Source organism: Scyliorhinus canicula, chromosome 16, assembly GCF_902713615.1.
Source record: "Scyliorhinus canicula chromosome 16, sScyCan1.1, whole genome shotgun sequence".
In the NCBI taxonomy this organism is placed as follows: Eukaryota; Metazoa; Chordata; class Chondrichthyes; order Carcharhiniformes; family Scyliorhinidae; genus Scyliorhinus; species Scyliorhinus canicula.
Window position 1 is genome coordinate 112236228 of NC_052161.1, and position 576716 is coordinate 112812943.

Consider the following 576716-nt stretch of genomic DNA (forward strand, 5'->3'; position numbering starts at 1 on the left):
TCATCGCCGGTGAAGGGGTGCCGTTGTCCAAAACAATTGACTCAGGAAGTCCATGAATAGCAAACACTCGCGCAAGCCGTTTACCATGGCCGCTGAGATAGTGGTCCCCATCTCTTGAACCAATAGACACTTATCTATGAGCGTCTATGAGCAACAAAAGCATCTTGTCCATAATCAGGCCCGCATAATCAACATGGACTATAGTCCACAGGTGACCAGGCCATTCCCAAGGATGAAGGATGGCGGGCGGCATCAATGATTGCTGCATTTGGCAAGGGTGGCACTGTTGTACTAGTTCTTCAATGACGTTATCTAATGGCCAATGCCTGGCCACCAAACCTAATTCTGCTCCAACTTCTTCATCTTTGTCTGCCCTGGGTAGGCACTATGTAGCTCTTGAAGGAGGGAACCCTAGCCTGAGACGGAATGATCACTGTGATGTCCACAGAATCACGCCGTCTCCACATGTCAACTCGTCCTGGTGAGTGAAATAGGGCCTCAGCTGTTTGGACTCCTCTTAACACCAGCCAGTCTGCATCATTTCTTTGACCTTTGAATGAATAGGGTCTCTTTGGATCCAGTTGTGAATGTGCTCCAGAGGACACTGGCAGAGTGTTCAGGAAATGTAAAGCAAGAATGATCTCCTGGGGTACAGGTGATGGTGGATGCTCTTGGGTAGGGGCAGGTGACTTAATACATCCACAATGGCAATTTGCGTTCCAGGCCAGCGCTGTAAAGCAGTCATTTTTAAAGTCAGGGTTAGGGTCGCTGATGTGTCGCGAGGACTGCGTTTACCATAGCAGAAAGAGAGACAGGCTCCCAACACTTGTAGAAGTACAACTCTATTTTACTTAACTATGAGCTGTTAAACATACTTGCACTGTGGGTTGACACTATGTTGAGTTGACTGCAGACCTGAGGCTAACCTGACCAAACTATCCTGCTAGCACATGGTAGATGTTTGTGTTGTTGATCACGGGCTCTGGCTGTCTCAGAGGCTGCATCCCGAGAGAGAGGGAAAACTAGTGCCCTCTGGCTTTATAGTGGCCGTGTCCTGTCTGGTGATTGGCCGCTGTGTTCTGTGTTGTTTGGCCATTCAGTGTGTCAGTCAGTGTCTGTCTATGCACCATCATATACTTGTGTGTACATTATGATAGTTGCGACCCATGGGTGGGTCGGGGGGGGGGTGTATTGGGAGGGTCACGGGGCTATTTATCGCGGCGTTCCCTATCGTGGGAAGAAGTGCCCAGCGGCCGCGACCGCCTTTTAAAAATGCCCGCCACTTCCGGCTTTCAGAATTTCGGCCATCCCACATATGTCTGCCCCCTCAGCAGTGTGCAGGCCTGGTGCCCAGCGAGGTAGACCTCCCCCTCCTGACGTTGGCATGCTGACCCAGGAGCTGATTCTTTAAAATAATTTGATGGAGTCTTCTCTCCAGAAGCAGCAGAAGAGAGCAGGTCACGCACCCCATACGCTGACGCCACGTTTTCTAGACGCAAGAGAGATTCCTCCATTTTGTCGCTGTCAGCAGTGCTGGTGTGACCTCTGGTGAACAACCCATGAAGAAGAAGCTGAAAACAGGAACAAAGCGGGATAAAGAAGATTTCTTGAGGTATGGGTTTATTAATTGTGGCACTGCAAATCAGGATGCAAAGTTCATGTGTGTCATATGCAGGGAAATACTGGCAAATTAAAGATTAAAACCCTCAAAACTTCAAAAGCACTTCAAGACTCAGCATGACAAGTTCAAGGTCATCTGCTTGATTTTTTTTCAATGGATGCAGTGAAACCTTAAATCATCAGATTAAGTCCTTAGCAGAAATGAAACATTGAATGACAAAGCAAGTGAGATGGTGAGGACCTAACAGGCTCACCTGTCACATTAAAGGTAAGAGAAAATGGTAGGTCGAGAAGTTCAAGCAGCGTCAGTCGCACAATTCTGGCAGCGTGGATCATGAAGGTCAGCCGGCATGGGTCCCAAAGAATGGCCGGTTGGTAAAAAAGAATTCCGGGCAAAAAGGTTTTATAAAACACTGCTGTACAGCATAGGTGTAGACCGTCAACAACAAGGCCCAACACTGCACCCTCACCGAAGCTATAGACAGTATGGACTCATCCTCCCTGAAAAGGCCCAGTAATGGCTTGTGGTCAGTCACTCAGTCGAACCCTCGACCTCGCACATATTGGTGGAATTTCTTCACACTGAATATAACTGCTAACCCCGCCTCTCAATTTGGGCATGGCTTTGTTCTGCTTTAGAAAGGTTCCCTGAAGCAAAGGCGACAGGGCGCTCCGAAGTATCTCCAATTTTGGGGGATGAAACTTCCCTATGCTGTAAGGGGAGACATCACATATTAGCACGGATGGTTTCCCTGGGTCAAAATGCACCATGAGGTTTGAGGAATGTAATTCTTGCTTCGCAACTCGAAATGGTTCCTCTTGGAGCTCCCTCCATTGCTGATACTTCCTGAATAGTCGGTGTAACGTGCCGATGTGTCGCTGAATTCGGAATAAATCTTCCATAATAATTTGGACATAATAAGTCCAAAGATGTGCGGGTTAGGTGGATTGGCCATGCTAAATTGCCTGTAGTGTCCTAATAAAAGTAAGGTTAAGGGGGGGGTTGTTGGGTTACGGGTATAGGGTGGATACGTGGGTTTGAGTAGGGTGATCATGGCTCGGCACAGCATTGAGGGCTGAAGGGCCTGTTCTGTGCTGTACTGTTCTATATCTATATAATTTACCATACCGAGGAAGGATTTAAGATCACTGACAGTTTTGGTTGCAGGGACATCTCGTATTGCCTTGACCTTTTCTTCCAAGGGATGAACCCTAGGTATGTCACTTCTGAGGCCTGAAAAGTATAGTTTTCTTAATCTAGATGGACCCCATATCATGGAACCTCTTTAATACTTCCTCTTGGTCATGTTGGTCATGTATTTTTCTGGTGTAGTGCCAGCGACAAGCACAACATCTAGGTAAACCATCACCTTGAAAATTCCCTGGAGGAGATTTTCCATCGAGCGTTGGCTGAAGCAATGCTTGAATGGCAGTCTGGTACACAGGAAGAGACCTTTGTAGGTATTGATTGTAGCAAACCTCGGAGGCTGCTCATTCAATTGTAGTTGCAGGTAGGCGTGACTACGGTCGAATTTTGAATAGGTGAGGCCAGCTTAGAGTAGAGATCGTCAATTCGGGGAATCAGATACCGATCGACCTAGGCAGCCTGATTTATGGTCAGCTTATAGTCACCACAAATCCTCATTGAACAATCAGCCTTAAGATGTTAGGATCCTGGACCAGACCCCAATTTATGTCAGGATACCAGACGGGAAACCCCCAACAATTTGCAATGTGTAAAACTGTGAGGAAAGGATCCATCACCCCAGAAGTGATGACTCTGATCATTAAGCATCTTTACTGTTAAAACAAACTTTAATTTAAATGCAGAACTAACCACATTAACATCAAATAAATAGTATTACAATTAAACAGTTAAACAGTTCTTAAACAAAAGGAAATACTTTAACTTATGCCCTACACCTTCACTATAAATATTCCAATCAAGCAACCTCAATACAGTTCAAATGCCACTTATAAATAAAGTTAACAAAACAGGTTCACTTGCGGTCCTCTGTGTAGACCTATTGGAGAGAGACCCTTTCAAGAGCAGATCCAGTACACTTATCCCACAACCTGCTTAGCTAGGACTGAACACAATCCCTCAAATTGTCCACTCCCAGGGAACCGTCCAAAATATAAACATAGAACATAGAACATAGAACAGTACAGCACAGAACAGGCCCTTCAGCCCTCGATGTTGTGCCGAGCAATGATCACCCTACTCAAACCCACGTATCCACCTATACCCGTAACCCAACAACCCCCCTTAACCTTACTTTTTTAGGACACTACAGGCAATTTAGCATGGCCAATCCACCTAACCCGCACATCTTTGGACTGTGGGAGGAAACCGGAGCACCCGGAGGAAACCCACGCACACATGGGGAGGACGTGCAGACTCCGCACAGACAGTGACCCAGCCGGGAACCGAACCTGGGACCCTGGAGCTGTGAAGCATTTATGCTAACCACCATGCTACCATGCTGCCCATTATTCCATTCCATTAGTCCATTAGTCCTTTATCTATAACCAAGTAAGTGGTTGGAATAAATGATTATCTCACTCTTATGAATTCTTAATTACAGCTTTAGCAGACACACAGTCTGGGTACCTTACCCTAGGTTCTTTAATAATACCAGTCTGCACCGGCTCTTGGAAAGAGCACCCTACTTAAGCCCATGCCTCCACCCTAACCCCGTAACCCAGTAACCCCACCTCACCTTTTTCTTTGGACACTAAGGGCAATTTATCAGGCCAATCCACCTAACCTGCACATCTTTTGGACTTTGGGTGGAAACCGGAGCACCCGGAGGAAACCCACGCAGACACAGGGACAACGTGCAGACTCTGCACAGATAGTGACTCAAGCAGGGAAACGCACCTGGGACCCTGGAGCTGTGAAGCAACTGTGCTAACCACTGCGCTGTCGTGCAGTTACGTAACAGGCACAGAACAGGCACAGAGCACTGTACACCAAGTCTTAACAGGTCTTAACACTTCAGCTCCCTGGTCCACACTGCCCTGGGACCTGCCCCTTGTGCCCCTTGCAAACTTCCAGTTGGCTGGGCTTCATACAATTGACCCCAAGCCAGTCACGTGGTCCATGGAGCCCGCCCCTTTAAAGGGGTCACGCTATCACAGATACATCTAGGGCAAATTATAGAAATGGAAATGTGGTGGAGGTTGGAACAGAGGCCACCAGGAAACATAAAGGGAAAGAGTAAAGGTTTTTGTCAAAAGATTGTTTAAAGCAAGAGTAAATCTCAGGAGGGACAGAAACAACTATCTTCTGAGGTGGGGTGAAGAGATGGTGGGAATACTAAATGCATATTCTGCCTCAGTTTTCGGAGCGGGATCAAAGAGTACTAATTAAGGAGAAGAAGCAAATAGACAGAGTTACTAGCTTTAAGTTGGTAGCATTCAAAAGAGACCAGGCCCTGATGACATCCATGCTGGAATTATTTAAGATGTCAGATGGAAGCTGGCCTGACTGTTTGTTAGCTGTATAAATTGTGCTGCAGAACTGAAGGAATGCCAATTCGAAAAGGGTGTTAAAACAAACTGAGTAATTATCGACCTTTCAGCCTAACCTGATAATGAGTGAGCTTGCAGAGTCACAATATGGAACAAATTTCACAGCCACCGAGAAAGGTTCTGTGTTAATTAAAGACAGTCAGTCTGGATTTGTAAAGTGTAAGTTGTGCCTGAACAAGTAAGCAGAAGATCCCGCCGCCGGCTGATGGCAAGCTGTGTCTGCTGCAGGAAAACACCTCATGTGGGGGTGGGAATGGCATAAAATCCCAGTCACAGTCAATTGTTTTTTTCTTCGGACTGAATTTTACGTACCCTTGGCAGGTGTGTTTCCCACAGAGAGTGGAGGGGGGGGGCACGTAAAATAGGCTGGGTGCCCATCCCACCACCAAATACGCGACCTGACTGCCTCATTTAAGTGTACAGTTAAGGGTCAAGTAAGGTTGTTATCGAGCTAATTGACCCTGATCATACGCTGCCCACACGATAAAACATTTGGCATGGGCAGCAGGGTGGGAGTGGGAAGGCCGATTTTTTTTTACCTCAAGTGCTTAAAAGGCAGGAAGGAAGGTGGGGTTGCTCCTCGAGGGCTGCCCTTTGCTAATCGCGGGACAGCCCCACTGAGGCAAACACTCCCCCCTTCCTTCCTACCTGGTTGCTCTCTGAAGCCCACCTGCACCCAGCTGCCACTCTCCCTCACCTAAACAAGCATCCCCCGCCAAGACCCCGGACCTATCTGCTCCAGGGATTTATCTTCATCTTCTGCAGTCCAGGTAAATACCACTGACGCCTTCCTGACGCTGCCAGGACTGATGGAGCTGAAATTGGTGTTGCCGGCAGCTCCAGAGGGTGCGACTTCCTCTCCAATGAGGGATTTCTGGGTTGGGGAATGTACCATCGCAACTCAGTACTAAGCCCATGGACGCTACGACCAAGAAAGCACAACAGCGCTGATACTTCCTCAGGAAACTAAGGAAATTCGGCATGTCCACATTGACTCTTACCAGTTTTTACAGAAGCACCATAGAAAACATCCTATCTGGCTGCATCACAGCCTGGTCTGGCGCTCAGCCCAAGACCATAAGAAACTGCAGCGAGTCATGTACACAGCCCAGTCCATCATGCAAACCCGCCTCCCATCCATTGACTCTGTCTACACCTCCCGCTGCCTTGGGGAAGTGAGCAGCATATTCAAAGAGCTCTCCCACCCGGGTAATTCTCTCTTCCAACCTCTTCCATTTGGCAGAAGATACAAAAGTCTGAGAACACGCACTAAACAGATTCAAAAACAGCTTCTTCTCTGCTGTTACCAGACTCCGGAATTACTCTCTTATGGACTGAACAGATCGCTACACACATCTTCTCTACTGAGTAGTACTACACTGTATGCTTCACCCAATGTCTGTGCCTATGTATTTACATTGTGTGTTTATCATATGTCCTACATTTTCCATGTATGGAATGATCTGCCTGGACTGTATGCAGAACAATACTTTTTAATGTACCTTGGTACACGTGACAATAAATCTAAATCTAATGGACGATAAGGCATAAGCAGTGTCATCCTTCAGGGACCTGGACCACTGTTCTTCATTAAGTGTTTTAAGGCTTGGATATGCAGGACACAATGCCAAAACCTATATATGACACAAAATAAAGGCCAGAATTAATTGTAAAGAGCAGAGACTTGGAGATTCAATGTTAACCCCAATATAGCCACAAGCAGATCTCACATCCCTTATTCTCAGAAGTTTTATTTTAGTGCCCAATATCCAGTTTGATCTGCAGGTCATCAAATCGCAATTCTGTATGCTGGATGCTATAACATTGCACCTGCGCTTACATGAATTTCTCCTTGCTTCTGGGTGGAGAACTGATCAACACTCAATTGTGAACGGCTTAGAAGATTATGGGTCAAGAGTCCGAAAAGACAAATGCAAATTTTTCCAATCTACAATTGAATATCTGGGAAATATAATCGCTGCCAAGCGACTGCATAAGTCGTCTTTGAAGGTCAAAGTTATTATCAAGGCACTAGCATCACAGAATGTTAACCAACTTCAATCTTTTCTAGGCTTAGTAATCTACTACGGAAGGTTTATCCCCAATCTGGTGACTATACTAAAACCCTTGCATGATCTACTGAGTCAAAATAAGAAGTGAAGGTAGGATCAATGTGAGAAAGCTTTCGTACGAGCCAAGGAGATGCTACTCAAGTCAGAAGTCCTTGACACATTTTGATCTGCACCTACCCTTACAGTTGGCATGTGGCACATCACCTTATGGTGTTGGGGCGGTGGTTTCCCACATCATGCCTTCAGGTGAGGAGAAACCGATAGAGGAGAATCCCGCTCCGCCGTTCCGGCGCCGGCTGCCGTATTCTCCGGCGGCGGTTTTCGGGTGGAGGTGGGGATCACGCCGCGCCGGGCGGGGGCCATTGGCAGCAGCCGCCCCGGCAATTCTCCAGGCCCCGATGGGCCGAGTGGCCGTCGGTTTCTGGCCAGTCCCGCCGGCGTGGGTTGGACATGGTACCACACGGCGGGACCCAGCTGGTTTGCTGGCTGAAGCGGTCCTCGGGGGGGGGGGAATCTGGCCCCAAAGGGGGCCCCCATGGTGCCCTGGCCCACGATCGGGACCCACCGATCTGTGGGCGGGCCTGTGCCGTGGGGGCACTCCATCATTCCGCGCCAGCCCCTGTAGTGCTGCGCATGGCCGGCGCAGAGAAAACACCCCCTGCACACGTGTTAGAATAAGCCGGCCGGTCTGCGCATGCATGGAACCACGGCAGCGGTTCTGCGCATGCGCTAACTCGCGCCGGCCCTTCGCCGCCGGTTGGCGCAGTGCCAACCCCTCCACTGTCGGCCTAGGCCCCGGAAGTGCGGAGGATTCCGCAACTTCCGGTCGGCCCGACGCCCGAGTGGTTCTCGCCACTTTTTACGCTAGTGTCGGGCCATCATGGGGATTCAAGAGAATCCTGCCCTTTGTGTCCAGAACATTGAGTAAAGCAGAAAGTAATTATGTGCAGCGAGACAACGAAGCCCTAGGAATCATCTAAGGGTTAAGACAGTTCTATCGATATCTGTATGGGAGAAAATTGACATTATTTATGGGCCATCATCCATCAATGACAATGTTTGGACCACATACCAAGATTCCATCACTGGCAATGAGCAGAATGTAGAGGTGGCCATTTTCTGTTGCCAGCACATATGTATACTATCATAGTCACGGTGGCGCAGTGGGTTAGCCCTGTTGCCTCATGGCGCCGAGGTCCCAGGTTCGATCCCGGCTCTGGTCACTGTCCGTGTGGAGTTTGCACATTCTCCCCGTGTTTGCGTGGGTTTCACCCCCACAACCCAAAGATGTGCAGGGTAGGTGGATTAGCGATGCTAAATTCCCCCTTAATTGGAAAAAAATTAATTGGATACACTAAATTTACAAAAAAAACAAAAAAAAACATAGGTGGGCTTTTCCAACTACCCCGACCAGATAGTTTACCGATAAGTAGTTTGTGTGGAAACATTTTCAACTTCGAACATGTAGATAATACTCCTGTAACCGCAGGATAAGTAAAGAAGCACTTTCGAAGTGATCCAGCACTTTCCAAGGTAAAGGACATAGTGCTTCGAGGCAAGACCTCAGGAGTAAACCTTGAGCTAAAACCGTATTCCACCTGAAGACTTGAGTTATCCGTACAGGCAGGATGTCTCTCCTTGGGAATGACAGTCATCATTCCACCATTATTAAGAAAATGTGTATTGAACCAATTAGACAAAGGCCGTTGTGGTATTGTGAGAATGAAGAAGATAGTGAGGAGCTATTTTTGGTTGCTTGATTTAGATGGTGAAATAGAGGAGAAGGCGGGAATATATCTGTCTTATCCAAAAGTGTGAATCCTGCTGCCATTAGCACCGTTGTTTCCATGGGAATAGTCAGAAGAATCTTGGTAATGGGTACACATTGATTATGTGGGATATGCGCCGAACAGGCGGCGGAATGTGGCGACTAGGGGCTTTTCACAGTAACTTCATTGAAGCCTACTCATGACAATAAGCGATTTTCATTTCATTTTTTTCATTTCATTTGAGGAGCGCGTGCTTCTCATTCTAGTCGATGCTGATTCAAAATGGCCAGAAGATGGGGCGGCACTGTGGCGCAGTGGTTAGCACTGCTGCCTCATGGCGCTGAGGACTCGGGTTCAATTCTGGCCACATTTAACTGTCCGTGTGGACCTTGCATATGCGCCACGTGTCTACGTGGGTCTCAGCCCTACAACCTAAAGGTGTGCAGGGTAGGAGGATTGGCCACACTAAATTGCCTCTTAATTGGAAATAAATGAATTGGGTACTTTCCCCAGCATTGCTAATAATTGAACGTCAACTCCATACAGCATTAGACTTACTAAAACCACGAAAAATAAAAGATATAGTCCAGAAAAAGCAACAGGGTCAGGTCATACAGCAGGAAAACAAAGCAAAATGTGTTTTTCAGCTGGTGACAAGGACTTCAGGCAAGAAACTATACTACAGGTGAAAAATGGATATCTGCCACCATCATAGCACAGACAGGACCGGTCTCCTACACCGTCCAAACTCAAAACGATGTAAACTGGCGGATCAATTGTTGGCAACAAGAACCAATCCACCAGCGGCGGAAACGATAGAGTCCAAATCCAGCTGTGCTGAGAGACGACCGGGACCTTCCCGAGAACCTGACACTAACAGAACCAATTGGGGAACAAACACCTGAATCGTCAATCAAATGTCAAGTCAACCTCAGATCACAAGGTCAACTCCGGTTAAAACTGCGCTGATGGCATCCACACCAAGTCAAAGACACCAGAGGTTGCAGCAAGTACAAAGAAGCAGGAGCCTGAGGTGGGCCGACATTCATTCAGGGAACAGCGACATCCAAAACGGCGGACGTATTGGCTGTTGATGTTAATTGAATGCTCGTGTTTCACTGTTTAACGTGTTAGGGAACGTTTGATATAAGGGGGGAGGAATTGTGTATTTGTAGTATTTTCAGTGATTTCATACCAGCAGCCTTGCAGCTGAACAGGGGAACTTAAAGAGAATGCTTGCGCGGCCGTTTGTGTGAGTAACTGGGCAGTGTAGTATCGCAGCCTGTCGTGTTAACATCTCCTGAATAAAGCTCTTACTTTTGGTAAAACCTCCACGGCCTCCTAAAGTCAATCCTGCGAACACCACAAAAACGACCTTTTGGACCACTCCTGAGAAGACATTAAAAGTGTAACAGATCTTTCCTGTGGAACAGCTACTATTGTCTAATTGGCCACGGAGACTGACGAACAATAACATCATAGGCTTAGGGCAGGATTTCCGTTTGGGAGATTATGTTCTCCCGCCGGAGCAGAATTGCACCAGATTTGTGCTTCCCAATCAGGAAGCGATATCAAATCCTTCGCCGTGCAAATCTTTGCATAGCGAGGCATGCAACATGCAAGGGATTCCATTGGGACTCTCACTATTGGGCCGCCATTTGAAAAATAAATGGGGGAAAAAAATGAAAATCGCTTATTGTCACAAGTAGGCTTCAAAGGAAGTTACTGTGAAAAGCCCCTAGTCGCCACATTGCGGTGCCTGTTGGGGGAGGCTGGTACAGGAATTGAACTCGTGCTGCTGGCCTACCATGGTCTGCTTTAAAAGCCAGCTATTTAGCCCTGTGCTAAACCAGCCGGCCCAATAGCAAGTTCCGCGGCTGGGCCAACCACCCCTCAACAATGCTATTCAGCCCCCCCCCCCCCCTTCCCCCGTAGTCCAATTCAGTTCACCCTCCCTTGGGATTTTCTGGGTCACCCCCCTCTCCGCCCCAGTACGGATTCTCCGCCGCATCAGGAGCTCCACTACTAGCGCCACAAGGTGGAGAATCCAGGCCTCGGTGGCAGCAGAATTAAACTCCACAAAACAGGTGTGAAGAAGGAAGAGTTCTCACCCAGCAGAGAAAGGACTCTGCCTAGAATTCGCCAACAGGCTGAGAAGTGGGGCTATCCTTTTAACTACTGATTTGCATAATCAAGCCAGATCTTCACTACAGGGGCTCAACTTCCTCCAAACGGGAGCGCAGCCAGAAACCTAGTGTTGTAAGAACTAAGCCACTGTAACTTCATCAGCAGAAACGTCCAACCTCCATTTTCAACAGTGAACCAAATATGAGTCAATAGACCTCCTTCCAGCTTCCATCTCAAAAAAAGAGTTTAGTGACCTTTTGGAGTATTTAAATATCTAAGTGCATGCTACCTCTTCCATAATCACCTTTTGTTGTATGTGTGTGTCTCATGTGAATGGGTGCTGTTGCAATTCCATTCAGATGTTGAGAAATTAACAGTTACTCTTTTTTATTATTTATGAGAAGACGAGTGTCTATTCTTGAGAGCAACAGCACTCAAGGGGTTAAAGTGCCTCTTCTTTAAAATACACTTTGGTCAAGAATTTCAGCATGCCGGTGTTTCCCTTTCTGCCATCCGAGGAATAAGTAGCAAATGTATCACCAGGGCAGCCTAGGCCTCCCCCATCCGACAGTAAAATTCCAGAGAGGTCAGGGCAGGCAGCAGTCCAGTGTGGAATTTTACAGAACCCTTTATTGCAGTTTATTGAGAGGTGGGGAAATGGGGGAGCCACCTACCATCTCCCCCTTGCCCGTAATATCTTCCCTTCACCGGATCAGTCAAATAAATGGTAATAGATGTTTATTTTGTTTTCTTTGTATATCATTGTAAAGGTTAAAGAATTCGAGTGCCTTTTCTATTTCTTTCGACAGAAACCCTGAATTATGCAGCATTACATTTAACTGCAGGTTGCAAGATTTGTTCAATAATTTATAAGCATTGACACATCCAGTGCTGATAATCTGTTGAAAGTACAATTATTCTTTAAAAATTCATCACAAATTATTGAACGTACAAACCCAGAAAGTCCGTGGAGTGGTTCTAGGTCAGTTGAAGGAATCTTTTTACATGAACACCTGGAGACCTCCTGTCAAAATCAAACAAGTCCAAAAATGTGCAGCTTAGGTGGATTGATCATGCTAAATTGCCCCCTCAGTGAGGTTTCTGGGTTATGAGGATAGGGCAGGGGATTGGCCGAGGTAGAATGTTGTTTCAAAGGGTCGGTGTGGACCCGATGGGCCAAATGGCCTCCTTCTGCGCTGTAGGGATTCTGTGGAATCTTCACTTCAATGGAATCTTCTAATCTAATCCAACCACTGAGTAAATGAAGAAACCGTAAACTGAGTGAAAGCAAGTGAACCATCAAAAGTGTACCTTCCACAGAAAAGTTACATCCATCCCGAAATGGGCTGGACTCTGAATATATTGCTTGCACAGTCCATGCAAAATAGAACTTATCAGGGGTTCTGCCCCGCCTAGGTTTTCCTTTTGATAAACCTGTACTTCTTTCGAAAAGGCCAATTTCACGTGGCCAATCCATCTAACGTGCACATCTTTGGGTTATGGGGGTGAGCCCCATGCAGACACGGGAAGAATGTGCAAACGTGCTAACCACTGTGCCACCATGCTGCCCCTGATATGGTTAAGAGTTCTATTATCTGAAGGCAGCATGGTGGCCCAGTGGTTAGCACTGCTGCCTCACGGCACCAAGGATCCGGGTTCGATCCCTGCCCCGGGTCACTGTCCGTGCAGAGTTTGCACTTTCTCCCCGTGTCTGCGAGGGTTCCACCCCCACAACCCAAAGATGTGCAGAGTAGGTGAATTGGCCACGCTACATTGCCCCTTAATTGGATTAAAAAATAATTGGGTGAAGTATATTATCAAGTGCCTCTTGAAGCCTTCTAAAACTTTTTGTTTGTCTGAACCCCTATTTTGTGCCCCTTTCTACAATATTAAACTATTAAATTTCATGAGACTGATTAATTTACAACCATCAGCTTAGGTCCAATTCTCAGGACAGCAGGTACACAGTACCTGGCTTTACTCAGGTTTCAGTCCAATGACAACTGACATCACTTGTTTTACTGCTGAACTTATTATCAGTGAAGCTGTGACAATACGAAGGGGCATCTTTTATACTGTATAAAACATGTAGGGCAGAATTTTCCTATTCAATTGGAGATGACTTGAGACACATGTGAGCTGTTAATTATAGAATCGTAGAATCCCTACAGTGCTGAAAGAGGCCATTCGGCCCATTGAGTCTGCACTGACACTTCAAAAGACCACCCTACCTAGGCCCAATCCCCCGCCCTGTAACCCCACCGTAAGGGTCAATTTAGCATGGCCAATCCACCTAACCTGCACAACCTTAGACTGTGGGAGGAAACCGGAGCACCCAGAGGAATCCCACGTAGACATGGAGAGAATGTGCAAACTCCACACAGTCACCCAAGGTCGGAATCAAACCAGGGTCTCTGGCGCTGTGATGCCTGGGAAAAGGCATAGAGTTGGAATCCTGATGTCAGACATATGAACATATGATAAAGGAGCAGGAGGAGGCCACTCAACCTTTTCAACCTGCTCCTCCATTTAATAAGATCATGGCTGATCCGATAGTTACCCCCAAATCTGCATCCCACTCACACCCAATAACCTATCACCCCCATGCTTACCAAGAATCTATCCACCTCTGCTTTAAAACTCTGATTCCACAACCTTTTCAGGAAGAGAGATCCAAAGATTCACAACCCTCAAGAAAAATGCATGCATCATCTCTGTTTTAAATGGGCAATCCTTTATTTTTAAACAGTGAATCCTAGTGCCAGATTCTCCAACAAGAGGAAACATCCTCTCCACATTGAACCTGTTAATACCCCTCAGAACCTTACATGCTTCAATCAAGTCACCTCTTACTCTTCGCAACTCCAGTGGATACAAGCCTAGAATGTCCAACCTTTCCCCATAAGACAACCCTCCCTTTCCAGGTGGCAGTCCAATTAACCTTCTCTGAATGGCTTCAAATGCATTTACATCCTTCCTTAAATAAGGTGACTAATACTGTACATAGTACTCCAGATCTCATTCCATGTTCTCCTGTCTTTCTTCCAGGCTGATCCCTTGGATCAAGTGGGAAACCTGCCCTTGGGTCTGGCAGGAAAGCAATTGAGATGATTGGCAATTAAGAGGTATTTTAATCATGAAATCCTTCTTTTCCAACAATGAACATCTTCCATGCTATGGCGGAACCTTGTCAGAACCACTGAGGTGAGAGCACAATGACAACAGGAAAAGATTCTTCAGTGAAACTGACAAGCAATGAAGGGTTTGATCAGTCACACGGAAGTGTTCCATCCATTGCCATTAAGAGACGGCTGTTTAAGGCACTCCCTCTCTCAGGGCGTGCTTTCACTGCTAAAACAGGTGACTTCCAACCTCTTGGGAGGTCATTCCCCCTTTTAGCTCTTCATTCACGGTTAGCCACACTTCCTTGCTGCCAACCTTGCTGCCAGCTTTCACCACAGCGTGGGAGCACTTTCTGCAACTCCACCATCTACCTTTTATGAGGGCCAAGAGCACAAGCCTTACCACCACCAACAACCCCAGCAGCTGCAAGAGCTGCACCAACATAAGAGCTGCCCTCTCCTCTACTGCTGCCCCTCCAACAGGCAAATGAGACGGATACCAAGATCCCAGCTGGAAAGGGGCAAGATCCCCAAATTAGAGTGTAAAGACTGCGAGGATCAACTCTCTCAAACATATCTGTACACCAGTACCTCAGGTTGTCATTGCCAGTTGCATTTGGCACCTGCAGACCCCTGAAACAATTCTTCCTTCCCAATGGAGCAGGTGGGTACGCATTGCCTGTCACTGGAGAGCCCACTCGCTTCCCACCTGCTTCACAACCCCCACTCCACACCCACCCAGTCTCTCACCAAGATGTGCACATTTTCTCTTCCTGTAAGGAGAGAAAGCAAAGACGTGAGAGTGATCGTAAATGCCCAAGGGCAAAAGAGGACAACCTCTCCAAACAAGGATGCAAGTGGCCAAGGAAATCAGCAGCAGGAGTGTGCTTGATCCAATCGGAAGAAAGTGGTTTGTCGGAGCAGAGGGAAGTATAACATTAGTGGAGGGTGTAAGGCATGTGGGCAGAGAGTTAGATCACTCCTGAGGTCCTGGATCCTCTAGGTGAGACCCAACCACACTTCTGCTGATGACTTGCTCGGCCACTTCCATCCTCCCCTGTTTTGTTGGAGAGGTTGTCCTCATTCTCCAATCCTTGAGCAAGTTCATCTCTTTCCAGCCCCCCCAGATCCTGCAAGACATTTGAGGCCGCCTTCCAAGGTCTCAAATCCCAAATGCTGGTGCGCCATTGTACCCCATTGGCCCCTTTAATAGAAACTTTTCCTTCGACAGAATGAATGGATGTGTCATCCAGCCCGTACTCTGTAATCGGCCGGGCAGCGCAGAATCGGGGTGCCAATGCCATTGTTCTGGCAAAGCACCTTGATAATGCCTAGCCATGAGGAAATCGGATCGAAGGCCGGAAAATCCTCCTGCCATTCCGGCAGGGAATAGGTGTAGAAGCTGTCGCCTTTGTAGTATTATTCTTGACTGCCTAATGTTTCCAGCTAAAGGCATCTGACTCCTCCCCAACTCTCGCCCCACCCCCTCCTCTTATCATGAAGCAACACAACAATCCTCCCTTACTAAAGATCATATTTAAATGAAGTAGCCTCGTAAGGTTCCCATGAGACCATTGTTGCCTCTGGTCACTGTTCTGTTATTTTATTTCTGCTGTTTCTTTAGCTTAATTCAATTAGCCATATACCCATTACCTCCCTATTAATTGTCTCATTTATCTTACTGCCGCTTCCCTAATGATATTCACACCTGCAAGGCATAATCATTTTTTGGATTACTACAAAGGTAAAACAAGACATGCATTGGTGTACGGATATCCTTGGGATTACAGGAGATCATGTTGTAGCAGATACACTTAAGTAACCATACTGGGGAGGCAGTGGTCTAGTGGCATTGTCACTGGGCTGGTATCCAGAGGCTGGTGATAATGGTCTGGGAATCCGGGTTTGAAATCAATCACAGCTCATGGTGTCATTTGAATTCAATAAAAATCTGGAATTACAAGTCAAATCATGACCATTGTTGTAAAAACTGATCTGGTTCACTAATGTCCTTTAGGGAAGGCCTACATGTGACTCCAAGCCCACAGCAATGTGGCTGACATTTACCTGCCCCCTCAAGGGCAATAAGGGATGGGCAACAAGTTAGCAAAACCCAGGTCCCCAAAAAATATATTTTTTAAATGCCCAGAATTCCCATTTAATTGTGGATCCCAAAGGCAATCAAGCAAAATGCCAGGAGTCACGTTCGTCCTGTATAAACATGGCCTACAAGAAGGGCTCTTTGTAGTGTTTGTACACTGAAAGTAAAGCATTAAAACTTTTCTCCTAAGTTAGTCAAAACTCTGTACTAGTTTCTGACGAACCCGTTAGATCAGAGCAGCCATGAGAACCTGACTGGCAATCGATTGATGCCGTATTACAACTTGTGGGAAAGAGTATGGGTCAGGTGAATCAGGTGCTGACCAGTACGGTAATCCCAGCCAACAGGGACATCTGGTAACTCCCCCACTCAGAACCGGTCGAAGGAAGTGACCTAAGCTGAGCTATTACATGATATATTGATCTTCTCTCTTTCCCCCAATGGCAGGTGAGGGGCAGGATTTTCTCCCCTCGTGTTATTAGCAAGATTGTGAAGGGATAACGGTCTGCAATGAAAATGGAGAATACTGACTAGTTACTGAATGGCAGCCTGGGATTCACAAATACGCCGAGTGATTTGTCAGGGGAGTGAAAAAAACAAGGCAACTGAAAGGAGATTCTTATCCTTCTGTTTCCTGTATTGCAAGTAATACAGGCCACGCAACAGCCAATCTAATGCATAACAAATAGCTGGCTATGAGAATCTCCTTTGAACAGCTGCAGTGTTCGGATAAGGAGATAGACATAGACAGGGTGAGGCTACACTCATGGGAAAGCATCAGGAACATTGTGTATTAATCCTGCCCCACTCTTTATCTGCTGCTTGATATCTTGTGTACGACTATTGATGGATGGAAAGGCAAAAAGTTTTTTTTTTAAGATTAAAGGATGCACAGTGGTTTACCTAGAAATAGGAAACTATCTATTGTTATCGGGTATAAAAGATGAGTGAGTTATGTAGGTGCAGTTGACCAGTGATTTATTGTTCAATAAGCTATTAGAAGCTGCCGTGCAGGGCCGGTGCTAGGAATTGCGGGCCCAATTAGAAAAGTGATGGCGGGGCCCCTACTCTACAAAACTAAAAATTTATGTATGTTTATATTTCGCGTAGTATGCTCGTCTTTAACCAAAAAAAACATTAAATGCTTGATATACTAAAATTTTGAAACTTACTTACCCGGGCGGAAGGATTTGGCGGCGCAGGGCTGAAGGATTTGTCGACGGTAATGCGGTGCGTTCCCCAAAAGTAAAAACTACCCTATAGTTCCTCTTAGAATACAGAAAAGGCTTCAAACGGTAACTCTGTCGCCGCTGGCGCGGGGCCCCCTTAAGGTGTGGGGCCCAATTTGATGAAATTGGTCAAATAGGCTTAAAACCGGCCCTGCTGCCGTGCATAACCACATATTAGTCTGAGGAAGCACTGAAGTGAAATTCAGGCCCAAGTACGTTCAGGATTAGGGATGTTCTTTGGACCAAAGTGCAGGGGCTTCCTCAATGGCTCAGTTTGGTAATACCATAATGAGAAATGGGTTTGAGCCATGTGGAACCAGGTTGGATCCCTTGTCTGTGTTCAATTAGCTGATTTCAGGCAGAGCAGGAAAGCAGGTCATAGGGCCATGAACCACAACAGCACAGAGATAGGAAAGGGTAAGTCAGTCTATCCATGTTGGAAAACAAGTGTTGCCAATATGACATGGGAGTGTCCCTTTAAGAAAGGTTTTTGTCTTATCGCATGGCTTCAGTGATGTCATTGTGTGGGTGGAGCTGGGTTGTGGCTCTGTGAGCTGTTTTTCGTTTTCATTTTCGTTTTAACTGCTGTGGACTACAGACAGAGAAAATAGGTGCTTTGGCTTGTCTTACTCTATTTTCATTTTAAAGAGTTGTTCCGGAAAGAAAACTCAGTGATTATAGCTACCTGCTTTGGAACCTTAAAAGATATAGGGCGCAATTCTCCGCAACGGCCGACGCCGGAGTGAAACCCGGAGTGTTTCACTCCGGCCTCGGTGGCCACTCCTCGCCCCCTATTCTCCCCCCCCCCCGGCCTTGACACTTGCGTCAAAGCGGCGCGCCGAGAATGATGCAGCCGGCGCCGCCTAAGTGACGTCAGCCGCGCATGCGCAGGTTGGCCGGCTCCAACCCGCGCATGCGCGGTTGCCATCTTCCCCTCCGCTGCCCCGCAAGACGTGGCGGCTTGATCTTGCGGGGCAGCGGAGGGGAAAGAGTGCGTCTCTTAGAGACGCCGGCCCGACGATCGGTGGGCACCGATCGCGGGCCAGTCACCTCACGAGCACGCCCGTGGTGCTCGATCCTCTCTCCGCCCCCCACAGACCCCACACTTACCTGTCGTGTGATGTTCATGCCGGCAGCGACCAGGTGTGGTTGCCGCCAGCGTGAACCGGTCGGGGTCGTCAGGCCGCTCGGCCCATCCGGGCCGGAGAATCGCCGGTCGCCAGTAAAAACGGCAAGCACCGATTCTCCGAGCGGGGGGGGGGGGGAGAATCGTGGGGGGTGCCAGGGCGGCGTAGTGTGATTCGCCTGGCCCTCCTACGATTCTCCCACCCGGCGTGGGGAGCAGAGAATCGCGCCCATAGTTTGCTTTCGTTGATGGAATTATGTTTTTGAATTGGACCAGTTAAGGGGGAATTCATTAAGTGTTATACATAGATTACTCTAGCCGTGGGGTGTCTTTATGTTTGTAATTGATAAAAGTTCTAAACAGTTAACCATTCCATTCTCCTCCTTTCCTTCTTCTCAGTTGTCCCCCTTGTTGGGAAGGTAGCACATCGTAAGCACCAAATACAGTATAGCTTACAATGTTGGAAGATATACAAGTAAATTGCTACCTCATTGGGAAGGAGAGTTAGAGGTCTTGTAGAGTGGGAAGGGAGGAGGTGGGAAAGTGGGTGTTACATCTGAAATTAGAAGGTGCTCGGGGAAAAACAATATATCGGAGGGGTGGTGGATGAATAATCCAGGGTGTAAGAGAAACGTGAGAGGAGAACAAGATGTGTTCAGTGATAGAATTATATTGGAGGTGGTGAAACGGTGGAGGATGCTCTGTCAAAATATAAAGGATGATGAGATGGAAGGTGACTACACGGGGGCCCCAGTGATGGTCTTGGAAGGAAAAGGAAGTGTGGGAAATTAAACAAACGTGCTTGAGGGCATTGGCTACTAAACTGGAGTGAATCAGCAGCTGAGGAGAACTCAGGACATTTCGGGAGCTATGATGTGGAAAGTCACATTGTCAGAGCTAATGCAATGGAGACAGAAAAAACGGGTGAATGGAATTGCACCCTTACAGGGAGGGGGTGTAGGGTGGAAGAAGTATAGTTGAGATGGTTAGACATCAGTGGCCCTTCTATTCGAGAGATGATGATACAGAAGCTGGGGATGGAAAGCGGAGATTTAGAAATGGACTGCATGAATGTAAAGGAAGGGGGGGGCGAGGAACTTGAAGCCAAATTAGTTGAATTGTCTACCTCCGGGTGCAAACAGGAAGCAACACTGATACATTGTTCAACCACTGGAGAAAACGGAATAGAGACCTGAGGAGGACTGGAACAAAGAAACTGCAACATATCCTACAAAAAGGAACCATGTGGGTTCCCATAACAACATCCTTTCTTTGGAGGATGTCAATAGAATTAAGGGCACCTATCCCACCCAGGATTAACTCTTTCTCACTAATCAATCTTGTTCTGGCTGACCAACACTATCCCTGCTCACCTAGTGTGTTAAAATTAAAATCTTCATCCTTGACTTCAAATCCCTCCATTAGTTTTTCTCACACTATTTCTGTAACCTATTTCCTATCCTTTCCCCATCATTTAGCCTGCCAAGATTCCCACTTCTTTTCTTCCCCCCTCTTTCACCCCACCATCAGTGAAAGAGCAAAGTCACCTCACTCTTCCTCTCTTAAATTTTCTACCTAAATCCTTCTGCCTCTCTGCTTCACTTTTAATCTTAAAAACTTTCTCAGAACCCAGCTATTCAACCAATCTTTATTTACCTCTCCCATCTCTCACACTATCGCTATGCGTTCACATTATGTATTCTTTAAACTATATTTCTTTACCCTGTTCCCTTTCTGTAAAACACTTTGTGATGTTTTCTATGTTAAAGTTGCTATATAAATGCGGGCTGGCACGGTGGTGCAGTGGTTAGCACTACTGCCTCACAACGCTGAGGACCCAGGTTCGATCCCGGCCCCGGGCCTCTGTCTGTGTGGAGTTTGCACATTCTCCCTGTGTCTATGTGGGTCTCACACCCACAGCCCAAAGATGTGCAGGCTGGGTGGATTGACCATGCTAAATTGCCCGTTAATTGGAAATAAAGAGAATTGGGCACCCTTTACCAGTAAACCAACAACCCCTCCCCCCTCCCCCCTCCCCCCCCCCTCCCCCCTCCCCCCCCCCCTCCCCCCTCCCCCCCCCCCCTCCCCCCTGGGACCCTGGAGCTGTGAAGCATTGATGCTAACCACCATGCTACCGTGCCTTATTGGGATGTAAAAGTAAAATAAAGTCACCATAGTCCCCTTTAACAGGGAGAACCAACTGGTTGTGCTTTAACCTGAGGTTCATTGCCCCTCAGGTAAAGGGGAAAGGTTGAAGAGGCAGGGCCTTAATGAATAACCTCAGCCGGTACGGGAACTGAACTATATTGTTGGTCTCGCTCTGCATCACAAACCAGCTGTCCAGCCAACTGAGCTAGATCAAAGGTGTTATGGAGCTGCAAATTGCTGTGCTGACAGACATTATCTATAATCTTACATGCAGGATATTCACCTGGACATAATAATGCAACCATGGAAACATAGTCCATCAAAAGTTAGCGTATTCAGCAGAGGAGAAAAAATATGCAGGAAGGAATAGGAAAGGAACACTGCTGTAACTGAAAATTGCTCTATACTTCCTTGTTCAATCAGGAACTGCAGGCCACCGTATCGTGTGAATGAAAAATCCCAGGGAATTTTCATTTGCTTTTTACAGATTTAACGGGTCAGTTTGGGATTATCAATAATTGCCATATTTTCATGTGGCAGTATGTGTGCAGCTGAATAATAATCATCATTGTTCTTCATGGTCCAGCAGCTAACTCAGCAAAGATCGGTAATCAATCCATGCTCAGTAACTCAATGGGCATTATACATTTGCCCATTGAACAACAGATATTTATGCAGAACATTTATAGCCCTTTTTTTATTTTAAAGGGCACGTTAAAAGTTGGAAATAAAAAACGCATTTATGTTGTACCTTATCAAAGCCTCAGAATTTCTCAAAACAGTCAATTGATTACTTTTGAGGTGCATGTTACTACTATTTATCAACATGCCAACATGGCAGCCTGTTTTCACACAGTAGGAACATAGGACAGAGGAGCAGGAGTAGGCCATTTGGCCCCTTGATCCTGCTCCACCATTCAACTAGATCATGGCTGATCTTCGTCCTCAACACCGTTTATCCACACTACCCTCATATCCCTTGATATCTTTAATATCCAGCAAGCTTGCTGACAAAAGAGACATGTTGTCAAAGCTTTTCATCTTACACTCATCGGACAGATTCGCAAGAAAATCAAATCTCAAAGGGAACAACAATTTAAACTGTATGAGCAAAGAGTGCTGATGAGTTGGTGAGTAGAATCTAATTCATAGAGGTGTTGCCATAAATAATGTATCAGGGAACAGTTAACTGCTAAGCCATTGTTTAAATTCAAACCGGGCAGGTTAACTCTGATTGATCAAGGTATTGCCAGGGCGGCATGTGTCGCAGTGGTTAGCACTGGGACTGCGGTGCTGGGAACCCGGGTTCGAATCCCAGCCCTAGGTCACTGGCTGTGTGGAGTTTGCACATTCTCCCCATGTCTGTGTGGGTTTCACCCCCACAGCCCAAAGATGTGCAGGTTAGGTGGATTGGCCATGCTAAATTGCCCCTTAATTGGAAAAAAATAATGGGGTACACTAAATTTATTTTAAAAAGGTATTGCCATGGGGACTGAACTAGCAAATGGCTATCTCCCAAGCTTTTGTTTAATTAAAAAAGGTGCAATGCGTGAACATGCCCTTTTTGTTTGCAAAGGACAGGCTCCTGTGTGTGGATATATGTAGCTTCTAGCATATGTAAGTGTGCCACACTGTGAGCCTGACTGATAACCTTAAATTTGTTGTCAGTGTAATTCTTAACGCAATCTGTCCTGATTAGTGCAAGTTGAAAAGCTTTGACAATGTGTCTCTTTCTTCAGCATTACTCAAGTTCTATAACACCAAATGACCGTCCTGAAATTATCAAGCTTTGTTTGCAACCTACTCACTGACTGAGCCTCCACAGCCCTCTGGGGTGGAGAATTCCAAAGATTCAACACCCTATGCGTGAATAAATCATTCCTCACCTCAGTCCTAAATGGCCCACCTCTTATTCTGAGACAAGTCTCCCCAAATTCTGGACCCACCAGCCAGGGGAGACATTCATCCCGCATCCCTGTCGAACCCTGTAAGAATTTTGTATGCGCCAATCTCATTTTTCTAAACTTTAGAGAATATGGACCCAATCTCCTCAATTCTGCCACCCCAGGGATCAGTCTAGTGAACCTTCATTGCACTCCCTCTATGGCAGGTATATCCTTCCTTAGATAAGGAGGCCAAAGTTGTACAAAATGTACAGCATCGTCCCACAGCAGCAAATGAGATGATTAATAAGGTAGTCAATTTTTCGTGATGTTGGTTGAGGTTGTGTTGATGGTCAAGTCGCTGGTAGAACTCCCTACTTTTCTCTGAATCTTCACCATCAATCTTAACAGCCAAGGGTATTGGTTTAATAGCTCAATAATGCATCCACTTTTTAACTATCTTTATGTCTAGCATTAACAGCAAAACAAGGGCCTCACATTGAGATGGGTAGTCTCACTGTCCCATTATCTGAAATGCTGCCATCTTCATTCTGAAAGGGCGACACAGTAGCACAGTGGTTAGCACTGTTGCTTCACAGCTCCAGGGTCCCAGGTTCAATTCCCGGCTGGGTCAATGTCTGTGCGGAGTCTGCACGTTCTCCCCGTGTCTGCGTGGGTATCCTCCGGGTGCTCCGGTCCCCTCCCACAGTCCAAAGATGTGCAGGTTAGGTGGATCGGTCATGCTAAATTGCCCTCACTGTCCAACAAGGTTAGGTGGGGTTACTGGGTTACAGGGATAGGGTGGACATGTGGGTTGAAGTAGGGTGCTCTTTCCAAGGGCCGGTGCAGGCTCAATGGGCCAAATGGCCTCCTTCTATATTGTAAATTCTATGATTCTACGATTCTATGAAAGGGGCAAAGCGGCTGCCTGTTCAGTAATAGGGGCCTTTTTTTAACATGGAAGTCAGGATCCCATGACGTATAGGCATTGGTTGCCATTTTGGATAGGCACTGGCTGGCTGCACACTCCAACTAGTTCCACAGGTGATGGAACTGGAGAGGCCCACCACCAAATGTAAGCATCAAGTTATTCTTGTGGGCTTGAGGGGGCTTTTCCAGCCCATGGACCCCATCCTCTACAATCATGATTTCCCCACAACTTAACTTGATGATGGCTGCCTTGGCCCAATCTTGTGGCGTCAATCGAGGAGCAACTTGACTGCTAAATTTAAATGAAGCCCCCAGGGGCTTTTTAACCACGAGATTGGGCATCTAATCAACATGGTCCATCAGTCAGTCACCCAAAATCCAAAGTCAAATACAGTAACCATGACGTTCCTTGTCTTAAGCATGTGTGACGTCTGCTGCTGCATGAAGTTAGAAGGAATTTTCATGCCAGTTTTGTAGCAAGGCCAATTCCCCAATCCTGAGACACACAGTGCCCCTTTAACACACAGCTCTGACACACATGGATGGACCACATTCCACAATGCTATCAATTTTGGTGCAATTCTCTAGCAGTTATTTCCATAATGGACTATTGATGTAAAAACTTCATTATTTCCTCTCTGTGAAGCATAGGAACAGTAAAATGATCCGTATCCGGGAAATTCGGGATTGGACCTATGCCGAATTTTACAGATTTTGAGTCCTGTACTTATAATAGAAAAATACGTCTAATGCATAAAGCAAGAAAAATAAACTTACAAACAGTCTCCTCCCATTGTGCTCTCATCTCATTATAGTTGGTGAGCCACTGAAGCTCCACGGGAAGCCTGCGTCTCCTCCAATTCCAATTCTCTTCTCTTAGTGGTGTACAAAGGCAGACTTTCAACTCATAGAATCATAGAGTTTACAGTGCAGAAGGAGGCCGTTCGGCCCATCGAATCTGCACCAGCCCTTACAAAGAGTACCCTACTCAAGCCCATGTATCTACCCTATCCCCGTAACCCAGCAACCCCCACTTAACCTTTTTGGACACTAAACCCACGCAGACACGGGGAGGATGTGCAGACTCCGCACAGACAGTGACCCAGCCAGGAATCAAACCTGCGACCCTGGAGCTGTGAAGCAACTGTGCTAACCACTATGCTACCGTGCTGCCCAAATTGGAATTAAAAGGAAAAGATAGGGAGAGTGGCAATGGCGGGCGGGATTCAGATCGTGATGTCCCGTTAGGTCTCGAGAGGCATGGCGAGCCAGGTAAATCCTGGAAGTGGCCTCCCCCGGCATCTACTGGCTGTGTCGCGCCCCATGTTTGAGGGGGACGCAGTTGGTAGATCGCGCCCCCAGTATTTTCCCTGCAGCGCCAATTGTGACAGAAATAACACTCCCAGACTTCTTTGACAAGGTCAGCTGTCAGTCATTCTTCGTCAGAATAAGTTGAAAGCTGGAGGAAGAGGGACAGTAGAGCCTTTCCTGAAACCAAGATCACAAAATATCACAGAATGAGTAGAATCGAATAAAGGGGTTCATGTGCCAATTTCAAATTGCCGGTTTTTTGGGTCCTTCTGGATTTTGGGAGACCGGATAAGTGGTTTACAGAAGACAAGTCCAAATAACCCAAAGCAAGCTTTTATTTCTAAAGGGGGGGTGGGAGCAGCGGTTCATGTTGCGAGGCCAACAGCGCGGGTTCGATTCCAGCGGTGGCACGGTGACACAGTGGTTAGCACTGCTGCCTCACAGGGCATGGGAACCGGGTTCAATTCCAGCCTTGGATCACTGTCTGTGTGGAGTTTGCACGTTCTCCCCGTGAATGTGTGGGTTCCCTCGGGGTACTCTGGTTTCCTCCCATAGTCCAAAGATACTGATTAGGTGGATTGGTCATTCTAAAATTGCCCCTTAATATCCAAAAGGTTAGGTGGGGTTACGGGGATAGGGTGAGAGCGTGGGCCTAGGTAGGATGCTCTTTCAGTGGGTTGGTACAAACCCGATGGGCCGAATGGCCTCCTTCTGCATTGTAGGGATTCTATGATTAAGGCGTCGTCACCACCTACAACTTAGATACACATACTGGAAATCTTTGCCTTAGTGAAGGAAAGTGTCGGCCAATTCTTAATCAGCATATAGTCCCACCACACAACTATTTGCCTCAAGATGATCTCACATCTGGAATTGGAAGCTTCGAGCTCCAAACTGAATGTAACATAACCTTCAGTGTGTGACAGAGAAGGTGCCATATTGCTAGAGGTGCTGTACTTCAGAGAGGGTGCTAGTTCAGGCACATACTGTGTATGCCATGGTGCCATCCAAAGATGAGTGTGGAGCTTCCGAGCTTCTTTGCCTCAGCAAACACCTCCAAAAGCCAGTGCATTTGATTATCTCCCTCATTGTTGCTTGTGGGATCTTACTGTGTGTATCAGTGGGCCATGCGTGCCCCTACATAACAGCCGTCACTGCACTTCAAAACAAAACAATCAGTTCTTAGTGATTTGCTACAGAGATGTTGTGAAGTGTTACATAAATACAGGACTCTATTTCACCTTGTTCGCTGTTAATTGGCAATCTCGTTCAAAGAATTCATGATGATTATTGGTGTGGGAATTGGGGAGGAAAAATCACCAACTGGTGCACTGGAGACAGGGGGCTCTGAGGCTGCGGTTATGTGTCATTTGGGGACTGGAATTGAGAGTGTTTTTTCGCTGTGTATTGGCTGACATGAGAGTGTTTGATGCTGAAACATGTTCCATTTCCCAGCATTGACATCCCTCACCCTGCTAAGAACGTATTATTTTTCAAAAATGTTCCTTATTGCCAGATTTTACGCTTCATGACAACGTCTGACAGCAAAGGAATGAAAAGAAGATTCCTGCTGCATTTCTGTTGAATGATTGGCAGGTCCGGCTAAACCTAATGGTTAAAGGTGCATTAACACAGCAATCCACTGCAAGTGTGGCAATGGGCCTGACTTTAACAGCCAACTCCAGCTCGCTTCCTATTATTGGGTCCTTTTCACAGAGGCTGCTGTCACAAACTGCGTAAACTTATCACATTTCTAATGACTTCAGTAGCTCAATCCAGCCACAGTAATTGCGTCTTACATCATTGGAGGTGGTTTCAAACCCAGCCCAGACTGATGAGATGATGGGATAAACGTTGCCTCGCTCTCTCAACTGGTTGCAAAGGTCCTGTGTGAATTGAGCCTGGTCAGCCTCAATCTAATTGCCGGTGGGCGGCGGGCATAGCGCAGAAACCAACACTTGTTCAATCTTAATTGCCACCACATCACTCAGAAGCTGTGAGTCGAACGTAGGAATGGGGGAAATATGAGCTGGGGCAGTAGGGGGCCCTCCAATGCTGAGACTGAAATCAGCTCATTGGTGGGAGAATTAATTTTACTCTTCATCGAATCTAATATGCATTAAGTGGTCTGACGGTCTTATAGGAGCTAGAGTGGAATCTTGTGCCCTCTCTTGTGGTAGGTTGGTGGCAGTGATGGAGTGGGGGGGGGGGGCGTTTAATCAGGTGGGATGGAGGGGGACGGGGACCTGGTTGCTGTCCCGCTTCCATCCTGATTAAATCTGTGGCAGGGAGGCCTGTGAATGATCACCGCCAATTGAGGCTCTTATATGGGCAGCTAATGGCCACTTAAGGATCTCATCCCACCACCACTGTTACTAACTCAATGGTGGACATTGTTCGCCATCCGGGGAGCATGACAAACAATCCCCGGCATATTTGCTTGCGGGCACCTGGGGATGCCCCTCATTCAAAGGCTCTCGGTGTCTGATTGAGGGAGCAGACATTAGGTGGAGGACATGGGAGCCCACGGAGAGCCACCCTCCTGCCCTTGCTGCTGACACCCCTCCCCGACCCCCCCCCTCCTCCCCCCTTCCCCCCCCCCCCCCCCCCCCCCGCCTCCACAAGATTCCACTGCTGGTTGGCAGAGGATTTGTTGGATTGTGTCAATATTGTGCAGGCAATCCTTGTAGGAGCTGTCTCAAATGGCCCTCATCTAATAATGGGGTTGGGCTACATTGTTGGTAATGGTTCAGATAGAGGTTTACTTTGTATCTGCCTTACACAAATGTATTCCATGAACATACAGTATTGAGGTTTACTTTTTATCTAACCTTCTAACCTGTAAATCCCTCACTGTGGGAGTGGCAGTGCTTTGCTTAACCTGGGAGAGCTCGATGGAACAATGTAGCCTTAATCTCACCTTGATAAGCACAAAAATTCACCTTTTTGGGAACACAGAACCAGAATGAGGCCATTCAGCCCCTCAAGCTTGTTCTGCTGTTCAGTGAGATCTCAACTGATCTGTAATGTAGCACCTGGCTCTTGATATCTTTGATTAACAAATACCTTTAAATCTCAGAATAAAAGTTAACAATTGACCTTTGCAGAAAAGAGTTCCAACTACCATCTTTTTGCTGTAGATGTGATTTCATTTTTTTAAAAAAATTTCCAATTAGCGCGGCCAATCCACCTACCCTGCACATGTTTTGGGTAGTGGGGGTGAGACCTAGGCAAACACGGGGAGAATGTGCAAACTCCACACGGGCAGTGACCCGGGGCCAGGATCAGACCCGGGGCCAGGATCAAACCCGGCTCCTCAGCGCTGTGAGGCAGCAGTGCCAACCATTGCGCCACCGTGGCGCCCGTTGATGTGTTTTCAAACTTTACTCCTGAAAGGCCTGCCTCTAATTTTTAGATGATGCTTCCTGATCCTGGGAGTACATAGCCAGCAGAAATAGGTTCTCTCTATCCACCTGACATCCAATTTGAAGCAAACATCTCGTTTAAATAGCAAAGGGATCATCCAACTTGTAATCAATTTGGTAACACAGTACGCATACACTGTTATTGATGCTGTTCACTCAACCACTTTAAAATGAATAAATATATATATATAAAACATATATATATATAAAACGTTCAAGAACTGTTAGAATTGAACAGAATCAAGCTCCGTGTAACGTATATCTGGGTTTTGGCATTTCAATGTTGGGATGTGAGAGGAGGAACAGGATGAAAGAGAAAATGTAGTATCATCTTAGCAATAATGAATATTTAATGAGTTCTGCGAGTCCCCTACTGAGTGATTAGTTATATATAAATGGTAGGAATGTGTGCAAAGGGATCCTTACTGTCAAGTTAAACTGTTGCAAAGTAAAGGGGAACCACATCCAATTTGTGGCAGAGCAGCTTACCCAGCAGGATATAAAAAATGACTCTAAATATAACTAACCTTTCAGCTTAATGACAATTAAGCAATAATGTGAACTGTCATACCCAGCAGAGAATAGGTTGGGCAATTAAAGGAGATGAGATTAAAGGTTGTGCCATTTGGTCATCCATCTTGTAATCAATGTAGTAACACAATACACACTACATTATTCATGTCTTCACTCATCCCCTCTGCCTTCCCATTGGGTTACGTTTTATTCCAATTCCATATTTATTTCTTAAATATTTTAACATTTTCTTACCATTTTCTCAGCTCTTTATACTACAGTTTTGCCGACATGCTACCTGTGTTTTGGCAGACAATTATAGCATGCCTCACGGCATTCTTCCCATCAGTTGGCTGCTCCTGATCAATAAGCCCGGTTTCAGTATTTGACAGGGTTTAGATTTTATTTTTAATTCATCGAAGAGCTGTGGGCATCGCTGGCCAGGCCAGCATTTATTGCCTATCCCCAGTTGCCCTTCAGAAAGTGGTGATGAGCTACCTTCTTGAGCCACTGCAGCCCATGTGGTGTAGATACACCCAGAGTGCTGTTCGAGAAGGTGTTCGAGGATTTTGACCCAGCGACAGTGAAGGAACGGCAATATATTTCCAAGTCAGGATGGCGAGTGACGTGGAGGGGAAATTCCAGGTGGTGGGGTTCCCATGTATCTGGTGCCAGTGTCCTTCTAGATGGTTGTGCAGGTGGGTTTGGAAGTTGCTGCCGAAGGAACCTTGATGAGTTCTGCAGTGCATCTTGTAGACGGTATACACTGCTGTTAATGTGCATTGGTGGCAGAGAGTGGATGTTTGTGGATGGGGTGCCAATCAAGGGAGTCACTTTGCCCTGGATGATGTCAGACTTCTTGAGTGTTGTAAGAGCCACACTCATCCAGGCTCCTAACTTGTGTCTTGTAGATTGTGGACAAGCTTTGGGGTGGCAGGAGGTGAGTTACTTGCCACAGGTCCCCTAGCCTCTGATCTGCTCTTGTAGCCACAGTATTTATGTGGCTAGTCCAGTTCAGTTTCTGGTCAGTGGCAATACCATTGAATGTCAAGGGGTGATGGATAGATTCTCTCTTGTTGGAGATGATCAATGCCTGGCACTTCTGTTACATGTCACTTGTCATGAAAAGCCTGGATATTGTGCAGGTCTTGTTGCATTTGGGCATAGACAGCAAGGTAGCGCAGAATGGCAATCGACACACTTCATCCACTGAGTAAAGCAGTCCTACCCTTGATCTCCATGACACTGATCACTACAAAAGAGGCATCATTTAGGTGGAACATCACTGTTGAAGGACAGCACTTTACCTGAGCTGCAGAAGGTTCCAAAAACAGGGCATAAAGGAAGTCAATAATTTACAACAAAAATACTTCCAGCTTCAGTCCCTTCTCCTAATTTATGAAGGTGGATTTATAAAGTAAGGAAGACAAAGGAACATGCAACTCACGGACAAAAGTGAGAAGGTACCATATATGGGCTTGTGCTTGGTGAAGTGAAGACACAAATACAGTTATAAAAATCACACTTATAAAGAAGACATTGAGGATTGGCATGTCTGCGGGCGCCACTGAACTCTACCTCACCACTACCTCTCTCGAACCGTGGGCACGGTTCTCCGCTCCCCACGCCGGGTTGGAGAATCGCGGGAGGGCCGGGCGACTCACGACACGCCGCCCTGGCACGCCCCGCGATTCTCCCCCCCCCCTCCCCCCGCTTGGAGAATCGCCGCTCGCCGTTTTTCACGGCGACCGCAATTCTCGGCCCGGACGGGCCGAGCAGCCTGACGTTCCCGACCGGTTCATGACGGCGGCAACCACACCTGGTCGCTGCCGTCGTGAACATGGCGCCAAAGGTTCGATTGTGGCTTGTGGGGGCGGAGAGGGGAGTGAGCATCACGGCTGTGCTCGGGAGAGGACTGGCCCGCGATCGGTGCCCACCGATCGTCGGGCCGGCGTCTCAAAGAGACGCACTCTTTCCCCTCCACCGACCCGCAAGATCAAGCCGCCACATCTTGCGGAGCAGCGGAGGGGAAGACGGCAACCGCGCATGCGCGGGTTGGAGCCGGCCAACCTGCGCATGCGCGGTTGTCGTCACGCCTGGCGGCCGAGATTTACGGAACGCCGCTCCTAGCCCCCTTGGGGGGGGGGGTGAATAGGGTGCGAGGAGCAGCCTCCGAGGCCGTCGTGAACTCGGCCGAGTTTCACGACAGCCTCGGAGGCCTTCCCGACGCCGCGCTGAGCGAAGAATCGCGCCCTCTGTCTCTTAAATTGTCAGACCGCTTGCCTGATATCCAGTCGTGGTTGAACAGAAATTTCCTCTATTAACTTTTAGGAACACCAAAGCCACAGGTCCCTGTGCAAAATTCCATTCCCTGGCCACTGACACCATCCGTCTCCCTTGCAGCCATCGGACTATGGTGACCGCAACCTTGGTATCATATTTGCCTTAAGATGAGCTACCAATCACAAATCCATGCATCAGCAAGACCGAAACCCTCGTCCATCCGTTTTTCATCTCCATCCTTGACTATTCCAATCCACTGACGCCAAGCATTCTCCCCTCTGTTAACATGAGGGTTTTCAAAGCTCTGCTGTCTATGTCCTAACTTACAGCAAGTCTCATTCAGCCGTCACCAACACCAACCACCCCCCCACCCTCCCACCCACCCCCATGCTCGTTAAAATACATTGGCTTCCAGTTAAACAGTGCCTCGATTTTAATATTCTCACCCTTGTTTTCAAATCTTTCCATGGCCACATCCCTCCCTAACTCTGTAATCTCCTCCATTCCCATCAATCCTTCAGCAATTAGGGATGGGGAATTAATGCCAGTGGCACCCACATTGTGGCACCACGAGCTATGCTTCTCTAACCTCAGCGTCCTGAGCATCCAAATTTCCTCGTTGCTCCGCCACTGGTGTCCGAAGCTCTGAAATTCCCTCCCTGTCTTTCTCTTAAGATGCCTCTCAATGCCCACCTGTGGCACCAAGGCCAAAGTTTCCCAGTGCAGCTCCATGCCAAACGTTGAGGTCAAAGTCGCCGTTCTTACTGTTGATATCAGGACACCCAACACACAGAGTGAATATTCTCCCGATGAGCTTTTGGCATCAGCTTGGCGATCTTCAGTTTGAACACATTCCATATGCCTGTCTGTGAAGCCTCGGCTGAGGCTGCAATCTGCTTCACAGGGCGGTTACATACTCTGCAGGATATAGAATCCCTCAAGAGTTTTCACAGTTTACTCTCCCTCAGACATTACCTCATGGTATAAAATGATAGGTTAAAAAAAAAACTGGTAAACACAGAAATAACTCAATCAATCCGCTCCACTTAAAAGCTTTAAATGTTAAGTTAACTTCTCGAATGGTTTGATGGGTAAATGCCAGTCGGGTGCAACTGAGGCGATACGCCAGAAAAATCGGAAGACGCCTCCGGCCTAAGGCAAATTGGCTTATCTCAGATGGGCTGCTGGTTAAAATGTTACAGTCGGGCCTCTCTGAGCTAGTGGAGCGGAACCTTTTCCACTCCTGATTCCGATCCGGCATTCCCTGCTGGGAAACGTGTAGATATTAGTGAGATGCATGTGGTGGTATGATTAGCATAGCTGCCTGCCATTGGTGCAGAACACCGGCTTACCATTGGCCCTTGTCGATCATGTGCCTCTCGACCGATTGGTTGAGACCAGTCATATGACGGCTCCCCGATTGGTCGAGAGGCTGAGTTAACCCTGCCTCCAGGGCAGGGTATAAATACCCAGTACTCCCAGCGGTCGTCCATATACTGTAATCGACCGCAGGACTAACATCTAGCTGATTAAAGCCATACTTTTGTACAGCAACTCGTCTCGCATTCAATTGATGGTACATCAATGCAGTTGTAATGCCACCCAAAGCTGCGGAGGCTCACGCATTGAGAATGATCAGCGGATTATGAGTATCACCCATGGAACCCGATAAGTGACTTTGAGAAAGGATTGACAACATTTGGAAAAAAAAATTGGAGGGAGAAAATTTCAATTCAATAGTTATCCAGTAAGGGGGGGGCACGGTGGCACACTGGTTAGCACTGCCTCAAGACGCTAAAGATCCGGGTTCGATCTCGGCCCCGGGTCACTGTCTGTGTAGGAGTTTGCATATTCTCCCCGTGTTTGCGTGGGTCTCACTCCCACAACCCAAAGATGTGCAGGGTAGTTGGATTGGCCATGCTAAATTGCCCCTTAATTGGAAAAAAAACATTTGGGTAATCTAAATTTAAAAAAAAAATAAGTAAATAATATTTATCTAGTGACTTTTGATTAATTTGAACAAGAGAGCAGAGCTTCCGTCACCATACTGATATCAGGGTAGTTTGGAAGTGGACCGGAATCAAAAGTATAGTTGGGCAGGGAGGTTTCAAGAACAGGCTAAGTGTCATCGTTCATGGGCCAGGATTCCATCAAGGCTACAATGTTAATGCAATTGCCCACAATGAGGTCAAGGGTGACAAAGGTCTTGTTTTCAGCCTTAAATATACTCAATGATTGAATCATAAAATCCCTACAGCACAGAAGGAGTCCATTTGGCCGATCAAGTCTGCACAGATCCTTCGAATAAGCACTCGACCTATGTCTACGCCCCTGTCCACCCCGCTCTATCCCCATAACCTAATCTGCACAATCCAAGACACAAAGGGGCAATCTATCATGGCCAATCCACCTAACTCACACATCTTTGGACTGTGGGAGGAAACCAGAGTACCCGGAGGAATCCCATGCAGACACGGGGAGAATGCACAAACTCCACACAGACAGTGACTCAAGACCGGAATTGAACCCAGATCCCTGGCACTATGCGGCAGCAGTGCTAATCTCTGTGCCACCGTGCCACCCCTGGATGTCTACGATAGAGAACCTACAGCTCTCCGAAGTGGACAATTCTAAAGATCCTGAACCTTCTGAATGAATAAATTTCTCCTCATCCCAGTTCTAAATAACAATCTCTCAGTGTGTGCCTAGTTAGGCTCCTTCAGAACCTTGTATGTTTCAGTGTCTCTCATTCTTCTAAACCCCACAGAATATCGCCCCACTTTACTCAGTGTTTCACAATAATACAAAATACACTAGTAGCACCTCCACAGGTTGCCCTAGGTGAGCTAACTAAATACAAACCCAGGATCAAACCTTCTTTATTGCACAGCATATTCGCCCTCGAGCCATTGAAAGAGGTTTTAGTCATTCAAACGTATCCCTCACCTCTAACAAGCTGTAAAACCTCAGGTAGTTCAACTTGTCTGACAGAAGACCTTATGAATAAAGTGAAAACAGAGTGCATAGAATGGCTGAACAGCTCCTCCCCTCTGTGTTTGCACAGCACTGCTCTCTGTACTCCATCAGTTAGATATTGGATTGTCTGACCTCTGACCTGTGAAAATCCATTATGGAGTATCTTACCTTATCGCTTATGTACAAGTGAAAATAAATTAATCAACCGTCGCGTGAAGTGAATTACAATGCGGCGGAAACTGCCACCTCCCGGACAGAGAGACAATCATCCACAAACTGCTCCAGATCATCTCTAAACACCTTTGAGATTGAGCCTACTCCAGCTCTTTCACATACAAGAGTGAATCAGTCAGGTAATCATTTAACCCTGTTCCAGCTCAAGTAACCTTTGAGTAACAAACTGGAGCTTTTGTGACTGAGAGGGATAGATTTATGCTGGGTAAGGATATCAAGGTATATGGAACAAAGGCGTGGAGGAGGTGCAGATCAGCTATGATCTGATTAAATGGCGAAGCAGGCCCAAGGGGGAAAGGGGCTACTTCTTTTCTCAAAGTTGCGAAGGCTCCCCCTCCCCAGCCCGTCCCGGCCCATCCCCCCATGGCCAAAATCTGAAGGAAGCAAGGCAAATTAGACAAGGTGCTACAAATGTACCTGAATACCAGTCAGCGCCATCAGCGGAGGAGGAAATCAAGACCACGGGCACGATTTAATGGGGAAAATAAAGAGTCCCATTTCGTCTAGTGGAGTGTTTTGCAGTGCCTGCAGTGCCAAGAACAACCCCACCATCAAACGGGACTCTGTATTTTGTTTTGGCCTTGGCAAGGAATGCCGCACTTACCTTCATTTCCTGCACTGACAAGCAGTACGAAATTGGAGCACCATGTTTGAATGTCACCCCGATCGCCCCACAACGGCCTCCGCACCAACCTAATGCCACAACTTAACTTTTAACGGCAGGGCACACCCAGACCCGATTCCTGGCATGGGCAACCTGCCATCCAGGCACTGCCAGCCTGGCACCCTGACAGTGCCTCTGCCAGCCTGAAAGGGGCCACCTGTGCCTGGATGGCACTGCCAGTGAGCCCGGGGGCAGTGCCAGTGAGCCCAGGGGCAGTGCCAAGGTGCCAGGCTGGCAGCAGGCGTGCCAGGGTGCCACACTCCCACAACCAGACCCCCCTGGGGGCCTCCGATGGCCTGGGAGACCGCCCAGGTTTCATTACACCAGGCCCTCCTTTGTGTGGACCAGTGCGAAACGGCGTCATGGCGAGGTCTCCCAGGTGCGAGCATTAATTCCTGGGCGCTGGGAGAATCTGGCGCAGACATATTTAAGTGAACCTAGTTGCTTACTTAAATAGGTACATCTAGATCTAGATCTAACAAGATCTCACGAGGTCTTCCGAGTGTCGCAAATCTTGCGAGAGACTACTCGTGAGATTTAACAGCCTTGTCGCTTCATGGGGTCGGGCGCGATGATCCGTGAATTCGTGTTTGAAACAATGAGATTTAATTTGTGGATCATGAAAGATTTTCTTTGGAACCTGGAGCAGAGACATACTGATAGAGATTCGAGAGCGAGCATGCTTTTATTGTACCACCAAGTCATTGCTTTACACACTACGTTACCTTTGAATAACAGTAATCAATGTTACACTGGGAAATGCATCAGCCTTTTTTTACAGAGGAAGATCCCACAAACAGCAAATTAATTGAACGACCTTTTAATCTGATTTGGGTCCCTGGAGGAACATGTAGCATACACGTCTCGTCTTCAAATGGTGACATAAGATATTTAACTGCAACTTGCAACCTTCAGTTTAATATTTTATCTGCTTCGTGTCAGCTTAAATGTTAACCGAAGGTTATTATGGTATCCTTGTAATTATGATACTGGATTAGTAACCCAATGGTCAGGAGCTCAAATCACACTGGGGCAAGTTATGAAGTTTAATTTAATAAATCTGGTCATTTGTAAAGGAGCTGTTGGAATTCTGTACAAGTCCAAATGGTTCAATAACATTAGTAGGATCATACAGCATAGAGAGGAGTGTTATAAAACCAGGTTTTATAACAAAATGACTATTAATTGAATGGGCTGAAACCACTGGGAAAACTGGACTGAACAGCATTTTAAATGGCTTAAACAAGAATTCCGAAGGTGGCTGAACATTCACATAGATGTACCCTACAAATACAAACCAACCAGCAAGGTGCCGGGATGTCTAAAAGTAGCCAACCTGAGAAAATCAACTTTGTCAAGTGACCATCTCCTGAACCATTCACCGAATATCAAGACATGACCTGTTGGGTGTGGACCAAGCCAATGGACTCAATCATTTCGGACAATATGACCCAGTTGGTAAGTGGAGATCATGTGGTGAACGAGTTAACCTCATTGTGCTTTTAGTGTTGTTTCAAGAGGCCATTAAGATCCTGAGTTGGCACCCTCTCTAGCTAACCTGCAAACCTGCACCCAGCCTATTCTGTGACCACCCACATGCCACAGCTAACATATTAAAAATCAACCTAGAAGCTACTGATTCCAGAAGAAAGGACCAAAGTGTAAGAATGTGTGTTGGTTATATTCTAAAAGTAGCCAACCTGCGAAAATCAACTTTGCCAAGTGACCCATCTCCTGAACCATTCACCGAATATCAAGACATGACCTGTTGGGTGTGGACCAAGCCAATGGACTCAATCACTTCGGACACTGACTAAAAGGGAAACCACGAACCATAATCTAACCATCTTTAAATAATGGACTTGGAATCATCAAGATGATCATATTTGGGTAACTGTTCAGTTGGTAAGTTGAGATCATGTGGTGAACGAGCTAACCTCATTGTGTTTTTAGTGTTGTTTCAAGAGGCCATTAAGATCCTGAGTTGGCACCCTCTCTAGCTAACCTGTACCCAGCCTATTCTTTGACTACCCACATGCCATAGCTAACATATTAAAATTCAACCTAGCAGCTACTGTCTCCAGAAGAAAAGACCAAAGTGTATGCATGTGTGTTGGTTGTATTGCCACAGAACTTAAACAATCAAATGCTCATTGAATTGGCAAGAAGGTTCTTGACCCCAGAGGACTGCAGAAGCCCAATTCATGTGTATGTTTAAAGCAGAGTTTTTTTAGATTTCTGATTAACAACAACGTACAGGTTATGGGGATAGTGGGCGTAAAAGGCATTCAAGTGTCCAATTAGCCCTGGTTGTATTAAATGGCAGAGCAGGCATGATGGGCTAAGTGCCCTACTCATGTTACTGTGATTCCTAAACCAAGGGGTGGAAAGAGAGGGTAGCTATTCTACTCCTCACCTGACTGTAATAGAAGTTTGGGGGCTGTATCTGTGATCAGACTAATCAACAATGAGAAACTGGAGGCAGGAAATCAAATTGATCCCAAGAATATTTTAAAACTTCAAGAAACGGTAGCATGGTGGTTAGCATAAATGCTTCACAGCTCCAGGGTCCCAGGTTCGATTCCCGGCTGGGTCACTGTCTGTGCGGAGTCTGCACGTCCTCCCCGTGTGTGCGTGGGTTTCCTCCGGGTGCTCCGGTTTCCTCCCACAGTCCAAAGATGTGCGGATTAGGTGGATTGGCCATGCTAAATTGCCCGTAGTGCCCTAAAAGTAAGGTTGGGGGGTGTTGGGTTACGGGTATAAGGTGGATACGTGGGTTTGAGTAGGGTGATCATTGCTCGGCACAACATCGAGGGCCGAATGGCCTGTTCTGTGCTGTACTGTTCTATGTTCTATGTTCTAAAGGTTTTCAGTACAAGAATACTTAAAATATCTACATTCCAGACTGGTAACCTCATAGACCAGAGTTAAATAACTTAGAATGTCTTGAAAGAGTTGAAGAGTTTTGAAGAGTTATAGAGTGCAGATAGACATTTGGAAGTGGGTGTCCACCCACGAGCTAGGAAACACGAAACACTCAAACGTTTGGCTGTCCATTTTCCAATTGAGCCTGAAGAACAGGAGGAAGTGTGGAATCTGAAACAGACAAGCTCGCCTTAGCAAGGATACAGCTGGAGCAGCGGAGATTAGAGCTAGAATTTCAACCAAAATAATTTTAGGAATGGGAGAGAGAAAGGGCCTTTGAGAGGGAAAAGCAGAAAAAGGGAATTAAGGCAGCTCGAAAGGAGTGGGGAAAGGCTGGCTGTATCCAGTGGGAACATCACTGGTGAGGTAAATGATCCTAACCTGGGTCAGAGCGTTGAACTCACAAGTGGTTCCAAGTGTAGAATAAAGGGTTAACAGGTTGGATCTGCTAATAAGTGACATAGATAATGATGGGCCATTGACATCAGTCAGGAGAGACAGAGAGAGGTTGAAACATCATAGGAGTAACATGCTTACTCTGTAACCTGTTTAGATGAGTACTAATAAACAAATTTCAAGCAAATACCAGAGTATAACTGCAGTCTATCTACTCACCACTTCTGAACAGAGGCCGTTCTGCCTACCCTGTCTGTGCTGGTTCTTTTAAAAGGATTTTCAATTAGTCCCTCACCACGGTTTTTTCTCCATAGCTCTAGTGTTATTTCCCCTTTCCTCATATATACCCAATTACATTTTGAAAGTTACGATTGAACCTGCTTTCAGGAAGTGCATTCCAGATCCTAATAGCACACTGCATCAATGAAATGTGTCTCATGTCACTTCTGTTTCTTCACGGAAGGGAGCCCACTCCCAAGTGCCACACAAACTCCACTTATATTGTTGATTCTTAATGCCTGCTCATGTGGTTTAGCATCATCATACTCTTTTATACGAAATAATTGCCATGTGAAAGCAAGTTTCCCCTTCACCTCCTGCAACTAGGAGTGGACCATTTAATATAGATTTTGCATCCACTGTCAACACACTGAGAACATCATTAAAAAGCTTCTTCTGTGAGTTCACACGAGAGGCAAGCAAGCAGCAACGAACAAGACACATATGAAAGCGTTGAATTTGAAAAGAACAGAAGGAATATTATTCCAATTTTTAAATAACTGTTTCAAGTGTAAATGTTGAACGACTTAATTGAAACTTCCATTTCATGATTCTAGGCCTGGTCTTGTCAATGCTTACATTCCAAATTAGACATCATGAAGGAACTCTAGGTGGAAACAATTAAATTTATAGAAAATAGAGTAACTAATCAGTGAGTTGCAAGGTTGTATTTTTCCAAGATTTAATTTCATGGCATCCAGTATCAGCCTCAAGTGCTCTCAGGTCAGGTACAACACAGATTGCACACAAGGCAGAAGTCCCTCCACAACGTCCTAATAGGGATTCCAAGATCAGCCCTAGCACATCAGATACAAGATAAAGCAATTTTTTGCTGTATGCCTAAACTTTTTCATGGGATTTCAGCACCACTGACAGTCACATTTGTTGGCCGACCCTAATTCCCTTCCTGAACCGCTGCAGTCCCTGTGGTGTAGGCGCACTCGCAGTGCTTTTAGGAAGAGAGTTCCAGGATTGCGACCAAGTGACAGAGAAGGAACGGCGATATATTTCCAAATCAAGATGGTGTGTGGCTTGGAGGGAAACTTGCAGGTGGCGGTATTCCCATCTATCTGCTGCCCTTGCCCTTCCAGGTGATAGACATCATGAGTTTGGAAGTTCGAAGGAGTCTTGGTGAGTTACTGCAGTTCATCCTATAGATGGTACACACTGTTGCCACTGTGCATCAATGGTGGAGGGAGTGAATGCGTAGGCTGGTGGACGAGGTGGAATTAAATGGGTTACTTTTGCCTGGAAGAGTACCATAGTCCTTGGTTCCCATTTCCCAAAACAGCTGTCTTGTACCCTCCTTGAGTAAGAAGGCCAATTAATGGTCAATTTGGGCTAGTTTTGTGTTGTCACTCTTGGCACATCAAACAATCATATGAGCAAAGACCATCAGATCCTTCAACCTATTCCATCCAATCTGATCCATCATTCACCCACATCCTTACTATGTTATTCAAATTGTTAGAAAGTTTACATATTTTTGCTGTCTAGTTATTTATGAGATATGGTGGGTCACTAACTCTGGCTTCCATAAAACTTTTTTAGGGGAGGGTACATTTTGGCTTTCTGGTATGAATATTGTTTCTTTTTTTTAATTCTTTAAAAGACAACTCCAAAAACACTTAAGAAGCTCAATGCTGTCGTATAATGGAATATGTTAGATTGCATCTCCTAAAAAGTAAACTGCAATAGTCTATAATGTAGGAATGAAGGAAATTACATGTACTCATGCGATCTGAGAGAGTCCAGGGTAAAGCAACATGGAAAAAAGATGGTGTGAGAGGTGTGGTAGTATGACTAGATGTACTGCGGTACCTGGGAGTGTGAGGTGCTATTGGTGGAGAAGGCTCGCTGCCCATTGGCCCAAATGTTGTCTTCCCATTGGTTGAGATGAAGGTAGCTCCGCCCATGAGGCGGAGTATAAGAACCCGTGTTTCCCAGCAGCCATCGTTCTTTCTGACTCAAGCTGCTGGGCACACTCCTTGTAGATTAAAGCCTTCGATTCAGACTACTCCTTTGTTTCTGTGCTTATTGATCGCGCATCAAGGGGCATTCTCATAACTGTAAATATGTTAAAATAAAGTTTGAGTGTTTTCTAATGACAGTCTTCAGGGGTTATTGAAACAACTCCAATCCAACATGCGGTGGCAAGAGGTAAAACAATGGCACTAGATAAATCTCTACCTCTACCGAAGTGATGAAAGAACGTTGTCGGCCTGAATGGCCAAAGTGATACAAGACACTCACTCAATTTCACACCACATTGGGTCTCAGAGTTAAGCCAGACTGAGCGGGTAACTGTGGGTGACTGTGCGGATGACATTTTAGCTACTCTGGGGATCGATAAAGCCACGTAAGCCAGTCATTGATACATTGAAGACATATTTAAATCTCTGCAAGAACGCCATTGTGGCACGTACAAAGTTCAATAAATGGACCCAGAGACATAGAGGCAGCCCTAATCCCATAACAGATTGTTAAATTCATCTGACATAAAAAATAGAAAATAGAGAGGAGACATGTGGGACATGGAAAGCAATTAGCCCAGACTAAGTGTTGCTGGTGTGGAAGAGAAAGACGTGGGAATTATCCCACCAAAGATGAGCAGTGCCATTAGTGCAAAAAGTAGTGGCATTTTCAGGCAAAATTCCAAAGCAGAGAAAAGGGCTGAATATTCAAAGAGAAATTATTTTAGATGGAAACCGCCCATGAAACGGAAGATGCACAAGAAATTGAGATACTATTCTTAACAGAAATTACAGAAGTAAGTGTAAACTATTGGAGTGCAGAAATCCTGGTGGAAGGTCACAGGACACAGTTTAAATTAGATATTGGCACAGCAGTTTCAGTTCTTTGAGAAGCTGAACCATTGCTAAACAAGCGATTTGATTCTTCATCCATCCTACAAGAAATGAAGTGGTCCAGGAGGAACAGAGCTGAAGATTCTGGGAGAATGAACAGTTACTTTAAAGTACTGAGAGAAAGTGATGACTGAATTGTTAATTAGTGTACATAATTCAACCTCAAAGCTGTTCGCTGTCAAGTAGAAGGAATGTATGGAATTGAATCTAATCCACGGAACGAAAGAAATAAAGAATGGCGAAGGTCAATTAGGAGATTCCAGAGCAGAATTTCTAAAGATATCTACAAGGTTGGGAGAGCGAAAAACAGTGCATTGGATGATACGAAGCCAAGAAGTGAAACCAATATGATTATATACACCCAGAAAGGTACCACATGCTTTACCTTAAGAGATTGACTCAATATTAAGACAAGGAGTCTTTTCGCCTGCAAAAGAGTCAACGAGTCAGTGCCCATTCAATTGAATCCAAACTGTTCCGTAATATGTGTTGATCTCATGCAAGAGGTCTGTGGAAGCTCAGTCACTGAGTATGTTTAAAGCAGAGATTGACAGATTTCTAGTCACCAATGAGATCAAGAGAGAATGGGATAGTATGGGAATAAGGTAGGTGAACAGGCACAATTATATTGAATGGTGGATCGAGCTTGATGGGCTGAATGGCCGACTCCTGCTCCTACGCTCCTCTGTAGAGGGAGAGCAGCAGAGATTCACCAGACTAATCCCGGGATGACAGGATTAGAACATCAGAATTTACAATTAGGTTTACTGAGTCTATTGAAATAGATTGAAATCTTTTATGATGACTACATTACTCTTGTTACACGCACCTCTAGTTTCCTGATTAATACAATGATTTACATTCCCACTGCTGTTTGGTGGCCTATAAACAACTCCCACCAATGTTTTCTATCCCTTGCTGTTTCTCAGTTTCACCTCAACTGATTGTATGGACTGGTTTTCGCCGGTTGTGTGCACACACACATGGGTCAGGAAGCGAGTGTGAAACACACTTCCACCCCCACTTGGACTCAGAGCACAATTTCATGCTGGCTGGCCAATTAATGGCCAGCCAGTGTGCAGTGAGCCCTCTGAAAGGCTGAGCATTTCCAGGGAAGGCGGGAAGAGGGTAGGCGCTGAGCGAAGTGACATTGCAGGCAGGCGTTTCCAACAAGCTCCCTGAAGCCTGACAACTGCCTCAGGGAGCTGCAGTATTATTGCAATGACATTGGCACCAGAAAAATGCTGCAAACTCTCTCTATCGTGCAGAGTCAAGCAACTGGCAGCATAGCACAGTATCTTCCGCCCTCAAACATTTTCTTTATTGTATTTCATCCCAGGCATTATATCATACACTGGGCCTGGAATGGTGAAAACATGTGAATGCTGCCTAGGGTATTGGCCCATGCACCAAGTGTAAAAGTGCACATGACACATTAAATTAGAGTCAATTGCATGCTTAATTGCCCTTTTAAATGTCAGCGGCTGCACTTCCGCTCTCACCCGTGTCCGCCGACCAAGATTTTCCTGCAAGCGCGCCATGATGTCAGGACACACGGCCAACATCTTCTCGCATGATTTCACGCAAGCTTGGGTCGGGGGCCGCCCACTCAAGCACTGTAAAATTCTGGCCCATGTCTTGATCTTTCGAACTAAAGTCATCCCTCACAACAACACAAATGCCCTCATTCATTAACAGATCTACCCCACCACCTTTTCCCAGCTTCCTGTCCTTTTTTGAATGCCACGTACCAATGGATACTCAGGTCCCAGCTTTGGTTTCCTTGTACCGTGTCTCTGTAATGGCTATCAGGCCAGACATACCAATCTCTATCTGAGCTGACAATTCATCCGTTTTAGTACAAATGCAGTGGGAATTCAGACACAAAGCCCTTATTTCAGTTTTTTAAAATTGTTTTTGCAACCTCTTGCCCTATCTACTGACATACTCTTCAATGTGCAATCACTGTTCCTGCCTGCGGTACTCTGATTATCGTTACATTTAATGCTACCTTAATCTATTTCCTTGTCATTTCCCTTTAAGTTACTCAGTCTTCTCCCATGTGATCCCTTCCCCCCCCCCCCCCCCCCCCCCCCCCCACTATTTTGTTTACAGTCCTATCTACTTCCTTAGTTGTACGATTCGCGACAACACTAGTCCCAGCACAGTTCAGGTGAAGTCTGTCCCAATGGTACAGCCCTCACTTTCCCCATTACTGGTGCCAATGTCCCACAAACTGGAACCCATTTCTCACAGGCCAGTCTTTGAGCCACACATTCATCTCTATAATCTTATTTATCCTGTACCAATTTGCATGTAGCTCAGGTAAAAATCCAGAAATCATTCCGCGATGTTCCACTCCTCTCAGGCGGAGATCTCGCGGGCATGAATTACTACAAGTATTTAAAAGCGTGGACTGGGCTGTGGAGGGGTAGCGGGAGGCGACAAACACATTGAAAATCGTTTGAAAACTGTCGGGCATGCTGGGGGGTGGCTGCCTGGGCCGGGGGCAGTAACAGGTAATGACTTGGTGCCACGCCCATGGACTTGGGATGCTCCCCTCGGGATCGGGGTAGGCTGGCTCAGACCACCATTGCTGCAGTCTGTTTTTTAAACACATCCCTTTGGTGCTGTTCACTGTTTCCTAGCTGCTCACACTGCTGCCTGTGTCCTTTAAATGCTCAGGAGGCCGCCGGTTATCTGGGAGCCCACCCAGGCCGACCCTCTGAACACCCTCACCGCCCAGCTGTATCATCAAGGGTCAGGCTCAGTCAGGAGCCCACCAGGCGTTGCCACTCTTCAGAAGTGCTGCCCACTGCAGAAGAAGCTGGGGATCAGCCGAGCACCCGCTGGGCTGGGAATTGCTCAGAATTCATGCCAGCAGAGTGCTGGTCCATTAACAAGTCCTGAATTGCTCCACAAACAGCGCTCCCAACGGGATCACAAACCGCATGCAACTCAGTCCTAGCGTCAACACTTAGGGTGGGATTCTACAACCCCCCCCCCCCCCCCCCCCGCCGGGCTGGAGCATCCCCGGGGGGCGGGGTGAAGGGCGGGGTGAATCCCACCCTGCCGCTCCGACGCCGGCTTCTGTATTCTCCGGGCCGCGATAAAGCCTGCCGACGGGAATCGCCTCGCGGAATGGCGAGAATTGGCACAACATGATGGTCAGCGGGCCTGCTGCAAATCTCCGGGCCGGATGGGCCGAAGTCCCACCAACATGACCGCAGGTCACGGCGGCGTAAATCAAAGTAGGTTTTAAACGGCATCAACCAGTCGGGCTGGCAGACGCCGGCGAGCGAGGAGGTAGGGGTCGACATGGGGGTGCCATCACAGAAGAGACGGCTGGGGGGGGGGGGTTTGCGGATGCCGGTGGCGAATGCCCCCAGGGCCGGGGTGCGTGGCGGTGTTGGGGTCAGGGCCGGGAGGGGGTGGGGGGGATCGCGGGTGCCGGGTCGGGGATCGGGGAGTGTCGGGAGGGAATACCGGGGAGGTGAGTGCCGAGGTTGGGGGGGGGCTTTGCCTGGCTAGGTCGCAGCTGGCAACGGTGGCAACCATGCAGCCAATGGCACCTGGCTGCCGAGGGGGGTATATACATGTTGGCTACCTCCACCCCCTGCAGACCATCATGTTTGGGCATCATCCAGCGATGTTGGCCGCCGTGGCGGGAGCCGCCCTTCTGCATGTTGCCCTATGGGAGCTGGAGCAGGGACGTGCCAGGGAGGCGGCGGAGGCTGCCGCAGAGGGGCAGGTGGCAACCGCCCAGGCTGGAGGGCCGCCCGCCCAACAGGACGATGAGGAGGAGAAGGAGCAGGAGGAAGAGGAAGTGGTGGTGGTGTCATGGCGACGGAGGCACCCAATGAGGCCCCATGTGTACCAGCGCCGCACATCATATCAGGACCTCACGGATCGGGCTTGCAGGAGGAGACTTCGGATGAGCAGGGAAACTGTCGCCCATATCTACCAGCTGATGGCACACCTAGCACCGTGTGGGACTGGGGGTGGATACCCTCTCCCTGGGCACATCAAGGTGACGGTGGCCCTGAACATTTATGCCACGGTCATTCCAGTTGCCAAGTTGGGACCTGTCCGGCACCTCCCAGACAGCGGTACACCAGTGCATCCGTGCAGTGACGGACTCCCTGTATGACATCATAGACCGCTACATTCAGTTCCCTGTGGACCGCACCCACCAGGTTGCCCGGGCAGCGGGCTTCGCTGCAGTGGCCAGGATTCCCATGGTACAGGGGGTGATCAATGAGGTGCACGTCGCCTCGGCCACCAGCGGATAACAGGGCGGTGTTCATGAACAGGAAGGGGGCCTACTCCATGAACGTGCAGACATGAAGATCCTGCACATCTGCGCCCGGTACCCGGGCAGTGTACATGACTCATTCATATTGGCACAATCGTTCATCCCCGCCATGTTCGAGGGATACCCTCCCCCGGCTGAGGGGCTGGCCGACAAGGGTTACCCGTTGCGGTCGTGGCTGATGACGCCTATACGGAGGCCACGGACTGACGCGGAGAACCACTACAATGATGCCCATGCAGCGACCAGAGGTGTGGTTGAGAGGTGCTTTGGGCTGCTGAAGATGCGCTTCAGGTGCCTGGACCGCTCTGGAGGGGCCCTCCAGTACCCGTCGGAGAGGGTCGGCCACATCGTTGTGGTCTGCTGCGTCCTGCACAACATAGCCCAGCAGAGGGGTGATGTGCTGGAGGCAGAGGAGGGAGGGGGAGGAGGAGAAGCACAACGAAGGGCAGGCCTCCCCAGGTGAGGAGGATTGGGGGGGGGGGGGGGGGGGGGGGGGGGGGCAATGTACGGGACAGACGGGCTGGACAGGGATGGGTGGCTGCCAACTGATACCGGCTGGGCCAGCGGGCACGGGAGGGGTTGATAGCCGCACGGTTCACAGACTGGGGGGGGGGGGGGGGATTCGCTGAGCATGGGCACGGACAGCACAATGCAGCACCACCCACCATCCTCACCCCACCCACCATCCCACCACCCACACCCGGCCCACCACCGCATCACCCTCATGCACACCACCCCTCCATTGCACATCCACCTGCGGCACAATGGGCCGGGCTCACACGCCCGCCAGTGGAAGCGGGTCTATTGCAGGCCATGGAGGATGATGATGACCCGCTCTGCGATGAGCTCCGGGCTCTACATCGTTAGACAATGTCTGACCCATGGCCACAGTAACACCCTCCACCTGGACCATCCCTGCATGCGGCCTGGACACTGCAGCTAATGGTCCCGTCGACTGCCTGGGGACGGGATGGCGAGGGTGACCCGGGCAGGGGGGGGGGGGGGGGGGGGGGGGGCCACACTCACCTGAACTCGACGTCCTAGCATCCCTCACACACACACTGGCGCTCACCTCACACCCCACCCCCGCACACATCGGACAGAGCACGGCGGCAGCTTCTGTAGGTATGAAAGTGATTTTAATGACAAACAGTTCAGACATGTGCCCGCGCTCATATGATTAATCTGCACCCTGCACCCGTGCCAACTTACTCAGTGTCTAATTGTTTGGCCTTACGGGCCCTATGACTACGTCTGGATGGTTCCCCAGACGGTGCAGCCGAACTGGAGGCGGACTCCTGTGATTCCTGCCCTGTGACTTGGGTCCCCTTTGGCGGCCGTTTCCTGGGGCGGCCCGGCCTGGAAGGGCCAGGCTGCGGCTCGGGCGGCCAGGGTGGCGTGGTGCCAGCCTGTTCTGCCCTTTGCCCACCAGATGCACCTGGGAGGGAAGGGCGGGGGGGGAGGGGGGAAGTCCCAGATGTCGAGGTGTTCCGGGACCTCCCCTGCAGGGGGACCCGGAATGGGCCCCAGCACCTCCTCCTCCCTCGGAGTGCCCGATAGCCCCCGGGCCTCTCCATGGGTCAGAGATGCGAACGGATCCAGCACCCGAGGCACCTGGCGCAGCCAGTCCTGGAGACCTGCCCTGATATCAACAAGGGTCTGCAAGATTGCAGCCATGGAGCTCAGGGAGCTGGTCAACCCTGTCTGTGTCTGAGAGATGCCGGCCAGCACCTGGGCAATGGCACCGATGCCCTCAGCGATAGCCTGCTGAGACTGGGCCACGGCGTTGAGCGCCTCTGCGATCTGCAGCTGGCTCTGGCTCATGGCTTCCTCTCAGAGGGCAGCCATGTCCTGGGCCACGGAAAGCCCCAGGCCTTGTATACTGCTCCCCATGTCTGACACCGTTGGACCCATTGCCTCCACCACGGTCGCCACCCATGCGGTGTCGGCCTGGGTGGCACACATGACCAGCACCACTCCCTGCTCCTGGACGCGGGTGGACTCCTCCACATGTGTCTGCAGCTGCCGCAAGCCGGCCGTCACCCCCTTCGATCGCCCCTGGGTCCGTGACTGCATCGGGTCTGTGGGTGGGTGTGGCAACTCCAGGAACCCGAGACCCGTCTGGGCGGCAGCTAGTTGCTGGAGCTGGGCTTCACTCTGACCATCCGGCCCCTCCGCTGCTCCTATCTCCACCTGCTGTACCGCTCGTACCTCCACCTATGGTGCGCACCAGTGAGTGTACCAGAAGCCTCATCGCTAAAGTACCCAATCAAGGTGAGTGTCTCTGCGATGGTGGAGGGTGTAGGAGAAAGCAGTGGCCTTATGTCGAGGTCCTCTTCGGACCCAAGTCCGGGGTCCCCTGGGGTGGTGTTTCCTGTCCGTCCGTCCCCTGTCTTTGGGAGTCCTGGGTGGGTGTGCCCTGTGTGTCACTGTCCTGGGTGGGTGTGCCCTGTGTGTCACTGTCCTGGGTGGGTGTGCCCTGTGTGTCGCTGTCCTGGGTGGGTGTGCCCTGTGTGTCGCTGTCCTGGGTGCGTGTGTCCTGTGTGTGGGTGTCTTGGGTGGGTGTGTCCTCTGTTTCAGTGTCCTGGGTGCGTGTGTCCTGTGTCTCACTGTCCTGGGTACGTGTGTCCTGTGTGTGGGTGTCTTGGGTGGGTGTGTCCTCTGTTTCAGTGTCCTGGGTGCGTGTGTCCTGTGTGTCAGTGTCCTGGGTGGGTGTGTCCTGTGTGTCAGTGTCCTGGGTGGGTGTGTCCTGTGTGTCGGTGTCCTGGGTGGGTGTGTCCTGTGTGTGGGTGTCCTGGGTGGGTGTGTCCTGTGTGTCAGTGTCCTGGGTGGGTGTGTCCTGTGTGTGGGTGGTCCTGGGTGGGTGTGTCCTGTGTGTCGGTGTCCTGGGTGGGTGTGTCCTGTGTGTCGGTGTCCTGGGTGGGTGTGTCCTGTGTGTCGGTGTCCTGGGTGGGTGTGTCCTGTGTGTCGGTGTCCTGGGTGGGTGTGTCCTGTGTGTGGGTGGTCCTGGGTGGGTGTGTCCTGTGTGTGGGTGGTCCTGGGTGGGTGTGTCCTGTGTGTCGGTGTCCTGGGTCAACTGGGACGGGGGTCTGTTGGTGTGGCTGCCATCCCCGTCGCTGGGTGGGGCCCTCCGGCGTCGCCGCACTGGCACTTAATGGGGGCGGCGTACGCTTGATGGTCTGGTTCTATCCCTGGCTCGTGAGGGCCCTGGCACTGGGTGGGGGCTTCCTATGCCTGATGGCCCGGGTCGTTCCATGCCCTGTGGGCGCCCTGGCACGTCCCTGGGGACGGTCAGCATCCGCAGGGACAGGGGGATCGACATTTGGTCCTGCAATACACAATGCAGCAGCATGGTCAGACACGCAGTTGGGAATGGGGGAGGGGGACCATAAGACCATAAGACATAGGAGCGGAAGTAAGGCCATTCGGCCCATCGAGTCCACTCCACCATTCAATCATGGTTGATTTCAACTCCATTTACCCGCTCTCTCCCCATAGCCCTTAATTCCTCGAGAAATCAAGAATTGATCAATTTCTGTCTTAAAGACACTCAATGTCCCGGCCTCCACCGCCCTCTGTGGCAATGAATTCCACAGACCTACCACTCTCTGGCTGAAGAAATTTCTCCTCATCTCTGTTCTAAAGTGACTCCCTTTTATTCTAAGGCTGTGCCCCCACGTCCTAGTCTCCCCTGCTAATGGAAACAACTTCCCTACGTCCATCCTATCCAAGCCATTCATTATCTTGTAAGTTTCTATTAGATCTCCCCTCAACCTCCTAAACTCCAATGAATATAATCCCACGATCCTCAGACATTCATCGTATGTTAGGCCTACCATTCCTGGGATCATCCGTGTGAATCTCCGCTGGACCCGCTCCAGTGCCAGTATGTCCTTCCTGAGGTGTGGGGCCCAAAATTGCTCACAGTATTCTAAATGGGGCCTAACTAGTGCTTTATAAAGCCTCAGAAGTACATCCCTGCTTTTATATTCCAAGCCTCTTGAGATAAATGACAACATTACATTTGCTTTCTTAATTACGGACTCAACCTGCAAGTTTACCTTTAGAGAATCCTGGACTAGGACTCCCAAGTCCCTTTGCACTTTAGCATTATGAATTTTGTCACCGTTTAGAAAATAGTCCATGCCTCTATTCTTTTTTCCAAAGTGCAAGACCTCGCACTTGCCCACGTTGAATTTCATCAGCCACTTCTTGGACCATTCTCCTAAACTGTCTAAATCTTTCTGCAGCCTCCCCACCTCCTCAATACTACCTGCCCCTCCACCTATCTTTGTATCATCGGCAAACTTGGCCAGAATGCCCCCAGTCCCGTCATCTAGATCGTTAATATATAAAGAGAACAGCTGTGGCCCCAACACTGAACCCTGCGGGACACCACTTGTCACCAGTTGCCATTCCGAAAAAGAACCTTTTATCCCAACTCTCTGCCTTCTGTCTGACAGCCAATCGTCAATCCATGTTAGTACCTTGCCTCGAATACCATGGGCCCTTATTTTACTCAGCAGTCTCCCGTGAGGCACCTTGTCAAAGGCCTTTTGGAAGTCAAGATAGATAACATCCATTGGCTCTCCTTGGTCTAACCTATTTGTTATCTCTTCAAAGAACTCTAACAGGTTTGTCAGGCACGACCTCCCCTTACTAAGGGGGAATGGGGGAGGGGAAGGTAGGATGGGGGAAGGTGGGATGGGGAAGGGGCAATGGGGGAAGGGTATGAAGGGGATGGGGGAAGATGGGTTGGAGGAAGGGGAAGGGGCGATGGGCGGGAGGGAGAAGGGGGAAGGGGTGGGGGAAGGGGATGGGGGGATGGGGGAAGGGAGAGGGGGGATGGGGCGAAGTGGGAAGGGGAAGGGGGATGAGGAGATGGGGGAAGGGCAAAAGGGGAAGGGAGATGGGGTGGAGAAGAGGGGTTCAGGGGAAGGGGGAAGGGGATGGAGGGAGGGGCATGGGGAAGGGGGATGGTGGAAGGGGGGAAGGTGAAAGGGGGATCATGGGAGGGGCGGGGAGTCTCACTTGGTGCTGCGCTCCCGACCTGTGCATCCGCAACCTCCCGGGCCTCAGGTCCGCCTGCAAGGTCCAGGGCCCTCTCTTCATGAACGATGGACCTCCTCCAGTCCTGTCACACTGCCGGTTGTTATGAGCGCGTTTCTCCTGTGGGGGTGGGTGGGGGAGACAGAGATAAAGGTTAACAGTGTTAGGCAGATATTGCAGATCAGCGGTTGTGTGTATGTTGGCATAGGTTCACAGCCTTCCTGCCAATGTAGCCTACATGGTTGGGTGCAGCCATGTTGGTTTCGGCTGGGGCTGTGCCGTCCATCCTGGTGGGTGGGTGGTACTCACCCTGGCTGCCCTGACTAGGTCATTGACCTTCTTGTGGCAATGGTTGCCTGTCCTGGCTGTTACAGCCACGGAGCTCTGCTAGCTTCTGCCATCTCCCTCCACAGGCGCTGGCTGACGTTTGGTGCGACCCTGCGGGCGTGTCCGAGGTACAGGGTCTCCCTCCTCTGCTCCACTGCGTCCAGGATGCCTCGATGTCCCGCTCCTGGAACCTCGGCACTACACGGCGGACGATCATGTTCCAGCGTCTTTTGAGGAGCGACGTCGCGCATCTGTGACTCCGTTCCGGGTCACGCCATCGTACTTGGCATCACGCTGGTGCTGGCCCCTTCCAGGGCAGAGGATTTTGCTACTTCTGGTTGGCCCGATGCTGGAGTTCTTCATGCTGTTTTTGACACCGGCGTTGGGTCATTGCACCGATTTAGGAGAATCCTGCTGTTAGTCTCCCAAACTGAAAGTTTTGCCTGTGTCTATCCCCCTGACTACTGCCCCTTTCTCCCATTAGATGATTTATCCCACTATTGCTGATCAAAATGACAGCCCTCACTCTTGTCCATATCAGGTGCACAAACCGCAAACTTATAGCTCAATTACAAGGGCTGAAGATCCTCCACTCCTACCATCTAAATCCCCCTTACCTGCCTGACTCGCAACCACACCCCTGTCCACTGACCAAATCAGACAACGCAAACCTAAGGAGTGTGATTGCCTTCTGCAGCAAAGTGTCTGGGTAACATTCACCTTCCCTAATGCATTGCAATGTCTCCAGCTCAGCCTCCAGTACGTTAACTCTAAGCCGAAGTTCCTCCAGCCGCAGACAGCTGCTACAGATGTGGTTGCCATGGATGCAGTGGCTTCCAGAGACTCCCACATGCTGTAGCCGTGACACATCATCTGACCTTCCCTCTTTATTGTGTTAATTAAATTTATTTTTCTTAATTAATTTAGTTCCCCTCTTCATGAACTCCCTCACTCACCAAACTCCCGGCTTCACGTTGTGTGCACTCTGATTGTCTTCCGAAGAGAGATTGAGGGAATGGGCCTGTCTTCTCTAGAGTTTTGAAGGCTGAGGTGAACTCACTGAAATTTCTTACATGCTGTGACATGTGGAGAGGATGGATCCCCTGGCTGGTGACTCTAGAAGCAGAGGATACAGTTTCAGAATAAGGGGCAGGCCATTTAAGACTGAGATGAGGAGGGATTTCTTCACTCAGAGGGTGATGAATCTTTGGAATTCTCTATTCTAGAGGGTTGTGGAAGTCCTAGCATTGAGTGTGTTCAAGACAGAAATACTGATGACATCACGGGGTACGCCAACAGTGGGGGGAAAATGGCACTTTGTTTGGATAGCACAGAAAGCTCGATGGACCGAAGGGCCTATACCTGCTTCTATGTTCCTGAACATTCACTCCCTCCACCGCCAATGCACAGTAACGGCAGCGAGCACCATCTGCAAGATACACTGCAGAAACTCACCAGGGCTCCTTTGACAGCATCTTCCAAACCTATGACCTCTACCACCTCAAGGAATGAGGGCAGTGGATGCATGGGAACGCTACCACTTGCAATTTCCCTTCCAATCCACGCACCGCACTGACCGCCATTCCTTCAATGTTGCTGGGTCAAAACCTCCCTCCCTAACAGCACAGTGGGTGCACTTACACCACATGGACTGCAGCAACTCAAGACGACGGCTCACCGCCACCTTCTCAAGGATAATTAGGGATGGGCAACAAACGTTGACCAAGCCAGCGATGCTCACATCCTGTGAAAGGATATTTTATATCATTAATATGTAAACCGTTTAATGCAAATTGCTTGAAGCCCATCAGCTATGACAATCCGATGGAGGCAATTAGGAAACCCTGAGCAATGGCACCCACCGCCTTAACTGGGTCACGTGAGTCAGTATCATGGACCAAATGTCTGAGTAAATCATTACCCACATGGTCAAACTTTGCAATATGGAATGTAACACCTCCCATTTTATTTTGTTTTTAATTCATAGGGTGTTGGCATTAATGACAAGGCCAGCATTTGTTGTCCATCCCGAACTTTCCTTGAGTTGTAATATCATAGATAGATATCATAGAATTTACAGTGCAGAAGGAGGCCATTCGGCCCATCGAGTATGCACTAGCTCTTGGAAAGAGCACCCTACCCAAGGTCAACACCTCCACCTTATCCCCATAACCCAGTAACCCCACCCAACACTAAGGGCAATTTTGGACACTAAGGGCAACTTATCATGGCCAATCCACCTAACCTGCACATCTTTGGACTGTGGGAGGAAACCGGAGCACCCGGAGGAAACCCACGCACACACGGGGAGATGTGCAGACTCCACACAGACAGTGACCCAAGCCGGAATTGAACCTGGGATCCTGGAGCTGTGAAGAAATTGTGCTATCCAGGCTCAGGGAGAGTGATTTGCAATGAAATAAGCAGAGCAAGGAACAAAGCTCGAGCAACACAAGGCCGCAAATGGGAAAAAAAATTATAAATCTGCCTCATTTAAAAATTGAAACAAATTGATAACAGTAAATTAAAGGAAAAATACCAGATTAAAACTGATCAGTTTGAAAGCACAAGGAATTCAGGAAATGGCCAATGAATTAGGCAGAGAAAGTCCTGCAGTCGTGCTGAATGAATTTGTCAGATTGGGAAACAGGTTCCGCAGCTGCCATTGTGTTCCTGGCGCGTTTGTACAGAGAACTGCCAGCAGGCACGTGACCCCCATAAATAATCCTGGACTTTGGCACAGCCCAAGCACGTGAAGTGAAAAGCACGTTATCGCGCTGTGATAGGTGCCCGAATCCTTTTCAATCCAGGCCTGCCTCTTAAAGCCCTTCTATCTGATCACAGTACAAGCGGTTAAGGTGTGTGCTTTTAACATTGGAGTCAATTACAATAGATTGCATCAGGATATAGTAAATTGAAAGAGAATAAAGCTATCTCAAATGAAGTATGATTTCAGTCAACTGAAACGCTTTGCCCACATAAAGTTAATTACATTCTTTAAGTATGAACCTTGCGCTTTCAAACTGATCAGTTTTAATCTGCTATTTTTCCTTTAATTTACTGTTATCAATTTGTTTCAATTTTCAGTTTCAGCCACAGTTAATTTCCAGTCTCGGTTAATTTCTTTCTCAGTTCAAGAACTGTAGTCTTATTAAATAAATTCAATCCTTCTGTTCAATTTTTAAATGAGGCAGATTTATAATTTTTTTTCCCATTTGCGGCCTTGTGTTGCTCGAGCTTTGTTCGTTGCCCTGCTTATTTCATTGCAAATCACTCTTCCTGATTACAACTCAAGGACAGTTCGGGATGGACAACAAATGCTGGCCTTGTCATTAATGCCCACACCCTATGAATTAAAAATAAAATGGGAGGTGCTACATTCCATATTGCAAAGTTTGACCATGTGGGTAATGATTTCCTCATGCATTTGGTACATGATACCGACTCACATGACCCAGTTAAGGCGGTGGGTGCCATTGCTCAGGGTTTCCTAATTGCCTCCATGGGATCATAGAATCCCTACAGTGCAAAGAAGGAGGCCATTCATCCCATCAGGACTGCACCGACCCTCTTGCCATCCAAGCCCACTCTGCCACCCTATCCCCTTAACCTAACTTACACATCTTTGGATATCAAGGGGCAATTTATCATGGCCAATCTACCTAACCTGCACATCTTTGGACTGTTGGAGGAAACCGGAGCACCCGGAGGAAACCCACACAGACACGGGGAGAACGTGCAAAACTCCATACAGTCACCCAAGGCCGGAATTGAACCTGGGCCCCCAGCACAGTGAGGCAGCAGTGCGAACGACTGTGCCACCGTGCCATCCCCAGCTGCATTGAATGAGCTGCCTTGCATGAACAGATTTGAGTCTATTGCAAAACCTTTCAAGTAACCAGGTGTAAAAATAAAGAGAAGTCCTGGATCTTTTTCTTGGGCACAGTGTTAATAGCCAGCGAATGGTCCAACTTGCATCAAAGATTGTTGAGTATGCACTCTTGCGCTAAGCAGGGGAAGGAACTGGCTCAGACAGAACAATGGTGGCATAACCTTTACCCGGCTGAACAAAGAATATCTCTGTACAGTTACACAGTGAGTAATCTTTACTCAACTGAATAAGCAAAGCTCTGTGCAAGTTACAGGAGGGTAAACCTTGCATTGCTGAATAAACAGACATTCTGTATGGTGGCACATTGAGTAACATAGAAAATAGAAGCAGGAGGAGGCCATTCAGCCCTTCGAACCTGCTCCAGTATTCATTATGATCATGGCCAACTCAATAGCCTAATCCCGCTTTCCTCCCATATCCTTTGATCCCCTTCGCAATGCACAACAGGGAAATAAAAAGGTGCAAACACAAATCAACAAGGCCAATGGGATGTTTGCTTTTATCTCAAGGGGTCAGAATCTAAAATGGCTATGTTGATCTTGGAGGAGGTACAGTGCAGATTCACCAGGATTACATTGAGGTCTGGAGGGTTAAATGATGAAGACAAGTTTTAACAATATGGTTAGTATTCCACTTATAGAAGATTATCCCATTTCAATATTTAAAATGTTCAAAGGATTCGCTGTTTCCTCTTCTGGACAATTCAAGAATGAGCGAAAATAATCTTAAGATTTAAGCTATTAAGTGATTTCAGAGGAAAACCAGGAAAAACATTTTACACAATGAATGTTAGAACCCTGGAATTCACTGTCCAAAAAGGTTGTGAATTGTGCGACAATGGGAGTTTTTAAAACTGGGATATGTTTTTATTAGTTTGGGCATCAAGGAATTCTGGACTTAAGGTAGGTAAATAATATTGAGGAACTGATACGCCACACCCTAATGGTGGAACAGGTATGAGGGGCTGAATGGCCTATCCCTGTTTATGCGTTGTAATCTCTGACATTTCTGAATAAGATGGATTTTTCTGTAGTTCCACTCAAATAAGCCTTACCATGCTCAACAACCGGAAAGTCGATTGTTGCACACAAAGGGCACAATTTAATGGCCACGATGCGCCAGAAAAGCAGCTCACAACGTGGCCAATAAAAGACGGGAGATCCCACTCCCGGGATTTACCCGGCTCGCCATCGCCTCACGAGATCTAACGTGATCTCGCGAGACGTTGCGATGTGAATCTCGCCCATTTTGGGTGGAATCACTTTTAGCAAATCTGCGTATTGGGGAGGGTCTGTGTGTGTGTGTGTGGGGGGGGGGGAGGCGTTGGGTGTTGACCCTCCCATAGTGCATTGGGGCTTGGGAGGAGATTGGGTGACGCTTTGGGGATCGAGGAGATTTGGACGCCATTTTTAAACGGCATCCCGATCTCACTCCATTGAGGAGTTCTGGTGAGCGGAGCTCCTCAATGAACAAAATGGGGGCTATGTGCAGCTTCGGCTGCCAATCCCCATTGAGGCCTCTTATCAAACACGAGGTGCGTTTTATAGCCTTGTGCTGAGAAATACGCGGCTAAATTCGCTCACTATGGGACTTTGTTCTCATTTAGTTAAATCGTGTCCAGAGTGATCTATTCCCATCTCTCTGCAGGTAAGCAAGAAGTGCTTGAAGGGTAAACACCTGCAAAGAAGCTGGCTTGAAATAAATGACTATTTTCTCATCTCACAGGTATATCGGCATATTGGGCGAGATTCTCCACAAATGCGGAGAATCGTAAAGGCTGCAGTGGGACAGGCCGTGACCCACGGCAGCCTTCACGCCCACTTCCGGGGCCGATTCTCCCCCCCGGGCGGGGCTAGGAGCGCGGCCCCATGCGTCACTGCGGCGCGGCCTTGACGACAGTCGTCAAGGCCGCACGCCAAGCATCACGCCGGCTGACGCGGCCGATGACGTCAGCCGCGCATGCGCAGGTTGGACAACCCCAACCCGCGCATGCGCAGTTGCCTTCTTTTCCCTCAGCCGCCCCGCAAGACGTGGCGGCTTGATCTTGCGGGGCGGCGGAGGGATAAGAGTGCGTCCGTTACGGACGCACGGCCCGCGATCGGTGGGCACCGATCTTGGGCTTATGCCCCCCTTGGCACGGCCGTAGTACTGCCGTGCCAATCGGGCCCTCAGATGCCCCAAATGGGCATCTGGTGTCCGTTTCACGACAGCAGCAAGCAGGTGTGTTTGCTGCCGTGTTGAAACGGGCGTGAAGGCCCGGCCGCTCGGCCCATCGGCCTTGGAGAATCGCCGCTCGCCGTAAAAATCGGCGAGCGGCGATTCGTGGCGTGGGTCGGGCGTGGGGGGGGGGGGGGGTGAGAATAACGGGAGGGTGTGAAAAATGTCGGGAGGCCCTCCCGCTATTCTCCCACCTGGCGTGGGGGGCGGAGAATCGCGCCCGTAGAGTTTCCTATTGACAAAGATATCTAAATATGGATCTTATACTACGTGCATCACCCGGATCTCTCTCATTCCTTCCATAGTAGGTCAGTGGTGCTCTCTTAACCTGTTCCCCCCCCCCCCCTCACCCCACTATATTACAGTCAACATGTTCATTGTTTCATTGGAACCTTTCATTTTAACACAGCTAACAGGCAGCACGAACTCAAGAATTCCAAGAATTGTTCCTGCAAGTTATTAATCAACAAAACTCCTCATTGCTGTATGAATTTAGCAGAGTACAGACAGACCTGGGCATACAGTGTCAGGTTTCTCCTGTCACCTAAAACAGCTGAAGGTCACCTTCCCAATAGCACGCGCATAAGGTGAGCTGGTTTGTGGCGGTCTGTCATTTGATAGCAGGCCTATTTGCGAAGGAGTCAGTTTGCAACAGGTATCAATGATTAAGTAGTTTACTGTGCCTTGGGACATGACCGCTCACAATGGAGTTTGCAGGGAAAGCTATTGTGTCGGCTGCTTTCGTGGTCACCCTGACTTTAATATACAGGTACTATAAGCTGCGCGCTGTCAATGCCGCTCAAAGTCGAGTTCCGGAAAGTCCAGACGCTCGAGAGTCTGGAGAAAAGGACCACAAGGATACAGGGCAAGAAATCCTGCCTTTGTTGAGCTCGCAAACGGTGAACAGTGAGCAAAATATTCATAATGCAACGGGGCACATTGTTGCCGATCAGTTCTCCAACAAGCCGGACTCGAAAACGCAGTCAGTGGATAGGACAGCTGATGACGGTGACAAGGAAACAGAGACTCTCCGGACCCCAGATGAGCTAAACAACGGACGAGGGGTAGCCAAAACCAACCAGCAAAAGGCAAAGGTTAGACGACTCGGTGTCTCCAAGCCAGTGAGGAACCGCCTGGCCGTGAAAGGGCTGACAGAGCCGCAAGTTAAAGCTCCAACTCTAAACACCACGACAGCTTCAATTAATGGTGAGTGTGCTGTCAAAAGCATTCAAGCTGAGGAATGTGATAAACTGGATCTCAACAATAAAAGCTCTGAGTCAGCAGGCGTCTACAGAAAAAGCTGTGAAAACATTATAATAGTCGCAAAGCAGGATTGCTCGAACAATGTCAGTTCTCAAACATATTTTGAGCAAGAATTAGACGTTTGCAGCAATGGGGAGTCTCAGCTGGGTCAGAATAATTGTTCCTTTGATGTCCTGAGTGCTGCCGATGGCACAAAAAAAATATATTTGCCTGCAATTTTTACTGAGACCCAAGATCATCTCGTTTCACCTGCTTCGAACGCAATTAAATGTGCTCAGGATAAACTTGTGGAAAAGCAGCCAACTGAACTCACGGAAAATGAGATGCTCGAGGGTCTGATCAACTGGCAGAACACAGCAGGAAGTTCTGGAGAACATGAGAATATCACCAGTGCATGCAAGATATACCCGGAAATCAAAATTCCAAGATCTAATACTCCATCTGTTCAATCTACATATCAAGTCAAACATGAAAAGGCCAAAGCTGGCAATGAATCTGAAGGTGAGCTAAATGTTTTACAGTTCAGTGCGGAAGCGAATCTATCTGATCACAAGATCATTTCGACTTCAGAAATGGCATCTGAGGGGAAAGAAGATAGGGACAAAAGTGACACCTGTTCTATGACTCAAATTACAAAAGATCCAGCTTCTCCTGCTGTAGACAGCTTCAAAGTCCCAGCTTTCCAGTGCCAGGTGAGAGACCAGCGAAATACGTATTGTTGCTTGAGTTCAGGTCAGGGCACTAGAGTGCCCTCTCAGAGCATGACTGTCAAAACAAAAGTAGTCGAGTCCCCTGTACCCGACTCAAATCCTTCTGAACATCCAAAGACTTCTAATATTTCTTCTGAGGCACCATCTTGTCCAACCAAGTCTGCCATCCAAACTACAATAGACGAAAGAACAGTCCTCAGAAAAGACAGTATTTCAGCAATTGCGGAGACCCCAGCATTTTTAATTGGCTTCCACTCAGAGACCAGGGAGTTCTCAGAGAGAGGTCATTCGAGTCAACTGAACTCCAGAACTCCTTCTGTTGATGACCTTAGCTCCAGTTCTTTGGGCTCTCTGGTAGATTCATTATATTTGTCCCAACCAGACCTCAGCAAGGAAACACCAGTAGAAGTTGTTGCCAGAGCCAATTTTATTCAGATCCCTTTGAACAATCAATCGACTGTTGAAGTCATGAAGTGCCGGTTGGATTTGGGGAATTGTTATGAGATCCTATGTGTTGCGAAGAAACACAATTTAAAGGACCTGCAAGATGCTGCTTATCAAGTCATGAGTGATAATTACTTACAGGTTTTGAAGAACCCGAACATTTATGGTCAACTAAAAGCAGACGAGAGAGAGCTGATCCTAACGAGAAGGATGTATGGTAGAACATACTTCATGGTAGCTGATGTGGATGTTCAAGAGAATGTCTGGGCTAAGACCACAGTACAACCCAGCACAGAAGGTCAATCCACTGCTAGGCCACAGAAACCTTCTCAAACCAATCACAAGCTTTATTATTACAAGGAAGAGAATGATTCTTGGTATCCGTTGGTCAACATGACGTTTGAATCAATCTCCAAAGATTGTGCCCTGTGCACCATGTTTAATTACCTGTTCGTTGTGGCTGGTTGTCAGGGCATTGGCAAGGAAATCAAACTTTCCAATAAAGTATTCTGCTACAATCCAGTTACTAACATTTGGAGTGAAATAATGGCACTGAACCAGGCCAGACCCAACTGTAAGCTTGTCGCTTTGGATGGGTATCTCTATGCGATTGGAGGAGAGTGTCTCTCCACAGTAGAGAGGTATGATCCTAGAATAGACAGATGGACATTCACTGCACCTCTACCACAAGGAACCTTTACTATAACGCACAAAGCTACAGTGTGCAATGGGGAGATTTACCTGACCAGGGGTACCTTCTACCATCAGCTTCTCAAATACAATGCGAGGGAGGACACATGGAATGTTTGCGCCATGATGAGCAGGAAGGACAAGACCGCCGACATAGCGGCGGTCAAAAATTTTATCTACAGATTTGAGATTAACCAGCACTTTGGTATCAGTGTGTACCGGTATCACATAATCACCAAAGTTGGTGAAGAATGTGCCACCAAAAGGCTCTGTAACCTAGCACCATTTCAATGTGTTGTCATGGATGATACTATTTACTGCATAAATAAGCAGTTCCTGATGCAATTTGTAGCTCACGAAGTATCACCTTGTTTTAGAGCAGAAGATTGCACTGCCCTTCCCGGAGCAAAGGGAGTCCTCTTTCCCTTTGTACTCACACTGCCTGAAAGAGATTCATTACAGACTCGAGTGTAATGTTTAAGATGCCTGTTGAAAATCCTCACTTGATGGGAAAATAGTTTGTCCGTTTGAAAATAGTTTGGACAGATATTGTTTTATGTTGGTGTACTCATAACACTTTCTCTCCTCCTGTCCGAGGGATGTTTGCCTCCAGGTGACGTCTCTATCAGCCTGTCAGACGGAGCTATTCAAGCTGTGGATCTCTCCCCAATGCCTTTCAAAGTCCCTCAGTAAATCACTACTAGGAAGACTAATTTTAACAAAGTTAGCAAGGCACGTCCCCAACCTACTCCCACCACCCTGGGAGCTGGGCACAATTTTATGGAGAAATCTACATCAACAGTCAATGTTCACAACGCTGGGTGCCACTGATGTTTGAGAAGAGTAAGAGAGAATTGGTGATGAGGCCTACCCATATAGCTCAGTGAGTAAAAAAAGTGAGGAGCTAAACGATATGTTCAAGGAGGATTGACCCTCAGTAGAGTTGCCAGCTCCAATGGGACGAGCATGTGCATCACGGTGGAGAGCAATCATGAGCTGTAATGTCTTTCCCTGGTCAAACAGCCCTTGGTTGCCAACTGTCCAGGCTTATACAGCCATGTTGATGTGATATCAGAGGTGCCATATCCATGGCCACATATCTCAAAGAAAGCTCAATGTTTCCAGAAGATAGCAGAATATAGGTTGAAGGTGCAGGCTGCTTTATATAATGTCTACCATTGACTCCTCGGTGGGGAGAAGGAGAAACATGTGACAAAGATCATCTTGCCGCATAACAAACATGCTCCTTATGTCTAAGTACAAACTACTCCAAGGCTGAATGAAATAAGAGAGAAAGAGAGGGTGTGTGAAAGAGAGAGATATAGGGAAACATAGTTTAAATCATTTTAAAAAGTTTTGCAAAGTGCCCTTCAACGTTAATGTTAAGTATTGCTAATGGTTCTTCTCAGGGACTCATTATGTCAACATTTCATTTCCGGGCTTTATTACTCTGGGAATAGGTTGGGGGGGGAGAGGGTATTGCTGGTTAGCTCAGTTTGGCTAGACAGCTAGTGTGTGAGTAGATTAATGCAAACAGCACATGGTTTGATTTCTCCATTCCAGTCGAGGTAGATTGGGGCTCACCTCCTCCTCCCCCTGCCTGTGGTAAAAATTATGTCATTTTGCTGTGGTTCGGGGAATAATCACCATGACCGAGAACTGCAGAGAACTGGAAATGTGTTTTAAACAAGGTTTTGTAGGCTTCCACTAATATTTGGGAAGAATAAAAGAGAATTGATGATGCGGTCTATCGCTACTGGCTCAGTGGATGAAAGGAGCAGGTTGTTCAGTGATTCAAGCTAATGCTTCAGTGTCTGAATCCTACATACAATGCTTTAGTGTGTGGGGGGAATTTTAGACTGTGTACCCAGTGCTCAGCTTCTCCAACCAGAGTACAAACCTGGGAACAATGCCTTTCTTCCGTGCTTGGACTGCAATATTAAGAATCCGTGTTTCATGGTATGACCATGAAACACTCAACCTTCCTTCCATCAAAAGGGCAGAAATGGGGATGTTCGCTGATGATTGCTAAATGTTCAGCACCATTCATGACTCCTCAGAGACTGAAGCAGTCCATGTCCAAATGCAGCAAAGCATGGACAATAGCCAGGTTTGGGCTGACAAGTGGCAAGTAACATTCACACCACACAAGTGCCAGGGAATGAGCGGCATGGTAGCGCAGTGGTTAGCACAAATGCTTCACAGCTCCAGGGTCCCAGGTTCGATTCCCAGCTTGGGTCACTGTCTGTGTGGAGTCTGCATGTTCTCCCCGTGTTTGCATAGGTTTCCTCCGGGTGCTCCGGTTTCCTCCCACAATCCAACGGTGTACAGGTCAGGTGGATTGGCCATGCTAAATTGCCCTTAGTGTCAAAAAGGTTGGCTGGGTTACTGGGTTACGGGGATAGGGTGGAGGTGAGGGCTTGGGTAGACTGCTCTTTCCAAGGCCGGTGCAGACTTGATGGGCCAAATGGCCACCTTCTGCCCTGTAAGTTCTATGATTTGATCTTTCTACAACAAGGGAGAATCCAACCATCGCCCCTTTGAGATTCATTGGCGTTACCATCGCTGAATCCACTCTATCAACATCCTGGGGGTTATCTTTAGTAGATTTAGAATTTCCAGGCTCTTGGAAAGAGCACCCTACCCAAGCCCACACCTCCACCCCATCCCCAAACTCAGTAACCCCACCTAACACTAAGGGCAATTTTGGACACTAAGGGCAATTTAGCGTGGCCAATCCACCTAACCTGCATGTTTGGACTGTGCGAGGATACCGGAGTACCCGGAGGAAACCCACGCACACACAGGGAGAATGTACAGACTCCACACAGACAGTGACCCAAGCCGGGAATCGAACCTGGGACCCTGGAGCTGTGAAACAATTGTGCTAACCACTATGCTACCATGCTGCCCAAGTAGTAGTCAAGGAGGAATCCGGAAAGGCGAGTCAAAAGAATGGTTTAATGCCAAAAGTAAAGTATTTACAAGTAACAGTCCCAGTCCCAGTCCCAGTCGGGACGACTCTGCAACATGGCTCCTACTTGGGCAAGCCTTTAAGGGACTGAGTTAACTATCCCACTGTTGGGCCTCCACCCCTCAACTGGGGAGCTTATATTCCACAAAGCTCATGGAGATATTAATTGGGTCTTCCCCGTGGGTCTCGTGAGCATTATAACAATATAATTGACCAGAAACTGGACCAGCCATATAAGTACTTTGGGCGCAATTCTCCCAAAGGGAGACAAACAGCCGACTCCGGAGTGAAACCCGGGGGGGGGGGGGCTAGGAGCGGCGGTGCGTGAATTCCAAGCGCCCGGCCTTGACACATGCGGCAAAGCGGCGCGCCGGGAATGACGCGGCCGGCGGCGCCTATGTGACGTCAGCCGCGCATGCGGGGTTGCCGTCTTCCCTCTGCTGCCCCGCAAGACATGGCGGCTTGATCTTGCGGGGCGGCGTAGGGAAAAGAGTGCGTCTTTCAGAGACGCCGGCCCGACGATCGGCGGGCACCGATCGCGGGCCAGACATCTCCTGAGCACGCCCGTGGTGCTTGATCCTCCCTCCGCCCCCACAGGCCCCACACACAGAGGTCGCGCGCTGTTCACGCCGGCAGCGACCAGGTGTGGTTGGCGCCGGCGTGAACCGGTCGGGTTCGGCAGGCCGCCGGAGAATCGCCGGTCGCCGTGAGAAACGGCGAGCGGAGATTCTCCGAGCGGCCTGTTGAAAAAAGCGACACACCATTTTGGGGGGGGTGGGAGAATCGCGGGGGGTGCCAAGGGGGCGTGGCGTGATTCGCCCGGCCCTCCCGCGATTCTCCCACCCGGCGTGGGGTGCGGAGAATCGCGCCCTTTGGCTACAAAAGCAGGTCAGTGGCTAGAAATCCTACAGTGAGTCACTCCCCTCCTTACTCCACAAAGCTTGTTCACAATCTACAAGGCACAAGTCATGAGTGTGATGGAATACTCTCCGCTTGGTTGGATGAGTGCAGTCCGAGCAACACTCAAGCAGTTGGATTCTCCAGCGAGATCCTCCGTTTCGGCAGCAATGCACTCACGCCCACGGATTTCCTGATGGCGTGGGGGCATCCACAATGGGAAACCCCACTGGCAGGTTGCCAGGACGGAGAATCCCGCTGCCAACAGGGGGGGGGGGGGGGGGGGGGGCACACCGTGCCAGAGAACGGGTGCGGCAGGACAGAGAATCCAGCCCAAGAAGTTTGACACCACCCAGGACAAAGCAACCCATTTAATTAGCACCCCATTCACGAACATTCATTCCCTCCACCATTGAAGAGAAGAGAAAATCACTTATTTTCACGAGTAGACTTCAATGAAGTTACTGTGAAAAGCCCCGAGTCGCCACATTCCAACGACTGTTCGGGGAGGCTGGTACGGGAATTGAACCGTGCTGCTGGCCTGCCTTCGTCTGCTTTAAAAGCCAGCGATTTAGCACGGTGTGCTAAACCAGCCCCTGATGCACTATAGCGGCCGTGTGTACCAGCTACAAGGTGCACTACAGGAACTCACCAAGGCACCTTAGACAGCGACTTCCAACCCACAACCACTATCATCTAAAAGCGAAGGGCAATAGACACATGGAAACCCCACTACCTCCAAGTTCCCCGAAAAGCCACTCACCATCCTGTCTTGGAAATATCATAGAATTTACAGTGCAGAAGGAGGCTATTCGGCCCATCGAGTCTGCACCGGCAATTGGAAAGAACATCCTGCCCAAGGTCAACACCTCCACCCCATCCCCATAATCCAGTAACCCCACCCAACACTAAGGGCAATTTTGAACACTAAGGGCAATTTATCATGGCCAATCCACCTAACCTGCACATCTTTGGACTGTGGGACAAACCAGAGCGCCCGGAGGAAACCCACGCACACACGGGGAGGATGTGCAGACTCCGCACAGACAGTGACCCAAGCCGGAATCGAACCTGGGACCCTGGAGCTGTGAAGCAATTGTGCTATCCGCAATGCTGCCGTGCTGCCCCTGGATGTCTATGATATATCGCCGCTCCTTCCCTGCCACTGGTTTAAAATCCTGGAACTCCCCCCCGAACAGCACCCTGCTTTTTTTTTGCTTTTTTAAAAATAAATTTAGAGTACCCAATTCTTTTTTTTCAATTAAGGGGCAATTTAACGTGGCCAATCCACCTACCCTGCACATCTTTGGGTTGTGGGGGTCAAACCCACCCAAACACAGGGAGAATGTGCAAACTCCACACGGACAATGACCCAGAGCTGGGATCGAACCTGGGACCTCGGCGCCGTGAGGCAGCAGGGTTAACCATTGTGCCATTGTGCTGCCCCTAACACCACTCTGGGTGTACCTACACCACAGGGACCACAGCAGTTCAAGAAGACAGCTCACCACCACCTTCTCAAAGGCAATAACGATGTGCAATAAATGCTGGCCTGCCAGTGAAGCCCACATCCCCTGAATTAATAAAAAAATATTAAATCAAATCTCCCACTCTGGCTAACAGAAGTGACAGATAGGCATGCCCTGTACTTACATCATAGACTTTGTTTTTTGACAGGGAAATGAAAGAGGTAGAGCTGAGAGGGGGGCAGCATGTTTTATATGCATATGTGTCAATATATATGTATCCGAGAGGGGAATAGGTTTTACTAGTCTTTGTACTACTGTACAAGGCAAATTAATCTGCTACCTTGTGAATGGTTTCTTGGGCAAAGTGATTCTGACTTCTGTGAACTTTCGATCCTAACGTAAGACAGAACCTTGCAAATTACCCCCATTAGATTTTTAATTAACTTACATTGGCAGGAAGGCAAACATTCAAACTCAAACCCTGATGTCATTCCCCTGCATGTTTTAATCCTCCCTTTGATTCTAACTTGGCAAACCATGCCAATACTCGTGTCAACTGAACACCAAATTCCAAATTGGACAGTCTGCCAATGTGATACGGCTTGTTGAAATTACCACTGGCACATATTCTCAATTATATTTAATATATTGAATAATATATATGCATTCAATTGCCTAGTTTCACACTAAGCTTGCTTTCTTAGTAAGCTCACAACACACTGGAAGTTTTCAGACCAATGATACCACACAGTTTGCACTGATTTGAAGTGGTTCTGGTTTTATACTGATCAAACTGTCTATTGTAACTCAGGAATGAAGTTGGGGGGGGCGGGATTCTCCGACCCCCCCCCCCCGGCCGGGTCGGAGAATCGCTGAGAGGCGGTGTGAATCCCGCCCCCGCCGGCCGCCGATTTGTCCGGTCAGCGGCCGCTCACAGCGGCCACCCCGGCAATTCTCTGACCTGCGATGGGCCGAAGTCCTGCCCGTTCTATGCAGGTCCCGCCGGCGTAAATTAGACTAGGTCCCTTACCAGCGGGACCTGGCGGCGCGGGTGGACTCCGGGGTTCTGGGGGGTGCGCGGGGCGATTTGGCCCCAGGGGGTGCCCCCACGGTGGCCTGGCCCGCGATCGGGGCCCACCGATCCGTGGGCGGGCCTGTGCCGTGGGGGCACTCTTTTCCTACGCGCCGGCCGTGTGGTCCTTCTCGATGGCCGGCACGAAGGTGAACCCCCCACTGCGCATGCGCGGGGATGATGTCAGCAGCCGCTAACACTCCCGTGCATGTGCGGACCCGCGCCGGCCGGCGGAGTCCCTTCGGCCCCGGTTGGCGTGGCACCAAAGGAGTTCCACGCCGGCCAGTGGGGCGCAAACCATTCCGCCGCTGGCCTAGCCCCTGAAGGTACAGAGTATTCCGCACCTTTGGGGTGGGCCGACGCAGGAGTGGTTCACACCACTCCGTCCCGCCGGGACCCCCCACCCCGCCGGGAATCCCGCCCTGGAAGTCTGACATTCAATGTTTCCCTGCCATTTAAGCTGTGCTGGATATCTAAGTCCAATCTGTGCGAAGTGAACTTTACAAACATGTAAAATGATGGCAGAAATAGGCTAGCTGGTTCACCAAATCTACTCCACAATGGCTGAACATTCATGGCCTAACACCTCTTCCCTTCCCCCCCAGCCCTAATAACCAACCCCCTCCACGGGAAGCCATGCAATCTCCTAAGAGAAGAAAAATGACAAGAATAAATACTCAAGAACAATAAGGGACGAAGTAGCCTTTAAAATTTCTTTCTGATCCCCACTCATGATCAAAATCAGCCCAAGAGACCCCATGAGTGACTCCCTTCTGTTTGATGTGATCTCTGCCCCAGTCAAGAGGCAGTCCAGCTCCCTCTCGAAGACACGCAGCAAGTCAGCACCCGGCACAGCAGCCGGCTACACATTCTAGAGCCTCACTAACTCTTTAGGAAATACTAGCCCACCAACATCCCATCCAGTCCTTTCTCACCCAGTGTAAACCCACGTCACTGGTCCTTCCCAATCTATTAAACCGAATCATTTATGAACAGGAACACTGTCAGACCACTTACTATTTGTTTGACCACTATCAGGTCAACTATAAATCGATGCTGCTCTAAAGGACGGCACGGTAGCAGTGGTTAGCACTGTTGCTTCACAGCGACAGGGTCCCAGGTTTGAGTCCCGGCTTAGGCCACTGCCTGTGCGGCGTCTGCACGTTCTCCCCGCGTATGCATAGGTTTCCTCCGGGTGCTCCGGTTTCCTCCCACAAAGTCCTGAAAGACGTGCTTGTTAGGTGAATTGGACATTCTGAATTCTCCCTCTGTGTACCTGGACAGCGCTGGAGTGTGGCAACGAGGGGCTTTTCACAGTAACTTCATTGCAGTATTAATGTCAGCCGACTTGTGACAATAAAGATTATTATGATTGTGAGAACTTAGGCCAAGGTCCAAGCTGGCCATTTTTTTGGAATTGGTTATCCCTGACAAATGAAAATTGCTCCTGTCAGCTCCCCCCTGACTTAAAAATTTCATCAAAGCTTAGCAGCGCTTTAAGTGTGCGAACCTTGCCTCGTCATAGAGTAAAGTGGAGCCAGCAGCATAACTCAAATCTGATGACCCAAACATTGTTAGAAGTACCCGCAGGAGATTAGCATCACTAATCTTTCCTCGCTGAGTGAGGACACAGAGTTTCCCATTGCTAAGCCATTGATGAATGACAGGGTTAGACTCACCATAGGTGAAATGTACATTTGAGGTGTAATTCCCAGTGTTTTGTGATGTTACACTGAATGTTCATCAGGAGTGATTTGCCCTGTCTCGATACAGAAGAACACAATTAGACTAAGACTGTATTTTACGCTACTTGTCATTTTCCTTGAAGCCTGCAGTGACGAATGTGATTTAAAATATTTAATTTACAATTTTCTGGTGAATGTGTCGATGGTAAAATTCACCGCTCTTTGAAATCATATATTACTGCAATCTAATAAAAATTCTCAAGATGAAAGGATGACAGATTCCAGAGTTCTCATTTTGTTATTCTGTAGAGTTTTTACCTGTCGCAGACTCAGCTTTTTCCAAGTGATTTAAATACATTTAATGATTTATTTCCATAATGTTTTTTTTTTTCAAATCTTTTTATTCTCCTCATTTTCGACATTTTCATCAATAGACAACCAAAGAAGAAACAAACAAAAACAAATGCAATAGCAATCCCCCACACACAAACCGCATCCCGCTCAATATACAGACCAAAACATCCACCTTTACATTCCAGTTAAAAAACACAAATTAACAATTAATCCGTAAACAGTGTGACCAAAAACAACAATACTGCCGACCCTCCCCCCCTAATGTTCAATGGCAACCAATTCTTGGAAGTGGATAATAAACAGTCCCCATGAATTGTGAAACCCTTCCTTCATCCCCTTCCGCTGAGACTTCACCTTCCCGAGAGTCAAAGAAATTCAAGTAGATTCCCCCTGCCAAGCTGTGTCATAGGATTGGAGAAGCTAACCGCCACCCCAACAGGACCCGCCTCCGGGCAATCAGCGAGGCCCCATGATGTTTCTACCTCAGCTTCTCAACAATCCACCTCTGCTTCCAGCCACGTCTAAACTATTTCATAGAATTTCATAGAATTTACAGTGCAGAAGGAGGCCATTTGGCCCATCGAGTCTGCACCGGCTCTTGGAAAGAGCACCCTACCTCCACCCTATCCCCATAACCCAGTAATCCCACCTAACACAAAGGGCAATTTGGACCCTAAGGGCAATTTAGCATGGCCAATCCACCTAACCTGCACATCTTTGGACTGTGGGAAGAAACCGGAGCACCCGGAGGAAACCCACGCACACACGGGGAGAACGTGCAGACTCCACACGGACAGTGACCCAAGCCAGGAATCGAACCTGGGACCCTGGAGCTGTGAAGCATTTGTGCTAACCAGTATGCTACCGTGCAGGCGTCTGCCAAGAGCAAGTGCTTTCAAACATGCAGTACCAACCAAATAAGACCATAAGAAAAAAGACCAAAGTAGGCCATTCAACCCATTGAGTCTGCTCCGCCATTCAATGAGATCACGACTGATCTGATATCATCCTCAACTCCACTTTCCCGCCTTTTCCCCATAACTCTCGATTCCTTCACTGATTAAAAATCTGTCTATCTCAGCCTTGAACATACTTAATGACCGAGCCTCTACAGCCCTCTGTGGTAAAGAATTCCACAGATTCACTACCCTCTGAGAAAATAGGACATTCTGCTTCAAGAAGGCAGCACACCGCCACCTTCTCAAGGGCAACTAGGGATGGGCAAGAAATGCTGACCTAGCCTGTGGTGCCCACATCTCATAAATTAATTTTTAAGCTTTTCTTGACCCCTCCTCCCTGCACAGTCCCCTTTCCCCTCCATCAGTCTCTAGACACAAAAACAGTTCAACAGCATCAACCTGGAAACTTTGTATTGAAATTTTCGCCTTTCTGCCAAGAGGGGCTCACCCAATGATGACAAATGGATGGGGTGCCCAGTCTACATTAGCACTTTTAGTGGGATCACATTCCTAAATATCTCTTTGGGAAATAAATGGATGAGAATAAATTGGTCTTGCTTAGTCGTGTGAGCTTGACTGGAAAAGGAGTAAATTCCATCTCTACCCAAATTTAAAGAGCCTAATTCTATCTTCCCCTCAACCTCAAAATCTTTCTTGTCTTCCTCCCCAAGAGTTGCTGTTGCTGGATTAGGTTGTTCACTTTCAATACCACACTCCATTCTTCATTCATAAACCCAAAGAGCATAAAAGGAGCAAGATATTGAACAGAGATCTAATCCCCGTCAAGTAGCCATAGCGGGTGTGTGTGTGTGTGTGTAAATTGGGGTGAGAACAGGAGCAGCACGGTGGCACACTGGTTAGCACTGCTGCCTCACTGTGCCAGGAACCCGCGTTCAATACTGGTCTTGGGTCACAGTCTATGAGGAGTTTGCACATTCTCCCCGTGTCTGCATGGGTTCCACCGGGTGCTCCGGTTTCCTCCCACGGTCCAAAGATGTGCAGGTTAGGTGGATTGGCCATGTTAAAATTGTCTCTTAGTGTCCGAAGATGTACAGGTTAGGTGGGTTATGGGAATAGGGCAGGGGAGTGGACCTTGGTAGGATTCTCTTTCAGAGCGTTGGTTCAAACTAGATGGACGGAATGGCCTCCTACATTGTAGGGATTCATTGGATGCCGTTCATTGGATTTACTGCAGGAAGAATCAGTGCCTTCAGGAGACTGGAGTATTGGCTCTAATAATTCTGGGTACCACTATTTCGGAAAGATATCAAGGCCTTGCGGAGAGCGTGCAGAGGAGATTTACCTGAATGGTCCTGGCAATGAGGGACTTCAGTCCCGTGCAGGGACTGGAGTAGCTGAAATATAAAAGTTTGCTGGGCTATCAAGAAATAACAGGGCAATCGGACTAATTGGATACCTCTTTCATAGGGCCAGCAATGGAATGATGAGCTGAGTAGCTCCTTCTGTACTGTACGATTCAATGAAGACACAGTGGTGACCAGGCAGTGTAGAAAACAGCCCTCATCGCACACACACACATGTAGAAGAAGTGAACTGTTTCTCATGCTCTGAAACCTGCTATTACAGCTGCTATTACTGATTGTAGGAGTCTCCAGCAACTGAGACTGGATTAGATATAAATGCCAGTTAGTCAAGCTTGCAATGCAGGCCTCTAAGAGTAGATTAAACATTCTGCTGCACTTACTTTGCTTCAAGCAAACATAATGTTCAACAATAAATAACTGGCTGCAATGGAAAGAAATCCTGTGGGAGGCAGTCCAAAGTGTTGCTTTGATGCTGCAATTCAAAATGAAACTGGAAGAATAGAAAATGTTCCGCAGGTCGGCTTTTATTCTCTTGCAAACAATTGAAGACAATCTGCATTCAGACACATCACATTCAACATTGCCCTGTTGCCCATAGGCAGGTAAATGAAGCTAAGGTACAGATCCGCTATGGTCTGATTAAATGGCAGCATAGCCTCGGGGGGCTGAATGGCGTACTCCTGTTTGTTTCCATGAATTCCTCCCCGCTGTGGCCCATCCAGGAAAGAAAAATCATTTTTTTTCGGTGTCAAGCTACCCAAGTGTAGCCTCCCTTGCCTGTATTTATCTTATGACTTATTGAGAAGTAGTGTAGGGAAGAATGGAATGAAAAGAGATCAATGCTCATGCTACGCTTTCATAAGCTCCTAGAAAAAGCAAAGGCAGAAACTGGGGAAGGTGTTAACTCCTGGCGTAGAAGGGACAATCGGAGGGCGGGATGCATTATCAAGCTGCCGGCAAGCAGACCCCCCCCCCGCTGTGGCTCCCAGGCTCTGGGGCGGCCCGGTATCAGTGCTACATCAGTACCTCGCACAATGACCCAGTCAGCAGGCAGGTCGGTCCTGAGTTGGTGGGAGCTGCCCACATTAATCCTTTACAAAGAGTTTACAGTGCAGAAGTAGGCCATTCAGCCCAAGCTGCTATTTATGCTCTGCATGGATCTCCTCCCACCCTATATTAAGGCTACCTGACATTTTATAATGAAAATGCCTTTTGACAAGTGTCTATGAAATCTGAGGACTTGTTTATGAATCCCAACAGATAGCAGTGTCCCAGAACTGATATCTCTGAACTCGACTGTTTAAATATGCCGGGGTAGATCTCGGCTTTGTCCAGTGGTATAAAATGAGTATTAGCCAGTCGGCAGTCAGTTTTACATCTCTTCACAAATTGATTGTCATTAAAATCCTTCTGCGCTCCTATCTGACCCAAGTTACATCATTCCAATATTTGCAGCCATGCCTTCAACTGCCTGGGGCGGTAAGCTCTGGAAATCTTGCTCTATTCCATTCAACCCCTCTCCACTGCTTTTAGACATCCCTTAAACAAACCCTCTTAGACCAAGCGTTTGGTCACTGTCCTAATATATTCTTATTTGTTTTGGTGTAAAAACGTGTTTGATAACTGCTGTGAAGTGACGTGAGGTGCTTTAGTATATTAAAGATACTGTATAAATGCTAGTTGTCTTTGATGGTGAAGTCAGGACGTCAGATCAAGTGGACATGCCAAATCTATTTGAATTGGCTCAAGTTAGTCTGTCTTTCCTATGTTGAATCCTGGAACATCCCCAATGACCTTCCCCCTTCAAATATTTATTTCAGCTATTGGCATCCCTGTCCATATAGCTATCAACATTCTGGGGCATACCATTGACCAGAAACTGAAACAGGCTGTCTATTTTAATACTGTGGCTACAAGAGCAGGTCAGAGGCTGGGAATTCTGTGGCAAGTAATGCACCCCTGACTCCACAAAGCCTGCCCACCATCTACAAGGCACAGGTGTGATGGAATACTATCCACTTGCCTGGATGAGTGCAGCTCCAACAACACTGAAGACATTCAACACCATCCAAGATAAAGCAGCCCGTTGGATTGGCACCCCATCTACCACCTTCAATATTCACTCCCTCCACCACCAACACCCAATGACAATAGTGTGTACCATCTACAAGATGCACTGCAGCAACACAGCAAAGCTCCTTCATTAGCACCTTCCAACCCTGTGATCTCTGCCACCTAGAAGAACAAGGGCAGCAAAGGCATGGGAGCACCCCCTTCCAGAACGTTTGGACACATCATTTGACGTCAGTTGCTTTAACCTCCATTTCTTTGCAATCATTTGACTAGAATTGTGCTCAAAAGCAATCATTTAGCTATTATTTGCCATCATGAGTAGCGACCAACTAACATCATTATCATTAATTGCCATCTGTGGCAGCACTTTAACATTTGTCATCAGCAAGTTCTCTTGCCTTAAAGAGTCTGGCATCGAAAACGATCATAGAATTTATTTGCATTGCCTGAATTTTCAGGATGGTGAATGCTCGAAGCCCATCATTTGGAGAGTCGGTGGGAAATTCATCCCCACTGCCTCCAGCAGACCCGCTGCCATTTCACACTCAAATGAGTATTGATTGGCAGTAGGCAGGATGTCTGTCCTCACTTGGATGAATGTCCTGCCTTGGAGAGCTGTCAGCCAATCAGATTGGTCGATTGCTCGTCAGCCCATGTAGACACAGCACTGAAGTGGCCAGGTGAGGAGGGCCACCAGGAGAAGATAGAGATGGTGGGCCACCAGGAGGAGATAGAGATGGTGGGCCACCAGAAAGAGATAGAGATGGTGGGCCACCAGGAGGAGATAGAGATGGTGGGCCACCAGGAAGTGATAGAGATGGTGGGCCACCAGAAAGAGATAGAGATGGTGGGCCACCAGAAAGAGATAGAGATGGTGAGCCACCAGGAAGAGATATAGATGGTGGGCCACCAGGAAGAGATAGAGATGGTGGGCCACCAGGAGGAGATAGAAATGGTGGGCCACCAGGAGAAGATAGAGATGGTGGGCCACCAGGAGGAGATAGAGATGGTGGGCCAACAGGAGGAGATAGGGATGGTGGGCCACCAGGAGGAGATAGGGACGGTGGGCCACCAGGAGAAGATAGAGATGGTGGGCCACCAGGAGGAGATAGGGACGGTGGGCCACCAGGCACAGATGGAGATGGTGGGCCACCAGGAGGAGATAGGGATGGTGGGACATCAGGAGGAGATAGAGATGGTGGGTCATCAGGAGGAGATAGAGATGGTGGGCCACCAGGAGGAGATAGGGATGGTGGGACATCAGGAGGAGATAGGGATGGTGGGCCATCAGGAAGAAACAGAGATGGTGGGCCACCAGAAATAGAGATGGTGGGCCACCAGGAAGAGATATAGATGGTGGACCACAAAGAAGACATAGGGATGGTGGGCTACCAGGAGGAGATGTGGAGAAACATTAGGTAATGCTGAGAGGAGATTGAGAGGCCAAGTGAATGGAAGCTAATCATACCACATCCAGTATCCTTTCTTCTGAGTACGGCAATTCATGAAATACTCCCCACTTCCCTGGTTGATTGCAGCTCCAACAGTACTCAAGAAGGTTGACACCATCCAGGACTAAGCAGCCAGCCTGATTATCACCCCTCCACAAACATTCACTCCCTCCACCACCGACACACAGTAGCAACAGTGGGTACCATCTACACGATGCTCTGCAGGAACTCAGCAAGGCTCCTCAGGCAGCAACTGCCAAACCCACGACCACTGCCATCTAGAAGGACAAGGTCAGCAGATACCTGGGAACCCCACCACCTGGAGTTTCCCCTCCAAGTCACTCACCACCCTGACTTGGAAATATATCACCATTCCTTCACTGTCGCTGGGTCAACATCCTGGAATTTCCTCCCCAACAACACAGTGGGTGTACCTACACCACATGAACTGCAGCGGTTAAACAAGGCTGCTCACCACCATCTTCTCAAGGGCAATTAGGAATGGGCAATAAATGCTGGCCTGGCCAGCGAAGCCCACTTCCCGTAAAAAATTAATTAAAAAATAAAATTAATTAATTAAGAACCGATGGTGATCTCGGTCTTCGTGGTTTTTATGGGTCGTATGGTGCTTTTAAGCATGTACAGTGAAAAGAGTTTTTGAACGAAATGAAAACAACATAATTGATTCAGCCATTGTTTAAATAATTAATTTCCTTGTGTTTTTCAATGCAGGTTGCTGATCACATTAGATGTCAATGAGCATATTTGATGCTTTTGAGCACCTTTTGCCTTCAAGCAGCTCTGTTGCTTTTGATTGCATTTGATGTGAAAGATGGCAAAACGTGTTGGTTGCCTAAAATACTTATTCCAAATTAGAACATTTGACATTAAATGATCACTGATTGTTGTTTGAGCACAGTGAGTGCATTTGAATGCAAAAATAACGTCAATATTGTCTGACGGGGCAATTGCAATTTTCCCTCCAGGTCACACACGATGCTGACTTGGAACCACATCTCCATTCCTTCACTGTTGCTGAGTGCAAGAAGATAGCTCACCACCAGTCTCTCAAGGGAAATTTGGGAGAGCAATAAATGCTGTCCTAGCCAGCAATTCCATCTTCTGGTGAAGGAATTTTAAAACATTGCCAAGATGACTGGGTAGGAAATGATGTACTGTTCCAGAGTTGCACATTTGTAACTGCAACAAGCGAGCCATGAGTTTTAATTAAAGGCAGGGAGTGTGGACTTAGGTCACCATCTGTAAATCTGAACATCTCCTCTATTGCACAAAGACAGTGATAGCAAAATAGGGCAGTCTGGCTAAACTATACAAGGCATTAGTTAGACTACACCTAGAATACTGGGCACAGGTTTGGTCTCCTCAGGCAGTCCAGAGAAGGTTCACTAGGTTGACCCCAGGTATGGAGGGATTTTCCTATGAGTAGAGGTTTAGTAAGTTGGGCCTGTATCCATTGGAGTTTAGAAGAATTAGAGGTGACCTTATTGAGATATATAGGATTCTTGTCAGGGTCGATGCTGAGAGGATGTTTCCTCTTTTGAGACGGTCTAGGATCAGAGGGCATAATCTCAGAGTAAGGGGTCGCCCATTTAAGACAGGGATGAGGAGCATATTATTCTTTCAGAGGGTAGTGAATCTGTGGAATTCTTTCCCGCAGAGAGCTGTAGAGGCTGGGTCATTAAGTATGTTTAAGGCTGAGATGGACGGATATTTAATCAGTAAGGGAATCAAAAGTTATGGGGTAAAGGTGGGAAAGTGAAGTCGAGGATTATATCAGATTAGCCATGATCTCATTGAATGGTGGAGCAGATTCGATGGGCCAAGTGGCCTACTTCTGCTTCTACATTTTATGGTCCAACACCTAGACAGATTTTGCAGTACCCAAACAGTCATTCAGTCCAACAGATGCATGCCTATCTTTATGCCCTACAGACAAACCAATATCTAATATGGCCCAAATCGAACCTGATCTGGATTTAACTGGCCTGGATCTAACCTGACCTGGATCTAACTTGACCTGGATCTAACATGACCTGGATCTAACCTAACCTTGGTCTGACCTGACCTGGATCTAACCTGACATGAATATAATCTGACCTGGATGTAATTTGACCTGGATCTGACCTGACCTGAATCTGACCTGGCCTGGATCCAATCTAACCTGACCTGACCTGGATCTAACCTGGCATGAATATAATCTGAACTGGATTTAACCTGACCTGGATATAACCTGACATGGCTATAATCTGACCTGGATCTAACCTGACCTGGATCTGACCTGACCTGGTTCTAATTTAGATCTAACCAGGCCTGGATCTAACCTGACCTAAATCTAATCTGACCTGGATGTATCATGGCCTGGATCTAATCTGGATCTAACCTGACCTGAGTCTAACCTGAACTGGATTTAATCTGACGTGGATCTAACATGACGTGAATATAATCTGAATCTAACCTGTTCTGAATCTAACCTGGATCTAACATTGACCTGGATTTCATCTGGATCCTGAATTGGATCTAACTTGAATTGGATCCAACCTGAAATGGATCTAACCCAACCCAGATCTGACCTGGGTCTAACCTGAACTGGATCGAACCTGACCCGGGAGTGTTTAAATGTGGGTCCCTGAGATTGAAACCATCACAATTGTTTTGCCAAACACCAAAGAAAATGAATAGTGAAGAGGTGTTTATTTCACACCTTCACGTAAACTTTATTTCCCTTTGGGGAATGGTTATCAGGCTGATTATTAACATTCCGAGGGCAGCACGAGGGCGCAGTGGTTAGCACTGGAACTGCGGCGTGAGGAACCGGGTTCGAATCCCGGCCCTGGGTCACTGTCCGTGTGGAGTTTGCACGTTCTCCCCGTGTTTGCATGGGTTTCACCCCCATGACCTAAAAATGTGCAGGGTAGGTGGATTGAGCATGCTAAATTGCCCCTTAATTGGAAAAATAAATAATTGGGCACTCTAAATTTTAAAAAAACATTCCGAACACTCCTTCTGCAACTAAAAGTGGGGCTTGAACCTGGAACTTCCGGTGCCGAGGTACATATACAACCAACCCAGACACCAGAGCTTCACAAAAGAAGTGCTGATATCACAAGATAAAATGGCAACATGGCTAGAGAGAGGCAACTTGGATTGGATTTGTTTATTGTCACGTGTACCGAGGTACAGTGAAAAGCATTTTTCTGCGAGCGGCTCAACAGATCATTAAGTACATGGGAAGGAAAGGAAATAAAAGAAAATACATAATAGGGCAATTCAAGATATACAATGTAACTACATAAGCACTGGCCTCGGATGAAGCATACAGGGTTAATGAGGTCAGTCCATAAGAGGATCATTTAGGAGTTTGGTGACAGTGGGGAAGAAGCTGTTTTTGAGTCTGTTCATGCGTGTTCTCGGACTTCTGTATCTCCTGCCCGATGGAAGAAGTTGGAAGAGTAAGTAAGCCGGGTAGGAGGGATCTTTGATTATGCTGCCCGCTTTCCCCAAGCAGTGGGAGGTGTAGATGGAGTCAATGGATGGGAGGCAGGTTCGTGTGATGGACTGGGCGGTATTCACGACTCTCTGAAGTTTCTTGCGGTCATGGGCCGAGCAGTTGCCATACCAGGCTGTGATGCAGCCAGATAGGATGCTTTCTATGGTGCATCTGTAAAAGTTGGTAAGGGTAACGTGGACATGCCGAATTTCCTTAGTTTCCTGAGGAAGTATAGGCGCTGTTGTGCTTTCTTGGTGGTAGCATCGACGTGGGTGGACCAGGACAGACAACTGTCCCTACACTCAGAAAAACATTAAGCTAAGGTTCAAAAGAAATGTATTTGTAATAGCTCCAAGCAATCAAAGCAATGAGCAGCTTAGAAAAAGCCAGCTTGTTTGAAAAAAAGAGTTTGTGTCACCATCACTCCGTAACACATTCTCAGAATCTGCTGGAACACTTCACAACTAATTAATTATCTATGATGCAAATCCACCGCTGTTACTTAAGCAAGTATAGCAGTCCATTTGTAAACAATAAACTGACATAAATCATCTGATAAATGGCCAGTCGATCTTGCTTTTTATGGTTTGTTGAGGGCATGTTGACCAATGTATCCGGAAAGCTCCTTGACCTAAATAGGATCCTTAGCTTCCAACTCCACTTAATGTCTCCACCTAAAGACTGGCGACTGAAGTGTCAGCCTAGATTTTGTGCTCAAATCTCTGTCTTGAAGCCCCAATGTTCTCATTCTGGTACATGAGTGCTACCGACTGAAATAAATTAGTCTGGCGTACACATTGCAGCAGCAGAACGCAAATCTCTTCCTGTCACTGGAGAGTACTGAAATAAACCCTGACCTTTTAATGATGGAAACTCGAGCAGATCCTACGTCTGCCGCTATATTCAAATTAATTTCACATCTATTGATTTTTTAAAATTTTTTTTTTTTTTTTTTTTTCAAAATTTAGAGTACCCAATTCATTTCTTCCAATTAAGGGGCAATTTAGCATGGCCAATCCACCTACTCTGCACATCTTTGGGTTGTGGGGGTGAAACCCACGCAAACACGGGGAGAACGTGCAAACTCCACACAGACAGTGACCCAGAGCCGGGATTCGAACCTGGGACCTCAGCGCCGTGAGGCCACAGTGGATTTTTAAAATTATTTTCTTTTGTTTTGTCGAGATAAGACTCATAATATTCTGTCAGAGATGCATCCTCTTGGGCAGGGATCGGTCTCGTGTTCAGGACACGCTTTGCAGCATATTTGTCAAACACAGGCTATCTGACAATCGGCCTTTTATAATGAAAATGCCATTTGACAAGTGGCTGTGAAAGCTGAGTAATCTCCCATGAATCCCAACACATGCCGGTGTCACAGAACTGATGGCTCTGAACTCGACTATTTAAACACATCAGGGGAGATCATAACTTTATCCAATGGCATAAATAGGTGAAAGCAAATTGGCAGTCTGTTTTACATCTCTCCGGATTTTACCCGCTGAGATTTCAGCGCTCCTCCCATTCTGACCTCTTGTGCATCCCCTACTTATATCGCTCCATCATTGGTGGCTATGTCTCCAGCTGCCTAGGCCCTTAGCTCTGGAATTCCCTCTCCATCTCTCCATCTTTCTCTCTCCTTCTTTAAGACACTACTTTAACTCAATTGTTTCAAAATTATGGAATCCCTAGAGTGCAGAAGGAGGCCATTCGGCCCATCGGGTCTGCACCGACCCTTCAAAAGACCACCCTACCTCGGCCCAATCCCCTGCCCTATTCCTGCAACCCCACATTAAGAGACAGTTTAGCATGGCTAATCCACCTAACCTGCACATCTTTGGACTGTGGGAGGAAACCAGAGCACCCAGAGGAAACCCACTCAGACACAGGGAGAACGTGCAAACCCCACACAGTCACCCGAGGTCGGAATCGAACCCGGACCCCGGCACTGTGAGGCAGCAGTGCCATTGTGCTGCCCCAACCATACTTTACCCATGTACTTTAAGTCACACGTCCTAATATCTCCTTTAGTGTCAAATATTGTTTGAAAACGGAGCCTTGCGACATTTTAGTACATTAAAGTAGCGATATAAATGCAAGTTTTCATAGTTGACATCAGGATCTAAACACTGGGGAATAAGAAGGCTGTGCCAAATCTCTCTAAATTTGCCAATGTTAGCCCTTCTTTCTGACATTAAATCCTGGAATTGTCCCCACATGCTGGAAACCTGAAATAAAAACAGAAAATGCCGGGGAAACTCTGAGGAGAGAGAAACAGAGCTAACATTTCGAGTCAGCTTGACTCTTCTTCAGAGCTCCAGTGCTCACATCTGCCCAACTCTTTATGCATGGTTATATCTTGTTTTCTAGTGAGGTTTCTGTTACTCTACACTAGGGTTTTTCAAAGTACGGATTGCGACCTGCGGGTGAGTCACATGGGGGATGTCAGGTGGGTCATAGTGCGATCAGTCACGTCGTTCCCGTGGTGATCCCAATCACAGGATAAGCGCCCTATGGCTGCTACCGACTTTTACATTGAAAATAACGCCCACTGCCGCCTTTCGATGAAAACAAATTAGGCTGTAAGCAGTCTTCCGGCCAGAAGCGGCAGCAGAGAGCAGGTCACGTGCCCTGCTGCATGCACACTTGACATCCTCCAGGTACATGCTTTTGGCGCCAAATCATAGTGCAGTGTTGCTTCCATTTTCCAGCTGCTGGCAAGCAAGGGAAGTGAACCGTGAAGGTGAATGGTTTTCCTGAAAGTAAGAGATGACCAGAGACTCAAGTGGCACTTTACCTATTGAACAGGATCTCACAACAGAATCTGCTGGAGAGAGTTGCTCAGGCGAGTCCAGAGCAGGACAGAGCAGTACCAGTGTTACCTCTATACAAAGCATCAGAGCCTCTGGTTAACAACCTAACGAAGAAGAAACTTAACTCGGGAACAAAGCAGTGTAAAGATGATTTCTTGAGGTATGGTTTTGTCAATTATGCCGGTGCAAGTAAGGCTGCCAAGCCCATGTGTGTTACATACAGGTAAGTACTGGTATATGAGAGGAGTGGTTTCAGATTTTGAAAGAGAAGTGGTGAGTGAAAAATTCCTTTTGAGGTTGAGACCTGAGAGTCAGTTATTAACTTAGAGTGGACTCCAAATTAAAGGACTATGCTGCTATAACTGACCTGTAATACCACATTAAACACACGGCAAAAATACATGAGGCCGTCAGCATTCTGGAGTAGCATCTCCCCGGAGTATCCAGTGCTGAGCAAAATATCCATTTTGTTGCTTTAGGCCCTTCACGACGACCTATATGTGTGAGGTTGGGTTTTCTGTTTTTCATAAAGAGGAAGACGGCACAAAGTCTGCACCTGATTTTTAAAAATAAGATTAGAGTACCCAATTATTATTTTCCAATTAAGGGGCAATTTAGTGTGGCCAATCCACCAAACCTGCCCATTTATGGGTTGTGGGGGCGAAACCCACGCAAACAAGAGGAGAATGTGCAAACTCCACATGGACAGAGACCCAGAGCTGGGATTGAACCTGAGACCTCGGCGCTGTGAGGCAAAGGGCTAACCAATTGCACCACCGTGCTGCCCCTGTCTGTACCTGATATGCCCCCTCTTCCTTTGAACCTGATCCAAGCGAGATCGTGAGGACCAAGCAGGTTCCCCTTTCGCATTAGAGGGAAGCGACTGTGGCGTGTGTCGCGAAGATCAGCCGATGTGGGTTGTGAAGGTCGGCCGGTTGGCAAAGGTGGGTCCCGGGTAAGAAAATTTGAAAAACACTGCTCTACACTGCATGGAAACAATACCTTCAGTAGTGTTCCGTGACTGCTTCACTGTAGCACCATCAAGTGGAGCCATGCACTTTAATTTAAATTAGCAAGCGTGAATGCGGATTGACAGATGGTCATCATCTGTACATCGGGATGACTCCTCCTCCGCTGCACAAAGACAGAGACTGCCATTAACCAAGCATTGATTTAATAGCCCCAAAACAGGCCAATCGGCCCAACAACTCCATGCTGGTTTTCATGCCCCTCCTTATTGATGCACTATCAATTACCACGAGACGAGAGTAGAATGTAATCGGAGCTTTTGTTACACTGAGATGTGTGGCCTCCTACAGTAGCTGACGAAATGGCTGCTGTACGGGGAGCACACATATTTATACTCCGCCTACTGGGCGGAGCCAGCAGGCAGGGATCTACCCCGTACCTGTAGTACAGGGGCCTTACCCTGTGTGACCCAGGAGTCACCCGCTTTTACCACTTCATTAAGGCCCGCAATCTGCCCTACTCCATCGAGGAAGTCAGGGCGATCACTGCCAGGTCTGCGCGGAGTGTAAACTGCACTTCGACCGGACAGACCGTGCGCGCCTGGTGAAGGCCTCCCACCCCTTTGAACACATATATACAATATAATACAACAGTGGTGACTGCCACATTCACCCCTGTTAAAAATGAGTCCAGCGGAGGTGGGAGAGAACTATAAACATACAGATTGGTTTTAAAGTTACAGAGAAGGTTACAAATTTAGATGATCGGACACCTTGATCTGTCGTTGAGAGCACCGCAGTGCTGGTGGCAACTCAGGCGCCGGCTTGGTCTTTGGTGACTCCGGGAGCGTGTCGAAATCCTCTTCATCCCCGGGTGGGAGCAAGGGGAGGACGGATTGTCCTGGAGCAGGGGCTGTGGTGGGGTGCGCCGGGGGAAGCGAGGGTGGCACCGGGGCAGACGCGGGGGGGGGGGGGGGGGGGGGGGCACCCAGCTAGTGCCAGGTCCCTGAGGGAGACTGTGACTTGGTGGCCGTCGGGGTACGCTACGTAGGCGTACTGCGGGTTTGCGTGGAGTAGCTGTACCCTCTCAACCAACGGGTCCGCCTTGTGGAGTCATACGTGTTTACAGAGGAGAACGGGTCCTGGAGCTGCCAGCCACGTTGGGAGCGAAACCTCGGAGGTGGACTTCCTGGGGAAGGCAAAAAGATGCTCAAGGGGAGTTTCGTTGGTCGCGGTGCACAGGAGCGACCGAATAGAGTGAAGTGCGTCGGGGAAAACCTCCTGCCAGCAGGAGGCCGGGAGATTTCTGGACCGTAGGGCCAGCTGGACGGCCCACCAGACCGTCCCATTCTCCCGCTCCACCTGCCCATCTCCCCGGGGGTTGTAGCTGCTCGTCCTGCTCGAGGCAATGCCCCTGTTGAGCAGGAACTGGCGCAGCTCATTGCTCATAAATGAGGATCCCCGGTCGCTGTGGACGTAGGCGGGGAAACCGAACAGAGCGAAGATGGTGTTGAGGGCTTTGATGATGGTGGCAGACGTCATATCGGGGCATGGGACGGCGAAGGGGAATCGAGAATACTCGTCGACCACATTAAGAAAGTACGTGTTGTGGTCAGTGGAGGGGAGGGGCCCTTTGATGTCCACGCTGAGGTGTTCAAAGGGGCGGGAGGCCTTCACCAAGCGCGCACGGTCTGGCCGGTCGAAGTGCAGTTTACACTCCGCGCAGACCTGGCAGTGTCTGGTGATACCCCTGACCTCCTCGATGGAGTAGGGCAGATTGCGGGCCTTAATGAAGTGGTAAAAGCAGGTGACTCCTGGGTCACAGAGATTGTTGTGCAGGGTCCGGCGTCGGTCCACTTGTGCGCTGGCACATGTACCTCGGGACAGGGCATCAGGGACCTTGTTGAGCTTACCGGGGCAATACAGAATCTCATAATTGTAGGTGGAGAGCTCGATCCTCCACCTCAAGATTTTATAATTTTTGATCTTACCCCGCTGTGTGTTGTTAAACATGAAGGCGACCGACCGTTGGTCAGTGAGGAGAGTGAATCTCCTGCCGGCCAGGTAATGCCTCCAATGTCGCACAGCTTCAACGATCACTTGGGCCTCCTTTTCGACGGAGGAGTGCCGAATTTCAGAGGCATGGAGGGTGCGGGAAAAGAATGCCACGGGCCTGCCTGCCTGGTTGAGGGTGGCGGCCAGAGCGACGTCTGATGCATCGCTCTCGACTTGGAATGGTAACGTCTCGTCGACCACGTACATCGCGGCCGTGGCGATGTCGGCCAAGATACGGTTGAAGGCCTGGTGAGCCTCGGCCGTCAGTGAGAAAGCGATGGATTGAATGAGTGGGCGGGCCTTGTCCGCCTAGTTTGGGGCCCACTGGGCGTAAAACGAAAAGAACCCCAGGCATCTTTTGAGGGCCTGAGGGCAGTGGGGGAGGGGGAGTTCCATGAGGGGGCGCATGCGGTCGGGGTCGGGCCCTAGAACTCCATTCTGAACCACATAGCCGAGGATGGCTAAGTGGTTCGTGCTGAATACGCACTTCTCCTTGTTGTAAGTCAGGTTGAGGAGAGTGGCGGTGTGGAGAAATTTGGAAAGGTTAGCGTCGTGGTCCTGCTGGTCGTGGCTGCAGATGGTGATGTTGTCCAGGTACGGGAAAGTGACCCGCAGTCCGTACCGGTCAACCATTCGGTCCATCTCCCATTGGAAGACCGAGACCCCATTGGTGATGTCGAAGGGAACCCTAAGGAAATAGTAAAGGCGGCCGTCTGCTTCAAACGCAGTGTATGGGCGGTCCGCCTTACTGATGGGGAGCTGGTGGTAGGCAGATTTCAGGTCCACTGTCGAGAAGACCCGGTACTGTGCAATCTGATTGACCATATCAGATATGCATGGGAGGGGTGTACGTGTCGAGCTGCGTGTGCAGGTTGATGGTTTGACTGTAGTCAACGACCATCCTGTTTTTCTCCCCAATTTTCACGACTACCACTTGGGCTCTCCAGGGGCTGTTGCTGGCCTCGATAATACCTTCCTGCAGCAGCCGCTGGACCTCAGACCTGATGAAGGTCCTGTCCTGGCGCTGTACCGTCTGCTCCTGGTGGCAACGGGTTTGCAATCCAGGGTTGGTTTGCAAAAAGAGAATGCGAGTCGACCTTAAGGGTCGCGAGGCCGCAAACAGTAAGAGGTGGTAGGGGCCCGCCAAATTTCAGGGTTAGGCTCTGGCAATTGCACTGGAAGTCCAGGCCGAGTAGCAAGGCAGCGCAGAGGTTGGGGAGGACGTAGAGCCGGAAGCCGCTGAACTCTATGCCCTGGACGGTGAGGGTGGCAATGCAGTACCCCCGGAGCGCCACGGAGTGGGATCCGAAGGCCAGAGAGATTCTTTGGCTAGCGGAGTGTACCACGAGGGAGCATCGCCTTACTGTATCAGGGTGGATGTAGCTCTCAGTGCTCCCGGAGTCCAGAAGGCAGGATATCTCGTGCCGTCGACCTTCACCTTTGTCGACGCGGTCGCGAGGTTGTGCGGTCAAGACTGGTCGATCGTGACCGAGGCGGGACGCAGCTGGTCATCGGCGGTTGCAGGCGATGAGTGGCCTGATGAGGTGCCCAATGGGCAGGGGTCCTGAGGCGGGTAAAATGGCGGCGCCCACGGGCCGCACATGTCCTGGGGCGGGCAAGATGGCTGCGTTCTCGGGCCACACATTCCTGGGGCAGGCCAGATGGTGGCGCTCATTGGTTCTGAGGCAAGCAAGATGGCGGCGCCCACGGGCCACACGTGTTGTGAGTGGAGCAAGATGGCGCCGCCCACGGGCCGCACAAGGTCTGAGGAGAGGAAGATGGCAGCGTCCATTGGCTGCACGTGGTGGGTGCCAGGACAATAGCGGTGATTGAGCGGGCCTGGCACACTGCAGCGAAATGTCCCTTCTTGCCACAGGCCTTGCAGAGCGCGCTCCATGCTGGGCAGCGCTGCCGGGGGTGTTTTGTCTGTCCGCACAAGTAGCATTTGGGTCCCCGGGTTTGGTTGGCTGCCGCACGACGAAGGTGTGGGGTTGGCTGAGGGCGGTCGCTGATGGGGTCCACGATGGGGTGGCCACCGGCGGGGTCCACGATGCACGGGGGGGGGGGGGGGGGGGCGTGCGGTCGGGGGTATAAGCCTGTACGTTGCGTGAGGCGACCGTAAGCGAGAGCGCTGGTTTCTTGGTCGCCGCGAGGTCAAGCGTGGCCCCTTCCAAAAGGCGCTGGTGGATGTAGTCAGACCCTATGCCCGTAACAAACGCGTCTTTCATCAGCAGGTTCGAATATTCAGTGGCCGAACGGCCTGGCAGTCACAGTCTCTCACCAGGGCGAGCAGGGCACGCCAGAAATCTTCCACAGACTCACCGGGAAGTTGGTGCCGCATGGACAGGAGGTGCCTGGCGTAGATCGTGTTGGTCTGCTGAGCGTAATTCTACTTCAGTAGCGCCATGGCCTCTGCGTAGGTCGGCGCGTCCTGGACGAGGGGAAAAACGTTGGTGCTCAGCCGCGTGTACAGTATCTGGAGCTTCAGTGCTTCTGGGATTGGGTCTGGCGCAGACCCGATGTAAGCTTCAAAGCAAGCTAGCCAATGTTCAAAGTCTTTTTTGGCGTTGTCTGCTTGAGGATGCAGCTGCAGGCGACCCGGCTTGATGCGGAGTTCCATCTCTGAAAAATGTCTGTGTAATAAATTGATACACTATCAATTAGCACGAGACGAGAGTAGAATGTAATTGAAACTTTATTACACAGAGATGTGTGGCCTCCTCCAGCAGCTGGCGAAATGGCTGCTGTTCGGAGAGCCCACACATTTATACTCCGCCTACTGGGTGGAGCCAGCAGGCAGGGATCTACCCCCGTACCTGTAGTACAGGGGCCTTACCATAAAAACCCATATATACAATATAATACAACAGTGGTGACTACCACACTTATGTACCTCCATCTATCAGCCTATCCTATTTCCTTCTTAGCAGGTATTCATTTAGCTGCCCCTTAAATACATTTTATGATTTGGCTCAGTTATTAAATCTGCAAGGACCATTGTCACGCTCGGAAGGAATGATTGCTAAGCCTTCATCCATTTAAAGGTGGAAGTGGAGATCAGCTTTTTGAGCGGTGACGTTCTGCCACTGAAACCTAAGATGACATTTTCTGCACAACAGGCGATGTACTCGGCTGGTCAGGTCTTGCTGAGGTGCTTTTGAAAGGTTCTTGAAAAGCTGATTTAACCTCACCAGCTGTACTCTGATATCTGAGGACAAGGAAGGGTCTTAAGAGCAGAGGTGTGTGTCATCTCTTAGATGTTTCCTGACATTGTGAGTAAAGCCTGAGCTTAACCCTGCTAAACGCACCATCGCACAACAATACCGCTGCTTAGTGTTACTACTGTTTTATTATTAAAAATTCTGCAAAACCTTAATAAAAATATTTTTTTAAAAGAACAATACCGCTGCTTCCAGTCAAAGCCAATCCCTCACCAATGATGTCCAGCTTCAGCCCATTGACAACCTACAACACCCACAGTGGCAACTCAGCCTTCAAGTAACACCCGCACAGCATGAGACAATCCCTCGCCAAAGGATATTCAGTTCTGCTGCCAGTAACAGGCAGTAACACCCAGCTTTTCACCCAATGACACCCTCGTCTCTCGTCCAATGACACCCAATTTCTCTCCCAGCCTTTCACAAAGTGACAACCTGCCCTCTTTTTTTTTTTAACCTTTGATGAATTTTATTGTGAATTGGTACTCCAAAATACAAAGAATGCAGTTTAGAACTGGATGACTTGGCCCTTCCTCTTCTCATCTCCTCCCAGCTCAAAGTGCTTGCACCTCTTGATGGTCAGCATTCTCTTTGACCGACAGTTGGGCTCCACGCACACCAGTCTCAACACAATCTTCTTTGTGGTCTTAGCCTTTTTCCGAAATATAGGCTTTGTCTGTCCACCATAACCACTCTGCTTTCTGTCATAATGTCTCTTACCCTGTGCGTATAGGGAATCCTTTCCCTTCTTGTACTGGGTAACCTTGTGGGGCTGATGCCTACGACATTTCTTGCAGTAGGTCCTCCGGGTCTTTGGTACGTTGACCATCTTCCATGGCCAGCGCTCGACAACCTGCCCTCTTACCCAATAAGAAGTCTTACAACACCAGGTTAAAGTCCAACAGGTTTGTTTCAAACACGAGCTTTCGGAGCACGGCTCCTTCTTCAGGTGAATGGAAAGGCTTGTTCCAGAAATGTTTATATAGACACAGTCAGAGATGCCCCGGAATGCGAGCACCTGCAGGCAATCAAATCATCAAAGATGCAGAGAGAGAGGTAACTCCAGGTTAAAGAGGTGTGAATTGTCCCAAGCCAGTTCAGTCGGTAGGCCTCTGCAAGTCCAGGCTTGTTGGTGGGGGCCGAATGTAATGCGACATGAATCCCAGATCCCGGTTGAGTCCGCATTCATGCGTGCGGAACTTAGCTATAAGTTTTCGCTCAGCAATTTTGCGTTGTCGCGTCTCCTGAAGTGGAGATGCCGGCGTTGGACTGGGGTGAGCACAGTAAGAAGTCTTACAACACCAGGTTAAAGTCCAACAGGTTTGTTTCAAACACGAGCTTTCGGAGCACGGCTCCTTCTTCAGGTGAATGACCTGAAGAAGGAGCCGTGCTCCGAAAGCTCGTGTTTGAAACAAACCTGTTGGACTTTAACCTGGTGTTGTAAGACTTCTTACTGCGTCTCCTGAAGGCCTCCTTGTAGAATGCTGACCCGGAGATCAGAGGCTGAATGTCCTTGACTGCTGAAGTGTTCCCCAACTGGAAGGGAACAGTCCTGCCTGTTGATAGTCGCACGATGCCCGTTTATTCGTTGTCGTGACCCACTCCACATCTCCACATCACTCTTACCCAATGACATTCCCTTTCATAGTGAGATGCTGTTACATTCAGCACCCACCATAAAAATTAAGGCTTGAATTTATACCGTGCTCTTCATGGGATGGCACGCAAACACAGTGGTTAGCACTGCTGCCTCACGGCACCAGGGGCCGGGGTTCCGGCCTTGGGTGACTGTCTATGTGGAGTTTGCACATTCTCCCCGTGTCTGCGTTGTGTCACCTCCGGGTGCTTCGGTTTCCTCCCACAGTCCAAAGATGTGCAGGTTAGGTGCATTGGCCATGATCAGTGTGTGAGCAACGGGGTGGGGCGGGGGAGTGGCCTGAGGTAGAGTGAGGGTTGGTGCAACTCAATGGGCTGAATGGCCCCCTTTTGCACTGTAGGGATTCTATGGCTCTATTCCATGATTCTATGACAATCACCAGACGTAAAGCACTTTTCAGCCAATGAGTACTGTTGAAATGTAGCCCTGGCTGAAATATGCACACATCAAACCCCCCCAAACAGCATCATGGTAACAACCTTTTGATGCTGGTTGGGAGAAAAATATTGAGGGACACCTCCCCCGCTCTTCTTCAAAATGGTACAATGGGATCTTCCCTGTCCACCTTTGGGGAGATTGTAGCATAATGGTAAAGACACTGGGCGAGTAATCCAGAGATCCAGGTTAATGTCCAAGGCAGATGGATTCAAATCTTACCACAGCACTTGGTGGAATTTAAATTCAACTAATAAAATCTGGAATTGAAAACCAGTCTCAGTAAAGATGACCATCAGACTGTAATTTTTTTTGGCTTAATCGTCCATCTAGTTCACTCATGTCCTTTAGCGAAGGAAATCTGCCGCCCTTACCCGGTCTGGCTTACATGTGATTGCAGACCCACAGCACTGTTGATGACTCTGAACCGCCCTCTGAAATGGCCTAGCAAGCCACTCAGTTCATGGGCAATTCGGGGTGGACAACAAATGATGGTCATGCCAGCAACGCCCACATCCCATGAAAGAATTTTTTAAAAACTGAAAGAGCATCCCATCCAAAAGACAGTAGCTGCAGCAGTGCAGCTCTCTCTCAGAACTTGAGCATCAGCGTCGAATTTTGTGATCAGTGCCTGACGTGAGACTTGAACCCAGAGTCTCATTGTTCAGATGCAGGAGTGCCATCAACCGAGACATGGCGGACACTTCTAGACTGCCACGGTATGGTGGCATAGCGCCAGGAATCCAGGTTCGATTCTGGTCTTTGGTGACTGTCTGCGTGGAGTTTGCACGTTCTCCCTGTGTTTGCATGAGTTTCCTCTGGGTGCTCCGGTTTCCTCTCACAGTCCAAAGATGTGTAGGTTAGGTGGATTGGCCGTGCTAAATTGCCCTTTGATGTCCAATGGTTGCAGGGATAGGGTGGAGGAGTCGACCTAGATTGGGGTGCTCTTTCAGAGGATTGGTGCTGACACGATAGGCCGAATGGTCTCCTTCTGCACTGTAGGGATTCTGTGAGTAAACTATTACTGGCATGCTTTCGGACACACCTGTGGCTCTTTCTTCGGAATCTGAATGCTGTGGGTTCAAGACTAGAGATATAAGTACACAATGTAGACCAACGGTACAGTACTGTAAGAGAGCTGTGATGTGTTATCTGTGTTGGTCTAACATCGACTGCAACTAGATGCAGTAAAACGAGAAACAGGCTTCCGACACAGGAGATGGTCCAACACTGTTTTATTGAACCTGTTGATTGCTGTACATAATCTACTGTGGGTTGACACTCTATTAACCTAACTGATAACCTCCTACTGGCTTGACCAGACTAGCTCTCTATCACATGGTAATGATGTTCATTGGCCTGTGCACTGCGACTATCTCCTTAGCCGTGTCCTGTGAGAGAGGGAGAGCCTTAATGCCCTGCGGGCTTTATAGTGGTGGTGTCCTGTCTAATGATTGGTTGTTCTGTGTCGTGTGTGTTAATTGGTTATCCTGTGTGTCAATCACTGCCTGTCTGCATCTCATGATATACATGAGTGGATATTATGACAAGCTGCACTGCTGAAGGCTCCATATTTTTGGAAGAGGTCTCCTCTGCCCCCTCAGGGGCGGGGCATGAAAGATCCCACAGCGCCATTGGTGTCCTGGGCAACATCTGGTCAATACCACACCGCTAATTGAGGAACCTTGCTGTGAACAAATTGACTGCTGTGTTTCCCACATTAGGCCAGTGACTGGGGCAGGGATTTTACCCGCTCGCTGTAAGGTTCATGGGGGGAGTGGGAACCCGGCGTGTTCCCTGCTTATTGTGATGATAGGCAGACTATCATCTGTATATAATATGAGTAGTTCATCATCACTGTAAGTTCAATGATCTATGATCTACATGTGTAAGTTATATGTTTTACTGTTGTAGTTCTAGCATCCGATCAGCAGGCGGGGCGAGTACGGAGTCCCGGGACCTGGATGCACCATGTGTTCCTTCGAAAGGTGTTTGTAAGCAGTTGACAGCAGTCGTAGATTAGAGCAGCTCGGTTGTATCTTAGTGTAAGTTAGACATTTATTTCCAACTGTATTCATCTTAGACATTTTAGTTATTCGTTAATGTAGTGTTAGTAATAAATGGCTTTGCTTATAAAACAAAGTCCAATGTTCTTTGTTCACACAGCGACATCGAAATTCCACATCAGCCCAATCAAGAGCAGCATGGTAGCACTGTGGCTTCACAGCGCCAGGGTCCCAGGTTCGATTCCCCGCTGGGTCACTGTATGTGCGGAGTCTGCACGTTCTCCCCGTGTCTGTGTGGGTTTCCTCTGGGTGCTCTGGTTTCCTCCCACAGTCCAAAGACATGCAGGTAAGGTGGATTGGCCGTGCTGAATTGCCCTTAGTAACCAAAAAAGGGTAGGAGAGGTTATTGGGTTACGGGGATAGGGTGGAAGTGAGGACTTAAGTGGGTCGGTGCAGACTCGATGGGTCGAATGGCCTCCTTTGGCACTATATGTTCTGTGTTTTGTATTACGCGTATGTGTGCAGTTCGTGATGTATCTTGTGGTTTTTGGGGGGGGGGGGAGGGAGGCGTGGGTGGGAAGGGGGCAAACGATACCTTTCTTTAACAAGAACACAACTAAGCTCAGCGAAGGAGAAGCGAAAGAAAGTTTCACAATCGGAAATCTGGGCCATTGGGTAAATGAGTCCCAGAGGGCTGACAGCTTTAGTTACAATCAATAGTTCTCTGCGACATCAGGTGCCTCAAAGCTGAAGGCAGCAAAACTGTCTCAATAAAAATAGCCGCACCTGACAGTGAAAACAAACGGCTCAGAATTGTGTCTCAAATTTTATTGGAGACTTGGTCCTCTTTTTTTTAAATAGCCTGAATCATCAAGACACAAACCAACCAGGTGCACTTGTCACTCTTTGGGGTTTAAATGATACGATTATTGCTGCGTCCCTGAGTACCCAGTTTAGGACAGATACTGCCACCTAGTGACATTTCAGCAGCATTGCACAGGCCAGGGACAACAAATTCCGAGTGATTTTACCCCTCCAGGTGACAAAATGCAGAAACTCTGTAAACTGGTTCCTACTATTCATTGCTGAATAAGAGATTAAATATACATGATTAGGAATTTCATCAGTGACTTCCGGTGGCGGCCATGGAGGAGTAGGTCGCACATTTGATAGCTCCCGCCTGTAACGAACTTTTGGACATTTCCCCCCCGTTTTTTTGGGGGTTTTATGGGATAAATCAGTAAAGAGTGAGACAGTAAGGAGAAATCTCCCTCCGGTGTATGGGGAATTGGTCCAGAAGAGGCTGTGTGAGAAGACAAAGTCCGATAAGTGAGATGCGAGCAGAGCTGGTAACACGGGACAGCACGGCGGAGAGCAAGGGCCGCGGGAGACGGCACAGTGGTCGACAGAGCAGCTGGTGACGTTTTTCGAGGATTCCTTCGCCAAGCTGAAGAAGGACACGCTGGACCCGATTACGGCTTCGATCGATCAAGTGGTTCAGAATCAGGAAACCCACGGGAGAGCGATCCAGGAGGTCGAACAAAAGTTATCCGAGCACGAGGAGTATATAACCATCCTGGAAAGCAAGATGGGTGTGGTGAATGTACTTCACCTAATGCATGAGCTGTCTGTACTGTCTGTATAATGATGTGACCCATGACCTGGAAGTGATGATACGGGCTACTTCCAGGTACTGTATTGGAACCCCGGTGGGCTCCGCCTCTGGCTCCGCCCTCACCGGGGCCATATATAGTCTGTCCACCTGTGGGTGGCAGTCATTTGTACAGACAACTCTGGCAGGCGAGTTCATGGATATTAAAGCCTAATGTTCACTCGTTCTCACGATCTCACAATGAATTGGCGGTATAACAATTTAATATCCATCGACAGCATCATGGAAGACACTCTAATGCCAGATAAGCTCGAACTTGAGGCGCGCGCATTGGAAGCCAAGGAGATCTTCGAACATTGGCTTCGCTGCTTCGAGGCCTACCTCGACTCTTTCACAACGCTTCCCACTGAAACCCTCAAGCTGCGACTCCTCCACGCTCAGGCGAGCTATTGAATCTCCATGATGGTCGATAAAGCGGCAATGTACGAGGTGACGGTCGCAACCCTCAAGGCGCATTTAGTGAAGCCTGTAAACGAGGTGTACGCCCGACATCTCCTCACGACTCGCCGTTAACGCAGTAGGGAATCGCTAGATGAGTACCTGGAAGAACTGACCCTACTCGCGAGGAACTGCAGCTACCGGGATGTGACGGCGGAGGAACACATGAAGCTACAGATCCGGGACACCTACGTGGCTGGGGTCCGAACGAACTATATCAGGCAGCGCTTGCTGGAAAACGGGACCACAGGCCCGCGGGACACAGTAAAGATAGCTACCTCGTTAGAGGTGGCCTACCAGAGTCTCAGTGCGATCCCCGCAGACCCAGTGAACCCCTCGTGGATGCCATCGTCGCGACCCCAGTCGGACCCGACTACGACGCGGGCCTGTTCCGCGCGGCTGCCAGTCCAGCACGGGGGACCGCAGTGCTACTTTTGCGGTCAGGGTCAATACCCCCGGCAGCGTTGCCCAGCCCGCACAGTGACGTGCAGCGACTCTGGGGGAAAAGGGACACTTCGCCAGAGTCTGTCTGGGCCGACCTAAAGCCCAAACATCGAACACTCACCAGTCCCGACCCGTGGACTCACAGGCCCACAGACCCCGCAACGTGGCTGTGTGCCTGCCCGGAACGCCCCCTTCAGATGCGTCATCAGCCTCGTGCGACTCGTGGGGGCCGCCATCTTGCCCGCTGGCTCCAACACCGAACGACACGTGCGACCGATGGGGGCGGCCATCATGGTCGCCATCTTCGGCCCGGCCCGACACGTGCAACTCATGGGGGCCGCCATTTTGTGACCCCGACCACGCCGGCTACCCGCAGCTGGGCACAGTTACCCTCGAACAGTTGCAGCCGAAGCACTTGAAAAACTCAATGATGGTCGTCCGGGTCAACGGGCACGAGACCCCCTGCCTTTTCGACTCCGGGAGCACGGAGAGCTTTGTTCACCCGGACACGGTAAGGCGCTGCTCCCTTCCCATATACCCTGGATCCCAAACCATCTCCCTTGCCTCCTGACCCCATTCAGTTCAGATCCGGTGGTACTATATCGCTAACCTTGCGATGCAAGGCGCCGAGTACGCCCGTTTTAAGTTGTACGTCCTCCCTCATCTCTGCGGCCCCCTACTGCTTGGATTGGACTTCCAATGCAGTCACCAAAGCCTGACCCTACAATTTGGCGGACCCTTACCCCCTCTTCACGGTATGCAGCCTCGCGGCCCTCAAGGTCTCCCCCCCTTCGCTCTTTGCGAACCTCACTCCCGACTGTATGCCCATCGCCACCAGGAGCAGGCGGTACAGTTCCCAAGATATGGCTTTCATCAAGTCGGAGGTCCAGCGACTGTTGAGTGAAGGGATAATCGAGGCCAGCAACAGCCCCTGGAGAGCGCAAGTGGTGGTCGTCCGGACCGGGGAAAAGAACCGGATGGTTGTAGGTGACAGCCAGACTATTAACCGGTTCACACAACTGGAGACGTACCCCTCCCCCGCATCGTGGAGATGGTCAACCAGATCACACAGTACCGTGTGTTCTCAACGGTCGATCTGACGTCGGCCTACAACCAGCTCCCAATCCACCCGGAAGAATGCCACTACCCTGCTTTTGAAGCAGCGGCCGACTCTTCCACTTCCTCAGGGTCCCCTTCGACGTTACCAACGGGGTCTCAGTCTTTCAGAGAACGATGGACCGAATGGTGGACCAATACGGTTTGCGGGCTACATACCCGTACTTGACAATGTCACCATCTGCGGCCATGATCAGCAGGACCATGACGCAAACCTTCAGAGGTTCCTCCATACCGCCCAATCCCTCAACCTCACAACAAAGAGAAGTGCGTTTTCCGCACTACTTGACTGGCCATACTCGGCTACGTCGTAGAGAACGGAGTCTTAGGGCCCGATTGACAAAGGGGTGGGTTAGCCAAGTGTTCCACTCAGGACTGGACTCAAAGACCAGGGGGGTAATGATTTTGATCAGCAAACGAGTGGCATTCGAGGCAGGGAGAATCATGTCAGACAAGGGGGGTAGGTACATAATGGTGAGTGGGAAGCTGGAGGGGGTGCAAGTGGTACTTGTGAACATATATGCTCCGAATTGGGACAACGGGGAATTTATGAGGCGGATGTTAGGTAAGATCCCAGACTTAGAGTCACATAACCTGATCATGGGAGGGGACTTTAACACAGTGTTGGAACCAACAATTCTACGGACACGTACTTGTAGGATTAGAATAGCGGTTTTAATATACTCACAACAGAGCCAGCCTATTAGCCATTGAACTTTCGGTGAACTGGCCGGCTGACCATGTGGTACTGATCTTTATGCAGCAGCTTCCGGGGGAGGAGTCCTGGGCAGAGCCAAGGGAGAAGCCCCGTACAACTCGAGCATTCCCAGAGCTACTCCCCCTGGAGGACAGGTAGCGCAACTGCACTTACAATATAGACACATGTTAATACAGATTATAATCCGGTGTGAATCACATTCACCACACACAGTCATTGATTAACGATATGGGTGAGATAGTAGCAGCAACGGTCTGGGAGGCTCTGAAGGCAGTTGTCAGAGGGGAACTCATCTCAATTCGATCCCATAGGAAAAAGAGAGAAAGAGCGGAGAGGGAGAAACTGGTAAAGGAGATACTCCGAGTGGACAGGAGATATTCGGAGGACCCCAAGGCGGGGCTACTGAGGGAGCGGCGGTGTCTGCAGGCAGCGTTTGAACTGCTGACCACAGGGAAAGCGGTAGCACAGCTGAGGAAGGCAAGGGGGGCAGTCTATGAGTACGGGGAGAAAGCGAGTAGAATGCTGGCACACCAACTGCGAAAGAGGGAGACCGCCAGGGAAATTGGGGGAGTAAAGAATAAGGAGGGTAACACGGTCTTGGATCCAGGGGGGCGTGAACGGAGTCTTTAAGGAATTTTATAGGAAACTCTATGAGTCGGAGCCCCCGACGGGAGCGGAAGGGATGAGGCAATATTTGGACCAGTTGAGGTTTCCAAGGGTGGAAGAGGATCTGCTGGAGGGGCTGGGGGCCCCGATTGAATTGGAGGAGATTGTCAAGGGCCTGCAATCGGGTAAAGTCCCGGGGCCGGATAGTTACCAGGTAGAATTCTAGAAGAAATTTTCGGAAATATTGAGCCCACTCCTGATGAGGACCTTCAATGAGGCAAGAGAGAAAGTAACCCTCCCCCCAACAATGTCACAGGCCTTGATCTCACTCATTCTTAAACGAGGGAAGGACCCGGAACATTGCGGGTCATACAGGCCGATTTCGCTTTTAAACGTGGATGCCGAATTCCTAGCTAAGATTCTGGCCACAAGAATTGAGGATTGCGTCCCAGGGGTGATAGAGGAAGACCAGACTGGGTTTGTTAAAGGCAGACAACTCAATACCAATGTCCGGAGACTTTTGAGTATTATTATGATGCCCTCAGAGGGAGGGGAGGCGGAGGTGGTAACAGCGATGGACGCAGAGAAATCCTTTGACCGGGTGGAGTGGGAGTACCTGTGGGAAATGCTTGGGAGGTTCGGGTTTGGTGAGGGCTTTATTGGCTGGGTGAAATTGCTGTACCAGGCGCCTGTAGCAAGTGTATGTACAAACCGGCTGAGGTCGGGGCACTTCGAGCCTCGAGGAACTGGTTCCGGGGGGGGGAAGGTGGAACATCGGGTCTCGCTATACGCGGATGATTTGCTCCTATACATTTCGGACCCTGTAGAGGGGATGGGGGAGGTTCTGCGGATCCTGAGGGATTTTGGTAGTTTTTCAGGATACAAACTGAACATGGGAAAGAGCGAGTTGTTTGTGATCCAGGCCAAGGGGCAGGAGGAGAGACTGAAAATGGATGGTAGAGAAACGTTTTTGTTACCTGGGTATACAGGTGGCCAGGAAATGGGATGCCCAGCACAGGCTCAACCTGACCCGGTTGGTGGAGCAAATGGAAGGGGACTTTAAAAGGTGGGACGTGCTCCCGCTGTCACTGGCAGGGAGGGTGCATACCGTGAAAATGACTGTCCTCCCCAGATTTTTGTTTGTCTTTCAGTGCCTCCCCATCTTTATTCCTAAGGCCTTTTTTAAGCGGGTGAGTAGGATCATTACGGGCTTTGTGTGGGCGAACAAGACCCCGCGAGTAAGGAGACCCGCTGTTGGAGCGCAGTCCGGGGGGTGGCGTGGGTTGGCGCTGCTGATCTTTTGCAACTACTACTGGGCGGCCAATATAGCTATGATTAGGAAGAGGGCGATGGGTGGGAGGGGCGGGGGGGGGAGCAGCTGGAGGCGGCATCATGTAACGGTACTGGTCTGGGAGCTTTGATAACGGCTCCTTTGCCGTTCTCGCCGACCTGTTACTCCACAAGTCCGGTGGTGGTGGCGACACTGCGGATCTGGGGACAGTGGAGGAGGTACAAGAAGGTGGAGGGAGCGCCTATCTGGACCCCGATATGCAACAACCACAGGTTTGTCCCAGGTGGGATGGATGGTGGGTTCCAGAGCTGGCAGAGGGCAGGCATCAGAAGGATGGGAGATCTGTTCATAGACGGAAGCTTTCCCGATTTGAAGACGCGAGAGGACAAATTTAATCTGCCACCAGGAAACGCCTTTAAATATCTGCAAGTACGAGCCTTCCTGAAAAAAACAGGTAGTGGCCTTTCCGACGCTGCCATCACTGAGGATACAGGACAGGGTGGTCTCCGGCACCTGGGTGGGGGAGAGGAAGGTGTCAGATATCTACCAGGAACTACAGGAGGCGGAGGAAACCCCGGTGGAGGAGCTCAAGGGCAAGTGGGAGGAGCAGCTAGGTGAGGAGTTGGAAGCGGGTCTGTGGGCAGAGGTCCGGGGCAGGGTTAATTCCTCCTCATTATGTGCCAGGCTCAGTCTAATTCAAATTAAGGTGGTCCACCAGGCACACGCGACGGCAGCGAGAATTAGCAAGTTTTTGGGGTAGAAGACAGTTGTATGAGGTGCAAGGGCAGCCCTGCAAACCATGTCCACATGTTTTGGGCGTGCCCGGAGCTTGGAGAGTTCTGGCAAGGGTTCGCGAGGGGAATGTCCAAGGTGCTTAACACACGGGTGGTGCCGAGTCCAGAGATAGCGATCTTTGGAGTGTCAGAAGACCCGGGAGTTCAGGTGGCAAAAGAGGCCGACGTCTTGGCCTTTGCCTCCCGAGTCGCCCGGAGACGGATTTTATTAATGTGGAGGGGCTCAAAACCCCCGAGTGTAGAGACTTGGGTTAACAACATGGCTGGGTTTCTCTGCCTTGAGAAAATAAAGTTTGCCTTAAGAGGGCCCGGAAATGGGAGGTACTACACAAGTTAAACCTATCCCGGTTGGTAGAACAAATGGAAGGGGACTTTAAGAGATGGGACATGCTCCCGCTGTCACTGGCGGGGAGGGTCCAGACCATGAAAATGACGGTCCACCCCAGATTTCTGTTTGTCTTTCAGTGCCTCCCCATCTTCATCGCTAAGGCCTTTTTCAAGTGGGTGAATAAGATTATTTTGGGCTTTGTGTGGGCGGGTAAAACCCCGCGAGTGAAGAAAGTGTTGCTGGAGCGCAGTCGGGGGGAGGGTGGGTTGGCGCTGCCGAACTTCTGAAATTACTACTGGGCGGCTAATATAGCCATGATTAGGAAGTGGGTAGTGGGGGAGGGGTCAGCATGGAGCGGATGGAGGCGGCCTCATGTAAAGACACCAGTCTGGGAGCATTGGTGACGGTGCCTCTGCCGTTCTCGCCGGCCCGATACTCCACAAGTCCGATGGTAGTGGCAGCTCTGAGGATCTGGGGGGCAATTGAGGAGATAGAAGAGAGTGGAGGGAGCATCAATTTGAACCCCGATTTATAATAACCACAGGTTTGTACCAGGTAGGCTAGATGGCGGGTTCCGGAGTTGGCAGAGGGCAGGAATTGGAAGGATGGGGGATCTATTTATAGACGGGAGCTTTCCCAGCTTGAAAGCTTTGGAGGATAAATTTAAATTGCCAGCAGGGAATGGTTTTAGATATTTGCAGGTGCGAGACTTCCTGAGAAAACAGATGCCGGCCTTTCCGCTGCTGCAGCCACGGGGATACAGGATAGAGTAGTTTCCAGTACCTGGGTGGGAGAGGGGAAGGTATCGGATATTTACCAGGAGCTTTCGGAGAAAACTCCGGTGGAGGAGCTTAAGGGCAAGTGGGAAGACGAGCTAGGAGGAGAGATAGAGGAGAGGCTATGGGCGGATGCCCTAAGCAGGGTTAATACCTCCTCATCGTGCGCCAGGCTTAGCCTGATACAATTTAAGGTAGTTCACCGGGCACACATGACAGCGGCCCGGATGAAGCCCCCGAGTGTAGAGACCTGGGTTAGTGACATGGCTGGGTTTCTCAGTCTCGAGAAAATAAAGTTTGCCTTAAGAGGTTCAATGTTAGGGTTCTCCCGGAGGTGGCAGCCGTTCGTCGACTTTCTCGGGGAAAACTAAAATGTCAGCAGATGCAGTATTCCAAAGGGGGGTGGGGGGCGGGCAGATTGCTGTTGTATTGTCGGGGTGTGTGAAGATTGGGCCGGGGGGGAGAAATGTTTATTTTACTATGTTGATGCCATTGTTTATGTTACTGTTATAAAAAATTTCAAATATCTTAATAAAATATTATTAAAATAAAAGGAATTTCATCAGTGTCTAGTGTCAGGCGGGAATGTACATTTGCCCTTTCACATTGTTCAAGTGCAGCTGGTGTAAGTAACAGCAGCCGGTTCCAAAACAGTACAATGTGCGCCATTCAAGGTAGCGACAACTCAATTTAGGTGCTTGGGGGTGCAGGCAGCGCGGGACATGGTACGATGGTGTAAGCTAAATTTCACAAGCCTAGTAAGGAAGGTGAAGGAGGATTTGGGAAGGTGGGATAATCTCCCTATGGTGTTGGCTGGCCGGGTGCAGGCAGTCAAAATGAATATTTTGCCACGGTTTCAGGTTTTGTTCCAGTGTCTACCAGTCTTTTTGCCAACGGCATTCTTCAAAGGGTGGATAGGCTGGTCTCGTCGTTTGCGTGGCCAGGGAACGTCACAAGGATAAGGAAGACGGTGCTCCAAATGGGGCGGCAGTCGGGGGGCTTGGCTCTTCCAATTTCTGTTGCACTTTTACAGGGCGGCGATTGAGGAGAAGGTGCGGGGCTGGAGGAAGCAGGCAGAAGCTTTGTGGGTGGGGATGGAAGCGGGGTCCTGTAAGGGGTCGGGCTGTGGGCACTGGCAACGGCGCAGCTGCCACTAGCCCCGGGGAAGTATTCCGGGAATCCGATAGTGGTAACCACGCTGAGGATCTGGGGGCACTTTTGACAGCACTTCAAGTTAAGGTCAGGTTTTGAGGATGATGCTGATTAGAGGGAAACATGGGTTTGAGCCAGGGAGGATGGATGCGAGTTCCGGGGATGGGAGGAGAAAGGGGTGAAGGATCTGTTTCTAGAGGGGAGATTTGCAAGTTTGGAGGAGTTGGGGGTGAAGTATGGGCTCCAGCGTGAGGAAGGCTTTGGGTACATGCAGATGCGGAATTTCACAAGAAAGACTTCTGAGTTTGCCAGTGGCACCGTCTTCCTCATTGCTGGAGGAGTTGGTGTCGGTAGGGGGGGGTTGGAGGGTGCGAGTGTCTCAGCGATTTATGGTCGGATTACGGAGGAGGATAAGAAGTCTATGGAAGGGATTAGGGCGTCAGGTTCTGTTGGTGTAAAAATGTTGAACAACAATCTGCAGATTCTCCGTTGGCGAGATCCTTCGCTTCGCTGGCAGCGCACCAATGCTCGCGGGTTTCCTGACAGCGCGGGATGGCCACAATGGGAAACCACATTGGCCGGCTGCCAAACGGGGGATCGCGCTGCTGATGGGGGCACGCCAGAAAACGGGGCTGGCGGGATGGAGAATCCAACCAGATATTTTTTTTGACAAAACAATCTAATGTGCCCTTACTTTTATGGGTTGAGACTGATTTGCATCTTCAAATTTAGATTGTGACTTTGTACAACAGGCGATAGCAAGTCGAAAACCCAATTTACATCTTTTCGCATTTTAATTTAGGCTGAATTCACCTTTGGGATCTGTCTGAACATTGTACACCACTGCAATCGAATGGATGCATCTTGCTGTCCTGCTGCAATTACTGTGTGGAAAGTAATTAAAGAAACTCTGAAAAAATATTCTTCCTAATCTTATTGGGTGCTGTTCCTAAACTGGGATTCATACCAGCGCTAAAGGCATCACCAACCCATTTTAATCTAAATTTATTTTGCTTTTGCTTTCATTTGGAGGTCGCGTCCCTCATTGGCGTACATGTTCAGAAGGCTTCTGATCCAACCCCAGGCTAGCGTCCAACATCCCACTGCCACCCCCCCCCTCGACCATCACCCTCCCTGTCCCCCAAGCCCCCGACCGCACCTCAACACCCGAGACTCAACCCACCAGGCCAAAAAGGAATTTGACTGGATCTCCCATGGCCTCTGCGGTGCCCCCTCTCCAATGGACTCCCTGGTTGGTAGTGGCAGCCTGCGCGTTAACCTCCAATATCCCCCTCGGAGATTCATGTTTTTTAATAGACTGGCACGTTTCCAGTCACAGCTGTGGTTCAGTGGTAATGCTCCTTCAGGCCGCGCTAGCCTGAAGTCACGCCTGCGAGGTTTGAATTTTTAGTGAGTCTGGAAATGATGGCTGGGCGCCTCGTTAGTGACATGTTAAATTATTAAAATGAGGGCAGCACGGTGGCACAGTGGGTTAGCACTGCTGCCTCACGGTGCCGAGGTCCCAGGTTCGATCCTGGCTCTGGGTCACTGTCCGTGTGGAGTTTGCACATTCTCCCCGTGTTTGTGTGGGTTTCGCCCCACAACCCAAAGATGTGTGGGTAGGTGGATTGGCCACGCTAAATTGCCCCTTAATTGGAAAAAATGAATTGGGTACTCTAAATTTATTTATTTTTTAATTATTAAAATGAGGTTCCCGACTGCTGCGTTCCGTAATCTTGTCTTGCAATGAATTTACAGAACTGCTGGTGACTTAGCCAGAACCATGATTTATTAATGTACACGTGGTAAGGTAACTATCAGATACAGACCAAGTTATCGTAGAGTTACATTAGACTCTCCTGGAACTACCCTTAGGTACGACTGACCTCATATACGCCTTACAATCTTCCCCCGGTAGCCAGATGTCACCTGACTTATATCTGACTCCTGACTCCACCTGCTGGTGGGAGGTCACACTGCTGAGTACATGGCCACCTGCTGGTGGGAGGTCACACTGCTGAGTACATGGCCACCTGCTGGTGAGAGGTCACACTGCTGAGTACATGGCCACCTGCTAGTGGGAGGTCACACTGCTGAGTGCATGGCCACCTGCTGGTGAGAGGTCACACTGCTGAATACATGGCCACCTGCTGGTGGGAGGTCACACTGCTGAGTACATGGCCACCTGCTGGTGGGAGGTCAGACTGCTGAGTACATGGCCACCTGCTGGTGGGAGGTCACACTGCTGAGTACATGTAATATTATCTACAGGCATATCACCACACTGACCTTCCCAGACAGGAACTTCGTTACCTCACCGACAAGGGATGTGGAAAATCAAAAAATGTGATATCGCTGGCGAGAATTGTGAATTCTTGCGACATCTTGGGCCCACGTTGCCGTTTACACTGACAGCTAATGCAGGCTCAAAATTTACGCCCATTGAATCAGGAAGGTGGCCCCGGTCAATTTTGTTGTACACCTTAGATAAGATGTATTGTCCTGAATTTTCAGGATCGCGAGCACTTGGCGGCCATTATCCTGAGAGTCTGCGGCGAGCACATCCTCACCAACTCTCACAGCTCCATTGAGCTCTTCATTGGCAACAGGTGGGCCGTCCATCCGCAGTTGGATAAAAATTACTCCTTGGCCAATCAGATTGACCAACAGCTCTCCAGCCACCCCCTCCCCCAGACACAGCCAGTGGCCGAATGAGGCACTGTAGTGCTGTGCCAAAGACTAAGGGGGTTCCAGGGATGCAAAGGGAGGTGTCAACTAAGGCGGTTGGAGGGGGGGTTTAGTGTCAAGGGTTAGGCTTGGGGGGGGAGGAGGGGGGGATAGCGGAAAAAGAGGGAAGAGCAGAATTCCCTGGTCCCTAAGGGGAGAAGGCCCAAGTTTGAAGGGGCCTTCTGATTGAGGTCCAAGGTCAAGGGTGAGAACATTTTCAGTTTCCCCACCCTCAATCTTCGGGCACCCACCAAAAAAAGGCCCTTAAGTGACCATTATTCAGGCTTCGCATCCAAGGTCCAGTCCGCCCAAACGACAAAACTACACCTCCCAGCTTGAGAGCCCACTTGGGGAGGGTGGGGGGGGGGGGGGGGGTCCCGTGGAGAGCATAAAATTCTGACCATTTTGATCAGCTGTAGAGTCTTGCCAACTCAGCAATGAGAGCAGATCAAACCTTCCTGAGGAAACGTGCTACATTTGTGGGCCCCAACATTCTGGCCTGACTGAGAACAGCTAACTCAGCACAGGCTTAGGGCCCAACCTGGTCTGAATAGCTCAGTTAACCGGCCCTCAACAAACTGAGCCCTCTCGGGTAATTGGCTGTGCCCCTTTTAACTGCAGCTTGGTGCAAAGCATTTATTTAAGAGGCTATCAGAGGATTTCAGGGCTCATTGCCCACTGCAGAGAAAACAGAATATTTCACCAGTGACAATGCAAAAAGCTGTCATACTGTGTAGCCATTTACTGCCGGGCCTTTCAGATTCCTGCTCAAACACCAGTAATTCACTGTCAACGCTACACAGTGTAAATATCTCTCTGAGCATGCAGCATAATTACCATACCCACTGATTACAGCACTGTACACAGACTCTCTAAAGCGTACTGTGGGTCAATCTGCACATATAACCCTGAACAGCACATTATATTGCTTATCACCAGCTTAATGTACATTTATTGGACACCAAATTAACTGTACTAACATAAGCCCAAACAGGTTCCCAAGCAGCGCTCCCACCTCTGATTTGGGAGAGTGTCGACCGGAGAGACTTGGGGAGTGATTTCGCGTGGGCGCAGAAGGCAACGATGCCGCAGAATCTCACAAGAATCGGAAATCGAGCTTGGCGTCAGAGGGGTCTCGTCTTCCAATTTCCTACACCCCTCGCAGGTGGCGTGATGAGGTTCTACCCAGAAAGGGCGGGGACCTCATTTCAATAAATTATAATGAATTTGAATATAATTACAGGGCTGTCCTGCCATATGTTCCCCCCCCCCTCCCCCCCCGCCCCGACAGAATATTCACAATCACGTCGGTGAGGTTTACAACAGACATTTTTAAACTTCAAGCAGTCAAGGGGAACCCCCTGGGGGCGCAAAGCTAAGTATAGCACTTCACCAATCAGTACGCCCGATTTCTGTGAAGTCGGCGTTGCCGGATCTATGATGCCACCCTACCAGCATGGCAGTGTCAGAGACACCGGAAGATTTTTTCACGCTAAATGCTGGAATATCTGGAGAGATATCTGGGGAGTTGCACACGGATTTTCTCGTCAGAGCCGGCAGTCAGAGTAAATTTTGGAAGTTTCCGCGCTAAAGTCATGCAATCCGAGCTGATGGTTCCTTGCAGTACCCAGGGAGTGCTGTTGGGAATGCCATCAATTAAGTGAGGCATTAAACTGAGGTCCAGTCCGCCCTCTCCACTGGCTGTGAAAGGCCAATGGCACTAAATGGCAAAGAAAACCAGGGTTTTTTTGCCTAGAACACATTCCAATATTTATCCTTCAACTAACAGTGCTCAAACCTATCGTCTGGTCATTTATTTCATTTTGGAAATTCTGGGCGATCTTATTACTCTGCATGGTGTGTTTGTGTGTGTGTGTGCGTGGTTTCTTTAATGGCCTGTTCCTTTAAAGGCATTGGCCGGAAATCTCCATTCACATCAGCGGGGCCGGACAATCCCGCTGGTGTGAAGGGTTGGCAAATTCCAGCCATTAACTCTAAATGTTATGCGGCCCGGATGCTAAATCTGGGTTTCATTGGCACATGATTGGTTCAGATTTTATGGTGAGAAAATACCTGCAAGTTGCATGTCAAGAGGTCAGCAGAAAACAAACAGTAAGATGTATCTCAGAATAAAGTATTTTTAAAAAGGGGAAAGCCGTATGTGCCACAGTATTTATGTAGCTGCTCCAGTTAAGTGTGACAATGCTTTCAGTGCAAGACGTATATGCACTGTCTTTGATATATATTAATGGCTTGGACTTGGGAATATGGGGCATTTAGTAACTTGAGGAAGCAGAGATCAGAGGATTATTTAACTATATAAAATATTCTGCTCAAGACAGCAATTTGCTGCCAGTACAATCCTTGCTGTGAGAACTAACCACACTAACAAATGTTGGAAAAACCAAGGAACTGATCATCAACTTCAGGAAGCGTAGCACGACACACACTCCCGTCTGCATCAATGGCTCCGAAGTGGAGACGGTCGATAGCTTTAAGTCCCTGGGGGTCACCATCACCAACAGTCTGTCCTGGTCCACTCACGTTGATACAACAGTCAGGAAAGCCCAACAGCATCTCTACTTCCTGCAGAAGCTAAAGAAATTTGGCATGTCTGCATCGATTCTCACAAACTTCGACAGATGTGCGATAGAGAGCATCCTATTCGGCTGCATCACAGCCTGGTATAGCAACTGCCCAGTCCAAGATCGCAAGAAACTGCAGACTGTGGTGAACTTAACCCAACGCATCACACAAACTTGTCACCCTCCCATTGATTCTGTATACACCTCTCGCTGCCTCAGGAAGGCAGACAGCATTATCAGAGACCCCCCCCCCCGACCCAGGCAGTGCCTTCTTCCAGACCCTTCCATCAGTTAGAAAGTACAGAAGTCTGAAGATTCGCACACCCAGACATAGGAACAGCTTCTTCCCCACAGCTACAAGACTCCTCAACGACTCCTCCGTGGACTCATCTGTTCCCTGTAAGAACACTATTCACGACGCCCTATGCTGGTCTTGCTCATGTATTTGCTTTGTTTGATCCCTTGTTCCGCACTGTAACCAATCACTGTTTGTCGATGTATCATTTATCAATGTTCATTGTTGATTATTCTTGTGTCTACTATGTACGTACGTTCCTCGGCCGCAGAAAAATACTTTTCACTGTACTTCGGTACATGTGACAATAATTCAAATCAATCAATGAATCAATCACCAGGCCCTGCTTTGGGCCGGCATTTATGTTCGTTTGTAACAAGCTCCAGCTGGGTGGCCTCCGCCCCCTCCCTGGGAAGCTGTTCTCCAAGTCCTACCGGAGAGATCAACAATGGCTTCCCAACGATCCTCGTGGGGATTATAACAGGGATCATTTCAGAAAATTACAAACTTAAAAAAGCAACCAACATTGAAGAGGATAGTAACAGGCTCCAGGAACCCCAAAACAGACTGATAGACTGGGAAGGCCTGTGGCTGATGCACAGAAGTGTGAAGAGGTACATTTTGTGAAGAAGAATGAGGAGAGACAATCTGAACCAAATGGTACAGCTTTAAAGGGGGTGCAGGAATAGGGAGAACCAGCGGCTGCACGGGTTGTCAAAGGGGGCTTGCACAATTTGAAAAAAGTATTAGAATAAAACGATATTGATCCTTGGCTCTATTAATGGAGGAATAGACTACACCATGAAAATAAAGCGAGATCAAACCTTTATAAAAACACTGGTCATGGCAACAGATGTAGCAATTCTGGGCCACACTATCGGAAAGATAGCAAGACCTAAGAAGAGGTGCCGAAGATATCACGGCTGAGTGACATCAGCAATGTGGAGAGACTGGAGAAGCTGAGGTTTCTGCCCTAAGAGCAGGGAAGGCTAAGATGAGATTTAGCAGAGGTGTGTCAAAATCATGAATGGTTTTGGTAGAGTAAATAAGGAGACAATGGGTAAGATCCTATTTACAATGGTGAAAAGGTCAGTAACTAGAGGACTCAGGCTTAAGGTGCTTGACAAAAGAAGCAGTGCAGGCATGAAGAAATATTTTTTACGGAGTAGGTTGTTGCGATCTAGGATGCACTGCCTTAAAGGTGACGTGATCAGATACAGTCGTGATATTCAAAAGAAGATTAGGTAACTACCTGAATGGAGAAAATAATTAATGGCACTGCAGGAAAGACCAAGCGTGTAGGATCAAATGGCCCAAGACCGTGAGAAACTACAGAGAGTTGTGAACACAGCCCAGCCCATCAAGCGAACCCGCCTCCCATTCACAGACTCCGTCTACACCTCCCGCAGCCTTGGGAAAGTGAGCAGCATAATCAAATACCTCTCCCACTCGGGTTATTCTCTCTTCCAACATTTTTCCATCAGGCAGGAGATTGAAAAGTCTGAGAACATGCACCTTTTCCCTAGAGGACATTAGTGAATCAGGTGGGTATGTACGACAATCACAATGGTTTCATGGTCATGTGGATTTTTAATTCCAGGTTCTTATTGAATTCAAATTCAAACGCAGGTCCCCAGACCAGTGCCCTGGGTCTCTGGATTACCAGTCCAGTGATGGCACGGTAGCATAGTGGTTAGCACTGTGGCTTCACAGCTCCAGGGTCCCAGGTTCGATTCCTGGCTTGGGTCATTGTCTGTGCGGAGTCAGCAAGTTCCCCCCGTGTCTGCGTGGGTTTCGGCAAGCCCTTCCTGGGCCCAATACAGATATCCAGGGCATGGTCATATCCCCATACATCAGTCCTGGGGTTTGTTTAATTTGTACTGGGCTATAGATGTCATAGTCACAGTCAGACGAGGCATCTGCAGCCTGTGGATAGCCACTGGGGGGCACTCGATGGTCTCATGGAGGGAGGGGTCTGAGAACATCACTATGCATTATGCCTCAAGGTGAGGAGGGGTCAGGTCGATATGCGGCTTCAGGACACCAACATGAAATGGTTCCAGGTGGAGGACAGGGGTATCAATAATAATCATGGTGAGATTCAGGGTTAGGGGGTGAAGAAGGAGAATGATTGGAGATGGGAAACCTGAACATTATGCTCTTCCAGCACAATGGGAGTATCTTTAACAGTGACAGAGGGAATGCTAGAAACTGATCTCATAATGATACCTGATCACCATTATTTTGCAATCTGATCCAACGATGGAGCACAAAAATCAGCTACAAAAATAATTGGTGGGGAGGGGGTGGCTTGATGGGGCTGGGGGATGGGGGAGTCAAATACTACACTTTGTGGTGAGCTTAGTGAACTTGCAGCCCCCATCACAGGAGAAATGTATCTCACACTGCAGAAAGCGATTATGTGCATGGGTGAGTTTTAAATTTGACCCCCAGAAATGTAGCACGATAAGGTAATAGGGGATTGAACGAATCCCACCTGTCCCGCCATGAGATACAATGTGCTGCACTTTCGTGCATACATAATGAGCTGAAAAGCAGACGATCTGGCATGGAAACCTGCCATGCTGGCTAGCGGGAACCACGCCAGTTTCCCGGCCACCTTCGCACTTCACCTCTGCAGTGAAAAGTTCCCCTCTGTGTCTCCTGCTAACGGCAGGTGGCCATCGCTACCTATCAGTGCACGTGCAGCATTTCCTGCATGTGCAGAAAACCAATAAGGTCACTCTGCTGTACTCAATTTACTAAAATTACCGCGTTTTGTGGTATTGTGAATTAAGCCATGTAAATTAGAGCTGACGTTTTGAATTTTTGAAAATAGGAGAAGGAAAATTTTACAAATAAAATGACAACGAGCATTGCTAAAGGAAGTCAGGCATGCGAGGATAAAAGCAAATTACTGCGGATAATAATAATCACTTATTGTCACACGTAGGCTTCAATGAAGTTACTGTGAAAAGCCCCTAGTCGCCACATTCCGGCACCTGTTCGGGGAGGCCAGTATGGGAATTGAACCCGCGCTGCTGGCCTTGTTCTGCATTACAAGCCAGCTGTTTAGCCAACTGTGCTAAACCAGCCCCTATGCTAGAACCTGAAACAAAAACAGAAAATACTGGACAATCTCAGCAGGTCCGACAGCGTCAGTGGAGGGAGAAAGGAGTTACCGTTTCAGGCGGGATCCTTCGGACGCGCCTGCCCGCCGACCGAAACCTCAGACCCGAGGTCGACGGACCTTTACATGGTCCCCGTTCCGTCTGTGGCGATCTTGTGGTGAGCGCGGCCAAAGAATCCAGCTCCTCAAGTCTAGATGACTCTTTGTCAAAGCTGCAGAGAACTGGAAATGGGGTGAGGTTTATACAGTAGTGAGGGGGTGCGTGGAGCAGTGGGGCTGGATAGGGGGCCAGCAATAGGTGGAGACAGAGGTGTCGAGGACAGAAGACAAAAGGAATGTAAATGGCGATGATAAAGGCTAAGAAGGGTGCTGATAGCGGCACATAAAGAGATTAGAATGTGTGAATAGCAGAACAAAGGTGAGCAGTGTGGCCCAAGTGGGGTGGAGGAGGGGGGCAATGGTGAGGGAAAAACAGATCAATGGAAGAAATGAAAATAAAAATAAATTGATAGAAATAAAAATGGGGTGAAGGTGGAGGAGAGAGGTCACAGTCGGGAGTTGTTGAACTCAGTGTTAAGTCCGGGAGGCTGTAAAGTGCCTAATCAGAAGACGAGGTGCTGTTCCTCCAGTTTGTGCTGGGCTTCACTGAAACACTGGAAGACAAGCAGGGACCAAAGAGGAAAATGCTGGAAAATCTCAGCAGGCCTGGCAGCATCTGTAGGGAGAGAAAAGAGCAAACGTTTTGTGTCCAGGTGACCCTTTGTCTGGTTTCAGATTCCAGCATCCACAGTAATTTGCTTTTAGACATGCAGGGAGCTGTTGTGCATTAAAATCATTTCTCAATCGGTCTTCACTAAAGAGACACTGCCTGCTGCCTACTCTGTCACTCGCACTGATGTAATGCAGCTAAACACTTGCACAGCACATGCATAGCATCGGTAACAATTGCAACACATTTGAAAATGTCAATGCTGAGATTGATGGACTCTTGATCGGCAAGGGTACTTAGAGCCATGGAGCCAAGGTGGGTAGGTGGAGTTCAGGTAAGGAACAACCCTGATCTAATCAAATGGTAGAACAGACTTGGCAGACCAAATGGCCTATTGCTTTTTATATGTTCCTGAGGTTGCCATGATGTGGGAGATCCTGGCGTTGGACTGGGGTGGGCACACCTGGTGAAGGAGCTGCGCTCTGAAAGCTAGTGATTCCAAACAAACCTGTTGGACTTTAACCTGGTGTTCTGGGGCTTCTAACCATTCCTGAGGTTGTCACAGGATAGCAATCTGGACCAGGAACCCTAGTCAACTTCAGGTAGGTTTTAAAGAGTATTTTAAAGAAGGAACGAGAGGTAGAGAGCGTAGCACCTAGGCAGCTGAAGGCAGAGATACCAATTATGCCACGATTACAACCAAGGATCCGCAAGAGACCAGAATTGGGGGGGAGTGAGGCATTGTGGGGCTGGCAGAGATTACAGGAAAGGACAAGATCATGCAGAGGTTCAAACACAGGGATGAGAATTTTATATTAGAGGATTTGCCAGACCAATGCAGGTCAGTGAGCACAGCTACGAACAGGGTTTGATGTGGGTTAAGATACAGGCAGCAGAGATATGGAGGGTAGAACTTGGGAGGGTATTGGAATAGTCATGGCTAGAAATAGAAAACAACATGGATGAGAGTTGCAACAGCCAATGGCCTGAGGCAGGGGTGGAGATGGGCGATAAAACAGTTGCAACCTTGGACACGGAGGTCACACAGTTCCATTACCATGCGGCCCATGAAGAAAGAGGCCTGAAGAGGGAATAAGGGGAAGACATCCACCTGAATTTTTCAATCTGCTACACTAACAGAGCCAAGAAGCATTAAATGGATTTCTGTCTGCATTAACACTTACAGGAAAATTTAGGCATCTCCTGACTTGCAATGTACTGCCTTGCTTCACACTGCTACCTTATGGTTGAAAGTGGAACTGCAACGATAGACAGAGGACATGACGTGCCATTAACACTGAAAATCTACAAATAAAAATACAAAAATTCTGGAAATGCACAGTTTGGGCCTGTAAAGAAAAATTATCTTCTAACATTTAGGGTATGCATTGGAATTGACTTTTTGATGCAGAATACACCCAACACCTTCAGGTGTTATATTTGGTGAGAAAAACAATGAGGTCACATGTTGCTTGAAAATTAAATGGGGTGGCGGGGGGGCAAAGAGATCTGGGAGCACAAATCACAAAAGCGCCAAGGGTTAGCAAGGCCAGAAAAAAAACTATAAACAGGTCAGAATTGAAAAGCACAAAGGCTGTGCCAAACTTGTATCATATCTTGGTTAGACCACATCTGGCGTTCTGTTCACAGCTGTGGTCACCACCCTGTTATAAAAAGGATATGGAGGGCTGGAGGAGATGCAATCCAGCCCTCAGGATTTCCCCATTGACTGAATAGTGTATGATTCAGACTTCCATTAGAGGCACTATTCAGTAAGCGAGTCAAGACATAAAAATGGGACAGCACTCTGCCGGCGTGAATTGAGAGCAATTCCTGGTCCAGTGGGTGCTCTAACTGCTGGGACCAGAATTAGCGCCAAAGAGCCTGCCAGCTGGAGCTGTTTTTAAGCGCTCCATTTACCACACACTCACTGCAGCCACCGAGATGGCTCAGAGATGACCTGGCCCCCATGTTCGGGAGACCCACAGGTCCATGCCACTGAGGAGAGGTGGCACCCTCTTCTCCAGGGTGGGCTGTAGACTCAAGCCCACCCTCCTGAACAGTGCTTGGGAGGTGGTGGCAGAGTATGTCAGCGCTGCCAGCCTCACCAGGAGGAAACAGCTGGTGATTTTTTAAAAATAAATTAAAGAGTACCCAATTAATTTTTTCCAATTAAGGGGCAATTTAGCGTGGCCAATCCACCTACCCTGCACATCTTTTGGGTTGTGGGGGCGAAACCCACACAAACGTGGGGAGAATGTGCAAACTCCACACAGACAGTGACTCAGAGCCGGGATCGAACGTGGGACCTCGGTGCCGTGAGGCAGCAGTGCTACCCACTGCGCCACGGTGCTGCCACAATAGCTGGTGATCCTGAAGGGTGGTGAGGCCTCTGTCGTGAGAGGGGCAGAGAAGCAGGGAAGGTTCCAAATGCCACGATGCAGGTGTAATTTGGTTAGGGTGTGCTCTGCTGAATCCTCTGCAGTGCGGCTACACTTCTGAGGAGTGGCAACACCTGGTGGGCCCCTGATTGAACTTGGCCCTTGTTGAAACAGCTGGGGTTTGAGGGGGTCCAGAGGGGTGACCTGGCTGGGCTCCCAGATGACCTGAGGCTGTCTGAGCAATTAAAGGACACAGGCAGCACTAAGCATTGTGAGCAGCCAGGAGCCAATGTGGTATTAGAATTAGAATTAGAACAGTACAGCACAGAACAGGCCCTTCGGCCCTCGATGTTGTGCCGAGCAATGATCACCCTACTCAAGCCCACGTATACCTATCCCAGTAACCCAACAACCCCCGTTAACCTTATTTTTTTTTAGGACACTAAGGGCAATTTAGCCTGGCCAATCCACCTAACCCGCACATCTTTGGACTGTGGGAGGAACCCGGAGCACCCGGAGGAAACCCACGCACACACGGGGAGGATGTGCAGACTCCGCACAGACAGTGACCCAGCCGGGAATCGAACCTGGGACCCTGGAGCTGTGAAGCATTTATGCTAACCACCATGCTACCGTGCTGCCCAGTGGTAGTCACCACTGTTTGTATATATCACATACATGAGATGTAATATGGTATAGCTCTTGTATACAGGTACGGGTGTAGATCCCTGCCTGCTGGCTCCGCCCAGTAGGCGGAGTATAAATGTGTGTGCTCACCGAGCTGCAGCTATTTCAGCAGCAGCTGCAGGAGACAACATATCTCTGCTTAATAAAGCCTCGATTACTCTCTACTCTCGTCTCGTTGTAATTGATAGTGCATCAGTCTGTAAGTAGCAGCTGAGAGGTGAGTTTAGAACAAATACTGCAGCAATGGCAGTCTGAGCCAGGCCACCCAATCCCGAGGGGGGACCCCGAGTCCACAATCTTGGCACCAAGTTGTTCCCCGCTCCTGCCCCTGGCCCGGGCAACCACTCCCCAGCAAGCCTGTCAATCTTTCAGGTTTTCTCAGAATATTTTTGACCTCGTGCTCTCCCTCTACAGCTATTTGCCCAGGCCCCATGTGTGAATACTTGCACTAATTTAAATCTGCGAAACCTCTGTCTGAAAGGACAGAGCATCGTGGAAAGGTGGAGCATGATTTGTCCAAGCCGTTAATGTCATTAAAATCCATGTAGATGATGGTTTTGCAGTGAAAGGAAAAGGTAGGAGATTTAGTTTCAGAGGGTCGGTTCGCTAGCGTGAGGGAATTGGATGAGAAATAAGGGCTTGCAGATGCTGATGGGTTCAGGTATCTCCAGGTGCGTAGCTGGGTCAATAAGCCATTTTCCAGCCCTCTCAGTGAAGCAGCCTTTTACCTTGCCCGAGCAGATTTTATCCTGCTCAGGGTCAGAGGTGGCCAGTGTGTCGGGATTACACCAGCAGATTGGGGGGGAGACGTGCTTGGTTGAGGGTGTGAAAGTAAAGTGGGCAGAGGAGCTGGGGCTGAACTTGGAAGAGGAGGTTTGGAGCCAACCACCTACCTACCTTGGAAGAGGTTCATGAGGCTGGAGTTTGCCTCAAGAAGGAGAAATGTACTTTTCAAGCCAATGAAGAGGCTATGTGAGTTACAGGGTAGATGCACATGGTTTGATCCCCATGGAAGACAAGGTTAGAGCAATAAAGAAGGCTCCAGCCCTCTGTGTTTAAGTCCTTCTGAGGGATGATGAATTATTATGGGCGTTTTCTGCTGAATTTGTTGACATTGTTGGCCCTGTACACATGTTACTAAAGGACACCAGCGTCGGTTTGAGAGGACGCCTCAGAGAGAAACTTTTAACAAGGGTCAGCAGCTCACGGTGGCTCAGTGGTTAGCACTGCTCCCTCACAGATCTAAAATTCTTTAAATTACAGATGGATTTGGTCTCCTAGTGGCCATATTGGGGGTGTCAGACCTGCCAGAGCGGATGTCTTAACCTTCGCCTCGTTGACTGCTCACAGGCATGTCCTGTTGGAGTGGGGGCCAACTTCTCCACCCAGAGCCTCGGTGTAGCTAGGGGATCCCATTGAGCTTTTGCATCTTGAGAAAGTTAAATGGTAAGGGGTGCTAAGAGTTCTACAAAAGATGGCGGCCTTTTATCGTGTTATTTAAAGTACTAGTCACCATACACTGTTATTGAGGAGGGGGTTTTGGTGCTGCTGTGTTTGGTTTATTTTATTTTATTGTTTTGTATTTATTAAAAAATGTTTAATTAAAATATAATTTTTTTAAAACTCAGGTCTGTGTGCTTTTCAGCAAGACCACGTGAACATTAAATATCCCAGAGAGCCCCTCGCTGTTTGCAATACAACCAATTCTAACAGCGATAGCGATCCTAGCCATGATTAAGATACTTTTAAAAATTGTGGTAGTTGTTTCTATGAAGCAGTGGTTCATGGCTCCACCCAGTGGCATTAACTGGATCATTGCAGTTAGTACAGGTCCTGCCTGCAACACAAAGATTGTCATGGTTTAATTAGAAATAAGAGAGGACATCAGAGAGAGAGAAGCAATAAAGGCAGGAGGCAGACATGCCAGTGATTTTGCATTTAGTAAAAAAATTATATATTGTAAAATTTAATGGCCAGGACTTCTGATCCCCGAGGACGTCATGCCTGGGAGGTGCCCCAGAAGATGCCCTGGGGACCCCTGGGAATTCCCCACTCAAGGACTGCATGGCAGATTTTTGGGCGATTTCCCTGCACTTGTAACCATCCATAATTCCGATTTAAATCACCTGCTGAAGGAGCTGTGCTGTGAAAGCTAGTGATTCCAAATAAACCTGTTGGACTTTAACCTGGCGTTGTAAGACTTCTTACTGTGCTCACCCCAGTCCAACGCCGGCATCTCCACACCATTCCGATTTAAATCACAGACTTCAGATGTTCCCATTCTCTTAGCAGAACCCAGGAAAAGTTAGAACGATGAAAATCACTTCTAGCTCTTGGATAACTGTACTACTGGATGCCGAGGCCCACATTTGACAACCCCCCCCAACTATCTCCCTGATTATTCGCCAACCCCAGGAACTATCCCTCCCCCCCCCCCCCCCCCCCGCCAACTATCCCACAACCTCCAGCTGCCCTTCCCAAACCCCCCCATCTAAGCTCCCCAACCCCTGACTACGCTCCTGATACCTCCGCCTTCCCCCTCCACCCCCGACCCCCTCCCCACTCCTCGATTACCCTCCCCAATCCATGACCTCACTCCTGACTCTCTGACTACCCTCCCTACCCCCTGACTACCCTCCCCACCTCCTTGATTACCCTCCCAACCACCCTCCCGACCCCCTGACTATCCACACCTCAACACGGTCCCTCCGACTGCCCCCCACCCCCCCAACACCCCCTTCCCCGTCTGACATTCAATTGCCACACCACGCAAATTCTGGCTCTTTTTGGTTTACCCAGTTACCTGGTAATCGCTCATCGGTAAACAACATATCTTCTGGGCTAAATTTGTGCAACAAGGTCTGAGAAAAAACAATGGCGTTCATAAGATTTTAATATAATTGTCGGTGAGGAAAGCCATTTAATCCATTTGATAGAATTATACAGTCTTACAGTGCAGAAGGACGCCATTTTACCCATCATAGAACATAGAACATTACAGCGCAGTACAGGCCCTTCGGCCCTCGATGTTGCGCCATTCTGTGAAACCCCTCTAAAGTCCCTCTACACTATTCCCTTATCGTCCATATGCCTATTCAATGACAATAGAGTGGTGCTCATAGAGTGGAATAGGGAAGAAAGGAGTGTGATGGAATACTCTCCACTTGGCTGGATGAACGCAGCTCCAACAACACTCAAGAAACACATCACCATCATCTGCAGACTCCCCTCCAAGCCATGCACCATCATGAGATGGAAATACATCGACATTCCTTCACTATCGCTGTGTCAAATGCCCGGAACTCCTTCCCTAACAGCACTGTGGGTGCACCGCCGGTACACCATATGGACTTCAGCGGTCCAAAAAGGCAGCTCATTGCCATTTTCTCGAGGGCAATTAGGAATGGGCAACAATTATTGCTGGCGTAGCCAGCGAAGCCCACATCCGTAAAAATTAATGAAAGATTATAAACACAAATTGTTATTTTTATTGATGATGCTGAACCAGTGTACTGTGATATAATGGGACATTAGGTTAAGTTACGAAGAATTACATCTGAAATTCATGTTAACAAATCAAGTGAGCATCTCCCAGTGGCAAATTACTGCTATTATAATGTATTTATAATTAAACTGATGATCTTAATGTAGTGTGATGGCTGATGCTTCCTAATTACAGATGCCATTGTGTTGTGAATGTAGTACAGCTACAATACACATTTGCTATAACTTTCTTTTAAATTTAGAGTACCCAATTATTTATTTTCCAATTAAGTGGCAATTTAGCGTGGCCAGTCCACCTACCCTGCACATCTTTGGGTTGTGGAGGTGAGACCCAAGCAAACATTGTGCAAACACGGACAGTGACTCGGGGCCGGGATCGAACCCGGGTCCTTGATGCCGTGAGGCAGCAGTGCTAACCACTGCTTTTGCTAAAACTTGGCAGCTACTTTAGACTACCCACCATGTTAATTCATGTGGGATATTTACTGGGATGTTGCCTGGTATGGAGGGAAGGTCTTACGATGAAAGCTCAGGGGCTTGAGGTTGTTTTCGTTAGAGAGGAGAAGGCTGAGAGGTGACTTAATAGAGACATATAAGATAGTCAGAGGGTTATATAGGGTGGACAATGAGAGTCTTTTTCCTCGGATGGTGATGACCAACACGAGGGGACATAGCTTTAAATTGAGGGGTGGTAGATATAAGACAGATGTCAGAGGCAGTTTCTTTACTCAGAGAGTAGTAGGGGTGTGGAACGCCCTGCCTGCAACAGTAGTAGACTCGCCATATTTAAGGGCATTTAAGTGGTCACTGGATAGACATATGGATGAAAATAGAATAGTGTAGGTCAGATAGGCTTCAGATGGTTTCACGGGTCGGCGCAACATCGAGGGCCGAAGGGCCTGTACTGCGCTGTAATGTTCTATGTTCTATGTTCATGTGTTTAAGTAGAGGGTCACTCCAGATTCACTTAGTGTTACCATATGGCTGGTAGCCACATCTGTCTCTGAGTTAACAAATAAAAATCTGTGTTTAAGCTTCACTAGCCCAGTGTAGTTAAGATCAGAGAGGTTCTCAAGGTTTTGATACTGAGACCCTCCTCCAAGTTATAACAATCCCACAGATTCCTCATAATGCGATGCATATTGTTCAACTCTCGTTATTAGTTATATTATTACAAAACTAATTCTTGCTTGTCCTTCTATAATACATTCTTGGCAATTAAATATTTTGACCATTTAGAGGGTTTGAAAGATTCATGGGACAACATGCCCTCTGTGATACCGAGGCAGGGAGGTTTTACCCCTGGGCTCGGATAGCTGATCTCAGCCAGAGTGGCAGGTGATGTGTGGTGGCCAGAGCTTAACGGGGGAACATCAAGAGTTGCCAGTTTTTGTGAGGGCCACCAACAATCCAGCATGAGTTTGTAGAGTCAAACAGAAAGTGACTTATTTACAACAATATGCACACAGCAGCAGTGGTTCACCACTGCGTCCTTCTCTAGCCAGTACTGTTTTGTTATGCTCTTGACGTAGAATAAGCTGCTTCCTTGATGTACACTCTGACAAAGGAAGGTTCAGACTTGGAGATAGCTTTAACACATTTATTAAACTGTTAACAATTCTCCCACTTGGATTCGACTCTCCTGTTAATCCTGCTATAGCTACTCAGACTGACGAACCAGTCTGCTATAATCCACGTGGTGGGTGTTATGTGTTTCGAATCAACCCTGTGTACTCACTGAGTGTCTCCACTGGAAAGAGGAAGATCATGTGTGCTGTGTCCTTTTATATGGGTTGGTGTAATGCCCTCCTGTGGTAGTGTCACCTCTGTGTGTATCGTGAATGCCCATTGGTCGTGTCCTATCTTACTGACCTATTGGTTGAATGTCTGTGTGTCATGTCTCTGGTGCTCCCTCTAGTGTCTATCTAGTCTACGTGTATTTGCATTAACCCCTTGTGTATTTACAGTGATGCATATAACCACATTCCCCCTTTTTTCATGTTACATATTTTCTGTACAGTGTTAAAGAAAATTGAACAAAAACAGGTAGATAAGTGATGCTATGTACAAGTTATGATAACAGTGATCATTAAACAATAAGTCCAAATCATATGCATGAGTCCAAAATTCATTAATCATTATGGTCGAGTGTCTTTCTTGTTTGGTTAGTGAGTTGGTGATGTTGATGGTGGCATTGCTTTGTAAACGCCGTCAGTGTCCCTGTGCGTAAGGACACAAAAAGTGGTCAAATCACTTTGTTGTCTGATTTGGAGTCTTTTTTTCATCCGATGCTTGTGGTAGCGACGTTTGATGGCATCTGTCCTGAAAGCCATGTTGCCTGTTGGTAGTGCAGCAAACATGAATTGGTAAGATGCATCGTCCTGCCATGGTATGTCATTGTACTGAGCTGAGCAGTAACAGTGTCCCGCATTTGCAGAGTTGTACCATGTCGTACCAGTCGTAGTTCCATTGTTGTTGTCTTTGTCGTGCTTGTTGTCCTCGTTGTTGCCTTTGGTACCGCTTCTTGTTATTGTCTTTGATGTGGTTGTCATAGGTTGTGTTGTTGTGTTGGTTGGTTTTGTTGTCGTGTTTGCTGCGCTCAAGGGCCACACTCTGTGGATAATACGAGTCCTTCACACAGTTACTCGTGTCAGTGTGCTTTGTGGCATCTGCTGTTTCCTTGAGCGTGCCGTCACTGAGTTCGCGGCGTTCCCTGTCTAGAGTCATGTCCGGCTTACTTGAATCAGCTTTGGCTTGTCGATGCTCCCCGCCTGGAGTCTGGTCTGTTTCATCTGAGTCAGTTTTGGCTTGTCGATGCTCCCCGTCTGGAGCCCTTTCTGGTTCACCTGAATCAGCTTTGGTTTCTTGCCGCTCCCTGTCCGGAGTCATTGCAGGTTCACTTGCATTTTCTGAGGTTTCTTGATGCTCCACGTCTGGAGTCAAAACGTTCCGGGATGCATTTTCTTGTGGAGAGGCTCAAGCAAATGAGGTTTGAAGTAACGTGGTGTCACCGGAGTCACCAGGAGTCTCACTGTGATTGTCGAGTGCCTCTGTACACACTAGCTGAGGTCTGTCACGTTGCACATCTGGTATGGGAAGTGGGATGCCGTCGTCAATTGTTGCACATACAGTGGGTAGCCTTGTCGTTCACTGGAGCATGGTAGACTGTCATAGTCTTCTTGCTGTTCACTTGAGAATGGCAGACTTGCATTGTCTGCTGCTGGTTGCTCAGAGGAGATTGCTAGACCCTCATGGTCTTGTTCATGCAAGGACAGCGCTCTGGAGTTTTGCGTTCCTTCTATCGTGCAGGCTGTCCACGAGCTTGCTGCGGAGGCTTGTGTCACTCGAGTCACTTCTTGGTCATGCAAGGACTGTGCTCTGGAGTCTTGCGTTGCTTCTATCATGGAGTGTGTCCACGAGCTCGCTGTGGAGTCTTTCATCGCTTTCTGTGTGGAGGCTGGGACCCTTCGTGGTGCGTGGACCACTCTCTGTGTGGCAGCAGGCCGCTCTCTGTGGGCTTGTACCGCTCTCTGTCTCTTGGCGCAGGCCGCAGCATAATCCTGCACTCACGAGTCGGGATGTCATATATGCTGGGCTGAAGATTCCCCAATCCGATGAACTCGCCGTCGGGGTCTTTTTAATGTACAACACGTCTAGTTGCGGTTCAGATTTGGTCACTGGGGTAACCACCTCCCAAGGTGAAATCTTCGTCTGAGTCATTGTCTTCCAAGACCATATCATCACGTTTTGTGTCGGAGATGGCATTGGGCTCGCGATATCCAAAGAAGAATTCAAGGTCTGATTCATAGTCTTCAAGGACTGTATCATCTCTTTGGGTGCTGCTAACTGCTTGTTGCAGGGTTCTGCAAAGGTTACTTTCAGCTACTGGTCGAATTTCAGACATTGTGCTGTTGTTCCAGATGAAAGAATCGGGTTTTACGGCTTTAAAACTTTTTTTTCGTGTTTTAGGACATTTCCCCTTTAAGTGGGCGTGGTCCGGGGCCTCTGACATCATGACGCGTGTGACGTAGGTCAGAGGAAGCGATTGCGCATATCGCTGTTCCTTTACTTGGGCCCTTTTTCGCAATTGCGCATGCGTGGCTTCTCGCGCATGCGCAAACGGACCTTCCCGTTCTGTGCGTTTCTCGCGCAACTGCGCATGTGCAGCTCCTTTACCAAGATGGCTGCAATTCAAAACTGCAGATTTCTTCAATGGAAAGCCTACCTTCGCCTCGTGGTGAGTTTTGGCGCCTCTTTTCCTGTTTTTTCTTGTATGTTCCTCAAAGAATTCTTGGAATCTGTCCAGGACTGCCTGGAAGTCGCGCTTGTTTTGCCCCTTTGAGTATTTGAAGGTCTGGAAGATTTTAGCTGCTTTTGGACTTGCGATGGTAAGTTGAAGCTTTATTTTCTCTGCATCCGCCACGCCATCTAGGTCGGACGCTACCAGATAGATCTCGAATCTCTGCCTCAACGCACGCCAGTTTTCACTGAGATTGTCTTGGTACCTGAGCTGCTGTGGAACCGGAATCTTGAACATCATCTTGCCTGGCTGCTGTTGCTGGTTGTCACTGTTTGCTGAGTTGTAACTATATAGATTTAAACAGATCACTCCTAGGTACCATGTTTTGTTATGCTCTTGACATAGCATAAGCTGCTTCCTTGATGTACACTCTGACAAAGGAAGGTTCAGACTTGGAGAAAGCTTTAACACATTTATTAAACTGTTAACAATTCTCCTACTTGGATTCGACTCTCCTGTTAATCCTGCTATAGCTACTCAGACTAACTAACCAGTCTGCTACAATCCACGAGGTGGGTGTGATGTGTTTCGAATCAACCCTGTGTACTCACTGAGTGTCTCCACTGGAAAGAGGAAGATCATGTGTGCTGTGTCCTTTTATATGGGTTGGTGTAATGCCCTCCTGTGGTAGTGTCACCTCTGTGTGTATCGTGAATGCCCATTGGTCGTGTCCTATCTTACTGACCTATTGTTTGAATGTCTGTGTGTCATGCCTCTGGTGCTCCCTCTAGTGTCTATCTAGTCTACGTGTATTTACATTATACCCCTGTATATTTACAGTGATGCATATCACCACAGGTACCACACTGGCCAGCTCTATCTGTACTGCTGCAACTACTAATGATTCCCCTCATTGGGCGAGCTCTTGGTCCCCAAGAAGCACAGGGTAACAATTGTCCCAGCCAATAGGATCCGGACAGGTTACAACACCATTCATCAACAGCTGTGCTGGAACATATGGATGCCATGTGATGACCAGGAGGCGAAAACCCAGCATTTGACTGTTTTTGTCTCAGTTTCCAGTATTTTATTTTTGTTAATGATTAAGTTTGTCAACTCTGATTGGGCCAAGGGCAGCATGGTGGCGCAGTGGTTAGCATTGCTGCCTCACAGCGCCGAGGTCCCAGGTTCGATCCCGGCTCTGGGTCACTGTCCGTGTGGAGTTTGCACATTCTCCCTGTGTCTGCGTGGGTTTCGCCCCCACAACCCAAAGATGTGCAGGCTAGGTGGATTGACCATGCTAAATTGCTCCTTAATTGGAAAAAAATGATTTGCGTGCTCTAAATTTATTTTTTTTAAACTCGGATTGGACCATATTCCGGAGTTTTCATCATATGACATGCCGCCTCCGACCACTCCATGCAGAGGTTACACCCCACAGTTGAGGTATAGTTTTATATCCAGCACAGATAAAATTGAAATTCAGGCCTCTGTATTTCCTTAAGTTTGCATGTTTAACGGTGGCATTATATGTTTTTATTCACACCTCTACCCCTCAAGGTGTTTTTTAAGCCTTCTGGTTGAGCTTCACAGAATCACAGAATTCTTACAGGACAGAAGGAGACCATTCGGCCCATCGTGTCTGCACCAGCTCTCAGAACGAGCAATTTACTTAGTGCCATTCTTCCACCTTCTCCCAGTCACACTGCACATTGTTCCTTTTCTAATAGTCGTTTAATTCTCTTTTGAATGCCCTGATTGAAAATGCTCTACATATTCTCAGGCAGAGCATTCAAGACCTTAACCACTTGCTACATGAATACGTTTTCCTCATGTCACTTTTGCTTCTTCTGCCAATCACTTTAAATCTGTGCCCGCTCGTTCTCGAAGTTTTCACAAGTGGGTATCCTGATCACTCTTGATTTTGAACATCTCTATCAAATCTCCTCTCAGACTCATTTTCTCCAAACAAAACAGTCCTAACTTCTCCAATCTATCTTCACAGCTGAAGTTCCACATCCTTGGCCACTATCTAATGATTTTTTTTCTGCACTCTCTCCAATGCCTTCACTTCCTTCTTAAAGTGTGGGCTCAGGTGTTTTAGTACTCTCATGGATGTCTGGGCTCTCAGCCCAGAATACATAATGAGGCTTGGCTGAGAGCCCAGAAATGTATTAGTCTGTTAAAACACCTGAACCCCAGTGAAAACATTTCTGTTTGATAATTCTAGCTCTCTGATCTATGTTGTCAATTGCACAATGTTTGTTTACACAAGACAAAAAGGTTTCAAATGCTTGCAGTTTTAGCAATTGAAACCTTCAAGGGTCTGGATGATTAACATTTATTGGGCTGTAGTAAAAATGAGTTTTTCTTTAAAAAAGTGGAAAGTTATCAAATGACTGTTGAAAGCCTTTTTCTAGGGCGGCACGGTGGCACAGTGGTTAGCATTGCTGCCTACGGCGCTGAGGACCCCGGGTTCGAATCCCGGCCCTGGGTCACTGACTTGTGTGGAGTTTGCACATTCTCCCCGTGTTTGCGTGGGTTTCACCCCCACAACCCAAAGATGTGCAGGATAGGTGGATTGGTCACGCTAAATTGCCCCTTAATTGGAAAAAATTATTGGGCACTCTAAATTTTTTTTTTAATAAATTTTTTTTTTAAAAGCCTTTTTCTACACATCTTACTGTCATTATAGGGTCCATTGCTTCTCTGCTGTGTATAGTGGGTGAACGTATGAGTGGCATAAGGGGACAATGGGTTGTTTGGTGAGGCATTTCTTGGCATGGAGTGCATAAGATGCCATAAGAATTGTTTGGGGACATACCTTAGCAATGAGGGGTCATGGGGTGCTGGGAGACATAAGATGGCATGGATAGGGCATGGGGGAGGGGTGCAGCATGTGAGGGGTGAGGACTGGAGGGTCATTCTGATTTTATTGTAACTGGGATGAAGTCCCACAGAGCCAAGGCGGGCCTTCTGAACAGCCCACCTCCACACCCGGCAACCCCAATGGCTGTCATCAAACCTTTTCCCGATTCAGCTGGTCCGTTCTACTCCCCGCCCTGCAAAGTGAAAATGCGCTCCTTCTTGGCACCTTCTCCTGAGGCGGACGGGCCGAGGCAGAAATTTTCCCGACTCCTGTTACCTCGATGATTAAAATCTGTGTCCAACCTTTCAGGTCTATAAGTGTAACCTTCCTGCAAAACTGAGAAAAATTTGAAGCAAATGGTTGACATTGTCCAATGCAAAATGGGTGCCAGCGATTTGGGAACCTGTTCTCCATCTCTCTCAAATTGTCCAGTGAATTCAACCACCTATTTTACATTATATAATTTTTTTTTTTTTTTTTTTTATAAATTTAGATTACCCAATTATTTTTTCCAATTAAGGGGCAATTTAGCGTGACCAATCCACCTACTCTGCACATTTTTGGGTTGTGGGGGCGAAACCCACGTAGACACGGGGAGAATACCGTGAGGGGCCTCACGGTAGCATGGTGGTTAGCATCAATGCTTCACAGCTCCAGTGGTCCCAGGTTCGATTCCCGGCTGGGTCACTGTCTGTGTGGAGTCTGCACGTCCTCCCCGTGTGTGCGTGGGTTTCCTCCGGGTGCTCCGGTTTCCTCCCACAGTCCAAAGATGTGCGGGTTAGGTGGATTGGCCATGCTAAATTGCCCGTAGTGTAAGGTTAATGGGGGGATTGTTGGGTTACGGGTATACGGGTTACGTGGGTTTAAGTAGGGTGATCATTGCTCGGCACAACATTGAGGGCCGAAGGGCCTGTTCTGTGCTGTACTGTTCTATGAATCTATTCTATAATGTGCAAACTCCACACGGACAGTGACCCAGAGCCGGGATCGAACCTGGGACCTCAGCGCCGTGAGGCGGTTGTGCTAACCACTAGGCCACCATGCTGCCCTTACATTATATAATAAGGCTAATTTTTATTAGTAGGCTTACATTAACATTGCAATTAAGTTACTGTGAAAAGCCCCTAGTTGCCACACTCCGGCGCCTGTTCAGGTACACAGAGGAAGAATTCAGAATGTCCAATTCACCTAACAAGCACGTCTTTCAGGACTTGTAGGAGGAAACCGGAGCAGACATGAGGAGAACATGCAGACTCCGCACAGAACTTGACCCAAGCTGGGAATCAAGCTTGGAATCAAACTCCGCATCTATCTGGCTGCATCACAGCCTGGTATGACAACTGGTCGGCGCAAGACCGCAAGAAACTTCGGAGAGTTGTGAACACAGCCCAGTCCATCACACGAACCTGCCTCCCATCCATTGACTCCATCTACACCTCCCGCTGCCTGAGGAAAGCGGGTAGCATAATCAAAGACCCCTCCCACCCGGCATACTCACTCTTCCCACTTCTTCAATCGAGCAGGAGATACAAAAGTCTGAGAACACGCATGAAGTGACTCAAAAACAGCTTCTTCCCTGCTGTTACCAGACCCTCTTATGGACAAACCTCATTAACACTACACCCTTGTATGCTTCACCCGATGCCGGTGTTATCCAGTTACATTGTGTACCTTGTGTTGCCCTATTATGTATTTTCTTTTATTTCCTTTCTTTTCATGTACTTAATGATCTGTTGAGCTGCTTGCTGAAAAATACTTTTCATTGTGCCTTGGTACACGTGACAATAAACAAAATCCAATCCTTGTACTATGAAGCAACAGTGCTAACCACTATTGCACAAACTCATCATAACGCCTAATATATGTACAGCCCTTTAGAATGTCTCTGGAAGATGTATTAGTGCATGTTTTCCCTTTCTTATTTTTTTCCATTTGGATTTATAATTTAACACGTTTTTTTAAATAGTTAAAAAGGACTGCCCATTGTGATACCGAGCCAGTGAGGTCAGATGTTTTACCCCTGGGCTCGGATAGCTGATCTCAGCCAGATTAGCAGATGATGTATGGTGGCTGGAGCCTAACGGGGGAAACATCAAGAGTTGACAGTTTTTGTGAGGGCCACCAAGAATCGAGCACGGGTTTGTAGAGTCAAACAGAAAGTGACTTTATTTACACCACAATGCACACAGCAGCAGTGTTTTAGCACTGCGTCCTTCTCTAGCCGGTACCACACTGGCCAGCTTCATTTATAATGCTGCAACTACTAATGATTGCCCTGCCCCCCTCATTGGGTGACCTCTTCTTCCCCAAGAAGCACGGGGTAACCAATTGTCCCCAGCCAATAGGATCCGGGCTAATTATAACACCGTTCCTCAACAGCTGTGCTGGAACATATGGATGCCATGTGAGGACCAGGAGGTGAGAACCCAGCATTTGACCGTTTTTGTCTCAGTTTCCAGTATTTTCTTTTTTTTTGTCACTGATTACGTTTGTCAACTCTGATTGGGCCATATTCCAGAGTTTCCATCACATGACATGCAGCCTCCGACCACTCCATATTCCCACCATTGATTGCTCGGTATATCAAATGGTTAGGAATGGTGGCTACAATCTCCACAATGGTCACTGCTGCAGATACTGCTGTGTCCATTATCTCGTTTACCACAGTATTCGTCCCAAGACTACAGTGCATGCTGGTTGTGTTATGACCTTGCTGTTTGCTGTGAGTCTGGATGGAGTGAATCAGGGAATAAAAACGTCGCCGAGATTTTCAACTCGTATTGCTTTTAGGAGAATTTAGGGGATTCATTTGTAATTCTGAGAGATTCCAGGCCAATCCAGAAGGGATGGTAATCCTACTAGCGAATGTAATCTTTACATAATTAGGTGGGGAGGGAGGGGGGCGTGAGTGGTTGGTTCTGCATGCAGACATGTCTCTTGGGTAACCACAGCATCCTAGCATTTAGTTGATAATTTTAGTGAGAATGGAAAGAAATGTCATCCGATGTAATGTTCTCAAATCATGGAGTGGGGCTTCCTCCATCGCTTGCTGACTCTGATGAAAATGCCACCATTAATCTAGCCTACGACATTGATTGAAGGAATGGTAATATCTACTTTTAGGCTCTAATAGCATGTAGTATTCCATGGTATTTCAGTTCCAAAGCTAACAAGACTCAAGATTTAGATGGGCCAACAGTCAGAGAGGAACATATACTCAGAAGAAAAAACAGTTCCAAATGTTCAAATCTCAGTAAGAACCGACCATACAGGCACCAGCAACACTGGAGGTCCATTTTAAGATATGCAAGAACAGTTTGGACAGTTTTTACTGGTACCATTCAACTTTTAGTGATTTTTCCTTTTGGCTCGGGGCTGAGGAGGCTATTCAGCCTCTTCAAGCATTCTGCCATTTAATTGGATCGTGGCTGATGTGTCCCTTAACACTATTTATCTGTCTTGGCTCTGTTACTTCATTCTCCTCCCTAACAAAAATCTATCAATCTCAGTTACGATATTTTTTAATTGACCACTACTCTACTACACACCCCCTCCCCCCCCCCCTCCCCCCCCCCCCCCCCCACACACACACACACACACACACACACACCTTCCAAAACAGCTATTTGTAGGAACAATCTTCCTGATATCTACTACCACTTGAATAAATAATTGCTTCCTGGCATCACCCTTAAATCATAGAATTTACAATGCAGAAGGAGGCCACTCGGCCCATCGAGTCTGCACCGGCTCTTGGAAAGAGCACCCTACCCGAGGTCAACACCTCCACCCTATCCCCATAACCCAGTAACCCCACCCAACACTAAGGGCAATTTTGGACACTAAGGGCAATTTATCATGGCCAATCCACCCGACCTGCACATCTTTGGACTGTGGGAGGAAACCGGAGCACCCGGAGGAAACCCACGCACACACGGGGAGGATGTGCAGACTCCACACAGACAGTGACCCAAGCCGGGAATCGAACCTGGGACCCTGGAGCTGTGAAGCAATTGCGCTATCCACAATGCTACCATGCTGCCCTGGCCTAGCTCTAATTTTAAGGTTATCATCCCTTGTTCTGGACTGTTCCTCCTGAGGAAATAGTTCCTCTCTATCGCAAGCAAAACTGGAGTCAATGGGAATCAGGAGGAAAGCTCTCCACTGGTTGGAGTCATACCTGCCACAAAGGAAGATGGTTGTTTGAGGCCAGTCACCTTACTCCCGGGACATCACTGCAGGAATTCCTCACCGTAGTGTCCTGGGCCCAACCATCTCCAGCTGCTTCATCAATGAGAGCAGCTCCAACAGCACTCAAGAAGCTCGACACCATCCAGAACAAAGCAACTCACTAAATTGGCACCCCTTCCACAAACATTCAATTCCTCCACCATCGTCGCACAGTAGCAGCAGTGTGTACCATCTAGAAGATTCACTTCAGGAACTCACCTTCCTTAGGTAGCACCTTCCAAACCTACAACCACTATCATCCAGAAGGATAAGGGCAACAGATACCTGGGAACACCACCACCTGGAACTTCCCCTCCAAGTCACTCACCACTGTGACTTGGAAATATATTGCTGTTCCTTCACTGTCGCTGGGACAGCATCCTGGAACTCTCTCCCTAACAGCACTGTTGGTGGAAGTACACCTTAAGGAGGGCGGCATGTGGCCCAGTGGTTAGCACTGGGACTGCAGATCTGAGGACCCGAGTTCGAATCCTGGCCCTGGGTCACTGTCCGTGTGGAGTTTGCACATTCTCCCATGTCTGCGTGGGTTTCACCCCCACAACCCAAAGATGTGCTGGTTCGGTGGATTGGCCACACTAAATTGCCCTTAATTGGAATAAGAAAAATAATTGGCTACTCTAAATTTTTTTTAAAGTGCACCTCAAGGGCTGCAGCAGTTTGAAAAGGTAGCTGACCACCACCTTCTCAAGGGCAATTATGATGGTCAACAAATGTTGGCCCAGCCAGCGAAGTCAATGGGAATCAGGAGGAAAGCTATAGACTATTTTAATCATCTTAAGCACCTCAACTATATCACTCCTTAATCATCTGCACTCAGATGAGTAAGTACCAGCCCAGTCTATGTTATCTGTTCTCATAATTTAAATATTTTTGGCCAGGAATTATTCTGGTGACTCTGCATTGCACCCTTCACATGGTCAATATTTCCTACGACAGGATTTGCGCCGGAAAATGAATGCAGCACTAAATGTTAGTCTAACCAGAGCTTCATAGAAAAAGTTATATGACTTCTACTCCTTTGTATTCCAGCTCCTTGAAATTAAGGCCAATATTCCATGAGTCATTTTAATAAATTTTGTGTTTGTCTATTAGTGATTTCTGCATTTGGACCCCGACATTGCTCTGCTCCACTATAGTCTCTGCTTCTGATCATTTAGAAATACTCTGATCTGGCATCCTGTAAAGGAACAATCCTCTGGGCCCTGGCCACAGCAGCACATCCACCCCCCTCAACAAGGTAGCCCGGTGGTAGCGGCCACGCTGAGAACGTGGACCCAGTTGAGACAACACTTCGGGATAACCAAAATGTCCCTTATGGCCCCCATCTGCGGCAATCACAGATTCCCCCCCCCCCCCCCCCCCCCCCAGCCATGCTAGGTACCACCTTCAAAAGTTGGAGGCGGCACGGGGGCACACTGACGGTCGGGGACTTCAACGTAGGGCGCAGACTGGCGACACTGGACGAATTGACGAGGAAGTGGAAACTATCAAGAGGACAGGAATTGAGACACCTCCAAATAAAGCACCTCCTCCTCAAAGAGACAGTAGGGTACCCCGAGGGCCCAGAAAGCACCCTACCAGAGGACCTGATAGGCACAAGCAACGAGAAGAGGGGGCTATGTGGTAAAATATACGGACAGCTACTGGACAGAGCCCGAACACCACTGGACGGGACCAGACAAAAATGGGAGGTTGAACTGGGGACAGAGGAAGGATGGGGACTCTGGAGCGAAGCACTGAGCAGGGTGAGCTCCACCTCCTCCTGTGCAAGGCTAAGCCTAATGCAGCTGAAAGTGGTGCACAGAGCCCACCTGACCAGAACCCGAATGAGCAGGTTCTTCCCGGAGGTGGAGGACAAATGTGAACGGTGCCAGAGGGGCCCGGCCAATCACACCCACATGTTTTGGGCTTGCCCCAAGCTTGCTGGGTTCTGGACAGCCTTCTCCGAGGCAATGTCCAAGGTTGTGGGGGTGAGGGTGAAGCCATGCCCAATAGTGGCAAACTTCGGGGTATCGGAGCAGCCAGAGCTACACATGGGGAAGGGGGCCAACGCCCTTGCTTTCGCTTCCCTAATCGCTCGCCAGAGAATCCTGCTCGGCTGGCGTTCGGCAGCACCGCCCAAAGCTGCAGACTGGCTCGCTGACCTCTCGGAATTTCTCCACCTGGAGAAGATTAAGTACATCATCCGAGGGTCAGAGGAAGGCTTCCTGGATACTTGGGGGCAGTTCGTCGGCCTGTTCTGAAACCTGTTTGAGGCCAGCAATGAGGGGTAAGCGAGGGGAAAAAAAGATGAAGAACCAAAGGACTGCGCAACCCGGAAGGGGGGAGAAAAATTGGGAAACCAAGAGAGAAGAGGAAGGGTGCTGAAACCAATGGGCGGGGGGGGGGGGGGGGGGGGGGGGGGGAAGGAGAGGATATCATAGACCAATCCAGAGGGCAACAAAATATACATACAGTTAGTCAAATGAAGGACAAAACAAACCTCTCTGTAAAATAAAGCAGATTAGCGCAGGCAAGAAAAATGTTATGTATATAAGTAACAACTGTTTATAAATATGAGTAAAGGCAATAAAAAGATTTTTAAAAATAGAAATACTCTAATCTATCTTTCTTATGTCTAATATGGACCTTCCCAACATTAAACTCCATCTACCACAGTTTACCTAACACTTACCTATCAATGTCCATTTGTAGCTTTCTGTTCTCATCTACATTAGTTACTGTGCTGCCGCACTTGCTATCTTCATCTGAGTAATGTACAGATGTAATGAAAGGCTGATGCCCATTTAGATAGATGGCTGGATCGAGAGATGGATAGATTAAAATCGAAATATTTCCAGATGTGAGAAATCTGGAAGAAAAAGAGAAAACACTGGAAATGTTCAACTTGTCTGGCAACCTTTGTGAAGAGAGAAACAGCGTTAAAATTGCGGGTCAATGATTGGGAAAAATAAAATGAGGATTTACCATACCAGCCTCCCCAAACAGGCGCCGGAATGTGGCGACTAGAGGCTTTTCACAGTAACTTCATTGAAGCCTACTCGTGACAATAAGCGATTTTCATTTTCATTTCATTTCATAAAAGCTGTGCCAGTTTTTAAACAAGTATAGAGACAGGGAAAAAGGTGAGGGGGAAAGGACAAACGGGAAGGTCTGTGATAGAGCATCAATGAGCAGTATGTTGAGGAACCAACAAAGGAACAGGCTATGTTCATTCTTTTTTTTTTAAATTTAGAGTACCCAATCAATTTTTTCCAGTTATGGGGCAATTTAGCATGGCCAATCCACCTAGCCTGCACATCTTTGGGTTGTGGGGGTGAAACCCATGCAAACACGGGGAGAATGTGCAAACTCCACACGGACAGTGACCCAGAGCCAGGATCGAACCTGGGACCTCGGCACCGTGAGGCACCAGGGCTAACCCACTGCGCCACCGTGCTGCCCGAGCTATTTTCATTCTTATGCAAAGAGAGAGAAGGAGGGATATTTAATAATATTATCTTTAAAGAATCTTGAGGGAATAGTGACCATAAGGTGGAATTTTGCATTACGTCTGAAGACAAGGTGGTTCAAACCAAAATTAGGAATTTAAAACAAGACAAAGGGAATTATGAAGGTACGAGGTTCAAGTTGGCTGTGATGAATTGGAAAACACATTAAGAATGTCTGATGGTAGACAGGCACTGGCTAGATTTAGAAAACCCCATCAGGAAAAGTGAATTAACTGTGGCTAACAAAGGAAGTTAAAGATTGCATAAAATCAAAGGAAGAGGATTCTAAAGTTGCCAAAAAGAAAGTAATAAGATGAAGATTGGGAGGATTTTAGAATTAGCAAAGAAGGACCAAGAAACTGATGAAGGAAGAATAGGATATTAACATGAACTAGCAAGAAAAGCTAGTAAAAGCTTCTACAGGTATGTAAAAAGAAAAAGATTAACAAGGACAAATGTGGTTCCATTAAAGGCAGAGGCAGGGGAATTTATAATGGAACCTAGACTGGCAGAGAAGTTAAATAATTACTTTGCGTCTGTCTTCACAGAGGAAGATACAAGATATATCCCAGAAATAATAGTGAACCAAGGGACCAGTCAGAATGAGGAACTGAAGAAAATTGATATTTGTTTTTAAAAAAATAGTACTGGAGATATTAATGGAACTGAAAGTTGATAAATCCCAGGACCTGATGATCTACATCCTAGTGTTGAAAGAGTTGGTTGTACAGATAGTGAATGCATTGGTGGTTACCTTCCAAAATTCATTTGATTCCAGAATCGTCACTGCAGAATAGAAGATAGAAATGTCACCTTATTATTTAAGAAGAGAGAGAGAGAAAACAGGAACAAAAACCTATTAGCCTGATGTCAGCAGAGGGGAAAATGCTGAGTCTAGAGTGATTGTAAAGAGTCAACAGGGATTTATGAAAGGGAAATCAAGTTTGACAAACCTGTTGTAGTTTTTTTGAGGGTGTTGCTAGCAGTATAAATACATGGACAAGTGAATCCAGTGCAGGATTTTTCAAATTGCGGGTGGGAGTCGGGAGGGTCGCGGAGCGGTCAGTCACGACGTTCCCGATCATGGAAGAAGCACCTAACAGCTATGACCAGTTTTTAAATTGAGAATGCCTGCCACAACCGGCTTTGAAATAGAATGATGCAGTCTTCCAGCCAGAAGCGGCAGCAGAGAGCAGGTCACATGCCTGGCATGTACACTCACGTCACGTGCCCTGTATATCCGTGCTTTTGGTGTGAAATCACGGACGAGAAATCCCTCCTTTTTCTAGCTGCGAGCAAGCAAGGCAACAGGACTGCGAAGCACTGAAGATGAATCGTTGTAAAGAAAGAAAAAAATGAAATCAGGAACAAAGCAGTGTAAAGATGATTTCTTGAGGTATGGCTTTGTTAATTGTGCCCATGCAAATCAGGGTGCAAAGCCCATGGGCGCGATTCTCCCAAAACGGGATTCCAGTGAATGGAGCTCCTCAGTGCAGAAAATGGGACTGTGCAGCCTCATCGGGGCGTTCCCCGCTGAGGCCTCGTATCTACCCAAATGTGAGTTCAATAGCGTGGTGTGCCGGGAAACATTTGGATAGATGTCCTCGCTACGGGTCTCTGTTCCCATTTGGGTAGATTGCTCTCGTGGTGGTGGTGCATAAGTAATGTTGTCTGCATGGTTCATAGACGGGCACCAACATGTTGAACGGATGGATGGATGGTGGCAACTGGCGAACTGTGATGATGCTACAAATAAAACAAGTTATCAGAATTCATAACATAATTATGGACAATCATTGAAATAAAAATAAAGTATAGAATAATAAAAATGTTGCACAATTATGAACGTTTCAGTATACCAATACTTACATAACGTTTCAAAATGCAGGATTCCTCAATATGCGGGTTAAAAATGAAAGGTCTACAGCGCTCTGCATTCACGGCAGCACAGTGGTCAGCACTGTTGCTTCACCTCAGCCGGTATGCTGCGTTTCAAACACTCGCTAATTCTATGAGTTTGTTGTGGCCTGGCCAAAATGTGAAGGATCTTCTCATACTATGTAGCTCAATCGAAGGCTGTTCACCTAAGGGCTGGTTTAGCACACTGGGCTAAATTGCTGGCTTTTAAAGCAGACCAAGGCAGGCCAGCAGCATGGTTCAATTCCCGTATCAGCCTCCCAAACAGGTGCTGGAATGTGGTGACTAGGGGCTTTTCACAGTAACTTCATTTGAAGCCTACTTGTGACAATAAGTGATTTTCATTTCATTCACAGCACAAGTAACCCAGGTTCTATTCCTGGCTTAGGTCACTGCCTGTGCAGAGTCTGCACGTTCTCCCCGTGTCTGCGTGGGTGTCCTCTGGATGCACCGGTTTCCTCCCACAAGTCCCGAAAGACGTGCTTGTTAGGCAAATTGGACATTCTGAATTCTCACTCCAGGTACCCGAACACGCGCAGGAGTGTGGCGGCTAGGGGTGGGCAACTTCTGTGGGATTTTCACAGTGACTTCATTGCAGTATTAATATAAGCCCACTTGTGTCAATAATAAAGATTATTATGAACAACAACTCCCATAAGTCATATGGTCGGGTTAATCAAATTCACGTTTGAGTTCATTGAGTGCATCCTCCAGCCGACACAATTTGCCCGCCCCGTAAAGGACATAAACCTGCCTTTACAGATGTGGCCACCCGTCTGGCTGTTCCGACAGCGAAATCTCCTTTACAAATATGGCAGCTGCGAGGCGCTCGGCCGCCGTCAGGCGCTGCTGCGGGAGGTGGTCGGGAGATTGTTGCGCGCTCCGAAGCGGAAGCGTGGGGGCGGGGCCGGATTGTCAGAGTGCGCATGCTCCGTCGTCTGGGTCGGAGCCTGAGCGTGAGGCGAGTTTGTGGGGGGGGCGGGGAGAGAGTCATCTGAATGCGGCCTTAGCAACGCTGCCTGCCTGCCGGAGCCTGAGGCCGAGCCGAACGCTGGAGCAAAGAGGCAACATCAAGCAACACAACCATCTCACCGTGAACCTACCCCCGGCCTAGCCTAGCCATGCTGGAGGGACTGGCAGCCTGGGTCCTAAACACTTACATTGGCAAATATGTAAATAACCTCAACACAGACCAGCTCTCCATAGCCCTGATGAAAGGTACTCAGAACATCAGCAACTTTAACCAGCGCTGCCCTGTCACTCGGGCAGGTGCCACTGCTTCTCTGTTTTGGTGTTTAATTCATCAGGATTTTTTTTTTGCAGCAACTTTTAAAATCTCACGGTTTAACATTTAACTCGGGGCAATTCTGATAAGAGCCAGGCTGCTGTGATATTTCTTATTTCAATTATAATCACAGACTTGGTGACTTTAGTTGATGAAGCTGCTGCCAGCCTGCGGGCTATTTCCCAGGAAGCTGCTCCTTGTTTTAACAAAATTGACCTTGCCCTTGTGGCTGCGTACTTTCACTTTCTCAAAAGAATTGGCCTTCTTTAAGAGCACACGCATTTCTCCCCCTCGGCCTGGTTTCCCCTAAGAAAAGGTTCATTTTAAAAATTGGATGTTTGGCCCTTGTCAGCTGCCCCTGTGGTCTTAAGTTCCAACTTGCTGATTCAAACCCATGACCAAAAAATTAGATGAGGAAAGTAGAAGGGGGCGGATACGGTGGCACAGTGTTAAGCACTGCTGCCTCACAGCAACAGGGACCCAGGTTCAGTTCCGGCCTCGAGTGACTTTCTGTGTGGAGTTTGTACATTCTCCCCGTGTCTGCGTGGGTTTCCTCCGGGTGCTCTAGTTTCCTCTCTCAGTCCAAAGATATACAGGTTGGGTGGATTGGTCATGATAAATTGCCCATAGTGTCCAGAGGTCATGTGGGGTTATGAGGTTACAGGGATGGGTGGGCGACTGGGCCTGGATGGGTCTTTGAGAGGGATGGTGCAGACTCGATGGGGCAAATGGGCTGCTTCTGCACTGTAGGAATTCTACTGCAGCATGTAGTTAGCACTGTTGCTTCACATCGCCAGGGACCCAGGTTCAATTCCTGGCTTGGGTCACTGTCTGGGTGGAGTCGGCACGCTCTCCCCTTGTCTGCGTGGGTTTCCTCCAGATGCTCCATCTGGTTTCCTCCCACAAGTCCCGAAAGACGTGTTGTTAGCGGAATTTGACATTCTGAATTCTCCCTCAGTGTAGCAATATGGGGACTTTCACAGTAACTTAATTGCAGTGTTAATGTAAGCCGATTTGTGACAATAAGAAATATATATTAATGAATTGGGATAGTCACAAGACCATTGATTGTATTTTGTATTGGTTTAATGGGGTGTTAGTAGCAATATGGAAATCTGGTCAGTAACCAGATTGGCAATTGCCATTGAAAACTTGAATTAAGCATTTTTGCCAGGGTCAACATTTGTCCATCCCTAATTACCCTTGTGAAGATGGTAATGAGCTGCCTCCTTGAACCGCCGCAGTCCATGTGGTGTAGATAAATCCACAATGCTATTATGAAGGGAGTTCAAAGTTTTGATCCCATGGCAGTGAAACAACAGCAACATATATTCAGGTCAAGATGGTGTATGCCTTGGGGATAACTTGTAGGTAGCAGTGTTCCCATGCATCTGCTGCCTTCATCCTTCTTGCTAGTAGATGCTGTGGGTTTGGAAGCAGCAGTTGAAAGAGGCTTGATGAGGCTACACTACATCTTGTGCATATTACAAACTATTGCTATTATGTGGTGGTGGTAAAGGGAGTGAATGTTTAAGGCGACGATTAAATGAGCTGCTTTGTCCTGGATGGTGTTGAGCTTCTTGAGTGTTTTTAGAGCTGCACTCGTCCAGGCAAGTGGAGAGTATTCCATCACACTCCTGACTTAGGCCTTGTAGATGGTGAGCAAATGGGGAGAGAGGAGGTGAATGTACTGCAGAATTCCGAGCCCCTACCTTGCTCTTGTAGTCATTGGTCGAGTTCAGTTTCTGGCTGTTGGTAACCGCCGGGATGGAGGCCTCAGTGATGGTAATTCCATTCTCTTGTGTTGTGGATGGTCATTACCTGGCACTTGTGTGGTGTGAATGTTACTTGCCACTTACCTTTGTAATAATGCAATGTGGTACGTTGTAATGCAGTGTGGTAAGTTTTCAAACCCTGCCAATGCTGGCAGAATGGAAGGATTTGTGCTTTTTTCTAGGGAGGAAAATGGATAGGTTTGCTCTGTATCTAATTCATTGTCCTGTAATGGCTGAAAAAGAATTCAAAATTAAACCTACTGCCTTGAAATAATTTCGTAGCATCTAATATGTTTGTAACATATGCTGTTTGAATGTTCTGGAGTAATTGGGGCTGTAAGAGGGGTGATCAAAAGCTTGGTGAAAGAAATGGCTTGTAAGGAGATTCTTAAACAAGGAGAGGGAAAAATTAAGTTCGCTTTGAGGGGATCTGTGCAGGGGTTCGCCCGGAGGTGGCAACCATTTATTGACTTCTTTGCGGGAGAGTGAGCGTCAGCAGGGGGTGGGTGGGGGGGGGGGGGGGGGGGGGGGTAGGTAGGTAGAGTAGAGGAGGAGGGAAAATATGGCGGGTAGTACCGGTGGGAGAGGAGCGGGCTTGTGCAATATGTTATGATTGAAGTATTGAAAGTACATGGATGTTTGCACATTTTTGCCTTTTTTGCTTTCTTTCTGATGATGTCTGTAACTGTTTATAAAGCCAAAAACTACCTCAATAAAATTGTTTATTTAAAAAAAACAAGGAGAGGGAGATAGCGAGGGGAGTTTTAAACAACCAATGGTGTGACTGCTGATCATGTTGCTAAGGCAGGAGGATGCAGTGACAGAGAAACAGAGTTTGAGGGGGTGGGTGTTGAACTAAAGGAGATAATACAGAGCTAGGGTGGATGAGTTATGAAGAGATTTAAACATAAGGAACACCATTTTAAATTTGAGGCCTTGGGAAACTGGGCAATGTAGGTCAGCAAGCACGGGTGACAGGGTCTTAGTCTGGGACAGGATTTGGGAAGCAGAGATTTGGATGAGTTGAAGTCATGGAAGGGTGCCAAACAGAGCCTTTGTAGACTTGAGACTGGTAGTGACAAAGCATGGGTGAGGATTTCAGCCATAAGTGAGGTGAGCAACATTACAGAGGTGGAGGTCGGCAGTCTTTGTGATGTCGACAATATGTGGTTGAAGGTCCATTTCAGCATTCCAATCTTGTGTGTGGAGAAAGTAATTTGAGTTTTGAAAGGCAGTGGTGAAAGCTGGTGGATAAAGTCTGAGTCCACATTTGGAGGACTTTGAGATGATGGACTAAAAATATTACACAAGCATATTGGCGCAATTTAGTGTATTGACATTTATGTGTGTGCGTACGTGTGTGTTTTCTGTTGTGACCTTTGCGAAATAAGTCTAATTTATGTTCTTTAACTTTTGAGAACTAACCACTTTGCAACAATCTCCTGTGTAAGTGTTTTAATGCATCTTGCATTTATATCCAATTTTCTGAATTCTTGGTCTGAAATGAATGAACGATTAGAATGGTAAATAGTTTGAGTATGTTGTATTGCTGAGGGAAACCAAATGTTTACTTCCCTTTCATCGTGTTTATATCAATTTTCCATCCAATTCTAGTATTTCTGATTTCCAAACTCCTCCTACACCTGCTCCAAAGATGCAGATTTCTTATTGAATTCATGAAAATATAATTTTTGCAGAGACAAAGTATAGGAATAAGCAATCAGCGGCACAGTGGCAGATTATTGGAGCTGTTCTGTTAATAATCATGGACAGTGCCAAGCTCACATTGGTTTCCTTACAGTTCAGGTTGCTGTGTGCACACACATTGCATGCTGATGCAGTCGCAATGTAAAATGGTCCCAAGTCCAGCTCCTGTGTTGAACAATATTGACAATTAAAACCTAACTAGATGGTGTTATGTTTCATGACTAACAATGTAAGTAATCGGAGTAAGGATATGCCATGGGACCCTCAAATCTGCTCTGCCATTCAATAAGATCATATCTGATCTTGTCCTCAACTCCAGTTTCCTGGCTATTTCCTTTAATCCTTGGTTCAAGAATCTTTCGACCTCGGCCTTGATTATGTTCAGGGGCAGAATTTTACAGACCCCCACCGTCAGCTTTGCATGTGGGGGTCATCATAAAATCCCACTGATGTCCTTTCAGACTGAGACCTGTCCACAATTGTAGCTGAGGTAAGCAAGGCCCAAAGCGGCCTGCTCATCCTTGCCCCAATTGAGGTTCTTAAGTGGCCAATTTTTAGGCTGGGGGAAGCCCAGTAGGTCATCCTGCTCGTGCCCAAGGCAGGAAATGGGGCAGAGTTGGCTCCATTCCTGGCCTCTTTCACAGATCGGCCCACGAAGATTGCCCTCTCCTCCGGGTGCTTGTTCCCTGCCTGGTGCCGTCCTAAATAGTGACCTCTTCTGCAACTGTGCCCCTTAGTTTCGATTTCCCCCATGAGAGAAAACATCATCTCAGCATCTACCCTGTCACACCCCCTCAGATTCTGGTATGTTTCAAAGAGATCACCTGCTATTCTTCTAAACTCCAATGAGTACAGGCCCAACCTGCTCAGCCTTTCCTCCTAAAATAAACCTTTTCATCCCAGGAATCAACCTAGTGAACCTTCTCTGAACTGCTTCCAATGCAAGTATATCCCTCCTTACATAAAGAGGCCCAAACTGTACTCAGTACTTTAGGTGTGGTCCCACCAATGGCCTGTGCAGTTGTAGCAAGACTTCTCTACTTTTATACTGCATCCCTCTTGCAATAATGGTCACCGTTCCATCTGCCTTCCTATTTACTTGTTGTACCTGCATGCCTACATTTTGTGTTTCATGCACAAGGACATCTAGAACTTTGTGTACGGCAGCATTGTGCAGTCTCCCTCCATTCAGATAAGATTTTGCATTCTAGTTTTCCTACCAAGCTCTGAATTAACGTCACCGGAAGCTAGACACTTCTCTACAGAATCCTAATTCAAGCTCAAAATATATCCAGTTTATATTTTCGAAAAGGCTTTCCATGTTTTGAAAGGATTCCTAGCATGCAGGCTCAGCAGCATTACACTGCTAACTCGCACCAAGAGTTCTGGATACATCGGCGGTACAGTGGTTAGCACTGCTGCCTCACGGTGCCGAGGACCTGGGTTCGAGCCTGGCTTCAGGGCACTGTTCGTGCAGAGTTTGTACAATCTCCCCGTGTCTGCGTGAGTCTCACCCCCACAACCTAAAGATGTGCAGGGTAGGTGAATTGGCCGCGCTAAATTGCCCCTTAATTGGAACAAAAAGAATTGGGTACTCTTTTTAAAAAAAAAAAAATTTTTTAAAGTTCTAAATACAAAGCTAAGTTTTAATTTAAGGTGAGAGGCAAGATTTCAATCATTCAGGTGGAGATGACTGAACATTTGGAAAAACAAAGTTCAATCCATCAGTGTCATTAAGGTTTTATGAAGGGTAAGTCATGCTTGACAAATTTGCTTGAGTTCTTTGAGGACATAACCAGCAAGGTGGATAATGGGAAACCTGTGGATGTGGTATATCTAGACTTCCAGAAGGCATTTGACAAGGTGCTGCATAAAAGACTGATCCAGAACGTGAGATCGTAGGCGATTGGGGTAGAATACTAGATTGGGTTGAGGACTGGCGAACGGACAGAAAGAAGAGGGTTGCGATAAATGGGTCCTTCTCTGGCTGACAAACTGTAATTAACGGGGTGCCGCAGGGGTCAGTCCTTGGACCTCAACTGTTTACAATCTATGATTCTATATAAATGATCTGCAAGCAGGGACAAAGTGTAATATAGCAAAATTTGCTGGTGGTACTAAAATAGTTGGAAAAGCATATGCAGTGAAGTGGAGATGAAGATTTTACAGACAGATATAAATAGGCTAGGAGATTGGGCCAAAAATTTGGCAGATGAAGTTTAATGTAGGTAAATATGAGGTTATTCATTTTGGCCGAAAAAATAGAAAGGCAAATTATGATCTAAATGGAAAGCAGATTCAAAATGCGTCTGGGCAGAGAGATCTGGGTGTCTTTGTTCACGAAACGTAGAAATTTGGAATGCATGTAATTAGAAAGGCACATGGAATGTTATGTTTATTGCAAAAGCATAAAAGTAGAGAAGTGTTGTTGCAATTTTATAGGGTGTTGGTGAGACAATATCTGGAGTATTGTGTCCAGTTTTGGTCTCCTTATTTGAGGAAGGATATGACGGCATTGGAAGCAGTTCAGAGGAAGTTTACCATATTGATTCCGGGCATTGCCCGTAGTGTCCTAATAAAAGTAAGGTTAAGGGGGGGGTTGTTGGGTTACGGGTATAGGATGGATACGTGGGTTTGAGTAGGGTGATCATGGCTCGGCACAACATTGAGGGCCGAAGGGCCTGTTCTGTGCTGTACTGTTCTATGTTCTATGAAAGGGTTGATGGATGAGGAGAGGTTAAACAATTTGGGCTGAGAGGGGATCTAATCTAGATATAGAAAATACTAAAGGGGTTGATAAAGTAAACGTAGACCAAATGTCCCCCTTGAAGGGCAATCTAGAATGTAGAGGTCACAGATTTCGGTTGAGCGGCGGTAGATTTAGAACTGTGATGAGGAGTAACTACTTCTCGCAGAGGGTGGTGAATTTATGGAACTCACATAGTGCGGCGGAGTCTGAATCATTAAATGATTCCAAGATGGAGATAGACATATTTCAGATTTTTTAAATGGGTTAAAGGGATATGGGGAACAGATAGGGAGGTGGATTTGAGACCAGGAAGAGATCGGCCATGATCTGATTGAATATTAGAGTAGGCTCAAAGGGCTGAATTGCCTACTTCTGCTCCTAATTCCTATGTTCCTTTTCTGTTAAAGTGCAATTATATTAGACATAGGGCAAAGTGTTAGGCTCAGACAAAACCTGACTTGTAACTGTCCAGTTGCACAGACCAGTTTTTTTTGCCAAACCTTGAGCCTGTTAGCCAAAAAAAATGAGTGGGCGTGTACACCATCACTCGGGCGGGGCCTCATTGAGCCGGCAACCAGCTCCAAAGAGATCAGGATGCCATCTTTAAGAGATTATTTTTATTTTGCTTCTAAATCACAGTAAGGTGAAGGGGACAATCACAAATAGTCTTCACTTTTCCATTAAGCATTTAGAAAAATGCAAGATGCATTTGAATGAAAAACCCATTAAGAAAGCAATACAATCATCATAAAACAATGAATTGCTGAGAAACTAAAGCTAATGCCTCTTGTAAATTTAAGATTCAGAAAAAAATATACAAACGGTAATGTTGAATTTGTCTGAAAATGGCTTCAAGGCTGACAAAATAGAAAAGATAAAATAATTGCAATTAATTAAATCAACAATAAACTTTGCAGTTGAGTTCAAAGGCAATAGTTGCAGCATATTAACAAATGAATACTGGTAGGATTTCAGTTCTACACAACGTTTGACCTTCAGGCTATGTCATCATAAAATGTTTTTGCCATTGCATATGCCACCTTCAGTCTTTTTCTCTTTGGCATTCTGGTCCATTTTATCCCTGGCCAGTTGAATCCAGTATGACTCTGTGCGTGGCTTATACTCTGAATAAGATTCTGCTGGTTGGGCTCGAGGGTGGTATCTCCCTCTTCTTCACTGCTGTCATCGACCCCCTCCTCATCTTTTCCTCCAGCAGCTCCTTCACTCTCTTCTTCATCCTCTGACTTTTCTTGATCCAGCTACTCATGGGTCTTTGGATCAGTTTCCACCAGACCCTTCCATTCATCTATCTTGTGCAGGTCAATCCGTAAAGGACATTTAAAGTAAACTGTCTGTCTCCTACTTCAAACATTCCACCACAGATATAAAACAGGCCATTTTTAATGGCTGCCATGGCACTGGACTGGGGAGATGGCTCAATGATGGGGCCAGTTTCAGAAGCACTCTCCTCCACTTTCTCCTCACTTTCTGTATCTCCTTTGGCCTCAGGCTTGTCTATGATATATTTCACAATCATGAGAGTACCATCTTCAGCAACAACGTCTTTCATTATTTCTGTGGAACACTGCAACTCTTGCTTTTTAGTTTTCACTTTTGTCCCTTCTTCCATGTCTTTGCTTTTTTTTCTCCCCTTTGAATTCCTTTAACCTCCCAGCATACCATCGATTCTTTACTATATCAAAAATATAAATGTCATTAAACAGCTCTCCTTGAATATCTTCTTCCTCCTCTTCACCATACACACCGGCAAAAAGAATAGCATGGTTATTGGGGGAAACAGCCAGAGAGAATCTTGATCATGGTGATGGCTTCACTCCTGTAGGGTTCATGCAAACCCAAGTCCATTTGTCTGCACTACCTTTTCCTTCACTTTTCAGGAGAAACATATCAGTATAAACAATGCCCTTTTCTACATCCTTCTTTATTTGCTGTTTTTAATAACCTCCATAAATGATCACGTTGCCGTTTGTAGTGGATACAACCTGGACCAATTCCAGATGGAAATAACTTTGACCATGTGAGTGTATTCAGGTTAAAGGAGTAAATGTCATTGTAAGAAATGAAATCCCTTGTACTCTCATGGAATCCACCAAACACTAAGATCTGCCTTTTACAAGCAGCCACCTGATTACATAGAATTTACAGTGCAGAAGGAAGCCATTCGGCCCATCGAGTCTGCACCGGCTCTTGGAAAGAGCACCCTACCCCCTATCCAAGGTCAACACCTCCACCCTATCCCCATTACCCAGTAACCCCACCCAACACTAAAGGCAATTTTGGATACTAAGGGCAATTTATCATGGCCAATCCACCTAACCCGCACATCTTTGGACTGTGGGAGGAAACCGGAGCACCCGGAGGAAACCCACGCACACATGGGGAGGATGTGCAGACTCCGCACAGGCAGTGACCCAAGCCGGAATCGAACCTGGGACCCTGGAGCTGTGAAGCGATTGTGCTATCCACAAGGCTACCGTGCTGATGGTCCACCTGTTGCCTTGATTTGTTCCCATGTCTTAGTTGCAAGATGCAGCACGCAAAGGTCCTTATAATGGTAATGCAAACTCTCCGCAAACACCCAAAGTTGTTTTATAAAAAATAAAAAAAATTAGTGTATCCAGTTCAATTTTCCAATTCGGGGGCAATTTAGCGTGGCCAATCCACCTATCCTGCGCATCTTTTGGGTTGTAGGGGCGAAACCTATGCAGACACGGGGAGAATGTGCAAACTCCACACGGACAGTGAACCAGAGCCGCCATGCTGCCCTAGACACCCAAAATTTTTTTTTTTTTTTTTTTTTTTTTTTTTTTTTTTTTTTTTTTTTTTTTTTATAAATTTAGAGTATCCAATTCATTTTTTCCAATTAAGGGGCAATTTAGCGTGGCCAATCCACCTACCCTGCACATCTTTGGGTTGTGGGGGTGAAACCCACGCAAACACGGGGAGAATGTGCAAACTCCACACAGACAGTGACCCAGAGCCGGGATCGAACCTGGGACCTCGGCGCCGTGAGGCTGCAGGGCTAACCCACTGCGCCACCGTGCTGCCCCCTAGACACCCAAAATTGTCCACCATCTTGAGAAACCACTACAGCTGATGGGCAGAGTGAGGTGTTGGTGGATATGGGATTTCTAATTTTGTCCATGAGTTCTTCTCGATGTACAAATATAGTTCATTACAATGAAAAGTCTTTTGGTCATTGAAATATTCACCCCCAAAAAGATTTAATTCATTTTTCTCAGGGTAAGGTAAAAATGATGCATTCAGACATGGCAAAGGAAGAGAACAGTCCACCCCTGTTACTTGGCTCTTTTTTGCATCGTTGCCTGAATTCAGCTATTAGTGTTTCTAGATCTTCCTCCTTCGATCGTTCGGAGACTTTTGTCTCCATTTTGGTTGCGGTTTTATCAGCTCCCTTCCCCTTCTTATTCTTTTTGTCCATGGTGCCATTCTCCCAATCCCCTCACTCCCTCTCTGCTGTTCCAGAATGCTATCTTTAAAGGTCGCCCCGATCAGCGGTGCTACCTAACGGCTCACAGCCCCACCACAGAGGTATCTCTGGCACTCCCCCAGCAACACACACCAATGCCCCTGGGCCAGGTTGAATATTTCCCTGGGTCGACCATTGGGGGAGGGAAGGGTGCTAACAATACTATTCAAATGCGGCTCACACCCTTTGAGGCTGAGAGTCCCGTGATATGAAGGAAAATTGGAAAACGTGATGTCTCCGACAAGAATCGCGTTTCCCGATTCTCGTGGGATTATCTGCCCGAGCCGCCAATCCTGCAGGAGTGCAGAGGCAAAATCGTCTCCTTAGTGTGATCTAACCAGTGTGAGATGATATCCTGGAGGTCAGCTTGTAACTCTGATCCCAATGCAAGTACAGGAATGTGGTGATACTGGACTGACGGCCCAGTGGTTCTATGTTCAAATTTCACCATGGCAAATTGCTTTCACTATAACCCCAGTCCAGTTATGCCTATGCATTGGGCACCTGCTGTTTGAGGGGATAAACAAGCTTTATCCTCGTTTGTATTAACATAGGGCATTAACATTAACAGGACAGCACGGCAGCATAGTGGTTAGCACTATGGCTTCACAGCTCCAGAGTCCCAGGTTCGATTCCCGCTTGGGTCACTGTGCGGAGTCTGCACGTTCTCCCCGTGTCTGCGTGGCTTTCCTCTGGGTGCTCCGGTTGACTCCCACAGTCCAAAGATGTGCAGGTTAGGTGGATTAGCCTTGGGTTAGATGGGGTTGCAGGGTTACGGGGATAGGGTGAAGGTGTGGGGTTAAGTAGGGTGCTCTTCCCAAGAGCCAATGCAGACTCGATGGGCCGAATAGCCTCCTGTACTGTAAATTCTTAGATTCTATGAACATCATTTGAAATAAGGAACGTTTAAAAAAAAAAATTAGAGTACCCAATTCTTTTTTTTCCAATTAAGGCACAATTCCGCATGGCCAATCCACCTACCCTGCACATCGTTTGGGTTCAGTAGGGATGAGACCCACCCAGACACGGGGAGAATGTCCAAACTTGACATGGCCAGTGACCAGGGCCCAGGATCGAACCCGGATCCTCGCCGGGATGCTGTGCTAACCGCTGCACCACCGTGCCGCCTTCTGAAATAGGGAATTTGTTAAGGGGATGAAAAATTTCAACAACACTTTTTATCACGCTTTAATATGGGGTTATGGTAGCACAGTGGTTAGCACTGTTGCTTCACAGCACCAGGCACCTGGTTTCGATTCCCAGCTTGGCGCTCTATGCAGAGTCTGCACGTTTTCCTTATGTCTGCATAGGCTGGGCAGCACGGTGGCACAGTGGTTAGCGTTGCTGCCTACGGCGCTGAGGACCCGGGTTCGAATCCCGGCCCTGGGTCACTGTCCGTGTGGAGTTTGCACATTCTCCCCGTGTCTGCGTGGGTTTCACCCCACAACCCAAAAAATGTGCAGGATAGGTGGATTGGCCATTTTAAATTGCCCCTTAATTGGAAAAAATAATTGGGTACTCTAAATTTAAAGAAAAAAAAATGAAAAAAAAAAAAAATGTCTGCATAGGCTTCCTCCAGGTGCCCCGGTTTCCTCCCACAAGTCCCGAAAGACGTGCCTGTTAGGTGAATTGGACATTCTGAATTCTCTCTCCGATTACCTGAACAGGCGCCGTAGTGAGGCGACGAGGGAATTTTCATAGGAACTTCATTGCAGTGTTACTATAAGCCTATTTGGGACACTAATAAAGATTCTTATTATTATGTGCAGGAGCATTATCGGATAAAATTTAATCGTAGCTACATTAAGAGATATTAATACCACTAGCTTAGTGAAAGAGAGATGTTTTAAGGTGCATCTTAAATGATGAGTGAAAGAATAGGTGAAGAAATTTAAGCAGGGAATTCCAGGACTTGGGGCCAAGAAGGCAGAGGTCATGGCTGTCAATGATGGAGCAATGAAAAGCGGCGATGTCCAGAGGCCAGAGTTTCCAAAGAGAATAAATACCTTGATAGGTACACAATGTGTGTCAGCTGATGCACCATGTTGATTAAAGCTTAAGTGGCTCATGATATAAATGCTTGTCCTTTTGATTGTTTTCTTGGTAGCATTTTCCCCTAATTTTCTTACACCTTTTGATCTTGTTGACTTTGGGTATTGTATTGATCAACAATAAATGTAAATCATTTTTTTCAAAAGTGTATTTTGTTCACGATTTATATAAGTACATTATAAAACATTTTGCCTTGAAAATTGAAAGTGCAATAAAATTTGACTTGTCACCATACAGTATGTTCCACTCTGAGGTGCTCCAATACAGTTTTGATACTCTTGATAACTACAATGTACATGTCAAGTGTACAACCTGAGAATAAAACGTTAGGAAATAATGTAAATCTTGCTGTGCAAGTCATATCGTGTTTGTTCATACAATGCACTTAAACTAAATCTGTTTCCCACTCACATCATAGTGCATCTGGTGCCAGGCATGTTCAAAGCAGCACCCATAATGAGGGATGTTCTTGCTGCTGAAGGAGGCAAAATACATCCCGCCTCATCTTAACAAGCACAGATAGTTAATGTACAGAATAAGGTGGCATTAAAACTTGTGTCATTGCATCTATGCAGGGGCTGTTGAATTGGAAAACCTCCCTTTGAAGAGAGATGCCCTCAAAGAGTTGGATTTACCTTTTGAGGTGAAAGCAGGTAAGTTGAACTGTTCACATTAGCTTTTTCCAGTCGCTATCTTCGTCAATACGGATTTCACGTCTGCGATGACTGTTAATGAATATGTATGGCTTGGATGTGGTTTCAGCATTGTCTTATATGTTGTGGTATTTTCTAAATCAAACCCAAGAAAATTAATATTGGTTGTAATGTTTGAAGGGAAGGTAAAATTGGGGAGAACTCTTCTTCCCTGCTGTCCTTTGAAAAAGCTGGAGATGAGCACTTGTTAAAGCTCAGCTTTGACAAAGAGTCATTGAACTCGAAACGTTAGCTCTTTTCTCTCCCTACAGATGCTGCCAGACTTGCTGAGATTTTCCAGCATTTTCCCTTTTGTTTCAGATTCCAGCATCCGCAGTAATTTGCTTTTATACTTGTTAAAGCTGTTCATTAAAGACATCAATTTTCCCAGATCCAGTTTGGGGATTTTATAAGTTGCAGATAGATGTCGGCTTTGCAAGCAATGCCACGTACAAAGAATGAATATGTAAAACATATACATAACTTTTCAGGTTTTATTGGGAAGATAACGTTGCAGATCCCATTCTACCGGCCTCACGTTGAACCATGGGTAATATCCATCTCTGGACTCTATCTGATCGGTGCGCCAGTTAGACAGTCTGAATTTGATGAAGAAACAGAGCGTTCACTGGACAGAGAGAGGAAGTGTGCGTTGCTGGATGCTCTGGAAGCTAAATGGAAGGTTGGTGTCAGATGGGTATAATTTAAAATGCTTGACATGAGCAGCAGTATGCTGAGATATTTTAACGTGAATGTCCCTGTTGAAGCTGACGAATTTCCATGTGAAGCCTAAATTAAACTAGAGCTTGTCAAACCTGTTATTGCTTGATGTGGCTTTAACATTGGTATGCAATTTTATATTGCACTGTTGATCTCCATTCTTTTTCTTAGCTTTGATGTTTGCTTTACAAGACCTTTTCAGGAAACAAAGATTGTTGGATTATTCTAATGAATTTCCCATTCTAGTTTTTGTATTTTTGTATGTCACAGAAAGTTGTGAAGAAGAGATCCTCACCTAGCTTCCAGAGCTTCTTCCAGCTAGTCCCATGCTTTTTGCATCTCATGTCTTACGGTGAATTGGAGCATTCTTTGGGAAGCTCGTTTCATAGCTGAGAATTGTTAGAGGAAAAATTGGAAGGCTTTGGATTCTATGGGGAGTAACTCTCCTCCTGACTCCCCAAAGCCATCAGCTATTTACGAGGCAGTCAGGAGAATGACGAATACTCTCCACTTACTATGTGCAGCTCCAAACACATTGAAACTTGACACCATCTGGGATGAAGTAGACTGCCTTATTAGCATCCTAACCACTACCTTAAACATCCATTCCTTCCACCATTAACGCACAATAGCAGCAGTGTTTACCACATACAAGATGTACCGCAAGAACTCACCAAGCCTCCTTCAATGGCACCTTCCAAACCCGCAACCTCTACCAACTAGAAAGAAAAGGGCAGCAGATGCATAGGATCACCACAACCTGCAAGTTCCCCACCAAGTCACTCACCATCCTGACTTGAAACTATATCGTCATTCCTTGTGTCGCTGGGTCAAAATCCTGAATGCCCTTCCTATCGGCACAGTGGATGCACCTACACCACAGGGACTGCAGCAGTTCAAGGTGGCTCACTTCCATCTTCCCTTGGCAATTAGGGATGGGCAACAAATGCTGGCCTAGCCAGCGACACTCATCCTGTGAAAAAAATATTTGAAGCCTCAAATGGCACATCAAATACGTTAAACATCACAGGAGCATGTTTAGACTGAGGTGAACATAGAGCACAAAGAGTAGAAAATAACCATCTGGACTAACAAGTTTGTCAAGTATTGCTGTGTCACTTTCTAAACACCCGTTCCCGTCTCTGGCCCCACCAACAAGGCACACGATGTACTGGGGGAGTTAAAAAAGAAAACTAAATGGGGAGGAACTTTATACCAATTTGGGAAGAAACTATGGGGAATTTCTGATCTTGAAAGACAATTAAATAAGGCAGGAGACCACCATGATTAGAAAGCACATCACTATTGTACAGCTACCTTCTAGTACAACTAATTTGGTCACATTCAGGAACTTGTCCAGCTCAATTATGAATGCTTGCAGCAAATCAACTCATTGCACATGCCAGCCACTAGTTCTCAGAAGTGAGAAATAATGATTAACATCCAACCTGCTCTTAGCTTGTGTCATTTACATCTAGCTTGCATAGGCTGTCCATGTGGACTAAATGTAATCCTTTCATTATTTTAAAAATTACAAAATCTCTTCAAAGTCAAAAGTGCTATTTTAGAGTAATAGTCCCACTCTCTCAGCCTGTTATGTTAACTGAGGGCCCTTAAATTAGGTGCCAATTTAATGACCACCTCATGAACATTTTCCAGGTCCTCTATATCGCCCACTTTGTAAGGGGTATAACCAGACTCTGTATTCTGAATGAGGCCTGACCAAGGTCTGCCAACAAGAAAGAATAGTATTTCTTATTTGTATTTAATTATCTTGGAAATGCATCCTGACTCTCAACGCTTTTACAATAGCCTCATAGCATCTTCAATAATTTGCACACTTTAATATCCAGATCCTCTTTGTGCTCAATGGCCCGAAGCATACAATTCTCCAGGGTGTGCACTCGCTTCAGATTATCCTTACCTAGGAGATAATTCTGCTTTCGCCTACATTAAAAGACTCCAGCTAGTTAGGTGTCCACTTGTGTGGTGCATCTCCATCTGCCTGTCGTCTGTTTTTCCCATCTAAGCTCCTCGCACCCACATGTGCCTTTTTATCATCCATGAACTTGTGACCAGTTCTCACAGTGCCCTCATCCAGATGTTCATAAAGAAGGTGAAGGGCAACGGTCTCAAAAATAAATCCTTCCTGGGCTCTGCTAAGACTGTTTCCCATGGGAAAAACCATTGCCATAAATATGTTTGTCTATAAGAATACAATCAGTGACTTATCCAAACCAAAATCTGCCTACCAATGCCACAGTCTTTTGTGCAGCACCATGAACATGAAGCTGTACAGTGTCGAGCAGGCTACTAATATCTAGCAACCTAGTCATATTTTCAGCTTGTTGAAACAGGAAGGTTTATGATCATAAAATCACTGAGTGTTACAGCACTGAACAAGGCCATTTAGCCCATTTTGCCTGTGCTGACTTTCTAGTTGAGTTACCCAAGTATCCTATTCCCTGTTCTTTCTCCATAGCCCTGCAATATTTCTACTCCCAAATATTTATCTGATTTCCTTTTCAAAGTTGTTGCTGAATCTGCCTCCATCACTGTTTCAAACAGCGCATTCTGGAACACAACTTACTCTTAAGTTTTTGTTGCCCCCGTGTTGCCAATCACCTTAAATCTGTGCCCTCAGGTTCTGCCACTGGGGCCAGTCTCTCTTTATGTACTCTTACCAAAACCAATCATGATTTTGAACACCTCTATCAATCTTCTCCTTGCTCTAAGGAGGGAAACACCAGCTCTTCAGCCTCACCACATGACTGTATTTTCTCATCTCGCGTACCAATGTAGTAAATCTCTACTAGGGGGCAGCACGGTGGTGCAGTGAGTAGCACTGCTGCCTCACGGCGCCGAGGTCCCAGGTTCGATCCCGGCTCTGGGTCACTGTCCTTGTGGAATTTGCACATTCTCCCCGTGTTTGCATGGGTTTCGCCCCCACAACCCAAAGATGTGCAGGGTAGGTGGATTGGCCACGCTAAATTGCCCTTAATTGAAAAAAATTAATTTGGTACTCTAAATTTTTTTTAAAATCTCTTCTAGAACCTCTCTAATGTTTTGACAACCTTCCTAAAATGTGGTGAATAGAATTGAACACAACTCCAGCTGTAAGGTCTAATCTGTGTTTTATAATCATTTAATGTAACATCCTTGAGTTTGTAGCTGTTGCACTATTCATGCATGATCCCTGTACATTTTTTCACAGTCTTCTCAACCTGTCCTGCACCTTCAAAAATATGTGTGCTTGCTTATCCTCCCTCTTTCCGCAATTTAGTTTAATATTGCCTCACCTTGATCTTCCTATCAAAATGTATCACCTCACACTTCTCTAAATCAAATTTAATTTGACATGCGTTTGCCCATTTCACCAGTCTGTTTATGCCCTCCCAAAGTTTTGGCCATTGTCCTCCTCATTGCTTACTACACTGAGTTTTGTATCACCTGCAAACTTTGCAATTATGCCCATGTTCTCAAGTTATTAACATATATGAAAAATGACAGGTGGTCCTAATACCACTCGTCTCTGATTCCTGTCCCTGAGCCAATTTCATTTCGAAATTACCACTGGCACTTTAATGCCATGGGCTTTAAGTGAATTTTGGTGAGACCTTGCTCTCAGAATTACATGGGATGAAGATATTGTACGAATGAATGTATAGTTCAATATTTTAATGCCACTGGTAAGATCGCAAACTTTTAAGAGTCCATACCGTTTCCTTCACACAGCCAAGCTTCAAAGTCTTTGTGTGCAAATTAAAAAGCAAGAAAGAAACTATAATTATTTCTGTCACAATTATTTCTGTCAAATCTCTATAATCGCAAAATCTTAGTAATCATGTAATTGTTACTTGATTAAACGCTAGTGGAATCATGTAATTTAAATGAACAAAATTCGAAAATTGCTTGCATTGGTTTAAGCATTGCCAGTATCATATACATGCGAAAACAGAATGTAGTATGATGAAGATTTGACAGTTTGCAGTTAATTTCCACTGAAGCCAAGACATTTAAGGAATAACCAAATCGAGGTTAAAAGGATTTGGAACAGTAAATGCTGAAAAGTTTTTACTGGTTGAGGAAATGGTAACAATGAAGCACAAAATGAGGATTGTTACTGCAAACCTAAAGGATCTGGTCCGACACTTTGAAGTAAGTTATTACAGTCCGAAATGCACTACAACAAATAGCTATGGAAGCGTATAATTTTGAGAGTGAATTAGATAGATGTTTCAGGAAAGATATTAAAAGGCTTGGGGAAAGAACAAGAGGATGGCTTTAAAGTAAATGTCTCCAACATGGGGCTAGTACCTGCACAGATAAAATAGTACCAGTGACCTCCTGGGATGTAGTTTCAATTAATGTTGATACTTTGCTGTGTATATTGCATTCCTTGTAGGCACTAAAAAGGTTTGTTTTGCTTGCTAATTTTATTTCAGAGTAACCAGCAGCAGAAAGGGGAATCCTACTGGTACTCTGCTACTGCCTCCATGGTAACCAGGATTGTGGAAAATGTGGAGGTGAGTTGGAAGATGGTCATTTAAATGGTCTTCACTTTTATATTAAGACATAAGTTAATTTTTTTGTTTTCAGAAGCAATTTCTGCTGCAGTGACTGTTGAAGATCTGACTGATTCTGAAATATTGTATCTCTGCATTTTTAATGTGAAGGATGTTGTAATGGGCACGTGCCATCCTTCACTGTTTCTGATTAATATGTATGAATCAAACATGTCTATTAAATTTGGAATCCTTCCAATTGTCTGATGTGGCTGGAGGCATAGCCCAGGTCAGATTGTGGCAATATGGAGTTCTTTCAACTCCACTGAATTAAAAGTAGGATATTGTAATTGGTCTCAGCAAACTTGTGTTTCTGCTTCTAATCATTATCCAGTGACCTGTGTGTTTAGGTGCATTTTTCTGTGCGGTGTCTTGTGAGAACAGGATTGAGCTAGGCTGAGCTGTCTATGATACAGAGCGGGATCATTTCAGAATAAATTATATATTTGATCTCTTTAAGAATTCGTGACTCGGCCAAGTAGTTAGAACAATTTTAAACTTTGAAGAGAACTTTGAAGAGAACTTTGAGTTTATACAGGGGACAGTGAGGAATACAGTGGCCTGTCTTGGGTGCAATTGTGACTTTAAAAAGGAGTGTTTAGCGAGGTGTTTGCATGAACGTATGTAAACAGTCCTCTGTCAGTGCAAAATGGCTTAGTAATTTCTTCAATTGAGTTTGCCTTGGCAAGAAAGTAGTAGAGCCCTTGGACTGGTTTCTCCGTTTTTGGGACGATGTCCCCACACCATCGGGAAAGCTGTGGTCTTTTTGCCAGGAAAATTGGCGTCAAAAGGCCACTGATTCACCGTTTTGCTGGGGGCCAGCAGGCAGCTGTCGTAGAGCTCGCAGCTCTAGCTGCCGATATGGCCCCCCGCACTTCCGGGTCCGAGGCCGTGCATATGCATGGCGGCGGCCTCCAGCAGCCACGCTGTGCTCCATGGCAGACTCAGTCCGCGGACCTGGACCAGCAAAATAGTGCCCCGCATCGGCCACTCGCGTGCCCCGGATTGCCCGCATATATTGTCCCCCGCTCCAAATGAATCCCCTCCCTGCCCGCCGATTGGTCTTCCCCCGTCTGGTGGCCCCGGACTGACTCCGCAGCCGCCACACAAGGATAAAGGACGGTGGAACCATGAGAGGTCCACGCCGTCAGGAATTCTGTCGGTTGGAGATGGAGCATCGGAGTGTGGGCCTCAGGCAATCGCCTGATATAATATGTACTGTAGCAATTTGCCACTCACCAGCCCCATGCCGTCGGGAAACCCCCAGGCGCCGGCTAAACAGAGAATTCCGTCAGCGGAGAACCCCGTCCAGTAACTCTAGAAATGGAAGTGGAAAATTGCGAAGATGATGGGAACATTAGCCTTGCTGTTGGTACCGGGGTTAAGTCAAGGCTGCTGGTCATACTGAGTTGATTAATGTTTATCTTTGCTTCTGCGAGCTAAGCATCTGATTCCATTCAATGAAATCACCATTAAATCTGTTGTTTCATGTGGATTTTATTTTGTACTCTTTAAGCAAAAATATAGACGTAAACCTGTACTCAGTAATGCAATAAATTGGTTATGCACTTTTATGCCATTCAATGATAGGTGATTATTGCACATTTGTTTTTGAATTGATTTTGACTGTAGTGCAAGAAGGAACTTGTTTTTATATTGTGTAGCTCACATCGTTGGGATATGTTGAGTGCTTTACAGACAAATTATTTTTGAAATTCAGAAACTTGTGCAGTCATAATTCGAGAAGTGCTTATTTGCAGTACAATTTTAGACCTGAGAAGTAAAATGGTTATCAAATCTTGTTTTCTTCCCCCACCCTTCTAGTTGAAGGTGCGAAATGTGCATTTACGTTTCGAAGATGACATCACCAACCCTGACCATCCATTTGCATTTGGGATCTGTATCAAGAGTGTGTCTGTGCAGAACGCAGAAGACGAGTTGGTAAGTTCCAACATCAAGGCAGTGAATGGCAGCATTTATATTTTTTTTAAATTTAGAGTGCCTAATTATTGTGTTCAAATTAAGGGGCAATTTAGCGTGGCCAATCTACCTACCCTGCACGTCTTTTTGGGTTGTGGGGGTGAGACCACACAGATACTGGGAGAATGTGCAAACTTCACACAGACAGTGACTCGGGACCAAGATTGAACCTGGGTCCTCGGCGCTGTGAGGCAGCTGTGCTAACCACTGCGCCATCGTGCCGTCCTTGTATTGATTTAAAAATAAATAAATTTGAGTACACAATTCATTTTTTCCAATTAAGGGGCAATTTTGCGTGGCCAATCCACCTACCCTGCACATCTTTTGGTTGTGGGGGCGAAACCCACGCAAAAACCGGAAAGTGACTTGGGAGCCGGGATCGAACCTGGGACCTTGACGCAGTGAGGCAGCAGTGCTACCACTGCGCCACCATGCTGCCACACATCAATGTTTTTAATAGTTTCATGGGATTTAAGCATCATTTGCAAGGTCAGCACGTATTGTTCCCTAATTGTATGAGAGCTGCCTCCTTGACTGCTGCACTCCATATATACCTGTAATGCTGTTGGAGAGAACGTTCAAGAATTTTGACTCCGTGACATGAAGGAACTGTGTTAATTCCAAACATAACTCCAGTACAGTGAGGCATATATACTGCAGGCCATCCTATACGTAGGTGCAAGTTAAATCTGAGTGGACTATATATGCTTGTTGTTGCCTCCTCTAAATGTAGTACCATGATCTGTTTAATTTTCCCATCTATTAATGAAAATTGTTCATTGGAATCACTTTTCTAAGCTAGTCTAAAATTATTAATTTACGATGAATAGCTAGGGGCATTGAAATAATTCTTTATCCAATATACCAATCTGACCCAATCACATTCTAATGTGTTAAGTCCTATCCACTTGCCAGATATGTAATCATCAGATTTCTGCCTGGACCATTGACATAAACACAAACAATCAACTGCAAATAACAAATAAAATAAGTATGCAAAGTGCTTATGATCTTTTGTCAACCTTGAAACAGGAGTAGGCCATTTAACCCCTGAAGGCTCTTCCGCCATTCAGTGAGTTCAGAGCTGACCCGTGACCTAACTTCCTAAGCCTGACTTTTCTCCATCTCCATCAACATCTGGCTGCATCACAGCCTGGTATGGTATCTGCTTGGCCCAAGTCCGTAAGAACATAGAACATACAGTGCAGAAGGCGACTATTCGGCCCATCGAGTCTGCACCGACACACTTAAGCCCTCACTTCCACCTTAGCCCCGCAACCCAATAACCCCTCCTAACCTTTTTTTTTTCGACACTAAGGGCAATTTAGCATGGCCGATCTACCTAACCTGCACGTCTTTGGACTGTGGGAGGAAACCGGAACACCCAGAGGAAACCCACGCAAACACGGGGAGAACATGCAGACTCCGTACAGGCAGTGACCCAGCGGGGAATCGAACCTGGGACCCTGGCGCTGTGAAGCTACAGTGCTAGGCACTTGTGCTGCCGTCTCTGTAGTAAGAAACTACAGAGAGTTGTCAACACAGCCCAGTCCATCACGCAAAACCACCTCCCATCCATTGACTCTGTCTACTCCTCCCGCTGCCTTGGGAAAGCGGGCAGCATTTGGGACAGTACAGTGGCAGGGTGTCCAACCTTGGGTCACTGTCTGTGTGGAGTTTGTACATTCTCCCTGGGTGCTCCAGTTTGCTCCCACAGTCCAAAAATGTACAGGCAAGGTGAATTGGCCATGCTAAAATGCCCCTCAGTGTCCAGGAATGTGTAGATTAGGTTATGGGGTTGCAAAGATGGGGTGGGTGGACATGGGTCGAGTGCTCATTTGAACGGTCGGTGCAGACTCGATGGGCCGAATGGTCTCCTTCTACGCTATAGGGTTCCTATGATTAATAATCAAAGACCAATCCCACCCGCGTTATTCTCGCTTCCAACCTCTTCCATCAGGCAGGAGATACAAAGGTCAGAGAACACACACTAACAGGTTCAAAAACAGCTTCTTCCCTGTTGTTACCAGACTCCTGAATGACCCTCTTATGGACTGAACTGATCTTTTCACACACCTTCTCTACTGAGTAGTACTACATTCCATATGCTTTACCCGATGCCGATGTCTGTGTATTTACATTGTGTATTTATGTATGTCCTATGTTTTTTCATGTATGGAATGATCTGTCTGGGCTGTATGCAGAACAATACTTTTCACTGTACCTCGGTGCACGTGTCAAATCAAATCAAATTAAACACCTTTCATGAACAAAAGCTATCAAGTTCAGGTTTAAACTGAACAATTACTTTACATTAATTGCTATTTGTGTAAATGAGATCCAAACTTCTACCACTCCTTGCATGTAAAAATCTTTCTCAACTTCACTCCTGGAAACAAAAGCAAAATGTTGCAAATCCTGAAAGACCTGGCTCGAATTCTTCAGGTTATGCCTCCTAATCCTAGAGCCCCCACCCCCCAACAATGGAAATAGTTTCTGTCTGTGACCCGTCAGTTCCCCATAATATTTTTAAAACTTTGATCAAATAGCCCCTTAACCATATATATTCCAAGAAATGCAATCTTAGTTCATGCAATTTTGTGTTATAATTTAACCCCATTAAATCTAGGTATTACTCTGGTAAATTACAGTGCTCACGTGTCCAGAACTGCTCACACTACTTGAGGTGTGGTTTAACTATACCTTGTATAGTCTTGACTTTGTATCTAGTTCTTCAGATATAAAGGTCAGCATTCCATCAGCCTTTTTGATTACTTTCTGTATCTGTCACTTTAATGATTTATGTCCATGGACCCAAGTCCCTTTGGCCAGCCACTGTTTCAAGTTTTTCACCATTTAGAAAGTATTCTGTTCTGCCCTTTTTAGGTCCAAAGTGGGTGACCTTGCACTTGCATGCATTGAAATCCATTTGCCACAGTTTTGGCCATTTGCTTAATCTATTAATATAACTTTATAATTTTACGCACCGATTAACATTGCTTCCAGTACCATCAATGTTTGTGCCATCAGCAAACTTGGCTACGTGGCTTTCTATCCCACAGCTGTGGGATAGTAAATATGGTGAAGAGTTGAGCCAAACGGATTCTTGGAAGGTCACCAGTAGTCAGTCCTGACAATTAGAGTACTTGTACATTATCCATACTCCGACCGCTGCTGCTCAGCCAATTTCCTAACCAGGTTAATAATTTGCCTTCAATTCCACGTGCTTCAATTTTAATCCATGAGGGACTTTATTAAATGCCTCCTGAAATTCTATATTAAAAAAAGTCAAAGACTCTCCCGTCTTACGTTGCGTTAAAACTTTTTGGATGCAAACAAGAATCGTTTATTGCCTCTATTTGATTACAATTGAGAGTCACTGAAATCTTATTCTGTCATAAGTCCGGCTCGCAAAAAGTACTTAAAGAAAAGCAACTTGGACGCAAATTAACTTTTAAAATAATACACAAATCATTTCTTGCTTACGGCACAACAGCTTGCATTTACTTCAAGAGTTAGAGTGGAAAAGTGAAAAACAGAGATAGTGAATAGTTTAGATCAAAGTATAGAATGATCCGGATAAAGATGGCCGTACACACCTTCATGGTTATAGGAAATCATATCAGTCTTTAGCCATCTATCAACACCTCTAAGTCATCCTAATAGGTTTGGGTTAGAATCAAATGAGTTTGATTTGGCGGTTAGCTGTCAATCTTTAATGTGTAACATTAGCTTTAAATGTTTCATGTCTGAATACTTGTGCATGTTATGGAATGCAATTCTGTGCAGTTATCACAACCAGTTTAAACTGGACTTCTGACTTAGCTGTTAGCCACATTGTAGATAATAGCGCCTTAATGTTGCTATGGTGCCTGCCCTGTCCTTGGATTGATATCTGGTACGGCTTGTGTTTTAATGTCACACTGTCTTGCAAATGTATTTGCTAGAGCAAATATGTGAATTATGCTGTGTCATGCTGTTCTGTGTCTCTATTGAAGCTATATGTTTTGGAATGACCTGAGATTGAGTGAATTTAAAATGGGTATTTAAAACTGGGGCTTAATATTTTACGCTAAATAGCCGTCTTTTACCTATCGGGTGTATTAGAAAATAGTTGGTTTCTACACAAATCCATGCTGGTTTCTTTCCTGTCGCTGAAAAACAGAGAATACCTGCCCTGCTCTCTAAGGGAACTTATTTTTTATAGTGGGAAAAGCAGATAGGAAAAGTAAATTTATAAAGATTCAATCAATTAGTAATTAGCAATTTAGTATCGGAATGGGGCCCCAGTGGGGAAGGCGTTTGGTGAACAGTGGCTTACAAATTATGTACAGGAGATAGACTTATTGCAGATGCAGACAATGTTGCACTCAATGCTGTCCTGTTGTAGAACATGTAACAATGGAGCATATCCAAAAACCTAGCCCTCAAAAATTTGTGCTATCCATATCATGTTGGTTGATAATGAGTCCTGTTTCACTACCTGTGGTATTAAAGGACTACCATAGCACAGGGTGCTTTCTTTTGCAGTGATGGGGATCAGGGTAATGCAGCTTGAAAATCCCCTATGGAAGAAAGATCATGGCCAGAGTTCTCCGGTTTTCGGGATTCATTCTTCCCGCTGGCAGCGCACCCCCGCCAGCGGGTTTCGCGGTGGCATGAGGTGATTTAAATGGAAAATCCCATTGACCAGCGGCGGGAGGATAGAATCCCGCCGCCGAGAGACATGCGGCTGAATCCCGGCCTGTGCATTTGTGCAAGCTCATAGTGTTTGTGGCACTTTGCAAAAGTAAGAGATAGGAAACTGGAAAGGGATAGTCAAAAGCCGTCAATTTACAGAAATATTCTGATATCTATAACTCAAATGGTTTCCTGCAACATTAATATTGCTGCTTTACTTAATCAAATTTTTTATCTCTCAGGTTGAGAAGTCGATAAGGAAGAAGAGACTACAGATTGAGGATTTCAGTATTTACTGGGATGTGGATTGTGAGCTATTGAGGGACATTCCTACTGCTGAACTCCAGGTTTGAAGTTTAATTACTAAAAGTTTAATCAATCAGCCACAGTTTTGACCTTCACACTATGACACCCATGTTAAAGCGTGAACCATCAGCAGAGGCAGATTATCACCCGGCCTTTGGGACCAGAGGCCCAAGGCAAATATATTTCATTGAAGAGTAGCGTCCTGTGACTTGATTTGTTTTAGTAATACAGTGTGCAAATACTCCACAGTAATGTTCATTCGCCTCAGGTTGGTGTTTTAATCGATCTGCGGTGCGGAGAGGTGGATGCAGAGGAGGCTCAATTTTCAATCCGACTCCCACCATCTGTTTTCAAGTGTCACCAGCCTTTAAAAACTGTTGGTTCAATACTGTTCATTTTTTATTAGTTTATTTTTAACTAAAAGATGTTCATTGAAAGGGACAAAAAGAGAACTGGTTTCAAGCAAGTTTTAAAGTTGACAATGTGGATGGATTGAATTATGAAAGGCATTTGCCCTGATATCATAATATGTAATTTCAATTAAGTGATTATATTTTAGTTTTTGCGTTGTTTGGTTTGACCCCTATTCTCAAACAAACAAAATTGTAGGGGAAAACATTGGAATAGATATTTTTAAAGCAATAATTTAGATTTTTATTTTGTAAAAGGTGTTGACATAAAAATCCCTCTCCAATTGAATATAATCACAAGACCATTAAAAGCTACATTATAGAAGGCCATTGTCTTAGCAACAGTTCTTTGCTAGAACAGTCTTGCAGTAATGCGCTGACCTTCTGCCTATTGTGATATTATAGCTGGTTGAAGCTGCGTAGGCTATTCGGCTGCATCATTGTCACTGAATTAATCATTGAAAATAGTTTGGCTGGCTAAACAGGATGACGCCTTCTTTCACAGTTACTCGTGTTTGAAAAATTCATACAGGTTAGCCTATGTGAAGGAAGTATTCCAGTGCTAGACTGAACTCCCAGGGCATTCTAGTTGCATTGTTAAAGGCGTAGGTAAATATGAAGTGTGCCTTATGATAGGCGTATAAATTTGTAAGTTTGCAACATTAATATTGGTATGTATGTATCCTTTTTTCCTCTTCTAAAGATGCTGATATTGTGATACATGGCTTTAGATACTCTCCATTACCATACCCCAGTGGTCACATTTCATCAGCGTGTCTAGACAGGTGGGGTCAACAGGCTATTTTGACTGTGGTTCACATCCCCAAAAAAGTAGTTCTAATTTTGAGACATGTACTTTCTAGCAGGAGTAGAAATATTATTAAATATTGAGCAGCTTTAAACTTAAGGAAGTGAAGTCCAAGGTAAGTATTCTTAAATTTAAAGTACACTCTTAGTTTACCGGGAGAAAATATTGATGGCTGTCGAACTATATATATGGAGTTTGTTTCAAAAATAGAAATGCTTTGATTCTGGTGGAAATCCTTGATTAAGGTCCCTCTATCAGTGAGGCCATTGGGGTGTTGTAGCTGATGGGAATGCTAATGTGTTTCAGTGTCCTCCATTGCAAATAGTTTTATCACTCCAAACCAGAATAAGAACTCTTTCAAATGCAGATTTCACTGCCACTGCTGGAAATATCGTTTCTGGAATCTAATGGCTTTTAGGTCAGTTTTTAATTATCCTTGTCCCCTCAAAATGGATCTATACCAGAATGGTTCTTGCTTGATGTCTCCCTCATTACCGATCTTGGTGACTGCAAGGATTTTCATATAGATAAAAAAATTGGGGAGAGGCAGCATTAAAATTCAACTGAGGCAAATATTTTCTTCTGAAAAACAATGAGCGGTTTGAATGAAAAATTGTCACAGAAACTTTTCTTCCTCCATTGAGTAAAAATATACTTTGATAAGAAATCCAGTTACTAATGTCTGAATGATATTGGAATAAAGTAATTAATACAGTCACACCTTGTGCATAATTTTGACTTTCCAGGAAGCAATGGATTATTTCCTGGACAATCGAGACCACAAATACATACTGGAACCGGTCTGTGCCTCCGCGCTGTTAAAGAGGAATGGAACCAAAGAACCCCTGCGCTCTCGAAACACTCCACGCATTGAGTGCGATGTCAAACTGAAGACAATTCCATTAAAACTATCAGAGGTAAGTCACAAACTTCAGAGATTGGGGAGGTATATGAAGTTTACGACACTGGGTAAAATATTCATTGGCAAGGCAATCAGTCTGTGCTTTGTTACTGCTTCTATTCTGAGCAGTAAAGATGGAGAAATATGGCTCTTAGATCTTGATGTAACACTGTGTAACTAGCAGGAGCATCATTGATACACAGCCCTTAAAATGGCAATTCAATCTGGGTAGCACAAGTGGATAGGACTGTGGCTTCACAGCACCAGGTCCCAGTTTCAATTCCTTGCCAGGTCACTGTCTGTGCGGAGTCTGCACATTCTCCCCATGTGTGCGTGGGTTTCCTCCTGGGGTCTGAGTTCCTCTCACAGTCCAAAGACGTGCAGGTTAGGTGATTGGCCATGATAAATTTCCCTTAGTGACCAGAAAAGGTTAGGAGGGGTTAAAAGAACAAAGAAAAGTACAGCACAGGAACAGGCCCTTCGGCCCTCCAAGCCTGTGTCAACCATGCTGCCCATCTAAACTAAAATCTTCTACACTTCCTGGGTCCGTATCCCTCTATTCCCATCCTACTCATGTATTTGTCAAGATGCCCCTTAAATGTCACTATCATCCCTGCTTCCACCACCTCCTCCAGCATCGTGTTCCAGGTATCCACTACCGTCTGTGTAAAAAAAAAAAAACTTGCCTCGTACATCTCCACTAAACCTTGTCCCTCGCACCTTAAACCTATGCCCCCCTCCATTAATTGACCCCTTTACCCTGGGAAAAAGTCTCTGACTATCCACTCTGTCTATGCTCCTCATAATTTTGTCGACCTCTATCAGGTCGCCCCTCAACCTCCATCGTTCCAGTGAGAACAAACTGAGTTTATTCAACCTCTCCTCATAGCTAATGCCCTCCATACCAGGCAACATCCTGGTAAATCTCTTCTGCACCCTATCCTTCTGGTAGTGTGGCGACCAGAATTGACCACTTTACCCCAAGTGTGGTCTAACTAAGGTTCTATACAGCTGCAACATGACTTGCCAATTCTTATACTCAGTGCCCTGGCCAATGAAGGCAAGCATGCCGTATGCCTTCTTGACTACCTTCTCCACCTGTGTTGCCCCTTTCAGTGACCTGTGGACCTATACACCTAGATCTCTCTGACTGCCAATACTCTTGAGGGTTCTACCATTCACTGTATATTCCCTACCTGGTTTAGACCTTCCGAAATGCATTACCTCACATCTGTCCAGATTAAACTCCATCTGCCACCCCCCCAAGTCTCCAAACCATCTAAATTCTGCTGTATCCTCTGATAGTCCTCATCACTATCCGCAATTCCACCAACCTTTGTGTCGTCTGCAAACTTACTAATCAGACCAGTTACATTTTCCTCCAAATCATTTATAACTCATAGGATTCTTTGTTTCTAAGGTCGAGACCATCTGTTCAGCTACCCACCAGGCTAAAGTTCCTGTGAAGATCTCCAGTGCATTACCCTGAACTTGCCTATTTCTTTAGTTTTTTTTGCTATCTCCCTTCATGTGTGAGATCCAGCATTCTCTACTCTATTTGGCAGGACGGTAGCGCAGTGGTTAGCACTGTTTAAAACCCAATTAATTTTTTTTCCAATTAAAGAGCAATTTAGTGTGGCAAATTCACCTAGCCTGCACATCTTTGGGTTGTGGGGCGAAACCAATGCAGAGATGGGGAGAATGTGCAAACTCCACACAGACAGTGACCCAGGGCTGGGATTCGAACCCAGGTCCTCAACGTCGCAGGCAGCAATGCTAACCACTGTGCACGTACCATCCCAGTGGTTAGCACTGTTGCTTCACAGCGCCAGGGTCCCAGGTTCGATTCCCAACTTTGTGCGGAGTCTGCACGTTCTCCCTGTGTCTGCGTGGGTTTCCATCAGGTGCTCCGGTTTCCTCCCACAAGCCCCGATAGGCGTGCTGTTAGGTCATTTGGACATTCTGAAATCTCCGTGTGTACCTGAACAGGTGCCGGAATGTGGCGATTAGGGGCTTTCACAATAACTTCATAATGTAAGCCTACTTGTGACAATAAAGATTATTATTATTTCCAATTAACCACTGACTACCCTAATTTGATTGATGACCTCCGCGGTAGCTGATGTTAATAGTTCTCTCCCCACAGATACTGTCACAGTATCTCTCCTAACCTTCAAATCTACCATTATTAACGTCCAATCTAAAGATCAGCCCATGAAGCCACCCTGCTCTCTGCAGGGTGCCCCTTTCTTTTCAAGGTCCTAGAACGTTCTGACACCACCCAAATCTGTGCTTAATTTTTCTGGAGCTCAATATTTTTAAATGGCTCCAATCAGGTTTTCTGCCCTGCTACGGTACTGAAACACCTCTAACCAAAGCCACAAATGACATCCCATGTGACTGACAAAGGTGAGCTACCTCTCCTCCTCTTTCTTGACCTGTCGCCAACCATTGACGAGGTTGACCAAACAATCCTTCTCCAGTGCCTCTCCTCTGCCATCCAGCTGGGTACAACTGCACCCACCTGATTCCCATTCTTTACAATCCAGTGGGACACCGAGAATCACCTGCAATGGTTTCTCTTTTCACTCCTGCACCATTATCTGTGGTTCCCTGATAACCTCCCCCCTGCCCCCCCACTAATAAAGATTAATATTATTCTGTTTTGCATATAAGCACTGATGACTCCCAGATCGGCTCACAACCGTTTCTCTTGACCTCTTCATGGCTCTAAATTTTTCAGAGTGCTTGTCTGTCAGCCAGTACTGGAAAAGTAGAAATTTCCATCACTAAGTGCACCTAATTGTACTTACATGAAATTGCTTGACTTTGTACCTGCATCCACTCATCTGCTAAAGCTCTCAACAATGCCTTTGTTATATTCAATCTTGACTATTTGTATTGCTCACCAGTTTCTCATCTTCCATAAACTTAAACAAATCCAAAGCTTTGCTGCCCTTAACTCCAGCCCCATTCATCTTCACCTCTGTACTTGCTGACCTACACTGGTTCTCGGTTGAGCAATGTCTCAATTGTAAAATTTTCACCCTTGTTTATAAATCCTTTCAAGGCCTCGTCCCTCCCTGCATCTCCAGCCCTATAATTCGCTGAGATGTGTGTGTTCCTCCAGTTCTCACATCTTGCACATCCCCAATTTTAATCATTGTACCATTGGCAGTTGTACCTTCAGCTACCAAGCTCCTAAGCTGTGGATTTTTTGTTCACTTCTCTCTATCCCCCTTTAAGAGGCTTCTTAAAACCTGTGTTTTGACTAAACGTTTGGTTACCTGCCCTAATATCTCAGTGTCAAATTTTGTTTGATATCAGTCCTGCTAAGGACTTTGGGAGATTAAAGATGCTACTAGTAATAAGTTTTTAATTATAAACCCTGGTAATAATCATCTACATTTCATGTGAAGTACAATCTGGTGTTTTTTTAAAAAAAAAATCAGTTGTAGATTGTGAATGGTGTTCCGCTTTCTGTCTTTATGGACATATCTTTTGTCTCTTCGGATATAGATTTTAAAAAAAATTTAGAATACCCAATTATTTTTTTTCCAATTAAGGGGCAATTTATTGTGGCCAATCCACCAATCCTGCACATTTTGGGTTGTGGGGGTGAAACCCACGCAGACATGGGGAGAATTTGCAAACTCCACACGGACCGTGATGCAGGGCTGGGATTCGAACCCGGGTCCTCAGCGCCGCAGTCCCAGTGCTAACCACTGCGCCACATGCTGACCATGGATATATATTTTTAACTGGTTGCTCACTTTAGTGCACCTCTCTTTTGCGCCCAGGTACAGTACCAGCAACTGATGACATTCCTGAAAGAAATGGAAAGGAAAGAGCGACAGCTCCAACTAAGAAAATGGAGGCCAAAGGTTCCCATTAAATCAAAGTAAATCTCTCTTCTGATTAATATTTATTTTGACTTCTGTAAGTAAAGTGAATAGACTTATTTCACTGCTTCCACCATTTCATTTGTTAGTGTGATCTTGTTCACCTAGGGAGGGAATTTATTGATCTTCACATCTAGATTGGCTTCAGTGGTGATCTATGCGTAGATGCTTGAAAGCATGAGCAAGACTAGTTGGATACTGCTTCGTTGTCCCAAGAAAATGAATACAAAAAAACATGCTGTTCAATTAAATGCAGTCCTCCTTAAATGCAAGCTACACTGTGGGAAATGTAGCATCCAAGCATTTTCAAGGTTGTAATTTACTGTAGGAGCCTCTGTGATTTCAATAGACAGTCGAGCCTTTTCTCTTGTGGTTTATAGAATTGTGTTGCGCCTTGTTACAATTGTTACAATCTGCTCCTGCATACAGCTATTTGCTCTCCAAACAACAACGATGATGTTGAAAATCTGTTCAAAACCCCTTTCATCGCCATGTAAATTGCAGCGCTTTCAATTCTTAATGTGTAATGAAATTTTAAAAGGTGGTCTGGAGCGGCAGTAAATATAACAGTGAGGCTGTCAGCCTCTCAGCTTTTAAAGTGTAAAGAGCACAGCAGCATCTGGCAGTTCTCCCTCTTCAGATGCTTTCCTATTCCAGTAGCTTGCCAAGAAACTTGAATTTGCTGTATTTATCCGCTAGATAGCCAGTACAATCGGCAGAATAAGTTAGGGCGTGTCCATTTCAGCATTAATAATGTTTTAGCTGTACAGTAAGTCTTAATTACTGCTGAACAATCTTTCTGCTGCAGAAAATTAGCTTTTACAGGTGTGAAGTCCCATTGTTTCAGTTTCTAATTATCATTGGAGATTTTAAATATTTTCCTTTTTATTACATTTTTACCCAGTCTCTTAATTCTCTCTCTCTCCATTCCATCTTTCTTGTCCTCTCTTTATTCCAGTTTCTATACATGACTAGGCATTGAATTTCTTTCTATAAATTTAGAGTACCAAATTATTTTTTTCCAAACAAGTGGCAATTTAGCATGGCCAATCCACCTAATCTGCACATCTTTGGGTTGTGGGGGGGCGAAACCCATGCAAACACGGGGAGAATGTGCAAACTCCACACGGACAGTGACCCAGAGCCGTGATCGAACCTGGGACCTCGTTGCCAAAAGGCAGCAGCGCTAACCACTGCGCCACCATGCTTTCCGGCTTTAAATTAACTAGTTAGCTGATACTTCCTAGTTTGGACTGCGTCCCTTAGTAAGGATTCTTCAATCTGTCTAATTATGGAGATGCACAGTTGCCTGATCTGTTCACACGCATTCCAGGTCCCTTGTAGATTGTACCAAAATAACCATTGAAAGTCTGTGGGAAAGTATGGTGTAATGAACTGATGGCACCTTTCATTTGGGTCAATCTGATTAGCATCGTAAAACTACACATTTCATAGAATAACTATAGTGCAGAAGGCCTTTCAGCCCATCAAGTCTGCACCAACCCTCTGAAAGTGCACCCACCTGGCCATGTTCCCACCTTATCCCAGTAACCCAGCTAACCTTTTGGACACTAAAGGGCAATTCAGCTGACCTACCAACCTAACCAGCACCTCTTTGGACTGTGGGAGGAAACCGGAGCACCCAGAGGAAACCCACGCAGACACCGGGAAGTAAGTGCCAACTCCACACAGTCACCCAAGATCAGAATCGAACCCAGGACCATGGCACTGAGGCAGCAGTGCTAACCCACTGAGCAACCGTGCTGCCCTAAAACATTATTGCAAGCATTATCTTGCGCGTCTTCTCTGATAGCTCAGTGAATAAAAACATATTACTGCCGTACTGGGTCCAATTTCTGGTCCAAAGACCAGGAAGGTACAAGTTTCAGTAGCCAGACTGTGTTGAGTTAATTGATCTCAGCAGTCTTAAGTATTTAAAATTGGCCTTAGTTGCCATGGGCTTGCAGTGGGGTAGATCACTCGGGGTTTGTGTTCCTGACTGGTATCCATTGATTCCTGCAGTGTGTGGATGTCAGACGACGCCTGGATTGGGCTTGGCTTTGATGCCCCCACAGTCAAACAGTCTTCTGACACCCATAATCTAGATGCATACATAAAAAGGTACTCATTCTGGACAGCAAATGGTGCCATAGGACTGTACTCCAGTGTGAGTTTTGCATCTTTGGGAGAAGAAAGAAAAGTAGTGAACAATGACTGGAGGAATTTAAATGGTAAGTAGTCACTTACGAAGATTATTCTACATTCCAGTTTTTATTTGAATCCCATGTTGGCAGCTATTTCAAGCTGGGTAGGTTATGAAGAGCACTAGTCGTGCCTGATGTTGACTGGCTTATAGCTGACCTCAAAACATACCACACATTGCCTGCAGTACTTCTGAGTAGATCTGTGCTGTTCAGAATGGGGGTCTAATTGACTGATTCATCTCACTGAAGGATTCAGCTTTTTATAATCCAACCTATTCTATCTTGAGTCTGCATGTTCTTGCCATAATTTCTTCATAGAAATTCCTATAGCCACGATTATAGTGGAAATTGCCTCTGTGATATTGCCATTGTTGCAATATGATTTGTTTGCAAAGGCAGTTTGTGTTATAAATGTGGTCATGGTAATTTAAAGCATAAAATAACAACAGCGTTGTTTGGCTTTTCATTTGCACATTCTGGCACGCTTTCCTCTCTAAGCCTGCATTATCTGAAAGCTACACTTGGTCTTGACTCCCAGGAGGGAGTTATAATTTTGCTTTGGGGAGTAGTGTGAAACTGGTGATATCAGATCAACCCCCATTATAAATATCAATTGATTTCCATTTCCATTGAAGATCTGATCATGTCCATTTTGCACTATCATCCAAAGTCAACATTCTACTCCTTATGTGCAGTGTCGCAGGAGATCAACTGTTCATTTTACGTATGCATAAGTGGAATTCATTCTGTAGGACTTCTTGATAAAAGATTTTGATTTGGAAAATTATATTCTACACATTAATTTTTCCTTCTAAATAGTTCACGTGAGTGGTGGAATTTTGCCCTGAATGCAAATCTCGCTGCGATTCGCGAGCAGAGGAGACGATTAAACTGGATGTTTGTATTGCAACGAGCAAGAGATGCTGTGCTGTATACAGATAAATACCATCATAAGCTGAAAGGAAATCTGAATTCTTTTGAAGATGAGGTGATGCAACCTTAGCTGGAAATTTCTGATTCATTCAATAGTTTAACAGCACCAATATTTTAGGAATTCAGGGACAGAGTTAATGTATGAGTGTGTGCGTGGGGGATGCTTGCAGGACATATTGGTTTGTTTGGAGGGGAGGTGAGGCTTGTATGTCAAGCAGAGGGTTTGCTCGTGGTGGGGGGAAGAGGAGGTGGAGTTGCGGGTTAGGATTAGTTTCTGTTTCCATTGGGAATGTGCGTTTTCTTAGTGTATAAATTGGGGATACTGGGGGGATTTGGCCAGCACATTTACAATGAATATTGGGAGCTCAATCGGTTGGGTTTTTATGGAATGTGAGCCGATCATGTTGGGTCAAAGAAAAGGAGGAAGGGCATTCTGCTTGTTACCAGCAGTGCAGTGCTGACACGTTTCTGTTGAGTGCTGCTGAAGGACCAGTGGAAATGTCCTGTCTTTGCACATAGCACTGCTAGTGAGGATCCTTTGAGGTGCGCTTTGCAGGATCTTTGTTTTCCAAAAAATTGCTTTTATGGTTTGCAATTTGTGACATTGTTAATTTGATGAAATGCTTCATTTTATATTTGGTAATAAAAGTAGGAATAATCCAGGAAAGCTATGGGGAAATCATACTTCTGCTCTATCCCTCGCGTCTCTCACTGACTAATGTAGTTTGATATTGTGCTGCTTTTAATTAACAGGTGTTGGAGCGAATTGAGGATGAACAGACCTTTGAAGAGTTGAAAATCCTGCGAGAGATTGTATATGAACGGTTCAAGAAGCAAGATATACTTGCAGAGGTCAGGGTTTGGGAGTAAATATTCTTTCTGCACAATTAGTGTTTTGGGATTAAACCAATATATAATAAAAAGGGAAGTAACAAACCCTATCCATCCAATGCTACGTTGCGGACTCTTGTCAATTGGAAGTGGTTCCAGGATGATACATGTATGATGAAAATCAAGATCATGTTATTGAGTGAATCTAATACTTAAGCCATGGAGGTTCCCAGTGTTACAGAGCACTGTTGATAATTGACCAACCAGCCTGCTTCACTAATGAATCTTGGAGGGGCAGACTTATTTTGGGTACTTCCCACTTTGCCGGAAATAACCCTGCCTCAGTGAGCCAAGCATCAGGACGGTTATCAATGGTGGTAAACTCTGCAGTTTATTCCAGTGATATTGAGTAGTGCTCTTGATAGCCTTCAGGCTTTTTTGATCTGTGCCTAAGCTCTTTGGTCATAGATAAGTGATTTTGTCCTATGAGTAGAAATTGGGCAATCACAAAAAACAGGTTAGATTCATCAGCATCGTGTTCTGCAGGCTGTTAATTTTGATGGATTCTCTAGGTAAAACAGTGCTGCCACTGAAGTTTCACCAACTAGTGAGAAGAATGCCTGCCTCCTAGAGGTTGGGAATAGAGGCGCAAAGTATGTGCAGCAGCCTAGGTCTCTTGTACACTGAGCAACTGGTTAGTGTAATATTACTAAAGCTTGGACGCAGGGTTACCTGGCTGCTGCCTTAACTACATGAGGCTTGATATGTATACTCTGTGTTTCTCTGATCATCCGGTTGTGGGTGATTGTGGGATGTTGCCAAGTTGACATTGTGCCTTTTCTCCTTGCTGTCCAGACAATGAAAGAAGGGGAATGTATATAACAAGTGGAATAAACTGTTCAAACTAGAACATAGTTTTAATAGACATATTAGTCCCAGAGACAACAATGCCAGGCCTTAACCTGAAAGCTACTGGGACTTGCAGATTTGAAATTGGGAGTGCAGCCTATGGGGAGTGATGGTGCAGTGGGTTGAAGCATTTCTTAGAATGGCTGATGAGTGGGATACAGTTTGTGATTATGGCATATTAAAAAAATTAAAGTTGCCTTCCGTACCAATTATGCAATTGTTCATCATTTTAGGGCTGCTTTAAATTCTCTTTGGAAATCACCAGAGGTTTAAACATGCCTTTTTTTGACCATTCTGATAGAGCCTGCGTGAGCCACCATCAGAATCTCTGGGTTCCTCCTCACGCTCAGAGAGTATGCACGGAAATCGCAGTGGCATGATCCAATACCTACAGTCGTGGTTCCCTGGATGGGGCGGCTGGTACGGCTACTCCCAGAATCCTCAGCAAATGGAACAGAATGTGACTATAGAAGGTCTCACAGCTGAGGAGCAGCAGCGGTGGAATTCAGAAGAGGAGCTAGGTATGACGAGTCTTCTATTGGTGCAATTCCTTCAAAATGGGCACCTGAGTAACTGATGGTGTAGTTTGAGTTGATCTTGCTTTCTGCTGGAATTTTGAGAATGAATTAATGTTACACTTAATCTAACGAAATGTGTCTCCCCAGCAATGGTATCTAACTCAATTCGCAATCACATTTTCACCTTTGAAATGGTGCTTTCTGCCACTAGTAACGAAGATTTTTTTAGATCAGATTGAATCTAGCTAATTAATGTGAATTCCACAAAGCTTATGGTCTTCAGGATCCCTTGTAAGCTCCTGAGACAAAAGGTGGATTTTGTCTTCACTCCAGACAGGCAGGAAAGCAGTTCAGTAATGCTCAGTCAAGAGCCAGCACTTGCAGATCTGTCTGCTAGTTCATGGTCTGAATTGTCTGAAACATATTTAAAATGTCGTATTCTCTGACATGCAATAGTTACATAAATCCCGAAATCTGGAGGTCTGAGGATTATTAAGATGACCTCAAAGGCTGCGAATGATTCTATCAGCCTTTGCTCAATCTGATGTGCAAAGACATCAGGCTGAGAGTACAAATTTAAAAGTAGGCCATTCAGCCCTCCAGGCCTGCCCCACCATTTGATAAGATCATGGCTGATCTCATTATGGCCTCAACTCCACTTTCCTGCCAACACGCGGTACTCTTTGACTGTATTTCTGGATTTGTGATTCTCGGAATACTGAGCCTCCAGTGCTGATTCCCAAAGATCAAGACATAAGACCTGTTATAGAGGAGATGATATTATTGTGGTCTTTACATTTTTCAATCAATCTTCTCCCCTTTCCTCCCCCTTGCTGAACTACACCTCCACAGATGACAGATGCTATGTGGTATCTCTCAAGGAGACATTTTTCAGTAGTGACCTTAGGGGCCAAATTGTCCTCTCTCTCTGCGCCCCCTCTCTCTCTGCGCCCCCTCTCTCTCTGCGCCCCCTCTCTCTCTGCGCCCCTCTCTCTCTGCGCCCCTCTCTCTCTGCGCCCCTCTCTCTCTGCGCCCCTCTCTCTCTGCGTCCCTCTCTCTCTGCGTCCCTCTCTCTCTGCGCCCCTCTCTCTCTGCGCCCCTCTCTCTCTGCGCCCCCTCTCTCTCTGCGCCCCCTCTCTCTCTGCGCCCCCTCTCTCTCTGCGCCCCCCTCTCTCTCTGCGCCCCCTCTCTCTCTGCGCCCCCTCTCTCTCTGCGCCCCCTCTCTCTCTGCGCCCCCTCTCTCTCTGCGCCCCCTCTCTCTCTGCGCCCCCTCTCTCTCTGCGCCCCCTCTCTCTCTGCGCCCCCTCTCTCTCTGCGCCCCCTCTCTCTCTGCGCCCCCCTCTCTCTGCGCCCCCCTCTCTCTCTGCGCCCCCCTCTCTCTCTGCGCCCCCTCTCTCTCTGCGCCCCCTCTCTCTCTGCGCCCCCTCTCTCTCTGCGCCCCCTCTCTCTCTGCGCCCCCTCTCTCTCTGCGCCCCCTCTCTCTCTGCGCCCCCTCTCTCTCTGCGCCCCCTCTCTCTCTGCGCCCCCTCTCTCTCTGCGCCCCCTCTCTCTCTGCGCCCCCTCTCTCTCTGCGCCCCCTCTCTCTCTGCGCCCCCCTCTCTCTCTGCGCCCCCTCTCTCTCTGCGCCCCCTCTCTCTCTGCGCCCCCTCTCTCTCTGCGCCCCCTCTCTCTCTGCGCCCCCTCTCTCTCTGCGCCCCCTCTCTCTCTGCGCCCCCTCTCTCTCTGCGCCCCCTCTCTCTCTGCGCCCCCTCTCTCTCTGCGCCCCCTCTCTCTCTCTGCGCCCCCTCTCTCTCTCTGCGCCCCCTCTCTCTCTCTGCGCCCCCTCTCTCTCTCTGCGCCCCCTCTCTCTCCCTGCGCCCCCTCTCTCCCTGCGCCCCCCCTCTCTCCCTGCGCCCCCCCTCTCTCCCTGCGGCCCCCTCTCTCCCTGCGGCCCCCTCTCTCCCTGCGGCCCCCCTCTCTCCCTGCGGCCCCCCCCCTCTCCCTGCGGCCCCCCTCTCTCCCTGCGGCCCCCCCTCTCTCCTTTCGCCCCCCTCTCTCCCTGCGCCCCCCCTCTCTCCCTGCGCCCCCCCCCCTCTCTCCCTGCGCGCCCCCCCTCTCTCCCTGCGCCCCCCCTCTCTCCCTGCGCGCCCCCCCCCCTCTCTCCCTGCGCCCCCTCTCTCCCTCCATAATGGTTGAATATTCCACAGAAGGTAATTGATTATCTCATGTCTGGATAGACTGTGGCTATTGTGTTGTGGTTTAGGTGATTAAGTTTTATTCTCCAAATCCCTCTGTTTGACTCATTCTATCATTTAATGTGCTGGGAGGAACATATCAACACCTCCAAGATGACCATTGTCTCTGTAGGCTCTGTCTCCAGCCTTTCAGAACAAAGTGTGGCTTTTATAGTAATGCAAATAGTGGGAGCTTTAGTCCATCTTTGAAGTAATCCTTGACATCAGCAGGTGTTGAATTCCACAGGAGTACCTGGAGGTGCCTGAGTTATAATCCGCATTGGAAATTTCCAGAAAGTCAGGTAACTTCTGGCAGTCATCTTAAATAAGTGTCTTTTGTTTTAAAAGTTGGAATTACCCCTTTTTAAAAGGTATGTCCCGCAGATTATGTCAAATATTAAATTTGAATTACAATATGTCTGTGTAACAATAGTAATCAAGAGTAAGGAATCGATCTTCTCCCGAACCCAGTTTGCTGAGACTAAATGTTGCATCTGTTCCTATCCCAGGTGAGATTGGCTGAGTTCAGAGTGGATATTGAATTCGAGAATTTCCCTGTCTTGTTACCTTGCTGTGCAAGGCAAAAGGTGGAATTTAAATTCAATTAATAAAATCTGGAATTAAAAAGTGGTTCAATAATAGTGACCATGCGACTGATGTTGATTGTCGTGAAAACTCATCTGTCCTTTAGGGAAGGTAATATTCTGTCCTGACCCGGTGTGGCCTACATGTGACTCCAGACCCACAGCAATGTGGTTGACTCTTAACTGGCCTCTGAAATGGCCTAGCAAGCCGCTCAGTTCAAGGGCAGTTGGGGATAAGCAATGCTCATATCCCACCATGAAATAACAAAAAAATCTTCTTGCTGCATTTAACAGCTATTACCCTAGGGACAGTGAGTGTTGGTGGGGGGTGTTCCTCTACCGGTCCATCCTAAAACTTGATTAGAGATCGGAATACCCCATTACATCGTCACTGGATATCTGTGACAGCTGCTGCTGTTCAATTTTACTTTGTATTACCCAATTTTGGGTCATTATTAGTGTAATTATTCTGGTACTAGTTAGTTGAACGCATGTTCCCCTTGCACAAGCTAAATGACGTGCGTAATAACCATTTAAATTGCACTTGAGGTGAGACAGCATGATGTTCCTTTTCCAAGGGCAGAGATTTGGAGACATTCTGTTACAATTAGTCTTTTCTGAAGAATTGTACATTTTACAATTGTTTGGAATTAACCACAGCTCTCGTGAAAAACAACGCATAACTTTTTATATTTTTATTCATTCATGGATGTGGACGTCACTGGCGAGGCCAGCATTTATTGCCCATCCCTATTTGCCCTTGAGAAGGTGGTGGTGAGTTGCCTTCTTGAACCACTGCAGTCCCAGAGGTGTCGGCATACACCCTGCTGTTAGGGAGGGAGTTCCAGGATTTTGGTGCAGCAACAATGAAAGAACGCCGATGTATTTCCATGTTATGATGCTGAGTGGCTTGGAGGGGAACTTCCAGGTGATGGTGTTCCCAGGCACCTGCTACCCGTGTCCTTCTAAATGGCAGTGGTCATGGGTTTGAATGTTCTGTTTGTAAATCTGGAAAAGTCTGCTTTTTATTGAAGCAGGGCATTGGTGTGTTTCTGAGCCCCCGCTTACCCAGCTCATTTAAAAATGAAACACAGGCTGCCTTATTACAGTATAACTGCAACCTTGATGGCCTAGTATAGTATATAACCTTGTATAGGGCACCACAGACATCATCACTAAATGTAAGAGGGAAGAAAGGATAAGGTAAAAGTTGTGCTTATGTGATACCAAGCTTGATATCTGTGCCAAATTTGTTACCAATTCACTTTCAATTCAGTGTGAATATACCCTTGCAAGATGCTTGTGGAGTGAATTGGATTCTCTTAAGAGTGACCACGACTAATTAGAATTTATTATACACTGTTGATGTTTGTAAAGTCTAAATCCTTTTAATATGCCGATCACCAGGCTGGAAAATTGTAAGTAATGTACCGTGAGATAATTGGTTACGTATTATATTATATAGTTTATCTTCAGAAATTCAGTGGCCAACTTTTTTTATTGTTTGGCAGACGCTGATGAGATCTTTGACACTATGACTGACACATCAAATATGAACACATTCACAAGGAGGGACCATGTGTTTGTTAAACTGAACTTTCTGCTACAAAGTGGGACTGTCAGTTTGCTCAAACATGACAAGGAAATGAGTCTTGGTGAGACAGAGACAACTTTTGTGGAACTGGAGTTTTCAGGTAATTTACAAAGATGCTTGGGTTGGAGAGATTTCCGAGAGCCATCTCCCTTTATTTATGGTGCATCCTTTTTGAAGTATCAACTTTCCTGGTGTAGAGCACCACAAACAATATCAGTAAAGCAGGAGGGACGACCGGATGAGGTAAAAGTTGTGCGTATGTGGTACCAAGCTTGAGTTTTAAAGCTTGTGGACGGTAGTAGAAAGGGAAAACAATTACAGCTAAACGATACTTTTGTTAAAATATTGCAGGCTACATAAATTTCACTAATTCTGGAGTAAAGGCCATTAATCCATATTACCAAAGAATAAGAATATAGGAAGTAGGAGCAGGAAAAGGCCAAGCGGCTTCTCCAGCTTTTGCTCCACCATTCAACTGGATCATAGGTGATCTTCTACCTCAACACCATTTTCCTGCGCTATCCCCATATCTCTTGATACCTTTGACATGTAGAAATCTGTTGACCTGTGCCTTGAATATACTCAATGACAGAACCTCCACAGCCCTTGAGGGTAGAGTATTCCAAAGATTTGCCACTCTGAGTGAGTAAAGAAATTCCTCCTCATCTCAGTCCTAAATGGCCTACGTCTTATTCTGAGACTGAGTCCCATTGTTTTTGAGCCTCCTCCAGCCAAGGGAAACAACTTTTCGGCATCTAACCTGTTGAGTGCTGTACGAATTTTGTAATGCCTTCCCTTCTTCTAAACTGTGGTGAATATAGGTCCGGTCTCCTCAATCTGTTCGCATTGGACAAGTCCGCCACCCCAGGAATCCGTCTGCAACATTTGTTGCATTCCCTCTATGGCAAATATATATTTTCTTAGATAGGCAGACTAAAACTATACACAACTCTCCAGGTATGGTCTCACCAAAGCTCCATACAATTGTATCAAAATTCCATTACTCCTGTACTCAAATTCTCTTGCAATAACACCCAACATATAATTTATTTTTCTAATTGCTTGCTGCACTTCCATGTTAGCTTTCAGTGACCTATGAACAAGCGGACCCAGGTTTCTTTGGACACCAACAAAGAACAGTACACAGGAACAGGCCCTCCATGTCTGCGCCGATCATTGATACCTGTCCATATCGCTCGATTCCCATCCTGAACTCATTCTGCCTTTCTGTTTTCTCGACCAAAGTGGATAACGTCACATTTTTCCACATTTATATTCCACCTGCCGTGTTCTTGCCCACTCACTTAGCCTGTCTAAGCTCCCTTGAAGCTTCTTTGCATCCACCTCACAACCCACATTCCCACCTAGTTTTCTGTCATCAAACTTGGAAATATTACAATTGGTTGCCACATCCAAATCATAGTATATCTTGTGAATAGCTGGAGCCCAAGCACTGACCCTTGCGGTACCCACTAGTTACAACCTGCCAACCTAAGAATACCCATTTAACCATACTCTGTTTTCTGCCTGATAACCAGTTCTCAATGCACCAAATCTCATGTGCTCTAATTTTGCTTGCTAACATCTTGCATGGGACCTTATTGAAAGTCTTCAGAAAATCCAAATACACCACATTCACTCCCCCCCCCCCATAGCTGTTCTGTTAGTTACATCCACAAAAAACCCGAATGGATTTCCCATTCATAAATCCATGTTGGCTCTGCCCAATCCTACCATTATTTTTTAAGTGTCCAATTATCACACCATTTATGATAGATTCTAGCATTTGCCCTACTACCGACGTCAGGCTAACAAGTCTGTAGTACTTGTGTTCTTTCTTCATACTTTCCAAAATAACGCGGTGACATTTGCCACCTTCCAAACTGCAGAAACTATTCCAGAATCTATAGACTTTTGGAAGATGACCACCAGTGTATGCAATATCTCTCCAGCTAGCTCTTTCAACATTCTGGGATTTGGCCATCAGGTCCTGGGGATTCATTAACTTTCAGTTCCGTTAATTTCTCCAGTACTACCGTTTTATCAAATTGAGTTCGCTTCAATTCCTCATTCTTGCTAGTCCCTTGGTTCTCTAATGTTTCTGAGGTATTTTGCATCATCTTCCATGAAAATAGACCCAGAATCTTTGTTTAGTTGATCTGCCTTTTCTAATTCCCCATTATAAATTCTCCTGTCTATGTCTGTAGTGGGCCAACACTTGACTTTGCTGATCTTTTCCCTTTTACATACCTATTGAAGCTTTTGCAGTCCGTTTTTGTTTTTTGCTAATTTACTTTCATATTCTACTTTCTCTTTATCAGCTTCTTGGTTCTCCTTTGCTAAATTCTAAAATACTCCCACTCCTCAGGTACTATGTTCATGGCAACCTTATGAGCCTCATCCTTTAGTCTAATGCAGTCTTTAACTTCTCTTGTTAGCCATGGTTGGATCACCTTTCATACTGGGATTTTGTGCCTCAAAGGAATGTAAATTTGCTGGAAACCATATATTAATTATTTAAATGCTAGCCGTTGCCTGCCCACCATTATATCTATTAAAGCAGTTTTCCAATCTACCGCAGTCAATTTGCCTCTCATACCTTCGTAGTTTCCTTTGTTTAGATTTAAGACTCTAGTTTCATATTGAATTGCATCACTTTCAAACTTTTTTTTTCCTTATTTTACAAATTTAGAGTACCCAATTATTTTTTTCCAATTAAGAAGCAATTTAGTTCGGCCAACCCATCTAATCTGCACATCCTTGGGTTGAGGCAGTGAATCCACGCAGATACGGGGAGAATATGCAAACTCCACACAGACTGTCCCGGGGCTGGGATTGAGCCCAGATCCTCAGCGCCCAGCAGCAGTGATAACCACTGCCGCCCACTTTTAAACTTGATATAAAATTCTGTCATATATAATCTCTTCCCTGAAGACACTTTTATAATGAGACTATAATAATAATAATTTCTCCAAGCTATACAAGATCAAAAATAGCCCATTTTCTAGTTGGTTCCTCAACATACTGTTCTAGAAAACCGTTGTGTATATATTCCAGCGATTCATCCTCCACAGCATTACTGCTAATTAGATTTCTCCGACCTATATATACATTGAAATCCCCCATGATTACTGTATTACCCTTGTTAATGCATCTCTAATTTCCTGATTTATACCATGTCTTGCATTACCACCACTATTCCGCCATGGCAAATATATCATACTTGTGTACTTCTATTTGTGCCATCAATTCTCCTATCCCTTTAACATTTTTCAGAATAGTAAATTTTATTAACTCAGAATAGAAAACTGGGGGAGCAGGAGGATTGGTCATGCATTGGGATATCAGACAAACATCTCATCCAGCACGGTAGCATTGTGGATAGCACAATTGCTTCACAGCTCCAGGGTCCCAGGCTCGATTCCTGCTTGGGTCACTGTCTGTGCGGAGTCTGCACATCTTCCCCGTGTGTGCGTGGATTTCCTCCAGGTGCTCCGGTTTCCTCCCACAGTCCAAATATGTGCAGGTTAGTTGGATTGGCCATGATAAATTGCCCTTGGTGTCCAAAATTGCCCTTAGTGTTGGGTGGGGTTACTGGGTTATGGGGATAGGGTGGAGTTATTGACCTTGGGTAGGGTGCTCTTTCCAAGAGCCGGTGCAGACTCGATGGGCCGAATGGCCTCCTTCTGCACTGTAAATTCTATGGTATGTCTATTCTATGGTATTGAGGAACCTCTTGGTGTTCTGAAAGAGCAGAAATGTGTTGCTGTGAAACATTGTATAATTCAGAGGTGGGAGAAAGTGATTTCAATACTTTCTATGACATTTTCAGGTGTGAAAATCGGTGTGGAATCCTCCCCTCGCACAGAATCCTCACTGCTCTCAGTGCAGCTGGGAGGCTTGTTCCTGCGAGACATGGCTACACAGGGATCCTTATTCCCTGTCCTTGTCTCACCCAAACCGGTAAGTGTCAACATTGTCGACTGTGCTGGAGTTTATAACTTCCCTGTCTTTTCCCTGTGACCCTGGAAATTATTTCTCTTCAGATAGTTACCCTATAACCGTTGGAAAGCCACAATTGAATCTGCCTCCTAAACACTTGCTGAGGCCCCACATGCCTGGGACTGGTAAATTTTTGTAAATCTTTTCTGTAGCCTTTCCATTGCCTTCACATCCTTCCTGAAGTGTGGTGACCACAGTGGACACAGTACTCCGGTTGAGACCAAACTAGTGTTTTAGACAGCTTTATCATAACTTTCTTGCTGTTGTTCTCAATAACTGTTTATAAAGCCCAGAATCCTGTACGTCTCCGGAGTCACTTTCTCAACCTGCCCTGCCACCTTCAACGATTTGTGCACATGGATCCGTGGGTATCTCCATTCCTGAATTTCTTTTGATCAATACAAAGTAACTTGTCCCTCCCATCTTTGACTATCTCAACCCCGTAGTCTGGAATTCTGACCTGAATTCCTCTTTTGTTGTCTTATCTCAGCTCGTCTTCAAAAGCCTCCTTACACCTAAATTTATAACCATATCTGTGACTCTTGTATTTGTCCTCCCCACTCCTATTGGTTTCTGCACCTCCTTTTCTGAAAAGTCTCAGCTTGCTTAATTATGCTAAAGTCACTATATGATGAAAGTTACTGGTTAATGCACGATTAGCGCACTTATTGGCTCATGCTGTCTTTTAAAAATGCTAGCTGAGAAAAGCATTAATACAAGACAGTTATATATGCAGTTGTCCCAGAAACTATTCTTTTGATCATTTACATTGATTTTATTGTACTGCATGGGTTGTAGCTGCATATATTGGGTCTGCCAATGTTGGGTTGATATCCAGGGACTGGCCCAGAAGATGTTATCGAATGACCAGACTAGGATCAGATGTTAGAATACAAGTGGAAATGTTTCCATTTATTTTGAGCTTTATTTAAAGATAGCCCTCCTCAGTATTTCCACTGGTGTGCTTTTCCTGGGGGACAGAAGTGAAGTGCGTCTGCAAGACATAATTAATTTGATTTAAATTAACTCCTGTTGTTTTATCTGAAGGTAATAATAGATTTGTAGCTGAGGAAACATAACTCTGGAGGATCTAATTTGTGTGTGACTCCTCTCTGTTTTAATAGGAAAAAGATGCTGCAAGCTTATCTCAAACATTGGGTATGCGCTCGACATTGTCTGATGCAGCCGGTGTGCATCCAGGTGAGGCATTATGCTGGAGCACTTTCTTTTTGTTTCTCAGTAATAAATAGATGAAGGCCACTTACAATCAAGAACTAGGTACCAGGCATGGCCAATTTAAGCCTAGTCCAGGAAGGCTTCTACTTGGACGCGCCCCATCCAGAGTTGTCTTGAGGGAAGGGTATGGGGAGAAAGTTAATGTGACCCTGACCTGGAAGTAAATGAATTTAAACCAAAAATTCTGTCATGCTGATATTAGGTTTTCTCTTTTTAGTTCTTCACAATGATTTTTTTAAAAAATATTTTTTTTTTATTGAGGCATTTATATTTTCACACAACAAACATAATCACAAATCAAAACAAACCAACAGGGCTTCGATTAACAAACTCAACACAATTTTTAATGGGTGGAGCATTAGGAGTGCCTGGGTATTGGGGCTGCTGAGGGTTTTCATTATCCAGAATTTTGCATCTTGGTATTCAGTAAAGCGTGTCCTATTATAGCCAATTTCCATGATAAGGAGAAAGCACTAATGCTAGACGAAAGCTGTGAGCATCGTATTGCCCAAGATGTGACCTTTTTTTTGCAATTTGTCTAATTTTGCTTGTTATATTTTACAGCTTTTGGTTCTCTCTGTAAGATGCTACCAGTTTTTGAAATGATTTATGAGAAAAATCCTGCTCGGAGTAACTATGAGAGGAGATTGGAAGTCAGCACTCGGCCTCTGAACATCATCTATAACCCTCTAGTTATCAAGAAAGTTGCAGATTTCTTCTACAAGGGCAAAGTACACACCTCAGGTCAGGAAAGAAAAGAAGTAAATTCAAAAATATTTTCAAATGGGCAGATAGAGAATTATGTTACAGTGGGGCACAATCTTTCCAAACTGGGACTAAGGGCTCACGCCAGCGGGAAAACCAGTCGCTGCACTTTCTAGGAAGCACTTGAGAGCAAAGAGGCAGAGTCATAAGAAAACTGCAGTTAGGAATCCCCCCCCCCCAGTTAATGGACCCCTGCAGAGCTAGAAAAATAAACAACATTATTCTCCCCTTTCAAACTGCCTCAACCTGTCAATCAAGAAGTTTTCAGCAGGCAATGGAATGTGAAATTGAATGTAAACAATCCACTTCAAAGCTTTTAGCCTTCTACCCATACACACAGATTTCTATGCTTTAAAGGGCAATGAAATTGACTGTGAAATCCACTTCAAAGGTTTCCACCACTTTAAGGGATAACTATTACTCTCATCTTGCCGACCTTTAAACTTGGCATATTGACTGACAGGGTTTAGGGTTACAGAGGGCACTTTCACTTTTTTTATAAGGGATGTGTATTTCTGAGATACTACGTGACTTTAAATAGTATGGGGTACAGATGAGAATACTTTCACTTTGTTATGAGAAATCCTGGGTTCAATGGCTCCATATGGGGAGAGCAGTCAACGAGTCCCAAGCCCCCCTGGCCCCACCTCCATGTAGAACTCCCCTCGGCACCCTGGTGGGAATTATTAGGACGGTACTTCTCACCTTGCAGCCTCTCGGCTCACAAGCCACCAGATCCAAGTTCCTCAATACCTGCACAAATTCACGCCATAAAGACTCAACCGGGTGGGCTGGAACATCCCTGCTGGCTAGTGAACAGTGCATTCTGCCCATCAATGACATGTAAAATAGCTCTAATTTGCACGGTCTCGCCAGGTTGAGGCAGGAAGGCCCAGAGCTAGCACAAATATATCTTGGAATTACATTATGGATTCATTTTTTTTCACTTCCAAAGGCTTTGGTTATCAGTCAGAACTGGAGCTACGGGTAGCAGAAGCTGCCCGACGTCAATACAACAAACTCAAGATGCAAACCAAGGCGGAGATCAGACAAACCATCGACCAGCTACTGGTGGGCGAGTTTATTGTAAGTTGGACAGTTGCATTCTGCATGATTGAACCAAACCATGTAATTTTGAAAAAACTTACTCCGCCAAATCTTGAGGGGAATGTATAATTTAAGCAATTACTTGCAGCGTTGCTTCACCTGTGTTCCAAATGCACTGCCTCAAAAACACTTCTCATCAGACGCATTGTTTTGAAATTAAGGGATCCATTTTACGATTTGGTGAATCATGTAGCAGACTTTGTCAGTTGGAGTGCTTGTTCAAAATTCAGAACCTACAATGCTTCCTTTCGATTAAAATTAATCGATTTTTAAAAAAATAAAAAAATACATTTTTGCGTACCCAATTATTTTTTTTACAATTAAGGGGCAATTTAGCGTGGCTAATCCGCCTAACCTGCACATCTTTGGGTTGTGGGGGTGAAACCCAAGCAGACACGGGGAGAATGTGCAAACTCCACACAGACAGTGACCTAGGCCATGATCGAACCCGGGTCTTAAGCGCTGCAGGCAGCAGTGCTAACCACTGCACCATCGTGCTGCCCCAACATCATGCCATCAATGTATGTCTTGTTGATATATGCCTGAATTCTCAACATGCGTTCTTGTCGTGCAGACTTCTGGTGCAGGAGCACTATATCATAAAATTTACCCCAAAGACTCATCACGCTTTATCTCAATTCTTTTCAAGGACTTCAAAACTGTGAAATCATTGGCCTCTTTTTTTTTTCCTCATCTCAACAATCCAAGGCTTTTAAACCCAAACTCGGTATTATCTGCTACCTACGGACATATGAAGTAGGAGTAGGTTATTTTGGAGTAGTCTGCCCCTCCATTCAGTAAGATCAATAAAATATGATTGTGGCCGTAACTCCACTTTCTGCCTTGACTTTTAACCATGCGCTTGACTCGCATAACCCTTGACTCCCTTGGTCAAAAGTCCGCTTGTCCACCTCAGCCGTGAATATACTCTGACCCAGCCTCTACTGCTCTCTGGGGAAGCGAATTCCACTATTTGAACTATGCAGAGAGGCTGGATAGGCTTGGGTTGTTTTCTTTAGAGCAGAGAAGGCTAAGGGAGGACCTGATTGAGGTGTATAAGATTATGAGGGTGGATAGAGAGTAGCTGCTCCCCTTAGTTGATAGGTCAATAACGAGGAGCATAATTTTAAGGTAAGGGGCAAGAGCTTTAGAGTGGATGTGAGGAAAAGCTTTTTTACCCGAAGGGTGTTGTCGGTCTGGAATGCACTGGGTGGGAGAGGTGGGTTGCCTCATATCCTTTAAAAAGGACCTGGATGAGCACTTGGCACATCATGACATTCAAGGCCAAGTGCTGGTAAATGGGATTAGGTAGGTAGGTCAAGAGTTTTTAACGTGTCTACTGTGTAATTCTGTCATTTGAATGCTGTAGGAGATGGTATGAGGAAAAAAATGTTTCACCCAGAGGGTGGTGGGAGTCTGGAATGCACTACCTGGGAGGGTATACAGGTGGGAAACCTCATAACCTTTAGAAAGTACGCGGATGAGCACTTGAGATGTCATTGCATTCAAGGCTATGGTCCAAGTTCTGGGAAGTGGGATTAGTGTTGATTTAGTGTCGATTTGTCAGGGCCGATTTGATGGGTTGAAGGGCCTCTTCTGTACTGTGCGACTATAATTTACTTTGCGTTGCCACCTTTAGTTGCTTTGGTTCTGGAGACCTTATGACATAATACACAATCATACAGTGTCTAATCATATGGCATCTGCTTATAGTTTGTAAACGTTATTGCATTATTGCCCCACAGTTTTTAATGTGACCTTCTGACTTAAAACTCTAAAGGTGATTGTACCTGAGGTCCAGTCCTGAAATAGAAAAACAGTGTTTCAAAATCAGACTGTTTTGTCAGGTAAATAATCTGTTTAATGTCATTTCCCTGCTTAATTAATATCCTGATATTCAGAGCAGGGTTAACATTCTTGCCCATGACTTTAATACTTAAAAGTCAAGTACAGATGAGTCCTGATTGACCAGAACTTTGCCGGTAAGGCTGATGAAATATTATCGTCTAAAGCAAACTCTTGTGTAGTAACTGAAGTTAGCATTTGTATTAGTTATCATTAAAACAAAAAGAGAATGGCAGGGTTAACATCCTGATCTCTAAATGTCAGCTGAGGTCTAAAACATTTTCAGCTGCTTCATCAATTTCCCCTATCATATGGCTAGAAGTGGGGAAGTATGTTGATGACTGAACAGTTTTCAATTCCATACGTAATCCCTCAGTTATTTAAGCAGTCAGTTCCTCCACGCAGAACGACCTGAACAGCATTCAGGCCTGGGTTGAGAAGTGGCAAACATGCTGGGGTTACCATGGACCAGAAACTCAACTGGACCATCTAATGCGTGACTACAGGAGCATATCAGAAGCTGGAGGTTCCGCACTGAATGACTGACGACCTGACTCTCCAAAGCGTTTTCACCATCACCACAAGGCACGGAGTCTGGAGTGTAATTTAATAATAACCTTTATTATTGACACAAGTAGGCTTACATTAACACTGCAATAAAGTTACTGTGAAAAGTCCCTAGTCACCACACTCCGGCGCCTGTTCGGGTACACAGAGGGAATATTCTGAATGTCCAACTCTCCTAACAAGCACGTCTTTCGTGACTTGTGGGAGGAAACCGGGGCATCCGGAGGAGACCCACGCAGACATGGGGAGAAAGTGCAGACTCCTCACAGAACCAAGTGGGAATTGAACCTGGGACCCTGGTGAAGCAATTATCTTACGCCGTTTATTTTCCATCTGGACCAAATCAGTTGTCCACCAATCTCCTGATTTGACAGCCTGTTTCTGACAACAGTGAAGCAACAGTGGTAACCACTGTGCTACCGTGCCACCCTGCTCTCCCCTTGCCTGGAAGAGTGCAGTTGCAACAACACTCAATAAGCTTGACACCGTCTAAAACAGGGGTGGGCAAACTTTTCCGTGCAAGGGCCACATTCAGAAAGTCACAATTCACAAAGGGCCGCATAGTATATTAAGTAAAATAATTACTTCACCCGGTTATGATTCTGGGCGCCTCATATAGAACATAGAACAGTACAGCACAGAACAGGCCCTTCGGCCCTCGACGTTGTGCCGAGCAATGATCACCCTACTCAAGTCAACGTATCCACCCTATACCAGTAAGTAACCCAACAGCCCCCCCCCATTAACCTTAAAAAAAAATTTAAAAAAAAAAAAAAAAATATATATTTTTTTTAATGACTTGGTGGGCCGCAGAAATACCTTTGGCAGGCCGCATGCGGCCCGCGGGCCGTAGTTTGCCCACCCCTGGTCTAAAACAAAGCTGCCTACTTGATTGGCACCTCATCCAGAAACATTCACTCCCTCCACCACTGACTCGCAGCAATGTGTATCATTTACGGATGTACTGCAGGAACTCACCAGGGCTCCTTAAAAGCACCTTCCAAATTACCAGGATAATGTTGTCCCTCCTGCGATGATATACTAGTTCCACTAAAAAGTGCAGGGCATATTCTAATAATGAGTCAGTTCTGGGTAGGGACAGCCACCATAGTATGGAACTGACCCTATAAGGTTGGGCTGCAAAGAATTTTGTTTTTTAGGAGGAGGAAACCAAGAAAACTGAATTAGTATTACTGTTGGTTCCCTGATTGAATATCAACCTGTCTCTGACTCAGGCAAAGTGAAAGTGGGTTGGTACTAACTACAAATACAAGGCACTGTGTTCTCAGCAGGACTCAGGAGATCAAATTTGCGTTATGGGGTACGTATGGATAACCAAGGCATTAGTAACCCAACTTGTGCTACAGAAGATCATACAAAGAATTGGGCATACAATTATTAACCATCTTGGAATTTTCCATAATTACTGACATTGTCCGTGAGGTTTCAGCAACAGGAAATGGAAGGTAACAGCACTATCTAATAAATTTAATCATGGCAATTTTCTTTTTCTTTCGGTAGGGAAAACGACAAACGCTGGATGATTGAAATTAGATATTTCTGCTCCTCAGGTGATGTTTCCAGATGATTTCAAATCCCCAGATTCTGTGCTGGTAGTTGTGGATCTGGGTCGAATTTTGCTGACTAATTTTGGAGGTAATATTTCTTCAGTCAAGCTGTCAGTAACCACAGTAACTAATAATTTTGTCCTTTGTAAGAATCATTCTCAGTTAATGGTAACATTCTGTGTACGAATGTGCAGTTTAACAGGTTTACGAGCTATCCACATGATCAGCTGCGTTTGTTACCATATTACCGCCAGTGGCTTGTGGGTCAGATGGTGGGCAGTATTTAATGGAGGTGAGCAGGGATGACACCCGCCAGCTGGAGAGCCCGTGTCACCGTTTTTCGAGAACACCCACCGAATTAAGTGCCAATCCATCCCCTGGATCGAGGTCCCTGGGCTTGGAAGTCCCACCCACAGAGCTTCTGGCCAATCAGAGGCAAGCAGCTCTTCACTGCTCAGCAGCGCCACTAGGGAGGGTGGTGGCTGTTGCTGGTACTATACCCACACAAGGCTGAGGGTCACCCAAGGACTTGGGCACAGTGAATGATGGCAGGAGGGGCTTTGCAGGGAAAGAGATTTGGCAGGAGGCTGGCTCTCAATGCCCCCCCCCCCCCCCCCCCCCCCCCCCCCGTCCTGATGCCGTACACTCTGATCAGCCACTGAGTGCCTTTGAACCTCTCCTCAGTTGTTGTTCCCTAAAAATGCTTACTCATTCTGACTATAGTTCTGTAGGTGTAGGCTGCCACCTTGTGCTTCATCCAAGTGATCATTCTTCAGGAGTTCGCTCAGATAGTGGCTTCACTGCTAAACTTGATGGCGATCAAGAACAGAGACTCTGATTATCATTCTCTCTCCATGCGTGCCTCCCCATCAACCTAGGCAATTATTTTGACTCTTGCTTCCACCCAAACTGAAATTGGCTAACTCAACACACAGGGAATTGAACTCAAGATCAGTGAGCAGGACATTTATCAATTCAGCCATCAGGTCAACCAACGGTACTATAACTGATGTTAGAAACAAACCCAGTGGAAGAAATCTACACTTCAATCCGGAATTAGAGGCAAAGCAGATTTTCCAGATAACATTGATAAGACAAGATATAGGAGCATAATTAGGCCATTTGGCCCATCGAGTCTGCTCCACCTTCAATCATGGCTGATATTTTTCTCATCCCCATTCTCCTGCTTTCCCTCCATAACCCCTGATCCCCTAATTAATCAAGAACCTATCTCTATCTGTCATAAAGACACTCAGTGATTTGGCCTCCACAATGAGTTCCACAGATTCACCACCCTCTGGCTGAAGAAATGACCCTTCATCTCGGTTTTAAAAGATTATCCCTGAAGCCTGAGGCTGCGCCCTTGGATTCTAATCTCTGCCACTAATGGAAACATCTTCTCCAAGTCCACTCTATCTACGCCTCTCAGTATTCTGTAAGTTTCAATGAGATGCCTCCCCACATCCTTCTAAACTCCATCAAATACAGATCCAGAGTCCTCAACTGCTCCTCATATGACAAGCCCGTCATTTCCAGGATCATTCTAGTAAACCTCTTCTGGACCCCCTCCAAGGCCAGCACATCCTTCCTTGGATACAGGGCACAAAACTGCTCACAATATTCCAAATTGGGTCTGACCAGAGCCGTACACAGCCTCAGCAGTACACCCCTCTTGAAATTAATGCTAACATTGCATTTGCTTTCCTTTTTAAAAAAAATAAATTTAGAGTACCCAATCCTTTTTTTTTTCAATTAAGGGGCAATTCACCTACCCTGCACATCTTTTTTGGGTTGTGGGGATGAGACCCACGCAGACACGAGGAGAATATGCAAACTCCACATGGACTGTGACCCGGGTCCTCGGCGCCATGAGGCTTCAGTGCTGACCACTGTGCCAGCATTTGCTTTCCTAACTGCATGTGAAGCGTAGAAGGATCCTAAACTGGGACTCCTAAGTCCCTTTGTGCTTCAGATTTACAGTCTTTCCCCATTTAAAAAATAGTCTACGCCTCTATTCTTCCTGGTAAAGTGCATAATCTCTCACTTGTGAGGTTCCCCCATTGTATTTCATCTGCCACTTCTTTGCTCACTCTCTTGACCTGTATCATAGAATCCCTACAGTGCAGAAAGAGGTCATTTGTCCCTTTGAGGCTGCACTGGCCCTTGGAAAAAGCACTCTACCTGTCCAAGTCTTTCTCCAGCCTCCCTGCTTCCTCAGCGCTACCTGTCCCTCTACATACCTTTGTATCATCTGCAAATTTAGCAACAATACCCTCAGTTCCTTTTCCAGATCATTATTACTGTTTGTGAATAGATGTGGTCCCAGATTTTACCCCTGCGGAATACCACTCATCATTGGCTGCCATCCTGAAAAGGACTCTTATCCCCACTCTCTGCAAATTCTCTATCCATGCCAGTGCCTTGCCCCTAACACCATGGACTCTTATCTTATTTAGCAGCCTCCTGAATGGTACCTTCTGGAAATCCAAATTGATCACGTCCACTGGCTCCCCTCTGTCTAACGTCCTTGTTACCTCCTCAATAAATTGTAACAGATTTACATTGCTGCCTCACGACGCCGAGGTCCCAGGTTCGATCCCGGCTCTGGGTCACTGTCTGTGTGGAGTTTGCACATTCTCCCTGTGTTTGCGTGGGTTTCGCCCCCACAACCCAAAGATGTGCAGGGTGGGTGGATTGGCCATGCTAAATTGCCCCTTAATCGGAAAAAATTAATTGGGTACTCTAAATTTTCTTAAAAAAAAAAGAATTGTAACAGATTTGTGAGGTATGACCTCCCCGTGACGAAGTCATGCTGACAGCCCTATTTTACACATACTTGCAAGTACTCCGCAATCTCATCCTTAATAATGGACTCCAGGGTGGAACGGTGGTTAGCACTGCTGCCTCAAGGGCATCACGGTGGCGCAGTGGTAGCACTGCAGTCCCATGGCACCGAGGTCCCAGGCTCGCTCCCGGCTCTGGGTTACTGTCCGTGTGGAGTTTGCACATTTTCCCCGTGTTTGCGTGGGTTTCGCCCCCACAACTGAAGATGTGCGGGGTAGGTGGATTGAACACGCTAAATTGCCCCTTAATTGGAAAAAATGAATTGGGTACTCTAAATTTAAAAAAAAAAAAAGCACTGCTGCCTCATGTTGCTGAGGACCCGGATCACTGTCCGTGTGGAGTTTGCACATTCTCCCTGTGCTTGCGTGAGTTTCCACCCCGCAACCCATACTCTCTTCTATTACTTGTTCTGGAAACTTTGCTAACCACTCCTGACACCCCTCCCCTCCCACCCCTCAACTAGTTTAAAGCCCTTATCATTAACCGGCACTTCTTCTTTAAAAATAAATTTAGAGTACCCAATTCATTTATTCAAATTAAGGGGCAATTTAGTGTGGCCAATAACCTACCCTGCACATCTTTGGGTTGTGGGGGCTAAACCCAGGCAGACACGAGGGGAATGTGCAAACTCCACACGGACAGTGACCGAGGGCCGGGATCGAACATGTGGAAATGTCGGCGTTGGAGTAGGGTGGGCACAATCAGAAGCCTTACTACACCAGGTTAAAGTGCAACAGGTTTGTTTGGAATCACCAGCTTTCGAAGCTTGGCTACTTTGCCAGGTGATTCACATATCGGACATCTAACAGTCTATAATTAGATATCCCAGCCCTGATCCCTTGCAGCCACATCTCTGTAATGTCCACAACATTGTACCAACCAATTTCAATGCATGCTGCAAGCTTATTTACCTTGTTTTGTATACTGCGTGCATTTAGGTACAACACCCTCAGTCCTGCGTTGACCGCCCTGTTCTTATACTTGTCCCTTTTCTGCTATACCTGAAGTTAGATTCCTGCTGCTTACCATACTCTCTTCTATTACTTGTTCTTGAAACTGTGCTAACCACTCCTGAGCCACCACCACGCTCGCCCCCCACCCCCCTCCTCCCACCCCTCGACTAGTTTAAAGCCCTTATCATTAACCTGCACTTCTTTTAAAAAAAATAAAAACATTTAGAGTACCCAATTCATTTATTCAAATTAAGGGGCAATTTAGTGTGGCCAATCCACCTACCCTGCACATCTTTGGGTTGTGAGGGCGAATCTAGGTCCTCCATGCTGTGAGGCAACAGTGCTAACCACTGCACCACCATACTGCCCATTAACCTGCACTCCTGCCTTCTCCTTTAACTTTGATTTTCTAATTTTCCATACAACTGAACCCTCCCTAATGTTAGTTACAGCAATAATGGCAGTTACACAACTAAAATTTATCAATATCCTGAACCTCACCATGTAAATCTGCAACCAGCATCAATTCACTGTCGTGAAAACTGTTGTCAATTTTCAGTGAAATCAGTACCACCTTAATTTCATTCTTTGTATTTACAGATGACCCAAAAGGTAGAGCCAATGTAGTCCAAGACGAAGAGATCAGCGATGATGAGTACAAGACACCATTAGCCACGCCGCCCAACAGCCCTCCCACAGAGCCTGACGCTGATCCTGCAACAAAAAACCCAGAGTTCCTGACATTAGGATTTACTGAGGAGCAATTGCAGCAACATTTTATTAACAAGAAGCTTTATGAGAAATACTCACTGTCCTTTATGGACATGCAGATCATGGTTGGGCGTGTGCAGGACAATTGGAAGCATGCTCAGGACAGCGAGGTTGGGCCAACACATGTGGTGGAGAAATTTAATGTGCTGTTGCAACTAGAACGCCGGTTAATGTACACCTCTGACCCAAGTCATCCTGGTGCCATGCTTTCTGGCACCTTGCCTGAACTTAAAATACATGTAAATGAGGATAAAATCACGGCATTGCGCAATTTTTTGTCAAGGGTGACCTTTTCTGATGTCCAGCAGAAATTAGGTGAACAGCAGTCTCTGCGACGAGAAAAAATATTTAAGAAAGTGGATAGCCGAGGGAAGCTGCTGGATTCAAAGATGAGCCTGACACAGAGTGTAATGTCACTTGAGCAGCATACTCGTGAGGTACTGGTCGAGTCGAAGCTCCTCCTGGCAGAGTTTAAAGTTAATTACATGCAGCTGGGGGTTGAGAGTTGTGGAAGATACATATCTGTGTTGAAGGTTTTTGGCATCAACTCCAACTTTGTAAAGAGGCCCTATGACAATGAAGTGACATTAACCGTACACGGGTTGCTGTTGGTGGACACGGTCCAGACCTATGGCTCCGACTTTGACTTGCTGATGGCTTCGCACAGAAACTTGAGTTTTGATGTTCCCACAGGCAGTCTTCGAGATAGTGGGGCACAATCTCCTGCCTCTCCTCAACCCTCAGTCACTACAATAACAAATGGTACCTCACTGGATAAGAATAAAAGCACATTGAATAACTCTTCAGCATTGGGAGCACAACTGCCTGTGTCCTCTCCTGCCCAGGATCAGGATGTCCTGATTAAACTGGAATATCAATTTGTGAGTACTGACTGCCCTTCTATGAACTTAGACAGCTCCTTACAGGTCATGTCATTGCAAGTCAATAACCTGGACATTATCCTTAACCCAGAAACTATGGTAGAACTCATTGGCTTCCTTCAGAAGTCCTTTCCAAAGGGTAAAGAGGATGCAAGTCCACAGCCTTCATTTATTGATCCAGCAATGAGTTTTGAGGAGAGAGAGTCTGTTCAGTCTACCTACGATCAGAACACGCAGGTGGCAGTAGAAATCCATCGACTCAATGTGCTGCTCCTCCGGACAGTTGGACTTGCAAGTGGTGAGAAACTGGGGAGAAAAATTGCTACGGCTAGTATCAATGGCACAAAGGTAAATGTTTCCATGGGCAGTCGATTTGAAATGCATGGGTCTCTTGGCTGCCTTCAATTAGTGGATCTGACCCAAGATGAAGTAAAGAACCATTTTGTGGTGAGCATTGGAAATACAGAAGCATATGAGGCAGTAAGTGACTTTGGTTTCTTCCAGTCTGTCTTCATGAGGTCTGAAACTGAGGTGAACCACAGTGAAGCGCTGAGCTTCAAGTTTGTTGAACTGTCAGAGGAAGAGTTTTTGCTGAGTCTGCACATGGCATCTTTACATTATAACCATTCACCCAAATTTCTTAAAGAGCTCACCTTATCCATGGATGAACTTGAAGATAACTTCCAAAGCATGTTGAAGAGCGCAGCTTCCAAAGTTTCCACTGTTCTGGTGAACAAAACGGCAGAGTACAGCGAGATGGTCTTGCTTTTCGAGAAACCGCGGAAGTCACGGGAAATGTTTGGTTTTGAAATTGAAGATGAGGCAGATGGTGGGATGGAATCTCCTCAGCACAGCCCAGTAAAACTAATGTTGAATATCAACATCGAGTCGCCAGTGGTCGCAATCCCACGAAAACCCGGAAGCTCTGAGTTGCTGGTGGGGCACTTGGGCCGGACCTCCATCCAAAACTTTGAGACTGGTGAGGATGATTCTGGGAAAAAGCGGCTGCAGGTGGAAATTAAAGACATTAAACTGTATTCCCTAAATAACAACATGCGTAGCTGCAGGCCAGATGCCAGTGAATCCCCTCGGCCAGGTTCGGGTGCTGCCAGTGCCTCCAGTCAAGAAGAAATGCACTTCACACGACAAGATTTCTTCGACTCTGTGCACAAGGGTCAAGGTCAGTTCAAGGTCATTTTTGTTTTATACCCGCCAACACTGAGTGAAGTCAGTTCCCTGAAGGCTCAGTTGAGTAGTACATTGCCCACTGTGGATATGAACTTTACAGACTAATAAGCTTCCAGATTCAATGGATGGTTTGTGCTACATGTAAATATTGAGTGAGGGCAGGTAAAGAATAGATTGTGTGAACCTTTCCTTGACTGATGATCACTGTTTTTATGCATGGAATGGTCATGGTTCTCCTGGTACTGCAAAGTGCCTTGCCTCCATGGAAATCTGGGGAGAAAATTGGGATTTCATATTGAAAAGCGAGTATTAAAGTCAGCATTAAAGCGAGTATTAAAGTCAAGAACACCTAGTTCTAGTTAAAGACCACTGTATCACTTGGAAAATGTTGTACTACCTTTATGTTATTAATTACTCTTTCCAGCCTTTCATATACTGAATGACACCACAATCCAGTTTGTCTTGGAAAAAATTCCAGTTGACCCAAATCCAGCGTTGTCTTTCCCAGTCGTAAATTCTCCAGATTCCTTCGAGACCACCAGTAAAATGAAGATCGAGGGAAAGTTTGTCAATCCACTTAAGGTAAAGCAGCAAAATTGTACTGATTTCTGCAGGTTGTCCTTGTGACTAGTTTTCTCATTGCATTGAATCAGGCTCATAAACACAAGATTATATTGAATTGTCGGCTCCCATTCCTGGGCAATTAGAGGCACACTCGCGGCACAATGTGATTCCATCACTACCTTTTGAGCCAGGGTTGCAATTTTTGTGTCATCCTCTGGTAAGCTCTCCGGTTCATTCGATAATCATTCCCTCAAATGGTGTCACGGCTTGCATTCAGTAAGGTGCTTGTTCAGGCAAATACCAACACCAACCCTCCCGCCACATTCCCACCCATGAACGCAACCACCCAGTTGTGGATCCCTAAAAAGCATCATAAGGCGGGCGGCACGGTGGCTAGTGGTTAGCACTGCTGCCTCATAGATCAGCACAGTGGTTAGTACTGCTGCCTACGGTGCTGAGGGCCCGGCTTCGATCCCAGCTCTGGGTCACTGTCCGTCTGGAGTTCGCACAGTCTCCCCGTGTCTGAGTGAGTTTCACCCCCACAACCCAAAGACGTGCAGGCTAGGTGCATTGGCCACACTAAATTGCCCCTTAATTAAAAAAATAAATAACAAACATCTGGACAATGAGGGCTAATACTTCATATTGATGGTTTTTCTCACACTCCTGTTTTTAAAATGAGTGGGATTGTTTTGACACATTGCAACTGCATGCTATCCCAGGACCTAGGGCAAATGTAATGACCTATGATTGTTTCATTGTTGTACAGGTAATGTTAGCAAAACAAGTTTATGAACAGGTCCTACAGACACTGGATAACCTGACGTACAATGAGGATCTAAGCAAAATCCCACACAGTTCAACCACTGCAACGCCAGAACCTCGCAGTGCTTCTTCAACATTGAGAAGCCCCAAATTTTCTGACCTCCAGCGTGAGTGGGAAGGGAGCGGGCTCTTTGGCCAAGTGAGCTATCCGTCAACACCAGTTGATTTTCTAATTCCAGACTCAAGATCATTCACCCAAATTCATGCTAATTTCTGCATCTCCGAGCTGCAGGTCCAACTGTGTGGGGATCTCGCTCTGGAATCGCAAGGTTTGGTTAGCTTAATATTCCAAGACTTTGAAGTTGAGTTCAGTAAAGACCAACCTCATACACTCTTTATTCAGATCGCTTTGCGGTCGTTGCTAATGGAAGATTTGCTGGAAAAGAACCCAGACTCAAAGTATAAGCATTTAATGGTCTCTAGAGGGGCACCAAAGCCTTCCAGTTTCACCCAAAAGGAATATTTGTCCCAGTCTTGTCCATCTGTCTCCAATATCGAATATCCTGAGATGCCGCGATCTCTGCCAGCCCACATGGAAGAGGCACAAAATGTCTTCCAGTTTTACCAGAGGCCGACCTCCACACGCAAAAAACGTAAAGTGGACAAAGATGCAGAGTATCCTCTGACCCCTCCACCATCCCCAACATTGAAAAACTCCAGGGTGCACTGTACCAGAACAAACTTTGACGATTCACTAGTGCACATTAATATTTTCCTGGTGGATAGGAAGCATCCCGAATTTTCCACACGTTACAGCAATATCAACAGAAACGTGGATGTGGATTTCAACTGCTTAGATGTGTTGATCACACTTCAGACTTGGGTGATGATCTTGGATTTCTTTGGGATTGGCTCAACGGCCAACAACCATGGCTTGAAACCTTCAGTGGAGGAGCTTCAGCATCAGACACGATCCGATGAAGCAGACACTCTACCCGGGGAAGGCCAGGAGCCAGTAAATACAAAGTTGGATCTGAAGGTTATTTTGCATTTTACTTGTTAGATGTGCATGAGCTATTCTGGAGCAAATTGACAGGGATACTGGTTGTTGTGCATAGTTTAAATACACATGTATCTGCAATGTTCCTTGCCTTTCTTTGACTTTTGACACAGTGTGCAGAAGGCATTTTCAAAAAAAAAGGCTGACCACAAATTTTAATTTTTGTTTACATATTTTGGACAACAATTGGGTCAATCTTTTTCAACCCATTATTTCTGGATCAGAGAATAATATGCCTGCCCACTAAGAAGTGAGTAGCTGCAAATTCAGGAATGGAGTCGCTAAACATAATTTCTGCATTTGTAACCCTGGCAACATTAGATGCAAGTGGCACCTGTGCAACCAATCATTGTATGGAAGTTGATTGATATCTTTTTCCATGTCAGCTGATCAGTGTGCTGAAGCCGAAGCTGGGCTCCATTCTGAGCAACTCCCCACCCCACCTCCATAGGCTGAGACTGCCAGTTTAGTTGATGGGTGTTCCTTGATTCATGTAAATGGCCGTAGCATAAGAAAGTGGTCCAGAAACAGTCCAATGCACCAGCTGTCAGACATTCTACGTTGCCCATAAATATGGTTGCAGATCCGACCGTTGCAACTTGCATAATGTTTCCGAATATATTTTTAAGGGTGTCATGGAAAGCTGCAGATGTCCCATAAATGCAAGGGATATTAATCTATTAGTACGGCCTGTTCCCCTTGAATTCAATCCGTGCAGCTGAGCTTGCTTTTGTTTGAGGTTGAGGAAGTGTGTGGTTGCTGCCTCTCCCATTCACATGGTATAATCCTATATTCACTCAATGTGATTCGTTTGGAGTTTTTACTCTGGCTGATTCCCTACATTAGCAGTGTCCAGCCTGCAGTCCCCAGCCCTGGCAATTTGGGCCTGTAACCCTGCCCCGATTTCCTTGTACTTCTATTTTTTAAATTGCTGCTGTGCCCTGCTTGATTTTGGTTTGCCTCCAAGTTTTGAGACTGTTGACTCCAGTTGTCACCTAATTGACAAATCCTGCATCAGAAACCAGGATCTGTTCATCTTAACCAACGATTATATAAGCAAATTAATGGCAACATGAATTTTTAATGTTCATGTGTGACCCTCAAATACAAAAGCTTGGAAACTCCTGTAATTAAATCCTGGCATGAATGTGTTGACTATTTCTCTCTCAGGTTCACTCGCTGTCTGTGGTGCTGAATAAGAAGACAAATGAACTTGCCAAAGCCAATGTGTCCAAACTGGTAGCACATCTTGCACTGATAGGTGAGTACTGATTCCTGCAGCAGTACAATATAATATGAATTCAGGATTAAATATGCATATATTGGGAGGGCTTCTTCAACATGTGCAATCACTCATTGCAGGTGTAATTAAATGCAATATATGTAAAGGCGCCTAATAACTGTAAAATTTAATAGATCAGTGTTTGGCATTGCAGCCTACTTGAGCTGAGATACCCACCCTTCTGTGAATGAAATGAAAAAAATGAAATGAAAATCGCTTATTGTCACAAGTAGGCTTCAAATGAAGTTACTGTGAAAAGTCCCTAGTCGCCACATTCCGGTGCCTGTTTGGGGAGGCTGGTACGGGAATTGAACCGTGCTGCTGGCCTGCCTTGGTCTGCTTTCAAAGCCAGCGATTTAGCCCTGTGCTAAACAGCCCTATCCATCAGCCGATTAACCAGGAATAAATACACCCACCATGGACCTCAATAGCAGCAACACCATACAAAACAACCCCTTATTAATTAACTCTTTCAGAAAGGTCGAGAAAGAGAAACTGATAATGCCAGTTGTAGGCAAACTTTTAAAATTCAAAATTTGTAAGTGTAAACACTGTCAGAAGATATTCCATAAAGCTTTTCAAAAAAAAAATCTGATGTATAGTATCAGCAGAGATTTTGTTGTAGGAAGTAGAGAGAAAATGTTTCCTCTGACAAATGGGTTTTTAACCAGAGGTCATAAATGTAAAATAAAAGGGCAGCACGGTGGCCTAGTGGTTAGCACAGCTGCCTCACGGCACAGAGGTCCCAGGTTCGATCCCGGCTCTGGGTCACTGTCTGTGTGGAGTTTGCACATTCTCCCTGTGTCTGCGTGGGTTTCGCCCCCACAACCCAAAAATGTGCAGAGTAGGTGGATCGGCCATACTAAATTGCCCCTTAATTGGAAAAAATAATTGGATAATCTAAATTTATTTTTAAAAAAATGTAAAATAATTGGCAAAAGAGCTAGAGGAGGAATAAGACAGGTTTCCCCCACTCATACAGATGACAGCACTTCCAACATTGCAGCATTCTCGCAGCAGAGCAGTGGAGAGTCCGCCTCCATTTTTGTGCTTAAGTTCTGGAGTTGGGCTTGAACCTGGAACCTCATACCTCATGCAAGTGCACTACCAACCAAGCCAAGTCTGATATACAATTTGTAAACAGAATTTATTCTATCAGTGCAAGCAAGAGTTAGGTCATAGTTACAATGCTAGACCATAAGATGTAGGAGCAGAAGTAGGCCATTCGACCCATCGAGTCTGCTCTGCCATTCAATGAGATCATGACTTATCTGATAACCCTTAAGTCCACCCCCCCCCCCCCCCCACCCCCCAATCCTCATAACCCTTGATTAAAAATCTGTCTATCTCAGCCTTGAATAAAATTAACGACCCAGCCTCTAGAGCCCTCTATGGTAAAGAATTCCATAGATTCACTACCCTCTGAGAGAAGAAATTCCTCCTCATCTCTGTTTTAAATGGGCGACCCCTTACTGTGAGATTATGCTCTCTCGTCCTAGACTCTCCCACAAGGGGAAACAGCCTCTCAGCGTTGACCATGTCAAGTCCCCTAAGAATCCTATATGTTTCAATAAGGTCACCTCTCATTCTTCTAAACTCAATGAATACAGGTCCATACTAGTCAACCTCTGCCCATAAGAAAATCCCTTCATACCCAGGATCAACCTTGTGATCTGAATTGCCTCCAATGCCTCCAATCTTTCCTTAGATAAGGGGACCAAGACTGTTCACAGTATTCCAGGTTTGATCTAACTAGTGTGGTGTATAGTTTTAGCATGACTTCCCCCTTTCCTTTTGAAATAAAGACGAACATTCCATTTGCCTTCCCTATTACCTACTAAACTTCCATGCTAACTTTTTGTGATTTATGCACGAGGGCCTCCAAATCCTACCCTTCAACTTTCTGCAGTCTTTCTCCATTTAAATAATACACTGGATGTATTTTAGGGGAATTTTTTATACAAAGGACATTAAAATCAGAGTAGTATAAAGTATTAATTCACCATGATACCAAGGGGGCATGATATTCTAGATGTGAGGAGAGACTTGAGATGATGGGAGTACTTCCACTGGAGTACAGAAGGCTAAGAAGAGATTTCACAAAAATATCTGAAATAATAAAGTGTTCTAGTAGAAGTGTCCTGGTCGTGAATGAGACAAGACTACCTTCTTGAATGGGAAGTTGATGATCAGGGACCATCAATTGAAGATTGTCATTAAGAAGTTAAGAGGATTTATTTTTCTGTAGAGTGTTGTTTGAACATGGAATGTTTTACCAGAGAGCAGGCCAGGCAGCAACAATAGTATTTCTGAAGGGAAAATTGGATAGATATTTGCAATTGGGGAGATGCAGAATTATTGAGAGAAATCTTTGATGGGCCTAGCAAAGAACCAACAGAAATTTGATGGGTTGAATGGCCATCTTCAATGCACAAATCTATTGTGAAACGAGGGCATATTTCCCTATGTTTCCAATTGTTGCACTAGTTGATTTATAATTCACCGGTCTTGCGTGGAGGAGCTGTTTTTAAAATTATTTGTGAAAAAGTAGGTTCTCCCCTTTTACTATCACTCCATGGGAACACCGGCATCTGGATGTTTCCCTCCCAAGCTACACACCACCCTGACTTGAACTATATTGCCATCTTTCACTGTCACTGGAATCCTGGAGTTCCCTCGTTGACAGCACTGTGGATGTACCACGGCGGTTCAGGAAGACAGCTCACCAAAGCAGCTGTATTTCCGAATCAAAATGAGAGACATATGGCCCCCACCCAGAACTGACAAATAACAGGATATCTCTGCACCCATTCCAGGAAGTTCAAGCAACACCTGTCCCAAACTGCTGCCAGGAGGGTAAATATTCCTGCAACATGACTATCTTGACCCACATTCACTAAACCATTTATTCATCAGTTCTCTTTGCTCCATTCTACTGACTAAGCAGATCACCTGAAACACACACTACTATCAGTTTAGGCATGTTAGTGCCAAGAAATCTCTGTATTCCTCTTAAGGAGCAGCATGCAGTTTAATGCACATTGACGTCACAATGAAATATTCAGTTGGCTGGACAGCTGGTTTGTGAAGCAGAACAAGGCCAACAGGTTCAGTTCCCGTACCAGCTGAGGTTATTCATGAAGGCCCTGCCTTCTCAACCTTATCCCTCGCCTGAGGTTTGATGATCCTCCAGTTAAATCAACACCAGTCAGCTCTGCTCTTCAAAGGGGAAAGTAGCCTATGGTCATTTGGGACTATGGCGACTTTACTTGATGGCCGTGTGCAATATGGGTATTCAATTTGTAATGTTCTACCACTAGGTGTCATCCAACTACTTTGTTACGATTTCAATTGAGAAAATGTATTAAGGACAAAGATAATTGTACTTTAGCAAACCTCTGTCCCAAAGTGCATTCGAATCATTCTAAAAATAGTTGTTTGAATGAAAAAATGAGATTTTTTGTTCCATCAGTTTACATGTATTGACAATTTTGACCTTGTATTTTAAGCTAATCTGCCAATTGGTTTACCCATTTGTGATTAACATCTAAGAATCTACCACACCTTGGCATTTTGTATCTTTTTTTATTCGTTCATGGGACATGGATATTGCTCGCCGGGCCAGCATTTATTGCCCATCCCTAATTGCCCTTGAGGGGGCAGTTAAGAACCAACCACGGGTCTGGAGTCGCATGTAGGCCAGACCAGGTAAGGACGGTAGCTTTCCTTCCCTAAAGGACGTAGTGAACCAGATGGGTTTTTACGACAATCGGCAATGATTTCATTGATCTTTTAATTCCTGATTTTTATTGAATTCAAATTTCACCACCTGCAGTGGTAGGATTTGAACCCTGGCCCCCACAGCATTGCCTTGGGTCTCTGGATTACTAATCCAGTGACAATGCTACGGTGCCACCATCTTCCCAGGTGCCTATTCAAGCTTTGAGGAATCGGAAGTCAAGCTAGTTATTGCGGTGCGTCCAGCCTCTTCTGCGTTCGTAGCCCCAGTGTAAATATGGCTGACTGGCATGTTTTTAAGAGTAGTGACTCCCCAAATGTTGGTGGGAAATTAGGCAGTGATGGTATTTTGGGGGATATGGCTGGACTTCCACTACTTTAAGATGGTGATTGTATGCCACTTACACAGTGCGAATGTTATGTAGTACATATCAACCCAAGTCTAGATATTATCTAGGCCATCTGGTAGACTAGCATGCAGTGCTTCATTATCAGAAACGTGGACACTGGAATTATCAGTAAGCAGATCTACCCCTAACATTAGGACAGAGGGACTGTCATCAATGAAGTATCTGAAGATTATTGGGCTGAGAATGTTTTCCTGGGGTACTTACTCAGTGATGCTTTAGGGCACTAATAACACACCTATGACGATGGTAATCTCTTGTGTTTCAAGGTGCATTGGTCAAATGCTGCTTGCGTATTAAAGGCAGCAGCTCTTACTTCTCCTTTGACTTTGTGTTTGCATCCATATCTGAGCTGAATTGCAATGAAGTCAGGAGCTTAATGGTTCTGTGAAACCTGTGCTGGGGTGACGGAACTTTTGATGATTCCTGCCAATAGTTCAGTGATTTGGAGTAGTCTAATGGGTGGTCATTGGTAGGGTTTCTTGTGGATAGGCCATGGCTGGGAAAGTTTCCATGTTGTTAGGTAAATGCTAATTTAATAGCTATTAGGAAAAAAATAGCTCTGGTGAACAGATCTTTAGGACTATATTTGGGTTGTTATCAGGACTCATAGCTTTTCCTGATCCATTACTCCAAGCTGCTGCCATGTCATGTGTACATAACTGAATTTTCTGGGCACTGACTTCTATGTTAATGGTAACTTTAGGAGGAGACCAAATAGAATTATTCGCTAGTGATTGGAGTTGATATAATTACAGCTTCCATTTAGTATCTTAACCAGCATTCCCCTTTCAGCTGTGTGTTAAAAGTACATGAGCATCTTAAATACTCCATCAATATTCTCCTGCAAATTTTTTTTTAAAATGTTTTTATTCTCCATTTTCACATTTTCCTTCAAACTTTACACCACACCCACCGACAGTAAACGGTAACAAATACAAAATCAATCCCCTTAACAATAACAACGATCCCATCCTCCCACCAACCCAAACAACGGCCCACCTGTCAATATATGCATCCAATAAGACAAACCCTCCCACGGTGGAAACCAAAAACAAAGGAGAAAAAGAAAAAGGAGTCCGGGACCGCCCATGGTCACCATAGAGTCCACCCACACACACACTCATTGCCATCTAACCTCTGAAAGAGTACCGTACATGATACCCAAGAGTTCTAAACGCGCCCCCCCCCCCCTCCAACTCCTCCCGTCCACTACCTCTTGTAGAACACCTCCCCCAACTTTCCACCCCGGCTAGACCACTCGGATCCTGTTCTGCCAGGCTCCGATGGCCGCAGTTCCTCACCCCACCTCACTCACGTTCACTGCCGGCTTAAACCGGCCAGCGTGGAGGCCCCCGCCCGGGTCCTTTTCTCCCTTGCCCGGCCCTAGGAAAACCCAGAAATCCCCTTTTAACACACAAACCCCGCATATCCACCTACACCCAAAAGAACCCTCACTTCGAGTGAAAGTCCCATCACTTCCCTTGTCCAAATATATACAACATTGGCTTCTTTAGCCCATACACCAACACGCAGTGAAACACAAAAGAAGAAAATAGTCATGAGGTTACATCGGGACATGGCCATTTCTCAATTTCTCAGCTCTGCCACAGTCCTTCTGCCTTCGCAAACTCCTCCGCTGCTTCCGCTGTTCCAAAATAAAGTCCTTGAGCTTGTAAGTCACCCTCAGCTTCGCTGGATATACAATGCCGCACTGCACCGTGCGAATGTACGGTGCCCTCTTCACCCGGTTGAAAGCAGCCCGCCTCCTCGCCAGCTCCACCATAAAGTCCTGGTATACATGTATACCAGCTCCAGCCTACTGCACCACCCGCTTATGCTTGGCCCAGCACAGGACCTTCTCCTTCACACTGTACCTACGGAAGTACAGAGTCACTACCCTTGGCGGATCACCCGCCTTTGGTACAGGCCTCCACGACCGAGGAGCCCGATCCAGTTCATACCGGGAGGGATCCTCCCCCAATAGTTTTGCCAGCATCGCGGCAAAATGCTCAGTCGGCCTCGGTCCTTCAACTCCTTTGGGCAGCCCCACAATCCTCAAATTCTGTCGTCTGGATCTGTTTTCCAGGTCTTCCAATTTTCCTCACAGATCCTTGTTAATCGCCATCACCGTCCGCATCTCCTTCCCCATCGAGGTAAGTTGATCACCGTGCTGCAATAATGTCTCCTCCACTTCCTTCAGCGCTTCGCCTTGCTCCCGCACACCCGCCACTGCGCTCACCACCGCCGTCATCACCGGGGAAATCGCCTCCTCCACCAGCACACTCAAAACCTCGCTCATCTCCTTCCTCATTGTCTCCATGTATTTTGTAAACTGCCTTTCGAATTCCGCAGCTATCGCCTTAGTTATTTCTTCAGCCATAAGCACTGCGGCCTCCCCTGGTGCTCCAGCCTCCATTTTACTTGGTGATCCCGCGGTCACCTTTCCACTTCCCGATGGGCCTTCGGCCGTTTTTTTGCTCACCCTCGACATTTTCCTTTACTGCGCCTTCACTGCCTCCTCTATGCCTTCTCCCTGCTTTTGCCACCTCCGTGGACCATGGGACCCGAAAATGCCGTTCCCAAACGAGAGCCCTCCATTGCGCGGCTGCCTCCCGCCCGCCGTCAGTGGAAGTCGTTCTCCTGCAAACTTTATGTACAAAGTTTCAGGACTCAAAGCTTTTCCTGTCAGTCAGTATTAGTCTTCCATTATTGACCACTTCCGTATGACTGTTGACTTTCTATTAAAGTTATCAGTGATTTGAAATTGGTTGTACCATGTGGTGTTGAAACACCTGTGTGCTGCAATGCAGAATGGTGGACAAAATTTCAATCTCTATCCCGACCCCCTCAGAGCGAACTTGACCTTTTCGAGTCTCAGGAATTCTGCCAGGTCACTCGCCCACACTCCCGCTTTCGGGGCTCCGAGTCTCGCCACCCTAACAAAATCCATCTCCGGACTATCAGGGAGGCAAAGGCCAAAACATTGGCCTCTCTCACCCTCTAGACTCATGGGTCTTCTGACACCCCAAACTATTAATTCTTAATGGTAGCAGAGTTGACCTGGAGGTTCACCTTAGAGGATAGAGAATGGAGTAACCATATTACTGTCCTGAATCCATATTAGATAACAAGGGAAGAAGCTGAGAGAAATTTATCATCCACAAACCTCTCTGACACTAATGTTGAAATATGGAATGTCAGTATGCTCAGTGTCTGATTTTCTCATTCGTTTGTATATGATTGAAGCTGATCAGATTTTCTAATTTTTCTGAATTGTTTTACCAGTTAGTCTGTCGTGGTCTGCCTCTCGTTTGCTCATTGTGACTACATTTGTATTGTGCAGATGGGGACTTTGCTCTACAAGGCAGTCTTGGCAGCCTTTCCCTCAGTGACCTGACGCCTCATGGAGAACTTTACAGGGAACGTTTTACCACTAGCGGCAAAGAGGCACTTGTGTTCAACATTTACAAGTATGCATTTGTGTGTTTTTATTAACTTTGACCTTATTCATAGAAAGATATAACTATTCTTTCTGTGTTCTTTGCAAATAAAATGGAGGAGTAAGAAAAATCTCCGGTTGGGTTTTGGCATTTAATTTTGTTGGCCAAAGCTACGAAATGAAAGAAGAGCAGCTCTCGGTCTTTAAATTACTGCTGCGATATATCTTTGATTCTGCAGGAAGTTGAAAGATTTGTCCCATTCGTTCTACAGAATCCCAGACAGAGAATGGTTTAAAAGGGAGATCAAATGTTTCCTGTTTGACTTCACAATGTTCTACACCAGAACTGTGCGGGCAACAAAAATGTAAAAGAAAAGATTGCAGCTGGAGGATTGTAATGAGCTTGAGTGCTTGAGGGGACAAAATACAGCTGCAATTAAATCCTGATTGACTTATCATATATTAAAAAAACTGCTACTGATCGTAAAAATTTCTTTTGCCTCAAGTAAAATATCTTTAGTACACCTGGAATGGAGTTTCATGTTGCATTTGTACTTTTAAAAAAGAATTAATTTTATTTTTCCACAGCTTGTGCACCTTGTTAGAATCATAGAATCCCTACAGAGCCGAAGGAGGCCATTCGGCCAATCAAGTCTGCACCGACCCTCTGAAAGAGTACCCTATCTATTTTTATCTATTTTTTTAATTTAGAGTGCCCAATTCATTTTTTTCCAATTAAGGGGCAATTTAGCATGGCAATCCACCTACCCTGCACATCTTTGGATTATGGGGGTGAAAACCCGGGGAAACACGCAACACGGGGAGAATGTGCAAACTCTAAACTGACAGTGACCCAGAGCCAGGATCGAACCTGGGACCTCGGCAAGTGTACCCTATCTGGACCAACTTCTCTGCCCTATCCCTGTAACCCCACCTGGGGCAGCAGGGTAGCATGGTGGTTAGCATAAATGCTTCACAGCTCCAGGGTCCCAGGTTCGATTCCCGGCTGGGTCACTGTCTGTGTGGAGTCTGCACGTCCTCCCCCTGTGTGCGTGGGTTTCCTCCGGGTGCTCCGGTTTCCTCCCACAGTCCAAAGATGTGCGGGTTAGGTGGATTGGCCATGCTAAATTGCCCGTAGTGTCCTAATAAAAGTAAGGGGGTTGTTGGGTTACGGTTATAGGGTGGATACGTGGGTTTGACTAGGGTGATCATGGCTCGGCACAACATTGAGGGCCGAAGGGCCTGTTCTGTGCTGTACTGTTCTATGTTCTAAGTCAAACGACTTTGGACACTAATGGGCAATTTTTAGTATGGTAAATCCACCCAACCTGTACATCTTTGGGCTGTGGGAGGAAACCGGAGCACCCGGAGGAAACCCATGCAGACACGGGCGAAAGTGCAAACTCCACACAGTCACCCAAGCCCAGAATTGAACCCGAGTCCCTGTGAGGCTACAGTGCTAACCACTGTGCCACCCCAAATACCTATACAGTAGTGGTGAGTGCATGTAGACCCTGCCCTCCAACTCCAAAACCTGGCTAACACCACTATCCCATTTGGTTGCTGGAAGCCCCCTTGGGGAGGACTACAGTGATTTGCCATCATAATATTTCTCATGTATAAGAGTGCAGTCTCTACTTGATGTCTCTCCATGATGGACAGCTGGCGAATTGTGATCAGTCAGTATGTCCATATTGGAGAGCCAATTGTCTTTGACACCAACTGAGATACGTATTGAGGCCATGATATCTGAATTGTATTGGTGCAATCTTAAAACTATAGTTGCTCTGTGTGAACTTTGTATTCTTTTTGTTAAAGCTGACCCAAATATGGGTGAAATTTTAACACATCCACGGAAACTTTTATAATATATATTTCCGGGTCGGCACGTGGCGCAGTGGTTAGTACTGGGACTATGGCGCTGAGGATCCAGGTTCAAATGCTGGCCTTGGGTCACTGTCCGTGCGGAGTTTGCACATTATCCCTGTGTCTGTGTGGGTTTTACCCCCACAACCCAAAGATGTGCAGATTAGGTGGATTGCCCCTTAATTGGAAAAAATAATAATTGGGTACTCTAAATTTATTTTAAAAAAGAATACATTTTTCCATTCTTTGTTACACAGTGAAGTTTATTGATCTTCTACCATGGCCACTACCCTTTCCACCGCAGTGTCTGCTTTCACCTCTAAAATATTGCATGACTCTGCCCTTGCCTCATTCCACCTGCAGCTGAAACCCTTATCTATGTCTCAACACCAAACTCAATTGCTCCTTGACTGTTTTGGCTGACTTCCCATAATCTACCCATAGTAAGCACCAGCTGAACCAAATTCTGTTGCCCTGATCCTGTCTCCTGTCAGGTTAGACGCCCCTATTATCTAGGACAACACGGTAGCATAGTGGTTAGCACAGTTGCTTCACAGCTGCAGGGTCCGAGGTTCGATTCCCAGCTTGAGTCACTCTGTGAGCGGAGTCTGCACGTTCTCCCCGTGTCTGCGTGGGTTTCTTCCGGGTGCTCCGGTTTCTTCCCACAGTCCAAAGATGTGCGGGTGAGGAGGATTGGCCATGCTAAATTGCCCTTAGTGTCCAAAAAAATGTTAAGTGGGGGTTGCTGGGTTACAGGGATAGGGTAGATTTGTGGGCTTCAGTAGGGTGCTCTTTGTAAGGGCCGGTGCAGACTCGAGGGGCTGAATGGCCTCCTTCTGCACTTTAAATTCTATGATTCTATCAATCACCCCTGCCTTTGCTGAACTACTTAGGTTGCCGATTCTAATGACTTCAAATTTAAAATTTGCATTCTTGTGTTCAAATCCTTCATGTCCTTGTCCCCTCCCTTTCTCACCAACCAGCATGACTGTGCAATCCCAAACTCTCAGTTGCTCTGATCTCCAAAGCATCCCTCCACCTTCCTTCACCCTATCATTGGTTACAGTGCCTTCAGTTACCTCGGACTTTGGAATTCTGTTCCTATTCCCTTCCACCTCTTCCCCCTTTTAACTAAGCTTTTAATCACCTTTCCTACTATCTCCTACTTTGGCTTGTTGTCCGCTTGCACCATTGAAATACCAAATGCAAGTTGTTGGTGAATAAGGCAATTCTTTTTTGTCTGAAACCAGGTATGGCAGAGCAGACCCGAAGCTGAAGCGAGATTGTGATATGAGAGTAAGTCTTCAAATGGCATCAGTGCAGTATGTGCACACCCAACGCTTCCAGGCTGAGGTGGTGGCATTTATTCAGAACTTCACACAGCTACAGGACGTGCTGGGGCGACAAAGAGCAGCTATAGAGGGACAAGCGGTAAGATATTCACTTTACCAACTACTTTTTTCTTTAAACGCATTTTATTCAAACTTGTATCAAAGTAGGTTACAGCAAATAAACACCCTGGGAAACATTCTTCCCAACAATCAACTAAACCGTGTGTACAGATTTTTCTCCTTTTTCACTTTTCCCCCCGATCCCCCTACGACAAACAGCTCCTCAAACACGGTCACAAACATCCCCCACCTTTTCTCAAACTCCCCCGCTGAGCCCCTTAACTCATACTTTATCTTCTCTAACCGCAGAAAGTCATACATGTCATCCAACCATGCTGCTACCCCCGGTGGCGATGCCAACCGCCACTCCAGCAAAATTTGTTGCCGTGCAATCAGAGAGGCGAAGGCCACAACATCGGCCTTCCTCCTCTCCATGAGCTCCGGCTTCTCTGAAACCCCAAGTATCGCCACCAAAGGGTCCGGGTCCACCTCCTCCACTATCCTGGCTAAGACTGCGAAAATGCCCACCCAGCATCTTCCCAATTTTTCACAACCCCAAAACATGTGCGCATGATTCGCTAGCCCCCGCCCGCACCTCTCACACCTCTCACACTCATCTGCTACCCCCTGAAAGAACCCACTTATTCTTGCCCCGAGTCTAATGCACCCTGTGTACCCCCTTCAACTGTATCAGGCTCATTCTTGCACAAGAGGAGGTCCCATTTACCCTTTGCGATGCCTCACTCCATACTTCCCAATTGATCTCCATTCCCAACTCCGCTTCCCATTTCTCCTTGATCTTCACCACCCGCTTGCCTCCCTGCTCCCCCAGCCACTTATATATATATCCCCAATTCTTCCCTCCCCTTCCACATTCGGAAGCAGCAGTCGCTCCAGCAGGGTATCCCGGCAATCTCGGGAACCCCTTCCAGACCTTTCGTGCAAAGTCGCTAACCTGTAGATACCTGAACTCAGTACCCCTCGGCAGCTCTACCCTCTCCCTTAGCTCCTCCAGACTGGCGAACCCTTCCTCCAAAAATAAATCCCTCACCTTGACCAGCCCCACTTCCCTCAACATCCTGTATCCATCCCCTCCCCGGCTCAAACCCATGATTCTCGCACAGCAGCGTTATCACCGACGTCCCTTCCACCCGAAAATGCCTCCTCAGCTGATTCCATAACTTCATTGTGGACTGCACCACTGGGCTTCCTGAATACCTACTCTGAGCCATTGGCAATGCTGCCATCACCATCGCCCTCAAACTAGACCCCTTACAAGATTCCTCCTCCATCCTAACCCACTCTACCCCTTCCCACCACCCCCGCACCTTGTCCACATTCGCCGCCCAATAATAATGAAGCAAGTTTGGCAACGCCATCAGAGATGATTCTGTCCACTTTCTGAAAAAAGACCTTTGGTATAAAGATCGGGAGAGCTTGAAAGATAAACAAGAACCTCGGCAGAATATTAATTTTCACCACTTGGACCCTCCCCGCCAACATTAAGTATAGTGTATCCCACCTCTTAAGATCCTCCCTGGCCTCTTCCACAGCTTTGTTAAGTTCCACTTGTGGAGCCCCGTCCATTCTCTTGCTCCCTGAATCCCCAATTACCTAAACCTATCCCTCGCTACCGTAAATGGCATCCCCCCTAAATTAGCCCACTGTGCCAGCTCATTCACCGGGATATCTCGCTTTTCCCTACATTCAGCTTGTCTCCCGAGAACCCTCCAAAACTCCCCAACAGGCCCATAATCCTTCCCACATTCTCCAACGGACTCGAAACACACAGCAAGAGGTCATCAACATAGACCAACACCTGATGCTCCCTCTGTCCCTTCATTATCCCCTGCCACTCTGCTGACCCCCTGAGAACCATCGCCAATGGCTCAATGGCCAGCGCAAACAGCAGCGGTGACAGCGGGCACCCGTGCCTCGTACCCCTGTGTAAGTCAAAGCTTCGTGAGCTCATATAATTCATCCTCACCCTCTCTTGGCGCCACATACAGCAACCGCACCCATGCCACAAATCTCGGCCCAAACCCAAACCTTCGAACAAGTACCGCCACTCCCACCTGATCAAATGCTTTCTCCGCGTCCATGGACACCACCACCTCCGGTACCAGAGCTCTCGACCGATTCATCACCACATTCAACAGTCGTCTTACATTACTCGCAAGCTGCCTGCCCTTCACGAAGCCTGTTTGATCTTCTGCAACCACCCCCAGGACGCAATCCTCCATCCTCCCTGCCAAAAACTTAGCCAATACTTTCACATCCGTGTTTAATAGTGATATGGGTCTACATGACCCACATTCCACTGGATCCTTCCCTTTTTTTGGGATTAGTGTGATTACTGCCTGCTTCATCGTCTCCGGCAGCTCCCCCTTCTCCAGTGCTTCATTAAACGCCCCCAACAGATGTGGTGCCAAGTCCGCTGCAAATTCCTTATAAAATTCTGCCGGGTACCCATCCAGCCCAGGGCCCTTCCCCGACTTCATACCCCTGATACTATCCAGCACTTCCCTCAGCTCCAGGGGCTCCTCCAACGCCTGCCTCTTTGCTTCCTCCATCTGGGGAAATACCAGCTTGATCCAGAAACCACCCCATATCCTCCTCCTCTCCTCCTGGGTTTGCCTTATAAAGTCCCTGGTAATACTCTCTAAATGCCTCATTTATCTTCCCTGGCTCTGATACCACATTCCCAGTCCGGATCTTCAATATTTCCCTGGACCCAGCCTGCTTCCGCAGTTAGTGCGCCAGCATGCGCTCGCCTTCTCCCCATACTCGTATTGCACCCCTCTTGCCCAACGCAGTTGCCCTACCGCCCTCCCCGTTGTCAGCCTGTCAAATTGCCCCTGCAACTTTTTCCTCCTCACTAATTCTCCACGGTGGGCACCCTCAAATATTCCCTGTCCACCTCCACTATCTCACTCACTAGACGGTCATGTTCCACCCTCCTTTCCTTGTTCACACAAACCGTAAGTGAGAGAATTTCTCCCCGGACCACTGCCTTCAGTGCTTCCCAAAAAATGCCCGGCGACACCTCCCCATTTTGATTGAACTCCACATAATCCCCAATCGCCGACCGCACCGTATCACAAAAACCTCCATCTGCCAACAACCCCGAGTCAAACCTCCACCCCGGCCTCTGCTCTAGTCCCGTACTGAACCGAATATCCAGCCAGTGGGGTGCATGGTCCGAGATAACTATCCCTGCATACTCTGCCCCCTCCACCCCAACCAAAATCTCCCGACTCACTACAAAGTAATCAATCCTCGAATACACCTCATAGACATGTGAAAAGAAGGAATACTCCCTTCCCCCTGGGTTCTGAAAGCGCCATGCCGTTCGTACCCTAGCCATCGACCTGGGGCTTGATCTATCCACCCTCGGCTCCAGGACACAGTTACAATCTCCTCCCATGATCAACTGGTACGTGGCCAAATCCGGGATTGCTGTCGGCAACCCCCTCATGAAACCCACATCATCCCAATTTGGGGCATACACATTTACCAACATGACCGGTGCCCCTTCCAACACCCCACTCACAATCACATATCTCCCACCTGGATCCCTCACCTCCTTCACACTCACAAATCCCATTTTTGGCTCATTAAAATCGCCACACTCCTCGATTTCAAATCAAACCCCGAGTGGAAAACATGCACGACCCATCCCCTCCCTTAACTTAACCTGGTCCTTCACACGGAGGTGTGTCTCCTGCAAAAAGACCAACCCCGCTTTCAAGCTCCTGAGGTGCGCGAACACCCACGACCTTTTAACCGGCCTATTCAGTCCCCGGACGTTCCACGTTACCAGCCTTACCAGAGGCTTGTGCCTCCAATCCCCTCTACCCCATTTTCCCCATCTTCCCCATTTAACTCCTGCCCTTTAATTCTACTCTGTACCCAGCCCATCCCAGATGGCCCCTTTCTTCGCCCTTGACCATGTCATCTCTCACCCCCTGACGCATCGCAGAAACCCCCCCCCCACCGGCCACCCCTCTTGGCCTTCTCTCCCAACACCTCACTTCCGTTCACCCGCATGACCTGCTAGCGCGGCTGCCCCTGCCCAAAGGCACATCCTAATGACCTCCCCCCCCCCCCACCCCCCACTCCTCCGCTCAATGAAGAAGGCCTTCTGCTGGCCTTACCCTCCGCCACCCAAACAAGGACTTCTCTTGAACTCCAGGTAGCCTTCTCCAAAAGCAAACAAACAGATGTTAAACACAAACAGTCCCATAAAACAGGAGGGGGGATGGGAACATCCATCCCCACATAAACCTTTCACCCCTACAACTCCTTACAGTCTCAACATTGAACAGAAACCGCCCCCCCCGCAAAAAAAGGCGAAAATCCCCCAATCTCACATCCACTTCATTACATAGTGCAAGCACTCCGGCTCCCAAGCATTGTCCACTAAGTTCTCTCCCAGTTTATGCTCCTTAACGATGTCTTCGGCTGCTTCTGAATGAAATGAAATGAAAATCGCTTATTGCCACAAGTAGGCCTCCCCTAGTTGCCACATTCCGGCGCCTGTTCGGGGAGGCTGGTACAGGAATTGAACCGTGCTGCTGGCCTGCCTTGGTCTGCTTTAAAAGCCAGCTATTTAGCCCAGTGTGCTAAACCAGCCCCATTTCTGGGGTCTCGAAATAATACACCTGGCCTCCGAACGTCATCCATAATTTCACCGGGTAGAGCACCCCAAACCTGATCTGCCGCCGGTACAGCACCGCCTTGGCCTTGTTGAAACCTGCCCGCCATTTTGCCAACTCGGCTCCAATGTCCTGATAAATTTGGGCGTTATTTCCCTCCCAGTCGCAGCTATGCTTCTCCCTGGCCCGCCATAGAATTTTCTCTTTCTCCACATATTTATGGAGTCTCACGATCACCGCCCGCAGCGGCTCCCCAGCTCTAGGCTTTTGCCTCAGTGACCTATGTGCTCGGTCCACTTCAGGTGCTTTATCCAGCACCCCTTCTGCCACCAGTCCCGCCAGCATCCTCAAGACGTACCTCGTGGGACTCGCACCTCCACTCCTTCAGGCTGGCCCACGATTTGCAGGTTCTGCCTTCTCTAGGCGTTCTCCTACTCCACCTTTGCCCTCAGCGTTTTACAAAGGTCTCCCAGGAGCCCCACCTCTGCTTCCAGAGTCTCCAAATGTAACTGCAGCCATTGAATGGCATGACATTATTTCACTGTTGACAGGACTGTAGACAATCTACTATCTGAAGAAGAATCATGTGAACCCGAAACGTTAACTCTGTTTATCTCTCCACAGATGCTGCCAGACCTGCTAAGTTTATCTGACATTTTCAGTTCTTATTTCACATTTCCAAACTCCACACTATTTTGCTTTTATCTAATATGTTGGTTAGTTGTGTAGTTGCGAGGCAGGCAGCCTTTTAGCTGGTTTTAGCTGCCCGACGCTGGGAAATGAAGGTCAGTGAGATGACGTTGTGGAATTAAGTCAAACAGTTTGGATGCAGTGTGCCATCGAACTGCTATATGAGTGCAATTATTGATGGTGAAAAGAAGCAGTATTTAGCACATAGCCAAGTCTAAAGATAAATAATGAGACATTGGAATTGCCTAGATGAATTGGTATTCTTACAGTTACTTGATTGTTGTACTGTTTTCTTTTACTCGGCACTGTTTTTTCTTTAATGGCTTTGTGCCATAAAGAGCCAGATTTTACGTTCGCATTTTTTAAATATAAATAAATTTTATTGAAATTTTTACAAAATACAAAATATAAACATCTTAACTTTGTTAACATACAACCGCGGTAACCCCCCATGAACAGTACCCCCCCCAAGCTTCAAGAACAACTTCAAACAAAAGGAAAGAACAAAAAGAAAGAAGAGAGAAAAAAAAGAGAGATAGCACCCTCCACAAACCCATGTGCACAGTTCTCCCTCCCCCCAATCCTTGCATCCTTCCATTGGAGCAAGATCCTCCGCCCGGCTACTAGGGACGCAAAGGCCAGAACCCCGGCCTCTATCGCCTCCTGCACTCCCGGCTCCACTGCAACCCCAAATATTGCGAGTCCCCAGCCTGGCTCGACCCTGGATCCCACCACCCTCGACACCGTCTTTGCTACCCCCTTCCAGAACTCCCCCCAACGCTGGGCACGCCCAAAACATATGGGCATGGTTCGCTGGGCTCACCGACCACCTAGCACACCTGTCCTCGCCCCCGAAAAACCTACTCATCCTTGTCCCAGTCATGTGGGCCCTATGCAGCACCTTGAACTGTATGAGGCTAAGCCTCGCACAGGAAGAGGAGGAATTCACTCTCTCCAGGGTATCTGCCCACGTCCCCTCCTCAATCTCCATCCCCAGCTCCTCTTCCCACTTTCCCTTCAGTTCCTCCACCGAGGCCTCGTCTACCTCCTGCATTACCCGGTATATGTCCGAGATCCTCCCTCTTCCGACCCACACCCCCAAGAGCATCCTATCCCGCACCCCTCGTGGGGGCAGCAAGGGGAACCCCTCCACCTGCTGCCTGGCAAACGCCCTCACCTGCATGTACCTAAACATGTTCCCCGGGGGGAGCCCAAACTTCCTCTCTAACTCCGCCAAGCTCGCGAACCTCCCCTCCACAAACAGGTCCCTCAACCTCCTAACCCCTGCCCTGTGCCAGCTCAGAAATCCGCCATAAATGCTCCCTGGGACGAACCGATGGTTCTCCCGTATCGGGGACTCCATCGAGCCCCCATTTCTCGCCTGTGCCGTCTCCATTGCCCCCAAATTTTGAGGGTAGCCGCCACCACCGGGCTCGTGGTATACCTCGTTGGAGGGAGCGCCAACGGCGCCGTTACTAGCACTTCCAGGATCGTGCCCACACAAGACGCCACCTCCATCCTCTTCCACGCTGCCCCCTCCTCGTCCGTTACCCACTTACGCACCATCGCCGCGTTGGCCGCTCAGTAGTACCCACAGAGGTTGGGCAACGACACCCCCCCCCCCCCCTATCCCTGCCTCGCTGCAGGAACTCTCTTCGAACCCTCTGAGTCCCATGCGCCCACACAAATCTCGTGATACTGCTGTTGACCCTCCTGAAAAAGGCCTTCGGGATAAGGATGGGGAGGCACTCGAACAGGAACAAAAACCTCGGGAGCACCGTCATCTTGACGGACTGCACCCTCCCCGCCAGTGACAGCGATAACATATCCCATCTCTTAAACTCCTCCTCCATCTGCTCCACCAATCTTGTGAGGTTGAGCCTGTGCAGGGCCCCCACAGCCGGCATCATAATGACATTGAGGAGCCGTTGCACGTTTGTGTTCAGCTGCCTTCCCTTCACAAACCCCGTCTGGTCCTCATGTATGACCCCAGGCACACAATCCTCTATTCTAGTGGCCAGGATCTTTGCCAGCAGCTTAGCATCGGCGTTCAGCAGCGAAATCGGCCTATGTGATCCACACTGCAGAGGGTCCTTGTCCCGCTTCAGGATCAAGGAAATCAGCGCCCGTGACATAGTTGGGGCAGAGCCCCCCCCCCCCCCCCCCCCCCCCCCCCCCCCCCGCCTCGTTAAAGGTCCGGACCAACAGGGGGCCCAACAGGTCCAAATACTTTTTATAGAATTCAGCCGGAAACCCGTCCGGCCCCGGCGCCTTCCCCGACTGCATGCTCCCTATCCCTTTGACCACCTCCTCCAGCTCGATCGGCGCCCCTAGTCCCTCCACCTGCTTGTCGTGGAGCGACAAATCGCAACTTGTCCAAGAAGCGTCCCATTCCACCCTCCTCCACCGGGGGTTCAGACCGGTACAGTTCCCCATAGAAGTCCCTGAGGACCCCATTGACATCTACCCCCCTCCGCACCACCTTCCCAGCTCTATCCATCACTCCCCCAATCTCCCTGGCCGCGTCTCGCTTCCGGAGCTGGTGCGCCAGCATCCTGCTCGCCTTCTCCCCGTGTTCATACACCGCCCCCTGTGCTTTCTTCCACTGGGCTTCCGCCTTTCTGGTCGTCAGTAGGTCAAATCTGGCCTGAAGGCTACGCCTCTCCCCCAGCAATCCCTCCTCTGGGGCCTCCGCATATCTCCTATCCACCTGCACCATCTCCCCTATCAGTCTTTCCCTTTCCCCCTGCTCCCCCCTCTCCCTATGGGTTCGGATGGAGATCAATTCCCCCCTCATCACCGCCTTCAATGCCTCCCAGACCGTCCCCACCCGAACCTCCCCGTTATCATTGGCCTCAAGGTACCTCTCAATACACCCCCGGACCCTCCCGGCCACCTCCTCATCTGCCAGCAGCCCCACCTCCATGCGCCAGAGCGGACGTTGGTCCCTCTCTTCCCCCAGCCCGAGGTCCATCCAGTGCGAGGCATGATCCGAAATGGCAATGGCGGAGTATTCCACTTCCTCCACCCTCGTCACCAGCCCCCTGCTCAGGACAAAAAAATCAATCCTCGAGTAGGCCTTGTGTACATGGGAGAAAAACGAGTATTCCCTGGCCCTTGGCCTCGCAAACCTCCAAGGGTCCACCCCCCCCATCTGGTCCATAAATCCCCTCAACACCTTAGCCGCCGCCGACCTCCTACCCGTCCGGGACTTGGATCGATCCAATGGGGGATCCAGTACTGTGTTAAAGTCTCCCCCCATGATCCAGGCCCGGAATGCGGCCCAACATACGCCGCATGAACCCCGCATCGTCCCAATTTGGGGCATAAACATTCACCAACACTACCCGCTCCCCCTGCAGCTTGCCACTCATCATCACGTACCTCCCGCCACTGTCAGCCACCACCTTCAACGCCTCAAACGACACCTTCTTCCCCACCAGGATCGCCACCCCCTTACTCTTCTCATCCAGCCCTGAGTGGAATACTTGGCCCACCCACCCCTTCCTCAACCGGACCTGGTCCACCACTCTCAGGTGTGTCACCTGGAGCATGGCCACATCCGCCTTCAGTCCCTTCAGGTGCGCAACCACTCGGGCCCTTTTGATCAGCCCATTCAGCCCCCTCACATTCCAGGTTATCAGCCGGATCCGAGGGCTCCCTGCCCCCTTCCCATGCCGATTAACCATACCCCATCCCTTGCCCACCCCCGGCCAGCGTCCCACGCTCTGCCAGTTTCCCACGGCGGCAACTCCTCCCCACCCCCCCCACCAGCACCCCCTGCGTCTTCCAGCTCCTTTCTGACCGTTTCAGCAGCAACCCGGTACCCCCTCCCATCCCCCCCAGGCTAGGACCCCTCCTAACCGCGCCCCCCCCCTCTATAGCACTCCCGTGAGCCAGCTAACTTCTGCTGACCCCGGCGGCTCCCACCCTACTTTCGGCTCCTCCCAACGTTCGCATTTTTTTTATGTACAAGTCACATTCCAGGGTCAACCTAACCATTGTGAAAGAATCAACATAGTTATATTTCACTGCTTTATGATCTGTGGTTCTGCAAAGTAATTCGAGATCAATTTATGGGCAACACGGTGGCACAGTGGTTAGCTCTACTGCCTCACAGGCCAGGTTAAATTCCGGCCTTGGGTCACTGTCTGTGTGGAGTTTGTACTTTCACCCTTTGTTTGAGTGGGTTTACTCCAGGTGCTCCGGTTTCCTCCCACAGTCCAAAGATGTGCGGGTTAGATGCATTGGCCATGATTAAATGGCCCTTCGTGTCCAGGGATGTGCCAGTTATGGGATTACAGGGATAGGGTGGCGCGGACAGGGGAATGGACATGGGTGAAGTGCTCTTTTGGAGAGTCACTGCAGACTCGATGGGCCAAGTGGCCTCCTTCTGCAGTGTAGGGATTCTATGATTTTTCATATTTCTCCAGTTTCTTATGTTATTTGTTTTGCTCATTTCTCTTTATACAATTATACCACAAATTTGATTTAGTACATTGGCATCAGTATACTATAGGAAAAGACATATTTAAGCAAAAAGCCTTTTTCTCTAAAGCTCTTAACTTGCCACATCTGCTTGCAATGCCATGATTAACAAGTGACATCTGTGCAAGCTCCAGATATTTCCTTGGTGTTCTACAACACAAATTTATTGTCAATTTGGAGGGGTACAGGTCACCCTTGAGACTTGCCACTCCAACCTCAAATGCTGCTATAGACTGCTTCAAAATATCAGGAGTTGAAAACGGTGCTGAACACTTCAATTATCAACAAACTTTACCAATTCTGGCCTCATATTAGAGGGTTGGCCATGGATGAAGCAGCTGAAGACGGTTGGGCCAACTATGAAGCACTCCTGCAGCAGTGTCCTTGGACTGAGTTGTTTAACCTCCAACAACCACAACCATCTTTTGTGCTGAAGATTTAAACCTGTGGAGACTTTTCCCCCTTATTCCCAGTTTTGATAGGTCTCCTTGATGCCGCACTCAGACAAATGCTGCCTTGATGTCAAGAGCATTCACTTTTGTCCCACCAAATTGGGCAGCACGGTAGCACAAGTGGTTAGTACTGTGGCTTCACAGCGCCAGGGTCCCAGGTTCGATTCCCCATTGGTTCACTGTGCAGAGTCTGCACGTTCTCCCCGTATCAGCGTAGGTTTCCTCTGGGTGCTCCGGTTTCCTCCCACAGTCCAAAGATGTGCAGGTTAGGTGGATTGGCCATGATAAATTGCCCTTAGTTTCCAAAAAGGTTAGATGGGGTTATTGGGTTATGGGAATGGGGTGGAAGTGAGGGCTTAAGTGGGTCGGTGCAGACTCGGTGGGCCGAATGGCCTCCTGCACTGTATGTTCTATGTTTTAGATCACAGAATTAAGATGCAGAAGGAGGCCATTTGGTCCATCGTGTCTGAATTGGCTCTCCAAACAAACATCATGTTTAGTGCCATTCCCCTGTCTATTCCCTACATCCCAACACATTGTTTTTAATTCAAGTAATCATCTCCTGCCTTTTTGAATGCCTCGATGAATCTGCCCCAACAACACTTCCAGGCAGTGCATTCCAGACCTGAACCACTCGTCGTGTGAAAAGGTTTTTTCTCCCATCACATTTGCCGGGGCAGCACGGTGGCACAGTGGGTTAGCCCTGTTGCCTCACAGCGCTGAGGTCCCAGGTTCGATACCGGCTCTGGGTCACTGTCCGTGTGGAGTTTGCACATTCTCCCCGTGTTTGTGTGGGTTTCGCCCCCACAACCCAAAGATGTGCAAGGTAGGTGGATTGGCCATGCTAAATTGCCCCTTAATTGGAAAAAATGAATTGGGTACTCTAAATTTATTAAAAAAACATTTGCTTCTTTTGCAAATCACTTAAAATCTGTGCCTCGTTCTTGATCCTTTTACAAAAATGAACAATTTCTCCCTATCTACTTTGTCCAGTCACCTCGTGAATTTGAAGATCTCTATCAAATCTGTTCTTAACCTTTTCTCCAAGGAGAACAGTCCCAACACCTCCAATCTATCCTCATAACTGACGTTTCTCATCCCTGGAACCATTCTTGTAAACCTCTTCTGCACTCTCTCCAATGAGTTCACATCCTATCGTATGGTGCCCAGAACTGTAGACAATATTCCAGCTGAGGTCTAACTAGTGTCTCGTGAACCTCCTTACTCTTGTGCTCTATGCCCCAATATTGAAGCCCAGGATACTGTATGCTTTATTAACTGCTCTCTCCACCATCCTGCCACTTTCAATGATCTGTGCCCTTAAACATTCAAGTCCTGCCGCTCCTACACCCCTTTAATTCCTCTGAATCTCAACTCATTTGTCCATCTTTGGACCAAGGCTGTATTGACGTCTAGAGTTGAGTCGCCCTGGTGGAACCCAAACTGAACACCAGTGAGCAAGTTGTTGCTGAATAAGTGAATAAATAGGCACAATGGTTAGCACTGCTACCTCATAGCGCCAGGGTCCTGGGTTCAGTTCCGAACCTTGCCTGTGTGGAGTTTGCACGTTCGCCCCGTGACTGGGGGGTTTCCTCCGGGTGCTCTGGTTTCCTCCCACAGTCCAAAGATGTGCAGGTTAGATGGCCATGCTAAATTGCCTTGTATTGTGCGACAGTTAGGTGGGGGTACGGAGATAATGTGGGGGAAGTGGGCCGGGGTAGGGTGTTTTTTTTTGGAGGGTCAGTACAAATTCGATGGACCGAATGGCCTCCGACTGCAGTGAATGGATTCTATGAATTTGCAAGTGTACCTTGAATACACTGTCGACAACACCGTCTATCCGTTTGCTGATGATTGTGAGTAGACTGAAAGGGTGGGAATTGACCAGAATGGATTTCTTTTTGATTTTTTTGTGGACACGCCATAAGTGCCCATTTGTCAGGTAAATGATTGTATTGTATCTATGTTGACCAAGAAATGTGGGCCAAGGCTCCAAAGTGCGCACAGGGAGGGAAGGGTATTGAAACGATTCTTGAGACATTGTGTTTTGAACTTTTTTTGATTGGCATTTTTTTCCTTTACCTAGTACCCAATTAATTTTCCCAATTAAGGGGCAAGTGCTAACCACTGTGCCGCCCAGATTGGCATTTTTCTTTCCTTTTTTTTCCTTTAAGCCATTCATTCCTGTCTTTTGCGACTCTGTTTTTCGTGAATCAAGGAGTGGGTCTCATATTTCATGACTGTTCAGTTTTCTCAGACTAATGGCCTGTGTTTCTATAGTTTTGGAGCTGGCTTTACCGCGTTTTTCCTTCTTATCTCATGAGGGAATACTATATTACAGCTTGGCATTCTGTCTTGGACTATGAGAATATTGGTGAACTTGAATAATACAAAAGGAAAGTACTGCGAATGCTGGAAATCAGAATGATAAACAAAAAGTACTGAAAACGCTCAGCAGGTCTGGCAGCATCAGTGGAGAGAGAAACAGAGCTAATGTTTGGGGCAGCACGGTAGCATGGTGGTTAGCATAAATGCTTCACAGCTCCAGGGTCCCAGGTTCGGTTCCCGGCTGGGTCACTGTCTGTGCGGAGTCTGCACGTCCTCCCCGTGTGTGCGTGGGTTTCCTCCCACAGTCCAAAGATGTGCGGGTTAGGTGGATTGGCCATGCTAAATTGCCCGTAGTGTCCTTAAAAGTAAGGTTAGGGGGGGGGGAGTTGTTGGGTTACAGGTATAGGGTGGATACGTGGGTTTGAGTAGGGTGCTCATTGCTCGGCACAACATCGAGGGCCGAAGGGCCTGTTCTGTGCTGTACTGTTCTATGTTTCAGGTCTGGAACCTATCATCAGAATTCTGAAGAAAGGCCACAGAGCTGAAATGTTTACTCTTTGCCTCATCGTGGATCCTGCCACGCTTACCTAGTATTGCCACATTTTCTGTTTTCCTTTGATATCAGCAAGTAAAGTTGGGGTGCCTGTTTGTGTGCCTGATCCAGCCATTCTAGCCCTGTTGACACACACAACACAGTGGCAGCATCTGTTCACAATAACCTTAAAAATGTCAGTTTGATGGGAACTTCCTGCAGACATTTGCTTTATCTTGTTCTTCTTTATTCTTCAAGGTCAACACCCATAATTCACTATTATTAATTTTATGTGCAAATTAAAAAATTATGGAAACTATATTTTGCAAGCCCAAATCTAACAAATGTCTCTTTGTAACAGTGATACTGAACTTTTCACGTGTTACTCCTCTTCATTTTGATTTCCTGTAAAGAGATTCAGATCAAAGAACGTCTACTCAAAAAGTTAACTTGTTGTCCCTCTGTTCAGATGCCGGTAGATCTGTTATTTGTTTCCAGTCTTATTTATTTTTAATTTTCTTACTTGGTTTGCGGCTAGAGTTGCCAACGTCTGCAATGTACCTCATGGCATCACTGAGAGCTGTTGTGTGTGAATTGGTACAAATGTTGTGTATTTAAACCAGTGTTGTGCTAGGTTTGGCAGCCTCCCTCTGGGGTCAATAGCTAAATATCACACAGATGGTCTCACTCTGGAATTTTCTTGTGAAGCTGATAATTCCACTTCTGTGCAGAATTCTGAAAATAAGGCTAATGAAAAGCAGATGCAGTTTAACTCTTATCCTGCTGAATAAGCAGCAATTCAATATGGTTAGGGCCCAGAGTACTGCAAAATATGATATGATCCAAACCCAACTGAGTGTGTGCAAAATAACTTGAGTGAAACAGTCTACCTTAACCATAAAGTCAATTGGTTAAATTGTAGACCCACCCATTCATTAGACATTGGCTGCTTTCCTTGGTTAGATTTTCTGGTGTTGGGTCTTACTGGAGTGATTCAGCACTCCCCAGCTCTGTATATGAGAGGCAATATTTACTATACCAGCATTGACCAACGGCGATGCATGTACTTTAGGCCGGCTGTGGGAAAGTTAATTGACATTAGAGTCAGAGCCTACCTTATTTGCCTCCCAGGTTGGCTGAAAGATCCCATAGCACTCTCAGTGGAAGAACATGGCAGTTCTCCAATCTCCTGGCCAACATTGACTCTATAATCACCACTAGCAGAACAGATTATGGTGGTTGCTGTTCAAATCCAATTAACATGCATAATTGACTGTCACATTGCCCTACATTACAACAGTGTCTCTTCAAAAGCACTTAATTGGCCGTGAAGTGCTTTGGGATGTACCTAGGTTTCTGATGGGCACTGTTTGAATTTAACTTCTTTGTTTCTCAGTTAAATAGTACTGCATTAACCTTGTGGACCAGAAAAGGGATTAGAGGGAGTTGATACCTGAGCTTTGTTAGGTGATGTGAACAAAAAGATCCGTCGATCAAGCAGATGTCATATGTTTATGCAGTAATTGCTGCTGAGTACTATTGGTCAAAATTGTCATGGTAAGAAGTCTTACAACACCAGGTTAAAGTCCTGGTGTTGTAAGACTTCTTACTGTGCTCACCCCAGTCCAACGCCGGCATCTCCACATCAAAATTGTCATGGAAATAGAGACTTTTTCAGAAACTTAAATCTGCACCTCATGTCCTTTGCATAATGGTAGCTGTAAGAAGTTGTAAATGCTGAGTAAATTGCTATTTATGTTAAAGGAGGATTCCACAATTTCCAATTAATACGCATTAAAGTTTTTAATTTTGCTTTGAAACTTAAAAAGCCACCTGAAGGGCAGTAGGATGAACTTTGGTTTTGGGATACATATCTTTCTGAATGATAACCTAGTAGCTGAGTGAGCACAGGGCAAATTCTGCTAGCTTGTCCATGTTGGGTGAATTGCTCAACCTCCCAACAGTTGCAGAACATGGTTGCCTGCAATCTTAATAGCAATGTTTATATTACCATTGAGGTAGTGCATCTAGCCACTCTTGGCCTTCCTGGAGACAAAAGCATAGCTGATGTCAAGGCTGCCACCCGCAACGTGTCAGAAAGGTTGATGGGGGTGATCAGTACTAACTCAGACAGTCCCATGATAAATTAACATAGCTCTGCTGCTGAGTTGAATTGAATAAGATGAAGGCCAAAAATCAGACTCCCTCAAATAAAGGCAGATTTCACTTTCATAATACTTCATCACAGCTCTCAGAAGCATTTGGCTCCAAAGACAGTAAATTGTTTTGTAATGCAGTGGCTGTTATGTTGTAGGCAAATGCAGCAGCCATGTTGTACACAAAAATGGCCTGGACTTGCAAAATCCCACCAACTGTTCTGGCTTGAGACAATTCACACCTCTTTAACCTGTGATTATCCCTCTCCCTGGATCTGTAATGATTTGATTACCTGCAAATGCTCACATTCTAAGCATTGTCCAGCATCTCTAACTTTGTCTATATAAATGTTTCTGGAACATACCTCGCCATTCACCTGAGGAAGGAGCTGCGCTCCGAAAGCTCGTGTTTGAAACAAACTTGTTGGACTTTAACCTGGTGTTGTAAGACTTCTTACTGTGCTCACCCCAGTCCAACGCCGGCATCTCCACATCATGTACACAAAAATCTATGATATGAGGGAAGTAATTTTAACATAGCAGGCAGCATATGGGTGGCACGGTGGCATAGTGGTTAGCACTGCTGCCTCACGTCACCCAGGACCCAGGTTCGATCCCTGCACCACTGACCACGTGGTCTCCCCGTTTATGCATGGGTCTCACCCCCCATAACCCAAAGATGTGCTGGGTCGGTGGATTGGCCACGATAAATTGCCTAATTGGGTACTCTAAATTTAAAAAAAGAAGACATTTTTAAACTTGCCAGGCAACAACCCCATGGCATTGAGCAGAACGCTTATTTTACACCCTGGCCAATATTGCTCTCGACTCACTTCTTTGAGGAGTAAAATCGGACTGCGCGTGAAACCAGTGTGGCACTCTATCTTGGCAGCTTCCTGGATTCGTTTAAAATTGCCCCTGAGGTCTTGGTCATAAACATCAAGATCCTGTAAACATCTGAGAGTTTAATTTAGCATTGGTTGAAAGTGGAATGTGAGACAGGGTAAAATGAGAACCACTGATTATCTTCAGGCAGTATCATGGGATTTCTAACATCCACCTGAACCACATGAGCTGTAACATCTCATCTGAAATTCACCATGTTGCAATACTGCGAAAACTAGATTATCTGCTCCTGGGTTCAGACTTGAACCCACAATGTTCCTATTCCGAGTCAAACTGACCGATTATTGCCTTTAATACAAAAGCTAAGACTGATTTGATTGGTTGATCAGGCTGGGTGTGTTCACTTTCAATGGCTCTATTGATTGGTCTGTTGAAATAAAATAACGACTTGTATTTATATCACACTTTTCATGATCCTGCCTCGAAGCACTTTACAGCCAATGAAAAGCGTAGTAATTGTTGGAATGTAGAAATTGTCTCGTGGTTGTGCATTAAGCTCATTCCTAGTTTGCCTGCCTACATTCTGAGTAAATATAACTATTTTAAAAGCAGACTTCAGTGTTAATTAAAAGTAACACTTCAATGGTGCTAAACTGACCAGCTGCGATGATTTTGAAATGTTGGACATTTTGGCAAGTTCCCATTACTGAGCCTCTTCTTTGATTTCCTGCTCAGCTGTTTAAAGTGCTAATGCGTTGTTGACAAATGAGTTACAGTAACCAGCTAGTGTTACATTCATCATTCGCCAGCACTCCAAACTGTGGAAAAGTGCATCAGCGACTCAGTGCTGAGGTTTTCCATCATAAAATAATCAAAACTACCCACAATTTCAAATCCGATGGAAAGATGGGTGAAAGTAGACCAATAATCAGTAGGCCTACAGGTTGCTCCTGCTCTAGATGAAATGGGCATTTATTATACCTTCTCTTAGGCAGTCCCTCGGGACCTAGGAAGACTTTCTTCCACTCCAGGGTTGTGGGTCCTGAGGTGACTAAAAAGTCCAATGCTGCAAAGTAAGGTCTGCCTGAAGTGAGGCAGGTACTGTTTGATGAGGCAGGTGGGTAGGATACTCGGATTTTGATATGCCCCTTCTGCTGTTTTCTTTTGGTCTGTTGGAAATGTTCAGAATGGTGGCACCTTCACCAGTTTGGGCGGTCTAGAGCAAGAGATTCCCACAAATTGTTGCATTTTTTCAGGGAGGCTTTGAGGATGTCCTGATAAGCGGTTGCGGGAAGTTTGGAATGGAGTGCTTGTTTTGGCAGTCTTTTGTCAGGCATGCAGATGACATGGTCTGTTCAACGCAGCTGATAAATTATAGCCAGTGCCTCGATATTGGGGGTGTCGGCCTGAGGGAGGATACAGATGTTGGAGCGCCTATCCTGCCATTGAATTTGCAGGATTTTGCGGAGGTAATATTTCTCCAGGGATTTCATTATCTGCTGCGCATTGCCCAGCAATATGACGCATATAGGAGGGTATGCAGCACAGCAGCCCTGTGGATAATGAGCTTGGTTTCGGGTTTGAGGTCTTTCTCATCAAACAGTCTTTTACTTGGGTGACCAAAGGCTGCAGTGGTACACTGGAGGCAATGTTGAGTTTCATAGCTCATATCTGCCCCAACTGAGAGGAGGCTCCCAGAGTATGAAACATGAGCAACATTGTTCAATGGTTAACTAACAGAAATATCATAAAAAGGACGTACATGTTTTCTTGGCATTTTACCTTCTAAGTTCCGTCATATCTGTGCATTTCTAACATTTCCCGTTTCTATTTCAAATTTGCATTGATATTCTGTATTAGAATAATTTTACTAAGATAATTTTCTGTGGGCGGCAAGGTGGCGCAGTGGTTAGAACTGCTGCCTCACAGCGCCAAGGACCCGTGTTCGATCCTGGCCCTGGGTCATTATCTGTGTGGAGTTTGCATATTCTCCCCGTGTCTGTGCGTCTCACCCCCACAACCCAAAGATGTGCAAGGTAGGTGGATTGGCCACGCTAAATTGCCCCTTTAATTGGAAAAAATATATATTTTTTGAAAGATAAATTTCTGAAAATATATGACTTTACCAGTTGCTTTCAATTAAAAATGTTTGAATGAAATAACTTTGCACCATTGCATTTTGCCGTAATATAAAATTATATAATTAACAGCCAGTTCTTTGGGAATAATAAGATTTGATAATCTGAGACAGAGTGAAGGGCTTGAAGAAAGGCTCAGTAATTGCATGTTACAGTTCTCAATTGCATATAGCGCAGCAAGTTTTCAATGCGACCTTGTTTTTTAAAATAATTTTGAATGGTTTTGAAAGTACAATATCTGGAAGTTTGCAAGCAATACAGGAAAATAGAACTTCCTAAGGAGAAATATGGTGTTTAAAGAGATCTGGAGGCAAATAGAGAATAGAACATAGAACATAGAACAGTACAGCACAGAACAGGCCCTTCGGCCCTCGATGTTGTGCCGAGCAATGATCACCCTACTTAAACCCACGTAACCCATATCCCAACAATCCCCCCATTAACCTTACACTACGGGCAATTTAGAATGGCCAATCCACCTAACCCGCACATCTTTGGACTGTGGGAGGAAACCGGAGCACCTGGAGGAAACCCACGCACACACAGGGAGGACGTGCAGACTCCACACAGACAGTGACCCAGCCGGGAATCGAACCTGGGACCCTGGAGCTGTGAAGCATTGATGCTAACCACCATGCTACCGTGAGGCCCTTAAATGTTGAAATAGAGTGAGGATATGCTATTAGGCAAGTTGTAGCAGAAAGGTTTTTGGATATCCTTACTGACTGGAGTAATGAAAGTATAGTTCCAATATTGTTTGAATCTACAGTTAATTCTACAAACAGCTGCTATCAGTATTCTGAAACAGCAGGTATGAGGATTCGAAAAGGATCAACAAAAATGATAAACAATAAAATAGTGCAGATGCTGGAATCTGAAACACGAACAGAGGATGCTGGAAAACCACGGCAGGCCTGGCAGTATCTGTACGGAGAGAGAAACAGTTAATGTTTCAAGTCCATCTGACTCTTTTTTTAAGAAAGTTTTTTTCCCCAATTAAGGAGCAATTTAGTGTGGCCAATCCACCTACCCTGCACATCTTTGTGGTTGTGGGGAGACAAGGGGAGAATGTGCGAACTCCACAGGCGCTGTGACTCGGGGCTGGGATTGAACCCAGGTTCTTGGCGCCATGAGGCAGCAATGCTAACCACTGAGCCACCATGCCGTCCTGTCCATCTGACTCATCAGCATTAAGGTGGGGGAGAAATGTGATGGATATTAAACTAGCTGGGAGAGATTGCAACAAGATGTAGCAACCTTAAGAACAGGTGTCAGTTGGCCTGGTGTGTGGCGGGGGGTTAGTCCATTGAAACAAATGTATGAGATTTTTTTTGAAAGGGATTTAAAATGGGAGGAGAAAGGCCACAGTCTAAAGTTGGTGAACTGTGTTGAGCCCTGAGGGCTGTAATGTGCCTGCTCTGAAGATCAGGTACTGTTCCTCCAGCTTATGTTGGGCTTCACTGGGCATCGCATTAGGCCAAGGATGGACATGAGAGCAAGAGAGCAAGGGGTTGAGCTAAAATGATAGGCAACAGGAAGGTTGGTGTTATGCTTGCAGGCTGAAGCGAAGATGTTCCGCAAAGCTGTCATGCAGCCTGTGTAGCAGAGACCGCATTGGGAGCAGCGAATCCAGTAGACCAAATTGAAGGAAGCAATGCAGCACAATTGAGAATTGGAGAGCTGAAGAGTTTTTATTTCTTTTTTTTACTTTTAAAAATGTTTTCCAATTCAGGGTAGTGTGGCCACTCCACCTACCCTGCACATCTTTGGACTGTGGGAGGAAACCAGAGCACGCGGAGGAAACCCACGCAGACACTGGGAGAACATGCAGACTCTGCACAACAGTGACCCAACCTGGGACCCTGGAGCTGTGAAGCAACTGTGCTAAACCACTGTGCCACCGTGCTGCCTTCTTGAAACGTTGCAGTCCATTTGGTGTAGGTACACTCAGTGCTGTTAGGAAAGGAGTTCCAAGATTTTGACCAAGCCACGGTGAAGGAACGGCGATATAGTTCCATGTCAGGATGGTGAATGACTGAGGGGGGAATGAGATGGTGGCACTCCCATACATCTGCTGCCCTTGTCCTTTGAGGTGATAGAGGTTGTGGTTCGGAATGTGCTGTCGAAGGTGTCTTGATGAGTGGCTGATGGAGGCTACACATTGTGTATCGGTGGTGGTGGGAGTAAATATTTACGGTAGTAGATGGGGCTCTAATCAAACGGCTGCTTTATTCTGGATCATGATGTGCTTCTTGAGGTTTGTAGGAGCTGCACTCATCTAGGCAACATGCAAACATATGAATTAGAAGCAGGAGTAGGCCATTCAGCCCTTCAGGTCTACTCCACCATTCAGTAAGATTGTGGCTATTCTGATTTTAACTGTAGCTCCACATTCCTGCCGATCCCCGATAACTTTTCACCCCCTTCCTTATCAAGTGTAAATGGTCATTACACTCCTGGTTTGTACCTTGTAGATTGTGGACAGACTTTAGGGAGGCAGGAGTTGAGTTACTTGCCATAGAATTCCCAGCCTCTGACCTCTTGTAGCCACAGTACTCGTAAAACAACTAATTGCTTTCTATCTCAAGAGATCATTGTATTCTGTTTTAGAATTATTCTGCAATGAGGCAAAAACGGTAAAGGGAAACATTGCACAGCTCTAAGCTCATGAAATTTAGACTTGGCAAATCAGTATGTAATCGGAATTGAGACATCTGGACTTTTGTGGGGTAGGCTATCAGAGCTTGCAGATTGCATGTTTGCCTATGGGCTGTAATTTGAATACTAGTGAGTAAGACCAAGCAAAACACAAGCTATCCTTTATAAGAGCGACCCTTTCAGTGCTCATAAGACAGTATGATATGTGAAACTAGTTGAAGATACTGTAAAAGGGGTTAATGGCTATTAATGTTCTGATAAGTTATGTCTCAAATATAAGCCTGTTTTTCCTCTTTACAGGTGCTGACTGACCTGTGTATTTGCCACTTTATTACTTCCGTTTCTAGATTCCAAGTTTTTAGGTTTTTTTTTCTTTACAGAGTGGTTAATCCTCTTTATCTTCTCTTCTCATCTGCTTTATGGATTCTAGGTGCGAGACAGGGCCCAGAGAGCATCTCGGATCCTACTCGACATTGAGGCTGGCGCTCCAGTCCTACTGATCCCAGAAAGCTCCAAATCAAATCAGCTGATTGTGGCAAATCTTGGTAAACTGAAAGTGAAGAACCAATTCTTTTTTGCTCGATCACCGGGTACCTTCTCGCTGCAAGACAAGGTAGAAACAATTACCACGGTTCATGTCTTTTTTCCCCAACTGGTGAGATTTGTCCCTTTTTTGTTCTGTTATATTTTTTTTGCCAGTTTCACTCATGTTATGTCCGCGTGTGTTCTGGAAATGCATGCATGGAAGGAAGACTGCATCCTTCTACTGTTTACTAAAGAGCAGGAAGCACGGTGTTTGAAAATTGGGTGATGGTTCGGGAGACTGTGGAGTACTTGCTGGTCAACAACTGTTGCACGTTGATCTTGTCACGGTCTGAGTAGTTATAGAGAGGAAACGGAAGAGTTCAAGTTAAATAAGATGATTGGAAACATGGTTGCAAATATAAGTTCTGCATCATTTTTAAGACTGAGAAGTACCAGGTTGGTGAGGTTTAGGGAGAAAGTTTAAAAGCGTAGGATCCAGTCGCTTCTCGGCCTTTTGGTTAAGATGAGCGTGCGATAAGGTGTAATGCCCGGATCTGGCATGCGTTTCCAGGGACCATGAATTGGATTCAAGGGGCAGCATGGTGGTGCAGTGGTTAGCACTACTGCCTCACGGCACCGAGGTCCCAGTTTCGATCCTTGCTCTGGGTCACTGCTATGTGGAGTTTGCACATTCTCCCTGTGTTTATATGGGTTACCCCCCCCCCACAACCCAAAGATGTGCCGGGTAGGTGGATTGGCCATGCTAAATTGCCCCTTAATTGGAAAAAAATCCCTGAAAGCTTGGTTGACAAAAGCAGACTATAACAGAGCCACCTAGGCCAGAGATTCTCACTTGTGCTTCCCCCGTTCATGCTGGAATACTGCAGATGGCATTCAACGCTGGATGCGACGAGAGAGAGAGACACATCTGCTGATAGAAATTGTAGGGAGGTTGATGTTAGGTGAGGTCAGTAACAGGCTCAGTTGTGACACCTGCTTAGCCATACACCCTTTGATATTCATGTTCTCAGCTCACAAATGGAATATACCCTTTTGGACAAGGTAGCTCGTTGAACCATGGCCTCAAAATATTCTGTAGTTTCATGAGAAAGCAGAAAAGAGGAAGAATAAAGGGAAAAAATTAATAGCTTAAAACTCCTACACTTCTACTTATTGAGGCAGAGTTTGGTTTTATATTAAAAACATGCAAGGATAAAGTTGAGATTGAGGCAGTGTTGGCAGGATAATTAGGTTCCTGTTTGACCTGGGGCTGAGACCATACTGTGAGGATAATGAGTCTCTGCTGCATATTCCAGGTTTAAGATATTGTCAAGATAATGGATGAGTTTGTATATATGTAATCTGGATTTCAGGCTGTCTTGTAAGGATAATGACTGTGATCCAAAAGCTGACTTGAGACTGACAATGATTTGTGATTCTGTATTGAATCAGGGCTGTGTTGTCAGGTTAATTGCACATTTGCTGGCATTTAAGCTATGCTATCGAGTAGTGACTGATGGGCTGTGCATGACCTGAGGTAGAGGCCGCGTTGTCAGGATAATCGCTCGTATCCTGTACATGACCCAGGTTTGAGGCTGTCTGGATAATGAGCTTTTCCTATGTGACAGGAGTTCAAAAGACTGCATTATCCAGTATTCAGAGTCCTCACTCGTCAGTACAGAAAATACTCTTCAAACTTTGCTCATGTACAGTGTAAACATATCCTACATGATAGTCACATTAATTTAGTATTTAATGCAGTGGAAAGTAAGTCGTAATTGTAAATTCCAAACTTCAAAGGAACCTTGGACAAAATGTATAATTGACTTCAGAATTTTGCTAGTGATCTTCCTGCAGGAAGCTAGCACGCTATTCATTTAATCTTTTGCATTCACTACATAGTTGAAAGTGTTGAATTTTTAATCCGTTTCTGCTGGCCATGTGATATTATGAAAATTTACATTTTGTTGCCCTTTTTTTCTTCGGAGAATTTGATTTTGCACGCCAATTCATACAAGGACCCATCATTACTGGAGGTACACAGACAAGATCACCTGTTTGTTTGGAAGTTTTTTGCAGAGGTGATGTGGTAGTATAGCAGCTTTGTTTGTGTGTTCATGCATTTTTCAAAGTGCCTCCAAGCTGTTTCCATTTATGGAAAATGATATGTCGATATATATATATTTATATATATATATATATTTATTTATTTATGTATAGTAGATAGTTCTCATTTGCATACTCTAAGGATATCCGAGTGTTTAATAATGGCACAGGTTTCAGTTTAAAAAAAATAAAACTTGGGCATGAATGTGAGGGTCTTCAAATGAAATCTGAAATGCTGAAAATTCACTAATGGTGATTCACATTCCTTAATGATACATTCAGCTTTAGGATTTGGTGCGTGATAGTCATGGGTTGAATGAGGTGAAGAAGAATACCGCATTTCTCAGCCCTCAGTTGGAGTGGGTTGGTTGAGGATATTTGCACCTCCTTAATTTTGAGAATAAAATGGGTTGGTAACAGTAACTCCTGTCTTTTAATGTTGGGGGAAAATGGGTTATAAACGTGCCAGTGCTCAAGGTGGAAATATATCTGAGAAACTATTTTTGTGCCCACTTTGTGTGTAAGAGGAAGTGTTTGTGTGTGTGTCAGCATTCATGTGAATGAGTTTCTATCCAACTAGAAGAATAGATAAAAGCATATCTCTCTTTGATTTGTATATGAACACAGATCTTTCAACAGCCAATGCATCTGTAGAGGGGTGTGTGCGAGTTGGTTTGACCCTAGTTTCTGCATGTGATGTGTTATGAGAAGAAACTTGCACCAGTGTGGACTGAAAGCACTGCCTGTGACCCATGTTTCAAATGCCTGCATGAAAATTGCTTTGTGTTCTTTATAGTTCTTAATCTTGCATTGAATGACCCTTGAGGATCATTATAGTGCACAATCCCATGCAACTACAGTGAAATTAATATAATTAATTGTATCCAGTCACCACAAAACAGTCTATGCCTACATAGTTATTTGTAAACCAATTGGCCAGGAAAGCAATGCAGCTCAACCTACTCTCAAATGGGTTAAGGAAACCTTCTTTCTGATTGGGCTTGATGTGTGTGTACATCAGTGCCCTGCTACATATTATCATCATCATAGATTCCCTACAATGCAGAAGGAGGCCATTTGGCCCATTGGGTGTGCACCGATCCTCTGAAAGAACACCCCAACTAGGCCCACTTCCCCCATCCTGCCCCCATAACCCCACTTAACCGTTTGATTCTAAGGGGCAATTTAGCATAGCCACTTCACCTAACCTGCACACCTTGGACTAGGAAAAATCCTGAGTACCCGGAGGAAACCCATGCAGACACAGGGAGAATGTGCAAACTCCACACAGTCACCTGAGGCCGGAATTGAACCCAGGTCAATGGCGCTGTGAGGCAGCAGTGCTAATCACTGTTCAATTTGGGTTTTTTTTTAAATTTAGAGTACCCAGTTCAGTTTTTTTTCCAATTAAGGGGCAATTTAGTGTGGCCAATCCACCTAGCCTGCACATCTTTTGGGTTGTGGGGGCAAAACCCACGCAAACACGAGGAGAATGTGCAAACTCCACACAGACAGTGACCCAGAGCCGGGATCGAACCTGGGACCTTAATCACTGTTCTATTTATACCACAGTTAGGATTGCATACACAAACTGATAACTAATGTATTTCATGTTTATTACAGCAGAATTAAACTGGTAAATATCTGAGGAAGTTGTTACATTCTTACAAGATTGTGAGTTTTCAAGACCCACTCCAGGACCCTACTGTAGTGCTGAGGAAGTGTACATTGTCAGAGATTCTTGCATCTTTCACATGAAATATTAAACTGAGGCCCCATCTGCCCCCTCAGGTGGATGTGAAAGATCTTATGGCACTATTTTGAAGAAGACCAGAAGTTATCCCAATGTCCTAGTCAACATTTATTACTCAATCATCATCACAAAAGCAGATTATACAGTCAAAACTATATTGCCGTTTATGGGAGTTTGCTGTGTTCAAATTTGCTGCTGCATTTTCGCAGTGACCAAACTTCAGAAGTATTCCATTGGCAGTAAAGCATTGTGAGAGATCTGGTGGCCATAAGAGACACTTGGATGGCAACGTTTGTGTAGAAGGTAGGATGGCACGGGTGAGGCAGTGGTTAGCACTGCTGCATCACGACGCTGAGGACCTGGATTCGATCCCGGTCCCGAGTCACTGTCCATGTGGAGTTTGTACATTCCCCCATGTCTGCGCGTGTCTCACCCCCACGACCCAAAAAACGTGCAGGATAGCTGGATTGGCCACACTAAATTGCCCCATAATTGGAAAAAATTGAAAGAAATTTATGAAGAGGGTGCAGAAAATATCCTTGTGGGATACATATGTATGCAGGCAAACACATGCACCCCACGGCGCACACAGCCACATGACAACACAACGAACTTACACTTCTGTATTGTAGGATGTACAGCTGGCCAAACAAACCTGAAATATTCTAACTTGAATTTTGTGTGTGCCTTCCCGCCATTGCATACTTACATCTGCCGTGTCATTCCTGAGCATGTTTCAGTTGTAGGTATATAATCAGTGACGTGCTGAACAGTGACAACTAAAATCCTCAGATTGCGAAAGTCCAGTGGGAGGGGGGGACCTTGTCCACCTAGAGTTAAAGTTCAGACAAGTCTAGATAGCTGACGACAGGATCCCATGAAGTTTCTTCAGAATAAGACAGCTTCGGTAATTCTTGGAGCCAGAGGTCCAGTTTCCTTTGCCAGGTTTCAATGAGGCCTTTAAGCCTTCTGGCTCCGTAAAGGCCATATGTTACAGCCTGGTTTTTGCAGTTTTGTTTCTTCCGTTGTGACTTCTGCTGACTGCTCCAAAGCAAGCAGAACTTTATAATAAAAAGTTTACAAAAATCAACGTCATTATACATTAGCCCTTGATACAAAACAATTGATTGTCTGTTCATATTAACAAAGGAGCTTCCACCACCCACAATCAGTACCATTGACTTATAACAGAGGCAGATAGAGGTCCTTACCATTTCCTTGTGCATATTCAGTTTTGTTAGCTCTCCTTTGTTACCTACCAGATCTGGAGTCAGAAAGTCTGAGGACTTGTCCTTATTGTTTTGGGGTCAGTCCTGACAATGGTAGGTGTGACATTCCGCATGTTGTGGGCATGTCCTTTGTCATCCATTTTAGGTTGCTCCAGAAGGTTGGCTAACTTGCAGTTACAAATGTCAGGTGACTCTGGCAGACATCCTAGATATCAGCAATGCCCTTTTTAAAGGTGGCATTCAGGTTGTTTTAAAAAAAAACTAATGTTCTCCAGTCTGCTCGGCATTTCACGGTCTTTTGTGGATATAAGGGAACAGGTTCACTTGTAATTTTTTTTCTTTTTGAAGGTGGCCTGACAGTTCCTTTGCAGCTGCCAGCCCCAAACTATCATAAAGATTTGAAATGCAAATTTACTAGTTTAACTCATTTGGACACTATGCTTTTATTGTGCATTAATTGTATACTGAAATAAGTATCTACTGACCCTACAAAGTCTAACTCATTTTAGTCAGAATTTAATGCTGTAATGCAAGCCTTTCAGTAGACCTGACTGGTCAGGGATGGGATTATGGTTTTACAGCTACTGAATGAGCTCATTGACACCCTGTCAATTCATTCTAAAGTAGGAACAGTCCAGTAGTTTAAAATAATTTCACACTAATCTACTGAAGAATGCCACTGGCTACAAAACTGGACTAATACCTGTCATTACTCCCCTAGCATGAAACTCAGTTATTTTAAGAGAGAAAATTGCAGGAACACATTATTTGTCCTTCTCAATATGAACTGTCTGAAATAGGGCAGCACAGTAATGCAGTAGTTAGCACTGCTGCCTACGGCGCTGAGGACCCGGGTTCGATCCCTGCCACGGGTCACTGTCTGTGTGGAGTTTGCATATTCTCCCCATATCTGTGGGTTTCACCCCAAAGATGTGCAAGGTAAGTGGATTAGCCGTGCTAAATTGCCCCTTAATTGGGAAAAAAAAATAATTGGGTACTCTAAATTTATTTTTAAAAATGAACTGTCTGAAATTAAGAGTACAGTATCATATTCCGGTTCTTGTGACTGATGATGAGGTGGAGGTGACGTAGTGGTAATGTCACTGAACTAGCAATCCAGTGGCCCATGCCAATGCTCTGGGGACACAAGTTCAAATCCCACCACGACCACTGGTGGAATTTAAATTCAGCTAATTAACCTGGAATTAAAATCTAGTCTAATGGTGACCACAACACAATTGTCATTAAAACCCATTTTATTCTTCAGGGAAGGTAATCTGCCATCCTTACCTGGTCTGGCCACAACAATGTGGTTGACTCTTAAGTGCTCTCTGAAATGGCAGAGCAAGTCACCCAGTCATATCAAACCTCGACAAAAACCGGACCGACCACTCAGCATCGACCTATGCACCGGAAATGACAACAGCACACCCAGCCCTGTCAATCCTGTAAATGTTTCTTTACTAACATCTGGGACTTGTACCATAATTGGGAAGATTAGTCAAGCAATAGCCTGACATAGTTATACTCGCATAGAATCATACCATACAGACAATGTCCCAGACGCCACCATCACCATTCCTGGATATATCTTGTATCAGCGATTGGACAGATCCACCAGAGTTGTTAGCAGCACAGTGGTACGCAGTCAGGAGGGAGCTGTCTTGGGAGTCCTGAACATCAATTCTGGCATCAGGTCAAACATGGATCAGAAAACCTATTGCTGGTTACCATCCACCCCTTCAGCTAAAGGTTCAGTCATCATCCATGCCAAACACCACTTGGAGGAAGCACTGAAGTGGCAAGGGTAAAGAATGAGGCGACTTCAATGTCCATCGCCAAGGATGGCACAGTAGCACCAGTACAGATTGGGCTGGCTGCATCATAAAGGACATAACTGCTAGACTGAGTCTTTGGCACGTGGTGAGGGAACCAATAAGAGAGAAAACCTGACTTGATCTTGCCCTCGTCAATCTACCTGTCGTAGATGCATCTGTCCATGACAGTATTGGTAGGAATGACTACTGCACAGTCCTTGTGGAGGCAAAGTACCTTCTTCACACTGAGGATACCTTCCATCATGTTGTGTGATACTACCACCCTGCTGAATGGGATAGATTACGAAAAGCTCTAGCAACTCTAAGCTAGACATCCATGAGGCGCTGTGGGCAATCAGCAGCAGAATTGTATACAATCCCAATCTGTAACCTCATGGCCTGGCATACCCCCCACTCTACCATTACCATTGACATCAAGGCACCATTTAACCAAGTGTGGCATCGAGGAGCCCTAGCAAAACTAAAGGCGATGAGAATAGGGAAAATCTCTCAACTGTCTGAAGCAATACCCAGCACAAAGGAAAATGGTTGTGGTTGTTGGAGATCAGTCATCTCAGTCCTGGGGCATCACTGCAGGAGTTCCTCAGGTTAGTGTCTTAGGCCCAATCATCTTCAACTGTTTCATTAGTGGCCTTCCGTCCATCACAAGATCAGAATTGAGGATGTTTACTGATGATTGCACGATGTTCAGCGCCATTTGTAATGACTCAGATACTCAAGCAGTCCATAGCAAGTAACATTCGCACCACTCAAGTACAAGCCAATGCCCATCTCCAACAAGAGAGAATCTAATCATCTCCCCATGACATTCAATGGCATTACACGATTAACATCCTGTGGGCTACCATTAACCAGAAACTGAGCAGGATCAGCCATATAAATACAGTGGCTGCAAGAGCTTTCAGAGACTGGGATTTCTGCAGAGTGTAACTCACCTCCTGACTCCCCAAAGCATGTCCACCATCTACAAAGCACAATTCAGGAGTGTGATGGAATACTCACTTGCCTGAATGTGTTCAGCTCCAACAACACTCTGAGGTCAATATCATCCAGGACAAAGCAGCTCACCTGATTGGGACCCCATCCACTACCTTAAACATTGACTCCGTTCGCCACCAATGCACAGAAGCAGCAGTGTATATCATATACAAGATGAAGTGCAGCACCTCGCCAAGGCTCATTCGACTGCATGTTCCAAGCCCACGACCTCTACCCAGTAGAAGGACAAGCAGGGCAGGTGTATGGGAACATCGCCATCTACAAGTTCCCTCGAGGACACACGCCATGCTGACATGGAACTATATTGCCATTTCTTCACTGTTGGTGGGGCAAATTCCTACAGCACTGTGGGTATTCCTACATCACATGAACTAATAATCTTTATTATTTTCACAAGTAAGCTTACATTAACACTGCAATGAAGTTACTGTGAAAACCCCCTAGTCGCCAAATTCCGGCGCCTGTTCGGGTACACTGAGGGAGAATTCAGAATGTCAAATTCACCTAACAGCACATCTTTCGAGACTTGTGGGAGGAAACCGAAGCACCCGGAGGAAACCCACGCAGACACGGGGAGAACATGCAGACTCGGCACAGACAGTGACCCAAGCTGGCACTGTGAAGCAACTGTGCTAACCATTATACCACCATGCCGCCTATTGTACTAACTGCCGGTTCAAGAGGCAGCACACTACCACCACTTAAGGGCCATGATGTGGAGCTGCCGACGTTGGGGTGAGCACAGTAAGAAGTCTTACAATGGAAGGGAAAATGCTGGAAAATCTCAGCAAGTCTGGCAGCATCTGAAGGGAGAGAAAAGAGCTAATGTTTCGAGTCCGATGACTCTTTGTCAAAGCTAACAGACAGAGGGAGTGGGAAATACTGTGGAGTGAGAATGAAAGATGAGCCATAGCCTCAGAAACCCAGGGAAACCGGGTGCTAATGGCCCCAGATACCAAGGGGAAAGAGTGCTAATGGCAGTCCCTAGAGAGGACAAAAGATGTGAAAGGTAAAACAGCAGGGAAACTAACATCAGAGGATGAACTGTAGGTGTGGGGGGAGGGGAAGGGGGAAGCAAAGAGGAGAAAGGTGCAGGAAAGAAAGAAATGGTAAAAGACAGTTAAAATGAAATGAAAACAAATGGGTTGAGATGGGGCTGATCATCTGAAGTTGTTGAATTCGATGTTCAGGCCGGAAAGCTGTAGCGTGCCTAACCGGAAGATGAGATGTTGTTCCTCCAGTTTGTGTTGCCTCTTTCAATCTGGTCTATTGCATTCGCTGCTCCCAATGTGGTCTCCTCTATATCGGAGAGACCAAACGCAGACTGGGTGATCGCTTTGCTGAGCATCTTCGGTCTGTGCGCATTCAGGATCCTGACCTTCCTGTTGCTTGCCATTTTAACAAAAGACCCTGCTCCCATGCCCACATGTCTGTTCTTGGCCTGCTGCAATTTTCCAGTGAAGTGCATAAGCAGCAGGTGTTAGCAGGTTCTTGGACTGTGAATGGCAACAATTTTTAAAATCTTTTTCTAATTAAGGGGCAATTTAGTGTGGCCAATCCACCTATCCTGCACATCTTGGGATTGTGGGGGTGAGACCCATGGCAGTGACCCAGGGCTGGGATCGAACCTGTTTTTAAAAAAATTATTTGTTCATGGGACATGGGTGTCGCAGGCTTTGCCAGCATTTAATGCCCATCCCTAATTGCCCTTGAGGGGCAGTTAAGAGTCAACAAAATTTGCTGTGTGTCTGGAGTCACAAATAGGCCAGACCAGATAACGTTGACAGATTTCCTTCCCTAAAGGACATTAGTGAACCAAATGAGTTTTTACGATAATCGACAATGGTCACCACTAGATTCTTAATTCCAGATTTTTATTGAATTCACATTTCATCATCTGCAGTGACGGGATTTGAACCTGGGACCCCAGAGTACTCTGGGTCTCTGGATTACTAGTCCAGTAACAATACCGCTATACCACCGCCTTCCTTGGTGCCATGAGACAACAGTGCTAACCACTGCACAACCGTCAACACCATTGACCGCAGTCCTGTTCTCACCCTTTCTAGCACTGGACAATGAAATGAAAATGGCTTCTTGTCACAAGTAGGCTTCAAATGAAATTACTGTGAAAAGCCCCTAGTCGCCACATTCCGGCGCCTTTCAGGGAGGCTGGTAAGGGAATTGAACCGTGCTGCTGGCCTGCCTGGGTCTGCTTTCAAAGCCAGCTCTTTAGCCCTGTGCTAAACTGGCCCCATATAATGATGAGGAATGCGATAGAGAATAAATGTTGGTCTTGACAGCAATGCCCACATCCCTTGACTGAATCGAAAAATGAAAGAATGTACCGTTTTATATTTTACATGATTTTCAGAATTTGTAATATTTTATTTCATCTCCAAAATTCCAACCAGCTCAAGTGATCAATCCTAACTCTTGACATTTTTATCGTATTTCTTTCATTTCACATAAGCAAAATCTAAATAAAACATGCCTTGTGGGATACTCATTCAAAACCAATGAAACATTCTTCTGCGATCACTCACTGCCAACCTCCGAAAAATAGTGACAGCGTTATTACTACAGCAAACCTTGCTCTACCGACCTGCAAATGCAGCTGTCACATCCACGAGGCTCTTGTACTGTATTAGAAACATGTATATTTTGAGAATGTGGATCGAAGCATCTGCTTCAGGTTTTACAATGCCCAGGAGATCACTGGGTGCTTTTAAAAATCGATTTGGCACATTGATGTGAAGTGATGTTATGTGTGCCACACTGAGCCTGTCTGGAATCTGTTTAGTACCCCCGAGTCCAAATTATTTGCAACAAACACAGAAGTGGCAGCATAGCTTTACCTAGGAAGAGAAAGAGATATGGCAAACTTGTTAAATTCTAATTCCACAATTAGTACATTGGGAATGATCTGAATTTCTTGTATGAAAGTCGTGAGATGCTTTCTCTGTACCAAACTACTGAAATTTTAATAATTAATCTCACGATCCCCTCTCTTTCCTATTTTACATTTCCATCCTAAAGGGTTAGATACTGAATGAGTCCCTCCAAAAGTCATTTTGTGTGCTATGTAAGTAGGCAGAGAAAATGCATTGCTATTAAGTTGCCATTAATCCTTCTTAAATTTTGTGCGCATCTGAAATCTCTCTCTCCTCCCTGCATTTTTGGGTCTTTCTGGCCTTGGGCACTATTTGTGTTTGAAATGATCAATGTTCAACATTGTCCCATGTTGCTGCCTAATGGCACTCTGGAGACTTGATTGTGCTCAGCGGGAAATAGAGTCTCTCTCTCTCTCGTCTCTACTTATGGGAGACACTCGGCATTTTACTGCACTAAATGCCCTCCACAAAACTAATGTTGTGGTTTATGGTGGGGGGGATGCATGGGCGTGGGGAATTCACATGTGTCTCCACCACTGCACAGGTGCCAAATATACAGGTTAGCGGTACTCTCCATAATTTTTCAGTACTGTATTTGAATTACATATTGTAAACCTTTCATTGCAAGGTTGTGCAGTTTTAAAATACCATGTTTAGCTCTTCTGCTTTCTGATAGCATTTGACCTTTTTGTGACAGAACCCTGAGAGCTCCCCTCTGCCTCAAGATACCCCACTATACACTCGGAAGACAACGGCAACTAGCACTGGCAATCCCCAGTCCATTCCCTGCAGACCAGACAAACTGAATACTGGGGCCAGCTCATCTGACAAAGCAAATCTTAATAAGCCGCAAACTGAATCTGGACCGAGCACTCATTGCAAATCACAAGAGAGGCAGCATGGCCAGCCACAGATTGTGGAGCTACAGGAATCTGAGGGTAAGAAAGCAATTTACAAAACTTTTTCTTGGAAGCTGTCTTTACCTGGTGAAACTAGGCTGGAGAGAACATTTATAATGTGAAAAAGTCTAGAAGCTCAACTTGTTCACTTAAATATTAGCTCCAGAAAAGAATCTGGAACAGGGACAAGTGGTGGGGCCTCAATTATTTACAATCTATATCAATGATTTCGCTGAAAAGATTGAATGATTGCTAACTTTGCCAATAAAGTTGTCAAGGAGGTAGAGAGTCTGCAAAGGGATATCGACAAGTCCAGTGAGTGGGGGGGGGGGGGGGGGGGGGGGGGGGGGGGGGGGGGGGGGAAGAGAGAGAGAGAGAGAGAGAGAGAGAGAAAATGGCAGATGGAGTATAATGTGGGAAATTGTGACTTGTCCTCTTTGGGACGAAGAATAGAAAAGCGGTGTACTAGTTAAATTGAGAGAGACTGCAGAACTGAGTGGTACAGTGTGATCTGGATGTACTGGTACAGGGACCACAAAAAGCTAGTATACAGGTCAGCATGGGATTAGGAAGGCAAATTAAATGTTGGTAATAATTGCAAGGAAAATTGAATATAACAGTAGGGGAGTTTTACTGCAGTTGCACAGGCCTTGGTGAGATCGAATCTGGAATAGTGTGTGCAGTTTTGATCTATTATTTGGAAAAGGGTTTAGTTGCGTTAGAGGCAATTCAGAGAAGGTTCACTTGACTCATTTCTGGGATGAGGGATTTATCTAATGAAGAAAAGTTGGGCCTATACCCATTGGTGTTTAGAAGAATGACAGATGGATCTTATTGAAACATAAGAGACTTATTTGAGGAGAGTGATCTCCCTTTTAAGATGGAGAGGAGGTGAATATTTTTTCTCTCAGTAGGTTGTTAGTCTATGGAATTCTCTTCCCCAGAAAGCAGTGGAGCAGAGGCGTTGAATTTATTCAAGGCTGAGTTGTGCAGATATTTGATGGACAAGGGAGTTGAGTGTTCAGGTACCAGACAGGAAAGTAGGTCAGTCATGATCTTATTCAATGGTGGAGCAGAGCTGAATGGCCTATTACTGGTCCTAAGTTGTTCCTCTGTAAACGTGGGTGGGTCAAATCTTCCTAGTTTACAGGGACATTGGCCAGAATTAGGAATTGCCTCCCCTATTATTCGGAAAGCAAAATACAATGTTCATATTTTTGGGATCTCAATGTAAATCTTTGTTTCAGATGAACATATCTGCCTACTGGACTGTATCGTGGTTGATCTTCAGGACATGGATATCTTCACTGCAGAGAGGCATCCCAGAGACCTTGCTGGAAGATCTGAGAGCTGTGGTTCAGACTTGTCTTTTCCATCTTACCTGGTGAGACATGTAGATGGGAACCTGCTGAAGGAGCGGTGCTGGCTGAAGCTGCAAGTTGAGCGGAACCTGGATAGGTGAGTGTTTACTATTCATCTGGCTGCTGAGTCTCTTCAAAATAGCAATCTCGTTGATAGAAAAAATTACATTTGACTTTCTGTACATTTTTGTCTTTTTGAATTTTATATGATACTTAGTTTGGTGTGTTGCCACCAATTAGCAGCAGGAAAATGTCACTCAAGTCTTCAATTGCATTTTAAAGCATCGAATGCACCTTCTGTGATAGTTCAGTGAGAGGTTTGAATTATGAGGGCAAGTTGAACGTCTGGAATTTCATTAGCCTTGCATGGGAGAGGGGATGTTACGGAGGAATGCAAGATATTTAAAATAGAGAAAGTTATATAAAATGGAGAAGTTAGTGGCAAAATTAAAACTAATGTCAAGAAGCATTTCTTCACTGATTATTATGTGGAATGGACTTGGATAGAAAATTGGAAGCAAAAATTTGAGTCACTTGGGAGGACATAGTTATTGTTCTGTCATAAATAGACATTCGTCCCATCAACTTAAGCTCGTGTTTCTCGCCACATGAACAACCTAACCTAACTCCAGACCTCCTCCTCCCCATAGCCTTTAATAATTTTGAATGTAATTATCTCATTCCTTTTTAGCAAATTTATGGGCTGTGCCAAAAAACCTACATTGTAACCAAAAAACCTACATTGGTAACCATTGTCCTGCAAATCATTTATCATAACCTCCCCATAAGTTATTCTTGTAATTATATTGATTGTTCCCTCATTACTTTCTTGCGAACCAGTCGAAGCTCTATACCTTAAGCCTTCATAATCATTTTTAAAATTTCCAATTAAGAGACAATTTAACATGGCCAATCCACCTACCCTTCACATCTTTGGGTTATGGGAGTGAGACCCACGCAGCCATGGAGAGAATGCGCAAACTCCACATGCGCAGTGAACTAGGGTCGGGATCGACCCCATTTCCTCAGCGTCACGAGGCAGCAGTGCTAACCATTACGCCACCGTGCCACCCATCCTTCATAATCCAGAGGAACTCTACCACATTACCCATTAATCTTGTTAGGCCCAGTCAAAAATGCCCACACTTCTCATACTTGCATGAAAGAATAAGCTGGATCGGCTCAATGGTCCACCTCACCTCTGCTTATCTTTGCAACCTCCGACTGTTCACAGCACCAGTAACAATTCTACAGCCACCAATATTAGTTCATTATAATGTTATAGACTCCATACAGCCTTTCAGACACAACTCACATTTGGAAAGACAAAATATATAAATGTTTTACTGGGTGTTTTTCCACAGTTCAAGTTGGTGAAATGCAGAATGTTGGATACATCATTGTTTTACTAAAATCCTTATGCAAGACTACTGTGAAACATTCTTGTTTTGCATACTGCACATGGAATTCTCCATGAACAGGAATATTTATACAGTAATTGTATAAATATTAAGAGTGGCACGTTTTTAAACAGACTCCTGCAGGCATAATGTAGTGACTGATGCAGTTATTTTGAGTGTTAAAATATTAGAAGTGATCCACATAGCTTAAATGGTGGGGAAAAGCAGTTGACAGAAGCTCAGAGTCACAGATGGCGCTATTGGACGGCTGCTGCACCTGTCCCTGACATAGCACATTTAAAGAGGAACAGGGAGAATTACAGAGCAACGGTTGAGAAATGAATGGGGTTGCAGGTGATAAAAATAGACATAACTCTCTATAGGGAGAACAACAGGTCTGATATGAACTCTGAACAAATAGGTGGGCTTTGAATGGGTTAAAATCAGGCCCAGTGTATTTTTTATTTTCAGGAGCATTAATTTAAAAAAAAATTTAGAATACACAATTTATTTTTTCTAATTAAGGGGCAATTTAGCGTGGCCAATCCCCACCTACCTTGCACATCTTTGAGTTGTGGGGGCGAAACCGACGCAAACACGGGGAGAATGTGCAAACTGCACACAGACAGTAACCCAGAGCCGGGATCGAACCCAGGACCTCGGCGCCGTGAAGCAGCAGGGCTAACCACTGCGCCGCCATGCTGCCCTTCAGGAGCATTGATCGATTAAATTCCAGGGTCAAGGAGAAACTTGAAATTTTTTTTATCTGAAAGGCTGCTTACCTATCTTAGCAAGTTTTTTTTTTTTTTTTTTTTAAATTTAGAGTACCCAATTAATTTTTTCCAATTAAGGGGCAATTTAGCGTGGCCAATCCACCTAACCTACACATCTTTGGGTTGTGGGGGCGAAACCCACGCAAACACAGGGAGAATGTGCAAACTCCACACGGACAGTGACCCAGAGCCGGGATTGAACCTGGGACCTCAGCGCCGTGAGGCAGCAGGGCTAAACCTCTGTGCCACTGTGCTGCCCTCTATCTTAGCAAGTTGACGGGTAGGTTAAACTCTGAGAAGAAAACAATACAAGACCTGATTTTTCAAACAACCCATTTCACATTTTTGGTTTAAACCTCAATTGTGGAGCTGCACTGTATGAAATATTTCTGTTGGCTGCACTGTATTGCCTCATGACTGTATATCTTTTGCTTTAGGGAGATAAGCCATACTGTCCCTGATGTGGCTATCCATGGTAGTCTGTCATCGGTACACTGCTCTCTGGATCTTAATAAATACAAATTGATTCATGGATTAATTCAAAACAACTTGGGGGAACCCATTGAAGAATTCATGAGACCGTTTGACTTGCAGGACCCCAGCATACATGTAAGTGTGGGAAAATAGCATTGCATGGTAATATTTAGAGGAGTTAATTGACCAGGGTTGAGAGATTTTGTTGTTGAGAGCATCATTGCATTGTGGACGCAGACATTTTTTTCCCAATTGCTGAATGTTGCATTGGTTCTACTGAGTAATATGTGTAAAGTATATATGAATGAAATATGATTCTGGGGTGTTTCACGTTAAATGTTCCTCACCCTGAAATGTCTTCAGCTATCCTGCATCCTGGCTTTTTCTCTTCTTTTTGACCTCTTCCCTCCTCTCCTCTCCTTTTTATCTTGCTCAGCCTAGTTGTACAGAAGACCATTGACGGTTAATAGATACCTTGAAAATTGGCAGAAGGCAAATAAATGAGTGGTTAATTGTAAAGTAAGCTGCTGAAGTTTTGGGTTTTGAAGTAATTCGCAGGGGGTTCTATTTGTAGTATATTTCGTTCTGTTCATATCTGCTGTTGAGCTTTCCTGACAGTACTTGCCTAATTGTCGGGTGTGGCAGGGTATGCACAGCTTGGTTATTAAATTATCCATTTATAGTTCAAAATCAGCCATTAGCAATCTGGTACTGAAAAGCCAGGCCAATTTCTGTAAATTTACCGTTGTTAAATGAGTTGAAACTCTACATTTGCACTCAGCCTCGTTACTAATTGTAATGACTGCTTTAAGGCATACTTAAGATGCAAGGAATGCTGAACAGTTGTTGGACAATCTATTGGTTTGTAGATTTCTGAGGAATGTAAGTCCTGGGGAAAAGGGACATTTTCCGATATTGGACAACTAATATCTGTGTCAAGCACCCCCATGTCACTGAGACAGATGCATGCAGTGTAAAGCTGCTGATTTCTGTGCTACCAATGTACCTCAGTCCTAACCTTTAAAAAAAAATCACTACTCTTCCAGTGTGACATATTCCTATTTCCCACATCTGGTAGCCTTGCAAAGTGAGATTGCCAATTAGTGTCAAATTAAACAGTTTTGCCCTGTGGAATCAAACTCATTTCACACAGAATTCTTGCAGATGCGGGAACCTTTTGTTCTATCTATTACTCTGATCTGGATTTAAAGTAGGCTCCGGGGCGGAAGACTACAGTTTAACTCACTGAAAATCTTTTGTCATACTCATTAGAAAATATAGAAATTCATCCTTTCCCCCTCTTAATTTTTTCTCTTGTACCATTGTAGTAATCCACGGGAGGCAGGAGTTCCGTCACCACACCAATATTTATTTAAAATAACGATATTACAGGAGCAGCTACAAACAGTGCTGCTAGCAGTCCAGTCAACTTAAGACTGGCTCACAAAGCCTACACAGGTGCTTATATAGGCCCCCTCAATGAGCTATCATTGAGGGAGCTCATACTCCAATTGGCCAACCAATAAAGCCAATTGGAGTTCATTACAACCATGCATCATTCTCTGCTCGTGTGTGAACAGGAATTTTGCTGCCATGTCCAAGTCAGTGCCTTTAACAAGACTGATTTCCATGCTTTCCTACAAGAAGCACTCCTAATAAGTGCCTTAACTGACAGCCAAGGAAACTGGGATGGTTTCACAACGTGACCCACAATTTGCAGTCAAAATAACAGTAAGGCAGATTACATTGGCAATTATTTGTTCAAGCAAGTTGCATTTGCATGATTAAACTCATAACCGAAAGTTAGTTGTACTGCTCTACCATTAACATTGCAAAAATTACATTTTTCTGCATCATTATTGAAAGAGATTTGTTGTATTTGTGCATTAAAATGAAATAAGTTTGCCACGTAAAGTTAAATCTTGTTCATTTTGGTTGAAGTGCCTGCTTAATGTTTAAGCATTTGAGAAGTATTAATTACTAACAGCCAACTTTCTCTTGCTCTGAAAATTAGCTATTACAAGTTAGAGCCTCATTCCTTCGGACTTTTCTTGTTTGAGATTTTAAAAATATGAGGTTAACCTTTTCCTTTCTGTCTCCGATTTCTTTCTCCATCTTACTGCATTATTTCCTTTTCTCCCTTTATTTCTCTTTGCACCCAGTTTGACATTGAATTTACTCTAATTTATAGTTCCTCAGTCCTTGAGCTGTTAATTTCACAATCGTTCTATTTAATTGATTGAAAGGGTTCACAGTTGCTTGCCCTGTGATCTAGCACTGCAAGAATATCATTTTGAACTTACAGCAACTTACCACGTAAAAGGTTTTGGAACCTAAATGTGAAAGGGGAAGTCTAACTAACGACAGGCACCATTAATTACCCCATCACAGCAAACTATGACCCATTACAGCATGAATGTTTGAACATGTCATTTTGTTTAAAATTGTTACTGGGTATAGATATTTTTGGCTAGTATTTTCTGTTCAGGCATTTGATTTATTTAATTTTTTTTATTCTATCCCTCTTAGACAGTCCTTACTGGAGAAGTATACACAAACATGTCCTTTCTGATTGATATGATGAACGTTAGCTTGGAGCTGCTGGAGTCAAAGGGCAAGAACACAAGCAGTTGTTCTCTGGCAAGGTATTGACAGATATTCACATGTATGCATCTCTCCTGCAGTGTGCTTTTTTTATTTTGTGCTCCATGGCTCTGACAATGTAGGTCACTGTCTCTGAGGACCTTTGCTGCTCTGTAGGCAGCACTTAGATGGTGCATATAAAGAACCCAGCATGACCATCCACCCATCATACTTACCTTTCCTTCCATCCCCCCTCCTTTGTTATCCCCAAAGCCCTGGGGGAATGATCTTTATTTATTTCACATGGCATTGGTGATCGTTTTGGTGAAATGATAAACCTCAATCCCAGTGTTACAAGAACATGCTTCGAAAGAAATGAATAGAGGGGAATGAGAAGGGAGGGCAAGGGCTGGGATTTGAAGCCTGGCTTTGGCAACTGCAAAATTGGCAACCTTGATCAGGAGTGCAGCCAACAGAGTTTTGTTTTGAAAGAGCTTTGTCTTGGCACATAGCAATAATCCCAATTTAGTACTGCTCCAGATTCCCTTCCCCACAAATGCCATTCTATAGCTTGTGTGTAACATTGGCAGTTTTTTTATTTTGTACTGAATTGTGACCAGTTTTACGCTGTGAACTTGAGCTTTTGGCTTCTCAGATTGATTAGAGCCTGTTGAGTCCCTACACCCAGCGAAGAAACAAATTTTTCTCCTTGTAGTCAGAGGGAATGTTAATAATCTGCCATCCATCCTACATTTCATATAATTGATTAGCAGATTGTTGTTTGGTAGTCTTGCCCATATTGAAGCAAGATAAAGTGTAGTCTTTGGGTGAAGAGTTAGAGAGCTTAAAATTGTCCAATCTGTCCATTTTGTTATGTAATACTTTTTTCTATGTTTTGATTATTCTTATTGAATGGTAAATCTGAATAGAATTTGGGAAACAAGGCAGTGAAGTTTGTTGCAATGTAAGCCCCGACTGTAACACTCTAGTGTGCTTTTGAAAGCAATAAATAGTGGCGAGCCAGGAGGCAAGCATGGCCTAATCAGGGGTGCAGCGAACTGACTGCAAAATAAGTAGAGAAACGGAGGTGCAAACTTGAGGTGCTTTAGCACCACCATGGGTCGGAGGATGCAATTGCATGACAAGTTTATGCAAGCAGTTTCCATTATAAGTATGGGTGCAGGAATGAGTAATGAAAAAATGAAGTTCTATAACAGGGAGTAAAAATGCAATATTTTTAATAACTAAATATATTCCCTTTGTGAATCATGTATTCTATGCATTCTAAATTAATTTCTGTTTTGTTTCTGTATTAACTTAGCTATTTCCTTTCAAGGTTTGATTTCAAAAAGTCAAAGCTGCTGTATGAGAGCTTTTCAAACACAACAAAGTCCGTAAATCTGGTCTCTCACTCAATGATGGCATACGACACCCGAAGCACCGGACAAACAATGAACCCAGACACCAAACCGAATGTATTTAGATGCATTTTGGATGCATCAAAGAGCAGTAGCAACCAAGCCTCTCTGCAGATGGAACTGCATTACAGGTGTGAAACAGTTTAGCAGTTGCAGCATTGAGTAGCCTCAAATACTGACTAATACTGGTGACCATTTCCAAAAGTCTGTGCATACCTTACAAGTACAGTATCTGTATCATTGTTCAAGCTTACATCGGAAAGGAAGTTAATTTGGCCAGTTGCTGGAGGGGCTGAACAGCTGTCATTGAACAGTACCCCTGCAAAAGTTAGCATCTCCAAGAGAGCAGTAAAGAAAATGGGAGAGGGGCTACAAAATGCAAAGGTCACAGCCAGTACCAAGGAAACTATTGTTTCAGTGCTTGTAGTCATCATAACTCACCACAAAATGGAAATACATGCTTGCCTATCTGTTATTCATGGTTGAAGCCCATGGTCATGGTAAATGTGACTGGTAAAGATTATTATTTCTTCATTAAGCTGGTAGATAAACTAAGATTCTACCTTGAGAACAGAGGAAAAATGATCATATCAACATTGTCTTAATGATAGAGCCTCACTAGCGTTCTGGGTAGCAGGTCAGTAGTCTGGAAGAATATTCATTTGGACAGTTAATCTTCATTTTAAGTAATCGATGCAAAGAACAGCCTTACATTCTGAGGAGAAAGAGAAAAATAATTGGAAATATCCAAAAGAATATGAGGATGTTATAGATAATGCATTTAACTGAATCTTGCCGGGTGGACTGACACCTTGCCTGTTGTGAATTCCATGCCCTTCCTGTCTACATGTGACTACATTAGACTGCAACCTTTTTCTTTTATTCCTAACTGAGTTGAACTTCCGATGCCATACTCTTTCTACAAAAAAAATTTACTTCCCCCTCTGCAATATTATATGCCTCCATCCTACCTCAGTTTCTATGCTGCTGAAACCCTCATCCATGCCTTTGTTATTAAGTAAGTCCACTGAGTTTCCTTGAACGTTGAATAAGGCAATCTATGTAATGATGACCCTGGGTTCTGCTGGAAATTCCCTGCAATGAAAGTTTCTAACTGTTGTGATGCTGTTAGAGAGAAAATTAATAAATTATTATCAATGACTCTTGTTTATTTCTGAGTAGGGTTTTCAATTATTAAATCCATTATATAAACTCTGCACTGGATATGGCTGAGAAGTTGAATCCTATCTCGACTTCAGTCAGAAGTACTGAAAGCCTTTCTTGATTTTCCAGGTCAACCAGAGATGCTTCATGCTTCACTGTGGTGCTGAACAACCTGCGTGTCTTTGTTATATTTGATTGGCTGATGCTTGTGCGGGATTTCCTGCAAACATCTAACAGCCCAAAGAAACCAGAAAATGCCTCACCAGCCCGTGACCGAAAGGTTGGTGGCGAAGTCTTGGTCCCCAAAACGGTGAAGTATGGAGTTATCACAAAGCGGTCTTCTGTACCTATGCCGAATGAGAAGTACTTGGAAGTGAAAATCAATGTAACTGGTAAAAACTGCTTTCAAGCCAACCTCTCTAATCTTCAGACAAACAGTTGATTGTTTTCTTTAATGTTCTATTCATTTCCAGATCTGTTTTACAAGTGTATATCATTTTGAGATACAGTAATTTCATAGTTCATAAAAAGAAACCCCTCCCAACAAACAAATGGAAAAGAACTTTACTTGATGTATTTTTATACCATATGGACCAGACAGCCAGTCCGAATGAGCTGTTCTTACTTGGGATGTAGTAGGGGCACTGCAGTTTAGCATGAGTGCTTCTGGACTGGGAAAGCTTGGTTCAGACTAAGCTTCCACTCTTGATGACTATCTGATGGCATCTACAGGAAAGTGTGGATGTTCTGTTGAGGTGAGAATGTACTTCACTAAACTCCTCACATTCACTTTCTTGGTTCACACATAAGGGATCGTCATCTACATGATAATACCAACTGGCATTGGTCATCATGAAACCATACACTGACAAGAGTCAATATTTTCACACATGGGAATATTGTGGCGGGATTAAAGTGCCTACTACTGAGCATTCCTCTATTGCAAAAAGCAACGTTAGTCACGAGTTGAAACAATTGCTCTTTACATTTGTAATGCTGCTTTCAATTAACTTTCTGTACAGTCAATCCATCATTATTGCCCTGGGCCATAAGGTAATACCTAAAGTAGCCTTGTTGTTATGGTACTGGCCGGGTTCAGATCTGACCATGGCAAATGGTGGAATTAAATTTGATAAACCTGGTAATCATGTGCTTGCAGTTGGATTGGATTTGTTTATCGTCACGTGTACTGGGGTACAGTGAAAAGTATTGTTCTGCATAAAGCCCAGAGAAATCATTCCATACATGAATACATAATGTAAATACATAGACTCCGGCATTGGGTGAATCATACAGGCGTGCAGTACTGCAGTTCTGTCCTGTGATACGGAATTGATTTAAATGCTGTTTGAACAACCAGGATTGAGCAGCCTGCTCAAAGAACATGCTCAAAGCAAATGCTTGAAAATAATAGACAATAGCATGTAGGATAATATTCAAGGGGATTACCTTTTCAGAATGGTAATTCAGAGATTACTGTTGCTTCTGTCTTCCACCCCAGCCTACATTCTATTTAATAAACAACTTTAATTCCTTTCACAGGAACTGAATTTGTTGTGGTTGAAGACATGTCGTGCCACGATACAAATGCAATCATTCTGAAGGCAACCACTGTGCTCACCTATAAGCCACGGCTTGTGGATCGACCATTCTCTGGCAGTCTTGGTGGAATTGAGGTAAAGAAAATACTTGACTCGCAGACATTCCTCCAAGGCAATAATGGCCCAGATCCTCAGTTCGCTTATGGTTCATGCCCTGGAGGTACCTGAAAGATGCAGGGTGGGGGGGGGACTTCTCGGAAGTCCACACACAAGGACTCCATGGGAATTGCCCGAGAACCTCCGAAAAGGCATGATATTTCCCTGACAATCCTATGCTGCATTGACGGACCCCAGGCATAGCTGCGCTGCATGTTTCTCACCAGGCAGGATCAGATGTCCTGGTTAGAAATGTGCAGCTCCAGATTAAGGTGAGTGGATTACCAATCCGATGGAGATTACCACCCACAAAAGATTCGGCCCATAGTTTTATTTTCTGATGTACAATGATTTCCTTTTGCAGTGTGAAGCAGTGAGATTTTTATTTTGTCACTATGCTATCAAAATAGAACTTTGTTCATAGCTCTTTTATATAAAAAAAACACAGAGAGTAATCTTAGTTGTTTCAACGGCTGGCTTGGAGACTTAACATGGGAAACTTGGAAAACAGCAGTTAATTGATGGTGATGTACTCGTTATCTGTAATCACTTTTTTTCCTGGATGGCAGTGCTGAGGTGCCAACCACATGGGAACCAAGCAATATCAAATATAAAGATCCAACAACTTCAATTCAACTTTGGGCCGTCTCTATACAAACATACGAATTTGGAGCAGGATTAGGCCGTTCGACCACTCGAGCCTGCTTCATCATTCAGTAAGATCATGGCTGATCTAATTGTGGCCTGAACTGCATATTCCACCTACCCCCATAACCTCAAGAATCTATCTGCCTCTACCTTAAAATTATTCAGTATCCTGCCTTCACTGCTGTCTGGGGAAAGGAGTTCCAATGGTTCAAAACACTCAGAAAACAATTCTTGTCATCTCTGTCTTAAATGGGAGACCCCTTAGTTTTAAACTGTGTCCCTTAATTTGAGCGCCCCCCCCCCCCCCCCCCCCCCCCCCCCCAAAGGGAAACATCCTTTCAACATCTACCCTGTCAAGTCCCCTCAGGATCTTGTACGTTTCAGTAAGATCAAATCTAAATCTTCTAAATCCAGTGGATACTTAGCCTTTCCTGGGAATATAACCCCCACCATCCCAGTATCAGCTATTTCTAGATAGAAGTCTAGCAATATAACAGTGATTTGCCCTCTCCTGCTGGGCTACAGGTTCATACAATTATGGAGTGATACTTTGGCACTCATTGCTGCATTCTCAGTGGAATGACTGAAGTCAGACCTTGAAAGACTGGTAAATCACAAATGTAAACCCATTCCCAGCAATGTGCTATGTCACTATTCTCAATGTAAATTTTAGGGATTTTTCTTTCTTTTTAAAGTACCTAATTATTTTTTTCCAATTAAGGGGCACTTTAGCGTGGCCAATCCACACATCTTTGAGTTATGGGTGAGGCCCACACAGACACTGGAAGAATGTGCAAACTCCACAAGGACAATGGTCGAACCCAGGTCCATGGCTCTGTGAGACAGCAGTACTAACCATGCACCACCCTGCCGCCCTAATTTTATCGATTTTAATTTGCTCTTTGAAAACTACAGTAAACACTGGATGGTTTAATGTCTGATTTCTGCAATGAATTATATGAATCCAAATCCTATTTACAGGTGTTTTCGTGCCGACTTGGAAATGAACAAGAGACTGCTCTGTCCATCATAGATCCTGTAAATGTGCAGATGGAATTGATTGGAAACCCCATCTACCAGAAGAGCTCGGGGCTACTGGATGCCTTTGGCAGTGAGGATTTCCCACCAGTGCTTGAGGTAACATCGTAGCAGACGTAGAACTCTGTGGTGTTAGCTGATCTTAGCCAAGCAACGGTCCAATGTGCTGCAACTGGATTGACATTCCTGGTTAAGACGGAAGAAAGAAATTCCGTGTTCCCGTTCGTGGTTAATTTCCAGTGGACTGCATATGTGGTTAACTGGTGAGGTTCTGATCCGTAATGCACTCAGCTTTGATGTCTTTCAGCTTGAACAAAAATACGATTTTAGGCTTGTACAATAGGAAAACCCACTTACTGTAGCAAAACACCTGAAAGTCACGGCTGTCTGTAGCGTCACGTACCAATGACAGTCTGCTTTCACAAGAATGGGAGAAAATTGAGGGAAGATGTTTATTTCGAATAGTAGCTAATTACTGTCTAGTGTAGTGGGCAATATCTTCACCTCTGAGCCAGAAGATTTGGGTTCAAGTCCGACTCCAGGACTTGATGACCAAGGAAGGTGCATTCATAACCAGAGCAAGACTCATTCTCAACCTATAAATCCTTCCAATGCTCCCACGGCATATGGTAAGAATGGGAGAGTCTCCTGGTCATCCATGCTTGATGTGGAGTGCCACCCCTCAAGCTGACATACTGGTGACATCCTATCAACATGCTCCAGGAAACACGAGCCTTGGAACAGACACAAGCACATGTTCCGTCTGCCTCATGTACCACTAGACACAGGAAGCACTCGGGAAGGGACTGTCTAGTAATGGTACATATCCTCTTTAAGGGTAAGAAAATCACCACTGTTGATTATAATTTTTAGATATGAATCACTGCACTTCATATTCAAGTAACATGTCTTCACTTATGATTTTTGTATATGAGTGCTGCAATTCATATTCAAGTTAACATATCTAGGCTACAATAAAGATGATTTTAAGGTGAACAGAGCTGAGCAACACAAATGAGATTGAAGTGCTTTTTAAAAGCATTTTTATGGAATGTGGACATCGCTGGCTAGACCAGCATTTATTGTCCATCCCTAATTGCCCTTGAGAAGGTGGTGATGAAATGAAAATCGCTTATTGTCACGAGTAGGCTTCAAATGAAGTTACTGTGAAAAGCCCCTAGTCGCCACATTCCGGCGCCTGTTCGGGGAGGCTGTTACGGGAATCGAACCGTGCTGCTGGCTTGCCTTGGTCTGCTTTCAAAGCCAGCGATTAGCCCTGTGAGCTAAACAGCCCCTAGCTGCCTCCTTGAATCACTGCAGTCCCTGTGGTGTAGGTACACCCACCGTGCTGTTAGGGAGGGAGTTCCAGGATATTGGCCCAGCATCAGTAAGGAACGGCGATATTTAGCTGAATTGGACATTCTGAATTCTCCCTCAGTGTACCTGAACAGGCGCCATAGCGTAGTGACTAGGGGGTTTTCACAGTAACTTAATTGCAGTGTTAATGTAAGCCTACCTGCGACACAAAGATTTTTATTACATATTACAATGGTGAATAACTTAAGAGGGGAACCTCCAGGTGGTGGTGTTGGCAGGTATCTGCCGCCCTTGTCCTTGTAGATGGTAATGGTCATGGGTTTGGAAGGTGCTGCTTAAGGAACCTTGGTGAGTTCCTGCAGTGGAACTTGTAGATGGTACATACTGCTTCCACTGTTCATCGATGATGGAGGGAGTGAATGTTTGTGGATGGGATGCCAATCAAGTGGGCTGCTTTGTCCTGGATGGTGTCGAGCTTCTTGTGTTGTTGGAGCTGCACTCATCCAGGCAAGTGGAGAGTATTCCAATATACTCCTGACTTGTGCCTTGTAGATTGCAGACAGGCTTTCGGGAGTCAGGAGATGAGTTATTCAGCGCAGGATTCTGAACTTTGACCTGCTCTTGTAGCTTACGGTTATTCCGGTTCAGTGTCTGTTCAATGGTAACTCCCAAGATGCTGATTACAGCTATTTGTAAGGGGAAAAAGACAAACCACCAGTGACAGTTAGAATGAGCTGTTTTGCCAGCTCTTCATCAACCTCTGACATCAACAGTTGTAGCTTCAAACCTGTGTTACATGGGTCATAAATACAAGAATCCTGAGGAGAAAATGCTTCTTTCTTTTACCCCATCCATAGTACAGTACCCTATTTACCACATTACTTTAAGCATAGGTCATAGTTTGCAAATCACCTTGATGCATTCAGCCCAGGATTAGAAACTAGTGTTTTTGGATTATAGAACAGAGAAGCAAAGGAAGTCAAACTAAAGCCATAGAAGATTTCCAGCTGTAAGTTATTGCTATAATAGCCATAAATCACTAGGGAGGAAAACAGTGCTTTAGGCTTTTAAAAGAGGAGTTTTAAAACAAGCAGGGAACTCAACGTTTTTAACCTCTGTAATTTAACATTTTGAACAGCACACAAAAGTAACAATCCAACAGGGATATACTCAGATGTCACAAATGTAATGCTCCTGTGCAGAGTTAAGTCAAAGATGAAGAAATGTTGCGTGAAGATCAGTGCACCCTGCGTAATGTTTGCCCAGTAAAATTAATGGGCACACTGCCTTCCATGCCTGACTTTATAATACACATGAAATTCTGTATCGAGAGTTTTAATTTGAACAATCTAATCCATAGTACAAGGGTGAGTCGATACAAATTTAAACCTGTGCTAGCCTTGTAGAAGTAATGAAGTTCTTTTCAAAGTTTGATTACAGGAGACCGGCAGTGAATAGAGAAATCTATCAGTGATCCAGTTCTAATTATAGAAATACCGTTACATGGTTACTTTTCCTGATGATGACATGGGAAGGTGGAGTTACTAACACCAGAGCTTGAACCCCAAATTATAAACACACCATTCTCCAGTGGAAACAAAACGAGCATGGGATAGAGCAGATTGAAGGGGATGCGAGAAGCTGAGTTTCTGGCTGTATATCTTTTATGCCATGCGTCATGATTACTTGTAGGTTTATTCAGTTTTTAAAGATTGAGACAAGATTAGGTTATTCTCAATGGATTTGCCACAGTGAGGTAATGTTTTGAGCAGCTCTACAGACCGTCTAAGCTCACACACGAAGAATGGCCTCTTGAGTATGAGGTACTGGAGGGTAGCCAAAGTTCATGCAACTGACGCTAAAGGTCTCCAGTATGGGGGAGAGAAAAAATAAGTTATATATTTTTAATTTGTTATTAATTTAAAAAAAATTCAATTTGGAGTACCCAATTCATTTTATTTTCCATTAAAGGGGCAATTTAGCGTGGCCAATCCACCTAGCCTGCACATCTTTGGGTTGTGAGGCGAAACCCACACAAACATGGGGCGAATGTGCAAACTCCACACGGACAGTGACCCAGAGCTGGGATCGAACTTAGGACCTTGGCGCCATGAGGCAGCAGTGTTAACCACTGTGCCACCATGCTGCCTTAAATTTGTTATTCTTAAATAAATCAAGGTCTTAATATATATTGAGCTTTCTTTTGTGAAACTACCATACATATTTATTTACCTAAATTAAGCAGCTATAAAGGCGGCACGGTGGCGCAGTGGTTAGCCTCACGGTGTTGAGGACCCGGGTTCGATCCAGGCTCCAGGTCACTGTCTGTGTGGATTTTGCACATTCTCCCTGTGTTTGCAAGGGTCTCACCCCCACAACCCAAAGATATGCAGGCTAGATGAATTAACCACGCTAAATTGCCCCTTAATTGGAAGAAATAATAATTGGGTACTCTAAAATTAAAAAAAACTAAGCAGCTATAAAATATCAAACTGTGGTGACTTACTATATTGTCACAGTTCAAAACAGAATGGGTGCCATAGTCCTTCTCACTAACATCCACCGTAGAAGATGTAATTTTCTATTTCTGGCTTTTACAAGTATTTCAGATCTTTTTGATTCTAATAGCACCCAGTCATGTGTCAGTAGGTAACGGAATATTCATTTGCACCTCAAAAATGTTAATTAAGCTGAGGGAGCAGAAAAGCAGTCATAGCCTCAACCAGCAGACTTGCAGAACTGAATCCTGGCAGCAGAATTTGTGCCACTGGCCAGTTAAATGGATGGCAGGCACTTCTACTCAAAAAAAGTATTCTGTTTGATTGTTCTCCTGCAACAGGAGTCTTTCCCTGGCTGTAAGGAAGTGGGTTTAATACTATCTTCTATTAATATTCCAGTCAATTTACTGGAGAGTGAGAAAAGAGGGCTACAAAGTCATGAAAACTAGCCGTCAATATTTCAAAGCCTGCCAGGCTGAGGTAGGCATGGTATAGCAAATCTTCCACAGCATCTTCTCAAGGGTAGTGAGAGATGAACAACAATGCTGGCCTTGACAGTGATGTCCATGTCCCAGTAAAAATAAAAAAAAGTTCCGTTCATTGGCAAATCAGTAAAAATGAGGCACATACTCAGGATTACCACTAGGGTTTACAACATTTTTTTTGTCTAAAGGTCCTTAGAACATAGACTGACCAAAATATTTAAAAATGAATTTCAAAAAGGAATGTAAATGGATATCGGAAAAGAGCAGGGAAATTGAATTAAGTAGACAGCTGTCTTTGAAGAACACAGGTATGAGGGCCTCCTTCTGGCTCTAAATTCTGTGAACAACCACAATAAAGGAGAGGTGAACTAAAATGCGCTTTGCATTATTGTCGTCTTTGGTATAGTTCAAAGGTGAAGGGAAGACTATTTGATACATAGAACTATTGAATGACAAAACACAGAAACGGACCATTCGCATCTGTTCTGATCTTATCCATTCCGATGTTCCCTTTCATCCCGTCCCCTTTTGTGCTGCAGATTCAGTTCTCTACCCTTGATATCAGGCTATCCTACAATGATGTCCAGCTGTTTCTGGCCATTGTGAAGTCTTTTCCTAAGCGAACAACTGCAATATCCACTATGCCTGATCCTGATTCAATGGATGGAAGCACCAGCCCGGTTCCTTTGACAGGCAGCTCAACAGCAGGATCTGGGAAAAGAGAGACAACAAAATACCAGATAGATCCTGTCCTTGGTAAGTGTTGGGCAGAGGAATAAAAGGCCATTCACAGACTAATCTGAGGGCACTTGCTAGAATATGCAGCTTTTATACAGCAGGCTATTTCTTTTGAAAGTTATGTGACCAGCAATCGAAGCAGGACTTGAAGACCTGCTAATCCAGACAGGAATTTAATTATGTTGCTACATTGTGGAAGATGCCTTCATTCAGATAACACATTAAAGCGAGGTGCCTTCTGCCCTCTCAAGTAGGCGCAAAGGTTTTTCAGAAGTACGTTGAAGTTTTATTCTTTTTGAACATTCCCCTCTCTGCTCACATCAATAGGGAATTTAGAAGTAGGAATAAGGAAAAATATCAGGTCATGTGGATAAAAGTATTGACCGGATTTGAGTTAAACAGCAAACTCGGATAGCACTGTTGTTTCACAGCTCCAGGGTCCCAGGTTTGATTCCCAGCTTGGGTCACTGTCTGTGCGGAGTCTGCACGTTCTCCCCGTGTCTGCGTGGGTTTCCTCCAGGTGCTCTGGTTTCCTCCCACAAGTCCCGAAAGACGTGCTGTTAGGTAATTTGGCCATTCTGAATTCTCCCTCTGTGTACCCGAACAGGCGCCGGAGTGTGGCGACTACGGGATTTTCACAGTAACTTCATTGCAGTGTTAATGTAAGCCTAGTTTTGACAATAAAGATTATTATTATTAGAAGCTTTGAGGCTGAGGGGAAAAATCCTTTTTTTCCCCAGTTTTCCAAATGTTCACAATGTATTTCACAGATTAAATTCCCATTACATCACTCTGGTAGCACATTTGAGCATTTGCTTCACCAATGTAAGATATCTATTTTCCATATCAGTCATTTTTCTGTTTTTTCCGAATGAGATTTCCAGTTAATACCAAGTTGTATCAACTGCTTTGTCTTATGAATTTGATATTAGAAACAGGATTTAAATTGCCTTCAAGACATTTAATCCAGGGCAACTGAGAGGGTAACTCTTCATTGCATCACTCTGGGCTAGATTTAAACCCATGGTCAAAAGATGGCTCAACCATCCCTCCAAGTAATTTTATTCTAATTCATAAGATTTCATGAATATCTCATGAAAGAATGCCCTGCTCTTACAAGTTTCTGGCACAAACTCTTGTAATTGAGGAATTTCAGAGTGTCTTAGTGCTTGATTGAGTGCCAAAACAAGTGGATTTTGTTCTGTTCACTTGGTAGTATACAAATTCAGCCAGCTTAGCAACAAGAAAGCTTCAGGTTTGAAAGTGGGGCAATATTCCAATCTCGACTCAGTTGTTTTAAAACAAGCATTCTCACTTAACTGATCAAGGTGCAGCATCTCAGGACAGCTAACAATTTGGTGAATTGTAGCAGCATTTGCACTTCATTCCCACACGTCGTTACATTAACAGGAGAGAAGAATTGTAATTTTGCTGGGGAGATGATTTCTGTGTGGTCTTTGAATTATATGGATGGTTAATTACAATGTTTAAATTGTCTTTGCCTCTAATGTAGAATGCAGGGATTGTTGACTAATTATATATCAGCTTTGTTACTTTTTTACAGAATTGCAGCTGGATCGACTCCAGGACCTTGGGTTCAGTCTGGAAGATTGTCGCAGAGCACTGCTACTAAGCAAAGGTAGAAAACACACTTTTCTAATTCGCCCCACAGCACTTAAGCTAGTTTCTTATATATGCTCGTGCATCCTTGGTTGTGTTGCTTTTGTTAGAATGGAAAATGCTCCTGAAAATTAATTTGTCAGAGGTGGAAAGTAAAAACCTAGCTAATGGAATGGTTTATCGCTCACTGTAACAATGAATAGTTTATTAAATTACATTTAGCAGGGGTTTCTGCCGTTAAGGCGAAGAATTCCAGAAATATGTGAGTGGAAGGCAAACAACTGCAGTGTCTCAGCCATTTCAAAGAAGCAATAAATTAGTGAAAAATCTGTGTGAAAAATGTGGTAGGCTTGTCTGATTGTTCTCCTTTCCTAGCACAGAGCCTTTATTGAGCAGCCTGGTTACATAGTATGCTGGAGCATTCCCCTATCCAAGCAGCATTCAGGTTTGCCGGCGATGTATGGTAAAGTTCTCCAGTAACAAAATTGTCTTTTGCATCTAATAACTTTATTTCTGTTTTATTCTGAATTGGATAGGCCAGCTGAATCAGGCTGCCACCTGGCTGTTCAAGAATGCTGAACCAGTGTCAGCAAACGGAGCAGCAACCAGTAGCAACGGTCGTGGGACTGGCACAGCATTGCTGGTCTCTGGGATCGAGGTGAAAGCTGAGAACATCTGTATCTGCCTGATTGATGACTGCATGGATTGCGATGTACCTCTTGCTGAGCTTACCTTTTCAAGTAGGTTTTCTCGGCAAACCATTCAAACTGAGCTTCAGTCCCCTTAGTGGCAAGGTGATCCAGTCTAGTGTGGGAGATGATGGACTGCACCGAGGGTGTATATCACTTCTATATTGAACACTATCTCCTGTGGCTGTAGAAGTTGATTTGTGAGTGGATGTCCCTTCCACAGCTGGGGCAGATGAAAAGCATTGATCTGAGATCAGCTAATTTTTTTTTTCCTCTCCCAGTGGACTTTCTTTTCCATCATCTGGGCGTTTCTTTTGTCCTTGAGGTTTCGCTTGCAGACGCCCTTACGTGGGCAACTTGTTGGGTTTATTGCCGATGGCAAGCTCGCCATAGAGCATGCGGCCATCATCCACTCGGCTCACGTGATTCAACCAAAGTTGCATAGTGATTATGTTACTGAACTGGTAATGTAAAGACAGGGGTTCACATCCTACCCCGGAAATTAGGGAGTTTAGATTCAATTAAATAATTTAAACGTTGGCTGGACTGAGTGGCTTGCTAGGCCTTTTGAGAGTGAATCACATTGCTATGGATCAGAGGTCCAACATAAGCCAGACCTGGGAAGGATGGCACATTTACTTCCCTAAAGGACATTATTGAACCAGATGGGTTTTAATAACGATCAACAATGGTTTAATGGATATCATTAGACTTTTAATTCCAGATTTTTTTTTATTGAAGTCAAATTTCATCGTTTGCCGTGGTGGGCTTCAAACCCAGGTCCCCAGAGCAATTCCCTGAGTCTCTGGATTACTAGTCCAGTGACAATACCATGACGGCACCACATCCCCTGATAGTTAAATAAGTTTGGATTTTAAAACAAACTTATTTTTAATCAATTTAAAGTACCCAATTCTTTTTTTTCCAATTAAGGGGCAATTTAGCGTGGCCAATCCACCTACCCCGTACGTTTTTGGGTTATGGTGGTGAGACCAACGCAGGGCGAATGTGCAAAGTCCACACGGACAGTGACCCGGGGGTGGAATCAAACCCGGGTCCTCGGTGCCATGAGGCAGCAGTGCAAACCACTGCGCCACCATGTCGCCCTTTTTAAAAACTAACATCAGTAAACGTTCTCATGAAACTATTGGGATTTTTTTTTTAAAAGTCCTTCAGGGAAGGAATTCTGTTGTCCTTTCAGAGCCAAACCTCTAAGTAGTTGACTATTAATTGTTCCCTCAGCTAGCTCAGCAAGCCATTCAGTTGTAATAAACTTCTACGATAAACAATAATAAAATTAAAACTGGATGGATATTGCACCATTGGCATAGGCACAGCAAAGGCTAACTCAGCATAATCAGCCTTGGAAAGTCCTTTCCAGCATTTGGAAACTTGTTCCAAAATGGGAAGGGCTGTGAAGCAACTTGGTCATACTCGCAGAATCATATCTTCCAGCCGACACCCCAGACTCCTCCATCAGTGTCCATGGATATGGACCTATCCCAACAGAAGGGCAAACCCACCAGTGGTCACGACAATGGCTCAGTGAAAGAACATCGGGAGGGAGTGAGCCTGGAAGTCCTGAACCTGACTCCAGATCTCTTGAGGTCTTGTGGCTTGAGATCAAACATGGGGGCAGAAACCTCCCTCAGCTGATGAATCGGTACTCTTCTGTGTTGACCACCACTGGAAGAAACGTAGTGGGCTGCAAAAGCCGGTTTTCAGCCATTTTGATGCACTCCACGTGATATCAAGAAACAGCTGGGTGCGCAGGATATAAAGCCATATGGACTCTAACAAAATCTTGGCTATATGGTTGAAGATTTGAGATCCAGAACAAGCCACACCTCGAATCAAGTTGTTCCAACACAACTAACATTTACCCGACAGTGTAGAAAATTGCCCCGATATGTCCTGCACACATAAAAATGGGACAAATCCAATCCAGCCAATTCCCCCCATCAGTGTACTCTCTATCATCAGCAAAGTGATAAAAGGAGTCGAAAACAGCTGTCAGGTGTCACTTTCTCGCCAATAACCTGCTCACCGATGCTCATTTTGGGTTCCACTCATTTACAACCTTGATCCAAACAAAAAAAATAGCTAAATCTCACTCTGGGAGAGTGAGAGTGTTGGAGGTCAGTCATGTCAGACTCAGGACATCGCTGTAGGAGTTTTTCAGGGCATGTCCTTGGTCTGTTCAATGATGATTAAAGTTGTTCAAGTCCAGTTGGAACACCTCAGATAATGAAGCAGACTGTGCCCAAATGCAGCAAGACCTGGATAATATGCAGGATTGGGCTGGTTACTGACAAATAACATTCATGCTACACAAGTGCCAGACAAAGACCATTTCCAACAGTGTCCACTTCCTCCCCATTACACTTAACAGCATTGCCATCGCCAAATCCTCCCTTTCAGCAATGTATATTAACCGGAAACCTACCTGTGCCAGCCATATAAATACTGCAAGAGCAAGTCAAATGCTGAGTATTCTGCAACGTGTGACTCACTTCCTAACTCCCCAAAGCCTTTCCACCATCTACAATACAAAAGTTAGACGTGTAATGGAATGTTCCCCATCTTTTTTATTCATTCATAGGATGTGAGCATCACTGGCTAGTCCGGCATTCATTGCTCATCCCTAATTGTCATTGAGAAGGTGGTGGTGAGCTGTCACCTTGAACCGCTGCAGTCCACTTGCAGAGATGAGTGCAGTTCCAACAACTCTTCGAAACACGGCACCGTTTTGAGACAAACCATCCACTGCATAGACTCCATCTAAAACATTAATTTCCTCCACCACTGGTGCACCATGACAGCAGTGTGTACCATTTTCTGGATGCGCTGCAGCTCGCCAAGATTTGTTTGCACACCTTTCCAGCCCGCAGCCTCAACCAGTTAGAAGAACAAGGGTTGCTGGTGCCTGGGAATACAATCACCTGAAAGTTCCCATTGAAGGCACATCCCGTCCTAACTTGGAAATATAGTGTTGCTCCTCCATCGTGACTGGGTAAAAATCCTTGAACTCCCTCCCTAACACCAGTGTAGATGTGTCGTCATCATAGATTGCAGTGGGTCAGAAAGGCAGCTCATGGTCACCTTCTCCATGCAGATATGCATAGGCAATAAATAAATGTTAGCTTTAGCACCGATGATCACATCCCATAAATTATTTTTTTTAAAAGACAAGGAATTAAATCAAGAACAAAGTAAGTCATGGACTTGTCATGGGCCAATACTCAATATTGCACAGGTTTCTTATTTTACGCATCAGCACAGTTAGCAGAAAAATGATTTAGAAATGACTGAAGGGACGTCATGTGTGCTTAAGGCATGAAAATTATTTCAGTATGTGGACGATTGTGAGGTCAAAGCTGACAACTGGTGAGTACAGATTCTGGAATAACGTGAGATATTCTTAAACTCCTATCAGTAGTTTTACTCGGTGAATCGGGTCAGAATTGGGTGAGTGAGTTTTCTTCTGTGTTTTAGGACTATACTTCCTGCAGAGAGTCGGGACAAGTCCAGAAGGTTCCGCCAATTTTACCTTTTCCGGAGATTACTATAACCGGGAGCTGTCAGGTAAGATCCTAAATATTCCAAAAGTAATCGTGCTGAGGGTACACATTTGTGGAGACTGTGCTATGTGTGTTGTAGGACAGAGTTCCAGATATGCCAATTTGAGAATGTAATGGGCCTGACCTATCTAATCCTGGATTTATTCTATGTTAGGTCTCTTTTTTTGAAGAACTCAAATTCGACTAATTTAAGTCTTCATTTATTAACGGTAGATACAATGTTTACATATAGAATACACTTTGACAATACTCAAACTTGCGAGAGGGAAAAGAACTGCTTTATAAATGAACTTTAGACACAGACAATGCAGTGGAACAAATGATCCACAAGGGAAAGCCTTTGCACTATTATGTCCGTGTGACCACTAGACTAAAGTGACAACGCAAGAGGTCATTTAAATCTGTACAAGTTATAATAACCACTAGATGGGGCTAAAAACTAACTTAGGAGTGGGAGTTTGTGCCACATCATCTCACTTGAGATGTTGGAAAATCATGCAAATGCTGGAAACAAAAGCAGAAAATGCTGGAAATACATAGCGAGTTTGCGTTTTAATCCTTTTGTTTCTCAGGAATGCCAAAGTATTCTTGGGAACATGTGTCTTCTCTATCTAATGCTGACTGACCTGATGTGAATTTCTAGCTTTTTGTTTTCATTTTCACCAGCTGCTTTGTTTTAGGATTGAGGATCTATCCCTTCAATAATGCCTTCGTTGTTGCTTTGGCAATGTTCTGTGGGTCGCCTGTGGGTATATAATTTCCCGAATCGTGTTTGAATGTTAAATAGCTACCTTGATTTTTAAGTGCAGTGGCATCAATAAAGGCATTGCTGACTGGTTTTACTATGGAGAGTTGCATGGCTAATGCTGGAAACATATTAAGTTAGGCACATATTTAATCAGCTTTTGAAAATGCCATGATGTACAAATTTCCAAACCTTATGCCCTTTTCTGGCTATGTGGGAATTTTTGCTTTGTTTGGTTCCAATCTCACACTGTCCGAGCCCCCCCCCCCCCCCCCCCCCCCCGAGTTCATTGGAATCATTTAAATCACAAAACAGTGGAGCATGGGACATGCTACGTTCTGTGTCCATTCTTTTGATTTGTGGCTGACGTAGCGTATTAGCTAACAGACTGCTGGATAGGATTTTCTAACACCAAAGACTTAATGTCTATACACAGACAACAAGGTCTTTCAGTAGTGGCCAAATCTCTGTGCAAAGAACAGAGTCGTAGTGTTGCTTGATTTTTTTTTTTAAAGCAAAGGTTTCTGTATTCAGAATGTGTTATTTCCAGACCAGATTGCTGTGGTGCTGGGCATTTAGGACAATATTGCTCTGAAATTGGCTTAATCTATGAAAATGAAAATCGCTTTATTGTCAAGAGTAGGCTTCAATGAAGTTACTGTGAAAAGCCCCTAGTCGCCACATTCCGGCGCCTGTCCGGGGAGGCTGGTACGGGAATCGAACCGTGCTGCTGGCCTGCTTGGTCTGCTTTAAAAGCCAGCGATTTAGCCCAGTGAGCTAAACCAGCCCCTAAAGCCCCTAATCTAAAGCGTTGAGACCCAGTTTGCCAAAGAAATGCAGCAATATATGGTGTTACTAAGCCTTAATGTTGAAGGATTTCTGTTTCAGATGAGCTGTACAAATTCAAGTTCACCTGTTAGTTGCCTGATCTTTTTTGGGCAATAGGGTGTTTATTTTTTATTTTTTTAAATTTTTTTTTTATAAATTTAGATTACCCAATTATTTTTTCCAATTAAGGGGCAATTTAGCGTGGCCAATCCACCTACTCTGCACATTTTTGGGTTGTGGGGGCGAAACCCACGCAGACACGGGGAGAATGTGCAAACTCCACACAGACAGTGACCCAGAGCCGGGATCGAACCTGGGACCTCAGCGCTGTGAGGCGGTTATGCTAACCACTTGGCCACCGTGGCAATAGGGTGTTTGACACAGACCGTTAGATTTAAATCTTTGCCCAAGGTATTAAGAAATTTGTACAGGCTGATGTACTAATTTCTTCATGTTGCATATAAATGCAGAGTTTAGATACAAATAGGCAGAGCTAAGACTTGGGAACCTTAAACTATGTACAGTTAAGCTTCCTGTTTTCTTCAGTCAAGATCAAAGTAGTGTAGAATTGAACCATGCAGATGAAGAGATCCCAGCTTTGACCCCATTCTCTGCTGAGTTAACAAGCTTCAAGAGCAGTACAGTATTGAGCTTAGCCCTCTGATCCCCATGGTTGTCCAGTGACTGCTGCTTGAAAATGTAGCAACTGGTGCAGTCTGATTTGTGAGAAACAAGTAACCGGCCAGTGCTCTACTAGACTCTTGTATGTAGATTGCCCACTTAAGTGGCCAACTAGAGTTTTGCTGACACCAGTGGAACTCTGCCCACTTGAGTCCTTCAGCAGAGAGTGGGGGTTGTGAGGTAGAGTTGAAGGGGGGAGAAATACAAGTATTCTTCATTCGAATCTGAACCATGGAAATGTATTTTAATTTTGGTAACTAAATTGTTGCTTTGTTTTAAGCTCTTTTCTTCAGTTTTGAGACTCATATTTGTTTTTGAATTTAGCCGTTGCTGCACCTAGAAATGCTACATCATAGAATTCCTAAAGTGCAGAAGAAGGCCATTCAGCCCATCAAGTCAGCACCAACCCTCTGAGAGAGCACCCTACCTAGGCCCACTCCCCCACCCTATCTCCGTAACCCCAATACCCTATCTAACCTGCACATCTTTGGACTGTGGGAGGAAACCAGAACACCCCAGAGGAAACACGCGCAGACACGGGAGAAGGTGCAACTCCACACAGTCACCCAAAACTGGAATTCATCCCGGGTCCCTGGTGCTGTGAGGCAGCAGTGCTAACCACTGTGCCCCCTCAATTATATACAGTGTAATTGTCTAATATTTGTACAGCTACAGGCTAGTGAGGTGAACTGACAACTGAGGTTAGTCTCCCTGAACTAACATTGCACTAATAGACCATACCGAAACATGGTGTGAGAGTCAGAATGACATGCAGAAATGACTCTGCGAGGCTTGATTCCATTTTTAATCCTTAACACCCTATTGAGCTTGACTGTAGTCTGGCTGAGGTGTAGAATAAGTGGGAGGCCTCGACCGCCAGTGAGGTACCACTGCTCTTATCGTTTTATACACTTCCCTGGTGAGGCGAGCCCCAAAGAGCTCTCACTTCTAGTCAGAAGCGACCAGGGGCTCCAGTGATAGTGGCAGAGTTTGACTTGGGTGCTACACCTGGCACACTGTAACGCAGATGTCATGCAGATGTCCTAAGGAGATCTCAATATAATAGATCAACTGTTGGAAGTATTCAGCAGTATACATATGTGAAACGAGTGTGCAATTACTAGTTTAGATATGTTTTTGATTTTCCCAATGTTATCACTTTCCAGGTTGGGAACCTTTTGCTGAGCCTTGGACATCTTTTCTGACCTGGCAGCAGCAGGCAGCCAGCCGTCTCCATCCACCGCGTCTTAAGTTGGAATTGCAGGCGAAACAACGACTTGATATCAATATTACATCTGTCCTGATGGGTATGGAACCTGCGCTAGGCTGCGCTTAGTGCTAGCATTTCACAAAAACGCAAATGTTCATTGCACTTAATTTGAGGATCCTCCCTATTCTTTTGGATGGGCCCTTAGTGTTGAAAATTACTGGAGAGTTTGATCTATGTGCTGTACCTGCTTGCCCCTATACCGGGTAAGAGCCCCTGCTCCATATTACTCTATGGTAAAGAAATACTGAAAGGATAAGGTAAATTACCAACTTACTAAAGTAGATGACACAAAATCATTTATTAAATTGAGCAACCTGGGTTACAGTGCACAGTGGCACCAAGGGTGGCATGATGCTAAAATAGATGGGAAAGCAGGAAAGTAGGCAGTGGAGAGGAGATACAGTTTACTGACGGATAAAGATAGGCTAGGAGAATGAGCCAAAATTTGGCAGATGGAGTTTAATGCGGATAAATGTGAGGTTATCCATTTTGGCCAAAAAAGTAAAGGCAAATTATTATCTCAATGAAAAGCAGATTCAAAAATGCATCTGTTAGAGGGCTCTGGGTATCTTTGTTCATGAATTGCAAAACGTCCGCATGTAATTAAAATGGCAAATGGAATTTTAACATTTATTGCAAAAGGACTGGAGTATAAAAATAGAGAAGTGTTGTTGCAATTGTATAGGGTGTTGGTGAGACCACATCTGGAGTATCGTCTCCAGTTTTGGTCTCCTTATTTGAGGAAGGACATAGAATCCCTTCAGTGCAGAAGGAGGCCATTTGGCCCATCGAGTCTGCACCAGCCCTCTGAAAGAGCACCTACCTGGGCCCAATACTCCGCCCTATCCGCGTAACCCCACCTAGAGGTAATTTAGCATGGCCAATCCACCTAACCTGCACATCTTTGTACTGTTTGAGAAAACTGGTGCTCCCAGAGGAAACCCACGCAGACAAGGGAAGAACGTAGAAACTCCACACAGTTACCCGAGGTCTGAAACGAACCCGGTCCCTGGTGCTGTCAGACAGCAATGCTAACCACTGTTCCACCATACCACCCATGTGGTAGCATTGGAGGCAGTTCAGAGGAGGTTCACCAGATTGATTCTGGGGATGAAAAGGCTGACATATGAGGAGAGATTGAACAGATTGGGCTCAAACTCTCTGGAAGTTAGAAGAATGAGAGGGGATCTGATCGAGGTATATAAACTATTATATATACTATTTAGTATACTACTAAAAGGGATTGATGAAGTAAACTTAGGCCAAATGTTCCCCCTTGTGGGGCAATCTAGAAGGAGAGGTTACAGACAGGTTGAAAGGCAGTAGATTTAGAACTGAGATGAGGAGGAACTATTACTCGCAGAAGGTGGCGGATTTGTGGAACTCAACTGCCCATAGTGCCGTGGAGTCTGTATCATTAAATAGTTTCAAGAAGGAGATAGATATATTTCTGATTTTAAAAATGGGTTAAAGGGGATATGGGGAACAGGCAAGGAGGTGAATTTGAGACCAGGAAGTGATCAGCCATGATCTGATCGAATGGTGGAGCAGACTCAAAGGGCTGAATTGCCTACTTCTACTCCTAATTCCCAGGTTCCTATTGGTACGAAAGATCAAGAGGTAAATAGGGAAATAGTAATTTCTTGAAATTAAGCTAGAATTTTAAAAGAATTGGAAGAGGAAGGTAATAGGGAATCATAGAATTTACAGTGCAGAAGGAGGCCATTCGACCCACCGAGTCTGCACTGGCTCTTGGAAAGAGGAGAGAAGTTAACATGCTTGGAGATGTGAATTAGAGTAGGAGACAGCGTGATAAACCTTTATTTTGAACATAACAAAGGCATAGGAAAGCAAAGCATATTTTTTGGCATATCTGCACCTTGGGAGAGAGGGAAAGAAAAATTTGGATGCGCAGTACCATGCATTACTGACCAAATGGAGACAGGGATTCAGCGGTGAGATAGAACAGGCAGAGAGATTAACATATAGTCATTTTTAGATAAATCATACAGCTAGTCGTGAGAGAGAAAGTATCAGAAGTAGCAAGGGGACTGTTCGTTAGCAGTGTGAAAATGTCTGACAATGTCTGGGTTCCTCTGTGTGCGAATATGGCACTTTTAGATTTACAATGTGAAATCTGCTTCTATGCATCACTATCATACTTCCATAATGGCATTGGTTCTGTTGTTGTCCCTTTGTCCTAGTTGGAGAATGACTTGAAGAACGAGGAGTTCTGATGAAGTCACTTCAGAGGTTAACTGACCCGTTCCAGTATTTTCTGTTTCTCTGTCAGCTTTCCGGTATCTGCAATTTTTTTGCTCTTTGTTTTGAGACTACTTTCTGTTCTCAGGAGGGAGGCTTGTTCTCTGTATCTTGAATTGACCTTCCTCAATGGATCTATGAAAAAAGATGATGCCAGCTGAGTTCAGCTAACTTGAGGATCAGATCTTCATAAACTGTTCTGAATGGTTTAATATTACACAGTGCATAAAAGCACAATGCCATCTATGAAGTTCGACCATGATGTAATTAAATCTAAGAGCATAAATCCCAATCCAGTTCCCAACTTGTTACTGTTATTCTCCATGTTGCATTACAGAGCAGTATAAGAGGACAAAAGCCTCCTGGATTGCTGATTACTGTAAGAAGGAAGAAAGGGAGTGTCCAGGAACATCTCAGTGGCGGACAGGGATGTATCTCGATCCATTAATGCTTGGACAGAGTAAGTACATCAAAGAGGCAAGTTTGCTTTGTGTTAGTTATTGTTAACGTTAATCACAAAAATTGAAAGTGTTAAGCTTGTCTAGTTTATCTGCTGTTGAAGTGCACCGCCTGCCAAGTTGGCCATGAGGCCACCGTTGCATAATCCGCAGTCAACACTGCGGGCTGCAGGCATGTTCCCAACTGAGCATATAGTATTGTGGACTGGTGGATTTTAATAGCAAATGCAGTAAGGTTATAACTCGCGAGCAGGCTTCGCTGAATTGAAGCATGGGTCAGAAAATTGTGCCGATCGTGTTATACTCCTGCTGTCAAATCTGTCATCACCCCGGAATGGAGGGAATTTTCCATGCTGAGTAATGGCCATAGGGTATTTTTAGAATTCTAAAAATGTTAAATGGTTTAGAACAATTGAAAACCTAGAAGTAATTATTTGCTGTGACCGTTAACAATAGACAATGCGTGGTCATAGGAATGACGTTTAGGATAAAATCTCAGATATATTTTTATGAGGTGCAGTTTTATCATGAGATGAAAACAATCACAGAACAATTTCAGCGTCTTCATCTGTTTGATATATGAAAATCACAGACTTGTTGACCAGCCATTTAAAAAAGATAAAGACTGCTTCATTTTAATAATATAATGATATTTGGTCAAGTGAATCTCGAGGAGCAAATATATCACTATTAAAGATGAAGGATGTCGTGCAGTCTCATTACCAGAGCCTTGTTGGAAAGAGTTTGCCTTAAGCAAAAACTCCCTTTCTCTTTCCCACCCACCCTGCCTCCTGAAAAAATAGTCTCTAGCTTCCTTCTGTAAACCCAAAATAATTTCAAATTACGGTTTTTACTAACAGGACCTGCTAATCTGTTTGTTTTATTTGAAGTTAAAGAACTTTGACTATATTGAAACAAAAACACTGTTGGTCAGTGGGTGAATATTTCAAGACGCTTGTGGGGTCGTGTAAAATACTCAACAACGGTTTAGCAAGAGAGCGCCTTCAAAGTAATCTTTTTATCGAAGAAAATAACTGCTTTATTCTCATTTTCTTTGCTATTTTAATAACTTGCACATTCCCAGTCTGGAGAATAGGTTCCCAAAATGACCCTTGTGCTGCTTTGAAGTTATGCTGTCCAACCTGGGAGCCAAGCAGAGGTCAGTTCCTATAATTGGCATCATTAAAGAAGCCTACTTGTTGGTCACTGGGCCAATGATAACATGGACTTTTTCTGGACTTATTTTCTTGCAAAAAAGGGAGAGTACCTTAAATTCAAGATTTCCCTTCTTTAATTAGAATTTGAGTGGTTTCATACATTTCAATATTCATCCAATAGTGAAGTTAAATGAAAAGCATAATTGTTAACTCTTTAATATGGAGCAGATGGACAATTTAATATAGTTTGTAATATGGCTATGATTTTTGTGAATTTGGTATTATTTGGAATTTGGTTGATGCTTTGATAACTACTGGATTTAGTCAAGTGGTTATAAAACTATTGAAAATGTTTTTGCTTCAAGTTGCTGTTGTTTCTTTGTTGTAAGTTTTGAAATTATCTTCACCCACCTTCCACCCACTTTCATTCCATTAACTATACCCTCACACCCGTAAATCTACAAATCAGTATCAAGCACCATGGATCTTATCTTTACTTTGACCTTAACATCATTCACATTAATGGTCTTATTCTGTCAGTTTGAAGCCTTAGTTTCTCTATGTTATATAAGTGTACTGCAGACCCAGTTCCCCGTCGACTTGCTTGCATCAGAATCAGTCAACAGTCAGCCTCTTGATCCATGGCGTTATACCTTTGGGGAGAATAACAGCAGGTTTAGTAAAAAAAAAATTAAATTGAGCTTGGTGACACTGAAGACTGCATTTAATGATTATCTGTAGTTGCCCTGAAGCAATTAAGGGTCAGCAATGTAATTGGGACCAGAGTCAAGTATAGGTTTGACTGGGTAAGTGGAGCTTTGGAAAAGGACTTGGTCATATCTGGAGCTACAGGGCTACATTTTAACATCCTGGGGTTGGGATCAGGTCAAAGGTTAACATTTTAAAAATGTGAAACCAAACTCCAACCCACCCACTTCCAGTTTTAATGAAGGCAGGACAAGGAGTGGATAATCAATGACTCTCCTCCCCCCCCCCCCCCCCCCTCTCTCTCTCTCTCTCTCTCATCCTCTCTCTCTCTCTCTCTCTCCTCTCTCTCTCTCTCTCTCTCTCGAAAATGTAAATATTTTTGAAGCTGTTACCCTCTTATTTAACCTGTTTTTCAGGTTTACCCATGATCTGCCAGATTCCCCAGGCCTTGAGAAATCAGGCAACGGAAGGGAGGCTTCTTAAGTTAACTGCCTTTACAGCATTCCTTGAGGCCAGGAGGATGACCTCTGGAGTTCACACCCACAACCCCGTCCCCACTTCAATACTGCCCCTGGAGTCAGAGATCAAGCCCACCTGCTTCACAATCTCTCTCTCTCTCTCTCTCTCTCTCTCTCTCTTCCCCCTCTCTCTCTCTCTCTCCCCCCTCCCCCCCCCCCCCCCCCCCCCCCCCCCACACTTGACTGTACATGCCCGATTGATTTCTAAAGATCCTATGGCACAATTATTATTTTTTTAAAGGGCAGCAGCAGGTTCTCCAAGTGTCCTCATCAAAATTTCTCTGTTCACCAATGTCACGAAGAAAAGGCCAGCTGGTTTGTCGCCTCATTGTGCAAAATGGCAGTTAAATGTGCTCAAACAGCAATAACTGGTGGACATTGAAACAATTAATTCCATGTGAAGTGCTTTCAGGCACCTTCTCAGAGATGTGAAAAGAAAATGTAAAAATCCAAGTCCTTTTTACTTGTTTTTGGATGTCTGCTTGCCAGCAATCGTTGATCTGTGAGCATATGGGTCTGACATGAAGGTCTTTACTGCTGCAATCTGATAAAAGATGCCAGGCTTGTAAAGTACTGAAACAACCTGTTTTTCTTTTAACTGCTGAGGTAGAACAATTCTGTTCTGCAAGTTATTACATTATTGGAACTTAAGTACTTATGAAAAGTGCCATTTTGGGGGTAATAGATGAAGCACTTGTATTGTCAGTAATATTCGTATGGAGCGCTGTCTTTTTTTTTTAAATTTAGAGTACCCAATTATTTTTTTCCAATTAAGGGCCAATTTAGCGTGGCCAATCCACCTACCCTGCACATTTTTGGGTTGTGGGGGCGAAACCCACGCAGACACGGAGAATGTGCAAACTCCACACGGACAGTGACCCAGAGCCGGGATCGAACCTGGGACCTCGGCGCCGTGAGGCAGCAGGGCTAACCCACTGCGCCACCGTGCTGCCCTGAGTGCTGTCTTTTTAACTCTAATTTCATTTCGGCCCTATTTATAATCCAGAGTTAAGCTTCCGTATCCAAGCACACAGCTGAGAGCAGGTTTATAGATGTGCAAACAAATGTGAGTTGATGTGTTGTCTGCACTGTAGGGATTCTATGATTCAGCAATAGAACCAATAGTGCGCCTCAATTTCAAGCCATGACCCATTTAACCCATTTTCTGAAATAAAAATGGAGATTACTCATTGGGAATGATGCCTGCCCTATTCCTACCCTTCTCGTGGAAGAAATGCTATGTCATAATGTCTTGTGCAATAAGCTAGGAATAAGGCTTATTAAAAATATGAATTAAATGATGAACATTCAGCATTGCAAACCACTCGCTTACAGGATATTACTTAAATCATGGCACGGCATAGTGGCACAATGGTTAGCACTGCTGCCTCACAGCTCCAGGGACCCAGCTTCAATTCCGGCCTCGGGTAACTGGGTGAAGTTTGCGCTTTCTTCCTCTGAGTAGATTTCCGCTAGGTGCTCCGGTTTCTTCCCGCAGTCCAAAGATGTGCTAGTTAGGTGGATTGGCCTTGCGAAATTGTCCGTTAGTGTCCACGAGCATAGCTGGGGTTATGGTGATCAGAATTGGCATGGTCGGTGCAGACCCGATGGGCCAAATGGCCTCCTTCCGCATTGTAAATTCTATGATTCTAGAAGAAACAAATAAACATCTCCAAACTCCTGTATATTTGAGTATTGCTGGAAAAAGAGTCCTGCTGTTGAAGCTTTTCATCTTGCACTCATCAGAGCAGCTGTGAGAATGGCACATCCCAAAGGGACAAACAATTGATACTGCATGGGGAAAGGGGTGCTGATTGGTTGGCAAGTCATAAGTTACTTTAGTTTGGGTATCTCCAATGCACAGTATTTTAATGAAGTAATATGTTTGAACCTTTCTACCTCAACCTTGATGAATGAACTGCTTACCGATCGAGGGCAAAATTGGACGGTTTGATGCAAGCTGGTGGATGATTTATCTGCAGGACTATTTTATGTTCAAATGAGACAACTAAACCCAAAACATATAATCCACAATTAAATATAATTGTCTAACACCTGACGGATTTGAAGAACAAACATTGCTTTGCTATAATGGACACAACTTTTTGAGTTCAGAGCTGCCCCTTTTGTTGGAGTTTTCCCCGTTTCTGATATAATAATTTCCAACAGCTGAAAGGGCTGAGAGTCTTTTATTTGCCCATTAAACGACTGGGTGACAACTTTCCCTCTACTTACCTTGCCCTCATCTGAAGCTTCTTCCCAAGCGCAATTAACAGTACCAGGGAAGAAAAAGACTGATAATCACTTGACTTACATAGCTGTTAGCTATCATTGGGAGTATAGATTCACTGATGGGTAAGATCCAGGCTGTGTCCAATCACGAGTAAGAACATTAGTGACTACCCAAAATGTCATTAATAGATCTTCAATATAGAGGTAAGATTTGAAACATGACATCTCCCTTCATTACGTTCATCTTCATCTGTCATTTCTTTCCTTGCTGTAAATTGGAACAATGTCCTTTTCTGTTCTCGGTTTGCCTGGACAAGTTGAACTTTTTTTTCTCTCTAACTAGACCTTTCTTTCTCTGTCAGGCAACCCTCTTGCCTTTCTTAGAACTAGAAGCACTGCCAGTCTGACAAACCTAGAGCGGCAGATATTTGCCAGAGGTAATGTACCAGGGAATGGGAGAAATGAAGAAAACGTCCCGTGGCTTTTATCAGATAAGTTGTAGTGTGACATACCAACGAAAATTAGTTGATATCTTTTCATATTTAATTTTATATGGCTTCAGTTTGAATGTTGATGAGAGTGCAGGATATAAATGTCCCTTTGTTTTTCTGTTCAAATATTGTGTTACCGTGGTCCTCTTTGCATCTATTTGCTATCTTGCTTCACTGGCTATTTGCTTCACTGTTTCATTTAGCAGTGAAGAAGTGACTGTGCTAGTTGAAGAACACTTCTATTGTCACTCTCTGATCAGCCATTTTTTACTTCAGTATTTTGTTTTGTATCCAGTCTTAGTTAATGAATGAAAGAAAATCTTCAAAGCTGGTATTTGCACCCAAATAATGAATGCAAAAGATCTGTTCCTCTTAGAACTCCTTGTGTGCCAGGAGGAGCAGGAGTGCTCTGCCCAGGGACCCTTGGGGCCACTCCAGCCATGACTTCTTGCACCATCAGCCCCTACCACCCCCTTCCCTCCAATCTTCTAGATATCCTGTATAACCCTCTTTCCATTGTCTGATGGGATCATTGTTATGGTTCCCTGTAGCCTCCTGCTGGTAAATTCCAACTCCCGCCTGCTAGTCAGGCAGTCGATCAGGCTTAGGTGGGAGTCAGTGAAGAGCTATTTGAATGAGGCCCTGCCATTAAAATAGTCAGGGACTCGATTGCCCTTCCTCGCCAGCTCATCATCCACTATCAGGTTGGCCCATTCATTAATATCATTAATATCGAAGCTAACCCATTTACTTTCCAATCAAAGCACTGTTCTAATAGGCAGTTAGATTAAACGCTGGTTTAATCCATGGACCAGTCAATGACCTGCCAGACCAGATTTACGTGGCCAATGCTTGGCAGTGAGTATAATATCCAAACATTGTCATTAGTTTTGTTAACATTATAAATTGGCATTAATCCCCAGTGTATTAGAAAGACAGGGTAGGTGTATCTAATCTAATTTGATCTAATTTCTTTCGGGAGACTCTTCAGAGTTGCTGTCAGTAAGATCCTATTCTCACTTGGTTTATTACAATATTATCACTAAGGCGTTGATATTCAATGACCCTGACCAGATTTACCTGAAAATGTTTTTTATATTAAATGATACTTGACCGTATGCAGTTGATCTTAAGCTTGATACTTTGAATTTCGGTAAGTGTGACAATGATTGACAGATGGAAAAATTTGGATTGCTACTTTTGCTAATTCCTGCTTATATTTTACAGTTTTCTGTATTTACCCAAGTAGATAAAAAATTTCCACTTTAATTTTTAATGTAGTGTGCTATTTCGAGCGTTAACCTCTTTGCCCTCTTGAGCCTGTTGCATGCATTCGGTACCAATCCAGATCTTCCCCATCAATTTAACAATTCTGGCAATTGCTGGAGCTCAGTTGCATAAGCATCAGGCCAAGTCTTGTGTGAGGCTGCTTAAAATTGCAAGCTATGGCTGAGTTTTTATTAATTAACTGAAATAAGAGCAGTTCAGCTTGATGAGTGTTTTTTTTTTCAGTCAACTAGCAGAAGGCTCAAAGTATAAAAAATGCAAGTCGGTTCTCCCTCATTTGTTCTCTGAAAATCTGCATATTAAAATACTGCACTGAGCACTCTGATTGTAATTTGAGAAGCATCACAATTAAGAGTAGCAGGTTCATGTATCAGTTTTAAAAGAATCTGCACCTCCCAGTGGTAATTTACACACTTGCAATTCATCTCAGACACCAGGTTTGCTTTTTAGCAGCTTGGATTTCAGCTGACAAGACCAGGATTGTCAGACAGTTGGTTATTTTAAAGACTTTTTATTGTTCCATAGATGAGCATAACATAAATACTTTGTCTCTCTGTTCAGTGTTCTTTCTTATACAGGATTGTTCTTTTTCTCTTTATGTTGTGCTTCTTAAGGACCAAACCATTTTCTAGGTAATTATTCAATTGTACTGATCAAAAGATTGTAATTAATGAGTAAATTTTCACTTTAACGCTACTGGTGCAGCACCTCAATCGACAGGCTAAACGGATTTGGAGGTCAGCACTCCCAAATCACAGCCTGTAATTTTCTTGTCGGATTGCCTAATTTATATTACAAGAACACTTGCAGCTAAAGCTATAAACAATTTATTAACATTAACTGTGGGTCAAATATATAAACAACAATACTTGAATAACAGTATTAACATGCACAAGCAACCTCTCTCTTCCAACTCCCTAGTCAGTCTAAAATCACCTGACTCTAACATTCACCTACCGTATATACTCGCGTATCATGCGACTTTTGAAGACCTAAATTGTAACCTAAATTTGGGGGGTCGCATGATACGCAAGATACAAAATTCGCGGGTGTTTTACTTGCTGTTTTTATGAATGGATACGTCAAGTGGCTGAACGGCGCTAGTCAAGCCAGCTGGAAAGCTGTTCGATTCGCGAACAGCTTTCACAACAGAATCCACTCTGCAGAATCCACAGACAATGATACCATTTGGAAGTTTTAGTTTGGGCATTAATTTCCAAAAAAGTGACTCGCATGATACATGAGATATAGCATAAAATCATGTTTTGGGGACAAAAATTTAGGGGCCGCATGATACGCGAGAACGCATGATACGCGAGTATATACGGTATATACTAATGAGACTCCGAGTGGTCAGTCGGTGAATTACAGCACAACCATTTTTTTCTCATTTAAAAAAAAATAAATTTAGATTACCCAATTATTTTTTCCAATTAAGGGGCAATTTAGCGTGGCCAATCCACCTACTCTGCACATTTTTGGGTTGTGCGGGCGAAACCCACGCAGATACGGGGAGAATGTGCAAACTCCACATGGACAGTGACCCAGAGCCGGGATCGAACTTGGGACCTCCAGGTTCCGTGAGGTGGTTGTGCTAACCACTAGGCCACCGTGCTGCCCTTTTACAGCACAACCATGATATCATGGTTTCCTTTGAAGGAATAAATTAATACATTATCATCAGTATATTTATATGTGATATAATTAGCCTGTGTGTCTAACAATATTAAACTTTTCTTTTAAATTTTTAAAACTGGCTTAATAAATAACTCTATATATATATATAACAGCAAGCATATATGTACAAATAGTCCAAATCTACAAATTGAGTCGATCAGGTTTTCTTCTGACTCTGGTTGATCTTCTCAAAGTTTCCTCGTGCTCAGAACTTGTACAGTCAATGCTCTCCATGACATTCTCATGCTCAGGAACTGCTGAACGATCTGACACTGAAGCTGATGTTGATTCTGACGTAGATTCATCATCCATCACATTATTGCGAAAGTCTTCCCTGGTTTTCAAGAGCGCGCAATGATTTCTTCTTAAGACCAACCTGTCCTTTGTTGTAGATTGTAAGAACGAGGTACTACGTCTTCAAGTACAATGGTTTTTTTCAATCAATTGACTGAATCTTCTATTCTCACAATGTCACCACTACTCAGAAATGGTAACGTTACATAGAATTTACAGTGCAGAAGGAGGCCATTCAGCCCATCGAGTCTGCACCGGCTCCTGGAAAGAGCACCCTACCCAAGGTCAACACCTCCAGCCTATCCCCATAACCCAGTAACCCCACCCAACACTAAGGGCAATTTTGGACACTTAAGGGCACTTTAGCCTGGCCAATCCACCTAACCTGCACATCTTTGGGAGGAAACCGGAGCACCCGGAGGAAACCCACGCACACACGGGGAGGATGTGCAGACTCCGCACAGACAGTGACCCAAGCCGGAATCGAACCTGGGACCCTGGAGCTGTGAAGCAATTGTGCTATCCACAATGCTACCGTGCTGCCACGTTCTAGATACTCTATCATAGAACTGCTTCTGTTTTGCTTTAATGTTTTGGATTTCCCACAGTACCACTGCATTCTCCTCCTTTTCCAAGTATGGAAGTGTCGTACGCAACCTTCTATTCATGAGTAACTCTGCTGCCGATCTACCATGTGACAATGGTGACACCCTGTAACTCAGTAGTGCGAGATATGGGTCAGATTGACTGTCCATTGCCGCCTTCAACAATTGCTTGACAATATATACACCTTTTTCAGCTTTTCCATTGACTTGAGGGTACAGTGGACTCAACATGACGTGATTGAAATCATATGTGACTGCGAAGTGTTACCACACTTGATTAATAATAATAATAATTGCTTATTGTCACAAGTAGGCTTCAATGAAGTTACTGTGAAACGCCCCTAGTCGCCACATTCCGGCGCCTGTTCGGGGAGGCCGGCCGGTACGGGAATTAAATCCGTGCTGCTGCCTTGTTCTCCATTACAAGCCAGCTATTTAGCCCATTCTGCGCAGTTAAAGCAAGGACCGTTGTCACTCATGACGACTTGAGGAATTCTATATCTAGCAAAAATTGACTTGGTGTGCAATATTACACTGCTTGCCGTTATACTTGACAGTAGAGCCATTTCGGGATAGTTTGAAAAATAGTCTATGATAATTAAATAATCTTTCCCTCGTAGGTGAAAGAGATCCATAGCTACTTTCTGCCATGGTGCCGTAGGTAAATCAGATATTTGCATAGGTTCTCTTGTTTGCTTGCAACGATGCATCTCGCATGTGTCACATCCTGTCAATATCCTGATTTATACCTGGCCAGTAAAGAGAGTCACAAGCTCTCCATTTACACTTCTCAACCAGAGATGCCCTTCATGTATCCTCTTAAGTACATCCTTTCAAAGAGATGAAAAAAAAATGAAAATCGCTTATTGTCACGAGTAGGCTTCAATGACGTTACTGTGAAAAGCCCCTAGTTGCCACATTCCGGCGCCTGTCCGGGGAGGCTGATACGGGAATCGAACCGTGCTGCTGGCCTGCTTGATCTGCTTTAAAAGCCAGCGATTTAGTCCAGTGAGCTAAATCAGGTATAACTATGTTCAATTGAAGTACCACTCCATTAATGATACTGAGTTCAGATCATATATTGTAGAGCTCCATACATTGACCTCTGGGCCAGTCTGAGTTGATGTTCCTCATCACTTCTTGAAGAGTTTGATCCTTCCAGGTCTCTTAGATCTCGCGTAATTTTGTGTGTGATACTGGGAGGAGTGTGGAAATAAGATTGACATGCAGATCTACATCTTCAGCAATTTCAAGACTAATATTTTGTATCGGCCCTCTCAATAATGCATTTTCTAAGAACAAATATTTGCTTGGCGTGTAGATGAAGTCATGGCGCTGTAACTTCATCATCAACCTCTGAATGTACGGAGACATTTGGTTGAGATTCTTCTTGATCATAACCAAAGGACGATTATCTGTCTCAACTGTGAAAGTTGGAGGCCCATATACGTAGCCGTGGAATTTCTCCAAGCCTACAACTAAACCTAGGCATTCTTTTTCGACTTGAGCGTACCTCTGCTCTGTTGTCATCGTGGATCGTGATGTATATGCGACTGGTTCCCAATGGTCATGCTCGAGCTACAGAAGAACTGTTCCTAGACCATCTTTCGAATTGTCTGTTGACACTTTAATCTGCTTAATTGGGTCAAAGAATGTGAGAATTGGTGTGGTTAGTGAAGTCTAGAGCTTTTTCCACTCGTGCTCATGTTGCTCAGTCCAAGTGAAATCCATTATCTTGTGCAAGAGATCACAGAGTTGTGTTGTTTTTGCTGACAGATTTGGAATGAATTTTCCTATAAAATCGAGCATACCAATCACTCTTGAGATGGTTTTCTTGTGTGCTTTTTGGCATGTTGAGAATTGCTTGGATTTTGTCCTTGTCAGGTTCAGTGCCATGCGATGAGAGCTTGTCACCTAGGAATGTGACCACAGTTACTCCAAATTGGCACTTTTGCTTGTTGAGCTTCAGCCCATTTCTCCTGATGCACATTAAAACTTTAAGCAACCTCGTATTGTGCTCTTTGTGCTTGAGCCCCAAATGATTATATTACCCATGTACGCAAGGGCACCTTGGATGCCTTCAATTATGTGCTCCATGGCATGGTGAAAAATTCCAGATGCCAAAGTTATGCCAAACGGCATTCTCAGAAAGAGGTACTGTCCAAATGACATATTAAAAATACTGTACTTTGTTCCTCTAGTTTTAGCTGCCAGAAACCTTGAGATGTCAAGTTTCGTAAAGAACTGTGCACCAGCCATCTCAGATATGACCTCCTCAAGGAGGAGGCTTGACCTCCTCAAGGAGCATATCAAGCTTTGATATTTGATTGTGTTCTGTTTTGATATTTTTGGCAAGATCTTTGGGATCCATACATATGCGAATATCGCCATTCTTTTTCTTGACATATGCCATGGAATTTACCCAATCGGTAGGTTCTTCTATCTTTCTGATTACTTTTAAGTTTGTCATTCTGACTAGTTCCTTTTTGAGGTGATCCCGAAGTGGTGCATGGATCACAGGTTTGGATCCTCTTGATTTGTATCTTGTAGGGGAATGATAATGTACCAAAACCTGTGAATCACCGAATTTGCTGATAATGTTCTCAGAATCATTGGAGTGTTGATCCAATCCTTTGTGGATGCTATATACCAACTGTACTAGACCTAGTTCTTCACAGGACTGATACCTAATAATGAATCCAAGCCCTTGGATACAGTGTAGAATGGGACGGAATAAACTTGTGTTCTTCACCACCACACTTGGGTCACAAGCACCATAACATATAATGCTTGAACCGTTACAATCTCTTAGAGATATTTTGTGGTTTCTTCCATTCGGCTGAATTTTTAGATTTTTAAAAATCAATCATGCTGATTAAATTGGCTTTGGCACCGGTGTCTAACCTCAATTGGACCACTGTACCATTCACTTCAAGTGGTAGCAGCCATTTGTCCCCATCCACTGCATTTATTTTGAGTGGAATATCAGTTTGCATTTTTTTAAGTGCTGGAGAATTTTCTGATGTCTCCAAAACATTCTTCTTCTCTGTTATTACTCCAACATACAATGATGTCTCATCACTACTGACTGCCTCTTCCACTGTGCTGACTGATCTTTTTTTTTATAAATGTTTTTATTCAGTTTTCATATTTTATATTGAACAAATTACAAATTGTTAGGAGAGAAAAAGAACAAATAAAAACAAACAAACACGCAAAAATTAACATACATATTTACAGGTAAGCATCTTCGTAGTGGTAACTGCGCCCGCCCCCCCCCCCCCCCCCCTCAACATGTTTATTTAGTTTGGTTTTGGGCCTTAGCTAGCCATCGAACCCCCGTACCGAACCTGTAGCCCCCCCCCCCCCTCCCGCCACCTTCCCCCGACTATTCTTCCTCTTGTACATTGGCCACAAATAGGTCCCGGAACAGTTGCATGAATGGCTCCCACGTTCTGTGGAAGCCGTCGTCCGACCCTCGGATGGCAAATTTGATTTTCTCCATTTGGAGAGATTCCGAGAGGTCGGACAGCCAGTCCGCAGCTCTGGGCGGTGCTGCTGACCGCCAGCCAAACAGGATTCTACGGCGGGCGATCAGGGAGGCAAAGGCAAGGGCGTCCGCCCTCCTCCCCAGGAATAGATCTGGCTGTTCTGAAACCCCGAAGACCGCCACTATCGGGCATGGCTCCACCCTCACTCCCACCACTTTGGACATAACCTCGAAGAAGGCTGTCCAGTACTCCACGAGTCTGGGGCAAGACCAGAACATGTGGGCGTGGTTGGCCGGGCCTCTTTGGCACCGTTCACATCTGTCTTCCACCTCCGGGAAGAACCTACTCATACGGGTTCTTGTTAAGTGGGCTCTATGTACCACTTTTAGTTGGGTCAGGCTGAGCCTTGCGCACGTGGAGGTGGAGTTGACCCTATGCAGTGCTTCGCTCCAGAGTCCCCACCCTATCTCCATCCCCAGGTCGTCCTCCCATTTCCTCCTTGTTGCGTCCAGTACGGTGTCGTCCCTATCTACCAGTCGGTCATACATGTCACTACAGTTCCCTTTCTCTAGGATACTTGCGTCCAGTAGGTCTTCCAGTAGTGTCTGTCGTGGCGGTTGTGGGTACGTCCTTGTCTCCTTTCGTAGGAAGTTTTTGAGCTGCAGGTACCGTAGCTCGTTCCCCCCAGCTAGCTGAAATTTCTCTGTCAGTTCGTCCAGTGTTGCGATCCTGTCGTCCGTGTATAGGTCCCTGACTGTCAGTGTCCCCCCGTCCTGCCTCCACCTTTTGAAGGTGGCGTCAGTCAGTGCTGGTGTGAACCTATGGTTGTTGCAGATGGGAGCCCTGTTCGACATTTTGGTCAGGCCAAGTTGCTGCCGCAGTTGGTTCCAGGATTGGAGGGTGGCTGTCACCACTGGGCTGCTGGAGTGTTTTTTGGGTGGGGATGGGAGTGCTGCCGTGGCGAGGGCCCGGAGGGAGGTTCCCATGCAGGAGGCCTCCTCCGCACGCACCCACTCAGCCTCTGGCTCCTGGATCCATCCCCTTACTCGCTCGGCTGTTGCTGCCCAGTGGTAGAATTGTAGATTCGGGAGGGCTAGCCCTCCCCTGGTTTTTGTTTTTTGTAAGACCTTCTTTGGGATCCTAGCATTTTTACCCCCCCATACGAACGCCATGATGAGTTTGTCCAGCGCTTTGAAAAAGGCCTTGGGGATGTAGATCGGAATGGATCTAAACAGGAAGAGGAACCTGGGCAGTACATTCATTTTGATCGTCTGAACTCTCCCCGCGAGGGAGAGCGGGAGTGTGTTCCATCTTTGCAGGTCCTTTTTAACTTCCTCCGTCAGGCTGGTGAGGTTCCATTTGTGGATCCCTTTCCAGTCATGGGCTATTTGGATCCCCAGGTAGCGGAATTTATGTCGGGCTTGATTGAACGGCAGCCCCTTTAGTGCTGCCCCCCCCCCCCCCCCCCCCCCCCCCCCCCCCCCCCCCCCCCTTGCGGGTGTACTGGGAAGATCTCACTTTTGCTCATGTTGAGTTTGTAGCCCGAGAAGGCTCCAAACTCTTTCAGGAGCGCGATGATTCCGTCCATGCTGCTTTGTGGGTCCGAGATATAGAGGAGCAGATCATCCGCATAGAGTGAGACTCTGTGCTCTCTACCTCCCCTTCGGATCCCCCTCCAATTTTTTGCTGCCCTGAGCGCGATTGCTAGCGGTTCAATTGCTAGTGCGAACAGCAGCGGGGACAGTGGGCATCCTTGTCTGGTGCCCCTGTGCAGCTGGAAGTATTGGGAGTTGGTATTGTTGGTCTGTACACTCGCCATGGGAGCGTTGTACAGGAGCTTTACCCAAGCGGTGAACCCTGTTCCAAGCCCGAACCGCTCCAGTACCTCTATGAGGTATTTCCACTCGACTCTGTCGAAGGCCTTTTCTGCGTCCAGGGAGACGATCACCTCTTGTGTTCTCTCCCCGTGCTGACTGATCTAGGGTTGAGCTTAGTGTAACAATTCCGAGCAAAGTGATTTTTCCTTTGCATCTGAAACAAAACTTGGACACTTCCTTAATTTGTGCCTTTGACCACATATTTTACACAGAAATACTTTGTCCAGATCTTTAACCTGTTTGTTGGTGTGCGAGGAGCTGCAGGAACTTTCCTGTCTTTTTTGGAAGTTTTCCACATTTTTTGGAAAAAGGGCAGCTTTCCTCCAAGAAAATGCCGTCTTAACTGAGAAACATTTTAGAATGCTGTGCTGCTACCTCGTGAGCATGATAAATCTTAACTGTTTGTTCCAAAGACAGCTCCGATTCCCACAGCAACTGTTCCCTCAGCTTATTTTCATTCACACCAAACACAATCTGGTCCCAAATCATGGAAGATTCCACCACAAAAATATTACAGGTTTTCGCTTTTAAATCAGTGATGAAATGACCTATGGATTCTTCCGTCTTCTGTAAACGTGATCTAAACGCATAGCGTTCATAAATTTCATTCTTTCTGGGGATGCAATTTTCATCAACTCTTCGAATGACTTCATGAAAGTTTTTATGTATTGAACACAGCAATTGCTTTGGGCCATGCCGCTGTTAGGAGCATCGCTACCTTACACGAATCTGATTGATCTAAATATACTGCATTAAGAAACAGATTAAATTGTAGTTTAAACACACGCCAATTGCTGTCCACATTACTGTGAAATCTGAGATCATTGGTTGCTTCAGCGACTCCCATGTTGTTAATTCTTGCAGTCTTCAAAATCTTCAATTCTCTGTGGACCTCATGGCAGGCTTATTTTTGCTCCGTGTTTAATACCATCCAAACCTGGTACCATGTAATGTTCTTGTCGGATGGCCTGATTTATATTACAAGAATACTTGCAGCTAAAACTATAAATTATTTATTAATATTAACTGTGGGTCAAATATATACAAAACAACACTTGAATAACAGTATTAACATGCACAAGCAACCTCTCCCAGCTCCCTCGTCAGTCTGAGACCACCCGACTCTTAACATTCACTTATATATGAGACTCCTAGTGGTCAGTCGGTGAATTACAACACAACCATGATATCACTACACAGCCCTAAATTTCTGGTGATTAAATTTGATAACCAGAAAGTTGCATAGATCATGAATCAGATGTTTGTCTGAGGCCTCCTGCCATGTGGGTTTCTGTGTTGAGCACACTCACAATCATGGGATTTACACCCTGTACCCAATGGTGATGAGATTATATAATACTTATAGAACCATATAATAGTGGGGTGGATGGTGGCACAGTGGTTAGCACTGCTGCCTCTCTGTGCCGGGTCACTGTCCGTGTGGAGTTTGCACATTCTCCCTGTGTCTGCGTGGGTCTCACCCTCACAACCCAAACATGTGCAGGGCCTGTGGATTGGCCATGCTAAATTGCCCCTTAATTGGGGAAAAAATAATGGGGTACTCTAAATTTGTTTTTAAAAATAGAACCATATAATAGAATTATAGAATTCCTACAGTACAGAAGAAGGCCATTTGGCCCATTGAGTCTGCACTGACCCCCTGAAAGAGCACCTCGCCCAGGCCCACTCCTCTGCCCCATTCCCATAACCTAACGTGTACATCCCTGGACACTAAGGGACAATTTTATCATAGACAATCCACCTAACCTGCAGATCTTTGAACTGTGGGAGGAAACTGGTGCACCCGGAGGAAACCCACGCAGACACGGAAAAAGTGCAAACTCCACACAGTCACCCAAAGACGGAATTGGACCCGGGCCCCTGGTGCTGTGAGGCAACAGTGTTAACCACTGTGCTGCCCCTGTTCTGATATTTTTAATGTATTTCAAACCCTGAATTTCTTTTTCCCTAAAGATCTAAATTATAAATCTTTGCAAGTTGGAGAGATCAGATAATGTCTCTGTTAAGGGTTTCCTGATTTTGGACTGCTAATGACAATCAGTGTCACCTTTCATGACTTGCTTATTTGGCTGTAATAGATGATTGGTTACCAACTCTTGTGTGTCAGTGCTGATGCCAGCAGTGTTGAAGCTATTGTGGGAGCTGGGTCTTGAAATTAAGATTGCTGGAAAGGAATTCACAGAAGTCACACATTTGCAAGTTAACGACTATAGGCTTGCCAACATTCTGTATTAGAAATTACAGTGTGCTCACTGCATTTATGTACACAAACACAATTTGTGTGGTTTTTATAAAGCCTGTTCATGACACTTTGTCTGCCAGTGGAGTGTAGCAGTGTTGCATTGGTATCCAAGACAGTCTCTTAGTATCACCAGGACTCTGCTGAGCATATTATTCTGGATTGGGGGACCAGTGCTTAATCGTATCATTAGAAATTTTCAAGTTGACTTGTAATTTATAGGATTAATTTTATCTCTGTACTAGTAGTCCAGCCATTTATAAATAGGCCTTAATTCTGGCATAGATTTGGATGTTAATGGCCTTGAATTCTTGCACTGAAAAATCGTGTGAAAAGTCCCTATGGCTTGATCTTAACACCTTTTTGAAATAATGTCTTTCTGTTTGCAGTTTACTTGCTGTGCCAAGTGGTACTGATATGCAACTTGAGACCCAGTCCATATAACATAGTGCAAAATATTGCTGACTGTCGGATTTTTGAACAAGCCATTCAGAATTTTATTTGGTAACTAAGAAGGTTTTATATTGAGAAAAGTAGGTCAAGGATTAAAGATCAATGTGTAAAGTATACCGTCTAAGTTGCAAAGAGTAGGAGACAATATGAAACAAATCAGGAAGCAGGTTGCCTCTTCTAGGTTTAAATATCTAGATCAGGGAGAAATGGAAGATTGAAGGAATTCCACAGCACACTGTTGGGTAATATGAGTTAGAGTAGAAGATTGTATGATGAATCTAAAGTTCTATAGCATGAGGACAAAGAATGTGTAGACCAGTGTGTTTGAAGCTGGTGAGAAATATGTCAGCAAAGTTGGGAAACTAATCTTGAAAAGCTAAACTCCGGATAAACTATGAATTGATACTGGGTAATCTGGAGTCCAAATTTCCAATGGTTGTTATATTTGCTGCTCATTGATTGTTAATTGGATGGAATGCATGGCGCAGGCCAGTTTTTCAAAACAGTTCTTTACCTCTGATACAAAAACAAAATACCATGGTTTCAGAAAATTAAGGGGGAAAAAACCAAAAAATTATGGAAATATTCAGGGCTGGCAGCATTTGTGGAGAGGGAAACCGAGTTAATGTTTCAAGCTGACCTTTCACCGATTCTGCTCAAAGGACGCAGACTAGAAATTTTCTGTCTTCACCATTGAGATTAATCATCTAGAATGAGGTGCTTTCTGAAGCTCAATCAAGAATCCTTGAAGATTTGTTAAAAGCTAGTTTTCTCCATTACAAGAGATTTTTTTTCTCCAAATTGCTGTTTTAATTCCTGGAGGCAAGTACCTTCTATGTTGAATCTATCATAGAGGCTTCATGCGAGGCCTGTATAATTATTCATTCAGGGTTCAGGCCTGTTTGCGACAAGTGGTCAGAACTCAATCTATGTCTGAAAGGTGGACAATTGGCCAAATCCTGTCTGTCGTAATTTTATTAAGAATGCTTCGCTGTTATAATTTTCAATGTCAAATTGGGGCTATGTCATTCCATTGAGCAATGTTAGAGGGTTTAGAATGTTTGTCTGTTATTTTAACAGATGTCAGCCCATAGTTTTAAGAATTCAGCATCCTATTTAACATATTTTACAAAATTATTTCCACAGTTGTGTTCAGAATTTGAAAGATGTAATTCAGTATGATTTTCAGCGTCATGTTTTAATCAGAGCTTCTGAAAAGACACATCACATCTCCAGCTGGAAATTCTCCATAACAGCCTGGGGTTTCCGTTCTAACTCATTTGCTTTCCCTTACAGCAGAAGGGAAGATACCAAAACGACGACAGCCATTCGTGCCATATGCTCTCAGGAACCACACTGGCTGCACCATGTGGTTTGCCACACTCACCACCACTCCAACTAGGTGTGAAATCTCTTCTGAACAACATTTCATGAACTCTTTTTCCAATACTGATTAAGGTGCTGTCTTTGCGTAACATACGTTTGATCTGGTTGAGTGTAACCTGTAAGGGTTGTGGTTTTGCTTTCCTTGTCATTTGGTGTATAACCAGGATCTGCATTTATCATTGGGTTAAGCAAATAAATATCTGCATATTTTTGTTAGAAAGAGAAGGCTGTTGAACTGTTGGAGAAAGACAGAAAAAATTACCCATTTTAATATAGGACAGGTAGGCTCTGATTCACAATTTCAGATGTTTTTGGTCATTGGTGCAGCATTGGTATTATCCTGTTAATTTTGCTTAATGTTCAGCAGTATTTTGCTATGTTTGGCTGTGCAACTGCGAGATCGAAGGGTGCAAAATACACTGCTGTACACACTTTTATTATTGACATTTGATTCCAGTACAGTTCCAGTCTTCCCCTCATGTTTCAGCATCAGTTACACAACATTATCTGTACTCTGGAACACTCCAAAACCATCCCTTTCCTGCTTTGTTATACCTCTTCCCACCTTTAAAAACCTTCTCCAAATGTAGGTGGACTCTACCGTGGTTTTTCTTCCTCACTCTTTTCCATTGTTGATTGCTCTCCCTTCCACCCTAGGCAGAGGTTTTAGGTTATGGTAGTCATCTGCTATGCACGTTTGAGCTGTTGATGTGCCTGCAGTCTCGGCGAACAATAAGAATTTCTATACAAAAAAAGGTTTACAGTTCTTCTACCTTTCTTCCAACCATCCTAGTAGTCACGTGATACAGTAATAGTGAGGTTATTAACTGATCATAGTAATTAACCTTGACTGGTTAGTCTTCAATGGAACCTAGCAGAATGCGAGGAACAACCCGGTATTGGAGAGTTTTGAATCCCATGTTCCTCCATGTTATACTTAACCCATGTCACGACTCAAATTAGTCCCTCAATCCCCCAAAATATTTTCTAAAAGAAATCTATATAATTTGCATTTGAATGAATTATAATTAACTCCTTCCATCATCTCCTTGGACAGTCTTTATTCTATGCCCTGTTGCGGGTTAGGCTTGATGTAGAGGCTGCAAGTACATATCCAAGCCTCATGTATGAAGGGGCAGTGGCAGAATAGGCTGTGCTCCATTATATGGTAGGTTTGATGGAGACTGCAGATCCCTAACCAAGCTGCATTCACTTATATGTTTAACAAACATTTGGCTCAATTGATGCCCTGATTCCCTCCCCCAAATTAGGTTTCTTTCAGTTTTTCAGCGTGCATAATTTAAAGTCTTCAAAATCTTGGAAACATATTATCATTTGATTGAACTGATGGAGCATGCAGGTTGAGTGTGAATAAGAGTGTTATAATACACTGAGTCTGATACATGTGTTGCTGCTGTTTTCCATTGTAGAGTGGCACTTTCTCACAGCGAGAGTCCTGGTTTCATACATGAAGGATCTGTTGCAGAACTTGATGACACACACAACGTTAGCCAGTGGCGTGAGGTGCTCCCAGGAGAAGAAGTGCCTTTTGAATTTGAAGCCAGAGAAAAGCTAAGACACAGGTGAATGAAATAAGATAACACAGTGCTCACTGTATAGTCTTTTTATATCTCACAATAATCAGTGACGATATTCATGCAGCATTGTCCTCATGATATTTTAATGGAAGATCTTTGTGTGCTCATAACTATGTTTGCATAAGATGCAATAGTTACTTGTTCTTGCTTTTGTATTGACCAGACACACTCATGAGTTGAAGATTCACCAGCTTTTAGTGCGGGTGAATGGGTGGGAACAAGTGAACCCGGTGTCTGTGGACAAAGTTGGCATCTTCTTCCGGTGTGCAGCACCTGATCGAAATAACCAATCTTCCATGGTGCGTATGATATACTGTGAACATGTCATTTTTCAAAACCTATATAATTCTGAGAGTCTATATTTTTGAAGATTGGTTTGATATTTCACAACTTTGAAGCTGCAGCACCTTCAGAAAACACTTTTACAAACAATCATTTGTCTTTTAAAAGTGTGAGAGACAAGGTAAATTATTGTCCTATGCAAAATGTTGCAATGCTCACAACTCCAGTGCTGCAGTTGTTAAATGTACAGGTTTATCTAGTACTGAGACACACTATCTAGGAAGGTCCTCAGGCTGATGAGGAAGATACATTGACCAGCTGGAAGTGGGTGCCGGCACATCGGGTGCGGAAAAATTTTGATTGAGCTGTGTTTACTTAGTCTCTCTTTTCCCCTTGCAAATGAAATCCCCTGAAGAAATGGACTGAATAAATCATGGAGAAATGATTCATCTTAACTGGTTCTACGAGAGACTGACGGGATGAGATTGGCCACCCACTCATTCCAGTGGGAAGTTAAATAGATGGCTGTTCTGATCCCGCCTGTTTGCCTCCACCAAGCAGATTAGGTTAAAATTTCCCACACAATTTTAGTTGCGGATATTAAGTGTTAAATGTTAAATTTATGTAAAAGCTTTCATTTTTGCTGTTAGCTATTCCAGCCCTTAATGTAAAACCATTTATTTGTTGTGTGCGTAATGCAAATCTACTTTCTCGCTAATGTAGGTTGGGAGTCCCATCAGCAAGACCAATATCATACATCCACATGTCTATGTAAGCATTCTTTCTGTATATCCATCATCAGATTTTAATCTACTTTAACTTAAATTTTATTATTTCAGATTTAATAATTCAATTTTTAACAGCTGTTAAAAGGTAGCATTAAGAGATTTATGTTTGTATTAGAATCATGGAATTTCTACAGAGCAGAAGGAGACCATTTGGCCCATCGAGACTGCACCGACCCTCTGAAAGAGCACCCTAACTAGGCCAATCCCCCGACCTAACCGTTGGTGATTTGCGGGCAGTTTAGCATGGCCAATCCACCTAATCTGCACATCTTTGGCCTGAGAGGGGAAAAGGGAGCACCCGGAGGAAATCCATGCAAGCACAGGGAGAAAGTGCAAACTCCACACAGACAGATAACTGAGGTCTGAATCAAATTTGCGCCCTGACGTATGAGGCAGCAGTGCTAACTACTGTGCCCCCACCCCGTATAGTTTTACGGGGGTTTAAATTTAATGTGTCTGTGCGAGTAAGGGTAAAAACCTATAACTAGATTTAGGCTGGACAACGGTGTTTGTATATGTGAGAGAGCTGGTTTCAATTCCCACTGCGATCCCATTGTGCTTAGAGAGGCTTATGGCGTGAAGAATAAATAGAGGCTGGACTTGGGGGCAACACGGTGGCGTAGTGGTTAGCACTGCTTATGGCGTGAAGAATAAATAGAACTTGCAGAGGTTGCTTAGCAACTGGAAGCCCTTGCAAAGATAAAACAGGCTTTTATGTTTTTGTTTTGGCTGAATTTGTTGGCACTTGAAAAATGGTAGTGTGAGAGAAGGCAACTCTCACAGCTATGCTGGAAGTAGTTGGTTTTAGAAGGCGATGGAAGTAACCTCTCTCAGCCGTGCTAGAAGAAAAGCCATACTATGAAGTAATGGTTAAGAAAGCAAATGCTGGAAACCTAAAGTCCAGCTAATTTTTAAAATGTTTTTCCAATTGAGGGCAATTTAGCGTGGCCAATCCATCTACCCTGCACATCTTTGGGTTGTGGGGGTGAGACCCACGCAGACACTGGGACAATGTCCAAACTCCACACGACAGTGACCTGGGATTGAACCCGGGTCCTTGGTGCCATGGGGCAGCAGTGCTAACCACTGCGCCACCATGCTGCACCTAAGCCAAGCTAGTTAAGGAAACTAGATAAATGAGGAGACGTTTCCAAGAAGTCTGTGGTTAACAGAGCAGTGGAAACTGGGAACCGGAACAGATTATTGTTCAGTAAAGTCACAAGAGTTGAAAAGGCAATTGGGTGTGAGAGGGCAGAAAGATATCTGCAGCAGTGTTAAAGTTTGAGAAATTCTACAGTTTGGGAGGAGTTTGAAATAGTTGTGGAAATTGGTAGCTGGACCTCAAGAGTTTGTGTAAAAAAAATCATAAAGGGTTAGTGTAAATCCTGTACTTGATTAATTGTTAAAAGTGGAGCGGAAGCTTTGTTTAAAAGTATCATTTTGAAAACCTGGTCTGGATTTCGGAATGCAAATTACTAAGGGAAAACATTATTATGAGAGAAGATTTTAAAGCCTGTTTTTGGGAGTGAAATTTGGAACTCTGATGTGACAATAATCTGGAGGCATTTTGAGGAGAAATCTCCCGATATTAACTTGGGTTCAGGGCAGAGTGCTTGTATTTGACTACAACCAATCTGCGTGCTTAAAAGAAACAGTGTTACTGAGACCATTGTCGTTTAAGATGTACTTTGGAATCCATGTTTTTTTTTAAATAATTTTTATTGAAACATTTTGAATTTACACAAAAACATCAAACCATACTAAAATACCAACAATAACAGTAATAACAACAATCATAAACCTTCGCCCCTCCTCAATGAACAACCCAACATATTAACAATAACTTAAGTTAACCCAGTGTTAAGTTACATAACAGTAGTGAAACCCCCCCCCCCCCCCTCCCGGGTTGCTGCTGCTATTGACCAAGATACCTATCTTTGAGCCAGGAAGTCCAGAAAAGGCTGCCACCGTTTATAGAACCCTTGTACTGATCCTCTCAGGGCAAATTTAAGCCTTTCCAACTTTATAAATCCCACCATGTCATTGACCCAGGTCTCCACACTTGGGGGCCTCGCATCCTTTCACTGTAGCAAGATCCTCCGCCGGGCTACTAGGGACGCAAAGGCCAGGACCCCGGCCTCTTTCGCCTCCTGCACTCCCGGCTCCACCGCAACTCCAAAAATCGCGAGTCCCCACCCTGGTTTGACCCTGGATCCAACCACCCTCGACACCGTCCCCGCCACCCCCTTCCAGACATGCCCAGAACATATGGGCATGATTCGCTGGACTCCCCGAACACCTGTCCTCACCCCCAAAGAACCTACTCATCCTAGTCCCGGACATGTGGGCCCGGTGCAGCATCTTAAATTGGATGAGGCTAAGCCTCGCGCATGAAGAGGAAGAGTTGACTCTGTCCAAGGCATCCGCCCAAGTCCCATCCTCTATCTGCTCCCCAAGTTCCCCCTCCCATTTAGCCTTCAGCTCCTCCACTGACGACTCCTCCACCTCCTGCATTACCTTATAGATGTCAGACACCTTCCCCTCTCCGACCCACACCCCCGAAAGCACTCTGTCCATCGTCCCCCGCGAGGGCAGCAAAGGGAATCCCTCTACCTGTCGCCTCGCAAACGCCTTTACCTGCAAGTATCTGAACGTGTTCCCTTGGGGAAGCCCAAATTTATCTTCCAGTTCCCCCAGGCCCGCAAACCTCCCGCCAATAAACAGGTCCCTCAATTTACTGATGCCCACCCTTTTCCACCCCCTAAATCCCCCATCCTTGTTCCCCGGGATGAACCAATGATTGCCACCAAGTGGAGCCTCCATCGAGCCCCCTGTTTCCCCCCGATGCCATCTCCACTGTCCCCAGATTCTTAGGGTCGCCGCCACCACCAGGCTCGTGGTAAACCTCTTAGGGGAGAGCGGCAACGGCGCCGTTACCGTGGCACCCAGGCTCGTACCTCTACAAGACGCCATCTCCACTTTTTTCCACGCCGCCCCTCCCCCCTCCATCACCCATTTACGCACCATTGACACATTGGCCGCCCAATAGTACCCCAAAAGGTTGGGCAGCGCCAGCCCGCCTCTATCCCTCCCTCGCTCCAGGAAAACCTTCTTCACTCTCGGGGTCCTATGTGCCCACACAAAGCTCAAGATACTGCTAGTTTTGGAATCCATGTTAACCATAAAATTTGTGTGTATTTGTTAAGCTTGGGGGGGAAGGGGAGTAAAGGATTATTGTATAAGAATCCAACTTTTCATCTTTAATAAATGCTTTTTTCTTGTGGTTAAAACTGATTAGCAGTCCTGTGACTGTTCCTCCACATTTTAAAAAGTAGAATTTATGGTCTTTTGAGCCAGGGTTCTTTTGAGTCCCTCCAAGCTAATAATATCTGTCTCCGGGCTACCAGAGAGGCAAAAATCAGAACGTCTGCCTCTTTCTCCTCCTGGAATCCCGGATCTTCCGACACCCCGAAAATCGCCACCTCTGGACTCGGCGCCACCCTTGTTTTCAATACTTTGGACATGACATCTGCAAACCCCTGCCAGAATCCCCTAAGCTTTGGGCATGTCCAAAACATGTGAACATGGTGAACATAGTTCGCTGGTCCTCCCGCACACCTTGCGCACCTGTCTTCCACCCCAAAGAATCTGCTCATCCGGGCCACTGTCATGTAAGCCCGGTGAACGACCTTGCCTGGATCGCGAACATCTCTCTTTTCCCCATGTTCAATTTAGAACCCAAAAACTGACCAAAATCCCCTTAATTTCTTCCATCCCTTCCAATGGGTCCGACACATATAAGAGCAGATCGTCCGCGTATAGCGAGACTCTGTGTTCCACCCACCCCCGGACCAGTCCCTTCCAGCCCTTTGAGGCTATCAACGCAATTGCCAGCGGTTCTATGGCCAGTGCGAACAACAGCGGGGAGAGTTGGCATCCCTGCCTCGTCCCCCGGTGCAGCCTAAAATAGCCCAATGTCAGCCTGTTCGTCCAAACACTTGCCACGGGCACCTGATACAGCAGCCTGACCCAGTCAATGAAGCCCTGCCCAAATCCAAACCGCCTCAGTACCTCCCACAGATAATCCCATTCCACCCGGTCAAATGCCTTCTCTGCGTCCATTGCGACTACTACCTCTACGTCCCTACCCTCTGTGGGCATCATGATAACATTCAACAGCCTTCTTACGTTGGCCGCCAACTGCCTCCCTTAACAAATCCCGTCTGGTCTCCCCCAATCATGTCCGGGACGCAGTCCTCAATCCTTGAGGACAAGATCTTAGCCAACAATTTGGCGTCTACATTTAGTAAAGAGATCGGTCTGTAGGACCCGCATAACGCCAGGTTCTTAGCCCGCTTCAGGATCAATAATATAGTGGCCTGTGACATCGTCGGGGGAAGCCCCCCTCTCTCCCTTGCCTTATTTAATGTCCTCATCAACAGTGACCCCAACATCCCAGAGAGCTTTTTGTAAAGCTCCACAGGGTACCCATCCAGTCCTGGGGCTTTACCTGACTGCATGGCCTTCAGCCCATCTGCTATCTCTTCCAACCCGATCGAGGCCCCCAGCCCTTCTACCAAGTCTTCATCCACCTTCGGAGACTTCAGCCCCCCAAAGAATTGCCTCATCCCCTCCGGCCCAGCTGGGGGTTCCGACTCATACAGCCTGCTGTAGAATTCCTCGAACGCCTTATTGACCCCAGCTGAATCTCCGACCAGGTTCCCATCTCTGTCCCTTACTTTCCCAATCTCCCTGGTTGCCTCCTGCTTTCTAAGCTGCTGCGCAAGCATTCTACTGGCCTTCTCCCCATGTTCATAGATCGCCCCCTCGCCTTCCTCAGCTGCTCTACCGCCTTCCCTGTAGTTAACAAGCCAAACTCCACCTGTAGCCTCTGTCATTCCCTTAGAAGCCCTGCCTCTGGGGTCTCCTCATGCCTCCTGTCAACCTGTAGTATTTCCTTTATCAGTTAGTCTGTCTCTGCTCTGTCTGCCTTCTCCCTGTGGGCCCGTATCAAGATGAGCACCCCTCTAACCACCGCCTTCAGCGCCTCCCAGACCACTGCAGCCAAAACTTCCCTCGTGTCATTAGCTTCCAGATAGTTCTGGATACATTTTTTCAGCCGCCCACACACCGTCTCATCAGCTAAAAGTCCCACGTCCAGCCTCCAGTGCGAGCGCTGGCTACTCTCCTTGCTCACCTGTAGGTCAACCCAGTGCGAGACCGCGATCGTTGAGTACTCGGTGTCCGCTACCCCCGTCAGTAAAACCCTGTTCAGGATAAAATAGTCAATCCGGGAGTACACTTTATGCATGTGCGAGTAGAAGGAAAACTTCATTCTCGTCTGCCCAAATCTCCATGGGTCTCTCTCTCTCTCTCTCTCTCTCTCGCTCTCTCGCTCTCTCTCTCTCTCTCTCTTCCCCCCCCTCCCCCCCCCCCCCCCCCCCCCCCCCAGTAACAGCACTATACAAGCAGACCACCTGCTCACCCCTCACTGCACTTCCGTGAGCTAGCCCACTGAGCTAGCTTGGTGACCCCCGCCCACGGCACCAGACATTTTCGTACTTATTGTCGTGTTCCCCCCCCCTCCTGGCTCGGACACACATATGCAAACGTAAACAATCCCAATCCAATTGCCCAAAAGAAACACACAAAGAAAATCAAAAGGAGGATCAAACATCTAACATTCACACCTCCATCCCCCATTAGTGCAAATGCAAATTTTAACTCAGGCAGCTCGTCCGCAGACCCCAACGCAATACAAAAGGCATTACAAGTAAAATCCAAAGACAGAAACTTTTATTTTTTTAAAAATATAACTGAAGAGAAAAAAAAACACGAGCACTGCAGCAAAGTTCAGCCCAAACACCTCAGTCCGCTACCAGCCCTTTTTTCCTCGTGAAGTCCATCGCTTCCTCGGACGACTCAAAGTAGAAATGTTGTTCTTCGTGCGTAACCCAAAGATGGGCCGGGTACAGTAGTCCAAACTTTACCTTCTTAAAAAGGGTTGATTTTATCTGGTTGAACCCTGCTCTTCTCCTGGCCACGTCCGCGCTCAGATCCTGATATATACGCAGAATGCTGTTCTCCCATTTGCAGCTCCGCGTCTGCTTGGCCTACCGTAGAATGCGCTCCTTGTCAAGGTACCTGCGGAATCTCACCACCATTGCTCACGGGAGTCACTTACACACAGCTTCCTCGCTAGCGCTCTGTGCGCCCTCTCCACCTCCATGGGTCGGGAGAACGTCCCCTCCCCCAGTAGCTTCTCAAACATAGCCGCTATGTATGCCCCTGCATCCGTTCCTTCGGATCCCTCCGGGAGACTCACGATTCTCATGTTCTGCTGGCGGGACCTGTTCTCTTGATCCTCCACCTTCTGGAGCCTTTTCTGTTGGTCTCTCAACATTCCCAACTCCAACTCCTCTGCAGGTTGGTGCTCCTCCTGTTCAGTCAGTGCCTTCTCCACTTTCTGGATCGCCCAATCTTGAGCATCCAGTCTGCGTTCCAGTCATGCAATCGACTCCTTAATCGGTCCAAGCATTCCTGTTTCTGCTTGGCAAAGCCCTCCTGTAGAAACTGCATCAACTGCTCCGTCGACCCCTGGGTCGTCAAGCCAGAATTCCGGACCTCTGCCGTGCTTTCTCCTGCTGCAGCCTCGGCCCAAACCTTATCCATTTGCCTATTTCTTCCTTTGCGAGCACTCCTGGTCCGCTTCTCCATGCACTGATGTAGGATTCCTTGTCACAGTTGTATCCAACATCAATTTTCCACTTCAGATACGCCAAAAAATCGGGGGAAAAGGTCCAAAGTTCCGACCCAAGTGGGAGCCACCAAATGTGCGACCTACTCCTTCATAGCCACCACCGGAAGTCCATTAGAGTGCATTACTGAAGGAGTGCTGCATTGTACCAGGTTTTGGTTGAAGCATTAAATTTGAGCTTCTATTTGTTTTGTGAGTGAAGAGGTCCCTGTGAGACTAATCAAAGAAAAGCACAATGTTTTCTCAGTGTCCTGGCCAATAATCCCTGCTCAACCAACATCAGATTAACTGGACACTCATCTCATTTTCCATTTATTAGACTTTACTGTAACAGTCTGAATCAATATTTATTTGGAGATATTCATAGAAGGTAGAAATTAGTTCAGGTTACATACAAAGGTTTTAACATGCCATACCAAATGAACATTATTCTCTATTAAGGCCAGTGTAATGAATTGATGCTTAGTGTTCGTACAAGGAATGCATAGCTTGGAAATTCTGCCCTTTTTAATACAGAACTGCCGTAAATAATATATGTTCAGGCATGTTTTATACTCTCTTGGCATGTGAGTTTACAGTTTCTGTAAAAACACAACATTAAACTGGGGTTATAATTATTTAGACTGGGGGTGGCATGTGGCACAGTGGTTAGCACTGGGACTGCAGCGCTGAGGACCCAGGTTCAAATCCCGACCCTGGGTCACTGTCCGTGTGAAGTTTGTGCATTCTCCCCGTGTCTGCATGGGTTTCGCCCCCACAACCAAAGATGTGCATGTGAGGTGGATTGGCCACGCTAAATTGCCCCTTAATTAGGAAAAAGATATAATTGGGTACTCTAAATTTATATAAAAATATAATAATTATATAGGCTGAAATGTATGGTAATTTTTTAAAGATTGTTTTATGGAGGAAGTATTGTGGATCAGATTTTCTATATGGTATTCTTCAGTCACATTGACACACTCTAGTCATAAAAGGAGCATTCAACATTGTTTCTCTCTCCTGTAGTTCTCAGCATTGCCGCCTGTGCGGGTTGTTTTTTCGGTAACTCTGGAGGGGAGTGCAAGAAAAGTGATAACTGTCCGCTCAGCGCTGATTGTGAAAAACAAACTGGAGGTACCCATGGAACTGCGACTCGACAGCCCATCTGCTCCAGACAGTAAGTCGTTAACCAATGCAGCAGGATATTCCTTAACAATTATTCTGGAATTTCAGCAATAGCTCAACAGTGCATCTGTGAGGCAAATTTGACAAGAATCATCAGACCTTCCAGACCCATTCCACCCATTTATGGTATAAACTCACACGCTGTCCACAAAGTAAAACAGAGACTAATTTTAGCTATTTTTGAGGAGAGTCTAAAATCAACCACCTTTTTTGTTGTAAACTGATGGTTTAAACATCCTTTCTAAAAGCTGTCATTGGAAAATACAAAATATCTGCACTATGGAACGGAATAATCTCATAACCGTGACCATTCACTTTTCGGTAACCATCAATTCGGCCATTTCAATTGTAAAGCAGATAGTGCATTAGTTAGTAATCATTTTTTAAAAATTAGATTGGTAATTTCTTTGTTCATTTCCTTGGCAGTATGTGTGAACATTTGCGACTTTAATATTGCTGAACAAATTTGTTTTTTCATCAAATCGGACCCAAGCTCACTATGCAAGCTTGATGCTCAAATAGGACACATCAAAGTCATCTTGCAGGATAATGGCTACCCTGACCAAATGATTGTTCACTGTATATTGCGCAAACTCATGAATCGGCCTAAGGCCGCTACGTTTGGCCCTGAAAAGTATCCAGTCTACCTCCGATTAATCTGGAAGGGCAAGGTGTTTCAAAGATTTGAGCAACAGTGGAGGGAACTTGTGCCTAGTGTCTGAGGAGGTAGGGGAGGCGCTAAATGAATATTTTGCTTCAATATTTACTAGAGAGAGGGACCTTGTTGCTCGTGAGAACAACATGAACCATGTTAATAGGTTCAAACAGGTTGATATTAAGAAGGAGGGTGTACTGGAAATTTTGAAAAGCATCAGGATAGATAAGTCCCCTGGACCAGACGCGATATACCCAAGGTTCCTACGGGAAGTGAGGGAGGAGATTGCTGCGCCGTTGGGAATGATCTTTGCATCCTCACTCTCCAGTGTAGTAGTGATTGGAGGGAGACGAATATTGTTCCTCTGTTCAAGAAAGGGAATAGGGGAATCCCTGGGAATTACAGACCAGTCAGTCTTACGTCTGTGATGAGCAAAATACTGGAAAGGATTCTGAGAGATAGAATTTGTGATTATTTAGAAAAACATAGTTTGATTAAATATAGTCAGCATGGCTTGTGAGGGGCAGGTTATGCCTCACAAGCCTCATTGAATTCTTTGAGGATGTGATGAGACACATTGACGGTCGAGCAGTGGATGTAGTGTACATGGATTTCAGTAAGGCATTTGATAAGGTTCCCCATGGTAGGCTCATTCAGAAAGTTAGGGGGCATGGGATACAGGAAAACCTGTCAGTATTAATACAAAATTGGCTGGCCGAAAGATGACAGCGAGTAGTAGTGGATGGAAAGTATTCCGCCTGGAGGTCAGTGACCAGTGGGGTCCTGCAGGGATCTGTTCTTGGACCTCTGCTCTTGTGGTTTTTATAAATAACTTGGATAAGGAAGTGGAAGGGTGGGTAAGTAAATTTTCTGATGACACGTAGGTAGGTGAAGTTGTAGTTAGTGCCGAGGTCTTGCAGGTTGCAGAGCTGGGCTGAGAAGTGGCAGATGGAGTTCAACCTAGATAAATGTGAAGTGATTAATTTTGGAAGGTCAAATTTGAATGTGGAATACAGGTTTAAAGGCCGGATTCTTGGAAGTGTGGAGGAACAGAGGGATCTTGGTGTCCACGTACATAGATCCCTCAAAGATGCCATCCAGGTTGATCGGGTTGTTAAGAAGGCATATGGTGTGTTGGCTTTCATTAACAGGGGGATTGAGTTTAAGAGCCGCGAGGTTTTGCTGCAGCTCTATAATCTCCTGGTTAGACCACACTTGGAATATTGTGTCCAGTTCTGGCCGCCTCATTATAGAAAGGATGTGGGTGCTTTGGAGAGGGTGCAGAGGAGATTTACCAGGATGCTGCCTGGACTGGAGGGCATGCCTTATTGAGAAAGGTTGAGGGAGCTAGGGCTTTTCTCACTGGAGCGATGAAGGAAGAGAGGTGACTTGATAGAGGTGCACAAGGTGATGAGAGGCATGGATAAAGTGGACAGCCAGAGAATTTTCCCCAGGGTGGAAATGGCTGTCACGAGGGGACATAATTTTAAGGTGATTGGAGGAAGGTGTAGGGGAGACGTCAGAGGTAGGTTCTTTACACAGGGAATGGTGGGTGTGTGGAATGCACTGCCAGCAGAGGTGCTAGAGTCCGAGTCATTAGGGACATTTTAAGAGACTATTGGACAGGCACATGGACAGCAGTAAATTGAAGGGGTGTAGGTTAGGTTAATCTTCGTTAGGATAAATGATCGGTACAACATCGTGGGCCGAAGGGCCTGTACTGTGCTGTACTGTTCTATGTTCTAACAGCTGAAGCTAGCCTTTGCAACCTGGAATGGTTTTCTTCACTAATTGCCTGCTGCCTTCAATCCAAAAAGATGTTCTGCCTATCACACAAATGTGTAATGTGGTATATAAATTGAAGTGCCAGTGTGATGCCAGGTATGTATTCGGTATGTTCTAATGACTGGCAGATCATATTAAATAGCACGTCCCTTCAGCTGTGCACAACAGGCAAAGTACTGACCATACCCAGCCAGCCTGTGCTTGCGAAACACCAAACATAGTGCCTAACATTAGATGTGTTTCTGCGATTAGATAACACATGATAAACAATCCTGATTGTGCTAAGAATTACATTGAAAACAAATTTAAGATTATCTGCCGGGCTCACAGCGTAGCTCAATTACTAGAAGCCACACATTCACACATACAGCCCTGTCCTTTGCAGACAGAAGGAGCATGTGCAGGCATTACACTGCTTTCAACTAAACACAACTTGGGGGACAGCCATTCCCTGGTTCATTCCTCATGGCAATGCCTTGACTACTCAGAGTCAACTGCCTAGTTTCAATTTGAAATAAAGGTTTGGCAGTTAACTGTTACCTGTTGCATTCTCCTGGGCCTCTACCAATCAGAGTCGACTTGCCAACCGATCCGCACTCTTCTGCAGTATAAATTCTTGTTCCTTTTACTGTTGATTTATTTTACATAGCTGTCCTGATTAGTGCAAGACATAAAGTTTCAATAGCATGTCTCTCTTTTCAGCAGTATTCAAGTTCTGTACTACCAAAAGACTATTTACAACTTTACATACTTCTATAAATGAGAAACCTTTTTTTAACCTATTATCACATTGTGGTTTAGCGCTAATAACATGTTGCACAGCCCTAGGCTACCATTACTGAGTTTTCCTGTTCTTGTAATATACTCTTTATTATGAAAACTGTAATGAGCGTGTTTCTCCAGTGGCTTAGTTGGTGAATGCACCTTTTGATTTATCTTTGCACTGTAATTGAGTTAATTGACCTGGGCTGATGAAGGGAAAATCAAATGGGGTTCTGATCAATAACTAGCTGTGGCTAGTCTGCACTAGAAAGAGCTGTGGACATTGATTGTGGACAATGTGTTAGGCTCTGCTGTGATGGTTCCATGGTTGAATAACCTATCCACAGAAGCTGCTCAGAGACTAAAGCAGAACAGTAATCAACAAAGGTAACAGAATATTAAACTATGTAACCAGATCAGTCTGTAGTTCTTTGGGCAGATCATATTTTGAGCAATATGTCCAGTTCTGATCTCCAAGGCACGAACATCACATTCAAGCCCTAGGCATTTGCAGAATAGAGTGACAAGGTTGATTCCTTGTGTCAAAGGCCTGAAATATGAGCAAAGACTGGAGACACTCTGGACCTTCGAGTGTCTGGAAGGGTGGTGTCAGAGATACCGTACTTTCCGGACTATAAGCCGCGACTTATTTCACACGTTTCGAACCTCGCGGCTTATACAACGACGCGGCTTATTTATGGATTTTTCCCGCTTTCTTTTCACTAAACCAATGAAATTGCGTAACGGGTCAAGGTAAAACAATGTAACTTTTTAGTTTACTGTTTAGATTAAATCGAGCGCGCTCAAACATCCCATCATTCTGATTACGGTAGTCATTTTGTCACCCTCATCATGGCAAAGACACGGAGAAATGCATATGATGCAGCTTTCAAGTTGAGGGCGATCGATCTGGCTGTTGGGAAAGGAAATAGAGCTGCTGCACTAGAGCTTGGTCTTAATGAGTCGATGATAAGACGTTGGAAACAGCAGCGTGAGGAATTGACTCAGTGCAAAAAGACAACTAAAGCTTTCAGAGGGAAGAAAAGCAGATGGCCCGAACTAGAAAATGAGCTCGAAGACTGGGTCAACATGCAGAGAGCAGACGGCCGAGGTGTTTCAACTGTACAGATCCGACTGAAAGCCAAAACAATCGCCACCGCAATGAAGTTTGAGAATTTTAGAGGTGGACCATCGTGGTGTCTCAGATTTATGAGACGTAAAGGCCTGTCCATCAGGGTACGGACGAGTTTGTGTCAGCAGCTCCCTCCCGACTACGAGGAAAAAATTTCAAACTTCCGCAAATTCACTGATGCAATGATAGCAGAGCATTCCATTGGCCCACACAATATCATAAATATGGATGAGGTTCCTCTGACATTTGACCTGCCTCTCACTCGGACTGTCAACAGGAAAGGTGAATCATCCGTCATGCTGAAAACAACTGGGCATGAAAAAACGCACTTCACCTGTGTTCTGAGTTGCACGGCATCGGGAGAAAAGCTTCCACCGATGGTGATTTTTAAACGCACGACGATACCAAAAGAAAAATTCCCTACAGGAATTGTTGTGAAAGTCAACAAGAAAGGATGGATGACGGAAAGCCTAATGCATGAATGGCATACGGAGTGCTACGGCAAGCGACCGGGAGGATTCTTTCACAGGAACAAGGCATTGCTCGTTTTGGACAGCATGAGGGCCCACATAACAGATTCTGTGAAAGAAGCCATCAAGAGGACAAACTCAATTCCAGCTGTGATTCCTGGGGGCACAACAAAGTATTTACAGCCACTCGACATCAGTTTAAATCGTGCATTTAAGGTGGCGCTTCGTGTTCAGTGGGAGGCTTGGATGACAAGTGGGGAGAAATCCTTCACTAAAACGGGCCGCATGCGAAGAGCAACTTATGGTCAAGTCTGCCAGTGGGTCCTGACAGCGTGGAGCATTGTTAAAAAATCCACTATCATCAACGGGTTTCGAAAAGCTGGATTGCTGCGTGTTGAAGAGGGCAGCATGAGCTCAGCGGGAAATTTGCCTCCGGATGAAAGTGATGAGAGCGACAATGAAAACAATCCAACATCGGATGAAGCAATTCTGAGGCTATTCAACTCTGACACTGAAGGAGATGACTTCAGTGGTTTCAGTGCACAAGAGGAGGATAGTGACTCTGATCACCTGGGTTGGTGATATCTTGATTACGATCAGTAATAAAATACTTCTTTTTACACATGATTTATTTATTTTTAATGTTTCAAACTGATGATTCTATGTTAATCTTAAGAGCTTAATCGGATTGATTTCGCTCCACAGTGACCAATGACTTTCTTGGTAGGCTATTCTTTACCGCTAATTTTTTATTTTTGTTACAAGCCGTATTTCGTTAAAGCCTGTGTAAAGCTCATTTGTTTCAATGTACCGGTAAGCACCTGCGGCTTATATACGTGTGCGGCTTATTTATGTTCAAAATAAAAAAAAATTTCAAAATCAGTGGGTGCGGCTTATAGTCAGGTGCGCTTTATAGTCCGGAAAGTACGGTAATCATGCAGGTAGATATGATAATGGAAAAGATAAATGTAGAATATCATGAAGTTAAATTTAGAGTAGGACAGGGGAAATAAATCCAAATAACTAAAAAGCAAATTTAGGGGGGTGTCTGTATATTTCTCTTTGCATGGGTGGCACGGTGGTGCAGTGGTTAGCACTGCTGCCTCGTGCGCTGGGGACCGGGTTCGATCCCAGCCCCGGGACGCTGTCTGTGTGGGCATTCCCCCTGTGTCTGCAGGGGTCTCGCCCCCACGGTCCGGGGATGTGCAGGGTAGGAGGATTGGCCACGGTACATTTTCCCTTAATTGGGAAAAAAAGGAATTGGATACTCTTTATTAAAAAAAATGTTTAAATATAAAATAAAAAAAATATATATATTTCTCTTTGCATAGAGTAATCAGCGTATGGAGCAAACTTTGAGATAGAGTAGTGGGATAAAAAAGGCTCCGGAATTATTTACAGTTGGACCCAGCAGTGGGTGGTGGGTGTTATGAATTAAGATGGGTTGACTGGCCTTCCTCATCCGTGATCAGTTGAAAGAAGATTAGAAAAATGTGATGCCTGTCTCTTTTCAGTCTCTTCTCTCAGCTTCAATGCCCTTGGAGCCATTACATTGATGGGCTCTGACTTAAGACTAGTACTGGTGGGCAGCAGGGTGGCGCAGTGGGTTAGCCCTGCTGCCTCACAACGCCGAGGTCCCAGGTTTGACCCCGGCTCTGGTCACTGTCCGTGTGGAGTTTGCGTGGGTTTCGCCCCCACAACCCAAAGATGTGCAGGATAGGTGAATAATTGGCCACGCTAAATTGCCCCTTAATTGGATAAATGAATTGGGTATTCTAAATTTTTTTTTAAAAAAAGACTAGTACTGGTACTGTTATTTTCTCGGGCAATAGTTTACAAAGATTGTTCCTTGTTTTCGTATGTTCTCAAATTTATGCAAACTAATTCCACTGATTTCAGAACCTATGGTGCTGCCAGCTGTGGTACCAGGCGATTCATTAGCAATTCCCTTGCACCTAACATCTTGGCGCCTACAAGCAAGACCAAAGGGACTTGGGCTGTTCTTCTGTAAAACACCCATCCATTGGACCAGTGTGGCAAAAGTAGGGGAGGTGAACAGCAGCAAGCGCGAGTGTCATTCGTCAGACTGTGATGACAGCTGTTCCTACAGGTACCCAATCTGTTCTGCTGTCAGTTGCACCTATTTCTGTAAATTCCCAAGATGTTTTGGGTGTAAGTTTATGATCGAGAATTGTCTAGCATTTTCTGTGCCATCTTCAGAACATGAAACAACACTTAGTCACTGCATATAAAATTCCAGTTCTGAAGAACAGCCTGGTTGAATAACCTATCCACAGAACACCTTTTTTCCTTATTAAAATTCAAAATTAAAGTTGACCAAAATACTTAACATTAGTTGTATCCTTGCCATCGAACAGTCACCAAAATAGAAAGGGGGATTGCTGTATGTTACGGAAGAGCACACTGACTTTGGAATCAAACCGCACTGTTAGGGCAAATTAGAGGGAGCTTTACTATGCATCTAATCTATGCTATACCTGACCTGAACTGCTTAATCAAGCAGTGTAGAGAGAACTTTACTCTGCAGCTCATTCTTGCCTGGAATTTTCCCCTGGAAAACTTTCAAATATTTTAAATCATTGTCATCGCTGTACAAAAATTGGAGCAAATTCAATATTGCCAAAACGCAACAAAAGCACTTCTTATTGTTTATGTAGTTTCTCAATTTTAGTTTATTTAAAATAACAATTGCCGCTTATTTTGTAATTTTTATTTATTTATTTGAAAAGATACAATATTTCTCAAATGAAAGATGCAAAATAAGTTTGGATGAGGGCAGCAATTCAAGCCTATTTGTTCTCATTCTTACAGAAAACCGATCTTACAGATTTCACATTCTTAGGAACCAGCTGTTTTTTCAAAAACTCATGCCCAGGTCTCAACTTCTCATCCTGGCAATGCATTCCGGATGTTTATCACGTTCTGTGCAAAGAAATACTCCCTGACATCAGCCTTAATTTTACATTTCACAATCATGGACCAGTGCTGTCTGTCTTGTTGCCTTGCTTTGATGTACCAGAATTTGTTTCAACCTTGAAGCTTCTGTTTTTGAAACTGGAGCACCAGCTTGTCACATCATTCCTAAAAGTTTATCTGTGCAATGCCAGGGATTAGTCTTCTTGGATTGCCCTTAGGGCCTGAATGTCACGGCTACCAGAATGAATGCAGCACTTCCAGGTCTGGCCTGGCCAAAACGCTGAACAGCTTCAGCACAGACCTCCACTGAACTTTTGGGATTTCAACTTGACCTTGGACTTAAAATCAAATCTTTTGAAGCTTGCAGTAAGTTAGCGATGTTGCAAAGTTCCTCAATTTTCAGAAGTAAAATCAGTAAAAACTAAATCAGAAAACTTACTGTGCTTGGTATTGTCATTAATATCATTCTGTCCTTAAACCCACCCCCTTTAACTCCTTCTCATCCCTAAAACATATCTCTGATCAACACTTTCTAATTCACCTCTTTTGTCACAGCTTCCATCATTGCCTGTTTTTCTACATTAAAAGTTCTGGAGGTTGTTTATTAAAAATGTGGGCATGTTGCTGAAATTTTGAGATATGTTAAAACGTTTTTGTTATTACTTCTAGGTATTGTGTAGCAGTTAAGAAGGAGAACTACCCTGACTACTTGCCCTTGAATTTGATGTCCGGCAATGCTATGCAAGTTTACCGACAGCCAGGCCACACAATCTACTTGCTACCTACCCTTGTCCTGACAAATCTTCTACCCTGTGAGCTTTCCTACTATGTGAAAGGCACCTCCATCAATGGACCATTAAAACAAGGGAAAGATGCTGTGCTGCATGCGGCTGACACATCTCAGAACATTGAGCTAGGTAAGATGTATAATTATTGCATCTTTTTGCGTCTCGCTAACCACAAACGCAGAGGGCATTTTCAATTTGTTAGATAGCAAAATAGGCTGCATCTTATATTTTGCAGAAGCACTGATTTTCATTAATGGTAAGTTGCACAGTTCTTGGCATGCAATGAGAAAATCAAATCAAACAGAAAGGCAGGAAATACACCTCTCTCTCATAAACCGGAGGAGAAACAGTCTATGTTTATAGGTAGAGACCCAAAATATGAAGAAGTGTCTTCCATTCAAACTTTCTCTCATGGAAACAAATGGATTTGTAAGTACGACCCAACAGATCTACAAGAAATGAAACTAACCAGCATGTGTTTTATGCCTGCCTTTGAGTTGCATTCCAGATAGACCCTGTGACAAATGCAAATGATTGATGTCCAGTGTACTGTCAAATGAATGCCATGTCAACTAAATAGATGGATATTTTTCATCTGGCTACCTGATGGCATTTAAAAGCAAGTTTGGTTCAGAGGATAGCTCTTATGTCTGGCTTTGAAGATTTTGTGTTTAAACTCCACAACAGACTTGAACAAATATTCTAGATATATGTGAAAGCTCACTTGGCATTATTCAGAGTGATGTACACTTTCCCTGATGTCTTGGCTATTATTCCTCTCTCAAACAGTAATAATAACAATAGTCGCTTATTGTCACATGTAGACTTCAATGAAGTTACTGTGAAAAGCCCCTAGTCGCCACATTCCGTCGCCTGTTCGGGGAGGCTGGTACGGGAATTAAACCCGCGCTGCTGTCCTTGTTCTGCGTTACAAGCCAGCTATTTAGCCCACTGTGCTAGTACCACTAAAATAAACAAATTGGCTCTTCACCTCAACGATAATTGTGAGATCTTGTATGCATCATGATTACAGCTCTTGTCGACATGAAACGAGTGAGCCTTTTGAAGTAATTCATTGTATGTTGAGCCACGATGATGCACTAGATATATTATTTTTTATATAATCATTTTATGAATGTCATATCCTGAATGTGCAAATAAATTAAAATCAGACACAAATACCAGAAGTTATCTCTAGGAAGGAGAGTGGTGATGTTGTTTGAGCAATTTATTTTAAAAAACTTAAATTAATTTTCAGAGATAATCAAAATGTAAAATAATCCTTCCTGTTTCAAAACACTTTTAAATCACAATTTACTTGTCAGGAATTACACTAGAAAACTTTCCTGTGTGCAAGGAACTCCTAATACCAGCAGGAACCACCAACTATCATGTTCGGATGCGTCTTTATGACACCAAAAAACGCCTGCTGAACCTCAGCATTCGAATCGTGTGCAGAGCAGAGGGCTCCCTGAAGATACTCATTTCTGCACCTTACTGGCTCCTCAACAAGACAGGTTAGGAAAATAATTCGAATTCCAAAGTAAAAATAGGTGCACGCTGTACTGTTGTTTATTTTCAAACCTGCAAGCGGTGCTTGAAAATCAGTGGCCTGAAGAGTTCTGTTTCATTCCCATCTTTCTTCAGGGCTGCCATTAATTTTTCGACAGGACAATGCCAAGGCTGATGCGGCAGGACAGTTCGAGGAGCACGAGCTTGCTCGAAGCCTCAGCCCCCTCCTGTTCAGCTTTACTGACAAGGAGCAACCTAACATGTGAGTAAAGCATGCAAGCACACCCCTGGCTCATCTGATGTACTCGGGTAATGATTGTGAATGTGGATAGTTTGTAAATATGAACAGGATCTGTCCTGCTCAATCATTTTGGTTCGTAGCTGTGATATTTCTGTCTATGTGAAATATGTACGTGTGACTGAATGAATCTGGATGTAGATCTACAAATGGGGCACTGTAGACAGGCCAATGGCTTTGTTCTAAACACCTGTATTTATTCCCTTGTGAAACCAGCCCTCTTGACCTTGTAACCACAACTTTGCAGTTGCAGAGATTTTTACATACCCATTTTCCTCTTTAATTTCTCCTAAAGGTGAAGATTAATGTTGGAATTGAACTCCACAAAACAAATCATTCAGTTCTGGATGCGTGAGCGTCATCCAGCATCACAGCTGCTTTGATTCTGTCCTCAGTCATATGCATGTGTACTTCCAGCAAGAGTTAGCAAATAACCACCAGGCCAATGGTACTTCCCGATGAATATAACAATTTTTTTGTTGGATTTAGCCACATGTGCCCATCCTCCTGCTGCTCCGCCTCCTGGGGTAGACATAAAGCAGAGGCATCTGTAACCAATTTAGGAAAAGTCTTGTCACAAAACTATTTTCTGATCCCTCGGAGGTGATCAGGCAAGCCCCCAGAGTCTCAATTCCTTATTTTTCACCCATAACCTTGCTTCCCTTCCTCTTGATGCATAGCTTTTCAAAAATATATCTTGACATCTCCTTGAACGGCGAGGGCCCAGCCCTCATTAACACCTGGGGAATGCAGTTCTCACAAGTTAGCCGTTCTCAGAGGAAAACAAACTTCTGCAGATCCAATCTCGAGATGAATGGATAGTCTGAGTATTATCTGCACCTTAACCTCAAATAACACGTCAATTTGTATGTTATCAATGCCCTTTATTTTTGAAATCCCGCCTATATCCAGACCAAGGCAGACCAGCAGCACGGTTCAATTCCCGTACCAGCCTCCCCTAACAGGTGGCAGAATGTGGCGACTAGGGGCTTTTCACAGTAACTTCATTTGAAGTCTACTTGTGACAATAAGCGATTTCTTCTATTCAACAATTCCAAACCCATTACACAAAGACCATTTTCATAACTCTGTGAACTTAAACTGGATATCATTCACTTTACCTTTCTCTATACTTTCTCTGGAGCCACAATATCTTCCTTGAGGTTGGAAGAGTTGGGGGGAACCAAAATGGCACATAGTGCTCCAGAAAAGGTCTAACCATAACCTTATACTGTATAACCCTATTATCATGGCCCTTGTTTACACTGAACTATCAAGGTAATGCAACTCAGAACCCAGTTTGCTCCTGAAGTTGTGCTTGAATCTTTTACCATTCCAAACTGACCACTCCCAGTCTGCCGTTTTCCTGTTAATTTTAACCAACTCATGCCATACTATGTATCTAAATTTTGCGCATCTGTATTCCTGAGCGCACAATAATCTACAATAAAGGCAATTCCCAATCTTGGGAGCGCTTCTTGAATTTATCAAATCCAGCTGTAATCTTATTTCCTCCTCCTAGGTTCCTGACATTACCATGTTATTTATCGTTATCTGTGAATCTAACAACCAAGAAATCATCTCCTCCCAGTCTTACTGATCTGAGTGAGTTGATTTAGTTTTATGTTCTCTCTGATCCCTGTAGGTGTACCATGCGGGCTGGGAAGGGGATCCATCCAGATGCCGTTCCTGGTTGGTGTCAGGAATTCTCCCCAGATGGAGGCAGTGGTGTACGAGCAGTGAAAGTGATCCAGCATGGGAACAGGCCAGGACTCATTTACAGTATCGGTGAGAGTAAATAAATGCTTTTGTGACCTAAAGGGAAATCTAAGGGTTGAGGAGGCAAAGCAGAGCATACTGGTTATGCTTTAAGTAACAGATTTGGCAACTGCAATGGAACTTGTGTAGCAATTATTACTTTAGGTTACGTGTTACATTGCTTTCATTTTTGTACCTCAGGAATTGATATCAGGAAAGGTAGAGGACGCTACAGAGATACCAATATAGTGACCTTTGCACCGCGATACTTACTAGACAACAAATCCTCGCACAAATTGGCCTTCGCACAACGAGAATTCGCCAGAGGCCAGGTGGGGATGTTAATCTAATTTTAAAATGAAGTGTTTTGCTAAACACAATGAAAACCTGTAACTTCAAGGGACAATATCAGATGAACATTAAACTCACTTATTGAACCCCTGGATTAAGCCATTTATTAAAGTAGTAGAGAGAGGAATTTGATGGTGCTTGAAACACTTGTACAATTGCTTTAAATAGCAACATGAATAACCTGAGCAGATACCAGGCAGTGAATGTTGGAACAGTTAATGTAATATGATCAGCTTATTCCATTTGTGTTGCACATCGTTAGTGGCTTTAATTAGTCTTCAGTTGACCCATCTGTTATTATTGGACTGCGTTTGATTTCTTCGAAAGCAATAATCCTTGTATGGATATTGCACATTAAATGCTGTCCAGTTTTCTCTTTCAAACTGTTGGTATGTATGCCTCTGTTAGCACAAGAAAGGTATAGAGAAGGTCATTCAACTCATTTTAGTTTATTCATTAGGAAAGATGCTGTAGGCCTGTTATCATATCATTCAGCTGCTGCTTAAGTAACTTTGGTTTTCGCCTCCACCACCTTTTTCGAAAAGTCAATTTCACTCTGTGTTAACAGGCACTTTCTGACATTAGTCTGAAATCTGCCTTTTGAACTTGTGTCACTTTGCTTTACCATTGCAGTTTAGCTTGAAGCAGTGTTCTGCATTTATCTTTTTCTATACGGGTTTTTCATCTTATTTATGTACCTGTATATTTATATACCACCTGGTCACCTCTTTTCATGTTTGAAAAGTCTGGGTTTCTCAACTTTTCTCCTAACTAGATCTTCATTCTGCTAAATATCACTGTTGTGACTCTGAGTGTTAATGTATCTCATTTGATAGCTCTCTGACCTTTGAGTTGTTGCCAAGCCCCTTTCTAAGCTTCAAATATATAGAGGCCTACATTTCGGTGAGATACTAATTCATCCTTCGGGATACTGTCTTTTGGATTAACCGAAGCACTGTCTGCATTCCCAACTGGATGTAAAATGTGCCTTGCTCTCTATCTCTCTCTCTCTCTCTCTCTCTCTCTCTCTCTCTGTCTCTCTGTCTCTCTCTCTCTCTTTCTTTCTCTCTCTCTTCTCCCCCCCCCCCCCCCCCCCCCCACCAGTGTCCTGATCAATCCTGCAGCCAACACTCGCAATTTAATTATTCAATCATCTTATTTGCTGTTTGTTCTTGCTGTGTGCGAATTGGATTCGATGTGTGTATAAACCAACAATAACTGCACTTCAAGAGTATTTAATTGGATTTGAAGCATTTTGGGATATCCTCAGCGCAACCACTTGTATTTATGTAGCACCTTTAACGTAGTAAAATTTCCCATGGTGATTCACAGGAGTGATATCAAGCAACATTTAATACTGAACCACGTAGGGCAGATGACCAAAACATTGGTCAAAGAGATAGGTATTAAGGAGCCTCCTGAAGGACACAGTAGAGGAAATGAAACCAAGAGGTTTAGGGAGAGAACTCCAGAGCTTTAGGGCTGAGGCCTCTGAAGATATGGCCACCAATGGTGTAGATTGAAATCAGGGATGTTCAAAAGTGTAGAATTACAGGGCGGCACAGTGGGTTAGCACTGCGGCCTCACGGCACCAAGCTCCCAGGTTCGATCCTGGCTCTGGGTCACTGTCCGTGTGGCGTTTGCACATTCTCTCTGTGTTTGTGTGGGTTTCACCCCCGCAACCCAAAAATGTGCAAGCTAGGTGGATTGGCCATGCTAAATTGCCCCTTAATTGGAAAAAATGAATTGGCTGCTGTCAAATTTATTTTACGAAGGCACAGAATTGGTGGGACAAAGCACAGGAGCAGATTACAGGGATCGGGAGAGGTGAGGCCATGGATGGATTGGAAAACTAGGATGAATGTTTTAAGATTGAGGCCATGACTCACCCCACAAGCAAGGGTGAGTGGGACTTGTTCCGAGTTATGATCTGGACAGAAGGGTTTCGATGACCTCAAGTTTATAAGCTGGGAAACTGCCAAAAGTGCATTAAAATGGTCAAGTCTAGAAGTAGCAAAGGCATGGATGAGGGTTTCAGCAGTAGGTGAGCTGAGGCAGGAGTGGAGTCCTGAATGCTATGGAGATGGAAGCAAGCAGTTGCAGCAGCTGGATAATGGTGGAGGAAGATAGTATGGGCAACCATGCCAAAACTGCAGGCAGGCTAAGAAGGACAAGGTAAAATGTTATGTTGGTGCCTTCCTTCCCCCACCCCTCTTTTGCTTCCTCCCGGCCACTCTTTTGTGTTCTTCTCCCACCCCGGCTCCACCTCTTCTTTGCCCTCACCCTTCTTCCTTTCTGAAACAGTTTGAGGGCTTAAGTCCCTCCCTCGGCTTGTTGACCAAAACCATACACCAGACTCGAGGTGTGACCTGGGCAGTGTTCAGTTTTCTGGCACTTTTTGTACAGTTCACTCATCCACCAGTGTTATAATAATTGTAACATGCTTTCTCAGGGCACTCAAAATCCAGATGGTTACATTTCAACTCTACCTGGTGCCAGCGTTGTATTTCATTGGCCAAGAAATGATTATGATCAGCTATTATGTGTGCGCCTGATGGATGTTGCCAATTGCACTTGGTCAGGTGGCTTCGAGGTGAACAAGAACAACTCCTTCCACATCAACATGAGGTAAGAATAGTATCCTAAAAGAAATGTGATACCAGTTAATGAATCAGAGTCCCTGATAGAAAAGTACAGATTTAATTGGCAATCAATAACTGGGACTTCTGCCATCAGTGGCAGCGTGTGATGTCAGATTTGTTAGGATTCTTCTGGTCACACTTTACAGCAGGAGTGTTGTGCACTTCTTTAGTGGGGAATTTAATCGCCCTTTGGAGCCTCTTAGAGGAGGCAAGAGGAAATGAGACTGAGAATTAGTGAGGGTATTCCAGAGCTGAGGCCATCAATGGTTTAGTGATTAAAATCTGGGGTGATCAAAAGCCCAGAATTGGTGGGACATAGCGCTGGAACAGATTATGGGGAGGGTGATGAAGCTTTGGATTTGAAAATTAAGAGTTTTAAAATTGAGACGTGGCTTAGCTAAGAGCCAATATAGTCCCCCCACACGAAAAGCAAGGGGTGAATGGACCACGGTCAAAAATCTGTAAAATACTAATGTTTGGGAACCTGTTTAGGCTCTCTTGGTGTGTTGGATCTTGTTTGTTTATTTATTTTACTTTTGGGTTAAAACTTTAGATCTACCACCTGTGAACTCGGGATCAGTAACTCCTGATTGAATAATATAAATACTGGGTACTTGCTTACCTCAAGTGTATTTATTACCCTCTTCATTTCATTTATTGTACCCTTTGTTGCAGTACCTTTGAGTCATTTCAAATTTGTGAAGGGACTTCCACCATAATTAGGTATTGCCAAGATCTGCCGTCTACTTTGTTTGGCATTTCCTTTTGTGTTATAACTTGCATTTTTAAATGGATGGTGAACATAAATGTGTTGATTTCTGATTGGAAAAAGAACGTTGGAAATAAATTGTTGCACGCACAACAGTTGAGTAGAAGAGTCTTTTCAGTCCTATGACCTTTGCTGTACAGGGGTTTCCCCCTCCATCTTTGGAGATAATTTTCTCAATCTCCTTTTCAAAAAAGAACAAAAATTAACATTTTCTGGCACTTGTGGTTACAAGACCAACAGCACAAGTTGGGATTTTTTTTAACCATTTACTGTATTTTCTGTAAAGCTTTCAACACCGGTTAATAGTTTTTTTTCAAGTACTGTTACCCTGTAAACATTATTTATACTCCAGTCATTGTGATGAAACTGTGACATAATTACAAGCCTGAATAAAAAGTCTAATGTGCAAAAAAAAAAGCAGAAGGGCTATTGATACTACATTTATGCAGGTGCTCTACTCCGAGCTCCGCAATGGCAAGCAATCACTAGGAGGGCAGAGGAAAGGCTACAAGGACACTCTGAAAGCATCCCTAAATAAATGCAACACCCCATCGACACTTGGGAATCACTTTCCTTAGAATGCACAGACTGGCGGGAAAGCAAGGGTGCCAGTCACCTCGAGCGTCATAGGGTGGAGCGTGCAGATGCCAAGCGTAAACCGGGGAAGGGGAGTGCAGAGTCCAGAGTGTCCCACCCTCCTCATCAAACACCACCTGCCAAACCTGTGGCAGTGGTTTGGACTATTCAACCACCCCAGAGTGGAAGCAAGCATCCTTGACGCTGAGGGACTGCCCAAGAAAGCAAGCGATGCATGTTGGCAAGCATTGGACTCCTTATCCTGTTGGCATTGTGGCTAAATGTATTGTGGCTGCGTGCGGACACAAATTTGATGTCTGACGTACGTTGTGCTATTTGATTTTAACCACAGTGACAAATGTGGTACATTTGGTTTCAAGATCCCTAAACTAGGCAATGGAAAATTGGCTGTGATTCCCCTTCCTGAGTCTAATATGAAATTCCTGAGGAAAACTTGTGCCTATGAGAAAACAAAATCAGGGTTAACCTCATGACTAAATATCCTATCTGCTCCCACTGTGTGTGAAAAACATATATGTGGACAAAATACTTCAGGACCTCCCTCCCAAGGAAGAATTTCAGACTGAACCGCCCTATGAAACGCAGAAAAAAAAAAATCAGAGGACTAAAGCAAAATACAGTGGATGCTGGGAATCTCAAATAAAAACAGAAAATACTGCAAGTCCTCAGCAGGTTCGACAGTATCTCTGCACACAGAAGCTGTCTGTCTTGTCGAAAATCAGTGTGTGTTTTTTTAACAAGATCGCTGAGTTCACAGGAGTTGGATCTAACAATGCAATTAGTCACAAAGACCTGATGTTGATTTCAAGTTGTACACATTGCCTGTCCTCATTCCTTGTTGTTTCATACTGTGTAACAAGCTGGCACAAAGGACTTTCTGACCTAACAATTTTTTTGTTGCAGAGATACTCAAGGCAGCTGCCACCTCCTGCGAGTGGAGATCACTCTGAAAGGAGCAACGTACCATATTGCATTCAGTAACTCTGAACAGCTGCCGCCACCGTTCCGCATCGACAACTTTTCAGAAGTAAATCCCCATGGGCTGTTTTTACCACACTTCAATCTACACATCTACAGTACAATTCATGATTTGCAATTGGCCCCTCATAAATCGTGAAGGACAAATCATAAAACTAATTACAAATAACTTAACTTATCTGTATGTAGTCACCACAAATAGGAGATGACTCATTCTGCAGACGTGTCACCTGTTTGACATGCTAAGACTTGTACAAAGTTCTGGTTATACCTAAGAACAAGTCAATCTTAAGACTTTTGCATTTTGCTGGAGGATTTTCCGCCTCCAGAATAGATCTGATGGATACAGGAAACAGGACATGGAAAGTATTTAATTTTTAAAAATTAAGAGAAGTCAGATTAAGGTGGCCAGGCAATTGAACTAAATATAAAAGAAAATAGTGAGCCAAGAAAACACAGAAAATTGTGTTATGAGCACTGGATTAATATAAAAGTGCTGAAACTATCTTGGACATTCAAGTCAATTGTTGACCGTGTTTGTTTCTTTGCCATAATATGTGACTGAAATCAGAGGCATCGGTTTAAACTAGGTAGTTCAATGTATTGGAACCGAACACGCCAATTGGTAGAAGGTGATTTTTGTATTGTGACCATGTAGAGTCCGAAGGTCAGATAACCATAAATTTACAATACTTCCATTGTTGTGCTTCAACCTCTGATTGATGTTTGTTCATGACAACTTAGAAATTCCTACAGAGAGCTATTCCTGCCATTTAGCAAATACAAGGAGCTTTAGGGAACCTAATGTTATACCAATGAAGTGGAGTAGCAAAATATATATTCAGCCTTCACAGCAAACTCCTGATCTCTCCTCTTTCTCTTTTGTATCAGGTTGCAATCATTTTCAATCAACATGGGGTGGTAGAGCCAAGACTAAAGACAGAGGTAAAACCAGGTACCTCACTGAATTATGCCTGGGACGAGCCTGTCCTTCAGCAGTTCATCACGCTAACAGTGAAAGGGGCAGGCTCATCAGAAATTACCTGTGATATGAATGATTTCAAAGAGTCTAAACAGCTTTACTATGAAAATTTCATCTACATTGCTGCCACATACACCTTCTCTGGGTAGGCTTCAGATTTCTTGGAATTAAACTTGCTGTCAGCTTTTTAATGTATTCTGTTGGTTTTCAATAATTGGTTGCAACTTCAGGCGCCATGAATCATTGTTTTGGTGCTTTCAAAAGATATTCTCAACTGGAAGAAATGTATTGTTTCTATATAATTGTCTGTAATTATGTAAATTTCAAGATTAGAGTTCTAGAGGAACCAAGGAAATATCCAACCTTTAAGTGTAATGCAGGCAACAATGTTACATAGCAGCTCACCAGTTAGTTCCAGAACTGTATTTAAAATTGTTTTCTTAGTGTGTTAAGGTAGTTGGTCAGAGGGAAGGGTGGAACTGGTAGTCAGAGGGAGGTGTGTAGTCAAGGTAGATCGAGGGAAGGTCTTTGCTGGGGAAGAAATCTACATACATTTTATTTGGAAATGTTAACATTTTAATGACTCCTGTATTGTCCCTCAGTTTTTTTCCCATGCCAACATCAACTGATCTGGTAAACAATGTGTTTGTGGTCTTGTATACTGCACTGGACGTTTACATGTTTGACCACATAACGCAGTAGCTTCCAGGGAGAAGCCAGGTATCTCTGGCACAAGAAAGCAGAAAACCTCAAATGGAACTTCGAAAATAGTGAAGACAGCTGACTGGGACGAAGTTTCCTACCTTCTCCTTAACCAATTGATGGGACTATTTAAGAATTTGAAGGGAAATAAAATAACTAGCCCATTGTAAAGTTAATGCTGCCCAGTTCTGGAAGAAAGAAGGGAAGCAAGTAGCTCAAAGAGGTCAGAATGTACTCCATAAACATTTTAAAATAAGAGAGCAACTTACACATATATTCTGCACAAAATGTGCCGATTTAAATAACCTAATTGCAGTGGAATTCAGTACTTCGAGGGAGAAAGGGATACATTTCCAACGTTGTGCTCCTGACAGGGAACCTTGTACACTGATGGTACATATTGTAAATTTAAGTGTACAGTACACACTATTTTCTGAACATTCAATTAAATAGGCAGGAAATGATTTTCTGCATGCTCAGACTTCCAGACTGTGTTGCCAATTGGCAAGCTCCCCAGCAGGGAGTGTGAAAACTAAAAAGTCCCTCTGAATCTCCTCTTCTGGATATGAGGATGTCACTTAAATACTGAATAATTAAAACATGAATAGTAATTTATAACAGTATTTATAATAGTTCTGATACTTTAGGTGGTTTCTGGTGTTCTAATTAGTTTTGCATTACAACAAAAATAATGTAAACTTCTGGGCCCAGCCTGTGTCCACTTGTCCGGCTCGCTTCGCAGCTATTTAACAGCCAGTGAGCCATTAATTGACTTGCGGCGGGCCATACAACCTCATCAGGGAGGAAATCCTACCTCTGAGAGCTGCCAACTCCCTCGTCCTAACCGCATCACTGGGAGCAGTGGCCACAATAAGTCCAGGGTTTTGCCGGGGTCAGACTGGTAGGACCCAGCAAAGTGGATAAAGGGGAGTTGTCTGAAAGAAAGTACTTCCTTTCCTCCCACAACCACTGGATGAAACATGGCGGGCTGGATACTTGATGACAGTCACTCCACCATGGGTACAATTCCAGCAACAGGAGGACAAGGTTGTTAAATGGATATTACTTGGACTCTAATGGGTTTCAGTTAGCTTTTGGGCTACCCAGCACCTCCTTTGCTGCTGGTAAGCTTGCAGAAGGGGCATGTAGGCAGCAGGAGCTGCGCATCCTGGTCCGGGTGGCAGTAAAATGTTGTCTAGAGACTTGATCACATAATAGGCTGACATTCCGTGCAGTGCCGAAGGAGTACACACTGATGATGCCCTCTTTCACATCAAATGTGATATTTCACATCAAATGTGAGGCTCTGTCAACCCTCTCAAAGATTCATAGAATTATTATGGCACAGGAAGCGATCACTGAGCACATTGCGTACAACTCTAGAGAAATCTAGGCAATCTCATTCCCCCCCCCCCCCCCCAGTAGTCCTGAAGTTTATTTCCCTCATGTGCTCACCCAGTTTCCTTTTGAAACCATTGTCTGCACTTCCACCACCCTTGTAGGCAGCAAGTTCCAGTTCATTACAATTTGCTTAACATTTTTTTTTAAATCTCATACCCAAAGTCTTAAATCTGTGTCCCTCAGTCCTTGTACCATTAGAGAATGGAAGCCACTTTTCATTATAGAATTTATTTCTCTTAACTTGCCATAAACTTGGAAAAAGATCTGGAGTGGGATTCTCTGGTTACCAATGCCGATTTCATAATCGGTGATCGGGCGGAGAATCCCTTTTTACGACCGAACTGGGTGCGGCGCCTGTTTTCGGATACTCCGCTTCCTCCAAGACGGCATCATCGGAGTACACCGCACGACGTTGGTACAGCCTCGGGACGTTACCCGAAGGCCCTCCGCCAACGCTCCGCCCTGTGTCCAGCGCCACCACAGTCGGGGGTGAGCTATGCCGCTGGCCGGGGAGGCTTCGGTGAGGCCGGGGGGGCCTGGTGGGGGTTGGTCCAGGGGAGGCGATGGTGGTCCAGAGGTGCACTATCTGGCAGGTCAGGTACACTCAGGCCGGCGCCATGTTGTACGGCGTGGCTGCTGTCGGTCGTCGCCGTGCACATGCGTGGCTACAGACCCAGCTATTCTCTGGCCGTTTTTGCTGTACACTATTGGCTGCCCCATTTTCTTGTATTAAATCAGTGACTTCACTTTAAAAACACTTGATTAACTGTGGAGCACTCAAAGAGGTGCTGAGGTTGTGAAAGGTGCAATTGAGATGTATGAAACCTGTGATGTTAGCTTTGTGGTTTCTTTAAATTAGGCTCACAGAATCTTCAGGCAGGCCGGTTACTCGAGGTTCCGGAAAGAAAAATGTTAGGTGTGCGGAATTAGTGTTGGATGTTGCACCTAAAACTGGAAGAGTGATACTGAAGAAAAAGGTAAACACTCCAAGTGGTGGAAATGAATATTCTGTCGAGGTTCTTGTTTATCTTTCAGGCTCTCCCGATCTTTATACCAAAGGCCTTTTTTTGGAAAGTGGACACGATCATCTAGGACTTTGTATGGCGGGGAAGGTGCCGAGGGTGGGAGTACCCTGCTACAGAGGCAGCGGGGGGGGGGGGGGGGGGGGGGGGTTGCCCGTGCCGAACTTGCTTCATTATTATTGGACGGTGAATGTGGACAAGGTGCGGTGGTGGTGGGAAGGAGAAGGGGTAGAGTGGGTTAGGATGGAGGAGGAATCTTGTAAGGGGTCTAGTTTGAGGGCTAGGGTGATGGCAGCATTGCTAATGGCTCCGAGTAGGTATTCAGGGAGCCCAGTGGTGCAGTCCACGGTAAAGATATGGAATCAGCTGAGGAGGCATTTTAGAGTGGAAGGTGACGTCGGTGCCAACACTGCTGTGTGAGAATCATGGGTTTGAGCCAGGGGGATGGATAGTGTTTACAGGAGGTGGAGGGAAGCAGGGCTGATCAAGGTGAGGGATTTGTATTTGGAGGAAGGGTTCGCCAGTCTGGTGGAGCTCAGGGAGAGGGTAGAGCTGCTGAGGGGTAGTGAGTTCAGGTATCTGTAGGTTAGGGACTTTGCACAAAAGACCTAGAAGGGGTTCCCTAGGTTGCCGGGATACACCCTGCTGGAGCGACTGCTGCTTCCGGATCTGGAAGGGGAGGGAAAAAATTGGATATATATATAAGTGGCTGGGGGAGCAGGGAGGTGACCGGGTGGTGAAGATCAAGGAGAAATGGGAAGCGAAGTTGGGAATGGAGATCATTTGGGAGTATGGAGTGAGGCACTGCAAAGGGTAAACAGGACCGCCTCTTGTGCAAGGATGAACCTGATACAGTTTAAGGTGGTGCATATGACTCGGGTGAGAATGAGTGGGTTCTTTCAGGGGGTAGCAGATGAGTGTGAGAGGTGTGGGTGGGGGCCAGCGAATCATGCGCACATGTTTTGGGGTTGCGAAAAATTGGGAAGATTCTGGGCGTGAGTGCTCGGTCTTAGCCAGGATAGTGAAGGAGGAGGTGGACCCGACCCTTTGGTGGCAATATTTGGGGTTTCAGAGAAGCCGGAGCTCATGGTGAGGAGGAAGGCCGATGTCTTGGACTTCGCCTCTCTGATTGCACGGCGGCGAAGTGTGCTGGAGTGGCGTTCGGCATCGTCACCAGGGGTAGCGGTTTGGTTGGGTGACCTGTACGACTTCCTGTGGTTAGAGAAGACAAAGTATGAGTTGAGGGGCTCAGCGGGGGTGTTTGAGAAAAGGTGGGCGATGTTTGTGACTGTGTTTGAGGAGCTATTTATCACAGGAGGGTGGGGGGATGGTGGGTGATGGGGAGAGGGAGGGTGAAAAGGGAGAAAAATCTGTACAGACTGCATAGTTGATTGTTGGGAAGTATGTTTCCCTGGGTATTTACTTGCTGTAACCTGCTTTGATACAAGTTTGCAATAAAATAAGGTTTAAAAAAAAGGTAAACACAAAAAACGTGCATCTCTGTTGAAATCTTCAGATTTTATTTTCCAACTTTGTTGCAAGGAATATTTTCAATGCAGTTGAAATTGAACAAATACAATAGATTCAATGTTATTTTGTTAAAATTTAGACTATCCAATTATTTTTTTCCCCCAATTAAAAGGCAATTTAGCGTGACCAATCTACCTACTCTGCACATCTTTGGATTGTGGGGGCGAGACCCATGCAGGTACGGGGGAGAATGGTGCAAACCACACGGACAGTGACCTGGGGCTGGGATCGAACCCGGGGTCCTCGGTGCCGTGAGGCAGCAGTGCTAACCACTGCAGCACTGTGCCACCCTCGATAGATGCAGTTTATATGTATGGCTGTGAACCTTTTGTGACCCTTTCAAGGCATATGTATGTACACGGCTCCTTTTCCTCTCCAGAAGATGTTGACACTGGTGTGCAGTTCTATCTCTTTCACAGATATTCATAGAGGGACCTAGAACACAAGTATTGTACTCAGCTGAGATTTTCCTACTATTTGATGATGGAGAATATCACAGCTGAGTCCAATTCTATTCTAGATAGCAGTTTCTCCCACAACCCAGTCCATTGTGATGGTATCAATTGTAGCACAGTTTCACAGATTAGTTAATTCTGCAGAGACAGGATTGCATTGAGGACCAGCTTGGTCTGCAAGACGCAGTAGTGAGTTTTAATTTCTTTTTACCAATTCTGTTAGCCCCGTGGTAGTGGAAGGAATTTGCATTTTTATTATTCACATTTGGTGGAGGGGAGAGGAATAATGGCCTTTCTTGGATTCAGTCAATGTATTTGCATTTGAAAGCCTGGGGAGTTGTCAGAATGACAATCGGGTGAGGAGTTGAGGACAGCAGCAGGATGAGTGGAACAAAACCAGTGTGACACTTATGGAACGGTTATAAATAGATCAGATTGAAAACTAAGTTTTGTTGGTTAAGATTACTTGACCTGTGATAGTGCACACAAAGATAGTGCATTAGAGAATCCATAGCCCTGCGCTCCTGTTTACTTCAAGCTATATCGATAGCTGCAGCATATGGAAAAAAATGTCTTGCCCTTACGATAGGACCTTTCATGACCACCAGACATCACAAAGTGCTTTACAGCCAATTAAGTACTTTTAAGGTGTACTCGTACATATATAGTGTAGCTGTGGGTCGGCACACTGTACCTCGGCCCACTGCCCCACCCTATTACTGTAACCTAACCTGACCTGCACATCTTTGGACTCTGGGAGGAAACCGGAGCACCCGGTGGAAACCCAAGCTGACTCTGGGAAAACGTGCAAACTCTACACGCTCGCCCAAGGCTGGAATTGAATCCGGGTCCCTGGTGCTGCGAGGTGGCAGTGCTAACCATTGTGCCACCATGCCACATAGCTGCAGTGCTTTTCATGGTTGGGTGGGTAACTTCAAACTCAGTGTCAACATTTGAGCATGAAAAATGGCCAGATCGGCAAGGCACAAGAGGCAGTTTGTGCCCTGCAACCACAGCCTGGTGAGTGTGGATGTCTTCAGGAGGAATCTATTGCAGTGAAAATATTTTGTTATACTTAGCTTGTGTTATATCACAGTTCTAGCATGTGTCTTATTCAGTGTTGTAATCTATAATCCATAATAATATTCTATTTCAATCTATGCAAATCCAGGAACCAGGTAAAAGATCACAGCTTTGGCGCATGACTGAAAATGGGACATTATGCCATGAGGGCTCTTCTCCTCCTCATAACCCCAACAAACCCTCATCCAGTAGACATTCAGACTCTGGATTGGTCCTAGACATTGCAGGCTTGGCTGCCATCACAGACAGCAGGTAAACTCGGGCAAGGAGAGCAGGGGAAGAAGATGTTCCAGTTAAGTCATCTGTCCGTTCAAGCCGGGGTTAGGAATTCAAACTTTAACATTCTGATAGGGAACAAAACCATCCAGATTTTGTGAGAAATTATAAGATTGTGTGGAATTGTAAACTGCCTTATTTTGTATTTTAAGGGACAAATGCATCTCCTTCATGTTAGTGCCCAAGGTTCAACAGTGACCAAAAGATTCAAGATTTGATTCCCAGTATATGACATCAGTGTCTTTTCATTTCTGGAGGTAGTATTAAGGGTGTTAATAGTTCTCCATGTAACGTAACTGGGGCTGGTTTAGCTCACCAGGCTAAATCGCTGGCTTTTAAAGCAGACTAAGCAGGCCAGCAGCACGGTTCAATTCCCGTACCAGCCTCCCCGGACAGGCGTCGGAATGTGGCGACTAGGGGCTTTTCACAGTAACTTCATTGAAGCCTACTCGTGACAATAAGCGATTTCAATTTCAATAACTGCCACCAGTTCTCCGTGTTGCCTTCAATGAATGAAGTAGTATGACGATGACCGAAAATTCCAATCCTTTTCTTGCTTAACTTTGGGGATTGGAGAATTGAGGAAGCACTTTTTTTCAAGATGTTAAATGGATAGGGTGGTGTCCATGATAAGGGAGACTAAATGAAGTCTGTGAAATTACTTCAACTCAAAAGCAAAAATGTAGGAAAGGTGGGGGAGGCATGAAAAATAAAACAGATGGATAGCTGTCAACCTATTGAACCCAACCCCACAAACCTCCCCTCGCAAGAGCCCCCAGTCCTTCGCTGACCCCGAATTTACCTTCAAGCCAGGTTTCCATTGTCATCTTCTCATGACACCATTGTGCGCTCTGGCACTGCTGGGACAACTCAGCTGCCAGCCAATTAGATTGGGCAGAACTCTCGGGAGCAGGATTTCCTGTCACCGAAAGGCCAAAATCCCATTCTCAGCTTGTTAAAGCTGCCCCTGGCATGTTATTATGGTGGAGCAGCCCTTTTTTTTTAAAATCAGCGAACTGCTGACTAACATTGATACCAGGCGAACCAACTGTAAAGTTCACCCCAAAGTTAACTCTTTTGATTAATGACCTTTTTTGATTAATGCCCTTTTATCAGAACCATTCTCCAGTCTTTGTTTGATGATTGCATGTTGTCTATTCGGATGGGGGAGTACCACGGGCTACAGCTTAACTTAAACCTGCAATTTCACATTGTCCACACATGCACCTAAATCATCAAATTGCAATTGGGTTGGGAGCCGAAAACGTAACTAATTTTTCCCTCATTAGTTCAGGAAGTCTGTACAAAATTTTATATCCCAGATGTCAAGGCGTCTGGCTTTTAAGCCTGAGACTGTCTGCTCTAATTTATTATACTGGGCAGCATACTTATCCATTAGGCCAGCAAAAAGGAGACTCTGTTTTATATTTATTTGCGGAGTGTGTATGCGGGTTATTAGTTTTTATGTATATTTATCTAATTCCTCCTCGCTTTCTATCTGCAGAAATGAGCCACTCATGCTGAAAAAGCCAGAGCGACGTCGCAGTGGTACACAGACATGGTGTTTCCGAGATGGATGTCTGAGTTGTGGCATGTCAAGAATGATAGTGCAGGTAAAACAATGACAGTGCCATAATAAACCTTCACAGATTTGTATTGCTGCCACCAATAAATTGCAATGGAAGTGGTTCACAGTCACTTTAATTCTATCTCGCGTTAGTCTGTATAATGAGAAAATGAGCGAGAGAACAAAATAGCAATACGGGACAATTTCAGGACTTATTCAGCATGCTGGTACTGATACATTATAGCAAAACCCAAGTTCAGCCTTTTCACCTTTAGCATATTGCTCTTAATTTGCCAGCTTAAATAGCTCCCATCCGTTACTGCTCCCAGTGGCAGATCTGTAATCATCAGTGCTCCAGCCTTGTGTTTGGTCAAACTGTTCAGACTATCCAAGTTTTAAAGGACAAAATGTATAATGGTGTACTTCTGTGGATGTTTTCCAGCATTGCCATGCTTATGAGTCAATTTTACAAATTGTAGCAAAATTTACAAATCTGGAACCTCGCCAGATGGAAGCTTGTGTAGGAGGTAACATTGCAGTGCCTTTGTTAGGGCGAATATTTCACACTGCCATCATTGTGCTCTACGGCAAGACATCTGGTGACCAGCAGGGTTAGCTGCAGATATGACTAACCATTTGTGAACTTTGACTAGTTGCTGAAGAAACAAAAGGAAACAACACTTCTGGTCAGCGAGGAAAGAGGGATGAAGTTGGCAGTGTCACCTGAGCTGGCTTGATGCAGTTCCTGATTTGAAACCTATCAGAGCAAGATTGGATGGGGCCTGAAAGCAGTTCTGGTGCCCAGCCTGTCAAAGTGAGAATAATGGATCATTTTGGGCACCAAAAAAGGAAAGGGGAAATATAAATTATATTAGCAAGGATTGTATTTCTTATGAAGGTGCATGGCATTCTTCAGTCTGAAGTTATCTTTAAATATCTGGCAATCATAATTTTGCTGACACAAAACAGCTAGTTTCATTTTTTTAAAAAGTCTTTTATCTCTGATTTCCTCTTTTATGGGGCATAATCATTGCAATCCTTGCAACAATCTTAATTTGTGTTAGTGAGTGCTGGATTTCTCCCTTGACCTTAATTCTATTCGCTCCCAACATTCACAGATGTACTTTTCACAAGAATCACTAAATAAATAATAATTCCCCTTTCTCTACCCCAGTGTTTTACAAATGTTTTTTTCCGGGACCCACTTTTGGCGACCTTCAGGACCCATGCCAACCAACCTTTGCGACACGTGCCACGCTTGCTTACCTTTAATGCGAAAGAGGAGCTTGCTTGGTCCTCTCGATCTCACTTAAATCAGGTTCAAAGAAGGAGAGGACAATGCGCACATCAGGTGCAGACTTTCACCAGTTCCTTTTTGCTGTCTTTATGAAAACGGAAAATTCAACCTCGGACATATAGGATGCTGTGAAGGGCAATAGCAACAAAATGCGTGTTTTACTCAGCACTGGATACTCCTGGGAGATGCTGCACCAGAATGCTGACAGCCTCGTGGGCTTTTGGTATGTTTTTAATGTGGTATTACAGGTCAGCTATGGCAGTGTAGTCTTTTAATCTGGAGTCAGCTCTAAGTTAATAACTGACTCTAGGGTCGCAACCTCAAGGAATTTTCACCGACCACTTTTTCAAAATATGAAACTTCTCTCATTTACCAGTACTTCCTTTGCATATGACACACATGAGTTTTGCATCCTTATTTGCATTGGCATAATTAATAAAATTATACCTCAAGAAATCATCTTTATACTTCTTTGTAGACTGTTAACCAGAGGCCCTGGAGCTCTGTGCAGAGCTAACAGTAGCACTGCTCTGACCTGCTGTGGACTCTACTGTGCAGCTCTCTCCAGCAGGCTTTGTTGTGAGATCCTATCCAATAGGTAAGCTGCCTATTTGGTCCCTGGCCGTCTCTTACTTTTAAGGAAACCATTCAACTTCACAGTTCACATGCCTTGCTTGCCAGCAACTGGAAGATCGAGGCAACCACGTTCCCAGCTTTGGCGCCAAAATCACGTACCTGGACGGTATTTCACGTCAATTCTTTGTGCTGGGTGCATGGCCTGCTCTCTGCTGCCGTTTCTGGCCAGAAGACTCCACACAGCTGAATGTAACTCCATTAAAAAGGTGGCAGCAGCCGTAATTTGCAATGTAAAAACCGGTAGCGACTGTCGGGCGCTTCTCTAGTGATTGGTACCACCGTGGGAACAACACAACTGATTGTTCCGCTACCTTCCCGACACTCAACGGTGACCCACCCACTGAAAAACCCTGCTCTACACTATAACGCACTAACTGCTGCCCTTGTTGAAATAAGTCAATAATTAAGCTTGCTACCTTCTGCTCTGTCTGGATTGATACTTCTGCCAGTTTAATTTGAAAAAAGGCAGGCTTGTATTTATATAGTAGCTTATCACACCACTCAAAAATATTCCAAAAAATTAATTTACAGGATATGGGTGTCTTTGGCTAGGCCAGCATTGATTGCCCATTCCTTGAGACGGTGGTGGTGAGCTGCCTTCTTGAACCACCATATTCCTGAGGTGTAGCTACGTGCGCAGTGCTGTTAGGGCGGGAATGCCACGATTTTGACACAGCGACAGTGAAGGAACGGCGATATATTTCCAAATCACGATGGTGAGTGACTTGAAGGGGAACCTCCAGGTGGTGGGGCTCCCAGAATCTGCTGCTTGTCCTTCTAGATGGTAGTGGTCATGGGTTTGGAAGGTGATGACCTACGAACCTTGATGAGTTCCCGTTCCTGCAGTGTATCTTATAGATGGGACACACGGCTGCCACTATTTGTCGGTGGTGGAGAGATTGAATGTTTATGGAAGTAGTAGCAATCAAGTGGACTGCCTTATTCAAGATGGTGTCAAGCTTTTTGAGTGGTGTTGAGCTGCACTCATCCAGACAAGTGAGAGTATTCCATTACACTCCTGACTTCCGTCTTGTAGATGGTGGACAGGCTTTGGGGGTGTCAGGAGGTGGGTTACTCGGCACAGGATTCCTGGCCTTTGATCTGCTCTGGCAGCCACAGTATATTTATGGCGAGTCCAGTTCAGTTTCTGGTCAGTGATAACCCCAGGATGTTGATTGTGGGGTATTCAGCGATGGTAATGCTGTTGAATGTAATGGGGCAATGGTTAGACTCTCTCATTTTGAAAGTGGTCATTGCTTGACACTTGTGTGGAGCAAATGTTGCTTGCCATTCGTCAGCCCAAGCCTGTTTATTGTCCAGGTCTTGCTGCATTTGGACATGAATTGCTTCAATATACGATGAATCACAAATGCTGCTAAACATTGTACAGTATTCTGCGAAAATCCCTACTTCTGACCTTATAATGGAAGGTAGGATGAAGGAGCTGAAGTTGGTTGGGCCTCTGATACTACCCTGAGGAAGTCTTGCAGTGATATCCTGGTGTGAGATGATTGACCTTCAACCACCATTACCATCTTCCTTTGTGCCGGATATGACTCCAACCAGCAGAGAGCTTTCCCGAATTTCTATTGACTTGAGTTTTGCTCAGACTCCTTGGTGCCATTCTCTGTCAAATGCTGCCTTGATGTCAAGGGCAATCCCTCTCGCCTCACCTCTGGAACTCTGCTGTTTTGTCCCTGTTTGAACCAAGGCTATAATGAGGTCAGGAGCTGAATGATCCTGGCAGAACCCAAACAGAGCGTCTGTGAGCAGGTTATTTCAGAGTATATGCTGCTTAGTGGCACTGTTTATGGCCCCATCCATCACTTTGCTGATGTTGGAGAGTAATTGGCCTGGTTTGATTTGTCCTGTTCCTTGTGTACAAGACAGACCTGGGAGGTTTCCACATTGTCACATAGATGCCAGTGCTGCTGCTGTTCTGGAACAGATTTGCTTGGGATGTGACAAGCTCTGGAGCACAAGTCTTCAGGACCTTTTCTTGTTTGAAAATATTTTTATTGGAATTTGTGCACTTCATATCAGAACTTTGCAGAACAATATAGAAACAACGCAACCTCCCTTTCATCCAGGCAGTGCTCCCTGCCCCCCTCCCTTCCTATGTGTTACCCCCCTCTCTAATTAGTTGCTGGTTGCGAACAGGTCGGCAAAGAGATTTGTAAACTTCTTCCACGTGTGCCATTTCGTGATATCAAGTGGGGTGAATTGAATTAGCTGATGACTGACTTCTGTGATTTTGGGGACTTCCGAAGGATTCCACCTACAATTAGTTACTTGCAATAACATGTTACATAGTCAAGAAGTAATGTTAAGATAGGTTCAAGCTAATACCCCTGATAAAATAAAATATCTTCGGGCGGAACTATGGCATAGTGGTTAGTTCTGCTGCCTCACGAAGCAGAGGTCCCAGGTTCGATCCCGGCTCTGGGTCACTGTCCGTGTGGAATTTGCACATTCTCCCCGTGTTTGCCCCCACAGACCAAAGTTGTGCAGGTTGGTGGATTGGCCGTGCTAAATTACCCCATAATTGGTAAAAAGGAATTGGATACTCACATTTAAAAAAAAATATCTTCTTTGACTACTCCATTAAAGTGGAACATAGGGCGGCACACAAGAAGACCCAAGTTCAGATCCCAACCTTGATTTGTGTTTGTCCATTGGTTCCCAGGATATTTAGCCAGTTTTGCCCAAGTTGTCTCAGGAGGTGAAATTTTCTCAAATAGAGTTTCTCCTGCCTGCCTGCCTCAAAACAATACAGTATAATTCATCAGTGATGTTGTTGCGTTTGTAAACGTGTACATGAACTGGCCTCTTCAGTCCTTTGATGAAGGATGATGTGTTTGGACTACTTTGTGGGGTGATGAACTAGTGGATGGGTAACTAGGCCAAAATTGAGAAGAAATCAGTTGTAGGGCAGGCAGAAGTTTCAGAGATGAAGGGATAAGGCCATGGAGGGATTTGAACCCCGGGGTGAGGTTTCCAAATCCTACGTATTGGTGCACCAGGAGCCATTGTAGCTCAATCATTGCGGGGTTAAATGGGGCTTGGTGTGGGTTAGAATACTTTAGGCAGAAAGTATATTGAAAGTTTGTTGGCCCATGCCACGTTGCTTCGTTGCTAACCTGCACCAGTGGTCCACCAATATGTACTTAGCACATTGACCAGGTGCAGAATGAAAATATGCTCTGACCTTAATGTGCTTGTGAGGTTATTTAATTTTGATTTTTTGATTTTGATTTGATTTATTGTCACATGTGCCGAAGTACAGTGAAAAGTATTTTTCAGCGGCCGAGGAACGTACACAGTACGTACATAGTAGACACAAGAAAATTCACCAGAGAACATTGACAAATGGTACATTGACAGAACAGTGATTGGTTCCAGTGCGGAACAAGGGGGCGAACAAAGCAAATACATGAGCAAGAGCAGCATAGGGCGTCATGAATAGTATTCTTACAGGGAACAGATCAGTCTGAGGGAGAGTCGTTGAGGAGTCTGTTGAAGCTGTTCCTATGTCTGGATGTGCGCATCTTCAGACTTCTGTACTTTCTGCCTGATGGAAGGATCTGGAAGAAGGCAATGCCTGGGTGGGAGGGGTCTCTGATAATGCTGTTTGCCTTCCTGAGGCAGCAGGAGGTGTATACAGAATCATGTGGAGGGATATTGATTGTCAGTTGACTGTATCTGTGCTAATTCATGCAGGCATCAAAAGGCATTTCAGGCTTACACGATGGAGCAGAGGTAGTACTGGGTCCAGATACTTCCCTTGGTCTAGAACAAGTTCCAAATGAACAGCAGTTCATAAACCAGAAGATGAGACCTGGTTCAGGAGTTCTGGCTTTGCGTGTCATTCCTGATGGTCCAACACGAGTGCTGCAGGTAACCTATTGCCTATCAATTCACAAGTGCAACTAAAATGTAAGATTAACCAAACATTATTATCAAACCTGCTGACAAAGAGGGCATTTTGAAAAGAAGGTAATTTTCTTGGTTGAATGCTCTATCCGCCTCTGGATCATGACTGTATTACCAAACACTAAAACATAATTTCCCAGACTGTTGATAATAAGAAGAGCTTCCCTGCTACCCCCTTGCATTGCATCCAACTTTGTTTTTCTCCAACCTGATGTAACCCATTTTTACCACCTCCACAAAATGTATTAACATGACCTTCCTTGATATCGATTATTTGAACCTGCTCCTATCGCACTAAACTAATCATCTCAAGCCTGTTCTTCCCCAACCCTCTGTCTTGAATACTTAGTACAAACCTATGCCAAGAGTCTTCTGTCACATTCTACCATTTGGCAATTTTAATTTTTCTGCCACCAATCATCTTCTCATCATGAACACACAATTGTTCTACTCCTCAATCCATTACCAGAAGAACCTTTTCCTTGAACAATGATTCAATCCAGTTGCTATTCATCACCACCCTTGCCTTCATTGGAACAGCTACTCCTTACATAAAATTTCCTCAGGTAAAAGATGTCCCACTCGGACCCCTGTTATTTCCTAACTGTGCTTGTCTTTTTTGAGATATGTGGAAGACTCGTTCTTCCATTGCTAATTATGCCACCTTCTTGGCCATTACCTCCATTACATACACAAATGTCAATACTGCTTCCTGCTTTCACTCTTAGCGTCAGATTTCAGTTTTCACCCATCCCTCACCTTTATATGGTTCAACTCTAACTCTTTTCTCTAACTTCCTGGATTTCTCCTCTTCCAGGTAACAATGAGCTTCCCACAGACATCTATTCCTGAATCTTGCAACTACCTGGATATACTCCGGCCTGCAATGGCTTCTGTAAAGGCTCTGTTCCTTTCTCCTCGATCCTTTATCTCTATTGTATTTGATCTGATGAGTTCACTTTCCTTACCAGAGCTTCGAAAATGTTGTACTTTTTTTCTCAAACAAGAATTCCCAGTGGTCCAAATAACTCTCGGTCTTCTGTGCCTCATTTCTTGCACCTGTGGTCATTACCCCTACTCTCATGGAAGTAAAACTAAGTTTTTTTAAAACTCATTTTCTATCCTACTGCATTCATCAGATTATTTGTCATTCTGTCTACACAGTTCCACTGCCACACAAAATTTCCCTGTACTTTCCACCATTCTTTCCAGGATATCATTGATTACTCTTTCAGCATCCCAGCTTCCAGCTTCCCAACTTCCAGTTCTCAGCACCTTCACATGCAACAGTAACGGATGCAGCACTTAATTCCAACACTGCCCCTACGCTGAAGACCATGTTTCCCCACATACAGTGTCTCACACCTAAACTATTTCCTCCTAATATGGTACTGTATAGTAATAATGTAGTTTTTGTTGATCATGATGTTGTTTGCTTTACACTGGAGCACCCAAACACAAATTAGTTGACAGCTATGCCCAAAACCTTGTTCTGTCCACAAGTGTGACCTTGACGTCCCTCAGCATTTTAGCCATTCAGCCTTTGCTGTCTCTGGGCTTCCAATTGTTCCAAATTTAGGAATACTATGTCAGATCTGAACATCATTTCCATTTACTTTACAGTCGGGGTTACTGGTGTCATGGGGCAGACTTGTTCATTCTAAACATTTCCAACGGTTAATGTTTTTTGCTACAAAGCTTTATCCAAACGTATTTTTGACCCAAGATGTTGGCCTGATTTTCTTTTTGAGTGACAAACCAACCTGTGCTATCAGCAGTATTTTTATTTCCAATATTTTCAAGATTCACTCAAGTTTATTTCCAATGTTCCTCTTTCCTTTTCATGGTCCCCTTTTGCCATTTTCACCTCTGCCTATTGCATGCCCTTTGAATGTTTTTCCATTGTTTCACTGAGTTGAGTTTTATCATCTATCAATTAATTCAATTAATTATCTCTCTGTGTCTTCCTTCCTCCTTTTGTCCTTGCATTTCTGAATTCTGACCAAGGATTATACTCAAAACATTCATGGGATGTGGGTGTCACTGGCTGGGCCAGCATTTATTGCTCATCCCTAATTGCCCTTGAACAGTGTGGCCTGCTGGGCCATTTCAGAGGGTATTTCAGAGTCAACCACATTGCTGTGGATCTGGAGTCACATGTAGACCAGAACAGGTAAGGACGGCAGATTTCCTTCCCTAAAATACATTAGTGAACCAGATGGGTTTTTATGAGTCAACAATGGTTTTGTGGTCATCATTGACTTTTTAATTCCAGATTTTATTGGATTCAAACCTCACCATCTGCCGTGGTGGGATCCAAACCTAAGTCCCCTGGGCATTGCGCTGCGTCTCTGAGTTACGACTACGCCACCGCTAACTATATCAGAATGCTCTGTTTCTGAATAAGATTAGTTTGTGAATTTCTCAGAATTCTTGGGTGGAAAATCCATTTTCATTTTTCTGTTTGTAATTTCATGAAATTGCACAGATTCCATTGGGTCCAATTTTTTTGTTTTTGGATCCATATCAATTATTTTAATTTAGTTGACCTCCTAACCAAATTGGTTTGTCACAGATTACTGACCAACAGCATCGCAGAACAAATCGCTCCCTCACAGGAAATGAAGACTGTCCAGTAGTTGAAATCAGCGAAATTCGGAGGTTAAAGAATTTGGAAGCTGAACAAGAATTAGAGGTGAGTGAGGGTTTCATTCATTTGTTTGCTTGTAGCCAATAAAAAACCCATGTTTGACTTTGTATTTGAGACATTTGCAAAACCCCTTTCTGTCAGGTGAGCGTGAATGTGAAGATCTCGTGAAATAAATCGGCAACTGATAAATAGCCTAAATTATAATAAACCATTTATTGAGTTATTAATCAAGTGCAACTTCCTTACCAGTGTATCTCCAAACCCACAACCAAAATTGGCATTTTACCCCAGCAATCTGCAAAGAAGAATCATCCTTGACACCGGAAATTGCCAGTGGTGGATATGTATTATCGAAACACAATAGTTAATGACAACTGTATCCGTATGCCCCTTCTCAATGGGTGAAGGGCAGGAAGAATGAGAAAATTCTCCTTTTCACACTGAAGGATTGAGGAGAAGAAGCAGAAAACATTTTTTGGAATGATTTTCCACAGGAAGTGGTTACGGTAGAAACCATTGGGCTTTTTTTCGGAAGGGAAAGAGGATTAAAAATTGAAGCAGAGTACCACGAAGAAAGAGAGAGCAATACAGTCGGATTACTTTTGGATTGTGAAAACAAAGAGTAGGCACAGACAATTTAGCCCCCAACATCTTACTTCGGTACTCTATCCTTTTATTCTTCAATGTATATTTACTCAGGTTGCAAGGCCTCCTGAATCAGAGAGCACATTTTGACGGTATTCAATCATCCTTTGATATAGTCCAGGATGGATTCACTTCAACGCCACTTTTGTAACGCAAATTGGATTTCAGGGAATTCATAGAATTTACAGTGCAGATGAAGGTCATTCGGCCCAATTGGGTCTGCACTGGCCTTCGGAAAGAGCACCCTACCCATGCCCGCACCTCCACCCTGTCCCCATAACCCAGCAACAATACCCAACCATTTAGGACACTAAGGGCAATTTAGCATGGCCAATCCACCTAACCTGCACATCTTTGGACTGTGGGAGGAAACCGGAGCACCCAGAGGAAACACGGGGAGAATGTGCAGACTCCGCACAGACAGTGACCCAAGCCAGGAATCAAACCTAGGACCATGGAGCTGTGAAGCAACTGTGCTAACCACTATGCTACCGTGCTGCCCGTAGCTGAGTTCAGCTGTAGCTTGATGGATTACCTGGCGCTTGTGTTTCCTGACACCTTTCTTTCTCGCGAAGGAAGATAAAACCATTTCTGGTTGACATCCCAGCCATCTGTGTGAGCCACTTCCTATCCGGTTCCGCCCCGCAGTTCTGTAATTGCACCATGCAGGATCCTTTGGGACTCGGTGAATAAATGCTCCGTGCGATGTTGCACACAAGCCATGCAAAACAGAACGGTCAAGTTTAATTCATAGTCTTTTAAGTCAGCCATTTCCCACCCTAATTTCTGTTAACAGTCTGCAAACTGCACAGGTATCTAGTGGATATGCAAATCGGTGGGCTGTGATGATCTGCCGGCCTTCTGACATTCAATGTCAAGGGCCACACATGGGTGAGGTTTTGTCACGCCTGAGAAACTGTGCCCAAGAGTCAGTACCTGAGGAGAATAATTTTTTTTTTAAATCAGTGGAAGGAGAGTCGCCTTCATTAACAGTACTTTGCAATTAAATATTGTGCCAATGTAAAATTGTAACTTACAATGTGCTGTAAATTTGCAGATTTTGGTGAAACTGGATGGAGGAGTTGGTTTGTCGCTGACGAACAAAGCCCCTGAGGAATTGGTGTTTACCACTTTAACAGGGATAGATGTTCATTACACACAGACTGCCACCTGTCAGATGCTGGAGGTCAGCATTCAGGATGTACAGGTAATTTAATTATTTTAGCAATGCACTTCCATATTCTCAAAAGGTTGGACATTCTGAAGTCCTATCCAGGATATTTCAAAAACAAATCCTAAAATGGTATGGCTAGCAGAGCAGTTGAAAGAATTGCAAACTTTCTTCGTTGCAGTATGGAAGTTCCAGGTTCAGGCTGAAATCAAGGCAGGGAAGTGGAAAATAGTTCAGATAATTGGTTGGAGCATGAGAAAGGACCATCAAAATGGAGGGGCAGCAAGAGGCAGATTAGCCCTCTATGCAGCTGAGAATTTCCTATGGTTCAGTCGCAGAGAAACATTGAAGTCTGAGAGAGAGTGGGACAATGTTGATTAGTCTTGGATTACTCGAACAAGGAGCCAGCAGGGGGTCCATCTGTGCTGTAAATTGTTCTAGCTCTGTGGAATCAGTTCTAATGCCCCCGTGATCAAACACACTGCCAGCATTTGCTAGGTTCGACTTGTTGAGGTTGTCAGCATCTGTGGAAATGTATTGCAGTAAGTGTAACGATCCCTTAAGATGCGGAATATGATGTATTGGAGAGGACAGAGTGACTACTTGGAAATCCCTATGAATTATTTCTACCATTCATGGACCGCAATTTGTTTGATTGGGAAATGGTCCTGATAGCAATAAATCTCCATTACAAGGGAACTGGGGGAGCCATTAGATTTGTACAGGAAAGCTTTTTTTGGAAATCACTTTTTTAAAAATTTTAGAATACCAAATTATTTTTTTTCCAATTAACGGGCAATTTAGCATGGCCAATTCACCTACACTGCACATCTTTGGGTTGTGGGGGTGAAACCCACGCAGACCTGGGGAGAATGTGCAAACTATACACGGTCAGTGACCCAGGGCCGGGATTTGAACCCAAGCCCTCAGTGCCGCAGTCCCAGTGCTAACCACTGTGCCGCATGCCGCCAGGAAATTCACATTTGCTCATACACCGAGAAAGGCTGACTTGTTGTTTTATTATTAGATACTAAATGCTGCTAAAACTTGTTTATTTCTGTATTTCACAAGATTGATAACCAGCTCTTGGGGACAACGCAACCTGTGATACTCTCACTGACTCCCAACAGCCTTGAAAGTGAAATTGATAGTATTGATACAGGTCCTGCTGTTCAGATCAATGCAATGAAGATCCCCAGCAAGAGTGCACTGACTGAACTCTTCAAGGTGTGTGCTCAATAATGCCATGTTTTAAGTATCTTGAATACTGATATGTTCGATATTAATTGGTGAAATGTAAAATAACAGAGTTACAGAACAGACACAAGCCGTAGGGCACAACTTGTCCATGCTCCACACGAGCTTCCTCCTATCCCTCTTCATCTAATTCTACCAACACCTTTAATCTGAGTTCAAATAGGTTTTCAACACAATTAAGATCTGAATCAAACATTTATAATGGAAACTGATATTCTGTTGTCTCATTTCACTGGATATGACTCCTAATTTTACCTTCAATAGTGAGCTGCTTTGTGAATAGTTTTCAATAAGCAGAATATACCTCTACTCCCAACTGCCTCGTTTGTAGAGATACCATCTAGTGTAAAACTAGAAGGCCTTGGGTTTGTTGCCCAGACTCAGCTGATCTTAGCTGGCCTGCTAGTTGCGGCACTATAGTTGGTCTTAGCATCTCTAAGTAGAGGAACGTTCAGCTAGCATTCTGCACTTGCTCACCAGCCCGTGTTAGCTGCAAGAAAATTCATGGGTGTGAATATTAGGTGAGAACAGGAACAAATTTGACTGTGAAGCACTACCATAGTTAAATACCATGCCAACATGCCATCCTGCATGTGAATCATAATGGAGGGCTTCCAACACCTTGAGGGGAGAAAAATGGCTTTTACCAATCTGATTTTGCACATCTCTTGTGGCCACCAGGTGGCAAACACAACCTATAAGATCTGCCCACAGCATGACGTCTGTTTATGTGGAATTTGAAGTTGCCTCCATCTTGGATATGTGGTTAACCATCCAGACTCATTTCCCAATGTTGAAAGGTTGCTTCATCCTGGAGTTTAGAGACTAGGGTGAAATCAATGATATCCCCTATTCACCATTGATGAGGCTGCCTACTCAAACACATTTAAATTGAGGCCCATTCCCACTGGGAAGCCATTCCAAAAAAGGAACATAGTTCCATGTGTTTAATTGGGTCTACAATCCGCCTCACTCTTTCTTGATCACAAAGTCTCAATTTTTCTGGTGTTGTCAGGTCTGAGCATTGATTAAGTGCCATTCCGGGGCTGTATTCTTGGTGCAGCATTGGTGTCAAACAACCAGAAATCAAGGTTTTTATTCTAGTAAATTCCTTCATTGGCAGGCATTGGCTTCACAGATGACAACCGTGCTAGTTTAATTTGGGCGCTAACACTATTGTGTAAAAGGAGCTTTAGGTTTCACTAATGTAATTATTTTAATGTTATTTCCTAAGTCTTCAGATTTCTTCTCCTTCTCAAAGGAACTATTATGCTGCACACAATTTCTCAAGTGCTGGCAGCCCCAATACTTTACGCAAGTGGCCAGTCTTAATAAGTGAGCCTAGGCATAAAATATCAACAAGCAAATTTTACTTTGAAGGGCATCACAACTCAGCCCTGCCTTCACTATATATTGACATGCCAACATTTTTCAGCAGGATTACTGTATTGGAATGAAACATGAACCTTGGCTGATCTCTCCTCCCCCCTCCAAACACACACACCCCATTCTCCCACCCCCTGCCCCTTAATTTTCAGTAATGAGGCCACTTACACTTCAGCTGCTGCCTTGGCTGAAATCAACCCACTCCCAGCAAGCTGGAAATCAAATGTAACCATGCAACTCACCATGAATCAAACTTGGAGCTGCAGAACTTGAAACATGTTACCACTTCTCATTCTGCTATAACCCATGCCTTTAGTTCTGCTTGTGTTATGAAACCCTGAGATTAAACATTTTGCTCGCCCCCATTACTGTGCCCATGTAAAATCTGCTGACTTATCTGATTGTAGTTTATACTGCTTGTCTATGCATCTGTAGAATAAATGCGAATACACTCTGTGGACTTGAGTATATCAAGTGATTGCAGTGATTCCTAGCACCTAATGTGAAAGCCTGGTATTTTAAGATAGACCACCAGAAATCATGACTAAATTCTGGGCTCTTGGAGATAGTGGACAGTGTCGCAATGCATAATTTTCTGCCCCCTCCCCCTCCCTTTCCGTCACTATCCAGTAACCAATTACAGAGACTTAAGAATTTAGGTACATGGCGCCTTCCCCTGATAATGTTGGGCTTCTTTTGGAGAGGGAGGAGAAAAAAAAGTGGAGAAAATATTTGAAAATAGAGTTACTGAAGCTAAAGTGGTAATCACGGAAGCCTGTTAGATTTGATTTGATGTTGCCAAACAAATAAGTTATATTGTATTTTAAGTTGTCTCATTTTGTGTGACTGGCTGTATTTCTGAATCTGCAGCATCTTATGATTACGGTGCGGAAACTAACAGTTCAAATCGAAGAGAAACTCTTGCTGAAGCTGCTGCATTTCTTTGGCTTGGGGCAGTTGGATCAAGGTACAGGATATAAACCAGGTTGCTGATCTTATTCACGTGCCCAGTAAAATAGCTGTTGCTGATTGCCCCGTTGCATGTTAACATTGGGTTTTGCAAACTGCACAGGGGTGCCTGTTGATTAATGTTGATAATACTGATGTGTTTGCTAAAAGTTATCATGACTGCATAAGCACTGTTTACCAGCACTGAATTCTCCATTTTATCTGGCCCACCTCTTGGGGAGTCCAGGAGAGATAATGGGATGGTGCACCCTTGGATAAAGGAGTCAATAGCGGTGTTTTCCAGTAACAGTAGCCTTTAAACCTACACAAGTATTTGAAAGCAGGCTTGTTTTTGTTCTATTTTTGATTTCTGTAAAAGTAGCACCCTGTAGTGCCATCTGTATTCATAGGACACCTCTCTTATGGCGAGAGGGGAAAGTGGAAGGAGAGTTCAATGTTGCCTCAAGGATTTTAGTGAAGAACAATGGTAGGTGTCTGAAATTTTCTGCTTGAACTGTTAAAAATACACAACCGTACTGTTATAGGTTTTAACCCTCCACATTTGGGTCACATCTAGAAAGAGTTTTGAGTTGCATTACAGAAGGCTAAAGTACTGGCGAGGTATTGGATATCATGTTGTGGTTCGAACAATTTAGATGATGAATTTAAAAGTAGCTCAGCAATTGAAAGCGTATTTGCCTTATGTACAGCTTCTACAATGAATACTGCTGAATAAGCTAAAAAACAATGGAATTGTTGCTCACCCACTACCACTTGCCTTTTCTTGGCTAAAAGAAAAAGGAGAAACCTGCATTGAAATAGAACCTTTCACATCTATTGGACGTCCCAATAGTTGTATTACAGTCAATTAAGCACTGTTGCCTACAGCGCTGAGGACCCAGGTTCGATCCCGGCCCCGGGTCACTCCCCGTGTCTGCATGGGTTTCACCCCCACAACACAAAGATGTGCAGGGTAGGTGGATTGGACATGTTAAATTGCCCCTTAATTTGGAAAAAAAAGAATTGGGTACTCTCTTTAAAAAAAAATTAAAAAATTTTTTTTTAAAATTACAGTCAATTAAGTACTTTTTAAGCTTGGCCACTGTTATACTGTATGAAATGCGACTGCCAATTTGCGTGACTGAGCTCCCACAAACAGCAACAGATAATTTAATTTTGTGATGTTGATTGTGCAATGAATATTGGCCAGGATCATAAGACCATAAGACATAGGAGTGGAAGTAAGGCCATTCGGCCCATCGAGTCCACTCCACCATTCAATCATGGTTGATTTCAACTCCATTTACCCGCTCTCTCCCCATAGCCCTTAATTCCTCGAGAAATCAAGAATTTATCAATTTCTGTCTTAAAGACACTCAATGTCCCGGCCTCCACCGCCCTCTGTGGCAATGAATTCCACAGACCTACCACTCTCTGGCTGAAGAAATTTCTCCTCATCTCTGTTCTAAAGTGACTCCCTTTTATTCTAAGGCTGTGCCCCCGCGTCCTAGTCTCCCCTGCTAATGGAAACAACTTCCCTACGTCCATCCTATCCAAGCCATTCATTATCTTGTACGTTTCTATTAGATCTCCCCTCAACCTCCTAAACTCCAATGAATATAATCCCACGATCCTCAGACGTTCATCGTATGTTAGGCCTACCATTCCTGGGATCATCCGTGTGAATCTCCGCTGGACCCGCTCCAGTGCCAGTATGTCCTTCCTGAGGTATGGGGCCCAAAATTGCTCTCAGTATTCTAAATGGGGCCAGGGATAACACCCCTGTTCCACTTCAAAATGGTGTCATGGGATCATTTACATCCAAGTAAGAAGATAGGGCCTTGATTTAACTTCTCAAAGGTGGTACCTCTGATAGCACTCCCTCAGTGCTGCACCAGAGCATCAATCTTGCGTTTTTGTGCTCAAGTACCAAAAAAGAGGAAAAAATGGACTCATATTTTGTTTAACTTAACCTGTTTTAAACCATATAGAAAATGTCATTGTGGCACCTCAATGCTGTTACCAAAAAATTGAGAGAAAATTAGCCTTTCTTGCTGAATGTTCCACTTAATATTTTCAAGCCTGGTATGTAATTTGTTTTTTTTTTCTATGCTGTGTCCCAAATACCAAGGAACAACATTCATCCCTTAAGCATTAGTGTTAATTTGTTTCCCCACATCAGCCATTCTTTTTGCCCTTTTGTAATTGTCTTGTAATGTTCATTTAGGGTTAATTTAAAGCGTAATCACACACACACACACACACACACACACACACACACATGGAGCTGCACTGAGCTAATCCCAGTTTATTTTGCCTTGGGAATTACTGCAGGCAAGAACCAGGGATGTCATTCAGTCACTCAGGTTGCATTTGAACTCTTATCCCAGAGGTAGGGGGAAATAGTACTCTTAAGTCAGGTCAATGTATTACCCAATTTCTTTGTAAATATATTTATTCATTGTTTAGTAATGTTTCAAATTCAACAAGAAATTTGTTGATGTAGAAGCTTTAATTAACTCAACTTGAATGTGCACGTGGGGAGTGCAGAGGACTGCAGCCTCCCTGAAGAGTTCAATAGTTTAGGCTGCTAATTGTACAGCTAACCCTTTATTTACCTTTCCTGGCTTTTGGGATTGGTGATTTTAATTATTTGTACAATCCAGTTTTACCAGATATCTAAGAACACTGATTGCAGTGCACATCTCTTTTACAAAATCTCATTACGCCAAATTAAATCACTGTCATTCCACAAGGTGATTTAATTTGCATTTACCTAACATTGAAATGTATGCATCATAGAGTAACGTTTCTACAGCCTGGCCTGAAACCCAAGGGCTTTTGAATTGATGCCAACAAGCTGAGTGGTAAGAGATTTCCAGAGGTATCACCAATTGAGCCCATGTAGATTTTCAGCAAGATTTCTGAGTGGTGATCAGAGGTTCATTTTTCCTTTTTTCCCTTATGAGCTCAGGGAGGCTGTGTCAACTAACTCAACAACATCAACCCTAGAGCCTCACTTACTGAACCATTAGCAAAGCTGTTCAAGGACTTTTTTATTGAATTACTTTCTTCGTTAGAAAACATTGAATCATTCATATATTTCTACACTATTATGACCTTCTGGTGTGTGGTAAGACTTTTGTGCATTTTCTGTCAGTCACTATCTCCAGTGGAGAGTTTTCTATGATGCAGTGGAGTTGGCTAGAGCAGGGCCATTTCGGACCTGAATTTTGAGTCCGAGTCCATGTATGCTTACGTCTACTTGCTAGTTTGTCCTATTGGTATTTCTTGGAGGTCTGGAAATAACCATTTTAGGGGGGGTTGTTGCTCCATTGGTGGTTAAATTCTATATTAGAACACTATAATATGTTCATATTAATAGCTTGAGATAAATGCAAACTGAAGGAGCAAGGATTCAAGCTTTAAATGTGATCTATGGAGCTCTCTGATATGTACCTATATACCCCATAAATGTTAAAAACCTGGACCCTCCTGTTGTATGAAATAGTGACTATTTGAAGTGAGTTACAGGCCAGAAACTAACTGAGGGGCTTGGATTATTCATATTAATAAAAATGCAGCAATGGGTTGGCTGAAACCTATTTGAGGAGTTCAAAAGAGTCCTGTCGTTTTTTTCCTGGATCTTGTGGTTAATTTGCAGCCTCAATCCCTCTAGGATGCATATATCATTATAATCCACACTCTTTTGTGAGGTAGTTTCATTCAATTTTAATTCTCAGTGGCACTCACTATTGATACTAACTGCTAGCATACCTCGCTTCATTGATGTTCAGCTGGAAGGAAGGATCAGGGTATTTAATGTTTCCAATGACAAATTGAAAAAAGTATGATCTAATTAGTTACAAATTCCATGGTAAATTTATGTAACTGTATGCCTGATAGGGAAGACCTTTAATCTGTTACTGGAATTGGGGAATCATCTAACTTTAGACCCACAGAAATTTAACGAAGTGCATGTGCCGTTTAAAATTCTGCATTAAACTGAAATCTATGCATAATTTTCCTCAATTATAGCATGTTGTTTTTTTTATTAAATAATTTTTATTGGAATTTTTTACAGAAAATATAAAATATAGCAACAAACAATGAAATGCAACAAAATAACCCATAACAACTGTAACACCCCCCAGACCGTATCAACGCATGTATCACATCCCCCCCAACCCCAACAAGAGAACTTAAAAATAAATTAAATTAAATAAACAAACATAGTCATCGTCTCCCCCCCCCTCCCCCCCCTCCCCCCCCCCCCCCCCCACGGGTTGCTGCTGCTACTGTCCCAGTACCCTATCGTTGAGCCAGAAAGTCGAGGAAAGATTGCCACCGCCTAAAGAACCCTTGTACCGATCCTCTCAGGGCGAATTTGACCTTCTCTAGCTTAATAAAACCCGCCATGTCATTGATCCAGGTCTCCACGCTTGGGGGCCTCGCATCCTTCCATTGTAGCAAAATCCTTCGCCGGGCTACTAGGGACGCAAAGGCCAGCACATCGGCCTCTTTTGCCTCCTGCACTCCCGGCTCCACCCCAACCCCAAAAATCGCGAGTCCCCATCCTGGCTTGACCCTGGATCCCACCACCCTTGACACCGTCCTCGCCACCCCCTTCCAGAACTCCTCCAGTGCCGGGCATGCCCAGAACATATGGGCATGGTTCGCTGGACTCCCCGAGCACCTGACACACCTGTCTTCACCCCCAAAGAATCTACTCATCCTCGTCCCAGTCATGTGGGCCCGGTGCAGAACCTTGAATTGGATGAGGCTAAGCCGCGCACACGAGGAGGAAGAATTAACCCTCTCCAGGGCATCAGCCCATGTCCCGTCCTCGATCTGTTTCCCCTCCCACTTAGTTTTCAGCTCCTCTACTGACGCCTCCTCCACCTCCTGCATAACCTTGTAGATATCAGATATCTTCCCCTCTCCGACCAGACCCCCAAAAGCACCCTGTCACTCACCCCCCTCGCGGGAAGCGAAGAGAATCCCTCCACCTGCCGTCTAGCAAATGCCTTTACCTGCAGATACCTGAACATGTTCCCGGGGGGAGCCCAAATTTCTCCTCCAACTCCCCCAGGCACGCAAACCTCCCATCAATAAACAGGTCCCTCAGCTGTCTGATGCCCGCTCTGTGCCAACCCTGAAATCCCCCATCAATGTTCCCTGGGACGAACCTATGGTTCCCCCTTAACGGAGCCTCCATCGAGCCCCCCACTTCTCCCCTATGTCGCCTCCACTGCCCCCAAATCTTGAGGGTAGCCGCCACTACCGGACTCGTGGTATACCTCGTAGGAGGGAGTGGCCACGGCGCCGTTACCAGGGCCCCCAGGCTTGTATCTCCACAGGACGCCCTCTCCATCCGTTTCCATGCTGCCCCCTCCCCTCCATCACCCACTTGCGCACCATCGACACATTGGCCGCCTAGCAGTACCCCAAGAGATTGGGTAACGCCAGCCCCCCCCCCCCCCCCCCCCCCCAATCTCTACCCCGCTCCAAGAAGACCCTCTTCACCCTCGGGGTCCCGTGCGCCCAAACAAAGCTCATGATGCTGCTGGTCACCCTTCTAAAAAAGGCCCTAGGGATAAAGATGGGCAAACACTGGAAGAGGAACAAGAACCTCGGGAGAACCGTCATTTTGACGGACTGCACCCTACCCGCCAACGACAGCGGCACCATGTCCCACCTTTTAAATTCCTCCTCCATCTGCTCCACCAGCCTGGTAAAATTGAGCTTATGGAGAGTCCCCCAACTCCTGGCCACCTGCACCCCCAGATATCTGAAACTCTTCACTGCCCTCTTAAACGGGAGCCTCCCAATTCCCCCCTCCTGATCTCCCGGGTGTACTACAAATACCTCGCTCTTGCCTAAATTTAACTTATAGCCCGAGAAGCCCCCAAATTCCGCTAACAGATCCATCACCCCCGGCATTCCCCCTTCTGGGTCCGCCACATACAACAGCAGGTCGTCCGCATACAGCGATACCCGATGTTCCTCCCCACCCCGCACCAGACCCCTCCATCTCCCTGACTCCCTCAACGCCATAGCCAGAGGTTCAATTGCCAGTGCAAAGAGCAAGGGGGACAGGGGGCATCCCTGCCTGGTCCCACGGTAGAGCCTAAAGTACTCCGATCTCCTTCCATTTGTAACTACACTCGCCATCGGAGCCGCGTAGAGCAGCCTCACCCATTTGATGAATCCCTCCCCAAATCCGAACCGCTCCAACACCTCCCACAGGTACCCCCACTCAACTCTATCAAACGCTTTCTCTGCATCCAGCGCCACCACTATCTCCGCCTCCCCCTCCACTGCCGGCATCATGATAACATTTAGCAGTCTCCGCACATGCGTGTTGAGCTGCCGTCCCTTGACAAATCCTGTCTGATCTTCGTGTTTCACCCCTGGCACACAATCCTCTATCCTGGTGGCCAGGATCTTCGCCAGCAACTTGCCGTCAACATTGAGGAGCGAGATAGGCCTATATGATCCACACTGCAAGGGGTCCTTATCCCGCTTTAGGATCAGAGAGATCAGTGCCCGCGACATCGTCGGGGGCAAAGCCCCCTCCGCCCATGCCTCATTGTAGGCTCGCACCAACAGGGGCCCACCAGATCCGCATACTTTTTATAAAATTCCACCAGGAACCCGTCCGGCCCCGGCGCCTTACCTGACTGCATTTGTCCAATCCCCCTGACTAGCTCCTCCAACTCTATCGGCGCCCCCAGCCCCTCTACCAGCTCCTCTTGAACCCTCGGGAAACATAGCCTGTTCATGAAGCTCTCCATCCCCCCTCTCCCCATCGGAGGTTCTGACCGGTACAGTTCCTCGTAGAAGTCCCTAAAGACCCCATTTACTTCTGTCCCCTTCTGCACTACATTCCCACCCCCATCCGTCACTCCACCAATTTCCCTAGCCGCATCTCGCCTACGGAGCTGATGCGCCAACATCCTGCTCGCCTTCTCCCCATACTCGTATACCGCGCCCTGCGCCCTCCTCCACTGTGTCTCCGCCTTTCTGGTGGTCAACAAGTCAAATTTGGCCTGCAGACTACGCCGTTCCCCCAGCAACCCCTCCTCCGGTGCCTCCGCGTATCTCTTGTCCATATCCAGGAGCTCCCCCACCAGTCTCTCCCTCTCCTTCCTCTCCTTTCCCTATGGGCCCGGATGGAGATTAGCTCCCCCCCGGATCACTGCTTTCAGAGCCTCCCAGACCATCCCCACCCGGACCTCCCCCGTGTCATTGGTATCAAGATACCCCTCAATACTTCTCCGGACCCTCCTACACACCTCCTCATCAGCCAGCATCCCCACATCCAGGCGCCAGAGCGGGCGCTGGTCCCGCACCTCCCCCATCTCCAGATCAACCCAGTGCGGAGCATGGTCTGAAATCGCTATGGCTGAATACTCGGCATCCTGCACCCTCGGGATCAATCCCCTGCTCAGGATGAAAAAATCTATTCGGGAATAAACCCTATGGACATGAGAGAAAAAGGAATACTCCCGTGCTCTCGGTCTCCCAAACCTCCAGGGATCCACCCCTCCCATCTAGTCCATGAATCCCCTCAGTACTTTGGCCGCCGCTGGTCTCCTACCCATCCTTGAACTGGACCGGTCCAGTGGGGGATCCAGCACTGTGTTAAAGTCTCCCCCCATGATCAGGCCCCCTGCCTCCAGGTCCGGAATGCAGCCCAACAAGCGCCTCATGAAGCCAGCATCATCCCAATTCAGGACATATACATTAACCAGCACCACCTTCTCTCCCTGCAGCCTACCCTTCACCATAATATATCTGCCCTCCTTGTCCGACACCACCTCAGCCGCCTCGAACGCCACCCTCTTCCCCACCAGAATCGCCACCCCCGGTTCTTCGCGTCCAATCCTGAGTGAAAAACCTGCCCCACCCACCCCTTCCTCAGACGAACCTGGTCCGCCACCTTCAAGTGAGTCTCCTGGAGCATAGCCACGTCCGCCTTCAACCCCTTCAGATGAGAAAATACCCTAGTTCTCTTAACTGGCCCATTCAGCCCCCTCACGTTCCAGGTAATCAGCCGGATCAGAGGGCAACCCGCCCCCCTCCCCCGCCGGCTAGCCGTAGCTTATCGACAGCTCGTCCCAGGCCAACTTGCCCCGCCCGACCCGTTCCCCATGGCGATAACGCCTCTCCTCTACACACCCGGCCCACACCAGCTCCTTCCTGGCCATTCCAGCAGCAACCCGGTATCTCCTCTTCCCCCCCCCCCCCCCCCCAGGCTAGGAACCCTAGCCACGACGCACCCTCCATGGTACTTCCGTGAGTCAGCTGACTTCTGCTGACCCTGGCAGGACCCGCTAAAACCCATCCCCTCCCGGCATGGGGTCATCCCCCTCTTGCCACACCTCCTTGGCACCGCTTCAGCGCGGGAAAGAAAACCAGTAGAGGCCATGCCCCCACTGCCAGCTCCTTCCCCCCCTGCCCCACGGCGCGGGAAACCAGAGGAAAGCCCGCGCTTTCACACTGCCACACCCCACCCTTCTGACACAGCTCCCCAAAATCCAGTTTCACCCCAGCCCCGTACAGAAGTGAACATATAAAATACAAACCCCCAACATTCCCCACATACCCCGCACCCATACCCAACAGACAGACCCACCCGGAAACAGAGCAAAAAGGAAACCAGCATAAAAAACACACATGTCAAAGTTAAAGAACAGCAACAGCGAAAACAGCAACGGCCATAGTGTGCCCCAGGCCCTAGTTCGAGTCCAGCTTCTCCGCCTGTACAAAGGCCCACGCCTCCTCCGGGGACTCGAAGTAGTGGTGCCGGTCCTTGTATGTCACCCACAGGCGCGCAGGCTGCAGCATTCCAAATCAGACCTGCTTGGCATGCAGCACCGCCTTCGTCCGGTTGAACCCGGCCCGCCGCTTAGCCACCTCCGCACCCCAGTCCTGGTAGATTCTCACTACCGAATTCTCCCACTTGCTGCTCCTCTCTTTCTTGGCCCAGCGCAGCACACACTCCCGGTCGCTGAATCGATGGAACCGCACCAGCACCGCCCTCGGGGGCTCATTTGCCTTAGGCCTCCTGGCCAGCACTCTGTGAGCTCCCTCTAGCTCCAGGGGCAAATGGAAGGACCCCGCCCCCATCAACGAACTCAACATCGTGGTCACATACGCCGGGAGATCTGGCCCCTCCGCCAGGCCCAGGATCCTCAAATACTTACGCCTCGTGCGAACGTCCAGCTCCTCCAAGCGGTCTTGCCACTTTTTGTGAAGTGCCTCGTGCAACTCCACTTTCCCCACGAGGACCACGGCCTCCTCCTCCCTCTCAGCGGCCTGCTGCTGCAACTCCCGAATGGATGCCGCCTGGGTCCCAAGCAGCTTGTTGGTAGTTGCATTCAGGGAGTCCAGCAGCTCAGCCTTCAGCCCCGCAAAACAGCGCAGAAGAGAGGCCTGCTGCTCCTGCGCCCACTTCCACCAGTCCTCGGGTGTTCCGCCGGCCGCCATTTTGTCCTTCTTCCCCGCTTTTCTTGGGGAGCTGCTGCAGTTTTTTCCTTTGCCCCACTCCGGGTGAGCACCATAAATTATGGGGAATGCTCCGCTAGACACCTTCCCCCACCGGGATCCGTCGAAACAGCGCCGTTTGGGGCCCTCAAATCGGCCCAAAAGTCCTTAAGTAGCGGGAGCTGCCGAACGTGCGGCTTAGCTCCGCATAGCCACAACCGGAAGTCCAATTATAGCATGTTCGTTGGCGCAGTTGCAAAGGAATTTGCTGGGTTAGGATTCCCTTGTGTAGCCTTGGAGATGGGTCTTCCCTCCACATCCCTGTTTGACCACCATTAACGTTTAAGCACATCACATGACTGCACAGCAAATGAGCTCTTGAAAAAGGTTGTGAGAATCTATTACTCTAGGTAGTGGTGAATTCTACAGAGCTAAAAATATTTTTTTTTAACAGTAGATTAACCCCTCTCTGATCCTCTAAAGATGCCATTAATGAATTGCTAAGTGTGTAAAGTTTACGTTTGATTGAAATTACTATCAGTATTATTTAATGATTGTTTAATATCAGATTAATACACCTGTCATCATCACATTACCGATGAGCAGTGAAGATTATAATTGAGTACGGCATATGGTTGATAAGCATTTTTAACTCTGGCTGTCTGTAGAGCAAACAGCCCCATAAGCCACCTATTGAATTGCATTTATTACGAAAGGAGCAGTTCATTCCTCTGATATGAAGGGTTGACAAGAGCCTATTAGTTTAAGCTGCCTGTCACTTTATCTCCTCCTTTCGCCCACAGATGTAGAAAAACCAGATGAAAATGCCCCTGAACAGAACAGTGAGCAAGGTGGGACAGCAAAACGCTACTATTTTGAAAATCTCAAGCTCAGCATGCCGCAAATCAAGATGAGCGTGTTTACTTCCAGCAAATTACCTGTTGAGCTCAAGGTGAGTTTCTTCAGGCCCCGCTGCATACATCTTAACACAAAATGTTTTTTAAAGTTGGTGATGGCCAGAGGATTCCATAATGCTGACCACAGTAATGGGTTTGATAAGCTTATTACTAATGCTAAACAATAAATGAAGCAACACATGGTACATAAGAGCTGGCTGAAATACAGCCACTATTGTACATGATTTGTGAACCCCAGTGACTTATCCTTCTGCTGTATCTTTTGCAAAAGAGCAGCAACTTCAGATAGTAATGCCAAATTCAACCAATTCACTTACAGCTTAGTTTGGAGACAGTGTGTAGTTAATTATACATATTTTTTCATTTAAGCCTGTAACTTGGCTTGGGTAGTATACATTTATGTGTTTTCCTTGTATTGGATGCTTTGTATTATAATTCTTTAGAGTTGCCTTTTTCTGGCTCCAATACTGGTTATTTCTCAATGAAATTTATATATAACTGAGCGCATATAAAGTACCAGAGCATGAAAAACCTATGGCATTGCTCCCTTCCCTCTTTTTCACCTTTTCCTTTTCACCATTCCCTTTCCACATCTTTCACCCTTCCCTATCTTTTTGGCCCTCTCCCTACCTCTTTTCAGAATGTTCCAGACTTTTCAACAGGCTTTCCCTATTTCATTTTTTCATTTCAGTGGTCGGAAACTTTCTACGGAGATTTTGTTTGGGCTCCCAAAGCCCACACTAGCACACAAATAGTCTGCAGGATAAACTACGATTTTCCTATGGTCCTCACAATGTGGACCCCTCTCTCAAAGGATGTGTGGATGCATTTTCACCCAGGACCTTTGCAACCTACCAAAAGGCCACATGGAAATTGTTTAAGGTCACCAAGACCAATATCAGAAAGAGATTCAGGGATATGTTTGGAATAAACCCCCAAGCGAGAAAAAAATAATTAAAATAACAGGTTATTCAATTATGGTTAGATAGGAGGGTTGGAGTACGAGAGAAATTAACCCATGCTGTTGAATGAGCTTTTCTTGTTCCTGTCACTTTTTTTAGGTCCTTATCACGACATTCAGACTTTTGGCCTTTGCAAACTATGTGAATCATCCTAATCTTGTGACATGTCTCACTCCCAACTGGCTGTCAATGCCAGTTGTCAGTAAATAAAATAAGAATGACAGGTTAATTTCTTACAGTAGCCTGAAGCTTTGCGCTGCCTGTAACATAACATTCCAACCAGTGTCCCCTGTGAACTCCCAGACTCCGGTCTTTTGCTGCTGACATGCAAGTATCAATTTGATGTGTTTTTGTTGTTGTAGGCTTTGAAGGGCATTCTGGGAATCCGGTTGATCCGGTTTGAAGATGCAGTTATTCACTTGGATCCATACACCAGAGTGCACCCGTACGAGACGCAGGAATTTATCATCAATGACATTCTCAAGCACTTTAAGGAGGTGAGGATTAGAGCGACCAGGTCAGATCTTGCGTTGTTGGTCAAAGACAACAAAATTCCTATTTTCCAGTGTGTGAATGTGTCCCAGGTGGGAAGTGTTGATTCCCTCTAAGAATAAAGTTTATCAGCCTAAGCAGTGATGCAGGTGATGAGAGTACTGCCCAGAGTTGTCAGTTAAAGCAATGATTGAATGACGGAGCAGGAAAGAGCTGGATGGCCTACTGCTATTATGTTTTTAGTTTGTGCAGACTGTAAAACTATATCAAATGGTCTTACTTCTGCCAGCACTTACTTCTGTACCACCATGCCTCGAGTGTTTAGGGCAACCCAGGCATCATTTCTTAGTTACTTTTGTTTTATTTTGCACAATATTGGATTCTTACTTCCTGTCTTGGAGTTAGAGTTATGTTGTTCGACCACAAAGAGAGTCTCGTAGGCAAACCCTTACTTTATAATCTTGTCATTCTTCATGTGTGAACCTGGACCTTAAGTAACGACAGGCTCTTGAATTCCTCTAAGAGCAGCCAAGCTGAATCCAGTACTGCCTTTGCTCAACATCCAATTTTGTGTGTACATTGCAAATACAGTGGGAACTCTGGCTGATTCTCATCCCACTACCTATAAAAAGGAAAGCTACCAGTTGTGACACCCTTGTTCACATCAGCTAACTTAACAGGGGTCATGGGTTGATTCTAGGACATTTCAAATCTGCATGGCTCAATACCAGACAGGGTGGTGTACGTACTAAATCATCTGTTAAAGGAACATAGATTTTGCAACTTTAAACATTTGCAAGTGGCACATTCAATGTGCATGAATCATCATCATTAGTTGGTGACATTGCTGACTCCCAACAGTCAATATTAATTTGCAATAAATTGAGTTCTTTGTGCAGCCTAAAGCAATGCCCTGTCTGTTAATCGTACAACACATCATTATCCCATGTGTATTCATTACTGTAATTGTAACCACTCCTCCCTCATCTGCACAAACACGAGGAGAATGTGAAAACTCCACACGGAGAGTGACCCGGGCCAGGATCGAACCCGGGTCCTCAGCACTGTGAGGCAGCAGTGCTGACCTGCGCCACTGTGCTGCCTCTGTAATATTTGTTCATGATATAAGTGTAGTCTGATCTGAGTTGTCCAGATCGGTGACTTCTGTCATGGTTCAGAGGATAAAGGCACTGCATAATATGATGTTGAATCATACAGACTGTAATCGTCTTAAAGGCATGTCAGCGATTCAATTCCGTCTTTGTGATAATTTAACTACTCCCAGCTAAGATAATGGTCAGGGCACTATATTTGACCATTTTAAGCTCAGGATTGATCTTGAAATTGATCCACTTATTTTGAAGCAAAATGATTCCCCATCCCTCCCCACATCCCAGTAAGCCTGTTGCTGATCAGTTTCTGTGTTTATACACATTGAATGTGTTCTTGGGTGGGGTACAGGAGGCCTGCTGATGATGATGGATGTAAACCTAGCATGAGTCAGTGCCTTCAGGGAATTAGGTTATATGTGGTGAAGGGAACTTCAAAATTACTATTAAAGAGAAAAGATCTGGGAAGAATCTAGTTTCAAAAGTACCTACATCGTTTATCTTGATTTTCTCCATTGGGCCTCTGATCTGAATTGTTTATCAAGTCAAAGCTCTGTATGATCACTTCTTTCAATTGAATCAGTATCGTAATATAGTGGTATCGTTACTAAACTGGTAACCCAGAGAACTGGGAGTTCAAATCCTACCATGGTAGTTTGAGAGTATGAATTGCTGTTTAAAGAAAAATCTGGAACTAACAAGCCGGTATTAATAAAAAGTGACCATTGAATTGTCATAAAATGCCCTATAAGAAAGCCAACTTACCCAGTCTGGCTTCTGTCAGATACCCAGTTCCACACCAATGTGATTGACTCTTATCTGTCCTTTGTAGCAGCCTTGACAGCCACTCAGGTGCATAACATCGCAAGGAAGGTCCATAATGTAATGCCAAAACCTGAGAGTGAATATTAAAAGAGCACAGTTTCACAGCCAGTAAAATGTGTCTTTATTATCAGGAGTTGATGAGTCAGGCGACTCGAATCCTGGGCTCGGTGGACTTTTTGGGTAATCCCATGGGACTGTTGAACGATGTATCGGAGGGCGTTTCAGGACTGATCAAATATGGAAACGTTGGAGGCCTAATACGAAATGTCACGCATGGTGTCTCCAATTCAGCTGCTAAGGTACACCACACAAACATAGATCAAGTTGATTTGTGTTTTATTCATGATGCTAACATTAATGTGCATAGAATTATGTCCATCTACGGACTGAGAATTTCTTCTTTTAAATCAGAAACTTTGAGCATATGATCAGTGTTTCTAAGTGAAGTCTGTTTTAGCCTGTTATATGTTGATGCTCTGGTTTTGAAAACATTGAAGTAGGAAATTGCAGTGAGTTATCAATAAGATGTAATGATGTGTATATAAAATTCACAGTCACACTGGATGCTTTATTTTCCTCAGGTTTTGAAACCACCCCATGCTGGATATTACAAATGTTTATGTTAAATTCACTTAACATTGCAATTGGGGCTGTACATCAAAAATAAGATGGTAGCTGAGAAAGAGCTCTAAGACATCCTGAGATTGTGAAAGGCGCTTTATAAATGCAAGTTTGAGGGCGGCGCAGTGGTTAGCACTGCTGCCTTATAGCGTCGAGGACCCAGGTTCGGTCGCGGCCCCGGGTCACTGTCCTTGTGGAGTTTACACATTCTCATGTAGGTCTCATCCCCACAACCCAAGGATATGCATTGGCCACACTAAATTGCCCCTTAATTGGAATTTTAAAAATAAATAAATAAATGCAAGTTCACTTTTTTTCTGAACACCAAAAACGCCCAGCAATTGTAGAATTTGCCTTTCCAGTGGTAAATTGTGCTTGATGCGAACACTTTTTGCTGGGCAACACTGGAGTGATTACAAGTCTTGTCAGTGGCGAATGGGAAATGATATATTAAAAGTATCACACAAAGCGTATTGGCACAGTGCTAAACTCTATTGACTAAATGGCCGTTTAAAAAAATTGCATACGCCCATCAATGCACAAATAACTCTAGTGACTGACGCAGTAAATTGTGTCAGACGTGATTCCTAACACAGGTCTTTTCAGTGGGAACATATTTCAAAGCAGTCAGCAGCACAGGTGAGTGTATCCAGTTTGTAAAAATTCCAATTTTCTGACAATTAACTCTCATTTGCATTTCTTTTTTTAAAATAAATTTAGAATACCCAATTAATTTTTTCCAATTAAGGGACAATTTAGCGTGGTCAATGCACCTAACCTGCACATCTTTGGGTTGTGGGGGCGAAACCCACGCAAACACGGGTTTCAGGGTGCAAACTCCACACGGACAGTGTTCCAGAGCCGGGATCGAACCTGGGACCTCAGCGCTGTGAGGCAGCAGTGCTATCCACTGAGCCACCATGCTGCCCTCTCATTTGCATTTCTGACCGTGTTTGCAAATATCAACCCGCAAAGCACTGCAACGTTTATGGATATGTGCAATGCTGGAAAAGCACAGCAGGTCAACATCTGTAATGAGAAAAGACAGGTTCATGGTGCAAGTGTTAACACCCTGAAACTGGGGAAAAACAGGACTGAATGAAACTGGTGTGGAAGTATTTCAGCCTCCTGTTGGAAAGGTGCATTTGTTCTCCAAACAGATCTGCAGCAGCAAATACTTTGTTTTTGCTGACAGTAAGTGAGTGGCTGTTGGCTGAATCTAGAAAGCCAAAAGGGTGGGACCCTGTGCGAAGAGCAGTAAGTTATAATTAAGAATTATCTTTTATTTTTGCAAGTAAATTATTTCCTCCTCTAGTTGACTTTTCTATTTCATAATTACTATAAATGCCATCATATAAGTCACACCACCTTAATTTGGGGTAGGGGGTTGACAGGCCATTGTTGCTATTTAAATAGAAGTACGACACTTTTCCAGCTTTTAAAACAAAAGCCCAATATTCTTTCATTATGGACAGTTCTCAGTCACAGTTTAAAGTAGCCTTGTGGGGCGGCATGGTGGCGCAATAGTTAGCATTGCTGCCTCATGGCGCCGAGGACGGACCTCGGGTTACTGTCCGTGAGGAGTTTGCACATTCTCCCTGTGTCTGCGAGAGTCTCGCTCCCACAACCCACAGAGTAGGTGGATTGGCCACATTAAATTATCTTAACTAAGATTTTTTTTTAAGTAATCATGTCATGTCCTCGGATTATAACTGGAGAATGAACATGTATGTCGAAAATGACACCATATTGTCCACCAATTCAGTGAGTAAGAAAATGGATAAGCACTCCAGGTGCAGAGCTTCATGCAGGAGGAGTAAGTATCAGGGATTGGGCATGGAGGAGACCCACCTGGTTTTGAAATTATTCTGAATTAATACTCGGGCGCGATTGCTAGAGTTTCAGTTTTGGTTGACAAGTGTAAGAGTTGTAAACAAAGAGAGTTTCATAGATTTTATAGAGCAGAAGGAGGCCATTTGGCCCATCGAGTCTGCACCAGCCATTGGAAAGAGGACACTACTTACGCTTCTGCCTCCACCCTATCCCCGTAACCCAGTAACCCGACCTAACCTTTTGGACACTAATGGGTAAGTTAGCATGGCCAGTCCATCTAACCTGCACATCTTTGGACAGTGGGAGGAAACCGGAGCACCAAGAAGAAGCCCACGCAGACACGTGGTAAAAGTGCAAGCTCCACAAAGACAGTCACCCGAGGCTGTAATTGAACCTGGGACCCTGGAGCTGTGAGGCAGCAGTGCTAACCACAGTGCCACCGTGCTGTTTCTGGAGTTTGGGGTAATGCCTTTAGTGGTATGAGACTGTGACCAAGAATTATCCATAATTTAACATTCTTTGGCAGTCTTCTCACAAGCATCACTAATATAGCATATTAGGGCTACTGCACTTTTTAAAACTGAGACATCTGGGTGAAGGGCCAAAATCCAGAGCCAAGGCATCAATTTGGGAAGAATACCAGATTCCACACCTAAGTTGTTGGTAATGTTGTGAGGCTTGGGGCAAAAGTAATTGCTAGAGATGTCAGTCGTATAGATAATATTGGAAACAAATGAATACAAACTCACTGAACAAAATAACAGATCACAGGTATGGACAACAGGTGAAGGAAGACAGTGAAGAATGATGCACCACAGTGATAGAGAAAGCCACATTGGTTTTGGTGTTGTGATGAGCAGGAATTTGATTAGAAACATTCAAATATGGAATTTCGGCAAAAGGTAGAGGTATGAATTCAGGACATGACAGCATGTTTACAGATCTTGGTGAAAAAAGGGAAGTTGGAGTTTAAACGCTTGCAATGACAGGGTAGGTTTTTTTAAAGAGCTGGACAGTGCACAAGGAACTGTTCACAATGGTAGCTTGCATGAGAAGGCCAGGAAGAAAAATTGAGTGCTCAAGAATTCAGTCAGAATGGAGTCATGGGACCAAAAAGTGGGTCTCACAGATGGAATGAGATGAATTTGGAGTGGGTACAGGAGGAAATGGGAAAGAAACCTAAGTAAGCTAGATATCAACACAGTGTGGATATGTAAAGGTGGTTGAATAGAATAATCCACAACATGACCTAGTTTTGCTAAGGCCACTTTCATTTTTTTTACTCTTTTTTTTCTTTTTTTAAAAAATTACTTTTTCTGAGTTACAACGGCGAACTCCCAGTCCAGTTCCTTGCCTGCTCCAAAAAACAATCCAAATTGAATCCAATCCACGGCCCCCACAAGAGAGCCACAACAGATCCGAGCCAAAAGGCAGAGCAGATACTACACTTGATCTCAGCCAAAAGGCCGAGAAGTGATGACCATTTTCATTTTTGAGCACCGTGAACTCAAGTTGCAGGATCTAAATGCTGAACATGCAAATAGCAATGGTACAAATCACAAAGCAGAATACTGCAGATCTGAAACAGAACATGCTGGTCAGGCAGCATCTATAGAGAGACAAGCAGAGTTGACGTTTCGGGTCTGTGACCTTCCATCAGAAGTTAGGAAATTTTTTTAATATAAATTTCAGTACCCCATTATTTTTTTTCCAATTAAGGGGCAATTTTGTGTGGCCAATCCACCTAACCTGCACATCTTTGGGTTGGGGGTGAAATCCACGCAGACATGGGGAGAATGTGCAAACTCCGCACGGACAGTGACCCAGGGCCGGGATTCAAACCCGGGTCCTCAGCGCCACAGTCCCAGTGCTAACCACTGCGCCACATGCCATCCAAAAATTTCCAACCAATTTTTTTTATTGCGATGGCCGGGAATTGAACCTGGGTCAACTGCTTGGAAAGCAGCTTTGCTCATCACTACACCACCATCGCTCACTAGAAGTTAGGAATTTAATAGATTTTGAGCAAGGAGTAGGTGGGATAATTCCAAAAGGAAGGACTGTGATAGGCTGGAAGACAGCAGAGCGATTGAATGACCGGGCCAAAGAGAAGCATGAAGGAGCATAAAGAAACAAAAGATGTGCCTAGAGCCAGTGTGCTGCCGGCTGAAAGCAAAAATGAGAGAACAAGCAAAGGAAAGGAAACAAGCCATGTTGCAGAGGATTATGGTCTGAAATTGTTGAACTCAATGTTGAGTCCAAAAGGCTGTAAAGTGCCAAATGAAAAGTGAGGTGCTGTTCGTTAAGATCCAACAGGATGTTTCCTCTTGAGTGAGAATCTAGAACTTGTGGGGATGGGGGTGGGTCATTGTTTAAACATAAGGGGTCACCCATTTGAGACTGAGATGAGGAGACATTTTCCCTCTAAGGGTAGTGAGTCTTTGCCTTTTGAGGAAGAGGATTCCAGAATCTCTAAATATTTTTAAGGCAGAGGTATTTAGATTTTAGATAAGCAATGGGGTGAAAGGTTATTGGAGGGAGGTGGAAGTTTATTGAATGGCCGGGCAGGCTTGAGAGCCGAGCGGCCTACTCTTCCTAATTCTTATGTTCTTCAATCTCATGTTGAGCCTCAGCACAGCAGGCTGAGGACAGAGATGACATAATGAGGATAAGGTGCAGAATTAAAATGACAAGCTATAAGAAACGGGGGTTTGATGCTTGTTGAATCATAGAATATAGAATTTACAGTGCAGAAGGAGGCCATTTGGCCCATCGAGTCTGCACCGTCCCTTACAAAGCGCACCCTACTGGAAGCCCACGTATCTACCCTATCCCCGGAACTCAGCAATCCCCACTTATGGAACCCCACCCCCAATGAATGGAGGAGTTCAAGAAAGTGGTCACCCAATCTTTATCTGGTTCCCCCAATATAGAGGAGACCCACATTGTGAACTGTGAATACAGTCGACTAAATTGAAAGAGGTGCACATAAATCGTTGCTTCACCTGGAAGGAAAGGTTGGAGCCTTGGACAGTGAGGGGAGGTAATAGAGTAGGTGTTACACCTACTGCATTTGCCTGGAAAGGAGCCATGGAAATGGGACAGCTATTGGGGGTGATTGCGGAGTGGATTGAGGAGTGGACAAGGGTGTCACGGAGGGAACGTTTCCTTCAGAATTCTGAGGGGAGGGTAGAGGAAGAAATGTTTGGTAGTGGCACCGTGCTGAAGGTGACGGATAGTGATCCGTTGAATGTGGAGGCTGGTTTGATGGAAGGTGAGGACAAGAGGGAACTCTATCATTATCCTTAGAGGGAGGTGAAGGGATGAGAGCAAAAGTGTGGGATATATGGTGGACACGGTCACAGTCAATCGTGGTGTGGTAATCCTCGGTTGAGGAAAATGTAGATATCTCAAAATTGCTGTTGCAGATGGATTTATCATCAAAACCAGCACAACGGAGTCGAGCAACGAGGTGAATGGAATGGGTGTAGTCAAAGTAACTGGGAGTCGGTGGGCTTAAAATGAAGATTAATAACCTAACTCCATAAATTGAGAGATAGAAGTCAAGGGAGGGAAGAGTCCAAGATGGACCATATTAAACTCACAGAAGAGCATAAATTGGAAACAAAGATGATTAAATATTCCAATTAATTTGAAGAGAAAGGACAATGTACCAATACAGTCATCAAGGTACCCCCCCCCCCCCCCCCCCGCCCCCCAGTAGGACTACAACAAGAGCTTTTTGACATAGACTACAAAAAGATGGATGTAGTGAAGACCCATGGGAGACCCACAGCAGCATCTTTTATTTGGAGTGTGAGATGAGTTGAAGGATAAATTGTTCAGTGAGAAAACAAGTTCAGCTAAGTGGAGGTAGATAGTTAATGAAAATTGGTTGGGCCCCCATTCAAGGCAGCAGAGACACTTAGACCATCTAGTGAGGGATAGAGGTGTAGCCAGATTGCACGTGCCTGGTAAAGAGGTGATGATTGGGGCCAGGACGTTGGAAGTTTTTAAAGTGATGGAGGGCATAAAAAAGTCATGGATGTAAGTGTGGGAAGACTGGATAATGGAGGTGGGAAATAAGTCAAGGTAGGAAGAAGTATCTTCAGTGGGGCTGGGACAGGCTGAAACAATAGGTCTATCTGTACAGTCCTGTTTATGTATCTTAGGAAGGAGATAGGGGTGAGCTGTATGAGGTTGGGGAGTTATGATGTGGGAATCTGTTGAAGAAAGATAATCAGAACTGACTGTTCTGGAAAGGATGACTTAATATTTGGTGGTGGGGTTATGGGTCTACTCTAGACTCCAGGGGGAAGTAGGAGGAAGTGTTGGAGAGTTGACATATAGCTTCTGCATAGTAGAGATCAGTTTGTTAGACAACTGGAGCAACCCCGTTTTGTCAGCAGATTTGATAATGTCAGAGTTAGACCTGAGGGACTGGAGTGCGCAAAATTCAGAGGGAGACAGTTTAGGGTGAGTAAAGGGAGCAGAGAAAATAAGATTGCTAATGTCCAAAGATGTGCAGATTTAGGTGGATTGACCATGCTAAATTGTTATTTTGTGTCCAAAGGTTGGGTGGGGTCATGGGGTTACATGGATAGGACAGAGGAGTAGGCCCAGTTAGAGTGCCCTTTCTGAGGGTTGGTGCAGAATTGATGGGCAGAATGGCCTCCATCTGCACTGTAGGAATTCTATGTTACCCCAGCAGTTCTTAATACAAAGATCAAGAGCAGGTAAGAGGCCAGAGGGAGGGCCTGTCCAGGAAGAATAATGGTATAAATGATGTTCAGGGTCTTGCAACAATCCCTGTGAGGAACAATTAAGTGGTGAGCATAAACTGATTATATATTTTTTTTTACTATTTTGAAAATATAAATTTAAAAAATCAAATGGCCGAAAGTGAGATGTATAATTAGGATACAGTTCTCATCAATGTGTCTAAGAGTGGCATTAAAAAATGAGTGCGTGTGCCTCTGCAAGGGTTTTTCATATCCACTTTAAAAGTCAATAAAAGCAATTGTGTTATTAGTCTTATTAATTGTAGAGCACGACCTGGAACCAAAGAGCTTTATGAGTGTTTTCCGTGTTTGTCTTTTTGGTTTTGTTCAGAACATTTCAGATTAATGTGGCAGTTCTAGTTCATATAAAGTATAATTGCTTTTCCATTTTGTCAGAGCACCACTAGGCGAACTCTCCCCGTTTAAGTCTAACCCATCGAGAGCAATTTAACATATTTATCTTGGCACATAGTTGAGGTTGAAAGAAAGTTCACATCAGCTGGCTCTGCACTTGTCCTTTTGCTACATAGTCTATCTTTTAGATTTAAACAGTACTTTGATCCTAAATATAGTCACCAGAGAGAAATCATTCTTCTCAAGACTTGACTTTAAATATTTTACTTAGTGTAGTTCACGAAAATGGGAATAGACCAGAGGAATGTATAAAGATGCATTTTCCTTTGGTTTTTGTTCGCAAGGAAGTTATTTTACGTTGCATCCCTGTTAGTCACATTTAACAATCTGCAAACACTGTGGCAGCTTCAGTGCAGTTTCAGCTTGTTGTGCTGCAGACCATAAAGTGTGGAAATTGACTTAGAAACTCCGATGGGAAGGAAAAGCAGCAATATTTTTACATTTTCCTGATTCAACTTTAGTCTGAATACAAACATTGTATCTTTACCTCTAACTTCTGAGCTGCATTGCGATAAGTATTCAAGATTGTGATATGATTGGACAAGTTGTTTTGTAAATCAGGGGCTCACAAAGCTGTCTTACTCCATCTAAATGATGACCAAGCAGCTGCCCAGTTTTAATGCAGAGGCCTGCAGATGTTCCATTTTAAATGGTTTTAGGTTGCATCCAAAATAATTTGCAGCACCCTGTTTGTACCACAGTGCATAGAAAGGTCAGCTGGAAACTTATCCCGTAACCTATTCATGATGTGGAGATGCCAGCGTTGGATTGGGGTGGGCACAGTAACAAGTCTTAAATACCAGGTTAAAGACAAACAGGTTTGTTTCAAATCACTAGCTTTCGGAGCGCTACTCCTTCCTCACCTGATGAAGGAGCTGCGCTCGGAAAGCTAGTGATTCGAAACAAGCCTGTTGGACCTAACCTGGTATTGTAAGACTTCTTACTATTAATTCTGTGCGCTTATATATGAAGATGGAGTGACATTATTCGGAATTAACGTGACAAATGTTTAATAATGTAAAACTTTTTTAAAAGTCTGATTCTACTAACTTGTCCTGTAAATTTTGTACTCTGTACACTCATAGAGAAATCGAATTTTCCCAAAGCATTTTCAATGCCGGTTATAATTTACAACTTCTGGATATTGGGCCAGATCAGTGTTTTGCAACCACAACGTCTTCTGGAGTGGAAGGACAGCTCGGTGGCACTGCTGCCTCACGGTGCCAGGGACCCGAGTCCGATTATGGTCTTGGGTTACTGTCTGTGTGGAGTTTGCAAGTTCTCCCTGTGTCTGAGTGGGTTTCCTCTGGGTGCTCCGGTTTCCTCCCACAGTCCAAAGCTGCCCAGGTTGGATGAATTGACCATGATCAATGCGTGGAGCTACAGAGACCGGGCAAAGGAGTGGCCCAGGTAGTAGAGACCTCTTTCAGATGTTCGGTGCAGACTTGATGAGCCGAATGGTCGCCTTCTGCACTCTAGCGTTTCTATGGGTCCTACTGAATGGAGTATGTCCGTTTACACTTTGTATTAATGTTCTTGTGATTAAGCCATCCTGACCTAGTTTGCATGCGGACACGTTATCTACACTGGATGTTTACTGGGAGTATTTAATCATGTTGTTTTCGAATGTGAATGATCATTTGCTGGGATCATTTCATTGACGGTGTCTTGATATTTGCTAGTTCGTGCTAACACAAGTTAATGCTATTTCAACTGACTAGCAAAATTATGCAAGAGTCTGTGGCCTTGAACATTGTTTTGCCAACTCTGTCCAGGCTTTCGGTCATCTGACTTGCTATCTTGGTGTCATAATGCTCCTGTGAAGTACTCTGGGTGTTTCATTACATTAAAGGTGCTATATAAATACAACTTGTTGATGTTCAGCAGATTTATTGACATAAAATGGGAGAAAAACATTTTGCTATTGCGGGAGGAGAGCCAACCCCCGTTGCAAAATGACCTGATTAAAAATTGCTAAACTAAACAGTGCAAGTGATTGAAACTTGATCAACACAGACGTTCTGCAAATGTGAAACAGATCAGTAAACATCTGAAAGAGGAAAATGTTAACATTTGGGGTATGGTTGATTCTTTATGATAGGACCTAGGATACTTATCCTACAGCAGCTGCTTGATCTGTGAGTTTTCCATTGGTAAGAAACATCAAAGAAAAGGAATTCACAGTTCCAGGCGTTCGCTACATTTGATAAGTTGCATTTATACTGCTGTACTATCACTAACCCCAGCAGCCATTAGTAACTTTCCATGGTTTATTCACCATGAACAGTCACCACAGAAACTTAATGTAAATCGTTGATAAATAAATCCAGCAGTTTTATGCCTGCTTGAGCCCTGTGCATTGGGAGTCAATGGCACTGCCACAGCACGTAACCCAATTTTAAGTAGCTATCGCGAAACGAGCTGAGTTTCCAGGAACCCAAAAAAATGTGAATGCAGGCAGGCAGCGCTCACAGCAAGCATTTCACTCTCGTGAAAATGAACCCAGAATACCTTGTGAAACTGGCTCTCCAGGCCAAGAATTGACATGGGAGAGTGGCTCAGGCTTTTCTCTTCCTAAGCAGGATGCAGGAAGAACATTTAAGGAGCTTGTTTTTGCCTTGGTTTAAATGCCTTATTAATTTAGGTAGTTCCAGTAGAAAATGATTGGGGTTATTTGTTACGGTAAATTTAATGGGCTGTATTGCACGTCTAGATTCTTATTTGAATAGAATGCTGGCCTCTACATTGGGAGCACAGTGTCACAAAATTTACCCTTCTATACGTCAGACTTGATCACCATAATTTTCTTTACTTTAATAGTGGGAATGCCAGCTTGAACTGTAATCTACATGACAGAATGTTGCTGTGAACTCTATTTTACATGTTTAATTCCACTCTACTGAACACTTATTTAGTTTAAAAAGGCACGTCTCACTGACTTAAGTAGAATGTTCTGCTCCCTCTCTTTTTGTAACTGGTGGTGTTCCACTGTCGGACTGAAATAGCGCGTTTGTTTGATCTGCTTGTTGTTACCCAGGGACAGAGTATCACATCTATGTAACAAACTGTGGCTGCCCTCTGGATGAACCTGCGAAGGAAGCCAGCATTTGGGGTCATTCCAAGTTCACAGTGTGGACTTTTGACTGTCCTGTGTATGAACCGGTTCGAGGACCCCTACAGGGATCAGTCACTCAGGCCAGTAACACAAACCAATTTCCATTCGGCATCTGCAGGGGCAAATCCACAGGGGTTGCTCAGGGGAGCTACCAACCTAATCAGGCATCTGTGGAGACAGCACAGAGGGGGGTCTCACTGGGCTACCCAGCTAATCAGACATCCACACAGACAGCTCAGTAAGGGGTTTGCTCCCAGGTTAAATCGCCAATGTGCTATTGTCAGACTGCATTACTGCCCCAAGCTAACGACAAGAGGGGGAGCTGATTAAGGGCTGGCGCTCAGAGAATGTGACAGCAAGAATAACAGAGTCCTTAGAACTCTGCAGATAGTCACACGTTTGTTCAGTCATGGCTCAGGAAAAAACAGCAACTGGGCCATTTGTTTTCAGTACGATACAAAAGAGCCAAAGTCTTGCTCAGCCAAATGTCCACAGATGCCTTCTGCATATTACTGAACTGCTCCAGCGGGCACGGTGAACTGCCCAATTAAACTCTAAGGCTGAGTCGACAGCATCAATCTCACTCTGAAACATTAACTGTCTTTTGTGTGTGACAGTTACTTGAAGGTCACAATTGCACTTTTTGTTGCTGTTTGCGGTGCTTCCCAGGTGCCTGGGGAGGTCACCAATCAGAGAGTGTAAAGTTGATTGTTTAGCTTATGTGCAGCCAGAAGGAAAGGTAGGCAGCAGCTATTTGCCATTGTCTGTGTGGCTACCTCGCTGCGATAATTGGTTTTTAAGGTTTTCTGTTCATCTGGAGGAAGTTGGTTCTGCCCAGGGGCAGTAGAGTGAGTGTGCTACTGGCAAACACAAAATGACAGCAAAACAGCAGCATTTGCATCTGGAATACCCTTGAGAAAACTGCCATCTGAGATATTTTGATTGCTCTGGATGCAGTGTTGCCGGTACTTTTTTGTCAAATTTTGCCAGTAACAGCAAATAGATTTTTCGGTTGCCCCTGGCGTTGGTTGCCGACAGCCCTACGAAGCCCTGTCTCAAAGTCTCTTCAGTATTGCATTGCCTTGATCCACATTACATGCTGAATGATATTAAATTACCAGCAGGACTGTGTTTTCCCTGGGGCAGAATGTGACTGTAGAATTGCATTGAAAAACTTATTAACATATAATCACACATCGCATTTCAGACAGGTTTTTTTTAGATTAAAAAAAAAATAATTTACTGGATGTGGGCGTCGTTGACTAGACCAGCATTTATTGCCCATCCCTAGTTGCCCTTCAGAAGGTGGTGGTGAGCTGTCTTCCTGAACTGCTGCAGGCCCGAGGTGTAAATATACCAACAGTGCTTTTAGAGAGGGAGTTCCAGGATTTTAGCCAGCAACAGTGAAGGAACAGCAATATATTTCCAAGTCAGGGTGGTCAGTGACTTGGAGGGGTACCTCTGGGTGATGGGGTTCCCAGGTATCTGCTGCTTTTGACTTTCTAGATGGTAGTGGTCATGGGTTTGGAAGGTGTTGCCTAAGGAGCCTTGGCGAGTTCCTGTAATGCATCTTGTAAATGGTACACCCGGCTGCCATTGTTCGCCAGTGGTGGAGGGATTGAAAGTTTGTGGAAGGGGAGCAATCAAGTGGGCTGCTTTGTCCTGGATGGTGCCGAGCTTCTTGTATATTGTTGGTGCTGCACTCATCTAGGCAAATGGAGTGTATCCAATCACACTCCTGACTTGTGCCTTGTAGATGGTGGACAGTCTTGGGGGAGGGTCAGGAGGTGAGTTACTCATCATAGGATTCCTAGCCTTTGACCTGCTCTGGTAGCCACAGTATTAATCTGGCTAGTCAAGTTCAATTTCTGATCAATGGTAACCTCCAGGATGTTGACTGTGGGGGATTCAGTGATGGTAATGCCATTGAATATCAAGGGACAATGGTTAGATCCTTTCTTGTAGGAGATGGTCATTTCCTGCCACTTGTGTGGCAAAAATGTTATTTGCCACTTGTCAGCCCAAGCCTGGATATTATCCAGGTCTTGCTGCATTTGAACATGAACTGCTTCATTATCTGAGGAGTTGTGAATGGTGCTGAACATTGTGCAGTCATCGACGAACGCGCCCACCTTTGACCTTATGTTGGAAGGGAGGTCATTGATGAAGTGGCTGAAGATGGTTGGACCCAGGACATGACCACGAGGAACTCCTGCATTGATGTCCTGGAGCTGAGATGGTTGACCTCCAACCACCACAATCATTTTCCTTTCGTGCCAAGTATGACTCCAAAACATGGAGTTTTCCCCCGATTCCCATTGACTCCTGTTTTGCTAGGGCTCCTTGATGCCATACTCATTTAAATGCTGCCTTGATATTAAGAGCAAACACTCTCATCTCACCTCTGTCATTCAGCTTTTTTGTTTGAACCAAGGCTGTAATGAAATCAGGAGCTGAGTGACCCTGGTGGAACGCAAACTGAGCATCCTTAAGCAGGTAATTGCTGAATAAGTGCCACTTGATAGCATTGTTGATGACTCCTTCCATCACTTCGCTGATGATGTAGAGTAGACTGATAGGGCGGTAATTTTCTGGGTTGAATTTGTCCTGGTTCTTGTGTACAGGACTGGACAATTTTTCACATCAGGTCATAGAGTGTTGTAACTGTATTGGAACAGCTTGTCTAGAGGTGTGGCAAGTTCTGGAGCACAGATTGTCAGTACTATTTCCGGAATATTGTCAGGGCCCATAGCCTTTGCAGTATCCAGTGCCTTCAGCCGTTTCTTGATATCACATGGAGTGAATCGTATTGGCTGAAGACAGACATCTGTTAAGCTGGAGACCGAGACGGATCATCCACTCGATACATCTGGCTGAAGATTATTGCAAATGCTTCGGCCTTGCCTTTTGCACAGTTGTTCCTGGCTCTTCCATCATTGAGGATGGGGATATTTGTGGAGCCTCCTTCTCCAGAGATTCGTTGTCCACCGCCATTCATGGCTGGATGTGGCAGGACTGCAGAGGTTAGATTTGATGCGTTCATTGTGGAATCACTCTGTCTATTACTCGCTGGTTCTGCTGTTTGGCATGCAAGTATAGAACCCCTACAGTGCAGAAGGAGGCCATTTGGCCAACTTGTCTGCACCGACCCTTCGAATGAGCACTCTACCTATGTGGGTCTGTCATGCCAGTGAGACAGGACGTACCTGGAATGGTGATGGTATAGACAGGGACATTGTCTATAAGATATTATTCGGTGAGTATAATCTGTCAAACTATTGCTTGTCCAATCTGTGGGAATGCTCTCTCAATTTTGGCACAAGCCCCCAGCAGTGAGTACGGAGAAATTTGCAGGGTTGACACGCTGGGTTTGCCATTGTCGTTTCTGGCACCTAGGTCGATGCCAGGTGATACATCCAGTTTCATTCATTTTAGACTTTGTAGCGGTTTGAGATCTCTATCATCAATTGTGTTGGGAAGTCTCTGGTCCTTGATGTGAGATGGACAGTATCTGGCGTAACCTTTACCCAATTACGAACAGTGAAATAAAATGTCGGAGCACACAGGCCATCAGTTTGTTGTAACAGAAATCTGAGAGAAAAAGCTTGGGAAAGTTTGGAAAAAGGAACATGGAGAATTCTTAGTACAATTTTGTCTAAGCATTGTAAAACAACACTAATGCAGGTAAATGGGCACACGGCGGCGCGTTGGTTAGCACTGGGACTACGGCGCTGGGGACCCGGGTTTGAATCCCGGCCCTGGGTCACTGTCGGTGTGGTGTTTTCACATTCTCCCCCGTGTCTGCGTGGGTTTCACCCCCACACCCAAAAGATGTGCAGGGTAGGTGGATTGGCCATGCTAAATTTCCCCTTAATTGGAGAAAAAATAATTGGGTACTCTAAATTTTTTTTTAAACGAATGCAGGTAACTATAGCATGGCTATTTTTGTCCGATTACACAAAGACGCATTTGATTGTGAGAGCAATTTAGCAATTCATATCTGGCATTGTCTTACTGAGTGTTTTTCAAGTCTGCCTTTTAAAAGATTTGAGAGAGACATTGGAATAAGTATCTCACAAAAAGCACTAATACTTTCCCCCTGAGCTGTGCTTAGGTGTAATTAGTTATTGGCTAATATATGTGTGGTGGGAATCACTTATGGATGCAGTTCAATTATTGGACACAAGACAAATTGAAAGGATTTGTCCTTGAGGACAATCTTTTTAAAAAATTTAGAGTACCCAATTCATTTTTTCCAATTAAGGGGCAATTTAACGTGTCCAATCCACCTAACCTGCACATCTTTGGGTTGTTGGGGCGAAACCCACGCAAACACGGGGAGAACTTGAGGACAATCTTAAGGACAGGTGGTCTTTTTGCCTTTCGGCTGTGACTTCATAGTTGTGCAGTGAGTAAGCAGACCCAAGTAAGTCTGCCAGTGGGCATTCAAAAGATGAAGTTACCGTACTTAATCAAGTCCTCATGTTGATGCTGCACATGGTTGAAGGATGATCGAATAATGAGCTGAGTCTGTTGAATCGCTGTCCTTCACACTGAATGATGGTTAGAGTGCCTGCTGCTGTAAATGTGGCGATTGATAGCAACGCAGTGCAGGCAGTTTTATCCCACGCCGAGAACAGCATTGCACCACAGCGGAAGAGTTCATCGTTTTTTTACTCCCTGACCAAGCCTTCTGGCTATCTGGGAAGATATGGCAGGCATTAACCAGGTCATAAGGTTCGCCTTTAAAGAAACTAAACATCAAGTTGTCATTACTGTTACTTCAGATGCAACCCCAATGCAAATGGTGCAAATTGCAGAGGACTGAGACCAAGATACCATACATAGGATATGATAATTGCCATACCTTTCTCACAAGCCCTCATTATTTCTTTCTATATACACTTGTCCTACAGCGTGGTTACTGTTAGGGGACCTATAAACCACTCCCACAAGTGACTTCCTAAATTTACTATTTCTTGCGTCTATCCCAACTGATTCAACATCCTGATCTTTAGAACTAAGGTTGTATCTCGATTTTACAATGTCATCTACAATTAACAACGCTACCCCCCTCAACGTTTCCTAGATTCCTGTCTGGTAGACAGCTGTATTGAACTAATTTTCTTAAATTGAACAGAATCATGATTAACCACCAATCTAATTTACATTAAATTTAAGGTACATTCAAGTCCTTTCAAATGTATCTGAACCATCACAGTGCTGATTTCTCAGGTTGATGATTGGTCAATCTGCTTCCAGCAGCAGTCCATTCTTTTTCAATTGGAACTTGCATTAGAAGTACACAGGTTTACTGTAGCTATCTGATAGGACGGCACAGTGGTTAGCACTGCTGCCTCAGCGCCAGGGAACTGGGTGCGATTCCAATCTTGGATGACTGTCTGTGGAGTTTGCACGTTCACCCCATGTCTGCCTGGGTTTCCTCCGGGTGCTCTGGTTTCCTCCCATAGCACAAAGATGTGCAGGTTAGGTGGATTAGCCATGATCAATGCGCAGGGTTGCGGGGATAGGGCGGAGGAGTGGGCCTAGGTAGGAGGGTCGATGCTAACCCAATGGGCCAAATGGCCTCCATTTGCACTGTAGAGATTCGATGCAAAATGCAAAAAAGTAGTGATATGTTGGATTCACCACTAGAGTAAAGAACATCATGTTCTGATTAAAGTAAATGTCATAGATGCAATTCGGGGGCAGATAAGTATTGAGGGAGAGAGGAATACAAGAGTATGTTGATGGGGTGAAATGAAATGGGATGGAAGGAGCTTTGCGTGAATTCTAGACACCAGGATAGAGAAAGAAGGGAGTAGTGTGCCACCGTGCTGCCCTCAATCTTTAAAGCAATCAGCTTTAACCCAATGATTGATCTTCCACAGCCCTCTGGAGAAGAAACTATCAAAGATTCACGAGTAAAATAAGTTCTCCGTCTCAGATCAAAGTGGCTTCCCCCTGGTTCTAGACTTCCTAACCAGGGGAAACATCTTATCAACATCTACCCTGTCCATCCCTTTAAATATATGGGCAGCACAGTGATTAGCACTGCTGCCTCGCAGCGACAGGGACCCAGGTTCTATTCGAACCTTGTGTGACTCTCAAGTTTGCACTTTCTGCATGGGTTTCTTCACACAGTCCAAAGATATGGAGGTGAGGTGGATTGGCCATAATAAATTATTTCTTAGTGTCTCATGGTTAGGTGGGGTTATGGGGTTACAGGTTTAGTGTGGGGTAGTGGGTCTAGGTAAGGTGCATTTTTAGCTGGTCAGTATAGACTCACTGGGCCAAATGGCCTCCTTCTGTACTGTAGGGATTCTATGATTTTGTAGGTTTTATTGAGATCACCTCTCCTTTGAAATTCTGGAGAATACAGGCCCATTTTCCCCAATTTCTCTTAATAGGGTAGTCTCGCCATCCCAGGAACAAGTCTGGTGAATCCTTGTTGTACTCTATGACAATAATAATGACCTGTTTATTCTTTCTCTCTGTTTTCTGCCTTTTAACCAATCTTAACCCATGCCAGCCTATTTCCTCCAAACCTATGTGTTTTAATTTTGCTAACCAACCTCCTTTGGAGACTTTATTTACATAGAATTTACAGTGCAGAAGGAGGCCATTCGGCCCATCGAGTCTGCACCGGCTCCTGGAAAGAGCACCCTACCCAAGGTTAACATCTCCACCCTATCCTCATAACCCAGTAACCCCACCCAACACTACGGGCAATTTTGGACACTAAAGGCAATTTATCATGGCCAATCCACCTAACCTGCACATCTTTGGACTGTGGGAGGAAACCGGAGCACCCGGAGGAAACCCACGCACACATGGGGAGGATGTGCAGACTCCGCACAGACAGTGACCCTAGCCGGAATCGAACCTGGGACCCTGGAGCTGTGAAGTGATTGTGCTATCCACAATGCTACCGTGCTGCCCACGAAGACTTTCTGAAAATATTCTGTGCCTACCAACTCCCCTTTTATCAATTCTATTAGCAACATCCTCAAAAACCTCCCAACAGCTTTGTAAAATATGATTTCCCTTTCATAAATCCATGTTAACTATGTCCAATAGAATCATTATTATCCAAGTGTCCATTCATCATGTCTGCACATCCTTTTGGAGTCTGCACATCCTCCCCGTGACTGCGTGGGTTTCCTCCGGGTACTCCGGTTTCCTCCCACAGTCCAAAGATGTGCAGGTTGGGTGGATTGGCCATGAAAAATTGTCCAAAATTCTATGATTAACCTAGGACAAAAGTTCGGCGCAACATCGTTGGCCGAAGGGCCTGTTCTGTGCTGTATTTCTCTATCTCTATCTTTAGAATATATTCTTGCATTTTCCTGACTTCTGATGTGAAGGTAACAGGTCTATAGTATCCTTTTTTACTCTCTGCTGCCCTTAAATAATGGGGTGACATTTGATACCTTCTATTCTGCAGAAACCATTCCAGAAGCTATAGAATTTTGGAAGATGATCACCAGTGTATCCACTATCTCCATAGACACCTCTTTCAACACTCTGGGATATGGAATATTAGGTCCCAGTGACTTAACGACCTTCAGTCCTATAAATTTATTCAATTCAACTCTCTTACTAACACTAATTTCCTTAAATTCCTCATTCACTCTTGTTCCTTGGACCTCTAAACCTGGGAGATTTCTTCAGGACGCTGATTTAAGATAATTGGCAAAAGAACCAACGGCAATATGAGGAAAAACGTATTTATGTAGCGAGTGATCAGGATCTGGAATGAACTGTCTGAGAGTATGGTGGAGGTAGATTCAGGTGTAACTTTCAAAAGAGAATTGGGCATGATCTGAAGAGGAAACATATGTCGGGCTGCATGAAAGAACAGGGGAGAGGCACAGTAAATTGATCTTGCCGAGAGCTGGCACAGACACGACAGGCCTCCTGTGCTGTGGCAATTCCATGTTTCTAATTGGGCTCAATAGCCTGTTACTGAACTGTAAATGCTGCTAATAGGGGACGAGAACACAAAAAAAAATTCAGTGAAAATATATGCTACTCCATGAACGAGTATTACCTGTGCAGCTGGGTACCATCGGAAAGAATGCGGTAAAGAATATAATTGAATTTCTAGGGCATGTATTGTGAGAGAACACAGAATTGGAAGCCCTGAAGCTAAATGGCAAAAGCATGCAGTATTCTGGTTCAAGGCAACTAATACAGTTTCAGAACAGTGCCCCTCCATTCAATTGCTGATGCTACTTTTCCAGTGACATTTTGACCCTATGTTGTTTTCCATTAGACACTAGCCAGAAGTGGAGCTAACAAATCCAATAGGAATTCACAGGCCCTTAATACCGCCTTGGGTATCAGACCAATGGAAAGGTACCAATGTTCCCTAGTCCTCTGTGAATGCCTACAGCTTTTTAAAAAAATTTTATTATTCATTTTTTCCAATTAAGGGGCAATTTAGAGTGGCCAATCCACGCAAACACTGGAAGAATATGCAAACTCCACACGGACAGTAACACAGAGCCAGGATCGAACCAGGGACCTCGGCGCCGTGAGGCAGCAGTGCTATCCACTGAGCCACTGGGCTGCCCCATGCATACAGTAAAATGCTGCCTTTGACTCCATGGCTATCTATAATGGACTGTTATGTTAATGCCAGTGGTGCCTCTGCCCAAGATTCGGGTCTTGTGCAACCAGCGGTAACTCCCTGATGGGCTCAGTAATCCATTTATTTTACCAAGCTGCTCACAGTTCAGTGAATCTAGCTCGATTTTGAGATTACCAGTTTGCCACTAACATCCCCACCAACACCAACATAAAAGCAGTTATTTTATCTGTTGTTATCATTTTGGCCTTTAAGTGAAATTATAGAGCAGTCATTTTTCTGAAGGGAATTATTTTTAAGTATTCAGGCATGGAGTTGTGATCCCGGTGATTTGCAATATCCATGCAGTTCTGTTATCAGCTGTAGAAAATAGGTTTGAGGCTGCATGTTCTCACTCGCTTAATTGTTCTTCCCCGCCCCCTCCAAAGATGATGATATTTTAAAGTGTGCTTTGCATATTGTTGACTGGAAAAACTGCTAATTGATTTTCTGTGGTGACATCCTGCATGTGTCTAATTGGGGTCAAACAAATAAATCCCCAGGGATAGATAGTACTGTATTTAAAACTAGATATATGTTCAAACTAGTAAATAGTCATTTTCAGACTAATCCGGAATCATGCATACAAAGAGTGACCAATGTTCAGTCCAGATTAAATAATGGTTCAAAATTCCTGAAATTCATTTCAGAAACAACTGAATGGTACATTGGGGTGACCTTGGAATTCTCTTCATGGATGAAATAAAATGAGTCAAACGGCCTTCCTCATCCATAATTGCATCGTGATCTTGTGAATGTACTTCACCCCAGGCACCGAGTATAAGCAGGGTGTAACAACAGGCTGGGCCAGTCTCTGATCTTGACTGATACGGAGAATTTTTTTTTTAAAAACTTGTCATCATGAGTTTTTAACGTTCAACGCTGGACATTTTCAGAAAATCAAACTTCTGATGGATTGCCACTGCGTTTGAAGTAGCATCTTCAGTGTTTTACAGATAAATAGTTTGTTGAGAATTAGTTATAAATATTTGCTTTTTATTTTCCTCCATCTTCTGTGCACATTTTCTAATTTCTCCTGAATTATTTTGGCTATGTGGAATGTCACCTCCAAGTCTGATCCTGTTCTCACTTCACAAGCATGTGTTTCAGTATGGGTCATTGGGTGCGGAAACTCTTGCAAATTTTCCTTTTCTTAACCTAGAACATCAGTTGTACAAACACCAGAGTTGAGATCAGTGATTTCTGCACCAAACTGACTTCACACTTGACCCATTGTGATGTTCAACTATTCTCTGAGTAAACTCATTGTGTGCTGTGCAGACAGCTGATCTCTGTAATCTTCATGAAAAAAGAGAGCTACTTTGTGGAAATTGTTACCTGCAAATGGACAGCTGTACAGTGTGTCCTCAATGAGAGGCTTTATTGAACTAATCAGAAATGGCACCATATAGTCAGCTTGCCTCATGGCAGAGTCACATGACTATGTCAAGCCAGGTAGTACACTTTGTAAGATTTCATTTTCAAAACCCAAACCTCTCCCTTTTCATATAAAACAAATCGAATTTGCATGTTCGATCCTATGTGACTGAGTTACCAACGTTACCCACTATGCACCCACTGTTACATTAACAGATGTTTGTTCTACTAGCCAGCCTCTGCACATGCATCGTGCACAGTCTTTAAACTGTATCTTAATGGAACCCGTGCCCATTGACGTTGGCGGTTCGTTTGGGTGATTCTCTTTGTCTGGAGAGTGCCTTCCCATGGCCCTTGTTACCTTGGTGACTGGTGTTGTTCCATTGCAGTTGTTGAGGATCTGTGTTCTTCTGGGATTGATGGTCGTTCTGTACTCCGTACAAATGGTGAGATACCTTCTCCCTGACTAGCTGATTACAGGGAAGGAGCAGTTTCACTCGGTAATTGTATAGGCCTATGGTTGTGCCTGTATATCTGATTTGAGTTTTTTCAGCCCCCACTTTAAGATATCAATTGTGGGTCATTCTTACTTCCTGGTACCTCGGCGTCGACTCTGAAATTTGTTTGTTCTGATCTCTCACAATTTGGTCCACTGAAGACCTCAGTTTATCGTGTGATATATACTCAGTTGGAACCTTCAAATCTTCCAGTTAAGCTCTGATGTGTACAGTTTCCGGTAGAACTGCTTCATTTACCACCTTCTCATGCATTTCCTTGCACTGATGTGGTCAGCAAACATCTTGTGATTTATTATATAACTTCTCCCTTGCTCTGGAATCTTTTCCCTTTCTCTGTTTCAACATTTAAGTCATCAGTGTAAGCTTTACACTTGCTTCAGCTGAGATGTGGCCATTGTATCCCATATGTGATCAGGAACTCCAGAACTTCCTCCTTGTTATTGCACTTGGTTCAGGCTACTTTGTCTCTCAGTATGAATATCGTGCCATCATATAGCCCCAGCCTTGCCTTCGAGGGCCACATTTGTGGATTGTCATATTGAACCACGTCACACAGATCTGTGACAGTCATTATGTTGCACGGTGCACCAGTGTTTATTTGGTGTTTGTTGTTCACTTGATATTCTCATTCTGCAGTCATTTTGATAAGTCACAAACCATTTGTCACCTTATAGACTTGGTTGAACCAGCCTGTTGAATGGTATACAACACTCTTCTCTCCAATAGTCATCTGTGCAGGGTTGTTTTGCTTTTTACTCACCATACATTGTGTGCAAAATGATTTTTCTGCCGTTAAAGGACTGCATTCCCCATACTGGGCAATTCTTCTTTTCCTTTGTATGATGTCCTCCCGAGTACTGGCATCTGCCCTTTGTCTGTGATTGCTCAGTTCCATTGACCTAGCCTGTCTCTCAGCACAATGTATCTCCTGTTGGGCATGGTGGCACAATGGTTAGCACTGCTGCCTCACAGCGCCAGGGACCCAGATTTGATTCCGGCCTTGGGTGATTCTGTGGCGTTTGCCCATTCTCCCCGTGTTTGCGTGGGTTTCACCCCCACAACCCAAAGATGTGCAGGGTAGGCGGATTGGCCACACTTATTCTCCACACTTGACACAATTGTTCTCCCTGTGTCTGCCAACCGGTTTCCTCCCACAGTATAACGGTGTGCAGGTTAGGTGAATTGGCCATGATCAATGTGCGGGGTTATGGGAATAGTGCAGGGGGTGAGCCTAGGTAGAGTGTTCTTTCGGAGGATCGGTGTAGACTTGATGGGTTGAATGGCTCCTGCATTGTAGGGATTCTGTAGGTTCTGCCTTGCCATGCATATGCTCTGGCTGATGTTTCACAACTTTTGAAATTCAACACTCCTATATTGCTTCCTTTAGCATCAGAACCTCAACCTTCAGCAGACTTGCTTTCAGCGAGGGTTCTTGCACGCCTAATACTAACCTGTCTTTAATCAGATCATCTTTTATCTGTCCGAATTCACATGTTTCTGCAAAGTGTGTAACTGCAGCCACGTACTGTTCAATCATTTCTTGTGAACCCTGTGATCTCGTGTTGAATACATAGCATTGATGTGTAACATTCACTCAGGGTTCAAAGTGTTCCTTCAAGGCTTTCAGAATCTCTGTCATCGTGTTTAGTTGTTAATCGTGAGTGGGAAAACTGCCAATTCTGCCATGTATTATTATTACGTTTGTATCTTTTATTCAAAACGAAAAGGGGAGCGTTTCGTTTTTGGAAGTGCAATCTTAGTAAGTCATAGTTATGTGACTCTGCCATGAGGCAAGCTGACTGTAGACTGCCATTACTGGTCAGTTCATTAAGCCCTCTCACTGAGAACACACTGAAGAAGCAGTACAGCTGTGTTTGTACATGAAACAGTTAATTTTGACGACCTGAGATTGGATAGTTTGCCATGTTCACTCATCCTGCCTTAACTTGCAGCCCTACATGTTTGCTTCTCTTTTGTCCTTTTGTGTTTGCTTTTCATTTGTTCTTGCTCTGCGGTTCAATACTTTTCCTGGACTTTTTAGCAGCTTTTTTCTGATTTGAACATTTCTGTGTCCTTTCTGAGCGGTGTCTTCTCTGCACCAGTTCCAGGGTTCCACAATCTTTTTTTCTTCACGCCCTGACGCCATGTTTCATGTGCAAGCTGTACTGCTTCAGTGTGTTCTCAGTGAGAGGCTTTATTGAACTGATCAGTAATGACAGCCATCGTCTCATGGAGGAGCCAGGATAATACACTTGATAAGATTGCATTTCCAGAACCGAACAGAAATGAGACCTTCACTTGTGCATTAAGGAAATTGCTGCTCTTCATTCTCTAGAAACATGTCCTCCTTCCTGTCTATAAACGCAGTGTAAAGGCCTATCATTATCCATTCTCCATGTGTTTGCCCTGAAGCAAAGGGGTGCAAGTTTTTGATCTTCCAAAGTAAGATGACAATGAGGAATCATATTTGATAAAGGCAAGGAAAAAAGGATGTATTACAATATCACTTTCTTCAAGGGAAAAAGTGATTTAATGTCTTGCGAAATGTTTTGAACCCCTTAAATAAAACAGATGGAGGATCCCCTCTTCCTCCCACTGATGTTAATTGTGTTCTCTCCTTAATTGGCTCTTTATGGCGGTTAATATGGTCACCTTCCTTAATTCTAATTACGTTTGCTCAAGAGTCGCTAGGTATCTTTCGATACCGCCACAAGGTTCAAAACCGAATACTGATCAAAGACTCGATACACCAATTAGTAAGTGATGAATCATCAATTGAACGCGAGACGAGTTGCTGTACAAAAGTTAGGCTTTAATAAGCTAGATGTTAGCCCTGCGGTCGACTACAGTAAATGGACGACCGCCGGGCGTACTGGGTATTTATACGTCGACCTGGAGGCGGGGTTAACTCAGCCTCTCGACCAATCGGGGAGCTGTCACCTGACTGGTCTCAACCAATCGGTCGAGGGGCACATGACCGACCAGGGCCAATGGTAAGCCGGTGTTCTGCACCAATGGCAGGCAGCTATGTTAATCATACCACCACAGTAAGTTCGAAATCAATGCTCATTTATTTACACACACAGTCAAATATACTCATGCACAAAACTCTACCAACTAAACTATCACTACTACTAAAGCCTATACTTAGCTTTGGGCGCCCACTCAGTCAGAGGAACAATGGCCGTTGACCGGTTCTGAGGCTGCTGCGGTCGAGCTGGTACGGAATAGTAGCTAGGAGCGTCTGTCTCGTAGCGTGCGTTGACTTTGGACTTACTTGTTCTGATGCAGCTGCTAGGCAGGTCGCTCCTCGCTGAGAGCCAAGGCCAAGAGAGCGAGTCTCTCTTGGGGGTTCGTTCTTATACCCAAAAGGGGCTTTGTGCGCTTTTGGGTGGGCCTTGAACTTGGCTCCAATTAATTGGGCCGTTTCTCGATCGTTCCTATCGATTTCCTCCAATAAAGGGGGGGGGGGGTGCCCTGATTGCTGGGCGTGTCCTAGGTGGCCGTTGGCCTGCTTTATTCTAGTCTCCTCTGGTGCCGGGGTGTCTGTCTTGATATTATATACTTAAATGTTACTCTTTTGTCCCCGGAGATGGCTCATTAGTATGGTAATGGCTTTGCAGTATCAGTCGTGTCTGGGAGCTACAGCTCCAATCAACAGACAAACCTTGCACCTGCTTGCTTTCTCAGTATTGCCCATTTTCCCTGCATTCTTTGCAAAGTGTCCATTTTGTAATCGGGACGTGGCCATCCCAGATGGCTACACCACCCCCCAGAAACATTCTCTATGTTAAATACTGCTTTTATACAGCACTTGTTTAGGTCAGAATCCAGGAAATCACCCATTTCTTGTTGTTCTACGATTCTACTGCAGGGCTCGAGTCATATTTCCCGTACCAGCCTCCCCAGACAGGCGCCGGAATGTGGCGACTAGGGGCTTTTCACAGTAACTTCATTGAAGCCTACTTGTGACAATAAGCCATTTTCATTTCATTTCATGTTTCAGCTGAATTAATTTTGTGCAAAGACCAACCAGTGTTAAGTGACAGCTACTCCAAACAAGCAGATCTCAAGCAGGGGCTGAGCTGTCCTGATCAGGAATCACAAACGTGAATCTTAACGCAGTATAGTGGTGTAAGCACCAAAGTCTGACTTACAGAAATGAACTTTCCGAATCTGACTTGTCTAGGCATCAGTATCATAATAGCCTCAGGAAAATTGCAGCTAAATGTTCCAGTGCTTTTTTTGTTAAGTAACTGCCTTAAATTAACTTCTTTGTGCACTAGTTTTGTGAAATAGTCATGCCTTATTTTTTGCCCTACCTATACTAGGAAAATTTACTCTGGTTTTCCTATTAGTTTTTTTAAAATTATGCTCGCCCTATCTTTTTTAAAATTAATTGTGCGATCATGAACTTTACTGTTCTTCATTTTTAAATCACGATAATGATCTTTGTTAAAAGTCTTGTTTGCCTGCTTTAAAAATAACAGTGAACTTTAATGACACTCCCTTTGTGTCTCCAGAAAAATGTCCCATAATCGTGAACTTTGCTGCATGCTTTCTTTCTTTGTAGAAGTGGAACTTGCATCATTTGGTGGTACTCTTTTCTCAGAGTCAAGTGATTGTGAGTTAAACCCCAGCCCAAGATCTTACCTGGTATTTTCATGCGTAATAGGGAAAATTCTACAGTGTCAATGTTGCTGCCTTTCAGATGGCACGTGACACTATTTGAAGAAAAGCAGACAGTTCTGTGGATCTCTTGATCAACATTTCATCCTTGACGAACATCACATTCTGATCACTGTGCGACCTTCTTATGCACAAAATAATTCCTCTCGTTCGTGACAAAGCAGTTTTCTATGTGAACTGCTTTGGGGCATTTGAGGGATGTAATAAAGTCCCATGTAAATACAACTTTTTTAAATGACCAAAAAATCACATTTTTTAAATGTGAGCTGGCAGTACTGAAGGTTATAAAAGAGAATTGTTTTGTTACTATCAATCCAACTTGTTACTACATGTTTAATTTGCCACAGTTAGCTGTGACATAAATTCATCCATTAATACTTCAGTCAGTATTTCTAATAAAATTGTAAACACTTCAAATTTTTGAAACACATTTTCGAATTTTACTAGAAACTCTTGCATGAGGACATGTTCACAGTACCGTTCATGGTAAAATAGATAATCAGCAACGCAATTTAACCCGTGCCACGTGATATAAGATTACACGGGAAAGGGAGAGGTGGATCACTTCTAACAAATTCCATTCTAACCACTGAGAACCTGGACAGTCTAGCAACAGGAACTTGAATTACAGTCTAGGCTTGCCTCCCGGGCTACTGAGACCAACTGTAGAGCTCCTACTGCTACCTCAAAGGAGATCAACTAACTCAACGCAGACCACGGATCAGACTTGGGACCTTCTGGCCTGTGTGGCTCTGCACAACCAGTGTTTTTAATTAGGCCGCTATAGATTCTCATACCAGACTGCGCAAGGAGTTTCTAGTTGGTTGTTTGCCCTCTTTTTGAATACCTTCTCCTCCTCTCTCTAACCAGCATCAAACTTGCTGGAGGGTGCACTATAACCACAATATAGTCTTCACGTTTGGAATGTAACCTAATCATTTTGTAGGAGAATTCAACATGTAATAATTGCCATGTAAACTATTGAACTCTGAAAGTAACAATGTAGAACAGCTGTTGGAACAGTAATCTGAAAAAGCTCTCATTGTTGAACTATTAGCTGTCGTCTTTGGAGTGGCTCTGTCTGCTTATAAGAGGTGAACTTTTCACCTGTTATTAATTTTTTTAGCCCAAAATTAAGTTGTGGGGTTCGACTGTTTCTTTATGGATCGGCTGTCAAATTGATGGGTGATCGGGGTTTGGGGGGGTGAGGTAGTGAGAGCAGTGGGGAAGCAGTCATTTATATAAAGTCTTGTTGACAGTCCAGGCAACACATGCTGGGCTCAGCACCAAAAAATTCATTGCCACGGTTTTTATTGGCTGAGAATTCACACTCCAATCAGACTGCAGGCAGACTATACTGTTCAGATATACAGTGAATAAATGGACATTGTGCTCATGTCAAGTTACGTCAGGACGTAATTACATATCTAGAATGACCAGGGCTTTTGTTCTCTTTGTTTCTTCCTCCCTCTCCTGAAGAGACTGCACAGTTCCACCTGGTTTGGCCTACTTCAGTAGTGTATCCAAGTCAGCAGTAAACGTATGGGAGCGTGGACAATGAGTGGCTGCAGACATCCAACCGTGGCAGACTTTATTTTTTTTTAAATTTCGAGTACCCAAATCATTTTTTTTCCAATTAAGGGGCAATTTAGCGTGGCCAATCCACCTATCCTGCACATCTATGGGTTTGTGTAGGGAGAATGTGCAAGCTCCACATGGACAGTGACCCGGGGCCAGGATCGAACCCGGGTCCCCGGTGCCGCGGGGCAGCAGTGCTAACCACTGTGCTGTCCCCTTGACGGACCTAATTTCATGTTGCCCATGCCGGTCATCTGCAAATGTGTATTTTCTGATAGGGACCACCGAATGGCAATTTGAAGCTCACTGATTTTTATTTCTGCTCAGCCTAGGGGTGCTGGGGCGGGCCATCATTGCAACCTTAAAGCTGTAGGCCCAGCAGAGATCCACTTTTTGAAAAATGCTGCCTTTATATTACTTGAGATCTGTGAGCGACATCAGTTCTGGGCTCATAAGTCTTGTCTGGTTGACTACAATCCAAAGGAAAGCTTGCTGGAATTTAGAAAATAAAAACAGCTGAAATCAGCACACCAGGGTTTGAGCCTGAGAGTTCCCATGTGTAGTTGCATTTTGCAAAACGTATTTATCTACTAAAGTGAGCTCCATTCCCATGGATTACTTTGGAAGAAGCTACCATATTTATTTTTAAACTGATTGCGATGACAAAGATTGCATAGGGTGGAATTATTTGCACAGTGTATGCTGGAGTGTAAAACCGGTTTTAATCTTTGTGGGGTCCAGGGCAAAACAAATCATCTATTTGCCTTAAACCTGCTGGAAGGAGAGAATTTCAGTTGTAAATAGCAGGAATCAAAGCCTGCTATGTTACAGCACGTACACAATCACAACATTGAGCTTTTACTTGACTATTTATGGGTCGAGGTAGTAAAGAATCCCCTTCCCTCCAAAAAGATTCTTTATGTCCTGTGTAATTTCCTTGGCATGTCTCTTGTGCCTTATAAATATGTTCACCTAACCACAGCCCGATTCAGGACTTCATCACTTGGGGAAATGTACAGAAACCTTGTTCCGCCATCCCTTATCACATTGTAATTTAGTTTGTGTGAGATGCTGGTAACTCCGATTATCCTTCTTTTGCTTTGAAATAAATCTATTATGAATGCCTTGAGAATTAAATGTGGTTGGAACTGGATTCTTAATCTCGGAAATAAATTAGACTTCAGTGTCCAATTCGGAATCAAGCAGCTGAAATGTCCTGGTCCCGTGCTGGTGGGCTTGGAGGCTGGGGGCCAGGAAAATAGGAGGGAGCTGCTTTGGGACCACTCCCCAGTACTTGCCACCAGGGATATTTCCCAAGCGGGAAAGGAATTACTTACCCGCTGGAAAGAGTCGGGCAGCCATTTAATGACTTACGTCCCCAATTAGGGATGATTTTACAGCACTGCTGGTGCATTTGCCGGAAGCAGAGCAGCATCTTGCCACACGTAGAGTCCGTCAGATCCTGCAACTGACTGAGAGAAGTAATTGAATTTGAAGGCTTAAAAGAGGGCTGTTGACCCAAAAGACGGTACCTGTGGCTGGAAATGCGACCAGCATTGGGGTGTCCTCTCCAATCTTAATGGGCCTACGTACTGGCTTGACCACTCTGAAAACTTGATTTAAATTTTCTGATGGCACCACCATTTTGAAGCACATTCACGGACTGTGGAGTTGGCCTATGGGGAGGCGACTGTCTCCTGGCAAGTGCCGACTTAGGACCCCCATTTCATCCTAATGTTGGGGCCTCAAAACCTGTTGGAAAATTTGCCCCTGGAATCAACATATCAAATACATTGAGCAATGATAATCTGCCTGAATGTGATATTATGTCTCGGACATGTATGTTATAGACTAAAAGACTGAGAAACACCTAGTCACATAATATCAATAGAGGATCAAACTTGGTTTTTCTCGTTTTTTATTGTGAGTGAACCAATTTAGTTTTAAATATTTAATTGCTAAACCGATTAAGGTGGTCATTAGCTGAACTGTAGAGACCAGTGAGAATCCCCGGTTTATATTTGTACCATTATGCACTCCCAGCAGGACCATGTAAGAGGAAAATTTACACTGTTACAGATCCACGTAACTGGAATTGCCTATGCAAATTCTTTACTGGGAAAATTTCAGTGCAATTATTGTCTCAGATCTCCTGTGGTGTAGAACGGGATAGAGAGATATGAATTTAGGGATTTGTCAGCTGAATCTGGTGTGCGTTCCGATTTTGGGTACAGCACTGAGTGCTGTTGTGCCTATCTCGCCTATCTTTTAAAGTATCATCTTGTTTCTCCTCCCTCTTACAGTTTGCTGGGACCTTATCAGATGGGTTGGGAAAGACGATGGACACCAGACATCAGGCCGAGCGGGAATCTATCCGCTATCAAGCAGTGACCAGTGGTGAACACCTTGTGGCTGGAATTCAAGGCCTAGCCCATGGTGAGTATGTGAAAGAGGCAATTCTAGTTTAGTTCATCAGTGCGAATAGTTAAAGATTCGGGATTAATACCAGTTAAAATCCATAGCTAGGAGAAATAATTACAAATATCTTCTGTGTACTCTATCCAACTGTGGGCATGTCATTTCTAGGATATATTTTACCATTCCTATGGCTTTTGAGATGGATTTCTTTTTTACAATAGGACCTTTCATTGATCATAGTCTGCTATCCAGCTGAATTTAAAACATTAAAGTTGTCATGCTCCATAATGATTGAATTTCAGAGTAATGCATTTCAGATGTCCTGTCCTCAGAGACAGAAGTTCTTTGTAAGCAGAAAGTCAATTTTTCCTTGTTTGTTCACGCTCAGTTTGGAATGTTCAGCATCATACGGTGGAAAATCCCTCAGAACACTGTCCAATTAAGAAAATTCCACCCTGAGTGTTTTAATCTTTGCCTACCCAACCAAGCCACTTCCCAAATCTGAGGTGGATCTTTAGATTTATTGTGCTGCCTTGTGCAGCATAAATACGCAGTCTCGGATAACAAAAAGTGTTTTTTTTTCTGCTTCATAAGTTGTTAAGTCCACTTCAGTGAGAAATTGTTATTTAGTTTCCGTTTTACTAACTATTTTAAAGACTACTTTGCATGATTGCTGCTATTTTGTCTTTGCCAACCCTTCTCCACCCCATCAGTGCCAGTTAGTTACTGCAAAATTTGTGCTAAATGCCATCTAACTATATCTTCATTGGCTTCCATTGATGTGAAATATATCTACATGTGAAGGCTGTGACACACTTAGATAAAGGCTTAATCAACTTAATCATGGTATTCTCCTCCGTCAGTATATTGTGCTGTTGTAGAGAGATAGAATCATAAAATCCCAGAAGTGCACAAGGAGAGCATTCGGCTTAGCAAGTCTGCACCGACTCTCTGAAAGAGCACTCTACCGAGGCCCACTCCCCCACCCTATCCCCATAAAGTCGCACATTGATCATGGCCAATCCACCTTATCTGCATATCTTTGGACTTGGGATCCAGTCCAGTAATCCTCTAAATTTTTCCCAACCCATTTCTCTCCTATTACTCATCCAAGCGTTGCCCCTTGGATTGTCAGAGGCTTTTTCCCAGGGTAGAGGGGTCAATTACTAGGGGGCATAGGTTTAAGGTGCGAGGGGCAATGTTTAGAGGAGATGTACAAGGCAAGTTTTTTACACAGAGGGTAGTGGGTGCCTGGAACTTGCTGCCGGAGGAGGTGATGGAAGCAGGAATGATAGACATTTAAGGGGCATCTTGACAAATACATGAATAGGATGAGAATAGAGGGATACGGACCCAGGAAGTGTAGAAGATTTTAGTTTAGACCGGCAGCATGGTCGGCACAGGCTTGATGGGCCAAAGGGCCTGTTCCTGTGCTGTACTTTTCTTTGTTCTTTGTAACACCATCTGAAAACGCAGCATCAGTTTACACTGACACGGCTGCAAAGGTTCAACCATTTTTTAATGTGAACTTTTAATTAATAATAATCTTTATTGTCACAGGGAAGCTAACATTAACACTGCAATGAACTTTGTACAGAGATAGGAAGGGAAACTAGTTTGTCTTGGGTCTCATTTTCAGATTATGCTTTCTGAAAATCATCCAGTCTCGGGGGCACTGGTAAATTGATGGGGTTTTTTAAAAATACTTCCTTGTCTGTCGCCCACAGGTATTCTTGGTGGATTCACCAGTGTCATCACTTCAACGGTAGAAGGGGTGAAAACAGACGGTGGCGTGAGCGGTTTTTTCTCAGGTCTTGGAAAGGGATTGGTCGGCACAGTAACCAAACCAGTGGCAGGTGCTCTTGACTTTGCTTCAGAGACTGCTCAGGCTGTGCGGGAAACCACAACAATAAGCAACCACAGGTAAAGGAAGAACCACAATTAACACTACATGCAATTACAGCAAGAAAGACCATTAAGAATGGGGATACTCCAGTCACCTTCAACAAATACTCATTATTTTTTCTAGTTGTTGATGCAAATACAATTTTCAGTACTTCAATCAGAAAAGCATCTGTATTTAAGAGGTTGGAGACTTTGAGATGTTCGGGTTCATCCCTGCAGCCCAGATCAGGCAGCAGATGGGATTGAAGCTTGAACAGTGATGTCTGCATTGCTGCTGGTGAAAATTAGTTGAATCCATTGACATTAATGATTAATGCTCCACATCAGGAGGGAGAAAAGTAAAGGAAAGATAATGGGTTTTATTTTAAGCAGTGGTCTTCAGGTGTCCGGTTTACCTTTTAGAAATTTCTGGACCGCCTTTACCTTGAACTGCCCATTTCAAAATTGAACAGATCTTGAGCCTTTTTTAAACAACGCTTTGTTTCTCTGCTAGAACTTAGATGTTTCAACATCACAAGTGTTCACATTGCCTTTTGAAATGTGCTGGTTTCAATGTCCAGGCTAATACTGTACATATGTTCAAATATATGAACAGAATGTGATACTGTGAGAAAGAGGTCCTCTACTGCATTTAGAGAATGTACTAATAGTGTGTCAAGAACAGTGACACTATATGTAAGGGATATATTAATACTATGCATACAGGGGTGGCAGGTGGTGCAGTTGTTAGCACTGGGACTGCGGCGCTGAGGACCCGGGTTCGAATCCTGGCCCTGGATTACTATCCGTGTGGAGTTTGCACATTCTCCTCATGTCTGCATGGGTTTCACCCCCACAACCCAAAGATGTGCAGAGTAGGTGGATTGGCCACGCTAAATTGCGCCTTAATTGGAAAAAAAATAATTGTGTACTCTTTAAAAAAAAAAAAAAAAAATTGTTTTTAATACTGTGCATACAGGGATTACTAATACTGTACATGCAAAGTGTGCTATCGTCCCTGTAATTTATCGTGAAGTAAAACAGAAAATTGCTCCTTCGTGTAAATGAAATGTGCAGCTAGCAAAATCAAAACGGAGCAAATCTAAATAGAGTAAAGCATTCTTTAAAGAAAAATGGCATTATTAAGAGGGTGTTGCGATTTTCAGTGAGTCCCAGGGTTCAAATGACCATGATAAAGAACTTGGACCATATTCCCCACGGTAGACAAATGATTTGTTGTCACAAAGTACCGTGTATTCTTACTACTAATTGGAATTACTATGCAAACTCTCAATACCCTGAGCAGATTGCACTATTCATGGTAAGCATAGATATTTGTGAGATTTGTCACGTAATGTTACGCCACGCCAGATCACTTTCCCTGCCCGTGCTACCTCAGTTGAACTTTCTCAGTCATTTGCATCTGGTGGTTCCTGTTAAGTATAGGATGGTAACACATTGCAATGAGTTACCCTGCACGTAATGCAATCCTACCTGCGCACAATGTAAACCATCCGAATCGCTGAGTATAATACTGCCCATGGGGCATTGAAGACTGTACTATCTTGTGTTTCTTTTATCAAGCCGTAACCCATACTTCTCATATTTACAGGTTGTAAAGCAAAAATACTTCGACTAACAAACTTTCCATAGTTCCCATTTGATTTTAAAGAGAATTTTGTTTTTTTAGCATGAGGCTTTTCAATCTTGCATGATTTTATTTAAATAGACAATTCAATCATTCTCTGTAATATTGGGTATCAAAAGATTCTGCCTAGTTTGCGAAGTATGAAAATATCCACAAATCTGAACACAGTTCAAAATGTTATTGAAGTTTGCTTTAACTAACCACAGCTACAAACTGTATCATTTAATATGAAGAGCCTTATCATATCGCTACATCTCACTTTGCACAATGAACTGCATTTTAAGGGAAGCTTAAGGACCATCCTGCGCCTGCAGGAAACACAGCTTAACTCACCAATGCATCAATTTACTTTTTTTGGTGGTGTTGGCTGAATGGGGAGTTGTTGCGAAAGGTCAGTAAATTTTGTTGCTTTCTTAATAATGCTATGGGAAATTTAACGGCTATCTTTAACAGCTCCGCCACCTGACCTGACTGAGAAGCAGCAATGGTGCCAACTCAGCCAAAAGTTTGAGTAAACAGATAATCAGTGTCCCCATGTCACAAGCAGCATATGCAAGGAGTTACTTTAGGGGCTGTATGCAAACTATAAGCAGAGAAATGTTTCACATCGTTGGGTTGTGCAGCATTTGCGTTGCAATCAGGGCTAGCATTAGGCACGTGCAGCTAAAGGCAAAGATTTGATCTTTTGGGCCCCCCAAGCAAGGCAACTGATTAAACCAAAACAGAAAACTGGAAATGGAAACCAAAGCCCAATTACAAACCATGTGGAACTATTCGTAGGGCTCAAAACCTAATCCCAAGAGCACAGGACGCAAAAGCATGCTGAGGCACCAACCAACCATGGTGCTGGATTTGTTTTCTTGCTCGAGTGCGAGTAAAAGAAACCATCCTTTTACCCCTGCAGATAAAATTTCCTACATATTAGCATATGAATCATTCCAAATATGGGCAGTCCATTTATCTGTAGCTGCAGGGTGTTAATGTTACGGATCCGCATTCATCATGTGACTGAATTTGCCCCATTTACACTGGGGTGAGTCCCAGAGTGTCAGTAGTTACAAAAGCCTGGGATGCGATGCGCAAGCTTGCATGTTGAAGAGTCAAAAGGATAATGGTAATGACGCCACTGCTGGGTGACATCTGGCCGACCAACTGTTTAAAAGTCTACAGTTGAATAAGAATCAGACATGCTACAAGCCATAGAGTTAACTGCCACTAAAGCAAATGCACATATCTATCTATTTATATATGTTAAGCTTATTGACTACCTATCCCAGGTGCTCAAATTAGAAAGTTGAATAAAAGTATGAAGATGAAAATCAGTACGTTTTACGTACGTGCTACCTATTGCATTGTGTAATATGTAACAGATTTATTGAAGAACGTCTTAAAAAAAACTAATTTGAGTCTGGTTGCACTGGGTGCTAGTTTAAATTCTTTGGTCATATCCCCTAAATTGTTTGATCTGTTTCTACTCTTGTTGGGCTTTTTTACTGCAGCAGTGGGTCTTTTTTCACACCCTACACAGGGCCAGGTTTACTTGGTGGCAACTGTGAGAAAGTAGAGGTTTAGCTGCGCTATGATCTCTTTGAACTGTTCACGGTCATATACTTCCTCGTCTGAAAATAGACCTAAGGGATTTAAGCTGAATGGACAACATTGTTAATTGGCACCATTTGGTAGTGTGTTTGGATTTATGACAGCTGTAAATTCTAAAACATCCCCTCCCCCCAAAAAATTAGAGCTATGTATAAAGCAGTGCAATTATTTTTTTTTAAAGCTGCTTTTGTTGTCTCTTTAACATTGCTTCTCCCAGACCTCAAGGCTCACCTTTTAGTGTGTGTTTTGTGCTGATTTCTGACCCAGGTTCGCATTCAATGTCCTGAAGTCTTATTAAGTAAAGCTTTCTGCTGAAGCAAGTCTGCCAACACTCCTTTAATAGCAAACAGTGAATTTGGTGAAGTGTGACTGAGTTCCAGAAAGTCAGTAGAATGTGAAGTGGCCTTTAGTGCATTGTTTAACAGGATGCTTCAAAGCTCGTAATGCACACAAGGGCTTAAACAGGAAGTTTCAATTGTAACCAGAATGACTGATGACTTTAGTGTGTGTTTTACGAGCAAAACCAGATTTTTCAGACCTTATTAATGCAACTGTGCTGAGACCAAGTGTCCATTTGAGCTTCCCTCAGCTTTGTAATTTGAACTTAAATTGATTCCTCTTGAGTCATCTGAACACTTGGCTGTGTGTGAATAATTTAATGCAGCCTGAGGAAGGACTCTGCATTGTAAAGGTCATTGGACTGGATCTGTATTTTTTTTTGCACAAGAAAGCTATGAAACAATCTTACTTGCCAAATATTTTCAAAACGGGAATCGATTTATAGATTGATCTAGATTTACAACCGTCAGCGAACTCAAATCTTGTCTTTCTATCTTGATCAATAATAATATTTTATTCAGTTTCTCCAGATACTCTATTTATACACTCCTCTCACCAGCTTGAAATATCGTACTATCTTCTCCTGTAACTCATCATTTCCCTGCATCCTAAACCTGTACAACTTATTGTCTCTTGTCAGACTGCTTGTATAATGGCATTGAGATGGGGAGGTTTTTGTTCTCCAGGTTTGCTGCAGGCAGTGGCATCATCACAGTAAACATAAGCAATAACTCGTTTTGAAACCAGTTTTTCCCAGATACCTCCATGAACCTGGCAGGTTTATACATTGTGGTTTACTGCCAGCTGTCTGAGATATGAGCATCAAGGAATAGGAGCACAGACATTTCCAACACCAGTATGAAGGCTGCTTTATGTCTTTGCATATCGTTCCTTGAAACCCAAGGTTGGCCCTTCCAATAGTCAAAGCCTAGTTTTGATTTTCTCAGCCTTGATATCCTGCACCATGAGCCTTGATCCTTTAATGGCAATACTAACAGTCCCAAACTAGTTTCAGCAGTCTTCACTAGTTTCACTGAGATTCAAATGGCAATTGGTCATTAATCGTTAATCCTGTTCATGATTATCAGTTTCAATCAAGATTTAACAAGTAACTGCAGTGAAAGGTTATTGGCTGTGGGTATTAAGGGTTATATAGAACATAGAACGTACAGTGCAGAAGGAGGCCATTCGGCCCATTGTGTCTGCACCGTCCCACTTAAACCCCACTTCCACCATATCCCCATAACCCCTCCTAACCTTTTTGGACACTAAGGGCAATTTAGCATGGCCAATCGAGACGCTCCATAGCGGGCTGCGGGTCTCAGTCGTGCCTGACACTGTGTCGCCCCTCACCCCCTCTGGAGGACTCCCGGAATCTGGCACATAATAATTGAAGGTTCTTTTCTTTTTCTGCCTTTGTGGATAGTTCAGGCAGTGCCCTATTTGCCCCCACCCCCTTCACCAACACTCCGACTCCCTCCCTCCCCACCATCCTCCTTTCCCCTCTTTCCCCATCACCTTCCTTTCCCCATCACCCTCCTTTCCCCTCTCTCCCCACCTTCCCCTTCCTTTACCGTTTTAACAAAAAGCCAATCCACCTAACCTGCACGTCTTTGGACTGTGGGAGGAAACCGGTGCACCCGGAGGAAACCCACGCACGAGGAGGACGTGCAGACTCCGCACAGACAGTGACCCAGCGGGGAATCGAACCTGGGACCCTGGCGCTGTGAAGCCGCAGTGCTAGCCACTTGTGCTACCGTGCTGCCCTGATGAACAAAGGTGTGCAAATGGAGTTAAGATACAGATCGGCCACAATATAATTGAATCACAGAAGAAGCTGAAGGGGATGAATAACCTATTCCTGTTCCTATGAGATTGCATACTTCTAACTGAGGATAAGATTGCTGCCATTTTCATCCTAATATAATTGAAAAGTAATTGAACCATGCTGTGTGGCATTCAGCTAAGCTAAAAATACAATTGCAGTCATGATCATCTTGGTGGAGTTTTGGTTACTATCACTGCAAACAGAATGTAAGACTTGCTGACCCACTAAAAATGGTTTATGGCGGACTTCCGGTGGCGCCCTCGAGGAGACAGGTCGCAGGTCGGATCGCTCCCGCCCGAGATGGGCAAACGGACCTTTGTCAACGGACTTTTTCGGGACCTGGCAGCCTGAATCGGTGGAGGAGACGATAGGGAAGAGGCTTCCTTTCCGGGGTATGGGCAGCTGGACCAGAAGTGGTCGAGTGGAGCGGCAAGGATCGAAGCGGGAGCAGCAGGGACCCCAGGCCGGGCGGCCAAGCATGGCGGACGGCGGGGACCGGGGAGCGGAGGCTCACTGGCCAAGGGAGGAGCAGATGGAGTTCTTCAAGAACTGCTTCGCCGAGCTGAGGAGGGACACGCTGGACCCGATGAGAGCGGTGATGGACCGAATGGTCGAGACACAGGCGGCCCAAGGGAAGGCGCTCAGGGAGGTTGAGGCGAAGCTCTCCAGTCAGGCGGGCACGGTAACGGAGCTGGAGCACGAGGTGGAGGAGCTGAACGCCCGTCAGAGGAGGATGCAGGAGCAGCTTGAAGAGCTGGGGAACAGAGCCAGGAGGCAGAATTTACGAATCGTTGGCCTCCCCGAGGGCTGCGAGGGGTCAGATGTGGGTGCATACGTGACGGGTATGCTTGAGGCGCTGATGGGACCGGAGGCCTTCCCTCAACCCCTGGAGTTGGATGGGGCACATAGAGCCCCCGCAAGGAAGCCTAGGACAGGCGACCGACCGAGGGCCTTGGTGGTCCGCTTTCACCGGCTTGCTGACAGGGAACGTGTACTGCGATGGGCCAAGGCGGAGAGGAGCAGCAGATGGGAGAACTGCGAGGTGCGCATTTACCAGGACTTGGGAACGGAGCTGGCCAAGAGGCGGGCAGGATTCATCAAGGTAAAGGCAGCCCTCTACAAAAAGGAGGTGAGGTTTGGAATGCTATATCCTGCAAAGCTTTGGGTTACGTTTGAGGAACTCCACTACTATTTTGAGACACCAGAACAGGTTTGGACTTTTATTAAAGACAAGAAGCTGGACGTGAACTAATGAGCACTTAGTTCTTTCAGTGCTGTACAGTGGCGGCGGTCTGTTAACTCAAAACTGCTCTGATTAGGACTTGTACTAAAAGAAGAAGCTGGACTGGAACTAAAGGACTTGGGGCTCTCAGACCTTTTGTGTGGCGGCGGTTTGTTAAACTATCCTGTACTGTAATGTTTTATCCAAGATTGTTTTCAGCCTGGACAGAGAGTGGGGGCTGGAGGGCGCACTGTTTAGGGTCCTTTGGGGGGGGGGGGGGGGGGGGGCCTGTGTTTGGTACTTTTTGGCACGAGATCGGGGCCTCTGATAGGGGGATGGGCTAGGGGCTAGTCACGGGACTTGAAAGGGCACGGTGGGATACAATTAGGTTAATGGGTCCCTGGCGTGTGGGGGGAGGGCCTGAGCGCTAGGACGGGAGACAGGTAGGCGCCAAGGGCAGGGGTCAGTGTGGCTAGCGTAGGTCAGGGGGCACCAGGGAGATCGGAGGGGGGGCGGGGCGGGGCGGGCTAGGGCCAGGCGCAGGGCTGACCTGGCAGGTCAGGCCTTGGGGAGCAGGGGAGACCAGGCGGAGGGGGCGGGGAGAGGGAAGAGGGTTAGGGACACGTTAGTTTAGTTTAGTTGAACACGTGTGGCATGGGCAAACAGAGCTGGCAGGGAAAGTGCCTTATGGAAGGATCTTTGGCTTCAACACTTATTAACATGTTTATTCTTTCCCACTGTTCGTTTTCAGTATGTTAAGGCTCTTTGCACAGGGCCATTTTTCTCTCTGTAACTGTTACAAATTTGTGTTAAATAAAAAAACTTTAATAAAAAAAATTTTAAAAAATGGTTTATGGCCCGCGTAATGGTTTGCAGCAAGTTACACAAGACCCGTGCTTCCAGAAACCTGCAGCAGCAACACAAAGTTGTGCAATGTAAAAACAGCCATTGTCTCCCTTTTCTTGTGTTTTTCTCCCATCAGTGGAATTTTAATTTAGGTGGTTAAACTCCCTGCATGTGTGCTATCACAAATTAACCCAGAAGAGCCCTGAAATTCCTGCTGCATTGACGATGTAAACCTGCCCTTATCTCAGGGACAGAAATTTGGAACAAACCCACTTTATGCTAATCTGCCTTTTTTGCCCTGACCTCATCAACATTTCACATAAAATCCTTTCCCTGTGGGCAACACACAAGGCAATTTTACAGCATCCACTAGACATCCTGCTAGTTCCACCTAGATTATAGCTAACATATGGTACATCCATGCAACGTGCGGATATTCTGCTCACCTGGAAGGTCAACTGCCTAAATAGACCAACTGCCAAGGCTGTGGATGTCATGGTGCGATATTTGTCTGTGGTCCTAGAAAGGCTAAACAAATCATCATAAAAATATTTTATTCCAAAGGTGTAAAAAACTGCAACATATATCCAAAACACAGTCCACAACTCAGTCTGCAGTTTGTACAGTTGTTCCCCTTTTACCCCATTCCCCCCCCCCCCCCCCCCCCCAATAAACAGTTCCTCAAACATTGTCATGAACAAACCCCACCGTGTCTCGAAGACCTCCGCTGACCCCCTCAACTCAAATTTAATCTTTCCAACTGGAGAAAATTGTACGGGTCCCCCAGCCAGACCGCCACCTCCAGTGGCGTATCCAACCTCCAATTTAGCAAGATCCTTCAATTAGAGAGGCGAAGGCCACAACTTCAGCCCCCTTCCCCTCCAGCAGATCCGACAACCCCAAGATCGCCACCGTTGGATCCGGTCTGACTTCCACCCCCACAATTTTAGGTAGTGTCCCAGTATCTCTCCAGCTTCTCGCAACCACACATGGGGCACATGATTCGCCGGCCCCACCCACACTTCTCGCACTCATTGGCCACCCCTTGGAAGAAACCACTTATCCTCGCCTGGGTTATATTTACCTTTTGCACCACCTGGAACTGAATCAAGCTCATCCTTGGGCAAGAAGTAGTTGAATTCACCCCACGGATTGCCTCGCACCATAGTTCCCAGCCTATTCCCTCCCACAACTCCTCCTCCCATTTGTTCTTGATCTTCACCACCTGCACCTCCCGTATATATGCCACCCGTATATATCCCCGATCCTACCCTCTCTCGACTCAGGAGCAGCAGTTGCTCCAACAAGGTGTATTCAACACCCTGGGATACGTCCTCCATTCCTTCCGTGCATAGTCCCTCACCTGCATATATCTAAATTCACTTCCCCTCGGCAACTCAAACCTTTCCCGCAGCTCATCCAGAACTTCAAACTTCCCTTCCAAGTACAGGTCCCTCTCCCTCACCAGCCCCACCTCCCTCCACTTCCCATTCATCCCATCCATCTCCTCTGGCTTAAACCTATGATTCCCATACAGTCATGTCAACACACTCATCCGCTCCAACTTAAAGTATCTCTGCAGCTGATTCCACACCCTCACGGTTGACTATCACCGGGCTCCCCAGAGCCAGTGGCAGTGGGCCCATCACCAAAACTCTCAGACTAGAACCCATACAGGACTCCTCTTTCTATCTTGACCCACTCTGCCTCATCTTCTCCACATTCGCTCCCCAATAATAGTGCAGCAGGTCAGGAGTGCCAACCCCCCTTTCTGTCTGCCTCTGTAGGAGGGCTCTTTAACCATGGCACGTTCCCTGCCCATATAACTCTGAAATCACTGTTTCCAATTTCTAGAGAAGGTCTTGGGGAGAAGGATCAGGCGGGTCTGGAAAACAAATAGGAACTTTGGCAGCAACTTTACCACCTACACCCTCCTTGCCATGTATCAGATGTAATGTATCCCATCTCTTGAAATGCCCCCCTAATCTCCTCCGTCAATGTTGTCAAATTCCACTTGTGCATCGTAGCCCATTCCCTTGTCACCTGAATCCCCAACTACCTGAACCTTTCTCTAGCTACCTTGAATGGCAACACCCACAAGTTGGCCCACCACCGCATTCACCGGAAAAACCTTGCTCTTCCCGACATTTTACTTTTATATCCAGAGAAGGCCCCAAGCCTCTCCAATATTCCCATGGTCCAACCCGTACTCCCCAACGGGCCCGACACAAACAACAAGTCGGCTGTGTGTAGAGAGCCCCAGTGCTCCCTGCTTCCCCTCACAACCCCCACTTATCGCCAAGGGCTCAACCGCCAGCGCGAACAACGGTGCCACCGAACACCCCTGTCTCATTCTCCTGTGCTGTCCAAAACTCTGTGAACTCATCCCATTTGTACGTAAGCTTACCACTGGGACCACGTACAACAGTCGTACCCATGCCATAAACTTCGGGCCAAACCCAAACCTACCCAAGTTCTCAAAGAAATATCTCCACTCCACCCGATCAAAAGGCTTCTCTACATCCATAGAGACAATAACCTCCAGCACCCGTCCCACTGATGGAGTCATAACCACATTTAACAGCCTTCTAATGTTACTAGAGAGCTGCCTACCCTTTACAAAGCCCGTTTGATCCTCAGACCACCCCGGCACACATCCCTCCACCCTCCCCGCCACTAGCTTAGCCAACACTTCCATGTCTGTGTTCAACAACGAAATGAGCCTCTACGACCCAACAGATCCTTCCCCTTCTTCAGGATTAGCTAGATCGACGCCTGTGTCAGTGTCTCTGGCAACTCTCCCTTCTCCTACGCCTCACGAAACATCCCCAACAAATGTGCCAACTCTGTCGCAAATACTTTATAAATTTCCACCGGAAAGCCACCCGGTCCTGGAGCATTCCCATCATAATTAATTTTACACATATGTCATGTTAGGTAATTTTTTGGGGGAGGAATAGGGAACTGAGCTCTGAATTAAAGCTCAAGCCAAAACAAACACTTTAGTCAGTCTTCGGTCCAGCATTTCAGCCGAGTGAGTTGGACTGCCTGAAACTCCTGAAGCTTCATTTTGAGATTTTTCAAAGGTGCCACAACACAGTGAAATCAGCCAACTATCTGTTAATATCAAAACTTTATTGGATTTCCGATGAGCGGATGCATAGAATTCCTTTACCACAACTGGTGAGTGACTTATTTGGCATTTTAACTTGGACTACCTGCCCATGGACACGCATGCTGTATCCATCTCAAAACAGTGCCAGTAATGTAATAATGCCTCTATATTAAACAAAGGTAATCTATCTTGATGGATTACCCTCAACATTAAAAAAAAATTTAGAATATCCAATTTTTTTTTCCAATTAAGGGGCAATTTAATGTGGCCAATCCACCTAATCTGCACATCTTTAGGTTGTGGGGGCGAAATCCACGCAGACACAGAGAGAATGTGAAAACTCCACATGGACAGTGACCCGGGGCCGGGATCGAACCCTGGTCCTCAGCGGGATTACCCTCAACATAAAGAAAAGATAACCATCTGTCCTTCTCCACTGTGAGACCTGCTGAGATTGCCCAGTATTTTCTGCTTTTGTTTCAGATTCCAGCATCCACAGTAATGTCCTTCTCCACTGTTTAAGTTGATCTAGCTCTAGTGTTGTGGTATTGCAGTCTACTTCCACGTGAGTGACCTTATTGCTTCCTGTACCTGAACTACCTACATGGAAAAGTTGACTGAAAGCCTACTGTTCTGTGAGGCATATCTAATTCTGCTTCTGGAGGAAGGGCTTATTGTTCTGCTCAAAGTGAGTTCTCAATGAAAAAGCTTCACTGATCCTACTTTTTGGTTAACTTAACAAGAACCGCACAAGTCATGGTGGCCGGTGGTCTCCTTTGCAGGACACAGGTTTTCAGAGTTGTCCAAGACATCCAAGTTCAGGTTCAAGAATGTAATGATAACTGCAATGTACGTATTGGCCTGAATTTTTGTGGTGTCATGGCTACACAATCCAAACTGGTGGCAGGAACCTGGATCCAGACGTTCTGTCCCATGTCTGACATTCTATTTTCATCGCCAGGGGCAAGGGATGTAATTTGCACATGGAGGAAACCCAAACCCAGCCAGGCCATTTGAACACAGTGCTGAGATCAGACATGCCCTACTTTCCTGTAGACAGGTCATTTTCCTAGTGTGCAACTTAGACTTTTAAAAGTAGATGTGAATGCTCATAAAAGGTGGATAAGGCTGTGGAACTGTCTAGCTGTCAAGGTATTTGAATCCCCAGCCTTTTTAATTTTGAAAAAGAAAAGCCTGTTGTATCTTGAATAGAACAAAATCTGTGCTTGCAGTATCAGTAGGTACAGCATTGTGGCTTCACAGCGCCAGGGTCCCAGGTTCGATTCCCGGCTGGGTCACTGTCTGTGCGGAGTCTGCACGTTCTCCCTGTGTCTGTGTGGGTTTCCTCCGGGTGCTCCGGCTTCCTCCCACTAGTCCCGAAAGACATGCTGTTAGGTAATTTGGATGTTCTGAATTCTCCCTCTGTACATGTGCCTGAATGTGGCGATTAGGGGCTTTTCACAGTAACTTCATTGCAATGTAAGCCTACTTGTGACTACTTTCACAACCAATTGTTATCAGAGTGCCAGCGTTGTAAGTTGGCAGTTTGATTGACTGCTCCAAAAGATTATTAAGGGATTGGCTGCCTTTGATGTGGGGTTATGAATAAAAGTGTTTGTTTTTATAAGATGTACTCGAGGACATTTAAAGGTATTAAATGGTATTTTCTCTGAGTGGTCTTGTATACAGTGAAGTCTGTAATAAATACTTAGAAATTTATTTTATTTCATCTCAGCATGACTCGTGAGGTCTGCGCATGCTGGATACTGGGTGAATTGTCATGGAAGGTGTAAGGGCAAAGGTTGGTGGGTGGGCGACATGGGTTGGTATCCGTTGATATTGGGGCCTGTAGAAGGCCATGGGGTGAGTGGGATTTCATGTGCTGGGATGAGTTAGTATTAAATTGGCATAGGGGCTAAGGGGCCATGCGGGGTCGGGTAGAGCAACATGGGTTGGTATGGATGGTATGAGGAGCCATGGGGGTTAGTGAGTGGCATGAACTAGCTTGGATGGTGCATGAAGAATGGGTGGGCATGTGACGGATAAAGGCTAGATGGCCTAACTGCTTTTATTACAACTGGAGCTAAGTCACAGAGCACTAAGACGGGCCTTTTAACCAGGCTGCTTCAGCAATTGGCAGCCCCTGTTTCTGGGGTCGGCAGGCCCAACTTATAAAGTCATAGATGTTTACAGCATGGAAACAGGCCCGGCTGGTCCATGCTATCCAATTTCTATCACTAAGTTAGTCCCACTTTCTGCATTTGGCCTATATCCCTCTATACCCACCCTGCCCATGCAACTGTCTAGCTGCTTTTTAACGGACAAAATTGTACCTGCTTCTACCACTGCCTCTGGCAGCCTGTTCATGATGCTCACCGCCCTCTGTGTGAAGAAATGTTCCCCTCTGATCTCTTTTGTAGCTCTCTCCTCTCACCTTAAACCTGTGCCCTCTAGTTCTAGACTCCTCTACCTTTGGATAAAGATGTCACCTTATCAATGCTCCTCATCATTTTAAAGACCCCTAAGCCTCACATGCTCCAGGGAAAAATGTCCCAGCCTCTTCTTCTAACTCAGTCCATCAGGTCCTGGCAGCATCCACGTAAATCTCTTCTGCGCTCTTTCTAGTTTAACAATATCCTTAGTAAATAGGATGACCAGAACGGAACACAGTATTCCATGTGTGACCTTACCGATGTCTTGTACAACTTCAACAAGACATCCCAATTCCTGTATTCAATATTCTGACCAATAAAACCTAGCATGCTTGAATGCCTTCTTCACCACCCTGTCCACCTGCGACTCCACCTTCAAGGAGCTTTGAACCTGTATTCTTGGATCTCTTTGTTCTGTAACTCACCCCAACTCCTATCATTAACTGAATGGATCCTGCCCTGAATTGATCTACCAAAATGCATCTATCCCCTTGATGAAAATCCAGCCGTTCGAGGCAGTTTTTTCCAAGGCGAATTTGGCGAGTCAGAACGTTCCTCAACTCTGCGTGAAAATCCAGACTATTCAGTTTGAAACTGGTTCTCGTAGGTGAAAGCTCAAAGTGATGTTCAACCATATTGGTGAGCTGCCAATCATGGCAGACTTGGGGAGAACCTTAGTTCCTTGACCACAGCCCTATATGTTAATGAAGCAGGTGAGCTTATTAAATAATGCTTCCACATCAAAATTACAAAGAGAACAAAATAAAAATGGAAATTACGTATCAGATAGAATTTGAACTTTTTAGATACAATCTTGTATCAGAACACCCTGAAGTGTCAATGTCTGGTAAGCAGATGACTGGGTTCAAACCTTAGTTTATGCTGAGTTCAGAGGGGGAGATGCACAAAATGCAGGAAATCGACAGCTCATCCAACTGTAACCAAAAGAAACCTAAATTAATCCCCCTCAAGAGTATCTACACCCAAAGTAATAAACTGGATTTTATTTTTCAGATACCGATGGACCCATGGTATCTTTCCAGAATTCAAATTTTTTTTCCGATTTTCAGCGTTCTCCCAGTCCCGATATGGCATTCTTCAATTAAAAATATATAATTCAGCTTTAGAATTGGAGAAACTCACATTTTCAAATGGTAGGAAATAGCTTGCATGTCCTGAATGTGTAAAATTCTAAATGGCCAGTGACTGCACAATGTGTTTCTCGGTGGTGGTTTTCCATCCCCGGGTTAGCTATTCAGTACAAATGGTTACAGTTAACGTTTACTGGCATAAGGAGCGCTCTGCATACCACAGGTACTGGAGCTCCACTGTAGATTAGCTCATTTAACAGCCCACCATTCTACATGTGCTTTACCATGTAGTCCCCAAGTTCAGGCCTTTCTGGAGCTAATTCCAGTCTTTGCCTTCTGAAACAGCACACAGCAACCACTTTGTGGGCATAGGAACAAAGTGTGCTTTTAAAAATAAAACAAAACCCTGAGCAAAGGCATGTCAGATGAGAATTCTGCCAAAAAGGCCTGTTTTTATATCTTGGAGTCTAGCCATAATCATGGAGAGACAATATACTATTGTGTTAACTGAATGCAGCTTAATATAATGTGTACTAGTGGGCTTCATTGTTTCTTTTACGATAGTCGCTGGCAGCGGTTTTGTTTTAAACGTACACTGGATTTTTTTATCCTCCCTTCCCATTGCTTCTTCTGAAAACATTGCTAGTGACCAATTCTACAGATGCTGTCAGTCTCGGATAACCTCAACCAAACTGCCATTCTCAATATGTAATACAGAAGGACTACTAGTTTTAGGGTGCATCATAGCAGGCCCTGGTGCTGTCCCCAGCCCATGTCTACGCAGGTGTACCTTCGCATTTCAGATCACTGCATAGTGATTGAGAGCCAAGTCTTGATTAAATTTCCTTTAACTAGCCTAGGAATGCTGATTAAATTGAGGTGCCCCTACTGCTGCTCTGGCTGAGATTGGATAGCTCAACACACTGAGGTAGCAACTTGAAGCATTCTGGGGCGGCACGGTGGTGCAGCGGTTAGCACTGCTGCCTCACGGCGTCTCGGACCCGGGTTCGATCCTGGTCCTGGATCACTGTCCATGTGGAGTTTGCATATTCTACCCATGTCTGCATGGGTCTCACCCCCACAAGATGTGCAGGGTAGGTGGATTGGCCAAGATCAATTGCCCCTAATTGGAATTCTTTTTTAAAACTGGGGCATTCTGAGTCAGCATGGTGCTGCAAACATTATAGTAGTTCCTGTGTGCAAATTAATAGAATAAAGAAAATGTTTGCGTCTAAAATCAAAGTGCTGGAAAAGTTTAGCAGGTCTGACAACATCTGTGGAGAGAGAAACGAGTTAATGTTTTGAGTCCTTAAGACTCTCCTTCAGAGCTGAGGAGAGGTAGAAATGTGCATCTGCCTTTGTCTTTAACACTATCATTACTAGTCTCTTTGATTTGTGTCCATGACATCTCTGTGAAATCTCTCCTGATCTCCCACCTATCCCTGACCTTCTATTTTGCTTCACCTGCTCCACTCCCTCTTCAACAGTATCATATGCATCCCATTTCTGCCTCTCCAGCTCTGAAGAAGAATCATACGTTCTTGAGTCATACAGTTTGTTTCTTTTTTAAAAAATAAATTTAGAGTACCCAATAGTTTTTTCCAATTAAGGGGCAATTTAGCGTGGCCAATTCGCCTAACCTGCACATCTTTGGGTTGTGGGGGCGAAACCCACGCAGACACTGGGAGAATGTGCAAACTCCACATGGACAGTGACCCAGAGCTGGCATTGGAACCCAGGTCCTCAGAGCCGTAGGCAGCAATGCTAGCACTGTGCTGCCCTATGCAGTTTGTTTCTTGGCCTCTTGGCTGAGATCAAGCCTGGGCTCAGGTGTTTTTGTCACTGTTTTTGTCAGCTTGGATCAAGTTTTTCTCTTGTGGGGATCATGAATTGGACTCATTTTGAATTTGAATTACTTGTTGGAGCGAGCAAGGAGATTTATTAAGCGTTTGTCCTGTCCACTCTGCACGTTGGCTTTGTAACTCTGAGAAGGAGTGAAAAAATGTTTTTTTAACTGTTTCACTGTTCACAGATGTTGCCAGACCTACTGAGATTTTCCAGCATTTTCTGCTTTTGTTTCCGATTTCCAGCATCCACAGTATTTTGCTTTTATTTTAGAGGGTAGGAATGTGCCATCGAAAGGGGGATGAGAGGATGAATAAAATTTGGACGGTCAAGGAAGGTGGTAGAGGCGGGTTGCCTCACATCCATTAAAATGTACCTGGATGAGCACTTGGCACGTCATAACATTCAAGGCTATGGGCCAAGTGCTGGCAAATGGGATTAGGTAGGCCGGTCAGGCATTTTTCATGAAATGAAATGAAAATCACTTATTGTCACGAGTAGGCTTCAATGAAGTTACTGTGAAAAGCCCCTTGTCGCCACATTCCGGCGCCTGTCCGGGGAGGCTGGTACGGGAATTGAACCGTGCTGTTGGCCAGCTTGGTCTGCTTTAAAAGCCAGCGATTTAGCTCAGTGAGCTAAACCAGCCCCTATGCATCGGTGCAGACTCGATGGGACGAAGAACCTCTTCTGTGCTTTATTATTCTGTGATCAGGTACATATGAACATACAAATTAGTCACAGGAGGAAGCTATTTGGCCCTCAAGCCTGCTCCACCATTTGATAAGATTATGGCTGATCTGATTGTAGCCCTTTTCTGTTTATCTCCAATACATTTTCTAATTTGTTATTCGGGGATCTATCTATCTCTGTCTTAAAAATATTCTATCACCCTGCCTCCACCAGACTCAGGAGGGTGAGGTCCATGAACTCATGGTCTTGAAAAGAAAAAAAAGAGCAGGAGAGTTTTAAAGGTGGCACGGTGGTACAGTGGTCAGCACTGCTGCCTCACAGCTCCACGGTCCTGGATTCAATTCCGGCCTCGGGTGACTGTCTGTGTGGAGTTTGCACTTTTACCCCGTGTCTGCGTGGGTTTCTTTCGGATGCTCCGGTGTCTTCCCACAGTCCAAAGATGTGCAGATTAGGTGGATTAGCTAATAGGTGGGCGGCACAGTAGCACCGTGGCTTCAGAGCGCCAGGGACCCAGGTTCGATTCCCGGCTTAGGTCACTGTCTGTGAGGAGTCTGCATGTTCTCCCCGTGTCTGCGTGGGTTTCCTCCGGGGGCCCCGGTTTCCTCCCACAAGTCCCAAAAGACGTGCTGTTAGGTAATTTGGACATTCTGAATTCTCCCTCCAGGTACCGAAACAGGCGCCGGAGTGTGGCGACTAGGGGATTTTCACAGTAACTTCATTGTAAGCCTACTTGTGACAATAAAGATGATTAAAGATTATTAAATTGCTCCTTTGTGTCGAAAAGGTTAGGTGAGGTTACTGGATTACGGAGATGTGGTGGAGGAATGTGCTTAAGTAGGGTGTCTTTCAAAGGGCCGGTGCAGACTCGATGGGCCGATTAACCTCCTTCTGCACTGTAAAATCTATGATCTAAGTCATGGAACAAAAGTCAAAGAGAATGGTCATGGTTGTAGTAAGGAGACAAAGCTATGGTCCAGAGTGTGAATGTGGGGATAATTAACAACTCTGCAAAAGCAAAAATATGAAAAACAAGATTCAAACCGGCATATGGCAAAAAAAAAAGAACCATGGTCTGGAATGATTGAACTCAATGTTGACTCCAGTTTAATATTCACTCCAGATGAGGGAAGCTTGTTTGGCAGGAATGTGGTTTAAAGAATGACTGCTACAGTGATGGTAGCACATTCTCCAGCCCAGTCACTTGTTGAATGAGGCTAACTGCTCAGAAGTGAAAAATTACTCCATTTACATTTTGTGAGTTACTTTTTAAAAATAAATTTAGTGTACCCAATTCATTTTTTCCAATTAAGGGGCAATTTAGCGTGTTCTATCCACCTGCCTTGCACATGTGAGTTTCCTTGATACAGGCAAATGTGGGAACCATTTTGAATATGGCAAAAATTCCACACTGAAACAAATCCTCAGTTAATCTGTTCTTGGTGGCATTAGTAGAGGGCAGATGTGACCAGGACATTGGACGAATTCCCTGACTGTTGTCAAGTAGTACTGTACTGTGGAATCTTTGATAGCCACCTGAGCTACTGCAGCAGCCACAGAGGCTTTGATCTGAAGGATGGACCTGCAACAATGCAGCAGTCCCTCAGTACTTTGGTGCTTGTAGATTCTGTATTGAATGAGGCTTCAATCTATAGGAAAGAGTGCTAAGGCTGAATCAAGATGGGAAGACATCTTTTGCAGAGAAAAAGTGGGATTATAACAGAATTATTTGTGCTACTGTGCTCTGAGATTGTTTTCTATGGTCAAATCATTTGACACATTTGTAGCTTCAATTATTTGTGTTGTGTGTAGCTATTAGCTGACCTGAAAGTGTAATGTTACTAGAAAACCTTTTTATTCCATTAAATAAATTATAAATATTGCTATGGCAGCAGTATCAATATTTCTGGTGCTGGAAACTACTTTGGCGTTTCCAATGCCTAAAGTACATCTGAGATTGTAATCTGGGAAGAAAGAAAAACCAGCTTGACCAGTCTCACCCACAGAAACACGCACTTCCTGTTCAATGATTACAAAGTGGTATTGATGGTAAGCACGAAGAAATGTAGAATACAGACTGTTCCATTTGTCCAACCAAGAGGGTGGATGTAGCAACTAAAGTCTTCTCTTTCCCCAGCCCCATTTGTTTTTGTCATACTACTCAAGGTGCTGAGTGCACATTCAAGGATATCCCACCCATGTGAGATGTTCTTTACATGTGCGCTGTTTCACCATGGAGGGAATCAGAGTTAAAGTCATTCTTTTTCTTGCTCTGCCTTGACAGCTGGAACTTTCCCCTTTGCCCCTAGCAAGTTTGGTGGGAGGTGAGAACCACACCACCCTCCCACCTCCACCCTGATTAAGTATTTTATAATAAGGCCTATGCCCATGAGGGCCTCATTTCCCCCCACCACACATATTGACCGAGCAGCTGACCGGGATGTCTCGTGGGGAGCATGATGAACAAACATATGTGGGGTCGCTTGTAGGCTCCCAGTTGGTTGGGGGGGTGGCCACTTGCTCGAAAGCACTCGGTGCCTGATCGAAAGATCTGACATGGGGACGGGGGGGAGGAATGAGTTGGGGTGGTGATTGAAAGCCCTTGCTGCTGACCCCCACCCTGTAACCCCTCTCCCACCATCATTCACCTCCATCTTAGGATCCAGCAATAATCTTAGGCCTCGACAGAGTGACCCAGCTCCAGCACTTTTGTACTAATGATCAAGTCCAGCTAACGAAAGAAGACCAAAGTGGTCCCCAGTGGTGCAGCTGCTCAATCGAACTGTCAGCCTCTAATTGTTTTTTTCCCCCCGGATCAAGGCATTCCTACCCTGTCAAGTGCCCGAGTGGAACAAGATGCAGCAGGCCTTCCCTAAAAGAGGCAATGGGGCAGTTTCGCCAGCTCTCCAACTGGCGCTGAGACTCTTGTCGCTTCCTCAAGATTCCACCTTACATGTGCGCTTTGCACTCAACAAGAATCCTGCTTGCTTTTTAGTTCACCTTCCTAAGGAGTAGTACAACGGGCAGTTGTAGCAACAGAACTCTTCTGTCAAGTCTTTGTGCTGTTCAAATTCGTTGTTAATTAGGTTCATCAAATATAAGAAGCAACAGATTTCTATGGAAGATTGCAACGCATTTACATTTGTGCTGCAATGCCGACCCCTTGCTTGCTACCGATATTTGTTTGCGGTCTTCGGCAGTAGAGACATTTTAGCTGCTTTTGCATTGGCCTTATTTCGGATTGCAGGCAACTATCTCCATTCTGCTAAATTTATCTATTTGTACCATTGGCAGACAACTACCCTGTTTTTCAAGTATCTTTGGTCTTCTTTCGTTAGCTGGACTTGATCATTAGTACAAAAGTGCTGGAGCTGGGTCACAGCACCATCATCCCATAATCTGAGATAGAACAGGGCCAGTGAGAAAACTTCTTTAATACCCAGATGTGAGAGCGCAGTTATAGTGGCGATGCAGTCAGTTCAGTTCATATTGACAAAATACTCTGCCATTATCTCGGCAAAGAAGTTCTTTACTAGCCTTTCAGCTGCTGTTCACTGTTTACGTTTCCACCAAATTTCGTTTTCCAATCCGGTGCTGGGCAGAAATGGAGCAGACACACCTGGTTCAATACAACAAAGACCATAAATGAGATTCCCATCGCCATTGATTTGCACAACATCAGTTTCCACAATATTGTCACAGTAGCAGACTTCTAACTAGTTTTAACATGCTGAAGAAGATTGCACTCCCAGAGTTTTCTCCCATCCATTCCAGCATAATTTATAAATTAACTTTTTGGAGAAACAGGAACTGTTTAAAACTCTGAACAATGTTTTCCCCGTTCTTCTACAGCTCTTCCCCATGAAAATTATCCATTAAACAGTATATATTAAATCTGCATTAACTTTCCCTTCCCTCAATTTTTCACAGGAATTGTACCTGGTAGTGTGGAGTGGCTTTGTTATCTTTAATGGGAGTGAGCGCTTTGAGCTGTCCAGAGAATCAATTCAGAGCCACCTGACCCTGAAATAAAATGGCTACTGGTTAACATCTGTTGTGTTGTCAGCTAATTGAGGACTTCCCAGGGTCACATTGTTCGGATCAACCCCCAGTGAAACCTATAACATCAACTCTACTGAATGTGCACAGGTCTGTCCACTCTGTCAGTGAAAAAACATAAAGTAAAATATAAATGTGGAATATTAATTTAAGCTCGAATGCAAATAATTAAATCAAGAATATTCAAATACCATGTATGGAAGCACCTTGAACGAGTACAGAGCCCTGTGATCCTGAAACACAAAAATGCCAACATCGTTTCCTTGACGAGGCATTTATCATCAAAGAAAGTGTATGTAATTTATATTTGGAATTATTAACTGTTGCTATTGGGATTTCACCCAGTTAAAACATTTTCATTCTTTTGTCACACATCAGCCTGGTTTCTATTGCGTGTGCGGTTTAGAACTCCTGTCCTTTTCCACTACAGTGGTACACAGATTAGCAATGTAACGAGAGCTATTTCAGTTGGCAGCTGAAAGCTTGAAGCCACTTCAGTGAAGGGCCATGTACTGTGTGCAGTGCTGTACAGTAACTGCTGTGTAAACAGGCGTGGAGAGACAGTTGAACATACTGAACTCTCTTGAGCGAGCAAGCGTGCGTGCAGCCAGGTGATCTGACACTGCCTTGAACCCAGCCATTATCAGCAAGAGAGCTGTAATAGATCAGCCTCCCAGGTTCAGTCAGAGTTCAGCCAATGTCCTGTTTTTTTAAAAAACCTTGTCATGGATCTGTGGGCGTGTTATTGTTTGCAGGCGGCTGTGTGAAGGTGTCAGGTTTGGCAGGGAGGGTTAGATCTGTATAAACAGCACCAACTGACAAAGGGGGGAGGAAAAAGCCTTTTACAGAAAACCACAAGTCGCCAATTATTACTCCAGTACATTGTCTGGATGCAGAGGCTTTTACCCTGACACTGAGCTCTTATTGTGAGTGGAATTTATGTTTGCATTTTGGCTTTGTGGTGCTAAGAATATTGGGTCAACAGAGTTTTTCAGCCTTCACACTGGATTGTACATGCATTTCATTCATGAAATCATATGTGACATTTGATTTATTGCATGTACATAAAGAGGCATCAAGGCAAATAATTACAGTACATTGTCATTCCAGAAATCCATGCTTTATGTGTGTGTGTATATATATATATATATACACATATTGGAAATTATGTAAGGCTTCATTTGTTGAAAGCAAGGGAAGCAAATTTAGAAACGATTATCTCCGAAAGCAGTTAAATGTTGCCTTCATCCTGCGGATGCTGATAACACCGATGTGGAAATTGACTGCAATGATATTGCAAGGTGGGCAGATGCCAACCCTGAGGTTTGAGGATTTTTTTTCCCACTTCAGTTTATTATTAGTCACACAAGCCCATAAGTACAAGAATTACCATTTGGTCAGAGGCAATAAATATTTCAACAAGTGAATTAGCTTTACAATAAAACTTTAACCAAGAGCTAACCCTGCAATGGAGTCCAAAGTTCCTTAAATTGCAGGTAAACAGTCTAGGCTTGTGTACACGTTAACCATGGAAGCATTGAAATACCTAATGCAAGCCTGTAAACAAGTCCACCCATCAATCAGAGCAAGAAAAAGAAAAACTTTATCTCTGATTCCCTCCATGGTCAATCAGCTCACATGTAAAGAATAGGCGGGAGATCCTTGGAGCACGGTAGCACAGTGGTTAGCACAGTTGCTTCACAGCTCCAGGGTCCCAGGTTCGATTCCCGGCTTGGGTCACTGTCTGTGCGGAGTCTGCACGTTCTCCCCGTGTCTGCGTGGGTTTCCTCCAGGTGCTCCGGTTTCCTCCCACAGTCCAAAGATGTGCAAGTTGGCCATGCTAAATTGGCCTTGGTGTCCAAAAAGGTTAGATTGAGTTACAGGGATAGGGTGGAGGGTGCTCTTTACAAGGGCTGGTGCAGACTCAATGGGCTGAATGGCCTCCTTCTGCACTGTAAATTCTATGATTCTGTGTGTACTCAGCACTTTCAGTAGTGTGACAAACAAATGTGGCCTGGGAAAGAGAGAATTTCAGTTGCTGTCCCCACCTCCTTGGTTGGACAAATGGAACAGTCTTGCTTCTACACTTCTTCAAGCATACAGTTGCCAAGTAATTTTGGACTAAACTCTTGTCCCTCTGAATTTTTTTTGTGTGTTCTTGGGACGTCACTGATGTTAGCAATGTTTCATTCATTGCCCATTCCTAGATACCTACCCTCTTGAACTGCTGCAGCCGTGGTAAATAAATAACTAATCTTTATTGTCACAAGTAGGCTTACATTAACACTGCAATGACGTTACTGTGAAAATCCCCTAGTCGCCACACTCCGGCACCTGTTCGGGAATACAGAGGGGGAATTTCAAATATCCAATTCACCTAACAAGCACATCTTTCCAGACTTGTGGGAGGAAACCGGAGCACCCGGAGGAAAACCACACAGACGGGGAGAATGTGCAGACTCCACACAGACAGTGACCCAAGCAGGAATTGAACCTGGGTCCCTGGTGCTGTGAAGCAACAGTGCCCGCTACTTTGCAGCCCGAATGGTGGTGATGTTAGTTATGGAATTTCATACTGACACTGGCAATGAAGAAATTCTTCTACTTGCCCAAGTGAGAACAGTGTATGACTTGGAATTGGAGATCGTGATATTCCCACAATATTGCTGCTCGTGTCTTTCTGGGAGAGGTCACAGGAGAAGGAAGCAATCGTCATTAAGCACAGTGAGATTCTGCAATGCATGATGTAGATAGGGCGTACAGTAGCCACATCATGCTGGTAATAAAGGAAATGAGTATTAAGTTCAACAGCAAAATTATCACTCAAGTGAGCTGCTCGGTCTTGTATGGTGCTTTTCTTTTTGCGTTGTCGCATCTTCACACATCAAAATAGGTGGTGAGCATTCCATCATACTCTGAGTTGAGTCTAATACATGGTGGAGAAGTATTGATGGGTCAGGTTAGCCGTTCATCACGTACTCATTCACATCCCTGATCTTATGGCCATAGTTTTGCCTTCTACATTCGCATAATCCCTTATGTGAAGACAACTTTCTAATTTCAGCTCCAAGATTACACATTGTTTGATTCCTGAAGTAGATGGAAAAGTAGCTTTTTTATAATATGCAAGAGCAGAAAGTCCTGGAAATGATCAAATCGAGATATATCGGCGAAGAGAGAAATAGGAGGAGACGGTGGCAAAGTGGTAATATCACTGAACTGGTAACCTCTGTGCTCTGGGGATATGTGTTCAAATCCCACTACAGCAGATGCCGTGTTTTATCCACTGCCTTTCTGAGCATGCATTCTCCTAATAGAAGGGTGATGGCAATGCTCTCATATTTAATGCTGAGTTGTGTTCATACTACTTAAGATCTACTTAAACCTGTTGTGCAGCTCAGTTGTCTATAGAGCAATTGGTGGCTGGCCTTGAATAAAAAGTAAAACGCTATAAATCTGAAACAAAAACAGAAAAAGCTGCAAGCACACATTTCGTCAACCATTATCTGTGAGGAACACTGTTTTGGATTCATACAAGTCAATTACTGCTCATTTGTCATATGTACACTTGTGCAGATACAAGTTTATTTAATTATATCTGCAGTGCCAGTTCAACTACACTGTGCACCTATGGCACCGTCCATAACTAGACCTGGTATTAAACTTATGGCAACATGAATTTAGTAAGTAACAAAAAAATGCCGTTTATGTGTGTACTGTTGCCAGTATAAACCTGTGCTTTAGAGAAACTTGGGTGAAGAAGCAAGGGTCCATTGTGTGCAGTAAGCATCAACATTGGAAATGGTAGGCAGCACGGTTGCGCAGTGGGTTAGCACTGCGGCCTCATGGCGCCACGGTCTCGGGTTCGATTCCGGCTCTGTCATTGTCATGTGGAGTTTGCACGTTCTCCCCGTGTTTGCGTGGGTTTCGCCCCCACAGCCCAAAAATGTGCAGACTAGGTGGATTGGTCACGCTAAATTGCCCCTTAATTGGAAAAAATGAATTGGGTACTCTAAATTTTTTTTAAAACATTGAAAATGGTAAGACAAAGGGCAGCACAGTGGCAGTGATTAGCACTGCTGCCTCACAACATCAGGGACCTAAGTTCAATTCCAACCTTGGGTGAATGTCTGTGTGGAGTTTGCACTTTCTCCCCGTGTTTGCGTGGGTTTCCTCCGGGTGCTCCGGTTTCCTCCCACAGTCCAAAGATGTGCAGGTTAGGTGGATTGGCCATGATAAATTGCCCGTTAGTGTTCAAATAGTTAGGTGAGGTTACGAGGATAGGTGGGGGCCTAGGCAGGGTGCTCTTTCAGATGGTTAGTGCCGACTAGATGGGCCGAATGGCCTCCTTTTGCAGTGTAGTGATTCTAAAAGTGAGCCGAGAATGAGTTTTTAAAAAACTAGATTGGAAGAGATTAAAAAGGATAGGTGGGGACTTCCACAGTTCTGCGTTCTTGAGAAAAATAATGTGTTGAGTAGGAGTTGGCGTGGTAAATCTTAATTTGGCAGTGTCAGTTGTTTCTTGTCCAAATGAAAAATTGTCTCTTTGAGTTCATAAATTGAAATTTGTCATCTAAAGATGTGTTTTCAATTTGTGTATACTTCTGCTTGAAGCATTCATATAACAATTCATAGACTGGTTCAGTTCCCAATCTGAGGCGAAAGAGGAATTTTAAATGTGAATGCACCATTTCTTGCCTCTTCAGAGGAATAGATTACGGTGCAGGTGAAACAAAGAAATGTTTCTGGTTTGACCTCTGCTGACAAAATAAAAAAAAGTAACAGATGCAAAACAGGTAGAGTTGACCCAGAAAAGACTACAAGTGTGCTGGAGACGTATTCTCCAAATGATTGTTTCAGGGACCATGGACAAAACACATGGGGGGTGATTCTCCGATATGGAGCCCAAGTGTTCGCGCCGGCTTGAACACCGCCTGACAACCTGCGCATGTGCGGGGGACTTCTTTAGCGCGTCGGCGCTGACCAACATGGTGTCGGTGTTCAGGGGCCGGCCGCGTCATAAAGTAGGCCCCGGGAGGGTAAAGAGAGGCCAATCGGTGGGCCCCGATCGCGGGCCAGAATCCATTGGAGGCCCCCCACCCGTGAAGGAGCCCCCCCCCCCAAACCAGGCCATTACCGCCGGCAGCGACCAGGGGTGAACGGCGCCGGCAGGACTCTGTCGTATTGGCGCGGCCGCTCGCCCCATTTGGGCCGGAGAATCGGCGGCCCTGCCAATTCCGTGGCCGGCGCCGTGCCTAACGCCCCAGCACAAATGGTGCCAATTCTCTGCACCTCAGCACCTCGTGGCGCAGTTGCAACGATTCTCCGGCCTGGCACGGGGCTCGGAGAATCGCCCACGTTTCTTGCAAAACATAGTGATTCTGTATGAGCGAGAGCAGAACCATAAGTGAAATATGCACTCGGGGTGATGTTGCAAAGACATAAAACTATAAACCGGTTCCAAGAGTAACTTACAAAAAGCAGAGCTTTTGCTTTCATTTACTGTAATACATCTATCAGCATATCAATTTTGTTGTCATTTTAGTGGGGGGCAATTTCAGGGACTCCAGAGCCACAGAATTACATCAATCATTGCCTCCGTATCATGTGCATATCTTTGGATTATTCCTTCAGTTTTTCCACCTTCAAAAACGAGTTTTTGGTTTCTATCCAGCTCTCAGTTTATGTAGTGAACTATTGCATTTGTTGACTTTGTTCACATTTGTTTTGAAAGGTTGTGCATGTTGGCACACGTATACTGCTTCAGTCAGCATTCAATATATTTTTCTTTCTACATGCATGAAGGCTAAACAAAGATACAGAGAAAATAGGAGCAGGAGGAGGTAATTTGGCCCTTGGAGCCTGCCCCACCATTCATTATGATCATGGCTGATTATCCAACTCAATAGCCTAATCCCACTTTCCTCCCCCAATATCCATTGTACCCCCCCACCCCAACTGCTTCTTGAAAACATGCAATATTTTGAACTACTTCCTGTGGTAACAAATTCCACAGGCCGACCACTCTCTTGATGAGAAAAATTCTCCTCATCTCTGTCCTAAATGGTCTACTCCGTATCCTCCGACTACGACCCTGGTTCTGAACGCACCCACCATTAGGAACATCCTTCCTGCATCTACCCTGCCCAGTCCTGTTAGAGGGTTATAGGTTTCTATGAGATCTTCTCATTCTTCTGAACTGTAGCAAATACAATAATAATATAATCTTTTGTTGTCACAAGTATGAAGTTACTGTGAAAAGCCCCTAGTTCCACATTCCGGCGCCTGTTCAGGTAAGCTGGTACGGGAATTGAACCCGCGCTGCTGGCCTTGTTCTGCATTACAAACCAGCTGTCTAGCCCACTGAGCTAAACCAGCTTTTCCTAACTATTCAATCTCTCATCATGTGCTAGTCCTGCTATCCCAGGTAAACCATCGCTGCACTCCTAGTGTAAGAGTATGTCATTGTAAATCCATCTATAATATTCAAGGCTATTTGAAATGAAGTTGCAAGAATACTTAAAGGCACCATGGTGAGATAGAAAGCTGAAGGCAGAGATAGTTAAAATTCCAAGTGATGTAAAAACCCGAGAACAAGCAGGTGGGCTTCAATTAGACTGCCTTACGTGGACAGGAATTCTAATCCACACAGAAGGAAATATAATCTACTTGTCCCTTATGAGACTGGATCTGGGTAGTAGAATTTGACATGGCTAAAATAATACTCAATTAGGGGAAACAAAAGAAGGGATTGATCCAAATGCATCCCCATAGTTGTGTGGGTTCTCTATGGAGACCAATTTCAGCAGATCTTTGATGTTGAAATATTAAAAATCCTGGCGGTAGCATCGTTTTATTGTTGCTGCAGGCATCCAGTTTTTTTACTTGCCCATTTTGAGGTGAGGCAGGCATGGGGTTAGATGCTCCAATCCACTAGGCACGAATTGAGGCTTGTAGCTGATAAGATGTCCCCTAGCCCTAGACACAAGTTCGTTAGCTGAAACAAGCAAATAAAATGTGTATATCTTTAAATGGGAGATATAGTAATTATATCAAAAAAAATTATGGCATTTGCCTCTATTGTCTGTACCAGTTGATATGGAAAGAGAAGTGTCCCCTTGTAATCCAAACTCTCTCTACCTGAAATAAAAGCAAAATACTGTGGAAATCTGAAGTGCTGGAAATAACTCAGTGGCTCTGCCACCTTCAGTGGAGAGAGAGTGTTAACAATTCAGTTTGAATATGACTTCTTCAGAATTCAAGTTCTGAGATCTGACAGAGTCTGACTCTAAACGTAAACTGTTTCTCTCTCTCCACAGACATTACCAGACTGCTGAGTATTCAGCACTTTTTGTTCTTATCTACCTGTTGTATTGTAGAAAAATATGATGCCTCGGGTGGAAGATGAAAAATGTTATTTGCAGAAGTGTCTTACCCAAGATTCCTTCAAGTCATTTCTATGTTCTCAGACTCCAAAAACAAAACAATCTGAAATAAATTTGTACTGCTTAAAATTAATATGGTTTCAATCACTTCAGATAACTTGCATGGTTTGGGCATGTGTACATGATGAGTGATGAGGCCATTGGTGAAGGTTGTTAACTTAAAGGATCCAAGAGCAAAAGAACTGTAATGGACATTGTTTTGGTTAAGCTGTTGATTAATATGGAATCGGCACATCTTGCATCCAATAGAGTGTGAGTCATTCATGACTCCTCAGGTGCCTCCAGGGCGGCACAGTGGGTAGCACTGCTGCCTCACAGCACCAGGGACCCGGGTTCAATTCCAGCCTTGGGTGACTGTGTGGGGTTTGCACTTTCCCCTCCGGGTCTGCATGGGTTTCCTCCGGGCTCTCCGGTTTCCTGCCACTGTCCAAATATGTGCAGGTTAGGTGATTGGCCATGCTAAATTGCCCCTTAGTGACCAAAGATGTGCAGGTTAGCTGGGGTTATGGGGATGGCATGGGGGAGTGCGCTTAGTTGGGTAGCTCTTTCAGAGGGTCAGTGCACACTCGATGGACACAATGGCCTCCTGCACTGTAGGAAATCTATGGCATCCATGGTTCCAGTGATCTTCAAACGAAAGTTCTCAGATCAAAAGAAATTACAGCACAGAAAGGCCCATTCCGCCCTACTTCCCCGTTCCTTTTAAAATTTCTGTTTAAATTATGTTTTTTTTCCACTTTGGGTGCACTGGGTAAAGCTATATTCTAATATGGCTCTGTGAGATATCATTTTTTCTAACGACCCCTTCCATTCTGTTGAGAGCCAAAACCTGTATCCCCTGGTTACTGTTTCACCAAATCACGAGTTCTAACAAACTAAACCCATCCTTTTCACTCTAGAACAGGTGTCGGAGCACAAGAAAGGCTGGAACAAGACAAAGACACTTGACTCATCAAACACTTGTCTTGCATAGACCAAAGATTTCTGGCACTCTCCCTCCACTGAAGAAAAAATTACCATAGCTGCCTATTGTTTGTGTGCACTTGCACCTTCATTCCTCAGAATTGGCACTTGTCTCAGTAGTATAGTACTATGAAGTACCAAATTATCTCAGGCTGTACTAATCCCTTATACCTTCAATTCCTTCTATTTCTAACTGGATATTTGTACACACGAAAATTCTATATTAGTCTCGGAAGTTATGGCTCTTATTTTTGGAGACACTGATTTGGCCTTTTAACTCTTAGGCCTAGGCTCTGAATTTGGACTGTGTTTACCTTTCTAACTGTACTTTAGTGCAAAGTCGAAGCTGTATCATATTGGTGCTACAGTTGTACTCAAAATGTACCCAGTACTCCTGTTAGCACAGAATATTACCATTCCTGTCCGAGGTGGAGCACAGATTTCATTGTGTTTAATCTAAGAGGCGTATAGTCTGACTGCTTTAAAGATAGCAGAAACTAAGTTAATAATTTGACTCTTGTGGAATTCGCACTCAAAAACCCTTATTACCAACCAAAAATTACCTAAATAGTTCACCATCTGCAGTCTCTCTTACTCACGATTAGAAGTGATGGAATCCATTGGAAACACCATGGAAAGTTCCTAAAAGTAGTGACTTAAATCCACCCCATGAAACAGTTGTTCTTGAAGGAACCTGCAAAGCTTGATACTTATAATAATCCTCACAAGTATACCAAACATTGAAGTTCAACGGTTCAACTGAAATGGCTGATTTACAGTTTGGATTAACACTTCTTGAGATGGGCAGCATGGTGGTGCAGTGGTAAGCACTACTGCCTCACGGTACCAAGGTCCCAGGTTCGATCCTGGCTCTGGGTCATTGTCCATGTGGAGTTTGCACATTCTCCCCATGTTTGTGGGAGTTTCGTCCCCACAACCCAAAGATGTGTGGGTAGGTGGATTGGCCACGCTAAATTGCCCCTTAATTGGAAAAAATGAATTGGATACACTAAATTTATTTTTTTAAAACACTGCTTGAGGAAAGTTGAAGTATGTCTGTGAAGGGACATCCAACTCTACAAGCACTATTGACATGGTTGTGCGGCAGTTAAACCTACAGAGAATATTGCAAATCATCCCACACCATTTCCGGTTTTGTGGAACACCAGGAACTTTGTGACAACTGCGCATTTTTAAAAATGCACAAGAGTCCCTGAGGGAATTCACTGGAGCTTGATAAATAACAAAAATTGATTATTTAGTGGGGTTGTTCTTTAAGCATAAAAAACATTTCTGTGAGCCTTATCCGTTATTCCAACATTGCTTGTGGTATTGTTTTTACAACTTTGAAAGAATTAAAATTGGACTTCAGGTGTGCCATAGGAGGAGGCATATATCAACACTGGTTTATTACATTTTCTTGTTTTGTAATATTGAAATATAAACTTGACTGCCTGATTTTTCATTTTGCAGAGCTTCTGTTAGTGACCCGGACAGGACACATGGTCTATGCCGAGTTAGCCAAAATGATCTGGGGTGCCAGCAGGGCAGTTGCCCCAAAAATCAATGTGCTCCTGATCCCTGCCCAACAACAATAATAACTTGTGTTATACAATTCCTTTAATATCATAAAATGTCCCAAGTCACTTTCAAGAGCATTGTAAATTGGATTGGATTTGTTTATTGTCACGTGTACCGAGGTACAGTGAAAAGTATTTTTCTGCGAGCAGCTCAAACAGATCATTTAGTACATGAAAAGAAAAAGAAAAGAAAAAAAAATACATAATGGGGCAACACAAGGTACAATGTAATACATAGGCACTGGCATCGGGTGAAGCATGATAAGAGAGAAAGGTTAGTGATAATGTTAGTATTAGAATTAAACTTTAAAAGATTAGTACCATTATAAGAGATGTAAAAAGAGGATCTGTTTCGGAGACCTCGCAGAGAGTGGCCACGCTCCAGCGCAATCAAAATGTGACACTAATGGGCAGCACGGTGGTACAGTGGTTCGTGCTGCTGCCACACGGTGCCGAGATCCCAGGTTCGATCCCGGCTCTGGGTCACTGTCCGTGTGGAGTTTGCACATTCTCCTGTGTCTGCGTGGGTTTCGCCCCCACAACCCAAAGATGTGCAGGATAGGTGAATTGGCCACACTAAATTGCCCCTTAATTTGAAAAAATGAATTGGGTACTCTAAATTTATTTTAAAAAAAAAAGAAAATGTGACACCTAAGCCATGTAAGAAGATCGGGTCAGATGACCACAAGCTTGGTCAAAGATGTAGGACGCGATACTCCGCAAATGCGGAGAGTCGTAAAGGCTGCCGTGAAACTGGCCTTGTTTCACGGCAGCCTCCGCGCCCCCTCCCGGGACCCGATTCTCCCCCCCCCGGCCGCGGCTAGCAGTGCAGCCCCGTGAAGCACGGCATCGCGGGCTTAGCAACCGTCGCTAAGCCCGCGCGCCAAGCGTCACGGCGGCTGACGCACACGATGATGTCAGCCGCGCATGCGCGGGTTGGACGGCTCCAACCCGCGCATGCGCGGATGACGTCATCACGCATATGCATCAAACCCGCGCATGCGTGGGCCGTCATGCCCCTCAGCCACCCCGCGGACTGATCCTGCGGGGCGGCGGAGGAACAAAGAGTGCGTGGGTATCGGACCCGCTGCCCGCGATCAGTGCCCACCGATCGAAGGCCCATGCCACCCGTGGTGCGGCCGTGCCAATCGGTGCCATGGTTGTCCGGGACGGCACTTTGCGGCCGTTTTCACAAACGGTGAGAGCAGGTGTGTTTGCGTTTGTGAAAACGGCCGTAAAGGCCTGGGAACTCGGCCCATCGGCCAGGGGAGAATCGCTGTTCGCCGTAAAAAACGGCGAGCAGAATGGATATACCTCATAGAGGTACTGGAGCGGTTCGGGCTTGGAACAGGGTTCACAGCTTGGGTAAAGCTCCTGTACAACGCTCCCATGGCGAGTGTACAGACCAACAATACCAACTCCCAATACTTCCAGCTGCACAGGGGCACCAGACAAGGATGCCCACTGTCCCCGCTGCTGTTCGCACTAGCAATCGAACCGCTAGCAATCGCGCTCAGGGCAGCAAAAAATTGGAGGGGGATCCGAAGGGGAGGTAGAGAGCACAGAGTCTCACTCTATGCGGATGATCTGCTCCTCTATATCTCGGACCCACAAAGCAGCATGGACGGAATCATCGCGCTCCTGAAAGAGTTTGGAGCCTTCTCGGGCTACAAACTCAACATGAGCAAAAGTGAGATCTTCCCATTACACCCGCAAGGGGGGGGGGCAGCACTAAAGGGGCTGCCGTTCAAACAAGCCCGACATAAATTCCGCTACCTGGGGATCCAAATAGCCCATGACTGGAAAGGGATCCACAAATGGAACCTCACCAGCCTGACGGAGGAAGTTAAAAAGGACCTGCAAAGATGGAACACACTCCCGCTCTCCCTCGCGGGGAGAGTTCAGACGATCAAAATGAACGTACTGCCCAGGTTCCTCTTCCTGTTTAGATCCATTCCGATCTACATCCCCAAGGCCTTTTTCAAAGCGCTGGACAAACTCATCATGGCGTTCGTATGGGGGGGTAAAAATGCTAGGATCCCAAAGAAGGTCTTACAAAAAACAAAAACCAGGGGAGGGTTAGCCCTCCCGAATCTACAATTCTACCACTGGGCAGCAACAGCCGAGCGAGTAAGGGGATGGATCCAGGAGCCAGAAGCTGAGTGGGTGCGTGCGGAGGAGGCCTCCTGCATGGGAACCTCCCTCCGGGCCCTCGCCACGGCAGCACTCCCATCCCCACCCAAAAAACACTCCAGCAGCCCAGTGGTGACAGCCACCCTCCAATCCTGGAACCAACTGCGGCAGCAACTTGGCCTGACCAAAATGTCGAACAGGGCTCCCATCTGCAACAACCATAGGTTCAAACCAGCACTGACCGACGCCACCTTCAAAAGGTGGAGGCAGGACGGGGGGACACTGACAGTCAGGGACCTATACACGGACGACAGGATCGCAACACTGGACGAACTGACAGAGAAATTTCAGCTAGCTGGGGGGAACGAGCTACGGTACCTGCAGCTCAAAAACTTCCTACGAAAGGAGACAAGGACGTACCCACAACCGCCACGACAGACACTACTGGAAGACCTACTGGACGCAAGTATCCTAGAGAAAGGGAACTGTAGTGACATGTATGACCGACTGGTAGATAGGGACGACACCGTACTGGACGCAACAAGGAGGAAATGGGAGGACGACCTGGGGATGGAGATCGGGTGGGGACTCTGGAGCGAAGCACTGCATAGGGTCAACTCCACCTCCACGTGCGCAAGGCTCAGCCTGACGCAACTAAAAGTGGTACATAGAGCCCACTTAACAAGAACCCGTATGAGTAGGTTCTTCCCGGAGGTGGAAGACAGATGTGAACGGTGCCAAAGAGGCCCGGCCAACCACGCCCACATGTTCTGGTCCTGCCCCAGACTCGTGGAGTACTGGACAGCCTTCTTCGAGGTAATGTCCAAAGTGGTGGGAGTGAGGGTGGAGCCCTGCCCGATAGTGGCGGTCTTCGGGGTTTCAGAACAGCCAGATCTATTCCTGGGGAGAAGGGCGGATGCCCTTGCCTTTGCCTCCCTGATCGCCCGCCGTAGAATCCTGTTTGGCTGGCGGTCAGCAGCACCGCCCAGAGCTGCGGACTGGCTGTCCGACCTCTCGGAATCTCTCCAAATGGAGAAAATCAAATTTGCCATCCGAGGGTCGGAATACGGCTTCCACAGAACGTGGGAGCCATTCATGCAACTGTTCCGGGACCTATTTGTGGCCAATGTACAAGAGGAAGAATAGTCGGGGAAGGTAGCGGGAGGGGGGGGGGGGGGCTACAGGTTCGTTACGGGGGTTCGATGGCTAGCTAAGGCCCAAAACCAAGCTAAATAAACATGTTGAGGGGGGGGGGGCGCAGTTACTACTACGAAGATGCTTACCTGTAAATATGTATGTTAATTTTTGCGTGTTTGTTTTTGTTTGTTTTTTTTTTCTCTCTCCTAACAATTTGTAATTTGTTCAATATAAAATACGAAAACTGAATAAAAACATTTATAAAAAATAAAAAAAACGGCGAGCAGCGATTCGTGTGGTGGGGTGGCTGTGGGGGGGGGAGAATAGCGGGAGGTCGGGAAAAATGTCGGGAAGGCCCTCCCGCTATTCTCCGACCCGTCGTGGGCAGCGGAGAATCGCGCCCGTAGGCTTTAAGGAGCGTCTTCAAGGAGGTAAGCAAGGTATAAAGTCAGGGAAGTGTAAGGACGTAATTCCAGGGTTTAGCCGTCGGCATCTAATGGTGGAGTGACTAAAATTGAGGGACAAAATTAGAGGAGGGCAGATATCTCGAAGGATTGTTAGGCTAGATTACTGAGAGCGGGAGGGGTAGGGCATGGAAGGGTTTGAAAACAAAGACGGTAATTTTAAATTCAAGAAGTTTCTCGACCTGGAACTAGTAAGGGTCAACAAGCTCAAGGATGATAGGGGAGCAGGACTTAATGCAAATTAGGATATGGTAGGAAGTGAATGCTCGTATTCGGAATAAAGTAAATGAGCTGATGGCACAAATCATCATGAATGACTATGATTTAGTGGCCATTACTGAAACATGGTTAAAGGATGGTCACGACTGGGAGTTAAATATCCGAGGGTATCAAACTATTCGGAAGGACAGAGTGGATGGTAAGGGAGGTGGTGTTGCTCTGTTATTTAAGGATGACATCCGGGCAATAGTAAAGGATGACATCGGTGCTATGGAGGATAAGGTTGAATCCATTTGGGTGGAAATCAGGAATAGTAAGGCGAAAAAGTCACTGATAGGAGTAGTCTATCGGCCACCAAATAGTAACGTTATGGTGGGGCAGGCAATAAACAAAGAAATAACTGATGCATGTAGAAATGGTACAGCAGTTATCATGGGGGATTTTAATTTACATGTCGATTGGTTTAACCAGGTCGGTCAAGGCAACCTTGAGGAGGAGTTTATAGAATGTATCCGCGATAGTTTCCTAGAACAGTATGTAATGGAACCTACAAGGGAACAAGCGGTCCTAGATCTTGTCCTGTGCAATGAGACAGGATTGATTCATGATCTCATAGTTAGGGATCCTCTCGGAAGGAGCGATCACAATATGGTGGAATTTAAAATACAGATGGAGGGTGAGAAAGTAAAATCAAATACTAGTGTTTTGTGTTTAAACAAAGGAGATTATAATGGGATGAGAGACGAACTAGCTAAGGTAGACTGGGAGCAAAGACTTTATGGTGGAACAGTTGAGGAACAGTGAAGAACCTTCCAAGCGATCTTTCACAGTGCTCAGCAAAGGTTTATACCAACAAAAAGGAAGGACGGTAGAAAGAGGGAAAATCGACCGTGGATGTCTAAGGAAATAAGGGAGAGTATCAAATTGAAGGAAAAAGCATATAAAGTGGCAAAGATTGGTGGGAGACTAGAGGACTGGGAAATCTTTAGCGGGCAACAGAAAGCTACTAAAAAAGCTATAAAGAAGGGTAAGATAGAGTAAGAGAGTAAACTTGCTCAGAATATAAAAACAGACAGCAAAAGTTTTTACAAATATATAAAACAAAAAAGAGTGGCTAAGGTAAATATTGGTCCTTTAGAGGATGAGAAGGGAGTTTTAATAATGGGAGATGAGGAAATGGCTGAGGAACTGAACAGGTTTTTGGGTCGGTCTTCACAGTGGAAGACACAAATAAAATGCCAGCGACGGATAGAAATGAGGCTATGGCAGGTGAGGACCTTGAGAGGATTGTTATCACTAAGGAGGTAGTGATGGGCAAGCTAATGGGGCTAAAGGTAGACAAGTCTCCTGGCCCTGATGGAATGCATCCCAGAGTGCTAAAAGAAATGGCTAGGGAAACTGCAGACGCACTAATGATGATTTACCAAAATTCACTAGACTCTGGGGTGGTCCCGGTGGATTGGAAATTAGCAAACGTGACACCACTGTTTAAAAAAGGAGGTAGGCAGAGAGCAGGAAATTATAGGCCAGTGAGCTTAACTTCGGTAGTAGGGAAGATGCTGCAATCTATCATCAAGGAGGAAATAGCGAGGCATCTGGATAGAAATGTCCCATTGGGCAGACGCAGCATGGGTTCATAAAGGGCAGGTCGTGCCTAACTAATTTAGTGGAATTTTTTGAGGACATTACCAGTGCAGTAGATAACGGGGAGCCAATGGATGTGGTATATCTGGATTTCCAGAAAGCCTTTGACAAGGTGCCACACAAAAGGTTGCTGCATAAGATAAAGATGCATGGCATTAAGGGTAAAGTAGTAGCATGGATAGAGGATTGGTTAATTAATAGAAAGCAAAGAGTGGGGATTAATGAGTGTTTCTCTGGTTGGCAATCAGTAGCTAGTGGTGTCCCTCAGGGATCCGTGTTGGGCCCACAATTGTTCACAATTTACATAGATGATTTGGAGTTGGGGACCAAGGGCAATGTGTCCAAGTTTGCAGATGACACTAAGATGAGTGGTAAAGCGAAAAGTGCAGAGGATACTGGAAGTCTGCAGAGGGATTTGGATAGGTTAAGTGAATGGGCTAGGGTCTGGCAGATGGAATACAATGTTGACAAATGTGAGGTTATCCATTTTGGTAGGAATAACAGCAAACGGGATTATTATTTAAACGATAAAATATTAAAGCATGCTGCTGTGCAGAGAGACCTGGGTGTGCTAGTGCATGAGTCACAAAGTTGGTTTACAGGTGCAACACGTGATTAAGAAGGCAAATGGAATTTTGTCCTTCATTGCTAGAGGGATGGAGTTTAAGACTAGGGAGGTTATGTTGCAATTGTATAAGGTGTTAGTGAGGCCACACCTGGAGTATTGTGTTCAGTTTTGGTCTCCTTACTTGAGAAAGGACGTACTGGCACTGGAGGGTGTGCAGAGGAGATTCACTAGGTTAATCCCAGAGCTGAAGGGGTTGGATTATGAGGAGCGGTTGAGTAGACTGGGACTGTACTCGTTGGAATTTAGAAGGATGAGGGGGGATCTTATAGAAACATTTAAAATTATGAAGGGAATAATAGGATAGATGCGGGCAGGTTGTTTCCACTGGCGGGTGAAAGCAGAACTAGGGGACATAGCCTCAAAATAAGGGGAAGTAGATTTAGGACTGAGTTTAGGAGGAACTTCTTCACCCAAAGGGTTGTGAATCTATGGAATTCCTTGCCCAGTGAAGCAGTTGAGGCTCCTTCATTACATGTTTTTAAGGTAAAGATAGATAGTTTTTTGAAGAATAAAGGGATTAAGGGTTATGGTGTTCGGGCCGGAAAGTGGCGCTGAGTCCACAAAAGATCAGCCATGATCTCATTTAATGGCGGAGCAGGCTCGAGGGGCCAGATGGCCTACTCCTGCTCCTAGTTCTTATGTTCTTATGAATTAGGACATGGTAGGAAGTATATGTTTGGGGGCGCGTGGGGAGGTGTCACAGTGGGAGATAGGCTCAACTATAGTGCTTCTCCGATTGATTAGGTAGCCTATTGGCCACATCGGTGAGGGCCTGAAGGTGCCCATGGAATGAAACCTCAAAAGATTCACCACCTTCACATTGAGAAGGGTTTTTCCCCAGTAATTTCTGTGCTTTTCCTGCCTTTGACTGTCAACAGGAGGCCACAGTGCTGCTCAACAGTTTTTTTTTATTCTAAAAGTTACAGAGTAGTGTTGACGCAATCTGGAGTTATTCCATTATTTCAGTGGATAAAGTTAAATTGTAATTAAATTGACTTGTTTGGTGGGGTTTATTCAAAGAGAAGCTATGATCTGCAGGCCCACGTTATGAAGTTAATTCAGCGAGCAACTGAAGTGAGGCTCCTAGGTGACTTCACTAGCACTTATCTAACTCCTGTTGACAGAGAGCAAAATCAGGCTCTGCAATGATGTCCCCAATCAAATAACGAGCCAGTGTTCCATGCATCTTGGGCAAGGTTATTGAAATATGCTTGTAGATTAGTTCCTTTAGAATATGGGGAAAATTCTGATTTATTTCAGTAACAAAAAAATGTTAGGGATTATTGTAATGGTTTTTTAAAAGTGGATCTAATCATGAGACATGCCCATTTAGGTGTTGATTTTCCCTCCTTACCTTGGTAATTTTGTAAACAAAGTGAACACTTGAAACTTGTAGCATTGAAGCCTTTCTTCAGCGCTCTGTTGATTAATAGCGCCCTGTTTACTGACTTAATCTGCGCACACAGGTTCATGGTTGATTTCAAATTAAGATATAAACCAGTGTAAATGGGATAGAGCAGCAATAAACAATGTAAAAGAGCTCTGAATGTTATCCTGTGCTAACAAGCGGCTGTGGGATTGGCCGGCACACTATATATTGCTTCCGTGGCCTCCTCCTGAACTTGCCTGATTTCCATTTGGAGCAAACAGTCCCTTGGCTGAACTAACAATCCTCCAGCCCACAAAATGGGGCTGCTTTAGCAAACTAACAAAAGGAGGCCCACGTGTTGCTGGCCAACCCAGGAATGCTGTGTTTTACTTTCTGCTCTCCAAATCCAACAGGCATGTGGAAAATGGAGAATATGAGCCACACAAGCAATATGAAAGGGAGTATTTGTCCCACTGATTGCAGGCTGGCCTGTGGCCAGGGCTGAGGCTGACCGTCAGCTGAACCATGTCGTTAGGCGTGTAGCAGAGCTGATCAGTGGGCAGGAGCCAATGAGTACGCAGGCTTCAGCCAAGAGTTTACAAAAGAGAATTTGTGTCCCACTTAACCCCCTCACTCCAGTAGTAACACACACTGTCTGGGCCACAAGTAGCCCTTTGCACACCTCACACCTGCTATACATCAATAAGGCCCAGAGTCCTGTTTGGTAAATGCGTATTGATTAATAGTCATCCTTTCTGAGATATTGTTTTTAACTGAACAATTAAAAAAATTGCTTCTTCACATCCCTCATTGTTAGTGAGAAATTAAATAATTTCTACATGAAAATCACTGATGCAAAGTAAATTAAACAGAATGTTTTTGAAACATCTCCCCTCTCGTTGATCCTTGTCCAGTGCTCTGTCTCGTGCTGTACTGAGCTGCTAGCACCTCGGCACTCCACCGCACTTTGACCTTTGCCTGACTCTTTCATGTGAATAAGCATGCAAATGTTTCACGCTCTTGTATGAAATGCTGTTAACAGGGTGGCTATTTTAAATAGGCTAACAACGCCTTTATTAAAATAACAAGCACAGCAGCTTCATTCCAGCGGATAATATTCCCATGATGTAATTTCAAAGCCAGTGATTGATCAGCTCAACATAAATTAAAATTATTAATGTCTCATTCAGAATTGTTGGTGTTGAACATTGAACGGCCCAATAAATACAGCACACCTTTCCAAGTCAGCCAAATTGTTTTGGTAACAAAATTGGCAACCTTCCTTTGCTTTGAACTTCATCCCACCTGCCACAGGTCCTGAAGTAACAGGTAACTAATAAATAATTTGTTTTAATTTAAACAGCAGCATTTCTTCCCAGGTTTTCTCTGGTTTTAAGGCTTATCCGGTCACCCGTGGGGTTGTTGGGTGGCCCACAAGCCCTTCAGAACCAATTCACAGATCACAACATCAGGCGGCACGGTGGCACAGGGGTTAGCATTGCCAGGGACCCAGGTTCAATTCTGACCCTTGGGTGACTGTGAAGTTTACACATTCTCCCCATGTCGACATGGGTTTCCTCTGAGTGTTCCGGTTTCCTCCCACAATCCAAAGATGTTCAGGTTACGTTAATTGGCCATATTAAGAATTGACTCGTAGGTTAGGTGGGTTTACGGGGATACTGCGGGGAGTGAGTTGAGGTTAGGGTGTTCTTTCAGAGGGTTGGTGCAAATTTGATGGGCCGAATGGCCTTCTACACTGCTGGGACTCTATGAAAGGCTCACAAAAGTTTTAATTTTAAAAAACTAAGGAATTATAGTACGCATCTTTAAAATAAAAGCATATATAATATACTTTGCTGGGACGGTGAGCACATCACAAAGTATGAGTGCAACATTCGTAAGCTTAGAGAGATTATTCTTGCTGGATAGTGGACCTGTGAAACAGGCTCCCAGAGAGCTTTACTTCTGGGTTACAGAGCTGTGGAGACAAAGATTACAGAAAAATTTGCAGCACTGGTATTATTTCAGAGGGTGTGGAAAGAGGTTCTGAAGGACCACAAAGAGTATCATGGATAAATCCAAACCAAACTAATGTTGGTATCAGTAACTTGAGATGTATACAAATGATCGCCCCCATTGATCTGCTGATGTTTCAAATTCCTGATAGGATCAGAACTTGATGTTTTGATTTAGGAATTATCCACCAATTGGGTAACGGTATTACAAATAGACCTTTCCAAATCTCTCAGCCTGTGAAATTCAAACAGGCCAATCTATCAAAGGAGAAACAAAAACAGTTATCACTGTTTCCAGGGCCCAGCAGTCAAATGTACTCATAGGACGACATATGGAAAGAAAGATTAAGAAAAAGCCAGCTTTTATCCATTGACTTTCACAATTTCAATGTCCTAAAGCAAGTACTTCTCAAGTGGAGTCATTAAGTAATGTAGGTAAATGCAGCAGCTATTTTGCACATGATGAGATAATATAATTATGTGATATTGGTTGAGGGATAAATATTGGCCAAGACACTGGATGAACTCTTTTTTTAAAAATGCCACATGGGATGTCTTATGCCTACCTGATGGGGCAGATGGGATCTCACTTAAATAACTACTTTGGAATTGCAGTACTCCCTCAATACTGAACTGCAGTGTCAGCCTAGATCACGTAAAATCTCTGGAATAAACGTGCACCCGCAACATTTGAACACCTGGCTAAAAGCCATGGTTAATTGATGCCCGGACACCTGTGCTTTAGCATTGAATGATTTATGAAGCAAATCCTCCAAAAGATAATCACTCATGGTCTCGGAATTAAGTCTGTTTGATGGACCCAAAATCCTTTTGTGCCCTTGTGTTTATTTTCTAATATCAATAATGATACATGTGTGGTTATTACCTCAGAAGATGTTCTCTGTACATTTTTGATCATAACAAATTAGCTCTTATTAACTGGTGCCAGAAGAGTTCACTTGCCAAATGCTCATAGTGATGCATAGAGTTGAGGCGCTATGCTAACCTGGATGCTGCACTTGCTGTGCAGACTGATGCTTTGCTTCAGCGCCCAGTCCCACTCTCCCATGCTGACTTCACATGTCTCGAGTTAAAAGATACTTAGCGTGCACCTGCCTTACAAACTGGAGACTTGCACACCCCGCCTTGTCTGTGGACTGGTGTAGACTCACTGTTCACCCAGGAGAGTACTAGCTAGTCACTGAGCCCTGTGTGTTCAGTGTACAAAACTCTGCAGTGTTCGTGCTTTCAGAAAATCAATAAGGCATTTGTTCTTCTTTCACATCAGTCTTTCAACATATCTGTCCAGCTGCTTCTGTTCCAGCCCACAGCTGTGGCTGTCAGACTTAAGAGTATAAACTCCCTTCAATCTTAAATTGTGACGGAGGTGTTTGACTGCACTTTTCCTTCTAGCTTTCCAGCTAGTGCTCTCTCAGAATTTCCAAGTTGTCAGGGTGCAGTGCTCATACTTGGAAAAAACACAGGCTTTTGAGTTTCTGCTCAATGAGCATCTGTTTTCTTTCTTATAATGTCTGCAAGAATTAATCTCTATACCTGATCTTGTAACCTCTGAACTGGTCAGGCAGGGGCACAGCCTCAAATTATCTGGGGTAAATTACTAAAATCAGGCATCTAAAATGGTTGGTGAGGCAATTCATGCTTCCAATCCAGATAGACAGGGCAAATGTGTAACTGCAAGCCACATTATCACCTCCTCACTCCAGAGCCTGCATGTGAAAGAGACTGCCTGTGGATAGGAATTGAAGTGTGACCCTCACAATGAGAGCAGATTTCCACACTTGTAAACGCCTGTATAAAGAATTTGTGAACTGTAATTATCCATAAGTCATCTTTCCCAAATTGTTTGACTTTTCTTCCTTGCCTTAGATATTCATAATTCACATTTATGATTATCTGTGTGAATAGTTTTTTTAAAAATTTTGAGTACCCAATTCTTTTTTTTCCAATTCAGGGGCAATTTAGCTTGGCCAATTCACCTCCACTGCGCATCTTTTTGGGTTATGAGGTGAGACCCACGCAGACACTGGGAGAATGTGCAAACTCCACACGGACCGGGATCGAACCCGGGTCCTCTGTGCCGTGCTAACCACTGTGCCACCGTGCTGTCCATCTATGTGAATAGTTTACTGACATTTGATTCAGTTGCTTTTAAATTATTCATCTCCCTGGTTTAATGTTTGATTCAACCTTTGTCTTTTGAGGTATGTTGCATTATTTCTTGTTTGGTTGCCTTTAACATTCTGTTTGATTGTTTTCTTTACTATGGACTTCCTCCGCTGTTTTGGTTTCTATTGTTTTTCACCTATCCTCTGTTTCATTACCATTCAGCTTCTGCAGTGGTTTTCCTTCTAGTTCACCAAATTTTGGGGAGAACTTGGGAGTTTCTTTTACCCAGAAATTATTAGAACCTGGATTGTCTTAACAAACAGGAGTGAAAGTGGCAAAGGGAAGTAGATAAATATTTGAAACAATTAAAAAGTTTTGAAGAAGGAAAAATGGATATTTATCGGGCTGAGAGCTATAAAAGGCAACAAAGAAAGTAAGGTGCAAAGGGGGAATGTTTAAAACTTGCAAGGGATATCAAAGCTTTGTATTTTTTTTATAATTTATTTTAAAGGAACTTGCTATAATTTATTTTAATAGAACTTGCTAAGAGAGAATGTGAATCCATTAAAGACTAGTATAGATGATATCCTAATGGATAATAAAGTATTATCCATTAGAATATGTTAGAATTCGAATGTGGTGTCCAAGTTCTCGTTGAGCCTGTAAGCCAACTCTGTTAGACTTCTAAACAATTCTCTGAGATACAGAAAAGCTTTCACTGATCCTGGCCCCCAATTTCTTTTTTAAATTTAGAGTACCCGATTATTTTTTTTTCCAATTAAGGGGCAATTTAGCGTGGCCAATTCACCTAACCTGCACATCTTTGGGGTTGTGGGGGCGAAACCCACGCAGACACTGGGAGAATGCGCAAACTCCATACAGACAGTGACCCAGGGCTGGGATTTGAAGCCGGGTCCTCGGCGCCGTAGGCAGTAGTGCTAGCCAATGTGCCACGTGCCGCCTTTGGTCCCCAATTTTTTAACTGGTTTACACCTCGATGCAGCCTTTCTTTCCTCTTGCTTCACCAGAATCCAGTTGAAGAAGTGAAAGTCTCCAGAGTCCCCGAGGACCTTAGGCTGCTTTCCCCTTTTGAAAGAGAGCTGACTGGTGGTGATTTAACCTGAGGATCACGACACCTCAGACGAGGGCAAGGTTATGAAGGCAGGACCTTCATTAATTTTTTTTTTTTTTAAAGTACCCAATTCATTCTTTCCAATTAAGGGGCAATTTAGTGTGGCCAATCCACCTAACCTGCACATCTTTTGGGTTGTGGGGGCAAAACCCACGCAGACACGGGGAGAATGTGCAAACTCCACACAGACAGTGACCCAAAGCCAGGATCGAACCTGGGACCTCGGCGCCGTGAGGCAGCAGGGCTAACCCACTGCGCCACCGTGCTGCCCTGGGCCTTCATGAATAACCTCAGCTGGTACAGGAATTGAACCCGCTCTGCTGTCCTCGCTCTGCATCACGAACCAGCCGTCCAGCTAACTGACCCTCCCAGTTGAAGAAATTGCTGTTTAAAATAGCATGTTTTCAGCAACTTCAATGCTTGTGTTTTCCAGTCAGACTGCGAATGGTTGCCAAAGTAAAGGCAGGGGTGGGGATTAGACCAGGTTTAGATGGTGGCGCACACGCTTGGATTCTGGTTAGATAACCATTGTCTTGCCCATTAATTATGTGCCTTTTGATGGATGATGCCTTAGTTGCTTTTCCACTATATTTAATGGTGCTTTTGAGATTTTTGTTTAATTTTGAATTTTGTTTAACACAAGTCCATTAATGCAGTGTAACAAAAGTAAAATACTGTGGATGCTGGAAACCTGAAATTAAAACAGAAACTGTGGCAAGTGTTCAGCAAGTCTGGCAGCATCTGTGGACACAGAAACAGAGTTGACGTTTCAAGTCAAACATGACTCTTCAGAATGATTAGCCATTAAAGTAGTGTTTTGTTTCATATTTTACGATCCAGTTTGACCGTTTGTACTATGGAACATAAAACCTATGCATAAATGAGATGTTCTGTACGACCATAATAAAAAGCAGCATTAATACCAGCCACGTTCAGGCTTGTTCAGCATGAATTACTAACCCTCAATAAATACCTCAATCACTAACGGGATGGCAAGCCATTTATACTATCCTGATGGGTGTTGTAACCAATATTTTCTGTGTTACATTTCAAACAGGATGCTTATCCAGCGAGTTCGAAAGCCGCGCTGTTGCATTGGACCCCATGGCCTCCTACCCCGATACTCTGAGAAACAGGCCGACGGGCAGGAGCAGCTTTTCAGAGTGACTGACAACATCCAGGCTGAATTGTAAGTTATTAGCATCCTGACTTGTTCCTCAGCAGATTCTTTCCGGTACTTAAATGACGCTGGTTCCTGTTCCATTTGGATGGCAAGTTAGGTTTGTTCATCTGGGACTGCATCAAAATATTGCAAACCCGGACCAAACTGTTGCCAAGCCATCAAGAGGCGAATAAGCCATTTTCAAGAATTTTAATCATCACAACACCAATCTTTCTAACCCTGACTGGTTCCTGACAGTTAAGGTGCTAAGTCCATTGCCTTAATTATTAGAAGATAGCAGCCTGTTGTGGGACTCGGACGTACTGCATTGAAAATCCCAACTCCCGTCGAGTTAGAAAGGCTGCTATGATAGGCCTCAGCACCGCTGAGCTAGGAGGAAAAAGGCAAGTTGTGTTCCTGATCACTGGCTTGTAACTCCAGCTAGGAAATGAACCCGTGAGAGGGTAGAATGGCACTTGTCTGAGATGCCATCCATGGTAAAACATACTATCACTCACTATTTAAGGCCACATATAAAGAAACTCCATTAATGATTCCAGGGATAAACAACTGTATGAGGATAGATTGGAGAGGTTTTGTCTGGTTTCCTTGGAGAAAAGAAAGCTGAGAGGAGACGTGAGAGAGGTATTCGAGATCCTGAGGTGTATGGACAGGGTAAATAGTGGGAAGCTGTTCCCTCTCAGGAGAGCATCGAGACCTAGAGGGCACAAATGCAAAATAACGGACAAAAGAGTAGAAGTGATTTGTGGAAAATATTTTTCATCCAGAGGGTAGTTCGAGTCTGGAGCAAATCTCCTGAGAGGCTGGTAGGAGCAGATTCAATCAAGGTGTTCGAAAGGGAATTGGATTGCTATCTGGAAAGAAAGAATGCACACGGTTACAGGGAAAAGACAGGGGAGTGAGACTAGGTACAATGCTCTTTCAGAGGGCCAATACAGACTCGATGGGTCGAATGGCCTCCTACTGCACTGTAAAGATTCTGGGATATTGGACAAGATGTCAAAGAACCGCAAGGATCACTACCTTCGAGGGGCAAGAAAAAAACAATCTGTGTTATGATGTAACTTGTGAAACAAGTGCCGTCATGACCTGTCGGGGATGGAGAATTCTCTAAACGTTACAAATGAATTTTCTGAAATTAATAATACCAAAATAATGCATTTCTGGCAAATAATAATGCAAGTCCATTGGAATTTTATTGCTTAATGTTAAAGTTTTTTATAAATTTAAAGTACCCAAGTCATTTTCTTTTCCAATTAAGGGGCAATTTAGCGTCGCCAATCCGCTTACCCTGCATATCTTTTGGGTTGTGGGGGTGACCCACACAGACATGGGGAGAAGGTGCATAAGTGTAAAGTTAATTGAATTGAATTTTAGGAGCTCCGCTACAATTCTTGGGGCAAGATAGGTGATAAAGCTACTTGTTTTTATGGTCAACTGTGGCAGGAAATTGAGTTTTCATGAAAAAAACAATAATGTAAATCCGCAAAATATTTAATATATTGCAGGGCAAAGTTTGATTAATTGGCATTTTAATGTAAATTATAATAGCTGCAGTTCATATTACAGGAATTGTGTATAAGATCGTACAATTGAAACACCAGATGATGTAAGTTGGCCTGCTGTAGACGTGCTGTCTTTGAAAGAGCTCGTCATTTAATTCCATTTTCCTTCCCTTCTCCCTTATTCTTAAAAAAAATTTCAAACATTTACCCATTCTCTTTCATACAGTTTTGTGAATTCTGCTTCCGCTACTGTCTAACTGTGATAGAACTGAAGGTCTTGTGACATGACACTTTTACATGGGATCAGCTCTCTCCAAGTCGAAAAGATATATCTGATTAGCAATTGATCTTTTAACGCATGGGTGATCTCCCCATATACAGCGGTACATGACGATTACCCTATGTACTCTGATTCGCAACCTCCACTGTTTTATCTTAGCATACGCAGTGTGCTAGTCTTTTTGCACAGCGTGCATGTGTACAGACTTTGTTTTGTCCCCAGCTGTCTGTCATAAAATCGTGATGTCTCTCCTGCTTCCTGGCTTGTTGACAGGCACAGTGTCACGTAGTAAACATTTGTTCCCTGTTAACCCTGTTTGAACATACAGTAATAACTAGGGACAAAGCCTTTGAATCCCTTGTTGGTAAAGAAGTTAAAACTTCAAAGCTTGATTTTTTTTAAAACTTTGTTGCTCCTTCCAGCCTTCAGATGGTTTTTTGAAAGTGAAGCCACTGTTCTTCCTAATCGATTCCAGATGCACGGAGTCTCAGCCAGTGTTTCATTTCCCGGGCAGTTCAGGGTAATTGCTTTCTGCTTTGCAGCGGCAATCCTACAGTACCTAGAGGATTGCATCATGCGGATTTGGTTTGCATTTCAAACTATCATGAACTACCTTAGGGGTCTGTCTTCAACCTTTCTGGAATCTGTCAACCAGCCCCCCACCATTACCGCGGTGCCCCAGTTCATAGATTTTAGAATTACATTACACACTTAATTCACAAATATGCCGGTTTCAACACTGTGCAGTTTGGTTCACCAATCTTTTGATTTTTCACAAGAACTCCAGGACCTTTCACATGTGACCATTCTTTGTGCGTGAACCTCAGCAATGAGGGGTGTTCGGCATTGCCTCTGAGGCCAAACCTATTATCTGCTGTGTACACATGCATAAACACTTCCAGCACCGGATATCAATAAACGGCAATGATCTGCCTTTTTTTATCTTGCCTTAGCTCAGGGATGCAGGGCCACTTTTAGCATCCCTGTTTGTTCCCTTACTGGCTGAATATAAAGTAATTTGGCACATGCTTGGTGGGGGGGATCTTTAGTAAGCAATTTTCATTCCATCATATAATATAATCTATCTAACAATTATTTTTCCCACCAATTTGTACAATCTCTGCTGTGGTTTGTGGCAGCAATGTATTTTTTTATTTATTCAATGACCAGTGATTTACGGCCACACTGTTCGTTCAGTGGATCCTAATGGGGCAACTGCGCTAGCCATTTTGAGACAATTGTTTTCTCAAGTGGGCACTCCCTATTTCTGCCCACTGCCCCACCCACCCTCCACCACCCATTCCGTCCTCCACATTGAATGCGTTTGAAACAGTGACAGCTAGGGAAGGAAAATATTGTATTGAAAGGGGCAGAAAAATTGGATCTATAGAGAGGAAAATAGAAAAATGTAGTCTCCATTGATGGATAAAGCGGTTGCCACAATTTGCTTTGAGATTCACATAGGGTTCTCAGACTAGACCTAATTTTAAAATTTAGCCGCTGTAAAATTGTTGACCTTTCCTTTTGGCGCACAGGTGACTACACGCTAGCAGAATGCAGTCCTCGAGATGAACAGAGGTTGGAAAAATTTTAATTTTTGTCCTGATTGTCTCCATCCACTAGACTCTGGATAGAAAAGCATGGCCTGAGTACCTATGTCAGGCATACCCTGCCAACAGGTGGGATTGCTGGACTGCAGATTTGCCCAATATTTTCTATTTCCACTTTCAGCAGAGTATATATTTATGATTGAGGAATGAAACTCCTCAATTTTACAGAAACAAAGCCCTGTGCAAACCAAACCATGCTTTGTATCCACACCAGCTTTTGCACTCATTTATTGATGGGGAACTTCACCCAGTGGCTAATTATTGACATCACTTCTTCCCGTCTTTCCATTCACGAAAGCTATCCAAATAATTGTGTTTATTGCCACATAAATACCTTGTTCCTCGAAATTGATCTATCTCAATGCTGTGTCACTTTTCCTTTTCCAGTTTCATTGCTGTGGAACAGATAGACAGTTACTGTGTTCTCATCTCCTCGAAGGCTGTGTACTTTCTGAAGCATGGTGAATACATTGACAAGGATGCCATTTTCCTCGAGGTCAAATATGATGACCTGTACCACTGCCTCATCACAAAGGATCATGGGAGGGCATACCTACAGCTGACAAAAAAAGCCGAAAGTTCGAGCAGCGGTGTGGCCATACCTGGGCCATCCCATCATAAACCAATGGTGAGTATTGAGACTACTTGTCCCCTGTGTACCTGAGTCGTTAAACAAAACAGGTGACAGGTTTAAATCCGCAGTCTCCTGAGCCATCTAATCTAAGCTGGGACAGCAATTGGAGTGGTCCAATTGGCCCCTAATCATCTGAACTAGGGACTCAGAAAATATCAGACTAGCTTTGTATTGATCATTATGCAGTGTCCTGTGCTAGACAGTGCAAGTATAAGATGGGAACAGGACTCACCATTATTTTCCCTGAGATTGACAGTCTCGCTACAGGTTCACATATGACACTTGACCAATTGGGCATTGTATCAAATTGTGTCCAGCACCTGTGGAACCATTATGCACCACAACACCTTAAGTAAAAGAAAGAAGAACATTGGAGAGGGTAGAGGGGTGTTGCATGATAGGTACCAGGGTTGTCCAAGCTGAAACTTTCAAGCCATGGCCCACCAAAATTGAAGCAAGTAATTTCCTTTGCACATATATTTCTCAGTCACTGGTCCAGCCAGTTTGAATTGTGGGGGATGAAAGGTTTGGAAATGGCCATTCATAGAGAAATGGTTTCATTGATGGCCAGGTTCCAAATCATGAGATCTGCAAGTTTCAGCAACTCAAAATATATGCTAACTAATGGGAATGCATTTTTAAACTTTGTGTGGCTCAAGGCTCCATGTGATGTATCTATTTGACCCACAAAGGGAGAAGACTTGGACTCTCCTGGCATTGCTTCATCCGAGTACATTTTTTGGTTACTAAAATGATCATCAAACATAAGCTCGAACTTCTCTTCATTCAGTTGGCTCAGTCCCTGCACCTTTGAATAATGTCATCTTTAACATTTATAGATGCATAACACCTCATGTTTCCTCTTATCTGACTCGTGTTTGTGGCTCCAGGTCCATGTGAAGTCAGAGAAGCTCGCACTTAAGATCTCGCAAGAAATTAACTACGCCAAAAGCCTCTACTATGAGCAGCAGCTCAAGCTACAAGCCAACCAGAACCAAGAGAACCTGGAGCTGGACTCCTAGAAGCCTTTCAAGTACTGTAACAAACAACACTAGTCCCAATGTATAATAGTGTATTGTATGAGCAAGAGTCTCATGGACTAATTTCCTTTGAACCTCATCTTAAAGCCTTCTTGAAACAATCAGGTGAGGGATTGATGACATGCTGGGTTTTGGGGACAGTTTATTACAGGAATCTGATGAGGAGCAGCTACTGTTCAAATTGTATTTTACATTTTGTATATTGTATTTCCAAGAGAAAAATTGTGACAGAGTTGAGAGTTCTTTATATTTTACTAATCTGTACATACCTGTAATATTACTTTTAATGTAAATATTTCGAAAAATCTCACCGGAACTGTTGTGTACAGAAGCTGCACTTAGAACCAGCTGCAGCAAAATGTAACAGATTTCTTTATTGCACTAGTACTATGCATAAACGTACTTGATTTTTCACGGCAATACAAGTCCCCTGGAGTGGTCAGGGAATCTGCACATGCAAAAAGAGTCATCAAACCTCCTCCTTCTCAGATCCATGCTTCTCATAAAACTCAGTCAGAGTGACTGTATGTGCAAGTTAGTAAGCAAGAAGGATTGTTTGCACATGCAGGGAAGGCAGGTCGAGGGGGAGATGATATATTTTCAGAGTGGATGTGGAAAATGTTGTGTTTCTACGGTGCAGTATTAAGAAGTTACTTTTGGGGTAACGTGTAGGAAATTGAGTCGAGGTGAGATGATTGCTGCATTTTCGGTGACAAGTGGCTAGGTCAGACAGGTATCTCGTATGGACGCAAATTTGAGCTTGAAGTAAAGCAATGTGAAGAAGGGTTCTATCTTTCTTCCCTATCTTCATTTCGAATAAAGCTAATGCCACTTGTTTGTACCCTCCTCCGCATCTTCCTCACTGTCTGCCTCATGTCAAAGGAGCACAATATAGATACAAGGAGTGAATTGGTGTCTCTCTGATTGCAGACTGCAGTACAGTTGCCTGTTGAGAAATAGCTGTTGAATATGGTCAGATTCTGATGGGATCTGGAACAAGTCCATAACAGTACTATCTGTGTAACCACAACTGCACTGAAAGCCTATTGTAAGTATACTTAAAGTGTACATGAGTTGCTGTGTGTACTCAACGTAGTACACTTAGGTAGTTAGAGTTGTCTAGAAAAGGAAAGTCTATATCTGTAAAACCCCAATTATAATGCAGTGGGGCCTTATTTCTGCACTGTAAACACAAATGTATTGGACAGATTTCTATCGCTATTTTCAGTTATTGCACAAGGAATCAGGAATTATGCATCATGGTATTCAGACAGTAGATGGTTTGGTGAGGAGGACTGAGTATTAAGAGTGACCACCCTGTGGTTACGAATTGGGCAGTTGAGTTTAATGGCTGTCTGGCAATTTTGAAGAATGCACAAGAAGCGGACAGCCAAAGATTCTGTATACATGCAAGCATCCCAAGTGAACAGAGCCGTATTTTTGGACTGAGCAAAAGATGGCTGCACTGAAGCGAGAGGTGCGCTAGCCTGTTCAAACGTAGACTGTGTTGCACGGCGGATCTCTAATCTGATGGAGTCACTGATCAGGCTGCTTGGTGAGAGACCTTTATCAACCTGCTGCACAAGAGGCTCCAATCAGTTCTGTGATGTGGTAGGCTCCAGCTGAACTGTGTGGGTAGTTGTTGTATTCTGGCTTTCTTTCTAAAGCACCACCTTTGAGATTATTTTACAAGTTTTCCCAGGTTTAGCAGGGGGAGGGCATGGGTTTCGGGTGAAACAGGTTTATATTTTCCTGTGAGGGACATGTGACAAAAAAAATGATTACGCCCACCCTCCACCAGCATAGTTGACTTTTTGTGAATTTTTATCATAAAATAAAATTAATTATTACAAAAATAAATGTGTTTTCTTTTAATACACTACACAATCCATGGCACTTTTTAGACTGACCTGGGAGTACTTGTCATCATCTGGGACTGAAATGACAAGGCAAATCACAGAAATCATATTAAAATATAATTTAAGGTAGAAGAAAGTAAACACGACTTTCATCCCTGAAACTAGCCCAGTCAGATGTCTTAACACTGAGCTGGACAGCTTAATGTGAACTTGGGAGGAGCCTCAATCTAGTTTCGAATGACTGTTGATTCACAGCACAAAAAGGCCATGTTAGCAGCCAAATATTCATCTCATTCTAAGAATGCAAGTGATTCACTGATCTAGGTAGTGGTTGTGTTACATTCTGCAGGAAGAGTTGCATTTCAAATTGGTGTCAAAGTGCATAGCTAGGCAGTAGAGAGAAGAGCTTTACCAAGTACAAATACTCCAATAGTGTGCCATCTCCTTGGCCCAGACTCTTTCTGTCCTGAACTTTGTCTAACGTTCAGTGCAGGTGGATGTAGCAGTGGCTGGGGGTAATTTAGAGTCAAACGTGGGTTGTACCTGGATGCTGGCTGACTATGGGAAGACTAGCAGTCACCTGGGAACGGAGAATGCATCAACAGCATCCCCTCATCCCATCCCCACTGCTGCTGCCAACAAAACAAACCCCCTTCCAACGTAAGTATGCCCCTACTTTCTCCCAATTTGTTCCATGGCTTAAACGAGGAACTGATTTTAGTTCTAACTGAGCCTAACACACCAAGGAATTATCGCATGCCAGATCTAACAACATATGAGAACACTTAAGATAGAAAGGGAAGAGATAATTGATGAACTAACCCAACTTGTACGTAAAGGGGGATCAGTTTGAGAGGACTGTCAGCTAAACATGATTCTTGTCCATAAAAAGAAAGGTGCAATAAGTCCAGGGCACGATACACCAATTGGCTTAATGTCAGTGGTCGGAAAGATGATGGAATCCTTAGTCAAAGGTGGAATAGAAAAACATCTAGCAACTGAAAATATAATGAGAAATCCCAAAAGGGATATTCATGCTTGAAACTGCCTTGTTGAATATTTTGAAGAAATAACAGAATGGATAGAAAATACATGTAATGCAATGGAGTGAATGGACATGATACATTTAGATTTCAAAAATTTAAGGGGAGCTAGAAAAACAGGAAGAGTTGATGGAACTAAATGGGCAGGTTGGGGAGGAGGCTGGTGTGAAGCACAAACACTGACATGGATCTGTTGGATCAAGTGAACTGGTTCTATATATTCTTCTTTTGATAAGATAATAGGTTCATGATTAAAGTCCAAACATGGAGGAGTCAGGGGGTCAAGCAGCAGAAGGGGTAGCACGGTGGCACAGTGGTTAGCGCAGCGCCGGGGACCCAGGTTTGATCCCGGCTCTGGGTCACTGTCTGTGTGGAGTTTGCACATTCTCCCCGTGTTTGCGTGGGTTTCGGCCCCACAACCCAAAGATGTGCAGGTTAGGTGGATTGGCCATGCTAAATTGCCCCTTAATTGGAAAAAAAGAATTAGGCACTTTAAATTTATTTTAAAAAAGATCAGTACTGGGGCCGCTATTCAACATTGGCTCACTGCATAAACGATTTGGGCTAAGAATTCGAAATACAATCTCAAAATTTGTGGAGAGTGTGGTCACAATAGAGGAGAGCTGTAACATAAAACACAAGAATTAGTTGCTGGAGTAACTGCTATGACCTTCGAGCGATCACCAACCTGATCATACCTCAACTCCACCTTCCCGCACTATTCCCATATCCTTTATTTACTGAAATACCCATAAATCTATCACCCTCTGTCTTGTGCTCAATGACTCTGTGTCCAAAATATGGCAGTGTCAAAATACAGGAAGACATCAATAAACTTGCAGAATGGGCGCATAATTGATAAATAAACTTCAATATGGGTAAATGTAGATGGGAATAATAAGAGGCCACATACTTGGAAAGTAAGTGGCCAAATGGAGCAAAGGAACAGATGGATTTTGGGGTACTGACACCCAAATCACTAAAAGCTATGACATGTTAATAAGGCCAGAAAAAAACACGGGATAATCTCTAGAGGGATAAAATGGAAAAGCAGAGCTATTACTTTGAAGGTGTATAGAAACTTGTTTAGACCACACTTTAGAATACTGTGATGTGTAGTTACATATCAAAACCTATATCCATCAGGAAGGATTGGACAGATTTGGGAGAATTTTTTGGGAAAAGAGACAGAGTTGCAACCTGATCAGAGGTCTTTAAGATTGTGAATGGGTTTGTAGGATAGACGTGGGTGAATGTTTCCACTTACAGTCAAGGAGGCCATAAATATAAAATGGTCTCTTCATAAATCCAATTGGAGATTCAAGAGAAACCTCTTTATCCAGTGAGTGATTAGGATGTAGTATCTCACTATCGCAAGGAGTAACAGAGACAAATAACATTCAGGGGAGCTAGAAAAACAGGAAATGTTGATGGAACTAAATGGGGAAAGTGGGAGGGGGCTGGTGTGAAGCACAAACACTGGCATGGATCTGTTGGACCGAGTGAACTGCTTCTATGTATTGGTGTGCTTCAATTGGTAACGTAACCACCCAGTTTGGAATGGAGATCAGCGGTGGTCAGCGATCTCAGCTGCAGCAGTAATTGGGGCTCTCCCATTGGCTTCAGTAACATTGGATCCGGAAGAATTTCCAGAGAGCACACGTGTGGAAACCGTGAGTGAGGCCAGGTCAGGGTTGACTGTGATGCCTCTCGAATCCTACCAACTTTCACTAGCTGGGGGCAGCACGGTGGTGCAGTGGGTTAGCCCTGTTGCCTCACGGCGCCGAGGTCCCAGGTTCAATCCTGGCTCTGGGTCACTATCCGTGTGGAGTTTGCACATTCTCCCCGTGTTTGCGTGGGTTTCACCCCCACAACCCAAAGATGTGCAGGGTAGGTGGATTGGCCATGCTAAATTGCCCCTTAACTGGAAAAAAAAAAAAACTTTCACTAGCTGAGCTCACATGAACAATGGGGGAGATGGTCCACACCTGCGTAAGCGCACTCCAACTGCGGACTCCACCTTCAGGAGGGAGTGCACAATAAGTAATTGATTGTACACTTGTGTCTTCTGGCAGCCTAAATAACTGGAATGATCACAGAATGCCTACAGTGCAGAAGGAGGCCATTTGGCCCATCGAGTCTACACCGACCCTCTGAAAGAGCACTCCACCCAAGCCCACTCTCCCACTCTATCCCAATAAATCCTTAACTTAACCTGCGCATCTTTGGACACTAAGGGGCAATTAAGCATAGCCGATCCACCTACTCCACCTTTGGAGTGTGGGAGGAAGCCAGAAGACGCGGAGGAAACCCACCCAGACATGGGGAGGACATGCAAACTCTACACAGCCAGCCACTCAAGTCCAGAATTGAACCCGGGCCCCTGGTGCAGTGAGGCAGCAGTGCTAACCACTATGCCACCATGTTCCGTTACAGTTAACACCTGCATCTGTGTCGATAAATATTAACCCCCCCCCCCCCTCGTCCTTGTCCATAAGCTCTGCATTCTTGAAGCAATCTGCAAGTTCACTCCCTCCAGCATTGAGAACCTAAGTAAAGGCCAAAGCTCGTGGTGCAGACGCCACCAAGGGGAAAGATTTCTTCTGTTATTTGTGACAAAGATGATTGATGAGGGAAGCGGTGGATGTTGTTTACATGGACTTCAGTAAAGCCTTTGACAAGGTGCCTCATGGCAGACTGTTACAAAATGTGAAGTCACATGGGATCAGAGGTGAGGTGGCAAGGTCGATACAGAATTAGCTTGGTCAGAGAAGGCAAAGGGTAGCAGTACCAGGGTATTTTTCTGAATGGAAGGTTGTGACCAGTGGAGGTCCACAGGGATCAGCGCTGGGGCCTCTGTTGTTTGTAGTATACATAAATGATTTGGAGGAAAATGTAGCTGGTCTGATTAGTAAGTTCATGGATGACACCAAGGTTGGTGGAGTGCCAGATAGTGTTGAGGATTGTCAGAGGATACAGCAGAACATAGGTTGGAGACTTGGGCAGAGAAATGGCAAATGGAGTTTAATCCAGACAAATGTGAGGTAATGCATTTTGGTAGGTCTGACAAAGGGGAAATATGTTGTAAATGGCAAAACTCTTAGGAATATAGAAAATCAGAGAGATCTGGGCAAAAAGACGAGCGGCGTTCGGGCAAGTGAAGGTGGCACTGTACAACAAGGGGGTGCGATTTGGTATGGTATGCCTGGCGAAGCTGAGGGTAACATATAACGCCAAAGACTTTGATTTTGAGACAGTGGAGGCGGCTGAGGCGTTCGTGGGGGTAGAAGGCTTGGGACAGACATGAGGAGCGGAACTGGAAGAGAGACTGTGGACTGTGTTTGGGCAGCTGGAAAATGTATAAATGCTACAACTTTCTTTTTACTGATGTGTATTGTAATTTGCTTCTCTTTGCATTGTTACGAGTTCAAGTTAATGGTTCGGTTGATTGGCGTTCTGTGTTGCGACGGTTAAATCGTATGTTAGTGGATTGTGGCGGGGGGACCTGTTGGAAGTTTTGACTCGTGAGAAGGTTAAGTTTGAACAGAGGGGCAGGACGGAGGGGTTCTACAATTCATGGGCATTATTCATTATGCACTTGCAAGAACTGGATAACATCGAACATTAGTTGGGGGGGGAGGGGGGCTGTATATATTAAGGGTGACAATAGGTAATCCCTGATTCCTTTTTGTCGTTTGTTTATGTAAACGTGCGGGCTGATGTTTGGGGGTTGGTGGGAGGATGGGATCATTGTTATTGTTATGGGGATTGACATATTCGTTGCTGATTATTGTTTATTGTTGGTGGGTGTAAATTTCGGGAGAAAATGTGAAAAAGGAGGAGAATAAAAATATTTTTTTTTAAATAATAAGAATTCTGGTCGCCACACTACCAGAAGGATGTGGTGGCTTTGGAAAGGGTGCAGAGGAGGTTTACCAGGATGTTGCCTCGTCTGGAGGTTGTTAGCTACGCAGAGAGGCTGAATAGACTTGGATGTTTTAAATGGAATGATGGAGGTTGAGTGGTGACCTATGGGTGGAATGGTAGCACAGTGGTTAGCACTGTTGCTTCACAGCGCCAGGGTCCCAGGTTTGATTTCCGGCTTGGGTCACTGTCTGTGCGGACTCTGCACGTTCTCCCTGTGTCTGCGTGGGTTTTCTCCGGGTAATTTGAACCTCCTGAATTCTCCCTCTGTGTACCCGAACAGGCGCCGGAGTGTGGCGACGAGGGGATTTTCACAGTAACTTCATTGCAGTGATAATGCAAGCCTACTTGTGACGATAATAAAGGTTACTATAAGGGCGGCATGTGGCGCAGTGGATAGCACTGGGACTGCGGCGCTGAGGACCCGTGTTCGCACTTTCTCCTCATGTCTGCGTGGGTTTCACCCCCACAACCCAAAGATGTGCAGGTTAGGTGGATTGGCCATGCTAAATTGCCCCTAAAGTGGGGGAAAAAATAATAATTAGGTACTCTAAAACATTTTTTAAAGATTATTATTATTAGAGGTCTACAAGATTGTGAGGGGCAAGGATAGAGTGGATGAGTAGGCAAGCTAGACTGAGGCTTAATGATTTAGTGATGCCAAAGGTGGATTCTAGAATTATATCCCCCATATAGTGAATCATGGTAAATTATTTCCTCATCTGACAGAAATTAACTATATTTCCGATGTTGTTTTTAATAAAATGATCTCATTGCAAAAAAAGCCTAGTTGAATTAAGTGTCCTTTTATTGGGTTAAGTTTTAAATCTGTAACCGTCTCTCACTGGGGAACCCAAAATCTTTGTCCAGTTCGAAAATGTTCCTGTCTAGGTTCATCTTCTCTCTATTACTCATTTTGATTGGCACTTTCATGAGGTCAGGCAGGCTGACCCCTCACCAGGGGGTAGGGGTGACAGTTCATGGCCCATTTACCCCTGAGCCCATGTTAGACTGAAATAACAGGATCAGGACAAGGTCAGGCTGCATTTGTTACACCAGCAGCCATGATGGATCACCCGCCTGCTTCAGTCTGACACTTAACAACTTATTCCTATCTAACAACAGAGAGACTCAGTGACCCCTCAGTTCCCTGAAATAGCATTTCTGCATCCAACTGCTCAACAAAGCATTTTTCATCTTAATGACAGACTACCTCTGAACAGAGTGCAGCTAATTCAGTTACATTCTGAACATGTACCTCATATGCATTGCCATAGCATGATTATTCAACACAAATTATTGTTTTAGGTCTCCATGGCCTCGCACTCTGTTGACTTCTTCCAGCCTTCCATGCCCCCACCCCACATACTCTTTGTTCCCCTGAGTCCAGCCTGTTGGACGGCACGGTAGCGCAGTGGTTAGCACTATTGCTTCACCGCTGCAGGGTCCCAGGTTCGATTCCCGGTTTGGGTCACTGTCTGGAAGGAGTCTGCACGTTCTCCCCGTGTGTGCGTGGGTTTCCTCCGGGGGCTCCCTCCGGGGGCTCCAGTTTCCCCCCACAAGTCCCGATAAACGTGTTGTCAGGTAATTTTGACATTCTGAATTCTCCCTCTGTGTACCCGAGCAGGCACCGGAGTGTGGCGACTAGGGGATTTTCACAGTAACTTCATTGCAGTGTTAATGTAAGCCTACTTGTGACAATAATAAGGATTATTATTCTTATTATTTGCGCCTTTGTGCCCCGTCCCTCAGTCATCCAGATCCAATGGTTGGATTGTCAAATCCTCCCCCCCCACCCCCCCCCCCCCCCCCCCCCCCCCCCCCTCTCCAGCTGCTCTTACTTTTACACTTTTCTGACCCAAGATTTTGGTTACCCCCTTCCAGTCTCTCCTTTTTTGAACCAACATCAGTTCCCCCAGGTATCGATGCAGTGCACCGGGATCATCTTCCCGTTAAATGTGATGTTTAAATTTAAGCTGTCGTATGTTTTGTTACTCCAAGTTCTACCCTTCACCTTCGATGTAATAGAGCTCTACTGAGCTGAATGCCGCACTCAATAACGTAAGGGAACTGGTGTGATGTAAGTTGCCCGTGTCACCTACTCTACTCCGCCAAAACCACTGTTAATGTTTTGAAAATATTTAATTTATCTCTTTTTTTTCTCAAGCTGGCAGAGTAGGTTGCCTTGTAACAAGCTTCTGTTGCCATCAATGCGTGGTTCTGGGTGCAGAATGTACCTGTTTTTCACACACACTACTACTCCTTCCTGGCACATGAAAAATACCTGCCTTCTGTGCTACATCTTTCCAATATTACAGCCAAGATCAGTGATTCATTATGTGGTGAGCTATCGGCAAGTCAAGGCATATTATATCTCATTGTCTGTTACCTGGGATATTTGGTGAATGCTGGCAGGCAATAAAAGGTTAACAGCATCGCGACTGGGAATAAAAATTGAGATTCATATCTTTAGTGAACTGTCTCTGGGCAGTGATCGTTCATGATGAAAGAACGTTCCAGAAGAGTCGGTTAGAGCAGAATGACTTTGGAAGCTCACTTGGTTTCCCCCCACTCAAAAGATTTAGTGGAAGAGAAAAATCAAGACTGTTTGCAATTTTGGTGGCCAACTCCCAGATTGGGAGATTTACCTCACAAAAATAACCTGGCTGAGGCTTTCAAATGAGAATTGGATAATTATCTGAGGAGAAAACCTGCAGGGGAAAGGGGACTTGGCGAAATTACTTTTGCAGGAAACCAGCATGGATGTGAAGGACTGAATGGCCTTCCTATGAGGTGTATCTTAATTTCAATATCAAAAATATAGGGAATATGTAATTTACATGAAATGAGACCTATAATAAAATAAGGGCAGTAGATCACACAACATTTCCTCTGCGATACCTCTCATTCTTTGGACAAAGACATGTTCCATTTGATAACCTCTTCCATTCTGGACGGCTGGATTAGTAGGTTGATGTGATATTAGATCTCAATGGGTCCTAATTCATTTTGGAAGGTCGAATTTGAATGCTGAATGCAGGGTTAAAGGCAGGATTCTTGGAAGTTTGGAGGAACAGAGGGATCTTGGGGTCCACGTACATAGATCCCTCAAAGTTGACACCCAGGTTGATAGGGTTGTTAAGAATGCGTATGGTGTGTTCGCTTTCATTAACAGGGGGATTGGGTTTAAGAGCTGCGAGGTTTTGCTGCAGCTTTATAAAATCCTGGTTCGACCACACTTGGAATATTGTGTCCAGTTCTGGTTGCCTCATTATAGGAAGGATGTGGATGCTTTGGAGAGGGTGCAGAGGAGATTTATCAGGATGCTGCCTGAACTGGAGGGCATGTCTTATGAAGAAAGGTTGAGGGAGCTAGAGCTTCTCTCACTGCAGCGAAGAAGGAAGAGAGGTGACTTGATAGAGGTGTTCAAGGTGATGAGAGGCATGGATAGCCAGAGACTTTTCCCCAGGGTGGAAATGGCTGTCATGAGGGGGCATAATTTTAAGGTGATTGGAAGAAAGTATAGGGGAGACATCAGAGGTAGGTTCTTTACAGCAGAGGTGGTGGAGTCAGAGTCATTAGGGACATTTAAGTGACTCTTGGGCAGACACATGGACAGCAGTAAATTGAAGGGGTGTAGGTTAGGTTGATCTTAGATTAGGATAAATGGTTGGCACAACATCGTGTGTCGAAGGGCCTGTACTGTGCTGTGCTGTTCGATGTTCTGTGTAATCTAACAAGTAGCCAAAGAATAAACAGGCGGGCTTGTGACATTACTCTTGCATTGTAGGGTAAAGACTCCTTTAAGATCTTGTGATTGCCGTTAGAAGTCCCTAAAAGGCACAAGTTTTCCAGCGGGCTCAGTCCAAGGTTAATGTCCACCACTCAGCAGCATGTACCTAACATGATTCCTTCAATGCAGCAAATATCCAAAGCGAGTTTTATGGAACATGGAGACCAAACACAGACTAACTGTGGAAGAGTAGCCACCACTGATTCTTATATTATTCCCCTCTACTCATCAAGTAACATCCAACACCTCAGCTAGCTCAGTATAGACTGGGGAATGAACCCTGGGACTTGTTTTTCAGCATGTATGGCTCAGCATCACATTGAGTATGTGACTCTTTGTTAGGTTTTGTGAGGCTTTGCAGCTGAAGCCCTGGGGTTGCCTGACCCTCGAAACTTGTTGATGTTAGTTGTGAAGTTCTGTCCATTGTTCGGCTGTTAACTGTGTCAGCTTAGTAACCACATGGCCCACTGAGAAAGGCATAGGTTGGCTGATGCCCCAGGCTAGGAAGCAATGGTTAATGCAAAGCTATATATTGCAACAAGTAAATCTTAGTTTTGCTAACTGAAACTCTGAGAAGTGTTTCGTCCTTGGGTTTGCTATTTTGATTATTACAGAAGGCTTCCTATGGCCCTCATATTCTAGAGAAATTCCCAAAAGGAAAAATTAATAATAATGTTTATTGTCACAAGTAGGCTTACATTAACACTGCAATGAGGTTACTGTGAAAGTCCCCTAGTCGCCACACTCTGGCACCTGTTTGGGTACACAGAGGGAGAATTCAGAATGTCCAGTTCACCTAACAGCACATCTTTCTGGACTTGTGGGAGGAAACCGGAACACCCGGAGGAAACCCACGCAGACATGGGGAGAACGTGCAGACTCCACACACGCAGTGACCCAAGCCAGGAATCGAACCTGGGACCCTGGAGCTGTGAAAAAACATGCAAACCACTACAAGTGGTACAAATTGAATAAATATAAATTGGGGGCAATTTTAAAACTCTGAATTAATGGTCATTCCAGATATACCTAACACTAGAAATTAATTTGTTCTGCTTACATCCTGGGAAAGCTAATCTATTTCCGAAATGTTGAATAGCAGCAACTCATCTGTCACTAAATGTGAAAACTTCTACAGGAAGGTAACCAAGGTCAGAGTTCAGATTTGTCTTAATGCTCCTTCACTAAAATATTCTATTGCATTGTCAGATATTTAACCTGTTCTCAGTGTGCAAACAATTCATGGACAGTGCTCATTGTTGCAAGGAATGCACAATAGATGTATTTAATACAGACACTCACCTGTACGCTGGACGAAGATTGAGGGGAAATAAAAATTTATATTTTTGTACATCATGGAAAACGCCCACCAAAAAAATGTCAATGGGCTTATAACAAACAGTATTAACCCATGGTTCAACGTGGGGTCAACATGCCAGTTGAATCTCTTATTTCCATCGAACAGTTTCTATTAGGTCTGCGCACCTTCACTGGAAGTGAATGCCCAATGTTTGCTGTGTTTTGTTTAGTTTCAAGATGTTTGAATGTGAAGAACCACAGAAAAGGTAAAACAGGCCACCAGCAAACAAAAACAGCAGACAGGCTAATGGTCTGTGTGGAACTCTTTGCTCATTATGTATTTTTAAAAACAACCTTCATTTGTGACAACCTCCCTTAAAATGTTATTATTTTCAAGATAAGCCTGAGTTGCTTTCGCCTGATGTGACAATAATATTACTTTCAGAATGATAGAAAATGGAAATGTGAGATTATCCGCTTCAGTAGCAAAAATAGGACGGCAGATTATTATTTGATTGGATGTAAACTGAGAGAGGTGGATGCTCAGCGAGACCTTGGTGTCCTTGTGCGTCAGTCGTTGAAAGTAAGCATGCAGGTACAGCAGGCAGTAAAGATGGCAAATGATATGTTGGCCTTCACAGCGATAGAATTTGCTTGTAGGAATAGGGATGGTTTACAGCAGTTGTGTAGGGCATTGGTGAGGCCACACGTGTTATATTGTGTGCAGTTTTGGCAACCGTACCTGAGGAAGGATGTTCTTGCTATGGAGGGAGTGCAGCAAAGGTTTACCTGGCTGATTCCTGGGATGGCAGGACTGACATATGAGGAGAGACTAAGTCCGTTAAGATTTTATTAATTGGAGTTTAGAAGAGTGAGAGGGGATATCATAGAAACTAAAATTCTAACAGGATTAGACAGGGTAGATTCAGAAAGGATGTTCCTGATGGTGGGTGAGCCCAGAACTAGGGTTCATAGTTTGGAGAGAAGGGGTAAACCTTTTGGGACTGAAGTGAGGAGAAATTTCTTCACCCGGAGAGTGGTGAATCTGTGGAATTCACTACCACAAAAAATATTTGAGGCCAAAATGTTGTGTAACTTCAAGAAGGAAAAATTAGATATAATTCTTGGGGCTAAAGAGATCAAGAGATATCGGGGAGAAGGCGGGATCAGGGTATTGAACTTTTTTTTAAATTTAGAGTACCCAATTCATTTTTTTCCAATTAAGGGGCAATTTAGCATGGCCAATCCACCTACCCTGCACATTTTTGGGTTATGGGGGCGAAACCCACGCAAACACGGGGAGAATGTGCAAACTTCACATGGACAGTGACCCAGAGCCAGGAGCGAACCTGGGACCACAGTGCCGTGAGGCAGCAGGGCTAACCACTGCACCCCGTGCCGCCCAGGGTATTGAACTTGGTGATCCGCCATGATCATAATGAATGGCGGAGCACATTCGAAGGGCCGAATGTCATCCTCCTGCTTCAATTTTCTATATATATTTAACTATAAATGGTTTCAGAAATATGTTTTCTAAATTCCTCCTTTTTGTTCCTGATGATAATTACTTTTCTGTATAGTCCCCAAGCCATCAGCTGTCCCTTGCCATGTTGCCCTAGTGTAGAATGGCCTTATGACATGTCTTTATGTATAGGCGGGAGCAGCAAGGGTTGTTTGATTATGGAGGCCACTACATCAATGTCCTGTGTTGCCTTTATCCCTCGCCTCCACACACGAACCTTCCAGCAGACCAGGCTGAGGTTCTGCTTTGGTGGTTCTGCAGCCAATCCTGGGTTGCTCCCCACTGAAATCAGTTAGGTCAGCACAGGCTGGGATCGAATCATAAAACATTTAAGTATTGGTCTAGTCTGGCGAACATTGGGCTCAGCTAGCCTCCTGTTCAAAATAAATGATGCCATACAACGCTAGCAACTATCCATGATTGCATTTTCTATTGTGGGGACCCATTGGCCGAGAGGTGGGGATGGGGGTAATGGAAGGAACAGCCTTTGAGGCAGTAATCCACAGTAATGCTAGTTGCAAGATGGCCATGCCCCATTTATACTCAAGGTGCTAATTACTCAAAATCGGCTCTGCTGGGCCGGACATGTGGTTCGTATGCTGACACGAGACTCCCGAAGCAACTGTTCCACTCGGGTGCTACTCCAGTCTCCCAGGTGGACAGCGGAGAAGCTTTGGGAAAGTCGTCAAAGAATTCCCCTGAAGAGATCGAGCATTCCTGCCGTAGTGGGAAAGACCCTGGCTTGTGGACCAACCAAAACGGAGAAGGTTTATTTGGAAAGGCACTGAACACATCGAGAAACTGCATTAGCACCATGCGGGGGCGAAGTGGAGGATTCGGAGGGAACGCACAAATCTCTTAAACAACCCATCCACCCGCCCCTTCAAGCATTACCCGCTCCACATGTTGCAGCATCCGTGGATTGTGTCCTGGGCTCCTCGCTCATCTCGGAACCCATTGAACTGCCAAAGAAGGGAAAGGATTTATTTATCAGGTCAACAAAACTCACAACTTGTTATGTCATAGCTTTGTCTATCTCATGGTGTAGCTAAAGGGAAGCTGACAGAACGAAAGAATTTGGAAGCAAATCTAAGAAGCGGATGAAGCATTTTCTTAGTCATCTTCAGAGATTAAGCCCCCTGTACCCCCCTCACAATCGCCCCGGTAAACCCCCCCCCCCAAAAATGATGTTTAAAACAAAGCTCCTATTCAGGCAGGCAGAGCTGGGGCTGAGAGTTGACTTGCTCGCTCTCCACCTGTGCTTGACCGGGTTATTTACAGGTTCGCCCAGTGAAGAGTTCACGGTGAGGCCAGGTGGCGCCTTCTCCTAATTAATCCGTTATTTGGCTAACCTTGCTGTGACCCCGGCCACAAAGACTCTTTCCCCTTTCACTGCCTCAGCAGGCTGCTGTCAGCCCCCAACCACCGTTCCCCCACCCACCCCCCCGACCCCCTTGCCATCCCGGCCTCGTCCAGAATATGGAGAAAGGTTCACTACCAGGGCAAGACAGAATTCCAGCTTGTCAGCTGACACTTAAGCTTGCCAATGGGACAATTTAAACAAAACTCCGAAATTGGACACCTCAACACAAAATTAATCCCCCCCCCCCAACCCACCTCCAGTTGTGTAATTAAAGATTGGTCACACTTTCTACTTTTCAAGAATCTTTGTTTTAGTCGAACTCAGACAATGACCGCATACCTGTTCTGGGACTCTCAGTTATTTAAAAGTATGATCCTGGATTTAGAAACTGTAAACCAGCAACATTGATTTGCATTTTTATAGCAATTTTTGTACCCAAAGGTTCTGCCGAGGAGCAGTTACAGGATATCAAGGACAGGTGGCCAGCAGCTGAGTCAAGGTTTTACCAACCATTTTAAAAGCGGAGAGCAGGTTAGAGGGAATTCCACAGCTTCGGCCTTGGGCAACTGAAGGCACGACTCCAAATTGATGCAGTGACTAAAATCAGGAGGCCAGAATTGGAAGAAATCAGGTAGGGTGGAGGACATTGCAGAGATAGGGCAAGGCTGGAGGACATTGAAGAAATAGGGCGGGGCTGGAGGACATTGCAGAGATAGGGCAGGGCTGGAGGACGTTGCAGAGATAGGGCGGGGCTGGAGGACGTTGCAGAGATAGGGCGGGGCTGGAGGAAGTTGCAGAGATAGGGCGGGGCTGGAGGACATTGCAGAGATAGGGCAGGGCTGGAGGACATTGCAGAGATAGGGCGGGGCTGGAGGAAGTTGCAGAGATAGGGCGGGGCTGGAGGACATTGCAGAGATAGGGCAGGGCGAGGCTGGAGGACATTGCAGAGATAGGGCGGGGCTGGAGGACATTGCAGAGATAGGGCGGGGCTGGAGGACATTGCAGAGATAGGGCGGGGCTTGAGGACATTGCAGAGATAGGGCATGGCTGGAGGATGTTGCAGAGATAGGGCGGGGCTGGAGGACATTGCAGAGATAGGACGGGGCTTGAGGACATTGCAGAGATAGGGCATGGCTGGAGGATGTTGCAGAGATAGGGCGGGGCTGGAGGACTTCAGAGTAAGGGCAGGGCTGGAGGATGTTGCCGAGATAGGGCGGGGCTGGAGGACATTGCAGAGATAGGGCGGGGCTGGAGGACATTGCAGAGATAGGGCAGGGCTGGAGGACATTGCAGAGATAGGGCAGGGCGAGGCTGGAGGACATTGCAGAGATAGGGCGGGGCTGGAGGATGTTGCAGAGATAGGGCGGGGCTGGAGGACATTGCAGAGATATGGCGGGGCTTGAGGACATTGCAGAGATAGGGCATGGCTGGAGGATGTTGCAGAGATAGGGCATGGCTGGAGGATGTTGCAGAGATAGGGCGGGGCTGGAGGATGTTGCAGAGATATGGCAGGGCTGGAGGACATTGCAGAGACAGGGCGGGGCTGGAGGACGTTGCAGAGATAGGGCGGGGCTGGAGGACATTGCAGAGATAGGGCGAGGCTTGAGGACATTGCAGAGATAGGGCATGGCTGGAGGATGTTGCAGAGATAGGGTGGGGCTGGAGGACATTGCAGAGATAGGGCGGGGCTGGAGGATGTTGCAGAGATAGGGCAGGGCTGGAGGACATTGCAGAGATATGGCGGGGCTTGAGGACATTGCAGAGATAGGGCATGGCTGGAGGATGTTGCAGAGATAGGGCAGGGCTGGAGGACATTGCAGAGATAGGGCGGGGCTGGAGGATGTTGCAGAGATAGGGCAGGGCTGGAGGACATTGCAGAGATATGGCGGGGCTTGAGGACATTGCAGAGATAGGGCATGGCTGGAGGATGTTGCAGAGATAGGGCAGGGCTGGAGGACATTGCAGAGATAGGGCGGGTCTGGAGGACATTGCAGAGATAGGGCGGGGCTGGAGGATGTTGCAGAGATAGGGCGGGGCTGGAGGATGTTGCAGAGATAGGGTGGGGCTGGAGGACATTGCAGAGATAGGGCGGGGCTTGAGGATGTTGCAGAGATAGGGCGGGGCTTGAGGACATTGCAGAGATAGGGCGGGGCTTGAGGACATTGCAGAGATAGGGCGGGGCTGGAGGATGTTGCAGAGATAGGGCGGGGCTGGAGGACTTCAGAGTAAGGGCAGGGCTGGAGGATGTTGCCGAGATAGGGCGGGGCTGGAGGACATTGCAGAGATAGGGCGGGGCTGGAGGACATTGCAGAGATAGGGCAGGGCTGGAGGACATTGCAGAGATAGGGCAGGGCGAGGCTGGAGGACATTGCAGAGATAGGGCGGGGCTGGAGGATGTTGCAGAGATAGGGCGGGGCTGGAGGACATTGCAGAGATAGGGCGGGGCTGGAGGATGTTGCAGAGATAGGGCGGGGCTGGAGGATGTTGCAGAGATAGGGTGGGGCTGGAGGACATTGCAGAGATAGGGCGGGGCTTGAGGACATTGCAGAGATAGGGCATGGCTGGAGGATGTTGCAGAGATAGGGTGGGGCTGGAGGACATTGCAGAGATAGGGCGGGGCTTGAGGATGTTGCAGAGATAGGGTGGGGCTGGAGGACATTGCAGAGATAGGGCGGGGCTTGAGGACATTGCAGAGATAGGGCATGGCTGGAGGATGTTGCAGAGATAGGGCGGGGCTGGAGGACTTCAGAGTAAGGGCAGGGCTGGAGGATGTTGCAGAGATAGGGCGGGGCTGGAGGACATTGCTGTGATAGGGCGGGGCTGGAGGATGTTGCAGAGATAAGGCGGGTCTGGAGGACATTGCAGAGATAGGACGGGGCTGGAGGATGTTGCAGAGATAGGGCGGGGCTGGAGTACATTGCAGAGATAGGCGGGGCTGGAGGATGTTGCAGAGATAGGGCGGGGCTGGATAATGTTGCAGAGATAGGGCGGGGCTGGAGGATGTTGCAGAGATACGGCAGGGCTGGAGGACATTGCAGAGATAGGGTGGGGCTGGAGTACATTGCAGAGATAGGACGGGGCTGGAGGATGTTGCAGAGATAGGGCGGGGCTGGATAATGTGGCAGAGATAGGGCGGGGCTGGATAATGTTGCAGAGATAGCAGGGCTGGAGGACATTGCAGAGATAGGGCGGGACTGGAGGACTTCAGAGATAGGATGGGGCTGGAGGATGTCAGAGATAGGGCGGGGCTGGAGTACATTGCAGAGATAGACGGGGCTGGAGGATGTTGCAGAGATATGGCAGGGCTGGAGGACATTGCAGAGACAGGGCGGGGCTGGAGGATGTTGCAGAGATAAGGCGGGTCTGGAGGACATTGCAGAGATAGGGCAGGGCTGGATGACTTCAGAGATAGGGCGGGGCTGGAGTACATTGCAGAGATAGGCGGGGCTGGAGGCTGTTGCAGAGATAGGGCGAGGTTGGATAATGTTGCAGAGATAGGGAAGGGCTGGAGGATGTTGCAGAGATAGGGAAGGGCTGGAGGATGTTGCAGAGATAGGGCGAGGTTGGATAATGTTGCAGAGATAGGGAAGGGCTGGAGGACATTGCAGAGATAGGTGGGGCTGGAGGATATAGCAGAGAGAGGGTGGGGCTGGAGAATGTTGCAGAGATAGGGCGGGGCTGGAGTACATTGCAGAGGATGCTGCCGTGATACGGCAGGGCTAGAGGACATTGCAGAGATAGGGTGGGGCTGGAGGACGTCAGAGATAGGGCGGGGCTGGAGTACATTGCAGAGATAGGTGGGGCTGGAGGATGTTGCAGAGATAGGGTGGGGCTGGAGGATAGAGCAGTGATAGGGCGGGGCTGGAGGATGTTGCAGAGATAAGGCGGGTCTGGAGGACATAGCAGAGATAGGGTGGGGCTGGAGGATATAGCAGAGATAGGGTGGGGCTGGAGAATGTTGCAGAGATAGGGCGGGACTGGAGGACATTGCAGAGATAGATGGGGTTGGAGTACATTGCAGAGATAAGGTGGGGCTGGAATGCATTGCAGAGATTGGGCAGGGCTGGAGGACATTGCAGAGATAGGGCGGGGCTGGAGAACTGCAGATAGGGCGGGGCTGGAGGACATTGCCGAGACAGGGTAGGGCTGGAGGACATTGCAGAGATAGGGCGGTGCTGGAGGACTTCAGAGATAGGGCAGGGCTGGAGGACTTCAGAGATAGGGCGGGGCTGGAGGACGTGGCTGTGATAGGGCGGGGCTGGAGGATGTTGCAGAGATGCGGCAGGGCTGGAGGACATTGCAGAGATAGGGTGGGGCTGGAGGACTTCAGAAGATAAGGCGGGGCTGCAGGACATTGCAGAGATTTGGTGGATCTGGAAGAGATTGCAGAGATAAGGTGGGGCTGGAGGACATTGCAGAGATTTGGTGGATCTGGAAGAGATTGCAGAGATAAGGTGGGGCTGGAGGACATTGCAGAGATTTGGTGGATCTGGAAGAGATTGCAGAGATAAGGTGGGGCTGGAGGACATTGCAGAGATTTGGTGGATCTGGAAGAGATTGCAGAGATAAGGTGGGGCTGGAGGACATTGCAGAGATTTGGTGGATCTGGAAGAGATTGCAGAGATAAGGTGGGGCTGGAGGACATTACAGAGATCGAGCAGGACTGGAGAACATTGCGGAGAGAGATAGGGTGGGGTTGGAGAACATAGCAGAGCAGGGTGGGGCTGGAGAACATTGCAGAGATCGGACGGGGCTGGGGATCATTACAGAGATGGAGCGGGGCTGGAGAACATAGTAGAGAGAGATATGGCGGGGCTGGAGAACATTGCAGAGATGGAGCGAGGCTGGAGAACATTGCAGAGATAGGGCTGGGCTGGAGGTCATTACAAATAGGGTGTACTGGAGGACATTGCAGAGATTGGGCGGGACTGGAGGATATTGCAACAATCGGGTGGGACCTGAGAACATAGGGTGGGGCTGGAGAACATTGCATCGATAGGGCGGTGCTGAAGGACCGTGCAGAGAAAAGTTGGCGCTGGAGGAAGTTGCAGAGATAGGGTGGGGCTGGAGAACACTAGGTGCACAGTAGCACAGTGGTTAGCACTATTGCTTCACAGCACCAGGGTCCCAGGTTCGATTCCTGGCTTGGGTCACTGTCTGTATGGAGTCCGCACTTTCTCCCCATGCCTGCGTGGGTTTCCTCCGGCTGCTCCATTTTCTTTCCACAAGTCCCAAAAGACGTGCTGAATTATCCCTCCGTGTATCCAAACAGGTGCCTGAATGTGGCGACTAGGGGCTTTCCACAGTGACCTCATTGCAATGTTAATGTAAGCCTATTTGTGACAATAAATTATTAGAATTATTATTACAGAGATAGAACGGGGCAAGTCAATGGAGGGGTTTGAAAACAAGGATGAGAATATTAAAATTGAGGCTTTTACATTGGGGTATGCATCGGGATATGCTATCGTGACTTGTTTATGTGGCTTTATCCTCCTCCTCCCATATTTTCTGATTGATCCAATGTAAAGATGGAAGCACTAGCTCTTAGGGACCGCAGTCCTGAATTTATCCTGTCTTGCTTCTTCTTGCCATTTGTGGAAATATTTGCTTTGTACCAGTTGTGCTTTGAAAATTTTGTGGCAGTACGTATTCAAAAAATTTGTTTAAGTATATATTTTTAATAATTGAGACATTGCCAAACAGAGAGCCTGGTAGGTAGGCCAACGGCCACAGGCGTTGATGGTGAACGGTACAAGGTTAGGATATGGGAAACGGAGTTTTGAACGAGCGCAAGTTTACGGAAGGTGTTGACTTGCCAGAGAGCACGGGAATAACCAAGTCAGACGAACATACGAATTAGGAGCAGTCATTGGCCATTTGGCCTCTTCAAGCCTGCTCCGCAACTCAACAAGAGTCCCAATGGTAACAAAGGCGTACATCAGAAAATGTGAACAAAGATAAACCACTTGATTTAAACGGCTGGCATTTCCTCAGGAATCCTCTCAGCCACCCGTTGCAAAACCATCGGAAACTCTGGATAAACAATTGCTTTCATTTGAATTTCCGCCAATGTTGCCCCAGGAGATAGGGAAAACCTTCACAGAAATTGCACCCTCAATGTCCAGGAGTTTACATCACAGGTAACAGAGAATTGGATTTCACACAGGGCCGATTATGCCCTCAGGATGTGCCTAATTGGTTCAAAAACGTTGAATTATACTCCTGTTACTGTTATGCTGCAGGTGCCAATTTGTGCACAGCAAGATTCCATAAGCAACGATGTGATAAGTGACCAGGTACTCTGTTTCGGCGGCCTTGGTAAAGGATTAACACCGGAAAGTTTAAAGAAAAAACAATTGCCGTAGAAATAACATTCTGCGTATGCCCGGGCAGAACCTTGGTTTTGAACCCTTATCCGAAAGGACAGAGCAACATTGCTGCAGTACGGCACTGAAATGTTATCCTCGATGAAGTGCTCTCATCCGGAGGTGGGGCTTGAACCCAGACCTTCAGACATTGAAGTTAAGCTTGCCACCTCAGCCAAGTTGACAAACAATGTTGTTTTCTCAGCAGGGCTGGCAGCATCGGTGCAGAGGGACACTGCCAGACCTGTTGGGTTTTACCGGCACTTTGGTTTTGTTTCCGATCTCCCATCGGCAGCATCTTGCTTTTTATCTGAGCGTTCAGCTCTTCATCCCTTCCTCTCCTGAAGGCACCGCGTGTTGGGGGGGGTGGTTCCATCGGATCCACCAGAACAGCCCCATGGCCATACTGCACATGAGGTTAAATGGTGAGGGTTGGTGGGATATTAGGGGAGGCAGTGGTATAATGGTATTGTCACTGGACTAGTAAACCAGGACCTGGGGCCCTGGGTTTGAATCCTGCCACTGCAGATGGTGAAATTTGAATTCAGTAAAAATCTGGAATTAAAAAGTCTAATGATGACCATGAATTCATTGCTGATTGTCAGTAAAACCCATCTGGTTCACTAATGTCCTTTAGGGAAGGGAATCTGTCATCCTTGCCTGGTCTGGCCTACATGTGACTCCAGACCCACAGCAATGTGGTTGACTCTTAACTAACCCCTCAGGGGCAACTAAGGATGTCCCAGCCAGCAACGCCCATGTCCCATGAATGAATTTTAAAAAAAATAAACCACATAGGCATCACAGCCAAGCCAGTAAGCACATACTTTCTAATGGGGACTAGTTCTTGCACGACTTTTCCCTACAATAATAATCTTTATCATTGTCACAAGTAGGCTTCCATTAACACTGCAATGAAGTTACTGTGAAAAGCCCCCAGTCACCACATTCCATCGCCTGTACACTGAGGGAGAATTCAGAATGTTCAAATTAAGTGCAGCACGGTGGCACAGTGGTTAGCATTGCTGCCTCACGGCGCCGAGGTCCCAGGTTCAATCCCGGCTCTGGATCACTGTCCGTGTGCAATTTGCACATTAGAACATAGAACAGTACAGCACAGAACAGGCCCTTCGGCCCTCAATGTTGTGCCGAGCCATGATCACCCTACTCAAACCCACATATCCACCCTATACCCGTAACCCAACAACCCCCCCTTAACCTTACTTTTTTATTAGGACACTACGGGCAATTTAGCATGGCCAATCCACCTAACCCGCACATCTTTGGACTGTGGGAGGAAACCGGAGCACCCGGAGGAAACCCACGCACACACGGGGAGGACGTGCAGACTCAGCACAGACAGTAACCCAGCCGGGAATCGAACCTGGGACCCTGGAGCTGTGAAGTATTTATGCTAACCACCATGCTACCCTTGTTTGCGTGGGTTTCGCCCCCACAACCCAAAGATGTGCAGGCTAGGTGGATTGGCCACGCTAAATTGCCCCTTAATTGGAAAAAATGAGTTGGGTACTCTAAATTTATTTTAAAAAAGAATGTCCAAATTACCTAACAGCACATCTTTCGAGACTTGTGGGAGGAAACCGGAGCACCCGGAGGAAACCCACGCAGACACACCGAGAGCGTGCAGACTCCACACAGACAGTGACCCAAGCCGGGAATCGAACGTGGGACCCTCCCGCTGTGAAGCAACAGTGCTAACCACTGTGCTACCATGCTGCCACTCGGAGGAATAAGGACCAAACTGTAGTGTCAAAATCAGTGTGGGCAAGGCTTTTCTCTGCGTGGGTTTTTATCACACCAGGAAGTGCATTGACCCATCAAGTGATTAAATAATGGGGGAGTATGTAAGCACAAGGCTTGTGTACCTTGCAAAAAATATGGGCAGTGACTGCACAGTTTTCCAAAACGCACTGGCAGTGTGCAATTCTCCACCAAATTTCTGTTAAGTTTTTAGGATGTTTTATAAATCTTAAACTGTCCTGACACAGAAAGATACAATGTAAGATATCGAAGCACACCTATGTGGACCAGTCAAATTCTTTTCATGAGAGCAGCTAATCCCTACTAAGTACACAGTACTTGCCCACTTTCAACAGCTTTTGGATTGGTTTGATGCCAAGCTCATCCCACCTTAACCAGTGTACCGATCTTGCACTGTTGGCAGCTCCATCTCAGTATTTTACCTGATTCATGAAGACCAGTGGCCAAGAAAACCCATTAACAATCTGGGAATTTCCAGCACTGACACAGCACTATACCCGTAACAAGGCAGCTACAAAGCGCAACAATAGCAGCAAGTTGAACATTCCTTTCTGCTGGAAAAATACAACAGAAAAGCAGCCCAACCATGGCTAACAAAATAAACCAAGGATGGTATTAGATCCAAAGAGGAGTCACATAAAGTTGCTCAAAAAAGCAGAAGCCAGAAGATTGGGAGCAGATCAGAATTCAGGAAAAGAAGATCGAGAGATTGATCAGAGGGGAAAAATCGAGTATGAGAGTAAACTTGCAACTCACATAAAAGTAGACTGTAAAAGCTTCTAGAAGTATGTAAGAAGAAAAAGATTAGTGAAGACAAATGTAGGTCCCCTATAGTCCGAAAGGAGAGCATTTATAATAGAGAACAAGGAAACGGCAGAGCAATTTGTACATGTTCTTCCTGTTTGTTTCCTGTTTATTCCCATTTTCCCCTTTTTTAAATTTTTACTATTACCATTTTGATCCATGGATGAGTAATGAGTCACTTGACTATGACTTTAATGCAGCCTATATCTTTAACTCAAGCAGAAGCAATGGCCTGTGTCTTTAACTCAAGCAGAAGCAACTGCCTGTGTCTTTAACTCGTGCAAAGCAATGGCCTGTGGCTTTAACTCGAGCAGAAGCAATGGCCTGTGTCTTTACCTCAAGCAGAATAAATGGCCTGTGGCTTTAACTCGAGCAGAAGCAATGGCCTGTATCTTTAACTCGAGCAGAAGCAATGGCCTGTGTCTTTAACTCAAGCAGAAGAAATGGCCTGTATCTTTAACTCAAGCAGGAAGAATCTGGAAGGCATCAGTGTGACTCGGTTTGACTGACTTGGCTGGTGGCCAATGAATTGGCTCAAATGTCTGTGCCCTGCCTGGTGGCTGGTGGTGATTGGTTCTGGTCCCACTGACATGTTTCTCAGGGCCTCGGGATTCCATTGTTCTTTCACTTATGATTGTGCAGGCTGGATGGAGGAATCTAACCAACCCACTCCAGGACTACCCAGTTCATTCTCACCAAAAGGACACCGTGAGAATCTAATAACTCTCTCTCTTCAAAAAAGGCTGATGTGAAGCAGAATCCACAATCTGATAACTTGCTCTCTCCAAAAGTAAAAGAGGCTGATGTGTACTGGGATAGGGCGGGGGAGTGGGCGCTCTTTCAGAGGGTTGGTGCAGACTTGATGGGCCAAATGGCCTCCTTCTGTGCCGTAGGAATTTTATGGTTCTTTTATTTATTTATTTTTAGGTAAATTTAGAGTACCCAGTTCTTTTTCTAATTCAGGGTCAATTTAGCGTGGCCAATTCACCGACCCTGGATATCTTTGGGTTGTGGAGGTGAGACCCACGCAGACACGGAGAGAATGTGCAAACTCCACATGGGCAGTGACCCGGGCCGGTATTGAACCCGCGTCCTCGACGGCGTGAGGCAGCAGTGCTATCCACTGCATCACCATGCCACCCTAATTCTATGGTTTAAAAGCAAAATACTACGGATACTGTAAATTTCCATTAAAAACAGAAAATGCTGGAAATACCAGCATATGCGATAGCATCTGGGGAAAGAATGAGAGTTATTGGGCTGAACGTTACCACAGACCTCATTTTCCCATATCCCTTGATATCTTTAGTATTTATACACTGATCGAGCTCTGTCTTGAACATACTCACCGACTGAGCCTCCGTTAGGGTAGAGAGTTCCAAAGAATCAGCGCATTCGGAGGGAAGACATTTATCTTCATCTCAGTCCTCAATGGCGTACCCCTTATTCTGAGACTGTGTCCCCTATTTCTAGAGCCCCTGCAGCCAGGGAACACCCTTCCTGAACTTAACCTGCCAAGACCGGTAATTTTCAATAAGGTCACCTCCCATTCTTCTAAACTCTAAAGAATACAGGCCCACCCTCCTCAATCTCTCCTCATCAGTCAATCCTGCCATCCCAGGAATCAATCTGATTAACCTTTGTTGCACGCTCTCTATGGCAAGTATATCATTAATGGGACCTTTGATAAAGCGAGGGGAGTCCAATGGGTTTCTTTAAAGTTTTTTTTATTCAGCAACAGCGTTATACACACAGGGCCCGATTACATTTCACCAGGTCCTCGCTCCTTTTTAGCTGTCTTTACAGCTGCCGGCCTTTTATACCAGTGCTGGGTTAACTCAGTCCAACAAGCATCGGGAAACAATCATCCCCAGCTGGATGAGTCCTGTGCAGGTCCGAAAACCCTGGCAAGGGCAACCATTGAGGAGGAGAGGATGAAAACGGATGCAAACGCCACAGCGACTAGACAGCAAACACAAAAAAAAAGATTGGTTCGGATAAGGAGCCACTGTACGGGGAAGCAGGTGGGTACCCCACCAATCATTATGTCCAGCCCAACACCGTCACCAGTCACACGGGGGCGAAGCTGCCAGCAGCCGAACCTGGCGCCATGGCATCAGACTTATCAACCCAATCGGTGTGGCATGGCTCCAGCCACAGAATGAACAGGTGGGGAGGAACATCGGGCAATGTCCACCTCAACCTCCCATAGCTCCCAAACGCCCCTTAATTTGAAAAGAATTGGGCACTCTAAACTTTACCTAAAAATAAAGCACCTACCAAAATGCCCAGGGAGCTGTCGCCCCGACATTCTTACAGTACCTCCACACAGGCAAATAAACCCACAGCTCGTGTGGAGCTTGCACATTCTCCTCGTGTCAGTGTGGGTTTCACCCCCACAACCCAAAGATGTGCAGGCTAGGTGGATGGACCACACTAAATTGCCCCTTAATTGGAAAAAAAAATTGGGTACTCTAAAGTTACAAAAAAATAAAGCCCATAGTGCAAAAACCCAGCAGGGGGCCGTGCACGCCGCCACATGAGCAGATGTCACATATGGAATGCCCAGTCAACTCAGTGCCAACAAAGGGCAGCACGGTGGCACAGTGGTTAGCATTTCTGCCTGCGGTGCTGAGGATCCGGGTTCGAATCCCGGCCCTGGGTCACTGTCCATGTGGAGTTTGCACATTCTCCCCGTGTCTGCGTGGGTTTCACCCCCACAACCCAAAGATGTGCAGGATAGGTGGACTGGCCATGCTAAATTCCCCCTTAATTGGAAAACATAATTGAGTACTCTAAATTTTTTTAAAAAGAAAAAAAGAGTCTCTAGGCACAAAACCTGCAGTCACACAACAACCGTCAGTTCGCAGGCAAAACATCACTGTCGCAAATCACAGTCCGAGCAGCCGCAGAACCGTCCTTCAAACACAACTCTGCACTCACAACCAGAATGACAGCCAAAAGGGCGGATGCAAACCCGAGGACGGACTCGCCAGCGGATCACTCTGCCAGCATCGCGAAACAACGGCAGGCAGAGATGGGCGAAACATTGCACGACCGTCACCAGACGTCGCTCAGAAGATATCACATCCGGTACTGCCGGACACATCAGACTCCAGATCACTCCCAGCGGACACACTTCACAAGCCGGCAGCAAAACCCCGGCCCAGCACTCGCCTTCCATCACATTACAGGCTCCGAAAAGAAGAAAAAAAAGAACATCACACAAATAAACTCCGTGCCGTAGTCCACACTTTAAAAAAGAAATTTTGGGGAAGCCAAACAGACAGCACGCCGAGAGTTCCAATTCCCCTTCATCGCAGTTTGATAAAGGGAGGGGTGACCAACGGGTTTCTTAAAAGTATTTTTATTCAGCAACAGCATTATCACACACAAGGGGCAGTTACATTTCACTGGGTCCTCGCTCCTTTTTAGCTAGCTTTCTAGCACTTACCCTATTACTGAGGCCAGGCTAACAGGTCTGTAGAAACCTGTTTTCTCTCTCCCTACTTTCTTAAATAATGGGGTGACATTTGTCACCTTCCAAACTTCAGGAACTGTTGCAGAATTGATAGAATTTTGAAAGATGACCACCAATGCATCCATTATCCCTACAGCCACCTCTTTCAGCACTTTGATGTATATCGCCAGGTCCAGGGATATATCTTTCAGTCCCATTAGTTTCTCCAGTACTATTTTTTAAATAATAATTTGGACCTCAATTATGTTAGCCTCTTGGTTCTCTAATATTTGAATGGGGGCTCTTTGTATCTTCCTCCGTGAAGATAGACTAGAAAGTATTTTAGTTTTTCTGCCATTAGAGTAACAGTACAGTGGGTGTGCCTATACCTCAAGGACTGCAACAATTCAAGAAGGCAGCTAACCATCACCTTCTGAAGGGCAACTAGGGAAGGGCAATAAATGCTGGCCTAACCAGCGACGTCCACATCCTGTAAATTATGTTTTTAAAAAACCCATCTTCATTAAGCTGGTAGGCTCTGTCCAAGGCAGAGGGGGCACTCTGTTGCTGCAATATTCGCTCTAATTGGGGTTCTAATTATCTAAATAGACTGCTGGCCCCATGGTGTTTGCAACCAATCCGTGGTCCAGCAGGTTCCCCAACCTCCCGGGGAAGTTTCAGGAAGTCATCCCGCATCCTGACAACTGTCCATGTTTTTCCCAGTTCCCATCACTACGGAGCCAGGAAAACTCTGCCTTAACACTTCTGGTTGATGACCTTTCGTCAGAACCATGGTGACTATTTCCAGCCTTTTCTGTGGTTATTACCCGGATATAATCTCTTTAACTGGATCTGAGAGGGAGAGGATATTTTGCTGGTCAAACTGAAAATGTTGGAAATATGTCCGGCACCATCGGTTGGTTTTCAGTCAATGAAGCTTCATTTCCAATATCCGCACTCTTTTATTTTTGTGGATCCCAGGTTTTTGTTTGATGAAATGTTTAATTTTGGCTTGTTTGGGCAGCACGGTGGCTCAGTGGGTAGCACGGCGCCGAGGTCCCAGGTTCGATCCCGGCTCTGGGTCACTGTCCGTGTGGAGTTTGCACATTCTCCCCATGTTTGCGTGGGTTTCGCCCCACAACCCAAAAGATGTGCAGGTTAAGTGGATTGGCCACGCTAAATTGCCCCTTAATTGGAAAAAATGAATTGGGTACTCTAAATTTTTTATTTTTTTAAATTTTGACTTGTTGATGCTTGTCCATATTTTCAATATCTAATTGTTTCACTCCCGAATTTTCTGCTGATGCAATCTTTTTTAAGAAGGATCTCATTGAGTCTGAAATTTGTGGCTGTCTCCTTATCCCGTGTGTGTGTCCAAACCGCAAGTGGATTTTCTGCTTGCTCAATCCACTTACCTAAACACTGAGAGCTTAGCTCAGGTTAACAAAGAGGTTGCCTTACTGTGTTTAAGAGTGTAGCTGGAGTTTTAACTGCCCAAAGCCACTTAGCTTCCGACCACACAGCTTCAGGCTGCCTACGCAGAATCACTGCTCCTATTCGGTGAGTGTTTTGCAGTATGTGCCTGATTACTTGCCAGGACCTGGAAGGGCAGATCTGTTACTGGGGCATGGCATTCTGGCGTCAAGCCGGAAGAGTGCCAGGCTCGAGTAACAAGATATGCCTCTCCAGGTCCCATCAGTCGAATCAGGGTTGACTGATTCAGGGTTGACTGATTCAATCAACAACAGAGGCTTAAGAGGCCTGTGTGGCTCAGCTATCAGGTTTATCAGGTCTTCCACACGGTGCATTGTGTCACTCCCAATTCCCATCACAAGGCATCTAGCCAGTCTGACCCCAGTTTACAGGGACAGTATAGGGGCTGGTTTAGCACAGGGCTAAATCGCTGGCTTTTAAAGCAGACCCAGGCAGGCCAGCAGCACGGTTCAATTCCCGTACCAGCCACCTTGAACAGGCGCCAGAATGTGGCGTCTAGGGGCTTTTCACAGCAACTTCATTTGAAGCCTACTTGTGACAATAAGCGATTTTCACTTCATTTTCATTTCAGTAATAATTCTTGTTAAAATCACCGTTCGCTCTTTTATTTCTTAGGCACTCAGCGCAGTGAATAAAAATCAAATTCTCACAAAGTCAAAGGCAGAGAGTTGGGGTTAGGGCACAGGAACTGTGCAGATTTACAACTCAGAAAGAAGCTGTTTGGTCTGTTAAAAGTCCAAAATTAATTGTATATTCTTCTGCTTAAAATATTTATCCACTATTCTCTTAGAAGTTGCAGTAGTCTCTGCCCCAACCAGCCCATGACAAGCCATTTCATGCTGTTCCAAACTCTCCTTGTTAAAAAAAAAATCTTTTGTGCAAATCTCCAGGCAATCTTAAATCAGTGATCTATCCCATTGCTCCTGCAACTGGAAGAAATATTAGTTTCCTGAGCAAACCATTAAAATCGTTTGAAATTAGAAGCATCTGCTTAGTCTCCCATTGAATTCATTGCAATGTATAGGTCTCCTGCCGTAGATAAAGATTCCCATTCCTAGCTTCACTCGAAGCAGTTTGACTTCATGTTGCTACGACTGTAGAGCCAAGTAGGAAATCCTTGATTCATTCTAAGGCCCCCCCCACCCACCCCGCCGCCCAGAACTGGTAGTGATTGACGTGCTCCCCAGGGAAAGCCAGAAGATGCATAGTCCAAACCTGCAAGTGTCTAATGCTGACCACAGGGTGGTTGAAATAGAAAGCATTCCATCCTCCAGCACGAACAACTCTCGTTCCTGTAAAGAAAAGGCAAAATACCGCAGATCCTGTAATTCTTCAAATAAAAACAAGGTGCTCAGCAGGTCTGTGTCGAGAGAGACAGAGCTAACGTCCTGATTTCTTTGAAGAAAAGTCCTATCAGACTTGAAACGCTCTGGGTCACTGTCCGTGTGGAGTTTGCACGTTCTCCCCATGTTTGTGTGGGTTTCACCCCCACAACCCAAAGATGTGCAAGATAGATGGATTGAACACACTAAATTGCCCCTTAATTGGAAAAAAAATTATTGGGTACACTAAATTTATATAAAAAAGTATTACCAGCATTTTCTGTTTTTAGAACATCCCTCACCTTCACATTAAGATAGTCCTGACATGGGTGGGCAGGCATGGCACTACCGTTAGACTATTACATCCTGGGGTGGCACAGTGGCTAACACGGCTGCCTCACGGCGCCAAGGTCCCAGGTTCAATCCCGGCTTTGGGTCACTGTCCGTGTGGAGTTTGCACATTCTCCCCATGTTTGTGTGGGTTTTACCCCCACAACCCAAAGATGTGCAGGTTATGTGGATCGGCTACGCTAAATTGCCCCTTAATTGGAAAAAATGAATTAGGTAATCTAATTTTTTTTAAAAAGGAATATTATATCTGGGCTATTGTATCAGAGCTGATGCTGATTGCTGACTTTCGACTTTAGAGAAAAAGTACTTACTGTCTCGTCATCCTCTACTTTTGCTAAATAGAATACGCATCGAATAGCTACAGCACAGGAGGCCATTCAGCCCATCATGTTTGCGATATGCGGATAGAGACAAAAATCACTATTTACAATGCCATTTAGCATTAGGGTTTTAGTAACTGTTTGTGTGTCGGCTCCAGGCTTTAGTTATTCACCTTGCGCAAGTTTTCAATGGGCTTGTGTTTAGTCAGTAAGCCGTGGACTTTGCAACTGATAAGCAATTTTGTTTGGAGATCGTCTGTAATTAAAATCAGGTAATCAGTGTTTTGAGGTAAATGTGGAGTTCCACTATTGTGTTTGGCTTAGATCAAGATTCCATCTCAGACCCACGAGATAAGGGACAAATAAACAAGCTGCAATCACTGCTTCATGATTCTTGCTGGAGATGAGTCCATGATACATGTGGCCCTCTGATTTCTCAACCCTTCACATGACCCTTAGCACTAAGTATTTGTCACTTTTTTGGCAAGAGGGAAGAGTCACCCTGGAGTCCAGTCATATTCCTCAATTTCCACACCGGGAGTAACCGCAGAGCAGGGAATGGCCAAAACCACTCCCTGGGGCAGGGTCGTTGTGGCCAAGTACATCAGCAATGTGGCTGACTCTTAACTACCCTCTGAAAATGGCCCAGCAAGCCATGCAGTTATCGAGGGCATTTATGAATGGGTAACAAATGCTGGCCTGGCCAACAATGCTCACATCCAAGAATGAAGAAAAACACCTACTGCTGCACCAAATATCGCAGTGCAGGTGGCCAACCAAACACGAGAACCTTATAGTCCCTCTGTCCAACTAAATCAGATGTTACAGAGAAAGATGGTTCATATCCACCTGGTTCAGTGGGCAGTGGAACGCCATGCCTGGTGGCACATTCTTGGACCTCGTCCAGGCCCAAGTGGAAACACAAAATTATTATTTTTTTTAAATCACGTGGGGCAGTGGCATGGTGGTATTGCCACTGGGTTAGTAATCCAGAGACCCAGCGTAATACTCTGGGGCCTGCGATTCAAATCCCACCACTGCGGATGGTGAAATTTGAATTCAGTAAAAATCTGGAATTAAAAGTCTAATGATGACCATCGACCATTGTCGGTTGTTGTAAAAAAAAACCACATCTGGTTCTCTAATGTCCTTTAGGGAAGGAAATCCACCGTCCTTACCCAGTCTGGCCTACTCCAGACCCACAGCAATGTGGTTGATTCTTAACTGCAACCTCAACTGCACCCACTCACAATCGGGGCTGGTTTAGCACAGTGGGCTAAATAGCTATCTTGTAATACAGAACAAGGCCAGCAGCGCAGGTTCAATTCCCATACCAGCCTCCCCGAACAGGCGCCAGAATGTGGCGACTAGGGACTTTTCACAGTAACTTTATTAAAGCCTACTTGTGACAATAAGCGATTATTATTATTATTAGGGATTAGGGAATAAATGCTGGCACAGCGTGCGACGCCCACATACCATGAATAAAACAAAACCTGAGGAACAAGGTAAAGCTTTGCTGGCGGAGGCCTGGCTCCAGTTAGGGATTGGACCCCAGTTGTGGTTGTGAGCACAGTCCCTGAGCCAAGTTGGATCTCGTCCCACTCACAATTATACGTGGGAGTAGACAGGAATCAGACTATAGAAATGGGTGCTCAATCCTGTCGCGTCCTGCAACAAGCTCTCTTTTTCCAGAAGTATGCCTTCAACTTGCATGTGCGCAGTGCAGATTATGGAGCATGTTCATGGGGTAGATGTTTGGAACTCTCTTCTGTAAACAGCAGTCGACGCTCAATCACCCAAGTTTTAGATCGGCAACCGCCAGACTTTGGTTAACCTGGAGTTATTAAGGGACAGGAGGCAAAGGCGGGGTATATAGATCTGAGTGAATGACAGAACAGGTTTAAGGTGCTGTATGGCCTCCTCCTGTTCCCACCCAATGAATCCTTTGACAATTAGTCATCGAGCTACGTCATCGAGGCAGTTTGTTCTTTTCTATTTTATTCATTCACTAAATCCGAGGAGGAAAAATAGTTAACATTTTTAGGCTGGATGGAAAATTACAGTAAATATCGACATTTACAGTATGATTTAAAATGAAAAAGTGATGAATTTCTCCGACATTCCTGTCAGTAAACAAAGCCGGGTGGAACGGCACCCAGAGTCATTGCCACGGTGTGAATAAAACATCCGACACATCCCCACGGAATACCAACCGTCAGCACATTTAGAAGTTGTAGAAGCCACGTGGTATTCCCGGTGAACGATTCCCGACACACCTCCAGAGTTACATTTAGGATGAGGACTTTTTAACAATTCAAGAAACAAGTCACCTCGATTTTATCTTTCGGCCCGTCCATTAACGTGCCCAGTTCGATTTGTACATAATTGGGGGAACTCCGAGGGAACTCCAAGGGGGCTGTAATGCCACAGCGAGGGTCTTGATGTTTAAACATTCCGCAAGACTTGATGGGAAAACGTCCACAGAGTTGCCTGCCGCACACGTTCTGTTCAAAGTTCATTTTCCAGCTTGCTCAAAAGGTTGAAGAAGAATTGAGAGCACGAGGCCTCCTCTTTATGTTCGTCCTTTGAAACTGTCCATACACGAGTAGCTCCCGGTATACCTGTAAATCTCTTCCAAAGCCGTTTGCGGGAGGATACTGCAACCCAGAGGGTGGGGGTGGAGAAAAAAAAAATGGTCATAAAGAGTTCTGTTTTTCTTGTTCAAATATTTCCCCAACAATGCTGCTGCATTTCACCAATTGTAGCTGAACATGAAATATCACCTCCCTCGGGTCTGTCCCCATGTACTTCACACACCCACACACACAATTAAATCGAGATGCAGCTACTGTGCACACAGCAAGATCCCAAAATCAACAGAGGAGGGGAATATTGACTAGGACACCAGAACCTCTGACCTCTTTATTAGTGTCAACAGGATGTGTAATGTGCGCCCTCAATAAATGGAGCCTTACGTTGCCATTGCAGTGGATGGGCAGCATCATTTAATGCAGTGCTCTCTCAGCATCACACAAGAGTGTAAGCGAAGTTTGTGTTCAATTCCTGGAGTGAGGTTTAATCTGTAACCTCTCACCTCCCAAGGTAAAGTACCGATGGTTCACATTGATCTTTCTTCAGCAGGGAGCTCGGCCAACCTTGGCTATCAGATTGTGAGGGTTGTCACAACTGGAGCAGGGTCCAATCCTGCACCCACTTTGCAGAACAGCTAACGAGATCACAATCTCCCTTGCTGATTTCCACTGACCTCCCAAGTCAACATCCCATCGAACTCAGCAAGCACAGGGACAGAACCCGGGAGCCTTCCTGGGCTGCGCAACGTGGTTTCCAACTTGGAGCATTTACCGACCCTCCCAATCTGAATGTACGGACTGGTCCTAAATCATCCTCCAGTTGAAGCGTTGCCAATTTCATGGAAGCAGGAAATTCTCCCGAGTTTGGCTTGCCTTGGTATGAAGGCAGCCCCACAGAGTCTGACAGAAACTGTCATCGCAAACCCATTTCACTTGTGACCTTCACAGGCAGTCAGCAAGGAGTGCCCCAGAGTAGCTGCACTGTGGGTGGTATTGAACAATGTGAAGGGGACTGTAGCTCTTTAGTCCATCAGAACTTTGGACAGCTTTTACTTTCTCTACAAACATAAATAAAGGATGCCCATCTAATTCATCTGAGCAATCCGGCAGTCCATATTCATCCGTCTACTTTTCTTTAAGTGACTGCAAATTGCAGGAGTAAATTTCTGATGGTGACCGCTCTTCTCAGTCCGAAATTTGTCTTTTGTCAGTTAGACCCTTTACGCTCGGCTTAAAGTTCTTAAGGCTCTTTATTGGCCACACTTTTCTTGGAAAGCCCTTTCAGGCCCCTCCTTTCAAAGCAGTCCAGCCCCAGCCCCAGGGAGGGAGTGATTGAGGTTAAGGCCTGAGGCTTTGAGCTGACCCACCTTTTCATGATGACAAGTAAGTGCATGGTCCAGGGTAGCAGGAGGAAGGCCTGGTTTGTTCGCACAGCTTCCACCGTCCGACGGGCAACCGTTTCCGGATTGAGGGGAGGAAACAGCTTGGGAAACCTGCAGTAGAGAAAATAAATCAATACAGAGAAAGGATCAGATCTCCGCCGAATACCGCACCTAGGTTTGAAACACTGTGTGAAGGCCGGAAAGGCTGGGGAGATGGCAAAAGTGCTGCGAGGTTTCCATTGGTCACTTTGACCTGACACTGCCCCCAAATCCTACGGGTTGAGGGTCAGGTAAATGTTCAAGGAAGGCACTGGACTGGTGCAGGAGTCACCAGCTCCACTCAGGAGGTAGAGCTCTGGGGAGCACATTGCCACTCCAAAAGGGGAACACAAATTAACTTACATTCAGTCTCCTGGATCTTAATCAGTTCTCAGCCTGGCAGTAGGGCAGTTATCAACTTCCTGGGGTTTACCAATGACCAGAAACTGAATTGGACAAGGCTAGGAATCCTGTGGTGAGTAACTCACCTCCTGATTCCCCAAAGCCTGTCCACAAACTACAAGGCACAAGTCAGAGGTGCGATGGAATACTCTCCACTTGCCTGGATGAGTGCAGCTCCAACAACACTCAAGAATCTTGACACCATCCAGGACAAAGCAGCCCATTTGATTGCTCCCCCCTCCCACAAATACTCACTACCTCCCCCACCGAACAGAGGCAGCCATGTGCACCATCTACAAGATGCCCTCAACAAGGTTCCCTAGACAGCGCCTTCCAAACCCACGACCACTAACATCTAGAAAGACAAGGGAAGCAGATCCCTGGGGATCCCACCGCCTGAAGGTTCCCCTCCAAGTCACTCAACATTCTGACTTCCTCCATTGTCACTTGGGTGGGTCAAAATCCTGGAACATCCTCCCTAACAGCACAGTGGGTGTACCTACACCCAGGGACTGCAGCTCACCACCACCTTCTGAAGGGCAACTTGGGATGGGCAATAAATGCTGGCCTAACTAACGGCGTCCACATCCTGTAAATGAATTTTAAAAACTGGACTCAGCATCATTAGGGAGTGTGAAGTCTGATCTCTATTGAAGGCGTGGTGTTAAGCATGGCAGCTGGAGAGGGAGCGAGAGTGAACTGCAGGCAGAGTGGGGCTGGAGACCCGGCTAACAGGACGGAGGAGCGGTGAGAGGCTGGTGCAGACGAGCCGGAGATGCAGGTATTCTGGACAGTGAGGGAGGATGTAAACGAAACGGCTCCGAAAGAGCGGGATTCGTGGCGGGGATGGGCAAACAGCAGGCCCACATTGGCGGGGCTGCTGGTGCTGGTGCCGGCGGGGGGGGGGGGGGGGGGGGGGGGGGCGACAGTCCAGCCGGGCAGGGGTAGGGTTGGCACAACCGAGACCCAGGCACGAGGGAAGGAAGCAAGACACAGCAGCCAGGGGCAGCGAGGCCGCCTGTAACACCGTCACTCACCGGGGTACGGCCCAGCCTCCCCCAGTGGCCAGAGGAACCAGGAACGGGGATAAATCCCCTGGAGATGTCCAACCGCAGTGGCTGGAGGAGCAGAGGAGGAGAAAGGAGAAGACAAAAGCGGTGATGCAGGTTAAAAAGGAAAAAAAAACAACAGGCTGCAGCTGGATTTTAAAAATGTTTCTAATTTCCTTCTCCCAAGATGGAGCCGGGTGTGTGACGACAATACTTTTCACTGTACCTCGATACATGTGACAATAAATAAATAAAATAAAAAGGCACTGCCAGGCCTGGTGGGGGTCTTCTGCCGACTGACTGGATTAACATTACAATCGAAATCCACACTTTGTGCTGCATCAGCAATCAATGGGGGAGGCCACAGCCACTTCAGCACAGTCACACCATCAGGCTCAAACGCACTAAAAACCAAAATCCACCAAAAGGATGGTAAAACCAAACATCTCTTTGCAAACCAATCCAATGAGTGATTGTGAAAACATGTCTTTCTCTTCAGCAGAAAGCACATCCACTGACGTTAGCATTCCACAGTGCTGTTCAGAGTACAAAGAACAGCTTATTGTTGGATTAGTGATCGTGCCTTCGCTTTCCTCCCCTTCCCCTCCCAAGTTCCACAGTCAACATTGTTCTGTCTCTTTATTTCCCATCTCCTACTCCAACCTCATTCTGTGATTTTACAGAACCTCTGCATTATAAATCACTTTCCCCTTTCAGTGCTCCTTACCTCCTACAACCTATAGATTTTTACAGAAGGAAAAACTGCTATATACTGAGCACCATAGCCTTGCAGAAGTTTCCAAAGTGTTTAGCAACCAAGTGCAGTCCCTGTTATTTTTTTTTAATATATATATAGATTTAGAGTACCCAATTCATTTTTCCAATTAAGGGGCAATTTAGCATGGCCAATCCACCTAGCCCACACGTCTTTGGGTTGTGGGGGCGAAACCCACGCAAACACGGGGAGAATGTGCAAACTCCACACGGACAGTGACCCAGAGCCGGGATCGAACCTGGCACCTCGGCGCCGCGAGGCAGCAATGCTAACCACTGTGCTGCCCCCTTGCAGTGCCTGTTATAAAGCGATAAGGAATCACACTCAACCCTCCTGCTCGACAGTATTGATGGACTCGCGCGGTGTTTTTTCACCCAACTCAACCTGCAGAAGACTAACAAGCGACAAATTCTAAGCTAACCAGTTATGGAAAACTATTATCCTCAGCACCAACCTTGTCTTCATCCCATGAAACATCTCGGTGCTGGTGTGGAAAGGGAGCACCGTAGTGGCATTGACCCCAGGGCAGTCAAGGAGGCCCAATGTCAAACTCTCCATAAACGCGAAGGACGACGATTTGGAAGTGCAGTAATCGATGGCGCCAGGAATGGCAGACAGTGCCAGCACAGAGTTCATGCACACAATGTGTCCATGTTGCAGTTCCAGCATCCGAGGCAGGAAGGCCTTTGTAGTCTGGATGGGCGGAACGGAAAATTATAATTACACAATTAAGAATTTCCAGACTGAACCATTGTATCCTAGTTTCTAGATAAACCTTGTGCGTCAAATTTAACCTCTTCACTGACGGTCCAGAATTGAGTTGCCCATTCTGTGCAGGCATCAGCCAGTATTGGAAGAGGGAGGGGGGTTTTTTTTTGTCAGGGTCCTGGCCAACATTCCTCTCCCCCTAAATAACATTTGCCAAGACCATAATTTACATTTGAACAATGGGGCATCGTCCACTCTGCTCCCCGCCCCCTTGTACTAGGTACAACCAAGTCAGAAGTGAAAAGAGCCGGGCAGCACAGAGGTTAGCACTGCGGCCTCACGGCGCCCTGGACCCGGGTTCAATCTTGGCCCTGGGTCACTGTCCGTGTGGAGTTTGCACATTCTCCCCGCGTTTCACCCCCACAACCCAAAGATGTGCAGGGTAGGTGAATTGGCCGTGCCAAATTGTCCCTTAATTGAAAAAAAAAGAATTGGGCACTCTAAATTGAAAAACAAAAACAAAAAAGGGAGGTGAAAATAGCCACATTCGAACTGACTGCACCATCGCCAATCCTCCAGAATAAGAAGGTGTCTTTGATTTACGAGCGAACAGTCACTCCCACGAGACTGACAACATTGGCAGCTCGAGAGGGAATAGAAGGCAGCTCACCACCACATTCACAAGGGTGATAAATGCTGGCCCAGCCAGCTACACCCACATTCTCATGAATGAATAGAAAACTCAACATCAAGAATTATTTGTTAAAAGGAGAAACGGAATTCCGTTTAAAAACTGTGTTTGGTTTGAGTGAGGGAGGGGAGGGAGTTGATGCCGGTGTTCAAGATGCTCTGATGAAAGCTCCCGGTATCAGTGTTACAATGGGGAAGTCAACATCAATCGAAGAATTCAGATATTAAGCAGCAAGTTTGAAAACAGGGTGAAAAAATCTTTGGAGTTAATCATCACCGTAAGATTTTCCAATCCACTAAAAAAGCTTCACAAAAATGAATTACTCTGAAATGTGGTGACTGCCCACACAGATCACACTAAGAACAGATAATCTGGATGACCGGTTAATCTGGTTTTGACAGGTCTGCTGAGGGAGGAATATTGGCCAGGACAGTTTTGCTTTCTTGCCATGAGATCTTTACCATCAAACAGAACAGCCAAAGGGAGAATGATTGGATTGAACATCTCACCTCTGACAATGCAGCATGCACTGCACTGCACAGGGCCCTCAATCAGGTTTATCTGTTGGTGTGCGAAAGACGCTAGAGCAGGGGTTCCCAAACTGGGGTCCGTGAAGGGTTGCCGGGGGAGGGGGCCTCAGAGTTCGCAGCCGCCCACGTGACGGCCAAACACCGGTTTGAAAGGGACGACCGACCAATTTCAAAAATAATCACAGCACTGAAACGGGCCAAACCAGGGAGGCTTTTCTCTGACTGGCCCATTTGATTTATTCCGTCTCGCCGTTGCTGGGCAGAAAGAGCCACGGCCAAGAGCGAGGATTGAGCAGCGGGAGTCGGCGGCAAAAATATCGATGCATTTTGGTGTAAGAGTATCAAGTGAAACTGATCCTTTTTAACATGCTGGAAAGGCGAAGTATTGATGTTCTGAGGTAATTGCTGAGCACATACAAAGAACACAAAAGGTGAGCATCTCAACGCAACAAGAAATTATTAGAAGAATGGCATGTCAGCATTTACTGCAAGGGGCGTTGGCAAAAGGTTCCTCAAATCGTATCTAGCATTGGTGACCACGCCTGGGGCATTGTGTACACTTTTGGTCATTTTTAAAGATATTTTGAAGCAATGATGTACTTGTCTTTGAGGGAGTATTAGGCACAGGATCACCATATCAGTTTGCCAGGACCAGAGGGGTGTTTTCTGATGAGAAGTGGAATATATTGGGCTAGATTTATCTCAAGATTAGGGAAAACAGTGAGGTGCTTTCATTGATACATATACAATTATGAGAAGGATTGAAAGATTTGAGAGGTTGTTTCCCCTGGTTCTGGAATACAGAAAGGGGAGGGCTATGGGAGCGTGTTGCTGGGCAGTTTTGAGATAATCAGTCAATTCCCGCACCAGCCTCCCCGAAGAGGCGCCGGAATGTGGCGACTAGGGGCTTTTCACAGCAACTTCATTTGAAGTCTACTTGTGACAATAAGCGATTTTCATTTCATTTCCATTCACTGGGACCGATACGAGGCAAAATTACTTCACGCAAATACTTGGAATATTTTTTAATTCTCTGCCACAATGCCTTCTGGACGTTCAATGATTGTGTAATTCAAGGCTGATTTTATTGTTAATGCTGTTCTCTTAATAATCGGTGATAGGAGAATAACTCTGACAACGCGTCAGCAATTATCAGTCATATGGGCTGGACTAGTAATCCAGAGACCTAGCGGAATGTTCTGGGGCACATGGGTTCAAATCCCACCATGGCAGATTGTGAAATTTGAATTCAATAAAAATCTGGAATTAAAAGTCTCATGATGACCATAAAACCAATGTTGATGGTTGTTTAGGGAAGGAAATTGGCCAGCCTTACCTGGTCTGGCCTACATGTGACACCAGGCCCACAGGTAAGGTAAGGTAAAGTTGCCCTTGTCCCAGATGACCATAGGCTGCTTTCCTGTTTGAGGGGGAGAGCTGATTGGTGGGGATTTAACCGGAAACTCACCACACCTCGGGCGAAGGGCAAGGTTGAGAAGGCGCGGCCTTCATGAATAACCTTAGCCGGTACGAGAATTGCTGCTGGCCTTGTTCTGCATCACAATGCAGTTGCCTAGCCCACTGAGCTAAACTGGAGGGCCTGAACTACGACGTGCAGCTCCTATCCAACGGCGTGACAGGACTTTGTAACGTCTGGCAGGTGTTGCCATTCTTTTACCAGGACCCACTCAAAGTCTGGAACATGGGTTGCCTCGCGTTGCAGCTCTCCCCCGTCTGTGGTAGCGGTTGCCGTCAGGGACCCGCAGCTCCTCTCTCCTTGCCATAGAATCATAGGATCCCTACAGTGCAGAAGGAAGCCATTCGGCCCATCAAGTCTGCACCGACCCTTGGAAAGAGCACCTCACTCAAGCCCACACCTCCACTCTATCCCCGTAACCCAGTAACCCCACCTAACCTTTTGGATACCAAGGAGCAATTTAGCATGGCCAATGCACCTAACCTGCACATCTTTGGACTGTGAGAGGAAACCGGAGCACCCAAAGTAAAACTCACGCAGACACGGGGGGAATGTGCAGACATCGCACAGAAGTGACTTTGTGCTTAGAGTGTGGCTTATCCTGGAGTGTGCCATTGTGCAGCCTGGTTAACTAGAAGCTTTTGTGATAAAACAGCATTGTAATGGTGGATGAGTTGGGAGTCCTTGGGAGTCGATTTATGTACCCTCGAGTTATTTTGGAAGATGCCAAAAGGTCTTGTACTGACCCAGAACTGGCCAAGCATGTTGATGTGCTGAGACTTCAGGAGAGCATCATCATCACTGTCTATTAAAGTCTTGCCATGAACCACCGCAGCATTGTTGACCAGGATGGTGACATCGCCCACCTGCACAAACAAAGGGATTAATCAGAAAATTCCATCCCTCCTTCCGACCTAAAACCAAGTACTTGACGCTGCATTCAAGACAAAGGTTAACAAATCTCAAAGACCACCCTCTACTTCCCCGTGCTCCCCTAGTAGCATCAAGGACTGCTTCCATGGACGTGGCCTCCTGCCACATCGCAGTTTCAGTTCCTTCAAAGGGAAGCGTGGTGGCCATGTTGGATACAGAAAGAGCCCACAAGCATTGAGATGAATGATTAAACCATCTCAGCTCTATTGAGGGAAAAATCTAATGATCAGAATCATACCAGAGGGACATCCAGTTCCCTTTCTTCACAGTGGTAACTGAAGATACATTTCATTGAAATGTTGTCCAATTTAACCTTGTAGAAATGAAAGTTCCTCACGCCCTTCGGGGAACTTATTCCCAAAATTAACAGTTCTGTCAGTAAGTTAATACTTTCTTACAGCTTTTAAGGGCTGAATAGTTCTCTTAAAGTGCCACAGAATATTTTTCTTTTAGAAATTTAGAGTATCAAAATGTTTTTTTTCCAATTAAGGGGCAATTTAGCATGGCCAATCCACCTAACCTGCACATCTTTGGGTTGTGGGGGTGAGACCCACGCAGACACGGGAAAATGTGCAAACTCCACACGGACAGTGACCCAGAGCCGGGATCAAACCCAGGTCCTCGGCACCGTGATGCAGCAGTGCTAACCACTGGGCCACCATGCCGGCCTGCCACAGAATCTTTAAGCATCGTTCAGACTACGCTTTGGTTTAACATTTCCCATCAGAACTGTCCCAGGTTGACTTTGGCCAGCCGGCCAGTTTGTACCGAGATTACAGACTGCAGGAGTGTTGCTGTCAGAAACCCACCTTCTCCCGTACAGCCTTGGCTTGTTGGTAAACTGCCTCTTTGTTTCCTACATCACAGACAAAGTAGTGGCACTCCACGCCCAGGCTCCGAATCTCTTCACAGGCCTCCTTCAGACACTTTTCAGTCCGTCCCCAGATAATGATCTGCAAGAGGAGGAGCATGATCAGTGTGAATTCCTGCCAGTTCCCTTTCTCCCTCTCCAATGCGTCGCAAAGAGCCCTCAGGACTTCCCAAGGTCTTGGGTCGGGCAATTATGCGATGCGGCAGTGAAGGGGATTGTGTGGCGGTGAAGGGGCTGCGAGGTGGGGCGGAAATTCACAGTGACTGACGATTTATAGATTGTGTCCAGGGGTTCATTCTCCCTTTGCATCACAGAACCAGAGCAAATCACTCCTCACATCTAAAAACCTCCCTTTTGGAGTGCAGATTCATTATGCTGGCAAGCATGGCAGCTAATCTCCACACAGTAAGATCCCATTAGCAGCAAATGAGATGGTTGACAGTTTTAAAATAATGCATCAGGTTGTCAAGATCTGCTCTTTCTTGCTTGGAGGGGGCGGGGGGGGGGGGGGGGGGGGGGGGGGGGGGGGGGGGAGAAGAGTTCACTGGGCATTGCAAACCCAGTGTCACATCATTATTCACTGTGAGCCCAGAGAGGCATGGTGGGAGGCTGCCTGGTCCAGAGAACGAGGGCACAGATTTAAAGTAATTGGCAAAAGGAACGAAAAAGAAAAGTGACGGGAGGAAAGCCTTTAGCAAGCAGCGAGTGGCTGGGGTCTGGGATGTACTGCCAGGGAGTGTGATGGAGTCTGGTTCAATTGAAGCATTCACCAGAGAATTAGACTGCTATCTGAAAAGGATGCAGGGTTACGGGAGGAAGGCGGGAGAATTGCACTCGGTGAATTGCTCATTCGGAGAGATGGTGCAAGCCGGATGGGCTGAATGGCCTCCCCCTGCACTGTAACAACTCAGCGATTCCCGCCTGCGTGCTTCCTTTCAGGGGCCGCAGGTATTAAATCGGGGGAGGGGGCCCTTCCCCCTCAGCTCAATGCCACCCAGGTTAACGTGATGTGCGGAGTTGTTTCTGGGGATTGTGTCTCAGTTTCACACCTGGCAGTCCACTTAGCCAGTCACATTTTGCTTTCAAGCCAAGAAATAGAGACATAATCACAGCAACAATGATCTGCTGACTGAGTCCCCCCCCCCCCACCAACCGACAAGTCGAGCGAGCAGTGTGGGACATCCAAACAGAATAAAGCCCCTTTTAAATCGTCAATGTGATAAAGCCCCGTGGATGTTTTAACAGGTTTTATTCAGGATTAGGAAAGGAAGCAATCCTGAGAGCCTGAAAGGAGCTGTCACTTGCAAGAGCGGAGACCTGCAGAAGGCGGGGAGGCAGGCAAGCGACAGGGCTGCGGAGCACCTTGCGAGCTGAAGATCCAGAAGGTTCACGCAAGGGGCAGTAGGCCAGGTTATGCAATGGCTGCCACCCTCGCACTGAGCATCGTCACGGTGATGCAGTTTGGTTAGCACAGAGATAAATGAAAAGGCGCACAGAGAGACAGCATCCCTTTCATTGAATTGTGGAACTGTAAAGGCTGCTCAACCAGTTAACCCCTTCATTGCTCAACTCCTTTTTTTAAACCTAAGTAACTGAGGTCCTCTCACATTGCGTTATTTAAGGGAGTCCGGTTTGGCCCCCTTCATAGTTTAGCGCTGCCTTTTGTTTTGATTTAGCCGCCTCTCACTAGAAAATAGTCTGAAACTCCCCTCGCAGTTTTTAAAAAATAAATTTAGAGTACCCAATCCATGTTTCCAATTAAGGGGCAATTTAGCGTGGCCAATCCACCTCGCCTACACATCTGTGAGTTGTGGGGGCAAAACCCACGCAAACACGGGGAGAATGTGCAAACTCCACATAGGACAGTGACCCAGAGCCGGGATCGAACCTGGGACCTCGGCGCCGTGAGGCTGCAGGGCTAACCCACTGCGCCACCGTGCTGCCTACACTCCCCTCACAGTTGAAGAGCTGCCGTGAGTGACTGTGGGGACAGACGAGCAGCTGGGGCGCAATCTGTTGACTGTTTTGCTGAAATGTTTTTTAAACCCCCCCCCCCACCGCCACCTGACCTCTCCGCTAGTTCGACTTTTTCACCTGCTTTTTTGGCAGGCATCTGCCAGGGTCACCCGGGGTAAAAGAGAGAGAGAGAGAGAAAAAGAAAGGGGGCAGGAAGCACGGAGGAGCAGCCAGGCAGCAGGCAGGCGAGGCCGTCTCTGCAGGATTTTCCACTTCAATGAGAAGCTGCCCTCAGTAATTTTATGGTCACTGAGTTCTGAATTGAAAGTGTGTCAGGTTCAGGGGATGCTGGCTGGATGCCAAAACAGGGGATTGGGGGAGAATCACTTTTACAGCAAAGATAATTCCAGCACACACTGGGCAAGAACTGAGCCTCCCCTCCGACGATAAACACCCCCCGCCCCCGCCAACTCCCAGCTATTTTCAGAGGGAGGGTTTGTGAGGCGGTAGCCACCCCTCAGTGTCTCAACTCTTCCCACGCCGGGCCCAGTGAGCATTGACAGGCTGGTTGTTCAAACCACACAGGCTTCATGGGCAAACCAAAATCTCCCTCCGCAGTGTACCTCCGACAGTGATCAGGTCCAGGAACCACTCAGTACGGAAAGGGATGGGGGGATTGGGGGGGGGGGGGGGGGGGGGGGATTGGATGGCATTCAGCCCACTGTTTCTCAGAAAGAGCAATCCAATTAGCCCCAATCATTCCTACAGTGCAGAAGGAGGCCATTCAGCCCATTGAGTCTGCACTGGCCCGCTGAAAGAGCACCCTAACTAGGCCCACTCCCCACCCTATCCCACTAACACTCAACCTCATTAAGGGGAAATTTTATTATGGCCAATCCACCTTTGGACTGTGAGAGGAAACCAGAGCACCCCGACGAAACCCACGCAGACGCGGGGAGAATGTGCAAACTCCCCAGTCACCCAATTTCAGAATCGAACCAGGTCCCTGCCGCTGTGAGGCACCAATACTAACTATACTCTCTGTGTCCCAGAATTTCCAAATATTTTTTCCAATCCCTATTTTTAAATAAATTTAGAGTACCCAATTATTATTTATTTTTCCAATTAAGGGGCAATTTAACGTGGCCAAACCACCTAACCTGCACATCTTTGGTTTGTGGGTGAAACCCATGCAGACACGGGGAGAATGCGCAAACTCCACACGGACACAGACCCAGGGCCGGGACTCGAACCTGGGTCCTCCGCGTCGCAGTCCAAGTGCTAACCACTGCGCCACATGCCGCCCTCCCTGTTTGTTTTTAAACTTAGTGTACCCAATTCATTTTTTTTTCCAATTAGGACAATTTAGCGTGGCCAATCCACCTAACCAGCACATCTTTGTGTTGTGGGGGCGAAAGCCACGCCGACATGGGGAAAATGTGCAAACTCCACACGGAATGTGACCCAGAGCCGAGATCGAACCTGGGACCTTGGCGCTGTGAGGCATCAGGGCTAACCCACTGCACCACCGTACTGCCCCTGCCCTCCCTTTTTAAAGTGTCTATCGAATCCAGTTCCATTTATTTTTTTAAAGTAGTACATTCCAGATTGATTAAGGAAAAAGAAATTCTCCCCATTAACCCCTGCATCTTTTTTGCCAATCATCTTAAATCCCATCCTCTAGTTACTGACCTTTTTGGTTGTTGAAACAGTTTCACCCCATCGACTCTGTCACAACCCTTCATCATTTTGACTTTTTCTATTAAATCTCCCCTGAACCTTCTCTGCTCTGGAAAATGGGGGGTGGGGGGGGGAGAGAGAAGCTGGGGTTGCTCTCCATGTAGCTGAATTTCATAGAATTTCATAGAATTTACAGTGCCGAAGGAGGCCATTTGGCCCATCGAGTCTGCACTGGCTCATGGAAAGTGCACCCTACCCAAGTCCACACCTCCACTCTATCCCCATAACCCAGTAACCCCACCCAACACTAAGGGCAATTTTGGACACCAAGGGTAATTTAGCATGGCCAATCCACCTAACCTGCACATCTTTGGACTGTGGGAGGAAACCTGAGTACCCGGAGGAAACCCACGCACACACGGGGAGAATGTCCAGACTCCGCACAGACAGTGACCCAAGCCGGGAATCGAACCTGGGACCCTGGAGCTATGAAGCAATTGTGCTAACCACAATGCTACCGTGCTGCCCATCTTTGGGTTGTGGGGGTGAAACCCACGCAGACACGGGGAGAATGCGCAAACTCCACACGGACAGAGACCCAGGGCCGGGATTCGAACCTGGGTCCTCAGCGTCGCAGTCCAAGTGCTAACCACTGTGCCACATGCCGCCCTCCCTTTTCTCTGGTACCACTCGAATATATTTCCCCCTGCTCTAGTTCAGACACCGAAAGCGATTAATTAGTGACCCCTACCGTCACCTGAGCTAACATGGGACAGTTGTAGGGGGATCAAACTTGGGGAGTTTTTGTATTCACACCACTCTCTGCTGCGACAGATCAGCACCCGTTAGACAGTGCATTTACCCACCCAGGGAGAGAGAAGAGAGGAGAAGTTTGAGGCACTTCCATTTGTCCTGGGTGTGAAAATGGTTTCATCATTGAAAACGCAGACATTTCCTTTGATTCCCCCAAAAAACTTGAATTGCTAGAGCAACATTCACGAGGTAAAATGTCCAAAGCAGCCTCCGAAGGAACGTGATCGGACTTTTAAAGAAGAAAATAAGTAAGAAAGTAAGTGTTTGAGATCGAAAGTGTACTGTCATCTCATTTTCTAACTTTAGTGGCACCAGGTTTCCTCAGAATCTGATGTGGCAAAAACAGGGCAGTTTTATGGAATCAACTGAGGTTTACAGCACAGAAAGAGGCCGCTCGGCCCATCGTGTCTGCGCCAGCCTAAAAACGAGTCGCCAGCCTAACCCCACTTTCCAGCATTTGGTCCGAGGCCCTGTAGGGTTACAGCACTTGAAAATGAAATGAAACTCGCTTATTGCCACAAGTCGGCTTCAAATGAAGTTACTGTGAAAAGCCCCTAGCAGCCACATTCCGGCGCCTGTTTGGGGAGGCTGGTATGGGAATTGAACCATGCTGCTGGCCTGTAGACATTCACACCAGGATCTCTCACTTCCTCTCACTTCCTCTCCACCTCGCAGTATCCTCCTATTTATTGTGTAATCTTTAACCTTATTTGACCTCCCCAAATTCATCACCTCATACTTTTCTGGTTGGAACTCCATTTGCCACTTTTCTGCCCACCCCACACAGCATGGTGTTCCTGGGAATGCTTGCGAACATGCCAGGGGGACAACAGGCGACCGGGAACGATGGCTCCGAAGGCAGGGCAGGACAATGCACCAGGTGTCCCAGTTTCCACATCACACTCAGCTCGAGACAGTTCCGCCCTCTTTCCTCTGATGTAAACAGTCTTTTTAAAAATAAATTTAGAGTACCCTATCCATTTTTTTCTCAGTTAAGGGGCAATTTAGCGCGGCCAATCCACCTACTCTGCACATCTTTGGGTTGTGGGGGTGAGACCCACGCAGACACGGGGAGAATGTGCAAACTCCACATGGACAGTGACCCGGGACCGGGACCGAACCGGGGTCCTCGGCACCGTGAGGCAGCAGTGCTAACCCACTGCGCCACCCTAGACACCAGAGTCGATCCACCAATGTTCACCATGGTGACAGAGTGTTTCCAGTCACTAGAAAGGCAACAGAATGAAGTACCCAAAGGATGGTGCAGGGGTACCTTTCTGCTACTGCCCTGCAAAGGAGCCATTCTCATGTGGGAGGAAAACAGTGAATGGTGGCCAGTTCTCCCACCAAGAGCTTCACAACTCAACAAGTGAGGATGCAGCTAATGCCCCCTAATGAGAAAATCCACACACATTTAAAACTCCTCCTCCTGGCCTTGTGCAACAATGTCCAGCAGTGGTACAGTCAGATGCCTGTTTGTGGACTCCTGTGGGTGCAGCAATTCAACACCACGGTGATGTATTACTGAAGTAATTTTTACTTGATCCAGTCCCAGTAGAGCACACGCTGTGGATGAATGACAAGCTTCATTCAGATTCAGCATGGGAAAGACAGGGCCTGAGAGCGAGAGAATACGAGCGAACGAGATAAAAGAGAGAGAGAGAGAGAAACACCAGAATAAAACTTTTGCAGAGAAACCTCAATGTGGCTTGCTGTAATCAAGTGCAGGAGTTTGAGCCAGTTATCTGAGCGAGGGGAGGGGATGAAGGGTTCAGATAGGAGTCACCACGGCCAAGCCTGTTAGTAAAGAACCAGGGTCAATCAGAGGTCATCTCCAACACAAGAACTGGTTTAGACTGCACCCTACTGTATGTCTCCCTCCCAGTAACCACCCACCAACACACCCCCTCCTCACAGTAAACCACCCCACAACACTCAACCCTCCCAGTAACCCCCCAACACACACCCCTCCTCCCAGTAACCCCCCCAACACACACCCCTCCTCACAGTAACCACCCAACACACACCCCTCCTCACAGTAACCACCCAACACACACCCCTCCTCACAGTAACCACCCAACACACACCCCTCCTCACAGTAACCCCCAACACACACCCCTCCTCACAGTAACCACCCAACACACACCCCTCCTCACAGTAACCACCCAACACACACCCCTCCACCCAGTAACCCCCCCCACACACACCCCTCCTCCCAGTAACCATCCAACACACACCCCTCCTCACAGTAACCACCCAACACACCCCTCCTCACAGTAACCACCCCCCAACACACACCCCTCCACCCAGTAACCCCCCCAACACACACCCCTCCTCACAGTAACCACCCCCAACACACACCCCTCCTCCCAGTAACCACCCAACAAACACCCCTCCTCTCAAAAACCCCCCACACACACCCCTCCTCACAGTAACCACCCCAACACACACCCCTCCACCCAGTAACCACCCACACACACCCCTCCTCACAGTAACCACCCAACACACACCCCTCCTCTCAGTAACCCCCCACACACACCCCTCCTCTCAAAACCCCCCACACACACCCCTCCTCACAGTAACCACCCCCAACACACACCCCTCCACCCAGTAACCACCCACACACACCCCTCCTCACAGTAACCACCCAACACACACCCCTCCTCTCAGTAACCCCCCACACACACCCCTCCTCACAGTAACCACCCCCAACACACACCCCTCCACCCAGTAACCACCCAACACACACCCCTCCTCCCAATAACCCCCCCCCCACACACCCCTCCTCCCAGTAACCCTCCCTCCTCCTAGCAACAGAAACACACACATCCCCTTCCTCCCAGCAACCCCCTACCACAAAGCCCCTCCTCCCAGCAGCCACCCCAATACACACCCCACCTCCCAGCAACCCCCCCCACACACCCCCTTCTCTTCCCAGCAACTCCCCCCGACAAAACCCCCATCTCCTCTCCGCCATCCCCAGGGAAGTAGTATAACAAATAACACAGTCAGTATTGGGAAAAGCCGCATTCTTGCTTTTGGGCAGTTTGGGAATGTGTCGACAGAAGGAGGATACACAAAAGGATTTATTTTGAATATTTGGCTCAAGAAGAGCTCAAGAATTGTTAACCTGGGCTGAGGCCTGACCTTGGGCAATAGTTAACAAAACTCCTGATCGCTATCCCTCGACCCCATTCCAGAAGAGATGTCTGCCACGGGCAAACACTCAGCCTGAAATAAAACATGTTCGGTGGTGAGGTCCAACACAGTCAAATAGCCACCCAGTTCCTAAGACCAAGCATCAGACGTGAGGAATGTCCACTCCCAAACAATAACGGGACCCTGTGGATCCCTGGCAAGAGCCAATATTCTCAGGTTATATTCCATTGGGAGCATTCGGAATTACTGGAATTCTTTGAATTGATTTAAATTGATGGTACTGAGCTCTCCCGCTTAAAAATATATGATTACAAGATTAGGACAACAAATGCTTCTGTAATGTACAGTGCCACCTTAAAATACGCTCTACCATCACTGGCTGTTCGGGTTCAATAACCTGGCATTGTTAAGGTCCCACGTTTGCAATAAACTGTCAAATTAGTTATCCTCCTTCAGGTCAAGTCTATTTACAGAATGCCTTGTGTCTTTAACGGAAGTGACTGATGAGTGTCAGCGGGAGAGAGGTCTGAAACTGGCCACTGGCCGCCACCAGCTTACCCCCACAGCCCCCTCATTCGGTCGTGTCCCTGTCTGTCCGCCCACTCCGCCTCCTCCTCCTTTTGTACCCGCTGGACGTGCGTTTCCTTTCTAAGTGGTAAACAAGATTAATCACATCATCATCATCACTCGGCTGACCTGCTGCTGAACCCAAGGCTGTGTGACTAAACTGCAAGGTGCTCCTTCAGTCACCCTGGAGAAACTTGGGACGCTTTTTAAAACATGGAACGAAATAGGAGGGAGGCAGAATGAGCAACAACAAAATAGGACACACAAACACAGAACGAAAAGACAGAACCAATAAAGCCAGGGAAAGAGAAAAAGAAAGAGTTCGAGAAAGAGAGAGTGGTGATAAAAAAGGTAAGAGACAGGAAGTAAATAAGTGCAGGAGAGGTGGTGGTATTAAGAACCATTTCCATGACAGTTTGGGAGAATGATTGCTCCTTCGAATGAATGAATGATTCAAAGACATAGAATCATAGAATCTCTACAGTGCAGAAGGAGGCCATTCGGCCCATTGCGTATGCACCAACCTTCTGAAAACCTACTTAAGCCCAGTACCCTACCCTATCCCTGTAATCCCATAACAACGTACCTGCACATCTTTTGGACACTAAGGGGGCAATTTATCATGGCCAATCCACCTAACCCGCACATCTTTGGATTGTGGGTGGAAAACGGAGCACCCGGAGAAAACCCACGCAGGTACGGGGAGAACACGCAAACTCCACCCAGACAGTCGCCCAAGGCCCGAATCGAACCCGGGTCCCTGGCGCTGTGAGGCCTCAGTGCTAACCACTGTGCTGCCCAAATGATTTGGGTTTTCGAGCAATTGACCATGTAAAATTGATATCTGTTTTGAAAGCTCCCAATTCCAACAACCCACACCCCCCAAATCCATGATCTACAGAACCAGCAGCGATCACAATAAAAACAACCAGTATGCTCCACTGATTTTAAAATCACTCAACCACTGGCAGTAATCCTTCACCGTTGCATAGCTCTCCCTAACCTCCCCACCTCACTATTTCTCTTTCCTGCTTGAAGACACCGCTTGAAACCCTGGCCAACCTACTGGTCACCTGTCCTCATATTTTCAAGCAGCTGGATCCCAAATTTAAGTTTACGGTGCTTCTTGTGTAGTGCCAAATTTGGGACGCTATATAAATGCAAATCGTTGCCAGTGCTGGAACATACTCTCTACATCATCACTGTACTATTGATGCAGCCCACCCCCAAAATGGCCCTGACTGAATAAGAGGTTATGGGGATGTAGGCATAAGATCAGGATCAGACTCAGCTGTGCTGCCTCCAATGGCTGAGCAGCTGCTATTTTAACTCCAGAGTTAACGCAGTTGAAGTTATTGAGGCTGCACTGATCGCAAAATCCAGGGTCCACTGTCTCGGGACACACTTGAGTAAAGGCCACTTGAAGGGGGTCCGAGGGCTTTTAGTGCAAGTGCCTGTGTTCGTAACACTGAGGGGCAGAAGAGGAGGGACGATGGGAAAGGGGTTGAGGTGGGGGTTAAGCTGGCGTAAAACAATACACATTTTAGGAAAGAAATGCAGTCAAAATGCTCGTTGTTGAATTATGTCGAGAAGTGAAATAAATAGTACCCTGCCAACTCAGAAGTCTGACATGGAAAAGCATCCCTGTTCCTAAGTAAAATATCCTGAAACTCCTTCCCTGACAATACTGCGGAAGTACCGGGTGGTTCAAAGACCACCTTGTCAAGGGCAATAAATGATGGCCTTGTCAGGGATGCCCACACATCCCATGAATGAGTACATTTAAAAAAATGTAGCAGTGCAGAGGAGCTCAGTGTCCGCTGAATTCTGAGAGTGTTGGAAGCTTCCAAGACCAGTCCTGAGTATTTAAACTTCACATCACGTCCAGGCAATTTATATTGCTCCAGCCGTAACTTTGAGGTCTCACTACCTCACAACCAAACAAGTGTTTTTTGCCCCTGTGCAGATTCACACTACAATCCCAACTCCTGTACACAAATCAAAGTGCTCCACCATGGCTCACGTTCAATGACAGATTGAAGATGTTCACTTGGAAGAATGCTGACTAACTTCAGCAGCTCTACATCAAATTGAGCATCTCCTTTGGGTCCTTAATGGAAACCTTCTGCAAGTCTTAATTAATCAGCCAGCTTGCGTGGGTTTCGCCCCCACAACCCAAAAATGTGCAGGGTAGGTGGATTGGCCACGCTAAATTGCCCCTTAATTGGAAAAAATAATTGGCTAATCTAAATTTAAAAAAATAAATAAATAAATAAAAATAAAAAAAAAATAAAAAAAAAAAATTAATCAGCCAGCAGAAGGCTATTCAACCTCAAAAGGCCTAAAAAGATCAAGCCTGATATCCTGGTTTGCCAATAGGAGTTACTGGTCTAGCAGTCACAAGCAGGAACCCTGGCCAATTTCCTCCTGCTGTCCAGGACCCAGAGAGATCGACTGATTCAACAAAAAATCTATCTCGGAACTTGGGGTCTTTCCTGCCATGTACATCTTAGCACCACACTGGGCAACACGTTAACTCACTGACTCACTCAGTGGCTGGCTGCCTCACCTGAGAATACTCTTCCATATGCATATTCATTCCTCCTCTTCCTTCGGGTCCCATACCCCAGAGAAGCTGTTGGCGACCATGGGACTTCCATTGGATTGGTCAAAGACACTGCAGTGGTTTTGCCATTGCCTTCTGCAGTACTGGCTGACCAGGGAATTCCCCCACTCTTACTGTCCATCAATGGACTTACTGGAAGAATTTACAAGCTGATAATCAACTTGTGGGGCCACATTATGAACACGCCTCCCGTGGCCATCCGAGTCCTGAAGTGGGACTGCCAGCCCAGAGGAAGGGACACTACCCATTGCACCAGAAGACATCCACGCACATCAGTTACCACGAGGAAGGCAGCCCTAGTAGTAGAAATCTGGTTCCGTTACAGCTAATGTTTGCCCGTTCAGAGTGCCGCTCTATTGCTGTGAGATTATTGTATACCCAGCTTTTCCTTGATGATGCTGGTAACCCAAATCTTGATAAAGCCGATTCATTGATGGCTCAATGGGTGCAGGTCACTTTGGTGGGGTATCGAGTCATGCACCAACATTGATATCTGGGAGAACAGGCACCGACAGGACTGACATCTTGACCCTACTTTATAACAAGAACAACAAGGCAGCTTGTGGGCTCAGCGCCCATTTTCTCTTCCCCCCCCCCCCCCCCCCCCCCCCCCCCCCCCCTTGTCTGGTGGCATGGGAGGGATGGAGAGAAACAGTCTCTGGGATTCCCCTGTGCTGGGAATTCTGCAGGTGGCTCCCTGAGCAGCCATTCAGGTTTTGCAAGTGTTGAACACATTCATTCATGAGGATTGAGTATTGGGGAGCTATTCCACGTGGGAAGGCATCAGAGATGATGAACATTCCGCCCTGTTTATCTCAACTGTCCAGCTGGGGAGGGTCTGGTTGACAGGGACTTGTGCCCGGGACAACATTGGTACAATGTGTGGGCAAGTGGGTATCAAGTTGGCATTTTGGAGCCAGGTTGGTAAGGGTGTGAGTTCCAGCTTCACAACTGAAACTGCATCGAAATCAACACCGAGAAACACAACAACCATGTGGTTTAGAAGAGTAATTCACTGCTTGACTGAAAGTAAGGCATAACTCACATCCCGAGTTTCATCTAATGGACAGAGGTTTCTCCATTTAGACACCAGCCCTTAAATCACACCTGGAAGAAAACCCTTCAATTCATTCCAACTTTTGGTTTCAACATTGAAACCAAGTCAATATTTTTGGGGCGATATCAAAGAAGAAAGACTTGCATTTATAAAGCGCTTTTCCCATTCAGACATCTCCAAGTGCTTTACAGACAATAAAGTACTTTTGAAGTACTGTCACAACGTAGGAAATGTGGCAGTTAGTTTGTGCACAGCAAACTCTGGCCAGAGAGTCTGTGATGTTTGATTGAGGGATTAATATTGGCCAGGCCTTCGGGGAGAACTCTCTTGGCCCGGGCTTCGAAATGCAAGCCATGGGACCTTTTACACTAACCCAAGACAGGAGATAAGGGGGACTCGAAGTAACATTGTTCCACTGGTCTATTGGTCACTGGGTTGAGGGGATGTACCTGCCAGAGGAAGTCCCACTCTTCAACCCTCTTGGTAGGAATCAGATTGGGGTCATATGGGGGGGGGGGGGTGAAATTAAATGAAAATTGCCATGGTCCCAGGTGACAATAGGTTGCTTTTCTCTTTGAGGGAGAGCGTTGATTGGTGGTGATGTAACCTGAGGGTCACCACACCCCAGGCGAGGGGCAAGGTTGAGGTCATGAATAACCTCAACCGGTCCAGTAATTGAACCCGCGCTGTTGGCGTCACTCCACAACGCGAACCAGCCATCCAGCCAACTGAGGGGGGTTAGGGGTATTGTCACTGGACTATTAATCCAGAGAGCCAAGGTCTTGGGTTCGAATCCCACTATGGAAGATGGTGAAATCTGAATTCAACAAAAATCTGGAGACGGGAGGGAGGGACCCCCTCCAGTGCTTCTTCTAATTGGAGGCTCCATGGGCAGACATGTAGTTCAGGGCTCCCAGCGCTAGAGAGCAGCCAGCCTGATTAGCAAAGTGCACCGCGGCTTTATAATTAGCCGATTACAACAGGAGACATTTATCCAGCAGGTACTTTACAGGGAAGCACGCTTCGCCCCGGCCAGCGGGTAATATGCATGTTACAATCTCTGCTCGCTACCACTCAAGGTTATTTTCCACATCACTGGTCACAGGGAAATTATATAAATTGGGATAGTGAGAGCTGCCGGTTGCTCGGGAAGTTTAAAAGACAGAAATAATCTGTTACCTCTGAATCCAGAATAATCCCAGAAGGGAGGGAGGGGGATAAAACTAGTCTGAATAGAAGAAAAACAATATTCTCATCCCCCCCATTTTACTGTCCCCCCCCCCCCCCCCCCCCCCTTCTGGGTTGGATAGATACCCCAGTCAGAAATGATGCCAGGTTACTCAGGCCAGTGGAAATCAGAAAGTCTCAACGTCCAAAATAAAAAAAGAGGCTACAGTGAGAAATGACAAATATGAGATTGCTGGATTCTGGTGGGGGTGACAGAGTGGGGGGTTGGGATTCACATTAAACTCAATGGGTTGAACATACTGGATTGAGGGGCTGAGTTCCACCCCCCCCCCCCCTTTGTTCCTGCACCTCCTGCTGTCTGAGTGTAAAAGAGCCCGGTGTTGACAGGCTGCTGTGCGGGCTGTGGTGGGGAGAGGCAAGAGGCAGGTTCGAGACTGGTCTGGTCTCCACCCACTCACCCACACTCGCCCTTCCAGCCTGGGCAGGGAGAGTTAACCTCTATCCTACCCCCCCCCCCCCCCCCCCCCATAAACAAAAAACATTTTTGAGTGGGACGTTAAATGATTTAAACACAGTCAGTTGTGTTCTAACGAGGGGAGGAGGTGGGAGAGCTAATTGTAGCCAGCCCAAGTTTAACACAAGCTGCTGCGCTGAGACACACACACACACTGCACTGGTCTCGCTGCTAAAACACCCAAACCCGCAGAGAAATCCGCACCAGCCCCATTAAATCTGGCCAGATGTGTCTAAAGCTTGAACGATGCAAAGGGCAGTTTTTTAACCGCAGCGCCTACGATTTTTTTGCCCCAAACGTGCACAGCAGCGAAGTCACCGAAGGCAGCAGGCAGCGATCCCCATTCCGCAAACTCCTGTGGCAACAGTCACCACGCACATCTGCATTGCTCCAGCTTTCAATCTCCCTTTGACAAGACTATAACCAGGAAACATACTGATTGGGGGGGGGGGGCTATTTATCAGAGCCTATTTATTTGGACCCCACACCCTTAAATCTCAATGTCGGGGACATTTAAATTTAGATGCAACATATTCAAAAAAGAGAAGCAGTCCTTCCGGAGCGAGTGCAACATATTTCTCACAAACTGCAAGGCTGCTTGCTACCCATACGTGATCAGAATTCACAGTGCAACCCCCCCCGCACACACATCAACTCCTGCTGGGTTCACCCCCAAACCCATTTGCAACATTATTATGTATCAGTAAAACTGCACCATTGCAACCTTACGACTCAAAAGGGACACTCACCTTCCTCGCCCCTCGCTTGGCGAACTCTCGGGCCAGGTGGCGACCGATGCCTCTGCCTCCCCCGGTGATGAGGACAGTGTCCCGGCTCAGTTCCCGCGGCCTGGCCGGCAGCAGCAGCGACACGGCCGCTTTCACCACGTAAAAAGCCATTTGTACCGGAAAAAGCAGCAACGCAGCCAAACTCCTCCACTCCATCTCTGGGTTCATCCTAAACAACAACAAACACAGACACACACAACAGGGGGGGCACTGAGCCCGGTCCTCGGTAACAACACCAAAAAGTTTAGTAACAAAATAAAAGTTTGGACCCAAAAAATAACTTTTTTTTGCCCCCCTCCTCTCTTCTCTCTCCCTTTAAGAGCGTGTCAATTTCCACAGGCTGACCGCCTCCTGCTCACTCAATTTCACTTGCTCTTTTTCTAAAAAAGCCATGGATTTCTTTCCTGCATTTTATTTTTCCCCCCTCCCCTCTTCTGTTCTCCTGTCCGGGATCACCCAGAGGTTAATCGCTGCAAGGAGCAGTCAGCCACAGAAACATACATATCAATAAAAAAAAAAGCTGGAAGCATTTGTGTGTGTGTTGAGAAAGCCGCAGTGAGTTTTTATACAGCAGGTCCATTAATCCTGATTGACGAGTCTAAGTGTCGGGAGGGAGCTGATGTGCTCGGTACTACTGTGTGAAGCCGAACCCTCAACCCACACCGCCCTCCCCCTGTAGTCAGCGGCAACACGCCAGCCTCTGCACCACAACTGCAGGCTGGCTGGCTCGTCCTCCTCCTCCGCTTCTCCTCTCCCCCCTCCATATCTCTCCCCCCCCCCCCCCATCTCCCCTCCCCCCCCCCCCCCATCCCCTTTCTCCCCACCTTCCCCCCATCTCACCACATCTCCCCACCCAATCTCCCCATCTCCCGTCTCCCCATCGCCCCCTCCCCCCATCGCCCCTCCCATCTCCCCCCAAACTCCCCCACATTTCCACCCCATCTCCCCCCTCCCCCCAATCTCCCCCTCCCCTCCTCATCTCCCCCCTCCACTCCTCATCTCCTCCTCCCCCCATCTCCCTCCCCATCTGCCGCCATCTCTCCCCCCATCTCTCCCCTCCCCATCTCCCACCTCCCCATCTCCCCCCAATCTCCCTCCTCCCCATCTCTCCCCACCTTCCCCCTCCTCCCCTCCCCTACTCTCCCCCTCTCTCCCCCTCCACCTCTCCCCAACTCTTCCCCATCTTCCTCCCTCAACCTCCTCTTCCCCCTCCCCTCCTTCCTTCCATCCTTCCTCCCTTCCCCATCTCCCCCATCCCCTCTCCCCCACCCCTCCCCACCCTCTCCAACCCTTCCCCCTCTCCCACCCTCCACCTCCTCTGCCCCCTCTCCACCCACTCCCCACCCACTCCCCACCCCCTCCCCTTGTTGTTGATTGCAAGGTGGATTACAAATCGTCTCCTGTTCTAAAAATATTTTTAAAATCTTCTTTCTGTTCAAAAAAATTAATAAAGGTCCTTTAGCAATTGGTAATCAGGGGATACCTGTGCCTTTAATTAAAGAGACATCACCCTCATACCTGGGGAGAGAGAAACCAGGGCGGATATTTTCCTTGGTGATGTCCCACACAAGCAGCTGAGATGTGTCGAAATTGTGTGATTGTGCCTGAGGATCCAGCAACTAAATATCAGATATTGTCGACTGGGAGGAATATGTCATCTATGTCACAACAACCTGTATTTACGTAGCACCTTTAATATGGCATCATGTCCTGAAGCACTGCACAGGAGTGTTATTAAACATTTTGCACTGAGCCTAATGAGAAGCGATGAGGACAGAGGGCTAAAAGCTTGACCAGAGGAGTGATTTAAGAAGAGAGAGGTGGAGAGATTTGGGGGAGGGGGGGTTGTTATAAAGGTAAGGAGTGGTGAGGTCATGGAGGGATTCAAAAACAAGAGTGAGTTTTCAATCGACTTTTACATTGTTGGGAAATAAGCAATTTCCAGAGGCACTCAAATGGTTAACAGGTAGCAAGGTGTTATCTGCGTCAGCTGGGTCACTAGCTTCCTGACTGTTGCCAGCCTGCAGGGCACTGCCATTAACAGTTTAGGTGGCCTGGCCCTCAGTACCAGGATGGGCACCCACCTTACAGCAAGAGCATAGCAAGAATGTGACACAGGTCCACCCCCCCCCCCCCCCCCCCCCCCCCCCCCCCCGCCCCGAAGACATGTAGAGTGTGCAGTTGGCTGCAGCATCATGTTCCGTTCACTCCTGGATCACTGCCTCACTGCTGTTGCTCACTATAGTCCAGGCAACTCCTGCCCCACACCAGGTCCTCCATTGAGAGCAGCTGGCTTAGCGTGTAAAAAACAGCACTTCTCTCCCCACAGGTCGAACCTGTACTGTTTTTTTTTTTAAATTTAAAGTACCCAATTCATTTTTATCCAATTAAGGGGCAATTTAGCGTGGCCAATCCACCTACTCTGCACATTTTTGGGTTGTGGGGGCGAAACCCACGCAAACACAGGGAGAATGTGTGCAAACTCCACACCGGACAGTGACCCAGAGCCGGGATTGAACCTGGGACCTCGGCACCGTGAGGCCGCAGTGCTAACCCACTGTGCCACCATGCTTCCCCCGAACCTGTGCTGTTGATGCTAATTGTTACCCTCCCGGCACCACCCCTCTGCACCCCCAACCCCCAAATTCCCCCCTCCCCCCACCACCTTCTTTCATGTTGCTGGGACTGTAGATCCTTTCAGGTACTGATTGAAGTTGGAAGTGGCCACTAGAGGGTTCAGTAGAGCAGTCCTATGCTATGTGTGTGAGTGAGTGTGAGGGAGTGGATGGGGGGGGGGGGGGGTAGCACGGTGGCGCAGTGGGTAGCACTGCTGTCTCATGGCACCGAGGTCCCAGGTTCGATCCCGGCTCCGGGTCACTGTCCGTGTGGAGTTTGCGCATTCTCCCCGTGTCTGCGCGGGTTTCGCCCCCACAACCCAAAGATGTGCAGGGTAGGTGGATTGGCCACGCTAAATTTCCCCTTAATTGGGAAAAATGAATTGGGTACTTTAAATTTATTTTTAAAAGTGAGCGTGTGAGTGTATGAGTGTGATCCTCCTGCACACGTGCAATGTTTCTTTGTCTCACCTTGTCCCCGTCTCCTGTCCTTCCCAGTTTTCTTTCGTTATAAGGAAATGTCAAGACTCAGCCAGCTTCATGGGGCAGCTAAGAGTGCATGTTGGCAACTGTGCACCTGTGACCACGTTTCCGGAACAGTAAGAAGTCTTACAACACCAGCTTAAAGTCCAGCAGGTTTATTTGGAATCACTAGCTTTCGGGGTGTATGAGTGGAGTTTTTCCGGGAGTTTTTAAGCCTATAACCACACTGCAGTTAACCTGGACACTTTTGCAAATTGTTCCAGCCCTTCATTAATGAATCTGACATGCTTTTGAGAATATGGATCAAAGGTCAGAAATCGGCGAGTCCCGCAGGGAATCGGAAAGAGCAAGGTGTGTTCTTTTGTGTTAACATGTCACAACTTAAAACTGACTATCATTGAAGTGTGAGTCATGTGTTGTGAGCAGAGAAGTGAGCTTTCAATCGTTCGTGAATCCAACATCCTTGAAGTGGCAAATATACTGGTATAATTGTCCAGACTTGCATTCATATAGCGCCTTTTCCGACATCACAGCATCTGGAAGTGTTTTACAGTTAATGAAAGTATTTCTGAAGTGCACTTTCTGTTGTAATGTAGGAAACGTGGCAGCCAATTCTCACAGTCAGCTCCCAATGCAGCAATGCAATAGTGTCAGTTTGCGCTCATTGTGATGTTGATTGAGGGATAAATACGGGCCAAGGGTAACTCACCTGCTCATCTTCAAAATAATGCCCTTTGAGAGGGCAGACCAGGCCTCGGATTTAATATCTTATTGATGTTGTATGTAGCACAGTTGACCGCTGACTTCGACCTGCCCTGCCCTTAATATCAGCCCTTGTGGTTTTGTGGGAGCTTATTTGAACCCTGCCCTGTGCCCCTTCCCCAAACCCCCTTCCTCTACACAGATAGCCAGCTTCCCCATTCTGGATCCTGCCCAGTAACCATTACCAAGAAGTCTCAAACCTGCTGATGATAGGGGGGGGGGGGGGGGGGGGGGGGGTCATTTTAACCCAACTCGCCTGGTGAGAAAGCAATGCACTTGGGCCAGTTTTACACTTGTTGAGGGGCAGAGAGTGAGCGGTCGAGAACAGAGAGGTCAGGAAGGCTTTCACGGTGCAACATGGCCACTTCCATCGCTGCCCGGCATTTTGGCTCAGGTGAGCGCGAGGTCAGGTGTAATGCCTGGATCTGGTAAGTCTCTCTTGTGGGGATCATGAATTGGATTCAATTTGAATTGTTTTTTGGAGCAGGCAAAGAGCTGGATTGGGGGTTTGCCCCTGCCCACACTCTGAGCTCAGGCTTTGTAAATCTAATAAAGTAATAACAAAAAAACATGGCCACTTCCAACTGCCAGACACACCCGGGGCAAGGTCAGGCTGCATCCGTCAAGGGGTCCGTCAGTTGACATTTCTGATATAAACCCTGCCTGACAACAGTCGAGCACCATCGACGGACAGGCTTCCTCGTGGCGAAGGCGGTCCGGCCTGCAGGATTTCTCCAGCATCCAGCTTTGGGCTTGTGCTGCCCTCCACTGGGCCCATCCCGTACATCTGTCGACTCGGGAGCCAGCTCAGGGCTGTGGTTCTCAAAGCGTGTGGTCCGTGAGTGTTCTCCTGATGCCCCACGGGCTGCTCCACATTGCAAGTCATTGATGTGCGACGCCCACGCCCAGGCCACACACCAGAGCAGGTCAAACCCTCATCCCCAGCACTCACGTTCCACCACACAACCTAAAGCTTCCATTTACAGGGCATGAATGGCCATGAGCACCAGCGTCGGCAATGGAGCTTGGTAAGGAAGATTTATGTTTGATGAATATGGATTTAAAATGAAAAGAATTCTCAGAAGGTTTGTATGATGATTTTATAACACACTTTAAAATATTTAAGATAAACACGTTCCCCTCTAGCATTAATGTTTATACTTACAAACAGGCAAATTAGGAGCAGGAGAAGGCCACTCGGCCCCTCGAGCCTACTCCGCCATTCAATAAGATCGCGACTGATCTGATTGTAACCCCAACCCCACATTCCTGCCTCACCCCCTTGTTAGTCAAGAATCTCTCCACCTCTGCCTTAAAATTATTCAAACAATCTGTTTCCACTGCGTATTGAGGAAGAGAGTTCCAGAGACTCTCGATCCCTCTGAGAGATAAATATTCTCCTCATCTCTGTATGTATGATCTCTGGAGTGCAGAAAAGGTTGACAAGAATGGATCCAGGGATGAGAAACGTCAATTATGAGGGTAGGTTGGAGAGGTTGGGCCTGTTCTCTTTGAAGAGAAGAATGATGTGGAGATGCCGGCGTTGGACTGGGGTGAGCACAGTAAGAAGTTTTACAACATCAGGTTAAAGTCCAACAGGTTTGTTTCAAACACTAGCTTTCGGAGCACTGCTCCTTCCTCAGGTGAATGAAGAGAAGAAGGCTGAGAGGAGATCTGATAAAGATGTTCAAAATCATGAGGGGGCTGGACAGAGTAGACAGGGAGAAACTGTTCCCACTCGGAAAAGGATGGAGAATGAGAGGGCACAGGTTTAAAATGATTTCCAAAATAAGCCAATGTGATGTGAGAAAAAATGTTTTCGCACAAGTGGTTGGGGTCTGGAATGCATAACCTGGATGTTCAGTGGAGGCAGATTCAATCGAGGCATTTAGGAGGGCATTAGAGTCATAGAAACCCTACACTGCAGAAGGAGGCCATTTGGCCCATTCAGTCTGCACTGACCCTCTGAAAAGAGCGCCATGTCCAGGCCCCCTCCTCCGTCACCCCATCTAACCATTGGAAACTAAGGGGCAATTTTGATCATGGACAATCCTTTATTGTCACAAGTAGGCTTACATTAATACTGCAATGAAGTTACTGTGAAAGCCCCTAGTCGCCACACTCCAGCGCCTGTTCGGGTACACAGAGAGAGAATTCAGAATGTCCAAATTACCTAACAGCACGTCTTTTGGGGCTTGTGGGAGGAAACCGGAGCACCCGGAGGAAACCCACACAGACACAGGGAGAACGTGCAGACTCCGTTCAGACAGTGACCCAAGCCTAGAATCGAACCTGGGACCCTGGTGCTGTGAAGCATTGGTGCTAACCACTGTGCTACCGCCTAACCTGCACAACTTTGGACTGTGGGAGGAAACCGGAGCACCCGGTGGAAACCCCGCAGACCCGGGGTGAACGTGCAGACTCCACACAGACAGTGACCCAAGCCTGGAATCGAACCTGGGACCCCGCCACTGTGAAGCATTGGTGCTAACCAGTGTGCTACCACTGGACTGTGGGAGGAAACCGGAGCACCCGGTGGAAACCCACGCAGACACGGGGAGAACGTGCAGACTCCACACAGACAGAGACCCAAGGCCAGAATCGAACCCGGGTCCCTGGCACTGTTAGGCAGCAGTGCTAACCATTGTGCCACCGTGCCAGCCTATGACTATTAGGATAGAAACAATGCGCAAGGGTACCGGGCAAAGGCAGGGGAATGGCACTAAGTCCTGATGCTCATTCTGAGAGCTGGTGCAGACACAATGGGCCGAAAGGCCTCCTTCTGCGCTGTAACCATTCTGTGATTCTGTGAAATGAATGATGCCTTAGATTTAAACAGCTGCCCTTAGTTCCAGCTGATTTTTCTAATATGAAAATATCTATACTTTTTTCTACATGAACTAATAATTTACTTATGATATTTAATAAGAAATGACTGCACATAAATTTACGTTCAGTGGAAAAAAATGCTGCAAAATCTTTATATTTTCCAAACGATCCCATGAACCCAGGTTGTTTTGCAGTGGTAAGCAAAGGTGGGTGAGGTAGGATCAATAGTTGTTCCACAGGGTCTTTCGGCCTTCCTAAATAAGGAGTCTATGAGGGAACTAGTTTGAAAACCACTGTTAATATTGGAATGCAGTTACAATGAAGTGTACGCTTTAGTTTGCAAGCGAGAGCAACTGTTACGAATTGAAGAATTATTCTTAAGTATATAAGAACAGGGGCAGCACAGTGGCGCAGTGGTTAGCATTGCTGCCTCACGGCGCCGAGGTCCCAGGTTCAATCCCGTCTCTGGGTCACTGTCCGTGTGGAGTTTGCACATTCTCCCCGTGTGTGCGTGGGTTTCGCCCCCACAACCCAAAAGATGTGCAGGTTAGGTGGATTGGCCAGGATAAATTGCCCCTTAATTGGAAAAAATGAATTGGGTGCAATAAATTTATTTTTTAAAAGTATATAAAAACAGGTTTACAGCAGTCTGTGTGTGTGTGTGTGTGGGGGGGGGGGGGGGGGGGGGGGGGGGAGGTGTCCGTGCCTGGCTCTGGGAGCCTGTGAATAAACCTGTGTTCAGGAAAAGACTGGCTCCAGATTAGTCCTTTGCTCAATGGAGAAGGATTTTGTGCCACTGCCTGGGCAGTGATATTGGGAAAGGGGTAGGGTGATAAACACTGTAGAGGCTACTGCTGTCCATTTAATCATATGTCAGAACAGTTTTCATCCAACAAATGAGCTCATGGTGTTCCACAAGACCCTAGGAGTCTCAGAGTAGAAATTATTTCCCACATATTTTTCATCTTTGCCTTAAAGGCTCAAAACGGTTCAGTCTATAAAGACAATTAAAGAAGAAAGGATTTGCATTTGCGTAGCGCCTTTTACAACCTCAGCGCATCCTAAATGACTTTACAGCAAATTCAATAATTTTGAAGTGTAGTCCCTGTAATGTCGGAAACACAGCAACCAATTTGCACAAAGTAAACTTGCACATAGGAAACAGCAATGAGATAATGAGCAGGTACTCTGTTTTTTTGTGATGTTGGTGATGTGATGAGGATGGACATTGGCCAGGACACTGGGGAGAACTCTCCTGCTTTTTTTTGAGATAGCGCCGTGGGATCTATCACGCCCCCCCCCCCCCCCGTGAGGGCAAATGGGGACGGTGTTTAACATCTCCTCTGAGAGACAGCTCCTGTGACAGTGCAGCACTCCCTCAGCATTGCGACGGAGCATCAGCAGAGACAAGGAGACAAGGAATGGACCGGAGGCAGTGATGGGCAGCCTAGGCTGGTGAGTGGGCCGCATGAGTGGCCCTCCTTCATCTCAGTGGGCGGCAAGATTGAAATCAGGCTTGTTCACTAACCATGACCCCATGAATAAGATTAAATACATTTAACACAGGCCAAATATTTCATAACGTGTTATAGAAAATACTTCATCATTTATATATTAATAGAACTGTCATCAACCTCCAGTGGTAAAAACAAAATAAATATTTATGCTTGATTGGACACAGAGGGAGCGCACGGCTCTCCAGTCAATGTTGTGAGCAATCAGCACACACCACACTACACTTGCCCTTGCTTTCCGTGCATTACACTACAGTCAAACCAATAGGAAAAAGATACAGGGATGGGAATCAGCGGAATGCGGCGATCCTGCGGGTGGGCAACAGTCAACAAAATGTCTCCTGGGCCGCACTCAGAACGCCGATGGGTCACCACTGGACCACAGTGTGTAAACCGGGCGGCTGAATCGACAGGAGTTCATTCCACGCGGCTGATGCCAAAAAAAAACTATCAAGGGGCAGCACATTGGATTAGCCCTGCTGCCTCACGGCGCCAAGGTCCCAGGTTCGATCCTGGCTCTGGGTCACTGTCCGTGTGGAGTTTGCACATTCTCCCCGTGTCTGCGTGGGTTTCGCTCCCACAACCCAAAGATGTGCAGGCTAGGTGGATGGGCCACGCTAAATTGCCCCTTAATTGGAAAAATGAATTGGGTACACTGAATTTATAAAAAACCTAGCAAGGCCCAGATTGCCTCCCCCCACCCCCCGGGCTGAGGGCAGGGTCAGGGGCTACTGCCGGATGCAGCATCCCTAAGGTCGATCTTTGGAAACTTAGGCTCAGCTGGAGCACCTTGAGTGATCTGTCGACACTCGCGGACTCGGCTACAGGACTAAAAAAATGACCACGTGTCCTGAATGGCCCCTTAGCCCCTGAGAGACCCCCCCCCCCCCCCCCCCCCCCCCCCCCCCCCCCACCCACTCTCCCCCCTCAAGCAAGAAGCATCACATCCAGCAGAGGACACTGCAGGTTAAACTACCAAAAAGGAAGTTTGTGCAGATGTGTTCCAGCCGAAAGCAAGAGGGGGTTTACATCTCATGGGCTGAGGCTGGATTAAAACCAAGGCCCTTTTGTGGAAGAACATTGTGCAGCCCGTCGCACCATCCAGCCACCTTCCACTCCATTCCTGGGCAACAGACACACACTCAAATTGTGCAATATTGTTGGAGTCAGGCCCAGGATATGGTGCGACTGCCAGGCAAACAGATTCTTAAAAGGAAAGAAAAGGCCAGCAATCCCCTTTCAATTAGAACGATACAGCACATAATGAGACCACTCGGCCCATAATGCATATGGCAGCCCTTTGAAAGAGCGGTCCAATTCATTCTGCTCTTCGCCCCTTCCCCTGTAAATTTATCCTTTACAAATCTATATTCCATCCTGTTTGGAGAGGTCCTATTGAGACGTTCCAACCAGCCTTCCGGGCCTTGCATTCCAGATCACAGCAACGTGTTATGTGAAAAAAATTCCCATCTGGATTTCTTGCCAATTAACTCTGTGCAATACTCTGGTTACTGATCTTGCCCCCCCAACCACCAGTAGAAACTGTTTCCTTCTCCTCCTGCAGACTGACCCACTGGCTCAGAGATGGCCTGAATCGTGGAGCAGTTTCAATATACCCTTTTGCACCCAGAATTGACTAATGCTGAAGGCCTAATCATCAGGCAAAAAACCCGGATTAAGCAGCTGCCAGGTGAGATTGGGGAACTTCTTTTGAGCTTAGGTTTAGAAGATCAGCCATCCTTGTATGATATTTACAGTACATACCAGGCCATTCAGCCCAACTGCTTCATGCTGTTTACACTCCTCATGAGTTTTCTCCCACCCACTTCCTCTAACCTTCAGAACACATCTTTCTATCCCTTTCTTCCTCATATACCTATCCAGCTTCCTCTTAAGTGCATCTGTGCTATTTGCTGTATGGGTTTCCACATTCAACATGGAAGGTTCAGCCCAGGAAAAGGCCATTCCCGGGACCTAACAGCTCCACGCCAGTGTTTAAGGTTCTACCTTTTGGGGAAAGGAGCCTTGTGTTGCCAAGTTCCTGAATGATCCTATATCTCCATCTAGTGGCTAAAATAAATAATGGTCCCAGCACAAATTGTGCAGCCACCTTCTCCCAATTGTCAGTTGGATCGGTGTACTTCATGGTACGCAAGTGGGTGATGGAGGGGGAGGGGGCGGCTCGGAAGAGGTTGGAGATGGCGTCCTGTGTGGGCACGAGCCTGGGGGCGCTGGTGACGGCACCGCTGCCGCTCCCTCCGATGAGGTACACTACGAGCCCGGTGGTGGCGGCGACCCTCATAATTTGGGGCAATGGAGATGTCACAGGGGGGAGGTGGGGGCCTCGGTGTGGTCCCCGAAACAGGAGAACCATCGGTTTGCCCCGGGGAAAATGATTGGGGGGTTCCGGAGCTGGTACAGGGCAGGTATTCGGAGGGTTGGAGGCCTGTTCATCGACGGGAAGTTTGGGAGCCTTAGGGAACTGGAGGAGAAATTCGGGCTCCCCCCCCCCCCCCCCCCCCCCGGAAACACCTTCCGATATATGCAGGTAAGGGCATTCATTAGGCTTCAGGTGGTGGAGTTCCCTCTGCTGCCGGCGCCCAGGGTTCAGGATAGGGTGTTGTCGGGGGTGTGGGTTGGAGAAGGTAGGATTTCGTCAATTTACCAGTTGATACAGGAGGAAGAGGAGGCCTCGGTGGAGGAGTTAAAAGTTAAGTGGGAGGAGGAACTGGGGGAGCCGTTCGATGAGGATACGTGGGCAACTGCCTTGGGAAGAGTGAATTCTTCGTCCTCTTGCACCAGGCTTAGCTTGATACAATTTAAGGTACTGCACAGGGCGCATATGACCGGGGCAAGGCTGAGCCGGTTCTTTGGGAGTGAGGATAGGTGTGTGAGATGTTTGGGGGGTTCTGCAAACCATACCCACATGTTCTGGGCATGCCCAGCGTTAGAGGAGTTCTGGAGGGGTGTAGCAAGGATGCTATCAAAGGTGGTGAACTCCAGGGTTGAACCGAGCTGGGAGCTTGCAATATTTGGGGTGTCAGATCAGCCGGGAGTGCAGGAGGCAAAAGAGGCCGGTATTCTGGCCTTTGTGTCCCTAGTAGCCCGGCGCAGGATTCTGCATCAGTGGAAGGATGCGAGACCCCCAAGCGCGGAATCCTGGATTAACGACATGGCAGGGTTTATTAAATTGGAGAAGATGAAATTTGCCTTAAGGGGATCTGTGCAGGGGTTCTTCAGGCGGTGGCAGCTGTTCCTAGACTTCCTGGCAGAGCGTTAGGGGATGGTCGGTAGCAGCAGCAACCCGGGGGGGGGTGATCTATTATTGTTTATTGGTTATGGTTCATTGTACATTGCATTGTTTAGTTGTTTATTTATTTTCACTGTTTCACTGTTTTGTTCAGGGGGGGGGTTGTTTTTTCTTCTATTTCTATTTTTCTTTTCTGTTATTTATGATGTAAAAATTTCGAATAAAAATTATTTTAAAAAATGATCAGTGTTCTTCAAACTTTTTTTCTGGGGACCCATTTTTATCAACTGGCCAACCTTCATGACCCAACCCGGCCGACCTTCGGGACCCAACCCGGCTGACCTTCGGGACCCAACCCGGCCGACCTTCGGGACCCAACCCGGCCGACCTTTGCGACCCACGCCGGCCGACCTTCGTGACCCACCGTTTTCTCTTACCTTGTTCGCTGCTGACAAAAATAGAGGAAATGGTTTTGGGTCCCTTTGGCCCTCGTACACGCTCCTCCAATGGAACAGTGTCGAAAGTATGGAATCTCCATCTGTCCAAAGTTCTGCATTTTGTCCTGTAAAATTTTATCAAATAAACCCCCCCCCTCCAAACTTGTAAAAAAAAATCAAAAATAAAATGTATAAAATAAATGAGAAAAAAATTAAATGAATAAAATAAATGATTAAAATGAATAAACCCCCCCCGAACTTGTAAAACAAAAAGCTGCGACCGCTAAAAAAGTAGCGGCAGCACTGCACATGCACGCCCGATCATCGGCGCGCATGCGCATAGTTTTGCGCGCCGATGTTCGTGCGCACTGCGGCCAAATTTTTTTAACATGTTCGCAGCCATTTTAAAGGCCGCTTGCAGCCGGCGTTATTAAAAGCCGGCTGCTGCGCGGGGATTTGCGCGATCGGGAGCGCCGCGAAGGACGGCTCCGCGACCCTCCTGACACCCGCCCGCGACCCACCCGCGGGTCGCGCCCCCGAGTTTGAAGAACAGTGAGTTATATATTACAGAGCGTGGTTTTACACACGGGCTTAGACTTACCTGAGAGCGGGCATGTCCTTTCAAATCCAGCAGCTACTAACTTTCAGGCAGACTCAGCGCGTCAGAACACCCCAGGAATTTGCTTTATTCTAACACCATGGAGTGTCAACTGTGGTCAGTTGGTGGCCCATTGGCCTTTGCCTCACAAGGTTCTGGGTTCAGGTTCTGACCCAGGGCCTGAGCACAAGAGTCAAGGCTGACAGTGCAGTATTGAGGGAGTGCTGCACTGTCAGAGGTGCTGTGTAAAAGAGCCCATGGCAATATTTTGATCAAGAGCAGGGGACTATCCCCAATGTCCTGGCCAATATTCATCCCTCAATAAACATCACAAAAACAGACTATCTGCTCATTATCACAATGCTGTTCGTGAGCATTTACTGTGAGCAAATTGGCTGCAGTGTTTCCTATATTACAACAGTGAGACACCTTATAAAAAAGGACTTCATTGGCTGCAAAGTGCTTTGACATGTCTGGTGGTTGGGAACGGCGCCATATAAATGTCTTTCTGCATCATCAGAACACAAAAGGCTGAAGAAATTAATGGTCCTCCAAAGCACCCCGGCACTCCCACAGAGCTACTGGAGTGCTGAGGTACCAACCCAGGGCAGCTCCCTCGCCAGCCACCCTGCCAGTGCCCTACCTGAGGCCGCACAGCCAGCTTGGGCCAGACAGCCCTCGCTCAGGTAGCTATCTACCTGAAGTCTGTAGCCATGCTCCCTCGACCCAGAGCTGCTCGAGCTCACAGACTACAGGAGGGGGACTCAAATGGAGAGACAGCGGCCTTTCTCCTGAGCAGCCGCCACTAGCGGGAATGCCTTGGAGGAGACCCAGCAGAGGAAGTGGAGCACACAAGACCAGGGGGCTGGTAGGAGAGTAAGTCCTTGTTGTCTCGGACAACCTGTTATGGAGGTGTAACTGAGCTAATGATCAATGTTGTTGATTTGGTTGTGTGAACTCTGACCTGAAGGAAGGCAGTTTTCAGGGCAGTGGTAAAGATTGTGGGATTGTCGGTGTGCTGGGGCTGAGAGGGCTGATTTCAAGGAAGCATTCCTTGATGAGCTGGTCTCTGAGGGAAGTTACTGCCTCTCCACCCAGCGAGCGATAAAGCTGGTAGCACAGGACAAACCAGCACAAACCTGGGTACGCTATCAGGGGTGTACTGCACGTCCCTCTGGAATGGTTCAGGGAGCGGACACCTACTCTGAACATGCTGAATATTTGCTCAGCATTGCTTCTTGTGGTAACGTGGTTAATTCCTATAACAGGGTCTCGGTATTTCATCTGAGAGATGCACCTCCAACAGTGAAGTCCTCACCCAGCTTCAGCTCTTGGGCGTGATTTAACGGAAACATTTCCAAGTGTCATTTGGGGCGGGTTTGGCGGAGTGTTTCCCGTCGTGTTGGTGGGTGAGATCCATACCACTGTTCAGCCACACTTACTCATTTGTTTGGGCCTTGGGGAGTTGCTCCCCAGTCCATTGCACTAAGAATTTTCTTCATCACTGGGGAGCTGAACCCGCCAGTCAGACTGGCTCCTCAGAGATCAAGCTGCCATTTGAAAGGGAGTCCTGATCTAAGTGAACTCGAGGGAACCCCCACCCATGGGCAATGTCACCACCCCCACCGCCCCCCACCCCTACCCCCAACACACATGGACATTACTCCACCCACCCCCCCAAGTGAGGACACTCTGCTATGAGGTCACTGAGGGCCCTCTTTTCAGGCCTCCCCACATCCCCTTTTGGGCCCCCCTCCCTTTGAGGACCCCCCACCCCACAAACTTTCAGAGGCCTCTTCATACCCCTCCTTTCGTGGGTGTGGTCCCCTCAGGCCCTGTCCCTTGGCAGTGCCACCCTGAACCTGTGCAACCTGGCAGTGCTCCTTCCAGTCTGGCAGTGACACCCGGGCACATTGGCAGTGCCAAGATGCCAAGGTGCCCAGGTGCCGGGGAGAGCCAGGGTGCCACCCTGACCTGTCCCTGACCACCTAGGGGTCTTCATTGGCCTGGGAGATGCCCCCAGGTGCTTTACGCCTGGTCCCCATTTGTGTAGCCCAGTTCTAATCAGCACCCATGTGAACTCTCGTCGGGGAGCCTGCTATATCCCGGGAGGCTGTTAGAAAGGGCGTCCATCCCGTTAACGAGATGACGATTGCCTTTAATTGGTGATTATTGGTTTCTCGCCATGTTTGGGCGGGATCCCGAACCCGCCAACAGGAGTGGGCCGGTTAGATTCGCACCTGGCACGATTCTGGCCTCTCCCGCAATCTAACCGGCACGCACGGATCCACGCTGGGCACAAGGCAGCCATTAAATCACGCTGTCTCTGCAGTGGAACTGGCACCCACAACCTTCTGACACTTAGACAAGTGTGCTACCCCCTGAGCCACAGCTGGCACAGCCCAGTAGAGACCCGACCAAAGGTCCTTACAACGGCAGGATTACCTCCTTTGTTTTGTGATACTTTGTGCCTCTGGATAATAAGAGGACTTTTAGAAGGGGCATTAGATTCAGGCATTAAGTTCAGAATGATTTGATGGCATTTGTCAGTGCTCTCCTCCTTGACTGGGCCCTGAAAGACATTTGACTCTCATTCTGTGGGCCTATCCTGGCTCACTCAGTATTGGCTTTCATTGTAGGGATTGAGTACATGGGTGACCTGACAGGAGGTGTGTAGGAGCTCGGCATTGTTGTTGCATAGACCCGCCTTTTACTTGACAGCCTGGCTGAATAAAGAGGGGGCAGAGGGCTGGTGCTGGATGGAAGAGTCACGACTGCTGCCAGCACAGTAGGTGGGCACAGACCCACATGGTACCCACATTTAGGGGGTGGAATCCTTTATTATTGGGAAAAAGGCCAGATTGGCGATGGGGCGAGATATAATGTAATGATATCCTGGGGAAGCCTGCTACCCAAGGGGAGCCTTCTCTTCTTGCATCCTGCTTCAGTCTACCCCAAGAGAAGGAGATAGAAGCATTTCTCCTGGTATTGAAGGGGGATACCAGGATGCTCTTGAACTAGGAGGTGTCCCTTGATGCATCCTGAAAGAAGCCCTTGGCAGATAGGTTAAGGGCAGTGATGATCTCGACAGCCACAGGCAGTGTCGACAATGTCCTGGCTCAAGATTCAAACATCAGGTGCCATCAATCGATGCTGGTCTGTCTGACCTGTAAGAGTGTGACTGAGTAATGTTAATATAGAGAAGATGCTCCCTGAATACCTGCTCTGGATCTTCTTGTGTTATGCTGCTTCGGATAACACAGGCTGCTACTTGATGCAGTCTTAACTAAAGGATGCTCCAGTTCAACGTGTTTATTGAACTATTAACACAGTTCTCAAATGAGTTTGACTCTGCTAATCTAACTGTAGTAACTCAGTCTAACTGTACCAGCTTGCTCTAAGCCACGTGCTGGGGTGTGATGCTGCTGATCAACCCTGACTAACTCTCTAGATGTCTGTCTGTGGAAAGAGGCAGGGCGTGAGTGCCTCATCCCTTTTATAGTGTCTATGTCATGCCCCCTTGTGGTGATGCCACCTCTGAGTGTCCTGACTGCCATTGGTTGTGTCCTATTCTGAGTGTTCATTGGTTGCATGTTTGCATATCATGACAGACACAATCAAACCTCACACTCAACCAAACCTCACACACAACCAAACCACACACTCAACCAAACCACACACACTCAACCAAACCACACACTCAACCAAACCACACACACAACCAAACCACACACTCAACCAAACCACACTCAACCAAACCACACACTCAACCAAACCACACACACTCAACCAAACCACACACTCAACCAAACCACACACTCAACCAAACCACACTCAACCAAACCACACACTCAACCAAACCACACACACTCAACCAAACCACACACACTCAACCAAATGACACACACAACCAAACCACACACTCAACCAAACCACACACTCAACCAAACCACACACTCAACCAAACCACACACACTCAACCAAACCACACACACTCAACCAAACCACACACACAACCAAACCTCACACACAAAAAACACTCAAACCACACACACACACTCAACCAAACGACACACATACAACCAAACGACACACACACAACCAAGCCACACACGCAACCAAACCACACACACGCACATACAACAAAACTATACACACGCACACAACCAACCCACACACACTCAAATCACATACACTACATACACACAGAACACACAATCAAACTGCACACATTCAAATCCAGCACACTACTCACAGAATCAAACCACACACACACGTTTAAATCACCCACACTACGACTTCTGGTGACGGCCATGGAGTAGGAGGTCGCACATTTGGTAGCTCCCGCTAGTGATGAAACTTTTGGACTTTTTCTCCCGTTTTTTTCGGAATTTCACTTGATAAATCAATGGAGAGTGAGACAGTGAGGAGAAATCCCCCACCAGTGTATGGAGCAGTGGACTAGAAGTGGCTATGTAAGGAGTCATAGTCAAGCAAGGAAGACGCGAGCATAGCCGGCAGCGCAGGAAAGCATGGCAGAGTCGCAGGATCCTGGTGTGGTGGCACAGTCGTCGATGGTACAGCTGGTGAAGTTCTTTGAGGAGAGCTTCGCCAAGCTAAAGAAAGATAGGCTGGACCCAATTAAAACATCGATCGATCGGGTGGAACAGGGTCTAGAAACCCACGGATGGGCAATTCAGAAGGTGGAAGAAAAGGTGCCCGAGCAAGAGGACCATTTAACTGCTTTGGAGGACCACCAGAAAAGGATGCAGGAGAAGTTGGAGGACTTGGAGAACAGGTCCAGGAGACAGAACCTGAGGATCGTCGGCCTCCCTGAGGGCAGTGAGGGTTCGGACGCGAGGGCATATGTGGCAAGTATGCTGGAAAAGCTGATGGAAGATGGGGCGTTTACATGGCCCTTGAAGGTGGACAGAGCGCATAGAGCTCTGGCAAGGAAGCCGCAATCAAATGAACTGCCGAGGAAGATGGTGGTGCGAATGCACAGGTTCCTGGACAAGGAACAGATTTTGCAGTGGGCCAAGCAGGTATGGAGCTGCATGTGGGAGAACTGTGAGTTGCGCATCTACCAGGTCCTGGGCGCGGAACTGGCCAGAAGGCGAGCCGGATTTAACAGGGCAAAATTGGCCCTCTTCAAGAAGGAGGTGAAGTTCGGGGTGTCGTATCCAGCGCATCTTTGGGCCATGTTTGAGGGCCAGGAACTTTATTTTGAATCACCAGACAAAGTTACGAACTTTATCAAGGAAAGTCTAGCAGGGGATTAAGGTCACTGATTTGTTTTGATTAATTTGATTTATTATTATTGTCACATGTACTGGTATACAGTGAAAAGTATTGTTTCTTGCATGCTGTACAAACAATGCATACCGTACATATGGAAGGAAGGAGAAACTGAAGAATATAATGTTACAGTTATAGCAAGGTGTAGAGAAAAGATCAACTTAATATGAGGTAGGTCCATTCGAAAATCTGATGGCAGCAGGGAAGAAGCTGTTCTTGAGTCAGTTGGTACGTGACCTCAAACTTTGGTATCTTTTTCCTGACGGAAGAAGGTGGAAGAGAGTATGTCCGGGGTCGTGGGATCCTTAATTATGCTGGCTGCCTTTCTGAGGCAGCGGGAATTATAGATAGAGTCAATGGATGGGAGGCTGGTTTGCGTGATGGATTGGGCTACATTCACAACATTTTGTAGCTTCCTGCGGTCTTGGGCAGAGCAGGAACCATACCAAGCTGTGATACAGCCAGAAAGAATGCTTTCTATGGTGCATCTGTAGAAGTTGGTGAGAGTCATAGCTGAAATGCCAAATTTCCTCAGTCTTCTGAGAAAGTAGAGTCATTGGTGGGCTTTCGTAACTATAGTATTGGCATGGGGGGACCAGGACAGGCTGTTGGTGATCTGGACACCTAAAAACGTGAAACTCTCGACACTTTCGACTTCGTTCCCACTGATGTAGACAGGGGCATGTTCTCCACTACGCTTCCTGAAGTTGATGACAATCTCTTTTGTTTTGTTGACATTGAGGGAAAGATTATTGTCGTCGCACCAGTTCACCAGATTCTCTATCTCATTCCGATACTCTGTCTCGTCATTGTTTGAAATCCGACCCACTACGGTGGTGTCATCAGCAAATTTGAAAGTCGAGTTGGAGGGAAATTTGGCCACACAGTCATAGGTGTATAAGGAGTACAGTAGGGGGCTGAGGACACAGCCTTGTGGGGTACCGGTGTTGAGGATGATCGTGGAGGAGATGTTGTTGCCTATCTTTACTGATTGTGGCCTGTGGGTTAGAAAGTTCCGGATCCGGTCGCAGAGGGAGGAGCCGAGGCCAAGGCCACGGAGTTTGGAGATGAGTTTTGTAGGAATGATGGTGTTGAAGGCTGAGCTGTATTCGATAAATAGGAGTCTGACATAGGTGTCTTTGTTATCTAGATGTCCCAGGGTGGAGTGCAGGGCCATGGAGATGGCATCTGCTGTGGACCTGTTGCAGCGGTAGGCGAGCTGTAGTGGATCAGGCAATCCGGGAGGCTGATTTGTGCCATGACTAACCTTTTGAAGCACTTCATAGTGATGGATGTCAGAGCCACTGGACGATAGTCATTAAGGTACGCTGCTTGACTTTTTTTTGGTATGATGGTCGTCTTCTTGAAGCAGATAGGGACCTCAGATTGTCGTAAAGAGAGGTTGGAGATGTCTGTGAATACCCCCGCCAGCTGATCCGCGCAAGACCTGAGTGCTCGTCCGGGTACCCCATCCGGGCCAGTGGCTTTCCGTGGGTTGACCTTCGAGAAGGCTGCTCTGACGTCTGCAGTGGTGATCTCAGATACAAGTTCATCCGCGGCTTCTGGGGTGGAGGGTTTGCTCTCGCTGACCTCTTGGTCAAAGCGGGCATAGAATGAGTTGAGTTCATCAGGGAGGGGTGCGTAGGAGCCGGCGATTTTACATGCCTTCATCTTGTAGCCCGCTATGTCTTGCAGACCTTGCCATAGACGGCGGGGATCCGTGTGGCTAGCCTGGGACTCGAGCTTGGTCCAGTATTGTCTTTTGGCATCTTTGATGGATTTCTTTAGATCATATCTGGCTTTCTTGTAGAGGTCAGGGTCGCCTGACTTGAGCGCCTCAAACCTAGACTTCAGCAAGCAGTGGATATCCCTGTTCGTCCAGGGTTTCCGGTTGGGAAACACGCGGATTTGCTTATTTGGCACACAGTCTTCTACACACTTACTAATGATGAAGTTGGTTACTGTAGTGGCGTACTCGTTCAGGCTGGTCACAGAGTTTTTAAATACTGACCAGTCCACTGACTCTAAGCAGTCCCGTAGGAGATCATCCGATTCCTCAGACCAACAATGACTTTCTTTGACGGATTCTCCCGCTTCAGGTTTTGCTTATAAGCCGGGAGCAGGAGCACAGCCTTGTGGTCAGATTTGCCAAAGTGAAGGCAGCACGGTGGCCAAGTGGTTAGCACAGCTGCCTCACGGCGCTGAGGTCCCGGCTCTGGGTCACTGTCCGTGTGGAGTTTGCACATTCTCCCCGTGTCTGCGTGGGTTTTGCCCCCACAACCCAAAAATGTGCGGAGCAGGTGGACTGGCCACACTAAATTGCCCCTTAATTGGAAAAAATAATTGGGTAATCTAAATTTAGAAAAAAAAACTAAAAAAAAAAAAGATTTGCCAAAGTGTGGGGCGGGCGATAGAGCGGTAGGCATGTTTGATATTTGTGTAGCAGTGGTCCAGGATGTTTGGGCCTCTGGTGGAAGAGGTGACGTGTTGGTGGTAACTTGGTCGTGCGCCCTTGAGCTTGGCCTGATTGAAGTCCCCAGCTACAATGAACAGGGCCTCGGGATTTTTCGTTTCAAGGCTATTTGTAGTGGTGTATATTTTGTCCAGAGCGATTTTCACGTTGCATGGGGTGGGATGTAAACTGCCGTCTGGATAACGGAGCTGAACTCCCGCAGAAGGCAGCATTTTAGCATCAGGTATTCCAGGTCCAGGGAGCAGAAATTCGCCAATGTTGCTACATCTAGGCACCAGGAGGTGTTGATTAGGAGGCAGACCCCACCTCCCCTTGCCTTGACTGAGGCTGCCGTACGGTCCATTTGGTGAAATTGAGAAGCCCTCTGGTTGTAGGGCACAGTCCGGTGAAGCAGGAGTGAGCCATGTCTCCGTGAAGCAGAGCACACAGCAGTTCTCTTTGAAAAGTGAGTCTGGCTTTAAGTTCGTCGAGCTTGTTTTCTAGAGATTGGACATTAGCCAGGAGTAAGCCAGGCAGAGGGGCTTTGGGGCCGCGTTGTTTCACTCTCACCTGCAGGCCTGCACGTTTTCCACGCTTCCTGGAGTGATGGCTTCTTTTCGAGCCTGGGAGATGGTAAGAGTATGCAGTGTTAAGGGAATAGTTGTGTCCAACTCTGGTTGGGGTGCGGATGGAGGATTTGGTGCCTTGCTTGCGGTTCCTGCGTCGGTAGGTGGGTCTGTGCGGTCGACCATTCCGGGTCGCTGTCGGGCTGCGGTTTGTCTTCACAGGTTGGTGGATGTCCAGACCCCGCTCCGGCATGGATGGGTCGAAGGCCGGTAAGTGGATGACATCTCTGGGGTCACGGTTGCGGATGAGGCGATGGCCGGGTCCGTGTGTTGGGGTTCGCAGGGTCCTTTCCAGATCGCGGACTTCCTTCAGAGGACGGATGATCTCGAGACCAGCAAGTAAATTTAAACAAGCAATATTAGTGATTGTCACTGAACCTTGGGGGAGGATATCACAGTGGCGATTGGTCAAAGTCACTTCTGTGTTGTTTTGAACACGCAGTACTCTCTGTAACAAGGGGTTATTGTTGTTTGCACCTTCCTTTTTTCTTTGATTTTCGTTGTGATAAGATGTTGAGCAGCTGCTCAGAAATGTAAGTTAACTCTATTCCATTGGAAGGTGGGTAGAGGGATTTCTACTGTTTGTTTACTGGGGACTTGAATATTTATGTCCAAGTTTGGGGGGGGTGGGTGGAGGAGAGAGAACAACGGGGAGATAGGATGTCTGGTGCCATGGTGGGAGGTATCAGGCTGGCTAGGTTAGCTAGCTCATGGAAGCACAGTGGGGGGTGAGCAGATGATAAGTTTAATATAGAGGGGTTGGGTTTCTGGTGCTGTTACTAGGGGGGAGGGATGGATGGGGGAGAGCTGCTCTGCTGACAGGAGAGGAACTGTTGCTAGGGGACAAAAGGGAGGTCAAGGACGGCGGAGGCCCGAGGGCGGGCCCGAGGAGGCGACAGACGCGAGTTGGCAGCTGGTCTAAGAAGGGTGATGGCTAATCGGCAAGGGGGGGGCTGTTAAGAGGGCTTGTGTGTTCGCGCATCTGAGGGGATTGAAGGCAGACATGGCAACGTTACAAGAGACACACCTAAATGTTGTAGACCAGACCAGATTGAGGAAGGGGTGCGTCGGCCAGGTGTTCCATTCAGGACTAGATTCTAAGACCAGGAGGGTCACAATCCTGGTTAACAAACGGGTGGCATTTGACGCAGGGAGAATCGTGGCAGACGCGGGGGGGCAGATACATTATGGTGAGTGGGAAGTTTGAGCGGATGCGGGTGGTACTCGTGAATGTATATGCACCAAACTTGGATGATTTGGAATTCATGAGGCGGGTGTTAGGTAAGATCCCAGACCGAGATTCACATAATCTGATCATGGGGGGAGATTTCAATACAGTCACTAATCCAGGATTGGACCGGACAAAATCTAGGACAGGGAGGGTGCCAGCCGTAGTGAAGGAATTAAAGGGGTTTATGGAGCAGATGGGGGGAGTAGACCCATGGAGGTTCGGAGTATTGATAGGCTTCTTCCCTGCTGCCATCAGAGTTTTGAATGGACCTACCTCATATTAAGTTGATCTTTTCTCTACACCTTGCTATGACTGTAACATTCCAATCTGCAGTCTCTCCTTCCTTCCCTATGTACGGTATGCATTGTCTTTTCAATACTTTTTGCTGTATACTAATACATGTGACAATAATAATGAATCAAACCAAATAGGCAGAGGCATCTGGGTGTACAGGTACACAGGTCACTGAAAGTAGCAATGCAAGTGGAGAAGGTAGTCAAGAAGGCATAGGGCATTATTTCCTTCATCAACCAGGGCATTGATTTTAAAAATTGGCAAGTCATGTTTCAGCTTTATAGAACCTTAGTTACTCCGCACTTGGAATAGGGGGCAGGATTCTCCAACCCTGTGCCGGGTCGGAGAATCGCCGGTGGGCCGCGCGAATTGCGTCATGCCGCCCCAGCGCTGACACACGATTCTCCACAAAATTAGACGTGGGAGCGGCCCATTCATGCCGTCGTAAAACGCAACAACGTTTACGACGGTGTGGACACTATGCCGTGGGATTGGAGAATCCCGCCCATAGTGTTTAATTCTAGTCACCACACTACCAGGAGGATGTGGAAGCTTTGGAGAGGGTACAGAGAAGATTTACCACGATGTTGCCTGGTATGGAGGGTATTAGCTATGAGGAAAGGTTGGAGAAACTTGGTTCATTCTCACTGGAACGACGGAGGTTGAGGGTCGACCTGATAGAAGTCAACAAGATTATGAGGGAAGGGCAGCACGGTAGCACAGTGGTTAGCATTGCTGCCTACGGCGCTGAGGACCCGGGTTCGAATCCCGGCCCTGGGTCACTGTCTGTGTGGAGTTTGCACATTCTCCCCTGTGCAGGATAGGTGGATTGGCCATGCTAAATTGCCCCTTAATTGGAAAAAATAATTGGGTACTCTAAATTTATTTTTAAAAAGATTATGAGGGACATGGACAGAGTGGATAGTTAGAAGCCTTTTCCCAGGGTGGAAGAGTCAATTACTAGGGGGCATAGGTTTAAGGTGAGAGGGGCAAGGTTTAAAGTAGATGTACGAGGCACATTTTTTACAGAGGGTAGCGGGAACCTGGAACTCGCTGCCAGAGGAGGTGGTGAAAGCAGATACGATGGTGACTTTTAAGGGGCGTCTTGACAAATACATGAATAGGATGGGAATAGAGGGAAATTGTTCCCAGAAGAATAGGGGGGTTTAGTTCAGACGGGCAGCATGGTCGATGCAGGATTGGAGGGCCGAAGGGTCTGTTCCTGTGCTATAATTATCTTTGTTCTTTGAATTAGATAATTAGCTGAAGAGAAAAAAAAATTGCAGGGGAAAGGCCAGGGAGTAGAACTAGCTGGATTTACATAGAACATACAACATATAGTGCAGAAGGAGGCAATTCGGCCCATCAAGTCGGCACCGACCCACTTAAACCCTCACTTCCACCCTATCCCCGTAACCCAATAACCCCTCCTAACCTTTTTGGTCACTAAGGGCAATTGATCATGGCCAATCCACCTAACCTGCACGTCTTTGGACTGTGGGAGGAAACCGGAGCACCCGGAGGAAAGCCACGCAGACACGGGGAGAACGTGCAGACTCGGCACAGACAGTAGCCCAGCAGGAAGTAGAACCTGGGACCCTGGCGCTGTGAAGCTACAGTGTCCACTTGTGCTACCGTGCTGCCCTCTTAAAGAGAGCAGGCGTGGCTATGACAGGCTGCATGGCCTCCTTCTGTGCTGTTATCATTTTATGAAATGATGTGTTAGGCCAGCTGTATTTGCCAGAAGCCACGGGAGGCGTCCAGCTTGGTAAACAATTTGGCATGAGCCATCTCACTGGTTAACTCTTCACGCTTCGGGATCGGGTAGCGCTCTCGCATGATGTTGCGGTTCAGGTCTTTGCGATCAATGCAAATACGGAGTTCACCAGAGAGTTTTTTTAACGCAGACCATGGAGCTGACCCAGTCTATTGGTTCCGTGACCTTTGAGATAATGCCCTGGTCTTGGAGGTCTTGTAGCTGCTTTTTCAGATGATCCTTGAGAGGAGCCGGCACCCGGCGTGGTGCATGGATCACTGGGGTGGTGTTCAGCTTGAGCAATATCTTGTAGCGACATGGGAGTGTGCCCATTCCATCAAACATATTGTGGTATGCGTGAGAATGTTGTCTATCTCAGCCTGGAGATTCACATCAGGCAAGGCAGTCGCTGGTGTCGAGGACATGGTGTGGATTCGCTGGACCAGATTCAGGAGCTTGCAGGCGCGAGCACCGAGCAGGGTTCGCTGGACCAGATTCAGGAGCTTGCAGGCGCGAGCACCGAGCAGGGTTCGCTGGACCAGATTCAGGAGCTTGCAGGGGGAGCACCGAGCAGGGACGCCCTGTCAGGCCGTACAATCTCGAATTGTAATGTTGCCTTGATTTCCTTGTGAGATACCCCTAGCCGACACAATCCACTGGCAGCTATGGCATTGCCATTGAAGTCAAGGAGTTGGCATGCTGGTGGAAGAATGCTTGGTTGGTCACAGATGCTGTCGAGATCTGACTGCGATATGAGGTTCGCAGACGCGCCGGTGTCCAGTTTAAATCGGATGCGAGCCTGGTTGACTGTGAGGATAGCACACCACTCGTTGTCAGGATCCACACTGAGGATCGAAAGGCGGTTTGCAGGTACAGTGGAGACCAGCTCGCGTGTGGTTATTATGCCCACCCGATATGGAGACTCGAGGCAGTCAGCATCGGGGTCTGTTGGGCTGTCGGGATCAGCATCCTGCATGTTTTGTTGTACCGAGCGGACACTTCTGCGCCGTGTCTGGGATCGCTGGCTGACAATCGGTGGAGCGGACCTGCAGCAGGCCGCGTAATGGCCAGGCTTCCCACACTGTAGGTATCGCCGTCCTTTGGCTGGACATTGCTGCTTTAAATGGGCGGAGCCACAATTCAGACACGTCATGACGCTGACGTCAGCGCGTTCCATGCGCTATCGGCATGTACACTGCGGTCGGCCGACGTATGCATCTGCGTATTAGGGTTTTCTGCCTCGCCGTCCACCCGGTCATGGCGCGCATGCGTAGGGACCCAGGAAAAGCGCGCAAAACGGCCACTCTCTTCGATGCTCAGATCTTGCATTTTTGCAGTGGCCTGCACCCGTTCTGCCTCGTGGGAGGCCAGTTTTGCCGTTTCTGCCGCCCTGATGTGGGAGTAACGATTCTTGGCATGCTCATGACTACGCACGTCTCAATAGCGATGGAGAGGGTCAACTGTTTGATTTTGAGGAGCTGCTGCCGCAGGGAGTTGGAGTGGATCCCGAAAACGATCTGATCCCGGATCATGGAATCAGCCGTCGAGCCATAATTACATGACTGCGCTAGGATGCGGAGATGGGTCAGGAAGGACTGAAAAGGTTCATCCTTACCCTGAAGCCTCTGTTGGAAGATGTATCGTTCAAAGCTCTCATTCACCTCAATGTCGCAGTGGCTGTCGAATTTTAGCAGAACTGTTTTGAACTTCATCTTGTCTTCACCATTGGCAAATGTAAACGAGTTGTAGATATGGATGGCGTGATCCCCACAGTCAACAGGAAGAGCGCGATCTTCCTGGCATCTGATGCTGCCTCGAGGTCGGAGGCCTCGATATACAGGAGGAACGTTTGCTTGAAGATCTTCCAATTGGCGGTGAGGTTGCCGGAGATGTAGAGCTGCGGAGGAGGCTGGATGTTTTCCATTTTGCTGGATGGCCGCTTGCTGGTCGTTGCAGATTCACTCGAGGTAGGTTTGGCAGGATTAATAGCACTCTGGTACCATGATGTGTTAGGCAGGTTGGTTCGGCGTTGACTGCAACTGGATGCAGTGAAACTAGAAACAGACGTCTGACACAGGAGATGATCCAACGCTGTTTTATTTAACTAGTGGACTGCTGTACATGTTCAGCTGTGGGTTGACACTCTACTAATCTAACTGATGCCCTCTTACTGGCTTGACCAGACTTACTAGCTACCGCATGGTAATAGTGCTCACTAGCTTGTGCACTCTGACTGTCTCAGTATCTGGGTCCTGAGAGAGAGAGAGTCTTAATGCCCTGTGGGCTTTAGAGTGGTGGTGTCCTGTCTGGTGATTGGTTGTTCTGTGTCGTGTGTTCATTGGTCGTCCTGTGTGTCAATCACTGCCTGTCTGCATCTCATTGTATACATGAGTGGATATTATGACATGAAACACACACACAAACACACATCACTTCCAGTTCCTGGATTTGCAGTGAGGTATTTCCTCTTTCCCAACTCTCCAAGGACACTGAGCCTTGCAAATAGCAGCCTGGCAGGACAAGGACATGCTCTGTCTGAACGATTGCTGAGCCTGCCGGAAGACTTATTTACAGAAAGCTTACTATGGATCTGGTGATTTGGTCCTTAGCTATGACGGCAGCCCTTGTGGTGGGTCTGTTTGTGCTGCTGGTGTCTGGAGTAATTTGCACCGTATTCACAGAGTCAGTTTTGCCACCAGGAATCCAGGGGGCAGGCAAACTCAGACTCATCTATGGGATACAAGTGGCAATAGGAACTCTGGTAAGGAACACTGTCTAGAGTTCGAAAATCATGCAAACTGCAAGGGGAGCTGTAAAGTGATACCAAGCTGGTCTCGTACAGTTGATTAATGGTTTATTTCTTTTGAAGAAGTAAATGCTCTTAAAGGCAAATTCCACTCTGAGATTTAAAGGTGAACTTTTCTGGCTGCACACTGCCAATGCAGTTCCACCTCAGTTACTGGGAATGAACAAACCATATTTTGCCGTATGTAATAAGTTATCGCGCAGTGGGTGCTGTTCGTTAGAATTTGACCTCTATTCTTCAGATCAAAATGTTAGTGCCCTAATTGCTGATATCAGAGTGGCGAGAGCAGTCAGTAGTATGGAACCAACAGCCCGCTTCCTAAACCAATGAGATTTAAGGGCTGAGAAGAAAAACAGACTGAGAATGAGGGTGTACTAATTAATCAGAGAAGAAAAGAACATTTGGATTTAGAGAGAGAGAGAGAAAACAAAAAGACGGAGAGAAAAAGTAAGAAAACTTGCAAAACATTTTTTGATGTGTCTTAAATCTCCAACAACAATTCACAACCTGAGGATATGAGATTGAAACTTTCAATTGTTCCCATTCTGGGCCAGAGAGCTTGATTGGCACCGTTTTAATCACCAATACGGTATTAAAAAGGGATGCTCCGAATGGTCATAGTGAACTTTCTGTTGAGGGTTTAAAGGGTAATTAGTGTGCAAATCTAGCAAGTTCTTCAAAGTTACAGGGAGGCTAAGGGTGGATGGTGTGAAGCAGGAGGTAAATTAACCAGCCACAATCTAGCCAGGGAGGTGGGATGGAAGTTTTCGGAAATGGGAAGAGAAGGGGATTAAGACGCTAAAAGATTTGTTTCTTAGGGGTTTGCAGGATTGAGGGAGCTGGAAGCGAAGTATGGGCTGGAGCGGGGAGAAGTGTTTAGATATATGCAGGTTCGGGATTTTGCCAGGAAGGAGATACAGAGCTTCCCGGAGGATCCACATTGCTGGAGGAGGTGCTGACGACAAGGAGACTGGAGAAGGGGGTAGTGTCAGCGGTGTACGGAGCTACTTTGGAAGAGGATAAGGCAACGCTGGAAGGGACCAAAGCAAAGTGGGAGGAAGAGCTGGGAGAGGTTATAGAGGAGGGGGTCTGGTGTGAGGTGCTCCGGAGAGTGAATGCCTCTATCTCATGTGCGAGGTTGGGGCTGATACAGCTGGAGGTGGTATACAGAGCGCACCTCACGAGGGCGAGGATGAGCCGATTTTTTGAAGGAGTAGAGGATGTGTGTGAGCGTTGTGGTGGGGTGGTTGGATGGGGGGGGGTGCACTAATCACATTCATATGTTTTGGTCCTGTCCAAAGCTAGGGAAGCACTGGAAGGAGGTTTTTAGGGTAATTTCCAAGGTGATGCGCGTGAAACTGGACCCGGGTCCCCGGGAGGCAATATTGGGGTGTCGGACCAGCCAGGGTTGGAAACGGGTGCGGAGGCAGATATCGTAGCCTTCGCCTCGTTGATCGCTCAAAGGCGGATCCTGCTGGGATGGAGAGCAGCCTCTCCACCCTGTGCCCTGGCGTGGCGGGGGGACCTGTTGGAATACTTGACCCTTGAGAAGGTTAAGTTCGAACTGAGGGGAAGCTCGGAGGGGTTCTACAAGTCATGGGCACTATTTATTATGCACTTTCAAGAATTGGATAACATCGAACATTAGTTGGGGGGGGGGGGGGGGGGGCTGTGTATATTAAGGATGACTATGGGTAATCCCTGATTCCTTTTTGTCATTTGTTTGTGTAAACATGCGGGCTGATGTTTGGGGGTTGGTGGGAGGATGGGATCATTGTTATTGTTATGGGGGTTTGACAGATTTGTTGTTGATTATTGTTTGTTGTTGGTGGGTGTAAATCCGGGAGAAAATGTGAAAAAGGAGAATTAAAATATATTTTTTTAAAACCAGCCAGAATCTGAAGATTCTCAACTGCTTCAACTCTTCTTCCAAGGTACTTGCCAGCCAATCAACACTTTAACAGAGGTGTGCTCTGTTATTTTCTCACTGAGTGGCAGCCAATTGTAATTCGGTTTAGCTCAGTTGACTGGACAGCAGGTCCTTGATGCAGACCGATCCAACAGTATTGGTTAAACTCCTGTACCGGCTGAAGTTATTCGTGAAGGCCCCCCCCCCTTCTCAACCTCGCCCCCTGCCTGAGGTGTGGTGAACCTCAGGTTAAACCACCACCGGTCAGCTCTCCCACTCAAAAAGGGGAGAGCAGCCTCGAAGTTGGTGGTAACATTCATTTCAGTGTCAATCTTATGTGCCATTTTTGACATGTGCTCTCAATGGGCGAGACTCTGAGCAGGGAGAACGCAGTTTCATCCATTCAAATCACAATTTACGGTCCAGGCCTGGAGACATCACCTGCCCTCCTCCACCCTCTCCCCACACACACTCATATGCCCCCCCCCCCCCCCCCCCCCCCACATTCTCCACACACCCACCAGGCCAGAGTTTTCTCAACATGTACAGGCCAAAACTCTCAACCACCTTGCATAGAAACATAAAAATGAGGAGCAGGAGTCGGCCATTCTGCCCCTCGAGCCTGCTCTGCCATTCAGCAAAGATCTGTTTGTGGCCTCAACTCCACATTCTGCCTCCCTATCCCCCCCCCATTCCATCCCCTATAACCGTTGACTCCCTTGTTAGTCAAGGAACGATCTACCTCTGCTTTAAACTTATTCAATGACCCTGCTTCCACCCCTCCCCAAGGTGGAAAGTCCCAAGGTCTGCCTGCCAACCAGGCGGAGGTCCAGTTGCCAAGTGCCAGCAAACTATTCGACTGCGGGAGGCCGTCGTTTGGGAATCTGATCCTGCCCTTCACATGTGCAGTTTCCAGTAGGGGTTTGGAGCAGCATTTCTTTCTCTCCCAGCCTAATATTGACTAAAATTGTCACAGTTTAACTACCGAGATTACTCACATCAACCCAGACTGTGAGTCAGAACGGGGACACTGCGGCCTCTGGGGTTTAATTCCAAATCAGGCAGGCCTATGCTCGCTGAACTACGGGGAGAGTTGCAGTAACTGTTCCCTTTAGTAAGATGCACTGTTCGGTTCTTGGTGTGACGCATTCTCAACTAAGTTAGAGGCTCAAGAGTCTTCTCACCCGCACGGGACTCCATTACTCTGTTAGCCAACTGTTTCCACCCGAACTTCTGCAACATCCTGAGGCATGACCTTCAGTCAGAAGGAGAAGTAAAGGTTTCACTATGAGCTGCTGTGAGTTTCTTCAAGGTCACAGTACAATAGGAGTGTTCTGTACAGCAGAGGTCGGACAGGTCAACAGAACCAACTCGAAATATGTCTGCGAGGCCAGCCAACGGGGAGATCAGTGCCGTGTTTCACCTCACAGTAATGCAATGAACCCCTCCCCCCCCACCACACACACACACACACACACACACTGGTCAGCCCTTGGAAAGGAATCTTGCTATTCTGCAGGCCTAGAGTTGCCAACCCTCCAGGGTTGGCTTGGAGACTCCAGAAATTGAAGACCAATCGCCAGGGCAATATTGTCAGCCTAGCCGTCAGCTGTCTGCGTCCTCCCTCGGCTTTGGAATTCCCGCCCTAAACTTCTGTCCACCTCCTTGAAACCTCTCCTGAAATACTCCCTCCATAAGCGAGCTGTTGCTCACTTGTCCTTCTCTGGCTCAGCAACAATTGATGCCTGTCGAACAGCTCCCGTGCAGCACCCTGGATGTTTTCCAATGTTAAAGGCACTATATAAATGCAAGATTTTGGTGGGCGGCACGGTGGCGCAGTAGGTTAGCCCTGTAGTCTCACGGTGCCGAGGTCCCAGGTTTGATCCCGGCTCTGGGTCACTGTCCGTGTGGAGTTTGCACGTTCTCCCCGTGTCTGCGTGGGTTTCGCCCCCACAACCCAAATATGTGCGGGGTAGGTGGATTGGCCACGCTAAATTGTCCCTTAATTGGAAAAAATGAATTGGGTAGACTAAATTTATATAAATGCAAGATTTTGGGAATTTTTTTTAACCCCTTCTCTCCCACCACTCCTCTCCCTCTCCACTCAGGGAAACATGGCACAGAGCCTGGGCTTCGGACCACAGGTCACTGTTGTTCGCTACCTGCGCGCAAAAGTGCTCAGGACAAGACACGAGGAAGAGGCCGGGCTGAGCATTCAGGACGAGCAGTTCGACGGCGTCCCCGTGAGGGTTTACCAACCGCGGTCGGCGTCTGCGGGAAAAAGACGAGGGATCCTGTTCTTTCACGGCGGCGGATGGGTGTTTGGCAGCATCAGTGAGTGTCAGAGGCATGCTCCCTGAGAACCCGGGCTCCACCCAACTTCACTGTCCCTGGGTGGGCGACACTATAGCGAGGGCCCACCTACTTTCAGTAAAGGATCCAGTGGCAGTGTATAAATAGAGCAGAGGATGTCAGCTGGGGGTCCTGGGAAATATCCATCTCTCAGGCAACACCTACAATGAATGAAAGTTTCTCTCCTGTTGGCAGAAGTATGTCACTGCTGCAAAGCAAGGTGGGATTCCCGAGGGCAGGAAAGGTGCTATACAAATGCAGTTATTTTCTCATTCATATTAAAACAGCCCGGGGGAGTTTAATCTCCAGGCTGCTCGACTGAGGGTTTTTTCAGCCAAACCTGAACCAGCATCCACACTAACTCCTGTTCGGAGGAATTGCTCAGTAACACTCGGTAGGGCCGAGATTCCTCCTCTCCCGAGCCCTAGCTACTGGTAGCACACCTGGTCAGCTAACAGCCCAGGCTGGGGATTGAACCTCGGACTGTCTGATTTGCAGCCTCAGTGCCACTAGCCACTGTAACTATTGACAGAATCTGAGGAGTGCAACCCATAGGCCTCGGCCAGGGAGCCCTGGCAATTAGCCCTCTAAGCTCAGGCAACACAATCCTATTTAAATTTACACTCACTGATCAGTTTTAGTTGGCTTTTTTGAAGAGTGGATATTTTGCAAAGAGCTGTAAACTCATTTGTGGATTATTCCCATATCGGGAAGTTCAACGATACATTAACAGAGATTTAAATGTGATGCGTTTATACCTCCTGAGTCTGTGACATAACCACACAGCTCTAGAAGACAGTGACATGGACATTGCTGCACTGAGGTCTAGCTGCCAACTTGTGCTCACCCCCGTACTCAAGTCACAAGAGAGTCTCACTCAGGAAGAGCTGCTGAGGTTTCTTGTTGCCTTCCTCGTGGCTTTTATTGTTGGAGTACAGTCTCCTAGCTAGCAGAAACCGAGGAGAAAGATTCCCACTTCCTCCCGGTTATAAAGTGAGGACACCAAAATCCCTTGGACACAAGTAACCATCCCCCCTCCCCCCACTGGCTGTCAGCGGGAGCTTTACCCCATATTTACAGTAACACCAAAAAGTGTATGTTGAGCCTGAAGCTAGCCTGTACCTATTGGGGGGGGAAAGCACGGTGGCGCAGTGGTTAGCACTGCGGCCTCACAGCGCCGAGTTCCCAGGTTCGATCCCGGCCCTGGGCCACTGTCTGTGTGGAGTTTGCACATTCTCCCTGTGTTTGCGTGGGTTTCACCCCCACAACCCAAAGATGTGCAGGATAGGTGGATTGGCCACGCTAAATTGCCCCTTAATTGGAAAAAAATGAATTGGGTACGTTAAATTTATTTTAAAGAAAATCTAACCTGTGCTCGCACTTCCATTGGGGATGTTCAATGGGGCAATGTAGAGGGAGCTTTACTCCGTGTCTAACCTGTGCTTATACCTCTCCTGGGAATATTCAATGGGGCAGTGCAGAGGGAGCTTTACTCCATGTCTAACCTGTGCTTGTACCTGCCCTGGGAATATTCAATGGGGCAGTGCAGAGGGAGATTTACTCCGTATCTAACCTGTGCTTGTACCTGCCCTGGGAATATTCAATGGGGCAGTGCAGAGGGAGCTTTACTCCATATCTAACCCATGCTTGCATCCACATGGGGCTAATTGATGGGGCAGCGCAGAGGGAGCTCTATTCTGTATCTAACTCATACTGTATCAATGCAGGGAGTACTTGATGATGGCACTGGATGCCCGAAAAGTCACACCCTCCATTCTCCAGCATTTGCATTCCTCATCTTGACAAACACAAAATGAATTCCTGGTTACTACTGTAATATGTGTTCCCATCCTCAGATGAATATGATCATTTGTGCTGGTACATCGCCAAGGAAACGGACTCAGTTGTGGTATCTGTGGGGTGAGTATCTAGCGTCTGTTTACTCAAGGGGAACATAGTGCTTCACAAAGTAGGAAAATTCTTAATGTCGGGCTGATATCCATCGTTTTAATAGCAGTTCTGCTTTGGGCCTGGTGGTTACAGGGTGGAACCAAATTCTTCCACTCTGCTCTATATCTCATTCAGGAGTGTTTCCCGTCTAATCTTTCACTGGCTGGGTTCATCAAATTTAAACATGTGCCAGGGACATGCCTAAATGGTCACTCGTTTTATTTGGAATCGGGGCTTCTACAGGTTTGCCCAGAGGCAACAATAGATTAACCGGTCTATTCCTACCTGGGCTTATCCGTCCCTCCCTTCTCAAACACAAGTTCAATATTGGCTACCCTGCAATCCCACTACTTGAGGAAATTTGAAATATTGAGGTCAGAGTCTAAGGGCGCGATTTACTGGTGGCATCCCACCGTGATCCCGTGAGACGTCGTGATCTGGATCGTGTCCCCAATGGGTGGGACCCAGACTCGTATAGCTAAAAGAACTTAAATGCTCACTTAGAGCTGTGCTGCCGCTGGATTTAACCGGCATTTACCGGACTCACCAACGTGACCCCAGCCGGGCACCGTTCAGCACTTCCCCATAAATGGAGAACAGGTGGAACGGTACTTGGTGGGGGGGGTCTACCAGGCGATGAGGTCTCCGGGCAGTCAGTCCCTGGGTAGAATGGCACCTTAGCACTGCTGGTGCCACCCGGGCACCTTAACACTATCAGCCTGGCATCACCACCACCCTGGTACCCTGGCAGTGCCACCTTGGTGCGACCTGGGCACTGCCAGGGAGCCCAGTTGGCACTGTCAGGCTGGCAGGGGCATTGCCACGGTGCCAGTCTGGCGGTGCCATGGTGCCAAGCTGGCATTCTGCACAAGCCGGGGGTCGGGCCCAAGGGTACCCTGCTGATATGTGGTGGGGTGCGGGAGGCTTGAGGACACCCCAGCCATTGAGTTGGGGCATTGGGGGGGGATCGAGAGGTCACATTGGGGGCTCAGAAGATCGGGGCACCAATTAAAAATTGCACCCCAATATTTTCCTGCATGGAGGAGCTCCGCTGTTTCCTACAGCTAAGCCAATTTTGAATCCACCGTATCAATTTACCCTCTATCCCATTGTCTTTGCCTTCTATATAAGGCTTCCATGTGGGACCTTGTGAAATGCACGTAAACTTTTTTTTTTCTTTTTTAAAATTTAGAGTACCCAATTGATTTTCCAATTAAGAGGTAATTTAGCATGGCCAAACCACCTACCCTGCACATCTTTGGGCTGTGGGGGTGAGACCCATGCAAACACGGGGAGAATGTGCAAACTCCTCACAGACAACGACCCAGGACCAGGATCAAATCATGAGCAGTGCTAACCACTGTGCCACCGAAATGCATGTAAACTACATCAACTGCACTACCCTCATCTACACACCTGGTCAAATGCTCAAAAAATTCAATCAAATTTGTTAGGCATGATCTCCCTCTGACAAAGCCATGCTGGCTAATCCTGACCAAACATTGCCTCTCCAAGTGGAAACAGAGTCTCTCCTTCAGAATTTACTCCAATAGTTCCCCTACCACTGATGAAAGCCTGTAGTTCCCTGGCTTATCTCTATAACCTTTCTTAAATAGTGGGTCCACATTAGCTGTTCTCCAGTCCTTTGGTACCTCCCCGTGGCCAGAGAGGAATTAAAAATTTGGTTCAGAGCCCCTGCAATCCCCTCACCTCCCACAGCATCCTGGGGCACAATTGATCTGGACCTGCAGATTTGTCCACTTTTAAGGCTGCCCACACTTCCGATGCCTTATCACTCCCTATGACAATTTGCTCAAGAATCTCATTGTCTCTCTCCCTGAGTTCCAGATCTACCTCCTCATTATCTTGGGTGAAGACAGATGTGAAGTATTCGTTCAACACCCTACCAATGTCCTCTGGCCCCACACACAGATTTCCCCCTTGGTCCCTAATGGGCCCTACTCTTTCCCTGGTTATCCTCTTCCTATTGATATACTTATATACCGAGCAGACTCGATGGGCTGAGTGGCTTAATCCTGCCACTATTATGGTCTATAGAATATTTTTGGATTTTCCCAACTTTTACCAGCCAGGGCTTTCTCATATCCCCTCTTTGCTCTCCTAATTACTTTCTTAAGCTCCATCCTGCACTTTCTGTACTCCATTTAATGCCTTTGTTAATTTGCTCCCCTTGTACTTATTAAAAGTCTCTCTTTTCCTTCTCATCTCTGGTCATCTTTGGGCTTGTTACTCCTTCCTATTACTCCAGAGGGAATAAGTTGGGCCTGTACCCTCCCCATTTCCTTTTTGAATACCCCCCTCCCCCACTGCTCTTCTGTAGATTTCCCCGAAGGTAATGCTTTCCAGTCTAAAAGATGCTGCCTTATTTTACTAAAGTCCGCTCTTCCCCAATCCAAAACCTTTTTTTGCAAATTGTCTATTTCTTTGTCCACTACAAAACTTAAATTGTACCATCATCAAAATGCTCCCCCACCAACACATCAACCACTTGTCTGGTTTCATTCCCCAGAATTAGGTCCAGCACTTCACCATCCCTTGTTGGATCATCTACATATTGAGCTAGAAAGTTGTCCTGGATACGTTTTAAGGACTCCACTCCATCTAAGCCCTTAACACAATGACTATCCCAATTAATGTTGGGAAAGTTGAAATCACCTAAATTAATTACCCTACTATTATTTTTACACACCTCTGCGAATTGCACATATATTTACTCCTCAATTTCCCGCTGACTATCTGGGGGTCTATAATAAACACCTAGCAATGTGGCTGTCCATTTTTTAATCCTAAAGCTTTACTTTATGCCCCCTCCAAGATATTGTTTCTCCTTACCGCAGTAGCAGTTACTGGAGTTCCTTAACTAATAATGCAATGCCTCCTCCTCTTTTACCCCCTCCTCTGTCTTGTCTGAAGATTCTATATCTTGGGATGTTGAGCTGCCAATCCTGCCCCTCCCTCAACCCTGTCTCGACGATGGCTACGATATGACAGTTCCACATGTCAATCCTCAATCCTTGCCCTTAACTCATCTGTTTTACCTGTAATACTCCTGGCATGAAAGTCGAGGCCATTCTGCCTTGTTTTACTCCCTTGAAATTTACTACCGCTGTGTTCCCTCTGATTTGATTATGAGGGGCATGGACAGAGTGGATAGGGAGCAGCTGTTCCTCTTAGTTGACGGGTCAGTTATGAGGGGACACAAGTTCAAGGTGAGGGGCAGGAGGTTTAGGGGGGAATTTGAGGAAAAACGTTTTTAGTCAGAGGGTGGAGACGGCCTGGAATGGCCTGGGAGAGTGGCAGAGGCGAATTGCCTCACATCCTTTAAAAAGTACCTGGATGATTACTTGGCACATCATAATATTCAAGGCTATGGGCCAAGTGCTGGCAAATGGGATTAGGTAGGCAGATCAGGTGTCTTTCATGCATCAGTGCAGATTCGATAGGTCGAATGGCCTCTTCTGCACTGTATAATTCTGTGATTCTGAAATCTCCCCATCACAACTGCTCCACTCTCACTTCAATCTCCAGAAAACCATCTCACAGCTTCAGGTTTGCAACTCATACCAGGGTCCATCACACTGCTGGCTGTCGACCTTTCATCTCGCTACTCTTGGGAAGCTCCACTCTTCTGATCTCAAATGATTACCCAGCACCACCCTACCCCCACCCCATTTCTTTGATACAAAAGCCACTTGTGTGGACTATAGCTCTTAGGCCAGAGGAGACGTCAGGCTGCCGAATCTGGTTTGACCACCTCAAGCAAGTACAGTCTTTCTTCAACCTTGGTGCCCTGCCCTGTGGGTCTTCCTCTTTGAGGTTGCTAATAAGACTAACCTTGCTGATCTAATGTTTTCCTATTGATTTACCCAGGTACCGCCTGGCACCCGAGCACAGGTACCCCACTCAATTTGAAGACTGCCTAAATGCCACTCTGCATTTCCTCAAGACCGCAGATCATTATGGAGTTGACGGCTCCAGGATTGTTGTGAGTGGGGACAGCGCTGGGGGCAACTTGACGGCTGCTGTATGTCTGAGAATCACCACCATGAAAGACAGCTCAGGTTTGCCACCTCTCTGTGCCCAGGTCATGATCTACCCAGCTCTCCAAATGGTTGACTTCAGCCTCCCCTCCTATCAGCAAAACCAATATGTGCCCGTCCTGTTTCGAACACGCATGATCTTCTTCTACCTGCAGTATCTGAATGGGGACATGTCATTGGGGGAGGATGTACTGTCAGGCCACCACCTACCAGTGGAAATCAAAACTAACTACAGGAGGTGGATAAAGGCGGATTTGATCCCCAGCGAGTTTCAGGTTGCAGATCACAAGCCCAACCTTGTCCTGACACACGAGGAGGATGTTTATGATCTTGTTAAACCCAGCTTAGAGCCGACCTTCTCCCCTCTCCTCGCCAGCGATGCTGCCATTGGCAGGTTGCCCCCAGCCTATATTTTGACCTGTGAGTTTGACGTGCTTCGGGATGATGGGCTGCTGTTCAAAAGGAGACTGGAAGACAACGGTGTCCCAGTGACCAGCTACCATGTTCAAGATGGTTTCCACGGGATAATCAGCTTCTTCGATAATGGTTACCTGACTTTCCCATCGGGAAAACAGGCTGTTGACAGCATTGTATCCTTCCTTAAAGACGTATAGTAAATGTTTGCTGTACTCACTGTGGACACTGTGCATTCTCAGACTTTCTCCTGCTCGTGGCACTGTGAGGTTCTCTCACTCCTCTGATGGTTCAGTTGGGATAAAGTCAGAACGCAGTTTATCCATGCAGCCATAAAGTACTAGATTCGACCCCTGGGACACGTGCTCAGTTAATTGCCTTTCATGTCATCCCTCTATGGAAAAATAAAATCATAAAGACAGTACACTTGGCCAAGGTATTGGAGTCCAGGGAACCAGGCACAATGAGGGGTGTTAAATTGCAGCATTATGAGTTGGGACGTGTGTGCACAACATGTACTCCTGTTTCTGTGCATATCCAGTATCCCTATTCCTGCCTCCCAAGACATCAGCAGATTCCTTGTACACTCATTTATATGGGGACACATACCGGATGATTTCTGGAATCCCACATATATCATTCATAGACACTCCTGGTCTATTAGTAAGACCCAGGAAGGTGAGCTGTAAGGTGAACATTGCTTTATTTTCGTTTGCAGAATGTCTACCCATGGCGACATTATGTGCTCATTCTTTCTGCTCAATGTCTAAGAGAACCAGTAATGTAAAGTTTGCTGTGTCGCCATTGTAATACTGTAATTGGCTGTTTAAACCAGTAATAAAAAAAAGCATTTATTATTGAAGCGTCTGTTTGTGGATTGGTACATTGCTGGTCAGAAGCTCTGCTCCAGTGGGGTAGTTGGACCTCTGCCTGTGTATCTAAGTCCGACACTTACTCCAAGTTCTGCCTGTCTTGTAAATCTCACTACCCTGAGATGGGTAGGGGCATTAAGGTGGTAAGGAATATCTGCGTGATCTGGAGCAAATTAAAGGGTATAACTGCCAATCAAGCAGATAGAAGTATAATCTGATAGTCTGATACTATAGTCTGCATAATCTGTTGGGTGGGGGAACAGAGCATGCACTGGCTATCCGCCAGTGCTAATGAAACAAAGATTTTATTAGCAATCAGTTGAGGAAGTTATGGCAGGAAACTAAAATATGGCTCTGTCATAACTTCCTCATTTGAAAATACACCCAATACTTGGTGTGGCAGTTCCAGCAAATCTGCTATCCCAAGGTTCAGACTGCAGAGCAGAATTGTTCAAATTCCCTGTACCAGTTCACATTAATTCCAAACATTTGGAATAATTCTGACAGGTAACGTATTACAACTCGGGGTTCAGGGTTGGCTTCTGTATCCCACTGACTGGTCCATGTCTAAATGTAGCAATACCTGGCCAATATCCAGACTTGGGCTGACAAGTGCAAAGTAACATTTGCACCACACAAGTGCCAGGCATCTCTATTTCCAACAAGAGAGGATCTAACCGTCACCCTTTGACTTCAATGGCATTACCATTGCCAGAACCTCACTATTAACACCCATTGACCAGAAACTGAATTGGACCAACCATATAAATACTGTGGTTGCAAGAGCAGGTCAGAGGCTGGGAATCCTGCAGCAAGTAACTCACCTCCTGACTCCCCAAAGCCTCTCCAGAATCTACAAGGCACAAGTCAGGAGTGTGATGGAATACTCCCCACTTGCCTGGATGACTTCAGCTTTAACAACACTCAAGAAGCTCAACATCATCCAGGACAAAGCAGCTCACTTGATTGGCACCCATCCATAAACATTCACTCCCTCTACAACTGACAAACAGTGGCAGCCATGTACAAGGTGCACTTCAGTAACTTCTTAGGCAGCACCTTCCAAACCCATAACTACTACCATTTAGAACAGGGGTGGGCAAACTATGGCCCGCGGGCCGCATGCGGCCCGCCAAAGGTATTTCTGCGGCCCACCAAGTCATTAAAGAAAAAAAAAAAAAAAATTTTAAAAAAAAAAAATAAAAAAATTTTTTTTTAAGGTTAATGGGGGGGGGGGGGGGCTTTTGGGTTACTTACTGGTATAGGGTGGATACGTTGACTTGAGTAGGGTGATCATTGCTCGGCACAACGTCGAGGGCCGAAGGGCCTGTTCTGTGCTGTACTGTTCTATGTTCTATATGAGGCGCCCAGAATCATAACCGGGTGAAGTAATTATTTTACTTAATATACTATGCGGCCCTTTGTGAATTGTGAATTTCTGAATGTGGCCCTTGCACGGAAAAGTTTGCCCACCCCTGATTTAGAAGATGGACAAAGGCAGCAGGTACCTGGGAACGCCACCACCTGGACATTCCCCTCCAAGTCACTCACCATCCTGACTTGGAAATATATCACTGTTCCTTAGGTGCTGCTGGGTCAAAATCCCAGAATTCCCTCCCTGACAGCTCTCTGGGTGTACCTACACCACATGAACGTCAGTGGTTCAAATAGCTCCCCACTTCCTTCTCAAGGGCAATTAGGGATGGACAATAAATGCTGGTCCAGCCAGTGACGTCCACATCTCATAAATAAATTTAAAGAAATACCCAAAATGGCACTTTCAGACACAGGCCAATATGTCACCATATACCCCCTTATGGGGCACAGTCTGGATGGGGTGGGAATTGCAAGAGAGAAGGTGGTCGGATTGTATCTGAGAGAATGAGACAGAGTTACTAATTGGATGGGAGGAACCTGATCTTCACCATAAAACAAAGACATGACAGAAGGACCTTTCACAAGCCTGTAACATCTCAAAGCATTTTACAACCAATTAAATGGTATTGTTGAGCTACTGTTTGAAAAGTGGAATATGTGGCAGCCATTGTGTGCATGGTGAGGTCCGAAAAGGAGCGATGTGATATTGAACAGGTATTTTATTTGTGCCTGATGTTGATTGAAGGATACATATTGACCAGGACACTCAGGTTAACTCCCCCACCTGGCCTTTGTCCAAATAGTGCCATGTGATCTTACACATTCACCTGAGTGAGTGAATGGTCTCTTCTGGAGAGCAGAAGCTCCAACAGTAACAACGCTCCACTTACTGGACTGTCAGCCACTGGGAGTGTGGCTTGGACACACAGCCAGAGAGAGTCGAGAGTGACCTAATAATGCTGGCACTCAGGAAAGGTGAGTCTGATCATTTAGGTGCTTTCCCTGTACTATCTTGATCTGCTTGGAATTTTGAAAGCTGAAACCTTTTTTCGGATTTGCAGTTTCTATCAGTATTCAAACTGTCGAAGGCGCAGTCATTAATCACATTCACTACTTTCCTCAGCAAACTGCACTCAACTTCTTATGTTATCAAGACATCATAAAACTGATTTAGCGTGATGTTATTTTTTAAAATAAATTTATAGTACCCAATTATTTTTTTTCCAATTAAGGGGCAATTTAGCGTGGCCTATCCACCTAACCTGCACATCTTTGGGTTGTGGGGGCGAAACCCACGCAGACACGGGGAGAATGTGCAAACTCCACACGGACAGTGACCCAGCGAAGGGCCGGGATTCAAACCCAGGTCCTCAGCACCACAATCCCAGTGCTACCCATTGCGCCACGTGCCACCCCGCCAGTGTGATATAATGGAAAAAGCCAATTTGGACAGTGACAGGGCCAACTCTGAGAAAATTACACTGGATTATAGAGAGCTGGAATGAGAAGCCTTTCTACACCATGAACAGCTGATGAATTTACTGAATAGTTCAGTGACTTCTATCATTTTGTACAGATCACGAGCTAGTCTGGGGGTGAAGAAGGCCCTTCTGCCCATTAATCCCTTGCTGGCAGAATATCAACCGTACCATCTTCCCATGACAGCACCTAGTTATTTTGTAAATAACCTCCCATGTCTGGCCACACTAACCTCGTCATCCACCTTGGAAAGAAATTCCCCCAAACCTGTGGCCACTTGGCCCATCGTCCGCTGGAGGCAGTATGGGGGGGGGGGGGGGGGGGGATCCCAGATGGCAAATAGAAGAGCCGTCAGGAATCAGCCTCGGAAAATGGGACCTTCTGAGGTTCGAGAAAATACTTAATAAGATAAAGAAAGTGAAGCCGGGTTTAGGCGGCTGGAATTCGCTGTGAGTGGAGTGTCGCTGAAGGCCGTCTCCATGGGAACGCGAAACAAAGAGGCTGAAAGTGACACATTGAAATTGACACATTGAACGTGACCCCGCGCCCGGCTCACGCCGCTGCAGGGACATGGCATCGGTTTGCCCTCTACCCCCTATCGATCGATTTGCCCCCGACCCCTTGGCAGCATTGCCCAGCTGGAGGGTACAACAGCACTACCAGAACCGAGTGATGGTCGGCAACTGGGCGGAGGAAAGGGAGAAGGTAAGAGGGAGGAGTCACAGGGGGGCGGGAGAGACAGCCTGGAGGAGGGAGGGAGGAAGGAATGAATGAATGAATGGAGGGAGGGATAGATATATGGAGGGAAGGATGCCTCTGCTCTTGTGGCCCTGGGGAGAGCGCGGCGTTATTGTCTAAGAAGTTACTGCAAGTGAGGGGGGAGACGAAAGCCAAATACTGAGACAGCTGGAAATCTGAATGAAAATCTGACAATGCTGGAAATAGTCAACAGTATTCTGGGGGGGGGGGGGGGGGGGTGGTAACAGATGGATCATCATTCATCAGAGTTTGAAAAAGTTACAAATGTTAAGGACAGAGAAGGGAGGGGGCAGGGGAAAACAAAATGTGTAGGGTGGAGGATCCTGGACACAACAACATTTTTTTTCCCTTTTAGCTCTGCTGTTTAATGTGTCCTCTTGCTTTATCTGCCTGCCTGTAGTTGCTGAGTGGCAGCTAACTCAATAGGGACTGAACTCTCCCCGCCTCCCACCATGGTCTAATAATAATATTTATTATTGTCACAAGTAGGCTTACATTTAAAAAAATAAATTTAGAGTACCCAATTCATATTTTCCAATTAGAACACAAAACATACAGTGCAGAAGGAGGCCATTCGGCCCTTCCGAGTCTGCACCGACCCACTTAAGCCCTCACTTCAACCCAATCCCTTTAACCCCTCCTAACCTTTTTTGGACACTAAGGGCAATTTAGCATGGCCAATCCACCTAACCTGCACGTCTTTGGATTGTAGGAAGAAACCGGAGCACCCGGAGGAAACCCATGCACACACGGGGAGAACATGCAGACGCCGCACAGACAGTGACCCAGCAGGGAATCGAACCTGGGACTCTGGCGCTGTGAAACCACAGTGCTAACCACTATGCTACCGTGCTGCCCCTGCCCAATGCAGAAGGAGGCCATTCAGCCCATCGAGTCTGCATCGAGCCACTTAAGCCCCTCACTTCAATCCTATCCCCTTAACCCAATAACCCCTCCTAACCGTTTTGGACACTGAGGGGCAATTTAGCGTGGCCAATCCACTTACCCTGCACATCTTTGGACTGTGAGGGTGAAACCCACACAAACACGGGGAGGATGTGCAAACTCCACACGGACAGTGACCCAGAGCCAGGATCGAACCTGAGACCCGGATGCCATAAGGCAGCAGTGCTATCTACTGCGCCACTGTGCTGCCCTCAAGTAGGCTTACATTAACACTGCAATGATGTTACTGTGAAAACCCCCAGTCGCCACATTCCGGCGCCTGTTCGGGTACACAGAGGTTGAATTCAGAATATCCAATTCACCGAACAGCACATCTTTCGGGACTTGTGGGAGGAAACCTGAGCACCCTGAGGAAACCCTAATCTTCCCATGGGAGCCCATTCAGAATGCCATTGGATTGACTGCAGGGGCCAAGGAGGTGAACTCAATGCCACCATCACCAGCCTCATTGTCATTATCACTTGCTTTCTAGGAAATTAAATGTGTGCCTGGGGGAAAACCAGTGCCTGATTGGTCTGTGCCCCGTGTGTGCATAGAACGACCTTACTGGGCTGCCAACCACTAAAAGAAAGATATAGACTTCCCCCCACAATCAACATCCTGGGGCGACCATTGATTAGAAACTAAACTGGACTAGCCACATTAATACTGTGGCTACCAGGGCAGGTCAAAGGCTAAGAATCCTACGGCAACTCACCTCCTGACCACCCAAAGCCTATCCACCATCTACAAGGCACAAGTCAGGAATGTGATGGAATACTCTCCACTTGTCTGGATAAGTGCAGCTCCAACAACACTCAAGAAGCTCGACACCATCCAGGACAAAACAGCCCGTTTGATTGCTCCCCTTCGACAAACATTCAAACCCTTCACCAGAGACGACCATCTACATCATGCACTGCAGGAACTCACCAAGATTCCTTAGACAGCACCTTCCAAACCCATGACCACTTCCATCTAGAAGCACAAGAGCAGCAGATTCCTGGAAACCCCAAATCCTGGACGTTCCCCTCCAAGTCACTCACCTTCCTGACTTGGAAATACCCTGACGTTCCTTCACTGTCGCCGGGGCAAAATCCTGGAACTCTCCCTAACAGCACAGTGGGTGTACCTACACCTGAAGGACTGCAGCAGTTCAAGAAACCAATTCACCACCACCTTCTGAAGGGCAACTCGGGATGGGCAATAAATGCTGACCTAACCAGCGATGCCCATATCCTGCAAAATGAATTTTTTTAAAGTAAAAAAAGCAAATGGGTTTGGATGGCAGCGAGATGTTGTAGAAGCCATTCTGTGTGCGCGAGTGTCCAGTTTTTAGTGTTATGAGGCAGACTGCAAAAGCAATGATAATCCCCTAAAAAAAACATTGGTTTGGCCTCCTGGGAGTATAGTGTTCAGTTCTGGGCACCGCACTTTAGGAAGGGTGTGTAGGAATGATTCACGAGAATGGTTCCCGCAATTTGGATTGGATTGGATTTGTTTATTGTCACGTGTACCGAGGTACAGTGAAAAGTATTTTTCTGCAAGCAGCTCAACAGATCATTCAGTACATGGAAGAAAAGGAAATTAAACAAAATTCAAGAAAATACAAGAAAATACATGAGAATACATAATAGGGCAACACAAGATATACAATGTAACTACAGAAGCATTGGCATCGGTTGAAGCATACAGGGTGTAGTGTTAATGAGGTCAGTCAGTAATAGGGTCATTTAGGAGTCTGGTGACAGTGGGGAAGAAGCTGTTTTTGAGTGTGTTCGTGCGTGTTCTCAGACTTCTGTATCTCCTGCCCGATGGAAGAAGTTGGAAAAGTGAGTAAGCCGGGTGGGAGGGATCCTTGATTATGCTGCCCGCTTTCCCCCGGCAGCGGGAGGTGTAGATGGAGTCCATGGATGGGAGGCAGGTTCGTGTGATGGAGGGACTTAAGCTACATGGATGGATTGGAGAAGATGCGGCTGTTCTCATTAGAGATGAAGAGGTTTAGAGATTTGATCAAAGTGTTCAGACAAAGTAGATATGGAGATAATGTAACAACTGGTACAAGGGCCAATAGTCAGAGGATAATGATTTGAAGTGAGTTGCAAAAATAATCGAAGACAACAGGAGGAAAAGCCCCTTTATACAATGAGTGGTTAGGATTTGGAATGCACTGCCTGTGAGTGTGGTGGAGGCAGATTCAATCGTGGCTTTCAGTAGGGCAACGGGCAGCTAAGTGGGTGCATTGAGTCAATGCTGGCTCCTTGTAAGAGCAATTGAGTTAATCCTACTGTCCCGATCTTTGCCCTTTTGAAATCCTCGATTGAATCTGCTTCCATCACACTCTCAGTCAGGGCATTCCAGAGTATAACCACGTGCGGTATAACGAGGATTTGGTTCTAGAGAGGGAGTTCCGGAATTCACCCAGCGACAGCAATGTATTTCCAAGTCAGGATGCTGTGTGGTTTGGAGGGGAACTTGCAGGTGGGGCTCCCATATGCCTGCTGCCCTTGTCCTTCTGGAAGTGGAAGTTATGGGTTTGGGTGGTGCTGTTGAAGGACCCTTGGCATCATGCTGCAGTGCATCCTGTAGATGGTACATGCTGTAGCCATAGTGAGCTGGTGGTGGAGGCAGTGAATGGTTAAGGTGGTGGATGGGGTGCCAATCGAGCGGGCAGCTTTGCCACTTCTTCATTTCCAGCGTACGTTCTCACTGTTCCGTTTCTTTTCTTTGTTTCATGCAGTTCATCAAAGGGACTTGTTTTGGGACCACCACATACCGAGCTGACTACAAGCCTTACCCATTTACTATGCCCGACCCCAGAGAGAATGTTATGATAGTGAAAAAACATCAGGTGAGATGAACAGCGCGGTGAGGGGGTCCCAGAGATTGGCACCAAGACAAAGCCCTTCTGAGCCCCGGTAATCAGACAGATTCCACAATGATCTCTGAGGACGTGCCACTGTGACGGGTGGGGGGTGGGGCTCTTGCACCTATCCAGAAACCACAAATGTGGGCCCGTAATAGTCTCCTTCCTGATTTGGCCATCTGATCACTGAGACGTGCTTGGGAAAGACGTGTGCCCTGTGATACCACTTTGACTGCAGTTCCTTTGACCAAGAAGGGTGGGGCTCACCCTCAAATCCTCACCCTCTCCTGGGGGTTGCTGGAGCCCATTTCATGGGTGCCAGCCCACCTCCAGCTCCTCCCCCAACTGCATGAGTCTACACAGTGAGATCCCACAGGCTGTTTGGTTGAGGGATATTGTTCACATTTTCCAGCAAGGAGGACTGGATAGCAACCTGAGGCAGGGACGCTGGCAGATTTGTATTGGATTCTCATTGGTTTATTTATTTATTTAAAAAGGTATTTATTCCTAAACACATGTAACATCAACAAAGTACAAAATATACAATCCATCAAATCACAATCCACAGTTTGTGCAATTTTCCCCCTTTAATCCCCTCACCCCCGCCCCCCCCCCCCACCTGCGACGAACTGCTTCTCAAATAACATCATGAAAAACCCCCACTGACCCTGAAGCCCTCCTCTGAGTCCCTCAACTCAAACTTTTTTAAAATATAAATTTAGAGTACCCAATTCATTTTTTCCAATTAAGGGGCAATTTAGCGTGGCCAATCCACCTACCCAGCACATTTTCGGGTTGTGGGGGCGAAACCCACGCAGACACGGGGAGAATGTGCAAACTCCACCTGGATAGTGACTCAGAGCCGGGATCGCACCTGGGACTTCGGCGCCGTGAGGCAGCTGTGCTAGCCACTGCACCACCGTGCTGCCCCCCTCAACTCAAACGTTATTTTTTTTTAATTTAAAGTGCCCAATTCTTTTTTCTCCCAATTAAGGGGCAATTTACCGTAGCCAATTCACCTACCTTACACATCTTTGGGTTGTGGGGGTGAGACCCAAGCAGACACGAGGAGAATGTACAAATTCCATCCAGACAGTGATCCGGAGCCGGGATCGAACCCAGGTGCTTGGCGCCGTGAGGCAGCAGTGCTAACCACTGCGCCACCTTGCCACCCCCAACTCGAGCTTAATCTTCTCCATCTGGAGAAAGTCGTCCCCAGCCAGGCCGCCAGCCCCGGCGGTGTATCCGACCTCCAATTTAACAGGATCCTTCGCCGGGCAATCGGAGAAGTGAAGGCCACAACATCGGCCCTTTTCCTCTCCAGAAGCATTTCCGAGACCCCAAACATCGCCTCCATAGGGTCTGGCTTGACCTCCACTATCTTGAATAGCGTTCCAAACAGCACCTCCCAATAGCTCTCCAACTTCTCGCAGCCCCAGAACATTCGTGCATGATTCACACTTCTCGCACCCATAGGCCACCCCCAAGAAGAACCCACTCATCCTCCTCCGAGTCGTGTGTACCCTGTTCTCACTGGTTTATTTTGGCCTAAAGTACAGTGAGCTGATGGGTCATCTTTCTGTGCATTACCTAGGTGGGAGGAGGAGTTAGGCCCATTTTAGATGACGAGTACGGAGTGAGACCCTTTGCAGGGGGAAACTCCACGTCCTTGCACGTGAGGCTTGTTTTGATTCAACTGAAGTTAGTTTTCAGGGTGCACTTGACGAAGTCCAGAATGAGTCGCTTCGTCGCAGCGGTGGAGGCGAGGTGAGAACGTTGTTCAGGCGGTTTGGCTAACCACACACATATGTTCTGCTTTTATCCCAAGCTCGTGGAGTTTTGGGTCTCCTTCTTCAGCACCACGACGGCGATTCTGAAGATTGAGTTGGAGTCCTATCCTTTCGTGGCCATTTTTGGGGTGTCAAACTTGCCGGAGCTGCGGTCTGGTGCGGGGGCTGATGTCCTGGCTGACGCCTCGCTGATTGCCCGGAGGCGAGTATTGCCGGGGTGGAGGTTTCCACCCCCACCCAGTGCCTCGGTGTGACTGGGGGACCTGATGGAGTTCCTGTACCTCAAGAATGTCAAGTACACCGTGAAGGGAGCAATCGAGGTTTTCTGTCGGAAATGGTAGCCGTTTATTGATTATTTCAAAGTGTTGGTCACCATTAGTTGTTGAAGGGGAAAGGGGGAGGGATTAGGTTTCGTGGGAGGTTGTTTTATGTTTCTGTTTTTTATGTATGTTAATTGGTTTATTTTTTCTTGTTATCTTGTATTTTATAAAGTGAAAAATGTTAATAAAAATATTTTTAAAAATATCTTTCTGTGCATTCCACCCACAGGGGCAGTCTTGTCTGTATTTTGCAGTCTCCCCAGTTTATCCTGAGAAGTAATCTCAGTACTTTGGGAGCGAGTGCCCCCCACAAAAAAAAACTTTGCTCTTCAGGTCAAGAATTGCCAACGCCTCATATTTTTCTACTATTTTCATAAGCTTCAATTTCACCTCCATAAACAATGTTTGTACATTTAGTGGTCTATCAGTTTAACAGTGGAAAGTTGGGAACTTCCTGTTACTACATTAATTGCCGCACCAAAGTTGCAGTCAGCCAACATGTCACTCTGGTCAAGAAAGTCCATTTGCAAGGTAAAAATTGCAAGGTAGCAGTGAGCTGAACAAACGCTAAAAGAGATTCAGCATGAGCATAATAAGGGCAGTCACAATCAGACATCGTGCTGAGCAGTGATAGTGAACCAGAACTCTGTTTCCGCTGCTCTCAACTGTTCAAAGTTGATTTTAGGTGGTTTTCCAGATGCAAACTGCTGTGCATGGCGAATGGGCCAATTTTGAAGAAAATTGCAATGGGCGGGCAGTGGCTGGCATGTGTTTGGACTGGCACAGCATAAACCTCTCAGTGGGTGGGTTATTCATGCCACTGAGTCACTAATGAAACAATAAAACTATTGTGTGTAAGTAAATGGAATCATAACGCGTCCTTCAAAATTATAGTCTAAAACTCTGAAATCACACGCAACAGTAGAATTTGATTTATTCAGTAATTGCAAATCAGGAGCTTTTGCCTATGACTCATGTTCCCTGTGTGCTTAATAAGTTGCCTTATTTTTTAGGGTGTACCTCTTTCAGTATTATTCCCTCATCACAACGCTCCACACTCCTGGTACTATGTTACTCAGTACGATGAACATATCAATAGACGCCCAAACCCATGTTTGCCTCCACTTCGTAAATGGAACAAGAGGACTTTGACCTGGTCCCCAGAAAGTTCAGACTACCCACTGATAGGTATGTACTACAAAGAATACTTATGACAATTTTCTCCCCTTTACCATGCCCTCCATCTCAAATGAAGAAACTAACTCTTGGCAAGACGTAGTTTGCTAGGTGACAGCACTTTGTCCAAATGGGCATTCATCATTTAGGAGTATTGGCAGCCTATTCTTCCATGGTGTGGGAGGAGGGGGGGTGGGGGTAAGTGGTGGCAAAGGTAATGAGAGGTTGCCTTGAGCAGTCCTGCCCCCATTTGCCTTTCACGTGCAGGTTTTCAAGCAGATAATGATCTAATCCAGGGGTGGGCAAACTACGGCCCGCGGGCCGCATGCGGCCCGCCAAAGGTATTTCTGCGGCCCACCAAGTCATTAAAAAAAAAAAAAAATTTTTTTCTAAAAAAAAAAAATTTTTTTTTTTTTTTAATTTTTTTTTTAAAGGTTAATGGGTGGGGGGGGGGGCTGTTGGATTACTTTCTGGCATAGGGTGGATACGTTGACTTGAGTAGGGTGATCATTGCTTGGCACAACGTCGAGGGCCGAAGGGCCTGTTCTGTGCTGTACTGTTCTATGTTCTATATGAGGCGCCCAGAATCATAACCGGGTGAAGTAATTATTTTACTTAATATACTATGCGGCCCTTTGTGAATTGTGAATTTCTGAATGCGGCCCTTGCACGGAAAAGTTTGCCCACCCCTGATCTAATCTAAAGAAATCCAGAGTGATATTACTCTTCCCAGTTTGGAGCTATCGTAGCTGAGGTCAGCAAACCCGGCACCAAGTAGGGATCAACCTTGGGACCATTGGGTCTGTAAACTTGCACATTCCCAACTGGCTTCACCCCTCCATTGGCAGCTATGCTGCCGACACTCCAAGACCTGGAATTACCTAAATTAAGCACTCCCCTCTCTTCCTCCCTTCCATACCCATCTCTCTGACCAATTCTTGTCTTATGTCACTTGGTGTCACTTTTTGTAACAAAGAGCTCCTTGGATTACTTTACTGCGTTAAATGTGTTATATAAACGCAAGTGACACCGGGGGGGGGGGGGGGGGGGGGGGGGGAAGGTGGGGGGGGGGGGGGGGCGGACGATGACTATGTTTGTTTATTTAATTTAAATTTATTTTGAAGTTCTTTTGTTGTTCATTGGGGTGGGGGGGGTGGGGGGATGTGATACATGCGTCGATACGGTCTGGGGGTGGTACGGTTATTATGGGTTATTTTGTTGCATTTCATTGTTTGTCGTTATGTTTTATATTTTCTGTAAAAAATTCCAATAAAAATTATATTTTAAAAAAAATAAAATAAACGCAAGTGACTGCTGTTGTAACTCATACACGTCTTTTATATCTATTTCTTTTCAGCTCCTCCTACAAATTTTGGTCTCTTAGGGGAAAAGAGAGCTGCATTGAAGAGACAAATGCAGAACCAGCCCAAAATGTACGACACCATCTACACTCTCTCCTATGGTCCCAATTCTCTTGTTCCACGAGAGCCCATAAAGAGCCAATGGTAATCCCACACTGCCCGTGTCGAAACAATGACAAAACATTGCTACAGTTTTCCTTAACACGGTCTAACATGGTGGCAAAAATTGGGATGTGATAATATGCCCAGCCTTCACTGCCATGGGATGTATCAGGAGCTCACAGCAGCACATACTCCTAATAATTACCAAATGAACTTGTGGAAGTAGTTAATTTACACCTATCAGCAGGTATTTAGCAGAATATATCTTAAGAAATAACTCAATAATAAACCATTGCTTACCTGCGCTGTGCCTTTTTGTGTTTCGTAGAATCATAGAATTTGCAGTGCAGAAGGAGGCCATTCGGCCCATCAGGTCAGCACCGGCTCTTGGAAAGAGCACCCTACCCAAGCCCACATCTCCACCCTATCCCCATAACCCAGTAACCCCACCTAACCTGTGTTGGACACTAAGGGCAATTTAGCATGGCCAGTCCACCTAACCTGCACATCTTTGGACTGTGGGTTTCAATCTCTCTACTTGCGAGAGGTCGTGTGAGAACATTGTAAACTTGATTCCCCCCCCCCCCCCCCCCTCAATTGTTTCCTTCCTCTCCAAAATGTGCTGACTCCTGTTCAAATGGTAGCTCGTTGCCAATCTTGTCACCAATCCTCATTCACAAACCTATCCAGTTGGCGTTTGTAGGCCAGTTAGTCTGGGTTTGGGGGCGAGTTAGTCTGGGTTTGGGGGCAGGGGGCATCATAGGGGCGAACCAGTGAGGGGGAAATTCCACAGCCACTCTTTCCAATCTTGAGCAGCTTCAAGTGGCACCCATTCCAATGCGCATCAATGTGGGTATTCACTCAGGACAGGATTATGTTCAACTAATGCTGGTCATGGCCAACATGCTGTCTGGGACTCATTGGCACCGTTGGTGGCAGAGCCTTCAGCCAGCAATGTTCAGCTCAATGAAATTCTCAGCCAAACCCCCTCTGCCTCACCATATCCCTTCCTGCTTTTTTAAACACTGCATCTCCAAGCCTACCTTCAATCACCTCCCCAAACTCCTCTCCCAGTCACAGCCTCCCCATGAAACGTATTGGAATATTTTGCTGTGGTGAAAGTCTGTGTGATGATGTGAATAGTGGTATATAAATGCAAGCTTCATTCTAGACTCCTATAGGAAGACAATGGATGGAAGAGTGAAATATGGCAAAAGGATCTCCACTCAAAATATTACCCTCTATTTTCTCTCTTCAGAAACTGTGTTGCGTGTTTCCTATTTTTGCTTTACATTATTATTAAGGACAACTTAATATTGATGTGTAATTACCAATCTGCCCATCAGAGGGACATAGTCAATAGTATAACAAACGGACAATGGGGAAAAGGCAAGTTTGCGAGCCGACTGAACCTCAAAAAGAAATAGTGATCTTTGCATGGCGTCTCCTTTCTATAAAGCACCAGGATTGTAAACACCGGACATCGGACCAACACTGTTTGAAATCACTTTCTCAACATGACTTCAGCATTGTTCTTTTTTAAATAAATTTAATGTATCCAATTTTTTTTCCACTTAAGGGGCAATTTTAGCGTGGCCAATGCACTTACCCTGCACATCTTTTGGGTTGAGGGGGTGAGACCCACACAGACACGGGGAGAATGTGCAAACTCTACACGGACAGTGACCCAGGGCTGGGATCAAATTTGGGACCTAGGTGCAGAAGTGCCAACCACTGGTGCCACCGTGCCATCTTCAGCATTGTCCATTCAACCACTACTCAACAACGATCCAGAAATCTCCTTTTTGAGCACGGTTTGCTGGCCTAAGTCTCTCGCCTGGTCTTAAAGGGGGTTTGATTGGATTTAGAGTGATCATACCTTGGAGGGGGGGGGGGGGGATGGGGGCAGAGCTCCATTCCTCCTTTACAATCGGGGAAAGAGTATCACAGTGTAGGAAGACCAGTGTAGGCGGAGCTGCAATAGACGTGAAAAAGGATAGGAATCTCAATGCATTTGGAGCCACTGGGGGCTTAATTACAACTTCGGCCTACTGGTAAGAAGGGTGTTAAAAAAGGACCCTGACTTCAATGAACTGTAGGAGATGGCCAGGGCATCAGAGAGGAACTCTGAATTAAAAATCTGGAATTAAAAGAACGTGCAGACTCAGCACCGACAGTGATCCAAGTGGGAATCGAACCTGGGACCTTGGTGCTGTGAAGCAACTGTGCTAACCACTGCACTACCGTGCCGCCCTTAACTGACTACTCCTTAACTAATGCCTTTTGGGAATCCAGGTATACTACATCTACTGGTTCCCCTTCATTTATGCTACTAGGTACATACTCAAAAAAAAAACTTGCTTGTTCTACTCATACTTTGCTTTTCTAAGTGCTTTTTTAAGACTTCCTCAAAGATTCCAGCACTTCCCAAATGATATTAGCCCGACTGGCCTGTCATTCACTGCTCTCTCTCTCCCTACTTTCTTGAAAAATAGAGTAACATTTGCCAACTTCCAATCTGATAGAGCCATCCCCGAATTTGCTCCATTTTACCTGGAGGAGTTGATATACGCTGGTAATGAATTGACCAGTAAGTTTACCATGTGCTGAAAAAAGCCTTATACTTATATACAGTGACTTATTAAGTGACTCGGACTTGTCTCAAAGCATTTCACAATCAACAGCTTGCTCGGAAATTAAGTAATATCTGGGAAAATGTAGTAACCACTGAACAGGAGTGCCCACAAACATCCATAACCGGTAGGATAAAAGCAAAGTACTGCATGTGGTGAATGTGATTCACACTATATATAGTTGCCAATATTACTCCATGTATATATGTTCGTAGGGCAGCATGGTGGCCTAGTGGTTAGCACAACCGCCTCGCGGCGCTGAGGACCCAGGTTCGATCCCGGCTCTGGGTCACTGTCCGTGTGGAGTTTGCACATTCTCCCCGTGTCTGCGTGGGTTTCGCCCCCACAACCCAAAAATGTGCAGAGTAGGTGGATTGGCCATGCTAAATTACCCCTTAATTGGAAAAAATAATTGGCTAATCTAAATTTATTTTAAAAATGTATATATGTTCGTTATGTACCCGTTGTAAGATCAATGCTGTATATAGTTGCCAATATAACTCCGTATATATATGTTCACTATCCACCATTGTAAGTGCAGTTGCACTATCCGACCACCAGGGGGAGTCGCTCTGGGAGTACGCGAGAGTTTGTACTGGGCTCCTCCCTTGGCTCCGCCCAGGACTCCTCCCCCTGGGACCGAAGTATAAAGATCAGTGCCTTAGAGCTAGCCTGCCAGTTCTTCTGAAGTTCAACGACGAATAGGCTGGCTCTGTTGTAAGTGTATTAAAACCCCTGTTCAGATCCAACTACATGTGTTTGTTGAATTGATGGCTCCATCAATTTAATACACTTAAGAAGCTGCCGAAGTAAAGCATGGAATCCACTCTAAAACCAGGACGTCTAGAACTCGATCCGCAGGATGCAGAGGTGAAAGAAACCTTCTGCCACTGGCTGAAATGTTTTAAGGCCTACCTGGCCGAAATCAGCACCGCTGAAACTACAGAGGAACAAAAGCTCAGCCTACTGCACGCGAGGGTATGCCACGGAATTTCTACATAACTAAATCCAGCCGGTTCCTACACCGCAGCGCTGGCGAGTTTGGACAAAATGTATATTAGGCCCATGAACGAGGTCTTTGCCCGCCATGTGTTCACAACTCGCCGACAACGGGCTACTGAAACTTTAGCTGAATTTGCACGCGAATTGAACAATCTCTCAAATGACTGCAATTACCAGGCCATATCCGCGGCCGAACATAGGGAGCTTGCTGTGCGGGATGTTTTTGTAGCGGGCCTTCGATCTAGCTATGTACGCCAGAGACTATTAGAAAATGGGGCCCAGGGCTTAGAGACTACCGTAGAGGCTGCTACCACGATGGAAGTTTCCTTCCGCAGCCTCAACTCGTTTCCCACGGACCCCGCTAACCCCGCATGGGCCCCTGACCTGAGGACCCCCCAAGCCTGTGCCGCAAGGCCCCCCAGCTATCGCGCTCCCACAGCCGGCCACCCTACTGTCCCAGTCAACTACTCAAACTATCCAGCTGCTCCAGCTAATTACTCAGCTCCCCCAGCCAGCTACTCAGCTCGCCAAACCAGTTATTCAACTGCTCCAGCCTGCCACTATTCAGCTCCCCAAACCAGTTATTCAACTGCTCCAGCCTGCCACTTCTGTGGACCAAGCCAGCACCCGCGGCAGCACTGCTCAGCCCGATCCGTGACCTGCAGCAGCTGTGGGAAGAAAGGCCACTATGCTAAAGTGTGCCTCGGCAGAAGGGCCCCAGCCCTCAACACCCCAACAGTCCAAAAACATCGCCCCCAGCACCAGCAGGCCCGCGGGGCCCAAAACGCTGCGGCCTACGCTCAGGCTCCGCCCCCTCCCGCCACGTGCAATCCATGGCGGCCGCCATCTTGGCAAACCTCCACCATGCGGCCGGCCACGTGCGATTCATGGGGGCTGCCATCTTGGACGCCATGTTCGTCACCACCCGCCACGTGCGATCCACGGGCCCTAGCTGCATCCCCAGACTCAAACAGCTCATCGGAGGAGTACGACCTCCCCGGGCAGTCACCACATGGCCCGCAACTCAGCGCAGTGTTCCTGCATTAAGCTCGCCAGAACGCAGCGGCAGCTACTCGACAGGACGCCCGATCGGAAGAATTCGACTCCCCCGGGCACCCACCACGCGGCCCGCAACTCAACACGGTCACCCTCGACCAATCTCGCCCCAAGCATCTGAGAAATTCGATGACGGAGGTCCAGATCAACGGGTACAACACGTCATGCCTCTTCGACTCCGGGAGCACAGAGAGCTTCATACACCCAGAGCTGGTAAGACGCTGTTCCCTCCCTATTTATCCCGTCAACCAAACTATCGCCCTCGCTTCGGGCTCCCATTCCATCCAAATCCAAGGCCGCACTACTGCAACGCTAACGATTCGAGGCGCTAGCTATTCCAAATTTAAACTGTATGTCTTGCCCGACCTCTGCGCGCCACTCCTCTTAGGCTTGGATTTCCAATGTAATCTCAAGAGTCTCACCCTCAGCTTCGGCGGGCCCCTGCCCCCACTCACTATCTGCAGCCTCGCCACGCTGCACATCGCCCCCCCTCCTCTCTTCGCCAACCTCACCCCGGATTGCAAACCGGTAGCAACCCGCAGCAGGCGGTACAGCCTGCAGGATAGGGTATTTATCAGAATGGAGGTCCGAAGGCTGCTCAGTGAGGGGATCATAGAGGCCAGTAACAGTCCCTGGAGCGCTCAGGCGGTGGTCGTCAAGACCGGGGAAAAATTCCGCATGGTCGTCGATTATAGCCAGACCATCAATCGCTTTACGTTCCTAGACGCGTATCCCCTCCCCAGAATCGCAGACATGGTAAATCAGATCGCCCAATACCGGGTACTTTCCATGGTGGATCTGAAGTCTGCATACCACCAGCTCCCAATCCGCCCGGAGGACCGCCACTACACGGCGTTCGAGGCCGATGGCCGCCCCTTCCATTTCCTCCGAGTTCCCTTCGGCGTCACTAAAGGGGTTTCGGTGTTCCAACGAGTAATGGACCGAATGGTAGACCAGTATGGGCTGCGGGCCACGTTTCCGTATCTGGACAATGTTACCATCTGCGGCCATGACCAGCAGGACCACGACGCCAACCTTCACCGTTTTCTCCAGACGGCCCAAAAATTAAACCTTACATATAACAAGGAGAAATGCGTGTTCCGCACAAACAGACTAGCCATCCTCGGCTACGTCATGGAGAACGGAATCCTGGGCCCAGACCCGGACCGCATGCTTAGAATTCCCCCTCCCCCATGGCCCCAAGGCCCTCAAACGGTGCTTGGGGCTCTTTTCGTACTACGCCCAGTGGGTCCTCCAATATGTGGACAAAGCCCGCCCACTCTTCAAGGCCACACTATTTCCCCTGTCTGCTGAGGCATGCCAAGCTTTCAGCTGCATCAAGGAGGACATCACCAAAGCAGCCATGCGGGCGGTGGATGAATCCACTCCCTTTCAGGTTGAGAGCGACACCTCAGAGGTAGCGCTAGCAGCCACTTTAAACCAAGCAGGGCGGCCCGTTGCATTTTTCTCCCGTACCCTATCCGCTTCAGAATTCCAACACTCCTCAGTCGAGAAGGAAGCACAAGCCATCGTGGAGGCTATTCGTCACTGGAGGCACTACCTCGCAGGTAGGAGGTTCACCCTCATTGTCTTCATGTTCGACAACTCGCAAAGGGGCAAAATTAAAAATGACAAAATTCTTCGGTGGAGGATTGAACTCTCCACCTACAATTACGATATCAAATATCGGCCGGGGAAGCTCAACGAGCCCTCAGATGCCCTACCCACGGAACATGCGCCAGCGCGCAAATCAGCCGCCTAAAAGCCATCCACGATGACTTCTGCCACCCAGGGGTCACCCGGCTCGCCCACTACATCAGAGCCCGAAACCTGCCTTTCTCCAAAGAGGAGGTAAAAGCGGTCACCAGGGACTGCCCGATCTGTGCGGAGTGCAAACCGCACATCTATAGACCAGACAGGGCCCACCTGGTCAAGGCTTCTAGGCCCTTTGAACGCCTTGCGATCGATTTCAAAGGGCCACTCCCCTCCACTAACAAAAACATTTACTTCCTTGCCCCGATATGACCTCCCACACAGTCATTAGGGCCCTGCATAGTGTCTTCACCCTGTTTGGTTTCCCCAGCTACGTGCACAGCGACCGGGGTGTGTCCTTTATGAGTGACGAGCTGCGTCAGTACCTGCTCGACAAGGGCATCGCCTCGAGCAGGACTACCAGTTACAACCCGAGGGGGAACGGGCAGGTGGAGAGGGAGAACACGACGGTCTGGAAGACAGTCCTACTGACCCTCAGATCCAGAAAGCTCCAAGTTTCCCAATGGCAGGAAGTCCTCTCTGATGCGCACCACGCAATTAGATCCCTCCTGTGCACAGCTACCAACCAAACCCCTCATGAGCGGCTCTTCATTTTTTCCAGGGGCACTACCACAGGGGTCTCACTTCCGGCGTGGCTGAGGACGCCAGGCCTGGTTCTCCTAAGGAAGCACATCAGGGCGCACAAAACCGACCCCATTGTTGAAAAGGTGCACGTGCTTCATTCCAACCCACAGTACGCATTTGTTGAGTTCCCGGACGGTTGCCAGGACACAGTATCCCTCCGGGACCTGGCACCCGCTGGATCCAGCCCCCCCATCTACCCTCACCGAGGAACGCCATCCCCTTGCGCCCCCAATTCTGCGAGCTCACCCCAACAGTCCCGAGCGGCAGCACCAGCCCGCCCCCCGGGTCTCCATTCGACCAGGAGGTGTATGAGGCTCGGACAAGACTCGCCCCGGAGCCGGCAACCATACACCAGACCTCGACGCCCGCCCAGCCACCGCAAGAGGCTGCAACCCCGGTGTTCCACAGATCAAAACGGACAATTCGTCCACCTGACAGACTGACTCTTTGAGCCATCACCCCCGCCGGACTTGATTTTTTAAACAGGGGGTGAATGTGGTGAATGTGATTCACACTATATATAGTTGCCAATATCACTCCATGTATATATGTTCGTTATCTACCCGTTGTAAGATCAATGCTGTATATAGTTGCCAATATAACTCCGTGTATATATGTTCACTATCCACCATTGTAAGTGCAGTTGCACTATCCGACCACCAGGGGGAAGTCGCTCTGGGAGTACGCGAGAGTTTGCACTGGGCTCCTCCCTTGGCTCCGCCCAGGACTCCTCCCCCTGGGACCGATGTATAAAGATCAGTGCCTTAGAGCTAGCCTGCCAGTTCATCTGAAGTTCAACGACGAATAGGCTGGCTCTGTTGTAAGCGTATTAAAGCCTCTGTTCAGATCCAACTACACGTGTTCGTTGAATTGATGGTTCCATCACTGCAGTTGCTAGAATCTGAAATTAAGACAGAAAGCGGTGGAAATATGCAACAGGTCTTGCAGCATTTGCAGATCGAAGAAGAGATATATTCAACTTGAAATGTTAACTCTGCTTCTCTTATTTATGAACGAGTTAATATGTTTTTTTTTGTGGTTTGTCTGTTATCGTGGTTTTATCTCAGGATTCGTTAGCTTATTCGAGAGATCTTGCTGGAGGTGGTGGCCTTTTTCCGAAACACATTTATTTACGGACTAAAAGTTTGCAAAGGTTAAATAAGACCGAGACGTGTCTGGAGCTGCTCCCGAAGATGCCTTATTTATTCAGCGTGTGACATTGCACCAGCATAGTTCACATACAAGATCAGCAGCTATTATTAAAGATAACCCTTTACAGTTTGGCATCAGTTCATAGAATCATACAATCATTTTTTTTTTTTTATAAATTTAGATTAGCCAATTATTTTTTTCCAATTAAGGGGCAATTTAGCGTGGCCAATCCACCTACTCTGCACATTTTTGGGTTGTGGGGGCGAAACCCACGCAGACACGGGGAGAACGTGCAAACTCCACACGGACAGTGACCCAGAGCCGGGATCGAACCTGGGACCTCAGCGCCGTGAGGCGGTTGTGCTAACCACTAGGCCACCGTGCTGCCCTGAATCATACAATCATAGAATTTACAGTGCGGAAGGAGGCCATTCAGCCCATCGAGTCTGCACCGACCCACTGAAAGAGCACCTTACTTAAGACCACGCCTCTACCTTATCCCCATAATCCAGTAACTCCACCTAACCTTAAGGACACTAAGGGGCAATTTAGCATGGCCAATCCACCTAACCTGCGCATCTTTGGACTGTGGGAGGAAACCAGAGCACCCGGAGGAAACCCACGCAGAGACGGGGAGAACGTGCAAACTCCACACAGACAGGGTATTATAAAATGCCCAAACCAACGCCTTTGGATGATGAAATGTTGTCCAGGAGACAAGGGGAAGACCTTTTCAAGCAGTGTCTGGAGTCTTTTGCCGACAGGAGTATGTAGATGGGGCCCCAGTTTAACAGCTTGTCTGAGGATCATCACCTCTAGAACAGGGCAGCACTGTTCTCCAGTACTGCACTGGAGAGTCAGACAATATGAGATGCTTAAATTCTGGCGTTGGGCTTGAACTCACAGTCTTCCGACTGAGTCTGCTGTATCAATTGAGTCAAGCAATTATCGTGAATGATCTCTGCCAGTTGCCATCTGTTAGGAACTAGACAAGGTAACCTGGCAGGCAGTGAAGTATTCCTGTACATCGCCAACCTTTAAAAAAAATTTTTTTTTTTCGAGTATCCAATTAATTTTTTCCAATTAAGGGGCAATTTAGTGTGACCAATCCACCTACTGTACACATAGAACAGTACAGCACAGAACAGGCCCTTGATGTTGTGCCGAGCAATGATCACCCTACTCAAGTCAACGTATCCACCCTATACCAGTAACCCAACAACCCCCCCCCCAATAACCTTATTTTTTAGGACACCAAGGGCAATTTAGCATAGCCAATCCACCTAACCCTCACATCTTTGGACTGTGGGAGGAAACCGGAGCACCCGGAGGAAACCCACGCACACACGGGGAGGACGTGCAGACTCCGCACAGACAGTGACCCAGCCGGGAATCGAACCTGGGACCCTGGAGCTGTGAAGCATTTATGCTAACCACCATGCTACCGTGCTGCCCGTCTTTTGGGTTAAGGGAGCAAAACCCACGCAAACACGGGGAGAATGTGCAAATTACACACAGACAGTGACCCAGAGCCGGGATCGAACCTGGGACCTCGATGCCGTGAGGCAACTGTGCTAACCACTAGGCCACCGTGCTGCCCTTCACAACGCTAATCTTTGAAGCGAAGGAGGGATGTTGCATTTAAGATCATCACCTGGAAAATACACAACACGATACTCTTCTGTGTGTGAAATGCTATTTTAACAGAGGTGTTAATCCATGTTGGAAGAAATAGGCTGGCACCCCTGTTAAAACAATGGGGAGAGGTGTTTGACAAGGGTGCATTGATCATCAAAAGGTTGATGTACTGATGTGTAGTTACACATATACCCATTAGAGGGAGCTAGTCATACACCTATTTCTTTTTAAAAGCTTCATCTCTAAGTGTCTTCACCTTTTAATGACCAGAGTCATTTTTTTTACTGGTGTCCAGTCTGTGAGACTCAATTGTCGTCAGCATAAGAGAGAGAAGCCAGCTCCATCTAATCTGACCGAGGTTGGCTGTGACCCAGGTTCCTAAAATTAAATAGCCAGCCTTCCGATCAAGATTCCTAGCAAGGTGTAAGTGAGCAGCAGGTGTTTTAAAATCCGTTACATTCAAGGGGAGGGAGAGATTAAAGCTTGATAGACTTAGGACAAAAAGAGGAAAGCATGAGACTCAGATAGAGAGAAACAGACTGCAATAAAGGAAAGATCTGTGGTTGTGTCAGAGATACAGGGGGTGATTTTCCAGCTGCAGTGAGCCCTGTCCAAATCTTGCTATGTTGGGAAAATTGTGGGAGAGCCTGGAATCGGGATTCGCACCAGGCGCCTAATGGTGTGCGATGTTCCCGGGATCTCCCAGCAGACGTAACCCAGTTCACACCTGTTATATTACTTGGAGTAATATATGTTACTCATTTGTTTATGCCAAAGTCGTCCAGTGATACCAAATAATTAAAAAAACAAATACATTTAGAGCACCGAATTCATTTTTTCAATTAAGGGGCAACTTTAGAGTGGCCAATCCACCTAGCCTGAACATCTTTGGGTTTGGGGGTGAAACCCACGCAAACACGGGGAGAATGTGCAAACTCCACGCGGACAGTGACCCAGAGTCGGGATCGAACCTGGGACCTCGGTGCCGTTAGGTCGCAGTGCTAACCACTGCGCCACTGTGCTGCCTTAACAAATAATTTGCTGTTTGACCTTTCACATTTTTGTCCTCTCTGGGGACTGCCATTAACACTCTTTTACCTTGGTATCTGTGGTCATTAGCATCCAGTTTCCCAGGGTTTCTGTGGCTTATGACTCATCTTTCATTCTCACTCCACAGTATAAATATTTCCCACTTTTTGTCTGTTAGCTTTGACAAAGAGTCATCAGACTCAAAACATTAGCTCTTTTCTCTCCCTACAGATGCTGCCAGACTTGCTGAGATTTTCCAGCATTTTCCTTTTCGTTAACAAATTATTTATTGAGTAACTAACCAATTTACTTGAGAGTTTGATTCTTCAGTACTTTTACTAGTAGTCAAATTAAACCAGGTAGATTTAGATTAACAATGAATATTGTACTTTACACTCTGAGCTTTCTATACTTCTGTTCTCTAGCTTCGAAGAGAGCGGGAAAACAGGTTGAGCTTGTTTGTATACTCCCTGTTAGTGCTGCCCTCTAGTGATCATCTGACTACTGATTACACATTAACCTTTCATGTATTTACATATACAGAGATCACTACAACACCCATGTTTAAAATCAAATATAAATATTCAGGGCAAAATTTAATGGCAACACTGCACCTGAAAAGCAGCTCGCCGTGGAGACCCCATACCTGGAATCAACCCGGCTCGCAATGCCTTGAGAGATCTAACGCGAGACATTGCGATGTGAATCCCGCCCTTTGTGGCCGGGACCACTTTTAGCAATTCTGCATATAAAGCGAGACAACTAGTCTCACTGTAATGTGCAGATTCCTGAGTAATTCCTGAAAAATGGCGTCCCAATCTTTCACTACACTGGGTTCTGGCGAGTGGAGCTTCTCAGTGCACCTTGCACTATGGGCAGCACGGTAGCATTGTGGATAGCACAAATGCTTCACAGCTCCAGGTTCCCAGGTTCGATTCTGGCTTGGGTCACTATCTGTGCGGAGTCTGCACATCCTCCCCGTGTGTGCGTGGGTTTCCTCCGGGTGCTCCGGTTTCCTCCCACAGTCCCAGGATGTGCAGGTTAGGTGGATTAGCCATGATAAATTCCCCTTAGTGTCCAAAATTACCGTCAGTGTTGGGTGGGGTTGCTGGGTTATGGGGATAGGGTGGAGGTGTTGACCTTGGGTAGGGTGCTCTTTCCAAGAGCCGGTGCAGACTCGATGGGCTGAATGGCCTCCTTCTGCACTGTAAATTGTGTGTGAAAACAGAGCTATGTGCGGCCTTGGCTACGCGTTCCAAGCTGTGGCCCCTTATCAAAGCGCTGGGGAACACATGGCTGAACGTGCTCACTATGCGGCTTTGTTCCAATTTAGTTCAATCGCATCCTCAGAATCGGCTGTAAGTTGAATTCTCCCGGCTCCTGCAATTCTCCCACCTACCAGTGCAACGTGAAGCGGGCGCGAATCACTACTGGTCTCCACAAACGGAGACCAGGCATGATGACCACGCCAGGGGGCTCAGAGTCCATTGTAGCCCCTAGGTGGTTGGGGACATGACAGGGCAGAGTCCTGGCACTGCCAAGGGTGCCAGAGCACAGTGCCAAGATGTGTGATCCGAAGTGGCAGGGCCTTGAAGTGGGCATGGGCATAAAGGGGGCAGGGCATGAAGGAGGAGGGGCATTTGTTGACCCCATAGCAGGGTCTCAGTGTGGGAATATCACAATCGGAATCTTGCCAGAACAGCTGGCACAGTTCGCACCGATATTTGCGCCCAAAATGCCGCCTAGTCATTTTTTGGGGAAAGGTTTGCCCACAGTGCGTGACCCAGAAACACCTTGTACAGGGAGTGGATGACAGTGTGAGAGCAACAGAAAACACACAAAATAAAATGAAAATGGGAGAGAAGGGGCATATAAAAATTGACAAAAGAAAAGCAATCGTTGAGAGGGAAAGCCAGAGAAACATAAAATGAAGCAAGGAGCTCCAGAGACGAGTAATTATATTGAACTGTGTGGAAAATGAAGATCCCCAATTCAACCTCTAGACTACTGTTTACAACCATTAGCTTCACTGTCACTGGTCCCAAGGAAAGAAAGGTAGCCAGAATACCCAGTCCTGAAAAATGTGTTTGTCAAGTTGCAGGTCAAAGGTAGCATTGAACTCAATGATGGTCATTGACTTGAATTGGACATGAAAAATGGTCACAGGCATTGGAGAGTTTGAGATAGCCATAGAAACGTAGCAGGCAGGTGTCAATTCTTCAGGGGAGAGAAAAATGAAAGGTGGGTGCTGGGGTGGAGAAATTGTCTACGTGCTGTCGATTAAAGGACTGGGAGTTGCAGAGGAGATCAAAAAAGTTGACGGCAGCAAAATGGAAGTTAGAGAATACTTCCATCCCCGTTGGGAACCACAGGGGCTGGGTGCATTATTGACTATTAATTACATTTTGGTTTGATGTTTTAAGTCTCACTACCTTCAACAAAAAAGAATCACAGTTTCCCTTTACGGGACTGTCCGTCTAATTTGTGCATCCGTTCATTTGATTTTGTTTACTTGGCTTTTTATGTTAATCAAATAGATGGAAGTTAGAGAATAGTTCATTTGCTTTTATATTTAGTGAGGTATTTGTGGAGCTAATTCCTTTTTTTTAATAAACAATTTATTGAGGTAGTTTTTGGCTTTATAAACAGTTACAGACATCATCAGAAAGGAAGCAGAAAAGGCAAAAATGTGCAAACATCCACGTACTTTCATTACTTCCATCGTAACATATTGCACAAGCCCGCTCCCCTCCCACCGGTACTACCCGCCATATTTTCCCTCCTACTCTACTCTCCCCCCCCCCCCCCCCCTCCCCTCCCCCACCACCCTGCTGACGCTCACTCTCCCGCAAAGAAGTCAATAAATGGTTGCCACCTCCGGGTGAACCCCTGCACAGATCCCCTCAAGGCGAACTTAATTTTTTCCATCCCCAGGAAACTTGACATGTCCGCAAGCCACCACTCAGTCTTCAGGGGCTTTGAGTCCCTCCACGCCAATAATATTCGTTGCTGGGCTATCAGGGAAGCAAAGGCCAGCACATCGGCCTCTTTCTCCCCCTGGACGCCCGGGTCTTCCGAAACCCCAAAAATTGCCACCCCTGGACTCATCACCACCCTTGTTTTTAGCACCTGGGACATGACCCCCGCAAATCCCTCCCAGTACCCCCTCAGCTCAGGGCATGCCCAAAACATGTGAACATGGTTCGCTGGTCCTCCCGCGCACCGAGCGCATTTGTCCTCTATCCCGAAAAATTTGCTCATCCGAGCCACCGTCATATGGGCCCGGTGAACGACCTTAAATTGGATCAGCCCGAGCCTAGCACATGTCGCGGTCGAGTTTACCCTACTCAGGGCCTCTGCCCACAGCCCATCCTCCATTTCCCCGCCTAGCTCCTCCTGCCATTTAAGTTTCAGTTCCTCTGTCTGGGACCCTTCCTCCCTCATGAGCACCTTATATATACCCGAGAAGGGGCAGCACGGTGGCCTAGTGGTTAGCACAACCGCCTCACGGCGCTGAGGTCCCAGGTTCGATCCCGGCTCTGGGTCACTGTCCGTGTGGAGTTTGCACATTCTCCCCGTGTTTGCGTGGGTTTCGCCCCCACAACCCAAAAATGTGCAGAGTAGGTGGATTGGCCACGCAAAATTGCCCCTTAATTGGAAAAAATAATTGGCTAATCTAAATTTATAAAAAAAAAAAAAATATATACCCGAGACTCTGCCCTCCCCTTCTTCCCTCCTAGAGACTATTCTGTCGAGGATCCCCATTGGCGGGAGGCGCGGGAAAGATGGGACCTGTCTACGAACAAAGTCCCACAACTGTAAGTATCTAAAATCATTTCCCCTTACCAACCCAAACCCAAAGTTGCAGGTCAAAGGTAGCATTGAACTCAATGATGGTCATTGACTTGAATTGGACATGAAAAATGGTCACAGGCATTGGAGAGTTTGAGATAGCCATAGAAACGTAGCAGGCAGGTGTCAATTCTTCAGGGGAGAGAAAAATGAAAGGTGGGTGCTGGGGTGGAGAAATTGTCTACGTGCTGTCGATTAAAGGACTGGGAGTTGCAGAGGAGATCAAAAAAGTTGACGGCAGCAAAATGGAAGTTAGAGAATACTTCCATCCCCGTTGGGAACCACAGGGGCTGGGTGCATTATTGACTATTAATTACATTTTGGTTTGATGTTTTAAGTCTCACTACCTTCAACAAAAAAGAATCACAGTTTCCCTTTACGGGACTGTCCGTCTAATTTGTGCATCCGTTCATTTGATTTTGTTTACTTGGCTTTTTATGTTAATCAAATAGATGGAAGTTAGAGAATAGTTCATTTGCTTTTATATTTAGTGAGGTATTTGTGGAGCTAATTCCTTTTTTTTAATAAACAATTTTATTGAGGTAGTTTTTGGCTTTATAAACAGTTACAGACATCATCAGAAAGGAAGCAGAAAAGGCAAAAATGTGCAAACATCCACGTACTTTCATTACTTCCATCGTAACATATTGCACAAGCCCGCTCCCCTCCCACCGGTACTACCCGCCATATTTTCCCTCCTACTCTACTCTACCCCCCCCCCCCCCCTCCCCTCCCCCACCACCCTGCTGACGCTCACTCTCCCGCAAAGAAGTCAATAAATGGTTGCCACCTCCGGGTGAACCCCTGCACAGATCCCCTCAAGGCGAACTTAATTTTTTCCATCCCCAGGAAACTTGACATGTCCGCAAGCCACCACTCAGTCTTCAGGGGCTTTGAGTCCCTCCACGCCAATAATATTCGTTGCTGGGCTATCAGGGAAGCAAAGGCCAGAACATCGGCCTCTTTCTCCCCCTGGACGCCCGGGTCTTCCGAAACCCCAAAAATTGCCACCCCTGGACTCATCACCACCCTTGTTTTTAGCACCTGGGACATGACCCCCGCAAATCCCTCCCAGTACCCCCTCAGCTCAGGGCATGCCCAAAACATGTGAACATGGTTCGCTGGTCCTCCCGCGCACCGAGCGCATTTGTCCTCTATCCCGAAAAATTTGCTCATCCGAGCCACCGTCATATGGGCCCGGTGAACGACCTTAAATTGGATCAGCCCGAGCCTAGCACATGTCGCGGTCGAGTTTACCCTACTCAGGGCCTCTGCCCACAGCCCATCCTCCATTCCCCGCCTAGCTCCTCCTCCCATTTAAGTTTCAGTTCCTCTGTCTGGGACCCTTCCTCCCTCATGAGCACCTTATATATACCCGAGAAGGGGCAGCACGGTGGCCTAGTGGTTAGCACAACCGCCCCACGGCGCTGAGGTCCCAGGTTCGATCCCGGCTCTGGGTCACTGTCCGTGTGGAGTTTGCACATTCTCCCCGTGTTTGCGTGGGTTTCGCCCCCACAACCCAAAAATGTGCAGAGTAGGTGGATTGGCCACGCAAAATTGCCCCTTAATTGGAAAAAATAATTGGCTAATCTAAATTTATAAAAAAAAAAATATATATATACCCGAGACTCTGCCCTCCCCTTCTTCCCTCCTAGAGACTATTCTGTCGAGGATCCCCATTGGCGGGAGGCGCGGGAAAGATGGGACCTGTCTACGAACAAAGTCCCACAACTGTAAGTATCTAAAATCATTTCCCCTTACCAACCCAAATTTCTCCTCCAAGCTCCTCAAACTCGCGAAGCTCCCTTCCAGGAACATATCACCCACCCTTCCCGCCCCTGCTCGCCACCATACTTGGAACCCCCCATCCATACTGCCGGGGGCAAACCGATGGTTGTCGCAGATTGGCGCCCAGACAGACGCCCCATCTCCCCCACATGCCTCCTCCACTGGCCCCATATCCGCAGGGTCGCCACCACTACCGGGCTGGTGGTGTACTTGGCCGGCGGCAGCGGTAGAGGAGCCGTGACCAGGGCTTCCAAACTGGAGCCCCTGCACGAAGCCGCCTCCACCCGCTCCCAAATAGACCCCGTACCCACCATCCACTTCCTTATCATAGCGATGTTGGCCGCCCAGTAATAATTGACCAAGCTCGGCAAAGCCAGCCCTCCCTCGCTGCGGTTCCTCTCCAACATCGCCTTCTTCATCCGCGGAGACTTTCCCGCCCAGACAAAGCTCATGATCAGCCCGTTAACTCTTTTGAAGAAGGACTGTGGGATAAAGATCGGGAGGCACCGAAAAATAAACAAAAATCGAGGGAGGATTGTCATCTTTACAGTCTGCACCCTCCCTGCCAGCGACAGCGGGAATGCATCCCATCTCCGAAACTCTCCCTTCATTTGCTCCACCACCCTGGTCAAATTTAACTTATGCAGCCTGCCCCAGTCTCGTGCCACCTGGATTCCCAAATACCGGAAATGTTCCTCAACTAGCCTAAACGGTAGCCCTCTCATCTGTTCTCCTGGCCCCTTGCCTGGACCACAAACATTTCACTCTTGACCGTATTTAATTTGTATCCTGAGAACTGGCCGAACTCCCTCAGCATTCCCAGTATAGTTCCCATCCCGGCCACTGGGTCTGACACATACAGGAGCAGGTCGTCTGCATAAAGAGAAACCCTGTGTTCAACCCCGCCCCTCACCATCCCCTTCCATCCCTCTGCGGCTCTCAGCGCAATCGCCAGCGGCTCTATGGCCAGCGCAAACAGCAGCGGGGAGAGCGGGCAGCCCTGCCTGGTCCCTCGGTACAACCTAAAGTACTCCGACACTTCTCTGTTGGTCCTGACGCTGGCCCTCGGGGCCTGATATAATAATTTGATCTAACCCACCAATCCCTCCCCAAACCCAAACCGTCCGAGCACCTCCCATAGATAGTCCCACTCCACCCGGTCAAAGGCCTTCTCGGCGTCCATTGCCACCACTACCTCCACCTCCCTACTCACTGGGGGCATCATTATCACATCAAGTAATCTTCTCAGGTTGGCTGCCAGCTGCCTACATTTCACGAACCCCGTTTGATCCTCCCCAATCACCTCCGGTACACAGTCCTCCATTCTACCCGCCAGTACCTTTGCCAGGAGCTTGGCGTCTACATTAATCAGGGAGATTGGCCTGTAGGACCCGCACGCCTCCGGGTCTTTACCCCGCTTCAATATCAGAGATATGGTGGCTTGTGACATTGTCGGCGGCAGGGTCCCTCTGTCCCTTGCCTCATTGAAAACCCTCGCCAAGACCAGGCCCACCAGCTCAGAGAACTTCCTATAAAACTCTACTGGGTATCCAACCGGCCCTGGGGACTTCCCCAACTGCATGGCCTTTAGGCCCCCCAATACCTCCTGTACTCTAATCGGGGCCCCCAGCTCTTCCACTCGCCCCCCCCCCCCCCCCCCCCCCAACTGTTGGGAATGTTAACCCGTCCAGAAACCTTTTCATCCCCTCCGGTTCTTCCGGCGGCTCCGAAGTATACAGCTTACGATAGAAGTCCCGGAATACCTATTCAATTCTGCCGGATCCTCCACTTTGCGCCCCCTCTCGTCCCTCACTCTACCTATTTCCCTGGCCGCCTCCCTCCTCCTGAGTTGCTGCGCTAACAGTCTGCTAGCCTTTTCCCCATACTCGTACACCACTCCCCTCGCCTTCCTAAGCTGTTCCACGGCCCTGCTCGTGGATAGTGCCCCCAATTCCGCCTGTAGTCTCTGCCTCTCCCTGAGTAAAACCTCCCCCGGGGACTCCGCGTGCTCTTCATCTATCCGACCCATTTCCCTGACCAATCTATCCATCTCTGCCCGGTCTGCCGTGGCTCTGTGGGCCCCAATTGAAATCAGCTCCCCCCGCACTACTGCCTTTAGCGCCTCCCACACGGTCGCCGCTGAGACCTCCCCAGTGTCATTCACCTGCAGGTAATTTTTTATACATTTCCGAAGCCTCTCGCAGATCCCCTCCTCCGACAGCAGTCCCACATCTAGCCTCCATTGCGGGCGTTGATAGCTCGCTCCCCCGAACTGCAGGTCCACCCAATGCGGGGCATGGTCTGAAATGGTAATTGCTGAGTATTCCGTGTTCTTTACCTCCCCCATACAGTCCCTGCTTAGTACAAAGAAATCTATCCTGGAATATACTTTGTGGACGTGCGAGTAAAACGAGTAGCCCATTCCTGTTGGCTGTCCCTCTCTCCAGGGGTCCACTGCCCCCATTTGCTCCATAAACCCTTTCAGCTCCCTTGCCATTGCTGAGTGTCTACCCGTTCTGGGACACGACAGATCTAAAGTCGGGTCAAGGACCATGTTAAAGTCCCCTCCCATTATTAGCCTGCGAGAATCCAGGTCCGGGAACTTCCCCAGCACTCTTTTAATGAAGTCCACGTCATCCCAGTTCGGGGCATATATATTCACCAGCACCACTCTTCTCCCCTCCAGTCTGCCCCGTACCATCAGGTATCTGCCCCCCCTGTCTGCGGATATGCCCTCTGCCTCAAATTGCACGCGCTTGTTGATCATGATTGCCACCCCTCTGGACTTCGAGTCCAAGTCCGAGTGGAAGACCTGGCTAATCCAGCCCTTCCTTAGCCTGGTCTGGTCTGACACTTTCAGATGTGTCTCCTGCAACATAATTATGTCCGCCCTCAGGGCCCGCAAGTGTGCGAACACCCGCGCCCTCTTAACCGGCCCATTCAGTCCCTTGACGTTCCAGGTGATCAGCCTGGTCGGGGGACACATCCCACCCCCCCCCCCCCCCCCCCCCCCCACCCCGCCGGTCAGCCATAGCCTTTCTCGGGCCGGCCCCTGACCCGTGCCTCGCGCCCTTCCTGGCCCGCCCTTTGGCTGCCTCCACCCTCGACCTCCTTTCCAGTGCCTATTTCAAGTCCCTCTCCCGTCAGCAGAACAACCCCCCCCCTCCCCTAACCCCATCCCCCGATACCCCCACCCCTGCCATCTACTGGCTGTAACTTCCCCCCCCCATCTGACTTCCTTGACTAGCCAATCTGCTAGCCCGGTGACTCAACACTCCGGTGCCTTCCTGTCCCATTCCCCTTGTTTCCCCGTCCTCCTCCCCACCCACTGGGGCAAGCCGGCTCCAGTGTCTTCCGCGAGCTGCACAAAAAGCACAAACCAGCCCAAACAGGAAAAAAAAAAGAAAAAACCACAGAAAAAAGAGAAAAAGCACATAAATGTCCATGAACAAAGGAAAGAGTCTCAAATGTTCCGCTTGGCCCCCTTGGCCCAGCAAACCGTTGAGCAGCAGTCCAGGCACATTCGGCGTTCCTTCCCACAGAAATCCTCGGGCCCTAACTCGCGTCCTTAGGGCCTCCTTTCGGGACCAGCCCCAGGTCCCTCACAAAATCCATCGCTTCTTCGGGCTCGGAGAAGTAGTGGTGTTGACCCTGGTGCGTGACCCATAGCCGAGCAGGGAACAGCAGACCAAACTTTGTGGAGCTAATTCCTTGAGCACAAATTCTGTACCATCAGCAGTTAATGGCGGTGAAAGATGGCCTATCTTGCAGGCCAATTTAAAAAATATATTTAGAGTACCCAATTCTTTTTTTTCCCAATTGTGGAGCAATTTAGCGGGGCCAATCCACCTACCCTGCACATCTTTTTGGGTTGTGGGGGTGAGAGCCATGCAAACACGGGGAGACTGTGCAAACTCCACACGGACAGTGACCCGGGCTGAGATCAAACGCAGGTCCTTGGCGCCATGAGGCAGCAGTGTTAACCAATGGACCACCGTACCACCCTCCTCGCTGGCCAATTTTAGCATTCTTGGCATGTTTACTCGGTGTGTCCCGTTAAACCCAATATGAGGGCTGACTGTCCCAACAGGGACAGCGCCTTCCCATTCACTGAACCATCAGCCCACCAAAAGCTGCCAGTAGCCCATTCAAAACTGCAATCGGTACCTCATTGATCTGTGGAGTTCTTGGTGCTGCTGGGGTCCAAGTGTTGTCCCATCTCCATTTCCCATCTCACCTTGGGGGTGATTCGCTCTGTGTATTTTTAGACCTCCCCCTATCACCCTCCCTTCGTGACCTGCCACGTTGGCCGTCCTGAAATTAGAGGCTATTCCTTCTTTTTTCATTCTCCTTGGTGCTGGAATACCAAGGAATGTTGTTGAGGAACAAAAACATCTCAACTTGCACAGAGTAAAGCCCGTTTCAAAAAGAATTCGACAACTGTTTGTCCTGTCAGTTTTTTTTTAAGAATAGAATCCCTTCAGCGCAGAAGGAGGCCATTCGGCCCATTGAGCCTGCACCGACCCTCTGAAAGAGCACCCTACCTAGTCCCTACATCCCCACCCATAATATAGTTATTTATTACTTTTTATTTTAACAGTGAGAAGGCTTTGGGTCTTTCACTTGGTGGCGGCATTCATATCAGGAGCTCATTATGTCAGGAAATGCAGACAGCCCCTCCCCTCCCCTCCCCTCCCCTCCCGCGTGCCACCTCACATCACTTCCGAGTGCATTCCTGAAAATGGCCCTTGAGCAAAGGATGGAAAGGCGACCTTTGGAAAATGGTTAGAGAGCAAAATTTCCACTTCATTTGCATAAAGCTATTACTTGATTGATGTTGGATTTCTAAAGGACGCAGCACTGCCGGCGCCAACTACTCAATCATTAGGTCATCAGATTTACTGTCAGCTGAGTTTGTTACAGAAACCCAACGGTAACAATGTCCAATTAGACTAAGTTTCTCCTGTCTCAAACTCACTAATGAGTGCAATTTAAACTGAGAAATAAAGCGGGAGGAAGATGGGGTGGAAGGGAGCAACTTGCCTTGATTCAATCAATTAGGCTCGATATTGGTGATTAGGAATACTGGAGGCTGTTGTCTGTGCGCGCTCTTTGTGGTGATTTTTGTTTCAGCCATTTCCCACTTTTCAACAGACGATGGTATCTCTTAAATTGACACGCCCGGTACATTGAGCCAGGCTTCATACTCAATAAACCTGTGAGCCAACCACTCAGCACGTTGTCATCTGGAATGATCCCCAGAACAATTCATGGCTGTCAGTGTAACCCAGTAACTCTGCTCGCTGACTAAAGGCTGGGGATTTATTGAATGAAAGTTAGCCCTGGGCTCCCAGCTGCAGAGAGATGGAAATCCTATTCAGAATGAAGGAGGCGGTCCTTTTGACTTCTTGCAAGTCCATTCAGTCTTGTTTCACTAATATTTGTCTCCTGGATACTCTGGGTTTTTTTTGTTTATAGTACCTGGGCTTAACTCTGTGCTTGTGCCTAACACACGCGAGGTTAATTGGGTGAGCTAGGTGTGCAACAAATCCCCCCCTCCAACTGAGGTTCCTCTGTGCATGGTGCACCAACAGCTGCTTAACTTGCCTGCAGCCAAGGAAGTTGAAAATTACCTCCATTTGGGGGTTTCTTTTGGAATGTGAGAGTGAAATGTGATAAAGGCACAGGCATTAGAAATTACCGTTGATGGTATTGGAAAGTGAACACTCAATGTGACACTATTATCGATTCTTCAGTCCTTAATGCCACCATTAACACTCTGTTTGTCTTATGTCCGTGACATCTTTGCCAATCTCTCCTTAATTCCGACCTATCCCTGACCTTATTCTGCCTACCCCCCTCTCCAACTATATAATTCATTACATTTCTATCCCTCTTCAGTTCTGAAGGAAAAGCTATGGACTAAAAACATTAACTCGGTTCACGACTGTGGGATCATCCAGTCCCTCCAATGGGGCACCCTCGCCGTGGGTTTCCTGGGGGTGTGGGTTGGATTCAATGGGAAATCCCATTGACAGCGGTGGGACCAGAAGATTGCGCTGCTGGACATTGGTGGGCCACCGAGACACACACCGCAGGGAGGACAGAGAATCTCGCCCTATTTCCCTCCCCGTAGATGCTGCCGGACCTGCTGAGTTTAGCCAACAATTTCTGATTTTATTTCAGATTTCCAGCATCAGCAGTATTTTGCTTTTAACCAATCGTGTATGCGTAGGATTCCTTTGTCTGCCATTTTAAAATCCACCATTGAGGCTTCTGTTAAAGGAATGGATAGACATGCACTCATCCATCAGTGGCCATACCTAAGTTTGTACTGGGGTATGTTATTCCTCCTGCTAAGAGATTCTGACCACCCATGCAGGCCAATAACATGATTCACAATGTTGACCTGCATGGATTGCTTCCTCAGAATGTCTCCAGCCAGAACGAGATCGGCGCTTTCATGACCTTTGTGCAGCCGTTTGCATTCATGCCTCAGTGCCTTTTGCATTTCTGTTGGGATGATTCATGCACCCAGATTCCCAAACAGGGAAGTTGCACTCTGAGGGAGCATGGGGTTACAACACTGGAACCCTGGTTTGATGATCCATGCAACTCCAGCTTGGGAACACGGGATCATGAAACACTTCTATATACTGGTGCTGTCTCGGCTACTATTTAATGACTAAACCTACATTATAAAACTGGGATAAAACCAGGAACTCACTCTATGGTCAATGGCTAACCTGTACCCTGACATTCAATGTTACAACATTCCTGACAATGGGGTTTCATGAGGTTGGAACATGTGAATTTCACCAGATTACCTATAGGAAGCAACCGCTTCTACACAACACTAAGAAGCAAAATACTACGATTGCTGGAATCTGTAACAAGAACGGAGGACGCTGGAAAAAGTCAGCAGATCTGGCAGCATCTGCATGGAGAGAGAAACAGAGTCAACGTTTCGAGTTCATTCGTCAGGGCTGAAAGGAGGGAGAAGGTGGAAATTGCAAAAAAAAAGTAGCAACTTTCAGAACAAAGTCAGATGGCCTGGTTTGAGAAGAGGAGGGGATAGCTTTGCATTGAGGCCATACAGGAATATAAAAAAGGAAGGTTGGTTTGGGATGGGAGGAGAAAGGTTCAAATCTAAATTTGTCAAACTCAACATGGAGTCCTGAGGACTTCAAGGTGCCCAGAAGGTGGGAGCAGCAAATACAATAAAGCAAATTGAAGGAGGTGCAAATTAAACGCTGCTTAACCTGAAAGGAATGTTTGGGACCCTGGACAGTGAGGAGAGAGGAAGCAATGGGGTAGGTATTGTGTCTTCTGCAATTGCATGGGAAGGTGCCATGGGAAGGGGAAGGGGTGTTGGGCGTGATAGAGGAGTGGACCAGCATTTCACTGTTGAGGGGATGAGCAGGTGGGGATTGAATTCTGGTCTGCTCTGTCACTTTCCTTTCCTTCCGTTCCATCACCTTCCTTGACCTTTGGCCTTGGCAAACACTGTTACCAAGGTGCGGTTACCACGAGCCCCTCCAGAGGCCTTCAGCACTTTTGTGACCCCCCCCCCCGGATACATTCCACATTTACTGACCCAGGATATCTGCAATAAAGTCCAAATCTGCACCTGATATATATATCTAAGTGAGATAATTGGTGCAAATTGCAGAGCTCCAGATGTATCAGAGTAAAATCTATTCCTAGTGACGGCGGTAGGATATTATTTTTAAAAAAAATTTAGATTACCCAATTATGTTTTCCAATTAAGGGCCAATTTAGCATGGCCAATCCACCTACTCTGCACATTTTTGGGTTGTAGGGGCGAAACCCATGCAGACACGGGGAGAATGTGCAAACTCCACACGGACAGTGACCCAGAGCCGGGATCGAACCTGGGACCTCAGCGCCGTGAGGCGGTTGTGCTAACCACTAGGCTACCGTGCCGCCCCGGTAGGATATTATTGGGAATTCATTCTTCCTGGGAATCAAAGGACAGAATCCCAATAATCTTTTTTTATAATTTAAAAAAAAAATTTAGAGTAGCCAATTATTTTTTCCAATTAAAGGGCAATTTAGTGTGGCCAGTCCACCTACTCTGCACATCTTTGGGTTGTGGGGGCGAAACCCACGCAGACACGGGGAGAATGTGCAAACTCCACATGACAGTGACCCAGAGACGGGATCGAACCTGGGACTTCAGCGCCGTGAGGCAGCTGTGCTAACCACTAGGCCACCGTGCTGCCCCAGAATCCCAATAATAGTATTAATGTCTCAACTGCAGTATGTTTGTTCAACGTGACCCTGGGATTAGAGGATGTTTCCAATTGCCATAGAGACAAATCCTTCAGAAAATAGCAAACATTTTTATCCATGTAGTTTGGACTGATTAGATGATTGCATCTGTATTGAAAGGGTGACGAATGTTTGAGATCTAGGGTTGTGGAGACAAAGCATCACTGGATCTAGGGCATGAACTTTGATGAGAAATGTGGAGTGTCAGAAGGATACTAGAGGGAGACGCTGAATGGCTATCTATCTCCTCACAGAGAGTCACCATTTAAAGAGTGTTCAATATCGGGGTCAAGGGAAATACGAGGGAATCATAGATTCGAGCCAGGAAGGTGGGATGGGAATTTTTGGAGATGGGAGGAGAGGGGAATTAGGGTATAAAAGGATTTGTTTCTGAGAGGCCGGTGTATGAAGTTGGAGGAGCTGGGGGAGAAATATGGGCTGGGGCAGAGGGAGATGTTTAGATATATACATTTCCAAAATTTTGCCAGGAAGGAGGTACAGAGCTTTCCGATGGCACCAGCTCCCACACTGTTGGAAGAGATATTGACGACAGGGGGAATTGAGAAGTGGGTGGTAGCGGCGATTTATGGGGCGATTCTGGGACAAGATAAGGTATCGCTAGAGAGGATTAAAGCGAAATAAGGGAAAGAGTTGGGGAGGCTATTGAGGAGTGGTCATTGTGTGAGGTGATCCGGAAGGTGACTGTGTCAACTTCGTGCGCGAGGTTGGGGCTGATATAGTTGAAGGTGGTGTATAGGGCGCACCTCACAAGGGCAAGGATGAGCCGACATTTTGAGGTGATGGAGAATGTTTGTGAATGGTGTGGGGGGGCCCCCACTAATCACATTCATATGTTTTGGTCTTGTCCAAAACTGGAGAGGTATTGGAGGGAGGTCTTTAAGGTAATCTCAAAGGTGGTGCCCGTGAGACTCGAACTGGGTCCCCTAGAAGCCATATTCGGAGTGTCGGATGGGCCGGGGTTAGAAGCAGGTGCGGAGGCAGATGTCTTGGCCTTCGCTTCTCTAATCGCTGAAGGCAGGGCTGTTGGGGTGGAGGTCGGCTTCTCCGCCCAGTGCCTCAGCATGGCTGGGGGATCTGCTGGAGTTCTTAACACTCGAGAAAGTAAAGTTCAAGTGGGGGGGGGGGGGGGGATTGAAGGGTTCTACAATGCACAGGCCTTGTTCATCAGGCATTTTCATGAATTGGATGACATTGAACATTAGGGGGGAGGGGGGGAGGGAGGGATGGACAAGTTATTGATGATTCTTTTCCATTGGTATTTTGTATTCAAAATGTTGGGAGTTCTTTGAGGGTGGGTGGGATAAGGGATTGTTCGCTGGGGGTTTGTCATAGTAGTTGTTGTTATCGTTGATTATCTGTTTTAAATTTTGATGAAAATGTGAAAAAGGAACATCCCCCTCAGCGTTGTCCCTCAATACAGAAGAGGCTAACAGAGTTCTATTAGCAATTCTTTAAAAAAAAAATTTTTTTTAGAGTATTCAATTCAGTTTTACCAATTAAGGGGCAATTTAGCGTGGCCAATTCACCTACCTTGCACATCTTTGGGTTGTGGGGGCAAAACCCACGCAAACACGGGGAGACCATGCAAACTCCACACGGACAGTGACCCAGAGCCGGGATCGAACCTGGGACATCGGCGCCGTGAAGCAGCAGTGCTAACCACTGCACCACCATGCTGCCTTTGCTCTGTAACGCTGATCTCACTCCCTTTCTATGACTCTCTCCTCCTATGTGATGATGTTTCAAACCTACCTCTCTGTACAACTTTTCATCACTATCTCCTTGTGTGTCTTGATGTCAAGTTTAGTTTGAGAACATTCTGGGAACCACTGTGGGACGTTTTACTATTGTTAAAGTGCTATATAAGTGCATGTTGTTGTGTGTACCCTTCCAGATTCCCAGTGAGGACCAAGCAAAATTCCAGAATGTTCTTCCATCCTCAACCTCACTTTCAAACTGGACCTGCTCCTTCCGAGAAGTGGCATTCCCGTGTCCTCCAAACCTGCAGCAGCAGAATTCTCATTTAATCATCAGAGTTTGTAACTCCAATTCCATTCCGAACCCGGGATTTGTCCCCTTTTGAAGGTACCAATGGATTTTAAACTTCCGACTGTCTGACTGGCCCAGCTGGGAATCTGTTCCCCATTCACCATTCTGAGGGCGAGGAAATCATTGTGTAGATGTCAAAGAGTAGCTGGAAAACAGAAAACCGTGTCCGTGATTAGGGTTTATTGAGGCGACTGCACTCTCCAAACCTGGAAATTCAAACAGCATAAGAATTCTAAAGACTGCTGTACCTCCTCCTCTACCCTCACTCCCACATCACCTGAGCCCCGGTCATCAGGGTTCTTTCACATGGACCCTTTTTTAAATGTGAAACACAACAACTGTTTATTTATAACAAAAATAGAGATAAGATGTGCATTAATTATAATAGAATAATGTCCAGCTCATCTAGTACTCCTACCTTTTACCATTCCACCCTTTACCCAATGCACACAAGACAGCCACACATAGACGGAGGGGTAAAAATAGTGAGAGCACTAATATGAAATGGAAGATGAGTGTCCTCGCTTAGCAGCAGGCTATCCTGCGGAGTGATGGAAAACACCGACTGTTAACGGGGATCTTCTGGCTGAAATCCTCAGTCTGAACTCCCAAGCTGTGGGATTCCCTCTAGGGGGGGTCACTTTAACTTGTATTAACCTGGGCCTTCACTCAAAAAGAACAGCTTCAATTCTTTGTAATTCTTCGTTCACATGGACCTGTTTGTGAAATCTTTCCATTCCCTCTTTTGCCCCTTTCATAAACTTCACAAAACTCTACCTGTGAGGACCTTTGGGGTATCTTTAACATTAACAAGTTGTTGCTGCAAAAAGGTCAACATTACTATTTTATAGGAATAATCAGGGGCTTTGTCTTTATTTGGTCTATTGCCTCTCTCCTCCCCATTGTGAAGGAATCCAATTTAGCCATTCTCCTCCAGTGATCGTTCACGTATATGATATCTGTACCAACACATTCTGCAGCAAAGGTCGCTTGATAATGATCAAGAAAGTTAATTCTCAACAGCTAAATACTAATTCAGTATGAACCAGTCCTAAATATTTCAGCACATCACATCTGACTGTGTGAGCCTGGGGAAAGTCAGCCTTAAATCATAGCTTTTACTCAGCTTCCAGAACAGGTGTACACCAGATTCACTTACTGAAGAAATCCCATCTGAGGCAGATTAATTTACATTGCGTCAGTCAGCAATCAAATATAAATGGCAGAACCTTTGGAAGGAGATAATGACGGTCGTCCTGTATAAGAAATGCATTGACTATATTGTCCAGTGTAGTAGTGAACTACACTGACCAGGAAAACTGGGATCCTGGAGGGAGTGTGAAGGGTTCATGTTTCGCCGGAGCTGAGCTGATCTCTGCTTTCCACCAGTGCCCAATTTATTTTCTCTTACAGACGCTGTGAATTTGCCGTGTTTGCTGTTTTTTGTTTATGGCTCTTTTTGAAACACTTGTCTAAATTCCAGAAGTTTAAAACAAAGAACTAATTGTGGGCCGATAATTCCATCACATGTTCTCCAGGGCAATAACAATGTGCCACCTCACTCTGGAGAAGTCCAGCTCTTTGGCTTGCCCTTCCCAATCTCCCAAATTTCTTCCACCTTCTCCTGAAGTGGGTTTCCTTTGTTGCGATAAGGGTAAAGTCTTCCGGCGTGAGCCGAGACAGTTATCTTTGAAACTTGACCAACCGTGAAGTACATCACAGCCGAACCCTATCCTATCCTTACCCAATAAAGAACGAATGAAACTCTTAAATTTATTTGAAGCCCTTCATGATTGCAGCGTGCCCCAAAATACTTTACAGTTAGTGAAGTAGTTTTAAAATGTAGACACAGTTGTAATGTACGAAACATAACACCAACCTGTGCACATGAAGTTTCCACAAGAAGCATTAACATAGAACTAGGAGGGAAGAAGTGGAGATATATACAAGTAGAAGAAGAATTGGGGATATATATACAAGATCTGGGGGAGCAGGTGTGGTGTGGTGAAGATCAAGGAGAAATGGGAAGCAGAGTTGGGAGGGGAGATCAATTGGAGAGTATGGAGTGAGGCACTGCATAGGGTAAACGGGACCTCCTCTTGTCAAGGATGAGCCTGATACAGTTTAAGGTGCGGACAGGGTGCATATGACTCGGGCGAGAATGAGTGGGTTCTTCCAGGCGGTAGCAGATTATAGAATCATAGAATTTATAGTTCAGAAGGAGGCCATTCGACCCATCGAGTCTGCACTGCCCCTTGGAAAGAACACGCTACCCAAGCCCACACCTCCACCCTATCCTAGTAACCCCACCCCACCTTTTTGGACATTAAGGGCAATTTAGCATGGCTAATCGACCTAACCTGCACATCTTTGGACTGTGGGAGGAAACCGGAGCACCCGGAGGAAACCGACCCAGACACGGGGAGAACGTGCAGACGCCGCACAGATAGTGACCCAAACCGGGAATTGAACCTGGGACCCTGGAACTGTGAAGCAACTGTGCTAACCACTGTGCTATCATGCTGAGTGTGAGAGGTATGGGCGGGAGCCAGCAAATCACGCGCACATGCTTTGGGGTTGTGAAAAATTGGGAAGATTCTGGGCGGGAGTGTCCGCAGTCTTAGCCAGGATAGTGGAAGAGGAGGTGGAGCCGGACTCTTTGGTGGTGATATTTGGGGTTTCAGAGAAGCCGGAGCTCATGGAGAGAAGGAAGGCCGATGTCGTGGCCTTCGCCTCTCTGATTGCACGGCGGCGATTTTTACTGGAGTGGCGGTCGGCATCGCCACCGGGGGTAGTGGCTTGGTTGGGTGACCTGTACAACTTCCTGCGATTAGAGAAGATAAAGTCTGAGTTAAGGGGCTCTGCAGAGTGGTTTGAGAAAAGGTGGGGGATGGTTGCGACCGTGTCTGAGGAGCTATTTGTCGCGGAGGGGAGATGGGGGGGGGGGGGGGGGGGGGGGGGCGATGGGGGGAGTGATAAAGAGGAAATATTTTTACAGACTGAATGGTTAATTGTTGGGAAGTATGTTTCCCGGGTGCTTATTTGCTGTAACCTGTTTTGAAACATGTTTGTAATAAAATACATTAAAAAAAAACCTAAGAACTATGAGCGGGAATAGGCCATGTGGCCCCTCAAGCCTGCTCCACCATTGAATAAGATCATGGCTGATCATTTTGTGGACTCAGCTCCACTTACCAGCTAGCTCACCATAACCCTGAATTCCTTTCCTGTTCAAAAGTCTATCTATCTTTGTCTTAAAGATTCAACAAGCTAGCCTCAACTGCTTCACTAGGCAGGAAATTCTACAGATTCACCACCCTTTCGGTGAAGAAGTTCCTCCTCAACTCAGTCCTAAATCTGCTCCGCCTGATTTCGAGGCTATGCCCCCTTGTTCTATTTTCACCCACCAGTGGAAACAACCTCCCTGTTTCTACCTTATCTATTCCCTTCATAATTTTACATCTTTCTGTAAGATCCCCTCTCATTCTGCGAAATTCCAATGAGTATAGTCCCAGTCTACTCAGTCTCCCCTCATAAGCCAATCCTCTCAACTCCGGAATCAACCTAGTGAATCTCCTCTGCACCTTCTCCAGTGACAATACATACTTTTCAAGTAAGGAGAGCAAAACTGTACACAGTACTCCAGGTGTGGCCTCACCAGATGCAACATAACGTCTCTTTTAAACTCCATCACTCCAGCAATGAAGGATAAAATTATTTTTGCCTTCTTAATTACCTACTGGACCTGCAAACAAATGTTTTTTGATTCATGCACAAGGGCGACTCCCAAACCACTGCCGCTGTTACCTCCCCTGTGTCACATAGTTCTAAATGCTCCTCCTTAGCATGGTAGCATAGTGGTTAGCACAATTGCTTCACAGCTCCAGAGTCCCAGGTTCGATTCCGGCTTGGGTCACTGTCTGTGCGGAGTCTGCACGTTCTCCCAGTGTGTGCGTGGGTTTCCTCCGGGTCCTCCGGTTTCCTCCCACAGTTCAAAGGTGTGCAAGTTAGGTGGATTGGCCATGATAAATTGCCCTTAGTGTCCAAAATTGTCCTTAGTGTTGGTTGAGTGGGGTTACTGCGTTATGGGGATAGGGTGGTGTGGGCTTGGATAGGGTGCTCTTTCTAAGAGCCGGTGCAGACTCGATGGGCCAAATGGCCTCCTTCTGCACTGTAAATTCTATGATTCTATAATTCTATGAATCTCTCCTTATACGTCAGTCCTGCCATCCCAGAAATCAGTTGGGTAAACCTTTGCTGCACTCCCTCTATAGCAAGAACGTCCTTCCTTCCTCAGATAAGGAGTCTAAAACTGCACACAATACTACAGGTTGGTCTCGCTAAAGCCCTGTATAATTGTAGCCAGACATCCCTGCCCCTGTACTTGAATTCTCTCGCTATGAAGGCCAGTATACCATTTGTCTTCTTTACCTCCTGCTATACCTACATGCTTACCTTCAGCAGCTGGTGTACGAGGACATCCAGGTCTCGGTGTACATTTCACTCTCCTAATTAATGGGTATTCAGATAATAGTTTGCCTTTCTAAATGCTGTGCTATTAAATCTTTTATAATGGACCGAGCATTTTCCCCACCACTGACATCAGGCTAACTGGTCTATAATTCCCTATTTTCTCTGAACCTCCCTTTTTAAATAGTGGAGTTACATTAGCTACCCTCCAATCTGTAGGAATTGTTCCAGAATCTATAGAATCTTGGAAGGTGACCACCAATGCAGTTACTATTCCTTGGACCACTTCCTTAAATTCACTGGGATGTACATTATCATGCTACCTCCAGCACGGTAGCATGGTGGTTAGCGTCAATGCTTCACAGCTCCAGGGTCCCAGGTTCGGTTCCCGGCTGGGTCACTGTCTGTGCGGAGTCTGCACATCCTCCCCGTGTGTGCGTGGGTTTCCTCCGGGTGCTCCGGTTTCCTCCCACAGTCCAAAGATGTGCGGGTTAGGTGGATTGGCCATGCTAAATTGCCCGTAGTGTCCTAAAAAGTAAGGGGGGGGGGGGTTGGGTTACGGGTGTGGGGTGGATGCGTGGGTTTGAGTGGGGTGGTCATTGCTCAGCACGGCGTCGAGGGCCGAGGGGCCTGTTCTGTGCTGTACTGTTCTATGTTCTCATTTTTGCTACCAAAGTGGATAACCTCACATTTATCCACATTATACCCATCTGCCACGCACTCTCCCACAGTCAACTACTGAAATCACACTGAAGTATCTCTGCATCCTCCTCACAGCTCACCCTCCCACCCAGCTTCCTGTCATCTGCAAATTTGGAGATATTACATTTAGCTCCCTCATATAAATCATTAATATATGTTGTGAATAGCTGGGGTCCGAGCACCAAGCCTTGCGGTACCTCACTAGTCACTGCCTGTCATTAGGAAAAAGATCTGTTTATTCCTACCCTTTGTTTCCTGTCTGCCAACCAGTTTTCTATCCATCTCAACACACTACCTCCAATCCCATGCGCTTTAATTTGCACTCTAATGTGGAACTTTATCGAAAGCCTTCTGAAAGTCGAAATGAACCACATCCACTGACTCCCTCTTGTCAACTCTACTAGTTACATCCACAAAGAATTCCAGTAGATTTATCAAGCATGATTTCCCTTTCATAAATCCATGCTGACTCTGTCTGATCCTGCCACGGTTTTCTAAATGCTGTGCTATTAAATCTTTTATAATGGACCGAGCATTTTCCCCACCACTGACGTCAGGCTGACTGGTCTATAATTCCGTATTTTCTCTGAACCTTCCTTTTTAAATAGTGGAGTTATATTAGCTACCCTCCAATCTGTAGGAATTGTTCCAGAATCTATAGAATCTTGGAAGGTGACCACCAGTGCAGTTACTATTCCTTGGACCACTTCCTTAATTTCACTGGGATGTACATTATCAGGCTCTGGAGATTTATTGGCCTTCAATCCCATCAATTTCCCCAACATCATTCTATACTATTATTGACTTCCTTCAGTCCTTACTCTCACTAAACCCTGTGCTCCCCAACATTTCTGGTCCGTTATTTGTGTCTTCCTTTGTGACGACATAATCAAAGTATATATTCTTTTAAAATTTAGAGTACCCAATCAATTCTTTCCAATTAAGGGGCAATTTAGTGTGGCCAATCCACCCATCCTGCCCATCTTTGGGTTGTGGGGATGAAACCCACGCAAACACGGGGAGAATGTGCAAACTCCACACGGACAGTGACCCAGAGAAGGGATCGAACCTGGGACCTCAGCGCCGTGACGCAACAGGGCTAATCCACTGTACCACCGTGCTGCCCCCCCAAAGTATGTATTTAGTTGGTCAGCCATTTCTTTGTTCCCCATTATAGATTCCCCTGTTTCTGACTGTAAGAGGCGTACGTTTGTCTTCACCAACCTTTTTCTGTTCATGTACCTTTGGAAGTTTTGACAGTCAGTTTTTATGTTCCCCTCAAGCTTACTCTGATACTCCATTTTCCCCTTCTTAATCAATCCCTGTGTCCTCCTTTGCTGAATTCTAAACTGCTCCCAATCCTCAGGCCTACTGTTTTTCTGGCTGGTTTGTATGCCTCTTCCTTGGATCTAATACTATCTCTAATTTCCTTTTTCAGTCATGTGTTGGTCACCTTTCCCATTTTATTTTGTGCCAGACAGGAATAAACAATTTTTTCAGTTCACCCATGCGCTTCTTGAATGTTTCTCATTGCCTATCCGCCATCATCCCTTTAAGTAATATTCCCCAATCCATCATAGCCAACTCGGGCCTCATATCATCATGGTTTCCTTTATTTAGATTTAGGACCCTTGTCTAAGCATCAACTACATCGCTCTCCACCTTGATGAAGAATTGTTACATATTATGGTCACTCATCCCCAAGGGGCTTCGCACAACTAGATTGTCAATTATTCCATTCTCATTACACAATACATAGTCTATGATGGCCTGTTCTTTAGTTGGTTCCTCAACATATTGGTCCAAAAAAACATTCTGTATGCATTCCAAGAATTTGCCCAATCCACATGCAGATTAAAGTCAACCATAATTACAAATGTTCCTTTTTCGTATGTGTCTATAATTTCCAGTTTAAAGCCATGGCCAGCATCACCACCACAGTTTGCAATGTTTTTTGCCCCTTGGTGTTTCTCAGCTCTACCCGTACAGATTTCACATTGCTGGGGCTATCCTTCCTCACTATTGCATTCATTTCCTCTTTAACCAGCAATGCAACTCCACCGCCTTTCTCTTTTAGTCTGTCCTTCATAAATA

The 576716-nt window shown here is 46.1% G+C and overlaps 6 protein-coding genes and 2 pseudogenes across 10 annotated transcripts; 4 read left to right on the forward strand and 4 right to left on the reverse strand.

Moving 5' to 3' along the window:
- The first annotated feature begins 58041 nt into the window (after nt 1–58041).
- Nucleotides 58042–62185, forward strand: klhdc7a (kelch domain containing 7A). Its single transcript, XM_038774074.1, has one exon. It carries the CDS (start codon nt 58042–58044, stop codon nt 60916–60918), a length of 2877 nt encoding a protein of 958 aa, XP_038630002.1. The 3' UTR covers nt 60919–62185.
- Nucleotides 62186–87708: 25523 nt separating this feature from the next.
- LOC119950804 (60S ribosomal protein L36a-like) lies at nt 87709–88109 on the reverse strand. Its single transcript, XM_038773599.1, has one exon. The coding sequence runs from the start codon at nt 88092–88094 to the stop codon at nt 87774–87776; it is 321 nt and encodes a 106-aa protein (XP_038629527.1). The 5' UTR covers nt 88095–88109; the 3' UTR covers nt 87709–87773.
- Nucleotides 88110–134433: 46324 nt separating this feature from the next.
- Nucleotides 134434–437211, forward strand: vps13d (vacuolar protein sorting 13 homolog D). The gene is given in 71 exon segments (XM_038821608.1): nt 134434–134702; nt 147139–147216; nt 147747–147937; nt 152421–152501; nt 154365–154481; nt 159443–159547; nt 161471–161641; nt 165426–165526; nt 168551–168719; nt 169418–169516; nt 170706–170925; nt 175231–175413; nt 179146–179276; nt 180440–180515; nt 181116–181295; nt 182272–182402; nt 186358–186378; nt 186380–186491; nt 190801–193032; nt 193465–193622; nt 194374–195408; nt 196600–196690; nt 204203–204329; nt 207415–207595; nt 228932–229114; nt 240543–240783; nt 241992–242202; nt 244716–244887; nt 247282–247397; nt 248672–248884; nt 250047–250309; nt 251460–251593; nt 253244–253399; nt 258140–258356; nt 259903–259977; nt 260495–260698; nt 264143–264232; nt 267649–267789; nt 270352–270474; nt 275450–275524; nt 277480–277497; nt 288819–288924; nt 290339–290491; nt 290670–290805; nt 291512–291559; nt 299342–299492; nt 306204–306414; nt 307911–308158; nt 309355–309546; nt 309677–309803; nt 311485–311627; nt 311799–311929; nt 314401–314576; nt 316860–316983; nt 317826–318061; nt 320879–320996; nt 324198–324361; nt 325890–325998; nt 331606–331782; nt 334394–334513; nt 336171–336320; nt 337356–337511; nt 339798–339894; nt 350171–350319; nt 351609–351743; nt 353804–353971; nt 383534–383666; nt 385376–385571; nt 430157–430288; nt 434065–434305; nt 435202–437211. Coding segments are annotated over 71 exon segments (13278 nt in total). The 5' UTR covers nt 134434–134605; the 3' UTR covers nt 435334–437211.
- Nucleotides 141918–144463, reverse strand: LOC119979652 (annotated as a pseudogene).
- On the reverse strand, nt 357429–357604 carry LOC119951099 (annotated as a pseudogene).
- Nucleotides 437212–468035: 30824 nt separating the features above from the next.
- LOC119979413 (short-chain dehydrogenase/reductase 3-like) lies at nt 468036–492512 on the reverse strand. Of its 2 annotated transcripts, none has more exons than XM_038821609.1 (6): nt 491816–492512; nt 477445–477588; nt 476449–476568; nt 472751–472989; nt 470017–470142; nt 468036–468715 (listed from the first exon to the last, which is right to left on the reverse strand). In XM_038821609.1, the coding sequence occupies exons 1-6, from the start codon at nt 492020–492022 to the stop codon at nt 468631–468633; spliced, it is 921 nt and encodes a 306-aa protein (XP_038677537.1). In that variant the 5' UTR covers nt 492023–492512; the 3' UTR covers nt 468036–468630. The 2 variants fall into 2 exon arrangements, with proteins under 2 accessions (XP_038677537.1, XP_038677538.1); XM_038821610.1 differs by lacking the exon at nt 491816–492512 and adding an exon at nt 485485–485619.
- A 25937-nt stretch (nt 492513–518449) lies between these two features.
- aadacl4 (arylacetamide deacetylase-like 4) lies at nt 518450–530353 on the forward strand. 2 transcript variants are annotated; one of them, XM_038822050.1, is made up of 5 exons: nt 518563–518760; nt 520697–520739; nt 522823–523048; nt 524923–524986; nt 528908–530353. In XM_038822050.1, exons 3-5 carry the CDS (start codon nt 522829–522831, stop codon nt 529689–529691), a joined length of 1068 nt encoding a protein of 355 aa, XP_038677978.1. In that variant the 5' UTR covers nt 518563–518760; nt 520697–520739; nt 522823–522828; the 3' UTR covers nt 529692–530353. The 2 variants fall into 2 exon arrangements, with proteins under 2 accessions (XP_038677976.1, XP_038677978.1); XM_038822048.1 differs by lacking the exon at nt 520697–520739 and having other exon boundaries at nt 518450–518760.
- Nucleotides 530354–533695: 3342 nt separating this feature from the next.
- c16h1orf158 (chromosome 16 C1orf158 homolog) lies at nt 533696–542842 on the forward strand. 3 transcript variants are annotated; one of them, XR_005457365.1, is made up of 4 exons: nt 533696–533924; nt 537664–537774; nt 539618–539916; nt 540913–541072. XR_005457365.1 is itself a non-coding variant. In XM_038773157.1 (4 exons), the coding sequence occupies exons 1-4, from the start codon at nt 533790–533792 to the stop codon at nt 542582–542584; spliced, it is 573 nt and encodes a 190-aa protein (XP_038629085.1). In that variant the 5' UTR covers nt 533726–533789; the 3' UTR covers nt 542585–542842. The 3 variants fall into 3 exon arrangements, 2 of the variants coding, with proteins under 2 accessions (XP_038629086.1, XP_038629085.1); XM_038773157.1 differs by lacking the exon at nt 539618–539916 and adding an exon at nt 542433–542842 and having other exon boundaries at nt 533726–533924; nt 540913–541087; XM_038773158.1 differs by lacking the exons at nt 537664–537774; nt 539618–539916 and adding an exon at nt 542433–542842 and having other exon boundaries at nt 533717–533924; nt 540913–541087.
- Nucleotides 542843–576716: the final 33874 nt, after the last annotated feature.

Coding starts and splice junctions, on each gene's coding strand:
- klhdc7a (XM_038774074.1), top strand. CDS start 58,042: ATGGAGTTTGCAGGGAAAGCTATTGTGTCGGCTGCTTTCGTGGTCACC.
- LOC119950804 (XM_038773599.1), bottom strand. CDS start 88,094: ATGGTCAACGTACCAAAGACCCGGAGGACCTACTGCAAGAAATGTCGT.
- LOC119979413 (XM_038821609.1), bottom strand. CDS start 492,022: ATGAACCCAGAGATGGAGTGGAGGAGTTTGGCTGCGTTGCTGCTTTTT. Junction 472,990..476,448: donor ACATGCTTGGCCAGTTCTGG/GTCAGTACAAGA, acceptor CCGCCCATCCAG/ACTACAAAGGCCTTCCTGCC. Junction 470,143..472,750: donor TTTCATGGGATGAAGACAAG/GTTGGTGCTGAG, acceptor TCTCTACTGCAG/GTTTCCCAAGCTGTTTCCTC.
- aadacl4 (XM_038822048.1), top strand. CDS start 518,584: ATGGATCTGGTGATTTGGTCCTTAGCTATGACGGCAGCCCTTGTGGTG. Junction 518,761..522,822: donor AAGTGGCAATAGGAACTCTG/GTAAGGAACACT, acceptor CTCTCCACTCAG/GGAAACATGGCACAGAGCCT. Junction 523,049..524,922: donor ATGGGTGTTTGGCAGCATCA/GTGAGTGTCAGA, acceptor TCCCATCCTCAG/ATGAATATGATCATTTGTGC.
- c16h1orf158 (XM_038773157.1), top strand. CDS start 533,790: ATGGCATCGGTTTGCCCTCTACCCCCTATCGATCGATTTGCCCCCGAC. Junction 533,925..537,663: donor GGGCGGAGGAAAGGGAGAAG/GTAAGAGGGAGG, acceptor TGTTTCATGCAG/TTCATCAAAGGGACTTGTTT. Junction 541,088..542,432: donor TTCAGACTACCCACTGATAG/GTATGTACTACA, acceptor ATTTCTTTTCAG/CTCCTCCTACAAATTTTGGT.